This window comes from Tachyglossus aculeatus, chromosome 4 (genome assembly GCF_015852505.1).
Source record: "Tachyglossus aculeatus isolate mTacAcu1 chromosome 4, mTacAcu1.pri, whole genome shotgun sequence".
Classification (NCBI taxonomy): Eukaryota; Metazoa; Chordata; class Mammalia; order Monotremata; family Tachyglossidae; genus Tachyglossus; species Tachyglossus aculeatus.
In genome coordinates this window covers 46,696,834-47,211,861 of record NC_052069.1, presented here as the reverse complement: position 1 = coordinate 47,211,861, position 515,028 = coordinate 46,696,834, and the positions used below count along the sequence as shown (strand labels likewise).

The following is a 515,028-nucleotide window of genomic DNA, read 5'->3' as shown; positions in this document are numbered from 1 at the left end:
AGATGAATTTGTTACAACCAAGTGGGAAATAGTCTGTGGGTGACTAAAGCAGCTTCAGAAAATGTTCTCTCCTCCCATAAAACATTCACCAACTCAACTCCAAACACCACCCTTCCTCCCTTGTCAGCGTGGGTGGGAAAAAGAGGTGGTGTCATCAGCTCAATCAATCAATCAATCGTATTTATTGAGCGCTTACTGTGTGCAGAGCGCTGGACTAAGCGCTTGGGAAGTCCAAGTTGGCAACATATAGAGACGGTCCCTACCCAACAGTGGCCTCACAGTCGTCTAAAAGCTCACCAAAGACAGGATAATAGACAATAATAGTATAATAATAGTAATAGACAGGATCCGGGAAGTTGCATTTAACTTGCCTGACTCCAAAAAGTCAAGACGATACGGCTCTCCATCTTCCTAACCCCAAACCTCAAATTGGGAGGTTAGTGAAGCAAAGGAAAAGTTCTTTTCCTCTTCATCTGTATTATGGCATTTATATTTTATTTATTTTTCCAGGTCTTTTCCTCTTCATCTGTATTGTTATGGCGTGTTTCGTTTTTCCATCGTGCAGTCTTTTTCGAGGCCCCATTAGTGGATAAAACAGTTTGGGGAGAAAGAGTTAATGCTTGCTGCTGGAAATTTAGACCGTAAACTTGGAAAGCATCAGTGCCACTACTATTCTAGAGAAGCAGTGTGGCTCAGTGGAAAGAGCCCGGGCTTGGGGGTCAGAGGTCGTGGTTCTAATCCCGGCTCCGCCAATTGTCAGCTGTGTGACTTTGGGCAAGTCGCTTCACTTCCCTGTGCCTCAGTCACCTCATCTGTAAAACGGGCATTAAGACTGCGAGCCCCACGTGGGACAACCTGATCACCTTCGTGGCTCAGTGGAGAGAGCCCGGGCTTTGGAGTCGGAAGTCATGGGTTCAAATCCCGGCTCCACCACTTGTCAGCTGTGTGACTCTGAGCCAGTCGCTTCACTTCCCTGTGCCTCAGTCACCTCATCTGTAAAACGGGCATTAAGACTGTGAGCCCCACGTGGGACAACCTGATCACCTTCGTGGTTCAGTGGAAAGAGCCCGGGCTTTGGAGTCAGAAGTCATGGGTTCAAATCCCAGCTCCACCACTTGTCAGCTGTGTGACTTTGGGCAAGTCACTTCACTTCTCTGGGCCTCAGTTCCCTCATCTGGAAAATGGGGATTAAGACTGTGAGCCCCCGTGGGACAACCTGATCACTTTGTAACCTCTCCAGCGCTTAGAACAGTGCTTTGCACATAGTAAGCGCTTAATAAATGCCATTATTATTATTATTATTACTCCAGAACATAGAGCATTAATTCATTCATTCAATTGTATTTATTGAGCGCTTACTGTGTGCAGAGCACTGTACTAAGCACTTGGGAAGTACAAGTTGGCAACATATACAGTCCCTACCCAACAGCGGGCTCACAATCTAGAAACAGTGCTTGGCACATAGTAAGCGCTTAACGAACACCATCATTTTTATTATTTTATAGACTCTCCTGATTTGCTTTACCACTGTGCTGGCTCCGGGTGAGAAATAAACATCTGATGGGTTGCTTTTCCCATTAATCCTCCTTTCCCTGTGTTTTTGTGTTTAGCCCACTGTTGGGTAGGGACTGTATATGTTGCCAACTTGTACTTCCCAAGCGCTTAGTACAGTGCTCTGCACACAGTAAGCGCTCAATAAATATGATTGATTGATTGATTTTGTCATTTACTGGCAGAGGGGAATGATGAGAATCAGCCCCTTCTCTCATACTTCAGCGCTTAGAACAGTGCTTTGCACGTAGTAAGCATTTAATAAATGTCATCATCATCAATAGAAGAAGTGGGGAGTGTTAAAGTCACCTGGCCTCCCTGTTATTGGCAGGATCAAAAAAAGCTGCGAGTTGGGAACATGGATCCGGATGGAACGTGAGGGGTAACTGAGGCACAGAGAAGTTAAGTGACTTGCCCAAGGCCACACAGCAGACAAGTTGCAGAGCCAGGATAGAATCTCCCACATAAGTTACCTTGAGTAAGTGGTACTTCCAGCGCTTAGAACAGTGCTTTGCACATAGCGCTTACCAAATACCAAAATTATTATTATTATTATTACTTCAACTGAATCCTTCTGAAAAACTGACTGCCTTTTTTGCTTCTTATGCGGTTTCCATTACAGGGAAAGGCAACAGAAACAAGTACTGAGAAGCAGCGTGGCTCAGTGGAAAGAGCCCGGGCTTTGGAGTCTGAAGTCATGGGTTCGAATCCCGGCTCCACCACATGTCTGCTGTGTGACCTTGGGCAAGTCACTTCACTTCTCGGAGCCTCGGTGACCTCATCTGTAAAATGGGGATGAAGACTGTGAGCCCCACGTGGGACAATCTGATCACCCTGTATCCCCCCCAGCGCTTAGACCAGTGCTTTGCACATAGTAAGCGCTTAACAAATGCCATCATTATTATTATTATTACTGGGTTGCTGGAAAAGCCTTCTTTTAATCACGTGCTCATCCTAGTAGGGACAGAGCACAAATAACTGAACTGAGGTAGATTAGAGGAGAGCTTAAATATACATAATTGTCTGTCTCCCCCTTGTCCCCCTCTCCATGCCCCCATCTTACCTCCTTCCCTTCCCCACAGCACCTGTATATATGTTTGTACATATTTATTACTCTATTTATTTTACCTGTACATATCTGTTCTATTTATTTTGTTAGTGCGTTTGGTTTTGTTGTCTGTCTCCCCCTTTTAGACTGTGAGCCCACTGTTGGGTAGGGACCGTCTCTATGTGTTGCCAACTTGTACTTCCCAAGTGCTTAGTACAGTGCTCTGCACACAGTAAGCGCTCAATAGGCCCTACTGAGAGCTCACCTCCTCCAGGAGGCCTTCCCAGACTGAGCCCCTTCCTTCCTCTCCCCCTCGTCCCCCTCTCCATCCCATCTTACCTCCTTCCCTACAGCACCTGTATATATGTATATGTTTGTACATATTTATTACTCTATTTATTTATTATTTTATCTGCACACATCTATTCTATTTATTTTGTTAGTATGTCTGGTTTTGTTGTCTGTCTCCCCCTTTTAGACTGTGAGCCCACTGTTGGGTAGGGACTGTCTATGTTGCCAACTTGTACTTCCCAAGCACTTAGTACAGTGCTCTGCACACAGTAAGCGCTCAATAAATATGACTGATTGATTGTCTCTAGGCTGGGACTCCCGCATTCAATTGGATTTATTGAGCACTTACTGTGTGCAGAGCACTGTACTAAGCCCTCCCCACTCATATGTGACAGATGGCTTCTCTTCCCTCCTGGAAGGCCCTGCTAAAATCACTCCCCCCCCCCCCCCCCCCCCCAAAGTGGCCTTCTCTGGCTAGGTGCTCATTTCTAGACTGTGAGCCCATTGTTGGGTAAGGACCGTCTCTAGATGTTGCCAACTTGGACTTCCCAAGCGCTTAGTACAGTGCTCTGCACACAGTAAGCGCTCAATAAGTACGATTGATTGATTGATTCTACTAGCCCACCCCCCTTCCCTTCTGGGTCACCTAAGCACTTGGGATATGTGCCCCTTATACTTTCCCTCACAGTAATAATAATTATTGTGTTTGTTAATTTGTTAAGCTTGTTAAGTTATGAGAAGCAGCGTGGCTCAGTGGAAAGAGCGTGGGCTTTGGAGTCAGAGGTCATGGGTTCAAATCCCAGCTCTGCCAATTGTCAGCTGTGTGACTTTGGGCAAGTCACTTGGTTTTGTTCTCTGTCTCCCCCTTTTAGACTGTGAGCCCACTGTTGGGTAGGGACTGTCTCTAGATGTTGCCAATTTGTACTTCCCAAGTGCTTAGTACAGTGCTCTGCACATAGTAAGCGCTCAATAAATACGATTGATGATGACGTGAGCCCACTGTTGGGTAGGGACTGTCTCTAGATGTTGCCAATTTGTACTTCCCAAGTGCTTAGTACAGTGCTCTGCACATAGTAAGCGCTCAATAAATACGATTGATGATGACGTGAGCCCACTGTTGGGAAGGGACTGTCTCTAATGTTGCCAACTTGTACTTCCCAAGCGCTTAGTACAGTGCTCTGCACACAGTAAGTGCTCAATAAATACGATTGATTCTCTGGGCCTCAGTTCCCTCATCTGTAAACTGGGGGTGAAGACTGTGAGCCCCCTGTGGGACAACCTCATCACCTTGTAACCTCCCCAGCGCTTAGAACAGTGCTTTGCACATAGTAAGCGCTTAATAAATGCCATCATTATTAAGTGCTTACTTTGTGCCACACTGTAAGAAGCGCTGGGGTGGATACAAAGTAATCAGGTAGGACACAGTCCCTGCCCCACGCGGGGTTCATAGTCTCGCTCCCCATTTTACAGATAAAGGTTACTGAGGCACAGAAGTTAAGCAACTTGCCCAAGGTCACACAGAGCTGGGATTACCGTCTCTATATGTTGCCAACTTGTACTTCCCAAGCGCTTAGTCCAGTGCTCTGCACACAGTAAGCGCTCAATAAATACGATTGAATGAATGAATGAATTAGAACCCATGACCTCCCAAGTCCCAGGCCCACACTCTATCCACTACACCACAGCACCTATAAATACCCTACTCTGATTTCCTTTAACCAGTAAATTATAATTAACCTATAATTCCCCCCGCCCCCTTGCTTTTTTTGATGGCATTTATTAAGCGCTTACTCTGTGCAAAGCACTGTTCTAAGCACTGGCTTAAATGCAGGCAGTCTACCAGCTATTATATCAAACTGTCCCAAGGTCCTACACACAGCGCCCGAGAGTCAGGAGGACCTCGGTTCGAATTCTGACTACGCTTGTCTGCTGTGACTTTGGGCAAGTCACTTCACTTCTCTTGGGCCTCAGTGACCTCATCTGGAAAATGGGGATGAAGACTGCGAGCCCCCCGTGGGACAACCTGATCACCTTGTAACCTCCCCAGCGCTTAGAACAGTGCTTTTGCACAGAGTAAGCACTTATTAGGAAGTGGAAAGTGACAACCTGTACTTCCCAAGTGCTTAGTACAGTGCTTTGCACACAGTAAGCGCTCAATAAATACGATTGATTGATTGACAAGAGATAGAGAGCTCCTAGAGGGGAAAAAAGGGCCAGGCTGGCCTTCCCCACGGCAGCACCTTCCTCCCATTCACCCTTTCTTCCACCCCAACCTCCTGCTGAAGCGATGGTGGCTCAGTGGGAAGAGCCCGGGCTTTGGAGTCAGGGGTCATGAGTTCAAATCCCAGCTCCGCTGTCAGCTGTGTGACTTTGGGCAAGTCACTTCACTTCTCTGGGCCTCAGTGACCTCATCTGGAAAATGGGGATGAAGACTGCGAGCCCCCCGTGGGACAACCTGATCACCTTGTAACCTCCCCAGCGCTTAGAACAGTGCTTTTGCACAGAGTAAGCACTTATTAGGAAGTGGAAAGTGACAACCTGTACTTCCCAAGTGCTTAGTACAGTGCTTTGCACACAGTAAGCGCTCAATAAATACGATTGATTGATTGACAAGAGATAGAGAGCTCCTAGAGGGGAAAAAAGGGCCAGGCTGGCCTTCCCCACGGCAGCACCTTCCTCCCATTCACCCTTTCTTCCACCCCAACCTCCTGCTGAAGCGATGGTGGCTCAGTGGGAAGAGCCCGGGCTTTGGAGTCAGGGGTCATGAGTTCAAATCCCAGCTCCGCTGTCAGCTGTGTGACTTTGGGCAAGTCACTTCACTTCTCTGGGCCTCAGTTCCCTCATCTGTAAAATGGGGATGAAGACTGTGAGCCCCTTGTGGGACCTGATCACCCTGTAACCGCCCCAGCGCTTAGAACAGTGCTTTGCACATAGTAAGCGCTTAATAAATGCCATCATCATTATTATTACTGCTCAGGAAAATGCTATTACCACAGAAAGGTAACAGGAAATGGTAGTAGGAAAAATGGTAATAATAATAATGATGGTATTTGTTAAGCGCTTACTATGTGCAAAGCACTGTTCTAAGCACTGGGGGGGATACAAGGTGATCTGGTTATCCCACATGGGGCTCACAGTCTAAATCCCCATTTTTTTTTTAGGTAATTGAGGCACAGAGAAGTGAAGTGACTTGCCCAAAGCCACACAGCTGACAATTGGTAGAGCCAGCATTTGAACCCACAACCTCTGACTCCAAAGTCCACGCTCCTTCCACTGAGCCACGCTGCTTCTAATAGGAAACACTGAGAAGCAGCATGATATAGTGAATAAAGCACCGGGAGTCAGGTCATGGGTTCTAATCCCACTCCGCCACTTGTCTGCTGTGACCTTGGACAAGTCACTGGGCCTCAGTTACCTCATCTATAAAATGGAGATTGAGACTGTGAGCACCACGTGGGACCGTGTCTGACAATTTTCTTATATCCACCCCAGCGCTTAGTACAGTGCCTGGCACATAGTAAGTGCTTAACAAATATCATTATTATTATAATTAATAGGAAAACACTATTACCACAAATTGAGGACCACCCCAGCACTTAGTACAGTGCCTGGCACACAGTAAGTGCCTAACAAATATCATTATTATTATAATAGGAAAACACTATTACCACAAATTGAGGACCACCCCAGCACTTGGTACAGTGCCTGGCACATGGTAAGTGCTTAACAAATACCATTATTAATATTATAATAGGAAAACAGAATTACCACAAATTGAGGACCACCCCAGCACTTGGTACAGTGCCTGGCACATGGTAAGCGCTTAACAATTATTATTATTATAATAGGAAAACACTATTACCACAAATTGAGGCCCACCCCAGCAGTTGGTACAGTGCCTGGCACATAGTAAGCGCTTAACAAATATCATTATTAATATTATAATAGGAAAACACTATTACCACAAATTGAGGACCACCCCAGGACTTGGTACAGTGCCTGGCACATAGTAAGCACTTAACAAATACCATTATTATAATAGGAAAACACTTGCCACAAATGGAGGACCACCCCAGCAGTTGGTACAGTGCCTGGCACACAGTAAGTGCTTAACAAATATCATTATTATTATTATTATTATTATTATAGGAAAACACTATTACCACAGATTGAGGACCACCCCAGCACTTGGTACAGTGCCTGGCACATAGTAAGCGCTTAACAAATATCATTATTAGTATTATAACAGGAAAACACTAATACCACAAATTGAGAACCACCCCAGCACTTGGTACAGTGCCTGGCACATAGTAAGCGCTTAACAAATATCATTATTATTATTATAATAATAGGAAAACACTATTACCACATATTGAGGACCACCCCAGCACTTGGTACAGTGCCTAACATATAGCACTTAACAAATATTATTAATATTATAATAGGAAAACACTATTACCACAAATTGAGGACCACCCCAGCACTTGGTAGTGCCTGGCACATGGTAAGTGCTTAACAAATATCATTATTAATATTATAATAGGAAAACACTATTACCACAAATTGAGGACCACCCCAGCAGTTGGTACAGTGCCTGGCATAGTAAGCACTTAACAAATATTATTATTAATATTATAATAGGAAAACACTGTTACCACAAATTGAGGCCCACCCCAGCACTTGGTACAGTGCCTGGCACATAGTAAGCGCTTAACAAATACCATTATTATAATAGGAAAACACTTACCACAAATGGAGGACCACCCCAGCAATTGGTACAGTGCCTGGCACATAGTAAGCACTTAACAAATATTATTATTATAATAGGAAAACACTATTACCGCAAATTGAGGACCACCCCAGCAGTTGGTACAGTGCCTGGCACATAGTAAGCGCTTAACAAATATCATTATTATTATAATAGGAAAACACTATTACCACAATTTGAGGACCACCCCAGCAGTTGGTACAGTGCCTGGCACATAGTAAGCACTTAACAAATATCATTATTAATATTATAACAGGAAAACACTATTACCACAAATTGAGGACCACCCCAGCACTTGGTACAGTGCCAGGCACAAAGTAAGCGCTTAACAAATATTATTATCATTATCATCCTCCTCCTCAATCGTATTGAGCGCTTACTATGTGCAGAGCACTGTACTAAGCGCTGGGGAAGTACAAATTGGCAACATATAGAGACAGTCCCTACCCAACAGTGGGCTCACAGTCTAAAAGGATAATTATAATAGGAAAACACTATTACCACAAATTGAGGACCACCCCAGCAGTTGGTACAATGCCTGGCCCATAGTAAGCACTTAACAAATATCATTATTATAATAGCAAAACACTACGACCACAAAATTGAGGACCACCCCAGCACTTGGTACAGTGCCTGGCACATAGTAAGCGCTTAACAAATATCATTATTATAATAGGAAAACACTACTACCACAAATTGAGGACCACCCCGGCAGTTGGTACAGTGCCTGGCACATAGTAAGCGCTTAACAAATATTATCATAATAGGAAAACACTACTACCACAAATTGAGGCCCACCCCAGCAGTTGGTACAGTGCCTGGCACATAGTAAGCGCTTAACAAATATCATTATTATAATAGGAAAACACTATTACCACAAATTGAGGACCACCCCAGCAGTTGGTACAGTGCCTGGCACATAGTAAGCGCTTAACAAATATTATCATAATAGGAAAACACTACTACCACAAATTGAGGCCCACCCCAGCAGTTGGTACAGTGCCTGGCACATAGTAAGCGCTTAACAAATATCATTATTATAATAGGAAAACACTATTACCACAAATTGAGGACCACCCCAGCAGTTGGTACAGTGCCTGGCACATAGTAAGCGCTTAACAAATATTATAATAGGAAAACACTACTACCACAAATTGAGGCCCACCCCAGCAGTTGGTACAATGCCTGGCACATAGTAAGCGCTTAACAAATATAATTATTATAATAGGAAAACACTATTACCATAAATTGAGGCCCACCCCAGCAGTTGGTACAGTGCCTGGCACATAGTAAGCGCTTAACAAATATCATTATTATAATAGGAAAACACACTATTACCACAAATTGAGGCCCACCCCAGCAGTTGTTGGTACAGTGCCTGTGGCACATAGTAAGCGCTTAACAAATATTATTCATTCATTCATTCAATCGTATTTATTGAGCGCTTACTGTGTGCATTATAATAGGAAAACACTATTACCACAAACTGAGGACCTCCCCAAGCAACGGGCAGAACTCGAGGCCCCACATACCATTGCTTGGCGGAGTCCTGTCACCCGTCAGTCGCTTGTGACGGGGTTGGCAGGTGGCACAAAGGTTTAGAAATGGAGGGAAGGTCCCAGGGGAGGCGAGTCTACTGCCTGTGGCTCGCTGACTGCCTTTACCTTGCTGAAGGAACGGCAGCTAAGACCCGCGCCTGGGGTTTTGCTCAAGGGTGGTTGGTGCGGCTCTCCAACCAGTTTATGAACACACGGACAGTTTCTGGTTCAATAAATTTATTCTCATATTGAAAATCCCCAGAGCGAACGGCGGGCCGCACGGCTTTAGCTGTCGGCTGCGCGCTCCTGGGCACGGAGGAAGCTCGCTTTCTTCTGAGCCACGCGATCTTTCTTCTGAGCGAGGGACATTTTGGGGCGGTTCCACCTGGAAAGCCAAATGCGGTCAAACAATCAATCAATCAATCGTATTTATTGAGCGCTTACTGTGTGCTAGAGCACTGTACTAAGCGCTTGGGAAGTACAAGCAAGTCGGCAACACATAGAGACGGTCCCTACCCAACAGCGGGCTCACAGTCTAGAAGGGGGAGACAGACCACAAAACCAAACATACTAACAAAATAAAATAAACAGAATAGATATGTACAAGATAGAGTAATAAATATGTACAAACATATATACAGGTATATATGCAGTCGACGGGTTAAGTGAAGCGTCGGTGCTCAGTAACCACGAGAAGTGATCTTCGCTGACCATTTCCCAGTATGTACACTCCAGGGCTGTTTCGACACCTGGGCCCTCACTGACTTACTGTTTTAATTGTTTTAAAATCCTCATTGTTTTAAAATGCTTCGACGGCTCGTGTTTTGGATTGGAAGAGTCAGCCTCAGTAATCCATTTCCAAGGCTGAGATTTCCACCCAACTTGCTGTAGCAAACCTGGTTCCCCTTGCGTTTGCAACGTCATGCAAAGCTAGTGATCGAGTTTGCCGGCATTTTGCAGGGGGGATTCCTACTTAATTATAACCTCCCCGTCCTTGAGGGACATCTAGATAGGTAGGCCACAAACATTAGGCGTTCAACACCCATTAACTACCTCCATGATAGTGGCTGTACTAGAAGCCAAAAAACGCACTCAGCGCGCTGAACGAAAAGGCAAAAATTCTACGTACCTCTTCTTTTTAACTTCTTTCTTGGGTTTCTTTTCGTAGACTGGATTCTCCCGTATACCCGCGTGGGCCTTCTTATACATCTCCTCCATCTGAAACAAATTGAAGGAGACGAACAGTATTGGTTTTCCATTCAAGTAGCCACAGCGATGCTGCCCTTTATCCTACGAGCGGCAGAGAACACATTTCCCCCCTTCTCCGGCTTCCAAAAACGAGTGAACAGGTCGGTCACTCGTGTGCCCTAGAATTGGCCAAAAAGTGCTGGATTTCTGGATCACAGAGCCCATTTATCAGCAACGCAACGCACATTTGTGGTGTGAGGGGAGTTAGCATATAGCCACCTCACGATTCACTCCGTACAACACACCCTGTTGTCGTGGCTTAATTAATAAGGTGATCTCTGGGTCCTAAGCATAAGCCCTCAACTTCTCAAGTGAGTTTGGCTGCCAGCAAATAAAGATCAAGGGGACTCAACCCAACAACCTTAATAGGAGTTGTATGTGGTAATCACAGAAGTATCCTAGATTTGGCTCTAACAAACTATTGTTACGTGGTACCTGCTTCCATTGGGTCACAGGTTTTAACAATAAACGTTTCCCCGAAACCCTCTAAGTCCTTGCCTTTAGAAACCACGGCCTTGGCCTATACTCACCCCTTTGGACCCAGTCCGAACTCAAATCCGACGCTTCTGCTAAAATCTGTAAATCTCACCTAACCGCATACTGGAAAATGGGGCTCTAGTCAAAAACCAAGCCAGATGGAAATCAAAATTAGACTTTTAGACTGTGAGCCCAATGTTGGGTAGGGACTGTCTCTATATGTTGCCAGTTTGTACTTCCCAAGCGCTCTGCACATAGTAAGCGCTCAATAAATACGATTGATGATGATGATGAAAATGTTGCTACAACAAACTGAAAGTCTGCTGTCGACCCAGGAGATGCGTGGGGGTTTTGGGGGTGCAGTTTAGCCCAAATCTTCCACGGAGGCCAGGCTAATTTAGCAACATGGCGCTAAAGTACCGTATCAGCGTGGCTCAGTGGAAATCAATCAATCAATCGTATTTATTGAGCGCTTACTGTGTGCACAGCACTGTACTAAGCGCTTGGGAAGTACAAGTTGGAAAGAGCCCGGGCTTGGGAGTCAGAGGTCATGTGTTCGAATCCCACTCCGCCACTTTGTCAGCTGTGTGACTTTGGGCAATTCGCTTCACTTCTCTGGGCCTCAGTTCCCTCATCTGTAAATGGGGAGGAAGACTTTGAGCCCCACGTGGGACAGCCTGATCACCTTGTATCCTCCCCTGTGCTTAGAACAGTGCTTTGCACATATAGTAAGCACTTAACCAATGCCATTATTATTTGGAGAAGCAGCGTGGCTCAGTGGAAAGAGCCCGGGCTTTGGAATCAGAGGTCATTATTTCAAATCCCGGCTCCGCCAATTGCCAGCTGCGTGACTTTGGGCAAGTCACTTCACTTCTCTGGGCCTCAGTTACCTCATCTGGAAAATGGGGATTAAGACTGCGAGCCCCTCGTCGGACAACCTGATCACCTTGTAACCTCCCCAGCGCTTGGAACAGTGCTTTGCACGTAGTAAGTGCTTAATAAATGCCATTATTATTATTATAATATCAATGCCAAACTCCAGGATAGGCATTAATAACGGCGGTATCTGTTCAGTGCTTACTAAACCCTGCTGTAAGCACTGGGGTACATACAAGGTAATCAGGTTGGACACAGTCCCTGTCCCAACTGGGGCTCGGTCTTAATCCCCATTTTACAGATGAGGCTACTGAGGCCCAGAGAAGTTAACTGAGTTGCCCAAGGTCACACAGCAGCCAAGTGGTGGAGGTGGGATTAGAACCCACATCCTCTTACCCCCCAGCCCGTGCTCTTTCCCTAACGGAGGGCTGCCCCTTGGGAGTGCCGAGGGAGCACACAGGGAATTCCTTTTCCCAGCTCCTGGAGGGTGGGGCTGCAGGCAGCAGTTAGGCGATCATCATCATCATCAATCGCATTTATTGAGCGCTTACTGTGTGCAGAGCACTGTACTAAGCGCTTGGGAAGTACAAGTTGGCAACATATAGAGACGGTCCCTACCCAACAGTGGGCTCACAGTCTAAAAGGGGGAGGATCGCGCCCCTGGACTGAGCCTTACGATTCTGGGGCACCTGAGGACGCTCCCTCCAACTGGCCACCACTCGGTGATAATCAATCAATCGTATTTATTGAGCGCTTACTGTGTGCAGAGCACTGTACTAAGCGCTTGATAAGCAGAAAAACCTACCTTGCTGGGTTATAACTAGTCATTAGTCACCCAAAGTCTAATTTAGACAACACCCCTCCAAACCCCCAACCCACCCACCCCACGTAATCTCGTTCCACCTGGTTTGGGCCAGTCAAGACTTTTCATGGTGGCTGCCATCAAGTGCAGACACCATTCATTCATTCATTCAATCGTATTTATTGAGCCCACTTTTAGACCGTGGGCCCACTGTGAGCCCACATATCTATTCTTTTTATTTTATTTTGTTAGTATGTTTGGTTTTGTTCTCTGTCTCCCCCTTTTAGACTGTGAGCCCTCTGTTGGGTAGGGACCGTCTCCATATGTTGCCAACTTGTACTTCCCAAGTGCTTAGTACAGTGCTCTGCACACAGTAAGCGCTCAATATGACTGATTGATTGATTGTTGGGTAGGGACTGTCTCTATATGTTGCCAACTTGTACTTCCCAAGCGCTTAGTACAGTGCTCTGCACACAGTAAGCGCTCAATAAATACGACTGATTGATTGATTGTTGGGTAGGGACTGTCTCTACATGTTGCCAACTTGTACTTCCCAAGCGCTTAGTACAGTGCTCTGCACACAGTAAGCGCTCAATAAATACGATTGATTGATTGATTGTTGGGTAGGGACTGTCTCTATATGCTGCCAACTTGTCCTTCCCAAACGCTTAGTACAGTGCTCTGCACACAGTAAGCGCTCAATAAATACGATTGATGATTGATTGTTGGGTAGGGACTGTCTCTATATGTTGCCAAGTTGTACTTCCCAAGCGCTTAGTACAGTGCTCTGCACACAGTAAGCGCTCAATAAATATGACTGACGATGATTGAGCGCTTACTGTGTGCAGAGTACAAGTTGGCAACGTATAGAGACAGTCCCTACCCAACAGTGGGCTTACACCAGTCACGGCAACTTGACTTTACGAGCAAGGATCTCTCAAATGGCTCCCAGAAAGATAAAACATAATATATTACATATATAATATAAATATTATATGTAATATAAAGTATAAATATAAATATAAAGTACATATACTACATAGCTTGAGTCCCAAGTGAATTTGGATGGAAACCAATTCACAATTCGATGAGTTGTTCCTGCAAAGGTCCCAAACACTACCCCTTGAACTGGAAATGCTCCAAGTTGCCCACTCATGCCCATCCTCAAACTGGCGCTTAAGTACACCTGTAGCTTCACCCCGTAAGGGTTCTTTTAGACTGTGAGCCCACTGTTGGGTAGGGACTGTCTCTATGTGTTGCCAATTTGTACTTCCCAAGTGCTTAGTACAGTGCTCTGCACATAGTAAGCGCTCAATAAATACGATTGATTGATTAAATAGTCTCTGAACCCAGCGACCCTCCCAACCTCAGGCCTCCGAAGCTCAGTTTGAGGGTAACAAAATTGCTTCTACACCACATTACCGTGTACGGAGAGAGAAAGAGACAGCCCCGACATTTCATCGAAGGCCGAAAGATTGCCATCTCCTCACTTTCTGTAGCAAACCTGGTTCCCCTTGCTTCTGCAACACCATGCAGAGCTAGTGATCGAGTTTGCAGGCCTGATTGTTCAGCTGATAGATGAATGTGCCGTCTAAGTGTTAAAAAGGTCTCATTAGTGATGGAATCAACGTTTATTGAGCCCTTACTATGTGCGGAGCGCTGTACTAAGCGCTCGGGAAGCAGTGCGGCCTAAGTGGCGGGAGCGTGGCCCTGGGAGACAGAAGACCTGGGCTCTAATTCTGGCTACCGTTTGTCTGCTGTGTGACCCTGGGCGAGTCACTTCTCTTGTGCCTGTTCCCTCAGCCACAAAATGGACATTCAGTACCTGTGCTTCCTCCTACATAGCCTGGGAGCCCCATTTGGGACCTGCTGATCCACCTCAGGGCTCAGAATAATAATAATAATAACAACAAATACCATTATTATTATTATTATTATTATTAATGGTATTAAGCACTTACTATGTGTAAAGCACTATTCTAAACGCTGGGGAGGTTACAATAATAATAATAATAATAATAATGATGGTATTTGTTAAGCACTTACTATGTGCAAAGCACTGTTCTAAGCACTGGGGAGGTGACAATAATAATAATGATGGTATTTGTTAAGCGCTTACTATGTTCAAAGCACTGTTCTAAGCGCTGGGGAGGTTACAATAATAATGATGGTATTTGTTAAGCGCTATGTGTAAAGCACTGTTCCCTCAGCCACAAAATGGGGATTCAGTACCTGTGCTTCCTCCTACATAGCCTGTGAGCCCCATTTGGGACCTGCTGATCTACCTCAGGGCTCAGAATAATAATAATAATAATAATAATAATAATAATAATAATAATAACAACAACAACAAATACCATTATTATTAATGGTATATGTTAAGCACTTACTATGTGTAAAGCACTATTCTAAACACTGGGGAGGTTACAATAATAATAATAATAATGATGGTATTTGTTAAGCACTTACTATGTGCAAAGCACTGTTCTAAGCACTGAGGAGGTTACAATAATAATAATGATGGTATTTGTTAAGCGCTTACTATGTTCAAAGCACTGCTCTAAGCACTGGGAAGATTACAATAATAATAATGATAATAATGACGGTATTTGTTAAGCGCTTACTATGTGCAAAGCACTGTTCTGAGCACTGGGGAGGTTACGATAATAATGATGCTATTTGTTAAGCGCTTACTATGTGCGAAGCACTGTTCTAAGCACTGGGGAGGCTACAATAGTAATGATGGTATTTGTTAAACGCTTACTATGTGCAAAGCACTGTTCTAAGCGCTGGGGAGGTTACAATAATAATAATAATGATGGTATTTGTTAAGCACTATGTGTAAAGCACTGTTCTAAGCGCTGGGGAGTTTACAATAATAATAATGATGGTATTTGTTAAGCGCTTACTATGTGCAAAGCACTGTTCTAAGCGCTGGGGAGGTTACAATAATAATAATAATAATGGTATTTGTTAAGCGCTTACTATGTTCAAAGCACTGTTCTACGCGCTGGGGAGGTTACAATAATAATAATAATAATAATAATAATAATAATGGCATTTGTTAAGCACTTACTATGTTCAAAGCACTATTCTAAACGCTGGGGAGATTATAATAATAATGATGGTATTTGTTAAGCGCTTACTATGTGCAAGGCACTGTTCTAAGCGCTGGGGAGGTTACAATGAGAATAATGATGGTATTTGCTAAGCACTATGTGCAAAGCGCTGTTCTAAGCACTGGGGAGGTTACAATAATAATAGAGATGGCATTTGTTAAGCGCTTACTATGTGCAAAACACTGTTCTAAGCGCCGGGGAGGTTACAAGGTAATCAGGTTGTCCCATGGGGGGGGGCTCCCAGTCTTCATCCCCATTTTACAGATGAGGGAACAGGCCCAGAGAAGTGACTTGCCCGAAGTCACACAGAACAGCGCTCGGCACATAGTAAGCGCTTAAATACCACAATTATGGGGAGAGGATAGTGACAGTTGGCAGGCATGTTGCCTGCCCACAACGAATTGAGGGATCTGGTCAGAAATTGAGACCCTGCCAGAAACTAGCCCCCCGAGGAATAAGGCTACCCACCAAATCAAAAGCCCCATCATCCAAAAATGTGCACATTGGCTCTTGCCGGGCACAGCCACCTGATCCAAACCAACCTAGTCCTTCCTGCCCGGCCCCAACATGGATGACTGCCGGACAGGGCGGAAAGAGAACCGTTGGGTGCGTGAGCACGCGGTTCATTCATTCAATCGTATTTATTGAGCGCTTACTGTGTGCAGAGCACTGGACTAAGCGCTTGGGAAGTACAAGAGAAGCAGCGCGGCTCAGTGGAAAGAGCCCAGGCTTTGGAGTCAGAGGTCGTGGGTTCGAATCCCAGCTCCACCACAAGTCTGCTGTGTGACCTTGAGCCTCAGTTCCCTCATCTGTAAAAATGGGGATTAAGACTGTGAGCCCCACGTGGGACAACTTGATCACACTGTATCCCCCCCCCAGCACTTAGAACAGTGCTTTGCACATAGTAAGCGCTTAACAAACGCCATCATTATTATTACAAGTCGGCAACATATAGAGACGGTCCCTACCCAACAGCGGGCTCACAGTCTAGAAGGGGGAGACAGAGAACAAAATATAGTTTATGCCAGCATTCCCACGGGCTTCCAGTTACTAGAACCCGGTGGCGTTCCTAGGGATCGGGGGCAACACTCAGGCTACTCGTTCATTCATTCAATCGTATTTATTGAGCGCTTACTGTGTGCAGAGCACTGTACTAAGCGCTTGGGAAGTCCAAGTCGGCAACATATAGAGACGATCCCTACCCAAGGGTGGGCTCACAGTCTAGAAGGGGGAGACAGACAACAAAATATAGTTTATGCCAGCATTCCCACGGGCTTCCAGTTACTCGAACCCAGTGGCGTTCCTAGGGATCGGGGGTGACACTCAGGCTACTCACTCATTCATTCGTTCAATCGTATTTATTGAGTGCTTACTGTGTGCAGAGCACTGTACTAAGCGCTTGGGAAGTACAAGTTGGCAACATAGAGACGGTCCCTACCCAACTGAAGGCCATTTCAACGTATCACGCGTTTAGGTAAAATACTCTACTTTGTCAATTATTTATTCATTCATTCATTCGTATTTATTGAGCGCTTACTATGTGCAGACCACTGTACTAAGCGCTTGGGAAGTACAAGTTGGCAACATAGAGACGGTCCCTACCCAACTGAAGGCCGTTTCAACACATCACGCGTTTAGGTAAAATACTCTACTTTGCCAATTGTTTATTCATTCATTCATTCAATTGTATTTATTGAGCGCTTACTGTGTGCAGACCACTGTACTAAGCGCTTGGGAAGTCCAAGTTGGCAACATATTCAACGAGTCAGACAGTTGGGGATGGGACAAGGGCAGCACGACAAGGGGTCCCGCACCAACGTAGCCTCCGCGCTCCCTGAGAACTGGGTGTCACTTCTATTTACCCTGCGCTTTGTAGCGTTTGGCAGACTAAGCGCTTCAATCCCACCACCTGTATTACACACGATCCCGCAGGAAGTCGGAAACGCCGTGACGAGCTTTATAGATCCGTAGTATACCTAGGAAATCTTGTATCACCAAGGGGCCCCACTTTCTCTTCATAAATGAGCTTTCGACGGTTGGGAGGGCTTACTAATAATAATAATAACGATGGCATTTGTTAAGCGCTTACTATGTGCAAAGCACTGTTCTAAGCGCTGGAGGGGATACAACGTGACTTACTAGGACTAGAGGCTCGTGAAAAGGACCCCCGGCACGCTCTTTAAAGAAAATCTGTAGCCACCAGGAACCTGGTAACTGCACCGCGTCCTTTAGGGCCGCCCATAAATCGCCAGAGGTAAATCTCTTACCATGTCTGGGTTTACATTGTTCTTTATGTACCGGGAGAACTGCTTTTTATAGGCGTCTTCGTCTTCTTCCATGAGGTACCGCATGTACTCCGCGACGTTCTGGCCCATGATGTGCTTGCGGTGGACTTCGGCGTTGAACTCTTTGCTCTCCGAGTCGTAGCCGGGGAAGCGTTTGGTACTACGACAGAACGGTCACATTTTAATAGTCACGCTGGAGGGGCCGAATCCCGCCACTCCACGCGACGCTCGGTCTTGCCGCCGTCAGTCCCGTCTTGAAACACTGAAATCGCATCATGTGCAAACGAAGGACCAACTACAGGATGCTCAGTGGTGGGAGATCATCATCCGGCAGCTCGGGGTGGACGGGTTCAAACCATCTAGCACCACGCGTTCTTTCGGATGTATTTATTAAGCGCCGCGTGCAGAGCACGGTACTAAGCGCGTACAATACAACGCAGCGACCACAGAATGACAATGGGATCTTGTCGTCCCACCCCGGCAGTGCCCTTCCCCGACTGCCTCCGGAAAATTACCTGTGAGGAATAGACAGGCCACCATCCACTGCTCCTTTAAGGGCTCCGAAGACCTTGTTTCCAGTGGTAGTTCTGGCAAGGCCCGCATCTAGGTAGCACGTGAAAGCGCCAGGCTTTCCGTCGATGCTTTCCACGTTGTATTCGTCACCAGTCACTTCCACTTGGCCCTCGTAGATCTTGTCCATGCCAAATCGGTTAAGAAGCTGTCGACCAAAAGAACCCCATCTTCACACGTGCTCGCAATGAGGCTGAAAATAAAACGCCGGGGTGCCTAGAAACAGACTTTGCTACCGGTGGCTCCCAAATGCTTTCTCCCAAGAACCCTGTTCACATCTGACTAGTTGGGAATAGAAATTCTATTGACTGAGCATCCACTGAACGATACTTTTTACTACAAAAATATAAGACCTGTTCCGAGCCCATTAGACGCTCCACAGTGCTGGAGGATTCCTGCTGTTTCAACTGCTCCTTACCACGCTCTACTTTCCCTCTTCTCCAAAGTATTAAATTGGGGGTCCCCTGCCCACCTGGGAAGCCTTAACATCTGGGAGGGAAGGACCAAGTCCCCACAGCACTTAGGCACACACCTGTCATTTTATTTGTTTCTATTAATGCCCTTCACCCCCTCTAGACTGTAAGCTCATCTTGGGCAGGGAACGGGTCTGTTATACTGTTACGCCAAACTCTCCCCAGCGCTTGGTACAGTGCTCTGCCCAGGGAGAGCACTCGGTAAATAGACTAGACGCCCCCAGAATTTGACGAGGCTGCGGCCGGGTGGAAGTGCTACCCCTCAGGGGCCACGTTAAAAAGCTCAACCAAGATTTAGACTGTGTCTAAATCTAGACAGTTTAGTCTTTTAGACTGTGAGCCCACTGCTGGGTAGGGACTGTCTCTATATGTTGCCAATTTGTACTTCCCAAGCACTTAGTACAGTGCTCTGCACATAGTAAGCGCTCAATAAATACGATTGATGATGACTGAAATCCCGTCAGCCCAACTCTTCTTCATCCACAGAGCCCTGCCCACTTACCCCTCACTCAGAGCTGCCTTTTCCGAGGGCATTAATGCCACTCGGCCGGCGCTGCTGAGAACGGGAGTGGTGAGTCTTCCGTTCTCCGAAACCGGTCACCCGGCATAATGAAACAGCCGCCCCGAGACCCCCTTGCCCCGAGCTGAGCCCCCGACCCCGTCAGAGAGAGGGGAGCCCGGGCACAGAGATGCCTACCCTGCGGGCCAGCAGCAGTCCGGTGCAGTAGGCCGCGGCGTAGTTCGTCAGGCCAACCTTCACGCCGTACTTGGGCAGCTCGTGGGCGTAAGCTGCACAGACGATCATGTCACCCTCGATGCGGGCATACGCAATCTGCCAAAACCAAAACCAAATGAAAATTAAGCACCGCCGCACGCGGGTGTTCCATTTCTCATGGATCCAAGGGGCGTGGAGTGTGCCCTTTCTCATCCATTGCCCTTCCCGAGGCCGATCTTTAAGGTCAGAAGTTACATTAGAGATAAGGAACTTTATAAATTATGTCATTTAGGGGGGGAACATCACCCCACCATAATCTATTTCACAAGCAACCAAGTGGGCTCTGGATATCAGCTTCTGACAGCCATAGTCAGAACAGCAAACAAGCCCCCAAAATCTATAAGCATAGCCAATTAGTATAGAACAGAAGAGGAAAAAAATGATCATTACCTACTAAAGTTTACGCAGGAATGTGAAACCAGTATAGCAGGTGTATTATTATTATGAGGAGGTGGAAGGAGACTTCCAAGACAGGTAGCTAACTTATTGGAACCAGTAAGGCTCCAGTGAAGCACTCCACTACAAGAAAACAGAGACTCAATAAACATGTGAGCCCGCTGTTGGGTAGGGACCATCTCTATGTGTCGCCAACTTGTACTTCCCAAGCGCTTAGTACAGTGTTCTGCACCCAGTAAGCGCTCAATAAATACGATTGAATGAATGAATGTCCACGTGATGGTAATTAGCAACCCTGACAGTCATATTGCTTTCAGCAATTCGATAAATTTGGGCACAAGGAAGGAAGAAAGGAGTCCCCGGCTCTTACACACAAGCCGTCAGGGGAAGGTTTCAACTGACATTCTCTGTACCAGGCCATAAGACGAGACGCTGGGAAGGAAAATAGTATTCCCAGATGAAGAAAAACGGAGCCCCTCAGAGCGCGAACTGGAAGCAATATTCCTAGTAGGTGGAGCTTCAATTTCCTCCCTCTTTTCAGGAGAGCTCAGGCACCATGAGGAGACTGATTCACATAAGCCTCTCGTTAAACCAAGTGGATGTGGGACACATAACCGTCAACCACTTGGATAGGTAAGACACTCCCGGGTCTTTGGTAGGTGCAGTTCTTAAAAATAAAAAAACAAACCCTTAACAAAATTCTCCCCGTATATTAGGGAAGCCAAAATCGGTAGGTCAAACAGCGGCTAGACGAGAGCAGGAGGCCAAAAAAATCAGACATGACTTCATTTCGCGGGACTAGAACACACAAAGTACCTGACAGATGATATCTCTGTTGGTGACACGGACGATCATCCTGTACTTCGGCGTGTTGTACTTGTTTTTATCCTGAATTACTAAGCGTTTGCGAGCATAGTAATCAGTCTTTCCCTCTGTAACAGAAAACGGTTACGTTACAAGAGGAGAGTTTCGATGCAAGACGACGAACAATTTTATCTCACGGGTCAAAAATTTGCTGTACCTCGCCTTCTCCTGAATTTCACTTGGTACCTCTTGAAGTAGGCTTTATTCTTGACAACTTTGACAAACCCCTGGAAGGAAGAGACAAAAATCTTAGGGCAACCATCGAGGTGCACAATTCTAAGTTAAAACCGACAGGATGGCGTTGGTGGGCCAAGCAGCATCTCCCCTGAAAATCCCTATTTAATAATAATAATGATGGTATTTGTTAAGCGCTTACTATGTTCTAAGCACCGGGGTTAATGATAATAATAATGATGGCATTTGTTAAGCGCTTACTATGTGCGAAGCACTGTTCCAAGTGCTGGGGAGGTTACAAGGTGATCAGGTTGTCCCACATAGAGCTCAGTCTCCATGTGACAGATGAGGGAGCTGAGGCACAGAGAAGTGACGTGACTTGCCCAAAGTCACACAGCTGACAAGTGGAGGAGCCGGGATTAGAACCCACAACCTCTGACCCCCAAACCTGGGCTCTTTCCACTAAGCCAGGCTGCTTCTTGAAGAAAATGAACAGATTAAATGGAGGGAAATAAACAGAATGGCCTAGTGGAGAGTGGGCCCAGGGGGTCAGAGGACCTGGGCTCTCATCCCAGCTCTGCACCACACCTGCTGTGTGACCTTGGATAGGTCACTTCACTTCTATGTGCCCCAGTTCCCTCACCTGCGAAACGGGGACTCAATACCGGCTCTCCCTCCTACTTGGACCGAGAACCCCACGCAGGACCGGATTATCTTGTTTCTACCCCAGCACTTAGCGTATAAAGTGCCTGACACACCGCAACCGCAGTGGGAAGAGCCCGGGCTTTGGAGTCAGAGGTCGTGGGTTCAAATTCATTCATTCAATCATATTTATTGAATGAATAGGAGGCCTTCCCAGACTGAGCCCCTTCTTTCCTCTCCCCCTCGTCCCCCTCTCCATCCCCCCGTCTTACCTCCTTCCCTTCCCCACAGCACCTGTATATATGTATATATGGTTGTACATATTTATTACTCTATTTATTTATTATTTATTTATTTATTTATTTATTTTACTTGTACATTTCTATCCTACTTATTTTATTTTGTTGGTATGTTTGGTTCTGTTCTCTGTCTCCCCCTTTTAGACTGTGAGCCCACTGTTGGGTAGGGACTGTCTCTATGTGATGCCAATTTGTACTTCCCAAGCGCTTAGTACAGTGCTCTGCACATAGTAAGCGCTCAATACGATTGATTGATTGATTGATTGATTGAGCGCTTACTGTGTGCAGAGCACTGTACTAAGCGCTTGGGAAGTACAAGTTGGCAACATATAGAAACGGTCCCTACCCAACAGCGGGCTCGAGTCTAGAAGGGGGAGACAGACAACATATAAACCAAATAAAATAAATAGAATAAATATGCACAAGTACATGTGTACATATACACAAGTATATGTACAAGATAAATGCTTGGATCAGCATGGCAGCAGTTTGGACGGAGAAGAGGAGACAGATTTTAAGGGTATCATGATAGTAGCCCCTCTCATGATTGCACCTGGATTTTTTCCGGTTCAAATCCCGGCTCCGCCACTCGTCAGCTGTGTGACTTTGGGCAACTCACTTACCTCCTCTGGGCCTCACCTGTAAAATGGGGATGAAGACTGTGAGCCCCACGTGGGACAACCTGACCACCTTGTAACCTCCCCAGCGCTTAGAACAGTGCTTGGCACATAGTAAGCGCTTAACAAATGCCGTCATTATTAATACCCCAATTGCTGAACCAAGAGCCCTGAGCAGCTCTAAATCTGCATGGCCGGAGCCGACTTTGGCAGACCAGGCCCATCTGTGCAACACCCAGGTCACTTCTGATCGTCTGCGTCACTTTAGCATCAATGGTATTTGCTGGACGCTTCCTGGGTGCGGAGCGTTCTACCCAGGGGCTCGATGTGCCCCCAATTCTTGCTGAGGAGGTAAGAAGGGAGGAAGAGCCGTAAATCACAATAATAATAAGCGCTTGGGTGTATCCATTATAGAAGAGAAGCATTATAGAGAAGCAGCGCGGCTCAGTGGAAAGACCCTGGGCTTTGGAGTCAGAGGTCATGGGTTCGAATCCCGGCTCCGCCACATGTCTGCTGTGTGACCTTGGGCAAGTCACTTAACTTCGCTGAGCCTCAGTTCCCTCACCTGTAAAACGGGGATGAAGACTGTGAGCCCCCCGTGGGACAACCTGATCACCTGGTATCCCCCCCAGCGCTTTGCACATAGTAAGCGCTTAACAAATGCCATCATCATCATCATCATAACTGAGTGGGTTGACACATTCCCTGCTCACAAGCAATTTATAGGAGGGAGGCTGATGTAAATATCGATAGTTTACACAGATGCGCACCCCCAAATGCCCATCCCGGGGTCCCAACCGCAGGAAGCGGGGTGCGAGAAATCCCATGGGCGGCCCGCTAATATAATAAAGATGGCATTTGTTAAGCGCTTACTATGTGCCAAGCACTGTTTTAAAATCTAATATCCCCACCCACGGCCTGAGCCTGCTCGGAGAAGCCCCCGTTTTGGCCAAATCCTCCCCCAACACCACCTACACCCCCCGGGAGTCCCTCGCCCACCCAAAGAGGAAACCTCAGGGAAGGGGCAGCGAGAGGGCAAGGAGCGCCAACTCTGGACTACACCTACAGCCCGGGTTTGGCAAAGGACATGGGTTCTAATCCCGGCCCTGCCATTGTCTGCTGTGTGACTTGGGGCAAGTCACTTCACTTCTCTGCGCCTCGGTTCCCTCACCTGTAAAATGGGGATGAAGACTGTGAGCCCCACCTGGGACGATGTGATAACCTTGCACCTCCTCCAGCATTTGGATCAGTGCTTGGCACGTTGTAAGCGCTTAACAAATACTATCATTATTATTGTGGGCAGGAAAGTGTCTGTTATTCTATTGTACTCTCCCAAGCACTTAGTACAGTGCTCTATGGGCAATAAGCGCTCAATAAACACAACTGAAGAGCATGGTGTAGTGGACAGAGACAGGGGCCACGAGCCAGGTCACTCATTCATTCGTTCGTATTTATTGAGCACTTACGGTGTGCAGAGCACTGTACTAAGCGCTTAGAAAGTACAAAGGTCGTGGGTTCTAATCCCGGCTCTGCCACTTGTCTGCTGTGTAAAGTCGGGCAAGTCACTTCACGTCTCTGGGCCTCAGTGACCTCATCTATAAAATGGGGGATTAAGAGGGAGAGCCCCAGGTGGGACAGGGACCGTGTACAACCTGTTTCCCTTGCATCCACCCCAGCGCTTAGTACAGTGCCCGGCACATACTAAGCCCTTGGCAAGCACCATAGTTATTACGATTATGATTAGCATCATCATCATCAATCGTATTTATTGAGCGCTTACTATGTGCAGAGCACTGTACTAAGCGCTTGGGAAGTACAAATTGGCAACATATAGAGACAGCCCCTACCCAACAGTGGGCTCACAGTCTAAAAGGGGGAGACAGAGAACAAAACCAAACATACTAACAAAATAAAATAAATAGAATAGATATGTACAAATTAAACAAATAAATAAATAGAGTAAAAAAATATGTACAGCGCCTTCCTCGGGGAGCTGGACCTGTCTGCTCCCCACTCGGTCCAGGCCCCTGTCCATCCCTGTCCACAGAGAAGCAGTGTGGCTCAGTGGCAAGAGCCCGGGCTTGGGAGTCAAAGGTCATGGGTTCTAATCCCAGCTCTGCCACTTGTCAACTGGGTGACTTTGGGCAAGTCACTTTTCTCTGCGCCTCAGTTCCCTCATCTGGAAAATGGGGACGAAGACGGAGCCCCAGGTGGGACAACCTGCTTTACCTTGTATCCACCCCAGCGTTTAGAACAGTGCCGGGCACATAGTAAGCGCTTTTAGACTGTGAGCCTGCTGTTGGGTAGGGACTGTCTCTATATGTTGCCAACTTGTACTTCCCAAGCGCTTACTACAGAGCTCTGCACACAGTAAGCGCCACGGGTTCTAATGATGATGGCATTTATTAAGTGCTTACTATGTGCAAAGCACTGTTCTAAGCACTGGGGAGGTTACAAGGTGATCAGATTGTCCCACGGGGGGGGCTCACAGTCTTAATCCCCATTTTACAGATGAGGTAACTGAGACCCAGAGAAGTTAAGTGACTTGTCCAAAGTCACACAGCTGACAGTTGGCAGAGTCGGGATTTGAACCTGTGACCTCTGACTCCAAAGCCCGGGCTCTTTCCACTGAGCCACGCTGCTTCTCAATCCCACAGTATTGAGAATCCCACTGTGTTCTCAAGCACAGTAAGCGCTCAATAAATACGATTAACACCATATTATGGAGATGAAGACTGTAAGGGACAAGCTGATGACCTTGTATTCCCCCCCCAGCGCTTAGAACAGTGCTTGGCACATAGTAACTGCTTAACACCATATTAATAATAAGAATAATGGCATTTATTAAGCGCTTACTATGTACAAAGCATGGTTCTAAGTGCTGGGGAAGTCACAAGGTGATCAGGTTGTCCCAAAGACAGCTCAATCTTAACCCCCATTTTACAGATGAGGGAACTGAGGCACAGGGAAGTTAAGTGACTTGCCCAAAGTCACCCATTTTATGGAGATGAAGACTGTGAGCCCCACAAGCTGATGGCCTTGTCTCCCCCCCAGCGCTTAGAACAGTGCTCGGTTCATAGCAAGTGCTTAACACCACAATTATTATTATTATGGAGATGAAGACTGTGATCCCCCCGTGGGACAACCTGATGGCCTTATATCTACCCCAGCGCTTAGGACAGTGCTCGGCACATAGTAAGCGCTTAACACCACAATTATTATGGAGATGAACACTGGGAGCCCCCCGTGGGACAACCCGATGACCTGGTCTCCCCCCAGCACTTAGAACAGTGCTTGGCACATAGTAAACGCTTACATATATACATAATTATTATGAAGACTGTGAGCCCCCCGTGGGACAAACTGATGACCTGGTCTCCCTCCTGTGCTTAGAACAGTGCTTGGCACATAATAAGCGCTTACCACCATCTTCATTCAATCGTATTTATTGAGCGCTTACTGTGTGCAGAGCACTCGACTAAGCGCTTGGAAGGAATGCCTAGAAAGCGCTGCCCAGATGGCATCAAGCGCTTAGTCCAGTGCTCGGCACACAGTAAGCGCTCAATTAATACGATTGAAATACGACTGAATGAATCATTCTTGCTGCTATTAACTTGTACTTCCCAAGCGCTTAGTTCAGTGTTCTGCACACAGTAAGCGCTCAATAAATACGATTGAATGAATCATTCCTGTTGCTGTTATTGCTGTTATTATTAACCTGTACTTCCCAAATGCTTAGTCCAGTGCTCTGCACACAGTAAGCGCTCGATAAATACGATTGAATGAATCATTCTTGCTGCTATTAACTTGTACTTCCCAAGCGCTTAGTCCAGTGCTCTGCACACAGTAGGCGCTCAATAAATACGACTGAATGAACCATTCTTGTTGCAGTTATCTTGTACTTCCCAAGCGCTTAGTCCAGTGCTCTGCACACAGTAGGCGCTCAATAAATACGACTGAATGAACCATTCTTGTTGCAGTTATCTTGTACTTCCCAAGCGCTTAGTCCAGTGCTCGGCACACAGTAAGCGCTCAATAAATACGATTGAACTGCGATTGAATCATTCTCGTTGCTGTTATTGCTGTCATTATTAACTTGTACTTCCCAAGCGCTTAGTCCAGTGCTCTGCCCACAGTAAGCGCTCAATAAATACGATTGAATGAATCATTCTTATTGCTGTTATCTTGTACTTCCCAAGCGCTTAGTCCAGTGCTCTGCCCACAGTAAGCGCTCAATAAATACGATTGAATGAATCATTCTTATTGCTGTTATCTTGTACTTCCCAAGCGCTTAGTCCAGTGCTCTGCACACAGTAAGCGCTCAATAAATACGATTGAAATGCGATTGAATGTATCATTGTTACTGTTATCATTAACTTGTACTTCCCAAGGGCTTAGTGCAGTGCTCTGTACACAGTAAGCGCTCAATAAATACGATTGAAATGCGATTGAATGTATCATTATTACTGTTATCATTAACTTGTACTTCCCAAGGGCTTAGTCCAGTGCTCTGCACACAGTAAGCGCTCAATAAATACGATTGAAATGCGATTGAATGTATCATTGTTACTGTTATCATTAACTTGTACTTCCCAAGGGCTTAGTGCAGTGCTCTGTACACAGTAAGCGCTCAATAAATACGACTGAAATGCGATTGAATGTATCATTATTAGTGTTATCATTAACTTGTACTTCCTAAGCGCTTAGTCCAGTGCTCTGCACACAGTAAGCGCTCAATAAATACGATTGAAATGCGACTGAATGAGTCATCCTTGTTGCTGTTATTAACTTGTACCTCCCAAGCGCTTAGTGCAGTGCTCTGCACACAGTAATAGCTCAATAAATACGACTGAATGAATGAATGAATGAATGACTGAATGCCCTCGGCCGGTCCCCGCCGTCCGCCATTAGGCCACGCTGCCGGCGGCCCCCGGGCGGGTCCCGCAATCCGTCGCCATCCGTCCCCGAGGAAGGGGGGCCCGGGCCCCGGATGTCCCCGGGGGGAGGACGGGGGTGTCCCGCGCCCCCGGGCCGGGCCGGGGTCGGGCACACTCACCATCTCGCCCGATGGAGGACCGCCAAAGCGGCGCGGCGGACACCGGCGAGGCCCGCGGACGGACGGGGAAAAGGGCCGTCTAGCCTGCGCAGGCGCAGTATGTAGCCCGACACCACCGAGGCGGAGCCGCGGCGGGAAAGAGGGGCGGCCTCCGAAGCCGACGGGGCTGCCCCCTGGCGGCCGGAGGGCTGCGCCGCGTCACCTGCCCTTCATCCATCCATCCATCCATCCATCCATCAATCAATCGTATCTATTGAGCGCTTACTGTGTGCAGAGCACTGTACTAAGCGCTTGGGAAGGACAAGTTGGCAACATATAGGGACAGTCCCTACCCAACAGTGGGCTCACAGTCTAAAAGGGGGAGACGGAGAACAAAACCAAACATATTAACAAAATAAAATAAATAGAATAGATATGTACAAGTAAAATAAATAAATAAATAAATAAATAAATAAATAATAAATAAATAGAGTAATAAATATGTACAAACATATATACATATGTACAGGTGCTGTGGCATCCATCCATCCATCCATCCATCCATTCCATCGTATTTCTTCATAATCATTCATTCCATCGTATTTATTGAGCGCTGCGCTACAAATAATGATGATAATAACTCATTCAATCATATTTATTGAGCGCTGTGCCACAAATAATGATGATAATAACTCATTCAATCGTATTTATTGAGCGCTGTGCCACAAATAATGATGATAATAACTCATTCAATCGTATTTATTGAGCGCTGCGCCACCTGCCCTTCATCCATCCATCCATCCATCCATCCATCCATCAATCAATCGTATTTATTGAGCGCTTACTGTGTGCAGAGCACTGTACTAAGCGCTTGGGAAGTACAAGTTGGCAACATATAGGGACAGTCCCTACCCAACAGTGGGCTCACAGTCTAAAAGGGGGAGACAGAGAACAAAACCAAACACGCTAACAAAATAAAATAAATAGAATAGATATGTACAAGTAAAATAAATAAATAGAGTAATAAATATGTACAAACTTATATACATATATACAGGTGCTGTGGGGAAGGGAAGGAGGTAAGATGGGGGGATGGAGAGGGGGACGAGGGGGAGAGGAAGGAAGGGGCTCAGTGTGGGAAGGCCTCCTTTCACCCCTATTGTATTCCCCCCTCTCCTTTGTGCAGTCCACAGCAAACAATAGACACTAAATTAACAACAGTAGACACTAAATTGATTGATTGATTGATTGATTGATTGATTGATAAATGAGTACTCTTGATTGATTTACAAAAAAACGAGAACAGCAACCAACACGATCAAAGGAATGGAGAAGCTTTCTTCACCCCATTCCGAACCCCACAGCCTTATGTAAGTATCCAGAATTTATTCATTTATATCAACATCTGTCTTCCCCTCTAATAATAATAACGATGGCATTTATGAAGCGCTCACTATGTGCCAAGCCCTGTTCTAAGCGCTGGGGAGGTCACAGGGTGATCAGGTTGTCCCACGAGGGGATCCCAGTCTTCATCCCCATTTTCCAGATGAGGTAACTGAGGCCCAGAGAAGCGAAGCGACTTGCCCAAAGTCACACAGCTAAGTGGCGGAGCCGGGATTTGAACCCATGACCTGTGACTCCAGAGCCCGTACTCTTTCCACTGAGCCACGCTGCTTCTCATAAACTTCTGTTGGGCGGGGAACCTATCTACTGACTCTGTAGTAGTGTACTTTCCCAAGCACTTACTACAGTGCTCAGCACATAGTAAGCCCTCAGTAAATACTATTGATCGATGAGGCATGTATATAGGTTTGTACATATTTTTTACTCTATTTATTTATTTATTAATTTTATTTGTACCTATCTATTCTATTTATTTTATTTTGTTAGTATGTTTGGTTTTGTTCTCTGTCTCCCCCTTTTAGACTGTGTGCCCACTGTTGGGTAGGGACTGTCTCTCTATGTTGCCAACTTGTACTTCCCAAGCGCTTAGTACAGCGCTCTGCACATAGTAAGCACTCAATAAATACGATTGATGATGATGATGAGGACAGACAGAATGAATTAGGACTCAGTCCAAGAATCGGTATGGCCTAGTGGAAAGAACACAAGCCTGGGAATCAGAAGGAACTGGGTTATAATAAATGCCATTATTATTATTATTGTTATTACTACTATTATTATTATCTTGTATCTACCCCAGCGCTTAGAACAGTGCTTTGCACATAGTAAGCGCTTAATAAATGCCATTATTATTATAATTACTATTATTATTATCTTGTATCTACCCCAGCGCTTAGAACAGTGCTTTGCACATAGTAAGCGCTTAATAAATGCCATTATTATTATAATTACTATTATTATTATCTTGTATCTACCCCAGCGCTTAGAACAGTGCTTTGCACATAGTAAGCGCTTAATAAATGCCATTATTATTATTATTATTATCTTCTATCTACCCCAGTGCTTAAAACAGTGCTTTGCACGTAGTAAGCGCTTAATAAATGCCATTATTATTATAATTACTATTATTATTATCTTGTATCTACCCCAGCGCTTAGAACAGTGCTTTGCACATAGTAAGCGCTTAATAAATGCCATTATTATCATAATTACTATTATTATTATCTTGTATCTACCCCAGCACTTAAAACAGTGCTTTGCATGTAGTAAGTGCTTAATAAATGCCATTATTATTATAATTACTATTATTATTATCTTGTATCTACCCCAGCGCTTAGAACAGTGCTTTGCACGTACTAAGCACTTAATAAATGCCATTATTATTATAATTACTATTATTATTATCTTGTATCTACCCCAGCGCTTAGAACAGTGCTTTGCACACAGTAAGCGCTCAATAAATACTATTGATGATGATGATGAATAAATTCTGGATACTTACATGACGCTGTGGGGTTCAGAATGGGATGGATAAGAAGACCTGGGTGGAAATCCAGAGTTCAAATCCCGCCTCCGCCACTTGTCAGCTGTGTGACTTCGGGCAAGGCACTTCACTTCTCTGGGCCTCAGTTACCTCATCTGTAAAACGGGGATGAAGACTGTGAGCCCCTCGTGGGCCACTTAATAAATGCCATTATTATTATTATTATTATTATTATTATTATTATTATTATTATTATCTTGTATCTACCCCAGTGCTTAGGACAGTGCTTTGCACATAGTAAGCGCTTAATAAATGCCATTATTATTATTATTATCTTGTATCTATCCCAGCGCTTAGAACAGTGCTTTGCACATAGTAAGTGCTTAATAAATGCCATTATTATTATTATCTTGTATCTACCCCAGCGCTTAGAACAGTGCTTTGCACATAGTAAGCGCTTAATAAATGCCAGTATTATTATTATCTTGTATCTACCCCAGTGCTTAAAACAGTGCTTTGCACATAGTAAGCACTTAATAAATGCCATTATTATTATTATTATTATCTTGTATCTACCCCAATGCTTAAAACAGTGCTTTGCACATAGTAAGTGCTTAATAAATGCCATTATTATTATCTTGTATCTACCCCAGTGCTTAGAATAGTGCTTTTCACATAGTAAGCGCTTAATAAATGCCATTATTATTATTATCTTGTATCTACCCCAGCGCTTAGAACAGTGCTTTGCACATAGTAAGCGCTTAATAAATGCCATTATTATTATTATCTTGTATCTACCCCAGCGCTTAGAACAGTGCTTTGCACATAGTAAGCGCTTAATAAATGCCATTAGTATTATTTTTATTATCTTGTGTATACCCCAGCGCTTAGAACAGTGCTTTGCACATAGTAAGCGCTTAATAAATGCCATTATTATTATTATTATTATTATTATTATTGTGGTATTTAAGTGCTTCCTATGTGCTTCTCATCCCATTATGTGCTCGCGACCCTGGGTAAGTCACTTAACTACTCTGTGCCTCAGTTGCCACATCTGTAAAATGGGGATTAAGACTGTGAGCCCCATGTGGGACAACCTGATTTCTTTGTCATCTACCCCGGCGCTTAGTACAGTGCCTGGCGCATAGTAAGCACTTAACAAGTACCGTAAAAAGGATTCTTTAGGTTAAGAAGACTTCTAGACTGTGGAGCCCACGGTTGGGTAGGAACCGTCTCTCTATGTTGCCAACTTGGACTTCCCAAGCGCTTAGTACAGTGCTCTGCACACGGTAAGCGCTCAATAAATACGATTGAATGAATGAATGAAAGAAGAAGGCTTATAGAGGAAGTGATTGAAGTCTACAAAATCATGAAGAGTGTGGACGGGGTGAATATAATAATAATAATAATAATATTAATACCGCTGTTGGGTAGGGACTGTCTCTATGTGTTGCCGACTCGTACTTCCCAAGTGCTTAATCCAGTGCTCTGCACACAGTAAGCGCTCAATAAATATGATTGATTGATTGATTAATAACAATAATAATAATAATAATGTCATTTGTTAAGCGCTTCCTATGTGCCAAGCATGGTTCCCAAGTGCTGGAGTAGATACAAGGTGATCAGGTTGTCCCACGGGGGGCTCACAGTCTCAACCCCCATTTTACAGATGATGGAACTGAGGCCCAGAGAAGTGAAGTGACTTGCCCAAGATCACCCAGCAGGCAAGTGGCAGAGCTGGGATTCTATTAATTTATTTATTTTACTTGCACATATCTAGTCTATTTTATTTTGTTAATATGTTTTGTTTTGTTCCCTGTCTCCCCCTTCTAGACTGTGAGCCCACTGTTGGGTAGGGACCGTCTCTAGATGTTGCCAACTTGGACTTCCCAAGCGCTTAGTACAGTGCTCTGCACACAGTAAGCGCTCAATAAATACGATTGATTGATTGATTGATTGATTCGAACCCAGGTCCTTCTAACTCCGAGGCCCAGACTCTATCCACTAAGCCACGCTTCTTCCAGAAATCCACTGCATGTTGTGTAGAAGTAAAGAAGGAAATGAGAAGCAGTGTGGATGAGTGCGGACCTGGGAGTTGGAAGACCTGGGCGGAGATCCAGAGTTCAAATCCCGCCTCCGCCACTTGTCAGCTGTGTGACTTTGGGCAAGGCACTTCACTTCTCTGGGCCTCAGTTACCTCATCTGTAAAACGGGGATGAAGACTGTGACCCCACTGTGGGACAACCTGGGAAGCAGCGTGGCTCCGTGGAAAGAGCATGGGCTTTGAAGTCAGAGGCCATGGGTTCAACTTCCGCTCCGCCACTTAGCTGTGTGACTTTGGGCAAGTCACTTCACTTCTCTGTGCCTCAGTTCCCTCATCTGTAAAACGGGGGTGAAGACTGTGAGCCCCTCGTGGGCCAACCTGATTACCTTGTATCTACCCCAGCACTTAGAACAGTGCTTTGCACATAGTAAGCGCTTAACAAATGCCAACATTATTATTGTAACCTCCCCAGCGCTTAGAACAGTGCTTTGCACATAGTAAGCGCTTAATAAATGCCATCATCATCATCAATCGTATTTATTGAGCACTTACTATGTGCAGAGCACTGTACTAAGTGCTTGGGAAGTACAAATTGGCAACACATAGAGACAGTCCCTACCCAACAGTGGGCTCACAGTCTAAAAGGGTTCATTATTATTATTTTTAAGCTGCATGGCTCAGTGGCTAGACCCCAGGCCTGGGATTCAGAAGGTCATGGGTTCTAATCCTGGCTCCGCCACTTGTCTGTTGGGTGACCTTGTGCTGGTCACTTCACTTCTCTGGGCCTCAGTTTCCTCATCTGTGAAATGGGGATTGAGGCTGTGAGCCCCATGTGGGACTGGGAGCCCGTCTTCTAGACTGTGAGCCCGTTGTTGGGTAGGGACCGTCTCTCTATGTTGCCGATTTGTACTTCCCAAGTGCTTAGTACAGTGCTCTGCACACAGTAAGTGCTCAATAAATGCCATCATTATTAATAAATACGATTGAATGAATGACAGGGACTGTGTCCAACCTGATTTGCCTGTATCCGCCCCAGTGCTTAATACAGTGCCTGACATATAGTAAGCGCTTAATAAATACTATTATTATTATCCCAGCTCCGCCAAATGTCAGCTGTGTGACTTTGGGCAAGTCATTTCACTTCTCTGGGCCTCAGTTCCCTCATCTGTAAAATGGGGATGAAGACTGTGAGCCCCCCGTGGGACAACCTGATCACCTTGTAACTTCCCCAGCACTTAGAACAGTGCTTTGCACATAGTAAGTGCTTAATAAATGCCATTACTATTATTATTATTATTAATACCAGCTCCACCACTTGTCTGCAGAGTGACCTTAAGCAAGTCACTTAAACTTCTCTGTGCCTCAGTTATCTCATCTGTCAGATGGGAATTAAGACCTATAAACCCTATGCGGAACAGGGACTGTCCAACCTGATTATCTTGGATTTACTCCAGCATTTAGCACATCGCCTGGTACATAGTAACCGCTTACCAAAGGCCATAGTGTGGCTTAGAGGAAAGAGCCCAGGCTTGGGAGTCGGAGGATGTGGGTTCTAAACCCGGCTCCGCTCCTTGTCTGTTGTGTGACCTTGGCTAAGTCACTTCACTTCTCTGTGCTTCAGTTGCCTCATCTGTAAAATGGGGATGAAGACTGTGAGCCCCATGTGGGACAACCTGATGACCTTGTATCTACCCCAGTGTTTGAAACAGTGCTTGGCATATAGTAAGCGCTTAACAATTATCATTATTATTATTATTATTATTGTTATTCTCTGTGCCTCTGTTACTTCATTTGTAAAATGGGAATTAAGACTGTGAGGCCCATGTGGGACAACCTGATTACCTTGTGTCTATGCCAGTGCTTGGAACAGTGCTTAACAAATACTATTATTATCATTATTATTATTATTATTATTATTATTATTATTATTATTATTATTATTATTATTATTCTCTGCATCTCCGTTACTTCATCTGTAAAATGGGTATTAGGACTGTGAGCCCCATGTGGGGCAACCTGATTACCTTGGATGATGATGATGATGATGATGATGATGATGATGGCATTTTTGTTAAGGGCTGTGAGCCCACTGTTGGGTAGGGACTGTCTCTATATGTTGCCAATCTGTACTTCCCAAGCGCTTAGTACAGTGCTCTGCACATAGTAAGCGCTCAATAAATACGATTGATGATGATGTTAAGGGCTTACTATGTGTGAAGCACTGTTCTAAGTGCTAGGGGGGATACAAGGTGATCAGGTTATCCCACATGGGGCTCACAGTCTTAATCCCCATTTTACAGATGAGGTAACTGAGGCACAGAGAACTTAAGTGACTTGCCCAAAGTCATACAGCTAACTGCTTTGCACATAGTAAGCACTTGGAAAATACCATAGAGAAGCAGCGTGGCTCAGTAGAAAGAGCCCGGGCTTTGGAGTCAGGGGTCATGGGTTCAAATCCCAGCTCTTCCACTTGTCAGCTGTGTGACTTTGGGCAAGTCACTTAACTTTTCTGTGCCTTAGTTCCCTCATCTGTAAAATGGGGATTAAGACTGTGAGCCCCCCATGGGACAACCTGATCTCCTTGTAACCTCCCCAGCGCTTAGAACAGTGCTTTGCACATAGAAAACGCTTAATAAATGCCATCATTATTATTAAATACCATCATGACGTTGAAGTTGCTGAGTCGGGATTAGAACCCATGACCTCTGACTCCCAAGCCCGGGCTCTTTCCACTGAGCCACGCTGCTTCTCTTAATCTACCTCAGCACTTAGAACAGTGCTTGGCACATAGTAACCGTTTAACCAATACCGTTATTATAGCGTGGCTCAGTGGAAAGAGCCCGGGCTTTGGAGTCACAGGTCACGGGTTCAAATCCCCGCTCCGCCAATTGTCAGCTGTGTGACTTTGGGCAAGTCACTTCACTTCTCTAGAGAAGCAGCGTGGCTTCGTGGAAAGAGCCTGGGCTTGGGGGTCAGAGGTCGTGGTTCTAATCCCGGCTCCACCTCTTGTCAGCTGTGTGACTTTGGGCCAGTCACTTCACTTCCCTGTGCCTCAGTCACCGCATCTGTAAAATGGGGATTAAGACTGTGAACCCCACATGGGACAACCTGATCACCTTCGTGGCTCAGTGGAAAGAGCCCGGGCTTTGGAGTCAGAAGTCATGGGTTCAAATCCCGGCTCCACCCCTTGTCAGCTGTGTGACTTGGGGCAAATCACTTCACTTCTCTGGGCCTCAGTTCCCTCATCTGTAAAATGGGGATTAAGACAGTGAGCCCCATCTGGGACAACCTGATCACCTTGTAACCTCCCCAGCGCTTAGCACAGTGCTTTGCACATAGTAAGCGCTCAATAAATATGATTGATTGATTGCACATAGTAAGCGCTTAATAAATGCCATTATTATTATTCTCTGGGCCTCAGTTACCTCATCTGGAAAATGAGCCCCCTGTGGGACAACCTGATCACCTTGTAACCTCCCCAGCGCTTAGAACAGTGCTTTGCACATATAATGGCTCTTAATAAATGCCATTATTATTATTGTTGTAATTAATAAATACCATTTTTTTAAAATAGCTGGGGATGAGCCATTTTGGTATTGTTCTGAAGTACCACATAACGCCAGCGGGCGGCGCACTCCCGGGCCTTCTAAGGTTCCCTGTAATTCACTTCAGGAGGTAAAAAAAGGGAAAATTGTATATTGCATTGCAAAAAAAAAAAAAAAAACCAGGGTTGCATTGGGATTTATTCACATACTGGGAGAAGGTCTCTCTGTCTCTGGGACACATGATGGGGAAGGGGAAACTGAGTGGAGGATACAAGCCGGGAGAGCTGAAGGGAAGGAAAAATAATAACAATAATAATAATAATAATAATAATAATAATGTCATTTATTAAGCGCTTACTATGTGCAAAGCACTGTTCTAAGCGCTGGGGAGGATACAAGGTGATCAGGTTGTCCGACGGGGGGGTCACAGTCTTAATCCCCATTTTATAGATGAGAGATCCAGGGGAAAGGTAGGATGAAGTAAGAGCTTAACAAATGCCATCATTATTATTATTAAGAAGTGGCGGTGACAGGTGGGAAATTGAGAGTTAATCAGGGAAGGCCTCAAAATAACAATAATAATAATGATGGGATTTGTTAAGCGCTTATTATGTGCCAAGCACTGTTCTAAGCACTGGGGAGGATGCAAGGTGATCAGGTTGTCCCACGGGGGGTCACAGTCTTAATCCCCATTTTATAGATGAGAGATACAGGGGAAAGGTAGGATGAAGTAAGCGCTTAACAAATGCCATCATTATTATTATTATTATGAAGTGGCGGTGACAGGTGGGAAATTGAGAGTTAATCAGGGAAGGCCGCAAAATAACAATAATAATAATGATGGGATTTGTTAAGCGCTTACTATGTGCAAAGCACTGTTCTAAGCGCTGGGGAGGATGCAAGGTGATCAGGTTGTCCCACGGTGGGGTCACAGTCTTCATCCCCATTTTACAGATGAGAGATCTAGGGGAAAGGTAGGATGAAGTGAGCGCTTAACAAATGCCATTATTATTATTATTATGATGATGATGATGATGATGATGATGATGAAGTGGCGGTGACAGGTGGGAAATTGAGAGTTAATCAGGGAAGGCCTCAAAATAACAATAATAATAATGATGGGATTTGTTAAGCACTTACTATGTGCGAAGCACTGTTCTAAGCGCTGGGGAGGATGCAAGGTGATCAGGTTGTCCCACGGCGGGGTCACAGTCTTCATCCCCATTTTACAGATGAGGGATCCAGGGGAAAGGTAGGATGAAGTGGCGGTGACAGGTGGGAAATTGAGAGTTAATCAGGGAAGGCCTCAAAATAACAATAATAATAATGATGGGATTTGTTAAGCGCTTACTATGCGCAAAGCACTGTTCTAAGCGCTGGGGAGGATACTAGGTGATCAGGTTGTCCCACGGGGGGTCACAGTCTTAATCCCCATTTTACAGATGAGAGATCCAGGGGAAAGGTAGGATGAAGTGGTGGTGACAGGTGGTGGGAAATTGAGAGTTAATCAGGGAAGGCCTCAAAATAACAGTAATAATAATGGGATTTGTTAAGCGCTTACTATGTGCAAAGCACTGTTCTAAGCGCTGGGGAGGATACAAGGTGATTGGGTTGTCCCACGGGGGGCTCACAGTTTTAATCCCCACTTTACAGATGAAGGAACTGAGGCCCAGAGAAGTGAAGTGACTTGCCCAAAGTCACACAGCTGACAGCTGGCAGAGCCAGGATTTGAACCGATGACCTCTGACTCCAAAGCTCGTGCTCTTTCCACTGAGCCACGCTGCTTCAGCAAACCAGGTGCCAAAAAATTGGAGCTGGAGCCCTTTAAAATCCACTGACCCAAGGGATGAAGTTCTATTGGTGTAGTTACAAGTGATAGGCAAGCTAGTCCTTGCAGGCACTATTTTTTTTTTATTGGTATTTAAGCACTGACTATGTATCAAGCACTGTTCTAAACCCTGGGGTAGTTACCAGATCATTCATTCAATCCTATTTATTGAGTGCTTACTGTGTGCACAGCAGACACAGTCCCTCTCCCATATAATAATAATAATAATGGCATTTATTAAGCGCTTACTATGTGCAAAGCACTATTCTAAGCGCCGGGGAGGTTACAAGGTGATCAGGTTGTCCCACGGGGGGCTCACAGTCTTCATCCCCATTTTACAGATGAGGTAACTGAGGCACAGAGAAGTGAAGTGACTGGCCCAAAGTCACACAGCTGACAATTGGCGGAGCTGGGATTTGAACCCACGACCTCTGACTCCAAAGCCCGGGCTCTTTCCACTGAACCACGCTGCTTGGGAAATGGGATGAGAAAGCTCAGGTGAGGAGCTAGGAAACCAATTCTGCTGCATTCGGTCTCGCTCATTCATTCATTCAATCGTATTTAATGAACGTTTCTTTTGGGTAGAGCACTGTATTAAGCGCTTGGGGGAGTACAATATAACAACAGACAGCCACATTCCCTGCCCACGACGAGCTTACAGTCTCCTTCTCCAGACCTGGAAATAACCACTGCCGTCCAAGAGAACTTGGCAGAGCATCAATGTAATAATAATAATAATAATAATGTTGGCATTTGTTAAGCGCTTACTATGTGCAAAGCACTGTTCTAAGCGCTGGGGGGGGTACAAAGTGATCAGGTTGTCCCATGTGGGGTTCACAGTCTTAATCCCCATTTTACAGATGAGGTAACCGAGGCTCAGAGAAGTTAAGTGACTTGCCCGAGGTCACACAGCAGACATGTGGTGGAGTCGGGATTCGAACCCATGACCTCTGACTCCAAAGCCCGGGCTCTTTCCACTGAGCCACGCTGCTTCTCTGGTTCTCTGCTTCTTTCTCAATGTAGAAAGAAGGATGGAAGTAAAGATGGAAAGACACGGGGAAGAAGCTGAGGATGAGGAGAAAGGAGGAGGGAGAATTAGGAGAAGATAAATCAATCAATCAATCGTATTTATTGAGCACTTACTGTGTGCAGAGCACTGTACTAAGCGCTTGGGAAGTACAAGTTGGCAACATCTAGAGACAGTCCCTACCCAACAGTGGGCTCATAGTCTAAAAGGGGGAGACAGAGAACCAAACCAAACATACTAACAAAATAAAATAAATAGAATTGATATGTAGAAGTAAAATAAATGAATAAATACATAGAGTAATAAATATGTACATCATCATCATCAATCGTATTTATTGAGTGCTTACTATGTGCAGAGCACTGTACTAAATGCTTGGGAAGTACAAATTGGCAACATATAGAGACAGTCCCTACCCAACAGTGGGCTCACAGTCAAAAAGGGGAAGACAGAGAACAAAACCAAACATACTAACAAAATGTACAAACATATATACATATGATCAGTCATCTACTGTGTGCAGAGCACTGTACTAAGCACCTGGAAGAATGCAATATAACAGAGTTGGTAGAGTCCCGTTCCCTGCCCACAAGCTTACAGTCGAGCGATGCCCTCTCTTCTCCCAGTGCACCCAAGCTCCATGCCTCATTCCTCTCATGCTAGCCTCTTCCTCGGGCCTCATCCTCATCTCTTGTTTCTCCAGCTGCTGAGGGAAACCACAAGAATTAGTGATTCCTATAAATTCCTCTTTAATAATAATCATCATCATAATGGTATGTGTTAAGCGCTTACTATGTGCAAAGCACTGTTGAGGTTACAAGGTGATCAGGTTGTCCCACGGGGGGCTCACAGTCTTCATCCCCGTTTTACAGAGGAGGGAACTGAAGAGAAGTGAAGTGACTTGCCCAGAGTCACACAGCTGACAGTTGGCAGAGCCAGGATTTGAACCCATGACTTCTGTCTCCAAAGCCCGTGCTTTTTCCACTGAGCCACGCTGCTTCTCATATCTGCTCTTTATCTGCTCCCCCAATTTGGTAACAGATGCTCAGGACAGCTACGTGACCCCATATTTTCCCCAAAGCCCCCCTTTTCCTCAACTCCCCATCCCCCCGCGTCACCTCTACTCACTCTCTAGGCTCTCCCCCTCTCCCCCCATTCTCTACTCCCCTCTCCATATATATCTATAATTCTATTTATTTATATTGATGCCCGTTTTCTTGTTTTGCTATGTATATATCTATAACTCTATTTGTATTGATGCCTGTTTGCTTGTTTTGATGGCTGTCTCCCCCCTTCTAGACTCTGAGCCCAGTGTGGGCAGGGATTGTCTCTCTCTATTGCTGAATTGTACTTTCCAAGCGCTTAGCACAGTTCTTTGCACCCAGTAAGTGCTCAACAGATACAATTTAATGAATGAATGAATTTTCAAGAATAATAGTGATAGCATTTGTTAAATGCTTACTATGTGCAAATCAATCAATCAATCAATTGTATTTATTGACAAATGATTCTGTTGTATCAGACTGTAAGCTCATTGTGGGTAGGGGATGTAATAATAATGATGATGGTGTTTGTTAAGCGCTTACTACATGCAAAGCACTGTTCTAAGTGCGGGGGGAGATACAAGGTGATCAGGTTGTCCCACGGGGGGCTCACAATCTTAATCCCCATTTTCCAGATGAGGGAACTGAGGCACAGAGAAGTGAAGTGACTTGCCCAAAGTCACACAGCTGACAATTGGAGGAGCCGGAATTTGAACCCATGACCTCTGACTCCAAAGCCCGGGCTCTTTCCACTGACTCGCGCTGCTTCTCTGGCTGCACTGAACCTCCTGCGAAATTAGCCTTACTTTGGCTTTGACTAACGTGCAATAAAGAGGACTCACACAAACTGTAGGATTGCTGTGATTAAAACGTGGCAGTAGATTTTATCAGTATCCGTAATGGCTAATATATAGCCACACACTCTTAGCCACAGAAAACAGCTAAGAATAATTATATTTTCAACCATTCTGATGGATCAATCAATCCTATTTATTGACTATTTACCATGCACAGAGCACTGTACTAAGCTTTGGAGGGAGTCCACCATAACAAGCGTGGCGCAGTGGGAGGCAGAGGTCATGGGTTCAAAAACCGGCTCCGCCAGTTGTCAGCTGTGTGACTTTGGGCAAGTCACTTCTCTGGGCCTCAGTTACCTCATCTGTAAAATGGGGATTAAGACGGCGAGCCCCACGTGGGACAACCTGATCACCTTGTATCCTCCCCAGCGCTTAGAACAGTGCTTTGCACATAGAAATAACAAATATTTCTTTGCTTAACAAATATTTGCTTAACAAATACCGTCATTATTATTATTACATCCCCTACCCACAGTGAGTTTACAGTCTGATAAAACAGAATCACTTGTCTTTGGCTTAAATTGTTGACTTTGGTAGCAATAGTGTTTATTAAAAATACAATTGAATGAATGAATGAATGAATGAAAATGCATGCTGTGCACACAGTATGTACTAAATACCGGGAGAGATCATATGTGTGGGAATGAACAACTGTCCAGCTAGTCGACTAGTTAGAAATTACTGGAAAATATTACTCTATTTTCATCATTACCTGAGAATATGAAATATTTAGGCCATGAAAATGCCGATAATGAGTCCATGTCTTCAATATCTACCCAACTGAGAAGCAGTCTGGCTTAGTAGAAAGAGCACAGGTTTTGTTAATGATGTACATATAGCTTTAATTCTATTTGTTTGGACGACTTTGACACTTGTCTACATGTTTTGTTTTGTTGTCTGTCTCCCCCTTCTAGACCGTGAGCCCGTTGTTGGGTAGGGACCATCTCTATATGTTGCCGACTTGTACTTCCCAAGTGCTTAGTACAGTGCTTTGCACACAGTAAGCGCTCAATAAATATGATTGAATGAATGAATGAATGACTGGGAGTCAAAGGACATGAGTTCTAGACCCTCCTCTGCCACTTTCCTGCTGGGAGGCCTTGGAAAAGTCACCTAACTTGTCTGTGCCTTAGTTTGTAAAATGATATTGCAAAAGCATTCAAGGGAATCCTAATAAACAAGGTTTTGAACAGTACAGGAGGAGCAAACTCCCTATTGCATCTCAAAACCGTGGCACATTCCCCACTGATTATCTCAGTTCCTCAGAAACATGCTTATATCTTCACTTCTTCTGGAGAAAATGAGGATGTGTAACACCCAAAAGAGGCTGATGTGGGAGTTTTCCCTTTATAGTCCTCTTCTCCTGCCTTCCGATTTCTCTCTGTTTTCGAGATCCGTTTGCTCTTTTTCCTGCCCAGCCCTTAACAACAGTTCCTGAATTCAGGTTATTTTGATCTTCCTCTCTCTCACACAGGGGAGGAAGAGGCAAAGGAAGGATGAGCACTTGCTGATTGCAGAGCACTGTACTAAGCGCTTGGGAGAGGGCAACACAACCGAGCTGGTGGGTACATTCCCTACTTCATCAAGCTTACAGTCTAGAATTAATAATAATCATCATCATAATGATGGCATTTATTAAGCACTTACTATGTGCAAAGCACTGTTCTAAGTGCTGGGGAGGTTACAAGGTGATCAGGTTGTCCCATGGGGGGGCTCACAGTCTTAATCCTCATTTTCCAGATGAGGTAACTGAGGCCCAGAGAAGTGAAGTGACTTGCCCAAAGTCACACAACTGACAACTGGCGGAGCTGGGATTTGAACCCATGACCTCTGACTCCATAGCCCGTGCTCTCTCCACTGAGCCACGCTGCTTCTCTAGAATTATCTGGCATTTCTTCTACTGCCAGAACAAGAAAGCAGTAAGTCCCCATGCTCTCATCTTCAAACAAAGGATAATATAATAATAATAATAATAATGATAATAATATAGAAATAATAGAAAAGATAATCATTGTGCATTTGTTAAGCACTTGCTGTGTGCCAAGCACTGTGCCAAGTGCTAGGATAGCTATAAGATAATCAAGTCAGACACTGTCTTTGTCCCACAGGGGGCTACCAGTTTTACAAGAAGAGGAAATGGGTATTTAATCCCTGTTATACAGATGAGAAAAGTGAGGCACCGAAAAGTTAAGTTACTTTCCCGGCATCACCCAACAGGGCAAGTGGTAGAACTGGAATTAGGATTTATCTGCATTAATATCTGTCTCCCCCTCTAGACTGTAAGCACATTCATTCATTCATTATTTCAATCGTATTTATTGAGCACTTACTGTGTGCAGATCACTGGACTAAGCGCTTGGGAAGTACAAGTCGGCAACATGTAGAGACGGTCCCTACCCAACAACGGGCTCACAGTCTAGAAGGGGGAGACAGAGAACAAAACAAAACATGTAGATGGGTGTCAAAATCATCAGAACAAATAGAAATAAAGCTGTATACACATCATTAACAAAATAAAGAGAATAGTAAATATGTACAAATAAAATAAATAGAGTAGTAAATCTGTACAAATATATACAAGTGTTGTGGGGAGGGGAAGGAGGTAGGGCAGAGGCGGGGATGGGGAGGAGGAGAGGAAAAAGGGGACTGGAGCAGGTAATGTGTTTACCAACTCTATTATATTGTACTCTCCCAAGTGCTGAGTACAGTGCTCTGCACACAGTAAGCGCTCAATAAATATCATTGATTGATCCATTTATGAAGAGACTAAGCGATACCAAAGAAGTTGGTGTGAAGAGTGAAATACTCAGTATTCAGGGTCACTTGAACCATTTGCTATTCTGGTCTGAGTCTTTTTAACTTGATAGTCACCCAACCCTCAGCCCCGCAGTCGTGGCTCAGTGGAAAGAGCCCGGACTTTGGAGTCAGAAATCATGGGTTCAAGTCCCGGCTCCGCCACTTGTCAGCTGTGTGACTTTGGGCAAGTCACTTCACTTCTCTGGGCCTCAGTTACCTCATCTGTAAAATGGGGATTAAGACTGTGAGCCCCCCGAGGGACAACCTGATCACCTTGCAACCTCCCCAGCGCTTAGAACGTTCTTTGCACACAGTAAGCGCTTAATAAATGCCATTATTATTATTATTATTATTATTTATGTACATAACAATCATTCATTCAATTGTAGTTATTGAGCGCTTACTGTGTGCAAAGCACTGTACTGAGCGCTTGAGTTGCTGACTTGTACTTCCCAAGCGCTTAGTACAGTGCTCTGCACACAGTAAGCGCTCAATAAATATGATCGAATGAATTGTACGTATTTATTACTCTATTTATTTTACTTGTACATATTTATTCTATTCATTTTATTTTGTTAATATGTTTTGTTTTGTTGTCTGTCTCCCCCTTCTAGACGGTGAGCCCGCTGTTGGGTAGGGACCGTCAACTTGGACTTCCCAAGCGCTTAGTCCAGTGCTGTGCACACAGTAAGCACTCAGTAAATACGATTGAATGAATGAACAGCAAATAGACACATTCCTGCCCAACATGAGCTCTCAGTCCAGAGGGGGAGACAGACATTAATATAAATAAACAAGTAACAGATATATATAGATATAATAATAATAATAGCATTTATTAAGCACTTACTATGTGCAAAGCACTCTTCTAAGTGCTGGGGAGGTTAACAAGGTGATCAGGTTGTCCCACGGGGGGCTCACACTCTTCATCCCCATTTGACAGATGAGGTCACTGAGACCCAGAGAAGTTAAGTGACCTGCCCAAAGTCACACAGTTGACAACTGGCAGAGCCGGGATTTGAACCCATGACCTCTGACTCCAAAGCACGGGCTCTTTCCAACTGAGACACGCTGCTTCTCAGATATTACATATGTGCTGTGGGGATGGGAGGGAGGATGAGTGAAGGAGCAAGTAAGAGCAGCCCAGAAGGAGTGGGAGAGAAGGAGGGGAGAGCTTTAGTAAGGGAAGGCTTCTTGGAGGAGGTGGGCCTTCAATAAGGTTTTGAAGTGGGGAAGAGCAATTATCTGTACGATATGAGGAGGGAGGGCGTTCCAGGCCAGAGGTAGGATGCGGTGCCAGAGGTCGGCGGTGAGACAGGTAAAATCGAAGCGTGGTGAGTGAGAAGGTTAGCATTAGAGGAGCGAAGTATTTGGGCTGGGTTGTAGTAGGAGAGTAGCGCGGTGAGGTGAAAGGGGGCAAGGGGATTAAGTAAGTGCTTTAAAGCCAACGGTGAGGAGTTTTGGTTTGATGCAGAGATCATTCATTCATTCATTCTATCATATTTATTGAGCGCTTACTGTGTGCAGAGCACTGGACTGAGCACTTGGGGAATACAAGTTGGCAACATAGAGAGACCGTCCCTACCCGACAGTGGGTCACATCATCATCATCATCGATATTTATTGAGCACTTACTGTTTTGTTTTGATTTTTTTTTAGTGGCATTTGTTAAACACTTACTGTGTGCCAGGCCCTATACTAAGAGCTGGGGTAGATACAAGCTAATAGGGTTTGACATCCCCCGGGCCTGGAATGCCCTCCCTCTGCCCATCCGCCAAGCTAGCTCTCTCCCTCCCTTCAAGGCCCTACTGAGAGCTCACCTCCTTCAGGAGGCCTTCCCAGACTGAGCCCCTTCCTTCCTCTCCCCCTCGTCCCCCTCTCCATCCCCCCCATCTTACCTCCTTCCCTTCCCCACAGCACCTGTATATATGTATATATGTTTGTACATATTTGTTACTCTATTTATTTATTTATTTATTTTACTTGTACATATCTATTCTATTTATTTTATTTTGTTAGTATGTTTGGTTTTTTTCCCTGTCTCCCCCTTTTAGACTGTGAGCCCACTGTTGGGTAGGGACTGTCTCTATATGTTGCCAACTTGTACTTCCCAAGCGCTCAGTACAGTGCTCTGCACACAGTAAGCGCTCAATAAATACGATTGATGATGATGATGATGATGACACAGTTCATGTCCCACTCAGAACTCATGGTCTTAATCGCCAGATTACAGATGAGGTAACTGGGGCATGGAGAAATGAAGTGACTTGTCCAAGGTCACACCACAGACAGGTGGAAGATGCAGGATTAGAATCCAGGTCTTTCTGACTCGCAGGCCTGTGCTCTATAAACTAGGCCATGCTGAGGAGGAAAGGGGAATTTAGGGAAGACCCCTTGGAGGAGGTGGGCTTTCAGTAAATCTTTGAATCTTCTAGACTGTGAGCCCACTGTTGGGTAGGGACCGTCTCTATATGTTGCCAACTTGTACTTCCCAAGCGCTTAGTACAGTGCTCTGCACACAGTAAGCGCTCAATAAATACGATTGATTGATTTGAAGCCGGGGGTCGGGCGGGGGGAGAGTAATTGCCTGTCTGATTTGAGGAAGGAGGGCGTTCCGGGATAGAAGCAGGACTTGGGCGAGGGGGTGGCGGCAAGATAGAGGAGATTGAGGTACAATGAGAAGGTTAGCATTTGAGGAACGAAGTGTGTGGGCTGGGTTGTAGTAATAATAATAATAATGATGGCATTTGTTAAGCGCTTACTATGTGCAAAGCACTGTTCTAAGCGCTGGAGCACTGGAGGGTAGCTAGGTGAGGGAGGAGAGGACAAGGTGGTGGACAAGGTGGTCCCCCTTTTAGACTGTGAGCCCACTGTTGGGTAGGGACTGTCTCTATATGTTGCCAACTTGTACTTCCCAAGCGCTTAGTACAGTGCTCTGCACACAGTAAGCGCTCAATAAATACGATTGATGATGATGATGATGATGATGATGGACTGCTTTAAAGCCGATGGTGAGGAGTTTTTGTTTGATGTAGAGGTGGATGGGCAACCATTGGAGTTTTTTGAGGAGTGGAGAGACATGTCTTGAATGTTTTTGTAGAAAAATCATCCGGGCGGCGGAGTGAAGTATGGACTGAATGATCGGGCAATCAGTGGTATTTACTGAGCACTTACTGTGCACAGAAAGTACAATACAATAGAGTTGAAAATAATAATGATGGCATTTGTTAAGTGCTTACTGTAAGAATAATAATGATGGTATTTGTTAAGTGCTAGTATGTGCAAAGCACTGTTCTAAGCGTGGGGGAGGTTACAAGGTGATCAGGATGTCCCCCGGGGCGGGGGTGGGGGAGGGGGCTCACAGTTTTAATCCCCATTTTACAGATGAGGCAACTGAGGCACAGAGAAGTTAAATGACTTGCCCAAAGTCACACAGCTGACAGTTGAACCCATGACCTCTGACTCCAAAGCCCAGGCTCTTTCCACTGAGCCACGCTGCTTCTCCAAACATTGTTCTAAGTGTTGGGGGGGGGGATATAAGGTAATCAGGTTGTCCCACATAGGGCTCACAGTCTTCATCCCCATTTGACAGATGAGGTAACTGAGGCACAGAGAAGTGAAGTGACTTGCCCAAAGTCACACAGCTGACAAGTGGCAGAGCCGGGATAAGAACCCATGACCTCTGACTCCCCAAACCGGGCTCTTTCCCTCCTCAAATCATACAGGCAATTATTCTCTCCCCCTCTTCAAAGATTTAGTGAAAGCCCACCTCCTCCAAGAGGCCTTCCCTGACTAAGATCCCCTTTCCTCTTCAGCATGGCCTAGTGTATAGAGCACAGAGAGAAGCAGTGTGGCTCAGTGGAAATGTATGGAAATGTGTGATGGACATATTCCCTGTGAAATCAAGTTTACAGCCTAGTGGGAGAGACAGACATTATTATTAATAAATCATTTAAAATATATAATTCACAGATAAAGTACGTAAGTGTGGTGGGGTTGAGGGTGGAAGGAATATAGATCCAAGTACATAGATGATGCAGAAAGGCGAAGGAGCCAGGGAAAAGAGGACTTAATTGGGGAAGGCCTCTTGGAGTGAATATGACATTAGAAAGGCTTTAAATCAATCAATCAATCAATCAATCGTATTTATTGGCACTTACTGTGTGATGATGATGGCATTTATTAAGCGCTTACTATGTGGAAAGCACTGTTCTAAGCGCCGGGGAGGTTACAAGGCGATCAGGTTGTCCCACGGGGGGCTCACAGTCTTCATCCCCATTTTCCAGATGAGGGAACTGAGGCCCAGAGAAGTGACTTGCCCAAAGTCACACAGCTGACAAGCAGCAGAGGCGGGATTTGAACCCACGACCTCTGACTCCAAAGCCCGGGCTCTTTCCACTGAGCCACGCTGCTTGCACTGTACTAAGCGCTGGGGAAGTCCAAGTTGGGAACATCTAGAGACGGTCCCTACCCAAAAGTGGGCTCACAGTCTAGAAGGGGGAGACAGAGAACAAAACCAAACATATTAACAAAATAAAATAAATAGAATAGATATGGTGGGAATGCCATCATTATTATTATCATCAACTCTATTGTATTGTAGAATTTAAAGGTGGGAATGTTCTGGTCTGGCATCTAAGGAAGGGGAAGAAGTTCCAGGACATTGGGAACCACAGAAGGTATAAACCCAAGAAGTAAAAGAAGCAATCTAACTTGTATCCATCCCAGTGCTTAGAAAGGCGCTTGGCACGTAGTAGATGCCTAACAAATGCTATTATCATTATTATTATCAATAAATACGACTGAAGGATCGCTGTTTGGTGTGGACGTAGTGGTGCTGCTGTTGTTTGCACCAGGATGATGCAATAGCGAACTAATTAAAGTTCTCCAAGAAATCAATCGATCGTATTTATTGAGCGCTTACTGTGTGCAGAGCACTGTACTAAGCGCTCAAGAAAGAATTCTATCTGATGACTCACCCCCAGAGGCTTGATGCCTTCTGAGCCAGACACAGGGAAACCATTATGGGAATACACACATTATGTACATTATACATTATACATATACATTATACATACATTATGGGAATACAGCATGCTGTACTGGAAAGAGCACAGGCTTGGGAACCCAAAAGTTGTGGGTTCTAATCCTGATTCCACCACTTAATAATAATAATAATAATGATGGCATTTGTTAAGTGCTTACTATGTACAAGGCACTGTTCTAAGCGCTGGGGAGGATACAAGGTGATCAGGTTGTCCCACATGGGGCTCACAGTCTTAATCCCCATTTTCCAGATGAGGGAACTGAGGCACAGAGAAGTTAAGTGACTTGCCCAAAGTCACACAGCTGACAAGGGGCAGGGGCAGGATTTGAACCCATGCCCTCTGACTCCCAAGTGGTATTTTATTTATTACATGGTTGAGCAGTTACTTTTTGTTCTGAGGAAATGTGTGCATGTATGAAATCCCTGCCCACAGTGAGCTTACAGTCCAAAGGTAAATATGAGCTAATCAGGTCAGATACCAACCCTGTCTCACGTGGGGCTCCCATTCTAAGTAAAATGAGACTGTGAGGCCCATGTGAGACAGGGCCTGTGTCCAACCCAATTTGCTTGTATCCGGCACCCAGTACAGTGCCTGGAACATAGTAAGCGCTTGACAAATACCGTAATTATTATAATAACTCCCCTAGAGAACGAGCCAGAAATCTCCTCCAAGCTTTAACAAATGCTGCTAAGGGAAGGATCTTATTGTAAACCAACAGGGAGATGGACAGGCCTGGAAATAATTTTGTTTATTTATTTTGTTAATGATGTGCATAGAGCTATAGTTCTATTTGTTGTGACTATTTTGACACCTGTCTACATGTTTTGTTTTGTTGTCCGTCTCCCCCTTCTAGACTGTGATAGGGTAGGGACCGTCTCTATATGTTGCCGACTTGTACTTCCCAAGCGCTTAGTAGAGTGCTCTGCACACAGTAAGTGCTCAATAAATATGAATGAATGAATGATTGAAATAATAATAATAATAATAATTCTTTTATTTGTTGAGTGCTTATTATGTACCAGGCATGAGAGCTCACAGTCTCAATCCCCATTTTACAGCTGAGGAAACTGAGGCCCGGAGAAGTGAAGTGACTTGCCCAAGGTCACACAGCAGACAAGTGTGTTGCGAAGCAGAGAAGCAGCGTGGCTCAGTGGAAAGAGCATGGGCTTGGGAGTCAGAGGTCATGGGTTCAAATTCCGGCTCTGCCACTTGTCAGCTGTGTGACTTTGGGCAAGTTGTTTCACTTCTTTGTGCCTCAGTTACCTCATCTGTAAAATGGGGATTAAAACTGTGAGCCCCACGTGGGACAACCTGATCACCTTGTACCCTCCCCAGCGCTTAGAACAGTGCCTTGTACATAGTAAGCACTTAACAGATGCCATCATCATTATTATTAAGTGGTGGAATCAGGATTAGAACCCACAACTTTTGGGTTCCCAAGCCTGTGCTCTTTCCAGTACAGCATGCTGCTTCCCATAATGGTTTCCCTGTGTCTGACTCAGAAAGCATCAAGCCTCTGGGGGTGAGTCATCAGATGGAATTCTTTCTTGGAGAACTTTAATTAGTTCGCTATTTCATCATCCTGGTGCAAACAACAGCAGCACCACTAAGTCCACACCAATCAGCGATCCTTCAGTCGTATTTATTGATAATAATTATAATAATAATCAATCAATCAATCGTATTTATTGAGCGCTTACTATGTGCAGAGCACTGTACTAATAATAATATAATAATAGCATTTGTTAGGCATTTACTACCTGCCAAGCGCCGTTCTAAGCACTGGGATGGATACAAGTTAATCAGGTTGGACACAGTCCCTGTCCCACATGGGGCTCATGGTCTTAATCCCCATTTTACAGATGAGGGAACTGAGGCCCAGAGAAGTGACTTGCCCAAGGTCACACAGCAGACAAGTGGTGGAGTCGGGAATAGAGCTCAGGTTGTTCAGACTCCTGGGCCCATGCTGCGTTCATTAGTCCAAGCTTCTTCCTTCATTTATTAAGCACTTACTGTTATTGTTGTATTTAAGTACTTACTAAGTGTTAGGTACAGTAGTAAGCATTCATTCATTCAGTCAGTCGTATTTATTGAGCGCTTACTGTGTGCAGAGCACTGTACCGAGCACTTGGAAAGTACAAATCGGCAACATATAGAGACGGTCCCTACCCAACAACAGGCTCACCGTATAATAATAATAATAATAATGATAGCATTTATTAAGCACTTACTATGTGCAAAGCACTGTTCTAAGCGCTGGGGAGGTTACACGGCGATCAGGTTGTCCCATTGGGGGGGGCTCACAAATCCCCATTTTACAGATGAGGTAACTGAGGTACAGAGAAGTCACACAGCCTGCAATTGGCAGAGCCGGGATTTGAACCCATGACCTCTGACTCCAAAGCCCGTGCTCGTTCCACTGAGCCACGCTGCTGTATCTACTGGGGTAGATACAAGATCCCCTCTCAGGGTGGCACCTGGAGAGTTCCCAGTCCTCTACCAGTCTCGGCTACGGGAGGGAGAGTCAAGCAGAGGCCTGTCCATTCCATCCCTAGCTCGGCCCTATTGAGAGCTCACCTCCTCCAGGAGGCCTTCCCAGACTGAGCCCCTTCCTTCCTCTCCCCCTCGCCCTCCTCCATCCCCCCCTTCTTACCTCCTTCCCTTCTCCGCAGCACCTGTATATATGTATATATGTTTGTACATATTTATTACTCTATTTATTTTACTTGTACATATCTATTCTATTTATTTTATTTTGTTAGTATGTTTGGTTTTGTTCTCTGTCTCGCCCTTTTAGACTGTGAGCCCACTGTTGGGTAGGGACTGTCTCTATATGTTGCCAACTTGTACTTCCCAAGCGCTTAGTACAGTGCTCTGCACATAGTAAGCGCTCAATAAATACGATTGATGATGATGATGATGATGATGATGATGGCCAGTGGCTAGCGAGTGGGAGGCCATCGGCTACAAGCCAAAACTCACCCGGGCTGGGCGGCAGCGGCGAGGGAGAGAGTCATGGGCAGAGAGTCGAATTTACTGCATGGATGGCGGCAATGGTAAACCACTTCCGCATGGGTTCTAATCCCGGCTCCGCCACTTGTCAGCTGTGTGACTTTGGGCAAGTCACTTCACTTCTCTGTGCCTCAGTTCCCTCATCTGTAAAATGGGGATGAAGACGGTGAGCCCCACATGGGACAACCCGATCAACTTGTATCCCCTCCCAGCACTTAAAACAGTGCTTTGCACATAGTGAGTGTTGTCTACCAGCAAACTTGGCATGACTGACTCCATCTTGTGCATACCAACAGTAACCCTTTATTTTGTGCAGACCGAAAGCACTCCAGTGTTTGTGAAGTAACATTAACCAAAGTGGCCCCTCTCTGCCTGGAATGTCCCCATCCTGTGTTGACCGTTATCTCCTGATAACATCTTGTAAACAGGGATTTTAACACTAACCAAATCATGACAAACAAACGGTTGTACTTTAACTTGGGATCTTGGAATGCCAAGGCCTCACATAGGGCACTACTCTCAGGAATCCTTTGTGTAGCTCGGATTTGAAACCCAATAAAAGAGGAAGAAGCGGCTGGGATCGGGGCTGCTTGTCACTCGTCCCTCTCCCGGGAGGTGAACGGGCAGGTAGCCACTTTCCTTCTTTACTGCTCTATCTGAACTCATGTCTCCGAGTCATTTTTCCTATCTGCGTCACCACCCTGGATACAAGAACCCTGCGGCCGATTTACACCGATTAACCTATTTTGCACCCTACTTGTCGATAACAGTAAGCAATGTATATATGTATGTACATATTTATTACTCTATTTATTTTACTTGTACATATTTATGGTATTTATTTTATTTTAATATGTTTTGTCTTGGTGTCTTACATGTTTATGCTATTTATCTTATTTTGTTAATATGTTTTGATGTCTGTCTCCCCCTTCTAGACTGTGAACCCGCTGTTGAGTAGGGACCGTCTCTATATGTTGCCAACTTGTACTTCCCAAGCTCTTAGTACAGTGCTCTGCCCACAGTAAGTGCTCAATAAATACGATTGAATGAATGAATGAAAGTAAGCGCTGAACAAATACTGAATGAATGAATGAATGAAAGAAAGCACTGAACAAATACCATTATTGTTATTGTTATTATTATTAAAACTCTCTGGATACACTACCAAAACAATTGCAGATGGAGAGCGGGACGTTCTGGGAGAGGTGTGTCCGGGGTGTCACCATGGGTCGGAAACGACTCGACAGCATAACACAAGATACCAGATTGGCGCATTGAATACAGTCCCTGCCTGACATGGACTTCACAGTATAAGGAGGAGGGAAAACAAGTATTTAATCCCTATTTTACTGTACATATCTATTCTATTGTACATATCTATTCTATTTATTTTATTTTGTTAGTATGTTTGGTTTTGTTCTCTGTCTCCCCCTTTTAGACTGTTGAGCCCACTGTTGGGTAGGGACCGTCTCTATATGTTGCCAACTTGTACTTCCCAAGCGCTTAGTACAGTGCTGTGCACATAGTAAGCGTTCAATAAATACGATTGATGATGAGGAGGAGGAGGAGGAGGAAACAGGCACAGAGAAGTTAAATGACTTGGCTTCACACTGGGGAGCTGGGGTTAGAACCCCAGTCCTAGGACTCCCAGGCGTTTGCTCTTTCCATTAAGCTACACTCCTTTTTTAACCCTACCTCCCCTCTAGCCTGCAAGTTCCCTCTGTAGACTATAAATTCATGGTGGCAGGGAAATCCAGACATCTCTCTGACCTTGTCCACCTTAAATTCATTCTTATCTGCTTCAATTCAGCCCTCTCCCCTGCCCGACAACAATCCTTTTCCTTTGTATGGTGCTTTCCCAAGTACTTAGTGTATAGATAGTGTTCTGCACACAGAGCTCAATAACTACTATTGATTGATTGTTTGTCATTTTTCTTTTTCTTTTATCTTTTATGGTATGTTCGAGTTTCTATTGTTTCATTATTCCTTTGTGCCTCTCACCAGTGTCCTCTCATCATCATCAACATAATAATAATGATGGTATTTGTTAAGTGCTTAGTATGTGCCAAGCACTGTTTTAAGCACTGGGGTAGATACAGGGTAATCAGGTTGTCCCACATATTCAATCTGTCACCAAATCCTGTCGGTTCTACCTTCACAACGTTGCTAAAAGCCGCCCTTTCCTCTCCCTACAAATCGCTACCACGCTGAGCCAAGCACTTATCCTATCCTGCCTTAACTACTGCATCTGCATCCATCGATCCATCTGTCAGTGGTATTATGTATATATGTATACATGTATATACCTGTATATATGTATATATGTTTGTACATATTTATTATTTTATTTTACTTGTACATATCTATTCTATTTATTTTATTTTGTTAGTATGTTTGGCTTTGTTCTCTGTCTCCCCCTTTGAGACTGTGAGCCCACTGTTGGGTAGGGACTGTCTCTATATGTTGCCAATTTGTACTTCCCAAGCGCTTAGTACAGTGCTCTGCACACAGTAAGCGCTCAATAAATACGATTGATTGATTGATTGATTGATCTGCTTCATCTCTGGCCTCCCGGCCTGCTGTCTCTCCCCACTCCAATCCACACTTTCACACTGCTCAATGGAACATTTATAAGCAAAAACATTCAGTTCATTCATTCATTCAGTCATTCAATAGCACTTATTGAGCGCTTACTGTGTGCACAGCACTGTACTAAGCGCTTGGGAAGTACAAGTTGGCGACATCTAGAGACGTCCCTACCCAACAACGGGCTCACAGTCTAGAAGGGGGAGACAGACAACAAAACAAAACATGTGGACAGGTGTCAAGTCGTCAGAATAAATAGAATTAAAGCTAAATGCACATCATTAACAAAATAAATAGAATAGTAAATATGTACAAGTAAAATAGAGGAATAAATCTGTACAAACAGATTTGTACAAATTTGTACAAAATACGATTGAATGAATGAATGAATTATTGACCTGTTCCTGACCCAGGTGACTGCTCCTCCTCGCCATCACTGAAACCTGGCTCTCCTCAGATTTATTATCATTATTATTATTATTGTGATTATCATTGTTATGCTGGTATTTTTAAAGCACTTACTATGTTCCAAGCACTGTTCTAAGCTCAGGAATAGATATTGTGAGCCCCACGTGGGACAACTTGATCACCTTGTATCCCCCCCAGCACTTAAAACAGTGCTTTGCACATAGTAAGCGCTTAACAAATGACATTATTATTATTATTATTATTATTACAAGGTAGTCAGGTTGTCCTATGTGGGGCTCACAGTTTTAATCCCCATTTTACAGATGAGGTAACTGAGGCACAGAGAAGTGGAGCGGCTTGCCCAAAGCCACACAGCAGACTGATGGCAGAAGCAGGATTAGAACTCACGTCCTCCGACTCCCACGTCCGGGCTCTTTCCACTGAGCCACGGTGCTTCCCCATCTGAATCTGGCCTGGAATGCCCCCCCTCTTCATATCCAAAAGACAATTGCTCTCCCCCTTCAAAGCGTTATTGAAGGCACATCTCCTCCAAGAGGATTTCCCTGACTAATCCCCACTTTTCTTCTTTTCCCACTCCCTTTTGCGATCCCTGCTGCTCTCTCTAGAGAGAGCCTCATCTTCTCCCACTCCTCCAGACTCACTGGGAAAGGAGGTGGAATTGGCTTCCTTCTCACTCTCCAATGCCACTGTGGCACCATCCCACCTCCCCCATCCCTCTCTTTCCCTTCCTTTGAAGCCCATATAATAATAATAGTAATAATGATAGCATTTATTAAGCGCTTACTATGTGCAAACCACTGTTCTGAGCGCTGGGGAGGTTACAAGGTGATGAAGCTGTCCCACGTGGGGCTCACAGTCTTCATCCCCATTTTACAGATGAGGGAACTGAGGCCCAGAGAAGTGAAATGACTTGCCCAAAGTCACACAGCTGACGAGTGGCGGAGCCGGGATTAGAACCCGTGACCTCTGACTCCCAAGCCCGGGCTCTTTCCACTGAGCCACGCTGCTTCCCTATCACCCGCCTTTACCGCCCACTCGGTCCCAGGCCTGGGAGTCAGAAGGTCATGAGTTCTAACCCCGGCTCTGCTCCTTGTCTGCCGTGTGACCGTGGGCAAGTCACTTTGCTTCTCCGGGCCTCGGTTACCTCATCTGGAAAATGGGGATTAAGACTGTGAGCCCTACGTGGGACAACTGATTGGCTTGCATCTATCCCAGTGCTTAGAACAGTGCTTGGCATGAAGTGAGCACTTAATAATAATAATAATGCCATTTATTAAGTGCTTACTATGTGCAAAGCACTGTTCTAAGCGCTGGGGAGGTTACAAGGTGATCAGGTTGTCCCACGGGGGGCTCACAGTCTTCATCCCCATTTTACAGATGAGGGAACTGAGGCCCAGAGAAATGAAGTGACTTGCCCAAAGTCACACGGCTGACAATTGGCAGAGCCGGTATTTGAACCCATGACCTCTGACTCCAAAGCCCGGGCTCTTTTCCACTGAGCCACGCTGCTTCTCTTAATAAATACCTTATTTGACTGAGCCCCACGTGGGACAACCTGATTACCTTGCATCTACCCCAGCGCTGAGAACAGTGCTCGGCACATAATAGGCACTTAACAAATAGCATCAACATCATCATCACCCCCCAGCCTCCTCCTCCAATTTTCTGAACCCTTTTGATTTCTTTCTCACATTCCTTCTCTCATTCTCCATCCCTACACTGATCCTTGGGGACTTCGATATTCATATGGATGTTCCTGTCCTAGAAGATCAGACTTGGTGAGAAGAAGGTCATTGGTTACCTTAGAAAGGGCTATTGTGGAGTGAAGGGGGAGGAAGCCAGATTGGAGGACAGGGAGGAGAGAATCGGAGGATAGGAAGTGGGGAGAAATGATAGAAGAGAAATGAGGTGATAAAAATAATGATGGCTCCACCTCCTCTCCACCTCCTCTCACTCCTTTACTCCAGTGACCTCCTGCTCCATCCCACCTCACACACTTCCCAACTTGGGAACACATTTGATCTTGTAACTGTTCAATCTCCACCCTTGCCAATTCTGAAATTCTTCTATCTTGACCACAACCTCTTCGCCTGCTCTTTTTCCCCGTACACCCACCCCCCTGCAAATCTGTCCTTTTCCCCCCACAGAGAGCTCTGTTCCTATGACCCCTTCCAGTATTCTACAACTACCTTACCCCATTTGGTCTCCATAGTCATTCAATCTTATTTATTGAACGCTTATTGTGTGCAGAGTACTGTACTAAGTGCTTAGCACTGTACTAAACTACCATATCCAAGCTACCTTCCCCTGACAATAATAATATTAACAATTTTGGTATTTAAGCACTTACTATGTGCAAAGCACTGTTCTAAGTGCTGGGGAGGATACAAGGTGATCAGTTGTCCCATGTGGGGCTCACAATCTTAATCCCCATTTTACAGATGAGGTAACTGAGGCACAAAGAAGTGAAGTGACTTGCCCAAAGTCCCACAGCTGACAAGCGGCGGAGCCGGGATTTGAACCCATGACCTCTGACTCCCAAGCCCGGGCTCTTTCCACTGAGCCACGCTGCTTCTCTAATGTACAAACGACATACTCAACCCCACCCCCTCCACTGAACTGAACCCCGTTGTACCCCTGCTAGGCTCATGCCACTCACTGGCAACCCTGGATCACCTCCACCGTCCGCATCTTCACATCTTTTAAAAATACTTACCCCCTTCCTTCTTCCCTCCTTGTCTGCCATCTTCATCTTTATCTTCCAACAGCTTCTTCCCCAGAGCTGTCAAAAGTGCTTATGCCTGTCCTAGAAAGTAACCTCCCTTGACCCCAGGGTCCCTCCAGTTATCCGTGTGGCTCAGTGGAAAGAGCACGGGCTTGGGAGTCAGAGGTCCTGGGTTCTAATCCCGGCTCCCCCCACGTGTCTGCTGTGTGACCTTGGGCAAGTCACTTAACTTCTCTGAGCCTCAGTTCCCTCATCTGTAAAATGGGGATTAAGACTGTGAGCCCCACGAGGAACAACATGATCACCTTGTATCCCCCCAGCGCTTAAAACAGTGCTCTGAACATAGTAAGTGCTTAACAAACGCCATCATTATTATCATCACCTCATCTCTCTTCTATCATTTCTCCCCACTTCCTATCCTCCAATTCTCTCCTCCCTGTCCTCCAATCTGGCTTCCTCCCCCTTCACTCTGCAATAGCCCTCTCTAAGTTAACCAATGACCTCCTTCTCACCAAGTCTGATGGCCTCTAATAATAATAATGGTATTTAGTAAGTGCTAAGTATTCATTCATTTGATTGTATTTGTTGAGCGCTTACTGTGTGCAGAGCACTGTACTAAGTGCTTTGAAGTTAAGTGGCTTACCCAAAGTCACACAGCAGACATGCGGCGAAGAAGGGATTAGAACCCGCATCCTTTGACTCCCAAGCCCGGGCTCTTTCCACTAAGCCACGCTGCCACTTCATCTAAACCTCCTAGACCCCTCAGGTGTCTTTGACCCTGTCTACCACCCCCTTCTCCTTGAAATTCACAGACACTGTCCTCTCTCGGTTCTTCTATCTCTCTCACCTCTCCTCCTCAGTCTCTTTTGCTGGCTTCTCCTCTGCCTCCCACCCTGACAGTGGGGGTCTCTCAAGGCTCAGTTCTAGGTCCCCTTCTCTTCTCCCTCTACTCCCATACCCTTGGAGAACTCATTCACTCCCACGGCTTCAATTACCATCTCTTCGCAGGTGTCTCCCAAATCTCCAGCCCTGACCGCCCGGCCTTCCCCGCCATCACGCATTTCCTCCTGCCTTCAAGACATTTCTATTTGGATGTCCTGCTGACACCTCAAATTAAGCATGTGCAAAACTGAACTCCTTTTCTTCCCACCCAGACCTGATCGTCTCCTTGACTAGCCCACCGCTGTAAACACACCATACTCCATATCTCACAAGCCCATAACTTTGGCGTTATTCTCGACTCATCTGTGTCATTCCACCCACATAGTCAATCTGTCACCAAATCCTGTCAGTTCTACCTTCACAACATTGTTAAAATCCACCCTTTCCTCTCCCTACAAACCGCTACCATGTTGAGCCAAGCACTTATCCTGTCCTGCCTTGACTACTGCATCTGCTTTGTCTCTGGCCTCCCGGCCTCCTCTCTCTCCCCACTCCAATCCACACTTTCACTCTGCTCAATGAAACATTTATCAGCAAAAACGTTCAGTTCACTCATTCATTCAGTCATTCAATTGCATTTATTGAGCACTAACTGTGTGCAGAGCACTGTGCTAAGCGCTTGGGAAGTAAAGTACAAGTTGGTGACATATAGAGACGGTCCCTACCCAACGACAGGCTCACAGTTTAGAAGGGGGAGACAGACAACAAAACAAAACATGTGTACAGGTGTCAAAGTCATCAGAACAAATAGAATTAAAGCTCTATGCATATCATTAACAAAATAAATACAATACTCAATATGTACAAGTAAAATAAATAGAGTAATAAATCTATACAAATATATATACAAGTGCTGTGGGGAGGGGAAGGAGGTAGGGCAGGGGGGTGGGGAGGAGGAGAGGAAATAGGGAGCTCAGTGTGGGAAGGCCTCTTGGAGGAGGTGAGCTCTCAGTAGGGCTTTGAAGGGAGAAAGAGAGCGAGCTTGGTGGATGTGCAGAGGGAGGGCATTCCAGGCCAGGGGGAGGACGTTGGCTGGGGGTCGACGGCGGGACAGGTGAGAACGAGGTACAGTTCATCTCTCCCCACTCCTCAAAAATCTCCACTGGCTGCCCGTCCACCTCCGCATCGAACAGAAACTCCTTACCGTAGGCTTCAAAGACATCAAGCAGCTCACCCCATCCTACCTCACTTCACTGATCTCCTACTCCAGCCCAGCTCGAACACTCTGCTCTTTCATTCATTCATTCATTCATTCATTCAATCGTATTTATTGAGCGCTTCCTGTGTGCAGGGTACTGTACTAAGCGCTTGGGAAGTACAAGTTGGCAACATATAGAGACGGTCCCTACCCAACAACGGGTTCACAGTCTAGAAGGGGGAGGCAGACAACAAAACAAAACATATTAACAAAATAAAATAAATAGAATAAATATGTACAAGTAAAATAAATAAATAGAGTAATAAATATGTACAAACATATATACATACTGGGCCCAGAGCTCATCTATCTCGCCACGGACCCTTTTCTCCCATCCTCCCTCTAGCCTGGAACTCCCACCCTCTCCATAAATGCCAAACCACCTCCCTCCACTTTCAAAGCATTATTCAGGTCCCATCTCCTCCAAGAGATATACATAGAGAGAACATATATATATATATATATATATCTCTATATATATAGAGAGAACAGATAGAGAACATATAGAGATTCATTCATTCATTCAATCGTATTTATTGAGCACTTACTGTGTGCAGAGCACTGTACTAAGCACTTGGGAAGTACAAGTCGGCAACATATAGCGATTCATTCATTCATTCATTCAATCGTATTTATTGAGTGCTTACTGTGTGCAGAGCACTGTACTAAGCGCTTGGGAAGTACAAATCGGCAACATATAGAGACGGTCCCTACCCAACAATGGGCTCACAGTCTAGATGGTCCCTACCCAACAACAGATCGGGTTGGACACAGTCCCTGTCTGTCAGTCTTAATCCCCATTTTTCAGTTGAGGTAAGTGAGGCACAGAGAAGTGAAGTGACTTGCCCACTTCAGACAACAGTGGGGAAAGGATTAGAACCTAGGTCCTTTTGACTCCCAAGCCCATGCTCTATCCACTAGGCCACGCTGCTTCATTCATTCAATCGTATGTATTGAGCGCTTACTGTGTGCAGAGCACTGTACTAAGCGCTTGGGAAGTACAAGTTGGCAACATATAGAGACAGTCCCTACCCAACAGTGGGCTCACAGTCAAGAATCCTAATATAGATCTCTAATATTATCCCTTTCTCTGAGCGACTTCTCCGACTGTCCACTGCTCAGTCCCCTGGGAGAATCCATCATTCATTTTACCCATTCGCAGCGCTCATGCAAATACGACTTTTCTATTGGATATTCAGTTATTCATTCAGCTACTTCATCCTGAAATAATAATAATAATGATGATGGTATTTGTTAAGCGCTTACTATGTGCAAAGCACTGTTCTTAGTGCTGAGGAGGTTACAAGGTGATCAGGTTGTCCCATGGGGGGCTCACAGTCTTAATCCTCATTTTGCAGATGAGGTAACTGAGGCACAGAGAAGTTAAGTGACTTGCCCAAAGTCACACAGCTGACAGTTGGCGGAGCTGGGATTTGAACCCATGACCTCTGACTCCAAAGCCTGTGCTCTTTCCACTGAGCCATGCTGCTTCTCCATAGTTATGCCGCTGATGAAAATCCTTGTTCTTTCCTCTGCTCCTATTTGTGAGCACTTTTTGTCTCCCTCTCCCACTAATAGCATCTGCCTGGCTCTGGCAAATAATAATAATAATAACAATAATAATGATAATAATAATAATGGTATTTGTTAAGTGCTTACTATCTGCCAAGCACATGGTGAAGTTATGGTTCACCTATTTGAAGTTATGAAGTTCACATATGTGAAGTTACCTTTGCCCAAAACATTAAGGTTTTTCTTCCTCACAGTAGCCCAAGCAGAGTGGGATGATTGAGGGGAAATGAGCAAGTAAAATAACTAAATCAATCAATCAATCGTATTTATTAAGCGCTTACCGTGTGCAGAGCACTGTACTAAGTGCTTGGGAAGTCCAAGTTGGCAACATATAGAGACGGTCCCTACCCAACAGCGGGCTCACAGTCTAGAAGTTATAACTAAAGTGATTGTACTTCCCAAGCGCTTAGTACAGTGCTCTGCACACAGTAAGCGCTCAATAAATACGATTGAATGATATGATTCTTTACAATATCAACTGCAACCATAATTTTCCTCCCTAAATTAGAAAACTGGAATAGCGCTTCAAGTTATAACATCAAGGGTATCAAATAAAGGACTGTGACAGACTCTGGAATGATAAAGGCACAAGAGAGCTAAGCAGCTGACAGGGCTGCTACAGAGAAATCAATCAATCAATCGTATTTATTGAGCGCTTACTGTGTGCAGAGCACTGTACTAAGCGTTTAATAGCTTAGTGAGAAACAAATAGCTGTGAGAAACAAAGCTTTAGCAGCCACAAGGTGGAAATGTCTGTTCTCTGTTCAAATATGTTTAGGAAGGAACATTGTTATTCCAGGGAAATCCCAAAACTTTGTTTCCTGTGCGTTAGAGCAAGGTGACCTAGTGGATAAAGCTTGGGCCTGGGAATCAGAAGGACATGGGTTCTAATCCCTGCTCTTCCACTTGTCCCTTGTGTGACTTTGAGCAAGCCCCTTCACTTCTCTGTGCCTCAGTTACCTCATCTGTAAAATGGGGATTAAAACGGTGAGCCCCATGTGATACATGGACTGTGTCCAACCTGATGACCTCATATCTACCCCCAAATTTAGTAAAGTGCCTGGCACATAATAAGCACTTAACTTACTTTATGGCAACAAATACCATAAAAAAAATAGAAATGAAAAACTGAAGATCCTTCTAGCCAATTTTTACTTCTGCTATATTTGACTCTGTCCTTTTAAAATCTAAAGAGGTCCGTAGGATGTTCACAATTCTTTGAGCACCCCACATCATGTCATAGGGGTGAGAAACAGCATGGTACTTGTACTTCCCAAGCGCTTAGTACAGTCCTCTGCACACAGTAAGCGCTCAATAAATACGATTGATTGAATGAATGGTGTAGTGGATAGAGCACAGCCTGGGAGTCAGAAGGTCATGGGTTCTAATCCTAGCCTCACTACTTCTCTGCTGTGTGACTTTGAGTAAGTCACTTCACTTCTCTGTGCCTCAGTTCCCTCATCTGTAAAATGGGGATTGAGACTGTGAGCCCCACATGGGACAGGGACTGTGTCCAACTTGATTTGCTTGTATCCACCCCAGCGCTTAGCACAGTGCCTGGCATATAGTAAATGCTTAACAAATACCATTATTATTATTATCGTCATTATAATAGAGAAGCAGCGTGGCTCAGTGGAAAGAGCATGGGCTTGGGAGTACGAGGTCCTGGGTTCTAATCCCGGCTCTGCCACTTGTCAGCTGTGTCACTTAACTTCTCTGTGCCTCAGTTACCTCATCTGTAAAACGGGGTTTAAGACTGTGAGGCCCGTGTGGGACCACCTGATTTCCTTATACCTACCCCAGGGCTTAGAACGGTGCTTGGCCGATAGTAAGTGCTTAACAAATACAATCATTATTATTGTAGGGTCTGTACTAGTTTTCAACTTATTGGTGAATATATCCACGGAACCCTAGAAATTCAGTCTTTCAGAATTCAGCTCCCCAAACCCAAAAAGACTACCATTAGCATCTCTTGAATACAATCAAAGTCACATCTCTTGAATAAAATCACCCCATACAAAGCCACCCAGGGAGTACAATAATTTTAAAAAAAGGTATCTGCCTCTTCCATTTTTCCACCTAAAAACTGTATATTGGGTGGGCCAGAGAGAATAGCAAAAAGCAGTGCAACGGGGCGGAGTAAATTCACTAGCCAAGCCCAGTGAGTCAGCTATAAATTCAGTTCCAGTGGGTTGTCTCTCTTTCCTTTTTTCTGCTGTTGGTGGCTACCGAGATGATGACTACCGAGATGATTGCAGCTGCTCCTGGAAGTTATCATGAGAAACAGGTAAACCGATTATGCTCCTTCCTCTTCAAGTTAAAAACATGTGCCTAAAAATAAATGTGCATCCAAGGGGTTGATTTTTGGATTTATCTGGGGCCACCTCTGCTTAATCTGAAAGCCTGAATTTCTACGGTTTCGTTGGAAGGATCCTGCCTCCCTTTAGCCTGTCCAACAGGGAAGGGCGGGGGGATGAGAAAGAATTTGATGGGATATTACGCTTGTTGTGATTCAGTACCATTTTCCCCTTGCAGTAATTTGCAGCTGATTATCTTCGAAACTGGAAGCTCACAACCCACTTAATGAGTTTCTAGTTCCTACCTCTCCTCCCAATTTGTTTCTTTTTGTCAAGCAAAGTGCTGGTTCCTTATTAGTACGGTATTGGTCTTTTTATACCAAGAGTGGCAAATCCCTGGTTTTGTTTTTGGATACCATGCTGTGTAGTTTATACGAGTCTTTTACTGACTGTTTCGGTTATTACAACTCTGGGGTGGTCATAGCAGAAGTTTGCGCAATTAATGTTTCAAAATCTCTCTGTTTTAAAGCATGTAGCTTTCCCTTCCAAATTCCCTGGACATTATTACGTTTCAAAATCTCTCTGTTTTAAAGCATGTAGCTTTCCCTCCCAAATTCCCTGGACATTATTACGTTTCAAAATCTCTCTGTTTTAAAGCATGTAGTTTTCCCTCCCAAAGTCCATGGACATTATTACTGTTATTGTCTTTGACATCTGTGTCTGCACTGTGACACTGTTCAGGTGACATAAAAACTGGGATTCCTAGTGACATAAAAACTGGGATTGTTGTGAAGCTGGAGAGACAAACATGGTTTCTGTTGTGCTTTTACTTGTTGCAGCAAGAGAGACAAATATGGTTTCTGTTATGTTTTTACTTGTTCTGGATGGGTAGATTTAAAAAATAAAATAAAAGCCTGTTTTATTTTCCTCCCCTTCTAGTAATTTAGTGCCTTAGGTAAAAAGGTGCCACCCTGAAGCTTGCTAGCATTAGTGGAGAGGCTTAATTATTGTGTGATAATAAGCATATTAGACAATTAGGAAGAGGGTTAGTTTCCAGCCAAATTAATAAAACCCTTCCTGAAGCTGTTATAATAATAATAATTATTATGGTATTTCTATGTGCAAAGCACTGTTCTAAGCGCTGGGGAGGATACAAGGTGATCAGGTTGTCCCATGTGGGACTCACAATCTTAAACCCCATTTTACAGATGAGGTAACTGTGGCCCAGAGAAGTTAAGTGACTTGCCCAGAGTCACACAGCTGAGAAGTTATCTCTTCAGGCTGGAGGTGCACATTGTATTTGCAGCTGCTTCCCTGTTGCTTTTGAGGATGAAAACTAACTGTGGATTTAGAGAATTAATCAATGGGATTTGTGAGCCCGTTGTTGGGCAGGGACCGTCTCTGTATGTTGCCGACTTGTACTTCCCAAGCGCTTAGTACAGTGCTCTACACACAGTAAGCGCTCAATAAATGCGATTAAATGAATGAATGAATCATCATCATCATCAATCGTATTTATTGAGCGCTTACTGTGTGCAGGGCACTGTACTAAGCGCTTGGGAAGTACAAACTGGCAACATATAGAGACAGTCCCTACCCAACAGTGGGCTCACAGTCTAAAAGAAGAGAAGCAGCGTGGCTCACTGGAAAGAGCCCGGGCTTTGGAGTCAGGGGTCTTGGGTTCGAATCCCGATTCTGCCAATTGTCAGCTGTGTGACTTTGGGCAAGTCACTTCACTTCTCTGAGCCTCAGTTCCCTCATCTGTAAAATGGGGATTAAGACTGTGAGTCCCCCGTGGGACAACCTGATCGCCTTGTAACCTCCCCAGCGCTTAGAACAGTTCTTTGCACATAGTAAGCGCTTAATAAATGCCATTATTATTATTATTATTGTACTCTCCCAAGTACTTAGTCCAGTATTATGCACAGAGTAAGCACTCAATAAATGCCATCGATCAATCAATTACCTAGTACAGCCTTGGGAACCCAGAAGGCATTTTACTCAATAAATATTGTTGAGGATACACTGCTTCAGTGCACTAAATGGCCCCCTACTGATATGAAAATTAATACTTCCAAAGGGCTTCATTTTGCCAGATAAAAGTAATTATGTTAAGTACTGGAAAAACTAGGCTCTTCAGTGTTACCATTTCCCCCGTTTCAGATAAACATTTGCCAAGAGTCTGTCACTGCAGTGGTCTGGGACTATTATATTCTTGCCATCAACACCATCCCAGTATTTTAGACACTTCCCAATCAATCAATCAATCATAGTAAGCATAGTAAGCACTTAATAAATGCCATCATTATTATTATTGATCAATGGTATTGAGTGCTTACTATGTGCAGAGCACTGTACTAAGCATTTGGGAGAGTACAGCACAAAAGAGTTAGCAGACATGTTCCAATCATTCAATCAGTCGTATTTATTGAGCGCTTACTGTGTGCAGAGCACTGGACTAAGCGCTTGGGAAGTACAAGTTTGAACCCATGACCTCTGACTCCAAAGCCCGGGCTCTTTTCCAGTGAGCCATGCTGCTTCTCATAATGGTGCTTGGCACATAGTAAGGGCTTAACAAATACCATCATTATTATTGCAATACAACAGAATTAGCTGATACAGTCCCTGCCACATAACGAGCTTTACAGTCCATAGCTTAACTCAATGTCTTGCCTCTGGCCTGGAATGCCCTCTCTCTATCTGGTAATCAATCTCCCCACCTTCAAAGGTGCATTAAAAGTACACCTCCTCCAAGAGGTCTTCCCCAACTAAGGCCTCATGTCCTCAAATCCCACTCCCTTCAATCCTGCTGGTACTGTCCTAAGCGCTTAGTACAGTGCTCTGCACACAGTAAGTACTCAATAAATATGATTGAATGAATGAATGAATGCTGGAGAAGCAGGGTGGCTTGGTGATGACGGCATTTGCTTAACAAATGCCATCATTATTTATTATTATCATTATTTATCATCATTATTTATTATCATTATTTATTTTATTATTTGATGGCATTTATCATTATTTATTATCATTATTTATTTTATTATTTGATGGCATTTTTTTATTAAGCGCTTACTATGTGCAAAGCACTGTTCTAAACCCTGGGGAGATTACAAGGAGATCAGGTTGTCCCACGGGGGGCTCACAGTCTTATCCCCATTTTACAGATAGGTAACTGAGACACAGAGACGCTAAGTGACTTGCCCAAAGTCACACAGCTGACAATTGGTGGAGCCGGGATTTGAACCCATGACCTCTGACTCCAAAGCCCATGCTCTTTCCACTGAGCCATGCTGCTTCTCCAATGGACAGAGCTCAGGCTTGGGAGTCAGAGGTCGTGAGTTCTAATCCCAACTCCGCCACTTGTCAGCTCTGGGACTTTGGGCAAGTCACGTAACTTCTCTATGCCTCAGTTAACCTCATCTGTAAAATGGGGATTAAGACTGTGAGCCCCATGTGGGACAACGTGATTACCCTGTACCTACCCCAGTGCTTAGAACAGTGCTTGGCACATAGTAATTCATTCATTCAGTCAATCGTATTTATTGAGCACTTACTGTGCGCACACTTGGGAGAGTACAGTAAGATGAAGGGAAGCTTCCCCATGATGGAGCAGAGGTTCCACTTTATACTTCATAATTGGGAAGCAGCGTGGCTCAGTGGAAAGAGGACGGGCTTTGGAGTCAGAGGTCAGGGGTTCAAATCCCGGCTCCCCCAATTCATTCATTCATTCAATCGTATTTATTGAGCGCTTACTGTGTGCAGAGCACTGTACTAAGCGCTTGGGAAGTACAAGATGGCAACATATAGAGACGGTCCCTACCCAACAGTGGGCTCACAGTCTAGAAGGGGGAGACAGAGAACAAAACATATTAACAAAATAAAATAAATAGAATAAATATGTACAAATAAAATAAATAAATAAATAGAGTAATAAATACATACAAACATATATACATATATACAGGTGCTGTGGGGAGGGGAAGGAGGTAAGGCGGGGGGGATGGAGATGGGGAGGAGGGGGAGAGGAGGGAGGGGGCCAATTGTCAGTTGTGTGACTTTGGGCAAGTCACTTCACTTCTCTGGGCCTCAGTTACCTCATCTGTCAAATGGGGATTAAGACTGTGAGCCCCCCGTGGGACAACCTGATCACCTTGTAACCTCCCCAGTGCTTAGAACAGTGCTTCGCACATAGTAAGCGCTTAATAAATGCCATCATTATTATTACTTACAGCATACAAAGTAAGACGCTAACCTTCTCACTATACCTCGACCTCCTCTATCTCCACCAACACCATGCTCCTGTCCTCCCTCTGGCCCGGAGTCCCCTCCCTTCTCAAATCTGACAGACATGACTCTCCCCTGCTCCAAAGGCTTATTGAAGGCACATCTGTGCCTCAGTTCCCTCATCTGTAAAATGGGGGTTAAGACTGTGAGCCCCCCATGGGACAACCTGATTACCTGTATCCTCCCCAGTGCTTGGAACAGTGCTTTGCACATAGTAAGTGCTTAATAAATGCCATTATTATTATTATTATTATTATCTCCTCCAAGAGGACTTCCCAGACTAAGCCCTCCTTTCTTCTCCTCCCAATCCCTTCTGCATCACCCTGACTTGCTCCCTTTATTCATCCCCCCTCCCAGCCCCTCACACTCATGTATAGATCTGTAATTTACTTATTTATATTAATGTCTGTCTCTCTCTCTGGACTGTAAACTCACCGTGGGCAAGGAATGTGTCCGTTATATTGTATTCTCCCAAGCACTTAGTACAGTGCTCTCCACCCAGTGAGCACTCAATTAATATGATTGGCAGACTGACTTATGGCTTCACCCTTGCACTTGGATTTGCCCCCTTTATTCACCCTTCCCTCAGCCCCACAGCACTTGCGTACATATCCATAATTTATTCATTTATACTACTGTCCGTCTCCCCCAATATAATAATAATGATGGCATTTATTAAGTGCTTACTATGTGCAAAGCACTGTTTTAAGCGCTAAGGAGGTTATAAGGTGATCAGGTTGTCCCATGGGGAGCTCACAGTTTTAATCCTCATTTTACAGACGAGGTAACTGAGGAACAAAGAAGTGAAGCGACTCGCCCAAAGTCACACAGCTGCCAAGTGGCGGAGTCTGGATTTGAACCCATGACCCCTGACTCCAAAGCCCGGGCTCTTTCCACTGAGCCACGCTGCTTCTCATGAGCAGCGTGAGCTTCACGAGCTTCTCATTCATTCATTCATTCAATCGGATTTATTGAGCGCTTACTGTGTGCAGAGCACTGTACTAAGCGCTTGGGAAGTACAAGTTGGCAATATACAGAGACGGTCCCTACCCAACAGTGGGCTCACAGTCTAGAAGGGGGAGACAGAGAACAAAACATATTAACAAAATAAAATAAATAGAATAAATATGTACAAATAAAATAGAGTAATAGATACATACAAACATATGTACATATATACAGGTGCTGTGGGGAGGGGAAGGAGGTAAGGCGGGGGGGGATGGAGAGGGAGAGGAGGGGGAGAGGAAGGAGGGAGCTCAGTTTGACCCAATAAGGCTCACTGAGGGCAGGGAATGTGTCTAACAACTCCGTTATAGTGTACTCTCCCAAGTATTTAGTATAATATAGTAAGCGCTCAGTAAATACAATTGATTGACTGATTAATTTAACTGTGCCTCAGTTCCCGCATCTGTAAAATGGGGATGAAGACTGTGAGCCTTATGTGGGATGGAGACTACGTCCAACCTAATTTAACTTGTATCTACCCCAGTGCTTTGTTCCGTGTCCGGCACATAGTAAGTGCTTAACAAGTACCATTGAAAGAAACAACAAAAAAACCCCTGCTACTTCAGTGCTTCTGCATCGTCCAAACACTTGACTGTCCCCCCACCAATGCCCTAGCATTTATGGACATATCTTTATATTCCATTGCTTAATCATCATCATCATCATCATCATCATCAATCGTATTTATTGAGCGCTTACTATGTGCAGAGCACTGTACTAAGCGCTTGGGAAGTACAAATTGGCAACATATAGAGACAGTCCCTACCCAACAGTGGGCTCACAGTCTAAAAGGGGGAGACAGAGAACAAAACCAAACATACTAACAAAATAAAATAAATAGAATAGATATGTACAAGTAAAATAAATAAATAAATAGAGTAATATCCTTCCTGTAATTTATTTTAGTGTCTGTCTTCTGTCTGTCTTCTTTAGTGTCTGGGAGAAGCAGCGTGGCTCAATGGAAAGAGCCTGGGCTTGGGAGTCGGAGGTCGTGGGTTCTAATCCCGGGCTCCGCCACTTTTCAGCTGTGTGACTTTGGGCAAGTCACTTAACTTCTCTGTGCCTCAGCTACCTCATCTGGGAAATGGAGATTAAGACTGTGAGCCCCCCGTGGGACAACCTGATCACCTTGTATGTCCCCCAGTGCTTAGAACAGTGCTTGGCACATGGTAAGCGCTTAACAAATGCCGTCATCATTATTATTATTATTCCCTTCTAGATTGGAAGATCTTTGAGGCCAGGTATCATGTCTATTAATAATGATATTTGGGGTATTTGCTGAATGCTGTCTGCGGTAGACATAATAATTAATTAATTATGGTATCTGTTAAGTGTTTACTATGTGCCAAGCACTGTTCTAAGCACTGGGATAGATACAAGGCTACCAGTTTGGACACAGTCCCAGTCCCATATAAGGCTTATGGTCTAGGCAGAAGGAGGTAATAATAATAATAATAATAATAATGGCATTTATTAAGCACTTACTATGTGCAAAGCACTGTTCTAAGTGCTGGGGAGGTTACAAGGTGATCAGGTTGTCCCAGGGGGTGCTTCCAGTCTTCATCCCCATTTTACAGATGAGGTAACTGAGTCACAGAGAAGTTAAGTGACTTGGCCGAAGTCACACAGCTGACAAATGGCAGAGCCTGGATTTGAACCCATGACCTCTGACTCCAAAGCCCGGGCTTTTTCCACTGAGCCACGCTGAGGTAGGATTTAATCCCCCTTTCACAGATGAGGAAAAACCAGCCCAAAGAAGTGACTTGCCCAGGGTCACAAAGCGGACAAGTGGTGGATCCAGGATTAGAACCCAGGCCCTCTGACTCCTAAATCCAGGCTTTTTCCACGAGGCCGTGCTGCTTTTCTACCTCAGTACAATCAGATCACACACCGTTCCTGTCCCAGAGGGGGTTCACAGTCCGAGGGGGAGGAAGACCACTTTGTAGATGAGATGTTTTGTTGTCTATTTCCCCCTTCTAGACTGTAAGCCCGTTGTTGGGTAAGGACCGTCTCTATAGGTTGCCAACTTGGACTTCCCAAGCGCTTAGTACAGTGCTCTGCACACGGTAAGCGCTCAATAAATACGATTGAAAGAATGAATGAATGAATGAAAACTGAGATCCAGAGAAGCGAAGTGACTTCCCCAAGGTCACCCAGCAGGCGAGTGGCAGAACCAGGATTAGTAACCAGGCCCATGCTCTTCATCATCATCATCATCAATCGTATTTATTGAGCGCTTACTGTGTGCAGAGCACTGTACTAAGCGCTTGGGAAGTACAAATTGGCAACATATAGAGACAGTCCCTACCCAACAGTGGGCTCACAGTCTTAAAGGGGGAGACAGAGAACAAAACCAAACATACTAACAAAAACATACTAACAAAATAAAATAAATAGAATAGATATGCTCTTGGTACTAGCTATGCTGCTTCTCTATTAATTTTATTGTACTCTCCCATTATTTTGGGTACCAAGTTGTGTACTGTAGGTGCTCAATATCTCCTATTGATTAGATTGCTCCCATCACTCTTGCTGAATGCGGGAATGTGGGGAATGTGGGACACTGTCAAGTCAGGATGAGGGTCTAAACCTTGAGTGTTGACTTAATGTTGACATCTAGCTATCCTAACCAGTTAACAGTGCTTTGCACATAGTAAGCGCTTAATAAAGGCCATTATTATTATTATTCTTATTCTTGAATGTGCGCTCACTGTGGACAGGGAATGTGTCTTCCAGCTCTGTTGTATTGATGATGATGGTATTTGTTAAGCGCTTACTACGTGCCAAGCACTGTTCTAAGCACTGGGTTAGATACAAGGTAATTAGGTCGTCCCACGCGGGGCGCACGGTCTTCATCCCCATTTTACAGATTAGGTAACTAAGGCACAGCGAAGTGAATCAATCAATCAATCGTATTTATTGAGTGCTTACTGTGTGCAGAGCACTGTACTATGTTTGTACATATTCATTACTCTATTTATTTATTTTACCTGTACATATCTATTCTATTTATTTTATTTTGTTAGTATGTTTGGTTTTGTTCTCTGTCTCCCCCTTTTAGACTGTGAGCCCACTGTTGGGTAGGGACTGTCTCTAGATGTTGCCAACTTGTACTTCCCGAGCGCTTAGTACAGTGCTCTGCACACAGTAAGCGCTCAATAAATACAATTGATTCATTGATTGTACTAGTGAAGTGACTTGTTCAAAGTCACACTGCTGACAAGTGGCGGAGCCGGGATTCGAACCCACAACCGCTAACTCCCAAGCCCGGGCTCTTTCCACAGAGCCATGCTGCTTCTCTAAGTAGTGTACTCTCCGAAGTGGTTAGTGCAGTGCTCTGCACACAGTTAAGCACTCAAATACCACTGAATGATAGGTTGGTGGAAAATTTCACCCTAGATCAAGCTCCAAAACTGTTTTTGAGACCCTTTTAGATTGTTTTCACACGTTCTCTTTAAAAAAAAAATGTCTTTTTTTACTCATTCTTAACTCATCTCCTCATTATTCCAACCTTTCATTAAATCTAACTTATCTCAGCAGTGCTGTTACATTGGAACCTGTGCTAGAGAGGTGTCCCACACACCTTTTATCCTAAATGGCACAAAATTAACTGGTTGCAGTACGAGAAAATTACTTAAGGAAACATTATGAAAGGGGTTTTGGATTCGCTGAGGCAATTAGAGGGGCGAGTGTGACATACCACTCTTTCTAAATATGTCCTGCTGGTTATCATTCATTCAATCGTATTTATTGAGCGCTTACTGTGTGCAGAGCACTGTACTAAGCGCTTGGGAAGTAATAATCATAATAATGCTATTTATTAAGCGCTTACTATGTGCAAAGCACTGTTCTAAGCACTGCAGGGGTTACAACGTGATCAGGTTGTCCCACGGGGGGCTCACAGTCTTCATCCCCATTTTATAGACGAGGTAACTGAGCACAGAGACGTGAAGTGACTTGCCCAAAGTCACACATCTGATGGAGCCGGGATTTGAACCCATGACCTCCGACTGCAAAGCCCGGGCTCTTTCCACTGCTTCTCTTGCCAAGTCCAAGTTGGCAACATCTACTTGTACATATCTATTCTATTTCTATTTATTTTATTTTGTTAGTATGTTTGGTTTTGTTCCCTGTCTCCCCCTTTTAGACTGTGAGCCCACTGTTGGGTAGGGACTGTCTCTATTTGTTGCCAATTTGTACTTCCCAAGCGCTTAGTGCAGTGCTCTGCACATAGTAAGCGCTCAATAAATACGATTGATTGATTGATTGATTGATATAGAGACAGTCCCTACCCAACAACGGACTCACAGTCTAGAAGGGGGAGACAGACAAAAAAACATGTGGACAAGTGTCAGGTAATCAGAATAAATAAAAATAAAGCTAGATGCACATTATTAACAAAATAAATAGAATAGTAAATATGTACAAGTAAAATAAATAGAGTAATAAATCTGTACAAACATATTCAGGTGCTGTGGGGAGGGGAAGAAGGTAGGGTGGGGAGGAGGAGAGAAAAAAGGGGGTCTGGTTATCAGTTTTGCCTCCATTTCTCCATCTTGTTATCTAGGATGGGTCTTCATCTGATGGTTATTTTCTGGCTCACAGGTGTAATTATAATAGCCTTTGAGGATGACGTCTACTCTATAGCTCGTTTTCTTAATCTTCTGGGTGGTTGTTTTGGCTGCCTTCAAATACCGGGGACTTGCCCCACAGGGATGGAGTGAGGTTGTCGAAGTGCCTTTGCGAATACAGGCAGTCCTCAACTTACCATGTTTGGAGTTAGAATGCAGGGCATCCTCATTAATAATAATAATAATAATATGTTTGTACATATTTATTACTCTATTTTACTTGTACATATATATTCTATTTATTTTATTTTGTTAGTATGTTTGGTTTCCTTCTCTGTCTCCCCCTTTTAGACTGTGAGCCCACTGTTGGGTAGGGACTGTCTCTATATGTTGCCAACTTGTACTTTTAATAATAATAATAATAATAATAATAACAATAATGACATTTATTAAGCGCTTACTATGTGCAGAGCACTGTTCTAAGCGCTGGGGGGGGAATACAGGGTGATCAGGTTGTCCCACGGGGGGCTCACAGCCTTAATCCCCATTTTCCAGATGAGGGAACTGAGGCTCAGAGAAGTGAAGTGACTTGCCCAAGGTCACACAGCAGACACGTGGGGGAGCCGGGATTCGAACCCATGACCTCTGACTCCAAAGCCCCGGTTCTTTCCACTGAGCCACGCCGCAAGCGCTTAGTACAGTGCTCTGCACACAGTAAGCGCTCAATAAATTCGATTGATTGATTGATTTGATTAATAAATGTATCCCCCGTTGCACTTTAACAACCCTGGATTCCTTGAATAATAATAATAATAGCAATAGTAATAACTGTGGTATTTGTTAAGCACTTTACAACACTGGATTCCTTTAATAATAATAACAATAATAATAATAGCTGTGGTATTTAAACACTTACTATGTGCCAGGCAGTGTACTGAACAATATCTGACTCCCCCGCTCTAGACTGTAAGCTCGCTGTGGGCAGGGAATGGCTGTTTATTGCTGTATTATATTTTTTACTCTATTTATTTATTTATTTATTTATTTTATTTGTACATATCTATTCTATTTATTTTATTTTGTTAGTATGTTTGGTTTTGTTCTCTGTCTCCCCCTTTTAGACTGTGAGCCCACTGTTGGATAGGGACTGTCTCTATATGTTGCCAATTTGTACTTCCCAAGCGCTTAGTACAGTGCTCTGCACATAGTAAGCGCTCAACAAATACGATTGATGATGATGATGATGATTCAGTGCTCTGCTCATACTAGCTGCTCAATAAATACGATTGAATGAATGAGTGGTACAAGCCAATTATGTTGGACACAGCCCCTGTCCCCTGTGGGGCTTGCAGTTTTAATCCCCATTTTACAGATGAGGTAACCGAGGCACAGAGAAGTGAAGCGACTTGCCCAAGGTCACACAGCAGACAAATAGTGTGACCAGGAAGGATCGGTAGGTCCGATTTTTCTCCCAGTGAAGTGAAATTTGTCTCCCTATCATTGAAGCTCTCTGACTCAATATATATATATTATATATATATATATATAATATATATAATATATATTTTACATATAAAACATACATAAATAATATATATTTTATATTTTTCTTTATAAAATTTATATATTATATTTCATAAAATATTTTATTTTAATAAAATATGCAAAATAAAATAGTTTTATAAAATATTTATTTTATAAAATATTTTATATTTTATAAAAATATATTTTTACAATATATATTTATTTATATATTATATATATATATATATATATATAAGTTCAGGACTAGAGATGTTAATTTACATCTGTGAGCCCACTGTTGGGTAGGGACCGTCTCTATATGTTGCCAACTTGTACTTCCCAAGCGCTTAGTACAGTGCTCTGCACACAGTAAGTGCTCAATAAATACGATTGATTGATTGATTGATTGATTGATTGATTGATTTGGGAATTTGGGAATCACTGGATAGAGACCACGGAGCTACGGGAGCTAATGAGTTCTCCAAGGGAGTAGGTCTAAGTGGAGACTAAAAGGGGCCCCAGAACTGAGCCTTGAGGGACTCCCACAGTTAGAGGGAGGACCTTGCCAAAGATTGAGATAGATATATAGATATATATACATATATATATATGTCATATACAAGTACAGAGCACTGTACTAAGCGCTTGGGAAGTCCAGGTTGGCAACATCTAGAGTTGGCAGCATCTAGGGACGGTCCCTACCCAACAGCGGGCTCACAGTCTAGAAGGGGGAGACAGACAACAAAACGAAACATATTAACAAAATAAAATAAAATCAATCAATCAATCAATCAATCATATTTATTGAGCGCTTACTGTGTGCAGAGCACTGTACCAAGTGCTTGTGAAGTACAAGTTGGCAACATATAGAGACAGTCCCTACCCAACAGTGGGCTCACAGTCTAAAAATAAATAGAATAGTAAATATGTACAAGTAAAATAGAGTAATAAATCTGTACAAACATATATCCAGGTGCTGTGGGGAGGGGAAGGAGGTGAGGCGGGGGGATGAGGAGGGGGAGAGGAAGGAGGGGGCTCAGTCTGGGAAGGCCTCCTGGAAGAGGTCAGATCTCAGCATTACATACAAATACATAAATACATATAAACGTATATACAGGTGTATATATACATATACATATACTGGTATATACAGACATATATACTTCCCAAGCGCTTAGCACAGTGCTCTGCACACAGCAAGCGCTCAATAAATACGATTGATTGATTGATTCCTCCTTGTATTCCCCCTCCCCACTCGGGTTTAGAACAGTGCTTGGCACGTAGTAAGCGCTTAACAGATACCGTCCTTCTTATTATTAGGAGGCAGAGGAGGGCTCTGCCCCTTTAAGGCCCCTCTGCGCCTGCGCGCTGGGCGCTCCCGCTGCGGCCCGCCCCGCTGGGAGGGAGGGGGCGGGGCCTGAGCGAAGGGGCGGGGCCACGACCGCGTCTGTGCGTCAGATGGGGCGGGGCCAGAGCGCAGGGGGGCGGGGCCAAAGTCGGGACTGTACGTCATTTATTTATTCATTCATTCATTCATTCATTCATTCAATCGTATTTATTGAGCGCTTACTGTGTGCAGAGCACTGGACTAAGCGCTTGGGAAGTCCAAGTTGGCAGCATCTAGAGACGGTCCCTACCCAACAGCGGGCTCCCAGTCTAGAAGGGGGAGACAGACAACAAAACAAAACACATTAACAAAATCATCATCATCAATCATGTTTATTGAGCGCTTACTGTGTGCAGAGCACTGGACTAAGCGCTTGGGAAGTACAAATTGGCAACATATAGAGACAGTCCCTACCCAACAGTGGGCTCACAGTCTAAAATAAAAATAAAATAAAATGAATAGAATAAATATGCGTAAATAAAATCAATAAATGGAGTAACAAATCCGTACAAACGTGTATACATCTATACAGGTGCTGTGGGGAGGGGAAGGAGGTAAGGCGGGGAGGAGGGGGAGAGGAAGGAGGGGGCTCAGTGCGGGAAGGCTTCCTGGAGGAGGTGAGCTCTCAGAAGGGCTTCGAAGGGAGGAAGCGAGCAGGGGGCGGGGCCAAGGTCGTGGCTGTGCGTCGGCTGGGGCGGGGCCAGAACGCAGGGGGCGGGGCCAGAGGAGGGCTGTGCCTCGGAAGGGGTGGGGCCAGAGCACAGTGGGCGGGGCCAGATCAGGGGGGCGGGGCCAAGACCGTGACTGTGCGTCGGGTGGGGCGGGGCCAGAGCGCAATGGGCGGGGTGAAGGCCGTGGCGGCGCGTCGGGGCCAGAGAAGGGGGCGGGGCCAGAACTCAATGGGCGGGGCCAGACCCGGGGGCTGTGCGTCAGGGGGCGGGGCCAAGACCAGATGCCGTGCGCCGGGAGGGGCGGGGCCAGAGCGCCGGGGGCGGGGATAGCGTCAGGGTAGTGCCTCGGGATGGGCGGGGCCAGAGAACAGGGGGCGGGGCGAAAGCACAGGGGGCGGAGCCAAAGCCTCGGCGATGCGTCGGTTGGGGCGGGGCCAGAGCGCAGTGAGCGGGGCCAGAACAGGGGGCGGGGCCAGCGCCGGGGCTGCGCGTCAGGCGGGCGGGGCTAGAAAGGGGGCGGGGCCAAGGTGGAGGCTGCGCGTCGGGAGGGGCGGGGCCGGAGCACAATGGGCGGGGCCTGAGCCCGATCAGTGGGGGGGGGCCTTGGTCGGCGGTGGGCGGGGCTTGGGCGGGGGGCCGGGGGGGAGGGAGACGGGGGACGGAGGGAGGGAGGGAGCGGGGCTGTCGGGCGCTGCGCGGGGCTGCAGGCCGCCGGGACCGGACGGGCGTCCGTCTGTCTGTCTGTCTGTCTGCTCGTCTGTCCGCCCGTCTGTCCGTCCGCCCGTCCGCCCGGGCTGTTAGAGCCGAGGGACCACCGCCTCCTCCGCCGCCGCCTCCACCTCCTCCTCCTCCTCCTCCAGCTTCACGGTGAGGCGGGGCCGCGGGCCGGAGCGGGGCGGACGGGCGGACGGACGGCCGGGAGGGCGGAGGAGGGACGGGAACCGCGAGGGCCGCCGCCGTTCCTCCCGGGGCCGGCCGGCCGGCCGGACGGTCAATCAATCAATCAATCAATCAATGAGTCGTGTTTGTGGAGCGCTTCCTGCGTGCGGAGCGCCGGACTGAGCGGTTGGTTGGTCGTTGTGTGGGGGCCCCCGGCCGGGCCTCCGGGGCCGGAGACCCGTGGACCCGCACCGCCGTCCCAACGCGCACACCCCCCCCCCCCCGCTTTCCCTCTCCCCGTCTCCCCCTTCCCTCTCTCTCTCCGTTTCCCCCCCCTCCTTCCCCCTTCTCTCCCCCTTCCTTTTCCCCTCCTCTCCCTTCTGTTCCCCCTCTTCCCCCTCCCTTTCTCTCTCCTTTTCCCCCTCCTATTTCCTCTCCTATCCCCCTTCCTTTTTCCCTTCCTTCCCCCCCTTTCCCCCTTCTTCCCTCGTCCTTTCCCCTTCTTTTCCCCTTACTTCTCCCCCTCCTTTTCCCCTTACTTCTCCCCCTCCTTTTCCACCTCCTTTTCCTCCTTCTTCCCCCCTCCTTTTCCCCTTCCTTCCCCCCCTCCTTTTCCACCTCCTTTCCCCCCTCCTTTCTCCCGTTTTTTCCCTCCCATTCCTCCCTTCTTTTTGGCCTTCCTTTCCCCCTCCTTTTTGCCTTCCTTTCCCCCTCCTTTTTGCCTTCCTTTCCCCCTCCTTTTCCCTTCCTTCCCCACTCCTTTTTCCCTTCCTTCCCCACTCCTTTTTCCCTTCCTTCCCCCCTCCTTTTCCCTTCCTTCCCCACTCCTTTCTCCCTTCCTTCCCCCCTCCTTCTTCCCTTCCTTTCCCCCCTTCCTTTTCCCTTCCTTCCCCCGTCCTTTCCCCCCTCTTCCCCCCTCCTTTTCCCCTTCCTTTCCCTCCTTCTTCCTTTCCTTTCCCCCCTCCTTTTCCCCCTTCTTCCCCCCTCCTCTTTCCCTTCCTTCCCCCCCTGCTTCTCCCCTTCCTTTCCCCCCCTCCTTTTCCCTTCCTTTCCCCCCCTGCTTCTCCCCTTCCTTTCCCCTCCTCCTTTTCCCTTCCTTCCCTTCCTTCCCCCCCCCCCCCCCCCCACCCAGGCTCCCCGCCCGCAGCCCATCCCTGGGGGTTGGGGGGGGGGCGGGTGGAGGAGAAGAGGAGGAGGTTGAGGGTCCAGGAGAGCTAGAGAGCGCTATAGAAGAAAGGAAATGGTTTTCCTGCTCCTCCTCCTCCTCCTCCTCCTCCTCCTCTTCCTCTTCCTCCTCCCCCCGGCCGTGGGAAAGGCCTGCGGATCTGTGCGGTGCGGTGTCCCCTTGGGCAGCCCCCCTCGTTGGGCCTCGGGGCCTGGGCGCGGGGCGGTCACTGCCTTCTTTCATTCATTCATTCATTCAGTCGTATTTATTGAGCGCTTATACTGTGTGCAGAGCACTGGGCTAAGCGCTCGGGAAGGACCAGTCGGCAACCTAGAGAGACGGTCCCTACCCAACGACGGGCTCACAGTCTAGAAGGGGGAGACAGACAACAAAACATGGAGACAGGTGTCAAAGTCGTCAGAACAAATAGAATTATGGCTATATGCACATCATTAATAAAATAGAGGACTAAATATATAGAATTTTATACAAGTGCTTTGGGGAGGGGATGGGGAGGAGGAGAGAAAAAGGGGGCTCAGTGTGGGAAGGCCTCCTGGAGGAGGTGAGCGCTCAGTAGGGCTTTGAAGGGAGGAAGACTGTGAGCCCACTGTTGGGTAGGGACCGTCACTATATGTTGCCAGCTTGTACTTCCCAAGCGCTTAGTAATCAATCAATCATATTTATTGAGCGCTTACTGTGTGCAGAGTACTGTACTAAGCGAAGTTGGCAACATATAGCGACAGTCCCTATCCAACAGTAGGCTCACAGTCTAGAAGAATGATAATGTCATTTATTAAGCGCATACTATGTGCAAAGCACTGTTCTAAGTGCTGGGGAGGTTACAGTGGGATGAGGTTGTCCCGCAGGGGGCTCACAGTCTTCATCCCCACTGTACAGATGAGGGGACTGAGGCACAGACAAGTGAAGTGACTCGCCCAAAGTCACACAGCAGAGCCGGGATTCGAACCCATGACCTCTGACTCCAAAGCCCGCGCTCTTCCCACTGAGCCACGCTGCTTCTCACGCTGCTGCGTTTGTTAGTCCAGTGCTCTGCACGCGGTAAGCGCTCAATAAATGCGATTGAATGAATGAAGACAGCTGGCTTGGCGGAGGTGTGGAGGTGGGGCATTCCAGGCCAGAAGTGGGACGTGGGCTTCCATTCTCCAGGTGGAGAAACCCCCCAAACCCTCAGTGGATTTCCTCTAGGTCGGCCGGGGCCCCGCCGACAGTTTCTCTGATCTGGCCCTTTTTTTGGGGTGTGGGGGGGTTGGTTTTGGAGGGGAGGCCGGGGCCGTGGGGGTGTTCAAAGAGTTGTCCAACTTGGGGCCTGCTGGGCCCTCAACGAATGAGCCGCCATTCATTCAATCGTATTTATTGAGCGCTTACTGCGTGCAGAGCACTGTACTAAGCGCTTGGGAAGTACAATTTGGCAACAAATAGAGACAGTCCCTACCCAACAATGGACTCACCATCTAGACAGACACACAAACTCTCTCTCTCTCTCTGTCTCTCTCTCTTGCCACAGAGAGATGGAGTTTCCATGGCTCCACCAACTCTTCACTGTTTGCCCTTGGGCAAATCACTTCAGTTCTCTGGGCCTCCGTTTCACATCATTCATTCATTCAAGCCAGACCTGAGCACTGTATTTTAGTGATAATAATAATAATGATGATGATGATGATGATTGTATTTGTTAAGCGCTTACTATGTGCCAAGCACTGTTCTAAGCACTGAGGTAGATACAAGGTCATCAGATTGCCCCACATGGGGCTCACAGTCTTCATCCCCTAATAATAATAATAATGATGGTATTTGTTAAGCGCTTACTATGTGCCAAGCACTGTTCTAAGCACTGAGGCAGATACAAGGTCATCAGATTGTCCCACGTGGGGCTCACAGTCTTCATCTCCTAATAATAATAATAATAATGATGGTATTTTTTAAGCGCATACTATGTGCCAAGCACTGTTCTAAGCACTGAGGTAGATACAAGGTCATCAGGTTGTCCCACGTGGGGCTCACAGCCTTCACCCCCTAATAATAATAATAATGATGGTATTTGTTAAGCGCATACAATGTGCCAAGCACTGTTCTAAGCACTGGGGTAGATACAAGGTCATCAGAATGTCCCACGTGGGGCTCACAGTCTTCATCCCCTAATAATTTATAATAATGATGGTATTTGTTAAGCGCATACTATGTGCCAAGCACTGTTCTAAGCGCTGGGGTAGATACAAGGTCATCAGGTTGTCCCACGTGGGGCTCACAGTCTTCATCCCCATAATAATAATAAGAACAATAATGATGGTATTTGTTAAGCGCATACTATGTGCCAAGCACTGTTCTAAGCGCTGGGGTAGATACAAGGTCATCAGATTATCCCACGTGGGGCTCACAGTCTTCATCCCCTAATAATAATAATAATAATAATGGTATTTGTTTAGCGCATGATAATAATGATGGCATTTGTTAAGCGCTTACTATGTGCAAAGCACTGTTCTAAGCGCATACTCTGTGCCAAGCACTGTTCTAAGCGCTGAGGTAGATACAAGGTCATCAGGTTGTCCCACGCTGGGCTCACAGTCTTAATCCCTATAATAATAATAAGAACAATAATGATGGTATTTGTTAAGTGCTTACTATGTGCCAACCACTGTTCTAAGCACTGGGGGAGATACAAGGTCATCAGGTTGTCCCACGTTGAGTTCACAGTCTTAATCCAACTTGTTGCCAACTTGTACTTCCCAAGCGCTTAGTACAGTGCTCTGCACACAGTAAGCGCTCAGTAAATACGATTGAATGAATGAATCCCCATAATAATAATAAGAACAATTAGAGAAGCAGCGTGGCTCAGTGGAAGGAGCTCGGGCTTTGGAGTCAGAGGTCATGGGTTCAAATCCCGGCTCCGCCACTTGTCAGCTGTGTGACTTTGGGCAAGTCACTTCACTTCTCTGGGCCTCAGTTCCCTCATCTGGAAAATGGGGATTAAGTCCGTGAGCCCCACGTGGGACAACTTAATTACCTTGTATCTACCCCAGCGCTTAGAACAGTGCTTTGCACATAGTAAGCGCTTAATAAATGCCATCAGTATTATTATTATTATTATTTGTTAAGCACTTACTATGCGCCAACTATTGTTCTAAGCACCAGGGGAGATACAAAGTCATCAGGTTGTCCCACGGGGGGGCTCACAGCCTTCATCCCCATTTTTACAGATGAGAGAACTGAGGCCTAGAGAAGTGTAGTGACTTGCCCAAGGTCACCCAGCAGACAAGTGGCAGAGCTGGGATCCGAACCCAGGTCTATCTGACTCCCGAGCCCGGGCTCTTTCCATGAAGCCACGCTGCTTCCTCCTTCTTCATTCTTTCAATCAATCATATTTATTGAGCGCTTACTGTACTAAGCGCTTGGAAAGTACAGTTCAGCAATAGAGAGGCAATCCCTGCCCACACCAGGCTTACAGTCTAGAAGGGGGGAGACAGACATCAAAACAAGTCAACGGGCATCGATATAAATAAAATAGAATTATAGATATAATGCATTAAAGGCCGAGGGGGGGGAAAGAGGAAAGGGAGCGAGAAGGGGGATGCGGAAGGGAGCTGAGGAATAGGGGGGCTTAATCTGGGAGGGCCTTTTGGAGGAGGTGTGCCTTCATTAGGGCTTTGAAGGATGTGAGAAAGGAGGGTTGGGATGGAGAAGGAGAGAAGGGAGGTGAGGTAGGAGGGGGCAAGGTGATGGAGAGCTTTAAAGCCAATAGGGAGAAGTTTTCTTCTTGCAAAGATTCCCCCCTTTTAGGCTTAGTCTGGAAAAGGAATCCATTTTTGGCTAAAATAAAAAATCCCCCTGCTTCTTGGATTACCTGCTTCTGACATCCTTAATCTTGATAGTGAGTAATCCTGTTTCTCCTCTGCCGTGTGGAAGAATGAAATGTGATCATTGGAGTTTGAAGGAATTTTTCTCTTCGTGTTCAATAGAGGTCTCTGAAAGGTGCCTTATTTGGGGCAGGAAAAAAAATCCAATTAATTAAGGTCGGGTTTAAAGAATGGCTGATGAGCGTGCAATTAATCTGAGGTAGGGAAACTTTTTCCCCAAATTTCTCGATTTCTGGTTTTGACTTGATTACTCTCTTGGAAGCAGTGTGGCACAGTGGAAAGAGCCCAGGCTTTGGAGTCAGAGTTCACGGGTTCAAATCCCGGCTCTGCCAGTTGTCAGCTGTGTGACTTTGGGCAAGTCACTTCACTTCTCTGGGCCTCAGTTACCTCATCTGTAAAGTGGGGATTAAGACTGTAAGCCCCCTGTGGGACAACCTGATCACCTTGTAACCTCCCCAGCACTTAGAACAGTGCTTTGCACATAGTAAGTGCTTAATAAATGCCATTATTATTATTATTATTATTATTATTATTCCAAGTGCCACAGGTACAGAGTGTGAATAATTAGGCCCCTCTGTAGGTCTCGAGTTCTAATCCCGGCTCTGCCACTTGTCCTTTGTATGGCCTTGGGCAAGTCACTTCACTTCCCTGTTGCCTCGGTTCCCTCATCTGTAAAATGGGGATGGAGACGGTTAACCCCACGTGGGTCAGGGACTGTGCCCAACTTGATTTGCTTGTATTCACCTCAGCGCTTAGTACAGCGCCTGGCGCATAGTAAGCACTTTACAAATACCACAATTATTAGTATTTTTCTTTGGGAAGTCATTTTTGTCGGAACGTCAGTGAATTTCTGCTCCATCACTTTTGACCTCTGCAGTTTAAGGTGAGGACATTATAAGAGCGTAAAACATGTCTCTCTGGTCGTAAACCTAGTTTGGAAACTTGTTTTTGTGTTGCTGGAGTAAAATATTCTCAGTTCTAATTGTGGATTGGATGGTTTAAGGATTGATTCACCAAGTAGAATATCAAGCAATTACTAAATGTGAAAGTTTCCACAAAATTCCCATTTTGCGGAGGAGATGTCAAACTGGATAAAGTTAGTTTATTAGATTTCTACTCACTTTAGAGTGGTCAGAAAGAAACCATTTATTCCCAGTCATTTTCACGCTGTGTTTATTGTGTTTAGAAATTCAGAAGGCTTAGGTAGATTATTCATTTTTGTGGGTATGTGAAAGGAGAGGATTCCATTTCCCTCTTTCTGCAAGGGACTATCGTCTGGTTTGTCTTCTGATCGAATAAAAAGGAGAAGAGATTTATTAAGGGGTATGTAAATGCTCACGCAGGACTAGAAGGGATCATACTGCTATTAGTGTCCCAGGATGTATATCGTCGGGCAATTTATGATACTTTGTAGGGATTTTAGGAATAGAGAACTACACGGAGAAGGTACACATCACTGTAGGGAAAAAGTGTGCTGGGAAATTAGAGGGTGCAATAAAAATAGGTGAAAAAGTAAAAAAATAACAACAAGGAGCTTTTAAAGATGAGGGAGAGTGCACTTGGGTAGGGGAGGAGAGTGTGTCACAATTTAAGGTGCAAATTTAATTATCACTACGATTTTGTCTAAATAATTTGCCGTCTTTTAAATGCCGGCTTTGCCTTTCTGGAAAGATAAGAGCCTAGCCTCTCCTGTCAAATTAATCACTCCTGAAACTAGATAAGCAGAGGTTTCAAAGCTAATTTACAAGCAAGTTTAGAAAAATGTTTTGAGCCAGCACAGCAGTTTATTCAGATTAATTGAATGAAGTTAAAAATCCTTCCGACTCGTTACTTTTCTGATGAAAGTAGCCTTATGGCATTTTTTTTTTATAACTGCCGTTGAGTCCTTGCTGATTCATAGTAACTTTATGGACCTATTCTCTCCAGAACGTCCTATCTTCTGTATATTAAAGGTCTTAATTTAAACATATTTTAATTTTAATTTCATTTAAAAATTAAAAACTGTTTAAAAATAAAAAATGAATCGAGTAGTTCATTTCCTCCGAAGTAAAATTTGAGTCAAGAAAACCTGTTCAAAGTACAAAATTACAAAGTGCAAAATTGATAACCAGTGATAATTGATAATCAATTGATAATTGATATAAAATATATATATAGCAATGATAATTGATAATTGATATATAATATATGTATATAGCACTGGTATATGGGTAGTGTATATTCTTTTCAATTATGGCAGTATTAAGGTGTTTCACTTGGAAAGAGCTCAGATCTGAAGCCAGAGAACCTGCTTTTATGTCCCGTCACTGGCTGGCTTTGTGACCTTGGACAAGTCACTTAATCTCTCTGTACCTCAGTTTCCGCATCTGTAAAATTGAGGGATTTACCTTTCCCCCACCTTTTAAATGCATGAGGACAAAAAAAGAGATAGGTAACAGGAGAGTGGTCTGGGAGTAGAAGCAATAAATAATAACAATGATAATAAAGATGGTATTTGTTAAGCGCTTGCTATGTGCCAAGCTCTGTTCTAAGTGCTGAGGTAGTTACAGGGTAATCACGTTGTCCCACGTGGGGCTCACAGTCTTAATCCTCATTTTACAGATGAGGTAACTGAGGCACAGAGAAGTTAAGTGACTTGCTCAAGGTCACACAACAGACAAGGGGAGGAGCCGGGATTAAAACCCACGACTCACTAGCCTGGGGTCTTCCCACTAAGCCATGCTGAATAGAATCAAGGTATTATTTTCTTCTTAGAATAATAATAATAATAATGGCATTTATTAAGCGCTTACTATGTATATATGTATATATGTTTGTACATATTTATTACTCTATTTATTTTACTTGTACATATCTATTCTATTTATTTTATTAGTATGTTTGGTTTTGTTCTCTGTCTCCCCCCTTTTAGACTGTGAGCCCACCGTTGGGTAGGGACTGTCTCTAGATGTTGCCAATTTGTCCTTCCCAAGCGCTTAGTACAGTGCTCTGCACATAGTAAGCGCTCAATAAATACGATTGATGATGATGATGTGCAAAGTACTGTTCTAAGCACTGGGGAGCTTACAAGGTAATCCAAGTTGTCTCACGGGGGGGCTCACAGTCTTCACCCCCATTTTGCAGATGAGGTAACTGAGGCCCAGAGAAGTGAAGTGACTTGCCCAAAGTCACCCAGCTGACAAGTGGCGGGAGCCAGGATTTGAACCCATGACCTCTGACTCCAAAGCCCGGGCTCTTTCCACTGAGCCACGCTACTTCTTAGAACAACTTGAATGCCCTGGGGCACTCTTGTATATCCGTTATCTCTCTTTGGATATCATCATCATCATCATCATCAATCGTATTTATTGAGCGCTTACTGTGTGCAGAGCACTGTACTAAGCGCTTGGGAATTACAAGTACAAGATCCTTGCCTGTTCTAGACTGTGAGCCCACTGTTGGGTAGGGACCGTCTCTATATGTTGCCAACTTGTACTTCCCAAGCGCTTAGTACAGTGCTCTGCACACAGTAAGCGCTCAGTAAATACGACTGATGGATTGATTGAAATTGGAAAAAATTTGCTCATTTCTCAGAGAGAGGATGAGGAAATCTTGTTATTGGTGTGTAGTCAATGGAGCGTAAAGCCGCAGACCAGAATAATGATCCGTACTAACCTAGCGAAGGACCCATCTGTGAAATGCGCTTAGTACAGTGCTTAGTCAAGCGCTTAGTGCAGTGCTCTGCACACAGTAAGCGCTCAATAAATACGATTGATTGATTGAAATGCAGATCTGATTGGTTTTATTACAAACCCTGAAGAGCTCTCCGTGGGCAGGAGATGAGTCTGTTATATTGTTGTGTTGTCCCCTCCCAAGTGCTTAGTACAGTGCCCTGCATACATTAAGCGCTCAGTAAATACGATTGAATTGAATGAATAATAACGATAGCATTTGTGAAGCGCTTACTGTGTGCAAAGCACTGTTCTAAGCTCCGGGGAGGATACAGGGTGATCAGGTTGTCCCACGGGGGGCTCACAGTCTTAATCCCCATTTTCCAGATGAGGGAACTGAGGCCCAGAGAAGTGAAGTGACTTGCCCAAAGTCACACAGCTGACAAGTGGTGGAGTCGGAATTTGAACCCATGACCTCTGACCCCTAAGCCCGTGCTCTTTCCACTGAGCCACACTGCTTCTCATTCATTGACGAATGAATGGAAGAACCATCTAATGGGTGATGCAGTATTAGAATGATGCTTTGTACGTATTATTATTATTATTATTGTTTTTTTTTTACCAAAAATGACTGGGTGGGTACTGGGGCAGTGTGGACCAGATTTAGTTGGCAACAGCAGCAGGGAGCAGGTCAATGGATTTGTCAAACTAGCTCTCTTCCTCCCTCCAAAGCCCTACTGAGAGCTCACCTCCTCCAGGAGGCCTTCCCAGACTGAGCCCCCCTTTATCATCATCAATCGTATTTATTGAGCGCTTACTATGTGCAGAGCACTGTACTAAGCGCTTGGGAAGTACAAGCTGGCAACATATAGAGACAGTCCCTACCCAACAGTGGGCTCACAGTCTAAAAGACTGTGACTCCTCCTTCCCCCCCGCCATCGCCCGCACTCCCTCCCTCTGCCCTACCCCCTTATAATAATAATAATAATAATAATAATAATAATGATGGCATTTATTAAGCGCTTACTAAGTGCAAAGCACTGTTCTAAGCACTGGGGAGGTTACAAGGTGATCAGGTTGTCCCACGGGGGGCTCACCATCTTCATCCCCATTTTACAGATGAGGGAACTGAGGCCCAGAGAAGTGAAGTGACTTGCCCAAAGTCACACAGCTGACAAGTGGCGGAGACAGGATTTGAACGCATGACCTCTGACTCCAAAGCCTGGGCTCTTTCCACTGAGCCGTGCTGCTTCCCTTCCCCTCCCCACAGCACTTGTGTAGATTTGTACATATTACTGTATTTATTTGATTAATGATGTGCATATATATCTATAATCCTATTTATTTTGATGGTACTGTCACCTGTCTACTTGTTCTCTTTTGCTGTCTGTCTCCCCCTTCTAAGACTGTGAGCCCGTTGTTGGGTAGGGACCGTCTCTATATGTTGCCGAGTTGTACTTTCCAAGTGCTTAGTACAGTGCTCTGCACATAGTAAGCGCTCAATAATAATAATAATAATAATAACAATGCTGGTATTCATTAAGCGCCTCCACCACGCCTCCATGCAGCAGCTCTGGGGGGGATTGCAGGCGTCATCATCATCATCATAACAGTATGGTATTTATTAAGCGCCTCCCGGCCGCCTCCATGCAGCTTGCTCTTGGCAGGGGGTGGGGGGGGGATTGCAGCTGTAATAATAATAATAATAATGCTGGTATTTATTAAGCACCTCCCCCACGCATCCATGCAACCAGTTCTGGGGGGGATTACAGGCATCATCATCATAATAACAGTAGTGGTATTTATTAAGCGCCTCCATGCAGCCAGTTCTGGGGCAGGGGGGAATTGCAGGCGTCGTCAGAATAATCTAGGCCGTGAGCCCGCTGTTGTGTAGGGACCGTCTCTAGATGTTGCCAACTTGTACTTCCCAAGCGCTTAGGACAGTGCTCTGCACACAGTAAGCGCTCAATAAATACCGTTGAATGAATGAATGAATAAATTCCTCCCTTCTCTTCCTCCCTTCAGGGCCCTACTGAAAGCTCACCTCCTCCAGGAGGCCTTCCCAGACTGAGCCCCCTCCTTCCTCTCCCCCTCCCCATCCCCCGCCGCCTTACCTCCTTCCCCTCCCCACAGCCCCTGGATATATGTTTGTACGTATTTATTACTGTATTTATTTTATTTGTACATATTGATTTTATTTATGTTATTTTGTTAATATGTTTTGTTCTCTGTCTCCCCCTTCTAGACTGTGAGCCCGCCGTTGGGTAGGGACCGCCTCTAGATGTTGCCAACTTGTACTTCCCAAGCGCTTAGTCCAGGGCTCTGCACACAGTAAGCGCTCAATAAATACCATTGAATGAATGAATGAATAAATTCCTCCCTTCTCTTCCTCCCTTCAGGGCCCTACTGAAAGCTCACCTCCTCCAGGAGGCCTTCCCAGACTGAGCCCCCTCCTTCCTCTCCCCCTCCCCATCCCCCGCCGCCTTACCTCCTTCCCCTCCCCCCAGCCCCTGGATATATGTTTGTACGTATTTATTACTGTATTTATTTTATTTGTACCTATTGATTTTATTTATGTCATTTTGGTAATATGTTTGGTTTTGTTCTCTGTCTCCCCCTTCTAGACTGTGAGCCTGCCGTTGGGTAGGGGCCGTCTCTGTGTGTTGCCGACTTGTACTTCCCAAGCGCTTAGTCCAGTGCTCTGCACACAGTAAGCGCTCAATAAATACGATTGAATGAATGAATCAATACGATTGAATGGATGAATCTGTCCAGCCTTTTGCTTTGATTTTCCTCCTGGGGTGATTAAATCAGAGAAGGCCGTGTAAACATAAATTTAGCCCTGCCCTTTCCTGCCACTTCCTTGCCATTGAGCCCCTTGGCAGGTCGGTTCCCAGTAATAACTTTCCTGCCTGGTTTTGGCTGCCAGACTGTTGGGTAGGGACCGTCTCTAGATGTTGCCAACTTGTACTTCCCAAGCGCTTAGTACAGTGCTCTGCACACAGTAAGCGCTCAATAAATACGATTGACGATGCCTGGAGACCCACAGAAGCGGCTCAATCTGTTCGACTAGCCAACAGTTCACGCTCGCTCTTTCGGTATTTGGTCAGCACCTCAGATGAACACAGACACACACACCCACTAGTGAGATTTAGCACTTGTGTAAATTTGTACATATGTACTATTCTATTGATTTTATTAATGATGTGTCTATATCTATAATTCTATTTATTTTGATGCTATTTGTGCCTGTCTACTTGTTTTGTTTTGTCACACACAAACACACACACACACACACACACTAGTGAGATTTAGCACCTGTGTAAACTTGTACATATGTACTATTCTATTTATTTTATTAATGATGTGTCTATATCTACAATTCTATTTATTTTGATGCTATTTGTGCCTGTCTACTTGTTTTGTTTTGTTCCACACAAACACACACACACTAGTGAGATTTAGCACTTGTGTATATTTGTACATAAGTACCTGTATATATGTATATATGTTTGTACATATTTATTACTCTATTTATTTTACTTGTACATAGCTATTCTATTTATTTTATTTTGTTAGTATGTTTGGTTTTGTTCCCTGTCTCCCCCTTTTAGACTGTGAGCCCACTATTGGGTAGGGACTGTCTCTGTATGTTGCCAACTTGTACTTCCCAAGCGCTTAGTACAGTGCTCTGCACACAGTAAGTGCTCAATAAATACGATTGATGATGATGATTGATGGTATGACTATTCTATTTATTTTATTACTGATGTGTGTATAGCTATAATTCTATTTATTTTAATGCTGTTTGTGCCTCTCTACTTTTATCTGTCTCCCACTTCTAATAATAATAATAATAATAATATTGATGCCATTTATTAAGCGCTTACTATGTGCCAAGCACTGTTCTAAATGCTGGGGAGGTTACAAGGTGATCAGGTTGTCCCGGGGGGGCTCACAGTCTTAACCCCTGTTTTACAGATGAGGTAACTGAGGCCCAGAGAAGTGAAGTGACTTGCCCAAAGTCACACAGCTGACTGTTGGTGGAGCTGGGATTTGAACCCATGATCTCTGACTCCAAAGCCCGGGCTCTTTCTGCTGAGACACGCTTCTAGACTGTGAGCCCGTTCGTTGTTGGGTAGGGACCATCTCTATCTGTGACCGAATTGTACTTTCCAAGCACTGAGTAGAGTGCTGTGTGCAGTCAGCGCTCAATAAATATGATTGAATGAATGAATTTATTAAATACCTGGGGTAGATACACGATAATCACATCGGACTCATCGTCTGGAAGGGAGGTAGAACTGCTATATTATTGCTGACAATTTATTTACATTAATGTCTGGTCTCCCCCTCTAGACTGTAAGCTCGTTGTGGGCAGGGAGTAACTGTTATATGGTTGTTGTGCTCTCCCAAGCGCTTAGTACAGTGTTCTGCACACAGGGCTCATATACAATTGATATTTTATCTCTTTGATAAGGAAAGGCTGTCCATCCCCTCGCCCCCTCCTACCTCACCTCCCTTTTCTCCTTCTCCAGCCCAGCCCGCACCCTCCGCTCCTCTGCCGCTGCTAATCTCCTCACCGGGCCTCGTTCCCGCCTGTCCCACCATGGACCCCCGGCCCACGTCCTCCCCCGGGCCCGGAATGCCCTCCTTCCCTCCGCACATCCGCCAAGCTCGCTCTCTTCCTCCCTTCAAAGCCCTACTGAGAGCTCACCTCCTCCAGGAGGCCTTCCCAGACTGAGCCCCCTTTTTCCTCTCCCCCGCCCTACCTCCTTCCCCTCCCCACAGCACCTGTATATATGTTTGTACAGATTGATTACTCTATTTTACTTGTACATATTTACTATTCTATTTATTTTATTTTGTTAGTATGTTTCGTTTTGTTGTCCGTCTACCCCGTCTACACTGTGAGCCCGCTGTTGGGTAGGGACCCTCTCTATATGTTGCCAACTTGTACTTCCCAAGCGCTTAGTACAGTGCTCTGCACACAGTAAGCGCTCAATAAATACGATTGAATGAATGAATGAAACCTCCAAGAGGCCTTCACTAAGCCTTCACTCCCCCCTCTCCCCCCACAGTGGTATTTGTTAAGCGCTTATTATGTGCCAGTTGCTGTTCTAAGTGCTGGGGTAGATACAAGATAGTCAGGTTGGACTCAGTCCTTTTCCCTCATGGGGCTCATGGTCTTAATTCCCATTTTACAGGTGAGGTAACTGAGGGACAGCAAAGTTAGCTAACTTGTCCAAGGTCACACAACAGACGTGTGTGATATTTATCCCTCCCCCAGTCTCACAACACTTACCCACATATTCATTCATTCAATCGTATTTATTGAACGCTTACTGTGTGCAGAGCACTGGACTAAGCGCTTGGGAAGTACAAGTTGGCAACATATAGAGACGGTCCCTACCCAGCAACGGGCTCACAGTCTAGAAGGGGGAGACAGACAACAAAACAAAACAAGTAAACAGATGTCAATACCATCAGAATAAACAGAATTATAGCTATATACACATCATTAATCAAGGCCAGGCTCCTGTGGCCTGAGTCAGGTGATCAAGTCAGCAGAATATTTCTAGAAAAGCAACCACTTTTCTATTGGAAAAAGTTCCTTCATTTAATCCATCAGTTGTATTTATTGAGCACTTACTGTGTGCAAAACACTGCACTAAGTGCTCAGGAGAGTGTGGGGGAAGGGCGGGGGTGGGGGGGGTCATAGTATTCTCCTTTCATTCCTGGGGAAGTCAGCAGGACAACCTGCAGATTTTCCTACCTCGAGCCCATCAAGCGCTTAGTACAGTGCTCCGCACACAGTAAGCGTTCAATAAATACGATTGAATGAATTGAAAACTGCCCTGTTTCCCCCTCCTGGGACCTAGATCAATCAATCAATTGTGGTGGCCAGCGCTTAGAACAGTGCTTAGCACATAGTAAGCGCTTAATAAATGCCATTATTATTATTATGGAGGAGGTGGGCCGTGGCGACGCCTCGGCCTCTCCTCCTTCCACTTCTCATTCGTTCATTCAGTCGTATTTATTGAGCGCTTACTGTGTGCAGAGCACTGGACTGAGCGCTTGGGAAGTCCAAGTTGGCAACATATAGAGACGGTCCCTTCCCAACAGCGGGCTCACAGTCTAGAAGGGGGAGACAGACAACAAAACCAAACATATTAACAAAATAAAATAAATAGAATAGATATGTACAAGTAAAATAAATAGAGTAATAAATACGTACAAACATATATACATATATACAGGTGATGTGGGGAGGGGAAGGAGGTGGAGGGGGAGAGGAAGGCGGGGAGACAGTAATGGAGGAAGGATTGGCATTGGGGAAGGGGAGAGAGGGAAGTGGTCGGCTGAAGAGTTTGTTGGGGAGGGTGCGAAAGTGAGATCAATCAATCAATCAATCGTATTTATTGAGCGCTTACTGTGTGCAGAGCACTGTACTAAGCGCTTGGGAAGTACAAGAGATGGTTGCATTTGTACAGTAAGACTCTAGTAGTAGTAATAATCATAGTAACGATAGTATTTGTTAAGTGCCTACTATGTGCCAAGCACTGTTCTGAGTGCTGGGGTAGAGACAGAGTAATCGGGTTGTCCCATGTGGGGCTCACAATTTTAATCCCCATTTTACGGATGAGATAACTGAGACACAGAGAAGTGAAGCGACTTACCCAAGGTCACACAGCAGACAGGTGGCGGAGCCGGGATTAGAACCCATGTCCTCTGATTCCCAAGCCCGGGCTCTTTCCACTAAGCCACGCTGCTTCCACTTATTAGGCATGTATTGTGTGCAGAGCACTGTACTGAGCACTGGGAGAAAATCAATCAATAATAATAATAATAATAATAATGGCATTTGTTAAGCGCTTACTATGTGCAAAGCACTGTTCTAAGCGCTGGGGGGGATACAAGGTGATCAGGATGTCCCACGTGGGGCTCACAGTCTTAATCCCCATTTTACAGATGAGGTAACTGAGGCTCAGAGAAGTTAAGTGACTTGCCCAAGGTCACACAGCAGACAGGTGGAGGAGCCGGCATTCGAACCCATGACCTCTGACTCCAAAGCCCGGGCTCTTTCCATTGAGCCACACTGCTTCTAAATCAATCGTATTCATTATGAGAAGCAGCGTGGCTCAGTGGAAAGAGCCCGGGCTTTGGAGTCAGAGGTCATGGGTTCAAACCCCGGCTCCGCCAGTTGTCAGCTGTGTGACTTTGGGCAAGTCACTTCACTTCTCTGGGCCTCAGTTCCCTTCGTCTGTAAAATGAGGATTAAGACTGTGAGACCCCCTTGGGACAACCCGATCACCGTGTAACCTCCCCAGCGCTTAGAACAGTGCTTTGCCCATAGTAAGCGCTTAACAAATTATTATTTTTATTTGCACATAGTAAGCGCTTAATAAATGCCATTATTATTATTATTATTATTATTATTAAACACCTACTGTGTGCAAAACATTGAACTAAGCTCTTGAGAGAGTACGTTGTGACAGAGTTGGTAGACATGTTCCCTGCCCACAATGATCTTACAGTCTGGGGTTGGGGTGCGGGCTAGTGGTTAGAGCCCAGGCAGTCAAACGGACCTGGGTTCTAATCCTAGCTCCGGCACATGTCTGCTGTGTGACCTTGGACAAGTCACTTCACTCCTTTCTGCCTCCTGTCTCATTTGTAAATTGGGGAATCAGACTGTGAGCCCTATAAAGAACAGGGGCTCTGTCCAGCTTGATTAGCCTGCATCCCTCCTAGTGCTCAGTACAGTGCCTGGCACAGAGTAAAGCGCTTAACAAGTACCTTAAGAAAAAAGAAAGAAAAGACGGATGGTAATGTAAATAAATAAATTACAGCTGCGTACATAAGCGCTTTGCGGATGAGGGAGGAATGAGAAAAGGGAGCAAATCCAAGTGGAAGGGCGACGCAGAAGGGAGTGGAAGAAGAGCAGATGAGGGTCTGTATACAGTTCATTCCTTCAAATGTATTTATTGAGCGCTTACTGTGTGCAGAGCACTGTACTAAGCGCATGGGAAGTACAAGTTGGCAACATATAGAGACGGTCCCTAGACTGTAAGCTCATTATGGGCAGGAAACGTGTCTGCTGATCCTGTTATATCTTACTCTCCCAAGCACTTAGTGCAGTGCTCTGCCCAAAGTAAGCACTCAGTAAATACCATGGATTGATAAAGTGATGATGATGATGATGATGATGGCATTTATTAAGCGCTTACTATGTGCAAAGCACTGTTCTAAGCACTGGGGAGGTTACAAGGTGATCAGGTTGTCCCACGTGGGGCTCACAGTCTCAATGCCCATTTTACAGATGAGGTAACTGAGGCACAGAGAAGCTAAGTGACTTGCCCAAAGTCACACAGCTGACAGCTGGCGGAGCCGGGGTTTGAACCCATGACCTCTGACTCCAAAGCCCGGACTCTTCTCCACTGAGCCACGCTGCTTAAAATGGGAATTAAACACCGTCCCTGTCCCCTGGGGCTCACAATCTAAAAACTCTAGGTTGTGTTTGTATGTGATCCATGTTTATGTTGCTGTGTCCGTCCTGTGGCTTTGAAGAGATCAGCATCATCAATCGTATTTACTGAGCGCTTACTATGTGCAGAGCACTGTACTAAGCGCTTGGGAAGTACAAATTGGCAACATATAGAGACAGTCCCTACCCACCATTGGGCTCACAGTCTAAAAGAGAAGAGATCCTATTGGCAGTGACAGCTCGGTCCAACGGTTGGCGCCGGGCCGTGGGAATCAGGAGACCTGGGCTCGGAAAGTAATAATTGTGGTACTTGGTAAGCGCTTACTGTGTGCCAGGCACTGTAGCGTGGCTCAGTGGAAAGAGCCCGGGCTTTGGAGTCAGAGGTCATGGGTTCAAATCCCGGCTCCGCCAATTGTCAGCTGGGTGACTTTGGGCAAGTCGCTTAACTTCTCTGGGCCTCAGTTTCCTCATCTGTAAAATGGGGATTAAGACTGTGAGCCCCACGTGGGGCAACCTGATCAACTCGTATCCCCCCAGCACTTAGAACAGTGCTTTGCACATAGTAAGCGCTTAACAAATACCATCCTCTGTCTCTGCCTCTCTCTCTTTGTTTCTCTGTCTCTGTTTCCCTGTTTGTCTCTGTTTCTCTTTCTGTCTCTGCCTGTTTGTCTCTGTCTCTGTTTCTCTGCCCCCCCCCCCTCCATTTCTCTATTTCTTCTTCTCTTTCTCTGTCTGTCTGTTTCTCTGCCCCCTCTCTGTTTCTCTCTCTCCATTTCTATTTATTTTATTTTGTAATATGTTTGGTTTTGATCTCTGTCTCCCCCTTCTAGACTGTGAGCCCACTGTTGGGCAGGGACCGTCTCTATATGTTGCCAACTTGTACTTCCCAAGCGCTTAGTACAGTGCTCTGCGCACAGTAAGCGCTCAATAAATACGATTGATTGATTTATTGTTATTACTAAGGGCTGAGGTGGAGACAAGCAAATCAGGTTGGACACAGTCCCTGCCCCACTTGGGGCTCGCAGTCTACGGATGAGGGAACTGAGGCCCAGAGAAGTGAAGTGACTGGCCCAAAGACACACAGCAGACAAGTGGCGGAGGCGGGATTAGAACCCATGACCTTCTGACTCCCAAGCGTATGCTGTAGCCACTTCTTCAGGCAGGGGAGTGAGTGCTGGGATGGTCATCAAGGGGGAGGGTTCCTGATGGAAGATGGAGCCGGGACGCTCCGGGAAGTTCCCGGGCCCAGCCGGAATTGGGGACTGTGAGCCCACTGTTGGGTAGGGACCGTCTCTATATGTTGCCAACTTGTACTTCCCAAGCGCTTAGTAAAGTGCTCTGCACACAGTAAGCGCTCAATAAATACGATTGATTGATTGATTGACTGCAGCGGTTACGCGGGTCACGGTGCCACGATGCAGCGCTGGCACTGTGCTGCAGTCAGTTTGCCCTCCACGGGTATGGGTGCACTTGGCGATGGGCTGAGAAGCAGTGTGGTTCAGTGGATAGCGTGGGGGGGTGGCCCTGGGAGTCTGAAAGAACCGGGTTCTAATCTCGGCTCTGCCGCGTGTCTGTTGTGATATTGGGTAAGTCAGTTAATGATAATAATGGGGGTACTATGTGCGAAGCACTGTTCTAAGCCCTGGGGAGGATTATGGGAAAAGGAAGAAGACTGGCCATAAAACACATCAGAAAAAATGAAACACTAGAAACTCCAAGACGCCCAAAAAGGCAAAGACAATAAGAGGACGAATGAGAACCAGAAACATCTTGCGCCCCATTTCTTCCCCCCTGATAATAATAATAATGATGGCATTTATTAAGTTCTTACTATGTGCAAAGCACTGTTCTAAGCACTGGGGAGGTTACAAGGTAATCAGGTTTTCCCATGTGGGGCTCACAGTCTTAATCCCCGTTTTACAGATGAGGGAACTGAGGCCCAGAGAAGTGAAGCGACTTCCTCAAAGTCACACAGCTGACAGGTGGCAGAGGCAGGATTAGAACACTTGGCCTCTGACTCCCAAGGCCGGGCTTTTTCCACAGAGCCACTTCACTTCTCGGGGTCTCGTCTGTAAAATGAGGATTAAAAGTGTGAGTTTCATGTTGGGCAGGGACTGTGTAATAATAATAATAACAATGGCATTTATTAAGCGCCTACTATGTGCAAAGCACTGTTCTAAGCACTGGAGAGGTTACAAGGTGATCAGGTTGTCCCACAAGGGGTTCACAGTCTTAACCCCTATTTTATAGATGAGAGAACTGAGGCACAGAGAAATGAAGTGACTTGTCCAAAGGCACACAGCTGACAAGTGGCGGAGCTGAGATTCGAACCCATGACCTCTGACTCCAAAGCCCGGGCTCTTTCCACTGAGCCACGCTGCTTCTCAACAACCTGATTAACTCGTGTCTCCCCCCAGAACAGTGCCTGGCACATAGAAAGCACTTAACAAGTACCATTACAGCGTGGCTCAGTGGAAAGAGCCCGGGTTTGGGAGTCCGAGGTCGTGGGTTCTAATCCCAGCTCCACCACTTACCAGTTGTGTGATTTTGGATGAGTCACTTAATTTCTCTGGGCCTCAGTTACCTCATCTGTAAAATGGGGATTGAGACTGTGAGCCCCACATGGGTCAACCTGATTGCCTTGTGTCCACTTCAGCGCTTAGGACAGTGCTTTGCACATAGTAAGCGCTTAACAAATGCAGTCATTATTATTATTATTATTAACGGGCTGCCCCTCTGTAAGCGCTTAACAAATGCAGTCATTATTATTATCGTTATTATTAACGGGCTGCCCCTCTAATAACCACCGTCAACATAAGTAATTCTTCTGCCAATAAGCGCTCAGTAAATACCACTGATTGCTTGATGTCCCCACGCTCCCTCCAAGAGGACCGTATTTGCGGTCCAGGCCCTCCTTTCTCTTTCATTCATTCATTCAATCGTATTTGTTGAGCGCTTGCATTGTGCAGAGCACTGTACTAAGCGCTTGGGAAGTCCAAGTTGGCAACATGTAGAGACGGTCCCTACCCAACAGTGGGCTCTTAAGCAAATAACAGAAGGAAAATATTAATCTTGCCAACCAGGGGTGTTCTGAGCCTCCTTATCTGATCCGCCAGGCCAAGGTGGAGGTCAGTGAACATCTCCCAAGCGCTTAGTACAGTGTACAGTTTAACAAATGCCATCATCATCATCATCATCTGATGATTTTGAGGGATATTTACTACATGCCAGGCGCTGTAGGGGGTAGATAGGCTAGGATAGGTAGATACCTGTATATATGTTTGTACATATTTATTACTCTATTTTACTTGTACATATTTATTCTATTTTATTTGGTTTATATGTTTTGTTTGGTTGTCTGTCTCCCCCTTCTAGACTGTGAGCCCGCTGTTGGGTAGGGACCGTCCCTAGATGTTGCCAACTTGTACTTCCCAAGCGCTTAGTACAGTGCTGTGCACACAGTAAGCGCTCAGTAAATGCGATTGAATGAATGAATGAATCAGTGGTATTGAGCACTTGCTGAATGCAGAACAGTGGATTAAGTACATGGGAGAGTACAGTCCACCAAAGCAGGTAAATTCGTTCCCTCTGAATTCTCAGCCCCAAGGCTATTCAGCGCTTAGAACAGTGCTTTGCACATAGTAAGCGCTTAACAAATACCATCATTATTAAGTCAGTGAGTTGTATTTATTGAGGGCTTACTGTGTGCAGAGCACTGTACTCAGTGCTTGGGAGAGTATAATAACAGATGCGTTCCTTGCCCACAGTGAGCTTACAGTCTAGACAGAAGACCCATTATTGCTTTTTATTATTATTAAGTGCCGTCGAGTCGTTTCCGATCCACAGTGACTCCTTGGATATACTTTGTCCAGAACATCCTGTCCTCTGCCATAATCCGCAGCCTTTCTCACAGTTCTTCCGTTATCGTTGTTATGGTCTCCATCCCTCTAGCTGCTGGGCTGCCTCTTCCACGTTTTCCCTAGACTTTTCCTGGCATTAGTGTCTTCTCCAGAGAATTAGCCCTCCTGGTTATGTATTCCAAATATGCTAACCTAAATTGTCATTCGGCCTTCCAAAGACCATTTTGTGGTTTAATTTGCTCCAAAATCCATTTGTCTCTCGGGCAGTCCATGGTATTCGCCAAAGCCTTCTCCAGCACCACATTTCAAAAGAATCGATGTGCTTTCTGTCCTGTTTTTTCACCGTCCAGCTTTCGGATCCATACTTTGTCACTGGAAACGCTATAGGGTTGACAATTTTTATTATTACTACATAATCATCGTCATCGTCATCAATCGTATTTATTGAGCGCTTACTATGTGCAGAGCACTGTACTAAGCGCTTGGGAAGTACAAATTGGCAACATATAGAGACAGTCCCTACCCAACAGTGGGCTCACAGTCTAAAAGGGGGAGACAGAGAACAAAACCAAACATACCAACAAAATAAAATAAATAGAATAGATATGTACAAGTAAAATAAATAAATAAGTAAATAGAGTAATAAATATGTACAAACATATATACATATATACAGGTATACATAATAATCAGTGATATTTAATGAGTACTGCATGGAGAGCGCTGTAGTAAGGCCTGGGGAGAGTTCAATAGAGTAGTTTTAAACACAATCCCTGCCTTCAAGAAGTTTACATTTTAGTGGATTAATAATCTTCTCCATCACAGATTATAAAGTTCTTCTGGACAGCGATGGTGTCTACCGCAGCGTGGCTTAGTGGAAAGAGCCCGGGCTTGGGAGTCAAAGGTCTTGGGTTCTAATCCCAGCTCCACCACTTATCAGCTGTGTGACTTAAGGCAAATCACTTAACTTTTCTGTGCCTCAGTTACCTCATCTGTAAAATGGGGATTAAGACTGTGAGCCCCACATGGGACAACCTAATGACCTTGTATCTACCCCAGCTCTTAGAACAGTGCTTTGCACATAGTAAGTGCTTAACAAATAACATTATTATTATTATTTTGTACTCTCCCAGGTGCTGTGTAGAGTTCTTTGCACACAATAAAAGTGATGGGAGTCAGGGGATCTGGGTTCTAATCCTAGCTCTGCCCCTTTTTTTTTAATGACATTTATTAAGTGCTTACTATGTGCAAAGCACTTTCTACTTGTCGGCTGTGTGACCTTGGACAAGTCACCTGACTTCTCTGAGCCTAGTTACCGTATCTGTGGAATGGGGATTAAGACTGTGAGCCTCACATGGGACATGATCTGCGTCCAAACTAATTAGCTCGAATCTACCCCAGGGTTTAGTACAATGCCTGGCATACAGTAAGCACTTAACAAATGCCATTTAAGAAAAAATTCCATTGATTGTAAACTCCTCATTGACAGGGATCGTGTCTGCCTTCTCTACTGCATTGTTTTTTCCCAGGCGCTTAGTAAAGTAACCTGCACACAATGAGCGCTCAATAATGTCAATATTGTAAAGAACTTCACCTGGGAACCTCACATGGGACATGATCTGTGTCCAACCTAATTAGCTCGAATCTACCCCAGGGTTTAGTACAATGCCTGGCATACAGTAAGCACTTAACAAATACCATTTAAGAAAAAATTCCATTGATTGTAAACTCCTTATTGACAGGGATCGTGTCTGCCTTCTCCACTGTATTGTTTTTTCCCAGGCGCTTAGTAAAGTAACCTACACACAGTGAGCGCTCAATAACATCAATATTGTAAAGAACCTCACATGGGACATGATCTGTGTCCAACCTAATTAGCTCACATCAACCCCAGGGTTTAGTACAATGCCTGGCATGCAATAAGCACTTAATAAATACCATTTAAGAAAAAATTCCATTGATTGTAAACTCCTTATTGACAGGGATCGTGTCTGCCTTCTCCATTGTATTGTTTTTTTCACAGGCGCTTAGTAAAGTAACCTACACACAGTGAGCGCTCAATAGCATCAGTATTGTAAAGAACAGTAAAAGCCTGTGTCTGGGAATCAGAAGAACTGGATTCCCATCTATTTGTTTATGGTTAAGCGCTTACTGGGTGCTGGGCACTGTACTGGGCACCAAGGTAGATACAAGTTATTTAGGTTGGACACAGTCCTTGCCCCACATAGGACTCAGTCTTTAATCCCCATTTTACAGATGAGGGAACCGAGGCACAGAGAAGTTAAGTGACTTGCCCAGGGTCCCATAGCAGACAAGTCGCGGAGCCGGGACGAGGACCCAGGTGCTACTGACGCCCGGGCTCTTTCCACTGGGGCTGGGCCGTCAGTGCCGAAGGTTTCTGAGCGTAGACCCACCCAGGGTGTTTTTATGAGATTTTAAACCCGAAAGAAATCTTGAAAAATAGTAGTTAACATGAGTGGTGAAGACTGCAACAACTACTTGCTGGGTTCTTGAGGTAAAAGCCCGGTGTTGGCGCTCAGTTTCCCTTGGGCTGTAGAAGGATCCTGCATGTAAAACACACCTGCATATGCACTTTGCAATACGTTGTGCCCCTATCCCAATTCCTGCGTATAATAATAATAATTATGGTACTTGTTAAGCGCTTACTATGTGCCAAGCACTGTTCTAAGTGCTGGGGTAGGTAATAAATAATAATAATAATGATAATGATGATGGCATTTGTTAAGCGCTTACTACTACTACTACCACTAATAATAATAATGGCATTTATTAAGCGCTTACTATGTGCAAAGCACTGTTCTAAGCGCTGGGGAGGTTACAAGGTGATCAGGTTGTCCCACGTGGGGCTCACAGTCTCAATCCCCATTTTACAGATGAGGTAACTGAGGCACAGAGAAGTTAAGTGACCTGCCCAAGTCACACAGCTGACAACTGGCAGAGCCGCTGAGCCACGCTGCAAAGCCCTGTTCTAAGCGCTGGGGGGGATACAAGGTGATCAGGTTGTCCCACGTGGGGCTCACAGTCGTAACCCCCATTTTACAGATGAGGTAACGGAGGCTCAGAGAAGTTAAGTGACTTGCCCAAGGTCACACAGCAGACATGTGGCGGAGCCGGGATTCGAACCCGTGACCTCCGACTCCAAAGCCCGTGCTCTTTCCACTGAGCCACGCTGCTTCACAAGTTAATCAGGTTGGACCCAGTTCCTGTTCCACTTGGGGCTCACCTTCTTAATCCTCATTTTACAGATGAGGCAACTGAGGCACAGAGAAGCAAAGTGACTTGCCCAAGGTCACCCAGCAGACAATAATAATAATAATAATTGTGGTATTTGTTGAGCGCTTACTATGTGCCACGCACTCTACTAAGCTCTGTTGCGGATACAAGCAAATCGGGTGGGACGTAGTCCCGTGTCCCACGTGGGGCTCACAGCCACAGTCCCCATTTTACAGATGAGGTAACTGAGGCACGGAGAAGTTAAGTGACTTGCCCGGGGTCACGCGGCGGACAAGCCGCAGAGCCGGGATTAGAACCCAGATCCGTCCGACTCTCAGGCCCGGGCTCATGACTGGCGAGGACCGGCGCGTACAAATGATGCTGCCCAAACCACTTTCACGTCCACCCGTTCCTTGCACAGGTTCTCAATTGTGGATTCGTACAATTTTGTCACTCTTGGCTAGCGCTCCCTCAAAAAATTTGGCTTTTAAAAATCGGTGAAGCGGCAGGAACCACACAAACCGTTGCACAGGAGCATCCCGTCTGAGGAATCACAGCCCCGAGTGGAGAAAAATTCGAGTTGTAAAAGATTCACGTTTAGACTTTAGTGGGTTTCATCTGTTTTAAAGAAGGCCTTGAAAACCTGCAATCTGAATGTGACCAAATTAGATTGCTGGTCATGTGTTTTCTGTCTTCCCCTCAGGACTAATTCCCGTTACTGTACAAAGCACAGTATTTGTACTGTTCTCCAAGCCTCTGGAGTTGATCCTGTTATTTTAGTTAAATTTCTTCAAGATGCCTTCTGCTTCCTCGGTCGCAAATCTGTTAATACATTTAGAAGCGATTCATGCTACCCATCGGTAATCCTTAATCAGGTTTGCTTGGCTGCCTTTTTTTTTTTCCCCCCCATTTTAGTTCCTTTCTTCCGCTGTTCTGGAAATGCGCCACAGCGGCATTTCCCAAGTTGTCTTTATTCTTCTGAATAGGAAATGTCAGAAGTTTCCAAGGCGAGTAAGTGTCAGTGTGTGTTTCTTTTTAGTTTCTGCTCTTTTGAGAGGATTGGTATGTATTTTTTTTTTTCGGTGGCGTGAGAGGCGGGGAATTGGGAATCTTTCTACCCAGAAGGAGGCGGTTTTATATTAATGCTGAAGACAGTTGTGAAAACTGTTTAATGTTTGGAAGCATAGACCTGAGGATTAAATTTATCTAAAAATAAACTGGTGGTAGCCAATTACAGGACACTGAAGAAGTTTCATGTCAGTTTTATTCAGCGTTCTTCACTTCCTCTCCAGGGGACTACGTGGCTTTCTAAAGAAGAAGCAGTAGAGCAAACTTTTAAGGGAGAATTTTTTTCTCATGGTATTTAAGTGCTTACTATGTGCCAGGTGTGGCTCAGTGGAAAGAGCATGGGCTTTGGAGTCAGAGGTCGTGGGTTCAAATCCTGGCTCTAGCCAATTGTCAGCTGTGCGACTTTGGGCAAGTCACTTAACTTCTCTGGGCCTCAGTGACCTCATTTGTAAAATGGGGATTAAGACTGTGAGCCCCACCGTGGGACAACCTGATCACCTCCCCAGTGCTTAGAACAGTGCTTTGCACATAGTAAGCGCTTAATAAATGCCATCATTATTATTATTAAACACTAATTATTTGTAGGTCCTACAAAGGAACTTCCAGCATGCTACATTTTAGGTGTTCTGGGAATTCGTGCAGGCAGTGCTTCGTACAAGTTGTAAAACGACCTCTTAGTGTAACAAGCAGGGAGATTTCACTATGTATAAACTGGATTTATTGAGACCTTCCCCTAGGAAAAAAATTACAGAATATAAATGTAAATATTAATGTAAAATTAATTACAAAAGAATTACAGAATCTGTAAAAAAATTACAGAATATAAATGCAAATATAAATGTAAATATAAATGGGTTATAAGTTTGCAGTTTCATTGACTGATGGGAAGCATCATGGCCTAGTAGGAAGAGCACGGACCTCCGAGTCAGAGAACCTGGGTTCTAATCCTGGCTCTGCTCCTTGGTTCTGTGTGACCTGGGAAAGTCACTTCACTTCATCGGGCCTCAGGTTCTTCATCTGTAAAATGGGGATTCCACACCTCTTCTCTCAGTCAATCAGTGATATTTGAGTGCTTACTGTGTGCAGAGCACTGTACTAAGCACTTGGGAGACTTCTTAGACTGTGAGTTCCGTGGGGGACAGGGACCGCATCTGACTGAATGACCTTGTATCTAATCAGCGCTTAGTTCAGTACTTCATTATCGTATTTATTGAGCGCTTACTGTGTGCAGAGCACTGTACTAAGCACTTGGGAAGTACAAGTTGGCAACATATAGAGACGGTCCCTATCCAACAGCGGGCTCACAGTGTAGAAGAGGGAGACAGACAACAAAACAAAACATATTAACAAAATAAAATAAATAGAATAAATATGTACAAGTAAAATAAATACAGTAATAAATATGTACACACATATATACATACAGATGATTTTTACTCATGTGAAATAGAGTACAAAGAGCTTCAACTGAAGGAGTGCTCACTTTATAAAGCAGACATAGAGTCACACAAAATTGCTTAATACTCACTTGGCACGTGAATGCTGAAATTATCATCGTCATCAAAAGGGGAATTTGCAAGTAATGATTTTTTAGTTGACATTCAACAAGGAATTACCGAAATCCTTTTGAAGGCCGATTAGTAGCAATAATCTTTAGCATTTACTGTGTGTAGAACACTGAACAAAGTAATGGTAAAGAATACCTGGAGGGAAATTACCAGCATTTTACAGGTCACAAGGACAGTATTTGCTCTATCGAATGCCTAATTCAGCGTTTATCACTCAGATGTTCAATAAATACCATTGGTCCATCCATTGTGGTGTAATATCTAGGGTCTAACCTCTCATACGGTCCCTTATATGGAAGCAGCACGGCTTAGTGTCAAGAACACAGGCTTGGGAGTCAGAAGGTCATGGGTTCTAATCCCGGCTCCACCACTTGTCTGCTGTGTGACTTCGGGCAGGTCACTTTACTTTTCTGTGCCTGTGACCTCATCTGTAAAATGGGGATTGATGCTGTAAGCCCCACGGGGGACAGGGACAGTGTCCAACCCAATTCGCTTGTATGCACCCCAGCGCTTAGAACAGTGCCTGGCACAAAGTAAGCGCTTAACAAATACTGTAATTGTTATTATTATTCTGGACCTTTTGTTTGCAAATCCACGGTCTTGTACTCCTAAGAAGTCATCTTTCCCTGTAGGCACCTCTGCCCCTGTTCTGCATAGTGGATAGAGCCCCTGCTTGGGAGTCCGAAGGTTGCGGGTTCTAATCCCGGCTCAGCCACTTGTCTGCCGGGTGACCATGGGCAAGTCCCTTCACTTCTGTGGACCTCAATTCCCTCGTCTGTGAAATGGGGATTGAGACTGTGAGTCCCACATGGGATAATAATAATAATAATGATTAAGCGCTTACTACGTGCACAGCACTGTTCTAAGTTCTGGGGTAGATACAAGCTAATCAAGTTGTCCCACGTGGGGCTCACACACTTAATCCCCATTTTACAGATGAGGTAACTGAGGCCCAGAGAAGTTAAGTGACGTGCCCAAAGTCACACAGCTGAGAAGTGGCGGAGCTGGGATGTGTGACCTCCGACTCCAAAGCCCGGGCTCTTTCCACTGAGCCACGCTGCTCAGTGGGGACGGTGTCCAACTTGATTTGCTGGTATCCACCCCAGCGCTTAGTACAGTGCCTGGCACATAGTAAGTGCTTAACAAATACTATCATAATTATTATTCAGGTCCTGACTGCAGACGACACCCTCCATTCTCCCTACCCTTTATCTTGTGGTGTGTGCTTCTGGTCCCCTGGGTGAGAGAGTGTAGATGGTTCCGCCCGAACACTCACCGCTGAACGACTCGGGCGCATGTATTGAGAAGCAGCGTGGCTCAGTGGAAAGAGCCCAGGCTTTGGAGTCAGAGGTCATGGGTTCAAATCCCGGCTCTGCCACTTGTCAGCTGGGTGACTTTGGGCAAGTCACTTCACTTCTCGGGGCCTCAGTTCCCTCACCTGTAAAATGGGGATTGACTGTGATCCCTCCATGGGACAACCTGATCACTCTGTAGCCTCCCCATCATCATCATCATCATCATCATCAATCGTATTTATTGAGCGCTTACTGTGTGCAGAGCACTGTACTAAGCGCTTGGGAAGTAGAAGTTGGCAACATATAGAGACAGTCCCTACCCAACAGTGGGCTCACAGTCTAGAAGGGGGAGACAGAGAACAAATCCAAACATGCTAACAAAATAAAATAAATAGAATAGATATGTACAAGTAAAATAAATAAGTAGAGTAATAAATATGTACAAACATATATACATATATACAGGTGCTGTGGGGAAGGGAAGGAGGTAAGATGGGGGGATGGAGAGGGGGACGAGGGGGAGAGGAAGGAAGGGGCTCAGTCTGGGAAGGCCTCCTGGAGGAGGTGAGCTCTCAGTAGGGCCTTGAAGGGAGGAAGAGAGCGAGCTTGGCGGATGGGCAGAGGGAGGGCATTCCAGGCCCGGGGGATGACATGGGCCGGGGGTCGATGGCGGAACAGGCGAGAACGAGGTACGGTGCTTGGCACATAGTAAGTGCTTAATAAATACCATTATTATTATTTTTATTTCTGGTGGTAGGACATAGACTTGTGGCCAGTGTTTTTTCCTTTCTGACCGTCATCGTGAACTGCCCACTCTAATGGCTCCTTCTCTGGAGCTTTCAAAGGCCTCCACGTAGCTCTCATCTTAAACTACCACTCCCTCACCTTGCCCCCTCCTACCTCACCACGCTAACTCTCCTACTCCAGCCCAGTCCACCCACTTTGCTCCTGTAGTACCCGCCTTCTCGCCATTCCTCGATCTCATCTGCCTCTCTGCCTCCCACTTTCCTACACACTATCCCTGGCTTGGAATGCCCTCCCTCTTCAAATCCCACAGACAATCACTCTCACCACCTTCAAAGCCTTATTGAAGGCACCTGTCCTGCAAGAGGCCTTCCCTGACTAAACCCTCCTTTCCTCTTCTCCCACTCCCTTCTGCATCACCCCGACCTGCTCCCTGTATGCCTAGTTCAGTGTCCTACTGAGAGCTCACCTCCTCCAGGAGGCCTTCCCAGACTGAGCCCCCTCCTTCCTCTCCCCCTCCTCTCCCTCCCCATCCCCCCGCCTTACCTCCCTCCCCTCCCCCCCACACCTGTATATATGTATATATGTTTGTACATATTTATTACTCTATTTTACTTGTACATATTCTATTTATTTTATTTTGTTAATATGTTTTGTTTTGATGTCTGTCTCCCCCCTTCTAGACTGTGAGCCCGCTGTTGGGTAGGGACCGTCTCTAGATGCTGCCAACTTGTACTTCCCAAGCGCTTAGTACAGTGTTCTGCACACAGTAAGCACTCAATAAATACGATTGAATGAGTGAATGTTTGTACAGATTTATTACTCTATTTTACTTGTACATATTTACTATTTTATTTTGTTAATATGTTTTGTTTTGTGGTCTGTCTCCCCCTTCTAGACTGTGAGCCCGCTGTTGGGCAGGGACCGTCTCTAGATGTTGCCAACTTGTACTTCCCAAGCGCTTAGTATGGTGCTCTGCACACATTAAGCGCTCAATAAATACGATTGAATGAATGAATGTTTGTACAGATTTATTACTCTGTTTTACTTGTACATATTTACTATTTTATTTATTTTATTTTGTTAATATGTTTTGTTTTGTGGTCTGTCTCCCCCTTCTAGACTGTGAGCCCGCTGTTGGGTAGGGACCATCTCTATATGTTGCCAACTTGGACTTCCCAAGCGCTTAGTGCTCTGCACACAGTAAGCGCTCAATAAATATGATTGAATGAATGAATGTCTGTACAGATTTATTACTCTATTTTAATTGTACATATTTACTATTCTATTTATTTTATTTTGTTAATATGTTTTGCTTTGTTGTCTGTCTCCCCCTTCTAGACTGTGAGCCCACTGTTGGGTAGGGACCGTCTCTATATGTTGCCAACTTGTACTTCCCAAGCGCTTAGCACAGTGCTCTGCACACAGTGAATGCTCAATAAATACGATTGAATGAATGAATGAGATCAGGGCTGGAGATGTAGATTTGGGAATGAATGAATGAATGAATTCATCGCCACGCAGCACTTATGGACATAGCTGTAATTTTCTTTATTTCTGTTAGTATGTCTCCCTCTCTAGACTGTAAGCTCCTTGTGGGCAGGAAATGTCTGTTATATTGTACTCTCCCAAGTGCTTAGTACAGTGCTCTGCACTCAATAAATGCTCAATAAATATGATTGACTTTCCCAAGTGCTTAGTATAGTGTCATGCCCCCAGTAAGCACTTAAGTACTGTGAATAATTGATCTATCTTGTGGCTTTGTACCTCTCTAGCCCTGACCTCTCCTCCTCTGTAATCCTGCATGTCCTCATTCTGGCTCCTTGACATATCCAAAATTGAACACGTCATCTCTTCTTCCAAATTCTGCCCTCTTCTAACTGTCCCATCCTCCCTGCCCCCCAAGCACACAACCATAGCATTATTCTTGATTCCTCTTTCTCTTTCAACCCCCATATTCGGGGTGTCACTTAATCTTTCTTTACAACGTCTCTGGAATCTGCCTCTTTCCATCCAGATTGCCAATAAACTGGCCCAAACACCTGTCATCATCTGAATTATCAATCCATTCATTCAATCGTATTTATTGAGTGCTTTACTGTGTGCAGAGCACTGTACTAAGCGCTTGGGAAGTACAAGTTGGTAACATATAAAGACGGTCCCTACCCAACAATGGGCTCCCATCCCTCCATCTTACCTCCTTCCCTTCTCCACAGCACCTGTATATATGTATATATGTTTGTACATATTTATTACTCTATTTATTTTACTTGTACATATCTATTCTATTTTATTTTGTTAGTATGTTTGGTTTTGTTCTCTGTCTCCCCCTTTTAGACTGTGAGCCCACTGTTGGGTAGGGACTGTCTCTATATGTTGCCAACTTGGACTTCCCAAGTGCTTAGTACAGTGCTCTGCACACAGTAAGTGCTCAATAAATACGATTGATTGATTATTCACTGAGCACTCACTCTGCGTAGAGCACTGCAGAAAGCTTGGGAGTGTACTCTGTAAGAGTTGGGAGACATTCTTCCTGCCCACGACAAGCTTAAAGTCTAGAGGCTTGCAAACCTCCCTACTTCTAGTCTGTCCCTTCTCCAATCCATTCTTCCCTCTGTTGTCAAGATCATTTTTCTGAAATATCATGTTGTGCATAATAATAATAATAACAATGATATTTAAGTGCTTATGTGCCAAGCACTGTTCTAAGCGCTGGGGGGGGATACAAGGTAATCAGTTTGTCCCACTTGGGGCTCACAGTCTCAATCCTCATTCAGTCATTCATTCATTCATTCAATCGTATTTATTGAGCGCTTACTGTGTGCAGAGCACTGTGCTAAGCGCTTGGGAAGTACAAGTTGGCAACATATGGAGATGGTCCCTACCCAACAACGGGCTCACAGTCTAGAAGGGGGAGACAGACAACAAAACAAAACATTCATTCATTCATTCATTCATTCAGTTGTATTTATTGAGTGCTTACTGTGTACAGAGCACTGTACTAAGCGCTTGGGAAGTACAAGTTGGCAACATATAGAGACGGTCCCTACCCACAAACGGACTCACAGTCTAGAAGGGGGAGACAGACAGACAACAAACCAAAACATGTGGACAGGTGTCAAGTCGTCAGAACAAATAGAATTAAAGCTAAAAGCACATCATTAACAAAATAAATAGGATAGTAAATATGTACAAGTAAAATAAGTAGAGTAATACATGGTATTACATGGCCCGGGCTCTTTCCACTGAGCCACGCTGCTTCTCATCATTAAATGATGTTAATTCCTGCGCTCCCCTGTAAGCAGCAAGCTCTTGGACAGTAGGGATTGTGTCTGCTCACTGTTGAGTCCTCTCAAATGCGTAGTATAGTGTTCTGCCCAGAGTAAGCGCTCAATAAATAGCCCCGAGGCTCACCCAAATAGCAAAGGGTCATTCTCTCTCTCAGAGATTCAAGTTCACGGACGTAGTCTCACTGCCCGGGCCTTGGGACCGGACGATTACTCTCCTTGTGACCTTCCGAGCACTCTTTTCCATCACATCTATTAGTTTATTATTCATTTGTTATTTTATAACAAATCTGCTCATCCTCTTAATGAATTGGCTGATCTTCTCCATTTAGGAGAGCTCAAGGGCAGGGATTGTGTTGTAACCCTCTCCTTCTTTTGTAGGCCTGCTACAGTATTCTGTACCCGGGAAATATTGTTGATGATGATAAAATCGGGGGCTGGGTGGCAAATAGATTGGCTGGCTGGCAAATGGTTTGCTTTTATCTTGAAGGTTTTGCAATTTGAATTTTGTGGTCTCCATAGCAGCCTTCACAGAGGAACAGAAAAATCCCTTGAGGAAGCCCTGCTTTGTTAAACAAAACAGAAGTTGTTGTAATTCAGCCTTTCACAAGAGGGGAAAGGGCAAAAGAAACAGCAGCATTTGCAGAAGTCTGTTCAGGCTGCCTGTTTTGCCTGATCCTCGTAAATCCGGGGACTGAGGAGGAGAGCTCCCCTGTATGAATCGATTAATTGCAAGAGAAGCGGCGTGGCTCGGTGGAAAGAGCGCGGGCTTGGGAATCAGAGGTCGTGGGTTCGAATTCAGCCGTGTGACTTGTCACTTCACTTCTCTGTGCCTCAGTTACCTCATCTGGAAAATGGGATTTAAAACTGTGAGCCCCACGTGGGGCAACCTGATTACCTTGCATCGCCCCCAGTGCTTAGAACAGTACTAAGCGCTTAACAAATACCAAAATTATCATTATTATTATTTATTGGGCACTCTCTGGGTGCAGAACGCTTTTCAAGCTGTTTAGGAGAGCATGGAGGAGTTAAAAAGACTTAAGCCGGCCTCAAGGATTTTGCAGGGTAGAAGGGGAGACCGATTTCAATTACAGATAAGGGGACTGTGATGTTTGTGTGCCAAGGAGACTCCGGGGCTAAAATCATAATAAGCTTGTATTGCGGTAGACTCGGTATAATCAGATCGGACACAGTCTCTGCCCCACAGTCTGAAGGAGAAGGGAGCGGAGCCTTATCTCTTTTACAGAGGATGCAACTGAGGCCCGGTGAGGTTGTCTCACAGCGGGCCGGTAACAGAACTAGCACTAAAATTCAGGCCGTCGGTCAGTCGATCAGTCGTGCTTATTGTGGGACAACCTCCTCACCTTGTAACCTCCCCAGTGCTTAGAACATAGTAAACGCTTAATAAATGCTATCATTATTATTATATTATTCAAATGTAATTGGGTGCAGATTTCTGGATACTTTTGGTAAAACTAGGGTGTCTCAGAACACCCCCCTTCTCCTGGAAACAATATTCAACCTTGACTTCATTCATTCAATCGTATTTATTGAGCGCTTACTGTGTGCAGGGCACTGGACTAAGCGCTTGGGAAGTACAAGCTGGCAACTTGTCTTCACCAACACTGTCCTCTCCTGGTTCTCCTCCTTCCCTCTGGCTGCACATTCTCAATCTTTGGCAAGGTCCTCCCTCTAACTGTGGGAGTCCCTCAAGGCTCAGTTCTGGGGCCCCTTTTAGACTCCACTTAGACCTACTCCCTTGGAGAACTCATTAGCTGTGAGCCCACTGTTGGGCAGGGACCGTCTCTATATGTTGCCAATTTGTACTTCCCAAGCGCTTAGTACAGTGCTCTGCACACAGTAAGCGCTCAATAAATATGATTGATGATGATGATGATGATGATTGAGTGCCTGCTGTGCGCAGAGCACTGTGCTAAGTGCTTGGGAGGTAGAGAGCAGCGTGGCTCAGTGGAAAGAGCCCGGGCTTTGGAGTCAGAAGTCATGGCTTCGAATCCCGGCTCCGCCACATGTCTGCTGGGTGACCTTGGGCAAGTCACTTAACTTCTCAGATCTTCAGTTCCCTCATCTGTAAAATGGGGATGAAGACTGTGAGCCCCACATGGGTCAAACTGATCACCTTGTATCCCCCCCCCCGCACTTAGAACAGTGCTTTGCACATAGTAAGCGCTTAACAAATGCCCTCATTATTATTATTATTGTCCAGCTTTCAGACCTGTGCTGTTTTCCCCGACCGTGCCATCTCTCTGATTTGGCAGGAGGAGGAGGACAGAACTCTTGTGAGTTGAGAGTTGCGAGGGAGACAGAAATGCATGAAGTGCAGCTGATCTACCTGGAGTCCACATCAGTGCTATACTGCTGCAAAAACACTGCCTCTTGTCAGGAGGGATTGCTCCATTTGATTTAAAATTTGGCAGGGAAGCAAGCACGTCGAGTAGATTTATGACAAATTGATTTTTTGTTATTTTTTTTCTGGAAAAATCCCGTGCAAAAAAATAGGCATACCTTGCAGAGACTTGGCCAAAGAAACCTGGAAATATTCTCCAAGGTTACTGAAAGAAGAGCTCCCCTGGGATTCCCTAGTGCAGCTACGGTTGAAAAACAGTAGCTGTCCTCTCTCTACCTGAAGTGCACACAGTAAGCGCTCAATAAATACGATTGATTGAATGAGAGCCTTGCTGTGGAGCATCGGGGGGAATCTCAGTCCGTACACTAACGCAACCTGGAGAATACCCTGCCCTCTCCCCTCTCCGGCCTTGGCCCTCGCTGCACCCCTTAATAATAATAATCAGGATAATAATAATAAGCAACAATTGTGGTATTTAAGTGCTTACTATGTGCTAGGCACTGTTTGAGAAGCGGCGTGGCTTAATGGAAAGAGCATAGGCTTGGGAATCAGAGGTCCTGGGTTCTAATCCCAGTTCCGCCACGTGTAGACTTCTAGACTGTGAGCCCACTGTTGGGTAGGGACCGTCTCTATATGTTGCCAACTTGTGCTTCCCAAGCGCTTAGTACAGTGCTCTGCACCCAGTCAGCGCTCAATAAATACGATTGAATGAATGAATTGTAAGCTGTGTGACTTTGGGCAAGTCACTTCTCTGGGCCTCAGTCACCTCGTCTGTGAAATGGGGATTAAGACTGTGAGCCCCACCTGGGACAACCTGATAACCTTGTATCTCCCCCAGTGCTTAGAGCAGTGCTTGGCACATAGTAAGGGCATAACAAATACCATGATTATTATTGCTATTTTAAGTGTTGGGGTACCATCATCATCATCATCAATCGTATTTATTGAGCACTTACTATGTGCAGAGCACTGTACTAAGCGCTTGGGAAGTACAAATTGGCAACATATAGAGACAGTCCCTACCCAACAGTGGGCTCCCAGTCTAAAAGGGGGAGACAGAGAACAAAACCAAACATACTAACAAAATAAAATAAATAGGATAGATATGTACAAGCAAAATAAATAAATACATAGAGTAATAGATATGTACAAACATATATACATATATACAGGTGCTGTGGGGAAGGGAAGGAGGTAAGATGGGGGGATGGAGAGGGGGACGAGGGGGAGAGGAAGGGGTAGGTATTAACTAGTCCCTGCCCCACATAGGAGTTACAGTCTTAACTCCCATTTTACAGATGAGGGAACTGAGGTCCAGAGAAGTTAAGTGACTCGCCCAAGGTCACCCAGGGATGAGCAGGAGCAGGGATTAGAACCCAGGTCCTTCCGACTCCCGGGTTCATTGCTCTATCCACTAGGCCACGAGACTGTGCAGCTGGGGCTGTATTCCCAAATCAAGAGTCTTGTTGTGGAAGCAGCTCTTCACTCTCTAACAATCAATCGGTGGTATTTATTGGGGGCTCACTATGCGCAGAGCCCTGTACTAAGCGCTTAGTAGAGTCCAGTACAACAGAAATAGCAGACACGTTCCCTGCCCGTAAAGAGCATACAGTCTAGTTCTACACCCGTCTAGGGTGTAGAGGTCCTAGAAATTGAGACATTCTTCAGCCACCCCAGAAATCTTGAAGAATCTGTCACTAACTACAGTTATTTTTTCCAGAAGGATGGTATGGCAAACTGAGCAACCAACCAGTGATTTATTAAACACTTACTGTGTATAGAGCACTGTAGCGCTCAATAAATACGATTGAATGAATGAATGAATGAATGTACCAAGCACCTGGGAGAGTACAATGGAACAGAAGTAGCAGACACGTTCCCTACCCATAAAGACGGCCACTGCTGCCGTATTGAAAAAGAAAGAGGATTTAATTCATCGTTGTTTTACAAGGGACTGCATCTGACCTGACAAATTTATATCTTCCCCAGCGCTTAGTACAGTGCTTGGCACATAGTAAGGGCTTAACAAGTATCATAGTAATTGGGTCTCTCAAGGGCTCTTTTTCTCTTCGAATCTCCTCCTCTCCCGTGGATTCCTCTTGTAAGGAAAGATGATTTTCTCTGAAAAGTTTGGCTTTGACATTTCGCCGAGTTGTACCTACCTCCTGTCTCAAGCTTTCTCCCAGCTGTTCATCCCAATCCTTTTCCCGATTGGCAGTAAAACAATAATTCCCCCAATGTTTTGGCACTTGTGTGGTATTTTCAATAGTTCTAGAACACTGGCTACGTACTGTGATGGATGCCATTTGCAGGGAGGAATAGCAATAAGGAAAACACTGCAGGGATTGAGAAGTGGGAGAAGCACGGGTTTTAGATAAAGCTTATGGTGTTCGCAGAAGGAGCACGTTGAAATGTCTTTTAAGATGTATCCGTTGTTAAATCACACTTCAGTCCACTGGGAAACTCCAGTGTAGTAAGTTATGGGTATTGACGGGTCTTTGAGGATCTGTTTTATAGGTGGGCCGCAATAGAAAACGTGCAATCAAATCAACTGCCTTTGAATGCCTACTGAGTACTAATCCTTGGGAGAATTCAGCTGCGTACGAAATAAGGTTTTGCCCTCAAACAGTTTACAGTCTAAAGGGAGACGGACAAACCCAAGCCAGTTCCAGGCAGTCATCTTTTAGCTGTTGAAGTTTCTGAGATAACGTTAATAGAACATGAAAAACAGGCTAGCGTTAAGAGCAAAAACTTTAAATGGTTGCCCATTGAGCTCCCATCAACGGAAGCCCTCTTGACCGTTGACTTTAAGGCACTTAATCATTTCTCTTCTCTCCTTACACCTACACTCCGTTCCTCCCAAGTTAACCTTACTGCAGTACAGTGTAGTGGATAGAGCCTGGACTTGGGAGCCAGAAGGTCATGGGTTCTAATCTCAGCTCTGCCACGTGTCTGCTGTGTGACCTTGGACAAATCACTTCGCTTCTCTTGGCCTCGGTTACCCCATCTGTAAAATGGGGCTTGAGATAGTGGGACAGGGACCGTGTCCAGCCTGATTTGCTTGTATCCACCCCAACGCTTGGTGCGGTGCCGGACACATAGTAAGCACTTAACAAATACCATAATTATTATTATTATTACTCACTGTTGCCTGGAACAGTCTCCCTCTTTCAAATATTTTCTCATTTCAGACTCCTCTCGAAAGCCCACCTCCAACCAATGGGATAGTGGGTGGCAAGCAAGTTGTGCAGTGGAGAGGGTGGTGATGAAAATGTGAAACTGTGGATCGTAGGAGGGACATGAGAGTTTGCGTTGGGCACGGAGTCCAGTGGGCGAAGAAAACTTGAGCAAGGTGTGGGTGGCTGACAGGCTAGAAAGTTGTGCTTTGGCTTTTGGGAGCTGGGGATGTTGGAACTTCATCATCATCAATTGTAGTTATTGAGCGCTTACTATGTGCAGAGCACATGGGTCTCATAGTCTTCATCATCATCATCATCAATCGTATTTATTGAGCGCTTACTGTGTGCAGAGCACTGTACTAAGTGCTTGGGAAGTACAAGTTGGCAACTGTAGAGACAGTCCCTACCCAACAGTGGGCTCACAGTCTAAAAACTTGTACAGGGATGTGTCGTGAGATCCAGGATGTGCCCAAGTTGGTGTGCGGGTTGAGGTGGGGGGAGGAGGAGGTCAACCGGGTTGGGAATTGGGCAGCTGGAAGGTAGTTGGGACCATTGAGGTCCCTGGGGGCCAGTGTTGGAGGAAGGAGAGAGAGGCGTTGAAGTCACTCAAAGCGTAGGAGGAATTAGAGGGTGCAGGGGGTGATGGCAGTTGTAGTTATTCAGTTGTATTTATTGAGCATGTAATGTGGGCAGAGCACTGCACTAGGCACTTGGAAGAGTACAATATAACAATAGATGGACGTATTCCCTGCCCACAGGGATAGAGGTAGTGTAGAATTCGAGGGACGGTGGGGAAAATAATAATAATACCGATAGTAATAATAATAATAATGATAGCATTTATTAAGCACTTACTGTGTGCAAAGCACTGTTCTAAGCGCCGGGGAGGTTACAAGGTGATCAGGTTGTCCCATGGGGGGGCTCACAGTCTTCACCTCCATTTTACAGATGGTTAAATTATTTTAAATTATGGTATTTAAGGCTTACTGTGCAGCAGGCACTGTACTAAGCATCCATTTTACAGATGGTTAAATTACTTTAAATTATGGTATTTAAGGCTTACTGTGCAGCAGGCACCGTACTAAGCGCTGAAGTGGTTACATGCGAATTGTGTGATGGTGCCGAAACAGCTCTGGAGAGTAAAAAAAAAAAATAGATCGGTTCTCTCCCCAGCGTGGCCCAAATGGGAGAGAGCAGCAAGGATAATAATAATAATAGTAATAATGGTGGTATTTAAGTCCTTACTATGCGCCAGGAACTGTTCTAAGTGCTGGAGTTGATACAAGATAATAGGGTTGGACACAATCCCTGTCCCTCATAGGGCTCACAGTTTTCACCCGCATTTTGCAGATGAGGTAACTGAGGCGCAGAGAGGTGAAGTGACTTGCCCAGGATCACACAGCGGGCAAGTGGCAGAGCTGGGACAAGGACCCAGGTCCTTCCAGCTCCCAGGTCCGTGCTCTATCCGTTAGGCCATGCTGCAAATGATAATATCATGTCCTATTTATTTATCTATTTTACTTGTACATATCCATTCTATTTATTTGATTTTGTTAGTATGTTTGGTTTTGTTCTCTGTCTCCCCCTTTTAGACTGTGAGCCCACTGTTGGGTAGGGACTGTCTCTATATGTTGCCAACTTGGACTTCCCAAGCGCTTAGTACAGTGCTCTGCACACAGTAAGCACTCAATAAATACGATTGATGGTGATGATGATGATGTCCTAGATCATCCGGGTTTTAGGGATTACAGGAAGGGAGTGGGATAGGAAAAGGTGAAGGATATAGGGGAATTTGCTCATGGCAGGTCATGTCTATATTTTTTTTCCTGTGGTTTTTAAATGCCCAGCACTGTACCTAGCACTGGGGTAGATACAAGATAATTGGGTTGGACAGTCTCTGTACCAATCAATCAATCAATCAATCGTATTTATTGAGTGCTTACTGTGTGCAGAGCACTGTACTAAGCGCTTGGGAAGTACAAGTTGGCAACATATAGAGACAGTCCCTACCCAACAGTGGGCTCACACTGCTTCTCTACCACATAGAGAAGCAGTGTGGCTCAGTGGAAAGAGCCCGGGCTTTTGAGTCAGAGGTCATGGGTTCGAATCCCGGCTCCGCCAATTGCCAGCTGTGTGACTTTGGGCAAGTCACTTCACTTCTCTGGGCCTCAGTTCCCTCATCTGTAAAATGGGGATTAATCAATCAATCAATCAATCAATCAATCGTATTTATTGAGCGCTTACTATGTGCAGAGCACTGTACTAAGCGCTTGGGAAGTACAAATTGGCAACACATAGAGACAGTCCCTACCCAACAGTGGGCTCACAGTCTAAAAGGGGGATTAAGATTAAGACTGTGAGCCCCCCGTGAGACAACCAGATCACTTTGTAACCTCCCCAGCGCTTAGAACAGTGCTTTGCATGTAGTAAGCGCTTAACAAATACCATCATCATTATTATTATTATTATTAATCCCATTTTACTGGCACAATGTCACATAGCGGACAGGAGGGCTCAGGGGGTAGAAATGGTTTAGATAGGAGGGAGGTGTCGGGCATTGTTGGGGATGGTTGGTTTGTGGATGATCTGGAACCGTTTTTCAGTCAGCAGAATGCCCTGAACTGGTCCTGAACTGAACCCTGAAGAAAACCGTGATTGCGTACCAACCTGTTGCAAGGAAAACAGATGCATGACCCGAAAATTGGCCCCTTAGAATTGAATCCCGCAACCTCGGCAGTACCCGACCCCCGGCCCATGTCATCCCCCGGGCCTGGAATGGCCTCCCTCTGCCCATCCGCCAAGCTAGCTCTCTTCCTCCCTTCAAGGCCCTGCTGAGGGCTCACCTCCTCCAGGAGGCCTTCCCAGACTGAGCCTCTTCCTTCCTCTCCCCCTCGTCCCCCTCTCCATCCCCCCATCTTACCTCCTTCCCTTCCCCACAGCACCTGCACATATTACTCTATTTATTTATTTATTTTACTTGTACGTATCTATTCTATTTATTTTATTTTGTTAGTATGTTTGGTTTTGTTCTCTGTCTCCCCCTTTTAGACTGTGAGCCCACTGTTGGGTAGGGACTGTCTCTATATGTTGCCAATTTGTACTTTCCAAGCGCTTAGTACAGTGCTCTGCTCATAGTAAGCGCTCAGTAAATACAATTGATGATGATGATGCACACATTGACAAAAGTAGAAAACGGAATTGAGTCAGCATGGCCCTAGGGAGGTGGACATTGTGCGGTCATAATAGGGTCTCAGACCTTCGTACCGAGTGGAAGATTTAAAAAGCTGTAATGGTGTTGCGGTTGTGAGGTGTGGACCTCCTTCAGGTCATTCTCAGCATCAAGTAGCAAGGTAGGATTATTGATAATGAAGTCTTGGAATACAGCTCACCAGGATTGAGGCAATGCTCAATCAATCAATCAATCAGTTGTATTTATTGAGCGCTTACCGTGTGCAGAGCACTGTAGTAAGCGCTTGGGAAGTACAAGTTAGCAACATATAGAGACAGTCCCTACCCAACAGTGGGCTCACAGTCTAAAAGCGACACAGCTCATATTATGGAAAGCTAACAAGCAGGTGCTTAAGTATTTGAGTACAAATGTGTCCCAGGAAGCTGTGAATGCATTTGTGCAAAGGTAGTAGTTGGGAATAATAATAATAATGGTAATTGTAAAGCGCTTACTGTATGCTAAGCACTGTTCTACGTGCTGGGATAGATAGAAGGTAATCAGGTTGTCCCATGTGGGGTTTACAGTCTTAATCCCCATTTTACAGATGAGGTCACTGAGCCACAGAGAATAATAATTATAATAGTATTTGTTAAGTGCTTACTATGTGTCAGGCACTGTACTAAGCACTGGGGTGGGTACAAGCAAATTGGGTTGGTCCCTATCCCACATGGGGCTCTCAGTCTCAATTCCCCTTTTACAGATGAGGTAACTGTGGCACAGAGAAGTGAAGTGACTTGCCTAAGGTCACACAGCAGACAAGCAGCACAGACAGGATTAGACTCCCAGGCCCAAGCTCTATCCTCTATGCCATGCTGCTTCTAACATTAATAATTATGGTATTTGTTAATTGCTTGCTATCTGCCACACTCTGTACTAGAGTACAGAGGATTGCCCAGGGTCAATCAATCAATCGTATTTATTGAGCGCTTACTGTGTGCAGAGCACTGTACTAAGCGCTTGGGAAGTACAAGTTGGCAACATATAGAGACAGTCCCTACCCAACGCTGGGCTCACAGTCTAGAAGACACACAGCAGACAGGTGGCCGAGCCGGGATTAGAACCCACATCTTCTGACTCTCAAGACTCTCCCCCTCGTCCCCCTCTCCATCCCCCCCATCTTACCTCCTTCCCTTCCCCACAGCACCTGTATATATGGATATATGTTTGTACATATTTTTTTTACTCTATTTTATTTGTACATATCTATTCTATTTATTTTATTTTGTTAGTATGTTTGGTTTTGTTCTCTGTCTCCCCCTTTTAGACTGTGAGCCCACTGTTGGGTAGGGACTGCCAATTTGTACTTCCCAAGCGCTTAGTACAGTGCTCTGCACATAGTAAGCGCTCAATAAATACGATTGATGATGATGATGATGATGATGTGAGCCCGTTGAGGGCAGGGATTATCTCTCTCTCTTGCTGAATTGTACCTTCCAAGTGCTCAGTACTGTGCGTTGCACACAATAAGCGCTCAATAAATATGAATGAATGAATGTGGGATTTCAGGAGGGATGGGAAGAGCTATAGTCTGGTGGGTTGAATGTGGAGGAAGTTCCAGGCAGGAGGAAGGGGGTGAATTAAAGTTTCCCCATCCACCTCTGCATAAAACAGAAACTATGTACTCAATCAATCAATCAATCGTATTTATTGAGCGCTTACTGTGTGCAGAGCACTGTACTAAGCGCTTGGGAAGTACAAGTCGGCAACACACAGAGACGGTCCCTACCCAACAGCGGGCTCACAGTCTAGAAGGGGGAGACAGAGAACAAAACCAAACCTACTAACAAAATAAAATAAATAGAATAGATATGTACAAGTAAGATAAATGAATAAATAAATAAATAGAGTAATAAATATGTACAAACATATATACATATATACAGGTGCTGTGGGGAAGGGAAGGAGGTAAGATGGGGGGGACGGAGAGGGGGACGAGGGGGAGAGGAAGGAAGGGGCTTAGTCTGGAAAGGGTATCAGTTTTAAAGCCCTAAGTCAGCTTGCCACCTCCTAACGCACCCTACTACATAGTGGCTTGATCACTATGCCCCGATTTCGTCTATCTCACCTCCGACCTCTTTCATTCATTCATTCATTCATCCAATCATATTTATTGAGCGCTTACTGTGTGCAGAGCACTGTACTAAGCGCTTGGGAAGTACAAGTCAGCAACCTATAGAGACGGTCCCTGCCCAATAACGGGCTCACAGTCTAGAAGGGGGAGACAGACAACAAAACGAAACATGTAGACAGGTGTCAAAATCGTCAGAACAAATTGAATTAAAGCTCTGTGCGCATCAATAACAAAATAAATAGAATAGTAAATATGTACAAGTAAAATAGAGTAATAAATCTGTACAAATATATATAAGTGCTGTGAGGAGGGGAAGGAGGTAGGGCAGAGGGGGGGATGGGGAGGAGAGGAAAAAGGGGGCTCAGTGTGGGAAGGCCTCCTGGAGGAGGTGAGCTCTCAGTCGGGCTTTGAAGGGAGGAAGAGAGTGAGCTTGGCATGCCCTGCCTCGGCTCTAGCGTTGAAATCCCTCCCCCTTCAATCAATCAATCAATCAATCGCATTTATTGAGCGCTTACTGTGTGCAGAGCACTGGACTAAGCGCTTGGGAAGTCCAAGTTGGCAACATATAGAGACAGTCCCTACCCAACAGTGGGCTCACAGTCTGAAAGGGGGAGACAGAGAACAAAACCAAACTTACTAACAAAATAAAATGAATAGACTAGATATGTACAAGTAAAATAAATAAATAAATAACCGAATACCAACTCTCCCAACCTTTAAAGTCGCATAATAATAATTATGGTATCTGTTAGGCGCTTACTCTGTGCCAGACCCTGTACTAAGCGGTGGGGTGGGTACAAGATAATTGGGTTGGACACATCCCTGTCCCACACTGGGCTCTTAGTCTTAATCCCCATTTTACCCAGCACTTAGAACGGTGATTGACAAATAGTAAGCGCTTAACAAATACCATTGTTGTTATTATTATAGATGAGATAACTGAGGCACAGAGAAATAAAGTGACTTTTGCGAGGTCACAGAGCAGGCTCTCGTGGCGGAGCCAGGATTAGAACCCACATCCTTCTGATTCCTAGGCTCATGCTCAATGCACAAGGCCACGCTGTTCTTCCAAAAGGCCAGCCCCAAATAAACTCTCATTTCCTTTACTCCCTCTCCCTTTTGTGGTGTCTGAATCCTGAATGCTTTAAGCGTTTGATATTCACTCCACCCTCAGCCCCTTCAGCATTTCTACATGTTTTGTTTTGTTGTCCGTCTCCCCCTTCTAGATTGTGAGCCCGTGGTTGGGTAGGGACCGTCTCTATATGTTGCCGACTTCTACTTCCCAAGCGCTTAGTACAGTGCTCTGCACACAGGAAGTGCTCAATAAATACGAATGAATGAATGACATTTATTTTATCACCTGTCTCCCCCTCTAGGCTTTGAACTCCTTGTGGATGGGGAAAGTGTCCACTGGCTCTGTTGTATTGAACTTTCCTGAGTGCTTAGTACAGTGCTCTAGGATAATAATGGTATTTAAGGGCTTACTATGTGCCAGACACTGTTCTAAGTGCTTGGGATTGATACAAATAGGGTTGGACACAGTCCTTGTCCTACTTGGGGCTCATAGTCTTCATCCCCATTTGACAGATGAGAGTGCTCTGCAAACAGTAAGCACTCAATAAATACGATTGAATGAATGAACAGAAATGTTAAGTGACTTCCCCGGGGTCACACAGCAAACGAGTGGCGGAGCTGCGATTAGAACCCGGGTCTTTCCGACTCCTAGGCCTGTGCTGTATCCACTAGGCCATATTGCTTAAATACTCAATAAATGCCATTTACTGATTGATAATAATAATAATAATGGCACTTGTTAAGCGCTTACTATGTGCAAAGCACTGTTCCAAGCGCTGGGGAGGTTACAAGGTGATGAGGTTGTCTCCCGGGGGGCTCACAGTCAATCCCCATTTTCCAGATGAGGGAACTGAGGCCCAGAGAAGTGAAGTGACTTGCCCACAGTCACACAGCTGACAGCTGGCAGAGCCGGGATTTGAACCCATGACCGCCGACTCCAAAGCCCGCTGAGCCACGCCGCTTCTCTGAGCCACGACCACTTGTACTTCCCAAGCGCTTAGTCCAGTGCTCTGCCCACAGTAAGCGCTCCATAAATACGATCGATTGATCGACTTTGGAGAGTAGAGAAGCAGGAGGGAAAAATGAAAAGTGAGTTCTGGCGTAGAGTGGGCAAAGAGAGTGGATAAGCGAGAGGGAGAGCCCAGATTGAGTGCCTTAAGGATGGAAGGCAGGATTTTCTGCTTGATGATTGCCTTGTCGCCTGGAAAGGGATAGAGATCCGGGGCGGTTTCTGAGGAGAGGAGAGGTGTTTGTGGAATAATATTTTCTCGAGCTCTCACTGGCTGCAACGCGCTGAACTTGGGAGAGTGCAACGGAAAAGTGACACCTTCCCTCCCCAAAAAGACCTTTTACCCTAATGGGAGAGCGAGTGTACGCAGAGTGACTTTTTAGAAAAATCAGCAGAATAAACTATAGACCGGAGAGGAGAGTGGAGGCAGGAAAACCAGTTAGAAGGGTGATTCGCTCAATCATCATCATCATCAATCGTAGGGCTTACTGTGTGCAGAGCACTGTACTAAGCGCTTGGGAAGTACAAATTGGCAACGTATAGAGACGGTCCCTACCCAACAGTGGGCTCACAGTCTAAAAGGGGGAGACGGTCAAGCCAGGATATGTTGAGAGCTGGGACCGGCAGCCCAGGCCTGTTGAGGGGTGGGTTCCGTCCATGTTCTGGAGAAAAAACTGACTGGATTTCGTGATGGTCTGGAGGGGAGAGTTTAAAGACAGCAAGTGTGTGGATTTATTGCTCAAGGACAACAGGTGTAATGTTGGCTGTGAAAGGAAATCCCTCCCCCTTCATATAATAATCATCATCATCATCAATCGTATTTATTGAGCGCTTACTATGTGCAGAGCGCTGTGCTAAGCGCTTGGGAAGCACAAGTTGGCAACATATAGAGACAGTCCCTACCCAACAGTGGGCTCACAGTCTAAAAAGGGGGAGACAGAGAACAAAACCAAACATGCTAACAAAATAAAATAAATAGAATAGATATGTACAAGCAGAATAAATAAGTAAATAGAGTAATAAATATGTACAAACATATATATATATATATATATACAGGTGCTGTGGGGAAGGGAAGGAGGTAAGATAATCAATCAATCGTATTTAGTGAGCGCTTACTGTGTGCAGAGCACTGTACTAAGCGCTTGGGAAGTCCAAGTTGGCAACATAGAGAGACAGTCCCTACCCAACAGTGGGCTCACAGTCTAGAACCTTTAACTTGTACTTGAACTTTTACTTGTACATATCTAGTCTATTTATTTTATTTTGTTAGTATGTTTGGTTTTGTTCTCTGTCTCCCCCTTTTAGACTGTGAGCCCACTGTTGGGTAGGGACCGACTCTATATGTTGCCAACTTGTACTTCCCAAGCGCTTCGTACAGTGCTCTGCACACAGTAAGCGCTCAATAAATACAATTGATGATGATGATGATGTTTAAAGTCACATAACAATAATAATTATGGAATTATTATTATTATTAATAACAATAATTACCATAATAATAATTATGGTATTATTATGGTGGACAAGTGAATTTGAGAGGTTTTTTTGACATAATGAACTTCAGGTGCAGGTGTGACTACCAAATTGGGCTAGGGGGGATCATGAAGTGAGTTTAAAGCAGGAAGCAGGAAAGCCTAGTGAAAAAATGTGGTGTGGGAGAGGAATGCTAGAAGGCAACTGAAGTCTGAATTTCAACAATGAAGATAATGGTAATAATAATAATTGTGGTATTTGTTAAGCGCTGACCAGGTGCCAGGCATTGTACTAAGCACTGGAGTGGTTACCAGCAAGTTGGGTTGGACACAGTCCCTGTCATTCATTCATTCATTACTGATGAATAATAATAATAATAATAATAATAGTGGCATTTGTTAAGCGCTTACTATGTGCCAAGCACTGTTCTAAGCGCTGGGGAGGATACAAGAATAATATAATAATAATAATATGCTGGGGGACACAATCCGTGTCCCACATGGGTCTCATAGTCTTCAGTCAGTCGTATTTATTGAGTGCTTACTGTGTACAGAGCCCTGTACCAAGTGCTTGGAAAGTACAGTTCGGCAATAAAGAGAGACAATCCCTGCCCACACCGGGCTTACGGTCTAGAAGTGGGGAGACAGCCATAAAAAAAAATAAACAGGCATCAATATCCCACATGGGGTTCACAGTCTCAATCCCCATTTTACAGATGGGATAACTAAAACTATCACTCTATTACTCTATTTATTTATTTATTTATTTATTTATTTTACTTGTACATATCTATTCTATTTATTTTATTTTGTTAGCATGTTTGGTTTTGTCTCCCCCTTTTAGACTGTGAGCCCACGGTTGGGTAGGGACTGTCTCTATATGTTGCCAATTTGTACTTCCCAAGCGCTTAGTACAGTGCTCTGCACACAGTAAGCGCTCAATAAATACGATTGATGATGATGATAACTGGGGCACAGAGAAGCGGCTTAGTACAGTGCTCTGCACACAGTAAGCGCTCAATAAATACGATTGGATGAATGAATGAATGAAAGACCAGACCATTATAATCTCCTCTGCCGCCCGCCTTCTATCTCTCCTTGACGCTTGATGTATATATGTATATATGTTTGTACGTATTTATTACTCTATTTTATTTGTACATATTTATTCTATTTATTTTATTTTGTTCATATGTTTTGTTTTGTTCTCTGTCTCTCCCTTCTAGACTGTGAGCCCACTGTTGGGTAGGGACCGTCTCTATATGTTGCCAACTTGGACTTCCCAAGCGCTTAGTACAGTGCTCTGCACACAGTAAGCGCTCAATAAATATGATTGAATGAATGAATGTATATATGTTTGTACGTATTTATTACTCTATTTTATTTGTACATATTTATTCTATTTATTTTATTTTGTTAATATGTTTCTTTTTGTTCTCTGTCTTCCCCTTCTAGACTGTGAGCCCACTGTTGGGTAGGGACCGTCTCTGTATGTTGCCCAAGCGCTTAGTACAGTGCTTTGCACACAGTAAGCACTCAATAAATACGATTGAATGAATGAATGAACTTGCCCAAGGTCGCACAGCAGACAAGTGGTGGAGTCAGGATTAGAACCCATGACCTTCTCACTCCCAGGCCTGTGCCCTAACCACTGTGCCATGCGGCTTCCCATAGGAGTGTAAGCTCATTGTGGGCAGGGAATGTGTGTCTGTTATATTGTGTTTTACTCTCCCAAGTGTTTAGTACAGTGTTCTGCACACAGTAAGCACTCAATAAATGTGATTGAGTGAGCTGCTATTCTTCATGAGCCGAGTATGGCAAATGGCAAGCACTTCAACACTGTGAGCCCACTGTTGGGTAGGGACTGTCTCTATATGTTGCCAACTTGTACTTTCCCAAGCGCTTAGTACAGTGCCCTGCACACAGTAAATGCTCAATAAATGCGATTGAATGAATGAATCAAAGAGAATCATTACAGACCTGGGTTCTAATCCCAACCCCGCCAAACGTTTGCCGGGTGACCTCGGGCAAATCGCTTCTCTGGGCCTTAGTTTTATCATCTGTAAAATGAAGCCATCATTATTTTTATTATTATTACTAGATTCCCAGATCCATGCTCTATCCACTAAGCCGTGCTGCCCATCCCCCCCCCCCCCCCGCCCTACCTCCTTCCCCTCCCCACGGCACTTGTAAATATTTGTACAGTTTTATTACTCTATTTATTTATTTATTTACTCTATTTATTTATTACTCTATTTATTTATTTACTCTATTTATTTATTACTCTATTACTCTATTTATTTATTACTCTATTTATTTATTTATTTTACTTGTACATATCTATCCTATTTATTTTATTTTGTTAGTATGTTTGGTTTTGTTCTCTGTCTCCCCCTTTTAGACTGTGAGCCCACTGTTGGGTAGGGACTGTCTCTATATGTTGCCAATTTGTACTTCCCAAGCGCTTAGTACAGTGCTCTGCACATAGTAAGCGCTCAATAAATACGATTGATGATGATTACATGCACACTAGGTGGAATGAGTGCGGTTCGCATGTTTTCAGCAATGTATATGGTTAGGGCACGTTTGATTTGTGTGTTTTTGATTATCATACTTGTTAATGAAAGAATTTTAGACTGTGAGCCCACTCTTTTAGACTGTGAGCCCACTGTTGGGTAGGGACCGTCTCTATATGTTGCCAACTTGTACTTCCCAAGCGCTTAGTACAGTGCTCCGCACACAGTAAGCGCTCAATAAATACAATTGATTGATTAATGAAAGGACACACAAACGCTGTAGTGCTGTTTTGTCTTCTGCAAAAGGACAGGTTTTTTTTAATCGTATTTGTTAAGCACTTACTATATGCCAGGCACTGTTCCAAGTGCTGGGAGAAATACAAGGTAATAAAGTTGGACACAATCCATGTCCCTCATGGGGCTCACAGTCTTCATCCCCATTTTACAGAAGAAGTAACTGAGACACAGAGAAGTCAAGGGACTTGTCCAAGGTCACACAGCAAGCAAGTGGCAGAGCTGGTATTGGAACCCAGGTCTGTGCAACTCAGTATGTTTATCTGCACAAATGAAATAGACCACTCGTCTGCTGTGTGACCTTGGGCAAGTCAGTTCACTTCTCTGGGCCTCGGTTACTTCATCTGTAAAATGGGGATTGAGACTGTGAGCCCCACGTGGGACAGGGACCGTTTCCAACCTGATTTTGTACAAATTTATTACTGTATTTTACTTGTACATATTTACTATTCTATTTATTTTGTTAATGATGTGCATCTAGCTTTACTTCTATTTATTCTGACGACTTGACACCCGTCCACATGTTTTGTTTTGTTGTCTGTCTCCCCCTTCTAGACTGTGAGCCTCTTGTTGGGTAGGGACCGTCTCTATACGTTGCCAGCTTGTACTTCCCAAGCGCTTACTACAGTGCTCTGCACACAGTAAGCGCTCAATAAATACGATTGAATGAATGAATGAATTTAGCTTCAGAGCCCTGTGAATTTGATAATTTGATCATTTTTAATTTGTTCTTTTAAGAGCCGGTGTTCTAAGTGGAACATTCTGATGGTTGGTGAATTTGATAATTTTTAATTTGTTAATTGGGTAGCAGATCTCTTTTAAGAGCTGGTGTTCTAAGTGGAACCTTCTGATGGTTGGCTTCACTTTCGAGGGACTGTGGAAATTCTTATTTTTTCATTCATTCATTCAACCGTATTTATTGAGCGCTTACTGTGTGCAGAGCACTGTACTAAGCGCTTGGAGAGTACAAGTTGGCAACATATAGAGACGGTCCCTACCCAACAATGGGCTCACAGTCTAAAAGGGGGAGACAGACAACAAAAGAAAACATGTAGACAGGTGTCAAAATCGTCAGAACAAATATAATTAAAGCTATATGCACATCATTAACAAAATAAATAGAATAGTAAATATGTACAAGTAAAATAAATGAAGTAATAAATCTTTACAAATATATATATACAAAGGCTGTGGGGAGGGGATGGAGGTAGGAGGAGAGGGAAAAGGGGGCTCAGTCTGGGAAGGCCTCTTGGAGGAGGTGAGCTCTCAGTAAATAATACCTGTTAAAGTTCAGTTTGCAGTAGTGTTTTTCTTGGGGAAAGGCTTGGGATTCTTATCCCATCTCTGCCAATTGCTTGCTAAGTGGCTTTAGGCAAGTCACCTAGCTCTGTGCCTCAGTTTCCTCAAGTGTAAAATGGAAATTAAATCCTACTCTCGCGTATTTAGACTGTGAGCCCCATGCAGGACCGGGACTGTGTCCGATCTAATTGACTTGTCTCTACCCCAGCTCTTAGATCAGCTTTTGGCACATACTAAACGCTTAACAAATACCATAAAAAGGGCTGGGGGAAGAGAAGCAGAGAGGTTTGGAGGCATGGACTTCCTTGATATCTTTAACTAACTAGCCAAGTATCTTATTGTGCAATGTAATAGTTGAGCTGACATCGACAGTCAAGCTATGAACCAACATTATTTTGGGTGACTGTGAGCCTGTTATTGGGTAGAGACTGTCTATCTGTTGCCAAATTGTACTTTCCAAGCACTTAGTACAGTGCTCTGCACACATAAATATAATTGAATGAATGAATAATACTCTTTCCATCTCAATGACTCAATCATATATTTGAGTATCTACTGTATTAGGCATTTGAGAAGTTACAGGGAAATGTTCTAGACATTCTCCTTTTCCCTAAGGAGCCTGAAATCGTAGAGGCAAGAGAAGCAGCGTGGCTCAGTGGAAAGAGCCCGGGCTTTGGAGTCAGAGGTCAGGGGTTCGAATCCCGTCTCCGCCACATGTCTGCTGTGTGACCTTGGGCAAGTCACTTAACTTCTCTGGGCCGCAGTTCCCTCATCTGTAAAATGAGGATTAAGATTGTGAGCCCGCCATGGGACAACCTGATCACTTTGCATCCCCCCCCCCCGGCGCTTAGAACAGTGCTTTGCACATAGTAAGCGCTTAACAAATGCCATTATTATTATTAGTATTATTATCTTTAAATAAATAATGAAAGATTTAACTATTTGGAAAAAAAGGACACAAAAAGCCCCCGTTAGTGTGTGTCATGGTGTCACTCCTTGGCCCTGGTGTTATCCCTCGCTTCTGCTCATTTTTCCATCGCACAGAGACAGAAATAGTTGTGATAACCAAATGTACAGTTCTAATTCTAGTAGAAAATTAGTATACCGATTATATGAAGTCATTTGAATCGAGACCACTTTACCAGTTCGGGTTTGACTTTATTAAGTGGGTGTGGACCCCCATTTTGTGCAGTTACCTGAACATTTAAAAAAAAAAACTAAATTAGTCTCAATTCTTTTGGAAAATGTCAACCCGGGTAATCCAGTTGCACCATCATCTTAACACCGTGAGGTGTTTCCTTCTGACAACCTCCAGGGATGACTCCACTCTTGACTTTGGCAGTTACTTTGTAGACGAAATTGAAACTAGGTGTATGAGCACCTCCAGATTGTTTCCTCTGACTCCCAGCATTCGCTGTCATCCCGTTCCACCACCTGCTTTCAAAATCTTTCCTCTCCACCTGCTCTTCCAACCCAATCGCCGTTCATGTTCTAAAAACAGACAGGGACTCCAACCTGATTAACTTGCGTCTACCGCAGTGGTTAGAGCAGTGCTTGATGCAAAGTAAGCGCTCTAACAAATACACGCTACTTGCTAATCCTGGCTCTGCCATTTGTGAGCCTCCTCCAGGAGGCCTTCCCAGACTGAGCCCCTTCCTTCCTCTCCCCCTCGTCCCCCTCTCCATCCCCCTCATCTTACCTCCTTCCCTTCCCCACAGCACCTGTATATGTGTATATATGCTTGTACATATTTATTACTGTTTTTATTTTACTTGTACGTATCTATTCTACTTATTTTATTTTGTTAGTATGTTTGGTTTTGTTCTCTGTCTCCCCCCTTTTAGACTGTGAGCCCACTGTTGGGTAGGGACTGTCTCTATATGTTGCCAACTTGTACTTCCCAAGCGCTTAGTACAGTGCTCTGCACACAGTAAGCGCTCAATAAATACGATTGATTGATTGATTTGTCCGCTGTGTGATTTCGGGCAAGTCACTTCACTTCTCTCTGCCTCAGTTCCCTCATTTGGAAAATGGGGATTAAGAGTGGGAGCCCTATGTGGGACAGGGGCGGTGCCCAACTTGATTATCTTGTATCTACCCCAGTGCTTACAACAGTGCCTGGCACATATTAGGCGCTTCACAAATGCCATAATTAAATATTATTATTATTACCACATTCAACAAACCTCTGCTCCCTCTCCGGCTCTTTCCTCACTTCCTTCAAACCCATCCACGGCTCCCCTATCCTTAAAATACCTAGAAATCAGTAGTATTTATTGAGTATGGGGGAGAGGGTACAGTAGAGTTACTAGACATAATCCCTACCCTCAAGGATTTTACAATCTAGTGGGGAAGGCGGCTATTAAAATTACAAGTAGGGGGAAGCAGCAGACACGTCATCTGTTTAAGGATCTGTTCATACGTGCTGAGGTTGGGAGGGTTTGGGGGTGAGTAACTGTTTAGGGGGTGAGGACTCCGGTGCCTAGGTGACTCTGGAGCAGAAATAGGGTGGGGAAGTGAGAGTTTAGTCAGGGAAGTCAGAGAAACTAATTTAAATGGAATTTCCAGAAGAAGGGGATGATAGAATTATCCCTCTGTCCTCCCTCTGCCCATCCGCCAAGCTAGCTCTCTTCCTCCCTTCAAGGCCCTACTGAGAGCTCACCTCCTCCAGGAGGCCTTCCCAGACTGAGCCCCTTCCTTCCTCTCCCCTTCGTTCCCCTCTCCATCCCCCCATCTTACCTCCTTCCCTTCCCCACAGCACCTGTATATATGTATATATGTTTGTACATATTTATTACTCTATTTATGTATTTATTTATTTTACTTGTACATATCTATTCTATTTATTTTATTTTGTTAGTATGTTTGGTTTTGTCTCCCCCTTTTAGACTGTGATCCCACTGTTGGGTAGGGACTGTCTCTATATGTTGCCAATTCGTACTTCCCAAGCACTTAGTACAGTGCTCTGCACACAGTAAGTGCTCAATAAATGCGATTGATGATGATGATGATGATGATGATAGAATCAGTCGTATTTATGAGTGCTTCCTGAGGGCAGAATCCCCCCCACCCTTTCCCTTCCTTAAATGGTATTTGTTAAGCGCTTACCATGCGCCAGACAGCACTGGGGAAGATACAAGATAGGTTGGACACAGTCCCCGTCCCACATGGGGCTCACCGTCTTCATCACAGAGCGGACAAGTGGCGGAGCTGGGATTAGAACCCAGGACCTTCCGTCTCCCAGGCTGCTCCCCTATCTAGGCCCTGCTGCTACTTGTACTGAGTGCTGGGATCCAAAAGCTGCTGTTAGGTCAAGGAGGATTAGGACAGAGTAGAGTGCGCCTTCTCGGGCTCTTTGAGCACTCTCCATTTTCACCCCTTCTCCTATTCCTATCCAAGCTCCTTAAACAGGTTGTCTATACCTGCTGCCTCCACTTCTCCTCCAGTTCCCTCGTCGGCCTCCAACAGTCTCTCCACTCTATTGAGAGTCTTCTTTCCAGGGCCACCAGTGATTTCCTTCTAATGGTTTTACTCTGTCCTATTCATTCATTCATTCAGTTGTATTTACTGAGCGCTGACTGTGTGCAGAGCACTGGACTAAGCGCTTGGGAAATACAAGTTGGCAACATACAGAGATAGTCCCTACCCAACAACGGGCTCACAGTCTAGAATGGGGAGAAAGACAGCAAAACAAAACATGTGGACAGGTGTCATCAGAATAAATAGAAATAAATAGAAATAAAATAGATCCTTTTATAGAAATAGAATAGATCCTTTTATAGAAATAGATCCTTTTATAGAAATAAATAGATCCTTTTTAGACTGTGAGCCCACTGTTGGGTAGGGACTGTCTCTATATGTTGCCAACTTGTACTTCCCAAGCGCTTAGTACAGTGCTCTGCACACAGTAAGCGCTCAATAAATACGATTGATTGATTGAAATAAAGCTAGATGCACACCATTAACAAAATAAATAGAATAGTAAATTCATTCAGTCGTATTTATTGAGCGCTGTGTGCAGAGCACTGGACTAAGTGCTTGGGAAATACAAGTTGGCAACATATAGAGACAGTCCCTACCCAACAACGGGCTCACAGTCTAAATTGGGGAGACAGACAGCAAAGCAAAACATGTGGACAGGTGTCAAGTCATCAGAATAAATAGAAATAAAGCTAGATGCACACCATTAACAAAATAAATAGAATAGTAAATCCATTCATTCATTCAGTCATACTTGTTGAGCGCTGACTGTGTGCAGAGCACTGGACTAAACGCTTGGGAAATACAAGTTGGTAACATATAGAGACGGTCCCTACCCAACAGCGGGGTCACAGTCTAGAAATGTGTACAAGTAAAATAAATAGGGTAATAAGTCTGTACAAACATATATACAGGTGCTGTGGGGAGGGGAAGGAGGTAGGGCGGGGAGGATGGGGAGGAGGGGAGGAAAAAGGGGGCTCAGTGTGGGAAGGCCTCCTGGAGGAGGGGAGCTCTCAGTAGGGCTTTGAAGGGAGGAAGAGAGCTAGCTTGGCGGATGTGAGGAGGGAGGGCATTCCAGGCCAGGGAAAGGACGTGGGCCAGGGGTCGACGGCGAGAACAAGGTACGGTGAGGAGGTTAGCGGCGGAGGAGCGGAGGGTGCGGGCTGGGCTGGAGAAGGAGAGAAGGGAGGTGAGGTATGTATTGAGCACTTACTTTGCTCAGAGCACCGCACCAAGTGCTTGGGGGAGTACAATACACCACAGTTGGTTGACACGTTCCCTACTCATCAATCATATTTATTGAGCGCTTACTGTGTGCAGAGCACTGTACTAAGCGCTTGGGAATATGTGGATCGAATGAGAGAAAGGAGTCAAGGCTTATGGGTTTATGATAATAATAATAATAATAATGGCATTTATTAAGCACTTACTATGTGCAAAGCACTATTCTAAATGCTGGGGAGGTTACAAGGCGATCAGGTTGTCCCACAAGAGGCCCACAGCCTTAATCCCCATTTTATAGATGGCACTGAGGCACAGAGAAGTTAAGTGACTTGCCCAAAGTCACCCAGCTGACAATTGGCGGAGTAGGGATTTGAACCCACGACCTCTGACTCCAAAGCCCGGGCTCTTTCTACTGTGCCACGCTGCTTATGGACCGAGGTTACAGGCTTATGAGACAGGAAGGATGGTGATGCCGGCTATGGTGAAAGGGAAAGACAGGGCTTAGGTGAGACTGTTTTTGACTGTTTTGACTGTTTTAGGTGAGTTCTGTTTTTGACATCTTATGTTTGAGGTGTGTTCAGGACATCCAAGTGGAGATGTCTTGAACGCAGGAGGAAATGTGATATTACAGAGAAGCAAAGAGATGTCTGTCTACAGTAAGAGATGTCGACATGTTGTGTTTGATTGTCTGTCTCCCCCTTCTAGACTGTGAGCCCGTTGTTGGGTAGGGACCGTCTCTATGTGTTACAGACTTGTACTTCCCAAGCGCTTAGTACAGTGCTCTGCACACAGTAAGCGCCCAATAGATACGATTGAATGAATGAATGAATGAGATCAGGGCTGGAGATGTAGATTTGGGAATCATCCACATAAAGATGGTTATTGAAGCCATGGGAGCGAATAAGTAGGGAGTAGGTATAGATGGAAAATAGAAGGGGACTCAGAACTGAACCTTGAGGAACTCCCACAGTTAGGGGTGGAAGGCAGAGGAGTAGCCCGTGAAAGAGACTGAGAACTACTGAGAGCTCACCTCCTCCAGGAGGCCTTCCCAGACTGAGCCCCCTCCTTCCTCTCCCCCTCCTCCCCCTCCCCATCCCCCCGCCTTACCTCCTCCCCCTCCCCACAGCACCTGTATATATGTATATACATATTTATTACTCTATTTTATTTGTACATATTCATTCTATTTATTTTATTTTGTTAATATATTCTGTTTTGTTGTCTGTCTCCCCCCTTCTAGACTGTGAGCCCGCTGTCGGGTAGGGACCGTCTCTATATGTTGCCAACTTGGACTTCCCCAAGCGCTTAGTACAGTGCTCTGCACACAGTAAGCGCTCAATAAATGCGATTGAATGAGTGAATGAAATGAGGGGCCAGAGAGACAGGAAGAGAACCAGGAGAGGACAGTGTCAGTGAAGCAGAGGCTGGGTAATGTTTCTAGGAGAAGGCGGCGACGGTCGACAGTGTCGAAGGCTTATGCACAAATATACCCACCTAGTTTTACAAGAAACAGAGTGTGATTAACACAGTTATTTTGGTTCAAGAAACTCAGCTCCCGGTCTCTATCGAGAGGACATCTGCACTTGTCAGGGTTAGCATGAGACCTTCAAGTGAACTTGAGTAACAAGAGTTTTCATAGCATTGTGTTAATGACCGGCTCTGTCTGATCTGATGGGATAGTGGTTTCATATCAGGAGAAAAGCTTGAATCATTGAATCAAAAACTTAGAGTCCCGCAGCTAAATTGGCAACTGTACAGATTTATTACTCTATTTATTTTACTTGTACATATTTACTATTCTATTTATTTTGTTAATGATGGGCATCTAGCTTTATTTCTATTTATTCTGATGACTTGACACCTGTCCACACGTTCTGCTTTGTGGTCTGTCCTCCTCCTTCTAGACTGTTAGCCCGTTGTTGGGTAGGGACCCTCTCTATGTGTTGCCAACTTGTACTTCCCAAGCGCTTAGTACAGTGCTCTGCACACAGTAAGCGCTCAATAAATACGATTGAATGATTGAATGAAATGAGGGGCCAGAGAGACAGGAAGAGAACCAGGAGAGGACAGTGTCAGTGAAGCAGAGGCTGGGTAATGTTTCTAGGAGAAGGCGGCGACGGTCGACAGTGTCGAAGGCTTATGCACAAATATACCCACCTAGTTTTATAAGAAACAGAGTGTGATTAACATAGTTATTTTGGTTCAACAAACTCAGCTCCCGGTCTCTATCGAGAGGACATCTTCACTCGTCAGGGTTAGCATGAGACCTTCAAGTGAACTTGAGTAACAAGAGTTTTCATAGCATTGTGTTAATGACCGGCTCTGTCTGATCTGATGGGATAGTGGTTTCATATCAGGAGAAAAGCTTGAATCATTGAATCAAAAACTTAGAGTCCCACAGCTAAAATGGCAACTGTACAGATTTATTACTCTATTTATTTTACTTGTACATATTTACTATTCTATTTATTTTGTTAATGATGGGCATCTAGCTTTATTTCTCTTTATTCTGATGACTTGACACCTGTCCACATGTTCTGCTTTGTGGTTTGTCTTCCTCCTTCTAGACTGTTAGCCCGTTGTTGGGTAGGGACCCTCTCTATGTGTTGCCAACTTGTACTTCCCAAGCGCTTAGTACAGTGCTCTGCACACAGTAAGCGCTCAATAAATACGATTGAATGAATGAATGAATGAATGAAGGCACCTGAGAGGGTGAGGAGAATTAGGGTGGAGTAAAGGCCTTTGATTTTGGCAAGAAGGAGATCATTTGTGACCTTTGAGAGGGCGGTTACTGTGGAGCGAAGGGGACGGAAGCCAGATTGTGAAAGCTCAGCCACACTCACAACAAGTGGCTTCCAAATCTACCTCAGTAGCCCCAACTCCTTGCCTCCTCTGCGCATCTCCTCCCGCTTCTAGGTCCTTTGGCACATCAGGCTCATTAAGTCCAAAATTGAACTTCTCACCCCCCTCCAAAATTCGCACCTCAACCCAGTTTTCCTATTGCAGTTGATGCTGCCATCCTCTTTGTCTCTCAAGCCCCGTGGAACAACCTGATCACCTTGTAACCTTCCCAGCGCTTAGAACAGTACTCTGCACATAGTAAGCACTTAATAAATGCCATTATATATATCTATATCTATATATATATAGATATATATAATAATAATAATTGTGGTATTTGTTAAGGGCTTACTCTGTGCCAGGACCTGTAATAATAATGATAATAATGGCATTTATTAAGTGCTTACTATGTGCAAAGCACTGTTCTAAGCGCTGGGGAGGTTACAAGGTGATCAGGTTGTCATTCATTCATTCATTCAATCGTATTTACTGAGCGCTTACTGTGTGCAGAGCACCGTATTAAGCGCTTGGGAAGTACAATTTGGCAACATATAGAGACGGTCCCTACGCAACAGTGGGCTCATAGTCTAGAAGGGGGAGACAGACAACAAAACATATTAACAGAATAAAATAGATAGAATAAATATGTAAAAGTAAAATAAATAGAGTAATAAATACGTACAAACATATATACAAGGGGATACAAAGTGATCAAGTTGTCCCACGTGGGGCTCACAGTCTTAACCCCCATTTTCCAGATGAGGTAACTGAGGCACAGAGAAGTTAAGTGACTTGCCCAAAGTCACACAGCTGACAAGTGGCGGAGCCGGGATTTGAACCCATGACCTCTGACTCCAAAGCCCGTGCTCATTCCAGTGAGCCACGCTGCTTCTGCAGTACCAAATGATGGGGTGGACACAGCAAATCGGCTTGGACACAGTCCCTGTCCCACATGGGGCTCACAGTCTCAATTCCCATTTTACAGATGAGGTAACTGAGGCACAGAGTAGTGAAGTGACTTGCCCAAATTCACACAACAGACAAATGGCGGAGCCAGGATTAGAACCCATGGCCTTCTGATTCCATCCCGTGCTCTATCCACTATGCCATGCTTCTTCTAATCTTAGCCTTATCCTTGACTCTCCCTTCTTTTCTGTTCCCCATATTTGGTCTGTCATCACATCCTGTCATCTTTTCTTCCACAATATTTTTCCTGTCCTCTTTTCCTTTGCAATGAGAATAATAATAATAATAATGGCATTTATTAAGCGCTTACTATGTGCAAAGCACTGTTCTAAGCGCTGGGGAGGTTACAAGGTGATCAGGTTGTCCAACGGTGGGCTCACAGTCTTCATCCCCATTTTACAGATGAGGTCACTGAGGCCCAGAGAAGTTAAGTGACTTGCCCAAAGTCACACAACTGACAACTAGAGGAGCCGGGATTCGAACCCATGACCTCTGACTCTTAAGCCCATGCTCTTTCCACTGAGCCACACTGTGAGGCAGCGTGGCCTAGTGGAAAAAGCCCAGGCTGGAGAGTCAGAGGACCTGGGTTCTAATCCTAGCTCTGCTACTGTTTTCTGCCTGCACAACATCCTGTGGTAGCAAATTCCGTAAATTTAAGACCCACTGTGCGAAGAAGTGTTTCCTTTCGTCTTCATCATCCTCGGTTGACACCCCCAATCAATCAATCAATCGTATTTATTGAGCGCTTACTGTGTGCAGAGCACTGTACTAAGTGCTTGGGAAGTACAAGTTGGCAACATATAGAGACAGTCCCTACCCAACAGGGGGCTCACAGTCTAAAAGGGGGAGACAGAGAACAAAACCAAACATACTAACAAAATAGAATAAATAGAATAGATATGTACAGGCAAAATAAATAAATAAATAAATGAGTACAAACATATATACATATATATACACATATATGCCCCATGTTGCAGGAGTTAACAATAATTCACCATTTGCCTTGTTCACATCCTGCACATGCAACCAAAGTTGCTCAGCAGCCACTCAGAGACGCCCGCTGCCCTTTGGCAGAAGTTGGTCACACTGCTCAAATGCTGCTGAAAAAGTGACCAGTTGTTCTTCATCAGGTCACAGCATTTTGTTCCCTGGCCAGTGTACCAGCAGAATATACTTCTTCCAAGTGGGGTTGCTGTGGCTGGGAAGAGAATATAATTTGTGTGTTCTTTTTTTTTTTTAAGTCACAGCCAGCTGCAAAATAATAATTGTAGTATTTAAGTGCTTACTATATGCCAGGCACTATACTAAAGTGATGGAGTGGTTACAAGCAAATCAGGTTGGCCATCGTCTCTGACCCACATCGGGCTCGCAGTCTTAATCTCCATTTTATAGATGAGGTAACTGAGGCATAGAAAATGACGTGATTTGTATAAGGTCACACAGCAGACAAGTGACGGAGCCGGAATTAGAACCCAGGTACCTGTTCTCTATCCACCAGTCCCCACCACTTCTCTAGCTTAGAGCAGCATTTGTCTTCTCTTTGTACGCTGTTCAGCGGGGCTCTAGCTGATTTAGAAACTAAAAGAGGTAGAGGCCTGCGTCTTTGGACTGTGAAAAGGGGAGATCAAACTGTCTGCTCTCCAGGGAGGTGACTGTTTGAGGCCTTCCAATGCTGAGGGCGGCTGGCTATGGGCCACCCAAGTGCGGTCATCTGGTGTGTCCACCCGTTTTTCCTGGACTTTGGCTATAATGCATTTCTACACTATTTCTGGGACATAGCCAACTTGACAAGTAGTAACTGCCATCTGGAGTTGGTAGGCTAAATTTATCGGCGTTTATGGGGACCCATTCCAATCGCTATTCTTATTGAACACATTTGAAGTAGTTTAAAAGCAATGCAGGAAACAGTGCAGATGTCCTTCATATCATAGGCAGACCAAGATCCTGACATCTTTCTGAACAAGGACTTGACACCTGTCCACACGCTGCTTCTCCTGTTTGTACAGATTTATTACTCTATTTATTTTACTTGTACATATTTATTCTATTTATTTTATTCTGTTAATATGTTTTGTTTTGTTGTCTGTCTCCCCCTTCTAGACTGTGAGCCTGCTGTTGGTTAGGGACCGTCTCTATATGTTGCCAACTTGTACTTCCCAAGCGCTTAGCACAGTGCTCTGCACACAGTAAGCGCTCAATAAATACGATTGAATGAATGAATGAATGAAAGGAACTTTACCTGGTTTCCTTAACTATCTATGTTCTCTGAACCCTTAAGATGGGGTTGGGAGTTGTTTTTTAAATGATATCAGTTAAGCGCTTAGTATGAACCAGGCACTGTACTAAGCACTGGGGTAGATCCAAGCTAACGTGTCCAAGTCCCATGTGGGGCTCACAAGTCTTAATCCCCATTTTGTGGGTGAGGGAACTGAGGCTCATTCACTCATTCGTATTTATTGAGCGCTGCACTGTGTGCGAAGCACTGCCCAGGAAAGTGAAGGGACTTGCCCAAAGTCACACAGCAGACAAGTGGCACAGTTGGGATTAGACTTTTAGACTGTGAGCCCACTGTTGGGCGGGGACTGTCTGTATATGTTGCCAATTTGTACTTCCCAAGCGCTTAGTACAGTGCTCTGCACACAGTAAGCGCTCAATAAATACGATTGATGATTAGAACCCAGCTCCTCTGACTCTCTGGCCCATCCTCTTTTCACCGGGCCATGCTGTTGGATTCATTCCGGTGCTTAGTACAGTGCTTGGCACATAGTAAGTGCTTTTCACCATTAGTGAGGTTATAGGAACGATGGCTACATGAGAGTTTGGCACATTGGGAAACAAAGAACATTCCAGATAAAGGATATGGTCCAGGAGAGACAAGTGCGGTGGATTCAAGGGGGTGAGTTTATCCCTTTGGGCAAGTCACTTCACTTCTCCTTGTCTCAGTTACCTTATCTATAATCAAATGGGGATTAAGAGTGTGAGCCCCAGGTGGGACAGGGATGTATCTGTTTGCTTGTATCAACCCCAGTCCTTAGTATGGAGCCTGGCACGCAGTCAGCGCTTAACTAATACTACAATTATTATTTATCTGATGGACTTGAGGGGTCAGAGTACATAGATAGTTAAGGAAATCAGATAAAGTTCTGTGTTCAGAAGGATGAAAGGATCTTGGTCACAGTCTTCAGGGCAGTGGATGCCAAAATAGTGTTGGCGAGGGGTAAGAACAATTTTGACATTGGTCTTCAGGATTGATTAGAGGGGAGTAGAATTGCCCATGATGTCAATTTTTCCATTGTTCAGAGTGTAAGCTTAAAGACATTTCTTGGGAATGAATTGGCATCTACATTTTACTAGATCCGAGGCAGAATAGGTGAATACCATCGGCTGCCCGAAAAACAAACAAATGGGTTTTGGAGCAAATTTAAGCCAAAGTGATCTTTGGAAGGCCAAATGACTCGACTTAGATTAGCATATTTTCGGACACATCATCAGGAGGACTAATTCTCTGGAGAAGACACTAATGCTAGGAAAAGTCCACGGAAAATGTGGAAGAGGCAGACCAACAGCTAGTTGGATAGAAACCGTAACAACAATAACAGAAGAACTGTTAGTGAGGTTACGGATTATGGCAGAAGACAGGACATCCTGGAGAAAATCAATCAATCAATCGTATTTATTGAGTGCTTACTATGTGCAGAGCACTGTACTAAGCGCTTGGGAAGTACAAATTGGCAACATATAGAGACAGTCCCTACCCAACAGTGGGCTTACAGTCTAAAAGGGGGAGACAGAGAATAAAACCAAACGTACTAACAAAATAAAATAAATAGAATAGCTATGTACAAGTAAAATATAAATAAATAGAGTAATAAATATGTACAAACATATATACATATATACAGGTGCTGTGGGGAAGGGAAGGAGGTAAGATGGGGGGATGGAGAGGGGGACGAGGGGGAGAGGAAGGAAGGGGCTCAGTCTGGGAAGGCCTCCTGGAGGAGGTGAGCTCTCAGCAGGGCCTTGAAGGGAGGAAGAGAGCGAGCTTGGTGGATGGGCAGAGGGAGGGCATTCCAGGCCCGGGGGATGACGTGGGCTGGGGGTCAATGGTGGGACAGGCGAGAAAATATATTCATTCATTCAGTCGTATTTATTGAGCGCTTACTGTGTGCAGAGCACTGTGCTAAGTGCTTGGGAAGTGCAAATTGGCAACATATAGAGACGGTCCTTACCCAACAACGGGCTCACAGTCTAGAAGGGGGGACAGACAACAAAACAAGTAGACAGGTGTCAATACCATCATAATAAATAGAAGTATAGCTATATACACATCATTGGTATAATAAATTGAGTAATAAATATGTACAAATAAAATAGAGTAAGAAATATGTACAAATATATACAAGTGCTGTTGGGCGGGGAAGAGGGTAGGGCAGAGGGAGAGGGGCGATGGGGAGGAGGAGAGGAAAAAGGTGGGGTGTCTCTGTCTGGGAAGGCCTTTGAAGGGAGGAAGAGAGCTAGTTTGGTGGATGTGTGGAGGGAGGGCATTCTAGGCCAGAGGTAGGACGTGGGCCGGGGGTCGATGGCGGGACAGGTGAGAATGAGGCCCAGTGAGGAGGTTAGCGGCGGCAGAGGAGCGGAGCGTGCGGGCTGTGCTGAAGAAGGAGTGAAAGGAGGAGAGGTAGGAGGTGCCGAGGTGATGGAGAGCCTTGAAGCCAAGAGTGAGGAGTTTTTGCTTGATTCGAAGGTTGATAGGCAACCACTGGAGATCTTTGAGTAGTAAGAAGTGAAGTGCGTTGGCTGGGTTATAGTAGAAAATTAGCAAGGTGAGGTAGGAGGGGGCAAGGTGATTAAGTGCTTTAAAACCAATGGTAAGGAGTTTCTGTTTGATGCAGAGGTGGACAGGCAACCACTGGAGGTTCTTGAGGAGTGAGGGGAAACATGGACTGAATGTGTTTGTAGAAAACTGATCCAGGTAGCAGAATGAAGTATGGACTGTAGTGGGGAGAGACAGACGGCTGGGAGGCCAGCAAGGAGGCTGACACAAATCCAGGCGAGATAGGATGTGTCAAAATGACACGAGCCACAGCACACTAAACCCTGGCATCATCATTCATTGTAGTGTGGTCTACGTAGTCGTTGTATATCAGAAATGACTCAACAGCACTTGGAAATAATAATAGGCAGAATAGAGTTCCTGTTTTATGAAGTTTATAGCAGAGACTGGTATGTCTGCCTGAATTTTCTAGATGCAAATAAGAGGAAAAATGCTTTTGGTTGGATTATACATGCAGATTCCAAACTGCAGACATAGATTATGGTCCTAGGAACGTGGAAGAGGGTGGTGGGGAATAGGCACCCAGCCATTTTCTGCGTCGTGCGCCACTCTGCAGCCCTGTTGTTGGGTCCAGTAGAAAGAGCACCGATTTGGGAATCAGGAGTCTGGGAGTCCTAGTTCCACCATGAGGAGGTGTCATAAGTAGGGAAAGATTTTGGTGAAAGAACCACTTAGGTTTTTAGGGAGGTAATCAGACCCAGTAGGAATCCTGAAAATTATCCCGCTACTCTGGGTAACAGACAGTAGCAGCTACCAAGGCAACCTTCTGTCAGTCTGTGACATAGCCCTGGCACTCCGCTGTGAGCTTGTGAAAAACCTTTGTGCGCACTTGGCAGTGTTGCATCCCTGCCCGCTTGCATAGTTGTTGCACTTGGTGCCCAGCGGGAACATGCAGGGAATCCATCAATCAATCAATCAATCATATTTATTGAGCGCTTACTATGTGCAGAGCCCTGTACTAAGCGCTTGGGAAGTACAAATTGGCAACATATAGAGACAGTCCCTACCCAACATTGGGCTCACAGTCTAAAAGGGGGAGACAGAGAAAAAAAAAAAAACCCAAACATACTAACAAAATAAAATAAATAGAATAGATATGTACAAGTAAAATAAATAAATAAATAGAGTGAGTAATAAATATGTACAAACATATATACATATATACAGGGAAGACAGACTGTGAGTGGTCTGCAAGCTTATTGTTTGATTTTTTTGGGGGGGTGGGCAGGAGGAGTCTCCATCCTCATCATCCTTGCTGTCATACTTGTATCACTGTCTAATATATCCTTGTTCTTCCTCCGCTGCCATTATTTGTACTTGTTTTTGTTTCTCCAGTTAGGTGGTAACTTGACCCTGAGGGTCAAGTGCCTAGTATGATGATTTGCACTTAGTAATAATAGCAATCCCCTGCACCTGGAGAGTTCCCAGTATTGTATTCCCAGTATTGTACCAGTCTCGACTATGGGAGGGAGAGTCAAGCAGAGGCCTATCTATTCCAATCCTAGTTTGGCCAGTGGCTAGTGAGTGGAAGGCAATCGGCTACAAGTTAAAACTCACCCGTCCTGGGCAGCAGAAGCCTGGGGGAGAGTCAGTGGCAGAGACTCAAGTTTATTGCAGAAAAGGCAGCAATGGTAAACCACTTTCAGATTTTTACCAAGAAAACTCAATGGATACTCTACCAGAACGATTGCAGATGGAGAGGGGGCGTTCTGGGAGAGATGTGTCCGCGGTGTCGCCATGGGTCGGAAACGACTCGACAGCATAAGACAAGACAATAATAACAACATTATGGTATTTAAGCTGTGGTATTTGTTACTCTTTTCTAAACACTGGAGTAGATGCAAGGTAATCAGGTCACATCGGTCCTAGGCCCCCACCGGACTCAGAGCCTGTGCCCGATAAATGCCACTGACTGACTTCCGAGGTTTGAATTTATTTCACAAAATGGCCGAGGAATTTGAAAGAAAAGACAGTCCTTTCATTTGAGTTCTGTAACATCCAGCTTTTTTTTTTTGTGGAGGTAGTTTTTGAGTTAAAAACGTTTTTGCAAAATGGCCCGTTAAAAAATAAATTTCAGTAAAAATCTCAGCAGATTCCTCATTTGCTAATTATATATTACTGTAACATTTTGTTTGTGTATGTTGTTTTGACTAAGCCAAACTGGTTGATTTTGACTCCTGTATCATATGCTGTTCAAACAGATGCTCAATTCCTAGGTAAGTAAAGGAATTGATAATAGGGAAGTGGCTTTTTTATGGTACTTAAGTACCTTACCATGTGTCAATCACTGTTCTAAGATAGAAACCAGTCAAGTCGGACACAGTCCAGACACACTTTAAATGGATCTATAATAAAAGCAGAGCGGTTGTTCACTGAGGGTAGAAAATGAGGCATTTGGTTTTTCTTTCAGTTTGAGGTATGTTTCAAAGACCAATCATTCAAGGGTATTTATTGAGCACTTACTGTGTGGAGAAGCGGCGTGGTTTAGTGGATAGAGCACAGGCCTGGGAGCCAGACGGTCTTGAGTTCTAATCCCCGCTTTGCCACTTGTCTGTTGTGTGACTTCACTTCTCTGAGCCTCAGTTACCTCATCTGTAGAATGGGGATTGAAGCTGGGAGCCCCATGTGGGACAAGGACAGTGTCCAACCCGATTTGTTTGTATCCACCCCAAGGCTTAGTACAGTGTCTGGCATGCAGCAAGTGCTTTAGAAATACCATTAATAATAATAATAATCATAATAATAATGGTATTTATTAAGCACTTACTATGTGCAAAGCACTGTTCTAAGTGCTGGGGAGGTTACAAGGCGATCAGGTCCCACAATGGGCTCACAGTCTTAATCCCCATTTTACAGATGAGGTAACTGAGGCCCAGAGAAGTGAAGTGACTTGCCCAAAGTCACACAACTGACGATTGGCAGGGCCTGGATTTGAACCCATGACCTCTGACTCCAAAGCCCGGGCTCTTTCCACTGAGCCACGCTGCTTCTCATAATATTAATATTATTATTATTGTTATTATTAAGCACTCTACTAAGTGGTGGTAGAATACTAACCAAGAGTTGGTGGAAAATATCGCTGGTCACAAGGAACGTACACGATTAGAAAGGGAGAGAGTAAAATATATTACAAGTAGGGGAAGTGACAGAGTATAAGAATATGAATCAGGCAGTCAGTTACATTTATTAATTGTTTACAGTACGAAGAGCACTGTACTTAGCACTTGGAAGAGTACAGTGCTTGGAGAAGCAACAAGGCTTAGTGAAAAGAGTTCGGGCCAGGGGGTCCCCACCTTTGCCATCTGCCTGCTGTGTGACGTTGGGCAAGTCACTTCTCTGTGGCTCAGTTTCCTCAACTGTAAAATGGGGATTAGACACCTGTTCTCGTACATAGACTGTGAGCTCCATGTGTGACAGGAACTAGTTAACTTGTACTTACCCCAGTGCTTAGGACAGTGTTCGACACATAGTAAGCGCTTAACAAATACCATAAAAAAATAGGTTGGTAGATCCATTCCCTACCCACAAGGAGTTAATGTCCAGTGGAGGAAACACATTAAAATAAATTATGGATATGTACATAAGTGCTGAGGGTGGAGTGAATAAAGGGTAAAAATAATAATAATGATAGCATTAAGTGCTTACTATGTGCAAAGCACTGTTCTAAGCTCTGGGGAGGTTGCAGAGTGATCAGGTTGTCCCACGTGGGGCTCACAATCTTAATCACCATTTTACGGGTGAGGTACTTGAAGCCCAGAGAAGTTAAGTGACTTGCCCAAGGTCACACAGCTGACAATTGGCAGAGCCGGGATTTGAACCCATGACCTCTGACTCCAAAGCCCGGGCTCTTTCCACCGAGCCACGCTGCTTTGGTACAAATCCAAATGCAAGGGGCGACACAGAAGGGAGAATAGGGGAAATGAGGGCTTAGTCAGGGAAAACCTCTTGGACGAGATGTGATTTTAATAAGGCTTTGAAGGTGGAGAGAGTGATGATGGTCTGTTCTGTGTGACAGGGGAAGGAGTTCCAGCCCAGAGGCGGGACGTGGGCGAGGGTTTGATAGCACAATAGATGAAACTGGGGTACAGTGAGTAGATTGGTATTAGAGGAGTGAAGTTAATGTGCTGGGTTGTAGAAGGTTGTAGCTCAGTTGGCAAGCCAAGATAGAGGAGGTCAAAGTGATTTAAAGCTGATGATAAGGAGTTTCTGTTTGTGGAGGAGGAGGATTTTGGATTGTGCCCAATCCAGTTTGCTTGTGTCCACCCCAGTGCCTGGTAAGTGCTTAACAAATACCAAAATTATTGTTGTTATTCTTGGTGAGTGGGGAAACATGGACTGAATGGTTTGGTAGAAAAATGATCCAGTCAGCAGAGTGAAATAAGCGGGGAGAGACAAGAGGCTGGGAGGTCAGCAAGGAGGCTGATGCAGTAGTCAAGGTGGGATAAGACAAGTGCATGTACAATTATGGTAGCAATTGGGATGGAGAGGAAAAGGAGGAGTTTAGTGACTAGAACTGACAGGATTTGGCGACAGATTGAATATGTGGGTTGAATGAGAGAGACAAATGGAGGATAACTCCAAGCTTACAGGTGTGGGAGATAGGATAGTGGTGGTGTCGTTTACAGTGATGGGAAAAATGGGGAGGATAGGGTATGGGTGGGAAGATGAGGAGTTCAGTTTTGGACATGTTAGGTCAGCGGGACATTCTGGTAGAGATGTCCCGAAGACAGGAGGAACTATGGCACTGCAGAAAAGGAAAAAGATCAGGGTTGGAGTTGTAGATTCGGAAGTCATTTGGGAACAGTTGAAGCCATGGGAACAAATGAATTTTTTGAGGGAGTGGGTGTAAATGGAAAAGGGGACCTAGAATTGAGCCCTGAGGGACTCCTACAGTTAAAGGGTGGAAGAGATCGAGTGGCCAGAGAGATAGGAGGAGAACCAGGAGAGGCCATTGGATTTAACAAGAAGAGAGCATCGGTGACCTTGGAGAGGACAGTTTCAGTGGAGTGAAGGGGATGGAGGCCAGGTTGGAGGGTGTCAAGGAGAGAAAGTGGAGGCACAGAGTGTAGACAACTCGCCCAAGGAGTTTGGAAAAGAATGGTAGGAGGGAGATGGGCTGATACCTGGAGGGAGCCTTGGGATCAAGGGAGGGTGTTTTAAGGATAGGGGAGATGCGAGCGTGTTTGAAAGCAGAGGGGAAGAATCCGTTGGAAAGCGAACGGTTGAAGATAGTTAAGGAAGGGGCAAGTGATTTGATAAGGTGTGAAGGGATAAGATTGGAGGTACAGATGGAGAAGGTAAATTTTGAGAGGAGGTGGGAGATCTCTTGAGATATTAGTGGGAGAGTTGAAAGAGCAGGAGGAGGGAGGGACTGGAGAGGAGCAAGGGGGATTTTAGTGAGATCATTTTCACGATTTCAATTTTATCAATCCTTTACGTGGCGAGGTCTTTAGGGGCAAAGGTTAGGGAGGTTGGGAGCAGGGGTTTTGAGGAGGAAGTTAAATTATGAAACAGCTGGCAATGGGAATAGGCGTGGGAATCAGTAAGGATGGAGAAATAATGAGCCGGGTGAGGAGAAGGCAGGCAAGCAGGCAAGGGTGAATTTTCGATGGACAAGGTTGGCCTGTTTGGATTTCCGCCAGCAGTGCTCCGCGGCTCATGCACAGGAGCGAAGGAAGCAGACTCTGGAGTGAGTGAGTTGAGTTCAGTCGAGGATGTTTTCGATGGCGTGGCTCAGTGGAAAGAGCACGGGCTTTGGAGTCAGAGGTCTGAGTTCAAATCCCGGCTCCGCCACTTTGGGCAAGTCACTTCACTTCTCTTTGCCTCAGTTACGTCATCTGTAAAATGGGGATTAAGACTGTGAGCCCCCCGTGGGACAACCTGATCACCTTGTAACCTCCCCAGGGCTTAGAACAGTGCTTTGTACATAGTAAGCACTTAATAAGTGCTATTATTATTATTAGTATTATCCAGGGAAGGTAGTTTGGGTATGGACCCTAAATGGGGCGTGATGACTTGAGAAAATTGGTGCAGGTCAGGAGTTTGGAGGTGTCTGTGGGGGAACGGGACAGATTTGCATCAGCCTTCTCTCTGATCTCCCATCCTCGTGTCTCTCTCCACTTCAATCCATACTTCATGCTGCTGCCCGGATTATCTTTGTCCAGAAACGCTCTGGGCATATCACTCCCCTCCTCAAAAATCTCCAGTGGCTACCAATCAATCTGCGCATCAGGCAGAAACTCCTCACCCTGGGCTTCCAGGCTGTCCATCCCCTCGCCCCCTCCTACCCCACCTCCCTTCTGTCCTCCTCCAGCCCAGCCCGCACCCTCCGCTCCTCCGCCGCTAATCTCCTCACCGTACCTCGCTCTCGCCTGTCTCGCCATCGACCCCCGGCCCACATCCTCCCCCGGGCCTGGAATGCCCTCCCTCTGCCCATCCGCCAAGCTCGCTCTCTTCCTCCCTTCAAGACCCTGCGGAGAGCTCACCTCCTCCAGGAGGCCTTCCCAGACTGAGCCCCTTCCTTCCTCTCCCCCTCGTCCCCCTCTCCATCCCCCCCATCTTACCTCCTTCCCTTCCCCACAGCACCTGTATATATGTATATATGTTTGTACATATTTATTACTCTATTTATTTATTTATTTTATTTGTACATATCTATTCTATTTATTTTATTTTGTTAGTATGTTTGGTTTTGTTCTCTGTCTCCCCCTTTTAGACTGTGAGCCCACTGTTGGGTAGGGACTGTCTCTATATGTTGCCAATTTGTACTTCCCAAGCGCTTAGTACAGTGCTCTGCACATAGTAAGCGCTCAATAAATATGATTGATTGATTGATTGATTTGCGGGCAGGATGAACGTGGGAGAAAGCAGGTGGAGGAGGTTGTGGTTGGATAGTGAGATTTCAAAGTTGGTAAGATTGACTATATGACTGTCGGTGCTAGGAGGATGTGGTGAGCATCAAAGTGCTTTCGGGGGTAAAGACCCAACCAACCAAGGGTGAATAGGGGAAGTGAGGCCTTAGTCAGGTAAGGCCTCTTAGAGGACTTATGTTATTTTAACACCCATCTCCTCCTGTAGACTGAGTGATTGCCGCTCGTGGGCAGGAATTGCATTTACTAACTCTACTGTATCGTAATTTCCCAAGTGTCTAATACTCTGCTCACCGTAAGCGCTCAATGAATACCATTGCCTGATAGTAATAATAATAATAATGGCATTTATTAAGCGCTTACTCTGTGCAAAGCACCGTTCCAAGCGCTGGGGAGGTTACAAGGTGATCAGGTTGTCCCACGGGGGGCTCGTGGTCTTAATCCCCATTTTACAGATGAGGTAACTGAGGCCCAGGTAAGTGACTTGCCCAAAGTCACACAGCTGACTCCCTTCAAGGCCCTACTGAGAGCTCACCTCCTCCAGGAGGCCTTCCCAGACTAAGCCCCCTCCTTCCTCTCCCCCTCCTCTCCCTCTCCACCCCCCCCACCTTACCTCCTTCCCTTCCCCACAGCACCTGTATATATGTATATATGTTTGTACGTATTTATTACTCTTATTTATTGATGTATTTTACTTGTACATATTTATTCTATTTATTTTATTCTATTAATATGTTTTGTTCTCTGTCTCCCCCTTCTAGACTGTGAGCCCACTGCTGGGTAGGGACCATCTCTATATGTTGCCAACTTGTACTTCCCAAGCGCTTAGTACAGTGCTCTGCTCACAGTAAGTGCTCAGTAAATACGATTGAAAAGTGGTGGAGCCAGATTGGAACCCATGACCTCTGACTCCAAAGCCCGGGCTCTTTCCACTGAGCCACGCGGCTTCTCCGGTGATAGTAGGACTTTGAAGGTGGAGAGACTGGGGGTCTGTCGGATATGAAGCGGCGAGGAAGGATGTACTTCCCAAGCGCTTAGTACAGTGCTCTGCACACAGTAAGCGCTCAATAAATACGATTGATGGTGATGATGATGATTCCGGACCTGAGGGAGAAAACCGGCGAGGGATCAGTGGCAAGATAGATGAGATGGAGGAATAGAGAGTAGGTTAGCGTTAAGGGGACTGTTAGGGGACAGTCTTTTAGACTGTGAGCCCACTGTTGGGTAGGGACTGTCTCTATATGTTGCCAACTTGCACTTCCCAAGCGCTTAGTACAGTGCTCTGCACACAGTAAGCGCTCAATAAATACGATTGATGATGATGATAGGGGAGCAAAGAGTTCTGGCTGAGTTGCAGTAGATAAGGTGATTGGGAAGAGTTGGTTGAGTGCAAGGACAAGAGGAAGATTCTTTCATTCAGCCGTACTTATTGAGCACTTACTCTGTGCAGAGCACCTTATTAGCAAGCGCCAAGCAGCCTAAGGTAGAAAGTCTGCTTTGCTTTATTCCTTTACTGGTGCTTTGTGAAAGGGATTTTTTTTTTTCTCTACCTAAGTACTGAAGCAAATGGATTTAAAAAATATCCTTTTTAAGAAAGGAAATTGATTTCGCTTAGTACAGTGCTCTGCACACAGTAAGCGCTCAATAAATACGATTGACGATGATGATGATGATTTGCAGCTTTGTGCATTAGAGAAGCAGCGTGGCTCAAGAGAAGCAGCATGGGTCAGTAGGAAAGAGCCCGGGCTTTGGAGTCAGATTTCCTTCTAATGGTTTTACTCTGTCCTAATCATTCATTTATTCATTCATTCATTCATTCAGTCGTATTTGTTGAGTGCTTACTGTGTGCAGAGCACTGTACTAAGCGCTTGGGAAGTAAAAGTTGGCAACATATAGAGATGGTCCCTACCCAACAACGGGCTCACAGTCTAGAAGGGGGAGACAGACAACAAAACAAAACATGTGGACAAGTGTCAAGTTATCAGAATAAATAGAAATAAAGCCAGGTGCACATCATTAAGAAAATAAATAGAATAGTAAATATGTACAAGGAAAATAGAGTAATAAATCAGTACAAACATATATACAGGTGCTGTGGGGAGGGGAAGGAGGTAAGGCGGGGGGATGGGGAGGAGGAGAGGAAAAAGGGGGCTCAGTCTGGGAAGGCCTCCTGGAGGAGGTGAGCTCTCCTTTCTTCTACTCCTCCTCCTGCCCCAGATTGGGGGTAGGAAGCAATGGAAAAAATGAGGAACTTGGGGACATAGAACCCTAAGTATTAACGTAGGGTCCTTCCAAAAATCCATAGCGACTATGCCAATAGCCTTTGGTGGGCAGCTTAGCTTTGTCAGCCTTATTGACATTTTACTGTGTTGTAAGGATTTAGCTAATGGGAATGGACCAAGTAATTTTTTTGTGGTATTTGTGGAGCGCTTACTATGTGACAGGCACTGTACTAAACTCCGGGGTAGATATAAGGTGATTGGGTCGGATAATGTGGGGTTCACAGTCTTAATCTCCATTTTACAGATGAGGAAACTGAGGCACAGAGAAGTGAAGTGACTTGTCCAAGGTCACACAGCGGACAAGTGGCAGAGCTAAGAGTAGAACCCAGGTCCTTCTGACTCACAGGCCCACGTTATATAATAATAATGATGTAATTATAATAACGAATCATAATAATTTTAATAAATATACATCAATATATCATATAACAATATATAAATAATAAATTATAATAGTAAATACTAATGAATAATATATATTCTATAATTATTATAAAATAATTATTATTACTACTGTTATCAAGCACTGTTCTAGATGCTGGGGTAGATACAGGTAATCAGGTTGTCCCACATGGGGCACACAGTCCTAATCCCCATTTTACAAGGTAAAGTAACTGAGGCCCAGAGAAGTTAAGTGAATTGCCCAAGGTCACACAGCAGACAAGTGGCGGAGGCAGGATTAGAACCCACATCCTCTGACTCCCAAGCCGGGGCTCTTTCCACTAAGCCACATTCCCTAGGCCAAGCTGCTTCTCAGCTCATTTCCTAGGTGAGAGAGAAGTAACTTCTTTTTATGTGAAAATACTGTGTATTTTTGTAGTCATGTCTCCCAGTTCCTAACAACACAAACCACTTCACCAGAGCCAGGTAGAACCTGTGCGAAATCATTTTCTGGTTATTTAAAGGTTATTTGTGTTGCCGACTTGTACTTCCCAAGTGCTTAGTACAGTGCTCTGCACACGGTAAGCGCTCAATAAATACGATTGATTGATTAAAGGAAGGTGGCCTCCTTAATGCCCCTAAACTTTTCTATTTCCAGATATCCAGGTACTGCGACTCCCAAGCCTGGGCGCATTCTATTAGGCCTTGCTGCTTCTGTAATTCTCATCACGTGGTATATTAAAATCAATCAATCAATCAATCGTACTTATTGAGCGCTTACTGTGTGCAGAGCACTGTACTAAGCACTTGGGAAGTACAAGTCGGCAACATATAGAGACGGTCCCTACCCAACAGTGGGCTCACAGTCTAGAAGGGGGAGACAGAGAACAAAACATATTAACAAAATAAAATAAATAGAATAGATATGTACAAGTAAAATAAATAAATAAATAAATAGAGTAATAAAAAGTACTAAAAGTAGGCTATGTTGTGGAACATTTGAAGGGGGTTTGGGAGGGAGATGGACCCCTTAAGATTTGCCTTTTTATTTTTATTTTTTTTTTCTGTGCAATCTAACCAGAATACTCTACAAATAACAGGCAGCGGCAGGGTAGGAGAGAGGAAGCCGCAGTATAAAAGTGCTAGTTTTCTCCCTAGCTTTTTGCTTCAGGCCATTGATTGATCAGATACTTAACTATCGTGAATGGCTTTTGGGTCCTGCAAGGATAGTAGTTGTTTGATCTAGAAAATGCTATTTCAGTCTAGGACCTCTGCACTTTATCTACCTGTTGCCATTTCCTTAAAATGGGGAGAGTTTCTTGCTAAATGAGTGACTGGAAGGGATCTTGCCGAGAGAGTTTAAGGTCGAACTCTTTAGCCCTGGCAAGTGGAGAGATTGTTATGACTCAGTGGAAAGAGCACAGGCTTTGGAGTCAGTGGTCATGGGTTCAAATCCCGTCTCTGCCAATTGTCCGCTGTGTGACTTTTGGCAAGTCACTTAACTTCTTTGTACCTCAGTTACCTCATCTGTAAAATGGGGATTGACTGTGAGCCCCCCGTGGGACAACCTGATCACCATGTAGTCTCCCCAGCGCTTAGAACAGTACTTTGCACATAGTAAGTGCTTAAGAAATGCTATTATTATTATTATCATTATTATTTTGCCTTTGAGGTTATGTTATGTAGCATGACCCTGAGGTGTTTGTGGCAGGGACCTAAAATTGTCTTGACTCTAGCTGGGTCAGATAATGCCAAGAGTGCCTCAGAGTCTATGGAATCAATCAATCAATCAATTGTATTTATTGAGCACTTACTGTGTGCAGATCATTGTACTAAGCGCTTGGGAAGTACAAGTTGGCAATGTATAGAGACAGTCCCTACCCAACAGCGGGCTCACAGTCTAGAAGGGGGAGACAGAGAACAAAACCAAACATATTAACAAAATAAAATAAATAGAATAGATATGTACAAGTAAAATAAACAGAGTAATAACTATGTACAAACATACTTCCCAAGCGCTTAGTACAGTGCTCTGCACATAGTAAGCGCTCAATAAATACGATTGATGATGATGATGATATATGGAAGTGGATAATAATGATAATTGTGGCATGAAGTGCTTACTACGAGCCAGGCACTGTATTAATAATATTAATGTAATATTTGTTAAGCGCTTACTGTGTACCAGGCACTGTACTAAGCGGTGGGGTATATACAAGGTAATAGATTGGACACAGTCCCTGTCCTGTAAGGGGCTCACAGTCTTAATCCTCATTTCACAGACGAGGTGACTGAAGCCCCGAGAAGTGAAGTGACTTGCACAAGGTCACACAGCAGACAAGGGGAGGAACCGGAATTAGAACCCAGGGCCTTCCAACTCCCAGGCTTGTGCTTTATGTACTAGGCCATGCTGTTTGCATGGGGGTGGATGCAAGCAAATCAGATTGGACACAGTCTTCAAATTTTTTTTTTTAAATGTCGTCTCTAACTGAAAGGGGATTACCCAAAGTTGATTTCCACTAGCTCTGAGAAATCGGGGATTGTTTTTGATTCAGTCGTATTTATTGAGGGCTTACTTTGTGCAAAACACTGTCCTCACTTCTCCTCATCTCTTTTCTGGAAAGAGGGGCGAGTGTGGGGAGAGAAAAGCGGGTTTAGGGTGTGGAACTGCTTTTCCTTCTCCACCACCCTCCGAAGCATGCATGTGTATTTTGGTGTAAGTGGGCGTCTTCAAGCTTTTTCTTCCGTGGTTGTGGTATTTGGGCTCTTGCCAAAGTAACTCGGTCGGGTTTTGCAGTTTTTATTTATATCAGACTTTAAAAAGCTGCCTTTATTAATGAGCAACTTTTTTATTTGGTTGTATTTAATTATAGTATCAAGCAGTTAATTATGGTATTAAACATTTAGTAAGTGCTAAGCAGTAGTAGAGACAAGGAAATCCGAGCAAACGCACAATTCCTGTTTGTCACGGAACCACAAATGCCCACTCTATTGGGAATCCCCCCGCCCCGCAACTTTGCTACACCCAGGTCTCTGTCAAGGCCTGAACTTCCAGTCGGGGCTGAAAAAATACAAATTGGTGACAGCTTTGGTCTGTTAGCTTTTTCATGCCTTGCCCCTTCTGCCCCTCTCCCCAGCCACTCAAAATGAAAAGCCGGAAACTTTGCCCAGGGCTCAGACTTTTAAGAGGTTGGGAAAGCAGGTATCTTATTCCCCCCCTTTTTTTCCAGATGAGGAAACTGAGGCACGGAGGCTAAATGACTTGCCCAGGGTCACACAACAAGCCGGTGACAGAACTGACTTTTAGAACCATGCTCTTTCCGATAGGCTATGCAGCCTCTCAGGCACGTTGCTGAGTTGGTGTAGTATTAGTAGTAGTATTTATTATAAGAACTGTGCTAAAAATGCACTTTGGAAAAAATACACGGTCACTAGCCCATCATCATCATCATCATCAATCATATTTATTGAGCACTTATGTGCAGAGCACTGTACTAAGCGCTTGGGAAGTACAAATTGGCAACATATAGAGACAGTCCCTACCCAACAGTGGGCTCACAGTCTAAAAGGGGGAGACAGAGAACAAAACCGAACATACTAACAAAATGAAATAGAATAGATATGTACAAGTAAAATAAATAAATAAATAGAGTAAAAAATATGTACAAACATATATACATATATACAGGTGCTGTGGGGAAGGGAAGGAGGTAAGATGGGGGGATGGAGAGGGGGACGAGGGGGAGAGGAAGGAAGGGGCTCAGTCTGGGAAGGCCTCCTGGAGGAGGTGAGCTCTCAGTAGGGCCTTGAAGGGATAGAGGAAGGAGAAGGGACCAGTGACAGACACACAAGAAAAGATGAAACAAAACACAAAAGCAACTTCCAAGACAAGGTCAAAGATAAAGAAGAAAAGACACACTAGGGCACCGTGGCCAGAGAAGCAGAATTTCAGGGTCGCCCCCGGCAAGCAACTCAATCCGACAGTCACAGTTGCAGAGACAGAATTAATTAGCTTTGTCCTCTTTCCCTGGGTGTTCTACTGAAATTTTAGTATTACAAAGGACCATGTGATTAATAATCTCTCCTGGTCCCTGCCCGGAAGCCTTTCGGTACACTGAAAATTAAATTGGAGCTAAACCTAGGTAAATTTTCAGCTTTTACTTGGAAGTAATTGCTTAGTTCATTTGAGTCTCTTACTGATTAAAAACATCCTTAATGTAATCCACAGATTCAGTTTATTGACAAATACGACCTGTTTTTTACATAGTAATTTTGACTTACCAGAGGAAAGGCATGCGGTATTTCTACTTGATTTGAAGATTTTTTTTTTCCTGTAGATGCTAGACTACAACAGTGCTTGGCACATAATAAGCGCTTAACAAATACCACAATTATTAATTAGCAGTGTGTTTGGCATGTAGTAATTGCTTAGATACCACAATTATTCATTTAGGAAAAGTAATAATATAGTAATTGCCGTATCAGGTGCTTATGTGCAAAGCACTGTTCTATTCACTGGGGTAGATACAAGGTAATCAGACACAGTTTCTGTCCCACAGTCTTGATCCCCATTTTACAGATGAGGAGACCGAGGCCTAGAGAATAATAATAATAATAATAATAATAATAATAATAATAATGATGATGGCATTTATTAAGTGACTTGCCCAAGGTCACACAGCAAATGAGTATCCTCTTGCCACAAGGCCATGCTACTTCCTCACCTCTTCAGTAGCCCTCACCGTTTGAGTATTACCCCCCATTCCGGCATTCTCTTTTGCAACTTGATATAATCAAGACTCCAAAAATAAGGTGATGATGTACACTGTCTGTCATTCCCTCTCAGGATGAGAATGTAAATTGACACTAATCAATCTAAAACCAAAGGAGGAGCTCTATTAAACAAACGTGGTTTTGAGGTTTATTATTCATATGTCCTCAGAGGGTGGAAATTGATGTGAATAAAACTGAACGAAGGCTGGGGGAATGCCACACGCTGTACAGTAAGAACTCTCCAGACTCCCCATTATCTGGGAAGCTTTTGATGTAGTTATTATATTGCAAAATGTGAAAGGGAAAAACAGTCTGAGTCATTAAAGCATTTCTCTGGAGTGCTAAAGGACTATTATTTTGGATTATTTTGGAATAATTGAGTTCCTTCAGACACAGTGGGCATGCAAAATGTAATGTGCCTGATAGTTAACAAGCCTGCCAGATAAAACCCTTGTGGGATCAGTGTGTGCACTATGTTTGGCAGGTGGAGTGAATTTGGCTAGAGAAGCAACGTGGCCTACTGGATAGAGCACAGGCCTACTAATCAGAAGGACGTGAGTTCTAATCGCGGCGCTGGCCTATGAGTCAGAAGGACGTGAGTTCTAATTACGGCGCTGCCACTTGTCAGCTGTGTGACCTTGGGCAAGTCACCTTACTACTCTGAGCCTCAATTCCTTCATCTGCAAAGCAGGGATTAAGTTCGTGAACCCAATACAGGTCAGGGACTGTGTCCAAACTGAAATATCTACCCCGTCGCCTAGAACAGTGCACGGCATGTAGTTAAGCGCTTAACAAATATCACGAGTATTAATATTTTGGCTGCAGGCCCTTGAGGCAGCGTGGCTCAGTGGAAAGAGCCCGAGCTTTGGAGTCAGAGGTCATGGGTTCAAATCCCGGCTCCTCCAATTGTCAGCTGTGTGACTTTGGGCAAGTCACTTAAGTTCTCTGTGCCTCGGTTCCCTCATCTGTAAAATGGGGATTAAGACTGTGAGCCCCCCGAGAGACAACCTGATCACCTTGTAACCTTCCCAGCGCTTAGAACAGTGCTTTGCACATAGTAAGTGCTTAATAAATGACATTATTATTATTATATTATATTGAGGATTATGTTGCCAACTTGTACTTCCCAAGCGCTTAGTACAGTGCTCTGCACACAGTAAGCGCTCAATAAATACGATTGATTGATTATTATTTCACGTCCGGTCTTTGGTAGATGAATGAATGAATGTAGATTTTCAAACTAGAAAAGCAGGCTGAAAATCTACAAAGCTATGAAGCAGATAGGATTGGACCCAAGACACCGAAGCCTGTAGGTTTTTGATTGAAAAAGAAACTCCATGTGGGCTTTTTACAATAAGTATATGGAATTTGTAACCACAGGGAACTGTGCAAGCAGAAAATATCAAGCGGGATGAATTGAGCTTAATAGGAGGAATGATTACCTTCAAAAACTGTATCAAGTTTAGAATTTATAGTACTTGAGTTCCTACACTGTGCAGAGTATTGTACCCAGTGCGTATTATTATCAAGTGCCGAAAAGTCGTTTCTGATTCATAGTGACTCTATGGATATTTGTTCTCTATGGATATATGTTTTTAGACTGTGAGCCCACTGTTGGGTAGGGACTGTCTCTATATGTTGCCAATTTGTACTTCCCAAGCGCTTAGTACAGTGCTCTGCACATAGTAAGTGCTCAATAAATACGATTGATGATGATGATGATGTTCTCCAGAACATCCTGTCTTCTGCCCTAATCCGTAACCTTACTAACGGTTCTTCCGTTATCATTGTTAAGGTCTCTATCCATCTAGCAGCTGGTCTGCCTCTTCCACATTTTCCCTGGACTTTTCCTGGTATTTAATGTATTCTCCAGGGAATTTTAGACTGGGAGCCCATTGTTGGGTAGGAACCGTCTCTATATGTTGCCGATTTGTACTTTCCAAGCGCTTAGTACAGTGCTCTGCACGCAGTAACTGCTCAATAAATATGATTGAATGAATGAATTAGCCCTCTGGATTATGTGTCCAAAATATGCTAATTTAAGTAAAGTCATTTGGCCTTCCAAAAACCACTTTGGTTTAGTTTGCTGCAAAATCCATTTGTTTGTTTTTAGGGCAGTCCATGATGTTCACAAGAGCCTTCTCCAACACCACATTTCAAATGAATCAATATTCTTCCTATCCTGTTTTTTCACTGTCCAGCTTTCGGATCCATACATCGTACTTGTAACACCTTAGAATTGACTATTTGTATTTTTGTGGCAGTTGTTACATCAGCACGTCTCATGACTTTTTTTCCAGGCTCTTCATAGTAAGTCTTCCTAACATTAATCTTCGGCGTATTTCTTGGCTACTAGTTCCTTTTATTATTGATTATCGATCCCAGGAGAGAAAAATTGTCAACTATTTTGTTCTTTTCTCCATCCACTACATGTGTTAAAAACTTCCAGTTGTCATGATCTTTGTTTTCTTGACATTCAAATGTAGGCCCATCTTTTCTCTCTGTTCCTTAACTTTTAAATAATAAGCTCTTCAAATCTTCTTCACTTTCTGCTAGTAGGGTTGTACCGTCAGCGTAATGAAGTTGTTTATATTCCTTCCTCCAATCTTTACTCCCTGTTCTCTTCTTCCAAGCCGGCTTCTCTCATTAAGTATTCGGTGTAAAAGATGAACAGATAAGGCGATAAGATATATCTTTGTCTTACACTCTTACTAGAGGGAAACCAATCTGTTTCTCCATATTCTGTTCTTATTGTGGACTCCCGTTTGGCATACTGGTTCTGTATTAATGCAATGAAATGGTCTGGCATGCCCATTTTCCTTAATATGCTCCAGAGCATCAAGTGATCCCCACAGTCAAAGGCATTATTATAATCAATGAAGCACATATTGGCTTCCTTTTGATATTCTCTTGTCCTTTCAATTATCCAACAGCGTGGATAATTGAGAAGCAGTGTGGCTCTATTCATTTATTTATTTATTTATTTATTTTACTTGTACATATCTATTCTATTTTATTTTGTTAGTATGTTTGGTTTTGTTCTCTGTCTCCCCCTTTTAGACTGTGAGCCCACTGTTGGGTAGGGACTGTCTCCATATATTGCCAACTTATACTTCCCAAGCACTTAGTACAGTGCTCTGCACACAGTAAGCGCTCAATAAATATGATTGATTGGCTCAGTGGAAAGCTTGGCTTAGTGGAAAGAGCCCAGGCTTGGGAGTCAGAGGTCATGGGTTCAAATCCCTACTCCACCAATTGCCAGCTGTGTGACTTTGGGCAAGTCACTTCACTTCTCTGTGCCTCAGTGACCCCATCTGTAAAATGGGAATGAAGACTGTGAGCCCCAAGTGGGACAACCTGATCACCTTGTATCCTCCCCAGCGCTTAGATCAGTGCTTTGCATATAGTAAGCGCTTAACAAATGCCATCATTATTATTATCCAACAGAGATCACCAGATCTTGTCAGTCTCACCTTTACAACATGGCCAAGATCCTCCCTTTCCTCTCCATCCAATTCGCTACCATGTTAGTACAGTCACTCATCCTATCCTGACTGGATTACTGCACCAGCCTCCTTTCTGACCTCCCAACCTCCTGCCTCTCCCCACATCAGTCCATACTTCACTCCGCTGCCCGAATTATCTTTCTACAGAAACGTTCTGGACCCATCACCACCCTCCTCAAAAATCTCCAGTGGTTTCCTAGCAACCTCTATATCCAACAAAAACTCCTCACTATTGGCTTTAAAGCTCTCCATCACCTTGCCTCTTCTTACCTCACCTCTCTTCTCTCCTTCTGCATCCCACCCCGCACACTCCACCCCTCTGGTACTAACCTCACTGTGCCTCCATCTCACCTCTCTTGCTTCTGACCCCTGGCCTGCATCCTGCCTCCGGCCTAAGTGCTTAGTACAGTGCTCTGCACACAGTCAGCGCTCAATAAATATGATTGAATGAATGAATAAATGGAACACCTCCCTCTTCAAACCCACCAAGCAATCACTCTTCCCCATTTCAAAGCCCTATTGAAGGCACACCTCCTCCAAGAGGACTTCCCAGACAAAGCGCCCTTTTCCTCAGCTCCCTCCTCTTCCACATCACCCTGACTCGCTCCCTTTGCTCTCCCCCTCACAGCCCCACAGCTCTTATGTATATATGTATATATCTATAATTCTATTTATTTATATTGATGCCTCTTTATGATCTAATAATATTTATTAAGCACTTACTATATGCAAAGCACTATTCTAAGCGCTGGGGAGGTTACAAAGTGATCAGGTTGTCCCACAAGGGGCTCACAGCCTTAATCCCTGTTTTACAGATGAGGTAACTGAGGCCCAGCGAAGTTAAGTGACTTGCCCAAAGTCACACAGCTGACAAGTGGCAGAGCTGGGATTCGAACCCATGACCTCCGACTCCAAAGCCCGGGCTCTTTCCACCGAGCCACGCTGCTTCTCTTTACTTGTATTGATGTTTGTCTCACTGCCTTACTAGACTGTGAGCCCTTTGTGGGCAAGGATTGTCTCTCTTTTTTGCTGTATTGTACTTTCATTCATTCATTCAATCATATTTATTGAGCACTTGCTGTGTGCACAGCACTGTACTAATCGCTTGGAAAGTACAATTTGGCAACAGAGACAGTTCCTACCCAATAGTGGGTTCACAGTCTAGAAGTACGAGACAGACAACAAAACAGAACAAGTAGACAGGCATCATTAGTGTCAGTATAAATATAGAATTATGGATATATACACATCATTAATAAAATAAATAGAAATATAAAATAATAAATATATATATACATTTATTATTTTATTTTTCTATATATATATATATCTATATATATACACACGTTCTGTGGGGCAGGGAGAGGGGCAGAGCAGAAGGAGGGAGTAGGGGCGATGGGAAAGGGATGGGGGCTCAATCTGGGAAGGCCTCCTGGAGGAGGTGAGTTTCAAGGTGAGCTTTCCAAGATCTTAGTACAGTGCTCAATAAATACGATTGAATGAATGAATGAACATCAGCAATAATATCTCACGTCCCTTGTCCTTTCCGGAATCCTGCTTCAGCATTGGGCAATTTACATTCCATGTAGGTCTCCATTCAATGCTGTATGACTTTTAGCCATACCTTGCTGGCATGCGAGATCAAGGAAATTATGGTAGTTGTAGCATTTAGTTGATTCTGTATGTTGTCAAATCAAGCCTGTCAGTCAGCGGTATTAATTAAGCATTTACTGTGTGCAGAGCACTGTACTAAGCACTAGGGAGAGGACAATATAATAATAAACAGACACATTCCCTGCCAACATCATCTTACAGTCTAGAGTTTCAACAACAAGGCTCATCTATCATTCCCCAAGGGAGACTCCGTCATCACAATCTAACTCTAGTCCCTAATCCCAGGAAACCCACGGAAGTGTTATTTGCAGTTAGGAACATGCTAAATCTAGCCCATCCACTGGTTCAGTCATAGAACTTCACAAATGTGGATAACGCATAACTTTTTATCTGATATACTCCTCTGAGATTTTACTGAGAACATTCTTGAAATAACCGCCCAGGATTCAAAAATGGGTATTTGTCATAAAGATGTAAAATACCAGAGTTAAAAGGATTTATATAAATATGTAATTGGGAATATAACTTGGGCCCTGAGCAAATGTCCAAGCCTGCAGTTTTTCTTCAAACTGAAACATTTTTAAGTTGGTTTTTTTTTCGGATCCCTGAATGTATTTCTGCTTAATAGTTGGAATAAACACAGAAAGGAATTATCCATAGTGGAAGGGATCATACAGTAGTTTATAAATTATTATTATTATGGTATTTAAGTGCTTACTACTACTACTACTACTACTAATAATAATAATAATAATAATGATGATGGTATTTAAGTGCTTACTTATGTGCAAAGCATGATAATAATAATAATGATGGCATTAAGTGCTTACTATGTACAAAGCACTGTTCTAAGCGCTGGGGAGGTTACAAGGTGATCAGGTTGTCCCATGGGGGGCTCAGAGTCTTAATCCCCATTTTACACATGAGGGAACTGAGGCACAGAGAAGTTAAGTGACTTGCCTATAGTCACACAGCTGACAATTGGCAGAGCTGAGTTTTGAACCCATGACCTCTGACTCCAAAGCCTGTGCTTTTTCCACTGAGCCACACTGCTTCTCTAGTGCTTAGGGGGGAGCCCACTGTTGGGTAGGGACTGTCTCTATATGTTGCCAGCTTGTACTTCCCAAGCGCTTAGTACAGTGCTCTGCACACAGTAAGTGCTCAATAAATACGATTGATTGATTGATTCAAAGGGGATACAAGCCTATGTTCAAACACTGCTCTAAGTGTTGGGGTAGTGATAAATTAGACAGGTTGGACACAGTCCTTGTCTCACATGGGGCTCACTGTCTAAGTAGGAAGGGAAACAGGTATTCCCCATTTTACAGTTGAGGAAACTGAAGGACAGTGAAGTGACATGCCCAAAGTCACACACAGAAAGGATTTGGCAGAGCCTCAAACCCAGATCCTCCGACTCAGGCCTGTGCTCTTTCCACTAGGCCTTGTGGCTTCTACATCATCCTTTTTGTGAATTAAAACTCACATACTTTTCGTGGATGTTGGCACCGGAGAATGTGTTTTAGGATTTTTTTTTTTCTTGATTCCACTATTGACTGATTTATAATTTATAATTTCTTTTAGACTGTGAGCCCACTGGTGGGTAGGGACTGTCTCTGTATGTTGCCAACTTGTTCTTCCAAGCGCTTAGTGCAGTGCTCTGCACATAGTAAGCGCTCAATAAATACGATCGATGATGATAATGGGCGAGCGCATAGGTGGTGGTGTTTTAGTAAAATGGACTGATTCTGTCCTTGGCTAGTTCACATTTCACTCCTCTCATGCTAACCTTCTCACTGTGCCTCAGTCTCACCACCAACCCCTCACCCACGTCCTGCCTCTCGCCTGGAACGCCCTTCCTCCTCAAAACCGACAATTACCGTCCCCCCTTTCAAAGTCTTATTGAAGACACGTCTCTTCCAGGAGGCCTTCCCTGCTTTCCTCTTCTTCCATTCCCTTCTAGGTCACCCTGACTTGTTCCGTTTGTTCTTCCCCTGCCATCCCAGTCCCAAAGCACTTATGTACATATCTGTAATTCATTTTAATAATAATAATAATGTTGGTATTTATTAAGCGCTTACTATGTGCAAAGCACTGTTCTAAGCGCTGGGGAGGTTACAAGGTGATCAGGTTGTCCCACGGGGGGGGCTCACAGTCTTCATCCCCATTTGACAGATGAGGGAACTGAGGCCCAGAGAAGTTACGTGACTTGCCCAAAGTCACGCAGCTGACAATTGGCGGAGTCAGGATTTGAACCCCAGACCTCTGACTCCAAAGCTCGCGCTCTTTCCACGTTCCTCTAGAGAAGCAGCATGGCTCAGTGGAAAAATCCTGGGCTTGGGAGTTAGAGGCTGTGGGCTCTAACCCTGGCTCCGCCACTTGTCAGCGCCGTGACTTTGGGCAAGTCATTTAACTTCTCTATGCCTCAGTTACCTCATCTGTAAAATGGGGATTTAAGACTGAGAGCGCCACGTGGGACAGCGTGATCATCTTGTATCCCCCCACCCCAGTATTTAGAACAGTTTCACACATAGTAAGCTCTTAACAAATGCCGTCATTATTATTATTATTATTAATGTCTGTCACCCCTTCCCCCACCACCCGTCAGATTGTAAGCTCACTGTGGGCAGGGAATGTGTCTGTTTATTGCTGTGCTCTCCCAGGTGCTTAGTACAGTGCTCTGCACACAGTAATCACTCAATAAATACCCTCCTTCCTCTCCCCCTCCCCTCCTTCCTTTCCCCCTCCCCATCCCCCCCCCCACCTCCTTCCCCTCCCCACAGCACCTGTATATATGTTTGTACAGATTTATTACTCTATTTATTTTGCTTGTACATATTTACTATTCTATTTCTTTTATTTTGTTAATATATTTTGTTTTGTTGTCTGTCTCCCCCTTCTAGACTGTGAGCCCGTTGTTGGGCCGGGACCGCCTCTATCAATCAATCAATCAATCGTATTTATTGAGCGCTTACTATGGGCAGAGCACTGTACTAAGCGCTTGGGAAGTACAAATTGGCAACACACAGAGACAGTCCCTACCCAACAGTGGGCTCACAGTCTAAAAGGGGGAGACAGAGAACAGAACCAAACATACCAACAAAATAAAATAAATAGGATAGAAATGTACAAGCAAAATAAATAAATAAATAAATTTATTGCCAACTTGTACTTCCCAAGCGCTTAGTCCAGTGCTCTGCACACAGTAAGCGCTCAATGAATACGATTGAACGGAGGAATTAAAATACAAATGAATGAATGAAGCAAAATCCAAGCAGTTTACTTTCTTTCCTTTTTTTTGGGTTCAGGTGGCGACAGAAAGGGTTGCCGAAAAGCTGAGTTCTACTCTCTCATGGGTGAAGAACACGGTCTCACACACAGTCAGCCAGATGGCCAGTCAAGTGGCAAGTCCATCTACTTCACTCCATACTACATCCTCGTCCACCACTCTCTCCACACCCGCCCTCTCGCCTTCTTCACCAGCGCAGTTGAGTCCAGACGACTTAGAACTCCTGGCTAAATTAGAGGAACAAAACAGGTGAGTGGGATCAATTTCTGGCATCCTCCTCCCGGCCCTCCCCGCAAAAGGAGCTCTAGCAGTCATAAAAAGCTCCAAATCATTTCTGGATTGTTCATTCAAATGTCAGCGTATGGTATTCATCTGAATGTGTCATTATTCAAAGATTTGTGGGATCGATATTTGAAGTGAGAGAAACTTTATTGGAAATCCTTGATGGGCTACAGGTAAATTACTAAACGCTACCTTCGATTAAAATACAGAATTTCACAAACACCATTTATCATTATTTTCTCAAGTTTTTTTTTTTTAAATCAAGGCTTTAAAAATATTTTTTTGGACGGTGCTTTTGTCAAAATGTAAAATCTGGTGTTGACTAAGATAAAAACAGCCTGAAACACTGTCTTGTTCTGCTTTATCTGATTGAGCTCTTTGGTGATAATGGTATTTTTAAGCGCTTACTATGTTGCCAAATTGTACTTCCCAAGCGCTTAGTACAGTGCTCTGCACACAGTAAGCTCTCAATAAATACGATTGATGATGACATATGTATATATGTATATATGTTTGTACATATTTATTACTCTATTTTACTTGTACATATCTATTCTATTTATTTTATTTTGTTAATATGTTTGGTTTTGTTCTCTGTCTCCCCCTTCTAGACTGTGAGCCCATTGTTGGGTAGGGACCGCCTCTATATGTTGCCAACTTGGATTTCTCAAGCACTTAGTACAGTGCTCTGCACACAGTAAGCGCTCAAAAAATATGATTGATTGATTGATTGACAGGCACTGTACTAAGCACTGGGGTGGATACAAGCAAATCAGGTTAGACGCAGTCCTTGTTCTGCACTGGGCTTACAGTCTTAATCCCCATTAGACAGGTGAGGTAACTGAGGAACAGAGAAGTGAAGTGACTTGCCCAGGGCCACACAACAGACAAGTGGCAGAGCCGGGATTAGAACCCATGACCTTCTGACTCCCAGCCCTGTGGTCTATCCACTATGCCTTGATGCTTCTTGCTTCACCCTGCTTTGAGCCAGGTCTTTTTTAATTCTAGAAGTTTAGCGTACACTGAAAGCTTGTTTGTTGTGCGCATGGGCAGGGCAGGGAACATGTCAACAAATTCCATTGTATTGTACTCTCCCAAGTGTTTAGTACAGTGCTTTACACACAGTACACACTCAAGAAATGCCATCGATGATCTAAAGTAACTTTGAAGTATACGCATGAAGTATACACATCATTTTTACTTAAAGTATTATTTGCAGCCTACAGAAATTCTTCCCTTCAGTCACACCATATGTTGGTACATGGCGTATCAATATGACATTGGGCTTTAGGTATTCAAATTTAATAGCACTTGTTTCTACATTTTTAGGAAAAAGAGAGAATATATGTTTAAAATTTAAATGGGAACTAAGCCCGCTGGTATAATTATTTCCCAATTTTAAAGCAGGTGGCTGATTCATTCAGTTGTTTTTATTAAGTGCTTACTGTGTGCAGAGCACTGTACTAAGCTCTTGAGAGAGTACAGAAGAAGCAGCGGCATGGCTCAGTGGAAAGAGCCCGGTCCAAGAAATATTTATTTATTTATTTTACTTGTACATATCTATTCTATTTATTTTATTTTGTTAGTATGTTTGGTTTTGTTCTCTGTCTCCCCCTTTTAGACTGTGAGCCCACTGTTGGGTAGGGACTGTCTCTAGATGTTGCCAACTTGTACTTCCCAAGTGCTTAGTACAGTGCTCTGCACACAGTAAGCGCTCAATAAATATGATTGATGATGATTGATGGTCTTTGGAGTCAGAGGTTATGGGTTCAAATCGTGGCTCCATCAAATGTCAGCTGTGTGACTTTGGGCAAGTCACTTAACTTCTCTGGGCCTCAGATACCTCATCTGTAAAATGGGGATGAAGACTGTGAGCCCCCTGTGGGACAACCTGATCACCTTGTAACCTCCCCAGCGCTTAGAACAGTGCTTTGCACATAGTAAGCGCTTAATAAATGCCATTATTATTATTATTATTATTATTATTATTATTATTGTTATTGCAGTACAACAATAAACAGACCCTGCCCACAAAAGAGCTTACAGCCTAGAGTTGGGGAGATAGACATCAATACAAATAAATTACAGATATTTATGTATATGTTATGGAGCTGGGAGTGGGGAAAAACAAAGGGAACAAGTCAGGGTGACACAGAAGGTAGTGGAAGAAGAAGAATGGGGGGCAGGCTAAATCTGGGAAGGCTTTTTGGAGGAGATGTGCCTTCAATAAGGTTTTGAAGGTGGGGAGAGTAATTGTCTGTGAGATTTGAGGAGGGAGGGCGTTCCAGGCCAGAAGCAGGATGTGGGATAGGGGTTGGCGGTGAGACGGGCAAGATCGATGTACAGTGAGAAGGTTCGCATTAGAGGAGTGAAGTGTGAGGGCTGGGTTCTAGAAGGGGAATAATGAGGTGAGGTAGGAGCGGGCAAGGTGGTGGAGGGCTTTAAAGCCAATGGTGAGGAGTTTTTGTTTGATACGGTTCAATGAATGAATGAATGAACGATGTTGTGATGGTGGGACCGACTGGATTTAATGATGGATTGACTATATGGGTTGAATGAGAGAGAGAAGTCAAAGGTAGCACCAAGGTTATTGGCTTATGAGACAGAAAGGATGGTGGTGCCATTGTGAAGTGATGGGAGGACATCCAAGTAGAGATGTTTCAAAGGCAGCTGAGAGGTCGAGGAGGATTAGGCTAGAGTAGGAGCCATTGGATTTGGCAAGAAGGAGGTCATTGGTGACCTTTGAGAGGGCAGTTTTGGTGGAGTGGAGGGGATGGAAGCCAGATTGGAGGGGGTCTAGGAGAGTGTTGGCATTGAGGAATTCGAGGCAGCGAGTGTAGACGACTCACTCCAGGAGTTTGGAGAGGAAGGGTAGGAGGGAGATGGGGCGATAACTAGAAGGTGAGGTGGGGTCAAGAGAGGGTTTTTTTAGCATGGGGGAGACGTGGGCATGTTTGAAGGCAGAGGGGAAGGAACCAGTGGAGAGTGAGCAGTTGAAGATGGAAGTTAAGGAGGGGAGGAGGGAAGGGGCGAGAGTTTTCATAAGTTGAAAGGGAATGGGGTCCGAAGCACAGGTGGATGGAGAAGCTCTTGAGAGGAGGGAGATCTCCTCTGAGGATACTGCTGGGAAGGATGGGACAGTAGCGGAGAGGGTTGAGAGCAGGGGGGATGGAGAAGGGGGACGGGTGACTTTGGGGAGCTCAGACCTGATGGTGTTAATTTTACTAATGAAGTAGGAGGCCAGATCATTGGGGGTGAGGGATGGAGGAGCGGGAGGAACAGGGGGCCTTAGGAGGGAGTTAAATGTACGGAACAGCTGAGGGGGGTGAGGGGCGTGGGTGTCAATAAGGGAGGAAAAATAGTTTTGCCTGACAGAGGAGAGGGCAGAGTTAAGGCAGGAAAGGGTAAACTTGAAATGAACAAGGTCGGCTTGGTTTTTAGACTTTCGCCAGCCGCGTTCAGCAGCTCGAGCATAAGAGCGAAGGAGGCGGACCTTCGAGAGGGCGGTTTCTGTGGAGTGAAGGGGACAGAAGCCAGATTGGAGGGGGTCAAGGAGAGAATTGGAGGAGAGGAATTTGAGACGTCTGGTGTAGACAACTCGCTCAAAGAGTGAGGGTCATGGCACCATCAGTACGATACGGATTTGAATTTTCTTTATGGTGGATACAGAGCACTGAGCAGTCACGTGTTCTTGTCCCAGGTGCCCTCCTATTCAAAATCGGTGTTGTGGAGTGATCATTGTTATACTATCCCAAGTGCTTAGTACAGTGCTCTCTCTGCACACAGTAGGTGCTCAGTAGATACGATTGTGGAGTGGTATGTTGTAAGGGATGCAGTTGGTGGCTGATGAAAGGGGTATCTCTAGGCGTCTGTGAGAAGCAAAACCTCATCTCCCAGACTGAGCCCCCTTTTTCCTCTCCTCCTCCCCATCCCCCATCGTACCTCCTTCCCCTCCCCACAGCACTTGTATATATTTGTACAGATTTATTACTCTTTTTATTTTACTTGTACATATCTACTATTCTATTTTGTTAATGATGTGCATATAGCTTTAATTCTATTTGTTCTGACAATTTTGACACCTGTCTACATGTTTTGTTTTGTTGTCTGTCTCCCCTTTCTAGACTGTGAGCCCATTGTTGGATAGGGACCATCTCTATGTAATAATAATAATAATAATAATAATAATAATAATAATAAATGGCATTTATTAAGCACTTACTATGTGCAAAGCACTGTTCTAAGCGCTGGGGAGGTTACAAGGTGATCAGGTTGACCCACGGGGAGCTCACAGTCTTCATCCCCATTTTACAGATGAGGTCACTGAGGCCCAGAGAAGTGAAGTGACTTGCCCAAGGTAACCCAGCTGACAATTGGCGGAGCCGGGATTTGAACCCATGACCTCTGACTCCAAAGTCCGGGCTCTTTCCACTGAGCCACGCTGAAGGACAATCATATGTTGCCGACTTGTACTTCCCAAGTGCTTAGTACAGTGCTCTGCACACAGTGCTCAATAAATACAATTTTATGAATGAATGAATCTGATCTGTACACCAGTATATAGTAATGATAATAATAATAATAATAATAATCATTGTCATTTATTAAGCTCTTACTATGTGTGAAGCACTGTTCTAAGCGCTGGAGAGGTTACAAAGTGATCAGGTTGTCCCATGGGGGGCTCACAGTCTTAATCCCCATTTTACAGATGAGGTAACTGAGGCACGGAGAAGTTAAGTGACCTGCCCAAAGTCACACAGCTGACAAGTGGCAGAGCCGGGATTTGAACCCATGACCTCTGACCCCAAAGCCCGTGCTCTTGCCATTGATCCACGCTGCTTCTCCTTGTTAAGCGCTTACTACGTGTCAAGCACTGTTCTAAGCATTGGGTCAGTTACAGGCTAATCAGGTTGGACACAGTCCCCGTTTCACATAGAGCTCCCTGTCTTGTTAGTCATTTTACTGATAAGGGAACTGGCCTGGAGAAGTAAAGTGACTTGCTCAAGGTCATACAGCTGACCAGTGGCAGATTAGACAAGTGGGATTAGAACCCAGGTCCTTCTGACTCCCAAGCCCGTGCTCATGGCTGTAGTACTGCTCAGGAGAATTTGTTGATTCTTCAAGCCTTCTTTCTGTGACTCGGTGTCTGTATTATGTCATTTATTTATTGAGGAGGAAGCGTGGCACAGTGGAAAGAGCCCGGGCTTTGGAGTGAGAGGTCATGGGTTCAAATCCCGGCTCCACCACTTGTCAGCTGTGTGACTTTGGGGAAGTCATTTCACTCCTCTGGGCCTCAGTGACCTCATCTGTAAAATGGGGATGAAGACTGTGAGCCCCTTGTGACCTCCCCAGTGCTTTGCACATCGTAAGCGCTTTATAAATGCCGTTATTATCTTTTAGACTGTGAGCCCACTGTTGGGTAGGGACCGTCTCTATATGTTGCCAACTTGTACTTCCCAAGCGCTTAGTACAGTGCTCTGCACACAGTAAGCGCTCAATAAATACGATTGATGATTTGTGTACTTGGATCTCTCCGGGTGTTCACTCTACTGTCAACCCCATGGCGCTTACACACATGTCTGTAATTTACTTATATTAGTGTCTATCTCCTCCTCTAGACTTGATATGAACTTGTTCATTCATTCAGTAATTTACTTATATTAGTATCTATCTCCTCCTCTAGACTTGATATGAACTTGTTCATTCATTCATTCAATTGTATTTATTGAGCGCTTACTGTGTGCAGAGCACTGTACTAAGCGCTTGGGGAAGACAAGTCGGCAACATATATAGTCCCTACCCAACAGCGGGCTCACAGTCTAGAAGGGGGAGACAGACAACAAAACAAAACATGTAGACAGGTGTCAAAATCCTCAGAATAAATAGAATTACAGCTATATGCACGTCATTAGCAAAATAAATAGAGTGAACAGGGAACATGTCTACCAACTCTGCTGTAGTGTACTCTCCCAAGCGCTTACTATAGTGCTCTGCACACAGCATGCACTCAATAAATGTCATTGACTTAATTCCTCAACTTACTTTTATTTTCTGATAACATATCTACGGAGAACGTGTTCTGAAACTTCAGAACCTTTAACAATCTCAATTTAGCTGGATAAAATGCATAAATATGTTCCCATTAGCAGTGGGTTTCCTTGTAATAGTCCTGGCATTTTGCTTTTTTGGAATTTGTCTGGGGTTTATTTGAAATATTTTCCTTATCCTTCCTATACCTGTTATAATTAAAGTAGCCTAATTGTTTGTATTGGTGCTTCATTATGTTCTCCGTGAAATTACATGAACCTATATATTTTAATAATCAAAATGCAACTTATTTCTAAATTATTTGTAGAAAACTGAACTAGTCCCAGGCCCCGGAAAATCAGACATCACACATTAGCAAGGTTTTACAGAAACAACGTTACTCGTATTTTAGTGATTTTTGTTTTTCGAACACACTGTGCTCATCCCGGTCGTTGACAAACATATTTGTTTCACGCCTGTAAAGAAAGAAGTTAGATTAATTGACAGGTTTTGAGGGCAGCTTGCTTTTACCTCTGCTAGAAATTATTTAAGTGACCCATGGTCTGCGAGACTCTACAGTGTAAGCTCTTTGTGGGCAGGAGACATGTCTACCATCTCTGTTATTGTTCTCTCCCAAGCGTTTAGTGTAGTGGTTTGCACACAGTAAGCGCTTAATAGATATTATTGATTGGATATGTTTTGTCATGCTGGGGGAAATCCTCTTAACTTGATAATGCCCCTGCTAACTGTGCCTTGCAAGTAAGAACGACAAGTTTATCTCGTTTGGCTCCCAGCGTCTTCGAGTCGCTTCTTCCTCCAGTTGCAGGCCTGTTGCTAGACATTTGCCGTTCATTCATTCATTCAGTCAGTCAGTCGTATTTATTGAGCGCTTACTGTGTGCAGAGCACTGTACTAAGCGCTTGGAAAGTGCAAGTCGGCAACACATAGAGACGGTCCCTATCCAACAGCGGGCTCACAGGGAGATGGCTTGGGTCTGTGGCACCGGTTCTGGGTGGAGACTATGGCTGCTTCTCACAAGGTTTTAAAGAAAGGTTTGAGGAAGCGCGTAATACAGTGCTCTGGCAACAGTAAGTGCTCGATTGATTGAAGGAGAAGAAAGTCAGTGCAGTGCTGCTTCTTGGACTGGTTCTTCTGGGGTGGCAAAGGCCTGCCATCTGATGCGGAACAGGTAGAAAGCAGCTCTTGACCCATCCCTCCCTCCTAGTGCCCTAGCAGGTTGGCGGTAATAACAATAATAATAATAATAATAATAATAATAATAATAATAATGGCATTTGTTAAGCGCTTACTCTGTGTCAAGCACTGGGGGAATACAAGGTGATTAGGTTGTCCCACGTAGGGCTCACAGTCTTAATCCCCATTTTCCAGATGAGGTAACTGAGGCCCAGAGAATAATAATAATAATGATGACATTTGTTAATCGCTTACTATGTGCAAAGTACTGTTCTAAATGCTGGGGATGATACAAGGTGATCTGGTTGTCCCATGTGGGGCTCACAGTCTTCATGCCCATTTTACAGATGAGGTAACTGAGGCACAGAGAAAGTAAGTGACTTGCCCAAAGTCACACAGCTGACAAGTGGCGGAGTCGGGATTAGAACCCATGACCTGACTCCCAAGCCTGTAGTCTTTTCACTGAGTCACGCTGCGTCTCTGGTAGAGATTGGTCTCAGGAATCAAATTCTGCCTTTCCTACAGTAGGCAGAAGCCATCGTTCCTCGGGCCTGGAACGCCCTCCCTCCTCAAATCCGACAGACAATTTTACTCTCCCCCACCTTCAAAAAGGCACATCTCCTCCAAGAGGCCTTCCCTGACTAAGTCTCCCTTTCCTCTTCTCTCACTCCATTCTGCATTGCCCTGCCTTGCCCCCTTTTTTCATTCATTCATTCAGTTCATTCAGTCGTACTTATTGAGCTCTTACTGTGTGCAGAGCACTGTACTAAGCGCTTGGGAAGTGCAAGTCGGCAACGTCTAGAGACGGTCCCTACCCAGCAACGGGCTCACAGTCTAGAAGGGGGAGACAGACAACAAAACATGTGGACAGGTGTCACGTCATCAGAATAAATAGAAGTAAAGCTAGATGCCCATCGTTAACAAAATAAATAGAATAGTAAATATGTATAAGTAAAATAAATAGAGTAATAAATCTGTACAAACATATATACAGGTGCTGTGGGGAGGGAAGGAGGTAGGGCGGGGGGGATGGGGAGGAGGAGAGGAAAAAGAGGGCTCAGTCTTCTAGACTGTGAGCATTGTTGGGTAGGGACCGTCTCTGTATGTTGCCGATTTGAACTTCCCAAACGCTTAGTACAGTGCTCTGCACACAGTAAGCGCTCTATAAATATGATTGAATGAATGAATGAATCCCCCTTCCCATCCCCATAGCACTTATTTATATATCCGTCATTTATTTATTTGTATTAATGTCTGTCTCTCCTAGACCATAAGCTCATTGTGGGCAGGGAGTATGTCTGTTATATAGTGCTCTCCCAAGTGTTTAGTACAGTGCTCTGCACACAGTGAGTGCTCAGTAAATAGGATTGAATGAATGAATGAACCCTGCTTGGGCCATATCTGACCCCTAGGCCTCAGATATGTTGGGATGGGTCTAGCTGGGGTAAGGATGAAGCTAGCATTGTTTAGATGACCCCTCTTCCACCTGCTAGAGGCCCCCCTCTTTGAGGCAGAGGAGTCTATAGAGTAGCAGCTGGGGACCTCTGAATTGTCAGGGACCAGAGGCCAAATGGAACGAGTTGTGGGTTTTTTGTGTTGTTTTACTGTGTGTCAGTCACTCTACTAAGCACTAGGGTAGATTGGACATAAGTCCATGTCCCATATAGGGCTCAGAGTCATATTCTTCATTCTAAAGATGAGGTAACTCATGCACAGAAAAGTCAAGTGATTTCTTTAGGTCACACAGCAGACAAGTGGCAGAGCTGGGATTAGAACCCAGGTCCTCTGACTCCCGGGCCTGGGCTCTTCCCACTAGGCCACACTGCTTCTCCACAAGATATTTTCCACAGCAAGGCCATTTCTTGGGCTGCTGAGACTAAAGTTTCCAGCATCTTTTCTCAGGTGAGTTTCAAGCCACTTTCTGGTTTGACTTGGGATCACTTGTGATCTGTCTCAGACTTGGATTAGCTTCGGACTCATCATCATCAATCGTATTTATTGATTGACTCGCAATTTGGGACTCTGGACTGGCCAGATTTTCAGAAGAAATATGGCTAAGTGGACAGAGCATGGGTCTTAATCCTGGCTCCACCGCTTGTGTACTCCGTCCCTTTGGACAAGTCACAAAACTTCTTTCTGCCTCAGTTTCCTTATCTGTAAAATGAGGATTCAGTACTTATCCTCCCTCTTATACTGTGAGCCCCACGTGGGACAGGTACTGTGTCCAACATGATTAATTTGTAGCTACCCCAGCACTTAGTACAGTGTTTGGAACAAAGTAAGAGTTTAACAAATACCTAGTTCTCTGTCCCTTGTTTTTTCATCTGTAAAATGGGGATTAAATGCCTGCTCTTCTACCCCGTTAGACCAAGAGGCTCTTGAGACAGGAATTGTCTGACCTAATTAACTTTTATCTACCTCAGCGTTTAGTTCAGTGCTTGGCACAGATTAAGCACTTAAATATTATTATCCAAAGTCCTAGCATATCTCCAAAAATATGGCTGGGGGGATGGGGGATATTCACAGTGCCTCCATTAGATTCTGTGGGCATTTTTTCTCATTTACTGACCATTAAATCTTCTCTGCAGGCAGTCGTCAGACTTGAACACAATTGGTTCCAACAAACTGTCTCAAGACAGAACATAAGGTGGAACGCGTGTTCTCATAGGAACAATGTTATACATGAAGAATTGGCTCCTGAACCAAGATAAGAGATCCTATCTGTACCAAAATTATTCAGAATTGTGTAGGTAATACAATATGGGAGAGTAATATAGCTTCATTGATATATTTCTATTGAATCAGTGGTTTCATAAGAAAGTAGCCAACGTTTTCTTCATTGGTGACTCCACTTAGCCATCAGGTCAGCTCCTTTCCCGTCTCACCATCCTCCGATTACCGCTTATAAATTTTTCTGTTTGTCCATGGCTTCGGGGTTGGCCCTCTACTACTCTCCCCTGAAGCAGAAGGCTAGTGTTGTAAGGTTAAAACAGTGTCAATTTAGAATTTTTTTGGAAGTGCCCTTTGTCATAACTCGAACTGTCTGTGGTTGAGAAGACGTATTGCCCAGTCAATATGGCACTGGCCCGGGAGTCAGAAGGACCTGGGTTCTGATTCCAACTCTGCCACTTTCCTGCTGTGTAACCTTGGGCAAGTCACTTCACTTCTCTGGGCTTCAGTTACCTCATCTGTACAGTGGAGATTAAGACTGTAAGCCCCATGTGGACTATGGACTGTCTCCAACCCTACATCCTTGTAGCCACCCAGTGCTTAATACAATCCTTGGCACAAAGTAATTGCTTAACGAATACCTTTAAAAAAAATTGCCCGCCTTTATCTATCCCATCATCATCATCAATCGTATTTATTGAGCGCTTACTGTGTGCAGAGCACTGTACTAAGCACTTGGGAAGTACAAGTTGGCAACATATAGAGACAGTCCCTACCCAACAGTGGGCTCACTGTCTAAAAGGGGGAGACGGAGAACAAAACCAAACATACTAACAAAATAAAATAAATAGAATAGATATGTACAAGTAAAATAAATAAATAGAGTAATAAATATGTACAAACATATATACATATACAGGTGCTGTGGGACAGGGAAGGAGGTAAGATGGGGGGATGGAGAGGGGGACGAGGGGGAGAGGAAGGAAGGGGCTCAGCCTGGGAAGGCCTCCTGGAGGAGGTGAGCTCTCAGTAGGGCCTTGGCTTTCCCATTATATTATGAGCTGCTTCAGAGCAACCTCTAGATGTAAACCATTTATTAATTCATTCAGTTGTATTTACTGAGCACTTACTGTGGGTAGAACACTATAGAGAAGCAGCGTGGCTCAGTGGAAAGAGCATGGGCTTGGGAGCCAGAGGTCATGGGTTCTAATCCTGGCTCCGCCACTTGTCAGCTGTGTGACTTTGGACAAGTCACTTAACTTCTCTGTGCCTCAGTTACCTCATCTGTAAAATGGGGATTAAGACGGCCTGATCACCTTGTATCCCCGCCAGAGCTTAGAACAGTGCTTTGCACATAGTAAGCGCTTAATAAATGCCATCGTTATTATTATTGTCATGATCAAGTGCTTGGGAGAATACAATACAATACACATATTTCCTGTGCACAGTGAGCTTACAGCAAAGAGGGGGAGAGACAGACATTAATATAAATCAATAAATTACAGGTATGTACATAAGTGCTGTGGGGCTGGGAGGGAAGATGAACAAAGGGAGCAAGTCAGGGTGACGCGGAAGGGAGTGGGAGAGAGGAAACGGGGGCTTAGGCAGGGAAAGCCTCTTGGAGGAGATGGGCCTTCAATAAGGCTTTGCAGGGGAGGAGAGTAATTGTCTGTCGGATTTGAGAAAGGAGGACGTTCCAGGCCAGCAGTAGAGTGTGGGCGAGGGGTCGGTGGTGAGATAGTCGAGACCGAGGTACAGTGAGTAGGTAGGTGTTAGAGGAATGAAGTGTGCAGGCTGGGTTGTAGTAGAGTAGCAAGGTGAGGTAGGAGGGGGCAAGGTGCTTTGAGTGCTTTGAAGCCAATGGTAAGGAGTTTCTGTTTGATGCAGAGGTGGTTGGGCAACCACTGGAGGTTCTTGAGGAGGGGAGATACATGGACTGAATGTTTTTAAAGAAAAATGATCGGGGCAGCAGAGTGAAGTATGGATTGGAGCAGGGAGAGATAGGAGTCAGGGACGTCAGAAGGAGGTTGAGACAGAAATCAAGGTAAGACAGGATAAATGCTTGGATTAATGTGGTTGCAGTTTGGATGGTGGGGAAAGGATGGATTTTAGCAATGTCATGAAGGTTGAATCGACAGGATTCAGTGATAGATCATTTGGGTTGAATGAGGGAGATGAATCAAGGATAAGGCCAAGGTTATGGGCTTCTGAAACAGAAAGGATGGTGGTGCCGTCTACAGTGATGGCAAAGTCATAGGGAGGATGGAGTTTGGGTGGAACGAAAAGGAGTTCTGTTTTGAACATTTTGTTAAGTTAGAGGTGGCAGGACATCCAAGTAGAGATGCCCTGAAGGCCGGGGGAAATGTGACACTGGAGGGAGGGAAAGAGATCAGGGTTGGAGATGTCGATCTGGGATTCAGCCACATAGAGTTGGTAGTTGAAGCCATGGGAGCACATGAGTTCTCCAAGGGCGAGGGAGTCAGTGGTGAATAGAAAGAGAAGCAGAACTTAACCGTGAGGTACTCCCACAGTTAGAGGGTCGGAGACATTCAATTATTCAGTCGTATTTAACTCCTCACTCTCAGCTTCAAGGCTCCCATCCCCTCGCCCCCTCCTACCTCACCTCCCTTCTCTGCTTCTACAGCCCAGCCCGCACCCTCCGCTCCTCTGCCGCTAATCTCCTCACTGTGCCTCGTTCTCGCCTGTCCCGCCATCGACCCCCGGCCCACGTCATCCCCCGGGCCTGGAATGCCCTCCCTGTGCACATCCGCCAAGCTAGCTCTCTTCCTCCTATCAAAGCCCTACTGAGAGCTCACCTCCTCCAGGAGGCCTTCCCAGACTGAGCCCCCCTTTTCCTCTCCTCCTCTCCATCCCCCCCACCCTACCTCCTTCCCCTCCCCATAGCACTTGTATATATATATTTGTACAGATTTATTACTCTATTTTGCTTGTACATATTTACTATTCTATTTTGTTAATGATGTGCATATAGTTCTAATTCTATTTCTTCTGACGATTTTGACACCTGTCTACATGTTTTGTTTTGTTGTCTGTCTCCCCCTTCTAGACTGTGAGCCCGTTGTTAGGTAGAGACCGTCTCTATATGTTGCCGACTTGTACTTCCCAAGCACTTAGTACAGTGCTCTGCACACAGTAAGCGCTCAATAAATCCAGTTGAATGAATGAATGAATGAATACTGGTCTTTTGTCCTCCCTCTGCCTGGTATTCCCTCATTCATTCATTCATTCATTCAATCAATCGTATTTATTGAGCGCTTACTGTGTGCAGAGCACTGGACTAAGCGCTTGGGAAGTACAAGTTGGCAACATGGAGACGGTCCCTACCCAACAGCGGGCGCACAGTCTAGAAGGGGAGGACAGACAACAAAACAAAACATGTAGACAGGTGGCAAAATGGTCAGAACAAATAGAATTAAAGCTTGTACTTCCTAAGCGCTTAGTACAGTGCTCTGCATACAGTAAGCGCTCAATAAATACGATTGAATGAGTGAATGAATGAATTTATTGAGCACTTACTGTGTGCAGAGCACTGTACTAAGGAAAGTACAATTCAGCAATACAGGGAGATAATCCCTGCCCACACCGGATTTACAGTCTAGAAGCGGGGAGACAGACACCAAAACAAGTAAGCAGGCATTAATATAAGTGAATAGAATTATATATACACACTGAAACAAGTAAGCATTAATATAAATAAATTAGATATATACATATATACACAAGTGCTGTGGGGTCGGGGGTAGAGCAAAGGGAGCGAGTCGGGACGAAGGGGAGGGGAAGGAGATCTGAGGAAAAGGGGGGCTTGGTCTGGGAAGGCTTCTTGGAGGAGGTGAGCCTTCAGTAAGGCTTTGAAGGGGGGAAGTGTGGTTGTTTGGCGGATTTGAGGAGGAAGGCGTTCCAGGCCAGCGGTAGGGAGGAACCTGTGAAAGAATGAGTGGCCAGAGAGATAGGAGGAGAACCAGGAGAGGGTAGTGTGAGTGAGACCGAGGTTGGTTAATATTTCCAGGAGAAGGGGGTGGGCAACAGTGTCAAAGGCAGCAGAGAGGTCAAGGAGGATTAGGATGGAGTAGAGGCTTTTGGATTTGGCAAGAAGGGATCCTTTGGACCTTTGAGAGCGCAGTTTCTGTGGAGTGAAGGGGTTGGAAGCCAGATTGGAAGGGGTCAAGGAGAGAATGGAGGAGAGGAACAATAATAATAATAATGATGATGGTATTTGTTACTTGTACATATCTATTCTATTTATTTTATTAGTATGTTTGGTTTTGTTCTCTGTCTCCCCCTTTCAGACTGTGAGCCCACTGTTGGGTAGGGACTGTCTCTATACGTTGCCAACTTGTACTTCCCAAGCGCTTAGTACAGTGCTCTGCACACAGTAAGTGCTCAATAAATACGATTGATTGATTGCAAAGCACTGTTCTAAGCACTGGGGAGGTTACAAGGTTGTCCCATGGGGGGCTCACAGTCTTAATCCCCATTTTACGGATGAGGTAACTGAGGCACAGAGAAGTGAAGTGACTTGCCCAAAGTCACACAGCTGACAGTTGGCAGAGCCAGGATTTGAACCCATGACCTCTGACTCCAAAGCCCATGCTCCTTCCACTGAGCCAAGCTGCTTCTCTGAGCCACACTGCTTCTCTAAAGGAGTTTGGGGAGGAATGGTGGGAAGGAGAAGCAGCGTGGTTCAGTGGAAAGAGCATGGGCTTTGGAATCAGAGGTCATGGGTTCAAATTCCGGCTCCACCAATTGTCAGCTGTGTGACTTCGGGCAAGTCACTTAACTTCTCTGGGCCTCAGTTTCCTCATCTATAAAATGGGGATTAAGACTGTGAGCCCCCCGTGGGACAACCTGATCACCTTGTAACCTCCCCAGCGCTTAGAACAGTCCTTTGCACATAGTAAGCGCTTAACAAATGCCATCGTCATCATCATCGAGAGAGCCGTGGGGTCAAGGGAAGGAAGTTCTTGGACCATGTAGTATTCAGTGAATGTCAAGGGATTTCCAGGCATAGAAAGCCCAATGCAAGTAATAATAATGATAATAATTGTAGTATTTGTTAATCACTTGCTGTGTGGCAGTTAGTAGCACTCACCCCTGGGGTAGATGCAAATAATTGTCGCACCCAGTCCCTTCTGGGGTCTGCGGTCTAAGAAGGCGGGAGAACAGATGTTGAATCCCCATTTTGTAAATGAGGTTACCAAGGCCCAGAGAAGTTAAATGACTTGCCCAAGGTCACACGGCAAGCAGGTGATGGAGTTGGGATTAGAACCCAGGTCACCTGACTCCAAGTCCCAAACTCTCTCCACTGGGCAGTGACTTCGGGCAATATCAACTTTGCTGTGCGTGCTCACTACTGCGGTTCCCCTGCTTCTGGCTCTACCACTTGTCAGCTATGTGACTTTGGGCAAGTCACTGCACTTCTCTGGGCCTCAGTTACCTCATCTGTAAAATGGGGATTATGACTGTGAGCCCCATGTGGAACAACCTGATTACCCTGTATCTACCCCAGAGCTTAGAAAATAAAGAAATAAAAATAATGCTATTTGTTAAGCACTTACTATGTGCCAAGCTAAGTGCTGGGGTAGATATAAGGTAATCAGGTTGTTCCACGAGGGGCTCACAGTCTTAATCCCTATTGTATAGATGAGGTAACTGAGGCACAGAGGAATTGTGACTTTCCCAAAGTCACACAGCTGACAAGTGGCAGAGCTGGGATTAGAACCCATGACCTCTGAATTCCAAGCCCATGCTATTTGCATTAAGCCATTTTGCTCCACGTGCTTAGAACAGTGCTTGGCACATAGTGCTTAACAATTACCGTCATCATTATTATTACTTCATCTTTCCCTTCCTCCCCCCCTCCTCACTTCCTTAATTAATCAATCAATGGTATTTATTTTTATGGAATTTAAGTGTTTACTATGAGCCAGACACCATACTAGGTGCTGGGGTAGGTACAAGCTGTACAAGTAGGTACAAGCTTGTCAGCTGTGTGACTTTGGGCAAGTCACTTAACTTCTCTGGGCCTCAGTTACCTCATCTGTAAAATGGGGACTTTGAGCCCCCCGTGGGACAACCTGATCACCTTGTAAATTCCCCAGCGCTTAGAACAGTGCTCTGCACATAGTAAGCGCTTAATAAATGCCGTTATTATCATTATTATTATTATTATTATTATTATTATAAGCTAATCAGGTTGGAAACAGTCCATGTCCCACATAGGGCGCACAGTCTTAATCCCCATTTTACAGGTGATGGAACGGAGGCCCAAAGAAGTGAAGTGACGTGCCCAAGGTCACCCAGCAGACAAATGGCAGACCTGAGATTAGAACCCAGGTTCTTCCCTGTGCTTGCTCACTACTGCACTTCCCCTGCTTCAGGCTCCACCACTTTGTCAGCTGTGTAACTTTGGGCAAGTCACTTCACTTCTCTGTGCCTCAATTGCCTCATCTGGAAAATGGGGATTAAGACTGTGAGCCCCACGTGGGACAACCTGATTACCTTGAATCTCCCCCAGTGCTTAGGACAGTGCTTGGCACATAGTAAGTGCTTAACAAATATAATTATTCTGACTCTCAGGCTTGGGCTCCATCCACGAAGCCACGCTGCTTCTCTTTGGTTGAGTGCATACCATGTGCAGAGCACTGTAATAAGCCCTTGGGAGAGTACAATGCAAAAGAGTTTGAAGGTAAGTTCCCCGCCCACATAATCAATCAATCAATCAGTCAATCAATCAATCGTATTTATTGAGCGCTTACTACGTGCAGAGCACTGTACTAAGCACTTGGGAAGTACAAATTGGCAACATATAGAGACAGTCCCTACCCAACAGTGGGCTCACAGTCTAAAAGGGGGATAATAATAATATAATAATAATAATAATAATAATAATAGCATAATAGCACATAATAATAATAATAATAATAGCATTTATTAAGCGCTTACTAAGTGCAAAGCACTGTTCTAAGTGAAAAGCGCTTTTCCAAATGCTGGGGGGATACAAGGTGTTCAGGTTGTCCCATGTGGGGCTCACAGTCCTAATCCCCATTTTACAGACGAGGTAACTGGAGGCCCAGAGACGTTAAGTGACTTGCCCAAAGTCACACAGCTGACAAGTGGCGGAGCCCGGCTTTGAACCCATGACCTCCGACCTCCAAAGCCCGGGCTCTTTCCACTGAGCCACGCTGCTTCAAAATTAGAGTCTGGGGGGGAGACCGTCATTAATATAAATCAAATATAAATATAAATTCTGAATTAGGTACCTGAGTGCTGTGGGAATGAGATTACGTTGTTTATCAAGCGCTTAAAGATCCAGGTTCTTAGAGGATGCAGATGGGAGAGTCCGAAGAGGCCCCAGTAGGGAAGGTAGTGTGGATTTGACCCTTGAAATGTTCCAAGATCCATGAGCTCTGGTCAGGACTCTATCTAGTGTGTCAGGGGAGATTGGGAAAGGGAAGTGTCGAAGACTGAACTCCTTGTCTTCCCTCCCAAACCTTGTCCTCTCCCTGACTTTCCCGTCACTGTTGACGGCACTACCATCCTTCCCGTCTCACAAGCCCGCAACCTTGGTGTCATCCTCGACTCCGCTCTCTCATTCACCCCTCACATCCAAGCCGTGACCAAAACCTGCCGGTCTCAGCTGCGCAACATTGCCAAGATCCGCCTCTTCCTCTCCATCCATACTGCCACCCTGCTCGTTCAAGCTCTCATCCTATCCCGTCTGGACTACTGCATCAGCCTTCTCTCTGATCTCCCCTCCTCGTGTCTCTCTCCACTTCAGTCCATACTTCATGCTGCTGCCTGGATTATCTTTGTCCAGAAATGCTCTGGGCATATTACTCCCCTCCTCAAAAACCTCCAATGGCTACCAATCAATCTGCGCATCAGGCAGAAACTCCTCCCCCTGGGCTTCCAGGCTGTCCATCCCCTCGCCCCCTCCTACCTCCCCTCCCTTCTCTCCTTCTCCAGCCCAGCCCGCACCCTCCGCTCCTCCGCCGCTAATCTCCTCACCGTGCCTCGTTCTCACCTGTCCCGCCATTGACCCCTGGCCCCCGTCCTCCCCCGGGCCTGGAATGCCCTCCCTCTGCCCACCCGCCAAGCTAGCTCTCTTCCTCCCTTCAAGGCCCTGCTGAGAGCTCACCTCCTCCAGGAGGCCTTCCCAGACTGAGCCCCTTCTTTCCTCTCCCCCTCGTCCCCCTCTCCATCCCCCCCATCTTACCTCCTTCCCTTCCCCACAGCACCTGTATATATGTATATATGGTTGTACATATTTATTACTCTATTTATTTATTTATTTTTTATTTATTTTACTTGTACATTTCTATCCTATTTATTTTATTTTGTTGGTATGTTTGGTTCTGTTCTCTGTCTCCCCCTTTTATACTGTGAGCCCACTGTTGGGTAGGGACTGTCTCTATGTGTTGCCAATTTGTACTTCCCAAGTGCTTAGTACAGTGCTCTGCACATAGTAAGCGCTCAATAAATACGATTGATTGATTGATTGGGAGAGTACGGTGCGACAGAGCTGGCACGTTATCTTTGACACTTGAAAATATGGACTTAAGCACCACCAAAGTAGATAGCTTATACAGCCAGATTTTGGATTTAGCTGAGTCCTGGGGAACATCTCGGTAACATAAATTGCAGTAGGGGCCAGTGTGTTATGATGCAAGCCTGACTCAAGATTTAAAATGTGGTTATTGGCTTTGAAAAATTGGATCTTGAGGAAGAAGTAACAGAGTGTCAGGAATTTTTGGCCATTTGAATTTCACGAGAGGAGTAAGAGATCTGTATTCGGAAGCTTAATTTCTTCAAATCTAGGGATTATATATGAATAATTGACGTAAAAAAGAAACTGGCGTGAACAGCCACAGCTCAACAGGGAACACTCAAAAGGAAACAGAATTGAATATCTGGCAGTCTTCAAAAATGTTAATTTTAGTTAGAACTTTTTGTCCTTTTCCAAAAAGTTTAACAGATAATAACTTCCTTTTGATTCTGTTCTATGGGAACATAATCTGCATCAAATTTTAAAAATAAATCAGACAAGGCCCGAGTTTTCTAAACAACTTTTGCACCTTCATGCCATTCATGAAATGGTATACTTGACCTTTCTTGGCAAATAGCCAAATCAGGTGACTTTCTGGTTTGTGTATAATTGTTTTAGATCATTAAATCATAGCGATATAAGCCTCTGTTGGCTGGGTGGTAAGAGAAGCAGTGTGGCTTAGTGGAAAGAGCGTGGGTTTAGGAGTCAGAAGGATGAGGGTTCTAATCCTGGCTCCACCACTTGTCAGCTGTGTGACCTTGGGCAGGTCACTTTACTTCTCTTTGCCTCAGTTCCCTCATCTATAAAATGAGGATTAAGACTGTGAGTCCTATGTGGGCAGGGACTGTGTCCAACCCAATTATCTTATGTCTGCCCCAGCGCTTAGAACAGTGGCTGGAACATCATATATATTTAACAAATAAACATCATATATATTTAACAAATACCACAGTTGTTATTATTATTATTATAATAACATGCCTCCGGGTTCTCGCTAGTTTTCTCCATAGTTTTCTTCTCTTTTCCCTAGGGTTTCTGGGGACAAACTTTCCCCCCAACCAGGGAAGTGGCAGATTGGAAACGGATTAGTCATTCCTCTAATGCTTGAGGTTGGGTTTCCGGTATCCAGTCAACATTGTTGCTATGCTCAATTTTGCCAGGTCCTTTAAATTGAAATTTTTGATCATTTAAGGAAGTCATTTTGGGGCATTTTTCTAGTTTTACCCCCGAATCCAACTTTGAATAGAATGAGTGTTTCACCCATTCTCCCCTCCCCGCTCGAAGTGTGAGAATGGTTCAGCCCACAGTTCCAAAGATCTGTTTAGTGAGGGTGAATAATTGATAGAGATGTAGTGTTTTTCTGCTCCTTGCTGATCACTCGTCTCACGTCACCATATTGATGCAGGAAGCTGTGGCTTTAAGGTAAGATTTACGCATAAATGAGAACCAAATTTCTAATAAGAGAAGCATTCAAAAGTGAAATTCATTTCCTCCCACATTTAAACCACTTAGGTTAAATCTTGCTGCGACATCAAAGTATGCGGGTTGGAGCAGCACAATGTACACAGAGTCTATGTAGTGGACAAAACTGCTTGTCGTAATATGGGAGGTTCTTCATTTGGTGACTTGTTTTCTTTTGTCTTGAAATATTTCTGAGGCGAAACTTGTACTTGGAGTCTTATTTCACTTTTGGAATAGTTTAGGGAAATGGGATCAGAGAGGGAAAAACGCATGGTTTGTAATGGTGACTGGATGATGAAATTTATGAATTTAAAGTGATTTCTCTCTTCTAATCCCCAAAATAGCTTAGCAAATATCATAAAAAAAAAGCTGGGGAATGTGCCTTTGAAACTTTTGGCTGTTCAGAGAGGAAACAAGTCCCACCCTACTAATATCGACATTGTAAAGAGGTGCAATTAAACATTTGAATGTTTACCAACTGAAATTTTGAAGGAATGCATTGACTTGTTAGAATCACTTCGAGCCCCTAAAGTGGAATCATATTATTTCTGGAACATAATGTGCTTTTGGAGTCCTGTCCCATTACCTGACAGACCCTTCTCCCCTGCTGCTCTTTCCTAATAATAATGATGATATTTGTTGCGCATTTACTATGTGCCAGACACTGTAATAAGCCTTAGGGTGGATACAAGCAAATCAAGTTGGACACAGTCCCTGTCCCATGTGAGGCTCACAGTCTTAATCCCCATTTTACAGACGAGGTAACTGAGGCACAGAGAAGCAGAGTTTCTTGCCTAAGGTCACACAGCAGACAAGTGGCGGAGCTGGGATTAGAACCCATGACCTTCTGGCTCCCGAGCCCATGCTCCCTTCCCCTAACAACTTTTATCCACTCTTATCACCTGAATAATTTAAACCGTATTTCTGCCTGGTTTTTTCCTCATGCGTTTTACATTTTTGTGCCCTTTGTTCACATGCCCTTTGAACTTTACTGCAAAGTAGGCTTGCGATGTTCTTAACTAGTAATAATAATAATCAATCAATCAATCGTATTTATTGAGCGCTTACTATGTGCAGAGCACTGTACTAAGCGCTTGGGAAGTACAAATTGGCAACATATAGAGACAGTCCCTACCCAACAGTGGGCTCACAGTCTAAAAGACAGTAATAATAATAACAGTACTTGTTAGGACCTTTCTATATGCTAACCACTGTCCTAAGCACCCGGTAGATACGACTTAATCAGGTTGGACACAGTCCCCGTCTCATGGGGCTCACACTCTTAATCCCCCATTTTTTTTTTTAATAGATGAAGTAACTGAGGCCCAGGAGAAGTTAAGTGACTTATTTTCCCAAGGTCACACAGCACATAAGTGGCGGAGACGGGATTAGAACCCAGGTCCGTGCTCTATCCACCAAGGTGCACTGCTTCTTTAGGCGAAGCTTCCTACGGAAATCAATTTTCAGTGGTTTTATGGGTTAATCACGGGCCCCTCCTACTCTAGGGCCTTGTTACCCTAGGGTGCTCCGTGTTTCCTGACAAATGTGCTCCTGAGAGCTTTGTGGGGGGAGAAAGTGGTGTGTGGGGGAGCGGGGAGGAGGGCTCAGACCTTTTTACCTTAGTCTTCTGTGGTGATCAGTCAATCAATCGTATTTATTGAGCGCTTACTGTGTGCAGAGCGCTGTACTAAGCGCTTGGGAAGTACAAGTTGGCAACATATAGAGACAGTCCCTACCCAACAGTGGGCTCACAGTCTAAAAGATCGGATTGTGTAGAAGCAAGTCAGTGCTAGTTACTTTGGCCTGTGACTGATTCTACCACTTGTTGCTTTGTTTGATGACTTTCTGGGTAATATTTCTCAGGGAAGCAACGTGGGCCTAATGGAAAGAGCCCAGGCCTGGGAGTGAGAGGGCCCCGCCACATTTTATTTGTACATATTTATTCTATTTATTTTATTTTGTTAATATGTTTTGTTGTCTGTCTCCCCCTTCTAGACTGTGAGCCCGCTGTTGGGTAGGGACCGTCTGTATATGTTGCCAACTTGTACTTCCAAAGCGTTTAATAAGGTGCTCTGCACACAGTAAGTGCTCAATAAATACGATTGAATGAATGAATGAATGCTGGCTCAGTGAGAAGAGCAGGTCATGGGTTCTAATCCCGGCTCCACCACTTGTCAGCTGTGTGACTTTGGGCAAGTCACCTCACGTCTCTGGGCCTCAGTTACCTCATCTGTAAAATGGGGATTAAAAGTGTGAGCCCCACGTGGGACAACCTGACTACCCTGTACCCCTCAGTGCTTAGAACGGTGCTTGGCGCATAATAAGCGCTTAACAAATGCCATCATTATTATACCTGCTGTGTGACCTTGGGCAAGTCACTCAACTTAGCAAGTCACTCAGCTTCTGTGTGCCTCAGGTCCCTCATCTGCAAAATGGGGATGCAGTACTTGTTCTCCCTCCTACGGAGACTGTGAACCCCTTGTGGGAACTGATAATCTTGTGTCTACCCCAGTGCTTGGCACATAATCAGTGCTCAACATTTGCCACAATTCTTCTTATTACTTCTTGGAGCTGGAAAAGGGAGAAGTCATTTGTTTTTTAGAACTAGTATGGTGTTCTGTTAGCTGGGAAACTCTTATACTACTGGCTTCCAACTCTGATGTACAGTGCTAAGCGCTTAGTACAGTGCTCCGCACATAGTAAGCGCTCAATAAATATGATTGTTGATGGTGTAAATCAGGAGTGGATGGTGTTGCCACAGGTTAAAAACTGACTGGAATGTCCCTCATGGAGTTGTGTTGGGAGTGGAGGATTGGTTCCCAGTCAGGGAAGCAGTGTGGTCTAGCAGAAAGAGCACAAGCCTGGGAATCGGAGGACCTGGGTTCTAATCTGCCAGTTTTCTGCTATGTGACCTTGTGCAAGTCACTTCACAGTGCCTCAGTTTCCTCATCTGCAAAATGGAAATTCAATGCCAGTTCTCCATCCTATTTAAACAGCGAGTCCCATTTGATTCACTCATTGTCGTATTTATTGAGCGCTTGCTGTGTGCAGAGCACTGTACTAAGCGCTTAGAACAGTGCTTTGCACATAGTAAGCGCTTTATAAATACCATTATTATTATTATTACTAAGCGCTTGGGAAGTACAAGTTGGCTGACTCTGTCCAACCTGAGTAACTTGTATCTACCCCAAGTGCTTAGAACAGTGTTTGACACCAGATAAGCACTTAATAAATACCATAATAAATAAAAAAAATGTTATGGCCTTCCCCTCCACACCCTGTCCCCCCTCCAGCATATAATGAGCATGGACAAGTCTTAGATGAATTTATGGCTCTTAAAAGTCAACATATAAAAGTTAACGTGGTTAGGAATACAGTTACTTCAATTGAGTATTGCAATCCAAAAAGGGTATTAGTTGGGCACTTGAAAATATATTTAAGATGTTATATTTTGATTTTTTACTACTGTCCTGAAAAAAAGCAACACCCACCCCCCCTCCAAACCTCGCTTTTATGTACTTGGGCATATCTCCAATTATATGGATTAAAAGCTCCCTGAAGGTGAATGCTTGGTCTTTTTACCTCTTTTGCTCTCTCCCAAGTACTTAGTACAGTGCTCTGCAAACAATCAGCACTCAGTAAATACTACCGATCTCAGTGTTGGAGAGAACTAGAAAAGCAGCATGGCTTAGTGGAAAGAGGACAGGCTTGGGAGTCAGAGGCTGTGGGTTCGAATTCCTGCTCCACCACCTGTCAGCTGTGTGACTTTGGACAAGTCACTTCACTTCCCTGTGCCTCAGTTACCTCATCTGTAAAATGAGGATTAAGACTGTGAGTCCCACGTGGGACAACCTGAACCTTGTATCTACCCCAGGGCTTAGAAAAGTGCTTGGCACATAGTAAGCACTTAACAAATACCATCATTATTAAATAGCGCAAGTACAAAACTGAATTCCGTCACTGTTTTATAATCATACTTTATTAAAGTCAGAACAATTGGTGTCGATTCATCTTAGAAACTACAGTTAATATGCAAGCCCATATTAATGTCAGGATTAGGGTTTTAAATTCTGATTCTTGTTACTTTAGGCTGTTAGAGACCGATAGCAAGTCCCTGAAGTCTGTAAATGGGTCAAGAAGAAACAGCGGCTCCTCTCTTGTGTCAAGTTCATCCGCCTCCAGCAATCTCAGCCAACTCGAGGAAGATACTTGGATCCTCTGGGGAAGAATTGTTAATGAGTGGGAAGATATACGCAAAAAGAAAGAAAAGCAAGTTAAGGTATTTGTGTTCACCTTCCTGCTGAATTTGTTTTGGTTTGATAGTATGCTGTAATATTTCACTTATGCGTAATGTATTTTAAGGTATGTCTCCCTGTAGATTGGAAGTGCCTCATGAGCAGGTATCATGTGTACCAAGTCTGTTTGTATTGTACGCAATGAAAGTGCTTAAGTACAGGGCTGTGCACACAATAAGCGCTCATTTAGTACCATTGATTGATCAATCAATCAATTGTATTTATACTGACAGATAAAGTCAGTTCTGCCATAATGTGAGTGTATAGTACATTTTTTTGGCTCTACTGTGATGAGGGAATTAGGGAATGGTCATATGACATGAGTCTGTTTTGGTTCACAGTATCCGTTATTGAGGATTCTGTTTGCACTTGTGCCGTGTCTGTGCCTGGGCATTGAATTTGGGTTGAGTTTCCTTTAATGCTTAGTTTTATAATCAATCAATCAATCAATCAATCAGTCGTATTTATTGAGCGCTTACTGTGTGCAGAGCACTGTACTAAGCACTTGGGAAGTACAAGTTGGCAACATATAGAGACGGTCCCTACCCAACAGTGGGCTCACAGTCTAGAAGGGGGAGACAGACAACAAAACAAAACATATTAACAAAATAAAATAAATAGAATAGATATGTACAAGAAAAATAAATAAATAAATAAATAGAGTAATAAATACGAACAAACATATATACATATATACAGGTGCTGTGGGGAAGGGAAGGAGGTAGGGCGGAGGGGGAGAAGGGGGGAGAAGGAGGAGAGGAAGGAGGGGTCTTAGTCTGGGAAAGCCTCCTGGAGGAGGTGAGCTTTCAGTAGGGCCTTGAAGGGAGGAAGAGAGCTAGCTTGGCGGATGGGCAGAGGGAGGGCATTCCAGGCCCGGGGGAGGACGAGGGGCCGGGGGTCGACGGCGGGACAGGCGAGAACGAGGCACAGTGAGGAGGTTAGCGGTGGTAGAGGAACGGAGGGTGTGGGCCGGGCTGGAGAAGGAAAGAAGGGAGGTGAGGTAGGAGGGGGCGAGGGGATGGACAGCCTTGAAGCCGAGGGTGAGGAGTTTCTGCCTGATGCCTAGGTTGATTGGTAGCTACTGGAGATTTTTGAGGAGGGGAGTAGCGTGTCCAGAGCGTTTCTGGACAAAGACAATCCGGGCAGCGGTGTGAAGTATGGATTGAAGTGGAGAGAGACAAGAGGATGGGAGATCAGAGAGGAGGCTGATACAGTAGTCCAGACGGGATAGGATGAGAGCTTGAACGAGTAGCGTAGTGGTTGGGATGGAGAGGAAAGGGCGGATCTTGGCAATGTTGCGGAGCTGAGACCGGCAGGTTTTGGTGACGGCTTGGATGTGAGGGGTGAACGAGAGAGCGGAGTCGAGGATGACACCAAGTTTGCGGGCTTGTGAGACGGGAAGGATGGTAGTGCCGTCAACAGTGACGGGAAAGTCAGGGAGAGGGCAGGGTTTGGGAGGGAAGACAAGGAGTTCAGTCTTGGACATGTTGAGTTTTAGGTGGTGGGCAGACATCCAGACGGAGATGTCCTGAAGGCAGGAGGAGATGCGAGCCTGGAGGGAGGGGGAGAGAGCAGGGGCAGAGATGTAGATTTGGGTCTCATCAGCGTAGAGATGATAGTTGAAGCCGTGGGAGCGAATGAGGTCACCAAGGGATACGAACACAACCCACAGGTTATAGGAGAAATAAGTGTATATGGATATCTTTTGTATTCGAGGCTAACACTGCTTCTTGTAAAGTTTACTCGGTGTAAGTGAATCTTACAATTCGCTTGTATCTACCCCAGCACGTAATACAGGTCTTAACACATAGTAAGTGCTTAACAAATGCCATCATCATCATCATCACCTTAAAAAACCAAAGTGCTCCTGGCAGTTTTGGTCATTCAGGAGACACAGAGAGATTATCCCTTGTCCTGGCATTTCTGTTTAAGTCTGGAATATTTTCATTTTTCCCTTTGTCTCCCCACTTCTGCTCTAATAGTACAGCTCCTTTCTTGAGCACAACACATGAGTCAGCCGGCTACAGTTGTGACTTCCTGTACCAACAGTGTAACTTTTTTTTTTCCTGTTTGCATTCTGTAGGCACTCAGATGTAGAGAAACAGAAGTTGCTCTCAAATCATACATTTCTCTTTTTTTTTTTTTGCAGTAGAAACGTAAATGCATTTCTCTTTCTTGTCTTTTAGGAACTTGTCCGAAAAGGGATACCCCACCATTTTAGAGCAATAGTTTGGCAGCTGTTATGCAATGCTCAAAGTATGCCAATTAAGGATCAGTATTCAGAACTTTTGAAAATGACGTCACCTTGTGAAAAGCTTATCAGAAGGGACATTGCTAGAACATACCCTGAGCACGACTTTTTTAAAGAAAAGGACAGCCTTGGGCAGGAAGTATTATTTAATGTAATGAAGGTAAGTTCTCTTTATTCACCAAGAGAGTGAAGTTGACCCAACTTTCAGAAAACAGTACCAGTAGGATCCCTACTCAAAAGCCTGGACCCAGTATGTACATTGAATTCATTGCTTTTGATAAAAGTTTTTCCCCATATCGGAGTTTGATATCTAAGATCAATTGTATATATTGAGTGCTTACTGTGTAGTAAGTGCTCGGGAGAGTACAATATAACAGAATGAATCCACTGTTAAATACTAGGCCTTCAACTTTGTTAATACTTCCAGTTGCTCTACTAATTCTCATCTCCCATTTCTCTGCATTGTATTTAAATTTTCCTAAAATTGCAAACTAACTTTACACTTTGAACAGTGCTTGACACATAATGGATGCTCAGCAAATGCCATGGTTCTTATGCTGCTCCTCCAACCATATTCTCACCATCTCTTTGTTTCGTTTTCCCACTCAAAGTGTCAAGCTTTTATTCATTCAGTCATATTTATAGAGTGCTTATGTGTGCAGAGCACTTTACTAAGCGCTTGGGAATGCACTTCGTTAGAATAAGCAGCTTTCTTCCACCTTGTCCCTTTATGCTTTCACATAGCCCAAGTCTCTGTGTTCCCAGCATCTGGAATGACATATGAGAAACGAGAAATATTTCATGTGTATGTATGGGAATCAAGCAATCTTCCTTGGAAAGACCTTGGGTTCTTTTTTGACCACACTTACTGAGTATTACTGAGTATCGAGGCCAATTGTAGAATTGTATTTTTGAACTAGTTTTTACCTCCTAGGCATATTCTTTAGTGGACCGTGAGGTTGGATACTGTCAAGGAAGTGCTTTTATAGTTGGGCTGCTACTTATGCAGGTAAGTTAGTATATACCTATTTATGTCTAAAACTGCAACTTAATCCTCTTCTAGAACTTTTGGTGAGGACGTACCTTGCAGTAATTCTTTCCGCTTGAATTTATAAAGAATTTGGATTGGATTTTTTTGTCGATGTGCATGTGCACACCGTGATTTTTGGAAAGTCTGTATGGTTCTTGTTTCATGCTAATTTCTCAATCCTGAGGGACACAGTCTTCCAGCAACTAGGCCGCAGTACTCCCCTGTAAAGACAGCACGCTCCAGCTCTGTGCTACACGTTCAGCATTTTGGCCTGATGCCGGACAGGGAAGCAACGGGGAGGGATGGATTTGCTCTATATGGGGGTGGTCCCGAAAGGTCAGTGGGGTAAATAAGTGTCCCCCAGGTTGTGGTCCAATCTCTTCTCCTCCACCAGAAAGGGACCAAAGTGACCGATATCCCGTTGGATAATGCAGAGGGAATCATTCTGGAAGACTAGTGAAAGCACTTAACTTGGGAACCTAAGCTGCTGGTGGGACTGGGATTTTCACAGCTATCATCAGTGTCCTACAGTCGAGACTGTAAGCTTGTTGTGGGCAGGGAATATCTGTTTAATAATAATGATGGCATTTTTAAGTGCTTACTATGTGTCAAGCACTGTTCTAAGCGCCGGGGTAGATACAACCTAATCAGGTTGGACACCATCCCTGTCCCAAGTAGGGCTCAAAGTCTCAATCCCCTTTTACAGATGAGGTAACCGAGGCCCAGAGAAGCAAAGTGACATGCCCAGGGTCACACAGCAGACAAGTGGCAGAGCTGGGATTCAAACCCATGACCTTCTGATTCCCAGGCCTGTGCTCCATCCACCATGCCCTGCTACTTCGCACTACACCATGCTTCTTTTATTGTTGTATTGTACCCTCCAAAGCACTTAGTACAGTGCTTTGCCAACAGTAAGCACTCAATAAATACAGTTGGCTGACTGAGTGCATATTGTATGCAGATACCCTCCAAAGCACGTAGTACAGTGCTCTGCCAACAGTAAGCACTCAGTAAATACAATTGGCTGACTATTGAGTGCATACTGTATGCAGAGGACTGTACAAAGTGCTCAGAAGAGTACACTACAATACAATTGGTAGCCCTGTTCCCTGCCCACAACCCCCTGACCCCATCTCTTCCTGGCCACCTGCTACTCTTTTCGCAAACTGCTCCAGATTTGCTCTCTCCTTGATCCTTAGGCAGACTTGCAAATGGAGAGAAATTGGAGCTCTGGGTTCGTTCATTCATTCATTCAATTGTATTTATTGAGTGCTTACTGTGTGCAGAGCACTGTACTAAGCGCTTGGGAAGTACAAGTTGGCAACCTATAGAGATGGTCCCTACCCAACAGCGGGCTCACAGTCTAGAAGAGGGAGACAGACAACAAAACAAAAAATATTAGCAAAATATGGGTGGTCAGCTTTTTTGATTTGGTCTGTCTCCCTTCCCTCACGTTCCCCGGGACTTACTCTGATTGCTGCCGGCATTATCCCCTTCACGCTTTTGGATGGGCTTGGCGTGGCAAAATGGATTGAGCACCCAGCTGGGAGTCAGAAGGTCATAGGTTCCAACCCTGGCTCTGCCACCCGTCTGCTGTGTGACCTTGGGGAAGTCAATTAACCTCTCTGTGCCTCAGTTACCTCATCTGTAAATTGGGGATTGAGATTGTGAGCCCCATGTGGGACAGGAACTCTGTTCAACCTGATTTTCTCTTATTCACCCCAGTGCTTAGTACAGTGCCTGAAACATAGTAAGCATTTAAGAATACATTATTATATTATTATTATATCAGTCACTCTGTTCCCTTGCTGGTAGAGGAGGAAAGGAAGGCCTGACCACAGCTTCAGGGATATATAGAGAAATCAGCATGGCGAAGGGGGTAGAGCATGGGCCTAAGGGTCAGAAGGTCATTCATTCATTCATTCATTCAATTGTATTTATTGAGTTCTTACTGTGTGCAGAGCACTGTACTGAGCACTTGGAAAGTACAATTCAGCAACAGATAGAGACAGGGGTTCTAGTCCCAGCTCTACCACGTCTCCGCTGTGAGGCCTTGGACAAGTCACTTCACTTCCCTGGGCCTCAGTTACAGCTGGAAAATGGGGATTGTGACTGTGAGCCCTACATGGGACAGGGACTGTGTCCAACCCGACTTGCTTATATTCACCCCAGTGCTTAGTACAATGCCTGGCACATAGTAAGCACTTAACAAATACCATAGTTATTATTATTCAAAGCCCTACTGAGAGCTCACCTCCTCCAGGAGGCCTTCCCAGACTGAGTCCCCTCTTTCCTCTCCCCCTCCCCACCCCCCGCCCTACCTCCTTCCCCTCCCCACAGCACCTTTATATATGTTTGTACATATTTATTACTCTATTTTACTTGTACATATATGCTATTCTATTTATTTTATTTTGTTAATATGTTTTGTTTTGTTGTCTGTTTCCCCCTTCTAGACTGTGAGCCCGCTGTCGGGTAGGGACCGTCTCCATATGTTGCCAACTTGTACTTCCCAAGCGCTTAGTCCAGTGCTCTGCACACAGTAAGCGCTCAATAAATACGATTGAATGAATGAATTATTATTAGTAGTAGTAAATTACCGTTGCTGAGAGAATGAATATAAAGTGACAGAGTCTTTGGTTTGGCCCCAAGCTGAACCTGCTGGAATCAGTCTGGGTGCTGACAGATTTTTAGACCCTCTGTTTGTTTGAGTTGAACAGCTGCAACCAGAAACTGGATGACGTTAGCGGGGACTTGCCAGTGTTGGGCTGGATGGGCCATCAGAGCTCAGGATTTCACGAGTTCCTGTGCTTGATTGCAAAGGGGAGAGGTTTTAAGGTGCTCTGGTCTAAAGAAATATTCCATGCAGTGCGTGTTAGGGGCAGGGAATGGGTCTGCTAATCTGTTGTATTGTAGAGAAGGAGCATGTCCGGCTGTCTGGAGGCAGGGCATTGTACTAAGCGCTTGAGAGAGTCCAGTGCAACAGCGTTGGTAGATACAGTTCCTGCCCACATTTCCTCTTCTAGACTGTAAGCTCACTGTGGCCAGGGAATGTGTCTGTTATATTGTCCCAAACGCTTCAGTATACTGCTCTGCACCCAGTAAGCGCTTAATAAATATGATCAACTGACAAGGAACTTACAGCCTAGAAGGGGAATCCTTTGGAAATAACATTTCCGGCCACGCTTTCCCCAACAGAAAATTAGCAGAAGGCAGTTTTTTTTTTTTTTGGCGGGGATCAGGGGTGGGTTATAAATGGTTTCACCGTTAAATTTACCCATTTCCTCTCCTGGATCTGGAAGAGTGTTTATCTATGCCCTTGAATTTACCTACCTCTACGTTTTACCTGCCTCTACGTTCCTCATTAGGTGGTTGTTTGCTCCATTTTACAGCTGAGCAAAAAGTCAAGTCAGGAAAGGGATTTGCAGAAGGCAGTATGACAGATTTATAGCAGAACTAGGGCTAGAGTCCTGGTCACTGGCCTCACTTGTTTTGAATGACTGAATATTGCTTTCCTTGTGAGACAGTGAGGCCACGATCACTCACTCATAAAGGATTGATTCTCATCAGTCTGAGCCTTCTAGTTCTTAAGCATTTGTGGTCGGGTGAATAATCTGAGTATTTCCTAGAGTAAACAGATAAACTCCAATAATGTGCTCTACTGCTCTTTGATCTAATATAGATGCCAGAGGAAGAAGCCTTTTGTGTGTTTGTAAAATTAATGCAAGACTACCGACTGCGTGAACTCTTTAAGCCGAGTATGGCCGAATTGGGCCTCTGCATGTACCAGTTTGAATGCATGATACAGGTACAGTATAATAATGCTCTAGGTATATACCACATTTGTATATTGCAAAGGAGAAAATAATCAGATATGCAATTAAAAAAACCCAAACCTCGCTATCTTCTCTACGTGATAAATGCATCCAGCGGCTTAGAGACACACCATTCATTCATTCAATCGTATTTATTGAGTGCTTACTGTGTGCAGAGCACTGTACTAAGCGCTTGGGAAGTACAAGTTGGGAACATACTGGGAGAGAAAATGAAAAACATCTGAATGGATAAAAGAGAAATCAGAGAGCAAGTTAGTGGGAAAACAAAATACATTCTTCTCCCGATTTTGATATTTTTTCCCAGCCACTCAAGGTAGTTTTCAAGCAAGTTTTGAGTCCATAAGGAAATTACAGGACAGATGTGATTAACTTTGAATTTTCCCAGTAGGAGGACTTGGAAAATGGAGATATAAAATGCAGTTAAATTTAGGGGGCTTGCTTCCAGGAATCCAGTCTCAACAGTGGTGGGAGCTGTGGTTTTATTGTGGTATTTGTGAATTGAGTGCTTACTATGTTCCAGGCACTGTACTAAGCACTGGGGTGGATGCAAGCAAATCGGGTTGGACACAGTCCCTGTCCCACGTGGGGCTCACAGTCTCAATCTCCATTTTACAGATGAGGTAACCGAGGCCCAGGGAAGTGAAGTGACTTGCCTAAGGTCACACAGTAGACAAGTGGCGGAGCCGGGATTAGAACCCTTGACCTTCTGACTCCCGGGCCTGGCCTCTATCTGCTAGGAGCATCTTGAATCTGGCCTGCATCCTAAAAAACTCCCGACTCCAATGCTGTATATCGGTTGGGTGGTAGGAGAAGGTGGGTTGGTGGGGAGTTTGTTGAACACAGCAAAAGTAGATAATGTCTCAACTTCAGTGCTGATCTGATGACACTTTTATCATGCCAGAATCATTCTCCCCTGGCATTCAAATGGCAGCTGGCCTTAATTGGAAGTCAGTGGAAGGGATGTTCTAGTGGCATTTTGTTCCAGTGTATTCTGAGAGTGAAAACTACCTTGAGCGGCTGGGAAAAATATCAAAATCAGGAGAAGAATGTATTTTGTTTTCCCACTAACTTGCTTTCTGATTTCTCTGTTACCCATTCAGATGTTTTTCATTTTCCCTCCCATGAGCATTTAGGGCAAAATTCAAAGTTAGTCACATCTGTTCTGTAATTTCCTTATGGACTCAAAACTTGCTTGAAAACTACCTTGAGTGGCTGGGAAAAATAGCAAAATCAGGAGAATTGTTTTCCCACTAACTTTCTCTCTGATTTCTCTTTTACCCATTCAGATGTTTCTCATTTTCTCTCCCATGAGTATTTAGGGCAAAATTCAAAGTTAATCACATCTGTTCTATAATTTCCTTATGGACTCAAAACTTGGAAAATGTTGAGCTTCCAGGAGGCTCAGTTTTTTTTTTTTAATATCCCCTATGTCCACAGCAAGGATGGAGTACTTTCTATCTTAGTCTGGAGATGTGAGCTGTGTGATGGATTGTGTGTAATTATGGGGAAAGCAGTGTGGCCTAGGTGAAGGAGCACGGGTCCTGGGAGTATGAGGACCTGAGTTCTAATCCCAGCTCCGTCATTTGTCTGCTGTGTGATCTTGGGCAAGTCACTTAACTTCGCTGTGTCTCAGTTTTACCTCGTCTGTAGAATGGGGAATAGGACTGTGAGATCCATGTGGGACACGGACCATGTCCAACCTGATCTTGTATCTAATCCAGAAGTTAGTATAGTGCCTGGCACATAGTAAGCGCGTAACGAATAACATTACCAAAAAAAAAAAAATTGTGATCTGTCTACCCTTCCATAAATAGTGAATTGAAATGTTAATTCTCCTTTATATTTCTAAAACTCCTGCCATTAGGGCTTTACTGGCTGCATAGAGCCAAAGCATTGAAATGTAAATGGTGTTTATATACATTTTGTGGGGAGATATGAAATGGGGAGAGATTGATATTGTCACCAGAAAAACACAACATGTGCTGTTTTCTAGATGATCTAGCTCATTTTAGCTTGCCCTTGGTTTAAATTATATTTTTTTTATTTGAAGAGGACCCACTATTACTTTTTCAAAAACTATAATTTATCTCCCTTTCCAGGAGCACCTGCCTGAGCTCTTTGTACACTTCCAGTCTCAGAGTTTCCATACTTCGATGTATGCATCGTCGTGGTTTTTGACAATCTTTCTCACAACTTTTCCACTACCTGTGGCCACAAAAATATTTGACATCTTTATGTCTGAGGTAAGATGTTGAAAGTTCCAGTTTCCTCTAGTCTGAGACAAAATCCACTTCTCCCCTAAAATAAAAGCCTTCCACATAAAACTCTTGTATGTCACCTCCATTCAGATTCTCCACTCTCTACCATACCTCTCTGATTCTATTCCTCCTGGATTTCTATTCTTGTACCTGGATGATGTCCTCCTCCTCCAGTTGGACCAAACCACAAGACCTTAAAACCTTTTATTCCTTAGAATTAACCCAAGACTTTCAATATTTTCCCTGAACCAGCTCTGTCCTCCTGGGTCAAGCCATCTGGCTTTGCTCATAATGCCCCTTTACAAAAGAGAAATTTCTTCTCTAAATCCTGAGGTATAATTCAACCCAGCCCTTCAAATTTATAGAAAAATTACAAGCATGTCCTTTTCTCTCACAAAGGAAGTGCACTGGTTTAAAAAAAGTCAGCTAGCATCTCTTTCACTACCCATTATGAATTATTTCTGTTACCCATAAAACTGCTTAGGCTTTTTTTGTGGCATGTGGTGGGGAGAGAAAGAAATGAAAAAGCAGAACTTTCCTTCAGAGAGTGGGATTACTAGGTAACTGGAGTCTGCAGCTCAGATATTGGAGAGAGTGCTGGACTTAATAACGTTCTGAGATTTTGATGTTTTCAGGCTTCTGACTCAGCTCTTTGTTAGGAAAAAGGTGGAATTTCAATAGTTAGCATCTCCGTCCACTTGGCAAGTACACTATTAAGTACCCTGTGGAGTTGTGTAGGAAATAGGACGGTCTTTGCATTTTAATTTTTTTTGTTTTTGAAGCCAGAAACCTACAAATATTGAGTGATTAAAACCATAAAATCTGCTACAGCTGGACAGACCTGGTGCATGAGCGCTTGTAGTCAGGTGGGAATGATGCAGCATATTGAAAGAGAAAGTGTGTGTGAGGTGGGAGTGTCCCCTATATTGAGCTGTAATTGCTTTGGTTCTGGCATAAATGTAATTAGGGAGCAGTAGCATTAATTAGTTATTGTTGGGGTCATGTTATTTAAGCTGGGATTAGAACCTTTGAGTCACAGGCCCATGCTCCTTCCACTAGGCCATACTCGTGCTTCATACTCTTCAATCCATACATCACTCTGCAGTTGAGAGTGCATTTCTAAAATATCGTTTTGCACGTATTTCCCACTCAAAATCCTCCTAAATTTACCCACTCCCCTCCGCATCGAGCAAAAATTCCTGACCGTCACCTTTAGGTATTCAGTCGTCTTTCTTGTTTCTTACTGTCTGTGCTCCTCTTCCGCTACAATCCAGCACATCCACTTTGCTCTTCTAATGCCAGTCTACTCAGTCTCACTTTTATCTCTCTCTGTTTCTGTCTGCAATGCCCTCACCCTTCGTATATGGCAAACCACTACTTTATCCATCTTCACAGCCCTTCTAAAATCACATCTCCAGGAGACCTTCCGTGACCAGTATTTCATCTCCTCACCCCATTTCCTCACCATACCACTTACCTGCTGCATGAAATTGAGCAAGTCACTTAACTTCCCTATACCCTGACTCCCTCATTGACAGAGTGGGGATTTATGACCTGTGATTCCTCCTGCTTAGAATGTGAGCCCCATGGACCTAATTATCTTGTATCTACACCAGTGCTTAGTATAGTGCATGGCACGTAGTGCTTAACAAATTTCACAATTTATTATTATTATTATTATTATTATTACTATTATTACTGTCGTTTTCCCTTCTTGCCACTCAACATATGCACTTTAGTCTTCACTCCCTAAGCACTTATCATCAATTGTATTTATTGAGCGCTTACTGTGTGCAGAGCACTGTACTTATGAAGTCACCCCACTTCATCCCCACAGATCACTTCCTTGAGCATTTTTAAACTCTACTGCTTCCACAACTTGTAATTTATATTAGCGTCTTTCTCCTCCACTCGAACAAACGTAAGCTCTTTGAGGGCAGAATTCAGGTCTACTAACTTTCCTTACTCTCCCAGGTGCTTAGAACAGTGCTCTGCACAAAGTAAGCACTTGGTAAGTACTTTAGAGAAGCAGCGTGGCTCAGTGGAAAGAGCCCGGGCTTTGGAGTCAGAGGTCACGGGTTCAAATCCCGGCTCCGCCAATTGTCAGCTGAGTGGCTTTGGGCGAGTCACTTAACTTCTCTGGGCCTCAGTTACCTCATCTGTAAAATGGGGATTAAGACTGTGAGCCCCACGTGGGACAACCTGATCACCTTGTATGCCCCCAGTGCTTAGAATGGTGCTTTGCATATAGTAAGCGCTTAACAAATTATTATTACTATTATTATTATTATTATTATTATTATTATTATTATTATTTGAATGGATGATTGGATAAAGCATTGCAAGGGTCAGCAGCCTGGCCTAGAGTAAAGAGCATTGATCTGGATAATGGGAGACTTGATTTCTAGTGCCAAATCTGTCATTGCCCCGCTGAGACTATGGAAGAGTCACCTAACCTCTCTGCCCGTTTTCCTCATTTTTAAACTGAGGGTAATAATAGTAATATTTGCTAAGGGATTTTTTTTGGAAGGTTTTTAAACACATACTAAGTACCAGACACTGTACAAAGCACTTGGGTAGATATAAGAGTGACAGGTTGGACACAGTCCCTGTCCCACATAGGGCTCACAGGGACTCCCCATTTTACAGATGAGGTAACTGGGGTACAGTGAAGTGACTTGCTCAAGGTCACACAACAGACAAGTGGCAGAGTTGGGATTCGAACCCCACTCCTGATTTCCAGGCTCATGCTCTATCCACTAGGCCATGCTGCTTCTCTTTGCCAAGCACTGTACTAAGCGGTGGGATAGATGCAAGCTAATCAGGTCTCACATGGGGTTAGCATTCTAAGTAGTAGGGAGCTCAGGTGTTGACTCTCCTTTTCAGATGAGGAAACTGAGGCACAGAGGTTAAGTGACTTGCCCAAAGTCACACAGCTGACAGTTGGCGGAGCTGGGATTTGAACCCATGACCATGCTCTTTCCACTGATCCACGCTGCTTCTATTTTGTATCTGCCCCAGCTCTGGCACAAGGCTTTGCCATAAAAAGTGCTTAATAAATATCTTAATTATTAAGGAACCCAAAGAGAATCTTAACTGCTTGTGCCTTTATATTGAAATGTGATTCTCTCCTTTTAGAAATTTACTCTGTAAACATGCTAGATCTGGGTTGGTATTTTTTAATTTTTAAAGGCTACCCCTCCACCCCCGCCCCACAATAACATTGTCTGGTTTTTGACTCTTGTAGTTTTTTGTATCTGTGGAAAAGAAGCTTGTTCTTTTATCCATAATCTCGGTAGTTATCCAGAAGCCAAGTAGCAACGTTCGCAGGAGCACACTTGTCATCTTAAATCTTGCTAGGAGAGTTGTATTTCAGAGTAGGTGCCATAAAATGCACACACAATTTATGAGGAAAGCAGAGTCCAGAGGAAAGCTAGTCGATATGGTTCAGCTCAAGGTCGTGAGTCAGGAGATGTAGGTTAGAGTCCTCTTCCTTGCTTACTGTACAATCTTGGTTAAATCACTTAACCTTTCTGTGCCTGTTTTCCTCAATTGTAAAATGGAGGAAAAAATATCCCGGCTCCACCCAGCCATGCGTGGAAATTGTAAGGACAGATGAGACGAGTAATTGATGTGAACACAGCGTAGAAATCTGCTGGGTAAATTACAGGACATTTTAGATGTTAGAGTTTCATTTCCACTTACCTCAAGAAGACTTTAAGCTCTGTCACTACACCTTAAGGATATCATTATGGTATTTGGAGACACAGAGGAGGAAATGATGGGGTGGTACTAATACGCCCAGGCTACTAATATATCTTCCAAAGGATCTAATTTAGCCTCTATTGTTGCTAAGTGCGTATTTTAAAATATTTGAAATTTTATGCCTATGCATTTTTCCCTCAGGGTTTAGAAATAGTGTTTCGAGTAGGACTAGCAGTGCTTCAAATGAATCAATCAGAATTAATGCAACTTGACATGGAAGGAATGTTACAGGTAAACCCGCACTATGTTATTTCTCTTTTAGCATGTTTTCAGTTTTGAATGTGATATAATCACCCTAATCGGTACTAATTAGTTTTTATACTTTGCTCTGATTGCTCCTTAGCACTTTCAAAAGGTCATTCCACATCAGTTTGACAGTGGTCCAGACAAATTAATTCAAGCAGCATATCAAGTCAAATACAATGCAAAAAAGATGAAAAAGTAGGTATTCTGTTTTATGGAGTTGTTTTTTTTTTTTTTGCTCTTCCATAATTTTGGTTTATCTAAATTATAAAGAAAATGTCAAAAAGCTTTGTGTTCTAAATTTAGAGGACTATAACTTTGAATAGCTAATATAGTTAGATGGTTTCAGGGTAGATTTCAATGCAGAAAACTTAATTCAAGTGGTTTGGGAGGAAAGGCTCTTTTGTTTTAATGTGAAAATTATTTCAGATTTCCAGATGTTTGGAATTCGGAACTATGATTAGCGATTTCTCGATTGACTCCCGAGACGGAATTTTTTATATGCCTACTTCCCCTATCATCCTCTTACCTACACTCTTGAACATCTCCCTCTCTCAAAGTGGGTATCACTAACCAGATAGACGTGATCATTGGCTTAGTTCAGTCTCTTTTCCTCAGTTTCTTTTTATCAAGCTATTAGAAATGCCTTGCTGAAATTAAGTTTACCTTTATGACAGGTTAAATGTTGTGTATTAGAACTAAGAATCATCTTATTTAGGCTCTCATCCTTTTAAGGTGATCAAGGTCCACTTGACAAAAATCTGATCAGGAAGGGCATAGAAAACAAAATACAAAGCAGAGTCATATCACTACATGAAACTTTCATTGCCATATTTATTGAGCACTTCCTATGTGCAGAGTACTAAGTGCTTGGGAGAGTATAATATAACAAACACACATTCCCTGCCCACGATAAGCTTCCAGTCTAGAGGAGGAGACAGACATTAATATAAATGAATACATGAAATTGATCTGTCTCCACCTGAAATATTGTTTGCAGTTCTAGTCACTACAGTTTAGGAAACACATGATAGAGGTAGGGAAAGTACAGAGAAGCAGAACTGAAATGGTCACATTTGTTGCTGAATTGTACTTCCCAAGCGCTTAGTACAGTGCTCTGCATGCAGTAAGCGTTCAGTAAATACGATTGAATGAATAAATGGGAAAGCTTCTGAACAAAGACCGAAAAGGACTCTTGTCAGTCAATCAATGGTATTTATTAAGTACTCACTGTGTGCAGATCACTATGCTAACCACTTGGGAGAGCACAATAAAACAGAGTTGGTAGACCTGTTTCCTATCCACAAGGAGCTTACAGTCTAAAGGGGGAGTCAGATATTGAAATAAATTTTGAATACATACATAAGTGCTGTGGGAATGAGGGTGGGGTGAATATCAAGTGCTTAAAGTGTATCGATCTAAGTGCAAAGGTGATTCATTCATTCAATCGTATTTATTGAGCGCTTACTGTGTGCAGAGCACTGTACTAAGCGTTTGGGAAGTACAAGTTGGCAACACATAGAGACGGTCCCTATCCAACAGTGGGCTCATAGTCTAGAAGAGGGAGACAGACAACAAAACAAAACATATTAACAAAATAAAATAAATAGAATAAACATGCACAAATAAAATAGAGTAATAAATACGTACAGACATAAATACGTATATACAGGTGCTGTGGGGAGGGGAAGGAGGTAAGGCGGGGGGATGGGGAGGGGAAGGAGGGGGAGAGGAAGGAGGGGGCTCAGTCTGGGAAGGCCTCCTGGAGGAGGTGAGCTCTCAGTAGGGCCTTGAAGGGAGGAAGAGGGAGTAGAAGAAATGATGTGTTGGGGAAGGCCTCTTGGAGGAGATGCGACTCTTAAATAAAGTTTTGAAGGTGGGGAGAGTAGTGATCTCCTTGCATATAATAATGATGGTATTAAGCGCTTAGTCTGTGCCAAGCACTGTTCTAAGCGCTGGGGTAGAAACAAGGTAATCCGGTTGTCCCACGTGGGACTCAAAGTCTTAAGCCCCATTTTACAGATGAGGGAATTGAGGTGCAGTGAAGTTAAGTGACTTGTCCAGAGTCACAAGTGGCGTAGCTGGATGTGAAGGGGGAGGGAGTTCTGGGACGGTATGTGGGCAAAGGGTTGATGGCAAGATAGATGATCAAGGTAAAGGGGTAAATGGCCTTTAAAGGAGTGAAGTGTACAGACTGGGTTGTAATAGGAAATCGATAAGGTAAGAAGGGGCAAGCTGTGTGCCTTAAAGCCAAGGACAAGGTGTTTCCATGTGCAGAGGTAGATGGGCAACCTCTGAAGATTTATGAGTAGGGAGATATTGACTGAACAGTATTTGGGAAAAATTATTCAGGTAGCAGAGTGAAACAAAGAATGGAATGGGGAGAGACAGGAGTCGGAGAGGTCGAGGCCGGATATCACAAGTGCTTGGGTCAGCATAGTAGAAGATCTGGGTGGAGAACAGAGCAGATTTTAGCAATATTGTGAATGTAGATGCACCAGGAGGATTTGTTGACTATTGAATATGTGGGTTGAATGAGAAGGCTGCATTTCTCAAGCCACGGTTAGTGGACTTGTGAGGTGGAGGAAAGTATTGTTGTCTACAGTGATGGGAAAGTCATCGGGAGGACAGGGTTTTAGTGGAAAAATGAGGAGTTCTGTTTTGGACATGTTTAGTTTGAGGTGCTGGCAGAACTTCTAAGGAGAGATGTCCAGAAGGCAGGAGGAAATGAGAGCCTGTCAAAAGGGGGAGAGATGGTTGTTGAAGCCAAGGGAGTTATTGAGTTCCCCAAAAGGCTGGGTGTTGATAAGGAATAGGAGGGGACCCAGAACTGAGCCTTACGTTCCACAGTTGGAGGATGGAAGGCAGAGAAGGAGCCTGCAAAACAGACGGAGAATCAGCGGCCAGAGAGATAGGAGGAGAACCAGGCGAGGACATCGTCAGTGACGCTGAGGTTGGATAATGTTTCCAGGAGCAGGGGATGTTCGACAGTGTCCAAGGCAGCGTTGAGGAGGATTAGGATGGAGTAGAAGCTTTTGGATTTGGCAAGAAGGTGGTCAATGGGGACCTCAGAGAGTGCAGTTTACATGGAGTGAAAGGGGCAGAAGCCAGATTGGAGGTCGTCAAGGAGAAAATTGGAGCAGAGATCATTGAAGCAGTGGGTCTCGACCACTCGCTCAGCAGGTTTGGAGAGCAATAGTAGGAGAGAGATGGGACATTAACTGGAGGGAGCCAAGGGAAGATTCATTTAGGATGGGGATACATGAGCATGAAAGCAATGGAAAAGCCATTGAATAGTGAACAGTTGAAGATGGCGGTCAGGGAGGGAAGAAAGGAGGGGTCAAGTGTTTTGATGAGGTGTTAAGGGATGGGGTCAGAGCCACAGGTGGAAGGGAGTGGATTTCGGAAGGTGTGGGGAGATCCTCCTCTTGAGATACTGTAGAGAAGGATGGGAGAGTTGAAGGAAGGGGCAGGAGGAAGAAGGGACTGGATCGATCAATCAGTGGTATTTATGGAGCACTTACTATGTACGGAGCACTGTTCTAAGCACTTGGGAGAGTACAATACAACAGAATTACCAGCACATTCCCTGCCCACAATGAGCTTACAGTCTAGAGGGGGAAACAGACATTAATGTGAATAAATAGTCTAAAATAGTCAAAATATGTATATATGTGCTGTGGAGTTGAGGGTGAGGCAAATATCTAATGTCCAAAGGTGACAGATCTCTCCCCATTTCAGTGTATACTTCACACTGCTGCCCAGATCACCTTTATGCAGAAACGCTCTGTACATGGTACTCCCCTCCTCAGAAATCTCCAGTGGCTACCTGTCAACGTACGCATCAAACAAAAACTCCTCATTCTAGGCTTCAAGGCTCTCCTTGCACCCTCCTACGTCACCTCCCTTCACTCCTTCTACAGCCCAGCCTGCACCCTCCGCTCCTCTGCCGCTAACCTCCTCACTGTACCTCGTTCTCACCTGTCCCGCCGTCCACCCCCGGCCCACATCCTCCCACTGGCCCGGAATGCCCTCCCTCCACACATCCGCCAAGCTAGCTCTCTTCTTCCCTTCAAAGCCCTACTGAGAGCTCACCTCCTCCAAGAGGCCTTCCCTGACTGAGCCCCCTATTTCCTCTCCTCCTCCCCATCCCCCCGGCTCTACCTCCTTCCTCTCCCCACAGTACCTGCATATATGTATGTACAGATATGCAGAAGAGCGTGATTGGAGAAGCAGCGTGGCTCAGTGGAAAGAGCACGGGCTTTAGAGTCAGAGGTCATGGGTTCAAATCCCGGCTCCGCCAATTGTCAGCTGTGTGACTTTGGGCAAGTCACTTCACTTCTCTGGGACACAGTTACCTCAACTGTAAAAATGGGGATTAATACTGTGAGCCCCCCGTGGGACAACCTGATGCTTAGAACAGTGCTTTGCACATAGTAAGCGCTTAATAAATGCCATTATTATTATTATTATTATTATAGATTTATTACTCTTTATTTTACTTGTAAGTATTTACTATTGTATTTATTTTGTTAATGGTGTGCATTTAGCTTTAATTGTATTTGTTCCGATGACTTGACACTTGTCCACATGTTTTGCTTTGTTGTCTGTCTCCCCCTTCTAAACTGTGAGCCCGTTATTGGGTAGGGACCATCTCTATATGTTGCCAACTTGTACTTCCCAAGCGCTTAATACAGTGCTCTGCACACCGTAAGTGCTCAATAAATACAATTGAATGAATGAATGAATGAATGAATGAATGAATCCAAGCACATAGACGATGCAGAACAGAAAGCAAGCTGGGGAAAAGAGGGCTTTAATTAGGGAAGGCCTCATGGAGAAGATGTGACCTTAACTGTGCTTTGAAGGTGGAGAGAGTGGGGGTCTGGCATATCTGGAGGTGGAGGGAGTTCCAGACTAAGGGGAAGACGTGGGAAAAAGGTTGGCAGTGATAGACTACATAGGGGCATAATGAGAAAGCTCCTGCCAGAGGAGCGGAGTGTGTGGGCTAGGCTGAAGTAGATTAGTGTGGTGAGGTAGGATGGGGTGAGCTGATTGAGTACTGTAAAGCTGAAGGTAAGGAGTTTCTGTTTGAGAGGAGCAGGTGTAATTTGAGGGAGATCACACCTGATGGTTTCAGTTTTCTCAATAAAGTACATGGCCAGGTCATTAGGGGAAAGAGGAGGAGCTGTGGGAAGACAGGGTGTTTGAGGAGGGAGGAAAACAACTGATACATATGGCCCAGGCAGTGGAATCAATAAGGACAGAGAAGTATAGAGATAGATAAAGATAGAGAAGTAGAAGGATAGTATCAGTGCTTAGAACAGTGCTTTGCACAGAGTAAGCGCTTAACAGATGCCATCATCATTATTATTATTGTTGTTGTGTGTAGGAGAGGGCAGAATTAAAGTTGGTGAGGATGAACTTGAGATGGACGTTCTACCTGATGTCTGGATTTCCGCCAGTAGTGCTCCACAGTGAGAGCACAGGAGTAGAGAAAGCGTATTGTGGAGGTGATCCAGGGTTGTGATGATGATGATGATGATGGTATTTGTTAAGCACTTACTATGTGCAAAGCACTGTTCTGAGTGCTGGGGGGATACAAGTTGATTAGATTGTCCCATGTGGGGTTCACAGTCTTACTTCCCATTTTACAGATGAGGTAACTGAGGCACAGAGAAGTGAAGTGACTTGCCCAAAGTCACATAGCTGACCAGTGGCGGAGTCGGGATTAGAACCCATGACCTTTGACTCCCAAGCCCATGCTCTTTCCACTGAGCGACTCTGCTTCTCAAGTGCTCTGCATATAGTATGCACTCAATAATGCCATTGTCTGATTTGACTGATTTACAGTACAGGTTACTGTAATTTTCTTGTGGATTTAATAATGACAGTAATTATGGTATTTATTAAGTGCTTACAGTTTGCCAATCACTGTGCTACGGAAAACCTAGTCAGCTCCAACACAGTCCCTTTCCCACAAGGAGTTGAGAGTTCAAAGGGAAGGGAGAACAGGTATTTTATCTCCATTTTGCATATGAGGAAACTGAGGCATGGAGCAAGTAGGTGTTGGAGCCAGAACTAGAACCTGGGCCTCATGACTCATTCATTCATTCATTCATTCATTCATTCATTCAATCATATTTATTGAGGGTTTACTGTGTGCAGAGCACTGTACTAAGTGCTTGGGAAGTACGGGTTATGAGATCGGCAGAGGGAAGAGGGGGACTTGAGCTCAGTAGAGAGGGTGGTGTTGAAGACATTGATTTGTGCCATGAGTAGGTAGTTTAGGTCTGGAGACCAAGTGAGACATGATGACTTTGGAAAATTGGAGAGGGTTAAAAGACTGGAGGTGTCTGAGGGGGAACAGGACAGATTTTTGGGGAGGGTTAGGGATAGGGTGTGGAAGAGCTGGCATAATAATAATGACATTTGTTAAGCGCTAACTATTTGCAAAGCACTGTTCTAAGCACTGGGAGGGATACTAGGTGATCACATTGTCCCACGTAGGGCTCACAGTCTTCATCCTCATTTTACAGATGAGGTAACTGAGGCTCAGAGAAGTTAAGTGACTTGCCTGAGGTCACACAGCAGACGTGTGGCGGAGCTGGGATTAGAACCTACGACCTCTGACTCCCAAGCCTGTGCTCTTTCCACTGAGCCACGCTGCTTCTCTGAGGAGGAGATCTGCATGTGAGGAGATTGCTGATTGGGTAGAGGAATTTCAGAGTTGATAACTAGACATAATAATAATAATAATGGTATTTGTTAAGTGCTTACTATGTGGCAAGCACTGTTCTAAGCGCTGGGGGAGATACAAGATAATCAGGTTGGCCCACGTGGGGCTCACAGTCTTCATCCCCATTTTACAGATGAGGGAACTGAGGCCCGGAGAAGTTAAGTGACTTGCCCAAAGTCACACAGCAATCAAGTGGCAGAGCCGGGATTGGAACCCATGCCCTCTGACTCCCAAGCCTGTGCTCTTTCCACTGAGCCACGCTCCTTCTGTAATGATAATGATGAGATTGAGCGTGTGTCCAAATTGGTGAGTGGGAGTGGAGTAGGAGGTCTTTAGAGTTGAGTTGTGAGAGGAAGCGAGTGGTAGAAGGGTCACCGGGAACATCCACATTGAAGCTACCAAGGATAATGAAGGAATGGAGGAAAAAGAAAAGAAATGTGGAAAGGAATCATAATGATTCAGAAAGTTGGAAGAGGGGCCTGAGAGTGGGGAAAGTCATTGATGACAGTGACTACTAACCAGAGGGATGGGTAGAGGTGAATGATATGAGCTCCAAAGGAAGGCAGAGCGAGAAAGAGAGAGATGGGAGTGGTGGGATTGCCTGAAAATGGCATTGAGGAGTGAGAAGGAAGCCCACTCCTCCCCATTTCCCCCTGAGTCTTGCGGGACTGGAAGAGATGAGGGTCGCCCATCCTGGGAGAGAGCAGCAGGGGAGGCATTGTCATCTGGGGAGAGCCAGGTTTCAGTAATGATCAGGAAGAGCAGCACCTGGGTCATGAAGCATAGTAATAATAATAATAATAATAATAATAATAATAATAATAATAATAATAATAATAATAATAATATTTGTTCATTCATTCAATTGTATTTATTGAGCGCTAACTGTGCACAGAGCACCGTACTAAGTGCTTGGGAAATACAAGTTGGCAACATATAGAGACGGTCCCTACCCAACAACGGGCTCACAGTGTAGAAGTTGGGGGAAGCAGGTTTCTTCACAAGAGCAGCATTCATTCATTCATTCAATCGTATTTATTGAGCGCTTACTGTGTGCAGAGCGCTGTACTAAGTGCTTGGGAAGTACAAGTCGGCGACATATATTGACGGTCCCTACCCACCAACGGGCTCACAGTCTAGTCTAGCATGCCCAGCTGATACAGCACAGGCCTGGGAGTTGGAAGGTCACGGGTTCCAATCCCGGCTCCTCCACCTGTCTGCTGTGTGGCCTTGGGCAAGTCACCTCACCTTTCTGGGCCTCCATTTCCTCATCTGTAAAATGAGGATTAAGAATGGGAGCCCTGTGTGGGACAGTGACTGCGTCCAACCTGATTATCTTGTATCTAACCCAGCGCTTAGAACACTCATTCATTCGACCGTAGTTATTCATTCAGTTGTATTTACTGAGTGCTTACTGTGTGCAGAGCACTATACTAAGCACTTGGAAAGTACAGTAATTTAAGTGCTGACTATATGCCAAGCACTGTTCTAAGCACTGGGGGAGATACAAGGTTATCAGGTTGTCCCATGTGGGGCTCACAGTCTTCATCCCCATTTTACAGATGAGATAACTGCGCACAGAGAAGTTAAGTGACTTGCCCAAAGTCACACAGCTGACAAGTGGCGGAGCTGGGATTAGAACCCATGACTTCTGACTCCCATGCACATGCTCTTTCCACTAAACAACGCAACAGGGGCTTCACTGACTGCATTTGACTGAGGCGGTTGTTGGCGAGGGGACGACACAAGGGATGGAGAGGAGTTGGATGGGAATGAACTGATGGGGGCCGGGGCAGGGGAAGGGCAATAATAATAATAATAATGATGGTATCTTTTAAGCGCTTACTATGTGCCAAGCACTGTTCTAAGCACTGGGGTAGATACAGGGTGATCAGGTTGTCCCACATGGGGCTCACAGTCTTCATCCCCATTTTACAGATGAGGGAACGGAGGCACAGAGAAGTGAAATGACTTGCCCGAAGTCACACAGCTGGCAAGGGGCGGAGCCGGAATTAGAACCCACGACCTCTGACTCCCAAACCCGGGCTCTTTCCACTAAGCCACGCTGCTTCTCTGAGGGCAGTGAGAGCTGGTGCTGGGAAAGGACAGGGATGGGCTGATGAGACTGTGGGACACGGTGAATTTAACGCATTTTGAAGAGTGTGTGTGCGTTCACTAAATCCTACGCTCCAGGACAGGGGAGCACCCAATGCAGCTTGAAGGGGACAGGACCAAAACAAATGGCGATATTACTTTGCATGTGGAATACATTTTCAGGAAGTTATATAGACAGATAATATTTCAAGGCTCAAGAAGGGGTTTGGATAAACTAGTGCACTGTGGATTACAATTTTAAAGACAAAATTTTCAGCCCGCTAGCCGGTCCAACCCTAAATTTACGGTTGGCCGCCACAGTGGTTAACAGCCATCTCTCTGTTCCTGCAAGCATCCCTAGAAGCAGCGTGGCTCAGTGGAAAGAGCCCGGGCTTTGGAGTAGGAGGTCATGGGTTCAAATCCCGGCTCTGCCACTTGTCAGCTATGTGACTTTGGGCAAGTCACTTCACTTCTCTGGGCCTCAGTTACCTCATCTGGAAAATGGGGATTAAGACTGTGAGCCCCACGTGGGACAACCTGATCACCATGTATCTCCCCCAGCGCTTAGAACAGTGCTTTGCACATAGTAAGCACTTAACAAATGCCATCATCATAAAGACAATCCCTACCCTATATCTTGTCTCGGCTACTGCATCTGCCTTCTTTCTCTTCCCACTGCATTACTTACTCTGCCGCGCGAATCAGTTTTCTAAAAAATTGTGCAGTCCACACCTCCCCATTCAAGAACCTCCAATGGTTGCCTATCCACCTCCGTGTCAAACAGAAACGCCTTCCCATCGTCTTTAAAGCACTCAAACAACTTGTCCCCTCCTATCTAATGTCACTGATTCCCTACTATATAACCCAATCCACACAGTTGGCTCCTCTTAACGCTAAACTACTCACTGAGTCTTGATTACATCTATCTCTCCACTGACCCCTTGCCCAAATCCTCCCTCTGACCTGGAATACCCCTCCCTGTCTTCATTCACCAGATCACCCCTTACCCCACCTTCAAAACCTGAATAAGAAACCTATCTCCTCCAAAAAGCCTTCCCCAATTGACCCTTCTTTTCCTGCATTTCCTCTTGCTTCTGTGTTGCCTTTGCATCTGGATCTATACTCATGAAGCACTTAGTATTCACCCCACTCCCAGCCCCTTAGCTCTTATGTACCTATCCATAATTTCTTTTAATGCCTGTCCCTCCCTCTAGACAGTAAGCTCCTTGTGGGCAGGGAACGTGTCTCCCAACTCTGTTGTATTTTACTTGCCCAAGTGCTCTGTGCACAGTAAGTGCTCCATAAATATCACTGATTGCCATTTTTAGAGAGAGAATGCTAAGCTGGAAGAACCACTAGTCACTCTAGTATGTTATGTTCTTGTATATTTTAGGAATCCTCATTTATAATGTTGTATGCATCTGCTTCGTATTCTGCGATTCAGGCTTGACCCAGCATTACATTCCATTTTTCACTCTATCTCATTCATTGCATTCATTCAATTCACTGAACATATTGACCATCCTAGATCAGGAATGTGGTTCCCGCTGCTGGTTGATAGGTGCTTTCATTCACTGAATCATATTTATTGAGCGCTTATGGTGTGCAGAGCACTGTACTAAGCGCTTGGGAAGCTTTTAGACTGTGAGCCCACTGTTGGGTAGGGACTGTCTCTATATGTTGCCAACTTGTACTTCCCAAGCACTTAGTACAGTGCTCTGCACACAGTAAGCGCTCAATAAATACAATTGATTGATTGATTGAAGTACAATTCAGCAACAAATAGAGGCAATTCCTGCCCACAACAGGCTCACAGTCGAGAAGTTTTCTGCTAGAGAGCTGACAGACAACACTGTCTATGATTAGAAAAGGCAGATAGTAGCAGGAATGCACCAGCTTGGGAGGCAGAGGGCCCTGGGTTCTAATCCCAGCTCCACCACCTGTCTGATGTGTGACCTTAGGCAAGTCACTTCACTTCTCTGGGCCTCAGTTACCTCATCTGTAAAATAAGAGTGTGAGCCCCATGTGGGACAGGAACTGTGTCCAACCTGATTAACTTGTATGCACCTCAGTGCTTAGAACAGAACTTGGCATCTAGTAAGTGCTTAACAAGTTCCATAATCATTACAAATTATGATTATTAGTGCTTTCAAGAGGCAGGGCCACAGCCTCTGTCTGCCACTTCCATATGTTACGTTAAAAAAATCAATCCTAGTTTTGGGGAATTGTTTTCGAGGCTTAGGACATCAACTTATACTCTTGAAAATATGTACACCTTGAAAAAAATCACCTCAGTGATTTCTGCTGTAATGTGGCAGTTTTTCTTGAAGTACCTTTATATTCTGGGAAATAGTACTGATACCATTTATTCACTGGGAATTGATGAGCTAAGTGGTAGATGACTCAGTTACCCTCTTAAGTTGACATTTTCTACAGAATTTCTTACATTATTGTTATGCCCACCACCACTTTTAGACTGTGAGCCCACTGTTGGGTAGGGACTGTCTCTATATGTTGCCAACTTGTACTTCCCAAGCGCTTAGTACAGTGCTCTGCACACAGTAAGCGCTCAATAAATATGATTGATTGATTGATTGATAGTAGAATGCTTTTCATCCTTGCCACTCATTGTTACCTTATAGTATTGCTTGTGTTTGTTTTACGAAACACAAAATACTGTGCTGTACAGAATACAGTAAGGCTGTATGAGGAAGCAGCTTGGCCTATTGGATGAAGCACAAGCCTGCGAGTCAGAGGATCTGTGTTCTAATCCTGGCCCTGCCACTTGTCTGCTGAGTGACCTTGGGCAAATCATTTCACTTGCCTGTGCCTCCGTTACCTAATCTGTAAAATGGGGATTAAGACTGTGAGCTCCATGTGGGACAGGGACTGTGTCCAACCTGATTAGCTTGTATCTACATCAGCACTTGGGACAACCTGATCACCTTGTAACCTCCCCAGTGCTTACAACAGTGCTTTGCACATAGTAAGCACTTAATAAATGCCATTATTATTATTATCATTGTTATTATTATTATTATAGTGACTGGCACATAGTAGGCACTTAACAGATACCATTAAAAAAAATTGAGCAACAGAGTCTCACATGCTGACCCATGCCAGGCACTTAATTGTTTCTTGCTTCTCTGAATTTGCTTGAACCAACTTGTTCATTCATTCAATCGTATTTATTGAGGGCTTACTGGGTGCAGAGTACTGTACTAAGCGCTTGGGAAGTACAAGTCGGCAACATTTAGAAACGGTCCCTACCCAACAACGGGCTCACAATCTAGAAGGGGGATGAAAAAGTGAAGCTAGTGCTATACTCAGAACAGGGTTGTGCTTTGGGAAGAATTTTTCCTAACAATTCGATTGTGTTCTGCCCAAATCCTGAGGTGAAAACAATTCGCTTCATGACTGGGGAAGTTGTGTAGCCTAGTGGATAAAGCCCAGGTCTGGGCATGCCAGAGGAACTGGATTCTAATCTTGGCTCTGCTACTTAATAATGATGGCGTTTGTTAAGCGCTTACTATGTGCAAAGCACTGTTCTAAGCGCTGAGCACTGTTCTAGCTACTTGCCTGCTATGTGATCTTGGGCAAGTCACTTAACTTCTCTGTCCCTCAGTTTCCTCAACTGTCAGATGAGGATTCAGTACCTGTTCTTCTTCCTGTTGTGAGCCCCTTGTAGGACAAAGATTGTGTCCACCCGAGTAACTTGTATCTACCCCAGTGCTTGACGCATAGTAAGGGCTTAACAAATACCATTAAAATATAATATATATGATGGTATTTAAGTGTTTACTGTGTGTCAAATCACTATTGTACGTGCTGGGATAGATACTAGCTAATCAGGTTAGACGCATCCCTGTCCTACATGGGGCTTGGCTACATTCACACACCAGACAAGCAGCAGAGTTGGGATTAGAACCCAGGTCCTTCTGACTAAAAAGGTCTTATTGCAAAACTGAATTTATTCTCTGCTTAGCCATAAAGTGATTAGCAGTTTCTTGTCAAGGAGCCAGAGGGCTGGAATTAATTCATCACTCTATCCTCAGACAGGGCCCAAAAAGGGGGATGTCAAAAAGCCCCTATGTTTTACATATATCCCTCAGGGCAAAAACAGCACCAGTAGTGCAACAACAAATGTAAAAGACAATCTTTGAGAGGACATGATTTGATTGGGGCTGTGGATGCCACACATGCATCCGCTTACGTCTCAGTCAGTCAGTTCATCGTAGTTATTTGGTACTTATTGTGTGCAGAGCCCAGTACTGAGCGCTTAAAGTTCAAGTTTCAAGTGTTTAAGTTCAGTTCAGATGTCTTCCATCCTCAGTAGAAATATCACAATTAAGCCCTCATTTCCTCTTCTCCCATTCCTTTCTGCATCATCCTTGCACTTGGATTTGCTCCCTTTTTTCGCCCCTCCCTCAACCCCATAGCACTTATGTACATAACTGTCATATTAATGTCTGTCTCCCCATATAGACTGTAAGCTTGTTGTGGGCAGGGATTGTGTCTACACCAACTCTTTTACATTATACTCTCTCAAGGGCTCAGTACAGTGTTGTGCACACAGTAAGTACTTAATAAATATGATTGATTCCAACTATTAAAGTGTTTACTGTAAAGGGTAAGCACTGTAAAGTGTATGAGTCCTATCAGAAATATCTAGAAGCATGAGAAGATATCCTACACTGTTTGCATTCTAGAATTGTGAATTGTTGATCAGCATTATGTTCTAATTTGTGTTCATCTTATTTATTATAAGGTAGAACTCTCAGTTGTATATTTGGTCATTCTTCATCTTTTAGCTATGCAACTTATTTGGTTTTCTCCAATACACTTATCTGTATTGAACTTGATTCTAATAATTTCCAACCAATTCTTTAAATTTCCAAGGATGGTTTCAATGCTAAACATATCCTTCAGTAAACCCCCTCATCTGTATTTACCTGTACACAAATTAGAAGTCTTCAGATAAATGGGTGCGTTGGGTTTTTTTTTTAAGTAGGTAGGGAGAGGTAGGAGGGGGGCTGGAAAGCTGTGGACTCTTTACTAGAATTGATTACTTAAAATGACAGTGAAGTCCTTTCAGAGTTTTGGGTTATGTCCAGAATTGATTATTTTGTTTGTTGGAAATACTTATTGTTTGTGGGGGTTATTTAAAATGATTATATCATAACTTCTTTTTTTTAGGCTAGAAAAAGAATACACTACAATAAAAACGAAAGAAATGGAAGAACAAGTTGAAATTAAAGTAAGTTGGTATTATAATATTTTAACGCTGTCGAATTGGCATGAATTGGTGTAACGATAGCCACACAGCAGTATTCACAGATAATAATAATACTAACAATGATGGTATTTGTTAAGCACTTACTATGTGCCAGGTACTGTTCTAAGCAATGGGGTAGATATAGGATAATTAGGTTGGACACAGTCCCTGTCCCACGTTGGGCTCACAGTCTTATCCCCCATTTTATAGATGTGGGAACCGAGGCACAGAGAAGTGAAGTGACTTGCCCAGGGTCACACAGCAGATAAGTGCGGCAGAGCCGGGCTTAAATCCAAGGTCCTTAAATCCAAGGACTCCCAGGCATGGGCTCTGTCCACTGGGCCATGCTGCGGAGAAGGGATACAGGTAGCAGTCAGTTTGTGGTCACCCATTTGCCACTGGGCATTGGTTGCTTTCCTCATCATCATCATCATCAATCGTATTTATTGAGCGCTTACTATGTGCAGAGCACTGTACTAAGCGCTTGGGAAGTACAAATTGGCAACATATAGAGACAGTCCCTACCCAACAGTGGGCTCACAGTCTAAAAGGGGGAGACGGAGAACAAAACCAAACATACTAATGAAATAAAATAAATAGAATAGATATGTACAAGTAAAATAAATAGAGTAATACATATGTACAAACATATATACATATATACAGGTGCTGTGGGGAAGGGAAGGAGGTAAGATGGTGGGGGTGGAGAGGGGGACGAGGGGGAGAGGAAGGAAGGGGCTCAGTCTGGGAAGGCCTCCTTTCCTGCCAGGTTGGCCTCACCCTGGTTGTAATATCTTCTCCGTTCGGTCACAGTATGAACAGTGCAGAACGAACGCCACCATTTCTACCATGTAATAGGTCTCTGATTCAACTAGCCAGACTGAGGTACTTAAAACTTAAATCCCCGAACTACCCCAGAAAATAAGGGACTTGGTTTGGATCGGTGTGTTTATTCATTCATTCATTCAATCGTATTTATTGAGCGCTTACTGTGTGCAGAGCACTGGACTAAGCACTTGGGAAGTACAAGTTGGCCACATAGAGAGACGGTCCATACCCAGCAGCAGGCTCACAGTCTACCTGTATATATGTCTGTACATATTTATTGCTCTATTATTTATTTATTTATTTATTTATTTATTTATTTTACTTGTACATATCTATTCTATTTATTTTATTTTGTTAGTATGTTTGGTTTTGTTCTCTGTCTCCCCCTCTTAGACTGTGAGCCCACTGTTGGGTAGGGACTGTCTCTATATGTTGCATCTTGTACTTCCCAAGCGCTTAGTACAGTGCTCTGCACACAGTAAGCGCTCAATAAATACGACTGATTGATTGATTGATAGAAGGGGGAGACAGACAACGAAACAAAACATATTAATAAAATAAATAGAATAGTAAATATGTACAAGTAAAATAAATACAGTAATAAAGCCCACTGTTGGGTAGGGACCGTCTCTATATGTTGCCAACTTGTACTTCCCAAGTGCTTAGTACAGTGCTCTGCACACAGTAAACACTCAATAAATACGATTGAATGAATGAATGAATCTGTACAAATATATACAGGTGCTGTGGGGAGGGGAAGGAGGTAGCAAATCATCACCATTATCATCAGTGGTCTTTATTGAGCTCTTACTGTGTGCACAGAACTGTACTACACACTTGAAAACAAGCATTTGCATTAGAGAAGCAGCGTGGCTCAATGGAAAGAGCCCGGGCTTTGGAGTCAGAGGTCATGGGTTCGAATCCTGGCTCCGCCAATTGGCAGCTGTGTGACTTTGGGCAAGTCACTTAACTTCTCTGTGCCTCAGTTCCCTCATCTGTAAAATGGGGATTAAGACTGTGAGCCCCCCATGGGACAACCTGATCACCTTGTAACCCCCGCCGTGCTTAGAATAGTGCTTTGCACATAGTAAGCGCTTAATAAATGCTGTTAAAAAAAAAAGCAGCGTGGACTAATGGATAGAGCATGGGCCTGGGAATCAGAAGGACCGGGGTTCTAATCCCAGCTCTGCCACAAGTCTGCTGTGTGGCTTTGGGCAAGTCACTTAACTTCTCTGGACCTCATTTCCCTCATATGTAAAATGGGGATTAAGAGTGTGAACCCCATGTGGGACAGGAACTCTGTCCAACCTGATTAACTTGTATCTACCCCAGCTCTTCGAACAGTGCTTGGTACATAGCAAGCATTTAACAACTACCATTAATTATGTATATATGTATGTATTTATTTATTTATTTAAAGTCCTTCTGTCTTGTTGGCTATAGGCTGACTCTCTTAAATGTTCAATTCGTGCTCTCGCAGAGTTTGAGAAGGATGTGACACAAATATAGACTTGTTAAAGGGACATAAATGGTAAATATTCAAAGTACTTTTAGCTCTGTCTTTTTTTCAGTGGTCATGGAAAACAGTTTAGTCCTCTTCACGACGCTCTTACTTATAAAACTCCAAGTGTCTCAAGACAATAGGATAGAGACCAGTGGGGAAAAAGGAATGAGGGAGAATCTGAAAGGGTAAAAAAAAAATGGGGTGCCCCAAAGTGAATGGAACCCTGCTGCATTTAAAGTTAGTCAGCAGCCGTTCAACCAACTCCATATTCTTATCTTTTCTCCAACACTTTTCCTTTTTTTGTTCCCTTCCTCCCCCAAGCATCAGGTGGCTGGGCTGATTTTGAAAGGTCGCAGTTCAACACATGGATTAAAATTCATCACATGGTGACAAATTGGGCTCCTAAAGTTGCTCCCAAGTTTCACTCGAGACACCTCCAAAAGAAATGACCACCTGAGTCCCGAAGGGCATCCTACAACTCTAAATTAAACCCTGCGGGCATTTAGGGGAACTTTGAGCTATCCGAGCAGAGTGCTCCTCTTTCTCCTGCCTGGAAGATGACATTTTTCACCCCCTGCATTGCCCTGCACGTAAGAGTGCTAAATACAGTAAATAGTTCTTGGTGAATGGAAAAAGCAGCTTGGTGTGGCTTTTCTTGCTGAAGGAAAACATTTTAATGTGCTTTTGCTCAGTTTTTTGTCATTTCTCCTCAATTCCCACCTCTACTAATCCTAGATCTAAAAGATTTATTTCGGGGGGTAGCCTAACAATGGATTTTTGAGTTTCTTTAAAAAGAAGCCACCAAAAACGAAACTCCCCCAATTATTTTGGGTATATTTTTGTTCTTTCAATGGAGCTACTAAGACAAAGAACAGTTTTTAAAATGGGAATTATTTGATATGGTGGGTGTTTGACTAAATTTCACCCCTTTCCCTAAAATTTGACAATCAAAGTATGTCAGGAACAGTGGGGAGGGAATTTGATAGGGGAGGATTTGAGGGAGGGCTTGCTTTTCCTACTCCAATTCTGTTCCCTGAATTCAGTGTCCATATCTAAAACCCTGGCACAGCGTCAGGTAGGTCTGGACCATGAGATAAGTGGATCCTGAATGATGAATTCAGTAAAAGGCCTGTTTGTTTCTGCTAAGATGTCTTCCCCAGATTACAGAGTCTTCCAATATTCCAAATATTGCACTCAGAGCTCCAAGTTCACACTGACGTCCAAGCGAGTATGTGGCTCCCAATAAACAGGAATTTTGTGTTTCTTCAAAAAAACTGGTTAACCAAAGGCACACTCTGATCTGGATTTTACAAAGGATAGTTGATATTGAGGCCTTAACGGGAATAAGTAATCGTCGTAATCCATAACTCATTCTAGATGGAGAGCCATTTGTGGTCACTTTTCTCATCCCTTCGGTTGCGCAGCTCATTTGAAAACCCTTTATTTTTAATAAAATTAGCCATTTCAAAATTCTGTTGTAATTATGATGATAATTGCCTGTCTTAGCTGACAAGGTAGGCCCCCGTTCTTGTTGGTTTTAGTAAATGATGCTGAAAAATTCCTAGGGCAAATCTTTAACTTTTAAAAAATGTTAAAAGCAGAACCTCTCCATTATTTCTTGTGAAAAGAAGCACCGTGGCTTAGTGTGAATAGCCTGGGCTTGGGAGTCAGAGGATTCATTCATTCAATCGTATTCATTGAGCGCTTACTGTGTGCAGAGCACTGTACTAAGTGCTTGGGAAGTACAAGTTGGCAACATATAGAGACGGTCCCTACCCAACAGTGGGCTCACAGTCTAGAAGGGGGAGACAGACAACAAGACAAAACATGTGGACAGGTGTGAAGTCATCAGAATAAATAGAAATAAAGCTAGGTGCACATCATCAACAAAATAAATAGAATAGTAAATATGTACAAATAAAATAAATAGTAATAAATCTGTACAAACATATACAGGTGCTGTGGGGAGGGGAAGGAGGTAGGGCAGGGGGGATGGGGAGGAGGAGAGGAAAAAGGGGGCTCAGTCTGGGAAGGCCTCCTGGAGGAGGTGAGCTCTCAGTAGGGCTTTGAAGGGAGGAAGAGAGCTAGTTTGGCAGATGTGTGGAGGGAAGGCATTCCAGGCCACGGGGAGGACGTGGGCCGGGGGTCGACGGCGGGACAGGAGAGAACGAGGTACGGTGATGAGATTAGCGGCGGAGGAGCGGAGGGTGCGGGCTGGGCTGGAGAAGGAGAGAAGGGAGGTGAGGTAGGAGGGGGCGAGGTGATGGACAGCTGAGAGTGAGGAGTTTCTGCTTGATGCATAAGTTGACTGGCAGCCACTGGAGATTTTTGAGGAGGGGAGTAACATGCCCAGAGCGTTTCTGCACAAAGACGTTCTGGGCAGCAGCGTCAAGTATATAGACTGAAGTGGGGAGAGACAGGAGGATGGGAGATCGGAGAGGAGGCTGATGCAGTAGTCCAGGGGATAGGATGAGAGATTGAACCAACAAGGTAGCGGTTTGGATGGAGAGGAAAGGGCGGATCTTGGCGATGTTGCAGAGGTGAGACCGGCAGGTTTTGGTGTCGGATTGGATGTGAGGGGTGAATGAGAGAGCGGAGTCGAGGATGACACCAAGGTTGTGGGCTTGTGAGATGGGAAGGATGGTAGTGCCGTCTACAGTGACGGGAAAGTTGGGGAGAGGGCAGTGTTTGGGAGGGAACATAAGGAGTTCAGTCTTGGACATATTGAGGATGTGGGTTCTAATCCCGGCTCTGCCACTTGCCTGCTGTGTGACCTTGGGCAAGCCACTTCTCTGTGCCTCAGTTACCTCATCTGGAAATGAGGATTAAGACTGTGAGGCTCATGTAGGACAACCTGATTACCTTGTATCTACCCCAGTGCTTAGAACAGTGCATGGCACATAGTAAGCACTTAACAAATATCATCATCATCATCAAAAGGTTTGCTGTTTTATGGAGATTACATTACTTGGGTAGAAACCTCTGAGTCCTCCCCCTCTTCAGTAAGCCTCCTGGAGAGTTCACCATAAAGTGCCTTTTTCAGATATCCTAGTAAAGCAGCCAATTTTATATACTGGATCCTCATTTCTCGAATAAATATTCATTCTATGTTAGATGGTAGGGTTTGTCACAACTATGAACTTCTTATTAGAGAGTTTCCATTAGGGATCTAATAATGAATGGTCAGTTTTTTGGCCCCCCAACTCGATATCCTGGTTTTTTTTATGGCATTTATTAAGCACACTGTTCTAAGCGCTGGGGAGGTTGCAAGCATGCCATTACATTCTGGGAAAACACTTTTCAAATATGATTCTTGCTGTCTTGAAGCACATTGGATAACTTTTTTTCCCCTTCATTAAATTGGTCTTTGAAGACTTCTGTCACAACTCTGGCAATAGGTTGCATATCTTTAATCGCTGCTTTTTTTAAAAAAAGTAGCATGATATGGTTCATTAAATTTAAAACCTCTGCCTCAGTCACTCATTTCTGAAGAATTAAAGGAACTTTTAAAAATTGTAGACCGTAATACTTGGGTTTAGTGTGACTTAGTGGATAGAGCATGGCCCTGGGAGTCAAAGGACCTAGGTTCTAATTCTAGCTTCGCGAACATGTCTACTGTGTGACCATGGGCAAGTCACTTAGCTTCTCTGGGCCTCAGTTACCTCACCTATAATATGGATATTAAGATTGTGAGCTCCATGAGGGACAGGGACTCTGTCCAGTGTGATTACTTGGCATCTACCCCAGCTCTTAGAACAGAGCCTGGCACATAGTAAGCACTTAACAAATGCCATTTAAAAGAATAATAATAATAATAATGACATTTGTTAAGCGCTTACTATGTGCCAAGCACTGTTCTAAGCACTGGGGGAGATAAAAGGTAATCAGGTTGTCCCACGTGGGGCTCACAGTTTTAATCCCCAATTTTACAGATGAGGGAACTGAGGCACAGAGAAGTTAAGTGACTTGCTGAAAGTCACACAGCTGACAAGTAGCGGAGCTGGGATTAGAACCCACGTCCTCTGACTCCCAAGTCTGTGCTCTTTCCACTGAGCCATGCTGCTTCCCTATAATGGTATTTGTTAAGTGCTTACTATGTGCCAAACACTGTTCAAGCGCTGGCGGGGGTGGGGGGTGCAAGGTAATCAGGTTGTCCCATGTCGGGTTCACAGTCTTAATCCCCATTTTACAGATGAGGGAATTGAGGCACAGAGAAGTGAAGTGACTTGCTGAAAGTCACACAGCTGACAAGTGGCAGCGGGATTAGAACCCATGACCTGACTCCCAAGCCCGGGCTCTTTCCACTGAGCCATGCTGCTGCTTGTACATAGTAGGAGTCATAGTCACAGGAGTCATTTATTAAGCAGTTACAATGTGCAAAGCACTCTTCTAAATTCTGGCAAAAAATGCATGTATGAAAATTAGAACCCTGGCCCTAAAGTGACTCCCAGTCTAAGAATAAAGGGGGAAAGGTGGCTGATTACCAAAACAAGGGGAAAATAAAATAATAATATAAAAGCAATATAAAAGAAGAGGACAATTACCTGAATTTTTTTTTTTTACTCTAAAACTCATTTCCTTTGGAAGTATGTCAGTTTGGATAATCTGGTTCCACTGAGATACCATCTTAACTTGGTAAAATGTTTCCTTCAGAAACCTTAACAGAATCCCTTCTGTCCCCAGTAACATTGCCAACTACTTTGCAGAGAAAATTGAAACCATCAAGTGTGTGTTGCTCCAAATCTCTCCCTCACCTCTCCCAGTTCTCTTCAACCCCAACATCCACTCACTCTCTCATAAAAATAACAATTTTGGTATTTGTTAAGCGCTTACTATGTGCCAACCACCGTTCTAAGCGCTGGGGGAGATACAAGATATTCAGGTTGTCCCACCTGGGGCTTACAGTCGTAATCCCCATTTTCCAGATGAGATAACTGAGGCACAGAGAAGTTGTGACTTGCCCAAAGTCACACAGCTGATAAGTAGCGGAGCTGGGACTAGAGCCCACGACTTCTGACTCCCAAGCCCTCACTCTTTCCACCGAGCAGTGCTGCTTCTCATCCTTCTTGGCTGTCTCTCAAGAGGCAAAACCTTCCTTTTTTCAGAGTCTACCCTCTAAATCAGCACCTCAGACCAATCCCTTCTTAAAATAATAAATAAAATAATGACGGCATTTGTTAAGCGCTTACTATGTGCAAAGCACTGTTCTAAGCGCTGGGGAGGATACAAGGTGATCAGCTTGCCCCACGTGGGGCTCACAGTCTTAATCCCCATTTGACAGATGAGGTAACTGAGGCACAGAGAAGTTAAGTGACTTGCCCAAGGTCACACAGCAGACATGTGGCGGAGCTGGGATTGGAACCCATGACCTCTGAGTCCAAAGCCCGGACTCTTTCCGCTGAGCCACGCTGCTTCTCACAATAAGCTTCTCGCTTATTCTCTTCTCCCTTACCATCTGATGGCTCTTTTCCCCACTGCCTTCAAACCCACCCACATCTCCCATAAAATGCTTTGAGATCAGGTTTAAAAGAGAAAACTATGCCTTCTCTTATCAATGTCATGACTGAGCCTCAAGCCGGTCGAAAAGAACCAGATTTTCACTGGCTCACCCATTCCAGCATGTGAGTGAAGATGTCTATGTCCCTCCAACAAGATGAAATCCATTTTACACACCAGTGATACAGAAATTTATAAAAATACACCCAGAAAAATAAGGCAGTATTTTTGGAATCAGGTATTTTAGATGCAGGTGATTTTTGGAGTCTGTTTAACTGGTTTTATTTTTTCATAATATCCATTTGCAACCACAAAAAAGGCAGGGCACCATTTAGTCCTGTTCATTTTCAGAAACTGGTCTTCTATAGTTCACATCATCTATTTCAATCCATTCTCAAAATCAAACACATTTTTTAAAATCTGCAAAAGGGCTGAAGACTTCACACCTCCACCTTTGGCATCAAGGAGTTGCCATGTGCTATTGTTTGACATAAATATAGTTCATTTCTCTGCCTCCTATACTTGTCAGGACTATTCGTCATTTATTGGAAAGATCCTCTGAGCCACACAAGAGAAGTGTTGTGTAAACATAAGTATTAATACTAAAGCAATAGATTTGGGAATTCCTGACAACTGTGAGTTGGAAACTGTGGTATAATAGGATATAAAATAATATTTAAGTAAAACATTTCATTCCTATCTGCTCCGTCTTTCCTATTTCAAACATTGCTAAAGCTGCTCAAATGAAAACATAAAGGCAAATTAATTCATAGCCTTCAGTTGGATCAGTATGTTATATTGTACTCTCCCAGGTGCATAGTACAGTGCTTTGCACACAGTAAGCACTCAGTAAATGATTGAGTGAATCAATCTCCCCTATAAATCGTATTTATAGAGCACTGAACTCAGCGTTTGGGAGGGTACAATATAATAGAGTTAGTAGACACGTTCCCTGCCCGCAGTGAACTTCCAGTCTAGTCAAAAACCTTCAGGCAGTTGATACTCTTTACTGAGCACTTACACTGTACTTCACACTTGGGAGAGTACAATAGACACATGATATCCCAACCCTCCAGGAGTTTACAGTCTCGTGGAGATGGATGCTAAAATTGCGGGTAAGGGGATGCAACAGAATTTGAGAGAAGTACATAAGTTCAGAGGGTGGAAGGGAATGGGGTAAGTACCAAAGTGCTTGTGGTTGGGGGGAAGACTTTAACGCATAAATGACCAATTAAGTGTGGGGAAATAAGATCAGTCAGGGAAGTCAGAAACACCAAGGTTAGATGAGACTTCCTGGAGAAGGTCATCCACTCGGCAGGAGGATTAGGATGGAGTAGAGTGCTCTTTTTTCTTTTAACACCCTCTTGCTATCACTTCATCTCCCATTCTTGTCCAGACTCCTCAAACATGTTGTATGCACCTTCTGCCTCCACTTCATCTCTTCCGATTCCCTTGTTAGCCTTGACAGTCCTTCACTCAGACTTCTCTCTTCAAGAGAAGCAGCATGGCTCAGTGGAAAGAGCACAGGCTTTGGAGTCAGAGTTCATGGGTTCAAATCCCGGCTCCGCCAGTTGTCAGCTGTGTGACTTTGGGCAAGTCTCTTAACTTCTCTGGTCCTCAGTTACCTCATCTGTAAAATAATTAAGACTGTGAACCCCCAGTGGGATGACCTGATCAGCTTGTAACCTCCCCAGCACTTGGAACAGTGCTTTGCATGTAGTAAGCACTTAATAAATGCCATTAAAAAAAGATCACCAATGATCTCTTTCTGGCCATATCTAATCATCATCAGCAATGGTATTTGAGGTCTTACTGTATGCAGAGCACTGTACTAAGTGTCTCGGAGACTGTATTACAACAGAATTGGTAGATGTGTTCCCTGCCCACAACAAGCTTGCGGTTTAGAGGGGGAACAGACATAAATAAATGTATATTTCTAAATACATAAGGAAATTACTCTGTCCTAGTTCTCATCAACATCCTTCTTGACCTACTGCTTTCAACCCTTCACCACTGTTTGTTCCCTTCTCCTGGAAATACTTGGTTTTGCCAGCACCGTTCTGTCCTAGTTCTCCTCTTCCCTTGCTGTCTGATCTTTTTCAGTCTCTTTTGTTGAATTTTTCCTTTGCTTCCCTTAATGTGGCTCAGTTCTGGATCTCCTCTGTTCTGCATCCACACTCACTCCCTGGGGGTGTTCATTCATTCATTCATTCATTCAATCATATTTATTGAGCGCTTACTGTGTGCAGAGCACTGTACTAAGCGCTTGGGAAGTACAAGTTGGCAACGTACAGAGACGGTCCCTACCCAACAGTGGGCTCACAGTCTAGAAGGGGGAGAGAGAACAAAACAAAACATATTAACAAAATAAAATAAGTAGAATAAATGCTCTCATAGCTTCTACTAATCAGGTTGTATCCAACTTGATTAACTTCTATCCACCCCAGCGCTTAGAACAGTGCTTGACATACAGTAAGCACTTAACAAATACCATTATTACTATTATCACTACTACTACTACCATTTTTTTTTTACAGGCACTGGGGCAGATACAAGCTAATCAAGTTGGACACAATCCATGTTCCGTGTAGGGCTCACGGTCTTAATCCCCATTTTACAGATGGGGTAACTGAGGCACAGAGAAATTAAGTGACTTGCCCAAGGTCACTCAGCACATGTGGCAGAGCTGAAATTAGAACCCAGGTTCTTCTAATACTCTATGAATGTCTTCCTGATCCACCTCACTTGCTCTGACCTTTCACCTTCTCTACAATCTTGCATCTCTTTTTGCCTCTGGGTCATTTGTACATGGATGTCCCAATGGCACATCAAGCATAATATATCCAAAACTGAACTCTTCATTTCCCTCCCAAATCTCCTCCTCTACTTGCCTTTCCCGTCACAGTGGACACCATCACCCTCTTTATCTCAAGCCTGTAATTTCGACATTATTTTGGACTCCTTCCTCTTTTCTAAATCCCCGTTTTCGGCCTGTCACCTCATCCTGTTGACTCTCAGAAGTCCAGCTCTGCCTCATGTCTGCTGTGTGACCTTGAGCAAGTAACTTCTCTGGGCCTCAGTTACCTCATCTGTAAAATGGGGATTGAGACAGCCCCACGTGGACTGTGTCCAACCCCATTTGCTGGTATCCACCCTAGTGCTTAGTACAATGCATGGCACATAACAAGTACTTAACAAATACCACAGTTATTGTTATTATTTCACAATGTGTCCCAAATCCATTCCTTCCTCTCCATAATAATAATAATAATAATAATGGCATTTATTAAGTGCTTACTATGTGCAGAGCACTGTCCTAAGCGCTGGGGGGGATACAAGGTGATCAAGTTGTCCCACGAGGGGCTCAAAGTCTTAATCCCCATTTTACAGATGAGGTAACTGAGGTTCAGAGAAGTTAAGTGACTTGCCCAAGGCCACACAGCAGACATGTGACGGAGTCGGAATTTGAACCAATGACCTCTGACTCCAAAGCCCATGCTCTTTCCACTGAGCCATGCTACTTCTCTATCCAAACATCCATCCAAACATCCACCAAACTGTTCCAGGCTGTCATCATATCCCCACTTGATTATAGCTTCAGCTTTCTTAGCATGTCCTAGTGGAAAGAGCATGGGCTTGGGAGTCTGGGGACTTGGATTCTAATCCTGGCTCTGCCATTTATCTGCTTTGTGACCCTGGGCAAGTCACTTAACTTCTCTCGGCCTGTTTCCTCATCTGTAAAACGAGGAATACCTGTTCCCCCTCCTACTTAGACTACGAGCCTCTTGCGGGGCGAGGACTGTGTCCGACCTGATTATCGTGCATCTACCCCGGTATTTATTACAATACTTGGCCCATAGTGACAGAGTTACTATTGTAAATACAAAAAGAAAAAATAGTAAAGGTACTTGTTAAGCGCTCACTTGTTAAGCATCATTCTTGGGGCCAGGGTGGATGCAAGATAATCAGCTGGGACGCAATCCCTGTCCCACATGGGGCTCACGAGCTAAGTAAAATAAAGGGCAGAAGCTGCTGCCGCTAAAAGAGGAGAATATCTCAGCTTGGCATTTATAGTGTCTCCTCTGTATGCTAATAAATTCCCACAGAGAGAGTTAAGGGGCTTGCTGGCTAAAAAAATGTCCCTAGAGAAGCAACATGGTCTAGTGGCTAGATCACAAGCCTGGGAGTCTGAAGGACCTGGGTTCTAATCCTGCCTCCACCACTTGTCTGCTGTGTGACCCTGGGCAAGTCGCTTCACTTCTCTGGGCCTCTGTTACCTCATCTGGAAAATGGAGAGTGAGACTGTGAGCCCCTTATGTCCCACCTGATTTGCTTACCCCAGTGCTTAGTACAGTGCGTGACACATAGATGCTTAACAAATTCCACAGTTGTTTTTATTATTTGGGATAAATGAAGGGGCTACCGACAATAGTGATATTGGAGCATCACATCAACCACACTATTCTTCCACTTATTTCATAGTGTTTGACCCTGGACTGGTTCCCAGGATACCAGTGATTCAGTACCAAGAGACTAGTTGCTGTGGATCCAGTTATGTTTACTGGAATGTCTCATTTGTGCAGGTTTTGACGACAATTCTTGGTAGCCCATGTTCCCTTCAGTCACTGAAATGCGATCCAGACCTGCCCGTCTTGGCTGCCTGAATTAGGGATACTCTCTTGTCCTTGATTCCGTTTTAATACCAGCAGAACTTTAGCTGTGAATCTGTAATGTCAGGATAATCATAGCTAATCACATTCTTTTCACAACTGTCTGAATTATTGCCCACTGTTGGGTAGGGACCGTCTCTGTGTGTTGCCGACTTGTACTTCCCAAGCGCTTAGTACAGTGCTCTGCACACAGTAAGCACTCAATAAATACAATTGATTGATTGATTGATTATTGAAGACAGGTCCTTTGTCCAATTGGACAAGGGTCCAGAGAAAATGTCTGATCTAAATACATATGCACATAATTGGGAATAAGTATCTCAGGTCCATCCCTAGTGTTTATGTCTTATTACTAAATAAATTTTTGTGTTGCTTACTCATTTTATTCTTCATTTGGAACTTGAGTATTTATAAAAAAAAGTAAAAATTCTATAATTTCACTGGAATTTTTTTATCATTTGAGAAATTCCCTCTTAATCATGTCCTCTGCATTTAGAATTCAATCTTAAAACATTGAACAGTCATGACCTACACTGCTTATCTTTTAGTCAATGATTTCTGCATTCATTAAGGATTATTGAGATTGTCTTCTCTGCTAAGGCTTTTCTTGCAACGAGGCTCCACACGTGGGTGAAATTTTCCTATGTTGTTGAATTATAAAAGAAAATGTTTTCATTGTAGTCCCTTGGCACTGGGCAGTGTAAGCAGTTCAGAGTAACTTTAATAGTAGAAATGGCGTTTGTAAATGTAGTCAGGGAGCTCTCAAGGTCACTGAGTGATTTTAGACATGGTTAGTGTTTTACTGTTTTTAATTCCTATTAAGAATAATCCTTGGAAATGTAAACTTTTGTTTTTTGCAGAGATTACGTACAGAAAACAGACTTTTAAAACAGCGCATTGAAACATTAGAAAAGGTGAGTAATGAAACTTTAAATGAGACAGTCAAAAATCTGAGCTATTGAAGTTTAATTTGAACATTCTTCTGTAATGTGGCATGTATCTTCACTAAATTGCAGTATTTACTAACTGCTTTGCTGAGTAACTTGACAAGTAATACATATGCATAGCTCTAATAGTTGTAACAAATTGTCCAATTTCAAACTAAATCAAGCATATCTTCCAGTCAATTACTGTTAATCCACTGACAGTTCATGTTGCAATCCAACCAATCATTGAAACAGAAAGCACCTACCTGAAGCAAATCCCATGCAATTAGATGAATTTCTCCTTCCCCTTGGAATAGTTGTAGGAGAAGACTATTTAAAAAGCTGTGTAACTCCTGGAAGTTTTGGGCCAGCACTGGATTTATGGTTCATTTAACTCTGTACATAAAGCAGCATGATTTTGCCCCATTTACACTTCAGAAGGAGGTACTTAGGAGATTCATTCATTCAGTCGTATTTATTGAGCGCTCACTGTGTGCAGAGCACTGTACTAAGCGCTTGGGAAGTACAAATCGGCAACATATTGAGATGGTCCCTACCCAACAATGGGCTCCAAATCTAGAAGGGGGAAGACAGATAACAAAATAAGTAGACAGGCATCAATAGCATCAATATAAATAAATAAAATTATAGATATATGCACATCATTAATAAAATAAATAGAATAATAAATATGTACATATATACACAAGTGCTGTGGGGTGGGGGGGGGGGGAGATGACATTCACCCTTTCCCCCAGCTCTCATTTAAATGTTCATTTCTCCCTGGGCTTTCTTTTCTTCTCTCTCTCCTTCTCCTTGAAAACGATGTGACCAGGGTAGGAGGAAAAAACATGGCTAGGATAGTGTTAAGGTTGCCCTGTAGTTAAGCAGTGCAGATGTCACTTTTAATTTTGAGCCGCCCTCATACGTAGTTGTGGCGGCATAGTGAGCAGCAGCGTGGCTCAGTGGAAAGAGCACGGGCTTTGGAGTCACAGGTCATGGGTTCAAATTCCGGCTCCGCCAATTGTCAGCCGTGTGACTTTGGGCAAGTCACAACTTCTTAATCCAGTTGAGGGGGCAGCTGAAGGACCTCTCCCTTCTGCTCCACACAGCAGGTCCAGGCAGCTCTCCCTGCACCCAAAAGGCTAGAAGTGGGTGGAGGACAGGCTACCATCGGGTCTGTTGATCAGTCGATTTGAGTTTGAGGATGCTCTGTCGAAGATTGCTACTGATTGGCTTTGCTTTTTTGACTTGGCAGTAGACGGTTTTAGTTACTTCCGATGATATGTCCCCACCCCAACAGGCTTTAAATGATAATAAATATGGGACTTGTTAAACTCTTGCTATTTGCCAAGCACTGTTCTGAACGCAGGGGTAGACTCAAGTTAATCTGATTGGATACAGGCTTGGGAGTGCTGCCTTTTTAATTTTTTTAAGACTTTATGAAATTGCATTCTTCTAAACGCCACAGATAATACCATAAGGAAAATCAGGAAGGTATTCTTTGAATCTAGCTTTGCAGCAAACTCTCTAAAAGTTGCCATCTGACAACTGATAACTAACTACCCCTCTCTTCGTGGCTGTTCAGTTTTGTCTCGTGTTCGATGGGCTGGGTTCCCTGATGAATTGTTTCCCCAGGGTAACAACTTCATTGTTCCTGGGGTCAGCCTATTGAGAGGGGAATGGATGTGACTTTCTGTGGCACACGTTTAGTGAATTTTTCAGGTTGTATTTCTGGGGTTTACCCCAGGATTTTGGTTCCAAGGGGAAGATCTTCAAGAAGCAAAATTTTATTAACAAAAGTCCTGCAGGTAGCCACCCACGGTTTGTCAACTCCTATTTAAAAAAAAAAAATAACAAACTGTGTCTCAGGTGCTTACTATGTGGTAAGTACTGGAGTAGGTACAAAATAATCAATCCAGGGTAACCTGTAACCTCAGGATAACGTGAGAAGCAGTGTGGCCCAGTGGATAGAGCACAGGTTTGGGAGTCAGAGGGACCTGGGTTCCAATCCCAGCTCTGCCACTTGTCTGCTCTGTGACCTTGGGCAAGTCACTTGACTTCTCTGTGCTTCAGTTACCCTGTCTCTGTCAAATGGGGATTAAGACTGTGGGACCCATGTGGGACAGGGACTGTGTCCAACCTGATGACTTTGGACCTACCCAGTGCTTAGTTCATTGCCTGGACAATAAGAGGAGCTTAACAGATACCAGTTTTTTAAAAACAATAACAATAGCTAAAAAAACCCTCCCAAGATGGTGGAGATGAATATTCCCCGAATAACAATTTCACATGATCAGACATAGCATTGGTAAAATGTCACACATTTCTTCAATCTGACTCTCATTTTAGTAATCTGATATTCTAAGGTGATTTTAATGTAGTACTTTGGGATGCTCTGGATAACCACAGCTGGCATTGTAATATAAGTATGACTAGAAAGCCCAGAGAAAAGCAGTTTCCCTGAATATATACATCTTTAAGCAATATTTCCCGCCCTCCCCCTTTAGAAAATAGACAGTACGTGTTCTAAAACAGTTTTCTTTCATTATAAAATTTTGTCAGTGATGATAGATACTGAATGGGTTTGCTACTAGGGTTGTGAATAGTTAAAAAGCTAAACAAGCAAGAGCAAACATCAGTAAAGCTGACGGTTCAGGTTAACATTAGAATGGCCTTTAATTCCTTAAGGGTTTTGTAATCTTATAGAAATAATTTCAACGGGACATGAAAATTGATCTCAGCAAAATCAAGGAAAATCAACCTCACTAATGTGCTATTTCATAAAACCAAACATTCATGTTCATAATTTATATATTTCAATGTTTGTAGCAGCCTTATTCATGGAGGATAAATGTCTTTTATTTCAGTGAGTGTGCATAATACACTATTATAGGTGCTTTTGGAAATGATGGATTTGGAATTGTATTTGCATGAAATTTAGTGCTTCCTTGCTTCGGTGTAACGGAACTACTTTGGATTCAGAGACCCAGAGCATCAATCTTGCCATGGTTTGCTGAATTAGCCTCCTTGCCTGACCTGGACCCAATTAACTTGCTTTGCTTCTCTGGAAGTTGCCTTTGCATAAATGCCAATGCACTTGTGTATTCAGTTGTTTACTCAAATTCTTCATTCTTTTCATGGAAGAAATAATCTGACGGTTATTTGAGAAGAGAAAAACCCTGAAGGTGTTTCAGAGACTTGTAGGTAGCCTTTAAAATGAAGAATTCTGGAATGTCTTTCTTGCTCTGTATATGTAATGAAACACCATTTACAGTCAACGTTTTTAGTGCCGTCTCTTTCAAGAAAAAACCTTTTCTGAATTTCATCTTCGTCTTGCTTTTGTTGAACAGAAAATACCAAGCCTATCAGGTGGGGTGGGGGAAAGCTAGATTTTTATTACAGAATCCTAATATGTGGAAAAAATTTCCTCGTTCTAAGTGAAAACTAGGTGGAATTTGGGCAAGCTTTGTTTCTTCCTCTTAGTTTTTGTCACTTTGTCACTTTTGTTTTATTTCTTTCCCTTATATTCCTATCTGAATTTTTTCCTTTTGTAGGAAAGTGCTTCCTTGGCAGATAGATTGATTCAGGTATAGTTCTTGAGCATTTTTCCTCTAATTTCTCTCCCTTCCCCAACCCCATACTTCTGGAAAAAGAATGCATTCAGAAAGGCCTGTTCCAAGGCGTGTTTACACACATGTATAAGGAAATGTGTTCTGATTTCCTGAGAAACAAGAACATAAAAGTTCTAAATCTAATTTCATTTTTTAGATCATTAAAAATAATGATTTGCAAAAATAATGATACATTTGCACGATGTAGTACTTTAACCTTATGCAAAATCCTGTTTATTAAAATTTGAATTAAAATTTTCAAATGGATTTTGAGATTAACCTCTGCTTTTACAATGACCGTTGGAAAAGGATAATCTGTGCATGTGCAACCGAGTAATATTGCATGAACCGAATTTTTATTGAATGCAAGAACAGTTGTCCTTGATTTTTGAGTTGAATTTTACATTTAATTTCCAAAATGTCAGAGCAATTTTAAACTGCTTTCTGTTGAACATTTTGAGAAGGCTGTGTTCTGAAGTTTTTTTAACATGACAAAATAAATTATCGAACCTCAGAAAGACAGTCTTCTTGCGTCTGTCCTAAATTGCTTTACCAAAACAAAACAAAACAAAACAAAAAAATTATGTCCTAAGGGACAAGTGACAAGAGCCCAGGAGGCTGAGGAAAACTACCTCATAAAACGGGAGTTGGCCACCATCAAACAACAGAGTGATGAGGCCAGTTCTAAACTGGAGCAAGCTGAGAATACCATCAGGGAGTTCCAGCAACAACAACAATGGGTAAGGAGACTAGAGCAATTACATTTCATCTTTCTTATCTGTTCATTTTTAAAAATATTTCTGTTGTTCTTGCACAGACTCTGTGCTCTTGTAAACAAAGTGTTTCCCAGACTATTACATTCTTAAACCGTACAAAATCGGGCTCCCCAAATCCCGAAGGAGTTCCTGGTGCTTAGAGACCCATAAAATCTATCCTGTAAACAGGGCAGTGTTTGCTTCACCCTACCTGTGGTTGTGGTAAAACCGTTATCTTGTTTTCATTTCTTCTCCTTCTGCCTTTCCTCCTTGTCACTGCTGTGTTAGCAACAGTGGGTGAAGGGAGGAGTGAAGGGAAGAAAGAAGGTGGCAGCTGGAAGAAGTGGAGGCCTGTGTTTCCTGCTACCTCACGTTCATCCCATTGCAGGATTAGGAATGCCATTACTGGATTTGCCACTGTAACAGCTTGTGTGGGAAATGTCATGCTCACCGGACATTCGGTACCCATCCGTAGAATTTAGGCTAACATGGCTCACCTACTTAGCATTTTATTTCTTAAACCTGATATGTTCATTATACCAAATATGTTTTTTTCGATTTAAGACCAGGCCCTAGTTCCCTGGAAAGATTTGGGCTTTGGTTTACATATATCCATTTGTTTCAAAAGCACTTGAGTGAGTTTGATTTGTGTTTTGCTTTTGTTTTTGTTTTTAATTTTATTGAGCTATGTATCGCGTAGGCCAGGCCATCTGCGGTTTTCTCCTGCTCAAATTTGGTTGATGGGGAAGCCTACGGTTCAAGAGACAGCCTATTGATGGGCTATTCTTTTATGCATATGGAAGGCAATAATGCTGCATCTAGTCTTGTAACTAAGATTCCGGGCAGAAAATATGTTGAGTAGTTTCAATGGGGGAACAAGTTGGTCCAGGGATAAGTTTGTGGTTTTGAGTTCGTCCCTCCCAGGATTTTTTTGGGATATACAGTTCCAGGACTACAGCATGTGCATTGGGAGTTAAATAAGCTTTCTAGGTTCCCCTTTGGTCGTGCTCTGAGGGCTGAGTATGGAAGTTTAGGTGTTTTGAAGTGGCTGATATCCAGAGCAGTTGGAAAACTGATCAGATGTCCGTGAGTAGAAGTACACTGAAGTAAAGATGGTCACCAAGGTCCTCAAGTAGGCTGTATAAACCAGGAGCCTCAAGAAGCCTTGTGATGGTTCTCCTCCTGGGTTAGTGGGAATGACGTAGTTTTTAAGGTGATATACCTGGATGTCCGAGGGAATGTTGTCCTGGCGCATAATTTCTGCTTGCTGTTGAAGGACAGTAATATTGGTAATTAGTGCCATGTTCTAACAACCTATTTGGTATGTTTTTAAAACCCTAAGTGATTTTACTAGTTCACTCATTCAATCATATTTATTGAGTGCTTACTGTGTGCAAAACACTGTACTAAACACTTAGCACTGTACTCATGGAAAGTCACTAGTAATTAGGGAAGTGATAATTTCTTAGTTTCTTTTTTTGTTCTCCAAACCACCCCCCCCCCAAAAAAAAACCCCTCAGAACTAAATTTCTGCCCTAGCCCTACACTCTTTCACTGTCTTTATCGGTGTATATTAAGTGCCTGTTGGTTTTGGAAAGCTGGTAATTCAGTGGGGGAGACAAAAACATGTTGCATACAAATTATTGAAATGAAAAAAAGCAATTGAATGAAATAAACAGGTAAAAAGTGTGGCTGGGAAGACATGACTAGGGAGATAGTGATTAGTTAGTGAGGGTCTCTTGGTGGAGGGTGCCTTTTTTGTTGTTTTTTTAGGAAAGCTGTAAATGTAGAGAGGAAAGTGATTTCAATGGATTTGATTGGAGACATTCTCTGCTTGTGGAGAATCCTAAGCCGTAAATTAAAGCCAGGAAGAGTTGAACATAGCTTTTTACCATTATTTATTTCTGAAAGAAATGAACTACAACATTGTAACACCAGCATATAGAATTATTCATTCTGTAATTTACCAGTACATGATCATTCAATCTATAATTTGTACTTTCAATTGATTACCAGTATGTATGTTTTTAACACCTAAATCAGCAATTAGGGAGAAGTTTACAATGGACTACTCTGTTAAACTAGCATTTTCTTGTTGGGAAGCCAAACCCAATTTTTCTTTAGCAGAATTAATTACTTTGAAGGTAGTGTACAATAAATTTGCTTAGCAACCCGTTTCACTGTTGTCAAGATTGGTGCGTGCGTGCGTGTGTGTGTGTGTGTGTGTGTGTGTGTGTGTGTGTGTGTCCATGCATACGCCAGGCATTGTTTCATCCTGACTCTGGGTGAACTTTGTTCAGCATAAAAGTTGCTGTTCACTTGTACAGTACCAGTTTCTCTCTCTCTTTTTTTTTTAAACTAGCACTAACTTGTTTCTTTGGTGATCATCATTCAGAGCTTTTAATTCCCATGGTTTTGCCTATAACTATCAAAATCAATTTCAGTCTTTTCCTCCGGAAAATGAAACTTCTTAATGAAAATCATTGCATTCATTGTACCATGACCTCGTTGATAGCAAATGAGAAAGGATAGCTTTGGGAGTTGTGAGGGAAGAAATGACAAGATTCAGTGACCTAGATTAAGGGAGTCGAGAAAGTGGGGGATAATGCCAGTTGAACTTAGAAATTGACCAGTTGTATTTATTGAGCAAATATTGATTGCAGAGCACTGTCCTAAACACTTGGGAGAATACAATAGAATCAATCAATCAATCATATTTATTGAGCGCTTACTGTGTGCAGAGCATAAGCGCTTGGGAAGTACAAGTTGGCAACTTATAGAGACGGTCCCTACCCAACAGTGGGCTCACAGTCTAGAAGCGGGAGACAGAGAGCAAAACAAAACATATTAACAAAATAAAATAAATAGAATAGACATGTACAAGTAAAATAAATAAATAGAGTACTAAAAGAAGAAGACAGGCTACGTGTTCACAAGAAGTGTATAAGCAGTGTGGCTCAGTGGAAAGAGCTCAGGCTTTGGAGTCAGAGGTCATGGGTTCAAAGCCCAGCTCTGCCAATTGTCAGCTGTGTGGTTTTGGGCAAGTCACTTCATTTCTCACTGCCTCAGTTACCTCATCTGTAAAATGGGGATGAAAACTATGAGCCCCCTGTAGGACAACCTGATCCCCAGCGCTTTGAACAGTGCTTTGCACATAGTAAGCACTTATTAAATGCCATCATTATTGTTACAATCTAGCTGGTGACACAAATATAAAATAATTGGCAAATGGAAAGAAGAGTGCTCAAATAGTTTGTATCCATCATATTATGGACAAATCTGCACTGGTATTTATTGAGCATTTACTGTGGGCAGAGCACTGTACTAAGTATCTGGGAGAGTACAATTCAGTAGATAGACTCAATCCCTGCAAAAAACCTTACGGGCAACGAGAGGAGAAAGACACAAAAATAAATTATATAAGTGCTGTGGCATGGGGGAAGAGTGAATATTAAAGTGCTGAAGGGAAGCACACCCAAGTGCATAGGGATGCTAAAAGGAAGGTTTAGGTAAGAAAGTGAGGGCTCAATCAGGGAAAGGCTTTTAGGGAAGCTTCATTCATTCATTCAGTCATTTATTGAGCGCTTACTATGTGAAAAGTACTGTACTGAGCACTTGGGAGAGTACAATATAACAACAGACACATTCCTGCCCACAACTAGCTTACAGTCTTAGGGGGAGGCAGGCATTAATATAAATAAATGGATAAATTACAGATACCTACAGATATATGCATATGTGCTGTGGGGAAGGGAGGGAGGATGAACGAAGGAGCAAGTAAGAGCGGCGCAGAAGGGAGTGGGAGAAGAAGAGAGGAAGGCTTAGTCAGGGAAGGCTTCTTGGAGGAGATGTGCATTTGATAAGGTTTTGATAAGAGAGAGAGCAGTTATCTGTCTGATACTTGCCTGCTGTGTGACCTTGGGCAAGTCACTTAACTTCTCTGTGCCTCAGTTCCCTCATCTGTAAAATGGGGATTGAGACTGAGCCCCACATGGGACAGGGCCTGTGTCCAACCTGATTTGCTTGTATCCACCTGAGTGCTTAGTACCGTGCCTGGCACATAGTAAGCACTTAACAAATGCCACAATTATTGTTATTATTATATTATATGAGGAGGGAAGGAGATATTATTTTAGTTTCAATCAATCAATCAATGTCGTATTTATTGAGCACTTACTGTGTGCAGAGCACTGTACTAAGCACTTGGGAAGTCCAAGTTGGCAACATATAGAGACAGTCCCTACCCAACAGTGGGCTCACAGACTAGAAGGGGGAGACAGAGAACAAAACAAAAGATATTAACAAAATAAAATAAATAGAATAAATATGTACAAGTAAAATAAATTAATAAATAGAATTGAGCTTTGAAGGTGGGGAGATTGGTGATCTCTCAGATATGAAAAGGGAGGAGGTCAGAGGCGGGATGTGGGCAAGGGATCGTTGGAGAGATTGATGAGATTGCAGTGCAGTGAGTATGTTGGTGTTAGCAGAGTGAAGTGTGTGGGTTGGGTTTTAGTTGGAGATAAGTGAGATAAAATAGGAGGCTTCGAGCTGATTGAGTATCTTAAAGCTGATGGTGATGAGTTTCTGTTTGTTGTGGAGATGGACTGGGCAACCACTGGAGACTTTTGAGGAGAGGGGAGATGTGGACTGAGTGGTTTTTTTGTTTTTTTTTTTAGAAATATGATCTGGGCAGCAGAGTGAAGTAAGGTAGGGAGGTCCTACCCAACCTAGATTACTGTAGCAGCCTCCTTGCTGACTTCCCAAGCTCCTGTCTCTCCCCACTGCAATCCGTACTTCACTCTGCTGCCTGGAATATCTTTCCAAAAAAACGTTCAGGACATGTCACCCCACCCGCTCAGAAATTTCCAGCGGTTGCCGATCCACCTCCATATCAAACCAAAGCTCCTCACTACCGGGAGAAGCAGTGTGGCTCAGTGGAAAGAGCCCGGGCTTTGGAGTCAGAGGTCACGGGTTCAAATCCCGGCTCCGGCGCTTGTCAGCTGTGTGACTTTGGGCAGGTCACTTCACTTCTCTGGGCCTCAGTTCCCTCATCTGGAAAATGGGGATGAAGACTGTGAGCCCCAGCGGGGAAAACCTGATCACCTTGTAACCTCCCCAGCGCTTAGAACAGTGCTTTGCATGTAGTAAGCACTTAATAAATGCCATTATTGTTATTATTATTACTGGATTTAAAGCTCTCCATCACCTTGCACCGTCCTTCCTCATTTTGCTTCTCTTCTACAACCCAGCCCACATAATTTGCTCCTCTAGTGCTAACCTTCTCACTGTGCCTCAATCTTGCCCATCTCGCCGCTGAGCCCTGGGCCACATCCTGCCTCTGGCCTGGAATGCCATCCCTCCTCAAATCTGACAGACGATTACCCTCCTCCACTTCAAAGCCTTATTGAAGGCACACCTCTTCCAAGAGGCCTTCCCAGATTGTCTCACTTTTCCTCATCTCCCACGCCCTTCTGCGTCTCCCTGACTTGCTCCCTTTGCCCTCCCTACTCCCTGCCACAGCCCCACCACACTTATAATAATAATAATGATGATGATGGTATTTGTTAAGCACTTACTATGTGCAAAGCACTGTTCTAAGCTCTGGGGAGGTTACAAGGTGATCAGTTTGCCCCACGGGGGGCTCACCGTTTTAATCCCCATTTTACAGATGAGGTAACTGCGGCGCAGAGAAGTGAAGTGACTTGCCCAAAGTCACACAGCTCACAATTGGCGGAGCCAGGATTTGAACCCATGACTTCTAACTCCAAAGCCCATGCTCTTTCCACTGAGCCATGCTGCTTCTCTATTCACTTATGTAATATATCTGTAATTTTATTTATTTGTATTGATGTCTGTCTCCCCTTCCCACCGCCCCCCCCGCCACCCCGCCAAGATTGTGAGCCTTTTGTGGGCAGAGAATGTCACTGTTTATTGTTGTATTGTACTTTCCCAAGAGCTTGGTACAGTGCTCTGTACACAGTAAGCACCTAATAAATATGATTGAATGAATGAATGAAAGGTCAAGGAGAGAGGCTGATGCAGTAGTTGTACTTTCCGAAGAGCTTAGTACAGTGCTTTGTACACGGTAAGCACCTAATAAATATGATTGAAGGAATGAATGAAAGGTCAAGGAGAGAGGCCGATGCAGTAGTTGTACTTTCCCAAGAGCTTAGTATAGTGCTCTGTACACAGTAAGCACCTAATAAATAGGATTGAATGAATGAATGAAAGGTCAAGGAGAGAGGCTGATGCAGTAGTTGTACTTTCCCAAGAGCTTAGTACAGTGCTCTGTACACAGTAAGCACCTAATAAATAGGATTGAATGAATGAATGAAAGGTCAAGGAGAGAGGCTGTTGCAGTAGTTGTACTTTCCCAAGAGCTTAGTACAGTGCTCTGTACACAGTAAGCACCTAATAAATATGATTGAAGGAATGAATGAAAGGTCAAGGAGAGAGGCTGATGCAGTAGTTGTACTTTCCCAAGAGCTTAGTACAGTGCTCTGTACACGGTAAGCACCTAATAAATATGATTGAATGAATGAATGAAAGGTCAAGGAGAGAGGCTGATGCAGTAGTTGTACTTTCCCAAGAGCTTAGTACAGTGCTCTGTACATGGTAAGCACCTAATAAATATGATTGAATGAATGAATGAAAGGTCAAGGAGAGAGGCTGATGCAGTAGTCGAGGCAAGATAGGATAAGTACTTGGTTCAGAGCAGTAGCAGTTTGTATGGAGAGAAGAGGGCAGGTTTTAGCGACGTTACCGCCGACACACTTGAGTAACAGGATTGTCCCAAAAGGTTTTTTCCTCTCCTCCTCCTCATCCCCCCACCTCCTTCCCCTCCCCACAGCACCTGTCTATATGTTTGTACAGATTTACTACTCTATTTTACTTGTACATGTTTAGTATTCTATTTATTTTGTTAATGCTGTGCATCTAGCTTTAATTCTATTTGTTCTGACGACTTGACACCTGTCCACATGTTTTGTGGTCTGTCTCCCCCTTCTAGACTGTGAGCCCGTTGTTGGGTAGGGACCATCTCTCTATGTTGCCAACTTGAACTTCCCAAGCGCTTAGTGCAGTGCTCTGCACACAGTAAGCGCTCAATAAATACGATTGCATGAATGAATGAATGAAAGGTAACCATTACCAAAGGGACCCTACACACCAGGATTGTGGCTTCTGACAACTCCTCTTTCTTAAAGCCACCCCGTGTCCCCACGTGCCAGGATGCACCATCCCAGCCTTGTTCTGTAGGTGCCAGGCACGTGCCTTTCATAGCCAAAGAAATCCACCTCCCAAATGCTTCCCAGACTGTGAGCCCAATGTTGGGTAGGGACCATCTCTATATGTTGCCAATTTGTACTTCCCAAGCGCTTAGTACAGTGCTCTGCACATAGTAAGCGCTCAATAAATACGATTGGTGATGATCCCTCCCCTTCTTCCTAGTCCAACAGAGTCCTTCAGGATGAGCAGTTCCTCCTTTTCTTTTGCCAGTAGTACGCGGGAACACAAGGCAATCTCTTCTCCAAGGGAAGTCCTCCAGGAATAGCAAAGGGAATTCCTCTCCTGATGATGCAGACAGTACTGATTCCTCCCCTTTTGTCCATAGAATGTGGGAATGCTTTCCTTGAGAGTTTTTTGTTTTGATGCTAGTATGGTGTGAAGCAGCATGGCTCAGTGGAAAGAGTCCGGGCTTTGGAGTCAAAGGTCATGGGTTCAAATCCCAGCTCCGCCACTTGTCAGCTGTGTGACTTTAGGCAAGTCACTTCACTTCTCTGCACCTCAGTTCCCTCATCTGTAAAATGGGGATTGACTGTGAGCCCCCCGTGGGACAACCTGATCATCTTGTAACCTCCCCAGTGCTTAGAACAGTGCTTTGCACATAGTAAGCACTTAATAAATGCTATTATTATTATTATTATTATTATTATTCTCATTCTCCTTGAGCAGTTCCAGAGATAACTGGATTGTCCACCTCGGACTGATGCAGGCTGACTGTGAGCAGCATGGTGGAGTGGATAGAACACAGATCTGGGATTCAGAAGGTCATGGTTTCTAATCCCGGTTCTGCCACTTGTCTGCTATGTGACCTTCCTCCCTTCAAGGCCCTGCTGAGAGCTCACCTCCTCCAGGAGGCCTTCCCAGACTGAGCCCCTTCTTTCCTCTCCCCCTCGTCCCCCTCTCCATCCCCCCGTCTTACCTCCTTCCCTTCCCCACAGCACCTGTATATATGTATATATGGTTGTACATATTTATTACTCTATTTATTTAATTTATTTATTTATTTTACTTGTACATTTCTATCCTATTTATTTTATTTTGTTGGTATGTTTGGTTCTGTTCTCTGTCTCCCCCTTTTAGACTGTGAGCCCACTGTTGGGTAGGGACTGTCTCTATGTGTTGCCAATTTGTACTTCCCAAGCGCTTAGTACAGTGCTCTGCACATAGTAAGCGCTCAATAAATACGATTGATTGATTGATTGATTGACCTTGGGCAAGTCACTTCACTTCTCTGGGCCTCGGTTACTTCATCTGTAAAACGGGCATTAAGACCGTGAGCCCCACGTGGGACAGGGACCGTGTCCAACCCGATTTTGTACAAATTTATTACTCTCTTTATTTTACTTGTCCATATTTACTATTCTATTTATTTTGTTAATGATGTGCATCTAGCTTTACTTCTATTTATTCTGATGACTTGACACCTGTCCACATGTTTTGTTTTGTTGTCTGTCTCCCCCTTCTAGACTGTGAGCCTGTTGTTGGGTAGGGACCGTCTCTATACGTTGCCAACTTGTACTTCCCAAGCGCTTACTACAGTGCTCTGCACACAGTAAGCGCTCAATAAATACGATTGAATGAATGAATTTGCTTCTATCCACCCCAATATTTAATACAGTGCCTGGCACGTAGTAAGCGCTTAACAGATACCATAATCATTATTATTATTACTATTATCCTGTTTCGATGATTCTGCAGCTGGCGTGTCATGTGTCCAGTAGCCTTCCCCTCCGCCCTTCCAGCTGGTAAATAATTGTGAAGGTAGGACCTACAGGATTTGGTGACGGACAGAATACATAAATTGATTGAGCGAGATGAATTGAGGGTGATGCCAAGGTGAGACAGAGAGGATGGTGGGAATGGGAAAGTCTCAAGGAGTGGACACGCTTGGGTGGGAGGATGAAGAGTTGATTTAAATAATACTATAGGAAAAATTACTTATTTTTAAACCATAACAATATAATTTTAGACCTCTTTCTGGTTCATGTTGTTTTGAAGACAGAGTCTTGGCTAAAAGGGCTCCAGTTATGAAAGCCCTCCAGGATGTCGGCGCAGGATTCAGGATCGGAGTGGCTTTTTTTTTAAGTAAAGATGTTGGACGGACATCTGAGGCTGGATTCTTCAACAAGATTAAATATGTGAATAACTGCTTCAGCAATCAACAAGAGGACCTTTTTTATGTGCTGAACATGATTTACACTCACTGCCTACATTCCACACAGTTGGTGATTCATCACCGTGAATGTGGCTTTCTTAAAAATAGATGACTTTGTTCCTCCCCTTTCCTTGCAGTTGGCCACCTGCCATCGGGGAACTAGCCATCAAGGAGTAGCCCAGTAGCAGTCAATCCGTGGTATTTTTTGAGAGCCTACTGAGGACGCAGGTATAGGTGAAGAAGGCATTAGTGTTGCAGTTCATCCATGAGGGAGTGTGTCACTGAAAAGTTAATTGCAGCATCCACAATCTCGGCCATATTTTGTGTATAAAAAGGCTGTCCTTTGTGCTGTCATGTTTGATGTTTGCTTTGTCTGGCACTATCTTCTCTTTTGCCCTTTGGTTTTATTTTTCTTACAAAGCTTTGGCTCAAAGAGCCGTTGATTTTCTTGAACGCAGGCCGGCCGATAGCAATTGATTACTACTTTTCAAGGGGAAAGTGGCATTTTTTTTACTGTATCCTTAAAAGGCTTCCTTTGCCTTTTTCGCTTTTGGTTTAGGAATTACAGTTCTTCATGGAGCAATTATTTGGGTGTCCTGCTGTCTTTACTTCTAATCACATATCCCACCTAAAGGAACCCAAAGGCCTCTTTCCTCCTCTGCAGTCTCCTGCCTTCAGGACATCTCTACTTGGATGTCCCACCGACATATCAAGCTTAACATGTCCAAAGCTGAATTCATCTTCTCACTCAAACCCTATTCTTCCCCTGACTTTACTTGTCACTGTAGACAGCATTAGAACAGGGCTCCAGTGCTTAGAACAGTGTTCCAGTGCTTAGAACAGTGCTTTGCACATAGTAAGCGCTTAATAAATGCCATCATTATTATTATTATTACCATCCTCCCTTATTACCTTTTTAGACTGTGAGCCCACTGTTGGGTAGGGACTGTCTCTATATGTTGCCAATTTGTACTTCCCAAGCGCTTAGTACAGTGCTCTGCACTTAGTAAGCGCTCAATAAATATTATTGATGATGATGATGATGATCCTCCCTGCTTCACAAGCCCATAACCTTGGCGTTATCCTTGACTCATCTCTCTTGTTCAATGACATATTCATTCTGTCACCAAATCCTCTCACAACATCGCTAAAAATCCACCCTTTCCTCTTCATCCAAACTGCTCCCATGCTGATCAATCAATCAATCATATTTATTGAGCACTTACTGTGTGCAGAGCACTGTACTAAGCGCTTGGGAAGTACAAGTTGACAACATATAGAGACAGTCCCTACCCAACAGTGGGCTCACACTCTAAAAGGTGGAGAGAGAGAACAAAACCAAACATACTAACAAAATAAAATAAATAGAATAGATATGTACACGTTAAATATATAAATAGAGTAATAAATATGTACAAACATATATACATATATACAGGTGCTGTGGGGAAGGGAAGGAGGTAAGATGGGGGGATCGAGAGGGGGACGAGGGGGAGAGGAAGGAAGGGGCTCAGTCTGGGAAGGCCTCCTGGAGGAGGTGAGCTCTCAGTAGGGCCTTGAAGGGAGGAAGAGAGCTAGTTTGGCGGATGGGCAGAGGGAGGGCATTCCGGGCCCGGGGGAGGACGTGGGCCGGGGGTCGATGGCGGGACAGGCGAGAACAAGGTACGGTGAGGAGATTAGAGGTGGCAGAGGAGCGGAGGGTGCGGGCTGGGCTGGAGAAAGAGAGAAGGGAGGTGGGGTAGGAGGGGGCGAGGTGATGGACAGCCTTGAAGCCCAGGGTGAGGAGTTTCTGCCTGATGCGCAGATTGATTGGTAGCCACTGGAGATTTTTGAGGAGGGGAGTAACATGCCCAGAGCGTTTCTGGACAAAGACAATCCAGGCAGCAGCATGAAGTATGGATTGAAGTGCGCTGATCGAAGCGCATAACCCATTCCACCTCGACTATTGCATTAGCTCCCTAGTTAGCCCTCCCTGCCTCCTGTATATCTCCACTCCAGTCCATACTTCGCTCTGCTGCCCAGATCTTTTTTCTACAAAAGTGTTTAGTCTGTGTTTCCCCACTGCTCCAGAACCTCGTGATTGCCCAAACAGAAAGTCCTTACTATCAGCTTTAAAACTCTCAATCATCTTGCCCCCTCCTACCCGATTACCTACAACAAGTCAACCCCACTCTAATGCCAACCAACTTATTGTATCTCTATCTCGCTGCCAACCTCTCGTCCGTGCCCTGCCTCTGGCCCAGAGCACCCTTCCTCTTCATATCCGACAGGAGATCACTCTGCCCACCTTCAAAGCCTTATTGAAATCACATCTCCTTGAAGAGGCCTTCCCCAAGTAGGTCCTCATTTTCTCTTCGCCCACTCCCTTCTGCGTCACCCCTTTTGTAGGGTATTTGTTAAGCTCCTACTGTGTACCAGACACTGGACTAAGTGCTGGGGTCCAAGCAGCATGGCAAGAGCCTGGGCTTGGGTGTCAGAGGTTGTGGGTTCTAATCCCGACTTTGCCGCTTGTCAGCTGTGTGATCTTGGGCAAGTCACTTCACTTCTCTGTGCCTCAGTGACCTCATCTGTCAAATGGGGTTGAAGATTGTGAGCCCCACCTGGGACAACCTGATTACCATGTCTCTCCCCCAGCACCTGGAACAGTGCTTGGCACATAGTGAACCAAGGGAGAAGCAGTGTGCCTCAGTGGAAAGAGCCCGGGCTTTGGAGTCAGAGGTCATGGGTTCAAATCCCGGCTCTGCCAATTGTCAGCTGGGTTACTTTGGGCAAGTCACTTAACTTCTCTGTGCCTCAGTTACCTCATCTGGAAAATGGGGATGAAGACGGTGAGCCCCCCGTGGGACAACCTGATCACCTTGTAACCTCCCCAGCGCTTAGAACAGTGCTTTGCGCATAGTAAGCGCTTAATAAATGCCATCATTATTAATCAATCAATCACTCATTTATTGAGCGCTTACTGTGTGCAGAGCACTGTACTAAGCGCTTGGGAAGTACAAGTCGGCAACACATAGAGACAGTCCCTACCCAACAGCGGGCTCACAGTCTAGAAGGGGGAGACAGAGAACAAAACCAATCATACTAACAAAATGAAATAAATAGAATAGATATGTACAAGTAAGATAAATTATTATTATTAGTGAGCGCTTAACAAATACTATTATTGTTATCATTAACTTTCCCTGTCCTAAAGGAATCCATAATCTAATAACGGAGACAGACAAAAGTTATTTACAGATAAAGGGAACTGGAACAAAGATATAGGAGGTAGTTTTATAGGTCATGAAGAAATAACTTGTCATGGAGAAATAACCTGAAAAGAATTGACTATTAAATGCAAGACTCTTCTCTCTCTTCTACACCAGACTCCAGAGCTCTGAAAGTTTTGAGAATGGAAGGATGGACAGGTGAAGGGAGCAATCTGATATCTGTGCACCTTCACACCCACATGCTGCCACAGTTGTTTGGTGCCTTCGGAGAAGAATGGGGAAAATGTGGTTTAAAGAGAATTGGAACATTTAGTTTTACAGCTTATCAATCAACAGTATTTATTGAGCGCTTACTGTTCGCTTAGCACTGTGCCAAACGCTTTAGAGAGTCCAGTAGAAGAGAGTTGGTAGACAAGTTCCCCGCTGACAACGAGCTTACAGTCCAAATATCCATTGAGGGCTCAGTCCTGTGCAGCTTTTCTTCAGTTTTTAGAAGGGATGCCTACCCTCATCGATTCTTCTGGGGACAGTCGGGACTTAGGGCAGACCCCAGAGACCAAGCTGAGCTTCCTTATGCATATTTGTGCCACTTGTCTGCTGTGTGACCTTGGGCAATCCACATAACTTCTCTGGGCCTCAGTTCCCACGTCTGTAAAATGGGGATTAATTGCGTGAGCCCCACGTGGGACAACCTGATTACCTTGTATCTACCCCAGCGCTTAGAACAGTAGTAAGGCCTTACTGAGAGCTCACCTCCTCCAGGAGGCCTTCCCAGACTGAGCCCCTTCCTTTCTCTCCCCATCGTCCCCCTCTCCATCCCCCCATCTTACCTCTTTCCCTTCCCCACAGCACCTGTATATATGTATACATGTTTGTACATATTCATTACTCTATTTATTTATTTATTTTACTTGTACATATCTATTCTATTTATTTTATTTTGTTAGTATGTTTGGTTTTGTTCTCTGTCTCCCCCTTTTAGACTGTGAGCCCACTGTTGGGTAGGGACTGTCTCTATATGTTGCCAATTTGTACTTCCCAAGCGCTTAGTACAGTGCTCTGCACACAATAAGCGCTCAATAAATACGATTGATTGATTGATAGTAAGTGCTTAACAAATACCATTATTATTATTATGATTATCTTTTCTTCTGGCTGCATAAGCACCTAGTAGATACTCAGGACTCCTAAAGTTGTAACTGGGACGTTGCCTCACAAGCACCTGAATAGAGAAGCAGTGTGGCTTAATGGAAAGTGCACATGCTTGGGAGTCAGAGGACATGGGTTCTAATCCCGACTCCCCAACTGATCTGCTGAGTGACCTTTGACAAGCCACTTCACTTCTCTGGGCCTCAGTTACCTCATCTGTAAAATGAGGATGAAGACTGTGAGCCCCAAGTGGGACAACCTGACCTTGGATCTACCCCAGCGCTTAGAACAGTGCTTGGCACATAGTGAGCGCTTACCAAATACCATTGTTATTAATTACCACCAGTCGTGCCTGCATGATAATGGGATGTGCAGCTGTTGTGCACAAATGCCACTCCTTGGTTTTAGATTTCCCTGTGCTCCTATAGACTGTAAGCTCACTGTGGGCAGGGAATGTGTCTGTTGTATTCTCCCAAGTGCTTAGCACAGTGCGCTGCACACAGTAAATGCTTAATAAATACGATTGATTGGTTTTTTTTTCCCCCTTGGGAGAACACACTTCATTAATATTAGCAACAAATACAAATAGTGATCACTTAACAAATACCATTATTATTATTATTATTATTATTATTATTATTATAAATAGGAGCTGATAGCTAAGCTTGGCTCAATGTTTTCTATTAGGTGGATCACGTTCATAAAATCATCAATCAATCGCATTTATTGAACGTTTTCTTGTGTAGAGCACTGTACTGAGAGCTTAGAGTACAATACAACAGAGGTGGTAGACATGTTCCCTGCCCACAGTGAGCTTACAGTTTCCAGCAAATCACTTTTTCATTGGAGTTCTGGTAGGATCACACTCAGTCCTTCACCTAATCCACAAAACCGGCTTCAATTGATGTACAGGGCTTTTACATGACTAAATACAAGTACCAAAACCCATAACAGCAAATATTGTGTGCATCTTCATTGGCAGTGTAGAGTTGTAGAGCATTATGTTTTCCTTCCTGGTTTCTACAAATAGAGATGGGGATGTAAGTGGAATAGTCTTTGGAGAACTAGGGCTCCTCAGGGGTGGAACATGATGCAGATTTGCCTTGGTTTGATTTGACAAGGTTGTTTGCGAGTAGTGATCTTGTTTTAATCCACTATCCTGTTCAGCATTTGGAGTTGAATTGATTTAAGGTTGGTAAAAAAATTGATTTTGAGTTGAGGAATTCTGTGATTTGAATATTCTTTCGCAGTGAGCGTTTGGTAATCTCCTTAAAACATTGATGGAGGGGGTAAAATACAAATTCGGCAAAGTTCTCTTAAAAGGGTATCATCCTAGGGAAGAGCAGATAATCCAGGCAATAAAATTTTATATCTGGTCAAAATTTGTCAAAATTTTAGACTACTTTTTATATGATTCTACATAGTAGTTGTAGCCATCTCTTTACCGGAACTTTGATTTACGATGTACCATGTTCACGATATTGCAAGGTAAGTAGTAATGGAATTAATTTAACTTTATCCTCATCCCAGAATTCAGGCGTACCCTTGGTTCGGAACAGCCACGATACCTAGTATCCAAAGATGCATCAGGAATTAATTGCTGGCATAGTCCAGGCTCCCTGAGCCCCATCCAGTATTGCATCTAACTGCTGCTGGAAAATCAGATTCCTTCCCACTCCCTCCTGTCCGCAAACCACTCCGGTCCCACTCTGTGCTTTTTTTTTTTTTTTTTTACCAGTTGTGCTCCTTTTCCAGGCTCCTATCTTGGGCCCTCCCTCCTCGTCTATCTCTCCCTCTATCACCCCACCCCCCAAATTTTTTAAATATCAAAGATGCAACGCCCTACTGAAGGCATGCTGATAAGAACTCATGCTTCTGTGGAGTGTAGCAGCCATGGGCAGGCTAGTCACCGTGGCCACTTTCCACTAGGCCATGCTGCTTCGCCCAGTTTGGGGCACGATTTATCCCCATAGCCTGGAGTGGGTTGCTGGGGGAGAAGGAGTAGGGGGAGAGGAGAGTGCAGCTATGTCACTCTGCATGGCCTAGCTGCACTAGAAGATTGAAGCTTTTGGAGGTCCTTTATAACAAGCAGGGACCCCAGGGGTGTTGGGGAGACGGGAAGGGGCATAGGGCCGGACCCTGGGGGGGCTAGAAATAGGAAACAGAAAGCGGTAAGGCTCCCAGACCAAGAGGCAAGGAGGTGGTGCTGAACCCAGGTGTCTGACCACCCGCAGTGATTTCCTCCCCTCATCTTGCCGGCTGTAGCTGTACCTCTTCACATTCATTCATTCAATCGTATTTATTGAGCGCTTACTATGTGCAGAGCACTGGACTAAGTGCTTGGGAAGTACAAGTTGGCAACATATAGAGACGGTCCCTACCCAACAGTGGGCTCACAGTCTAGAAGGGGGAGACAGAGAACAAAACATATTAACAGAATAAAAGAAATAGAATAAATATGTACAAGTAAAATAAATAGAGTAATAAATACATACAAACATATATACATATATACAGGTGCTGTGTGGAAGGGAAAGAGGTAAGGCGGGGGGATGGAGAGAGGAGAAAGGGGGAGAGGAAGGAGGGGGCTCAGTGGGAAGGCCTCCTGGAGGGGGTGAGCTCTCAGTAGGGCCTTGAAGGGAGGAAGAGAGCAAGTTTTGGTGGATGGGCAGAGGGAGGACATTCCAGGCCCGGGGGAGGACGTGGGCCGGGGGTCGACGGCGGGACAGGCGAGAACGAGGCCTAATGGTGAGGAGATTGCCGGCACAGGAGCGGAGGGTGCGGGCTGGGCTGGAGAAGGAGAGAAGGGAGGGGAGGTAGCAGGGGGCGAGGGGATGGACAGCCTTGAAGCCCAGGGTGAGGAGTTTCTGCCTGATGTGTAGGTTGATTGGTAGCCACTGGAGATTTTTGAGGGTTTTTGAGAATTTTCTCCTTTCTTCTCCATTGCCTTGACCGGCTCCCTTTTTTCATTCCCCCTCCCAGCCCCACAGCACTTATACCTCAGTTGCCTCATCTGTAAAATGGGGATTAAGACTGTGAGCCCCATGGGGGACAGCCTGATTACCTTATATCTACCCCACTGCTTAATAATAATGATGGCATTTGTTAAGCACTTAGTATGTGCAAAGCACTGTTCTAAGTGCTGGGCAATGGTGCTTGGCACATATAAAGTGCTTAACAAATACCATAATCATTATTATTATTATGCACATATCCATAATTTATTTATGTTTATTAATGTCCTTTTACCCCTCTAAACTGTAAGCTCATTATAAGCAGGAATGTGTCTTTTATATTGATGTTCCATATTCACGCAAGTGCTTAGCATTGTGCTCTCCTCACAGTAAGTGCTCAATAAATATGATTGACTGATTATCACTAATAATAATGGTATCTGTGAAGTGCTTACTATTTGTTAAGGCCTGTACTAAGTGCTGGGGCAGAAAAAATTTAAAAATAATAATAATAATAATAAAAAGAGGCAGCGTGGCTCAGTGGAAAGAGCACAGGCTTTGGAGTCAGAGGTCATGGGTTCAAATCCCGGCCCCACCACTTGTCAGCTGTGTGACTTTGGGCAAGTCACTTCACTTTTCTGGGCCTCAGTTACCTCATCTGTAAAATGGGGATTAAGACTGTGAGCCCCCCGTGGGACAACCTGATCACCTTGTATCTCCCCAGTGCTTAGAACAGTGCTTTGAACATAGTAAGCGCTTAATAAATGCCATTATTATTATTATTATTATTATTATTATTATTATTATTATTTGCTAAGCGGTGTGCCAGTTACTGTACTAAGTGCTGGGGTGGATTCAAGGAAATCGAGTTGGACACAGTCCCTGTCCCATTTGAGGCTCACAGTCTCAATAAACAGATTGGACACAATCCTTGACCCCCTTATGGGGCCCCCAGTCTAAGCGGGAGGGAGAAAAGGCATCTTATTCCCATTTTTATAGATGAAGCAGCTGAGGCACAGAAGTCAAGTGACTTACCCAAGGTCAAGGTCATGATTCCTTCGAAGCCCTACTGAGCGCTCACCTCCTCCAAGAGGCCTTCCCAGACTGAGCCCCCTTTTTCCTCTCCTCCTCCCCATCCCTCCCGCTTTACCTCCTTCCCCTCCCCACAGCACCTGGATATATACTACTAATAATAATGATGGCATTTATTCAGTGCTTACTATGTGCAAAGCACTGTTCTAGGCGCTGGGGAGGTTATACGGTGATCAGATTGCCCCATGGGGGGCTCACAGTCTTAATCCCCATTTTACAGATGAGGTAACTGAGGCCCAGAGAAGTTAAGTGACTTGCCCAAAGTCACACAGCTGACAATTGGCGGAGCCGGGATTTGAACCCGTGACCTCTGACTCCAAAGCCCGGGCTCTTTCCACTGAGCCACGCTGCTTCTCTGATATGTTTGTACAGATTTATTACTCTATTTATTTTACTTGTACATATCTACTATTCTATTTCTTTTGTTAATGATGTGCATTTAGCTTTAATTCTGTTTGTTCCGACGACTTGACACCTGTCCACATGTTTTGTTTTGTTGTCCGTCTCCCCCTTCTAGACTGTGAGCCCGCTGTGGGTAGGGACCATCACTATATGTTGCCGACTTGTACTTTCCAAGCATTTAGTCCAGTGCTCTGCACACAGTAAGCGCTCAATAAATACAATTGAATTGAAATGAAAGAATGATTTGAAGGGGCAGTGGCTGGGGACGAGGGGCTTATTGTGTACCTTACTTAATTGAGAAGCAGCGTGGCTCAGTGGAAAGAGCACAGGCTTGGGAGTCAGAGGTCATGGGTTCAAATTCCGGCTCCTTCAGTTGTCAGCTGTGTAACTTTGGGCAAGTCACTTCACTTCTCTGGGCCTCAGTTACCTCGTCTGTAGAATGGAGATTAAGATTGTGAGCCCCACATGGGACAACCTGATCACCTTGTATCCTCCCCAGCAGTTAGAACAGTGCTTTGCACATAGTAAGCACTTAACAAATACCAAAATTATTATTATTATTAATTACCAAAAAAAAACCACTGGTGGGGTGAGAAGACATGGGGGTTGGGGTGGGGGTTGAGATTGGGGGTTTACAGGGTTAGAAAAGTCTCCAAAGATTAATGGAGAGAAGCCAGGAGAGGCAGTAAAGTATAATTCCTAGCAACCTGTCATTATGTTGTGGTTGGTTTCGGAACACGAAACTAACAAATTGCATTTAAGTCTATGGCAAAACTTATCCTAAAATGGTTCACAATGTCCCCATGTCTCCAAGGATCACATTACAGACATATCCTGAGGTATGCCGGTACTATTGAATAAAGCATAAAGATTTTATTGAGGTTAATGAATTATGTGACCTCCTTTCTATTACAAATAAACGTAAAGTACGTTGATTTGTGTGTATAAAGTGTACACTGTACTTGCATATCAAAAACTAGATTTCTATTTGCTGAAATTAAAGCAGAGACTTCCAATTTTGCCCATTAGTCTCTTTGGTTTTCAGAAATCAGATATTTCAAACTGTTCTGAGACAGTAAACTCACTGTGAGCAGTGAACATATCTACCAACTCTGTCTAGATTGTAGTCTCCCAAGTACCTAATAATAATAATGATGGTATTTGTTAAGCGCTTAGTATGTGCCAAGCACTGTTCTAAGCTCTTGGGGGATACAAGATGATCAGATTGTCCCATGTGGGGCTCACAGTCTTAATCCCCATTTTACAGATGAGGTAACTGAGGCACAGGGAAGTTAAGTGGCTCGCCCAAGGTCACACAGCTAAGTGGCTGAGCTGGGATTCGAACCCATGACCTCTGACTCCCAAGCCCGTGCTCTTTCCACTGAGCCATCCTGCTTCTCATGCTGTGCTGTACACCCAGTAAGCGCTCAAGAAATACAGTTGATTGATTGGGGATATAGGAAAGAGGAAGACAGACTCAGTAAAGGGGTATGACATCTTGGCTACTTCATTGTGCTAATTAACAGATGCCTGGACAGAAGAGGCATGTTGTAGTGGACAGAGCACGGACCTGAGGGTCATGGGTTCTAATGCTGGCTCCACCGCTGGTCTGCTGTGTGAGCTTGGGCAAGTCACTTCACTTCTCTGTCCCTCAGTTACCTCGTCTGTAAAATGGGGATGGACACTGTGAGCCCCACGTGGGACAGGGTCTGTGTCCAACTTGATTTGCTTGTATCCACGCCAGCGCTTAGTGCAGTGCCTGGCACATAGTAAGCGCTTAACAAAAACCATCATTATTATTATTATCAGAAAGCCAGGGCCTCTTTGGGAACTGTGGATCTTGGCTGCTCTGCCAGGCAGGAGGAGGAGGCGGCAGGTTGTGCCATGGTAGCGGAGGCTTTGGTGGGGAGAATTTGAGCTCTTCATTGTCACTATTCCAACAGGTAAGGTCCCCGGGGTGATGGGGCTGAGGGAAGGCAGCTACCCTGGGTCATAATAATAATAATAATAATAATGGTATTTGTTAATCACTTACTATGTGCCAAGCACTGGGATGGATACAAGCAAATCGGTTTTGACACAGTCCCTGTCCTGCGTAGGGCATACAGTCTCAATCTCTCTTCCTCCCTTCAAAGCCCTAGTGAGAGCTCACCTCCTCCAGGAGGCCTTCCCAGACTGAGCCCCCTCCTTCCTCTTCCCCTCTTCCCCCTCCCCATCCCCCCGCCTTACCTCCTTCCCCTCCCCACACCACCTGCATATATGTATATATGTTTGTACGTATTTATTCCTCTATTTATTTATTTTATTTGTCCATATTTATTCTATTTATTTTATTTTGTTAATATGTTTTGTTTTGTTCTCTGTCTCCCCCTTCTAGACTGTGAGCCCACTGTTGGGTAGGGACTCAACTCTCATCTCTACGCTGATGACACCCAGATCTCCATCTCTGCCCCTGCTCTCTCCCCTTCTCTCCAGGCTCGCTTCTCCTCCTGCCTTCAAGACATCTCCATCTGGATGTCTGCCCGCCACCTAAAGCTCAACATGTCGAAGACTAAACTCCTTGTCTTCCCTCCCAAACCTTGCCCTCTCCCTGACTTTCCCATCTCTGTTGACGGCACTACCATCCTTCCCGTCTCACAAGCCCGCAACCTTGGTTTCATCCTCGACTCCGCTCTCTCATTCACCCCTCACATCCAAGCCGTGACCAAAACCTGCCGGTCTCAGCTCCGCAACATTGCCAAGATCCGCCCTTTCCTCTCCATCCCAACCGCTACCCTGCTCATTCAAGCTCTCATCCTATCCCGTCTGGACTACTGCACCAGCCTTCTCTCTGATCTCCCATCCTAGTGTCTCTCTCCACTTCAATCCATACTTCATGCTGCTGCCCGGATTATCTTTGTCCAGAAATGCTCTGGGCATATTACTCCCCTCCTCAAAAATCTCCAGTGGCTACCAATCAATCTGCGCATCGGGCAGAAACTCCTCACCCTGGGCTTCCAGGCTGTCCATCCCCTCTCCCCCTCCTACCTCACCTCCCTTCTGTCCTTCTCCAGCCCAGCCCACACCCTCCGCTCCTCTGCTGCCGCTAATCCCCTCACCGTACCTCGTTCTCACCTGTCCCGCCATCGACCCCCGGCCCACGTCATCCCCCGGGCCTGGAATGGCCTCCCTCTGCCCATCCGCCGCGCTAGCTCTCTTCCTCCCTTCAAGGCCCTGCTGAGAGCTCACCTCCTCCAGGAGGCCTTCCCAGACTGAGCCCCTTCCTTCCTCTCCCCCTCGTCTCCCTCTCCACCCCCCCATCTTACCTCCTTCCCTTCCCCACAGCACCTGTATATACGTATATATGTTTGTACATATTTATTACTCTATTTATTTATTTATTTATTTATTTATTTTACTTGTACATATCTATCCTATTTATTTTATTTTGTTAGTATGTTTGGTTTTGTTCTCTGTCTCCCCCTTTTAGACTGTGAGCCCACTGTTGGGTAGGGACTGTCTCTATATGTTGCCAATTTGTACTTTCCAAGCGCTTAGTACAGTGCTCTGCTCATAGTAAGCGCTCAATAAATACGATTGATGATGATGATGATGACCATCTCTCTATGTTGCCAACTTGTACTTCCCAAGCGCTTAGTGCAGTGCTCTGCACACAGTAAGCGCTCAATAAATACGATTGAATGAATGAATCTCCATTTTACAGATGAGGTAACTGAGGCACAGAGAAGTGAAGGGACTTACCCAAAGCCACATAGCAGACAAGTGGCGGAACCAGGATTAGAACCCATAACCTTGTGATTCCCAGGCCCGTGCTCTATCCACAATGCCATGCTGCTTTCCAGCATGCCTCCCCGTGTCCCGCCAATCGGACAATAGTATTTCCGGAGCCTTTACTGCGTGCAGATTTGGTAGGCACTTGCCCTGCCTACAAAGGAGCTTAACGTCTTAAATCACTTGCAGACTATCCAGATGGAGACCCCTCCCCTACCCGGGGCGTATGTATGTTATAATAAGCACACATGCATGTAGAGCAATTTGAGAGGAGCCTGTCCAACTTCGCAAGGCACTGAAAAATGGAAACACGTGTAATAATATAGACTCTGAACTTTTTTTTTTGATGCTGCGAACTTGTTCATGCTTCCATGTGATTCTAACATATATCTGTACATTTTTATAGGATAAGTGCACTTCCCGCTACAGCGAAGATTTTGTGCTCCAGTTGGAAAAAGAATTGGTCCAAGCCAGATTGAGTGAAGCCGAATCTCAGTGTGCACTGAAAGAGATGCAGGATAAGATCTTAGATATAGAGAAGGTAAAAGCCACATTCATATTTCACGGTATCAAAAGAAGATCTTCCTTACTGGAGGTGAATGGCAATCAGTTGGTGGTTACTGAGCATATACAGTGTGAAAACTGCAGTATTAAGTGCCTGGGAGAATACAATACAAGAGAGTAGGTAGGTGGGAATCCTGCCTGCATTGGCTGTCAATGCACTGTAACAGGTATAACCATTTTTAGATTATTGATACAGAAGACTGTGAGCCCACTGTTGGGTAGGGACCGTCTCTATATGTTGTCAATTTGTACTTCCCAAGCGCTTAGTACAGTGCTCTGCACACAGTAAGCACTCAATAAATACGAATGAATGAATAATGAGAATTTCAGAGCAGGGTCTCTTTCACTTTTTATGTATGTGACTGGAGGTGTTATATTCATTCATTCATTCAATCGTATTTATTGAGTGCTTACTGTGTGCAGAGCACTGTACTAAGCGCTTGGGAAGTACAAGTTGGCATCATACAGAGATGGGTCCTACCCAATAACGGGCTCACAGTCTAGAAGGGGGACAAAAGTTAAGAGTAGTGAGGAGGGACAGAATGCTAAAGGGAGGGAGTTTCATTCATTCATTCATTCAATCGTATTTATTGGGCACTTACTGTGTGCAGAGCACTGTACTAAGCGCTTGGGAAGTACAAGTCAGCAACATATAGAAACAGTCCCTACCCAACAACGGGCTCACGGGGATGATGTGGGAAAGGGGTCTGCGGCGAGGGACATGAAACTAGGGCACGGTGGATAAGCTGGGGCTAGAGTAGCCAAGTGTGTGGGCTGACCTGTAGTAGACTGTTGAGGTTAGGTAGGAGGGGGTGAGCTGATTGACTGCTTTAAAGTCGATGGTAAGGAATTTCTTTTTGTGGAGGTGGGAGGGCAACCACTCGAGGTTCTTGACGGGTGGGGAGACGTGGACTGAACGTTTTTGTAAAAAAATGAGCTGGGCAGCAGAGTGAAGTACGGAGAGGCGTGGGGAGAGACAGGAGGCAAGGGGAGAATGAATCGCAGGAGGCTGCCCAAGCAGCTGCTGTATGGTCAGCTAAAATTGAGAAACTGATAGGAGGGAAGATGAGAAATATTTTAAGCACACAGTTAAAACCTCAGGCATAGCTGTGCCCCAACTGTAAACGGGGTGTCAGTTGTTTGTGGCTAGACTAGTATGGCTATTAGAGAAGCAGCGTGCCTCAGTGGAAAGAGCATGGGTTTAGGAGTCAGGTCATGGGTTCAAATCCCAACTCTGCCAATTGTCAGCTGTGTGACTTTGGGCAAGTCACTTAACTTCTCTGTGCCTCAGTTACGTCATATGTAAAATGGGGATTAAGACTGTGAGCCGCCCGGGGGACAACCTGATCACCCTGTAACCTCCCCAGCGCTTAGAACGGTGCTTTGCACATAGTAAGCGCTTAGTAAATGCCATTATTATTATTATTATTATTAGACTCCAAGGCTTTTCCCTCAGGAGATCAAAATTAAGATTATTTAGCTAGGTAACCCTGAGGTAGAACCCCAGTCAGCCATTTGTCATTTAGGGTTCTCCAAGAAAATTTATGAGACTTTAAAAACTCCAGCTAGGACCCCAGCTGATAGTTCTGTAAAGGCTTCAATGACCATAGCCCAACCAGATTCCCAAATAAGATAAGATGGGTCAAAGTCGGGATTTAATCAGTATCACAAATTGGAGAAGAGGATCATAACGGAAATCTTAAGTAGAAGTTTGTAGGGTAATACTTAAAGCCACCTAGGTTCAAGGTCAACAGGGCCAAGGTAATGATCTGATTAACCATTTCTATATGTTGCCAACTTGTACTTCCCAAGCGCTTAGTACAGTGCTCTGCACACAGTAAGCGCTCAATAAATATAATTAAATGAATGAATGAATTTGTTCTGAAGTTTTTCATACCTGTCTGTATGTTTTGTTGTCTGTCTCCCCCCTCTAGACTGTGAGCCCACTGTTGGGTAGGGACCATCTCTATATGTTGCCAACTTGTACTTCCCAAGCGCTTAGTACAGTGCTCTGCACACAGTAAGCGCTCAATAAATACGATTGAATGCATGAATGAATGAATTAACAAAATTCAGAAACCAGGTGGCTGCCTAAGGGCTTATTTGGGAAAATGAGCAGAAGCAGAGTTTAGATTAAGGTAATCTTCAAATAAATTTGTTTTAGCTTCCATTTGATTCCAGGTATATTAAGCTCAGAGGGAGACTACTATGAGGAGATGGCTTCTGGCTGGTTTTTAGGGGAGCAAATAAGCCACAGAACATCACAGCAAGGCCAGAAACTTCATGTTGCTTTCTCTTAGGTTCTCCCTCAGGAGAACGTGGCCACAACGCCAGTGGGGAATGGAGGGCTTTCCCCCTCTCCTCCCAGGATGCCCCGATATCATCTGGGAAGTGTAAGCAAAACCAGCCCCTCTGCCCAATGGAGTTTGTAATCAGTCATATTTATTGATCGCTTAATGGGTGCGGAGCACTGGACTGAGCGCTTGGGAGAGGATGATATAACAATAGACACATTCCCTTCCCACAACAAGCTTGCAGTCTAGAGGGGGGGGGTCATACTTTAATATAATTCCCTTGCTAGCCTCCTGAGGATTTTGAAGAACACTGCTCCGGCTGTGGCCTTGCTCTCTGACACACTGCAGTCAAGAAAAGGGAGACTCTTTTGGAACAGATACTTCTCAGGATGAATTAACGAGGTGGCAAAGCCAAAACAGTTCCAGGCTTTGTAAGCGTTTTCCTTTGCCGCACACACCCATAGTTCTTTGATTAGGATGGACAGCTAAAATCCAACACTGGAGGCACATAGAATAATAATAATAATAATAACAATAATAATGGCATTTATTAAGCTCATACTATGTGCAAAGAACTGTTCTAAGCGCTGGGGAGGTTACAAGGTGATCAGGTTGTCCCATGGGGGGTTCACAGTCTTAATCCCCATTTTATAGATGAGGGCACTGAGGCCCAGAGAAGTTGTGACTTGCCCAGAGTCACACAGCTGACAATTGGTGGAGCTGGGATTTGAACCCATGACCTTTGACTCCAAAGCCCATGCTCTTTCCACTGAGCCACGCTGTTCTCTACAGATAGGAGGAAGAAGTGCTTAAATAGTAGAAATGTAATTAATGAGTAAACAAGTGCAACAGGGCATTATCCTGCAAAATCAGTCACTTATTGAGCACTTACTGTGTGCAGAGCACTGAACTAAGAGCTTGGAAGAGTATAACAGACACATTCCCTACCCATGATGAGTTTACAGTCTAGAGAGAGAGAGACAGACATTAATATCAATAAACTGTGGCTTTGTAGCAGCATGGCTCAATGGAAAGAGAATGGGCTTGGGAGTCAGGTCATGGGTTCTAATCCTGGCTCCACCACTTATCAGCTGTGTGACTTTGGGCAAGTCACTTAACTTCTCTCTGCCTCAGTTACCTCATCAAGCGCTTAGTACAGGGCTCTGCACACAGTAAGCGCTCAATAAATACGATTGATTGATCCGGAAAATGGGGATTAAGACTGTGAACCCCATGTGGGACAACCTGATTACCTTGGATCTCCCCCAGTGCTTAGAACAGTGCTTTGCACATAGCGCTTAACAAATGGCTATTTGTACTTAACTTCTAGGGGCATGGGGGGATGTGAATAAAGGGAGCAAAACAGAGTGATGCCAAAGGGAGTGGGAGAAAAGGAAATGAGGGCTTAGGCGGGGAAGGCCTCTTGGTGGAGATATGCCTTCAATAAGGGTTTAAAGGTGGGGAGAGTCATCGTCTGCTGGATATAAAGAGGGAGAGTTTTCCAGGGTAGTTGCAGGGCGTGGGTGAAAGGTCAGCGGCGAGATAGACGAGATCGAAGTACAGTGAATAGGTTGGCATTAGAGAAGAAATGAGTGCCGGCTGGGTCGTAGTAGGAGAGCAGTGAGGTGAGATGTCTCTATATGTTGCCAACTTGTACTTCCCAAGCGCTTAGTACAGTGCTCTGCACACAGTATGCGCTCAATAAATACGATTGATGATGATGATGGGGGGGAACAAGGTGATCGACTGCTTTAAAGCCCATGGTAATGCGTTCCTGTTTGATGCGGAGGTGGAAGGGCAACCACGGGAGGCTCTTGAGGAACAGGGAAGCTTGAACTGAATATTTTTTTTGTAGAAAAATGATCCAGGCAGCAGAGTGAAATGTGGACTGGTATGTGGAGGTAAACAGGAGACAGAGAGGTCAGCAAGAAGACTGATACAGTAATGAAAGCGGGATTGGATAAATGCCTGGATTAACATGGTAGCAGTTCGGATGGAAATGGAAGGGCAGATTTTAGCGATGTTGTGAAGGTTGAACTGACAGGATTTAGTGACAGATTGAAAGTGTGGGTTGAATGAGAGAGGTGAGTCAAGGATAACTCCAAGATGCTGTCCACAGTGATGGGAAAGTCAGGGGGAGGGCAGAGTTTGGGTGGGAAGATAAGAAGCTCTGTTTTAGACACGTTAAGCTTGAGAAGACAGGAGGACCTCCAAGTAAGGATGCCTTGAATGCTGGAGGAAATGCGAGACTGTAGAGAGGGGGAGAGATCAGGGCTGGAGATCTAGATTTGGAAATTATCGCATAGTGGTGGTATCTGCATAGGCTGGGTTATAGTCGGAAATCAGCCAGGTAAGATAGGAGGGGCTGAGCTGATTGAGTGCTTTGAAGTCAACGGTGCAGAGTTTCTGTTTGATGTAGACCACTGGAGATCCTTGACAAGTGAGGAGACAAAGACCGAATATTATTTTTAGAAAAACGATACAGGTAGCAGAGTGAAGTATGGACTGGACCGGGAAGAGACAGCAGGCAGGGAGTTCAGCAAGGAGCCAGATGCAATAGTCTTGGTGGGTTAGGATGAGTTCTTGGATCAATGCAGGGGCAGTTTGGATGGAAAGAAAAGAAGAGATTCTATGAAGGTAGAACACTAAATAAAACAGTGGGAACAATCACGAGGAATCCCGAAAATATCAACACATGAAGCAGCCAAACCTGAAACACCGCTGTCTGTTATAAAGCATAAAACTGCTAAAAACTCTTTGGAAAACTCACTAATGGTGAGCAAATTGTTTAGACGTCTGTCTTTCCTCAACCAACAGGGAAATTTAATGAAAAGAAAGTGAAGTGATGGCAAGTCCTCTGGGATTGATGATGTTCCAGTTGCTCATTCATTCAATAGTATTTATTGAGTGCTTACTGTGTGCAGAGCACTGTACTAAGCGCTTGGGAAGTAGAAGTTGGCAACATAGAGAGATGGTCCCTACCCAACAACGGGCTCACAGTCTAGAAGGGGGAGACAGACAACAAAACAAAACATGTGGACAGGTGTCAAGTCATCAGAATAAATAGAAGTAAAGCTAGATGCACATCATTAACAAAATAAATAGAATAGTAAATATGTACAAGTAAAATAAATAGAGTAATAAATCTGTACAAACATATATACAGGTGCTGTGGGGAGGGGAAGGAGGTAGGGCGGGGGGGATGGGGAGGAGGAGAGGAAAAAGGAGGCTCAGTCTGGGAAGGCTTCCTGGAGGAGGTGAGCTCTCAGTAGGGCTTTGCCACTGAATGTAGGGAGAAAGGGAAGGAAGGCATAAACTGAAGGCTTAATACCATCTAGGAGAACCAGGGCATTCCCTAGTTTGGGGTGGTTAGGTGGCCTTATAAAAGGATGAGCTGGATCCATACCTGATGATAGTCAATTATCAGTCAGTTGTATTTATTGAGCGCTTACTGTGTGCAGAGTATTGTAATAAGAGCTTGGGAGATGAATTTACAAAGCTAGAGATACTTACTCCTGAGATGGTTTCTTCTTTTTTCCAATTTTGATGCATTTTTAAAAATTGCATTTATTAAGCGCTTAATAATAATGATAGTAATGGCATTTGTTAAGCGTTTACTATGTGCAAAGCACTGTTCTAAGCGCTGGGGAGGTTACAAGGTGATCAGGTTGTCCCACGGGGGGCTCACCATCTTAATCCCCATTTTACAGATGAGGGAACTGAGGCACAGAGAAGGGAAGTGTCTTGCCCAAAGTCACACAGCTGACTAGTGGCGGAGCCGGGATTTGTACACATGACCTCTGACTCCAAAGCCCGTGCTCTTTCCACTGAGCCATGCTGCTTCTCATTTAATCATTTTATTGCTATAAGGTTGCATTAATTGCATATGGCCTGAGTTGTTTTTATCTTACGAATTTGAGGCCTTTCATCTAATTCTGACTGAAAACGCCTGGGGGTTTAAACATACATAACAAATGTGATTTTGTGGAATAGGGTTCAATTGGAGTCCATTATCTAATAGAATAAAACAAGAAGCAGGTTAAAGTGTAGAATGAGAGGTTTGGTTAGATGCATTGAAAGAGATATTGGGGATTCTTTTTGAGTGTCTTTAAAAAATGAGAATATGTTAGAGTCTCATGAGCCAGATTTTTCTGGTCTTATCCTGAGGCGAGCACTAGGATCCAAATCCAACAGACCCTACTCCATACTAATTCTCCATAACCTCTTAGCTGCCTTCATCACTGCAGAAAGCTCCCTTTTCCCTAGAACTATTCAGTCATTCACTCAACCGTATTTATTGAGCACTTATTGTGTGCAGAGCACTGTACTAAACACTTGGGAAGTACAAGTTGGCAACATATAGAGACGGTCCCTACCCAACAACGGGCTCACAGCCTAGAAGGGGGAGACAGACAACAAAACAAAACATGTAGACAGGTGATACAGTCAACAGAACAAAACATGTGCTAACCTTCTTTTTTCTGTCTCTTTCCCTGGTTCATTTCCTGCAGTTGACCCTTTTCTGTCTCTTTTGCCAGCTCTATCTTTGCCTTTTCCACCTAATTGTGGGTGTCTTTCAGGGTTCTTTTCTGGGTCCTCCTCTTACTTCACCCTCCTATTGGGGAGCTCATCTGCTGTATTGGCTTCAACTACCACCTCGATGCTGATGATTCCCAAAGCTAGCCTTGACCTCTCTCTCCTCCTCTGCAGTCGCACCTTTCCTCCTGCCTTCATTCAGGGCACCTAGGTCAATATGTACCAAACCAAGCTCCTCAGCCTCCTTTCCTCTGAAATTCCCCACCCAACTTTCCCAATGCAGTTGACCCCATCACCGTCCTTCCCGTCTCAGACTTGTAAGCGTGGCAGTATCCCGGCTCCTTCCTCCCTGTCAACCCCCAAATTCAGCCTGATGTCAAATCCTGTCAACTCCTCTTCCACGATGTTTCTAGAGTCTGCTCCTTCTGCTCATCCAGACGGCTACAGCATACTTCTCAGAGGCACTTGGCATTTCATGGCATAACTGCTTCACCCGCCTCCTCACCGAACCCTTCTGTCTCCAGTCTCTCTCCTCTCCAAGCCAGTCTTCACATTTGATTTCTGGAGGGATAATTTTTCTAAATATTCCTGTCATCTTTTTGAACATGCCTCTCCACTCCTCCAACACCTCCAATAGTGGCCCATCCCGCTCCACATTAAGCAGGAGCTCCCGACCTTCAGCTTTGAATTCAGTAGCGTGGTAGAGTGGATAGAGCAAGGGCTGGGAGTCGGAAGGTCACGGGTTCCAATTCCGGCTCCGCCACTTGTCTGCTGTATATGTCACTTCATTTCTCTGTGCCTCAGTTATCTCAACTGTAAAATGGGGATTGAGCCTGGGAGAGGGAATGTGTCCAAAACTGATTTGCTTGTGTCCACCCCTGCGCTTAGTACAGTGCCTGGCACAGAGTAAGCGCTTCTCAAGTACCACAGTTACTATTATTAATCAGATCGTGAGCCCCACGTGGGACAGGTACTGTGTCCAATTTGATTAGCTTGTATCTACCCTAGCATTTAGAATAGTGCCAGGCATCGCATAACAAATGCCATTCATTCAGTCACTTTTATTGAGCACTTACTGTGTGCAGAGCACTGTACTAAACTCGGGAGAGTACAGTTCAATAAGAAACAGACACATTCCCTGCCCCCAAAGAGCTTACAGTTCTTATTAAAGGCACTCAATCAGTTTTCTCCCTCCTCCCCATCCCTAGTTTTCTCCCACTACCCTCCTCCCTCCAGCCCCAGTTCAAATGCTTCATTCCTCTCAAACTACCTACCAACTATTTAATTCTTGTCTCTCCCACCACTGACCTTTGGCTCACACCCTCTCTCCAGCCTCTGACTCTCTTACTCTTCAAATATGACTGACCACAGTCTCCCCGCCTTCAGAGCCCTACCGAGGGGGTGGATCTGTGCCCGGCCTGAAGGAAGCCACAGTTTTGCAGAATGCAAGCAGATTGGATCTCAGACCTTGGAAGCTGATCCCTCAGGCAGGGAATCTAAAACTCTTGTTTGGGGGAGTTGTCTTGGTTATGGTGTTTTATTGAGCATTTACTAGGTGTCAGATACTGTGATGTATCGCAAAAATCGGTCATAGTCCCTGCACCCAATGGGACTAACCATCTAATCCTGAGTAAACTGAAAAATATAGTAGTAGCAATCAAGCAATCAGTTATAGTTATTCATTCATTCATTCAATTGTATTTTTTGAGCTCTTACAGTGTGCAGAGCTGTTGGGAAGTACAAGTCGGCAACATATAGAGACGGTCCCTACCCAACAGCGGGCTCACAGTCTAAAAGGGGGAGACAGAGCACTGTATTAAGTGCTTGGGAGAGCACAATGCAACAGAATTAGCAGTGGAAGGCATCCCTGACAAACATCAGAATCAACAAGTCAAGACAGTGTCAGGACAAGTAAAATCAAATGATAATTGAGCACTTAGTATGAGGAGAGCACTGTACTAAGCACTTGGGAGAGTACAATGCAACAGAATTAGTGATGGATTGCATCTCTAACAAGCATCAGAATCAACAAGTCAAGACTTGTAAGGACATGTAAAATCAATCCGTGGTATTTATTGAGCACTTAACTATATGCAGAGCATTGTACGAAGCACTTGGGAGAGTACAACACAGCAGAATTAGCTGACATGTTCCCTGCCCATAGTGATCTTACAATATAGAGGAGAAAGATATTAACATGAATAAAAGAATGGGTTTTGAAAATGTGAGTCCTCAAGCTCCCTTGTGGACTAAGGCAACTCCCAAGTTCCATTTTTGCTCTTTTTGTCAAAGAAATAGCAAGTCAAAGCAGAGAATCACCTTTCTTAAGGGGATTGTGAAATTAGATGCAGCTCTTTGTATTCTTTTCTGCAGAAGGAATTGTCTGTAAATGTTTAGCAACAGTCAAACCCAAAGAAACTATCTTCTTTTATTTCAGAGGAACAATTCTTTGCCTGATGAAAACAATATTGCACGGCTTCAGGAGGAACTAATCGCGGTGAAACTGAGAGAAGCAGAAGCTTTGATGGGTCTGAAGGAACTTAAGCAGCAAGTCAAAGATCTGGAGGAACACTGGCAGGTGTGCACCCAACTTGCTTAATATTTGTGCTTAAGAAGTCACATCTAAGTGCGAGGGTTACTTGAAAATCCTTAACTATCCTCTGGATTCCTTTCCCAATCAATCAATCAATCATATTTATTGAGCGCTTACTGTGTACAGAGCACTGTACTAAGCGCTTGGGAAGTACAAGTTGTCAACATATGGCAACATTTCCCACTTATGCAACTTGTTGTTTTTCATCATAGTCACCTTTGATGTGCACGGGTTTCTGCCAGTGCCTTAAAATCTTAGGAAAGGTGTCATTATTCTGAGGGCTAGCAGCATGGCTTAGTGGATAGAGCCCAGGCCTGGAAGCCAAAAGGTCATGGGTTCTAGTCCTGGCCCCGCCACTTGTCTGCTGCGTGACCTCGACAATTCCCTTCACTTCTCTGGGCCTCAGTTCCCTCATCCGTAAAATGGGGACTGAGACTGTGAGCTCCACGTGGGGCAGGGACTGTGTCCAACCCGATTTGGATCCACCCCAGCACTTAAGCAGCACAAAATAAGTGCTTAACAAATGTCACAATTATTATTATTTCATCTTGTGTGTCCAAAAATCCCTCCATAGCAGCAGTTGATAACTGCAGCATTTATTAAATATACTACGTGCTAGAGAAGATACAAGATAATCAGCCTGGATGGTCTCTGTCCCACTTGGGGCCTACAGTCTAAGAAGGGAGGGGAGAGTAGTTAACTTACCCCCATTCTATAGGTGGTGGCACAGAGGTTAGGTGACTTGCCCAAGGTCACCCAGCCAGGCCAGTGGCCAAGCTGGGACTAGAGGTCAGATCACCTCACTCCCAGACCAATCTCATTACCCCAAGGCCATGCTGCTTCCTATAGACCATGGTAACTGGAGGGGTCCTTGGATCAGCCTAGCCCTCAGTTGCTAGACAAGTGAAGAAACTCTGAGACGCCTGGATATCTATTTTCCTCTCAAAGTTATTCGGGAATAGAGGTTTCACAACATCCACTGCATCAACAAGTGGTGACCTAGAATGGACTCTGTACCCTTCAAAAAGTCTGACCACTGCAGAGTTTAGCAGGGGATTTCTTTCTAATCATATCTGTTCTTCTATTGCGGGACCATTCAGGCATGAACTTCCCCACATCTTCCCATTACCTCTTCAACGCTCGACTCCTGCTTCCTCATCTTCCTCCCGCCTCCCACTCCCCCTTGCTCCTTAAATCCGTCCCCTCTACCCACCCCCTCTGAACCTCTCCCCACTCACCTGCTAAAATCACTCGCTCCCGTTTTCTTCCCCTCTCTCACTGCCATCTTCAACCTCTCACTCATCATTGCTTCCTTCCCTTCGGCCTTTAAACGTGTGACAGTCTTGCCCATTTTTTCAAAAGCTTCTCTATCCCATGGTCCCCTGCTGCGATTGCCCTATGTCCCTTTCCCCATTTCTGAACCAAACACACTCTCCCAAGCTTATAATACAGTGCTTTATGCTCAATAAATATCATTGGTATTCTAGACTGGTATTCTAGACTGTGCTTTCTAGACTGTGAGCCCGCTGTTGGGTAGGGACCGTCTCTATATGTTGCCAACTTGTACTTCCCAAGCGCTTAGTACAGTGCTCTGCACACAGTAAGTGCTCAATAAATACGATTGAATGAATGAACGAATTGGTATGCACCTGCTACCTAAACTTCCTCTCCACCAACTCTTCTTGAACTTCTGCACTCTGTCTCATCACCCTTTCACCCTACCAAGACTGCTGTCTTCAAGGTCACCAGTGACTTCCTCAGAGCCAAGGCCATAGGACTACACTCTGTACTGATCATCCTCAATCTTTTCACTTCCATTGACATCATAGACCACTCCTTCCTCCTCAAAAACACTAGTCAGACCTCAGTTTTGGTTATACAACTACTATCCTGGTTCTCCTCCAACCACCCTGACTGCTCTTGCTAAGTTTGTTTTTTCTGGTTCTTACTGTGTCTCTCATCCTTTCATCCCCAAGCGCTTAGTACTATACTTTGCGCATATTAAGAGCTCAATAAATACGACTGAATGAATGAATTCCCTTAAGCCTCTGTCCTAGGTTCTCTTATTCCTTTACATCTACTCCCTCGGGCAACTCATGTGCTTCAACTCTCACCGCACAGATTTGGATGACTGAAATCGACTACTTGAGCCCTGACCCCCTCGTCTGAACTGCAAATGGGAAGCAACTTGGCCTAGTGGAAAGATCACAGACCTTAGAGTCCAGAGGACCTAGGTTCTAATCCTGGCCCTGCCGATTACTTGCTGTGTGACCGTGGGCAAGTCACGTCACTTCTCTGGGCCTCAGTTTCCTCAACTGTAATATGGGGATTAAATACCTGTTCCTGTTCTCCTATTTAGACTGTAAGCCCCAGCCTAATTAGCCTGTATCTACGCCAGGGCTTAGAATAGTGCTTGACACATAATAAGCACTTAACAAATACCAAAATTATTATTAATCATCATTTTGTGTTCTTTTTAGTAAGGCACCATAAGGTGTGTGATTCTCACAGATGGCATGATGTGCTCTGTAAAATTAACATGTTAGGTCAGTGATTTTTGAAAGATTGGAGAAAGTCCTATTTTTTCTTCTTCTGTCCCAGTCCCCCAAATTCTGTCCTTACCCCTCCCGGCCTCAATTCATTCATTCATTCAGTTGAGCACTTTCTGTATGTGGAGCACTGTTCTAAGTGCTTGGAAAGTACAATTCAGTGATAGAGAGAGACAATCCCTGCCCACACCGGGCTTTCAGTCTCTGTTATCATCATACCCTGGGCCTTCTCCAACTGACCCAAACTTATCACTGCTTTCTGGACTCCCTGAGCACAGAGAACTTTCTTGTAAATGGGAAAGACAAGCATTCAGATATTTACAAGATGCCGTGATCAATCAGTGGTATTTATTGAGTGCTTACTCTGTGCAGAGCACTCTACTAAGCATTTGGGAGAGTTCAGCATAACAAGAGTTGGTAGATACGTTCCCTGCCCACCATGAACTTACACGATCATGCTGCCCGAGGTGTCATACCATTCTAGTGCTGGTTCTAGCTGTATTGTAGTGTTGTACTCTCCCAAGCGCTTAGTGCAGTGTCTGCACACAGTAAGCCCTCAAACAAATATGTTCGATAATGCTTTAGCTTGTAAGTTTGCATTTGGTCCCACCGTGCAAAAATTAGTAATTACTTAAAAGGTAAGTTTGTGAAAGCAGGAGAGTATAAGAACTTAATACTTCTGTTGATTCATTCAGTCGTATTTATTGAGTGCTTACTTTGTGCAGAGCTCTGTACAAAGGGTTTGGGAGAGTAGACTGTTATAATCCACAGTTATTATTATTCAAATCCCTACTGAGAGCTCACCTCCTCCAGGAGGCCTTCCCAGACTGAGTCCCCTCTTTCCTCTCCCCAGCCCCACCCCCCCGCCTACCTCCTTCCCCTCCCCACAGCACCTGTATATATGTTTGTACAGATTTATTATTCTATTTTACTTGTGCATATTTGCTATTCTATGTATTTTATTTTGTTAATATGTTTTGTTTTGTTGTCTGTCTCCCCCTTCTAGACTGTGAGCCCACTGTCGGGTAGGGAGCGTCTCTATATGTTGCCACCTTGTACTTCCCAAGCACTTAGTACAGTGCTCTGCACACAGTAAGTGCTCAATACATATGATTGAATGAATGAATAAGCAGACACAATCCCTGCCCGCCATGAGCCTATACTCCAACACACTTAGTACAGTGCTCTGTTGCTTGTGTGAGTATACTGTAACAATAAGCAGACACAGCCCCTGCCCACAAGGAGCTTACACTCCAGCATACTTAGTGCAGGGAAGCAGCGTGGCTTAGGTGGAAAGAGCACAGGATTGGGAGTTGTTGTGGGTTCTAATCCTGGCTGTACCACTTGTCAGCTGTGTGACTTTGGGCAAGTCACTTAACTTCTCTGGGCCTCAGTTACCTCTTCTATAAAATGGGGATTAAGACTGTGAGACCCACCTCGGACAACCTGATAACCTTGTACCTCCCCTAGTGCTTAGAACAGTGCTTGGCACATAGTGAGTGATCATCATCAATCGTATTTATTGAGCGCTTACTGTGTGCAGAGCACTGTACTAAGCGCTTGGGAAGTACAAGTTGGCAACATATAGAGAGATTCCCTACCCAACAGTGGGCTCACAGCTTTATCTCTATGTATTGTGATGACTTGACACCTGTCCACATGTTTTGTTTTGTTGTCTGTCTCCCTCTTCTAGACTGTGAGCCCGTTGTTGGGTAGGGACCGTCTCTATATGTTGCCAGCTTGTATTTCCCAAGCACTTAGTACAGTGCTCTGCACACAATAAGCACTCAATAAATACAATTGAATGAATGAATGAACAAATACCACCATTATTATTATTTCTAGACTGTGAGCCCACTGTTGGGTAGGGACCGTCTCTTATGTTGCCAACTTGTACTTCCCAGGCACTTAGTACAGTGCTCTGCACACAGTAAGTGCTCAATAAATACGATTGAATGAATCAATACGGTGCTCTGCTGCTTATGCAAGTACACTATAACAATAACTAGACACAGCCCCTGCCTACAACGAGCTTACACTCCAACACGTTTAGTACAGTGCTCTGCACCTAGTAAATGCTCAATACATACCACTGATTCTCAAGAAGGACTTGAGTGGGGGGTATAAATTTTGCTTTTGTGAGAGTGACTGCCTGTCTACTTGTTTTGTCTTGTTGTCTGTTTCCCCCCCCAGACTGTGAGCCCGTTGTTGAGTAGGTATTGTCTTTATCTGTTGCCGAATTGTACTTTTCTAAGTGCTTAGTACAGTGCTCTGCACACAGTAAGCGCTCAGTAAATACAATTGAGGAATGAACTTTTGATTTTCTAGCGCCACTTGTCTCGAACTACCGGGCGGTGGAAAGAAACACCCAAGAAGAACGCCGTGAACGAGTTGCAAGATGAGTTGATGACCATACGACTTAAAGAAGCCGAAACCCAAGCAGACATAAGGGAAGTGAAACAAAGACTGATGGAGATGGAAACCCAGGTAGGATTCAGAGGTTGAGGTATCGGGGAATTCCTGATAAATGATTATAGGCCTTCCCGGATTTGCTTTTCCTTGGCTCCTTCTTCATTCTGCATCATACCTTGTATCTCCCCCAGTGCTTAGAACAATGCTCGGCACATAGTAAGCGCTTAACAAATGCCATCATTATTATTATTATTGTTATCATCTGTGCCCTTGGATCTGAGACCTTTGGGCATTTGATAATCAGCCCACCCTCCCACAGCACTTATAATAATAATGATGATGATATTTTTTAAGCACTTACTGTGTGCCAGACACTGTACTAAGCGCTGGGGTGGATCCAAGCAAATCGGGTTGGACACAGTCCCTGTCTCACATGGGGCTCACAGTCTCAATCGCCATTGAGCAGCGTGGCTCAGTGGAAAGAGCCCGGGCTTGGGAGCCAGAGGTCATGGGTTTGAATCCCGGCTCCGCCACTTGGCAGCTGTGTGACCTTGGGCAAGCCACTTAACTTCTTTGGGCCTCAGTTACCTCATCTGTAAAATGGGGATTAAGACTGTGAGCCCCAAGTGGGACAACCTGATCACCTTGTATCCCCCCCCAGCGCTTAGAACAGTGCTTTGCACATAGTAAGCGCTTAATAAATGCCATTATCATTATTTTCCGGATGAGGGAACTGAGGCCCAGAGAAGAGAAGTGACTTGCCCAAGGTCACACAGCTTGTATACATCTTTAAATTATATATTATAAATGATTTATGTGAATGTTGGTCTCTCTCTTCTAGACTGAGAGCTCACTGTGGGCAGGGCTCTACCAGCTCTTGTGTGCTCTCCGAAGTGCTTAGCACAGTGCTCTCTGCACAGGCTGTAAGCTCGTTGTGGGCGGGGAATGTGTCTGTTTATTCTATTGTACTCTCCCACGTGCTAAGTATAGTTGCACACAGTAAGCGCTCAATAAATACGACTGAATGAATGAACAGTAAGTGCTCAATAAATGCCATTGGTGATGGTGACTGTAGACTGCCTTCAGTTGCCGTTATCATTGTGGAAGGTAGAGAAAGATTTCCACCCAGCCTGCAACCTTGAAGTTAGCACTAAATCCTAAAACTCTGGTTTTAATTGCACTGGTCTAATGTGAGTCATCATCATCATCATCAATCGTATTTATTGAACGCTTACTGTGTGCAGAGCACTGTACTAAGCACTTGGGAAGTACAAGTCCACCCTTTAGAAGCTTTCTGACTCAGGACTCCGTTCACTCAGGCCATCCACCACTTCAGCATGCAAGCTTATTTTGGGGTGAATGCAATGGCAAAAATCAGGGAATGGCATTTATTAAGCGCTTACGATGTGCAAAGCACTGTCCTAAGCGCTGATGTTCCTCCAGCAGCTTAATGATAATAATTGTGGCACTTGTGAAGTTCTTACTATGTGCCAAGTTCTGTTCTAACGCTCTGGGACAGATAATAATAATTATAATTATGGTGTCTGTTAAGCGCTTACTACATGCAAAGCATCGTACTAAGCGCTGGGGTGAATACAAGCAAATCGGTTTGGACACAGTCCCTGTCCCAGATGGGGCTCACAGTCTCAATCCCCATTTTACAGATGAGGTAACTGAGGCATAGAGAAGTGAAATGCCTTGCCCAAAGTCACACAGTAGTAGATAAGTGGCATCTAGGCAAACTTTCATGTAACGTGGGGTTTCAATCAGTCGTCTTTTTTGAGCGCTCACTGTGAGCTGAGCGCCGTACTAAGTGCTTGGGAGGGTATGGTATAACAGAGTTGGGAGATAGTTTCCCTGCCCTCATCGAGTTTACAGTCCAGAGGTTTGCAAGGAGGCAATGTCCATTTTAAGTTAGGAGAATGGGAGGTAGCCTGCCCTCAGTACCACCCTCACCCAGGTGGGTTACCAGCCAGAAAAGCGTGTGTGTGTGTGTCTGTGTGTTTGTGTTTTGGGGGAGGGACAGGGACAAATGTTGCCAATTTGTACTTCCCAAGCGCTTAGTACAGTGCTCTGCACACAGTAAGCGCGCAATAAATACGACTGAATGAATGTGGGAAAGCCTGAGAGGTCGGGGTAGTACGGAGACGTTAGCTTCCCTGACTGCCGAGAACCCTTGAGTGTCTCGAACTTTCTCACCGAACGTTATTTCCCAACTCAAATTTCGGTTTTCTTCCTTTTTGTGAATTCTGTTATCTAATGCGTTGTGTTTTCTGATATTCTTCCTTTCCCCCCCAAAAAACATTAATACATTTGTGGATTAAAGGGAGGCATTTTTCAAAGAGAAAAATTGTCGATTTACAAAATCTATTTATGTAAAATCCGTTAACTCCTGTTTGTAATGATGTTTATAAGTCTATTGTAGTTTCCCAGTTTTTCTTATTTTTTTATATCTTTATGGCATTTAAGTGCTTACTGTGTGTCAGGCACTATAAATGCTAGGGTAGGTGACAACTTGTACTTCCCAAGCACTTAGTACAGTGCTCTGCACACAGTAAGCGTTCAATAAATACGATTGATGATGATATAAGGTAACTGGGTTGAACACAGACAATGTTCATTCATTCATTCAATCGTAATTATTTTAGTGGGTGATTGAATTATATCATGCTTGGTTGCAGGTATCACTTATTCTGTGTATTAGTATAACAAATAGCAATGTTTGAATGAGTGACTGGTCTTAGTACAAGCGCTTAATACAGTGCTCTGCACACAGTAAGCGCTCAGCAAATATGATTGAATGAATGAATTTATTATTATTTATTATTAGAGAAGCAGCGTGGCTCAGTGGGAAAGAGCATGGGCTTTGGAGTCAGAGGTCATGGGTTCAAATCCCAGCTCTGCCACTTGTCAGCTGTGTGACTTTGGGCAAGTCACTTAACTTCTCTGTGCCTCAGTTCCCTCATCTGTAAAATGGGGATGAAGATTGTGAGCCCCACGTGGGACAACCTCATCACCTTGTATCCCCCCAGTGCTTAGAACAGTGCTTTGCACATAGTAAGCGCTTAATAAATGCCATTATTATTATTATTATTATTACTAACAGCTTGGAAAGCACAATTCAGCAACGAATAGAGACAATCCCTGCCCACAGCAGGCTCACAGTCTAGAACTGGGAAGACAGATATCAAAACAAGTTAACAGCAATGTCCCACAAGGGACTCAAGTCTTAACCCCCATTTTACAGATGAGATCATCAAGGTACATAGAAGTTAAGTGCCTTGCCCAAGGTCACGCAACAGACAAATGGTGGAGCTGGAATTAGATAGAACCCCAGGCCTGTGATTTTTCCACGAGGCCACACTGCCTCTCAAATGCTAGTAGAGGACTGTACATAAACCAGATGTTCAAAAAATACTATTAATTGATTGATAGCTCTTAATTGGCAATCTTCTGCAGTGGTTTTTCACTTCTCTCATAATGCGCTGGTTTCTTCTGTTTGCGTGGAACGCGTTCCTGGCCCACACATCCTCCTTCCAATTAAACAAAAAAAAAGAGCAAAGCTTAAAATACTGCTTCTAGACTGTGAGCCCGCTGTTGGGTAGGGACCGTCTCTATATGTTGCCAACTTGCCCTTCCCAAGTGCTCAGTACAGTGCTCTGCACACAGTAAGAGCTTGATAAATACGATTGAATGAATGAATGCTTTCCATTTTTCTAGACTCTCCTGGGCTCAGCAAACAAGAACAAGAACAAGTCAGCAAACTCTTTTCTCCCACATAGAATTATGGGATCTATACTCAGGGTTTTCCCCTCCTTTTTCCATAATCCCCCTGCACCCCCCCAAAAAAATATACATATTTCAAATGAAACCTGAGATTTTGCTTTTTCTTTTTCACACTTGGTTGACCTAAGTATTACAGAAAGATCTCAAATTATCTAGATTGAAATGCTCACATTTGTGGATATGAGCCCGCTGTTGGGTAGGAACTGTCTCTATGTGTTGCCAACTTGTACTTCCCAAGCGCTTAGTACAGTGCTCTGCACACAGTAAGCGCTCAATAAATATGATTGAATGAATGCTTTCCATTTTTCTAGACTCTCCTGGGCTCAGCAAACAAGAACTGAAGTCAGCAAACTCTTTTCTCCCACGTAGAATTATGGGATCTATACTCAGGGTTTTCCCCTCCTTTTTCCATAATCCCCCCGCACCCAAAAAAATATACATATTTCAAATGAAACCTGGGATTTTGCTTTTTCTTTTTCTCACTTGGTTGACCTAAGTATTACAGAGAGATCTCAGATTATCTAGATTGAAATGCTCACATTTGTGGATGTGAACCCGCTGTTGGGTAGGGACTGTCTCTGTGTGTTGCCAACTTGTACTTCCCAAGCGCTTAGTACAGTGCTCTGCACACAGTAAGTGCTCAATAAATACGATTTGATTGATTGATGGACTAAAAATTTCAATTTCCTTGTAATGAGCGGGAATTTTGTCAACAGGGGGCGCTCTTGACTTAGTTTTATGTACCACGTGCAATGGCAGGTAGATTAAATATATTTTTAGTTACCTTATAATTTACAGTTACATTTTTTTGCCTTCAGTTATTTTTTTTGGCATATGTTATCAATTCAGTTGGTGGGACAGAAAAGTGAATCAGGGAAATTTAACAAATAGGATTTTTTTTTGGGGGGGGGGTGTATTTTTGTTTTTGTGTTTTAATGGTATTTGTTAAGGGCTGACTATATACCAGGCACTGTCCTAAGTGCTGGGGTAGATGCAAGGTAATCAGGTTGTACACAGTCCATAAGCCTCATGGGACTCAGTCTTAATCCCCATTTTACAGATAAGGGAACTGAGGCAAAGAGAAAAGGTCACACAGCAGAAAAGTGGCAGAGTTGGAACTAGACCCCAGGTGTTTGTGACTCTCACACCCTTGCTCTTTCCACTAGCCCACACTGCTTCTTGGGCAGCATCCTGCTTGGGGGAGTTTGCTTGGGCTTGGGAATTCCGGTGGTGAAGCTGTTCTATTAGATGGGGAACCATTCATTCATTCATTCAATTGTATTCATTGAGCGCTTACTGTGTGCAGAGCACTGTACTCAGCGCTTGGGAAGTACAAGTCGGCAACATATAGAGACGGTCCCTACCCAACAACAGGCTCACAGTCTAGAAGGGGGAGACAGGCTACCAGTAACCTACACATCAGGCAAAAACTCCTCACTCTCGGCTTCAAGGCTGTCCATCCCCTCGCCCCCTCCTACCTCACCTCCCTTCTTTCCTTCTCCATCCCAGCCCGCACCCTCCGCTCCTCTGCCGCCGTTCACCTCCTCACTGGGCCTCGTTCTCACCTGTCCCGCCGTCGACCCCCGGCCCACATCCTACCCCTGGCCTGGAATGCCCTCCCTCCCCACATCCACCAAGCTAGCTCTCTTCCTCCCTTCAAAGCCCTCCTGAGAGCTCACCTCCTCCAGGAGGCCTTCCCACACTGAGCCCCCTCTTTCCTCTCCCCCTCCTCATCCCCCCCACCCTACCTCCTTCCCCTCCCAGCACCTCTATGTATGTTTATACAGATTTATTACTCTATTTTACTTGTACATACTTACTATTCTATTTATTTTGTTAATGATGTGCATCTAGCTTTACTTCTATTTATTCTGATGACTTGACACCTGTCCACGTGTTTTGCTTTGTTGTCTGTCTCCCCCTTCTAGACACTGAGCCCATTGTTGGGTAGGAACCATCCCTATATGTTGCCAACTTGTACTTACCAAGCGCTTAGTACAGTGCTCTGCACACAGCGCTCAATAAATACAATTGAATGAATGAATGAATGAAAACAAAGCATGTACCAGAACAATTGCAGATGGAAGTGGGGCTTTCTGGGAGAGCTGCGTCCATGGCCCCGCTTTTGGTCGGAAGCGACTCGACAGCATAAGACAGGACTAGCTGAAGGTGGTGCAAAGATGGTCCTGGCGAAGGGTTTCCATGAGCGTGAGGAGGAAAATGAACGAGAGCATAGTGAAACCAAGAATATTCTCTTCTTCTTCCCCTCCTACTTTGCCCTGCTGAGGTTTTTGAGGGCTGGGAGAAGGGATGCCAAGGAGGTTTTTCTTTCCTTTTAGCGCTGCCTTTCAACTTTTAGAATTTGTCCCTGATTACATGGACAGTTCCTTAGGATGAGCAACTGGGAGTATGTTGACTATCAACCACGTAGACGTATTCCTAGGGTATGGCAGTCCACAAAGGAGCAGCTTTGTAAGGCTGGAGAGCCAAGGAGGCCAAAACAGCAACCAGGTGTGCTTCAGGGAGCAAACAAGCTCATAGCAGGACTGGTATTTACTGCGTACCCATCGGGTGCCATGCATTGTACTAAGCACTGCAGAAGAGACGGCACAAGAGGCATTTTTTTGTGAACAGCGCAGTTACAGCTATGGGTCCCACATTGGTCTTTTCATTCACACATGCACTTTCTCCCTCAGTGACCTCTTTCAAGCATAAAGGATAATTGCATAATGTGAGCTACAATGTTAGATTAGCTTTTCATGTGCGTTTGTGAGATTCATATTTATTTTTATTTATGTGTGCATGTGTGTATATGTGTAGATTCTCTATGTAGAGAGAATATGTAGAATATTATATATATATAATATGTAGAATATATATGTAGAATATGTATATGTAGAATATGTATTCTCTCTATGTAGAGAGAATATATATATATATATTCATAAGTGTGTGTGTACATATATGCATATATATTTTATATGCACATATATATATTTTACTTGTACATATCTATTCTATTTATTTTATTTTGTTAGTATGTTTGGTTTTGTTCTCTGTCTTCCCCTTTTAGACTGTGAGCCCACTGTTGGGTAGGGACTGTCTCTATATGTTGCCAATTTGTACTTCCCAAGAGCTTAGTACAGTGCTCTGCACATAGTAAGTAAGATTGATGATGATGATGATGATATATGGTACTTGTTATATATATATGTATATGTACATATATATGTATATATATGCATATATATGTATATATACACACACACACATATATATATATACATATATATATATATGGTATTTAAGTGCTTACTATGTGCCAAGCACTGTACTAAGCACTGGGTTAGATACAGTGTTGAACATAGTCCAGATCCCACTTGGGGCTCACGATCTTAATCCCCTTTTTACAGATGAGGTGACTGAGGCACGGAGAAGTTAAGTGACCTGCCCAAGGTCACACAGCAGATAAGCGATAGAGCTGGGATTAGAACCCAACATGTTTTTGTAGATTTTGCCACATGCTTAGTTCCTACTGGCGGGAAGAGACCTGAAACGTGCTCTATATTCTGCTAGATGGTGTGGTTTGATTTCTTTCCTACCACAATAAGTACACCTCAGCTATATAAACTGAACCCAAAGGTTTTGATGTTTGTAGTCACCTTTTCTATTTCATCATATTCAAATACTAGGATTTCAAAATTTTGCCTTTTTTGCTATCTCGATGGTAATCATTTGTGGGTAGGGACCGTCTCTATATGTTGCCAACTTGTACTTCCCAAGTGCTTAGTACAGTGCTCTGCACACAGTAAGCGCTCAATAAATATGATTGAATGAGTGAATGAATGTTCCAGTTAAATGTTAAGCTATGTATAGTGTAAAATAGGACTATATATATATATATAATTTATTTATTTATTTATTTTACTTGTACATATCTATTCTATTTATTTTATTTTGTTAGTATGTTTGGTTTTGTTCTCTGTCCCCCCGTTTTAGACTGTGAGCCCACTGTTGGGTAGGGACTGTCTCTGTATGTTGCCAACTTGTACTTCCCAAGCGCTTAGTACAGTGCTCTGCACACAGTAAGCGTTCAATAAATACAATTGATTGATTGATTGATATATATATATAGCTACTAAAATGGGTGTCTGCGTGGCGATATGACTCGTAATTGGTTTTGTGCCTTTCAAAGTCTCACGTTAAGGTTCCGTAACACAGGTTCACTTTGATAACGAGTATGCAACTGTGGAAGTATTAAATCAATCAGTGGGATTTATTGAGCACGTACTGTGTGCTGAACACTGTAGCAGGTGCCTGGGAGAGAACAGTTGTACTTTCCAAACGTTTAGCACAGTGCTCTGCACACAGTAAGCGCTCAATAAATACAACTGATTGAATGAATGAATGAACAGTACAGTAGAGTTGATGGACACGTTCCCTGTCCACAGAGAGTTCCCAATCTAGAGGGGGAGATGGACTTTAAAATAAATGAGCGATAGGAAATTTATGCATAAGTGCTGTGGGACTGAGGGCCGTTGACTATCAAATGCTTAAGAAATGCTTAATCAAGTGCTCACGCAGCACAGAAGCAAGGGAGAGAAGTGACTTGTTGGATATGAGGAGGGGAGGGAGTTCCAAGCCAGAGAGGGGAGATAGGAAGCAGCGTGGCTCAGTGGAAAGAGACTGGGCTTGGGAGTCAGAGGTCATGGGTTCTAATCCCGGCTCCGCCACTTATCAGCTGTGTGATTTTGGGCAAGCCACTTAACTTCTCCCTGCCTCAGTTACCTATCTGTAAAATGGGGATTAAGACTGAGCACCATGGGGGACAACCTGATTATTTTGTATCTACCCCAGTGCTTAGAACAGTGCCTGGAACATAGTAAGTGCTTAACAAACATTATTATTATTATTATTATTATTATTATTATTATTAACTAAGTATGCAGATGGAGTGTAAGCGGGTGATGAGCAAGGTAAGATAGGAAGGGGAAAGCTGGTTGAGTGCCTTCAATCAATCAGTGGTATTTAGTCAATCAGTCCATCATTTATTACTATATATAATAGAGTATATAAACATTACTCTATTTATTTATTTATTTATTTATTTTACTTGCACATATCTATTCTATTTATTTTATTTTGTTAGTATGTTTGGTTTTGTTCTCTGTCTCCCCCTTTTAGACTGTGAGCCCACTGTTGGGTAGGGACTGTCTCTATATGTTGCCAATTTGTACTTCCCAAGCACTTAGTACAGTGCTCTGCACACAGTAAGCGCTCAATAAATACGATTGATGATGATGATCATTTATTGAGCGCTTACTGTGTGCAGAGCACTGTGTTTATTGAGTGCTGTGTGCAGAGCACTGTACTACGCCACTCTTGGGAGAGTACCATACAACAGAATTTAAAGGAGTGTCTTGAAAATATGATGCAAGATTGCTGAATTCACCCCAACACACACAGTCTACATTCAGATTCCTACATTCTAAAGGACAATTGCACAAGTTTTTTGGGTGGTTTATTTTCTGCTTGATCTTAATAAACCCTATGCTCTGATCAATCGGTCAATCAGTCAGTCATATTTATTGAGCGCTTACTGTGTGCAGAGCACTGTACTAAGCACTTGGGAAGTACAAGTTGGCAACATATAGAGACAGTCCCTACCCCACAGTGGGCTCACAGTCACTCTGATCTTAACCGGGTGGTTACCAAGTCTTGTCACTGCCCCCAAATTTTGACATAATCTGTTCTCTGAATCTATAAAACCCTCCAGAAGATCCAGACTATTGAATTAATCAGAAATAGATTTGGCCTTCTCTCCATGTAAGCATTCTGAGACTGATCAGCTAGGCCGGAAAGATAAGGATGTGGTTCTTTTTCAGGCATCTGAAATGTCTTTTCCCACTCTGTAATCTGCCTTGTCAAATTCCAGGGCCACCCATTATCCATAACGCATTCCTGCCCTAGTAATGGGGGTCACCCCCAGCCAGGGCGTACAAGGAGATAGATGCTCCTTCTCCAGCCCAGCCCGCACCCTCCGCTCCTCTGCCACTAACCTCCTCACTGTGCCTCATTCTCTCCTGTCCCGCCGTCGACCCCCGGCCCACGTCCTTCCCCTGGCCTGGAATGCCCTCCCTCCCTCCACGCATCTGCCAAACTAGCTCTCTTCCTCCCTTCAAAGCCCTACTGAGAGCTCACCTCCTCCAGGAGGCCTTCCCAGACTGAGCCCCCTTTCCCTCTCCTCCTCCTCATCTTCCCCCCCCACCCTACCTCCTTCCCCTCCCCACAGCACTTGTATATATTTTCACAGATTTATTACTCTATTTATTCTACTTGTACATATTTACTATTCTATTTATTTTGTTAATGATGTGCATATAGCTATAATTCTATTTATCCTGACGGTTTTGACACCTGTCTACATGTTTTGTTGGCTGTCTTCCCCTTCTAGACTGTAAACCCATTATTGGGTAGGGACTGTAAATGTTGCCGACTTGTACTTCCTGAGTGCTTAGTACAGTGCTCTGCGCACAGTAAGCGCTCAATAAATATGATTGAATGAATGAATAGATGTGCATCCCCTTTGATCAAAGTTTGGTACACATTCCTCTTGAAAACGCACACCAAAGCGCTACAGAGACTGAATTCGTGGTTTTGGCCCTTTAATTCTCCTTTTTTTGTCTTTCTGAGTTAATCTTATTTTTATAACTCTTAGAACCAGATCAACAGTAACCATCTCCGAAGGGCAGAGCAAGAGGTCAACAATCTACAGGGGAAAGTGCAGTATCTTTCTGCTCAGAACAAAGGATTGCTTACTCAGTTAAGTGAAGCAAAGCGCAAACAAGCAGAGATTGAATGCAAGGTAAATTCTAATGGCAGTTCATATTTTCTCCATTTTGAGAACATTATCGACGCATCCAGGTTTTCTGAAATCGCATAGTTATTTGAAGTAACGGCTGTAGAATTGAAAACACAACTATTGTGGGTTAATAGACTCTGAACCCCTTGCGGGACAGGGACTGTGTCCAACTAGTATCTACCCCAGTGCTTAGTACAGTATCTGGCACGTAATAAGCGGTAAATAAATATTATTAAACTATATGCTGGCACTGAACTAAGTACTGGGAAAGCTGGAGGACAATAAGGTTAGACTTTTTTACGGTATTTAAGCACTTATGTGCTTGCTAGGCACTGTACTAAGTGCTGGGGTGGATACAAGGTAATCGGGTGGCACACAGTCCATGCCTCACATGGGGCTCACAGTCTTAATCCCCATTACAGATGAGGTCACTGAGGCACAGAGAAATTGTGACTGCCCAACGTCACACAGAAGACGAGTGGTGGAGCCGGGATTAGAACCCAAGATCTTCTAACTCCCAGGCATGTTCTCTGTCAACTAGGCCATGCCGCTTTTTGGTTTCTGCTTCACACAGGGCACTGGTCTAAGGGGAAAGTAGATGATGACGAAAAACACTAGCAATGAATTATGAAAAAGGACCAGTAGCCAAGTCAGCAAACCAAGATAAAGCCAAATTAAGCAGATTATCAGTTCTGGAACAGAGAAGTCCTCAGACTCCTCACCAGCCCTTGCAACCAATCCTTAATTCCACATCACCCCAGCCTCCCCCAGCGTTCTGAAGATGGTGAGCCCGTTGTTGGGTAGGGACCATCTCTATATGTTGCCAACTTGTACTTCCCAAGCGCTTAGTACAGTGCCCTGCACACAGTAAGCGCTCAATAAATACGATTGAATGAATGAATGAATGAATTGTACAGATAGACACCTGCTGTATGGCTTTGCCAGCGTGCAGCGCTCAGAGCAGTGCTTAGCCCATAGTAAGTGCTTAGCAGATACCATAGTAGTTATTATTATTATGGCTTTATGCCCCAGAGAATTCAGGAGTCCCTGGCTGTTTTTCATCTTTTATCCCACATGGCTGTAAAACAGGTGAAAATTACTCTGGGTGTATTTGGAGGAAAGACATTAGATATGTGGTCTTCTAGCATTTTAGGATTTGAAACTCCTAGAGTACCCTCTGGTCAGTTTATGTTCACTTTCTGTAATTTATGGCTCTGAATGATCACCATACTGGTATCACATTCCATTTCACTCTCTATTTTAAAATAGAGTACGAAATTAGTACGAAATTAAGCCAGTGGAAATTTGAGTAATAGGATAAATGATTGCATACCAGGAGAGAAACCAAAACACTCTTCTAGGGTGCAAAAGCAGGCCCATCACACAGCATCTGAAATGAGCGAGTGGCTCAGTGGAAGGAGCCCCGGCTTTGGAGTCAGAGGTTATGGGTTCAAATCCTGGCTCCGCCACTTGTCAGCTGTGTGACTTTGGGCAAGTCACTTCGCTTCTCTGGGCCTCAGCTCCCTCATCTGTAAAATAGGGATTAAGACTGTGAGCCCCCTGTGGGACAACCTGATCACCTTGTAACCTCCCCAGCGCTAAGAATAGTGCTTTGCACATAGTAAGCGCTTAATAAATGCCGTCATTAATTAATTAACTTGCAACATGATTTGAAAACTTTGAACCTTAGGATTAACTGATGTTTTCTTACCAAGTCCACATTATGTCCTGTCAATCCCAAGAAACCCTGAGGTGGTTCCCTTCCTGTTCCTCTTCTTCCTTCCTTTAACCTTTCCCACCCCCTGCAATAACAAGGATCATGACTGCATCTTATTTCAGGTCTCCGGTAATTTACTGTTACCAAAAATTGGAATTGGCTCTTGGTAGAACTGTGTAGTCCTTCGATCGATGGTATTTATTAAGCACTTACTGTGCAGAGCACTGTACTAAGTGCTCTTAACCTTCCCCACCCCCTACAATAACAAGGATCATGACTGCTTCTTATTTGCTGTTACTAAGAATTGGAATTGGCTATTGGCTGAACTGTGGACTTCTTTGATTAATGGTATTTATTAAGCACTTACTATGCAGAGCGCTGTCCTAATCGCTTGGGAGAGTTCAGTACTCAGAGTTGGTAGTCATGCTCCCTGCTCACAACTAGCTTACAAACTAATGATGGTACTTAAGCATTTACTGTGTGCCAAGCACCGTTCTAAACAGTGGGGTAGATACAAGTCAATCAAGTTGGACACAGTCCCTGCCCCACATGGGGTTGACACTGTTAATCCCCATTTTACAGATGAGGTAAATGAGGCCCAGAGAAGTTAAGTGACTGGCAGAAGGTCACACAGCTGACGTGGTGGAGCTGGGATTAGAACCCAGGTCCTTCTGACTGAGGCCCGTGCTCTAGCCACTAGGCCATGCGGCTTCTCGGCGGATTTCTCTCTAATTTCCCTCCTTCACCCCGCAATGTCCACCTCAAGCTCCTTCCTTAGAGAGCTTTAACAATGGGATAGACAGCCGACCGTTGGCTTAAGTAGTCCTGCCTAGAGATAGGGGATGGAAGGACAAGTTGACCTCAGAAAATAAGAAATTACGGGCTTTCAATGGTACATCGAATGGTACGTGTAAAGCTGTAATTCCATCCGGTTCTGGTGACATTACAAACCAAGAGTGAAGCTGGAGGGGTTTATCAGTGTCACTGAAATCCAGAGATGAAATTACATCCTTATTAATATGTATTGCTCTCACAGATTTCTGTCGGTGTAAATTGTAAGTATTGACATTTGTATGTCCCTCAGAGGAATGTTTTTGGAAATGTAGGTCTGATCTAATTCAAAATGTTTGATTTCCGAAGCTAGATTTATATGGATTGTAGCCACGTGACTTCAGCGGCATTCTCGGGAATTCTGAGGTCTCGTGTGGCCTATCGTGCTTAGGTTTCCGGCCGCTTCATGTTTCGCAGCAGAGTTGGAGTTAGTTGTCTTTGGTTTCTTTGGCTTTAGTGTAAAATATTTCCAAAACAAGATTGCTTGAGCTTGGACAGCGTCTGAAAGACCTTAGGATCTATCAAATATAAATACTCCCAATGAAGGAGAGATTTTTCTCTTTTTATGAAAGTAATTTCAATTTTTTCTAATTGAGAGAAAATGCCAGATGAAGAGTCCTGCTCTGGCTGGCAACCTACAAAGACTTCTTTAAATTACGTAATACAAAGGAGTTAAATTTTTGGTGCTTACTTCTTAATGCTACCCCGAAATGCACTCCAGATTTTGGTTTTAATCTACATTTCATCTAACAAATTGTAATAGTCACTACTTGAAGCTTTTGTGAAAACTTCTGCCTTTGTGTCTTTGTATTCTGTTTACTGTTCTGAAGCTTCCTGGGATTAATTTACTCAGGATGAAAAAATACTATTATCTCAAGGCCCATTGAAGAATGAGCTCTTCTAACATCAAATATTTAAATATTTTACCTGGTATGTCTGTGCCATGTTATAGCCCACTCTGGTTTTCAAACTCTACGAATTGCAGAATTTATGAATGGATCTTCTCCCTGGAAGTCAATTTGGTTGTAATGAGGAAGGTAAAAATTGGGAATCAGAAAAAGAGCCTGCCAACTCGATTATATTATACTCTACCATGCACATACTACAGTGCTCTGCACATAGTAAGCACTCTGTAAATACCATGGATCATCACCATCATCATCAATCGTATTTATTGAGCACTTACTGTGTGCAGAGCACTGTACTAAGCGCTTGGGAAGTACAAATTGACAGCATATAGAGACAGTCCCTACCCAACAGTGGGCTCACAGTCTTAAAGGGGGAGACAGAGAACAAAACCAAACATACTAACAAAATAAAATAAATAGAATAGATATGTACAAGTAAAATAAATAAAAAAATGGATCATGAATCCTATTTAAGCAAAGTGGAACAGAGATCACTACCTTTCAAATGACTGTGTGCAAAACACTCAAATGAGCCTGTGGGAGTTTAAAAAGGAAAACTCTCTGATCTTGAGAATCTTACTGGCAAAGTGGGGAGAATGTTAAATATAAACAATCATTAAGTGGATTCTCAGTTATCTACCAGTGGGTAAGCTGTGGCAAAATTAAGACTGCCACTTTCCTCGGCTCCTTCATATTGAAGCAGCTGATTTATTCTCAAAGCTCAGTGTAGCTCTCTCAGCCCCGGATCTCAGATAACTGATGAGCTGAGGTGGCAACAAACCTTCAGAAAATTAAGTTTACGGGTAGGTAGCCTGTTCACCGGATGATATCTGTATCCATTTAAGTTTTCTCTTCCTCACTTTTTTCTCCTCCTCCTCCTCCACAGAATAAGGAAGAAGTGATGGCAGTGAGACTCCGGGAAGCAGACAGCATTGCTGCAGTGGCTGAATTACGGCAGCATATTGCTGAACTTGAAATCCAGGTACTAAGTCTTGGGTAGTTAAAATATAGGCTGAGAGCCACAACTGGCCTACCTCTGTCCAGCAAAAGTGAAAACGTATCTAATATTACTTTCCCCATGAAAATCCCGGGATCAAGTTTATTAGCCTAATTTTTAAGAGTAGTTTTGACATTGTATATTTTTGCTAAAAACACACACAAAGGATTCCTTAGACGGTAAATGTCACAATTTTATTGGTAGGTATTAGGGTCATGAATTGTATTTGTGTGGCCCTCACCTCGCTCAAACTCATTGACTGTGAGCCCACTGTTGGGTAGGGACTGTCTCTATATGTTGCCAACTTGTACTTCCCAAGTGCTTAGTACAGTGCTCTGCACACAGTAAGCGCTCAATAAATACGATTGAATGAATGAATTGACTGTCCCAGATAATTGTCTGTCTCTCTACTAGAAGATATCAGTAACGTTTTTAATATAATGTGCCACTGTTTCCTTCTTCCCTCCTCCCTTAATACTTTTTATTTCCTCCTCTTCCCTTTTTCTCCTTTGCTTTGTTTGATTGTGGAATCCAAATATGTCCTGTCCTTTATCAGCAGCTCTCCCACTTATAAAGCAGGGCTTTGCAATTTATGTAAATCAGAAATCCCTCCTATTTAGACTGTGAGCCCCATGAGGGGCAAGGACTCTGCCCAACCTGAGTAATTTGCACCTAGCCCAGTGCTTAGTACAGAGCTTGGCACATAGTAAGTGCTTAACAAGTGCTGGGAGAAGCAGTAAGGCCTAGTGGCAAGAGCACGGGCTTGAGAGTCAGACGTCGTGGGGGCAAGTCACTTCACTTCTCTGGGCCTCAGTTGCCTCGTCTAAAATAATAATAATAATGATGATGGCATTTATTAAGCACTTACTATGTGCCAAGCACTGTTCTAAGCACTGGGGGTATACAAGGTAATCAGGTTGTCCCACTTGGGGCTCACAGTCGTCATCCCCATTTTACAGATGAGGTAACTGAGGCACAGAGAAGTTGTGAGAAGTGAGAAGCAGCATTGCTCAGTGGAAAGAGCACGGGCTTTGGAGTCAGAGGTCATGGGTTCGAATCCTGGCTCCGCCACATGTCTGCTGTGTGGCCTTGGGCAAGTCACTTCACTTTTCTGAGCCTCAGTTCCCTCATCTATAAAATGGGGATTAAAACTGTGAGCCCCATGTGGGACAACCTCATCGCCTTGTATCCCCCCAGCGCTTAGAATCAATCAATCAATCAATCGTATTTATTGAGCGCTTACTGTGTGCAGAGCACTGTACTAAGTGCTTGGGAAGTACAAGTTGGCAACATATAGAGACAGTCCCTACCCAACAGTGGGCTCACAGTCTAGAAGGGGGAGACAGAGAACAAAACCAAACATATTAACAAAATAAAATAAATAGAATAGATATGTACAAGTAAAATAAATAAATAAGTAGAGTAATATATAAGTAGAGTAATAGAACAGTGCTTTGCACATAGTAAGCGCTTAACAAATGCCAAAAATAAAAAAAGTGATTTGCCCAAAGTCACACAGGTAACAAGTGGCAGAGCCAGCATTAGAACCCACGACCTCTGACTTCCAAGCCTGGGTTCTTTCCACTGATTGATACTGTGAGCCCCAAATGGGACAGGGACGGTGTCCAACTTGATTTACTTGTATCCACCCCAGCGCTTAATACAGTGCCTGGAACATAGTAAGCCCATAACCAAAACCATCATTATTATCATTAGAAAGCCAGGGCCTCTGTGGGAACTGTTGATCTTGGCTGCCCTGCCAGGCAGAAGGAGGAGGAGGTGGCAGGTTGTGCTGTGGTAGTGGTGGCTTTGGTGGGGACAATTTGAGCTCTTCAGTGTCACTATTCCAACAACTAGGGTCCCCTGGGCGTTTAGAACAGTGCTTGACAAACAGAGAAGCAGCGTAACTCAGTGGAAAGAGCACGGGCTTTGCTTCTCCCCCTCCTCCCCCTCTCCATCCCCCCTGCCTTATCTCCTTCCCTTCCCCACAGCACCTGTATATATGTATATATGTTTGTACGGATTTATTACTCTATTTATTTTACTTGTACATATCTATTCTATTTATTTTATTTTGTTGGTATGTTTGGTTTTGTTCTCTGTCTCCCCCTTTTAGACTGTGAGCCCACTGTTGGGTGGGGACTGTCTCTATGTGTTGCCAATTTGTACTTCCCAAGCGCTTAGTACAGTGCTCTGCACCTAGTAAGCGCTCAATAAATACGATTGATGATGATGATTTTGTTAATATGTTTTGTTTTGTTCTCTGTCTCCCCCTTCTAGACTGTGAGCCCACTGTTGGGTAGGGACCGTCTGTATATGTTGCCAACTTGTACTTCCCAAGCGCTTAGTACAGTGCTCTGCATACAATAAGCGCTCAATAAATACGATTGATTGATTGATTGAGTCAGAGGTCATGGGTTCGAATCCCAGCTCTGCCAATTGTCAGCTGTGTGACTTTGGGCGAGTCACTTAACTTCTCTGTGCCTCAGTTCCCTCATCTGTAAAATGGGGATTAAGACTGTGAGCCCCCTGTGGGACAACCTGATTGCCTTGTAACCTCCCCAGAGCTTAGAACAGTGCTTTGCACATAGTAAGCGCTTAATAAATGCTGCTATCATTATTATTATTATTATTATTATTATTATTATTATTATTATTATTATTGCCTAGTGACAATAGCATGGGCTTGGCAGTCAGAGGATGTGAGTTCTAAGCCCAGCTGTGCCACTTGTCTGCTGTGTGACCATGGGCAAGTCATTTAACTTCTCTGCGCCTCAGTTTCCTCATCTGGAAAATGGGTATTAAGACTGTGAGCCCCATGTAGGACAACCTGATTACCTTGTACTTACCCCAGCGCTTAGAACAGTGCTTGGCACACAGTAGGCGCTTAACAAATACCATTATTATTATTATTATTATTAAAGCCACGGGATCAGATGGACTCCCTAAAGGAGTGTATGTATATGGATTAAGAAGGGAAGGGAACCCAGAACTGAACCTTGAGGGACCCCAGGTGTTAAGGAGTCGGCAACAGAGAAAGAAGGCCGAAGGGGGTTGGCCAGAGTTGAGTCTAACCCAATTAGAGAGAATTAATTGTTTAATTAACTAATTAACCCAATTAATTATTTTTTCCAGAGGAAGGGAGCGATCCACGGGTAAAGCCACTGAGAGGTCAGGGAGGGTTAAGACAGAATCAAGTTTGTTAGGTTTGGAAAGAAGCAGCGTGGCTAAGTGGAAAGAGCCCAGGCTTTGGAGTCAGAGGTCATGGGTTCAAATCGCGGCTCCACCAATTTTTAGCTGTGTGACTTTGGGCAAGTCACTTCACTTCTCTGTGCCTCAGTTACCTCATCTGTAAAATGGGGATGAAGACTCTGAGCCCCACGTGGGACAGCCTGATCACCTTGTAAACTCCCCAGCGCTTAGAACAGTGCTCGGCACATAGCGCTTAATAAATGCCATTATAAAAGTAGCGATACTGAGACTTCCCTCGTCTGAGATCATCAGTGGAATGATGTGGAAACCTGGGTGGTAAGGGAGTTAGGAAGGAAATTGGAGGAGGTGAAATAAAGGCAGGAGGGGTATTTGACTCTTTGGAGGAGTTTGGAGAGAAATGGGAGGAAGGACATGGGGCTATAGTTGGAGGGACGCAGTGGGGTCCAGACTGTCGGAGAGTGAGCAGTTTGAAGATGAAAGTAAGGGAGGGAAGAAGAGTGGTTTTGAGGAGGCAACGTCGGGGGGAGACTACCTCCAGACTTAACTAGCCACTCCATTGCCTAGAGAGACTCACTCTGTACTCAATCAATCAATCAGTCAATCGTATTTATTGAGTGCTTACTGTGTGCAGAGCACTGTACTAAGAGCTTGGGAAGTACAAGTTGGCAACATATAGAGACAGTCCCTACACAACAGTGGGCTCTCGAGCAATGTTTGACATTGCTCATCTTGGTAAAAATTTCTCTCTTTCTAATGTGATTTCTTTCCAAATTTCATACCATCATCATCAATCGTATTTATTGAGCGCTTACTGTGTGCAGAGTGCTTGGGAAGTACAAGTTGGCAACACAAAGAGACGGTTCCTACCCAACAGTGGTCTCACAGTCTAGAAGGGGAAGACAGAGAACAAAACAAAACATATTAACAAAATAAAATAAATAGAATAGATATCTACAAGTAAAATAAATAAATAGAGTAATAAAAACGTACAAACATATATACATAGATACAGGTGCTGTGGGGAAGGGAAGGAGGTAAGATAGGGGGATGGAGAAGAGAAGGAGGGGGAGAGGAAGGAGGGGGCTCAGTCTGGGAAGGCCTCCTGGAGGAGGTGAGCTCTCAGTAGGGCCTTGAAGGGAGGAAGAGAGCTAACTTGCTGGATGCGGGGAGGGAGGGCATTCCAGGCCGGGGGGATGACATGGGCCGGGGGTTGACGGCGGGACAGGCAAGAACGAGGCACGGTGAGGAGATTAGGGGCAGAGGAGCAGAGGGTGTGGGCTGGGCTGGAGAAAGAGAGAAGGGAGGTGAGGTAGGAGGGGGCGAGGGGATGGACAGCCTGGAAGCCCAGGGTGAGGAGTTTCTGCCTGATGCATAGGTTGATTGGTAGCCACTGGAGATTTTTGAGGAGGGGAGTAACATGCCCAGAGCGTTTCTGGACAAAGACAATCCAGGCAGCGGCTTGAAGTATGGATTGAGGTGGGTAGAGACAAGAGGGTGGGAGATCGGAGAGGAGGCGGATACAGTAGTCCAGACGGGATAGGATGAGAGCTTGAACGAGCAGGGTAGCGGTTTGGATGGAGAGGAAAGGGCGGATCTTGGCAATGTTGCGGAGCTGAAATACCATATTTCATATTACCATATGATATACCATATTTCATTCTGAAGCTGTAGGGTGCACTAAAATTGTCTCCCCGATTCTCGATATCCCTATCTTGGTGTTAAATCACAGCTTTCATATTATGACTCTAGAGATTCCATTTCCCATCCTGTGCATTTCGTTTCTGTCTAGCTAAACAACTTTTCTTCTAGAAGCAATACATACCTACTTCAGCTTTCTGGCTTCCAAATGCCACATGCTTGTTTCATGCTATTTCTTTTGATATAATGGGAACTTGTTCCCATTACTGTCTAATCTCCTCATATTGTTTTTTCACATAAGCTATGTTACAATCTTTGCCATTCCATGTGGCACTCTCCATGTATCTCTCCCCTTGAGGTTTCCTGCCCAAACCGTGTTTTCTCTGAGCCCTGGCTTATTTGATGGAAAAAAAAAAAAAAGAACAAAAAACAACCCACATTTAAAGTCCAAGTCACATTAGGTGTATCATTCTGTTTCCTAGTTAGGAACATAAATTTTTTTTTTTATTCTTGGAATAAGACTATATACAAAACTATTTTTGGATTTTATTTTGAATTATCACAGAATTACATATTGGGAAAATTATTGTGTTATAAAATAGTGATTAAAACTAGTGAACATTTATCATTCAGTCATATGCAGTCGCTTTTACTTATCTCTGCTATAAGTAATGACCTACAGGCAACTTGGTTCCATATCTTGTCCTTTCTCTGCCACACCATTGTTTTTGATCAAGAGAAGCAGCGTGGCTCAGTGGAAAGAGCATGGGCTTTGGAGTCGGAGGTCATGGGTTCAAATCCCGGCTCCACCAATTGTCAGCTGTGACTTTGGGCAAGTCACTTAACTTCTCTGTGCCTCAGTTACCTCATCTGTAAAATGGGGATTAAGACTGCAAGCCCCCCATGGGACAACCTGATCACCTTGTAACCTCCCCAGTGCTTAGAACAGTGCTTTGCACGTAGTAAGTGCTTAATAAATGCCATTATTATTATCAAGCAAGTTTCCCAGTTCTTAAATGAGGGTTTGATTGGCGGCCTCAGCATTGCCAGTTTGGTGATTCATTCAGTCGTATTTATCGAGCGCTTACTGTGTGCAAAGCACTGTGCTAAGCGCTTGGGAGAGTACAATATAACAACAAACAGACGCATTCCCTGTCCACAATGCATCTACAATATTCTTAGTATTTAGAGTCTGGACAGGAGCAGCTGAGGGCCAGTGCATGGTAGAACCGTCTTCTAGACTGTAAGCTCATTGTGGGCAGGGAATGTGTCTGTTTATTATTTTATTGTACTCTTTTAAGCGATCAGTACAGTGCTCTGCATACAGTAAGCACTCAATAAATATGAATGAATGAAGGTTAGGCAAGACAGTCCCAGTTCACCACTACGTCTTATTCATATCTTTAGATTATGTATATATTTATGTAGGTATATTCGTTTTGTACCCTGCTTTTTTGTTTTTTTTTTTAAATGGTGTTTAGGTGCTTACTCTGTCCCATGCATTGCACCAAGTGCTGGGGTAGATACCAGCTAATCAGGTTGAACACAGTCCCTGTCCCAACATTGGGCTCAAAGTCTTAATCCCCATTTTACAGATGAGGTTACTGAGGCCAAGTTACCATCTCCCATTCCCTTCTGCGTCGCCCTGACTCGCTCCCAGTGCGCTTCCCCCACCACCCTGCCCCACAGTGCTTTTGTTTATATCGGGGAAGCAGCGTGGCTCAGTGGAAAGAGCCCGGGCTTTGGAGTCAGAGGTCATGGGTTCGAATTCCAGCTCCACCAGTTGTCAGCTGTATGACTTTGGGCAAGTCACTTGACTTCTCTGGGCGTCATCTGTAAAAATGGGGATTAAAACTGTGACCCCCCGTGGGACAACCTGATCTCCTTGTAATCTCCCCAGTGCTTAGAACAGTGCTTTGCACATAGTAAGCGCTTAATAAATGCCATCATTATTATTATTATCATTATTATTATATCTGTAATTTCATTTATTTATATTGATGTCTGCTTATTTGTATTGATGTTCGTCTCCCCCGCATCTAGGCGGTGAGCTCGTTAGGGGCTAGGATTTTCACTGTTTATTACTGTGTGCTTAGTACGGTGCTTTGCACATGGGAAGCACTTAATAAATATGATTAAGGGAATGAAAGAGAAGTGAAGTGTCGAGTCCAGGGTCACCCAGCAGGCAAGTGGGGGAGCTGGAATTAAATCTGAGTGTTTTCCGCTCTCCATTCATTCATTAATTCATTCGTATTTATTGAGCACTTACTGTGTGCAGAGCACTGTACTAAGCGCTTGGGAAGTCCAAGTTGGCAACATACAGAGACGATCCCTACCCAACAGCAGGCTCACAGTCTAGAAGGGGGGAGACAGACAACAAAACAAAACGTATTAACAAGATAAAATAAATAGAATATGTAGAAATAAAATAAATAAATAAACTGAGTAACAAATACGTTCAAACACACACACACACACATATGTATGTGTGTATATGTATGTATACTATGTATATGTATATATATACATACATACATACAGGTGCTGTGGGGAGGGGAAGGAGGTGAGGCGAGGGGGATGGGGGGCTCATTCATTCAATCATATTTATTGAATGCTTACTGTGTGCAGAGCACCGTACTAAGCGCTTGGGAAGTCCAAGTTGGCAACATATAGAGACGATCTAGGCCTTCCCAGACTGAGCCCCTTCCTTCCTCTCCCCCTCATTCCCCTCTCCATCCCCCCCATCTTACCTCCTTCCCTTCCCCACAGCACCTGTATATATGTATATATGTTTGTACATATTTATTACTCTATTTATTTATTTATTTTGCTTGTACATATCTATTCTATTTATTTTATTTTGTTAGTATGTTTGGTTTTGTTCTCTGTCTCCCCCTTTTAGACTGTGAGCCCACTGTTGGGTAGGGACTGTCTCTAGATGTTGCCAATTTGTACTTCCCAAGCGCTTAGTACAGTGCTCTGCACATAGTAAGCGCTCAATAAATACGACTGATTGATTGATTGATCTCCACTGGGCCACATCGCTTCAAAACATTGTTATAGCCCCCCAAAGCGACTGGAACCTTAATCCAGCACCTTAAAACAATCAGGGAAAGAGCACTGCTCTGGGAATCAGGTGACCTGGGTTCTACGTGTTGAGACTCTGCCATCTATCAGTGGTGAAGTTCTCTTGGAAAAGAATAACCACCTCAACTGCATTTCATCATCATCATCATCATCAATCGTATTTATTGAGCGCTTACTATGTGCAGAGCACTGTACTAAGCACTTGGGAAGTACAAATTGGCAACATATAGAGTCAGTCCCTACCCAACAGTGGGCTCACAGTCTTAAAGGGGGAGACAGAGAACAAAACCAAACATACTAACAAAATAAAATAAATAGAATAGATATGTACAAATAAAATAAATAAATAAATAAATAGAGTAATAGGTAGATGAGGTAGACAGACTCAGGCCCAGGCCAACGTGGATGAAGAAGCAATTTAGCCTAGTGGATGGACTGTGAGCCCATTGTTGGGTAGGGACCGTCTCTACAGGTTGCCGATTTATGCTTCCCAAGCGCTTAGTACCGTGCTCTGCACACAGTAAGCGCTCAATAAATACGATTGAATGAGCGAATGAATGAATCCTGGCTCCGCCACTTTTCTGCTGGGACCTTGGGCAAGTCACTTCACTTCTTTGGGCCTCAGTTACCTCATCTATAAAATGGGAATTAAGATTGTGAGCCCCATGTGGGACAGGAACTGTGTCCAATTGGATTATTGTGCATTGGATTTATTTACTTATTTATATTAGTGTCTGTCTCCTCCTCTAGACTGTGAGATTGTCGTAGGCAGGATGTGTCTGTTGTTATATTGTAATAATAATAATAATGTCATTTATTAAGCGCTTACTATGTGCAAAGCATTGTTCTAAGCACTGGGGAGGTTACAAGGTGATCAGGTTGTCCCACGGGGGGCTCACAGTCTTCATCCCCATTTTACAGTTGAGGGAACTGAGGCCCAGAGAATCAATCAATCAATCGTATTTATTGAGCGCTTACTGTGTGCAGAGCACTGTACTAAGCGCTTGGGAAGTACAAGTTGGCAACATATAGAGGCAGTCCCTACCCAACAGTGGGCTCACAGTCTAGAAGGGGGAAAGTTAAGTGACTTGCCCAAAGTCACACAGCTGACAACTGGCGGAGGTGGGATTTGAACCCTTGACCTCTGACTCCAAAGCCTGGGCTCTTTCCACTGAGCCACACTGCTTCTCATTATTGTACTCTCCCAAGGGCTAGTACAGTGCTAGTACAGTAAGCGCTCAATAAATACGATTGAATGAATGAATGATCGTGTGTCTACCCCAGCGCCTTGTACAGTGCCTGACCCATAGTAAGTACTTAACAAATGCCATAAAAATTGCAGGGACTAATAATAATAATGATATTAAGCGCTTACCACGTGCCAGGCATTGTACTAAGCACTAGGGTGGGTACATATCTATAATCCTATTTATCTATTCTGATGGTTTTGACACCTGTCTACTTGTTTTGTTTTGTTGCCTGTCTCCCCCTTCTAGATTGTGAGCCCGTTGTTGGGTAGGGACTGTATCTGTTGCCAAATTATACTTTCCAAGCGCTTAGTACAGTGCTCTCCACACAGTAAGCGCTCAGTAAATACGATTGAATGATTGAATGGATGAATGAATGAATACAAGCCAGTCGGGTTGGACACAGTCCCCGTCCCACATAGGGCTAACAGTCCCCATTGTACAGGCGAGGCAACTGAGGCACAGAGAAGTGAAATGATTGGGTCCAGAGAAGTGAAATGTTGGATCTGGGATTAGAACCCATGACCTTCTGCTTCCCAGGTCTGTTCCCTGTCCAGTCCACCACGCTGCTTCTAAGCAGAGTCAGTCATACTCAGTTGCGGGGGGGGAAACTACTAAGGCAAACACTGGTTCAGCCCTGGCTTGTGTTTCTTTGACTCAAAAATGGGTCCTGCCCCTAAAAAACAATCTTGTCAGGCACTTGGCTATGTGGTGCCCTCCCAGCCTCAGGGGAACCGCTACTGGTAGGGGTCAGAGAGTGCAAATGAAGCTGCATCAATCAATCAATAATGTTTATTGAGCACTTACTGTGTGCAGAGCACTCTACTAAGCGCTTGGGAGGGTACAGCGTAACAGAGTTGGTAGACATGTTCCCTGCCCACAGTGCCAAGGAGCTAGCACTCCAATCAGTTCCCCCACGGAGATTCTCAATCCCGAAGCCTCAGACCGAGGCTCAAGCGTCTTTCCGGATGGAAGAAGACTCCATCATCTGTGAGGGAAATATCACCTGCTTAGATTCTGGAAAAATATGATAGAAAACATAATACCCGGCCTTCCCCTGCCTCACTTTACTGTAAATTCATCAGGATGTGGCAAGAGGTGGGTTCTTCTAGACTGTGAACCCGTTGTTGGGTAGGGATTGTCTCTACCTGTTGCCGAATTGTACTTTCCAAGCGCTTAGTCCACACAGTAAGCGCTCAGTAAATACTACTGAATGAATGAATCTAGCACTAAGCCTGCGAGTCACCTTTTTTGACCCTCAAACATCTAAAGTTGTCATCAGTCTGTCCATTCCCCTCTCCTAGGTCCATGGAGGGGAGAAAGAAAAAGAAAATCATAGACACCTGGGAGGAGGGGGATATTTTTCAAGGAAAAGAAGACCTATTCATAAATCTCCTCCCTGAGTCTGCCCTCCTATTTTGGTCCTTCTTGGCCTAGTGGAAAAAACACAGGATTAGCAGTCGGGGACCTGAGTTCTAATCCCACCTCTGCCTCTTGCCCACCGTATGACCCTGGTCAAGTCACTTAGTGTCTCTGTGTCACAGTTTCTTCAGCTGTAAAATGGGGATAAGGTGTTTTTTTCCCCTCTAAGACTGAACCTCATAGGGGATAGGGGCTATATATCCAATCTGATTATCTCGTAGTTACTCCAGTGTTTAGAATAGTAGTCGGCATATAGACGGCACATGCCACTATTGCTATTATTCTGAAAATGGGGTGAGGGCCCCATTTTAAAACGTCTATCAGTGTTGTCCTAGTGGACCTTCTGTCAGAGAAGGATGAAGAGGATGACCGTTCCTCTCTCTCTAAGTCCCTACCTTCCCCCCAGTGCCTTTAAGATTTAGGTTTCAGGAATTAAGGAGGAGATTGGGGAGTACACTACGTGTTGGGGTCACTATAATTGCTGACATTTTCCCATTTCTCCTCCCCCCCCCCCAACCATTATGCTGCAGCTCATTAAGTTCCAATAGATTTGATTTCTGTGGTACGATTGTTCATGTTTCCGTACGGTACCCAGTGGTTTTCCCATTAATGAGCATAGAAAAGCAGCGTGGTTTAGTGGAAAGAGCCCGGGGGTTCTGATCCCGGCTCCGCCATTCGTCTGCTGTGTGCCTTTGGGAAAGCCACTTCACTTCTCTGGGCCTCAATTTCCTCATCAGTAAAATGGGGATGAAGACTGTGAGCCCCACGTGGGACAACCTGATTATTTTGTATCTACCCCAGCGCTTAGAACAGTGCTTGGCACATAGTAAGGGCTTAGCGTGGCTCAGTGGAAAGAGCACGGGCTTGGGAGTCAGAAGTCATGGGTTCGAATCCTGGCTCCGCCACTTGTCAGTTGGGTGACCTTGGGGAAGTCACTTCACTTCTCTGGGCCTCAGTTCCCTCAGCTGTAAAATGGGGATTAAGACTGTGAGTCCCACGTGGGACAACCTGATTACTTGTATCCCCCAAGCGCTTAGAACGGTGCTTTGCGCATAATAAGCGCTTAACAAATACCATTATTATTATTAACAAATACCATAATTGTTATTATTATTAAGACCTCTGACCCCTTCTTTCTTTCACTCTCTGAAGAGTCAATCTATATCCCCCGGCTCCCTCTCCCTGCCTAGTTGTCCATGCACTTGAATCTGTGATTTTAGGGTGTTTAATATTTTCTCCTCTCTCAGTCCCACAGCACTTATGTATGTATCTTTAAGCTATGTATTATAGTAGTTATTTATAGTACTATCTCTCCCTCTAGACTGTGAGCTTATTGTGGGCAGGGACCATGTCACCAACTCTGTTCATTCATTCATTCATTCAATCGTATTTATTGAGTGCTTTCTGTGTGCAGAGCACTGTACTAAGCGCTTGGGAAGTACAAGTTGGCAACATATAGAGACGGGCCCTACCCAACAGTGGGCTCACAGTCTAGAAGGGGGAGACAGAGAACAAAACAAAACATATTAACAAAATAAAATAAATAGAATGAATATGTACAAATGAAATAACTAGAGTAATAAATATGTACAATCATATATACATATATACAGGTGCTGTGGGGAGGGGAAGGTGGTAAGGCGGAGGGATGGGGAGGGGGATGTTTTATTCTCCCAAGTGTTTAGTACAGTGCTCTGCACACAGTATGCACTCAATAAATACAATTGATTGATTGATTGTCCACTTAGAGCTCAGTAAATACCATTGATGATGCTAGATCATCAAGCTTAGGGCTTTTGGTATTTTTCCCTCCCCACCCTCAGCTCCACAGCACTTGTGTGCATGCACACACGCACACACACACACACACACACACATATATTTGTTGCTGAATTGTACTTTCCAAGCACTTAGTACAGTGCTCTGCACACAGTAAATGCTCAATAAATGCAATTGAAAGAATGAATGAATAATTAATGTCTCCCTCTCTAGACTACATTCAGGATTGTAGCATACCTAGGTGTTCCTCAATAAACAGAAACTCCTTACCATCGGCTTTAAAGTGCTCAATCAGCTCGCCTCTTCCTTCCTTACCTCACCAATATCCTACTATAGCCCGGTCTGTAATAATAATAATAATGATAGCATTTATTAAGCGCTTACTATGTGCAAAACACTGTTCTAAGCGCTGGAGAGGTTACAAGGTGATCTGGTTGTCCCACATGGGGCTCACAGTCTTAATCCCCATTTTGCAGATGAGGGAACTGAGGCCCAGAGAAGTGAAGTGACTTGTCCAAAGTCACACGGCTGACACTTGGCGGAGGCGGGATTTGAACCCCTGACCTCTGACTCCAAAGCCTGGGCTCTTTCCACTGAGCCACACTGCTTCTCCTGAGCCACTCTCTCACCTATCTGGCTGCCCACCCCTTGCCCAACTCTCCCCTCTGGCCTGGAACTCTCTCTTACTCTGTATATGCCAGACCACCACTCTCCCCATCTCCAAAGCCTTAGTCATTCAGTTGTATTTATTGAGTGCTTACTATGTGCAGAGCACTGTATTTCTATTCTATTTATTGTGTTAACGATGTGCATCCTTCAAGGCCCTACTGAGAGCTCACCTCCTCCAGGAGGCCTTCCCAGCCTGAGCCACTTCCTTCCTCTCCCCCTCGTTCCCCTCTCCATCCCCCTCATCTTACCTCCTTCCCTTCCCCACAGCACCTGTATATATGTATATATGTTTGTACATATTTATTACTCTATTTATTTATTTATTTATTTATTTATTTATTTTACTTGTACATATCTATTCTACTTATTTTATTTTGTTAGTATGTTTGGTTTTGTTCTCTGTCTCCCCCTTTTAGACTGGGAGCCCACTGCTGGGTAGGGACTGTCTCTATATGTTGCCAACTTGGACTTCCCAAGCGCTTAGTACAGTGCTCTGCACACAGTAAGCGCTCAATAAATATGACTGATGATGATGATGATGATGCATCCAGCTTTATTTCCATTTATTCTGATGTCCTGACACCTGTCCACATGTTTTGTCTTGTTGTCTGTCTCCCCCTTCTAGACTGTGAGCCTGTTGTTGGGTAGAGACCGTCTCTGTATGTTGCCAATTTGTACTTCCCAAGCGCTTAGTATAGTGCTCTGCACACAGTAAGCGCTCAGTAAATACGATTGAGTGAATGAATGAATATTAAGCACTTGGAAAGTACAGTTCGGCAACAAATAGAGACAATCCCTACCCAGTAAGGGGCTCACAGTCTGGTCGCATCTTCAAGAGATATAATCCGTCTTTTCCTTGGTTCCCCCTGCAGCATGGGTGTACTTAGAGCAGTGCTTTACACATAGTAAGCTCTTAACAAATGCTGTCATTACTATTATTATTATTACTTGCCCTACAGACATTTGATATTCATCTCAGCCCCTGAGCCCGTAGGTACATATTTATAAATAATTTATTTATATTAATGTCTGTCTTCCCCTCTAGACTGTAAGCTCATTGTGGGCAGGGGACGTGTCTACCAAGTCTGTTACATGGTACTCACCCAAGAGCTTAGTATGGTGCTCTGCACACAGTAGGCGCTCAATAAATACCATTGACTGTGGGCTGGGAACATGTCTACCAATATCGTTTTATTGTACTCTCCCTAGTGCTTAGTAATAATAATAATAATGATGAGGTTATTTATTAAGCACTTAGTATGTGCAAAGCACTGTTCTAAGCGCTGGGGAGGTTACAAGGTGATCAGGTTGTACCACGGGGGGCTCACAGTCATAGTCCCCTGTTTACAGATGAGGTAACTGAGGCCCAGAGAAGTTTTGACTTGCCCAAAGTCAGCTGACAATTGGCGGAGCTGGGATTTGAACCCATGACCTCTGACTCCAAAGCCCGGGCTCTTTCCACTGAGCCACGCTGCTTCCCAGAACACTAGTACGGTGCGCTGCAAACAGTCAGTGCTTAATAAAGTCCACTGATTTATCAAAGGTGTCTTAAATAGGCACTTTTAGCGTATGTTAAAGGAAAAGTTATTTAATTATGCAAGGGTTTGGCGATTATTAAAAAAATCCACCAGGGGGAGATGTGATACTAATTTCTTTGTGGGAAAGGTTTATATTTTTATTAGATATTTATGATGTACTTACTATGTGTCAAACACTGTTTTAAGCACTGGGGAAAGTATAAGTTAATCAGATGGCACACAGTCCTTGTCCCCCAGTTAAATAGGAGGGTAATGATAGTAGGGTCATCTTTAGCATCTCCTCAGAGTTTCACGTGTTGAGGAAAACCTGGTCTGTATTTAAGCAGAGACTCCTGTCCTGCCTGTAGATCAGTCAATCAATCGGTGGTATTTATTGAGCACTTAGAACTGTACTGAGAGCTTGGATTAACAGCATGACCTAGTGGAAATAATAATAATAATGGTATTTGTTCAGCACTTCCTATGTGCCAAACAGTGTTCTAAGCCCTGGGGTAGATAGAGAGAGGGTAATCAGGTTGTCCCACAAGGGGCTCACACTTTTAATCCCCATTTTGCAGATGAGGTAACTGAGGCACAGAGAAGTTCTTCTAGACTGTGAGCCCACTGTTGGGTAGGGACCATCTCTAAATGTTGCCAACTTGTACTTCCCAAGCGCTTAGTACAGTGCTCTGCACACAGTAAGCGCTCAATAAATACGATTGAATGAATGAGGGGGAAAAAGTACTGAAACCCTATTTACAGTTGAGGTAACTGAAGCACAGACAAGTGAAGTGACTTTCCCCAAATCACACAACAGGTAAATAGAGGAGTCGGGATTAGAACCCAGATCCCCTGGCTCCCAGGCCTATACTTTAATCCACTGGGCCAGGCTGCCTCCCTATTGGTGGTTTTTTTTTTATCTCACCAAACTGTTTTAACCCACTGTCAGGAAAACTTTCACAGGCAAAATTTCTCCTCCAAGTTTATAAAATGTCTTTAAAAAATTTGTTTGCAACTAATCTTCCTTTCTAGAGCAATCAATCAATCAATCAATCATATTTATTGAGCGCTGACTGTGTGCAGAGCACTGTACTAAGCGCTTGGGAAGTACAAGTTGGCAGCATATAGATCTTAAGAACATGTTTAGGTACTACTTAAAAGCAAATCAGAGCAGACAACTTTATTAGAATAAATACTCATGCATCCTAATATAAAAGCTTAAATTGGAAAAAAATGCAATAATGGAGCTTTTCTATAAGAAATACCATTACTGTGTCATACCACAATTATTATTATTATTACTATCTCAGGGGCTTAGTATACTGCTCTGCACAAAGTACAGCATGACTCAATGGAAAGAGCACGGGCTTGAGAGTCGGAGATCATTTGTTCAAATCCTGGCTCTGCCAATTGTGAGCTGGGTGACTTTGGGCAGGTCACTTAACTTCTCTGTGCCTCAGTTACCTCATCTGTAAATTGGGGATGAAGACTGTGAGCCCCACATGGGACAATCTGATCACCTTGTATTCTCCCCAGTGCTTTGCACATAGTAAGCGCTTAACAAATGCCATCATCATCATCATATCAGTAAGATTCCCCGCCCCCCAGCCTGATATTGTGTCTCTGGCAGTGGTGATAAAAGATATTTAGAGGAACTGGGTGTTTTGATTAACCTCTTGACATCTGTTTCAGTAGTTAAGAATGGACCATCCAACATCCCTACCTTTCCCTTTAGCCACCCACTGTGGACTGCTTGTCCATGCCCAAGGCTTTTTTGAATCTACTGATATTTTTAGCCTCTCTTCCTAGTTGGAATATTAATTTCCCTACAATTACTATCAGCTTTTTGAAGAAGCCTTTCCTTTGGATGATCTGAGGTTACAACCTTCAGGCACCAGCTGGAGTTCACTTGACCTCTTATGAGATTTGGTGAACGGTAATACCACGGTCTCCTTATGCACGTCCTTCACAGTTCTGGAATTTCAGTCATGGGCCCTTTGCTTTTTTTTCTGCAAAATTTGTCGTCAGAGCATTGCGTGCATATTAGCAGTAGTCAGTCTCCATTATCCAAATGGAAAAACTTAAAAGGGAGACGACTTGACTAAGGTCAGTCAATCATATTTATTTATGTACTTACTGTGTGCAGAGAACTGTACTGAACACTCGTGGGACACTACAGTGTAACAATGAACAGACATTCCCTGCCCACAACGATCTTACAGTCTAGAGATCACATTTGGTGGAGAAATTGGGATTAGAACCTAAGGTTTATCATTCCTGTTCAAAGTTCAATTTTTTTTAATGTAAACATGCATACTGAAATTCCTCATCAGTCAGTACTATTTATGGAGTGTTTGCTGTGTGTAGAGCACTGTAATTATTATTATTATTGTTATGGTATTTGTAAAGCGCTTACTATGTGCCAAGCACTGTTCATTTAATTGTATTTATTGAGCGCTTATTGTGTGCAGAGCACTGTACTAAGCGCTTGGGAAGTACAAGTTGGGAACATATAGAGACGGTCCCTACCCAACAGTGGGCTCACAGTCTAGAAGCTGATCTAAGCGCTGTACTAAACACTTGGGCGAGTACAGTAAGGCAGAGTTGGTAGACATGTTCCCTGTCTACAGTGACTTTACACTTTAGAGGGGGAGACTGATATTCATTTAAATAAAGAAATTGTGGATAAATCATTCATCCTCAAAAGACATTTTGGCCGTGTGATTTTTTTTTTTAATTGAGTTTCACATTGTAAGGGCTTTGTAAACTCTTTTTGCCCTTTCTCAAAATCCACTTAATATTGTTCACTCCATTCTTCTGGTTCTTGGTTTTTATTCTCCTATCTAGGAGACTGGAATAGATTACTAAACAATTATGATTCCCCCTTGAAATATTGTTCAGTCTTATGAATAAGAGGAAACTAGTTCAAATCAGTGTGTTAGATTACTTTGTAGGCTATTAAAGGAGAAAAAGAAATGTTAAAACCTTTTGCCACTCTAAAATCTTACTCTCCATAAAATAAATTCATGATTTTAAACTGCAGTGAACCACTGAATACAAATTTGTGATAACAATGAATATAAAGAGCAAATTTTATGTCCGCAGTGAGCAAATATTACAAAACTATGTTTTAAAATTATTACTACTTCTGGGAGAATAGTTAAATGTAACTTGCCTTTATCGTCAATTTGGGATTCTATTTTTAAAAGTTTTTAAGTTTTTCTTTTACTTGGTAAAAATGTGAGCAGGGAGGGAGTTATGCCAGGTCACGAAAGTTATGAGTTTTTTGGTTCAATTTTATATGTTATTGTCTTAAAAATAAAATGTGAACGATGCATCAGGAAATGGTCATTTTATTTTTATTTTAAAAGTAACAAGTTTTATAAGGGCCGGAACTTACCAATTTAAAACTCAAGAAAAAAATTTTGATGGAAAATGTATTTGCGGTTTTGGAATTTTAAATCATGGAAGTACAAAAAAAAATCCAATTTATCAATATAAATATAATCTTAAGAGGAGATGATGCCTAATTCCGTTCAGTTTCTTTCAGGAAGATGTAAGTCTTTAATTCTGAAATTACGTGTTAAATTAGTTTGTTTTTTGTTTTTTAATCCAGTACCTTTCTCATCCACACCCCTCAAACTCTTTTGTAATCTCAGTCTTCTATAATTCTTATTCATCAATCGTCTTTAGTGAGCGCTTACTGTATGTAGAGTACTAAGCGCTCGGGAGAGGACAGCCGAGTTCCCTCCCCACAAGGAGTCCTAGCCACTCATACCTCTTCCAGTTAATAAAGCAACAATAATTTTCAACATTTGGTTCCATATTTTTAAATTACAGGAAACCTTTTCTACCCTTATCAGTGGTACGTGATATGCGTATGATGTGTTTTTGGAAGTCTAAAATGAGTCACCGTGAAGTCGCTGAAAGGCCACCGCTTACCGCATTTTCTCTTCTGAATAAACTTGTTTAACTTTTTTATGCAAAGTATGTAGCTTTACCGCATTGACTAAAGTTATAAAAAAAATTTAGAAGCTGCTAAGGCAGCTGACTGGTTACAAAGCTGCATCAAATCAGTAGAAACTTACTAAGAAAGGCTTAGTGGTTGCTCTTGATGTTTCATTAATGTCACATATAGTAATCAGAGTGATTCTTAACCTACCCAGCTTCACAGATTTATTTTAAACAGTTGGTTTCCCTGTACACTTGGTACGTTAATTTTGAGTCGTCATTGAAATTGTTCTGAACATTGAACGCTTACCGCCGTAGCTTAGTCTAAGAGGATCTGTGGCCATTGAGCATGGTTTCACAATCTAGCCTTTTCAAAAGTGCCATTTAATGTCTATAAAATCAATCATTTAGAATGCCTCCAGAGTTTTCCGCTTAAAGCTAGCTTTTCCCCCCTCACCCCCACTGAAAATGTGTACTTTGCTTTTTATAAAGTGTACATTCTCATGTGTTAGTTTTTCAGGCGCATGCCTAATTTAAATTAAAGTTTTAAAAATGCAAGCTTTCAACGCGCTCTTGAGACGAAGCACTCTGTATTGTGTCATGACCCTTCGAATACCACAAACTTTCTGTAATACTGCTCCCAAAGAAAAACCCACATCCTATGTATAACCTTAGATTTATTTTGAAACCTATATGAAGAGAGCATAGAGATTACTAATTGTTTCTGTTATTTCCTCTAAGGGTGTGATAGCTCCATAAGACATGTTATAAAAGTGACTGGGTTTTTCTTTATGAAATAAAAGTAATCTACTGAGTAGACATGCCAGTTATAAATGCTGTCCTTGAATAGTGAGAAATGAGATGAAGACCGTGAATCGCATAGCGTGTTATTTGTCCAAGTTAAGAGCTGGGAGCACTTAGAACTGCTTTGCACATAGTAAGCGCTTAGCAAATGCCATCATCATTATTATTATTAAACAAGAGTCGTATTTTAACACCTCTAGATAATACAGAAGTCAAGGTATGGTGAATGTGTTTCAAGGGACAGGTAGCTCATCTAACCTAGCGAGGCTCAGCATAAATCCCAAGAGTTAGAAGTGGCTTTTTAGCATCTATTAAATAGATCTTTAGGTCTCCCATTCAGTCCCAGGGCGAGAGATGTTCTCCTACATCCTTTGGGGGCCAGATGGAGAAAATGAACAGTGGTAAAGTTTTAGCAAAAACAAACGTGGTGTAGTAGATATGGAGGCAAGCTTCTTTGGGCCCCTGGGAAAAGTTTCTTGAGAGTAGAATTCAGGAAAGTGTTAACTGAGGGCCACTAATCTAATCAGAAGATATTGGCATGTGTGGGGTGGAACTCAGATGTAAAAGATACTCGGGTGGGTGAATGGAAAATGTAGATTTTATGGAGCAAAAATCTGCATGGGATTTTTTGGGGGGTATCATGTCTTTGGGGAGGTGTTATAACCAGTTAAAGTCACTAGCTGTAGACGGTATTCATACTGAAGAGCTTAATGAATTGCAGGACGTTATAATGGTAATAAAAATTGTGGTGTTTGTTAAGAGCTTTCTGTGTGCCAGGGACGGTACTAAGCGCAGAGATGGATACAAACAAATCGGGTTGGACACACTCCCTGTCTCACATGGGGCTCCAGTCTTAGTCCCCATTTTACAGAAGAGGTAACTGAGGCACAGAGAAGCCAAGTGACTTGCCTTGTGAATGGCCAATTCAGTTAACATGGTGAAGGTGGCAAAGTAATAATAATTATCGTATTTAAGCACTTACTGCCAAGCACTAGGGTAGATCCAAGGTTATCAGTTTGGACACGGTCTGTGCCCGATGTGAGCCTCACAGTCCAGGGAAGTGAAGTGACTTACCCAAGCTCACACAGCAAACAAGTGGCGGAGTCATGATTTTAGACTGTGAGCCCACTGTTGGGTAGGGACTGTCTCTATATGTTGCCAACTTGTACTTCCCAAGCGCTTAGTACAGTGCTCTGCACACAGTAAGCGCTCAATAAATACGATTGATTGATTGATTGATTAAAACCCAGGTCCTCTGACTTCCAGGACTGTGGCCTTTCCACTAGGCCTAGCTGCTTAAATGATACGGAAGAGTTAAAGGGAAACATGAAGATTTCCCTGATGAGTGCCAATGAGAAAAAATTCTAAGTGGATCTAGACAGATCCACTGTGAGCCCACTGTTGGGTAGGGACCGTCTCTATGTGTTGCCAACTTGTACTGCCCAAGCGCTTAGTACAGTGCTCTGCACACAGTAAGCGCTCAATAAATATGATTGATTGATTGACAGACTAGGGAAAAGTAGTAGGGAGATATGAGGTATGAGAAACTGAATGAGTATCCTGAGGAATTTCATGGGAGACAACAATGCAACGAAGCAGCGTGGCTCAGTGGAAAGAGCACAGGCTTTGGAGTCAGAGGTCATGGGTTCAAATGCCGGCTCCGCCAATTGTCAGCTGTGTGACTTTGGGCAAGTCACTTCACTTCTCTGGGCCTCAGTTCCCTCATCTCTAAAATGGGGATTAAGACTGTGAGCCCCATGTGGGACAACGTGGTCACCTTGTATGCCTCCAGCGCTTAGAACAGTGCTTTGCACATAGTAAGCGCTTAACAAATACCATCATTATTATTATTATTATTAATGCTGAAACATGGAAAGAAATATCTGGCCCTAGAGAATTAGGAAAGCTTGGTAGAAATGGTTTCCCGCTCAATTAGTTTTGCCAAACACCAACTATTGACTGCTAGAGGAGAGAGCTGCACTATGAATTTACTAGAGAAGCAGCGTGGCTTAGAGGAAAGAGCCCAGGCTTGGGAGTCAGAGGTCGTGGGTTCTAATCCTGCCTCAGCCACTTGTCAGCTGTGTGTCTTTGGGCAAGTTACTTCTCTGGGCCTCAGTTCCCTCATCTGTAAAACGAGGATGAAGCCTGTGAGCCCTGCGTGGGACACCCAGATTACCTTGTATCTACCCCAGCTCTTAGAACAGTGCTTTGCACGTAGTGGCTTTTTAGCATCTATTAAATAGATCTTTAGGTCTCCCATTCAGTCCCAGGGCGAGAGATGTTCTCATCCTATCCCGTCTGGACTACTGCACTAGCCTTCTCTCTGATCTCCCATCCTCGTGTCTCTCTCCACTTCAATCCATACTTCATGCTGCTGCCCGGATTATCTTTGTCCAGAAACGCTCTGGACATATTACTCCCCTCCTCAAAAACCTCCAATGGCTACCGATCAATCTGCGCATCAAGCAGAAACTCCTCACCCTGGGCTTCAAGGCTGTCCATCACCTCGCCCCCTCCTACCTCACCTCCCTTCTCTCCTTCTACAGCCCAGCCCGCACCCTCCGCTCCTCCACCACTAATCTCCTCACTGTACCTCGCTCTCGCCTGTCCCGCCATCGACCCCCGGCCCACGTCATCCCCCGGGCCTGGAATGCCCTCCCTCTGCCCATCCGCCAAGCTAGCTCTCTTCCTCCCTTCAAGGCCCTGCTGAGAGCTCACCTCCTCCAGGAGGCCTTCCCAGACTGAGCCCCTTCTTTCCTCTCCCCCTCGTCCCCCTCTCCATCCTCCCGTCTTACCTCCTTCCCTTCCCCACAGCACCTGTATATATGTATATATGGTTGTACATATTTATTACTCTATTTATCTATTTATTTATTTATTTTACTTGTGCATTTCTATCCTACTTATTTTATTTTGTTGGTATGTTTGGTTCTGTTCTCTGTCTCCCCCTTTTAGACTGTGAGCCCACTGTTGGGTAGGGACTGTCTCTATGTGATGCCAATTTGTACTTCCCAAGCGCTTAGTACAGTGCTCTGCACATAGTAAGCGCTCAATAAATATGATTGATTGATTGATTGATTGGTAGTAAGCGCTTAACAGATGCCATTATTATTAAACTTTCATTCATTCAATCATATTTATTGAGCACTTACTGTGTGCAGAGCACTGTACTAAGCGCTTGGAAAGTACAATTTGGCAACAGATAGAGACAGTCCCTACCCAACAACAGGCTCAAAGTCTGCGGGGGGGGGGGCAGACAACAAAACAAACAAGTTGATAGGTGTCAATTCCATCAAAATAAATAGAATTATAGATATATACACATCATTGATAAAATAGAGTAATAAATATGTACAAATTATACACAACGCATTGATTGGTAGCCACTGGAGAGTTTTGAGGCCCATAAAAAAATAAACTGGATCATGTCAATCCTATCTTAATTTAGCAATGGATAAACCTGATTACTTTCTATCTGCCCCAGCACTAAGAACAGTGCTTGGCACATAGTAAGTGCTTAAGAAATACCATTTTTAGTATTATTATTACTTCCCAAGCGCTTAGTACAGTGCTCTGCACACAATAAGCACTCAATAAATATGATTGATTGATTGATTATTATTATAGCAAGTTGGGTTTTTTTTTATGGGGGGGATTGTAGCAGTTGCTCTTGGGGCTAAATAATAGTTAGTACTAAGTACTTGGTGCCAAAGTATTGTTCTCAAAGCCTGGGAAAGATACAATAGAAGCTGCATGGTATAGTGGATAGAGCATGGGCCTGGGAGTTAGGTCATGGGTTCTAATCCTGACTCTGCCACTGGTCTGCTGTGTGACCTTGGCAAGTCACTTAACTTCTCCGTGCCTCAGTTCCCTCATCTGTAAAGTGAGGATTAAGACTGTGAGCCCTGTGTGGGACAGGGACTGTGTCCAAGCCGATAACCTCGTATCCGTCCCAGCGTTTAGAACAGTGCCTGGCACATAGTAAGCACTTAACAAATACTGTAATTATTAATAGAAGCAGAGTGATCTAGTGGAAAGAGCGTAGGCTTGGAAAAGTTTGGGGACTTCTGGATTAGAGCAAAGAGTCACAGTGTGTGCCACGTGGGAGAGCATTTTGCGTGGCTCGGTGGAAAGAGCATGGGCTTTGGAGCCAGAGGTCATGGGTTCGAATCCTGGCTCCACCAATTGTCAGCTGTGTGACTTTGGGCAAGTCACTTCACTTTTATGTGCCTCAGTTACCTCATCTGTAAAATGGGGATGAAGACTGTGAGCCCCACGTGGGACAACCTGATCACCTTGTAACCTCCCCAGCGCTTAGAACAGTGCTTTGCACATAGTAAGCACTTAATAAATGCCATTATTATTATTATTTTACGCTGGGTTGGCTCTTTCATTGGATATTTGAAAATGAGCTAAGAAATCAGATCCTGTTTAGATGATTTTTCCCAGGGCATTTGGCAGCCTTTTGAATTCAAGAAATACTTCCAGAGTGATGTCAACCCTAGTCTCCAAATGGTGCTTAGACCCTGGATTTACCCGCTTTCGATCAATCGATCGTATTTACTGAGTACTGTCTGTGTGCAGAGCACTGTATTAAGCGCTTGGGAGAGTTCAGTATAACAGTTGGTAGACACGAGCTTAAAGTCCAAGGGGGAGATGGATATTAGTATAAATGAATAAATTAGGGATGTCTGCTATGGATACACTACCAGAACAATTGCAGATGGAGAGCGGGGCGATCTGAGAGAGATGTGTCCATGGCATCGCAATGGGTAGGAAATGATTCGACAGCATAAGACAAGACATAAATTCTGTGGGTCTGAGTGAGGGGCAAATCCAAGTGCAAGGATGATACAGAAGGGAGTGGGAGAAGAGGAAATGAGGACTTAGGGAAGGCCTCTTGGAGGAGACGTGCCTTCAATAAGGCTTTGAAGGTGGGGAAGAGTCCCTGTCTGTCAGAGTTCGTAAATTGTCACCAATTCCTGGTAAATAATAATAATAATGGCATTTATTAAGCACTTACTATGTGCAAAGCACTGTTCTAAGCGCCAGGGAGGTTACAAGGTGATCAGGTTGTCCCATTGGAGTGCTCGCAGTCTTAATCCCCATTTTACAGATGAGGTAACTGAAGCCCAGTGAAGTGACTTGCCCAAAGTCACACAGCTGACAATTGGCGAAGCCGGGATTTGAACCCATGACCTCTGACTCCAAAGCCCGTGCTCTTTCCACTGAGCCACGGTGCTTCTGGCCAGATCATGGCACCCCTTCTAATTTAGTTTGAGAGTAGAAAAACTTTGGAAAGTGTCTTGTTAAACCAGCCTTAGCAGGGACCTCTTATGCCGATGATGTCGAGGGCCACTTCGGAGCAGGAACACCATTAGTTGCTCATAATAATAATTACGATATTTGTTAAGCGCTTACTGTGTGGCAGGCACTGCCGTAAGCGCTGGGCTAAGGTAATCCCTGTCCCATAGAGGGCTCACAGTCGTCATCCCCATTTTACAGATGAGGGAACTGAGGCACGGAGAAGCGAAGCCATGACCTTCTGACCCCTAGGCCTGCGCGCTATACACTAGGCCGGACCGCTTCCCATTCACTGTTGGCGTTAGGATTGGTGGGCAAGTCAGCAGAGTCAGCCTGAACCTGTCTGAGGTTATTGTAAAGCAGTGCACATTTTTTTCTTTAGAGGACTCCTCAATTTCAAAATTCAAAGAGGGAGTTCCTGGAGCAAAGGTGACTTAACCACATTACATTTACCCCTGAATTACTCTCTCCGGTTCTAATCTCGTGCCTTGGTGTTTAACTGCACCGTAGGTGAGGAACCCACAGCCGCTGACATTTGTACCTGTGGTGAAATAAATTCTGAGGCTCGGATTTTGTATCAATTTTTTTTTTTCCCCCAAAAGAACCAATTCTATGATCAACTGGATCCACTGTGGTTGTAATTGAGCTGGAAACTGGAGCAATATAGTCCACTCAGAATATTCATAATGTGAAATTGCTTAGTCCCAAGCACTTACTACAGTGCTGTTCACTCAGTAGGCTAGAGAAGCAGCGTGGCTCAGTGGAAAGAGCCCGGGCTTTGGAGTCCGAGGTTGTGGGTTCAAATCCCGGCTCCGCCAACTGTCAGCTGTGTGACTTTGGGCAAGTCACTTACCTTCTCTGGGCCTCAGTTACCTCATCTGTCAAATGGGGATGAAGACTGTGAGCCCCCCGTGGGACAACCTGATCACCTTGTATCCTCCCCAGCGCTTAGAACAGTGCTTTGCAATCAATCAGTCAATCGTATTTATTGAGCGCTTACTATGTGCAGAGCACTGTACTAAGCGCTTGGGAAGTACAAATTGGCAACATATAGAGACAGTCCCTACCCAACAGTGGGCTCACAGTCTAAAAGGGGGAGAACATAGTAAGCACTTAATAAATGCCATTATTATTATTATTCAGTAAAGATTGTATTTGTTAAGTGCTTATTATGTACCAAGCACTGTTTTAAGCGCTGGTGTAGATACGAGGTAATCAGGTTGTCCCACGTGGGGCTCACAGTCTTCATCCCCATTTGACATGAGGGAACTGAGGCCCAGAGAATTTAAGTGACTTGCCCAAAGTCACACAGCTGATAAGTGGTGGAGCCAGGATTAGAACCCATGACCTCTGACTCCCCACCCGTGCTCTTTCCACTGTCTCCCCCTTTTAGTCTGTCTCCCCCTTTTAGACTGTGAGCCCACTGTTGGGTAGGGACTGTCTCTATATGTTGCCAATTTGTACTTCCCAAGTGCTTAGTACAGTGCTCTGCACATCGTAAGCACTCAGTAAATACGATTGATGATGATGATGATGATGAGCCATGCTGCTTCAATGAATACTATTGATTGATTAATCTTTTTGGGTGCCTTTTGGTGACATTTCCCGGAAACATTTTGTCCCTGGAAGCATTGAAGAGCTAGAGAAGTGTGGCTTAGTGGAAAGAGCCCGGGCTTGGGAGTCAGAGGTCATGGGTTCTAACCCTGGCTCCACCACTTATCAGCTGTGTGACTTTGGGCAAGTCACTTCACTTCTCTGGGCCTCAGTTACCTCATCTGTAAAATGGGGGTTAAAGTTGTGGGCCCCACGTGGGACCACCTGATTACCTTGTATTTCCCCCAGCACTTCAAACAGTGCTTCACACATAGTAAGCGCTTAACAAATACCAAAATTATTATTATTAAAGACCTTGGGCCTGAGCGTCAGAGGACCTGGGTTTTTAATCCAGCCTCCACCCCTTGTCTCTAGTGTGACCTTGGATAAATCACTTAACTTCTCTGGGCCTCAACTGTAAAACGGGGATTGAAGCTTAGTGGCTAGAGCACAGACGTGGGAGTCAGAAAGTCATGGGTTCTAATCCCGGCTCTGCCACGTGTCTGCTGTGTGACCTTGAGCAAGTCACTTCACTTCTCTGCCTCAGTTACCTCATCTGTGAAATGGGGATCAAGATTGTGAGCCCCATAAGGGACGTGGACTATGTCCAAACTGACTAACTTGTATCTACCCCTGCGCTTAGAACACTGTTTGGCACGTAGTAAGCACTTAACAAACACCACAAGTATTATTATTGCAATGCCTGGCACAAATTAAGCTTTTAACAAGTACTGTGAAAAAGGGGGTGGCGAGTGGAATTAGCAACAGGGCTGATTTAGGAGTAGTTTGCTGAAATGTAAGCCTACTTTTTAAAAATCTGAGATCTGAATGAGACCGGGGGAATCATTTAGTCCATCCCCCTGTTTTCACAGCACTTACACACATGTGTAGATTTTATATTTAACTTTATTTTTATTAACGTCGGTCTCTCCCTCTACACACTAAGCTCACTGTGAGCAGAGGCCATGCTTAGAGAAGCAGCGTGGCTCAGTGGAAAGAGCCCGGGCTTTGGAGTCAGAGATCATGGGTTCAAATCTCGGCTCTGCCAATTGCCAGCTGTGTGACTTTGGGCAAGTCACTTCACTTCTCTGGGCCTCAGTTCCCTCATCTGTAAAATGGGGATGAAGACTGTGAGCCCCCCGTGGGACAACCTGATCATCTTGTAACCTCCCCAGTGCTTAGAACAGTGCTTTGCACACAGTAAGCGCTTAATAAATGCTGTCATTATTATTAATTCTTGTATTGTACTCTCTCAAGTGCTCAGTACAGTGCTCTACACACAGTAAGCACTCAATAAATACCATTAATGAGGATGTTGATGATGACCTGGCTTCTAATCTCGGCTCCATCACTTGCCTCCTGTGTGATCTTGGATCAGTCACTTAACTTTTCAGTGCCTCAGATTCCTCTTCCGTAAAATAGAGATTCGATACCTGTTCTCCCTCCTACTCAGGCCACGAGCCACATTCTTTCATTCATTCATTCAATCGTATTTATTGAGCGCTTACTGTGTGCAGAGCACTGTACTAAGCGCTTGGGAAGTACAAGTTGGCAACATATAGGGACAAGGGACTGTGTCTCACCTGATTATCCTTTATCCACCCCAGCACTTAATACAGTGGTTGGCTCATAGTAAGAGCTTAAGAAAAACCACAAGATAATCAGATCAGATCCAGTCCCTGATCAATCAATCAATTGTATTTATTGAGCGCTTACTGTGTGCAGAGCACTGTACTAAGCTCCACATTGATCCAGTCCCCGATCCACGTGGAACCCATGATCGAAGAAGAAGGGAGAGATAGGTATCTTATCCCCATTTTATTCCTTCCTTCATTCATTCAGTCATACTTATTGAGCACTTACTGTGTGCAGAGCACTGTACTAAGCGATTGGGAAGTACTAAGTTGGCAACATATAAAGACGGTCCCTACTCAACAGCGGGCTCACAGTCTAGAAGTTACTCATAAGGAAATTAAAGCCCAGAGAGGTTAAGTAATTTGCCCCAAGTCACACAGCGGATTGGTGGGACTAGAATCTGAACCTCCGGACTCCAAGTTTCTCTTTCCACTAGACTGTGATGCCTAAGCCTGGACTGTGACTGAATTAATCCAGCATTTGCTAAGCATTGGATTAATCACTCCCACAATATTCATTCATGATGCAAACCATACGTCACATAATGGCAGGAGGCCCATTGCTGCAGGTGGACTGGCTTTTAGACTGTGAGCCCACTGTTGGGTAGGGACTGTCTCTATATGTTGCCAACTTGTACTTCCCAAGCGCTTAGTACAGTGCTCTGCACACAGTAAGCGCTCAATAAATACGATTGATGATGATGATGTATCCCTTCCTCCCGCCACCCCCCAATTCCGGCGGCTTTTTAGGGCAGCACGGAGAGCCAGAGCCTGCTGACCATGACACCAAAACAGGGCCAGAAGTAGAACCAAGGCGCTGGCTCCTTTTGCCCCCTGGCCCATGTGGGACCCCTGTTATCCTCTCCAAACTCCAGGGTCAGGTGAGTAGCTCCATTTGCCCCTGTCCTTAATAATAATAACGATAATGATGGCATTTGTTCAGCGCTTACTATGTGCAAAGCACTAGGAAGGATACAGGGTAATCAGATTGTCCCGCATGGGGCTCACGGTCTTAATCCCCATTTTACAGATGAGGTAACTGAGGCACGGAGAAGCTAAGTGACTTGCCCAAGGTCACACAGCTAAGTGGCGGAGCTGGGATTTGAACCCGTGACCTCTGACTCCAAAGCCCGTGCTTTTTCCATTGAGCCACGCTGTTGATGCTCCGTATATGCTGCTTCACCCTTGGCTCCTTCTCTTCAGGCCATTTTGAACTGTAGGCTGGTAGCTCTAATAATAATAATAACAGTGATGGTATTTGTTGAGCGCTTACTATGTGCCAAGCATTGTTATAATAATAAGAATAATAATGGTGGTATTTGTTAAGTGCTTACTATGTGCAAAGCACTGTTCTAAGCGCTGGGGGGGATACAAGGTGATCAGGTTGTCCCACGGTTGTCCCACGTGGGGCTCACAGTCATCATCCCCATTTGACAGATTTATTTATTTATTTATTTTACTTGTACATATCTATTCTATTTATTTTATTTTCTTGGTATGTTTGGTTTTGCTCTCTGTCTCCCCCCTTTTAGACTGTGAGCCCACTATTGGGTAGGGACCGTCTCTATATGTTGCCAACTTGTACTTCCCAAGCGCTTAGTACAGTGCTCTGCACACAGTAAGCACTCAATAAGTACGATTGATAATGAGGTAATTGAGGCCCAGAGCAGTTAAGTGGCTTGCCCAAGGTCACACAGCTGACAAATGGCGGAGCTGGGATTCGAACCCATGACCTCTGACTCCCTGTTCTAAATGCTGGGGTAGATACAAGGTCATCAGGTTGTCCCCTGTGGGGCTCACAGTCTTAATCTCCATTTTACAGATCAGGTAACTGAGGCGCATAGAAGTGAAGTGATTTGCCCAAGGTCACACAACAGATGAGTGGCAGAGCTGGGATTAGAACCCACGTCCTCCGACTCCCAAGCCCGTGCCCTTTCCACTAAACCACGAGAAGGTGGGCATGACAACATGGCAGCAGAGGCTAAATGTCCCTTCTCTTTCTTCCTCATCGCCCTAAATCACTTATGTAGCCCTACCAGCCCTCCAAATTAGCCATTGCTGTTCTAGACTGTGAGCCCACTGTTTTAGACTGTGAGCCCACTGTTGGGTAGGGACCGTCTCTATATGTTGCCAACTTGTACTTCCCAAGCGCTTAGTACAGTGCTCTGCACACAGTAAGCGCTCAATAAATACGATTGATTGATTGATTGATTAGTGTGTTTGTCTCGTACAGTTTCACGTAGTTTTTTTTTCCCCCCGACTTCTCTTTATGACTTTTCCACCTCATTACCAGCTTTCTTTTCGCATTCCTCAACTTGAAGAGCACCTTTCTAGCGGTTCTAAGCACAGCGATGCTCGTCATCTGTAGGCATTTACTGTGTACTGACCGTGTGCAGAGCACTGTACTAAGCGCTTGGGAGATTACAGTACAACAAAGCTGGCGGACACGTTCCCTGCCCATAACAAATTTATAGTCTAGAAGGGGAAACTGACATCGATATAAATAAATTACGGACATGTGGACGAGATGAAGCAGCATTGCTTAGTGGAAAGAGCCGGGGCTTGGCAGTCAGAGGTCTTGGGTTCATATCCCGGCTCTGCCTCTTGTCAGCTGGGTGACTTTGGGCACGTCACTTAACTTCTCTGTGCCTCAGTTACCTCATCTGTAAAATGGGGACTAAACCTTTGAGCCCCACGTGGGACAACCTGCTAACCTTGTATCTATCCCAGTGCTCAGAACAGTGCTTGGCACATTCATTCATTCATTCATTCAATTGTATTTATTGAGCGCTTACTATGTGCAGAGCACTGTACTGAGCACTTGGGAAGTACAAGTTGACAACATATAGAGACGGCCCCTACCCAACATAGTAAGCACTTAACAAATACCATCATCAAAGCACTGTGGAGTGAAGGTCAAGTGCTTAAATGATATAGATCCAAGTGCACGGGTGATGAGGAAGGGAAAGGGAGTTGGAAAACAGGGCTTAACCAGGGAAGGCCTCTTGGAGGAGATGTGATTTTAATAAGGCTTTGAATCAATTAATCGTATTTGAAGGTAGTGAAGTGGCGGTCTGATACGTAGAAAGTGGGAGGGAGCTCCAGACTGGAGGTCATCATCATCATCAATCATCAATCGTATTTATTGAGCGCTTACTGTGTGCAGAGCACTGTACTAAGCGCTTGGGAAGTACAAATTGGCAACATATAGAGACAGTTCCTACCCAACAGTGGGCTCACAGTCTAAAAGGGGGAGACAAAACCAAACATACTAACAAAATAAAATAAATAGAATAGATATGTACAAGTAAAATAAATAAATAAATAGAGTAATAAATATGTACAAACATAAATACATATATACAGGTGCTGTGGGGAAGGGAAGGAGGTAAGATGGGGTCGAAACAAATGGGAGTCTTGATAAGGATTGGTGAAGGAACCGCCGAGACTGTAATCTAGTTAAAAGTAGAGCTCTTGATCTAACAAGTAGCAGCAATAAACCAATAGTATTTATCGAACACGTACAGTGTGCAGAGCACTGTACTAAGGATTTGGGTGAGTACAGTAGGATTAGCATACTCTTAAGGAGTTTATAGTCTAGTGTAAATTTCTTGTGATTCGGATGTGTGTTGGGGACTGAATATATTTCATGACTCTACTGCTGAAGCCACATAGGAGACCGTATTCATTTTCTGCAAGCTTTGTTGACAGTTTTGAGCAAGGAGGAAGCGTAATGCGATGATACTAAATATAGGGAAATTGAACCTAAAAAGGCAGGAGTAGAGGAGAAAGAGAGGTACTAGGGGAAAGCATTAACCATGTCAGTAATAAGAATAACTGTGGTTCTTAAGCATCATCATCATCAATCGTATTTATTGAGCACTTACTGTGTGCAGAGCACTGTACTAAGCGCTTGGGAAGCACAGGTTGGCAACATAAGCACTTCCTAAATGCTAAGCACTGTACTACATGTTGAGGTAGATGCAAGAAAATCGGAGTCCCTCATGGGGCTTACAGCCTGAGGAGAGAGGACAGGAATTGAATCTCCGTTTTGCAGAGAAGGGAACTTAGGCATAGAGAAGTAAAATGACTTGCCCAAGATCCCACAGCAGACATTGGCAGAGGCTGGATTAGAACCCAGGTCCTCTGACTCCCAGGCTTGTGCTCTTTCCACTAGGCCACACTGCTTCCCTGACTGTATTGTGTGGGAAGATTTCTTAGATGAATAGATGCTTGGATGTGTAGACAAAGTCAAGAATTGTCCTGATATTCTATAAAGAAGAAAGATCAAAACGGCAGTTTTGTTTCACAAAATCTCGGAGAACACTAATACTCTTCCTGTGATGTGTTGCATTTGCTAGCACTTGGTGCTTGGGCCAGGAAATCATTAAATTGTGGTGAATTACCAAGATTATTAGGCCATGAAAGAACTCAAGTTGGAGAGGGATTAGAAACTTATTTCTCACTGGCCTTTGACTTAATTTATCAGTGTGTATTTAGTGAAATGCTGCAGTGGCAGTTGGGAGATAGAAGGTGGGGAGACTAGAAATTAATCAGGGACAGCCTCTGGTCGGAGAGGGGAGTTAAGAAGGACTTTGAGGAGGAAGGTTACGGTCTGCTGTGTGACCTTGGGCAAGTCACTTAACTTCTCTGTGCCACAGTTACCTCATCTTTAAAATGGGGATCAAGATTGTGAGCCCCATGAGGGATATGGGCTGTGTCCAACCTGATTAACTTGTATCTACCTCAGTGCTTAGAACAGTGATGGCACATAGTAAGTGCTTAACAAATACCAAAATTATTAATTATTCTTATAGTCTGTTGAATACCAACGGAGAGGGAAGGAGCTTCTGTTGGGGTGGGGAAGGAGAGGCAGAGGGGTTGCTTTACTGCCATGCAGGTTCATCATAGCTTGTGGAAAGCAAACAGGCTTGGGAGTCAGAGGATCTCTGTCTAATCCCAGCTCTGCCACTTGGCCTGCTGTGTGACCTTGGTCAAGTCATTTACCTTCTCTGGGCCTCAGCTTCTTCATCTGTAAGATGGGGATTCAATACCTGTTCTCCCTCCTACTTAAATTGTGAATTGTGAAATTGTGAATGCTATGTAGGGATTGCATGTGACCTGATTCTTGTATTTACCCTAACAGTAAATGTTTGACACGGAGGAAATTCTTAACAAATGCCACAATAATTCATTCATTCATTCAATCGTATTTATTGAGCGCTTACTGTGTGCAGAGCACTGTACTAAGCACTTGGGAAGTACAAGTTGGCAACATACAGAGACAGTCCCTACCCAACCACAGGCTCACGGTCTTATGAATCTATTGAAGAAGAAGTGGCAAGAACATGGGCTTGGGATTCAAAGGACATGGGTTCTAATCCTCGCTCTGTCACTTGTCTGCTGTGTGACCTTGGGCAAATCACTTAACTTCTCTATGCTTCAGTTACCTCATCTGTTAAATAGGGATGAAGACTATGTGCCCCACGTGGGACAACCTGATTACCTTGTATCTACCTCAGTGCTTAGAACAGTGCTTGGCACATAGTAAGTGCATAACAAATACTATGATTATTATTATTATTATCTTCACCTGTTCTTCCTCCTACTTAGACTGTAAGCCCCAAGTGGGACAAGGACTCTAACTTGTGTCTATCTCATTCATTCATTCATTCATTCATTCATTCGTATTTATTGAGCACTTACTGTGTGCAGAGCACTGTACTAAGTGCTTGGGAAGTACAAGTCGGCAGCACTTAGAGACGGTCCCTACCCAACAACAGGCTCACAGTCTAGAAGGGGGAGACAGCATTTAAGAATAGTTTGTGACACATAGTAAGGGCTAAAGAAATATCAAAAAAATTATTATCAATCATTATTTTGTGTTCTTTTTAAGAAGGCTCTGTAAAGCATGTAATTCTCACAAATGGTAAAATTGACAAGCTAGGTCAGCGATTATTGAAAGACGAGACAATCCTTATATTTTCTTGTTTCCCATCTCTCCCCGTCTTAACTTATTTCCTCAGGTCATTCTAGAACTCACATTGCTGGTATTGATCCCGATTTCTCTTTTAACTATTTGCTAGGCCAAACAGCCTTATCTTTTATCCTTTTTATCTTTATCTTTCATCCTTTTTTACATTATCACAGTTTTCAGCCATCACCGTTCTGTGAATAGAATTTTTCTCAGACCCTAAATATTTGGTTTAGTTCCCCATCTTAAACCTTAAAATAAGGTATTCTTTTTGAGAGTTGGGGGTAACAGAGAAAGGAATTTGGGTTCAAAATTGAAACAAAATACTCAAAGACAGGGAACTGACTAGGAGCTGAAACTGACATGGAAACAACATGAAGTGAAACTGAGAGCGGAATTATAGCTGTCCTGAAACCAAGTTCAAGGGACCCCTGACAGTTTTCCTATTTTCTATTTTAAAAATGCATTCTCTGAGATGTTGTCTTTGCGAAAATATTTTTAAATCTGTGGGTGTCCCAAAGGTACGACTTGTTAGTTGAGTTGCCTGTTTATGTTGGTTGAAGCAATAAGTTCAGTAACTTAAAAGAAAGCCCAGTTCTTTACCTCTTAGAATTCAGGTACATAAATAATTCAGCTCATCCACATTTAGCGAAGTTGTAATCAGACCTGATTCTTCCACTCGCATGTTAGGTAATCATTATTTGGCCATTTTTCTATTACTTTAAAGTTCTCTTCTTCTGTAAAATCTGATGTTTTACTGTCTACTCCGAGATAATTTTGAGAAAGTTGAAAAACTGCCATTGCAATGCTTTGAAATAGTGACCTTAAGAACAAAGGTAATGTATTTAGAGTATTGGGTTTCAACAAAGACCATTAGTAGGGTATTAATGCAATCTGAATTAGGTCCAAAAAGTTCATTTAGACCTGTTCATAGTTTACTTTTTGAGGAGGGAATCAGAGCAAAATAAATCACATTTCAGTGGGTTAAGGTAGTTATATACAATGTTCTGTGATCTTGGTGAAATTAAGAAATCATTTATTGTTTCAGTGATAAAAGCATAAGTTCAGTTCTGAATGAATAACTTGCTCCTGGATGATTTATAACAAGCACCGACTTTATAATCTGTTTAATCTAAATATCACATGTTGCAAAAGATGTGCATTCTAGGAATTTAAATGAAATGCCAGGATACCAAACTTCTTCGTTTATGTAGATATATTGAAGACATTTCTTTGCTTGAGTTTGACACCTGCTGAATGAATTTCATATAGGAAGCCTGTTAACTGGCAGTCTGTTCTGTTATCAGCTAGACCAAAAGAAAACCTCAAGAAAATGCAGAGTCCTGGCAAATTTATTAGGGTAGTTGCTATTTTTCCACCAGCTTATCAGGAACAACCATATGGAGATAGCTAGAAAGTAGACAGCTTTAAAAAATACCATACTCCACTAGAATTTTTTGAAAATCAGATTGACTAACTTTATTAGAAGTGAAATTTCATCATCTGTATCCTTTTTAGGAGCTCAAATAATTTCAGTCACATGAAAATCTAAAAGGCGGTGCATAAATTAATTGTTCTTCTAATTGACTTTCTGAAATTTGCAATTCAGAAAAGTTTGAGATAAAAGCCTCAACTAATGCTGTTTGTCGTAGCAAAGTTTGTAACTTCAGATATTCTTATAAAATATAACATTCTTCACCATTTTATTAAAGTATTTTCCATAAAATATATGTATACTATTTGCTTAATTTAAAATGTCATAAATTTTTATATTCCTGGATAATAGTTTTTAATATTTGACTGGCCCTGTTCTGCTTTCTACCAACAGTTGTTTGAGAGAAAAAAAGCATAAATGAATATTCCAGGAAGGTATTTGAAGCTTTTTAAAATAATAATAATTGTGGTAATTAAGTGTTTTCTACACTTAACAAGACCCTTCCTACTTTGACTATCATCCCCACTGGGGACAGGGATTAACTGTAATTAACTTGTATCTCTGCCTCAGTAGTTAGAACAAGGTTTAACCCACCGTAAGCACTCAACAAATACTACTACTATTATCATTATTATTATTATTGCTATTATTACTACATACCAAGCATTATAATAAATGCCTGAGTGGATTCATTCATTCATTCAGTCGTATTTATTGAGCACTTACTGTGTGCAGAACACTTTACTAAGCGCTTGGGAAGTACAAGTTGGCAACATATAGAGACAGACCCTACCCAACAACGGGCTCACAGAGTAAATCAGGTCAGACAGTCCAGAAAATCCCGAGGCACTTAGTTGTCCACATAAAAATTCACAACTCCTGATGTAAAACCGTTGGTCTCTTACCATCCCATTCAAGCTCAATGTTTGATATACCTGAGAGAGATAATATCATCAACTACCCCAGAGGACATACGCTGGCTCTCCACAACTGGAGAGGTTGCGCTTTAACCCACGACAGTGGAATCAAGTGATAACTTGTCCCAGGAAACTTGGATCTATGAAAGAATTTACGCTTTCAGTGATTTCGGTTGAGTCAGATCGTGTGATTCACTGAATGAAGGATTGAGAAAAGATTGTGCCGAAACATTGAAAGGCTTTGTTTACTGTAGAAAGTGATAAGCGTGGTTTATTATAATTGATGTGAAGTGCCTCGATTGACGATAATGATTTTCCTTGTAGTGGGGGAGTGGGGGGAATCATCATCATCATCAATCGTATTTATTGAGCGCTTACTATGTGCAGAGCACTGTACTAAGCGCTTGGGAAGTACAAATTGGCAACATATAGAGACAGTCCCTACCCAACAGTGGGCTCACAGTCTAAAAGGGGGAGACAGAGAACAAAACCAAACATACTAACAAAATAAAATAAATAGAATAGATATGCACAAGTAAAATAAATAAATAAATAAATAGAGTAATAAATATGTACAAACATATATACATATATACAGGTGCTGTGGGGAAGGGAAGGAGGTAAGATGGGGGGGATGGAGAGGGGGACGAGGGGGAGAGGAAGGAAGGGGCTCAGTCTGGGAAGGCCTTCTGGAGGAGGTGAGCTCTCAGTAGGGCCTTGAAGGGAGGAAGAGAGCTAGCTTGGCGGAGGGGCAGAGGGAGGGCATTCCAGGCCCGGGGGTTGACGTGGGCCGGGGGTCGACGGCGGGACAGGCGAGAATGAGGTACCGTGAGGAGATTAGCGGTGGAGGAGCGGAGGGTGCGGGCTGGGCTGGAGAAGGAGAGAAGGGAGGGGAGGTAGGAGGGGGCGAGGGGATGGACAGCCTTGAAGCCCAGGGTGAGGGAATCAAACAGGTGAACTGTTGAGAAAGTGTCAGTCTCTGTTAAATGAAATACAAGTCTTCACTAATTCATTCATTCAATCATTTATTGAGCGCTTACTGTACTAAGCACTGTACTAAGCGCTTGGGAAGTATAAGTTGGCAACGTATAGAGATGGTCCCTTCCCAACAACAGGCTCATAGTCTAGAATATCCTGTACAGTAGGAGCATGACCTAGTGGAAAGAGAATGTGCCTAGGAGTCAGAGGACTTAGGTTCTAGTGCTGTTTCCGCCACATGCCTGCTGTGTGAACTTGGGCAAGTCGCTTCACTTCTCTGTGCCTCAGTTACTGCAGCTGTACAATGGGGATTCAGTACCTGTTCTCTGTCCTACGTACCTAGATTGTGAGCCGTGTGTGGTACAGGGACTGTGTCTGACCCAATCATCTTGAATCTCTCCCAGCACTTAGGATAGTGTTTAAGATGTAGTAAGCACTTAACAAATACTACTTATAATGATCATTATTCGTATTACAGTAAACACTTGTATAGTATCTCCTGAAATTTGGAAACATTGAGGGTAAAACTAGCCAGTGCTTTAACAGGCAAGTCCATCAACATTACTTTGAATCATTTTATTGGAATGAAGCAAAAAAGCTAATGCTTCATTCTGACGGATACTGTGAAACCAAAGTTACTGCATTTTTTTCAGCAAAGATAATCAGTGTCAATTTGCTTGCCCTCATGAGATTATACTTCTGTAATATCCTGAGCTTTGGGTGAGCTCTGGTTGGTGTTAGCTTCGTTGGGCCTCTGCTTTCCATCTGCTAGGGTATCTAATCCTCCACAACTGTTTCACTCACTGTCAGCAGTATCAGCATTTGAGCATCTTCTGTCTGCAGACCATCACTATAAGGTATCTGGGGGACATAGAGAAAGTCTGTGACTACAGCCCCTGCTTTTGACACAAGGATTCATAAGTCGACAAAAAATGGTTAAAAAAGCCTACAACTAGCTCTATAGATATAAGTAGATAAGGAACAGATAACTAACCAGTTGATAAGTGAGCTGGCACCATAATGCTGCTTAAGCAGAGATGTGGATGCGATATTATACCAGGCTGTATATTGGCCTTTTAGAACAGAGATCTGAGGGAAGATTGATTGCTCGAGAAATCCATCAGGGACAAATGTCATGGGACAAAAGCTCTGAGCCAACTGTGCTTCACTGCTCTCCTCCGCATCCCTTGCCCTCATCCTCTGAAGGCCTACGGTACTTTCCTGTTTGGTCAGAGAGCAGTGTAGGTAGACCAGCTGAATATTTAATGTGGAAAAAAATACATGTTGGTGGGAAAGTCCTTCTGAGAAGCAGCATGGCCTAGTGGATAGGCCTGGGAAACAAAACAACCTGGGTTCTAATCCCTGCTCAGCCACTTGTTTTCTGTGTGACCTTGGACAAGTCACTTAATTTCTATGTGCCTCAGTTACTTCATTTGTAAAAGGGGGATTAAGACTGTGAGCCCCATGTGGGACAGGGAGTGTGCTCGACCTGATTAGCTTTTGTCTACACCGGTGCTTAGAACAGTGCTTGACACATAGTAAGTGCTTAACAAATGCCATCATCACCATCATCATCAAGGACCTGGGTTTTCATCCCAGCTCCGCCACTTGTTTGCTGTGTGATTTTGGACAAGTCACTTAACATCTGTATACCTCAGTTTCCTCATCTAGACTCTAAACCCTCTGTGAAACATGGACTGTGCACATTGTCATTACCTTGTATCTATCCCAATGCTTAGTAATAATAACAATAATAATAATAATAATGATGATGGCATTTGTTAAGCGCTTACTATGTGCAGAGCACTGTTCTAAGCGCTGGGGGGGATACAAGGTGATTAAGTTGTTCCACGTGCGGCTCACAGTCTTAATCCCCATTTTATAGATGAGCTAACTGAGGCTCAGAGAAGTGAAGTGACTTGCCCAAGGTCACACAGCAGACGTGTGGCAGAGCTGGGATTCGAACCCATGACCTCTGACTCCAAAGCCCGGGCTCTTTTCCATTGAGCCAGGCTGCTTTTCTAGTAGAATGCCTGGCACATAGTGAAGTGCTTAATAAATGCCATAAAAAGGGCAGATTTTTGACTAGTGTAGAGTTACGTTTTTACAGTCTACAACTACACAAGTTCATAAGAAATGAGTTGGCAAGAATGGGTGAAACTGGGAAATTGGGGAGGAAGGAAGACAGGGAAGATGCAGATCTCATGAAGAAAATTAGAGAAACTGGAAAAAGGCAAAGAATAGAAGGTAGTGAAAAAGGAGAAAGCCTTTTGTTAGTTTGTTAGACGCAGGTGGTCCTATAGGAACAAAAGCAGTAAGAGCCAGTGTTCTTTGAGACATCTTTCTCATAATGGTGATACTACAGAAATTCAAGCTTTAAATAATGAAGCATTAGCTCATTTTCCCATTAAGAACAACTCTTAATTCCCTTCCTGTATTTGTCATCAATCTGACTGCGTACTTCACTAACTATCTCTTTTGTTCCCATCTTGGAGTATCCCCAGATAAGAGATACCGTAAGAAATTGGGGGTGCTGTTGCTGGGAGATGCTCTATTAAAGTGGAGTAGAAGGTTGGAAACCCTGATTTCCTAAATCATGTATTCTCCTAAGGAAATGTATTCAGTGTGCAGCATAAGATAATGTCTGGTACAGATTGTAGTGAACTCAAAAGAAGAGATTGCGGCTAAGAACCCCTTTGGGGTTAGTTGGACTATCATACTTGTTTTTTGATTGCTTGAATTAATTAGTGTATCCTTTCAACCTAAATGTTCACGAATATTGGAATTCCTATTCATGCTTCAAAAGTCAAATGATGCAAGTGAACATAGAGCCCGTTGTTGGGTAGGGACCGTCTCTATATGTTGCCGATTTGTACTTCCCAAGCGCTTAGTACAGTGCTCTGCACGCAGTAATTGCTCAATAAATACAATTGATTGAATGAATGAATAAAAAGATATTGAATTTTTCTTCTTCAGGAATCAAATGAACAATTTTTCATTTCTTTTCCTCTCTGATTAAGTTCCACCTTTCTGCTGCGATGTGCATGATCTGACATTTGCTAAAGAACAAGTAGATTTGGCATGAGGGGCATGGCTATAGAATGCACAGCCTAGGGCAACTTCTTTGGTGTTTGTTAAGTGCTGACTATGTGCCAGGCACTATAATACTACTACTACTACTAATAATAATAATAATGGCATTTATTAAGCACTTACTATGTGCAAAGTACTCCTTTAAATGCTGGGGAGGATACAAGGTGATCAGGTTGTCCCTTGGCGGGCTCACAGTCTTAATCCCCATTTTATAGATGAAATAACTGAGACACAGAGAAGTTAAGTGACTTGCCCAAAGTCACACAGCTGACAATTGGTGGAGCTGGGATTTGAACCCCTGACCTCTGACTCCAAAGCCCGTGTTCTTTCCGCTGATCTTCACTGAGGCACGCTGCTTAGTACAGCTATGCTGTACTAAGCACTGGGGTAGATACAAGCTAATCCATGTCTCGCAAGAGTGGTTTAGTGGAAAGAGCACAGGCTTCAGAGTCAGAAAACGTGGATTCTAATCCCAGCTCTGCCACTTGTCTGCTGTGTGGCCTTGGGCAAGCCACGTAACTTCTCTGTGCCTCAGTTACCTCATCTGCAAAATGGAGATTAAGACTGTGAGCCCCATGTGGGACAACCTGATTACCTTGTACCTACCTCAGCGCTTAGAGCAGAGCATGGCACATAGCACTTAACAAATTATTATTATTATTATTATTTTAGCAGATGAAGTAACTGAGGCACAGAGAACTGAAGTGACTTGCCCAAAGTCACACAGCATACAAGTTTCAGAGTCAGGATTAGAACCTAGGTCCTTCTGTCTTCCAGGCCTATGCTCTATCTAACTAGGCCACATTGCTTCTCTAGAACCATAATTATTATTATTATTATTATAACCGCAGAACCCCAACTGGGATTCTGGCTCACTCAGTGAGTGATCCCTTGATTTAGTTTTTTCCAATAATATTTATTAAGAGCTTACGATGCACCTGACACAGTACTAAGTGCTGGGGTAGATATAAAATAACCAGGTTGGACCCAGATCGTGTCCCAAGTAGTGCTCACAGTCATAACCCCCATTTTACAGCTATGACAGAGAAGTGACTTGGCCAGGGTCACCCAGCAGACAAGTTTTAGCTTTCACCCTCCAATTTTAAAATAGAGCATTGTGGTGGCACCCAAAAGGTCATGTTAAACCCAAAGTGACAAGCCCCATAAGGGTGCCCCCCCACCCACAAAATTCCTGTGATAATAATAATAATGGTATTTGTTAAGCTCTTACTATGCGCCAGGCACTGTAGTAAGCGCTGGGGTGGATCCAAGCAAATCAGGTTGGACACGGTCCCTGTCCCACGTGGGGTTCACAGTCTCAACCCACATCGCCCTCAAGGCCCAGAGAAGTGAAATGACTTGCCCAAGGTCACTCAGCCGAGGGGTGGCAGAGCCGGGATTAGAACCCATAAGCTTCTGGTTCCCAGGTCCATACTCTGACCACTTCTGGAAGCTTCCGTCACCTGCACCATCATCATCATCAATCGTATTTATTGAGCGCTTACTGTGTGCAGAGCACTGTACTAAGCGCTTGGGAAGTACAAATTGGCAACAAATTGGCACCACTGGTGAACGTAAAGCAGGAGCAATGAGAAATCACTCAGTAGCCGAACTCCAGGAAGGTTTAGAGAGGCAGCATGTCTCAGTGGAAAAGAGCCTGGGCTTTGGAGTCAGAGGTCATGGGTTCAAGTCCCGGCTCTGCCAACTGTCAGCTGTGTGACTTTGGGTAAGTCACTTCACTTCTCTGTGCCTCAGTTGCCTCATCTGTAAAAGGGGTTTAAGACTGTGAGCCCCCCGTGGGACAACCTGATCACCTTGTAACCTCCCCAGCGCTTAGAACAGTGCTTTGCACATAGTAAGCGCTTAACAAATGCCATCATTATTATTATGATTTCAGCTTCACAGTCCTAGGACACATCTCCTAGGCTTACCCAGACTATACTATGCGGCCCAGCGGTGGAGAAGGCCGAACGTAACCTGCGTTGGCGTTCACCCAGCGGGGTATACCTCATGGTCCGGTAATACCAAGAACACAAAATGTCATCATATTTGTCACACACAGGGCTCACTGTCTTAATCTGCATTTTACAGATGAGGTAACTGAGGCATGGAGAAGTTATGTGACCTGCCTGTGACTGTGAGCCCACTATTGGGTAGGGCCCGTCTCTATATGTTGCCAACTTGTACTTCCCAAGCGCTTAGTACAGTGCTCTGCACACAGTAAGCGCTCAGTAAATACGATTGATTGATTGACTGATTGTGATACGGCCGACAACAAGGAACGGAGCCGGGGTTAGAACCTGGGGTTAGAACCCAGGTCCTCTGACTCTCATGTTCTTTCCACCAGGCCATGCTGCTCATCATCCTATCCTCTTGAGTCTTATTTATGCCACTTCAGTTGCTCTTCTCCATGACATATTCCTCAATTTATATCTTCGTTGTATTTTAAACGCCTTTGAATTTACATTATTGTATTTATTTTTTATATTCTCCAAGTCAGGTGATCAGTCCTGTTGATACCTGTTAGAGAAGCAGCGTGGCTCGGTGGAAAGAGCCCGGGCTTTGGAGTCAGCGGTCATGGGTTCAAATCCCGTCTCCACCAATTGTCAGCTGTGTGACTTTGGGCTAGCCACTTAACTTCTCTGTGCCTCAGTTACCTTATCTGTAAAATGGGGATTAAGACTGTGAGCCCCCCGTGGGACAACCTGATCACCTTGTAACCTCCCCAATGCTTAGAACAGTGCTTTGCATATAGTAAGCGCTTAATAAATGCCATCATTATTATTATTATACCTTTTTTTGGGTGTTTTCTTTTAAAATGCAGTTCATAAAGCCACATAGTAATAATTAATTCCCTTCAGGGTCAGACCAGTGAACTATCCAGCTCCATTATTCTGCCTCCATCAACTTCCAAAAGGATGCCTAGAGGAAGTGTAATGGTTGTCCTCTTTGTATTCATCTTAATGGTTAGGATTGGACCACAGAGAAGCAGTGTGGCCCAGTGGAAAGAGCATGGGCCACACTGCCTTCCCAGACTGAGCCCCTTCCTTCCTCTCCCCCTCGTCCCCCTCTCCATCCCCCATCTTACCTCCTTCCCTTCCCCACAGCACCTGTATATATGTATATATGTTTATACATATTTATTACTCTATTTTATTTGTACATATCTATTCTATTTATTTTATTTTGTTAGTATGTTTGGTTTTGTTCTCTGTCTCCCCCTTTTAGACTGTGAGCCCACTGTTGGGTAGGGACTGTCTCTATATGTTGCCAATTTGTACTTCCCAAGCGCTTAGTACAGTGCTCTGCACATAGTAAGCGCTCAATAAATACAATTGATGATGATGATGATGATGATGGGCCTTGGAGTCAGAGGAGCTGGTTTCTAATTCTGACTTTACCAATTGCTTGCTATGTGACCTTGGGTAAGTCACTTAACTTCTCCGTGCCTCAGTTCCCTCAACTGTAAAATGGGGATTCAGACCCTGATCTCTCTCTTACTTAAGACTGTGAGCCCCCATGCGGGACAGGGACTGTGACCGACAAAAGTAATTTGTATCTACCCCAGTGCTTAGAACAGTTTTTGACACATAGTAAGTGCTTAACAAGTACCATAAAACAAACTATCTCACACTGCCAAGCAAATTATTCCCTCATACTTCTCACCCAGAAATTTACCCAAGCAATTCATGAACATATTCATTTTTCTTTAGCCCATACAACTTACAGTGGCAACAAATTCCATATGCTTACCACCCTCCCAAGTGGAAATACTTCCTTTTGTTCTGATTCCACCACCTTCAAGTACTGAGTGTCTCTTTTGTTGTTTTGTTGTGGGAATTGAAGGACATATCTGTGTTTTCCCTGTACACAAACCTTCGCATAGACTTTTGTCATGTATGGCCCCTCAGAGCTAACCTTTCAGTCTACTTAACGTGAAAATTTCTCCATCTCCCTGCTCATTTTGGTTAATTTTTCTGAACCACCTCCAACTTTAACTCCGTGTTTTTCTTAAGATTTGGTGAGATTTAGTAGTATTCAGGTGTGGATGTACTGTGTGTTTGGCGTTCGGTTTTTTGGGGTTTTTTAGTTTAGTTTTTTTTGGTGACAAAATCGTCTTTTTAAAATCTCCTTTTGGGGGATTTCAAGAGGGAGAACAGAGTATTAACTGGATCATTAGACCCATTCAATTATGTAATCTCACTTTAGAGTCACTAATAAAGTGTGTGGTTTTTTACCGAAGCTGTTGTGAAGACCTGTAGGGTAGGAATTGTTTAAGGACCACGAGGTCACTTCATTAATAAACCACCTGGGATATTTCTTCAGATTTAGGTTACATTTCAGTTGATGCTGTATAGGTGAAAAGGATCTATATTTTGGTGCTTTGGTACAATTGGTAGGGGATGCTAATACAGCTTCTGAAAGTTCTGAAAAAGATTGTCTGTTTTTAACAAAACAGAAAGAAGAAGGGAAAATTCAAGGACAACTTAATAAGTCTGATTCTAACCAGTATATTAGAGAACTGAAAGATCAGATAGCAGAGTTGAATCATGAGGTAAGTGATAAATTACAATCTTTGCTTATTTGTCTTTCCTTCCTCTATATTGTAACAGCATTTCAACTCCTACTGATTATATGACTAATCATTAAAGGCTAAATATTTCTGATAGGAACTCTTGATCGTAATTTTCCTTTCACCTAATACTATGCTTAAAATAATAGATTTATAAAAGTTCTTGCCATTTTCTCTATGAAGTTAATAGTTTTTGTACTACATGAAATTTCAACAAAAACCCGATAATTAAGAAATCATCATTGGAAAAGCTGTAATTTGTTCTCTCAAGATTTTCCAGGAATTTCAGTAAAATTGTAATTTCATTTTGTATTTATGGATTATTTGCAGATTTGTGGTATTTACCGTTGAGAGGTAGGAGAGGAAGTGTCCCCCCCGCCCGGCCTCCCTCACTCCCCTCATGGTGGTATTACTGAGATTGCAAAAAAGGATACTTGCTTAATATCAGTTAACAGATTTCTTGGTATTTGAACACTTTTTAAACTGGCACCACCTTTAATCTCTGAAATTCTTCTCTCCAAATTCTCAACTAGTTTCAGTTTTTGAGGGATTTGAACCTTTTTTTAATATATGAACCTTGGGTTTGTCTATCCTGAAACTTTCTGTTGGCATTGCTTTAAAAAAAAAATCCTTCCTCTAAGCTTTCCTCACGTGCCTGGTCCTTCATTTATTTTGCATTGTTGTCACTTGCACCCTTTTTTGTTTTAGTTATTTTTGACATAAATACCTAGCAGATGCTTTGGAGGAGGAGTATTTCATTCATGTTTTCCTGCTCAGGTAAATTTTGTGAAGTAGTCATTAATCACGGTATGACTTTGAAAAGTAAACATGGTAAAATAAACTCATTTAGCCACCTCAGTGTATCAAAGCTGTGGGGGGAAAAAGTTAGTAATGTATCCCCCATTGGGCACGTAGCACTGAATTTCAGGCTAGTCTACAACTCAAAAAACTGCCGAGACCCTGTTTTTACCAGGGAGCTACCATGCCTATGGTGACGAGGAAGAACATGGTGTAAGAGCAGCAACAGGGCCCTGGAGAAGAAAAGAGCCACTTTGCTGTTGCCATAGCTGTTGATGCCATTTAGTCCGTTGATGTTGTTTCCACAATTTGTTTCCTGGAATTTTCTGATGTAGCTGGAACTGGACAGGGTGACTACGCTGGTAAAAAAAAAAAAAAAAAGCCCCAGGAAACAAAACAAATCAGAAAAAGGCCTCTGGCAGCAGTCAATGTAGAACAGAAGCAGAGGCAGCGATGGTACAGGCTGACACACTCTCTTAGCTCACCTGCTGGTGCCACTGCTGCCCTGCACTGCATTCTGTCATCTCATCTCCCTCCAACCATTCCTGTTCCAATTCTTATCTCCCTCCAGCTATTCCCAAACTAACTCTCGTCTTCCTCCAGCCATTCCGATCCCAACTGCCATTTCCCTCAACTCCGTCGTTGACCTTGTACAGTCTGGCTTCCGTCCCCTCCACTGCTTTGAAACTGCTCTCTCAGAGGCAACCGTGGAGTTTATCCTCAGAAAATCTAACAGACTCCTTTCTGTGTTAATCCTCCTCTATCTCTTCGCCGCCTTTGACACTGTGGATTACCCCCTTCTAACGGGAACGCTATGTAACTTTGGTTTGTCTGGCAGCCCTCTTCTGGTTTTCTTCCTACCTCTGGCTACTCCTCAATCATATGTGTCACTGATATTTTTTTTCTCTCTGCCTCACACTCCAAACTTTGGATGCACTCAAGGTTCAGTTTAGGGTCCCTTCTATTCTTAATTTTTAACCACCCCCTTGGGGATCTCAGCTTCTTCAGCGACCCGTCTTTTTGTGGATGACTTTCAAGTCTATTTCACTAGTCCCAAACTCTCTCTTGTGGCTCAGTGGAAAGAGCATGGACCTGGATTCTAAACCCAGTTCCATCCCTTCCATGATGTAGGACTTTGGGTTTAGCTTCTGTGCTTCAGTTTCCTCATCTATAAAATGGGGATTCAATGGCTGTTCTCCTTTTCCCTTAGAATGTGAGTTCCATGTGGGATAGGGACTGCATTTGACCTGATTATCTTGTATATGCCCCAGTGCTTAGGACAGTGCTTGGCACATAGCAAGCCCTTAACCTATACTACAATTCTTCTTCTTCAATTTTGCATCTCCTCCTGTCTCCAGGACATCCTTACATTTAGTATCCTTCCCACACCTAAAGCTCAATATGTCCAAAACTGAACAACTCATCTTTCTTCCCAAATCCTCTCTTTCTAATTTTTCTATCACTCTTACTATTACCATCATTTTCCCTATTCTCTCAAGCCCAAAACCTTTCCATTATCCTTTCAACCCCCATATTGAGTCAGTCACCAAATCCTGTCACTTCTCTCTTCACAACATCCCAAGAATCTGCCCCGTCTCTATCCAAACTGCCCCCAACCTGGTCATACCCCAGTTTGACTACTGCATCAGTCTCATTACAGGCCTTCATGCCTTCATTCTCTCCTCTCTCCAGTTCATACTTCACTTGGTTGCTCAGATTAATTTTCTTAAACATTGTTTTGCACAAACTTCCCCACTCCTCAAAAACCTCTATTCCTCTCTACATCAAGCAAGAAATTCCTAACTCCTGGCTTTAAAGCATGCACTCAATTCTCACCCCATACATGTTTTCACTCCTCTCTAGCTAACCTACTCACTGCGTCCATTTCCCATCTCTAGCCACAGACTTCTTGCTCATGGCTTTCCCCTTCGCAGCTAGCAGACCACAGCTCTTACCATCTTCAAGGCCCTTCTGAACGAAATGTCGTCGTCTTCAGGAGATTTTCCCTGATTAATCTCGCATCTCCCCACCTTTTCTCCCTCTCCACTGCCATTTCACTTTCAATATCAACTAAGCACTCAGGTACTTAATCTCCTGCCTTCCCATACATCTTAGGGCTGTTTAAACTGTGTTGTTTCCCATTCCCTATAGTATCTTTTAACATTTGTCTCCCCCACTAGTCTGTAAGGTCCTTGAAGACAGGAATTGTGTCTGTTAACTCTGTGGTACTCTCCCCAGTGCTTAGTACAGTGCTCAGTAAATAAACATGATAGTGATTTGATCTGGATGTCTGGGGTGGGGGGGTCATCTTCAGATAGTGAAAGTGGATCGAGGGAAGTCTTTCCTGCCTCTTTTGACTCAACCCTAAGGTCTTACTCCTCTGTCGCACTTTAAGTTTTTGGAAAACAGGATCATCTTTCTCAAAGGGCTTTCTTAGATTTAAGGAGCAAATTCCAGTCATCTTAAAAATCATGGATTTCAGTGGAAAAGGGTTCTCTCTCCTTTCCATTGACAACCAACTCTCATTTTACTTAAGTTCAGATTATCCAGTTTGGAGATTTTTGTAGACTTCTTTGTTCTCTTCCTCCATATCTTTTCACCATTTCATGACTTGTTCAGACACCTCCAAAAGAGAGGGGAAAGAGGTGGTGGAAGAGGGCAAACAGTTTAGTTGCCTGTTAGTAGCTCTGGAAAAAGGTTTCTCCTGAAACAAAAATGAAGTTGGAGGATTAACTTCATTAGGTTGCCCCTTTCTCTGATATTTTATAATAATTGGACGGTGGCTGTATTTTGGGGAAAAATATGTAAATTTTATTTGGGAGGTAGGAAAAACCTAAGGCACAGTCTAGCTCCTGTACCTCTTTGCCGTTCATGAAGTAATTCTATGGTAGAATCTAAATTACACAATAGACCAAAATATCCAGTGATATTATCTATCCACCTAGATATTAGGAAGTTTGGAGGAGTTAAAGGTCTCACTTCATAGAGGTCACTGACTACTAGGAAACCATGATTGTGCTAAATTTGTAAAGTGGAGTTCCAGAAAGCAGCTGCTCTCTGTCGATAAATCACATTAGTCCTTTGTAGATCTAGCTTTTTGAAGCCTGGAGGGGGAGTGGGAACGCTTCTTAAATTGACAACGACTATGCCAATCATGATATCTGAAGGCTCTATCAGTTAACTTTTTGCCATTTCCACAAACCTGTTTCTAGAAGTCACAACTGGATGGTTCAAGCAAGGCCTCTTGAAAGTGAGAACGTCGCTCCCAACTGCCATGTAGCAACAGCATTATTCCAGAATAATAATAATAATAATAGTAATAATAATAGTAATAATAATGATGGCATTTGTTAAGCGCTTACTATGTGCAAAGCACTGTTCTGAGCGCTGGGTGGGGATACAAGGTGCTCAAGTTGTCCCACGTGGGGCTCCCAGTCTTAATCCCCATTTTACAGATGTGGTCACTGAGGCACTGAGAAATGAAGTGACTTGCCCAAAGTTACACAGCTGACAAGTGGCGGAGCCAGGATTAGAACCCCCGACCAAGCGCTTAGTACAGTGCTCTGCACACAGTAAGCGCACAATAAATACCATTGATTGGTTGTTCTTGTGGCCCCCAAATGGGGACCAAGATAGCCCCAGGCTTCAGGGTGCCAGTTTCAGTTCCGATGGGCCATGGGCACGAGGTCCCAGGAGCCAGGGTGGCCCTGGGGTGGCCCCATAATAGTGATGATAATAATAATAATAACTGGCATTTTTTAAGCACTTACTATGTGCCAGGCACTGTACCGAGCACTGGGGCGGATACAGGCCAGTCGGGTTGAACACAGTCCCTGTCCCCTGCGGGGCTCACAGTCTCAATCCCCATTTTACAGATAAGGTAACTGAGACCCAGAGAAGTGACTTGGTAATTACAATAATAATTTTGGTATTTGTTCAGTGCTTACTATGTGACAGGCACTGTTCTAAGCACTGGAGTAGATACAAGATACAGAAAGAGTTATGCTTCCGAGAGTGTTGCTAAGATACATTCTTCCAAAACCACAAACACTTCCATTGACACTTTGACTTGAGACTAGCTAAAGTTTTTAATTGAATCCCTGTAAAGGACTTTGATATAACTTCCAACACTGTTATGCTATATTGCACAAGGTAACAAGCACTTAGTACTTTATATTACAAATCAAAGTCTCCCCCTGAAGACTGCAAGCTCCTTGTGGGCAGGGAGTAATTCTGTTACTTTCCCAAGAGCTTAATACAGCGCTCTGTGCACAGTAAGTGCTCAACAAATACTGTTGTTTGATTCTTCCCTTCCACTGGAAAGAGTGAAGTTTCAAACTTAGTTTTCACTAGCAGTAGGAAAGGTTTTGTTCTCTAAGTTTAGGGAGATGGTATTTCTTAAGAGTTTGTGTGTTAAAAGCAGAGGTAGGGACAGTATTAACAAATTGGATTCAGTGCCTGTCCCATACAGAGCACATAATCTTAAAATGTAGAAGTAAATGGTAATTATTATTTGGATAAAAAGAGGGAGATGTCTTTTATAAAGACTTAGAAAGAAAAGCAAACGTTGTTGAACTCAGAAGAAAAGCTGGAAATTTTAATATGATCTGTTAAAAGATGGGTAATAATAATTATGGTGTTTGTTAAGCTCCCTTTTGAAGTGTGGCAATGGAGAAGGCTTTTGTGAATACCATGGACTGCCTGAAAAACAAGCAAATGGATTTTGGAGCAAATTAAACCAATGTGGTCTTTGGAAGGCCTAACGACTGACTTAGATTAGCATATTTTGGACATATAATCAGGAGGACTAATTCTCTGGAGAAGACACTAATGCTAGGAAAAGTCCAGGGAAAACGTGGAAGAGGCAGCCCAGCAGCTAGATGGATAGGCACCATGACAACGATAACGGAAGATCCATTAGAAAGGTTGCGGATTATGACAGAGGTTAGGACGTTCTGGAGAAAGTATATCCAGAGAAGCAGCATAGTTCAGTGGAAAGAGCATGGTCTTGGGAGTCAGAGGTCATGGGTTCAAATTCCGGCCCTGCCACTTGTCAGCTGTGTGACTTTGGGCAAGTCACTTAACTTCTCTGAGCCTCAGTTACCTCATCTGTAAAATGGGGATTAAGATTTTGAGCCCCACGTGGGACAACCTAATCATCTTGTATCCTCCTCAGCGCTTAGAACAGTGCTTTGCACATAGTAAGCGCTTAACAAATGCCATCACCATCATCATCATCAGAGAGTCGCTATGAATCTGAAATGACTCGACGGCACTTAATACTAATAATAAACTCTTCCTGCCTGCCAGTCACTGTACTAAGCGCTGGGGTGGATATAAAATTACGTTGGACGTAGTCCCTGGCCCACTTGGGCCTCACAGTTTCACTCCCCATTCTGCAGTTGAGGTAACTGAGGCACAAAGAAGTGACGTGACTTATCCAAGGTTACACAACAGACAGGTGGAAGATCTGGAATTAGAACCCGTGACCTTCTGTGACTCCTAGGCCCAAGCTTTATCCACTATGCCATGGATGATTATCTTGGTAGAGGAGGAACACAAAAGGAAATTTTGTGGGGAACACAGCAGTGAATATAATTTCGAGTTCTCTCCTTCACATGCCCCCTGAAGTCACCATGTCAGGAGAGGAACTCTTCTGACACGTAGGCCAAGATGGACATAAGCACATATATAGAGATATATATGGACATATATGTATAAATCCATATAAATATTGGTTTAGATATTATTTTAAACGTTTTGCAAAATCAAGAATACTATGTTAATATTATTTAGCTTGAGTATTTTAAGTTTTCTTAAAAAAATCCACATGTGCCTAGTGGCAGTTTACCTTTCTTGCAAGCAAATATTTGACCAAATCTGAATATTTTCACCAATTCAGGAACTTTATCTAGAAGTCTCTTTAGCATTCAGTGGTCTTGTTGAAATCCAAGGCATTAGGTTTTGATAGGCTTGCGATTAAAAATGATACTTCTTCCAAACTGTTTCCAAGAGAAGTTCCTTTCAAGTGATGCTTCATGTTCTGTTAAAAAAAAAAAAGAAAAGAAATAAAAAACCTCTACCATGGAAAGACACAAACATTTTTTCTGAATTCACCAAAATTGTACACTAAGATAATTAGCCGGAATACTTTAAACTCCAATGTCAAGAAATCTTTTGATAAAATAGTGTTAATGTTCTTCTTGACTGTGACCTGTTAATGGCCTTTCTGCTCTACCAGTTAACTGATCTTTGATTGTACTTCTCCAAATGTTCAAGGAAACGTTGAGACAAACTTGCCAATTCATCTTCCTGAAGATAGGGCAGCATTATGTCATGCTGTTCATAACCTCTTAGTTTATGTGACATATTTAGGAGATTAATATATTTGCCCCTCTGATCATCCTTATAAACTCTCTTTTAGAGAAGGAAATTGATGGAACATTTTGATGTCCCGCCGTGAATTTTAAATAGGAAATATTTGATGAAAATATAGCAGTTTAAGCCTCATAAAATATTTTCAATTAAATAGAACCACCCTATGTACCAGTACTATTCCTGGAATAGCAGCTTTGGAAGGTGAAAGTTATTCTTTATCTGTCTTTCGAAGGACCTGTCTTTTGTACAAAAAAAATAATATTTTATAAAAACATATTTTATTTCACAGAATGCTAAATCAAGTTTTCCTTGATTTTAGAAGCTGTTCCAATGCAATGTACTTAATAAATTGATAGGCCCTTTATATTCACATTTTCCTGAAAAATAGCATGATACATTTTTCATGTGTATTCATAAATATCTTCTTAAAATGTACGTTTGATTTGTCCAGGAAAATCAGATGACTATGTGGAACTGGGAAAACCTTTCTTTTTGTACTCTTCAAACAAACCCTCAGTTCTGTGTATTGAAACAAAAAAGTGATGTACATAAAATCAGAAGAAAACACTAGTGGGGAAAAAAGATTTTTTTTTTTTGTAAGTCAAAAAGGAACACAGCCCTGATTGGATCCCTCTGACTATAAAAGTATAGTTAGTACACATTATCTCTAAACTTGTTTTAGTCTTCAAAAAAATTAAACATTGGTCCTCTTTTTACATAAAATGTAAGTGGTAGTAAAAGAACTACTTCTTCTGCCCGCCTTTTGTACATAAGATCTTACAGATGCAGCAAGCCTTCTACTCCACCGAAAAAGTTTGTCTAAAACAATTTAAGTATAACTGGATAACCATTTTCAATTTGCTTCCTTGTTCAGTTGACTTTCTTCATAGCAATCAAAGCTACTTTCCTTCCCTCTCCTTTACCCATAAATAGCACACAAATCACATCCATTTGAAGTAACTTTTTGTCAAGTCTAACGAGTTAACAATTTTAATTCCTACATCTTTTGGACAGCTTGTTTTATCATTTATATATATATATATTGCACATCTAGCTCTGATCATTTGATTTACTTAGCCAATCAAAAATACTTAGCCAGTTGTTTCCTAGATAACTAACATGCAGTCCGTTAGTCATGACTGCCAGTTTGGGAAGAAATAAAACAGAAGGCTATGAAATTTTTACTTCAGAACTCCACAGTATTTAATAGCTTGAGGTTCAGGAAGAGTTTGATTTTTAATTTTTATATAATGAAAATAGAATTGGAAATGTAAACCACAAGTTCACAATGGGAAGGGCACTGAACATATAACCTTCATTGTTCAGTATCAGTTTGACATTTTTATTTACAAATTAACCCTTGCTTGAGATACCTGTAAATTTCTCCAAGACCAGGACCACTCCTCTTCTTATGATTTACTCCAGAGCATAGAACAGTACTCTGCACAGAGTAGGTAATCAACTGAATCTTTGCTGTTGCTCTATACTGTAAGCTCGGCTTTTTGTGTTGTTGTTTTTAATGGTATTTATTAAGTGCTTAATATGTGCCAGGTACTGTAATAAGCATTAGGGTAGACACAGTCTTAATATCCATTCTACAGTTGAGGTAACTGAAGCATAGGGAAGCAAAGTGGCCTAGTGGATAGAGCACATGCCTGGGAGTCAGAAGAACCTGGGTTCTAATTCTGACTCTGCCAATTGTCTGCTGTGAGACCTTGAACAAGTCACTTGACTCCTCTGGGCCTCAGTTAGCTCATCTGTAAAATGAAGATGAAAACTGTGAGCCCCGTGTGGGCTGTGTCCAACCTGATTATCTTGTATCTACCCCAGCATTTAGTATAGTGCCTGGCACGTAGTAAACACTTAACCATAAAAAAAAGAAATTCCAGGAGTTGAAATGCAACACACTTTGCAGTTTTGCTGTTTATTCTGTGATCCTAATTCTTTTAAGAGAGGTAGTGTGGCCTAGTGGGTAAAGCACAGGCCTCGGAGTCAGAAAGAACTGGGTTCTAGTTCCGGCTCTGCCACCTGTCCGCTGTGTGACCTTAGGCAAGTCACTTAATCTCTCTGTGCCTGTTACCTCATCTGTAAAATGGGGATTAAGAACCATGTGGACCCACGTGGGCCATGGACTGTGTCCAACCTGATTAGTTTGTATCTACCCCAGCGCCTAGAATAGTGTTTGCAAGTAGTCAGCACCTAACAAATACCATTAAAAAACAAACAAACTTGTGACTTGCCCAAGGCCATGCAGCAGACAGGTGGCAGAAGCTGAATTAGAACCCTGGACTTTCTGACTCTCTGTCCCATGCTCTATCCACTACGCTACCCTGTTTGCAGGTAGGGAGCGTGTTACCAACTTTTGTATTGAACTCTCTCAAGAGCTTAGTACAGTGCTCTTCACACAGTAAACTCTCAAATGCCATTGAATGATTCTGCTATTATTGTACTCTCCAAGCATGTAGAATCTAGAACTGTAAGTTTGTTGTGGGCAGGGACTATGTCTAAGTCTGTTGTATACCATGAATTGATTTATTGCTGCTAGACTATCTGGAGCAGTTGCACTGCAGTTCTCTTTCAGATACACAAACTAATCTCTCATTTGAGAGCACTAGATCTAATTAACAGAAATCTAATTAGCAGAAACCTCTTGTTTTTTGCCTTTTTTTCCAGAAGCACCTTCTCGATTTCTATTTCATCTGAAGTTGGGACAGTTGTCTGAGTTGACCCTGTAGATTCCTCCCCAATTCCCAGCGGTTGCTACTAGTATTCATTGTTGTATCTGTTATCAAAATCTTTAGTGAATCGTTCTTTGAATAATAATAATAGTTATGGTATTTGTTAAGCACTTACTATGTACCAAGCACTGTTCTGGGGTAGATCCAGGATCATCGGGTTGTCTCAGGTGGGGCTCACAGTCTTAAACCCCATTCTGCAGATGAGGTAACTGGGGCCCAGAGAAGTGAAGTGACTTGCCCAAGGTCACACAGCAGACAGTGGTGAAGCTAGGATTAGAACCCAGATCCTCTGACTCTCAAGCCCGTGCTCTTTCCACTAAGCCACGCTGCTTTTTGTGAAGGCATACAACTGTGATTTATTAAGGCTTGGCGTTACCAGAAACATAACGCTAGATTTAAAATAAGGGAACTCCATCTATCTGAACTAACCAGTATAATCCAGGAAATAAATACAGGAAAAGTAAGACTACCCACGGATGTGACTAGCGAAATTATTCCAGAAATTCCATTGCTAACCGGTGGTGGCATTTTCACAAATAGCAAATGAAGTAACTGTCCAGAGAGTGGCTGATATGCCGTAAGTATCACCTCTCCTCATTCCTTCCTCAGCTTCAGGATTAACCATAATTTCCAAATCTTAAGAACTCCTATACGTTATCAAAGAAGGAGGCTATCAATTGTTTTCACTGATTGTTTTTTTCCATTGTTCTTTGCACCACAACTGTAAGATTAGTTACTTACAAAGAAACTATCTGTGACTCTCCCAAGACTCTTGGTAGCTGGTTAATTCCTGTTCTCTCAGAATGCCGTATAGACACCGGACCCTTTGGGTAGGAAGAGGGATTATAGGTGTGGTTTGATAGGGACAAGAGTGTTGTTAAAGCCATACAGGTTAATATGAAAGTTTAGAATGTGAAGAGTAGGGTTTTAATAGAGAGCTTCAGCGTGGAATTTTCCAATTACATTTCCTTCCAAGGAAGAGCAACATAAGTCATTCGGTTTGATTAGATGTTTTTAAGGCATTAGGGGATCTGCATTCCAAGTGCACCAACTGTTCAAAGAGAGGAATGTGATTTTGGGTGACCTCATCTGTAATTCTTGACTAGGATTGGCTGAATGTTTCTGATAAGAAGCCCAAATCTGTTGGGAACCTGATGGTCCCATGCTGCAAAAATAACAACAAGGATAATAATAATAATAATAATGTTAAATTGTGGTATTTAAGCGCTTACTGCATGCTAAGCACTGTTCTAAGCAGTAGGGCAGATACAAGGCAATTATGCTGCATCAAGATTTAAACTGAAACAAACTGATATTTTTAACCAAAAGGAAACAAGCCAGGTTACCTCTAGTTTGGCCAAATATTTGTTTTATGGAATCATTCCAAATTTTAAAAGCCTAGCGTTTGGGGAGGGATAAGAACGGGAGCATTTTTTTTTCATCTTCATCTAATTAGAAGCTTCTCTTTTGATTGCTTTTGTCTTATGAAAGGCTCCGTTTGAACCTCTCACTGAACTAGTTTTCTTGGTGGTGTTTCACCACACCCGTAGCCTGAGAGCAGTGATATGGCACTTACCACACTTTCAGCAATCCTGGCCCCAGAAGTGCCTGCTTATCTGGCTCTTGAATAATAAAACCTGTTACAGCTCCTGCAAAAACTCCTAATCCCTGATGCTTCCTTTCACCCTCAAACGCTAGCTTTTCCACTTAGCTTCCCGTACGGGAAGTAACGCACTTTCCTGCTCAATGGTAGGGTAGTAAAAAGAGGAGCGGGTAAAGTGTTGTCTGTTATATGACATTGGGCAAGTCATATCATTTCTCGGTGCCTCAGTTTCTTCATCTGTAAAATGGGGATGAAGACAGTGAGCCCCACGTGAGATATGGACTGTGCCAATCCGATTACTTCGTATCTACCCCAGGGCTTATAACAGTGCCTGACACACAGTAAGCACTTAACACATGCTATTTGGGGAAAAAAAGAAGAGTTGATGAGCAAAGAAATCTTCAGCACGCTCTCTGACTCTTGTGGCTTTTTCCCTCTCTTCCTCCATTTTCCCCTCTCCACCTCCACCCGACTTTGGGTATCGAGCTCTTGTGCCACAGTAGAACTGTTACCACAGGAAAAAGCAGCAGCTTTAGTGGTAGACTTTGGGATTTTGGCCAGTGGTGTTTTGAACGAGCTGCAATTTCCCTTATGCCATTTTCTTCTGGAAGTTTTTTGCAATTTCAATAAAATTATGATACAATTTAATCGACCTAGTGGGGTCTGATAAAAGTCTTGTATTGACACTAATAATTTTTCAGTACTGGTTTGTTAAACTTTAATATAGTTAGTCGCACTTTGGAATGAGTCACAGTCTATGACCAACTATTCCAAATGTTTAATTCCCTCCCAAAGCACTGTGCGCCTTCTCCTTCCCTCCCTATCCTCTGATAGCCTTGCCAACTACTTTGTCAGGAAAATAGAAGCCAACAGGTGCAAACTTCACTCAGGCCCTTCCTCACCTTTTCTACACCCACATACCCCCCACCCCCACTCTTGGACTTTATTTTGTTCATCTTCCCTCCTAATCCTCCCCTGCTCTGAACTTCCCCACCTCCATGATGACTTGTCGAAATCAGTCTCAACTGCTGCATCAGCCCCCTCACTGACTGTCCCAGCCTTTTTCTTCTCCAGTTCATACTTCTCTCTGCTGCCCATACTATTTTTGTCAACTAATCACTTTGTGCTCATCTCCCCACTCCTCTGAAGTCTCCAATGGTTGCCAAGCCATCTCTGCATCAAGCAGAAACTTCTCACCATTGGCCTTGGGACACTCAACCACCTCGCCCCCTCCTACCTGACCTTACTACTCTCGTACTACAACTCAGCCCACACACTCTGCTCCTCTAACACCAACCTACTCCCTGTGCCTCAGTCTTGTGTGTCTCACGGTCAACCAGGACGTTCTACCTGCTGAGAACTCCCTCCCAATTCCTGTGTGTCAGATCACAACTCTCCCCTTCTTTGCATCCCTATGAAAATCTCATCTGACTGTTCTCTCATCTCCCTACCCTATTCCCTGCCTCCCTTCTGCATCACCAGAGTCTATAAGTCCTTACCACTAAACACTTTCACCACCTCTCCAACCCCGCAGCACATATTGTGCATATCCTGATACTCTGTTGCTTGCCCTGCCTTTAATTTATTTGAGTGTGTGTCTCCCTCAGATGGTAAGGTGCTAGAGGTCAGGGATCATGTCTATAGCATACTCTCTCAGATGCTTAGTACGGTGCTCTGCAAATGATATAATAATAATAATAATAATAATGGCATTTATTAAGCACTTACTATGTGCAAAGCACTGTTCTAAGCGCTGGACACTCAATACTGTTGATTGACTAACTCAAATCAGGGAATTGCTTTTGAGATGACTAAATGCTTAAAACCACACCCAGCACTTTTCGATTACAATCAATTGTTCTGAGCACTTTCTGTTCAGAGCACTCTACTAAAAACACTTGGGAGAGTACGATATAACAGTGTAACAGACACATTCCCTGCGCACAATGAGCTTACAGCCTAGAGGTTGCCCGCGATGCCTTCATAATAATAATAACTGTGGCATTTGTTAAGTGCTTATTGTGTGCCAAGCACTTTTCTAAGCACGGGGGTAGATACAAGGTAATCAGGTTGGACACAGTCCGTGTCCCACATGGGGCTCACAGTCTTAATTCTGATTTTACTGATGTGGTAATGGTGGCACAGGGAAGTGAAGTGACTTGTCCAAGGTCACCCAACAGGCTTGTGGCAGAGCAGGGATTAGAACCCACGTCCTCTGACTCAGGCCTGTGCTCTTTCCACTAGGCCACACTCCCCCTTTATCCGAACTGCCACTGACACCGCGGACCACCCGCTTCTCCTGGAAATGGTATCTAACCTTCGCTTCACAAATGCTGTCTTCTCCTGTTTCACCTCCTATCTCTCTGGCTGCTCATTCTCATTCTCTTTCCCGGGCTTCTCTCCTGCCTCCCTCCCCTTAACTGGGATTCCCTCAAGGTTCAGTTCTGGGACCCTCTCTGTTCTCCATCTACACGTACTCCCCTGGAGAACTCATTCACTCCCATGGCTTCACCTACCATCTCTATTCTCTATGGGACAACCTGATTACCTTGTATCCTCCCCAGCGCTTAGAACAGTGCTTTGCACATAGTAAGTGCTTAACAAATGCCATTATTATTATTATGATTATGATTATGATTATGATTATTGTTATTATATTTGCCTTCTCACATTTCCTCTTGCCTTCAGGACATCTCTACTTGGATGTCCCACTGATACTTAAAATTTAATAAATCCAAAACAGAACTTTCCACCAAAACTCTGTCGTCACCCTGACTTTCCCATCCTTTTAGAAACCACCACCATCCTCCATGTCTCACACGCCTGTAACCTTTGCATTGTCCTTGACTCATTTCCCTCATTCTAGACTGTGAGCCCATTGTTGGGTAGGGACCGTCTCTATTTGTTGCTGATTTGTACTTCCCAAGCACTTAGTCCGCTGCTCAGCACACAGTAAGTGCTCAATCAATACGATTGAACGAATGACTTCAGCCCTCACATTTAACGTGTCACCAAGTCATGTTGGCCTTACTTTCACAAAATCCCTAAAATCTGTCCTTTCCTCTCCATCCAAACTGCTACCATGCCGATCCAAGCACTTATCCTATTCTGGCTTAACTATTGCCTCAGCCTCCTTGCTGACTGCCCAACCTCCCGTCTCTCCTCTCTGTCTCTGTCTCTCCCCAATCCATACTTCACTCTGCTGCCCGGATCCTTTTTCTACAAGACCATTCAGTCCGTGTTTCCCCACTCATCAGAAACCTCCAGTGGTTGCCCATCCGCCTCTGCATCAAATGGAAACTCCTTACAGTCGGCTTTAAAGTGCTCAATCTCCTTGCCCCCCCTCCTATCTTACCTCATGGATTTTATACTATAACCCAGCATGCTCACTTTGCTCCTCTTATGCCAACCTCAATCTGGTCTGTCTCACTGCCGATCGATCCCTTGCCCATGTCCTTCTTCTGGCCTGGAAATCTGTTCCCCTTCATAATATGAGATGATCACTCTCCCAAACTTCAAAAGCCTTATTAAAATCACATCTCCTCCAATAGCCCTTCTCTAAGCCCTCCTTTCCCCTGCTTCCTTTCTCTTCAACGTCACCCCTGTACTTTCATTCATTCATTCATTCAATCATATTTATTGAGCGCTTACTGTGTGCAGAGCACTGTACTAAGTTGGCAACTTGTATTCTTTAGACACTTGATATTAATTCCACCCTCATCCCTCAGCACCTACTTACATATCCCTAATGTATTTTTTTTAAGTATTTGTTAAGCGCTTACTATGTGCCAAGCAGTGTTCTAAGTGCTGTGGGGACACAAGGTAATCAGGGTTGTCCCACATGGGGCTCACAGTCTTAATCCCCATTTTACAGATGAGGGAACTGAGGCACAGAGAAGTTAACTGACTTGCCCAAAGTCACACAGTTGACAAGTGGAGGAGCCACGATTAGAACCCATGACCTCTGACTCCCAAGCCCGGGCTCTTTCCACTGAGCCATGCTGCTTCTAATGTATTAATGTCCGTCTCCCCCTCTAGACCATAAGCAACTGGTGGGCTGGGAACATGTCTCCCAACTTTGCTATAGTGTACTCTCCCGAGTGTTTAGTACAGTGCTCTGCACAGAAAGTACCAACTAAGTATGATTGATCATTGTTCAAATCTGAATGCAAAACTCTGATTTAGCTAGATGACAGTGTTGAAAACTTTAAAAGATATGGGGGGAAGAAATCTAGCATTTAACTCTGTCACCAACCTAGATTTTTAGTTTTGTGTGTGTTTAGAGCTTCCCTGATTAAGGGTGATACATTATCTGTTTTCTTCAGGATTATTGTCAGCCCATCATGTCTGGCTGATTCGGCCAAGCAGGGTATAATCGTTTTTGTGTCTTTTTGGTGTGAATATGTAGGGTGCCATCATCTGGATGGATATAAATGTATTTGTTTTAATGGCCATCTTAGCCTTTAGACTGTAAGCTCCTTGTGGGCAGGGGATGTGTCTGTTTATTGTCATATTGTACTAAGCGCTTAGTTCAGTGCTTTGCACGCAGTAAGCACTCAGTAAATATGATTGAGTGAATGAATGGAAAAAATGAGGCCCAAAGCCTGTTGATTTGGAAATTTCCTAGAGAGGAAGTGTACTACAAACCTGATATCTTCCAATATAATTGCGTAGAATATATTGAGCAGTTCTGGGCCCAATATATAATCTCTGTTGTACTTCATTGGCATGGCAGGGGAATAGATTGGACAGGGCACCCTCCATTCTGACCCAGCCAGCTATGCCGTCGACACCTCGTCTCAATCGTCATCAACTTTGCTCGGCAGCCAAATTTACTAATTTTCAGAGCCCAGGTCTACTGATGCTTTTTCTAAGGTCCATGACAACCAGATATGGGTCTTGATGGATTGACTGTGTATTTACATCTTGCCAATCTCCGACTCTCCGGAAAAATGAAAAACTCCCCAGGAAACCTTTGTTGTTTGAATTCTTCCAGTTAAACCATTGGTTTTCAATGTCTGTCTCCCCCTCTAGACTGTCCCTGTCTCGCAGAGGGCTCCCAGTCTTAATCCCATTTTACAGATGAGGTAAGTGAGGCACAGAGAAGGGAAGTGACTTGCCCAAGGTCACCCAGCAGAGAACCCATGACCTTTTGACTCCGGGGCCCACGCTATTTTGCTTCATCATCATCAGTGGTATTCATTCATTCATTCAATCATATTTATTGAGCACTTACTGTGCGCAGAGCACTGTATTAAACACTTAGAAAGTACAGTTCAGCAACAAACAGGCAATCCTTTCCCACAACAGGCTCACAGTCTAGAAAGGGGGAGGCAGACATCAAAACAAGTAAACAGGCAAACAGACAGGCCTCAGTTTCCCCCGTCCCTGCCGTCCCAGGCCCACAGCCCTCCTGTGCTTACTCTGTGCAGAGCACTGAACTGAGCAGTTGGGAGAGTACAATGCAATGGAATTGGCAGGCATGTTCCCTACCCTCAATGAGCGTACAGTCTAGAGGGGAAGACAGACTTTAATGAAGATACTTTAGAGTAGTTAATTTAAAGCTAGGTACCTACGTCTTTAGGGGATGAAGGTGGGGTGAATATCAAGTGCCTAAAGATCGCAGATACACGTGCACAAACCGATGCGGAAGGGAGAGGGAGCCTGGGAAAAGAGGGCTTAATTGGGGAAGGCCTGTCGGAGGAGATGTGACCTTAATAAGGCCGTGAAGGTGGGGAGAGTCGTGATCTGGTGTATGCAGAGAAGCAGCGTGGCTCAGTGGAAAGAGCACGGGCTTGGGAGCCAGAGGTCATGGGTTCAAATCCCGGCTCTGCCAACTGTCAGCTGTGTGACTTTGGGCGAGTCACTTAACTTCTCTGGGCCTCAGTGACCTTATCTGTAAAATGGGGATTAAAACTGTGAGCCCCCCGTGGGACAACCTGATCACCTTGTAACCTTCCCCGCGCTTAGAACAGTGCTTTGCACATAGTAAGTGCTTAATAAATGCTAATATTATTGTTATTATTATTATTATTATTATTATTATCATTATTATTATGGAGGGGGAGGGAGTCCCAGGCCAGGAGGAGGATGTGGGCAAGGGGTTGGCCGTGAGATAGACATGTTTGGGTCACAGTGAGTAAGTTGGCTTTAAAGGAGCCAAGTGTGTAGGCTGAGCTAGAGTAGATCAGTGAGATCATGGCATTATTTCCCAGCTCACAAAGTACTGTGGATGCAGTAGACATTTCCCTTTAAGAGGACATTTTTGGGGGGGAGATAAAATAGAGACTAAAAATAATACCTGTAATGATTTCGTAGACTTTCCAATTTGAGTGTTCTTTTCGATTCCTCCTTCTGGCCGCATCCTAGACCTCCTGATCCCCCATCCCAACTTTCCAGCTTTTGCTCTACCATTTAAGCTTTCGTCAAGCCATGAGGGCAATGAGACCCTAAACTAACCAACTGTATTTTTCCACCTTCTGTAGTATGTCTTCATTATGCGTTTTCAATAGGACCCTTGAGGACTTAGGGACTATTGCTCCACGGTCCGCAGATGTCAGCCCGCCACCAGTTATCAATCAGTGGTATTTATTGAGTGCTTACCGTGTGCAGAGCACTGTGCTAAGCGCTTGGGAGAGTCCAAAGAACAGAGTTGGTAGGCGCGTTCTACCTCATTTTTTCAATAAATCCCGGCTCTGCCAATTGTCAGCTGTTTGCCTTTGTCAAGTCACTGAACTTCTCTGGACCTCAGTTCCCGCATCTGTAAATGGGGATGAAGACTGTGAGCCCCACCATGGGACAACCTCCCCAGCGCTTAGACAGTGATTTGCACATAGTAAGTACTTAATAAATGTCATCATTATTATTATAAAGTGCCAGATCGATCTTTGTAATGAGTGAATGACAACAGAATACTCGTGGCTGCTTTGTGGCAAACAGATGGAGGGGGGGCAGAAGAACTACTTTGGGGACGTTTTAAAGCACAATCTGAAACGAGGAAACCGAGATGTCAGTATCTGGGAAATGATAGCACAGAAGTGTGGCTTTATTTGAGGAAATGGCGCTGACCGTGAGGCAAACAGCAACAGGTTTTGCAGTTAGCTGGCTTCAGTTCTTGTGCAAGTTTGGACATGATGTTAAACCAGAGTGGAAGTGAGGGCTCATGGCACATCCTCTCCAGTCACATTCCCATAGAGAGTGAATTACACCAGCATCGTGCTCTAGACATGAAGGAAAATGAAAGGGGAGAGCATAAAAACTAAAATTAAGACCATCACAGGGCCGGGAAAGCTGGAATTAGGTTACTCTTCCAGCAGAGAGGTTGTGTTGTCAGTGACATTAATTGGGTGCTTCAAGAAGGAGAAGCAGCGTGGCCTGGTGGGAGGAGGACTGGCCCGGGAGCCATAGAACCTGGGTTCTAATCCCAGCTGTTGCATGACTTTGGGCAAGTCACTGTCCTCATTTGTAAAATGGGGATTAAGACTGTGAACCCCACATGGGACAGGGACTGTGTCCAACCCCATTATCGTTTATCTACCCCAGAGCTTGTACAGTGCCTGGCACCCAGTGAGTGCTTAACAGATACCACAATTATATAAATGTAACTTATGTATAATATAAATATATACACACTATAAAATATATATATATTTGGAACAAAGTGCCTCAAGCCCAGAGGCCTAAAGGATTTGTCCCAGGGCTAATTTATAATCAGTTTTTAAAAACGAAGAAGCAGGGCACTCCTGTAGGCCTGAGTGGTTTAAAATGGGTTGTGTCTTCTCTGGTGAAGAGGAGGAATCTCTCAAGCTTTATTTCAGTCCTGGGCAGCCTAGAATCTTGGATTACCTCCCCGAGGCCAGGTTAGGCCTGAGCCCTTACTCAGCATCCTACAGTGCTTGGCACATAGTTAAGTGTTTAACAAATACCGTAATTATGATTATTATTATTACCTCAAGTGATCCAGTTTCCAGGGGTAGCCCTCTATGGACCTGATTTCTTGGAGAAGCAGCTTGGCCTAGTGGATAGAGCATGGGCCTGGGAGTAAGAAGGTCATGGGTTCTAATCCTGGATCCGCCACTTGTCTGCTCTGTGACCTTAGGCAAATCACTTCAGTTCTCACCGTACCTCGTTCTCGTCTGTCCCGCCATCGACCCCCGGCCCACGTCATCCCCTGGGCCTGGAATGCCCTCCCTGTACCCATCCGCCAAGCTCGCTCTCTTCCTCCCTTCAAGGCCCTACTGAGAGCTCACCTCCTCCAGGAGGCCTTCCCAGACTGAGCCCCTTCCTTCCTCTCTCCCTCGTCCCCCTCTCTGTTTCCCCCATCTTACCTCCTTCCCTTCCCCACAGCACCTGTATATATGTATATATGTACTTATTTATTACTCTATTTATTTATTTATTTTACCTGTACATATCTATTCTATTTATTTTATTTTTAGTATGTTTGGTTTTGTTCTCTGTCTCCCCCTTTTAGACTGTGAGCCCACTGTTGGGTAGGGACTGTCTCTATATGTTGCCAACTTGTACTTCCCAAGCGCTTAGTACAGTGCTCTGCACACAGTAAGCGCTCAATAAATACGATTGATTGATTGATTCTCTGTGCCTCAGTTCCCTCATCTGTAAAATGGGGATAAACACTGTGAGCGCTCTGTGAGACAGCAACTGTGTCCAGCCAGATTATCTCGTATCTACCCCAGCGCTTAGAAAACTGCCTGGCACGTAGTAAGCACTTAACAAATACCGTAATTATTAATTGTTATTGTTATTGAGGGACTAAATGCCTCTAAGGAATGTCTTGCTGTTGCAGAACAGAGTAACAGCCACCCTACATCAGTCCACAATTCACTGAAGACACTTGGGCCCTCAGGACTGATCCTGACTCCAGAGATAAGGTACTGGGGATCTCCTCGACCTGGAAGTTCGATAGCTTACAGCATCTATGGAGGGAAGGAAGGTATAGATGAGAAGCAGCGTGGTATAGCAGAGCACGAGCCTGGGAGTCCGAAGGTCACGGGTTCTAATCCCGGCTCTGCCACTGGTCTGCTGCGTGACCTTGGGCAAGTCACTTTTCTGGGCCTCAGTTACCTCATCTGTTAATAGGGATTGAGACTATGAGCCCCACGTGGGACAGGGCCTGTATTGAACACGATTTGCTTGTATCCACCTCAGCACTTAGTACAGTGCCTGGCACATAATAAGCGCTTAACAAATACCATTTTTATTATTATTATTATTGTTACAGTGCCTGGCACAAAGTAAGCGCTTAACAAATGCCACTAAAAAAAAAAATCATTTTGCCTCTCGTTGGCAACCCTGTTTAGAAATAAAAAATGGTGAAGGAAGAAGTTGAAACTATGTAGTTTGTTGCAGTTAAATTTTGAGGCTATTTCCAAAGTAAACTTTCCATGAAATTCCTGTCTCCCAATCAGGGAGCATTTGAAAGCTGACTCCGGGTGGAATATAGGAATGAAGGAGCAGAACTAGGGTAGGAGGAGGCACAAGGGTCATCAGTCAATAATATTTATTGAGCTCTTACTGTGTTCAGAGCACTGTACTAAGCGTTTGGGAGAGTACAATACAACAATAAACAGACAAATTTCCTGCCTACAATGAGCTTACAGTGCAGAGGTGCAGACAGACATCTCGACATTCTCATCCTGCTTTCCCTAGATAGGGGGCTATCTATCCAGGCCATCCTAAAATGAGTAGGCCCCCTAATCAAAGGCAAAGTCAGAAAAGTAACTTAAATGTAGAAAACATTAAAAAAAATTAGTAACGGATTCCTAGAAACCGAAACACATTAATTCCTCTCCCCAGGTATTTCAAGAACCAACCGAGACTGCCTGTAACAGTAGCGTGAACTTTTAGAAGTGGAATATCTGTTGTCTTTCATCTTTTTATATCTCTTTACTTTTTTTTAAATCTTTAACAACTTCTAGAATTTTTTTAAAGAAAGTTCTAAAAAAAAAAGGCCCTTTCCAATGAACAGCAGAGGACATTGGTCCATTGACTTTTGTTTGTAATCCAAAATTAGTTGTATGTCTTCTTTTCGATCACAGTATAACTCAGCATATGCATTCCTCAACTTTGAAAATAACAATCGTATATATGATCACTTCCTATTAACATTTTGTTAAATATGTGGTTATCTGCCTCAGGAAGCTTAGGTGAGTGACTTCTTATCTACATTAGAAAAGATTAGTTTTGTTCGGACTTTATTCATTAAATCTATAGATGTTGGAGAGAAGCTATCGACGAAAGTTTTTAGCCCTTTGTTATTCAGTGTCTTGAGTATTTGGTTTTCTCAATTTTTTCCCTAAAACTGTGAATAGCATCCTTAAATTATGGCTTGCTTCTCATTTTCCTAACTTGATCTGTGGTGTATATTTAGCTCACTTGCTCTCATTTCATCCAAATGCAACAAAATGAGTTGAGGCAATTATCAGAATAATTGGAACCCCTTCAAAAAAAACCTATTTACTTCCAGTATCTGAGTATTTCTGGAGAAAGTAGGGTCTTCCCTTGAATAATCCAAATTCCTGCTTCAATTCTACATTTCATTTTTCCTGTTTAATGTGGTTTTGTGTAGAGTGACAGCCCTGGAATGTTGATTTCCACTTCCTGTTAGGTATGAAAATAAAAAGTTAATGTAGATTTCAAGTAATTCTTTTCTGGAACAATCATCTTTAGTTGGCAAAAGTTACAGTTTCTGTGTTTAAAAAGGAAGAATAAGGTAGTAATTTGGAGTCACCGAGGGCAGATATTTGCTAATAATAATGAATTGTGTTTGTTTCCTGCACAAGTAGAGTCTGGGTTTATTTATCAAAGTTAATTCATGGTATTAAAAATCACCGTGACTGATCTGATCATTTAAAGGAAGAAAAGCATTCCTTGTTGAGCAAATATGAGAAACCAGAGAAAGGTACCTTCTCGTGTGCAGGTCTCTTTTGAAATGGCCTGAATTGGGTCCTTTGGGTGGCTTTTATCTGTAGGAAGCATTTATTAAAAAGGTAGCTAGCACTCAAGGGTAACTTGGGTCTTTTCACAATGTCGGGGTAGATAGACTATGTGAGCTACTGCATTTGTCTTTGACCGACAAAGCACCTGTGGCCCGCTCAAAAAGTGCATCCGATTTTGGTTTCTCCATATTAGCATATTTCGAGATCCACAAGAACAAAATGGGCCAGGAATCAGCCTCTTCAATAGCCGAGCCGTTTTGACTGCAGAAACCTCTGAGGGCAGGATGCAGGTCAGCATTTGAAAAACCTTGCTCTCTCTTACTCAGAGTAACTTACGAATTGTTCGATTTCACTAAGCCTTTTCAAAATGCAGTCCTTCAAGGTGAGGTATACTAAAATGTGCTCCTCTGGTTTACCAAATGCTGTCACTGAACGGAAACTAGGAAGATGAACAGTTAGTTCTCAGATTTACAAAAGCTAAGCATTTCAAATTGTGGTTGGAAGTGTTTAGTGCAGTAAATCATGTGCTTTTCATGTACCATATCTCCCAGATGCAGTTGGACGTGAGATAATCAGATTTTCACTCCCCGAAGGCAACATTAGTGGAAGGTTGCCGGACAGCCAGAAATGTCACCCTGCTTGTACGTGTGGAAGATCTAGAGTGCTTTGCTGCCTGTCTGATTTAAGTGGTTGTGGTCAGTCTGAGGAACCTGTGATATGATAAGATAGCATTCATGAGGTCATGTGGTTTGCAAGCACCCAATCTTAACTGAGCAGCTTCTGAGCTCCCCAGGATGGGGGGAACAAACTTTGCATGCATTCCAAAATGTTTAAAAGCTTATCTTGTGGTTTAATGACAAAACAGCATGTTTTTTTTTCTTTTCTTTTTCAATATTCTGACCTGGAGGGTTAGCCTTTTTTTGAAAATGTGCTGGGGCACACATTTCAAGACTTGTCAGCAGCCGTAGCAAACTTTTGGAACCACCAAGTGACCTTCAGTTTCTCTCACTTGCTACTCTGCTGCCTGACTACTAAAGCATCAAAATGGGAGCATCTCTCGACCGTGATGCATTGAGGAGTCCGGGTATCACTCCTCCCCTTCCCACATTAAAAGCAAGCAAACAAAAGGCCTTGTGTCGTCCTCTGTCCGTAGGGATCAATAAATCCAGATCAGTAGGAGAGGTTGGTTGGCTCTTGAACCGGCAGACAGTGTTGGTGGAGAAGCCATCTGGCAGGTGGAGAGGCTGGATGGCTTTTCTCCCTGGAATGATTCCTAGGTAAAGATTCAGAATTAATAGGAGCAGTAACAAGTGTAGCGAGCAAGATTCCTTCAACATGGTGCTTTCAGATGGAAGTGAATAGGGTCTGCCTTTAATTTGGTGACTTGCAAAAATATTTAAAGCCCCCAAATGATGGTTCTTGTTATAATAATAATGATAACTGTGGTATTTATTAAGCATTTACTATGTGCCAGGCACTGCCTCTAGCCCTGGGGTGAATATAAGGAGATCAGGTTGGACACAGCCCCTGTCCTGCGTGGGGGTCACAGTTTTAATCCCCATTTTCCAGATGAGGTAACTGAGACACAGACAAGTGAAGTGACTTGCTCAAGGCCAACCAGCAGACAAGCAGCAGAGCTGGGAACCCGTGACCTTAAGACTCTCAGGCCTGTGCTCTAGCCACTACACCATGCTGCTTTCCCTTCTCCGGTGGTCTGAAAGGAGTGGTAGATCTGTTCCAGAATGATTTTTTAGGGCCAGGTCTTTCCCGAAAGCAGGGAGGTAGATGAGCTGACCTCTTCAGGTCACTCTCTTTCTGGCTTGGGCTCTCGGAGGGAAAGTATCACGGTTGTGTTTGTGGGGCTCTTCAAGTGCCTTGAATCTCAAAAGCCACGGTTTCAGGTGAAGTAACATTTGAAATATGTTGTAACATTGAAAGGTTCATATTTGGGAGCCTTGGTTCAAGATGAATGCAGCAGGAAGCCTCAAATTTGTCTCTAAATTGGTAGAAGGGAGTACTGGTCAGTAAAATGAGTGGCTACAATCCATCTGGAACATTTTATTGATATTAATCACGTGAAGTCCATCTTTTCTTTATGAAGGTCAGTTCCAGAGGATTGAGAAAATGGTCATAGTTAAAGGATGTACCGGTGGTGTAGAAGTGAAATTTTGCATGATTACTGTAAATACCAATACTCTGTAAAAATCAAGGTAGTACTATATGAATGGTCTGATAAAGCAGTAACCTTTCTCTGTTAACACTGAGCAGAGGTGTAGCACTCTATTATACTACAGTTTTGGCGTGAGATTGTGACAAGTTGTATTACATTTAAAAAGTACTCTCAACCAAAGCATCTTAAATCAAATGAAACCTGCAGAGTACTTTGAAGTTTTTAAAAGTTCAGTGATAGGGGTGTGAAGTGATTTATTTCCTGTAATTGGTCATAAATGGTGCGTAGAAACACATGCATTCCTATCCTCAGCACCACCTAGGGCTTTTGAATTTTGTTGACGGTTCAGGCATTTATTTAAGTGAAAGGTACCAGGAAGAAGAGGTGGTAAGGCAGTTTCATTTTGTTTGGCCATGATACTTAGTTAATTATAATTGCGAGTGGTAGAAAGAATAATGTTTTACTTCTTTGACCCCTCTCCACTCCCAATAACCACCCCCCCCCAACCCACTTATAATGAAAATGATTAGTATTCTTGGATTCCTCAGCAAATTTCTGGACTTTTCTTCCTGCCTCCTACAACTAACGATGCTTACAAACCCGTTTGTTCTGCACATACCATGGCTTTCAATTATGTATAAAAGCATTACTATTTTTGTTGTAATGTAAAGACCCTAACAGTAAGCAATCTTGTTTATAGTTCTCACATGTTTTATCTTTTTTGTGTGGTTAACCTAGATGAAGCATAAAAATACCGTTTATATTTTTCTCTTTGCAGCAAACCTTTTTTTTTGAACTTTCAACCATACTGTTACTCTAGTATTTTAGAGTTTAATTTGATTGCTTACTTGTACATCACAAGTGTAGCACTTTTCTGTGTAGTACTGTGATCAAAAAGTCATGACCTCCCATTGATCGCGTTTATTGGTTTCCTGTTCTGATTCACTGGAAACCTTTTGGTCTGCGTGCTCGCTGCTGGTTTTAGTCTTTGTCACGTTTACAATAGCGTTTTTTGCAGCACTGACAGTAGGGTACACATGTAGCGTCTTGTTTCCTTCTGACGTTTCAGCTTTTGAGAACTGAAAAGAACAATTTAAAACATCTAAAAGCCAACCAGAAATGCATTTGGAAGAAAAATAAAGCATTAAAGCTTCCAGAATTTGGAGGTGTAAACCTAACTGACAAATATACTGAGTTTTGTACTCAGCCCTCAGATTCAAATACTTCCTAGCACTTTTTTATCCTGAAATTATAGCGTGGACCCTTATAGAGACATTAGGCCATATCTAAAGGTGAAAAGTTATGAAATGATGTTTTACAGAGATTGAAAGTACACAAAACCCAAATGTACTAAATGAGTGTTTTAAAATCTGATATGACTCAATCTTGGAAACTTACGGCAACTGTTTTGCAGTTCTCTTAGTACCACATGACGCACTTCAATGGTTTAAGCTCTGTCTAGTGGTGATCAAAGTTCATATGGTTAGGATTTTTTTGTGTGTGTGAGGATGTCTCTTTTTTCCACTTTGTTGTGGATTGCCTTCACCGTTCTTGTAATGGTGAAGGGGAATGTGAAGATATTGTGATTTCATTCTTATTTCATTGTTGCTTTATGCCTCAGTTTGCAATGGTTCATAACTTCATGAAAGTATGAAATTCTTGAGAAATTGCATTACTAACTCTTATTAATATACTGGTGGAGAGCAAACTACACTCGGTTCTTCTGTAATGCATGTTTTCACTACCTGTTTTGAGTAGTTCGCTGTTAGGGAATGTTCTTCCAACAACTGCGTGTCTGGATAGGGTGCAAGGTTGAAAGAAATGTTAGGGCATGTGTGCGTTTTGTTGATCAAACTGAGTTTTCCTTAATGCAGAGTTCATCAGGCAATCAGGAGAACACGGGGTATGGTGAAGATTATGCAGGATTTGAGATCATTCCTATTGAGAGCACCCACTAGAAAGGCTAAGTTTTCTTAGCATGGACTTTTACATCAAAGTATCACAGACCATTTATTGGAAAGCATTTTGGAACTTCAGGGGATGGGTTTTTTGCAAGGAGTGTTCACTGAATATTTTTTTGCAATTACTCACTATTTTGTTTCCACACAGAGCAATATATATATATATATATATATATATATATATATATATAAAACCAAGACATGAATTTTCAGAAAAATATGAGGTATTATGTAGATTTCTAAGAAGTTCTGAGGCTTCAGTAGACACTGGCTTCTGGCTGAAGTTCCAAACTAATTATGTGCTGCAGGTTCTTAACAGGTAATGAGACTGACCTAGATTTTCAAGGTCAACTTTTTTTAAAAAAGTAAAAACAAAAATGGGCTACAGATTTTAAAATTAACCATCGTAAATTAGTTGAGATTTGTTTTCCTGGTAGTGCTTTTAGTAGCCATGCTGAATTTCCTGTTGTAATCTCCTATGAAGATGACAGTTTCCTGTTTTCTGGTTGTTTGTTTAGTGATTTATTCTCTTTAGTTGAACTGATCTATCTTTAACAACTTTCTTTCCCCCTTACTGAGTGGTTCATCATGTGAGATCTTGTGGAAGATGGTAGATTACTTGTTAATGTGCTTGGAAATCCAAAATCCGTATTTCCAATTATTCAGCTAATACTAAGTTGATTGAGAATTTGTTAAATTTTAAGTTGTGGCATAATGGCCCTCAGACCTCTAAATCTTTTTACTCTTTTACCCTGTCTCCTTTCTTTATGCTTGGCTCAATGAGGCAGTCAGCGTCAGGTAAGAAATAGTACCTTGAGTAGATCTTTATTTACTGATCCCATTTTGTATAATTGTTCTCACTTCTGAATTTGCAAAATGTGGGAGAGGGTGAGGTCTTCTAGATTTAATATCTAGTAGGGGCACAGTCTCTACTTGCCGCCAGTTATTTCATTCAAGCATTAATAGAAACTCTAATTCTTCAAACACTTCAGTGAAATGCATGAAAATAATAGTCATTACTTGTTATTTCCAACCTGTTAGGCATGTGGTTTTAAATCAGTAAAGGGTTTTGATTTTTTTATTTATTTTTGTAACTTTAAAAAAAAAAACCTTTTAAATCAACTCACCATTTTGGTAAGACTGACTAAAGTTAAACTAAAGAGATTGCAAATAAATTGGAGTTATCACAATTAATTCGAAAGCCTCTTTACTGATGTCCTTTCTAGCCAATAATGGGGTTAAACATGTGATCAAGGCACAGTTTCTAAATTCTCACCAGCCAAATGCTTCTATTTTTTTCAACTTTGGGTTGAATTTAAGCCCTTATTTTGCAAATACTTGTGTTTGAATCATTCTTGGTGACAAATTGCAGCATGTTCATGGGGCTGCTTTTGTAAACATGAAATTGTGAATAAATCAACTATCGCATAATTTTTCAGTATTTTGGCTCCGAAAAATGACTCGAGTATGACTCAGAAGAGCTAATCAAAATTTTATATTATTTTCTGTAACATTAAACACATTTTTCCACAAAGGAGCGGCTCGTTTTAAGAGATGGATTAAGAAAACAGAGTGATGATATTCCCCCTCTTTCCTCTCTTCCTCCCCATCACCCCCGCCCTACCTCCTTCCCCTCCCCACAGCACCTGTATATATGTTTGTACAGATTTATTACTCTATTTATTTTACTTGTACATATTTACTATTCTATTTATTTTGTTAATGATGTGCATCTAGCTTTACTTCTATTTATTCTAATGACTTGACACCTGTCCACATGTTTTGTTTTGTTGTCTGTCTCCCCCTTCTAGACTGTGAGCCCGTTGTTGGGTATGGACCGTCCCTATATGTTGCGAACTTGTACTTCCCAAGGGCTTAATACAGTGCTGTGCACACAATAAGCGCTCAATAAATACGATTGACTGAAAGAATGAATGAATGAATGAAGTTCAGTCCATCCCTTAATGCTGCTGGTTTTTCCTCCACGACACTTCTCGTATGCCACATCCTCTTCCCCCCCCAACAGCCACTACCCTATCCTAAGCCGCCTTCTCTTGCCAGCTAGATTACTGATTTTGATTACTGACTCCTCTTCGATCTCCCACTCTCCAGTCTGTCTCCTCTCCAGTCCATAATCTCACTCTGCTTGCCTAGATCATTTTTCTAAACAAAGTTCAGTCCTCCTTAATAGCCTCCAGTTTTTGCCCATTCCTCTCGTCATCAAGCAGAAACTCCGGATTGTTGGTTTTGGCTTTAAAGCCCCAGTCAACTCTTTCTGCTTCCTACTTCTCACTCCTTTCTCCCGCTGCCACCAGTTCACACTCTTCATTCATTAGCTAATCTATTAACTGTGCCTCATTCTCATCTTTCGTACTGCCAATCACTTGCTCACAACCTCCCCTTGACTGTAACTCCCTTCCCTTACCCTAAACCCTCTTTTTTATTTATTTTTTTTAAATGGTATGTAAGTGCTTACTATGAGCCAGGCATCGTGTACTAAGCCCTAGGGTAGATGCCAGATCATCCGGCCGAACACAGTCCATGTCTCACGTGGGGCTCATGGTCTTAACCCCCATTTTCCAGATGAGGTCACTGAGGCACAGAGAAGCAAAATGACTTGCCCAGGGTCACACAGCAGAAAAGTCAGGATTAGAACCCGGGTCCTTTGACTGCACTCCTGTAGAAACCACACCTCACTCATTCAGGAGGCATTTCCTGGTTAATTTCAAGTCTTCCTACGTTAAGGCCCTACAGTTCAGTGCTTCTGCAGGCCCCAAGGACCCATCCCCAATCCATTTCACTTCACTTATGTTCATATCTATATATTCTGTTGCTTTCCCTCAGCTCTAATTTATATTAGTGTTCATCTCACCCATTAGATTTTCAGCTCCTATAAGGCAGGGATCCTGTCTACTATAGTACACTCCTCAATGCCTAGTACAGTGGTAAGTGCTCAAATACTGTTGACGGATTGACTGAATTGACTGACTCGAATTTCACCTCCTTTTCCTTTTCTTGCCTTTACTGATAGTAAATAATGAAATGGAACAGTGTTTAGCAGGGTAAAGGGTGAAGAGTCGCTGAAAGCACTGAGAATGTTCATAGAGATCATGTAAAAATGCCTGTATCAGATCAGTCAATTGTGCGTATTGAGCACTCACTGTGTGCAGAGCACAGTGCTAAGCACTTGGGATTGTCTCTATTGCCTAATTATGCTTTCCAAGCGCTTAGTGCTCTGCACACAGTAAGCGCTCAAATACGATTGAATGAATGAACACACCCTATAAAATGTTTTCTGCATTTGCAATCACTTGAGTCTTAAAGCAACACATTTATCACCTGGGTGACGAAAGTAAGAACATGTTCAACTCTGCTATATTAAACTCTCCCAAGTGCTTAGTACAGTGTTCTGCACATAGCAAATGGTCAGTAAATGCTTAGATTGACATTCATCAGATTTGCCAAAACTTCTGAAATGGACACTGTGCTCCTCGTCTTCTCACCCAAACCCCATCCTCAGTGTGACTTCCATCACTGTAGACAACACCATTCATTCATTCATTCATTCATTCAATCATATTTATTGAGCGCTTACTGTGTGCAGAGCACTGTACTAAGCGCTTGGGAAGTACAAATCGGCAACATACAGGGTAATCAGGTTGGTCACAATCTCTGACCCACAGGGATCACGGTCTAAGTAGGAGGAAAAACAGGTGTTAATAATAATAAAATTAATAATTATGGCATTTGTTATGCGCTTACTGTGTGCCAGGCACTAAGCTAAGCACTGGGGAGGATACAAGCAAATCAGTTTGGACAAAAACCCTGTTCATTCCCTGACTCCCAAGCCCATTACCTTGGCCTTATCCTCATCTCTCTTTCAATCCACGTAGTCAATCTTTCATCAGATACTGTCAGTTCTTCCTTCGCAACTTTGCTAAAATCCACCCTTTCCGCTCCATCCAAACTGCTACTATGCTTATCCAAGCACTCATCCGATCCCTCCTTATCTGCCAGCGCTTAGAACAGTGCTTGGCACATATTAAGCGCTTAATAAATGCCATTATTATTATAATTATTATTATTACTGCATCTCCCTCTCCCCACTCCATACTTCATTCCGTGATTGGGCCTTTTCCTAAAAAAACCCAACAATGTTCCATCCAAGTCTTCTCAGTCCTCAAGAACCTCTAACGGTGGCCCTCTGTGTTAAACAGAAATGCCTTACTATTGACTTTAATGCACCCCTTCCTATTTTACCTTGCTGATTTCCTATACTTCAACCCAGCCTGCACACTTCGCCCCCCTAACACTAACCAACCCACTGTACCTTGATTTTTGTCTTTATCGACGCCGACCCCTCACTCACGTCCTACCTCTGGCCTGAGCCCACTGTTGGGTAGGGACTGTCTCTATATGTTGCCAATTTGTACTTCCCAAGCGCTTAGTACAGTGCTCTGCACATAGTAAGCGCTCAATAAATACGATTGATGATGATGATGATGATGATGAAACTTCCTCCCCCTTCGTAGTCAACAGACCATGACTCTCCACATCTTCAAAGCCGTACTAAAATCACATCATCCACCCTCCTGCATTGCCCTTGCCCTTGGGTTTGTACCTTTCAGCCCTTGATATTCACCCCATCCTCAGCTCCACAGCACTTAGGTACATATCTCTAATTTATGTTAATATCTGTCTCCTCCTCTGGACTGTAATCTCCTCGTGGTTGGGGAACAGCTGTATTTAAGTGCTTAGTACAGTGCTCTGCACACAGTAAGGGCTTGATAAATAGTAATAATAATAATTATGATATTTGTTAAGCACTTACTGTGTGCCAAGCACTGTTCTAAGGACTGGAGTAGATACGTGGTAATCAGGTTGTCCCACATAGGGCTCACACTTTTAATCCCCATTTTACAGATGAGGTAACTGAGGCACAGAGAAGTTAAGTGACTTGCCCAAAGTCACCCAGCAGACAGGTGGTGGAGGTGGGATTAAAACCCACATCCTCCGACTCCCAAGCCTGTGCTGTTTCCACTAAGCCCCACTGTAATTCCACTGACTGACTTACTGTGTTTTAGTGTACTCTCCCAAGCTCTTTCTACAGTGGTGTACACACAGTAAGCGCTCAATAGCCCATTTGTTGATTCTAACATATTGGAATTGAGAGATGTAATTGAAGGTGATTTTGATGTATTGAGGAAGTGGTTCCATAAAACCAGGAGGATATTCAGTTGGGACAAGTGCGAGGATTAAACGCCCAGGGCAGAAAACAAACACCACAGATAGAAGTTGGAGACAGGCTATGTACTGATGAAACAGGAAAGAAATCTGGGGATCGTCTTTGACCAGAGGCCAAAATGGAGTCCGCAGTGTAGGGCTTTTTACCGTTAAAGTCAAAGTGGTTCTAGGAGGTTTCAAATCAATCAATCGTATTTATTGAGCGCTTACTGTGTGCAGAGCACTGTACTAAGCGCTTGGGAAGTACAAGTTGGCAAAAGATAGTATGTCACACAATTAGGGGGCAGTGCGTACTCTAAACTGCACTGAGCAGATCCTCATTAAGAGTAGTATATCTAGTTTTGGCCCCTGCAATTAAAAGGATACAGAACAACTGACGAAGGTCAATGGGGAGCAACAAAAACACTTACAGGGAAGGAAAGTAGACGCTTTGAGGGAACGTAGTTTAACTAGAAGGGACTTTACTGTGCTGAGCATTTGAACGGTTATTTAGGGAGGCTTTGGAAACCCTTTTTTGTCTTTATGCCCTTTTGAGCAGTCATTCATTCATTCAATTGTATTTATTGAGCGCTTACTGTGTGCAGAGCACTGTACTAAGCGCTTGGGAAGTACAAGCTGGCAACATGTAGAGACGGTCCCTACCCAACAACAGGCTTACAGTCTAGAAGGGGGAGACAGACCACAAAACAAAATATGTGGACAGGTGTCAAGTCATCAGAATAAATAGGAGTAAAGCTAGATGCACATCATTAACAAAATAAATAGAATAGTAAATATGTACAAGTAAAATAAAGAGAGTAATAAATTTGTACAAAATCGGGTTGGACATGGTCCCTGTCCCACGTGGGGCTCACAGTCTCAATTCCCATTTTACAGATGAAGTCATGAGCAGGTTAGATTTTTCATCACTCAGGGTACACCTGAAGATCTTTAAACATACCTGTGACTTAATGTTTGCTATGTAATAATAATAATGATGGCATTTGTTAAGTGCTTACTATGTGCAAAGCACTGTTCTAAGCGCTGAGAGGGAAACAAGGTGATCAGGTTGTCCCACGTGGGGCTCACAGTCTTAATCCCCATTTTACAGATGAGGTAACTGAGGCACAGAGAATTTAAGTGACTTGCCCAAAGTCACACAGCTGACAATTGGGAGAGCCGGGTTTAGAACCCTTGACCTCTGGCTCCCAAGCCCATGCTCTTTCCACTGAGCCACGCTGCTTCGCTTGAGCCACACTGCTGCTCTGCTGTTTACTGTGAGCCCACTGTTGGGTAGGGACTGTCTCTATATGTTGCCAACTTGTACTTCCCAAGCGCTTAGTACAGTGCTGTGCACACAGTAAGTGCTCAATAAATGCGATTGAATGAATGAATGAATCATAGGGCTAATGAATTGATAGTAACAAATACAATAAATTCAGGATAGAAAGAGCCCGCCCCATTTCTGGTTAAATTATCCAGAGGAACAAAACGCAGATGTGAAGCAGTTAGGATTCAGAAAAATAATAATGATTGCATTTATCAAGCGCTTACTATGTGCAAAGCACTGTTCTAAGCACTGGGGAGGTTACAAGGTGATCAGGTTGTCCCACGGGGGGCTCACAGTCTTAACCCTCATTTTACAGATGAGGTAACTGAGGCACAGAGAAGATAAGTGACTTGCCCAAAGTCACACAGCTGACAGTTGGCGGAGCCGGGATTTGAACCCATGAACTCTGACTCCAAAGCCCGTGCTCTTTCCACTGAGCCACGCTGCTTCTCTGCTATTTACTGTTGCATCGTAGGGCTAATGAATTTATAATAACAAATACAATAAATTCAGGATAGAAAGATCCCGCCCCATTTCTGGTTAAATTATCGAGAGGAACAGAGCGCAGATGTGGAGGAGTTAGGATTCAGAAGCTCTGTTTATCTAAGATGCTAGGAGCCTCCCAACTCTCCCTTCCTGATGTTCTTCTAGGGGGTCTGAAACTCTGGCAAGGGCTCTCGGAAAGCTATGCTGATGGTCTCTTGGTGGATGTGGCTGTTCAACTAGAAATATTAGAGCCACGCAATTTTATTTTATTTTATTTTATTTTATTTTATTTTTATTTTATTTTGTTAGTATGTTTGGTTTTGTTCTCTGTCTCCCCCTTTTAGACTGTGAGCCCACTGTTGGGTAGGGACTGTCTCTATATGTTGCCAACTTGTACTTCCCAAGCGCTTAGTACAGTGCTCTGCACACAGTAAGCACTCAATAAATACGATTGATGATGATGATGATGATGATGGCTGTTTGGATTTGGCTTTCCAGGAAAAACTGAGCTCCGGCCTCCTGCTCTTCCATGTTGATGGCGTTTGCAGACAAACTCGCAACGTCCACTGTACTAGCTAATTCCCCTTTCTACTCACCCCCCCAAAAAAATAAAATCCCGTTGCTGGTTTGTCATACCAATAAGCGTGAGCTGCATTTTTCCTTCCTTCCTGATGTGGTGAGACTGCCAGAGTGAGATGTGTTTAGAAACAATCTTCAGCCTGTGAGTCTCTGGAGCACTACCGCTTCTGTGAAGATTTGCAATGATTCATTCATTCAATCAGTCAGTCGTATTTATTGAGTGCTTACTGTGTGCAGAGCACTGTACTAAGCCCTTGGAAAGTACAATTCAGCAATAGAGAGCCACAGGCTATTTGGCGGCCCCCTTCTAGAGTGTGAGCCTGTTGTTGGGTAGGGACCGTCTCCATACGTTGCCGACTTGTACTTCCCAAGCGCTTAGTCCAGTGCACGGCACACAGTAAGCGCTCAATAAATGGGATTGAATGAATGAATGAAAAAAGTGGCAGAGTCGGAATTAGAACCCACATCCTCCGACTCTCAAGCCCGTGCTCTTGCCACTAGGCCATGCTGCTTCTCTGTGTCAAATACTATGTGTCAAGCACTGTTCTAAGCACTGGGGTAGGGAGAAGTTATTTAGGTCTGACCCAGTCCCTGCCCCACATAGGCCTCAGGGTCTACGTAAGAGAGAGGACTGAATGTCAGGCTGTCTCTACAGATCTCTAGTCCAATAAGGGGCATAGAGGGGAGGAGCCAGAGGGTGGTCTTTGAAGGAATTCCGACATAGGGGAAATAACTCATTAGGGAAGGGAGGGAGCTGGGTTTGCCCCCCCCCCCCACATGCCCATCCTTTGTCCATCCACATCCTCCCTTTCCTGATGCTGGGGGTACAGTCTTCTGTGTGTCTCTGTTGCTGCGGTGCAGGAAGATCCTTGAGCTTCTCCCCAAACATGTCCTGTACTTCTTCCCTCCTTTTCCCCTTCAGACCAGGCATCGTGATCTGTCCCTGGCAAGCACTTCCCGCTGCCCACCCCCTATTTTTACCCCCCTAACCCCTTCAGACCAGGCAGAGCAGCCGCTCTCTCCACAGGGGTCACCTGCTGATGGTTCCTCGTCTTCCCCTGGTCTTAGAGCAGTGTGGCCTAGTAGTTAGAGCGTACATATTTACTATTGTATTTATTTTGTTAATATGTGTTGTTTTGTTGTCTGTTTCCCCCTTCTAGACTGTGAGCCTGCTATTGGGTAGGGACCATCTCTATATGTTACCAACTTGTACTTCCCAAGCACTTAGTACAGTCTGTGCACACAGTAAGCGCTCAATAAATGCAATTGAATGAATGAATGAATGAATGAATGGTCCTGGGAGTCAGAAGGACCTGGGTTCTAATCCCAGCTCTGCCACTTGTCAAGTCACTTCACTTGGGCAAGTCACTTCACTACTCGGTGCCTCAGTTCCCTCGTCTGTAAAATGGGGATTAAAACTGTGAGCCCCATGTGGGACAGGGATTGGGTCCAACCTGATTAGCTTGTGTCTAACCCAGTGCTTACAACAGTGCTTGATACATTCATTCATTCATTCAATCGTATGTATTGAGCACTTACTGTGCGCAGAGCACTGTACTATGCGCTTGGGAAGTATAGCTTGTCTCTAACCCAGTGCTTACAACAGTGCTGGATACATTCATTCATTCATTCATTCATTCAATCGTATTTATTGAGCACTTACTGTGCGCAGAGCACTGTACTAAGCACTTGGGAAGTCCAAGTCAGCAACATATAGAGACGGTCCCTACCCAACAATGGGCTCACAGTCTAGAAGGGGGAGACAGGCAACAAAACAAAACATGTGGACAAGTGTCAAGTCATCAGAAGAAACAGAAATAAAGCTAGATGCACATCATTAACAAAATAAATAATAGTACAAAGTAAGCACTTATCAATTATTATTATTATTATTCCCCCAGCACCAGCACCATCATGCCACCACTTGCTCAGTTTCGCCCTCAGTGCCTCCCAGAGACTTCCACACTCTGGCCCCGATTGGTCACATTTTATCTCAAACTAGTGTCCATCCCAACCCTATTTCTACTGTCAAACCAACTGGACCCTGCATGCCCCCCTAACAACAACAATAATAATAATAATGATGATGGCATTTGTTAAGTGTGCTTACTATGTGCCGAGCACTGTTGTAAGCGCTGGGGTAGATATAAGGTAATCAGGTTGTCCCACGTGGGGCTCACAGTCTTAATCCCCATTTTGCAGATGAGGAAACTGAGGCACAGAGAAGTCAAGTGACTTGCCCACAGCCTGATCAGTGGCGGAGGTGGGATTAGAACCCACGGGCTCTGACTCCTAAGCCTGTGCTCTTTCCACTAAGCCATGCTGCTCCTACAATCCCACCTCCTACAAGAAGCCTTCCCCTATGAATCCTCATTGCCCAAGATGTACAAGCCCGTCAGCCATCACCAGCGCTTACACAATTCCTTATATCTACCCGGTGCATTTTTGTAAATTATATTCAAATGATGCTCAGTTATCATGCCTGTCTTCCCCCATTGTGGTGTAAGCTTGTGGGTAGGGAATGTGTCACCTGCTCTTTAGTACTTCCCAAGCTCTTAGGAAAATGCACCCAGTTCTCAATACTTACTATTACTATAACGACTTTATTTCCTCATCACTGAAGTATCTGTCGCACCTAAAAATACCCTTAAAATGTATTTTTGAGTACTCCAAATTTTGTTTCCCTTTGTTGAAATTTGGCAAGTCATGCTATATAGCTTTTCGACCTATTATTTGCTCTTGTGGGTCACCTCTCTTTCGTATTGTCTCTAAAATACTTGGAAAGAGTACATAGATTTAGGAATTTGTTCCCAGGCAAGCATAGTTGTTAGAAATGGGGTGTTCTAGCAGGAGTTATGTAAGTTGTCAATCATACAGATATTGCAGAGAGCCCTGCTGATTGGCTAATTGTGTTTTCTGGCTGATCAATAATGGTCAGAGTTTAGCCTCAAAAAAAGCTTTTGCTCCCTTAAGACACCATTTTAGGGCTGGCTTTAAAAGAACGATAATTGTGGTTTGTTAAGTGCTTACTATGTGCCAAGCACTGCACTAAACACTGGGGAAGCTACGAGCAAATTGGATTCGACACAGTCCCTGTCCCACTTGGGGCTCACCATCCCCATTTTACAGATGAGGTCACTGAGGCACGGAAAATGAAGTGACCTGCCCAAGGCCACACAGCAGACAGGTGGTAGAACTGGGTTTAGAACCCATGACCTTCTGACAGAAATAAGTGGGTAGGCCTAGCATCTGATTAGACTGACTTTAAGCTTCTAGAGTCTAGAGCAAAGGTTGATGGGTTTACTCTATACACACAAAAAGTGCTCAGTAAATACCATTTCTTGATTACAGCACATTAGGAGCTTTAGGGGTGTTGGATGGTCATCTTTCCTATCATAGTTGATCATCCTCCATATTCATTCATTCATTTCATTCAGTCATATTTATTGAGCGCTTACTGTGTGCAGAGCACTGTACTAAGCACTTGGGAAGCACAAGTCGGCAACATATAGAGATGGCCCTTACCGAACAATGGGCTCACAGTCTAGAATGGGGAGACAGACAACAAAACGAAACATATAGACAGGTGTCAAAATCATCAGAACAGATAGAATTATAGCTATACGCACATAATTAACAAAATTAATAGAATAGTAAATATGTACAAGTAAAATAAATAGAGTAATTAATCTGTACAAATATATACAAGTGCCGTGGGGAGGGGAAGGAGGCAGGGTGAGGGGAATGGGAGGAGGAGAGGAAAAAGGGGGCTCAGTTTGGGAAGGCTTCCTGGAGGAGGTGAGCTCTCAGTAAGGCTTTGAAGGGAGGATGAGAGCTAGCTTGGTGGATGTGTGGAGGGAGGGCATTCAACAGTGCTTTGCACATAGTAAGCACTTAAATACCAAAATTGTTATTATTAATCATTATTCCAGGCCATATCACATAAAATTGCAATCTTGATGTCATCTATAATTCTTCAGGCTCATCTCCCAACTTGTGTGTCTCAGAATAATTTTTGCTTTTCCTCTACAATTTTCCGCAGATCCACCCCTTCTCACACAGAGAAAATGCCCTAATCCAAGCCCTCTCCACTTCCTTGCTGGACTGCTATATCAGCCTCCTTACTGGTGGCCCTGCCTCCACCTTCTTCTCTTTTCAAGCTATCCTGCTCACTGCTGCCCAGGTCATCTTGCTAAAACACCATTCAGGGCACATTACTTGCCCTTATCTCTCTCTCTCTCTCCTGCCTGCATGATTTAGACTGTGAGCCCACTGTTGGGTAGGGACTGTCTCTATATGTTGCCAATTTGTACTTCCCAAGCGCTTAGTACAGTGCTCTGCACATAGTAAGCGCTCAATAAATACGATTGATGATGATGATTTGGCTCCCCTAGATCCAACTTTATGAATTTGGTTTCTTTGGCACGTCGTTCACCTTTTATTCTTCAGCTTGAAAAAAATGTATATATGAACTTTTTTGTTTTAACAGCTCAGGTGCCTAAAAGGCCAGAGGGGCTTCCCAGGCCAACCCACTTTTGATGGGATCCACATTGTCAACCATCTGATAGGCGATGATGAGTCATTCCATTCCTCTGACGAAGATGTTCTAGCTAACTCCATCCAGGAAGGCGGAGTTCACTTCCCTCTGCCCGGAAGATCCGGGCCAATGTCTCTGGACCCAACTGGGGTAGATAGTAGTGAGAGCGAAACCGAGGACGGCTTGCCGGAGGCCGGAGAGAGTGACCGAGGCGTTCAGAAAGAGCAGAGCCGGAAAAGGAAGGAGCCTTACTCCACCACCGTTTGATCATCGCTGTGATTCAAGGCTGGGGGACCAGGGGGCTCGAAGGTTTCCATTGTCTGAGTGACTTAAAACGTCCAGGCTACTGGACTTCGCCTGCCCGCGTATACACTAACATTTTACAGTTTTATCTGCCTTTCTACCAAATCCTCACCTCTCACCCACCATTGCCGTAGAGTACGGAATATGGTCAGTGGGCTTAAAAACAAAAAGCTCTAACAGTATTACCGAATATTATTTTCCCTCGATGTTTCTCGTTTTAGAAGATGCAAGTAGTACACCACATGCGAACCGTTTTGAAAGTTCACGAATATGGGAAATAGCTTCTCTTCGAAAGAAACTGCTCTCGTGCAATATTTTACGCTCAGTGAACAATCTGTGTGTCTTCCGTTTTTGAATGTGTTCAGATGGCTGTCTCTAAAGCAGTTGATCAAGGCGTGAATCCGATTTATCTTGTTTTTTTATGTGTTTTTTTTTTAATTCAACACTAGGGTGTTATTGATGGCCCACTGAAGGCTTCCAAACACGCAGCCTTTATCTGTTTTTATAAACCCAAATTAATGGTTCCACTATCAGTCCTAAGGGTTTTAAAATTGATTTTTTGCGTTCTAATTTTTATGTGCCCAAGATGCTTTTGATGTATTGCTGATTGGTCCAAGTGGTATGTGAACTACAATATATTGTTTGTACATATTTATAAATCTCTGCACCTATCTGAAAAGTGTGCATTACACATCATTTTTTTATGGGGAATGTAAATGTTGCATTATGACTGCTTCCAGCATTTTAACAAGAATCGTGTATATAGATGGTAGAAGTGGGTTTAAAAATAAAAAGCAAACACTAATATTTTAATAGCTCTAGTATCTTTGCCTAGCATTCGACGCTAACACGTTCATGTCTTAATGCTTATTCAAAAAACACTATTGGTGGAAATCACTTCATGTACATGTACCGAATAAATTTTTCATGATTTAATAAAGTGGTAACACTTATTGCCTAGTCAATGCTAATATTCTAACTAACGGTTCAAATTGGGTAAAACGCCGAGATGAACAATTATTCCAGATTTCAGGCACCGCAGAAGACTTCAAGAGGTTAGTCCCTCTACGATCCCCTGAGAAGATTCCACAATGTTACGCATTTATTCGTTCCACTTCTTTAAGGATCCTGGAGTGGATGCTGTAACACTGCTGCAGTTTAAACTGGCTTGACAAACCTTCCCATTTGATGGGTCAAGAATTGCTGAAAGAGAGGGAGAGTTATCCAAGTAGTACCATATTTGAGAAACATTTCAGTGCAGAATTGTTTGGTCCTTATGGTGGCTGGATCGTTAACCCATTGGCTGGGTGAAGCGCCTCCATCCCCTGTGGGAAGACTGGAAGAATTGACTAGGGAAACCAGGAAAAGTGAGGCTAGGGATGTAGGTCAGTCATTCAGTCACTGGCATTTATTGAGCGCCTACTGTGTACAGAGCACTGTACTAAATGCTTGGGAAGGAACGATACTGCAATAAACAGTGACAACAAGCCCACAGTCTAGAGCAGGGGAGACAGATATCAATACAAATAAATAAAATTACAGATCTATACGTAAGTGCTGTGGGGCTGGGATGGAGCAGGAAGAGGAATGGGAGCAAGTTAGGGTGATGCAGAAGGGAGTGGGAGATGAGGAAAAGTGGGGCTTAGTCTGGAAAGACCTCTTGGAGGAGATGGGCCTTCAAAAAGGCATAGAAGGGAGGGAGAATCATTGTCGGATTTGAGGAGGGAGGGCATTCCAGGACAGAGGCAGGATTTGGGCCAGGAGTCGGAGGTGCAGGGAGAAGGATAGCATCAGAGGAGCGAAGTTTGTGAGCTGGGTTTTAGAAGGAGAGAAGTGAGGTGAGGTAGGAGGGGGCAAGGTGATGGAGAGCTTTAAAGCCAATGGTGAGGAATTTTTGTTTGCTATGGAGGTGGATAGGCAACCACTGGAGATTTTTGAGGAGTTGGGTGCCGCGTCCTGAGTGTTTTTGTAGACGGATGATCCAGGCAGCGGCGAGAAGTATGGACTGAGTCTAGAGGTTATGTCCACTTCAGTTTATCAGAAGTGGAGGTAACAATTCTTTTTTTTTTTTTTTTTTTTGGTACTGAAGTGCTTACTATGTGCCAGGCACTGTTCTAAGCCCAAGGGGAGATACAAGCTAATCATTCATTCAGTCAGTCATATTTATTGAGCGCTTACTGTGTGCAGAGCACTGTACTAAGCACTTGGAAAGTAAAATTCCGCAACAGATAGAGACATTCCCTACCCAACCACGGGCTCACAGTCTAGAAGGGGGAGACAGACAACAAAATAAAACAAGGAGACGGGCATCAATAGCGTCAAAATAGGTAAATAGAAGTATAGAGAAGCAGCGTGGTTCAGTGGAAAGAGCCCGGGCTTTGGAGTCAGAGGTCATGGGTTCAAATCCCAGCTCTGCCGACTGTCATCATCAATCGTATTTATTGAGTGCTTACTGTGTGCAGAGCACTGTACTAAGCGCTTGGGAAGTACAAGTTGGCAACATATAGAGACAGTCCCTACCCAACAGTGGTCTCACAGTCTAATAAGCTTAATACCCGAGTTCACTAGCTGAGAATCTTGATCTCAGTCTCTCCGGTTTGGCAGCAATAAACGCTCCCGCCTCCCTCCTTTAATGTGTGGGATTGATGTGTGGGATTAGAACCCGGGTCCTTCTGACACCCGGGGTTTATTGCAGAGCATCAAGGAAGAAAATGTGGTGCTTGACTCTCGAGAGCCAAATCAGAAAGCTTTCCTCTGAGATTTCTATTTAGAATTTGTCTTAAAATCAAACATGCTACCTATGAAAATGGAAAGTGAGACTTTTCACTAAGCGTCCAAATTGATGAGGAATGTAGAGTTCCTTACTTCATGGAAGTCGTTGTTAAGAAGACCGGTCTCTCTGCCCACAGAAAACTCTTAATAACTACTGTTGACTGATTGAGGTCACTGCCTTATCTCTGCGAGGGAAATATTTCTCAGTCCTTGCGATGACTCCATCCCCCAGAGCGGACTTTGATGAATAAACTAGTACATGTCATAGGAAGAAAGGATCAGACCACCCATGAAGAACTCTGTTGAAGTTCCAAACTCCAGATTTAAACTCCGTGATTACTCTTTTGTAACCCAATTCTCTGCAACGTAGCTCCAGGGAATGAATCAAATCCTTAACTCTCATTCCTGTTTCAGTCCAAGAATGGGCCACCTGGGCAAGAAGGTTGTATGCTGCTATGGAAACCTTTAACCACTGCACTGATTCACGGACCCATTGCTACAGGTACGTAATAAAAGCTCTAGACTGGAAGCTTATTGTGGGGCAAGGGACAGATCTATCAACTCTGTTGTATTGGACTCAGCCCACAGGAAGCGCTCAGTAAATACAATTGATTGACTGCGTGGAAAGGGCAGGACTTCACGAGAGGCTTTACAGGTCCTGGCCTAAAGCAGAAAATTGGTGGGAGCAGGAAAAACACCCAACTAAAATAATTATGGTGCTTGTTAAGTGCTTACTATGCGCCAAGCATTGTTCCAAGCACTGGGGTAGATACAAGGTAATCAGGTTGGACACAGTCCCTGCCCCCATTGGGCACCCAGTCCTAACCCTCATTTTACAGATGAGGTAACTGAGGCCCAGGGAAGTGAAGTGACTTACCCAAGGTGACACAACAGACCTGTGGCAGAGTCAGGATTAGAGCCAAGTCCTTCTTACTCTCAGGCCCTTGCACTAAGCCACTCTGCTTCTCAGCTTAAAACCTCATTAATGCAACGTGTCTTTAAATATGTCTTTCATTAGCAGTTTGCACTCTAGGAAGTGACTTTCGGGAGTTCGTCGAGTTCAGTGAGATGGCTGTTCGACCAAGGAAGTTTGAAAGTGAACCTGCTCCTTGAGCGACATCTATGTACGTGAGATTCCTCTTTGTGTCTGTTTCATGGTTATATTGTACTCTCCCAAGTGCTTGGTACAGTGCTCTGCACATAGTAAGCGCTCAATAAATACAACTGACTGACCAACAGGTCATTAAACTAGGGGGCAGCAATAAAACTGCAAGCTCATTATGAGCAGGGAATGTATCTGCTAATTCTGTTGTATCATCCTCTCCCAAATTCACAGTACAGTACATAGTAAGTGCTCAATAAATACCATTGACTGATTGATAAGCTGATTGTCTAGAGGTGCCCAGTCTACTAGAGAAGCAGCATGGCTCAGTGGAAAGAGCCCGGGCTTTGGAGTCAGAGGTCATGGGTTCAAATCCCGGCTCCACCAATTGTCAGCTGTGTGACTTTGGCCAAGTCACTTCATTTCTCTGTGCCACAGTTCCCTCATCTGTAAAATGGGGATTAATAATAATAATAATAATAATAATAATAATAATAATAATAATTAATAATGATGGCTGTGAGCCCCACATGGGACAACCTGATCACCTTGTATCGCCCCAGCGCTTAGAACAGTGCTGTGCACATAGTAAGTGCTTAACAAATACCATTATTATTATTATTACTAATGCATAAGGATCAGAGGCCTCTAGCCTTGTGACCCTGAGAGGTAGCAGGAGCCCTTCAAAGGGTGTGCAGCCTGGGGCTGACCCTCTATGGCTGAACTCCAATTGCCAGCTGCTCTTCGCTCAAAACTTTCATTCAATCCTATTTATTGAGCGCTTAGCACGCAGAGCCCTGAACTAAGCACTTGGAAGAGGACAGTGCAACAAGATAACAGACACATTCCCTGCCCACAATGAGTTTACAGTCTGGGGCTCTTGCAGGGACTGGGACTGGAGAAAGATTGCAGAAATATACCCTGCAAGCCAAATGCTACAAAGCGTCATAATCATAATTGTGGAATTAGTTAAGCATTCACTATGTACCCATTCATTCATTCATTCAATAGTATTTATTAAGCATTTACTGTGTGCAGAGCACTGTACTAAGCGCTTAGGAAAGTACAGTACAAAAATAGAAGCAGCGTGGCTCAGTGGAAAGAGCACGGGCTTTGGAGTCAGGAATCATAGGTCCAAATTCCGGCTCCTTCAATTGTCAGTTGTGTTACTCTGGGCAAGTCACTTAACTTCTCTATACCTCAGTTCCCTCATCTGTAAAATGGGGATTAAGACTGTGAGCCCCCCAAGGGATAACCTGATCACCTTGTAACCTCCCCAGCACTTAAAACAGTGCGTTGCACATAGTAAGCACTTAATAAATGCCATCATCATCATTATTATTATTATTAGAGACAGTCCCTGCCCACAATGAGCTCACAGTCTAGCAGGGGCAGGGAGACAGACATCAGTACAAATAAATAAAATTACAGATATATACCTAAGTGCTGTGGGGCTGGGAAGGGGGGGAAGAGTAACAGGGGCAAGTCAGTGCGATGCAGTAGAGAGTGGGAGATGAGTGCTGTACTAAGCGCTGGGGTAGATACAAAGACCATCAAGAACTACAAGGGGCTCACAGTCTAAATTGGAGAGAGAACAGGGATGGAATCCCTATTTTCCAGATGAGGGAACTTAGGCCCAGAGAAGTGAAGTGACTTCCCCAAGGTCACACAGCAGACTGTACTAAGTGCTGGGGTAGATACAAAGACCATCAAGAACTTCAAGGGGCTCACAGTCTAAACTGGAGAGAGAACAGGGATCGAATCCCTATTTTCCAGATGAGGGAATTTAGGCCCAGAGAAGTGAAGTGACTTCCCCAAGGTCACACAGCAGACTGTACTAAGTGCTGGGGTAGATACAAAGACCATCAAGAACTACAAGGGGCTCACAGTCTAAACTGGAGAGAGAACAGGGATCGAATCCCTATTTTCCAGATGAGGGAACTTAGGCCCAGAGAAGTGAAGTGACTTCCCCAAGGTCACACAGCAGACTGTACTAAGTGCTGGGGTAGATACAAAGACCATCAAGAACTACAAGGGGCTCACAGTCTAAATTGGAGAGAGAACAGGGATCGAATCCCTATTTTCCAGATGAGGGAACTTAGGCCCAGAGAAGTGAAGTGACTTCCCCAAGGTCACACAGCAGACTGTACTAAGTGCTGGGGTAGATACGAAGACCATCAAGAACTACAAGGGGCTCACAGTCTAAACTGGAGAGAGAACAGGGATCGAATCCCTATTTTCCAGATGAGGGAACTTAGGCCCAGAGAAGTGAAGTGACTTCCCCAAGGTCACACAGCAGACTGTACTAAGTGCTGGGGTAGATACAAAGACCATCAAGAACTACAAGGGGCTCACAGTCTAAACTGGAGAGAGAACAGGGATCGAATCCCTATTTTCCAGATGAGGGAACTTAGGCCCAGAGAAGCGAAGTGACTTCCCCGAGGTCACACAGCAGACAAGTGGCAGAGCCGGGATTAGAACTCAGGTCCTCTAACTCTCAGACCTGTGCTCTAGCTACACTGCTTCCCTAATCCTGCCATGTGCAGAACTTGGGGAGAGTACATTTCTGTCCTTCTCCCCTTCCCATATAAATCCCCACAGGCCACCTGCTGTGGATTTACACTGAACCAGTTTCCCTGTACACAGTCGAGGATTCATTCATCCAATCGTATTTATTGAGCGCTTACTGTGTGCCGAGCCCTGTACTGAGCACTTGGAGAGTACAATTCAGCAACGAATAGAGACAATCCCTGCCCACAACGGGCTCACGGCCTAGAAGGATGCAGAACTCGCTCTACATCTGGTCCTTCTGGTGAGCCATTTTCTGTCAAGTCCAATTTGCGGTTTGAATTTAGGGGATCCAGAATGGGAAGCTCCGCTGCGTCAAGGTCTCTACTTGGGAAACTCCCTCCTGCGGAGATCCGCCACCGGCAGACCTCAGTCTGTGGCTCAAGGTTTTGCTCAGATTCAATTGAGTCTCCTCATTTGAAATATATCTGTCATTTCCTAAGCATTAATGCACCTAGAAGATGAAAAATAACTATCTAAAGCGTATGTCTTTTGTTTTATTCGGTCTGAGTATTGACTTCTTAACACTTCACATTTTAACCAGATTGGTTCTGATGTAAGCAACTGAATTTATTAAATTTTTTTTCATGTCTGTTTCCCCCTCTTAGTGTGTAAGTTCCTGGTGGGTAGGGAACATGTCTCCCAACTCTGTTACAATCAATCAATCAATCGTATTTATTGAGCGCTTACTGTGTGCAGAGCACTGTACTAAGCGCTTGCGAAGTACAAGTTGGCAACATATAGAGACAGTCCGTACCCAACAGTGGACTCGCAGTCTACGAGACTGTTACATTGTACCCTCCCAAGCACTTAAAAGATTTCCAACTAGAATTATTGTCACTTCTGTTTCTAAATCATTGCAGTCATTTTCACATCACCAGGCCATTATTCAAAATGAGTTGCCCAATCCCATATTTTCATTTTGGGCAAAGTAAAATTTCTAGGTGTCTACAGGATGGTGAATTTTAATTTTGAGAAATCAAACACAGAAAAATCCCCTTTGAGCCACCCCAATTTCCCAACCCTTTGTCTTTCTCAACTGTTACTCATGCATTTTTAAAAAACTGACCCGTTGTAGTGGATGAGAAACCCTTTTATTTCTGAAAATGACAGTGTTGTGGAAAAGGTGGGACCAGGCCCTGAAATTGTATTAAATTCACTCATTCATTCAGTCATATTCATTGAGCGCTTACTGGGTGCAAACTAAGTGTGAATGCAGCTTCCTAGGGTGTAGAATGGGCTCACAGCTTGATTTAAACATTGAAAATAATCTGGCTCCCTAATAATAATAATAATAATAATAATAATAATAATGGCATTTATTAAGCACTCACTATGTGCAAAGCACTGTTCAAGCACTGGGGAGGTTACAAGGTGATCAGGTTGTCCCACGTGGGGCTCACATTCCCATTTTTTACAGATGAGGTAACTGAGGCACAGAGAAGTTAAATGACTTGCCCAAAGTCACACAGCTGACAATTGGCGGAGCCAGGGTTTGAACCCATGACCTCTGACTCCAAAGCCCGGGCTCTTTTCCACTGAACCACGCTGCTTCTCTGGACTTCAGAAATAATAGTAATAATAATAATAATGGCATTTATTAAGTGCTTACTATGTGCAAAGCACTGTTCTAAGCACTGGGGAGGTACAACGTGATCAGGTTGTCCCATGGGGGGCTCACAGTCTTCCTCCCCACCCATTTTACAGATGAGGTAACTGAGGCACAGAGAAGTTAAGTGACTCGCCCAAAGTCACACAGCTGACGAGTGGTGGAGCCAGGATTTTAAGTGAAACACCTGCTCGTAACTTCTGAGCTGCTGAAAAGGAATGTTAATGGTATTTTTTAAGCACATACTATGTGCCAGGCACTGTTCTAAGCTCTGGGGTGAGCACAAGCAAATCGGGTTGGATACAGTCCCTGTCCCATGTGGGGCTCACAGTCTCGATCCCCATTTTCCCAATGAGGTAACTGAGGCCCAGAGAAGTGAAGCGACTTGCCCAAGGTCATTCAGCAAAGTGGTAGAGTCGGGATTAGATCCCCTGATCTGCTGACTCCTAGTTCTGTGCTCTATCCACTGTGCCGTGCTGCTTCCCACTGGATCACATTGGATCACACCAGTAATCCATACTGGTCCATACCGTACCATGTCCAACAACAGTAATCAAGGGTACTTATTGAGCGCTTACTATGTGCAGAGCACTGTACTAAGCCTTTGGGAGATTACACTTTTTCAGAGTTAATAGGCAGGTTTCCTGCCCACAAGGAGCTACAGTCTAGAGGGGGAGACAGATTCATTCATTCATTCATTCAATCATATTTATTGAGCACTTACTGTCTGCAGATCACTGTACTAAGCGCTTGGGAGAGTACCCTTTTTCAGAGTTAATAGGCAGGTTCCCTGCCCACAAGGAGCTACAGTCTAGACTGGGAGACAGATTCATTCATTCATTCATTCAATCGTATTTATTGAGCGCTTACTGTCTGCAGAGCACTGTACTAAGCGCTTGGGAGAGTACACTTTTTCAGAGTTAATAGGCAGGTTCCCTGCCCACAAGGAGCTACAGTCTAGAGGGGGAGGCAGATTCATTCATTCATTCATTCAATCCCATTTATTGAGCGCTTACTGTGTGCAGAGCACTGTACCAAGCCTTTGGGAGAGTACACTTTTTCAGAGTTAATAGGCAGGTTCCCTGCCCACAAGGAGCTACAGTCTAGAGGGGAGACAGATTCATTCATTCATTCATTCATTCATTCAATCGTATTTATTGAGTGCTTACTGTGTGCAGAGCACTGTACTAAGCACTTGGGAGATTACACTTTTTCAGAGTTAATAGGCAGGTTTCCTGCCGACACTGAGCTACAGTCTAGAGGGGGAGACAGATTCATTCATTCATTCATTCAATCGTATATATTGAATGCTTACTATGTGCAGAGCACTGTGCTAAGCCCTTGGGAGAGCACACTTTTTCAGAGTTAATAGGCAGGTTCCCTGCCCACAAGGAGCTACAGTCTAGACGGGGAGACAGATTCATTCATTCATTCATTCAATCGCATTTATTGAGTGCTTACTGTGTGCAGAGCACTGTACCAAGCGCTTGGGAGAGTACACTTTTTCAGAGTTAATAGGCAGGTTTCCTGCCCACGAGGAGCTACAGTCTAGAGGGGAGACGGATTCATTCATTCATTCATTCATTCATTCAATCGTATTTATTGAGCGCTTACTGTGTGCAGAGCACTGTACTAAGCGCTTGGGAGAGTACACTTTTTCAGAGTTAATAGGCAGGTTCCCTGCCCACAAGGAGCTACAGTCTAGAGGGGGAGACAGATTCATTCATTCATTCAATCGTATTTATTGAGCGCTTACTGTGTGCAGAGCACTGTACTAAGCCCTTGGGAGATTACACTTTTTCAGAGTTAATAGGCAGGTTTCCTGCCCACACTGAGCTACAGTCTAGAGGGGGAGACGGATTCATTCATTCATTCAATCGTATTTATTGAGCGCTTACTGTGTGCAGAGCACTGTACTAAGCCCTTGGGAGATTACACTTTTTCAGAGTTAATAGGCAGGTTCCCTGCCCACAAGGAGCTACAGTCTAGAGGGGGAGACAGATTCATTCATTCAATCATATTTATTGAGCGCTAACTGTGTGCAGAGCACTGTACTAAGTGCTTGGGAGATTACACTTTTTCAGAGTTAATAGGCAGGTTTCCTGCCCACACTGAGCTACAGTCTAGAGGGGGAGACGGATTCATTCATTCATTCAATCGTATTTATTGAGCACTTACTGTGTGCAGAGCACTGTACTAAGCGCTTGGGAAGTACAAGTCGGCAACATATAGAGATGGTCTCTACCCAACAATGGGCTCACAGTCTAGAAGGGGGAGACAGACAACTAAACAAAACATGTAGACAGGTGTCAAAATCGTTAAAATAAATAGAATTATAGCTATATGCACATCATTAACAAAATAAATAGAATAGTAAATATGTACAAGTAAAATTAATAGAGTAATAAATCTGTACAAATATATACAAGTGCTGTGGAGAGGGGAAGGAGGTAGGGCAGAGGCGGGGGGGATGGGGAGGAGGAGAAGAAAAAGGGGGCTCAGTGTGGGAAGGCCTCCTGGAGGAGGTGAGCGCTCAGTAGGGCTTTGAAGGGAGGAAGAGAGCTAGTTTGGTGGATGTGTGGAGGAAGGGCATTCCAGGCCAGAGACGCATGTTTCTGCACAGTAAGTCAACCAATCAATCAATGGTATTTATTGAGCGCTTACCATGTGCACAGCACTGTACTAGGCACTTGGGAGAGAGTTGGTGGATAATGAACAAGAAGGAGTTTGGAGGAACAGTGACATCTTTGACATCCATCCTAAAGAGTAGGGATGTACTCTCTTCCATCTCCAAAATTTTCCTCTCTCATCCTGCATCCCTACCTTTCCTTTAATGCATTATGGACCATTTCCTCATGAACTGATCCAAAACCTTTTTGAACCCCATCTCCTTTGCCAAGTAGGGACAAGGAGATAGAGCTCCATCCCATAGACTGTGAGCCCGCTGTTGGGTAGGGACCGTCTCTATATGTTGCCAACTTGTCCTTCCCAAGCGCTTAGTACAGTGCTCTGCACACAGTAAGCGCTCAATAAATATTATTGAATGAATGAATAGGCTGTGAGCTCGTTGTGGCTGGGAACATATCTACCATTGTCTATTTTTGCCGAATTGTACTTTCCAAGCGTTTAGTACAGTGCTCTGCGCACAGTAAGAGCTCAATAAGCACGACTGAATGAATGAATGACTTCCAAATGCTTAGTACAGTGCCCTGAACTGCTCAGTAAATACCATTGATTGAAGCAGCGTGGCTTAGTGGAAGAGCCTGGGCTTGGGAGTCAGAGGTCGTGGGTTCTAATCCCGGCTCCGCCACTTGTCAGCTGTGTGACTTTGGGCAAGTCACTTGACTTCTCTGTGCCTCAGTTACCTCATCTGGCAAATGGAGATTAAGACTGTGAGCCCCACGGGGGACAACCTGATCACCTTGTATCCCCCCCAGCGCTTAGAACAGTGCTTCGCACATAGAAAGCGTTTAACAAATACCATCATTATTATTTCTTAAAATTATTTTTATGACATTTATTAAGCACTCACTGTGTCCCAGGCACTCCTGTACAAAGCTATTCGGATTGGACACAGTCCCATGTCCCACACGGGGCTAACGGTCTTAATCCCCACTTGCAGATGAGATAGCTGAGGCCCAGAGAAGTTAAGTAGCTTGCCCAGGGGGACACAGCAGACAAGTGGCGGAGCCAGGATTGGAACTCAGGTTCTCTGGCTCCCAGGTACTCGCTCTTTCCAGTAGGCCACACTGTTTTGCACACTGTGTTGTGTTGTGTGTGTGTGTGTGTGTGTGCCCATCACTTGTCCGAAACAAAATCTCTAACTGTCCCTAACTCTCTGCCGTCTCCCTATCTCTCAACTGTGCTTCTTCTGGCCCACAGTCTTCAAACTTATTTTACAGATGAGGCCACTGAGGCACAGAGAAGTTAAGTGACTAACAAAAAGTGGCACAGCAGACAAGTGGAGGAGATGGCTCCCAGGCCCCTGCTCTTTCCACTAGGCCAGGAGCTGGAAAAGCAGCATTCCCTCACCCCCTCAGTTTCACCAAACTCCATTTCCCTCTCCCATCATTCAAAGTCTTTCTAAAATGCTTTATTTCCAGCAGGAGTTATTCCCTGTCACGTCAGCGCTCATAAATATATTGATAATTGACTTATTTATTGACTTTTTAAGGGAATATGCTTATGCTTCCTAACGTCTGTATCTTTTCTCACTCTTTTAGCTGTTGTACAGTCATCAGTTTGCGCCCAATTTCTCTCCATTAAGTTGGAAGCTCCTTCAAAGCAGGCTCTGGGTCTTTATTTCTTTTGCGTCTTCCCCAGGCACCTAGTTCAGTTGTGTCTGCCCACGGAAGTTGCCCAATAAATACTGTTGAGGAAGAGGAGGAATAGGAAGGAGGTAGGCCAAGGAAATGAAGAAAAAAGAAAGAAAATAGTAGGAAGAAGGAGGCAAAGAGAAAAGGAAATTGAGAAAAAAGAAATAAAACACCTGCTCTCCCTCCCCCGTTCTCATTCATATTTATTGTACACTTACTGTGTGCAAAGCACTGTAGTGATCACTTGGGAAAGTACAATACAACAACAATAATAATAATAATAGCATTCGTTCAGTGCTTATTATGTGCCAAGCACTGTTCTAAGCGCTGGGGTACAAGGTAATAATAATAGCATTTGTTAAGTGCTTATTATGTGCCGAGCACTGTTCTAAGTGCTGGGGTAGATACAAGGTAATCAGGTTGTCCCACGTGGGGCTCACGTCTTAATCCCCATTTTACAGATGAGGTAACTGAGGCACTGTAGAAATGACTTGCCCAAAGTCACACAGCTGGTCAGTGGCGGAGCCGGGATTGAGCCCACTGTTGGGTAGGGACCGCCTCTAATATGTTGCCAACTTGTACTTCCCAAGCGCTTAGTACAGTGCTCTGCACACAGTAAGCGCTCAATAAATACGATTGACTGACCTCCGACTCCCAAGCCCGTGGTTTTTCCATTATACCACGCTGCTTCTCTAATAAATAGTCACATTACGTTCCCTGCCCACAATGAGCTTAGTCTATACTGTGTAGGAAAGGGATTGCCTCGGACCTGATCATTATTATATAATACATTTTATAATGTCTATTATATTATATTATAATATTAATGTGCTATTTGATAAGGGCTTTCTTATTATCAATCAATTAATGGTATTTTTGGAACACTTGCTGTAAGTAGAGCACTATACCAGATGCTTGGGGGAGCACAATACAACAGAGTTGGAAGACTCATTCCTTGTCCACCATTCTTTCGTTCAGTCATATTTCTTAAGCACTTACGGTGTGCAGAGCGCTGTACTGAGCGGTTGGGAAAGTACAATACGACAATAAACAGTGACAATCCCTGCCCACCATGAGCTCACAGACTAGAAGTGATAGTGACCAGCAGGCTGTAGTCTAGACGAGAGACAGATATTAAAATAAATTACAGCCGTGTAACTAAGTGCTGTGGGGCCGAGGGTGGGGTGACTATCGAGTGTTTAAAAGAGTACAGATCTAAGCGCAAGGGTGACACAAAAGGGAGAGTGAGTGAGGAGGGGAAATGAGGGTAGTTGGGGAAGGCCTCATGGGGGAGGTGTGATTTTAATAAGGTTTTGAAAGTGGGGAGGGTGATTACACGAAGGCAGAGGAAGTTCCAGGGCCGAGGGAGGACGTGGGCCGGGGGTTGTTGATGAGATAGAGAAGCAGCTTGGCTTAGTGGATAGAGCACAGGCTCGGGAGTCAGAAGGACGTGGGTTCTAATCTCGGCTCTGCTGTATGTCCGCTGTGTGACCTGGGGCAAGTCACTTCACGCCCCTCGCCGCCACTTGTGTGCTATGTGACCTTGGGCAAGCCACTTAACTTCTCTGCGCCTCACTTACCTCATCTGTAAAACGGGGATTAAGACTGTGAGTCCCATGTGGGACAACCTGATTACCTTGTATCTACTCCAGCGATTAGAACATAGTAAGTCCTTAACGAATACTATTTCTCCCCCTTCTAGACTGTGAGCCCACTGTTGGGTAGGGACCGTCTCTATATGTTGCCAACTTGGACTTCCCAAGGGCTTAGTACAGTGCTCTGCACACAGTAAGCACTCAATAAATATGATTGAATGAATGAATGAATATTATTATTATTATTATTATTCTCTGTGTCTCAGTTCCCTCATCTTTAAAATGGGGATTAAGACTGTGAGTCCCATGTGGGACAACCTGATTACCTTGTATCTACTCCAGCACTTAGAACAGTGCTTAGAGCATAGTAAGTCCTTAACGAATACTATTTCTCTCCCTTCTAGACTGTGAGGCCATTGTTGAGTAGGGACCGTCGCAATATATTGCCAACTTGGACTTCCCAAGCGCTTAGTACAGTGCTCTGCACACAGTAAGCACTCAATAAATACGATTGAATGAATGAATATTATTATTATTATTATTCTCTGTGTCTCAGTTCCCTCATCTTTAAAATGGGGATTAAGACTGTGTGCCCCACGTGGGACAACCTAATTACCTTGTATCTACTCCAGCACTTAGAACAGTGCTTAACAAATACTATTATTATTATTATTATTACTATTATTATTATTCTCTGTGTCTCAGTTCCCTCATCTGAAAAATGGGGATGAAGACTGTAAACTGCCTGTGGGACAGGGACTGTGTCCTTACCAATTATCTTTTATAATAATATTAATAATAATGATGATGGTATTTGTTAAGCGCTTATTATGTGCGAAGCACTGTTCTAAGTGCCAGGGATAAAAGGTGATTGGGTTGTCCCACGTGGGGCTCACAGTCTTAATCCCCATTTTACAGATGAGGTAACTGAGGCACAGAGAAATTAAGTGACTTGCCCAAAGTCACACAGCTGACAAGTGGTGGAGTGGGGATTGGAACCCATGACCTCTGACTCCAAAGCCCATGCTCTTTCCATTGAGCCACGCTGCTTTTATCTTCCCTACTGCTTAGTACAGTGCCTGGCACGTAACTATGTGATTAACAAATATCACAATTATTATTATTATTATTATTTCAAGATCAAGGTCCAGTGGGTATGTTGGAAATGGAGCTATGTGTGTGGGCTGGGTTGTAGAAGGAAATCAGTGAGGTAAGATAGGAGGGGGCAAGCTGATTGAGTTCTTTAAAGCTCATGGTATGGAGTTTCTGTCGATGAGGATTTTGAGGAGGGGGGAGATGTCAACTGAACTTTCTTTAGAAAATGACCTGGGCAGCAGAGTGAAATAAGGATAGGATAGGATAAGTGCTAATTTTCCTGTCACAGTAGAAAGCACTACCATCCTTTGTGTCTCAGAAGCTCATAACCATGGCATATCCTTGAGCCCTCTCTCTCATTCAACCCCCCTATTCAATCCATCATTAAATAATAGTAATTATGGTATTTGTGAAGGCCTTACTATGTTGCCGAGTGCCGTAGTAAGCGCTGGGGTGGATACAAGCAAATTGGATTTGACAAGGTCCCTGTCCCACGTGGGGCTCACATTTTCAATCCCCATTTTACAGATGAGGGAACTGAGGCACAGAGAAGTGAAGTGACTTGCCCAAGGTCACACAGCAGACAAGTGGCTCCCGTTGGTTCAAACTTCACAACATCTCTGTAAATCCACCCTTTCCTCTCCATTCACACTGCTACCACATTAATCCAAGCGTGTAACCTATCCCGCCTTGATTACTGTATCAGCTTCCTTACGGATCTTTCTGCCTCCTGTCTCTTCCCTCTGCTACCTGGATCATTTTTCTAAAGAACCGTTTGGTCCACGTTTCCAAGAACCTCCAGTGGTTGTCCATCCACTTCGACATGGACTCCGCCAAGCTAGCTCTCTTCCTCCCTTCAAGGCCCTACTGAGAGCTCACCTCCTCCAGGAGGCCTTCCCACACTGAGCCCCCTCCTTCCTCTCCCCCTCCTCCCCCGTTCCATCCCCCCACCTTACCTTCTTCCCTTCCCCACAGCACATGTATATATGTATATACGTTTGTACATATTTATTACTCTATTTTAGTTGTACATATCTATTCTATTTATTTTATTTTGTTAATATGTTTTGTTTTGTTGTCTGTCTCCCCCTTCTAGACTGTGAGCCCACTGTTGGGTAGGGACCGTCTCTATATGTTGCCAACTTGTACTTCCCAAGTGCTTAGTACAGTGCTCTGCACACAGTAAGCTCTCAATAAATACGATTGATTGATTGATTGATTGATTGATTGACATCAAACAGAAAAATCTTTTCCATCAGCTTTAAAGCACTCAATCCCCTTGCCCCCTCCTTCCTCACCTCACTACTCTTCTCCTACAGCCGAGCCCGGACACTTCGCTCCTCTAGTGCCAACTGACTCACTGTATCTCATTCTCATCCATTTCACCACTGACCTCTCATCCACATTCTGCCTCTGGCCTGGAATGTCCTCCCTTTTCTTATCTGACACACAATGACTCTGCCCGCCTTCAAAGCCTTACTGGAGGCACATCTCCTCCAAGAGGCCTTCCCTCATTTCCTCTTTTTGCAGTCCCTTCTGGTCACCCTGATTTGCTCCTTTTATTTACCCCTCCTTCAGCCCCATAGCACTTATGTGCATATCCATAATTTATCTATTTATATTAATGTCTGTCTCCCCCATCTAGGATTGTAAGCTTGTTGTGGGCAGGGAATGTGTCTACCAGCTCTGTTTTATTGTACTCTCCCAAGCTCTTAGTATCGTGATCTATACACAGTAAGTGCTCAATAAAAATGACTGATTGATTGATTGGATCAACATAGTAGCGGTTTGGATGGAGAGGAAAAGGCAGATTTTATCCATGTGAAGGTAGCCCGTTGTTGGGTAGGGACTGTCTCTATATGTTGCCAACTTGTACTTCCCAAGCACTTAGTACAGTGCTCTGCACACAGTAAGCGCTCAATCATCATCATCAATCGTAATTATTGAGCGCTTACTATGTGCAGAGCACTGTACTAAGCGCTTGGGAAGTACAAATTGGCAACACATAGAGACAGTCCCTACCCAACAGTGGGCTCACAGTCTAAAATAAATACAATTGAATGAATGAATGAAGTAACAAGATTTGGAGGCAACTTGAATCTAATAATCATGATACTTGTGGTGTTTGTTAAGCACTTACTAGATGCCAACACTATACTAAGTGCTGGAGTAGATACAAGCAAATCATGTCCTATGGAGCTTATAGTCCAAGTAAGAGGGAGAACAGGAATTGAATGCCCATTTTGCAGGTGAGGGAATTGAGGCAGAGAGAAGTTACGTGAATTACTCAGAGTCACACAGACATAAATGGCAGAGCCGGGATTAGAACCCAGGTCCTATGAGTCCCAGGCGTGTGGTCTTTCCATTGGACCACACTGTTTGAATGAGAGAGATGAGTCAAGGATAATGCCAAGGTTAGGGGCTTGGGAGAGAGGGAAGGTAGTGGTACTGCTTAAGGTGATGGGAAAGTCTTAGGGAGGACAGGTTTGGGTGGGAAGATGAGGGGTTCTGTTTTGAACATGTTAAGTTTGAATGTCAGTGGGACATCCAAGTATAATAATAATAATAATAATGGTATTTGTTAAGTGCTTACTATGTGCCAAGCACTGTTCTAAGCCCTGGGGTAGATACAGGGTAATCAGGTTGTCCCACATGGGGCTCACACATTTAATCCCCATTTTACAGATGAGGTCACTGAGGCACAGAGAAGTGAAGTGACTTGCCCAAAGTCACACAGAAGACAAGTGGCGGAGGCGGGATTAGAACCCATGTCCTCTGACTCCCAAGCCCGCGTTCTTTCCACTAAGCCACGCTACTTCTCATAAAGCATCTCATAATACAGATGTCCTGAAAGTGGGAGGAAATATGAGATGGTAGAGACGGAGAAAGATCAGGGCTGGAGATGTAGATTTGGGAATTCTTTGCATAGGAGTGACTAAATTATCTGAGGGAGGAAGTGTAAGTTGGAGAATAGAGGGGTCTTGAGTGACTCCCACAGAGTGTGGGAGGCAGAGGGGCAGCCTGCAAAAGAAACTCTGAGGGACCAGCCAGAAAGATAGGAGGAGAACCAGAACAGTGTCAGTGAAGCCAAAGTTAGATAATATTTTATTAAACAGTTCATTTCCCTCACCCTAATTTCTCCTTCCCATCCTTTTTTCACCTGGCTTCATGTCACCCCTCCTTCTCAGGAGGGAAAATGAAATCCTCAGCCGCTTCTGGGCCCCAGCCTTAAAAATGCCAACTTCCACGGGCTCAGAGCTCCACTCCCTCCTCATTTTTCTACACGAGCCTGTAGAAAACAACCCCCTCCCTCCCTCCCTTCTGGGACCCATTAGCTAAATCAGTTCCACCACTGCCTGGCTTTTGGGGATGCGTTTGGGGGTTTGAGGGTACCGTGGATATTCAAGGGGGATAAAAGCGACTTGCCCTAGGTCACACAGCAGACAAGTGGCAGAGCTGGGTTTAGAACCAAGGTCCTCCTGACTCCCAAGCCTGTGATTTATCCACTAGGCCAGGCTGCTCCTGGTACAGTGCTCAGCACACAATAAGTGCTCAATAAATACCTTTGATGGTTGTGACGGAAATGGTGGGTCCAGTTGTTTCAAGGGTAACTTGAGCGTAGGAGGGTTCTGGTGAGGAAAGAGCCAAGATCATGTCTGTGTCTGAAGACATTCAGGGAGTAAGCACTCAATAAAGACCATCTATTGATTGCTGTGATGCTCCCGTCCCATCTGGGGAGAGCACACTTCCCCCCTTCAAATACTGAAAGCTCACCTCCTCCAGGAGGCCTTCCCAGACTGAGCCCCTTTTTTCCTCTGCTCCTCCTCACCTCCCCATCACCCCGACTCCCTCCCTCTGCTCCACCCCCTCCCTGCTCCACAGCACTTGTGTATATATGTACATACTTATTATTCTATTAATTTTATTAATGACGTGTATATATCTATAATTCCATTCATTTACATTGATGCTATTGATGCCTGTCCATTTGTTTTGTTTTGTCTGTCTCCTTCCTTCTAAACTGTAAGCCCGTTGAGTAGAGATTGTCTCTGTTGCTGAACCATACTTTCCGAGTGCTTAGTACAGTGCTCTGCACACAGTAAGTGCTCATTCGTGAAGCATTCCATATTTTTCCAAGAGGCCTTCCCAGACTGAGCCCCCTTTTTCCTCTCCTCCTCCCCATCCCCCCCACCCTACCTCCTTCCCCTCCCCACCGCTCTTGTATATATATTGGTACAGATTTATTACTCTATTTTACTTGTACATATTTACTATTCTATTTATTTTGTTAATGATGTGCATTTGGCTTTAATTCTATTTGTTCTGACAACTTTGACACCTGTCTACGTATTTTGTTTTGTTGTCTGTCTCCCCTTTCTAGACTGTGAGCCCGTTGTTGGGTAGGGACCGTCTCTGTATGTTGCCAACTTGGACTTCCCAAGCGCTTAGTACAGCGTTCTGCACACAGTAAGCGCTCAATAAATACGATTGAATGAGTGAATAAGTGCTAAACAAATAAAATTGAATGAATGAATGACGAGAAATCGCCTCTGATTAGAATTCCTCCCCCCTGCTTTCCTCCTGAGGTCCATTCAAAGTTTCCTCCACTTCGTTTCTTTACCACTTGCTGCTTCCCTATAATCTGCAGTCCTCACACTCTGACTTCTGGATTGGTCCTGGATTTTTCCCCCATTCTGGGATCATTTAATACTCCCAATCCCCATCCCTTCTCTTCCTTCCCTTCCACTGCCCCATTACCTCCAGGCACCTTCTTCAGCCATCCTAGATTTTGATTTTTTTATGGTATTTGAGAGTAATGATGATGATGGTATTTGTTAAGTGCTTACTATGTGTCAGACACTGCATGCATTCATTCATTTGCATTTATTAAGCACTTACTGTGTGCTTTGCACACTGTACTAAGCGGTTGGGAGAGTACAATTCATCAGACACATTCCCTGCCCATGAGCTCCCCTTCCTCCTCCTCTCCATCCCCCCCGCCTTACCTCCTTCCCTTCCCCACAGCACCTGTATATATGTATATATGTTTGTACGTACTTATTACTCTATTTATTTATTTTACCTGTACATATTTATTCTATTTATTTTATTTTGTTAATACGTTTTGTTTTGTTCTCTGTCTCCCTCTTCTAGACTGTGAGCCCACTGTTGGGTAGGGACCGTCTCTATATGTTGCCAACTTGTACTTCCCAAGCTCTTAGTACAGTGCTCTGCACACAGTAAGTGCTCAATAAATATGATTGATTGATTGATAGAGAGGGAGACCTTAATACAAATAAATTAATTAATTACAGATATATACGTAAGTACTGTGGGGATGGAAGGGAGGATGAATAAAAGGAGCAAGTCAGGGTGAAGCAGAAGAGAGTGGGAGAAAAGGAGGGCTTAGTCAGGGAAGGCTTCTTGGGGGAGATTCATTCATTCAATCGTATTTATTGAGCACTTACTGTGTGCAGAGCACTGTACTAAGCGCTTGGGAAGTCCCGGCTCCGCCACATGTCTGCTGTGTGACCTCGGGCAAGTCACTTAACTTCTCTGAGCCTCAGTTACCTCATCTGTAAAATGAAGATTAAGACGATGAGCCCCACGTGGGCCAACTTGATCCCATTGTATCCCCCCAGCGCTTAGAACAGTGCTTTGCACATAGTAAGCGCTTAACAAATGCCACCATCATCATTATTACACGTAGGCAACACATAGAGACGGTCCCCACCCAACAGCGGGCTCACAGTCATGTGCCTTCAATAAGGTTTTGAAGTGGGGGAGGGCAATTATTTGTTTGATATCATCATCATCATCATCAATCATATTAATTGAGCGCTTACTGTATGCAGAGCACTGTACTGAGCGCTTGGGAAGTACAAATTGGCAACATATAGAGACAGTCCCTACCCAACAGTGGGCTTACAGTCTAAAAAGTGGGCTCACAGTCTAAAAAGAGGGAGAGTGTTCCAGGCCAGAGGGAGGCTGCGGGCCAGAGGTCAGCGGGGAGATGGGCAAGATTGAAGCACAGTGAGAAGGTTAAAGTGTGTGGGCTGGCTTGTAGTTCCAGCGCTTAGAACAGTGCTTTGCACATGGTAAGCGCTTAATAAATGCTATTATAGTAGGAGAGTAGCAAGTTGAGGTAGGAGAGGACAAGGTGATTGAGTGCCTTAAAGCCAATGGTGAAGAGTTTTTGTTCAATGTGGAGGTGGATGGGCAACCACTGGAGTTTCTTGAGGAGTGGGGAAACACGGTCTGAACGTTTTGTGAAGGAAAATGATCCAGGCAACAGAGTGGAGTATGGACTGGAGTGGGGCGAGACAGGGGGCTGGGAGGTCAGCAAGGAGGCTGATACAGTCATCAAGGTGGGATAGGATAAGTGCTTGCATTAATAGGATGGCAGTTTAGATGGAGAGGACGGGGTGGATTTTAGTGATGTTACTGTACTAAGTGCTGGAATGGATACAAGCAAAACAAGTTGGACACAGTCCCTATCCTATGTGGGGCTTACGGTCTCAATCCTTACCTCCTTCCCCTCCCCACAGCACCTGTATATGTGTACATATGTTTGTATGTATTTATTATTATATTTATTTTACTTGCACATATCTATTCTATTTATTTTATTTTGTTAATATGTTTTGTTTTGTGGTCTGCCTCTCCATTCTAGACTGTGAGCCCACTGTTGGGTAGGGACCGTCTCTATATGTTGCCAACTTGTACTTCCCAAGTGCTTAGTGCAGTGCTCTGCACACAGTAAGCACTCAATAAACACAATTGAATGAATGAATGAATTTTACAGTTTAGGTAATTGAGGCATAGAGAAGTGAAGTGACTTGCCCAAGTTCACACAGCAGACAAAGTAACAGAGCCGGAATTATAACCCAGGTCCTTCTGACGCCTGGTCCCGTGCTCTATCCACTAGGTCATGGGTTCTAATCATGGCTCTGCTATTTGTCTGCTGTGTGACCTTGGGCAAGTCACTTCACTTCCCTGGGCCTCAGATACCTCATCTGTAAAATGGGGTTGGATGCTGGGAGCCCCACGTGGGAGAGGGACAGCGTCCAACCTGATTTGCGTGTATCCACCCCAGGGCCTAGTACAGTGCTTGGCATATAGTAAGCGCTTAACAAATGCCACAGGTATTATTATTATCATTAGGCCATGCTGATTCTCAAGTTTATAATAATAACAATAATTTTGGTATTTGTTAAGCACTTTCTAATTGTCAAGCACTGTACTAAGCACTGGGGTAGATACAAAATAATCAGGTCAGGCAGTCCCTGTCCTACATGGGGCTCATTGCATAATTGGGAGGGTGAATGGGTATTGAATTCTCCCTTTTACGGATGAGAAAACTGAGGCACAGATAAGTTAAGAGATTTGCCCAAAGTACTACAGCAGGGAAGTGGTAGATCCAGGATTAAGACCCAAGTCACCTGACTCCCAGTCCTCTGTTTTTTCCACTAGGTGAGTCAGTGGAAAGAGCCCGGGCTTTGGAGTCAGAGGTCATGGGTTCAAATCCCGGTTCCACCAATTGTCAGCTGTGTGACTTTGGGCTAGTCACTTCACTTCGCTGGGCCTCAGTTACCTCATCTGTCAAATGCGGATGAAGACTGTGAGCCCCCTGTGGGACAACCTGATCACCTTGTAACCTCCCCAGTGCTTAGAACAGTGCTCTGCACATAGTAAGCGCTTAATAAATGTCATTATTATTATTACCTTGTAACCTCCCCAGTGCTTAGAACAGTGCTCTGCACATAGTAAGTGCTTAATAAATGCTATTATTATTATTATTATTATTATTATTATTATTATTATTATTATTATTATTATTTCAGGTCTGATTTCCTTCCCTCATTTTCTCAGCTCTCTTTCCCTTCTCCTCCCTACAACTGTGTTCCTTTTCCGTTTTCCTCTCCCTGCCCTTCCAACTGATTCCCACCCCTGGAGGAAGAATAATGATAATAATTATGGTATTTGTTAAGCACTTACTATGTGCCACACACTGTACTAATCGCTGGGGTGGATACAAGTAGAAGCAGCGTGGCTTCAGTGGAAAGAGCCCAGGCTTTGGAGTCAGAGGTCATGGGTTCAAATCCCAGCTCTGTCACTTGTCAGCTGTGTGACTTTGGGCAAGTCACTTCACTTCTCTGGGCCTCAGTGTGACCTCATCTGTAAAATGGGGAGTAAGCCTGTGAGCCCCCCATGGGACAACCTGATCACCTTGTAATCTCCCCAGCGCTTAGAACAGTGCTTTGCACATATTAAGCGCTTAATAAATGCCCTTATTATTATTATTATAAGTAAATTGGGTTTACCTGTTCCATGTGGGGCTCACAGTCTCAACCCCTATTTTACAGATAAGGTCACTGAGGCCCAGAGAAAATAATAAAAAATAAATAATTATGGTATTTGTTAAGTGCTTACTATGTGCCAGGCACTGTACTAAGCACTGGGATGCATACAAGCAAATCCGTCCCACTTGGGGCTCACAGTCTCAATCCCCATTTTGCAGATGAGGTAACTGAGGCACAGTGAAGTAAAGTGATTTGCCCAAGGTCACACAGCAAACAAGTGCACGGCTCAGTGGAAAGAGCATGGGCTTTGGAGTCAGAGGTCATGGGTTCCAATCCCAGCTCCACCAAGTGTCAGCTGTGTGACTTTGGGCAAGTCACTTAAGTTCTCTGTGCCTCCGTTCCCTCATCTGTAAAAATGGGGATAAAAACTGTGAGCCTCCCGTGGGACAACCTGATCACCTTGTAACCTCCCCAGCGCTCTGAACAGTGCTTTGCACATAGTAAGCGCTTAACAAATATCATTATTATTATTATTATTATTAAGTGGCAAAGCTGACATTAAAACCCATGACCTTCTGACTCCCAGGCATGTTCTATCCATGACGCCATGCTGAAGTGACTTGCCCAAGGTGACACAGCAGACAAGTGATGGAGACGGGATTAGAACCCATGACCTTCTGACTCTATCCACTATGCCATGGGACTCTGAGACTCTTCAGGTCGCAGAAAGACATTGTATCAAACTCACTTTAGTGGCTAAGGTATTTATCATGCGCCAAATGCTGGGGTAGACTCCTAAAAAAAAAAGTAATTCAGTCCCTGGAATTCAAGGGCTTCTCACAGTCTAAGAGATAAGGAAGAGCAGGAGGTATCTTGTCCCCATTTTCCAGCTGAGCTGCTGAAAGATTAATCAGTCAATCAATCAATCAATCAATCAATCAATCGTATTTACTGAGCGCTTACTGTGTGCAGAGCACTGTACTAAGCGCCTGGGAAATACAAGTTGGCAACATATCATCATCATCAATTGTATTTATTGAGTGCTTACTGTGTGCAGAGCACTGTACTAAGCGCTTGGGAAGTACAAGTTGGCAACATATAGAGACAGTCCCAACCCAACAGTGGGCTCACAGTCTAGAGGGGGGAGACAGAGAACAAAACCAAACATACTAACAAAATAAAATAAATAGAATAGATATGTACAAGTAAAATAAATAAATAAATAAATAGAGTAATATAAATAAATAGAGTAATATAAATAAATAAATAGAGTAAGTCATTGGCCTAAAATCAGTCAGCAGGCCAGTAGCAGAACTAGGACGGGGACCCTGGTCTCTTTACTCCCGTCCCATGCTCCCTCACATTTCTGTCATTTCACACTCCCCCAAGGCCGGGAGGGATCTACTCTACTCTCCCAACTGCTTAGTACAATGGTCTCCCCAAAGTAAGAGCTCAATAAATATGCTTAAATAAATAATAATAATGATGGTATTTGTTAAGTGCTTACTATGTGCCAAGCACCGTTCTAAGCACTGGGATGGTTACGAGGTGATCAGGGTGTCCCACCGGGGGCTCACAGTCTTAAAGGTGCGTGGCTCGGTGGAAAGAGCCCAGGCTTGGGAGTCAGAGGTCGTGGGTTCTAATCCTAGCTCCGCCTCTTGTCAGCTGTGTGATTTTGGGCAAGTCACATCACTTCTCTGGGCCTCAGTTCCCTCATCTGTAAAATGGGGATTAAGACTGTGAGCCCCACGAGGGACAACCTGATCACCTTGTATCCCCCCCCCCCCCCAGTACTTAGAACGGTGCTTTGCACATAGTAAGCGCTTAACAAATAATAATAATAATAATAGTGGCATTTATTAAGCGCTTACTATATGCAAAGCACTGTTCTAAGCGCTGGTGAGGTTACAAGGTGATCAGGTTGTCCCCCGTGGGGCTCACAGTCAATCCCAATTTTGCAGATGAGGTAACTGAGGCACAGAGAAGTTAAATGACTTGCCCAAGGTCACACAGCTAACAATTAGTTGAGTCGGGATACGAACCCATGCCCCATGACAAATGTCATCATTATTATATAATTATGAATCCCCATTTTACAGATGAGGTAACTAAGGCACAGAGAAGTGAAGCGACTTGTCCAAGGTCACGCAGTTGGGATTAGAACCCATGTCCCCCGACTCCGAACCTCGTGTTCTTGCCATGCTGCTTATCGGAATAAATGACCCCCAGTTCCAAAAAAACCCCTGGTGATTTTTTGTGCTTCTGATTAGTGAAGTGGATTTAGAACCTAGGTCATCTATCTCTCCGGCCCTTGCTTTTTCCACCAGGTGACTTAGCAGCGGTAAACAGGGGCCAGAGGCCAGTGACACTGTTAGAGCCGCCCAGCTCCCCTCACCATCATCATCAATCGTATTTATTGAGCACTTACTGTGCGCAGAGCACTGTACTAAGCGCTTGGGAAGTACAAATTGGCAACATATAGAGACAGTCCCTACCCAACAGTGGGCTCAGCAGTCAAGGTCCCCCTGAAGACAGCTGTCCTGCTCATAGAAACAGCAAAGAAGAGCATAGGTCTGGGAGTTGGAAGGACCTGGGTTCTAATCCCGACTCTGCCACTTAATAGTAATAATAATGATGGCATTTGTTAAGCGCTTACGATGTGCAAAGCACTGTTCTAAGCGCTGGGGAAGATAGAAGGGGATCAGGTTGTCCCACGTGGGGCTCACAGTCTTAATCCCCATTTTACAGATGAGGTCACACTGAGGCCCAGAGACGTGAAGTGACTTGCCCCAAGTCACACAGCTGACAAATGGCGGAGCTGGGATTTGAACCCATGACCTCTGACTCCAAAGCCTGTGCTCTTTCCACTGAGCCGTGCTGCTTCTACTCGTATCCACCCCAGCGATTAGTACAGTGTGCAGCACATAGTAAGCGCTTAACAAATACCATAATTATTATCATTATTCTGCTTCCAGAAGTGAGAATCAGTTGGAAGGTCAGGGAGAGGAAAAGGGAAAAGGACATAGTTGTAGGGAGGAGAAGGGAAAGAGAGCTGAGAAAATGAGGGAAGGAAATAAGACCTGAAATAATAATAATAATAATGACATTTATTAAGCGCTTAATATGTGCAGAGCACTGTTCTAAGCACTGGGGAGGTTACAAGGTGATCAGGTTGTCCCACAGGGGGCTCACAGTCTTCATCCCCATTTTACAGATGAGGTGACTGAGGCCCAAAGAAGTGAAGTGACTTGCCCAAAGTCACACAGCTGAGAAGTGGTGGAGCCAGGAGTTGAACCCATGACCTCTGACTCCCAAGCCCCTGCTCTTTCCACTGAGCCACGCAGCTTCTACCCACTTGTCTGCTGGGTGACCGTGGGCAAGTCACTTCACTTCTCTGGGCCTCAGTTACCTCATCTGTAAAATGGGGATAAGAGTGTGAACCCCACATGGGACAGGGACTGTGTCCAACCTGAACTGTACTTTTCAATCACTTAGTATAGTGCTCTGCTCACTGTAAGCACTCAATAAATACAATTAATGATAATGGCATTTACTAAGCACTTAATATGTGCAAAGCACTGTTCTAAGTGCTGGGGAAGTTACAAGGTGATCACGTTGTCCCACGGGGGTTTCACAGTCTTAATCCCCATTTTACAGATGGGGTAACTGAGGCCTAGAGAAGTGAAGTGACTTGCCCAAAGTCACACAGCTGACAATTGGCAGAGCTGGGATTTGAACCCTTGACCTCTGACTCCAAAGCCCAGGCTCTTTCCACTGAGCCACGCTGCTTGAATGAACGAATGAACCTAATTAACTTGGATCTACCCCAGCATTTTAGAACAGTGCTTGGCACATAGTAAGCGCTTAACAGGTACCATTATTATTATTATTATTATTGTTACCTGATCCTAGCTGTACCACTCATTGTCTTCTATACATGAAGATAGGCCTGGAGCAGTGCCTGGAGAAAGGATGTCTTGTCTCTCCCCCTTTTAGACTGTGAGCCCACTGTTGGGTAGGGACCGTCTCTATATGTTGCCAACTTGTACTTCCCAGACGCTTAGTCCAGTGCTCTGCACACAGTAAGCGCTCAATAAATGCGATTGATTGATTGATTGATTATGCTGTCGAGTCATTTCTAACCCATGGACATATCTCTCCTAGAACGCCCCATCTTCCATCGGCGATCATTCCAAATGTTTATCCATAGAGTTTTCTTGGTAAGAATATGGAAGGGGTTTACCATTGCCGCCTTCCATGCAGTCAACTTGTGTCTCCGCCCTCAATTCTCTCCCATGCTGCTGCTGCCCAGCGCGGGTGAGTTTTGACTCGTAGCAGATTGCCTGCCACTCGCTAGCCACTGCCCAAGCTAGAAATGGAATGGGTAGGCCTCTGCTTGACTCTCCCTCCCATAGCTGAGTCTGGTAGAGGACTGGAAACTCTCCAGATGCCATCCTGAGAGGGTGGAGAAAGGTGGGCAGCAGAAAAATCAGGCTCCGTGGTGCGCGATTCCCCGTTACTTGGGGATTCCGGCCTGACCCGCGGGAGGACGAAGGCAGAAGCCGTTGAAGGGCCTGGCTTTCTCCAGGGTGGTATGCAGCATGGCGTAGTGGATAGAGCATGTGTTTGTGAGTCAGAAGGTCGTGGGTTCTAATCCCAGATCCGCCACCTGTCTGCCGTTTGGCCTCGGGCAAGTGACTTGACTTCTCTGGACCTCAGTTCCCTCATTTGTAAAATGAGGATTAAGAATGTGGGACCTATATGGGAAAGGGACTATGTCCACCTCAATTACCTTGTATAATAATAGTAATGATAATGATGGCATTGATTAAGTGCTTACTATTTGCAAAGCACTGTTCTAAGCGCTGGGGAGGTTACCCCCAACTGTGCCCCCTCCTCCTACTCCCCCTCCCCATCCCCCCTGCTTACCTCCTTCCTCTCCCCACAGCACCTGTATATATGTATATATGTTTGTACATATTTATTACTCTATTCATTTTACTTGTACATATTTATTCCATTTATTTTATTTGGTTTATACGTTTTGTTTTGTTGTCTGTCTCTCCCTTCTAGACTGTGATCCCGCTGTTGGGTAGGGACCGTCTCTATATGTTGCTAACTTGGACTTCCCAAGCGCTTAGTACAGTGCTCTGCACACAGTAAGCACTCAATAAACATGATTGAATGAATGAATGAAAAAGTTGTCCCACAGGGGCTCACAGTCTTAATCCCCATTTTACAGATGAGGTCACTGAGGCACAGAGAAGTTAAGTGACATGCCCAAAGTCACATAGCTGACAGTTGGCGGAGCCGAGATTTGAACTCACGACCTCTGCCTCCAAAGCCCGTGCCCTTTTCCACTGAGCCAAGCTGCTTCTTTACCCTTGTATCTACCCCAGTGCTCAATACAATGCTTGACACCGTAATAAATACTTAGAAAATGCCACAATTATTAGTATTATTATTATATTGTACTCTCCCAAGTGCTTAGTAATAATAACTGTGGTATTTGTCAAGTGCTTACTATGCGCTGGAAACTTTACTAATTGAGATTGAGACTGTGAGCCCCACATGGGTCAGGGACCGTGTCCAACTCGATTTGCTTGGATCCACCCCGGCGCTTAGTACAGTGCCTGACACATAGTAAGCGCTTAACAAATACCGCAATTATTGGTATTATCGTATGGGAGAGGGGGAGGGAACTCCTCAGCCAGATGGCAATGGTGATGGCAGCCACAACTGCTGAAACCACCTCAGCTGACCCGGCCGTGAAGGCCAAGTGAGTCAGGAGCTGCCATCCCCGGCCTCCACGGGCCGGTTCAGAAACTCACCCAGAAACCAGCCATCCCACCACACGAGAAACGCTTGCCCCCGGCCCTGAGGGGGTGGTTCCGTTGTGGTGGGTCTCGGTGCGCACACCCAGCTGGGCGGCTCTAACGGTGTCACTGGCCTCTGGCCCCCATCCACTATTCAAAATCCAAGCGCTTAGTCCAGTGCTCTGCACACAGTAAGCGCTCAATAACTATGATTGATTGAATGAACGAATGAATGAAATCATCGGTAGCAGTGCGGCCTAATGGAAAGCACTCGGACCTGAGAGCCAGGGGACATGGATTCTGATGTCTTTTAGACTGTGAGCCCCCCTTTTAGACTGTGAGCCCACTGTTGGGTAGGGACTGTCTCTATATGTTGCCAATTTGTACTTCCCAAGCGCTTAGTACAGTGCTCTGCACACAGTGAGCGCTCAATAAATACGATTGATGATGATGATGATGATGCCGGCTCTGCCGCTTGCTTGCTGGGTGACCTTGGGCAAGTTACATGATTTCTCATCTGCAGTAATGCCGACTCTGTCATTGGCCTGCTGTATGACCTTAAGAAAGTCACTTACTTTCTGGGTGCCTCAGTTTCCTCACCTGTAAAATGGGGATTCGATACCTGTTCTCCCTCCCCGTTAGACTGTAAACCTTATGTATGAGAGGGACTATGTCTAACCTGATTATAATAACTGTGGTGATTAATAGACTGTGAGCCCACTGTTGGGTAGGGACTGTCTCTACATGTTGCCAACTTGTACTTCCCAAGCGCTTAGTACAGTGCTCTGCACACAGTAAGTGCTCAATAAATACGATTGATTGATTAATAGCTGTCATATTTGGTAAGCACTTACTAAGTGCCAAGCACTGTTCTAATCCCTGGGGATGCAAGATAATCAGGTTGGGCATGGGTCCCTGTTCCAAATGGGGCTCACAATCTTAATCCCCATTTTACAGATGAGGTGACCGAGGCCCAGAGAAGTGACTTGCCCAAGCTCAGACAGCGGACAGGTGGCAGCGCTGGGATTAGAATCCAGGTCCTTCTGATTCCCAGGCCCATGATCTATCCACTAGACCACGCTGCTTCTACACTGATTATCTTGTATGTTGTTTGTATGTTGCCAATTTGTGCTTTCCAAGCGCTTAGTACAGTGCTCTGCACATAATAAGCGCTCAATAAATATGATTGATGATGATCTTGTATCTCCCCCAGTGCTTAGTACGACGCCTGGCACATTGCAAGTACTTAACAAATATTATTCTTATTATCATAATCCCCTTCCTCTCATTGGCAAAAAGTTCTTGTCTCTACCCCTCATCCCCTTCTCACTTTCCCTCCTTCTCGCCTTGATTCCTGTTAATAATGATAATAATAATAATTGTGGTATTTGTTAAGCTCTTAAGCGCTGGAGTGGATACAAGCAAATCGGGTTGGATACAGTCCCGAACTCACATGGGGGCTCAGAGTCTCAATCCCCATTTTACAGATGAGATTAACTGAGGCCCAGAGAAGTGAAGTGTCTTGCCCAAGGTCACACAGCAGCCTGGTGGCAGAGCCAGCCTTAGAACCCGTGACTTTCTGATTCCTGGGCCCGTGCTCTACCCACTAGGCCATACTGCTGTTGTTCCTCCTGATCTGGATATCCCTCCACAATAATTTTCTTCACTGTCCACATCAGCCAGTATGTTCTTGAGTGCAAGCAAATGTCTGTGGAGGTAGGAGTGTCTGTTTATTGTTATAGTGTATTTTCCCAAGTGCTTAGTTCAGTGCCCTGCACGCAGTAAGCGCTCAATAAATACGATTGAATGAATGAGTGTCTTGCCTACTCTGGGGAGAGGGAGAGTTCATCTCCCTGACCTCGGGCAAACCCGGGTTTTACTCTGCCAAAGAAAGAAAAATAACGTACTAGACATCAAAAGACCTAAGACCTAATTCTATAGATAAATATTCCATTTACCACACAGAGAAAATTAATCTTCCTTTTTCTGGAAAGATTCTCCTCATCACCTCTGATTTTACCTATCATTAACTTATCGGAAAGGAGTTGGTGTTTTCATTCTGGGCTTTGGTAACTGTGTGATTTAACGTATGGAAAGAATCTTTTTCAAATTTAGGAAGAGCAAGAGTCAACGGCCTCAATTTGCATATTGCAAGTAATAAAATTGTGAAGTCTCAACCGCGAATCTCACCGTATATGTGTCCCCAGTATGTTTTCTGCTTTTCTGCGCCATTTAACGTTGTGAATAAAATGTCAAATGTGTGTGGGCTGTGTGTTTGTCTTCATGCAAAGTGTGAAATTTTATGGAAAAACGGAGCACATTCTTTGTAATGAATGGAAAAAGTAAATGTAATCTCAGTTTTTCATCGTTTCCTTCAAGTGATTTGATGTTTGGCTCATTCCTGACTCAGTTGGGTCCATTATAAATCAAATAAGTCACCCAACTTTATTTTTAAAAAGTCAGATTCAAACTGTCAATCTGATTTTACTATAATTTATGTGTTATTTATCTATATTTTATTTTATTGTCTGTCTTCCTCTAGATGGCAAGCCCCTTTTGGGCCGGGAACTTCTACCAACTCCATTATATTGTACTCACTCAAGTGCTTAGTACAGTGCTCTGTACACAGTAAGCCCTCAATAAATACAATTGACTGAAATTCTTATCCAGTGGCTGTGTTTGATATACAATCAACTCACTTCTCCTTTGTGGGTGAAGAGGCGAGGAGCTAGCCACCATCTGGGAACTGGGCTGTAAACTCGTCTCTAAACTGTCTAGCTCATTGTGGGCTATTGTATATTGTATTGTACTCTCCCTAGCGCTTAGTACAGTGCTCTGCACACAGTAAGTGCTCAATAAGTATGATTAAATGAATTAATAAATGAATGTGGGCAGTGGATGTGTCTGTTTATATTGTATTGTACTCTCCCTAGCGCTTAGTACAGTGCTCTGCACACAGTAAGCACTCAATAAACACGATTGAATGAATGGGCTGCCTGAGTAAAACTTGCCTCTGGCCATGGGTGAACCCTGGGCGTGGGTAATAACAATAATAATAATTATGGTATTTATTAAGCACTTACTACGTGCCAAGCACTGTTCTAAGCCCTGGGGTAGATTCAAAGTTACCAGATTGTCCCACGTGGGGCTCACAGCCTTAATCCACATTTTATAGATGAGGTGACCGAGGCACAGAGAAGTTAAGTGACTTGCCCAAAGTCATACAGCTGACAAGTGGCGGAGCTGAGAAACCCTTGATAATAATAATGATTATAATGATGGCATTTATTAAGCACTTACTATGTGCAAAGCACTGTTCTAAGCGCTGGGAAGGTTACAATCAATCAATCAATCAATTGTATTTATTGAGCGCTTACTGTGTGCAGAGCACTGTACTAAGCGCTTGGGAAGTACAAGTTGGTAACATGTAGAGACAGTCCCTACCCAACAGTGGGCTCACAGTCTAAAAAGTGGGCTAAGGTGATCAGGTTGTCCCAAAGGGGGCCTCACAGTCTTAATCTCCATTTTACAGATGAGGTAACTGAGGCCCAGAAAAGTTAAGTGACTGTCCCAAAGTCACACAGCTGACAATTGGCAGAGTCAGGATTTGAACCCATGACATCCGACTCCAAAGCCTGTGCTCTTTCCACTGAGCCACGCTGCTTCTCTAGTAATGATGGTATTTATTAAGCCCTTACTCTGTGTCAAGCAGTGTTCTAAGTGCTGGGATAGATACAAGATTATCAGGTTGTCCCACGTGGGGCTCACAGTCTTAATCCCCATTTTCCAGATGAGGTAACTGAGGCCCAGAGAAGTGAAGTGACTTGCCCAAAGTCACACAGCTGACAAGTGGCAGAGCCGGAATTAGAACCCACAACCTCTGACTCCCAAGCCCGGGTTTTTTCCATTAAGCCACGCTGTTTCTCTTGATCCGACTGCCGGAATGAGAAACAGCATGGCCTTCATCAATCATATTTATTGAGTGCTTACTGTGTGCAGAGCACTGTACTAAGTGCTTGGGAAGTACAAGGTGGCAACATCTAGAGACAGTCCCTACCCAACAGTGGGCTCACAGTCTAAAAGGGGGAGACAGAGAACAAAACCAAACATACTAACAAAATAAAACAAATAGAATAGATATGTACAAGTAAAATAAATAAATAGAGTAATAAATATGTACAAACATATATACATATATACAGGTGCTGTGGGGAAGGGAAGGAGGTAAGATGTGGGGGATGGAGAGGTGGACGAGGGGGAGAGGAAGGAAGGGGCTCAGTCTGGGAAGGCCTCCTGGCCTTGTGGTTAAAGCAGGGGCCTCAGGGGAAAAAGGACCTGGGTTCTAATCCTGACTCTGCCGCTTGTCTGCTGCATGACCTTGGGAAAGTCATTTAACTTCTCTGGGCCACTCAGTTACCTCCTCTGTAAGATGGGGATGAAGACTGTGAGCCCCATGAAGGACATAGACTGTGGCCAACCTGATTAGCTTAGTACAGTGTCTGGCACGTATTAAACACTTTACAAATGCCATTTAAAAGAAAACAAAAAACAAGCCTGGTTTTAATGTTCATTCTCAGCTCCACTGTAACTTTTTCCCCGTGTAGCTCTTCATGGTTCTGAAATACAAAGATTTCTCACATGACCCAAGCATTAGACGGAGAAGCGGCCCCTGTCCAGTTCTAAATTCATTCTCTTTTGGGAAGGTCGGACGGTTTTGGGAAGTCGCCGACTCTATCTTACAATCTAGAGCTTACAATCTAGAGGAGATAAACCTTTAAGAGAAGCAGCGTGGCTCAGTGGAAAGAGCACGGGCTTTGGAGTCAGAGATCGTGGGTTCGAATCCCAGCTTTGCCAATTGCCAGCTGTGTGACTTCGGACGAGTCACTTAACTTCTCTGTGCCTCAGTTACCTCATCTGTAAAATGGGGATGAAGACTGTGAGCCCCCTGAGGGACAACCTGATCACCTTGTAACCTCCCCAGCACTTAGAACAGTGCTTTGCACATAGTAAGCGCTTAATAAATGCCATTATTATTATTATCTCCCTGCCACGCTTGGCCTGGGGCTTGGGGCCTCATTGCCATTTTTAGATTATCAACTAATTGGATTTATCAAGTGCCTATTAGTTACAGAACATTGTGCTAAGCACTAGAGAGAGTAGGCATGATAGAGAAGCAGCGTGTCTTAATCAATCAATCAATCAATCATATTTATTGAGCACTTACTGTGTGCAGAGCACTGTACTAAGCGCTTGGGAAGTACAAGTTGGCAACATATAGAGACGATCCCTACCCAACAGTGGACTCACAGTCTAGAAGAATGGAAAGAGCACAGGCTTGGGAGTCAGAGGACCTGGGTTCTAATCCCGGCTCCGCCACTTGTCTCCTGGGTGACCTTGGGCAAGCCACTTAACTTCTCTGTGCCTCAGTTCCCTCATCTCTAAAACGGGGATTAAGACTGTGAGCCCCACGTGGGACAACCCAATTACCTCGTATCTACTCCAGCGCTTAGAACAGTGCTTGGCACAAAGTAAGTGCTTAACAAATACCATAATCATTATTATTATTTTTATCCCTGACTTCAAAGAGCTTACAATCTAGAGGAGCTAAACCTTTATGAGAAGCAGCATGGCATAACTGATAGAGCACGGGCCTGGGAATCAGAAGGTCGTGGGTTCTAATACCGGCTCCTCCACTTCTCTGCTGGGTGACCCTGGGCAAGTCACTTCACTTCTCTGTGCCTCCGTTACCTCATCTGTAAAATGGGGATTGAGACTGTGAGCCCAACATGGGTCAGGAACTGTGTCCAACCCGATTTGCTTGTATGCAACCCAGAGCTTAGAATAGTGCCTGGCACGGAGTAAGCACTTAACAAATACCATTATTATTATTATTATTATTATTATTATTATTATTTAAATAAATTATAGATAAAGTGAGCGACAGAGTAGAGAAAATGTATTAAAATAACATTATGCAAAATAGGCAACTCATTTTGCATCAACATCACAGGATTAAGGTGAAAGAACTGCAGCATTGATAAAAACTTATCTCTTATCTTCTCCATAGGGCTACTGGGTTGCCAGAGGGGGCTGATTAGCACAATTCCTGGCAGTCAGGGATTTTGGATGGACATTAACTCTTTCAGTGTAGTATGTAGAAGTAGTGAATGCACTGAGCAGTCCCCTGTTTTATTCTCAAAATGTCTACTGTTACCCTGGAGTGATTTGGGGCAGTGAGGAATTTGTGCCCTTTTTCTTCATTTTTATTTTTTATGTAGCATTCGTTAAGCACCTACTATGTGCCAGGCACCGTACTAAGCACTGGGGTAGATTCAAGTTAATCAGATTGGACACAGTCCATGTCCTACGTGGGGCTCACGGTTTTTATCCCCATTTTACAGATGAGGTAACTGAGGTTCGGAGAAATGAAGTGACTCGCCTGAGGTTACACAGCAGACAAGTGGCAAAGTCGGGATTAGGAGTCAAGCGGACGTGGGTTCTCATCCTGGCTCTGCTGCTTGGCCTTCTGACTCCCTACTAGGCCATGCTGCTTCTCTCTGACACTCTACTTATAGACTACAAACTATCGAAATGCATAGTCTCCAATAAAACGATCAACGGCGTTTTGCACATCTGTTCCTTCCTTTTGTGGGGGAAAATTTCCCCTTTCACTTCCAGAACAACAACTCCTTTTTGGTCACATCTGTACTCTCGTGGCACTCGCCAACTGTGCCAGTGAAATATGGGTATGAGTTGTACCTCAGGCCTCAGATGTCAGAAAAGAAGTCGCATGGCCTAGGGGAAAGAGCATGGGCCTGGGATTCAGAATAATAATAATAATAATAATAATAATAATAATAATAATAATAATAATAAAACAATGATGGTGTTTGTTAAGCGCTTACTATAATAATAATGGTGGCATTTGTTAAGTGCTCACTATGTGCAAAGCACTGTTCTAAGCACTGGGGGGGATACAAGGTGATCAGGTATCTATTCTATTTATTTTATTTTGTTAGTATGTTTGGTTTTGTTCTCTGTCTCCCCCTTTTAGACTGTGAGCCCACTGTTGGGTAGGGACTGTCTCTATATGTTGCCAACTTGTACTTCCCAAGCGCTTAGTACAGTGCTCTGCACACAGTAAGCGCTCAATAAATACGATTGATTGATTGATTGATTGAGTGATCAGGTTGTCCCACGTGGGGCTCACAGTCTCCATCCCCATTTTACAGATGAGGGAACTGAGGCCCAGAGAAGTTAAGTGACTTGCCCAAGGTCACACAGCAGACATGTGGCGGAGCGGGGATTCGAACCCATGACCCCGACTCCAAAGCCCGGGCTCTTTCCACTGAGCCACGCTGCTTCTCTGTGACTATGTGACAAGCACTGTTCTAAGTGCTGGGATAGATAGCGCTGGGACAACCTGATCACCTTGTATCCCCCCAGCGCTTAGAACAGTGCTTTGCACATAGTAAGCGCTTAACAAATGCCATCATTATTATTATTATTATATAAGGTTATAAGCCCCACATGGGGCTCACAGTCTTCATCCTCATTTTCCAGATGAGGGAACTGAGGCACAGAGAAGTTAAGTGACTTGCCCAAAATCACACAGCTGACAAGTGGCGGGGCCGGGATTAGAACCCACGACCTCTGACTGCCAAGCCCTGCCGTGCTCTTTCCACTGAGCCACACTGTCAGAAGACCTGGTTTTCTCATCCCGGCTCTTCCAACTACCTGCTGAGTGACCTTGGGCAAAGCTACTTCACTTCTCTGTGCCCCGGTTTCCTCATCTGTAAAATGGGGATTCAAATCTGTCCTCCCTCCTTCTTAGACTGTGAACCTCATGCAGTACAGGGACTGTGTCTGATGTGATCACCTTGTATCTAGCCCAGTGCTTAGCACAGTGCCTTATACCTAATAAGCGTTTAACAAATACCATCACCTTTATTATTACCTGCAAAGAGTCTTTCACCCCAAATCTCAAAACATCTTTGGCTCAGGAAGGGTTTCCTGTGTTCACAGGGGGAAGTTTTGGGGAGGGGAACTACTGCATCCCACGAAATCCTGGAAATCCTTGAAAATCCTTGTCCTTAAGAAGCAGCGTGGGTCAGTGGAAAGAGCACAGTCTGCGGAGCCAGAGGTCATGGGTTCTAATCCTGGCTCCGCCACTTGTCAGCTGTGTGACCTTGGGCAAGTCACTTCACTTCTCTGGGCCTCAGTTCCTTCATCTGTAAAATGGGGATGATGACTGTGAGCCCCACGTGGGCTAACCTGATTACCTTGTATCTACCCCAGCGCTTTGAACAGTGCTTGGCACAGAGTGAGCAATTAACAAATGCCAACATTGTTACGATCATTGTTATAATAATCATATTTACTCTGCTTACCGTATGCAGAGCACTGTACCAAGCACTTGGGATAGTGCAATATAAAAATAAACAGATGCCTTCCCTGCCTACAACGAGCTTACAGTCTAGAGGAAATTTTAAAGTCTGACAGAGATCTTTGGATTCAGAAACCAGAGTGCTCAACATTATACGACGCCCTAACCATATCCCCTTCAGTCTGTAGATGTTGGGGTGGTCACCCAACCTGATAATAATAATGGTACTTGTTAAGTGCTTACTATGTGCCAAGCACTGTTCTAAGCACTGGGGTAGATACAAGTTAATCAGGTCAATCAATCAATCAATCATATTTATTGAGCGCTTACTGTGTGCAGAGCGCCGTACTAAGCGCTAGGGTCGGACACAGTTCCTGTCCCACTTTGGGCTCACAGTCCTAATCCCCATTTTATAGATGAGGTAACTGAGGCATACAGCAGTGAAATGACCTAATAATAATGATGGCATTTATCAAGTGCTTACTATGTGCAAAGCACTGTTCTAAGCACTGGGGAGGTTACACGGTGATCAGGTTGTCCCACGGGGGGCTCACAGTCTTAATCCCCATTTTTCAGATGAGGGAACTAAGGCCCAGAGAAGTGAAGTGACTCGCCCAACATCACACAGCTGACAATGGGAGGAGTCGGGATTTGAACCCATGACCTCTGGCTCCAAAGCCCTGGCTTTTTCCACTGAGCCACACTGCAAGGTTACACGGTTGACAAGGGATGGAGCAGGGATTTGAACCCATGATCTCTGACTCCAAAGCCCGGGCTTTTTCCACTGAGCCACACTGCAAGGTTACAAGTGATGGAGCAGGGATTAGAACCCAGGTCCCGGGCCCGGGCTTTATCTACTAAGCCATGCTGTTTCTCCATCCTAAGTAGAAGCAAGGCACTTACAGAGGTGGAAACATTCTCCCCCGTGAGGAAATATCCAATGGATATTTATATAAGCCTACCGAGGTGAGCTATACAGTCGGGGGAGGGAAGGAAAGAAGCGGGGAAAAAAATCATTTCACTACTAAAATATCACAATGCCAGTGTAATGTGCTTCATGATGACAGCATTGTGCTATTTATAAAGTGAGCATTCATAACGGTATTAATAATAAAATGAACAAACAGCACCATGGCTCAGTGGAAAGAGCCCGGGCTTTGGAGTCAGAGGTCATGGGTTCGGATCCCGGCTCCGCCACACGTCTGCTGTGTGAGCTTGGGCAAGTCACTTAATGGCTTAGTGGAAAAGAGCATGGGCTTTGGAGTCAGAGGTCATGGGTTCAAATCCCCGCTCTGCCACTTGTCAGCTGTGTGACTTTGGGCAAGTCACTTAACGTCTCTGGGCCTCATTCCCTCATCCGTAAAAGGGGGATGAAGACTGTGAGCCCCACGTGGGACAACCTGATCACCTTGTATCCCCCCAACGCTTAGAACAGTGCTTTGCACATAGTAAGCGCTTAATAAATGTCATTATAATAATAATAATAATAATAATTATTATTATTATTATTATTATTATTATTAACTTCTCTGTCCTCAGTTATCTCATCTGTCAAATGGGGATAATGACTGTCAGCCCCACACAGGACAACCTGATCACCTTGTATCCTCCCCCAGTGCTTAGAACAGTGCTCTGCACATAGTAAGCGCTCAATAAATACGATTGATGATGATGATAGTAAGCGCTTAACAAATGCCATCATTAATTAATTAATTAAAGAGCCTGGGCTTTGGAGTCAGAGGTCATGGGTTCAAATCCCAGCTCCGCCAAATGTCAGCTGTGTGACCTTGGGCAAGTCACTTAACTTCTCTGGGCCTCGGTTGCCTCATCTGTAAAATGGGGATGAAGACTGTGAGCCCCCCATGGGACAACCTGATCACCTTGTAACCTCCCCAGCACTTAGAACAGTGCTTTGCATTCATTCATTCATTCATTCAATCATTTTTATTGAGTGCTTACTGTGTGCAGAGCACTGTACTAAGCGCTCGGGAAGTACAAGTTGGCAACGTATAGAGACGATCCCTACCCAACAGCGGGCTCACAGTCTAGAAGGGGGAGACAGACAACAAAACAAAACATATTAACCAAATCAAATAAATAGAATAGTAAATATGTACAAGTAAAATAGAGTAATAAATATGTACAAACATATATACAGGTGGTGGGGGGAGGGGAAGGAGGTGAGGTGGGGGAGATGGGGAGGGGAAGGAGGGGGAGAGGAAGGAGGCGGCACATAGTAAATGCTTAATAAATGCCATTAAAAAAAGAAAAAAAGAACCAGAGCAGCAGCCTGGCCTAGTGGAATGAGCAAGGGCTGGAAGTCAAAATATCCGGCTTCTCACCTCAGCTCTGCCCTTTTTAAAAAATAAAATAGTATTTCATTCATTCATTCATTCATTCAATTGTATTTATTGAGCGCTTACTGTGTGCAGAGCACTGTACTAAGCGCTTGGGAAGTACAAGTTGGCAACATATAGAGACGGTCCCTACCCAACGGTGGGCTCACAGTCTAGAAGGGGGAGACAGAGAACAAAACAAAGCATATTAACAAAATAAAATAAGTAGAAGAAATATGTACAAGTAAAATAAATAAATAAATAGAGTAATAGATACGTACAAACATATATACATATATACAGGTGCTGTGGTATTTGCTAAGTATTTACTCTGTGCGAGGCAATGTAATAAGCTCTGGGATAGATGCAAGATCATAGGATTGGACACAGCCCCCATATCTCACAGGGCTCACAGTTTTAATCCCGATTTAACAGATGAGTTAACTGAGGCACAGGGAAGTTACAATGACTTGCCCAAGGTCACACAGCAGATAATTAGCGGAGCTGGGATTAGAACCCAGGTCCTTCTGACTCCTAGGCTCGTGCTTTATCTGCTAGGCCATGCTGCTTCCCGGGGCAGCTCATGAGAAGCAGTGTGGCTCAGTGGAAAGAGCACAGGCTTGGGAGTCAGAGGATGTGGGTTCTAATCCTGCCTCTGCCACCTTTCTGCTGTTTGACCTTGGGCAAGCCACTTAGCTTCTCTATGCCTCAGTTACCTCATCTGTAAAATGGCGATTAATACTGTAAGCCCCAATGGGACAACCTAATTACCTTGTATCTACCCCAGCGCTTAAAACAGTGCTTGGCACATAGTAAGCACTTAACGAATACCATAATAATTATTATTATTAGTGAAAGCACTTACCTGCTGTGAGACCCTGGACAATTCACATAACTTCCCTATGCCTCAGTTTCCTCATTTGTAAAATTGGGATGAAATACCTGTTTTCCCTCCCTTTTTAGATGTTGAGATCCATTTAGGACAGGAACTGTGTCGGACCTTTTTATCTTGTACCTACCTAAAACCTTATAATAATAGTAATGGTATTTGTTAAGTGCTTACTATGTGCCAAGCACTGTTCTAAGCTCTAGAGTAGATACGAGGTAGTCAGATTGTCCCACATGGGGCTCACAGTCTTAATCCCCATTTTACAGATGTGGGAACTGAGGCCCAGAGAAGTGAAGTGACTTGCCCAAGGTCACACAGCAGACAAGCAGCGGAGCCGGGATTAGAACCAAAGCCCAGGCTCTTTCCACTAAGCCATGCTGCTTCACTTGCTTTATAGTAAGTGCTGAACAAATGCCATAATTAATGACCATTTCAAAGTAGAAAGCTGTATTATGTAGTCTTGATTTACCCTGCAACCTAATTAATCTATAATTTAATATTCCATCTAGAAAGGGCAAAATGAGACAGGAAGAAAGTCTTCCCCACCTTTACTCAGCTGGTAATAAATGAATGTGTTCTTAATGTCACACTTACATCTTGGGGGATGTTTAAATAGAAAGCTCTGAAATAGAGAATCATCCCTGTCCTTTTAAATTAAATTTTGACTGAAAATTTACTGGCGTAAAAAAGAAGTTTGGGTCTTCTTGCATAATTTCTGACTGTTCTTTTCAAAACTCGGATAGTGAGAGATTTCTCTTCATTCCATACAGTTTCTTCTTTTTTAAGTATTTCTTGGAAAGGGGAGAGGAAAAGACAAACATTTTTTCGGAACGTAACTTTCATATTAGCTTGGCCATTTGTGGCTTGAACCAACAGGAGCAAGTGTATTTTGCTGGAAAGGAAACTTCCACGTCCGTTATCTCAGGACCAGCCAGATATTTTAAGATAGTCAATCGATCGATCGGTGATATTTATTGAGTGCTTTCTGTATGCAGAACACTAAACTAAGCTCTTGAGAGAATATAATATAACAGAGTCGGTAGACATAATCCTTGCTCACCGGGAGCTCATTCAATCGTATTTACCGAGCGCTTCCTGGGTGTAAGCGCGTAGTACAGTGCTCTACACACAGTAAGCGCTCAATAAATATGATTGATGATTGATTGATTGCAAAACACCGAATTAAGGGTGTACTTGGGAGAGTACAATGTAACAATAAACAGACACATTCCCTGCCCACATCGATCTTATAGTCTTGAAGGGAGATAGGCATTAAAATAAATTACGGATATGTACATTAATGCTGTGGGGCTCAGGGAGGGGTGACTATCAAGGGCTTTAAAGGGTACACTCCCTCTCAGGGTGGCACCTGGAGAGTTTCCAGTTCTTTACCAGTCACGACTACAGGAGGGAGAGTCAAGCAGAGGCCTACCCATTCCATCCCTAGCTTGGCCAGTGGCTAGCGAGTGGCTGGCAATCGGCTACAAGGCAAAACTCGCCCGTGCTGGGCAGCAGCAGCGTGGGAGAGAGTCGAGGGAGGAGACTCGTTTACTGCACAGAAGGTGGCTGTGATAAACCACTTCCATATTTTTCCCAAGAAAACTCTACGGATCCACTACCAGAACGATTGCAGATGGAAGCGGGACGTTCTGGGAGAGATTCATTCATTCAATCGTATTTATTGAGCGCTTACTGTGTGCAGAGCACTGGACTAAGCGCTTGGGAAGTCCAAGTTGGCAACATATAGAGATTTGTTGAGCGCTTGCTATGTGCGGAGCACTGTGCTGGGCACTTGGGAGGTGCGGGTTGGCTACATATGGAGACGGTCCCTGCCCAACAGTGGGCTCACAGTCTAATGATACTCTACTGAGCCCCTTCCTTCCTCTTCCCATCGTCCCCCTCTCCATCCCCCCCATCTTACCTCCTTCCCTTCCCCACAGCACCTGTATATATGTATATATGTTTGTACATATTTATTACTCTATTTATTTATTTATTTATTTTACTTGTACATATCTATTCTATTTATTTTATTTTGTTAGTATGTTTGGTTTTGTTCTCTGTCTCCCCCTTTTAGACTGTGAGCCCACTGTTGGGTAGGGACTGTCTCTAGATGTTGCCAATTTGTACTTCCCAAGCGCTTAGTACAGTGCTCTGCACATAGTAAGTGCTCAATAAATACAATTGATGATAGAGACGGTCCCTACCCAACAGCGGGCCCACAGTCTAGAAGGGGGAGGCAGACAACAAAACAAAACGTATTAACAAAATAAAATAAATAGAATAAATATGTACAAGTAAAATAAATAAATAGAGTAATAAATCTGTACAAACATATATACGGGTGCTGTGGGGAGGGAAAGGAGGTAAGGTGGGGGGATGAGGAGGGGGAGGATGGGGAGAGGAAGGAGGGGGCTCAGTCTGGGGACTGAGATGTCCCATGCGATGTCCGTGTTGTCTCTTTGGATCCGACACTACTTGACAGCATAAGACAACAACCAAAGGGTACTGACCCAAGGGCATAGGAAACTCAGAAGGGAGAGTCAATCAGGCAGTTGTATTTATTAAGTGCTCACTGTGCAGATCACTGTACTGAGCACTTGGGAGAGTACAATATAACAGACACATTCCCTGCCCTCACTGAGCTTACAGACTAGAGGGAGAGATGCTTCGCTTAGTACTGTGCTTTGCATTCATTCATTCATTCATTCAATTGTATTTATTGAGCGCTTACTGTGTGCAGAGCAACGTGGCTCAGTGGAAAGAGCCCAGGCTTGGGAGTCAGTGGTCATGGGTTCTAATCCTGGCTCCACAGCTTGTCAGCTGTGTGACTTTGGGCAAGTCACTTAACTTCTCTGTGCCTCAGTTCCCTCATCTGTAAAATGGGGATTGAGACTGTGAGCCCCACGTGGGACAACCTGATCACGTTGTATCCTCCCCAGTGCTTAGAACAGTGCTTGGCACACAGTAAGCACTTAACAAATGCCATTATTATTATTATTATTATTTGCATACAGTAAGCATTTGCTTCACTTAGTACAGTGTTTTGCATACAGTAAGCGTTCAATGAATATGATTGAATGAATGCATGAATAGCCTGAAAGCTCACTGTGGGCAGGGAACGGGTCCATTTATTGTTGTAGTGTGCTTTCCCAAGTGCTCAGTACAGTGTTCTGCACACAGTAAATGCTCAATAAAAACGACTGAATGAAATGAGAGTAGGGGACTTGAGGGATTAGCCAGGGAATGCCTCTTCAAGGAGATGTGATTTTAGTAGGGCTAAAGAAGAAGATGAAGAGAAGGAGCAGGGAGGAGGAGGAGAAGAAAGAAGAGCAAGAGGGAGAAGGGAGAGGAGGAGGAAGAAGAAGTGAGGTCTGGTGAAAAAAGCACAGGCCTGGGAATCGGAGGGCCTGGGTTGCAATCCCAGCTCTGCCACTTGTCTGCTGTATGATCTTGGGCAAGATACCTAACTTCTCTGGGCCTTTGTTTCCTCATCTGTAAAATGGGGATTCAATATCATCATCATCATCAATCGTATTTATTGAGCGCTTACTATGTGCAGAGCACTGTACTAAGCGCTTGGGAAGTACAAATTGGCAACATATAGAGACAGTCCCTACCCAGCATTGGGCTCACATTCTAAAAGGGGGAGACAGAGAACAAAACCAAACATACTAATAAAATAAATAGAATAGATATGTACAAGTAAAATAAATAAATAAATAAATAGAGTGGTAAATATGTACAAACATATATACATATATACAGGTGCTGTGGGGAAGGGAAGGAGGTAAGATGGGGGATGGAGAGGGGGGTGAGGGGGAGAGGAAGGAAGGGGCTCAGTCTGGGAAGGCCTCCTGGAGGAGGTGAGCTCTCAGCAGGGCCTTGAAGGGAGGAAGAGAGCTAGCTTGGCGGATGGGCAGAGGGAGGGCATTGCAGGACCGGGGGATGATCAATATCTGTTCTCCCTCCCCTTTAGACCGTGAGCCTAGTCGGGGACAGATTTTGTGTCCGATCTGATTATCCTGTATTTCCCCTGGTGATTGACACAGGGCAAGTTCACAGAGAAGCAATAGTGCACAGGTCTGGGAGACCGAAGGACCTGGATTCTAATCCTGGCTCCGCCTCGTATCTGCTGTGTGGCCTCGAGCAGTTCATTCAACTTCACTGTGCCTCAGTTACCTCATCTGTAAAAGGGGGTTTAAGACTGTGAGCCCCATGTGGAACAGAGACTGTGTCCAACCTGATTTGCTTGTATTCACCCTAGTGCTTAGTACAGTGCCTGACACAGAGTGATCATTTAACAAATTACCAAAATTATTATTATTATCAATAGCAATAATAACTACTTAACAATTACTGCTTTATTATTAGAAGTAGTAGTAGCAGCAGCAGTAATGGTGTTAATTAGTGCCTTCTATGTGCAACACACTGTACTAAGATCTGGGAAAAAATTAAAAATATGTTGGTAAGAATTAGACACAATTCCTGGCTCCCCAAGAAACTCACCATCTAAGAGTAAACAGAGGAGAGGGGTTGATGACAGACATATAAGGAAAGATGAAATGCGAAGAATACAAAAACAACATTAAAGATAACAAGGAACAGTGCTTAGCGCTTAGAACAGTGCTTTGCACATAGTAAGCACTTAATAAATGCCATTATTATTATTATTAAGGAGAGATCATTACGCAATGACTAAGAGGGTACTTAATTAGAGGGAAGAGAAGCAGTGTGGCTTAGTGGGTAGAGCATGGGCCTGGGTGTCTGAAGGACCTGGGTTCTAATCCTGGCTCCACCACATGTCTGCTGTATGGATCTTGGAGAAGTCACTTCACTTCTCTGGGCCTCAGTTCCCTCATCTGTAAAATGGGGATTGAGAGTGGGAGCCCCATGTGAGACAGGGACTGGGTCCAATCTGATTAACTTCTATCTACCCCAGTGCTTGGCACATAGTAAGTGCTTACCAAGTACCATAATAATAATAATAATTATTAATAAGTACTCCAGAGGAAGGTCAAAACCACACAAACACATTTAAATACCCGTTGTCCCTCCCCCTTAGACTGTGAGACCCGTGTAGAACAGGGACTGTGTCCATCCTAATTATCTTGTATTTATCACAGTTTTTTTATAATAATGGCATTTATTAAGCACTTACTATGTGCCAAGCACTGTTCTAAGTGCTGGGGAGGTTACAAGGTGATCAGGTTGTCCCACGGGGGCTCAGAGTCTTAATCCCCATTTTACAGATGATTATTAGTATTATTATTATTATTTTTACAATTGATAAATGCTTACTATGTGCCAAGCACTGTACTAAAAGGGGACAAGCGCTGTCCCCTTTTAGACTGTGAGCCCACTGTTGGGTAGGGACTGTCTCTATATGTTGCCAACTTGTACTTCCCAAGCGCTTAGTACAGTGCTCTGCACACAGTAAGCGCTCAATAAATACAATTGATGATGATGATGATGATGATGATACTAAGTTCTGGGGGAGCTACAAGGTTGTACACAGTCCCTGTCCCACATGGGGCTCACAGTCCAAGTAGGAAGGAGTGGGATTTAATTTTAATTTAATTTTACGAATGAGGGAACTGAGCCAAAAGATGTTCTTTGAAGGTCACACAGCGGACAAGCTGTAGAGCTGGGAATAGAACCCAAGTCCTCTGACTCCCAGGCTTGAGTTCTTTCCACTAGGCCACTCTGCTGAACGGTTGCTATTTTTATTTTCAATTCCAAACTAACAAAGAGACCCCAAAAGACATGGATGATGCATACAGGGAGAAGTGCTCCAGTAGGGCCGTATCAGTACGGATTCTTTCTCACTGGATCACTTTTGGGTGGAGGAAGTGCTCTTTTGAAACCATAACCGAAGTCATGTCTGATTTCAGTTGTGATTTCAGTTTCTGATTTCACCCCCTCCAAACAGGAGAAATACCAGCTTGGGAGTCAGAGGACATGGGTTCTAATCCCAGCTCCGCCACTTGTCTGCTGCGGGACCTTGGGCAAGTCACTTCACTTCTCTGTGCCTCACTTACCTCATCTGTAAAATGGGGATTAAGACTGTGAGCCCCACGTGGGACAACCTAATTACCCTGTATCTACCCCAGTGCTTAGAACAGTGCTTGGCACAGAGTAAGTGCTTAACAAATACCATTATTACTATTAGTTCTGGTATTTGTTAAACACTTACTAATTTGCTTGTATCCACCCCAGCTCCTAGTACAGTGCCTCGTACATAGTAAGTGCTTAACAAATACCATTATTATTATTAGTTCTGGTATTTGTTAAGCACTTGCTAATTTGCTTGTATCCACCCCAGCTCCTAGTACAGTGCCTCGTACATAGTAAGTGCTTAACAAATACCATTATTATTATTATTATTAGTTCTGGTATTTGTTAAGCACTTACTATATACGAAGCACTGTATTAGGAGCTGGGGTGGATACAAGCAAATTGGGTTGGATGCAGTCCTGGTTCCATGTGGGGCTCACCATTTTACAGATGAGGTAACTGAGGCCCAGAGAAGTGAAGTGACCTGCCCAAGGTCACACAGCAGCCAAGTGGCAGAGCCAGGATAGAACCCATGACCTTCTGACTCCAGGCCTGTGCTCTAGCCACTAGGCTATGCTGCTTGTAAGCTCCTTGTGGGCAGGGAACACGACTACCAACTCTGTCAAATTGGACTCTCTTAAGCGCTTAGTAGAGTGCTGTGCACATAGTAAGCACTCAATAAACGCCACTGATTGATCGATCGATTGGTTTCCTCAGAGTGGCCTCACAAGAAGAACCCAGGTGCCCCATTTGTTCATTATAACTCATTCCAGTACTCATCGTGTGTAGACGGTGTTTTTGCTGTCCAAAGTGTATCTCTATTCATTCATTCATTTGTATTTATTGAGCGCTCACTGTGTGCAGAGCACTGTACTAGCGCTTGGGAAGTACAAGTTGGCAACCTATAGAGATGGTCCCTACCCAACAACGGGCTCACAGTCTAGAAGGGATAATAATGGTATTTGTTAAGCACTTACTATGTGCTAAGCACTGTTCCAATAGCTGGGATAGATACCAGGTAATCGGTTGTCCCACGTGGGGCTCACAGTCTTAATCCCCATTTTACAGATGAGGGAACTGAGGCACAGAGAAGTTAAGTGACTTGCCCAAAGTCACACAGCAGATGTGGCGGGATTAGAACCCATGACCTCTGACTCCTAAGCCCGGGCTCTTCCCATTGAGCCACACTGCTCTATCAGCTGCACATCTCTAAGGAATGTGGCTATTAATAGGCCAGGTTCCTGATCCCACTTAGGTTCTGATCCCAGCTCTGTCACTCCTCTACAGAGAAGCAGTGTGGTTCAGTGGAAAGAGCCCGGGCTTGGGAATCAGAGGTCAGGGGTTCTAATCCTGGCTCTGCCACTTGTTGCTTTGTAAGTAAGCTTGGTATTTGTTAAGTGCTTACTATGTGCAAAGCACTGTTCTAAGCACTGGGGTAGATACAAGGTAATCAGATTGTCCCACATGGGGCTCACAGTCTTCATCCCCATTTTACAGATGAGGGAACTGAGGCCCAGAGAAGTGAAGTGACTTGCCCAAGGTCACACAGCTGACAAGTGGTGGAGCTGGGATTTGAACCCACGACCTCTGACTCCAAAGCCCCTGTTCTTTCCACTGAGCCACGCTTTGTGACTTTGGGCAAGTCTCTTAACTTCTCTGTGCCTCAGTGACCTCATCTGTAAAATGGGGATGAAGACTGGAGCACCATGTGGGACAACCTGATTACCTTGTAACCCCCCAGTGCTTGGAACACTTATTTATTTATTTATTTATATTTATTTATTTATTTATTATAAAAACATTTATTTTTATTTATTTATTTATTTATTTTACTTGTACATATCTATTCTATTTATTTTATTTTGTTAATATGTTTGGTTTTGTTCTCTGTCTCCCCCTTCAAGACTGTGAGCCCACTGTTGGGTAGGGACTGTCTCTATATGTTGCCGACTTGGACTTCCCAAGCGCTTAGTACAGTGCTCTGCACACAGTAAGCGCTCAGTAAATACAATTGATGGATTGATTGATTAGAACAGTGCTTGGCACATAGTAATAATAATAATAATAATGGCATTTATTAAGTGCTTACTATGTGCAAAGCACTGTTCTAAGCACTGGGGAGGTTACAAGGTGATCAGGTAAGTGCTTAAAAAATGCCATCATTATTACTATTATCATTATTACTGTGTGACCTTGGGAAAGACACTTAACTTCTCAGTTCCTCATTTTCCTCATCTGTAAAATGGGGATTAAGACTGTGAGCCCCATGTTGGACAGGGACTCTGTCCAACTTGATCAGCTCGTATTTACCTCAGCACTTAGTACAGTGCCTGGCACATAGTAAGTGCTTTGCAAATACTATAACAAACAATCAGTTGATGACACTGAGTATTTACTGTAAAAAGTGTTCAGGAGACCACGATTCAGTTAGTAGATATGATCCCTGCCCTCAAGGAGCTTACAGTCTGCTAATTCTGTTGTACTCTCCCAAGAACTTAGTTACAGTGGTCTGCAAATAGTAAGTGCTCAATAAATACCATTGATTGATTGATTGATTGATTGATTAGTGGGAAAGACATAAACGACAAAATAAAATAAATGACAAATCAGGGAAGCAGAGGAGTATAAGGATATGTTCTTAAGTGCCGTAGGAGTGGGGGTAGGGTGAATAAGTGCTTAGTACAGTGCTCTGCACACAGTAAGCGCTCAATAAATGCGATTGAATGAGTATTAAAGTGATACTACCAACTCCAATGTATTGTACTTCCAACTACTTAGTACAGTGCCCTGCACACAATAAGCGCTCAATAATTACCATTGACTGGTTGATGGATTGATTAGAGGATACAGACCCAAGTGAAGAGGTGACCCAAAGGGGGAGGCTCACTGTGGCTAGGAAATTGTGTCTGTTTATTGTTCTATTGTACTCCCCTGAGCACTTAGTGCAGTCCTCTGCACACCGAAAGTGCTCAATATATATGACTGAATGAATGATTGAATGTAAAGGAGAATAGGGTAGAGAGATGAGAAGTTAGGGAAGGCTCTCTGGAGGAGATATGATTTAGTGGGCTTTGAAAATAGGGAGTGTGGCATGTTCTCTTTCTTCTTCAATCATATTTATTAAGCGCCTATTGTGTGCAAAGCATTGTATGAAGTGCTTGGGAGAATACAATGTAACAACAGCCACATTCCTGCCCACAACGATCTCTCTTTTTCCCTTTCCCACTCCATATTCAAATCCTTTTTTTGTCCTGTAGGTCAATCTAATTTTGGATCAGGGGATCTGGATCCCTTCCCCTACTGAACCCAGACTCTGTAAGGGGGAAAGGAATGGTAGAGACTCTAACGGAGGAGGCTCAGTCAGGCTGGGCAACCTCAGGAAGGCCATCTCTCTTGTGAGGGGACACAAGCACGCTGGAATGTGGAACAGGGGAAGTTCTTCTCCAAATCATTTCCTCCAGGCTCTCTGGAGGGCATAGAATATACCAAATTCCCTCTCATAAGCTCACAGTTCCTAGTAACCCCCTCTGAGGATGAGAAGACTCGGTCAATCAGTGGTATTTTTTGAGTGCAGACTGCATGCAGAGCACTGTACAAAGCACTTGGGAGCCTCCAGTACAACAGAGTAGGTAGGCCCATTCCCTGTCCTCAAGGAGCTTACAATCTAGAGGGTTAGACGGACATGAATATAAATAAATTACCGATACATACAAAAGTGCTGCAGGGCTGAGGGCGGGATGAATGTCAAGTGCTTGAGGAGTACAGATCCAAGTGCAGAGGCGATGCTGAAAGGGAGAGGGTGTAGAGGAAATGGGGGATTAGTGATTGGAGGAGATGTGATTTTAATAAGGCTTTGAAGAAGGAGAGAGTGATGGACTGTCGGATATGAAGTGGGAGGGAGTTCCAGGCTAGAGGGAGGATGTGGGCAAGGGGCTGGCGGTGAGATAGACGAGATCGAGATAAAGTGAGTAGGTTGGCGGAGAAGCAGATCATACCCATTTTCTGGATGAGGGAACTGAGGCACTGAGAGGGAAAATGGCATGTCTAATCTCATCATCCTTGACGGCATTTAACAAGTGCTTACTGAGTGCAACACACTGTACTAAGTCCCTGGGAGATGCAACAGAAGACAAGGAGATGATCGCTGCCCTCCGGGAGTTTACGGTCTAATGGGGTGGGCAGGCAGACCCAAATTATTCACAAACAGTGGGAGCAGGATAATCTGCTCATAGTCAAAGCACCATCAGGGAACCTCAGTTATAAGAATAATAATAATAATGGCATTTATTAAGCGCTTACTATGTGAAAGCACTGTTGTAAGCACTGGGGAGGTTACAAGGTGATCACGTTGTCCCACGGGGGGCTCACAACCCCATTTTACAGATGAGGTAGCTGAGGCCCAGAGAAGTGAAGTGACTTGCCCAAAATCACACAGCTGCCAATTGGCAGAGCCAGAATTTGAACCCACGACCTCTGACGCCAAAGCCCAGATTCTTTCCACTGAGCCAGGCTGCTTCTCTAAGTTATGGGCTTCTCTAAGCCTCTCCAAGTTCTACCTATTCCCCCTTCCCCCTCCAAAGCTGCCAATTTTCACTTTCAGGATCTCCAAGCAAGTTTTATTTTTATTAACGTCTCTTCCCCTCTAGACGCTAAGCTCTTTATGGGCAGGGAATGTATCTGTTTTGATTTTGCGCTCTCCCAAGTGTTTAGTACAGTGCTCTCCACCCAGGAAGTGGAGCGCAGATAGAACGGAAGAAACAGTGGAAACAGTCATCACTCTCTTGAAGCTTGTTGTGGGCAGGGAACGTGACCACCAACTCTGGTTGTATTACACTCTCCCAAGCTCTTAGTACAGTGCTCTGCACAAAATAAGTGCTCGATAAATACCGATTGATGGATTGATTGATTGATTGAACCAGCCAGTATTGTCTGGGACTTAAACACCCGTTTCAGGACTCCTGGCCATTTAATGGTCCCTGTGTTCTTAGGAGGCAGTTCAGACATCCCATTCTGGCTTTCCCTCCTAGATAGAAAGGACGCCTCTCTGTTGCTCATAGGAAAATATTCCCATTTCTGGATTACTTCAGGACCTTCCTTTGCTCACTCCTCTCTTCCACCTCATCGTGGATAAGCAGGGAGACGTGGGGCAGGTGAAATCGAATCTGTCCATTTCACTTGTTAATTATTTAAAGGGGGAAAAAGTTAAGACCTGTGGCTGGCAACTCGATCAATCTCGCCCTTAGTCGCGGATAATCGTGGATTGAACATATCACCATCAGGGAACCTCAGTTTCTTCTTCCTATGCCCCCTTCCCCGCCAAGGTTGCCCGTTTTCGCTTTTAGGGTCTCTTGGCAAGATTAATTTCTATTGATGTCTATCTCCCTCTCTAGATTCTAAGCTCATTATGCGCAGGAAATGTATCTGTTTCAATTTTGTGCTCTCCCAAGTGTTTAGTGCAGTCTTCTAGACTGAACCTGTTGTTGAGTAGGGATTGTTTCTACTTGTTGTTGAATTGTACTTTCCAAGTGATTAGTACAGTGCTCTGCACACAGTAAGCACTCAATACGATTGAATAGTAATAGTTAATAATAATGGCATTCGTTGAGCGCTTACTATGTGCTAGGAACTGTTCCAAGCGCTGAGTGAATGAACGGAGTGAGGTGCTCAGAGTTGTGGGGCAGCAGAGAAAGGAGGGCTCTGGGGAAGGAAGGGAACACCCAATGATCCCTTCTCCCTTGAGTGCTTAATATCTGCTTCTCCCTGGGCCCTGGGGTGGAGATGGAGGGAAGGAACGACCACATTCCCGGGTCCCACTTTGGCTTCTTGGGCTGAGGCGGAGAGGGGCCGAGGAACGGAGAGGAGCTCGACATGGAGCGGGAAAGACCGCAGGGTGTGAAGGTTGGAAGACTGTGGGGTTTGGCGAGAAGAAGGGCCCTCCACAAAGAGAAGCAGCAGGGCCTAGTGGATAGAGCATGGGCCTGCGAATCAGGAGGTCATGGGAGCTTAGTCCCAGGTCTGCCACTTGTCTGCTGTGTGACCTTGAGCAAGTCACTTCCCTTCTCTGGGCCTCAGTTCCTTCATCTGGAAAATGGGGATTAGAGACTGTGTGCCCCATATGGGACAGGGACTGTGTCCAACCCGATTTGTTTGTATCCATCCCAGCCTTAGTACAGTACCTGGCAAATAGTCAAGCACCAAACAGATAACACAGTTATTATTATTATTATTAGGGCTACGGGGTGTGGAGAGAGGAGAGGAGGGCCATGGGGTGTGGCAAGGAGAGGGCCTTGAGGTGTGGAAAGAGGAGAGGACAGGGGGACTGTGGGCTGTAGAGAGAGGAGAGGAGGGCCCCGGGGTGTGGTAAGGGGGGGGCCTCGAAGTGTGGAGAAAGGACAGAAGAGGAGGGCCATGGGTGTGGAGAGAGGAGGGCCTCGATGTGTGGAGAGAGGAGGAGAGGAAGGGAGAGGAGAGGAGAAGAGAGGAGAAAAGAAAAGAGGAGAGGAGAGGAGAGGAGAGGAGAAAAGAGGAGAGGAGGGGAGAAAAGAGGAGAGGAGGGGAAGGGGAAAGGAGGGCCTTGGATATGAAGACAAGGGGAAGGGATGGGAGGGGAGGGGAGGGGAGGAGAGCCGTGGGTGTGGAGAAAGGAGAGGAGAGGAGAGGAGAGGAGGGCCTCAAGGTGTGGAGAAAGGAAAGGACAGGAGAAGAGGGCCAAGGGTTTGAAGAAAGGGGAGGGGAGAGGAGGGGAGAGAAGGGGAAGGGAGGGAAGGCGAGGGGAGGGAAGGAGTCAAGAGGAGAGGAGAGGGGCGCAGCGGGGCTATTGTCCGGTCCTGTCCTGTCCTGTCCGATCTGGTCCTGTCCGGTCCCTTTGGGGCATCCGAGGAGCCCGAGATGGTCTCTGCCCCCGTCGGCGGGTATGGGCGCATGTGGGGCCTTTAATTCGGAGGGGCTGATCACCCCAAATCAGGCCTGGGGCCTAAGGCTGGGCTGTCTTGGGTCTGATGGACGGCCCGGCCCGGGGACTTATGTGGATGTGCCTCTGTGGATGTGAACTGCATGTAGTGCTTGGCTCTCTCTGTGTGTGTGCGTGTGTGTGTCTGTGTCTGTGTGTCTGTGTGTGTAAGCCAATTGCCCATCGGCCGCCCCGGGGGCTCGCCTCTCGCCCACCTCTTCCAAATTTAACCGTTCCCTAAATCCGAAGGGAAATGAGCAAACCTCTCAGATTGGGTGTCAAGGTATTTTCAGCCCTGCTGGGCGTATTTGTCCCGAAGTGTTTCCACAACAAGCTATTTCGGGGCCCCGGAGCAGGTCTCCCAAACTCCTGCCCCGAGGCCCGTTTGCAGCGGCCGGTACGGCCCTGTCCGGTCCGGTCCGGTCCGGTTCGGTCCGGTTCGGTCCGGTTCGGCCCAGCCCCACCCCCTGGAGATGCTCCAGGCTGCCCCCATCCCCCCCGGCCCAATCCCCGGGGACGATGCCATCGACAGTCCCCATAATAATAATAATAATAATGATGGTATGTGTTAATAATAATAACAATAATAATGGCATCTATTAAGCGCTTACTACGTGCAAAGCACTGTCCTAAGCACTGGGTAGGTTACAAAGTGATCAGGTTGTCCCACGGGGGACTCACAGTCTTCATCCCCATTTTCCAGATGAGGTCACTGAGGCCCAGAGAAGTGAAGTGACTTGCCCAAAGTCACACAGCTGACAATTGGCGGAGCCGGGATTTGAACCCATGACCTCTGACTCCAAAGCCCGGGCTCTTTCCACTGAGCCACACTGCTTCCACAGCCACGCTGTTTTAAGCACTTACTATGTGCCAAGCGCTGTTCTCAGCACTGGGGGAGATACAAGGACGTCAGGTTGTCCCACGTGGGGCTCACAGTCTTCATCCCCATTTTACAGATGAGGTCACTGAGGCCCAGAGAAGTGAAGTGACTTACCCAAAGTCACACAGCTGACAAGTGGCGGAGCCGGGATTAGAACCCACGACCTCTGACTCCCAAGCTTGGGATCTTTCCACTAAGCCAAGCTGCTTCTCCCCCATTACAAGAGAGGGAGAACTTAATAATAATGGTGGCATTTGTTAAGCGCTTACTATGTGCAAGGCACTGTTCTAAGCTCTGGGGGGGATACAAGGTGATCAGGTTGTCTCACGTGGGGCTCACAGTCTTAATCCCCATTTTACAGATAATAACAATAATAATAATGGCATTTGTTAAACGCTTACAATGTGCAAAGCACTGTTCTAAGCGCTGTGGAGGTTACAAGGTGATCAGGTTGTCCCATGGGGGGCTCACAGTTTTAATCTCCATTTTACAGATGAGGTAACTGAGGCCCAGAGAAGTGAATTGGCTTGCCCAAGGTCACACAAAAGAGTGGCAGAGTAGGGATTCGAACCCATGACCTCTAACCCCAAAGCCCGTGCTCTTTCCACTGAGCCATGCTGCGTAATAATAATGATATTTGCTAAGCGCTTACTATGTGCCAAGCACTGTCCTGAGTGCTGGGGCAGATACTGGGTCATCAGGTTGTCCCACGTGGGCTCACAGTCTTAATCTCCATTTTACAGATGAGGGAACTGAGGCCCAGAGGGCAGGGATTGTCTCTATTGCTGAACTGTACTTTCCGAGCGCTTAGTACAGTGCTGTGTGCAATAAATATGAATGAATGAATGAAGTGACTTGCCCAAGGTCATACAGCAGACAAGTGATGAGGCCGGGATAACTTGGCTTGTTGGTTTCGGGGTGTGATTCTCGCTTTGGGTGAGAGAGGTCCCGGTTTCAAATCCTGGACGAGCCCATCCTTTTTTTCCCCCTCGAGACTGTGAGCTCGTGGTGGGCAGGGAGTGTCTCTCTTGTCTGCCGGACTGAGCTCTCTCCCAAGCGCTTAGTACAGTGCTCTGCACGCAGTAAGCGCTCCACAAATGATTGCAGGAGGGTGCCGGGAAGGCCTAAGGCGGCCAGTCAATCTGTGTCCTGAATCTGTGACTTCTCTGGCTGCGGAAGTCGCAGAGAGGCCAAGAATAGTTCAGTTTCTTCCGTGTCATTTCTAGAGCCTGCGCTAAACCCCAGGGGAAAGAAGAAGAAAAAGAAGAAGAAAAAGAAGAAGAAAAAAAAGAAAAAAAAGAAGAAAAAGAAGAAGAAGCAGGAGGAGGAAGAGGGAGAGAAAAAAAGAAATAATAATAATAATAGTGATGGTATTTGTTAAGCGCTTACTATGTGCAAAGCATTGTTCTAGGCGCTGGGGAAGTTACAAGGTGATCAGGTGGTCCCATGGGGAGCTCACAGTTTTAGTCCCCATTTTACAGATGAGGTAACTGAGGCACAGAGAAGTGAAGTGACTTGCCCAAAAGTCACACAGCTGACAGGTGGCAGAGCCATGATTTGAACCCATGACCAATAATAATAATAATGATGATGGCATTTGTTAAGCACTTACTACTACTACTGATAATAACGATGATGGTATTTGCTTACTATGCTTACATTACTTACATTATGTGGCTTACTATGTGCAAAGCACTGTTCTAAGCGCTGGGGAGATTACAAGGTGATCAGGTTGTCCCATGGGGAGCTCACGGTTTTAATCCCCATTTTACAGATGAGGTAACTGAGGCACAGTGAAGTGACTTGCCCAAAGTCACACAGCTGACAGTCGGCGGAGCTAGGATTTGAACCCATGAACAATAATAATAATAATGATGGTGGCATTTGTTAAGTGCTTACTACTACTACTAATAATAATGATGATGGTATTTACTTACTATGCTTACATCACTTACATTATATTGCTTACTATGTGTAAAGCACTGTTCTAAGCACTGGGGAGGATACCAGGTGATCAGGTTGTCCCACGGGGGGCTTCCAGTTTTCATCCCCATTTTCCAGATGAGGTCACTGAGGCCCAGAGAAGTGAAGTGACTTGCCCGGAGTCACACAGCTGACGAGTGGCGAAGCCGCGATTTGAACCCAAGGCCCAAGGCCCACAAGAGTCCGGGTTTGGGAGTCAGAGGACTTGGGTTCTAATCCCCTTGTCTGCTGTGTGACCTTGGACAAGTCACTTCATTCATTGATTCATTCAATCGCATTTATTGAGTGCTTACTGTGTACAGAGCACTGTACTAAGCGCTCGGGAAGTACTTCACTCCTCTGGGCCTCCTTTCCCTCATCTGGAAAATGGGGATGAAAACTGGGAGCCCCACGCGGGACCCCCTGATGACCTTGTATCCACCCCCAGCTCTTAGAACAGTGCTCGGCACATAGTAAGCGCTTAACCTGTCTGCTGCGTGACCTTGGGCGAGTCACTTCACTTCTCTGGGCCTCAGTTTCTTCATCTATAAAGTGGGGATTAGGAGTGCGAGCCCTAGGTGGGACAGGGACCGTACCCAATTTGACTACCTGGTATCTATCTCAGCGTTTAAAACAGTGCTTGGCACATAACAATGTTATGTTGCCAACTTGTACTTCCCAAGCGCTTAGTACAGTGCTCTGCACACAGTAAGCGCTCAATAAATACGATTGATGATAACAAGAACCCTAATCATTTTTATATGATGTGCATATAGCTTTAATTCTATTTGTTCTGACGATTTTGACACCTGTCCCCATGGTGTGTTTTGTCGTCTGTCTCCCCCTTCTAGACTGTGAGCCCGTTGTTGGGTAGGGACCGTCTCTATATGTTGCCGACTTGTACTTCCCAAGCGCTTAGTACAGTGCTCTGCGCACAATAAGAGCTCAATAAATACCGTGTGGCTTTGGAAAAGTCACAACTTCTCTGTGCCGCAGTTACCTCATCTGTAAAATGGGGATTATTCATTCATTCATTCAATCGTATTTATTGAGCACTTACTGTGTGCAGAGCACTGTACTAAGCGCTTGGGAAGTACAAGTTGGCAACATATAGAGACGGTCCCTGCCCAACAGCGGGCTCACAGTCTAGAAAGGGGAGACGGACAACAAAACAAAACATATCAACAAAAGAAAATAAATAGAATAAATATGTACAAGTAAAATAAATAGAGTAATAAATATGTACAAAGACTGTGAACCCCCCTTGGGACAACCTGATCACCTTATATCCTCCCCAGCGCTTAGAACAGTGCTTTGCACATAGTAAGCGCTTAATAAATGTCATCATTATTATTATTATTATGGACACCTGTCCACATGTTTTGTTTTATTGTCTGTCTCCCCCTTCTAGACTGTGAGCCCGTTGTTGGGTAGGGACCCTCTCTATATGTTGCCAACTTGTCCTTCCCAAGCGCTTAGTACAGTGCTCTGCACACAATAAGAGCCCAATAAATACCATGTGACTTTGGGCAAGTCACTTAACTTCTCTGTGCCTCAGTTACCTCATCTGTAAAATGGGAATTAAGACTGCGAGCCCCCCGTGGGACAACCCGATCACCTTATATCCTCCCCAGCGCTTACAACAGTGCTTTGCACATAGTAAGCGCTTAATAAATGCCATCATTATTATTATTATGGATACCTGTCCACATGTTTTGTTTTGTTGTCTGTCTCCCTCTTCTAGACTGTGAGCCCGTTGTTGGGTAGGAACCGTCTCTATATGTTGCCAACTTGTCCTTCCCAAGCGCTTAGTCCAGTGCTCGGCACACAGTAAACGCTCAATAAATACGATTGAATGACTGAATGATTATTATTAAATACGATTGAATGAACGAATAAATTATTACAGGGCTCTGCACACAGTAAGCGCTCAATAAATATGATTGAGTGAATGGCTGAATATGTTGCCAACTTGTCCTTCCCAAGCGCTTAGTCCAGTGCTCTGCACACAGTAAGCGCTCCATAAATACGATTGAATGACTGAATGATTATTAATAAATACGATTGAATGAACGAATGAATTATTACAGTGCTCTGCACACAGTAAGCGCTCAATAAATATGATTGAGTGAATGGCTGAATATGTTGCCAACTTGTCCTTCCCAAGCGCTTAGTCCAGCGCTCTGCACACAGTAAGCGCTCAAAAAATACGATTGAATGACTGAATGATTATTATTAAATACGATTGAATGAAGGAATGAATTATTACAGTGCTCTGCACGCAGTAAGCGCTCAAAAAATACGATTGAATGACTGAATGATTATTATTAAATACGATTGAGTGAATGGATGAATTATTACAGTGCTCTGCACACCACAATACTGATGGCATTTATTAAGTGCTTACTATGTACAAAGCACTGTTCTAAGCGCTGGGGAGGTTACAAGGTGATCAGGTTGAAGCAGGTTGATCAGGTTGAAGCAGCGTGGCTCAGTGGAAAGAGCCCAGGCTTTGGAGTCAGAGGTCATGGGTTCAAATCCCTACTCCACCACGTCTGCTGTGTGACCTTGGGCAAGTCACTTAGCTTCTCTGAGCCTCAGTTACCTCATCTGTAAAACGGGGGTGAAGACTGTGAGCCCCACGTGGGACAACTTGATCGCCTTGTGTCCCCCCCAGCGCTCAGAACAGTGCTCTGCACATAGTAAGCGCTTAACAAATGCCATTATTATTATTATTATTATCAGGTTGTCCCACAGGGGGCTCACAGTCTTCATCCGCATTTTCCACATGAGGTCACTGAGGCCCAGAGAAGCGAAGTGACTTGCCCAAAGTCCCACAGCTGACAAGTGGTGGAGCCGGGATTTGAACCCGTGACCTCTGACTCCAAAGCCCGGGCTCTTTCCACTGAGCCACGAGTGCAGAGCACTGTTCTAAGCGCTGGGGAGGTTACAAGGTGATCAGGTTGTCCCACGGTGGGGCCTCACAGTCTTCACCCCCACTTTCCAGATGAGGTCACTGAGGCCCAGAGAAGTGAAGTGACTTGCCTAAAGTCCCACAGCTGACAAGTGGCGGGGCCGGGATTTGAACAGTAAGCTCTCATTATGATTGGTATCGTTCATTCAATCGTATTTATTGTGACTGTGGGACTGTGAGCCCACTGTTGGGTAGGGACCGTATATGTTGCCAACTTGGACTTCCCAAGCGCTTAGTACAGTGCTCTGCACACAGTAAGCGCTCAATCAATCAATCAATCAATTTATTGAGCGCTTACTGTGTGCAGAGCACTGTACTAAGCGCTTGGGAAGTACAAGTTGGCAACATACAGAGACGGTCCGATTGATTGATTGATTGAGCGCTTACTGTGTGCAGAGCACTGTACTAAGCGCTTGGGAAGGACAAAAGGGTCCAGGGAGGGGGGCGAGAGGTGGTGGAGGGTTTTTTTTGGGGGGGGGGCGGGGAGGAGGGGCGGCTCCCTAACTAACCCGTTAGCTCAGGAAGTGGAGTTGTGGTTTTGGGGGCTGAGCTCAAAAGGAGCAGAACAAAAAAAGAAAATAAGCAGCCCAAGAGCGCAGTCCTGCCCTCCACACAGCCCGGGGAGGAAAAGGGGGTTCAAGGTGGAGGAGAGGAACCCCAACTCTGAGCCAGGGTAAGGAGGGGGAAGCCTGGAGGGGAGGGGAGGGAATGGGATGGGATGGGATGGGGGGCCCACTCTGCAATCCATCATCCCTCTCCTCCGGGGGCTGGGGATGGAGAGGCCGGGGGTCTCCCGGAGTTGGGGAGGGGGGCCTGGATGGGGCCTACAGCCGGCCCCGGGGACTCAGGAGTCCCCGCTCATCAATCAATCAATCAATCAATCAATCGTATTTAATAACAATGGCATTTGTTAAGCGCTTACTATGTGCAGAGCACTGTTCTGAGCGCTGATCAAGTTGTCCCACGTGGGACTCACAGTCTTCATCCTCATTTTCCAGAGGAGGGAACGGAGGCTCAGAGAAGTGAAGTGACTTGCCCGAGGTCACCCGGCAGACAGGTGGCGGAGCCGGGATTCGAACCCATGACCTCTGACTCCAAAGCCCAGGCTCTTTCCACTGAGCCACGCTGCCATCAATCAATCGTATTTAATAACAATGGCATTTGTTAAGCGCTTACTATGTGCAGAGCACTGTTCTAAGCGCTGATCAAGTTGTCCCACGTGGGACTCACAGTCTTCATCCCCATTTTCCAGAGGAGGGAACGGAGGCTCAGAGAAGTGAAGTGACTTGCCCAAGGTCACACAGCAGACAGGTGGCGGAGACGGAATTCGAACCCATGACCTCTGACTCCAAAGCCCGGGCTCTTTCCACTGAGCCACCAATCAATCAATCGTATTTAATAATAATGGCATTTGTTAAGTGCTTACTATGTGCAGAGCACTGTTCTAAGCGCTGGGGGGGATACAAGGTGATCAAGTTGTCCCACATGGGACTCACAGTCTTCATCCCCAGTTTCCAGATGAGGGAACTGAGGCTCAGAGACGTGAAGTGACTTGCCCAAGGTCACACAGCAGACAGGTGGCAGAGTTAGGATTCGAACCCATGACCTCTGACTCCAGAGCCCGGGCTTTTTCCCCTGAGTCACGCTGCTTCTCTGAGCGCTGAGTATTTACTGAGCGCTTACTGTGTGCAGAGCACTGGACTAAGCGCTTGGGAAGTATAAGTTGGCAACATATAGAGACGGTCCCTACCCAACAGTGGGCTCACAGGCTAGAAGACAAAACATATTAACAAAATAAAATAAATAGAATAAATATGTACAAATAAAATAGAGTAATAACCAGCTGTAAGGCATTTAACTAACTCTCCCTCCCGACCGATCTTTACTTTTCTCCTACTTCCCCCACATTCATTCATTATCACATTTATTGTGCACTTACTGTGTGCAGAGCACTGTACTAAGCGCTTGGGAAGTACAAGATGGCAACACATAGAGACAGTCCCTACCCAACAGCGGGCTCACAGTCTAGAAGGGTCATGTTGCCAACTTGGACTTCCCAAGCGCTTAGTCCAGTGCTCTGCACACAGTAAGCGCTCAATGAATACGATTGATTGATTGATTGATTGATGGGTTCAAATCCCACCCCCTCCAACTGTCAGCTGTGTGACTTTGGGCAAGTCTTCTAGACTCCCCAAGCGCTTAGTCCAGTGCTCTGCACACAGTAAGCGCTCAATAAATACGATTGAATGAATAGACTGGGAGCCCGCTGTTGGGTAGGTACTGTCCCTGTTGCCAACGTGTACTTCCCAAGCGCTTAGTACAGTGCTCTGCACACAGTAAGTGCTCAATAAATATGATTGATTGATTGACTGATGGGTTCAAATCCCGCCCCCTCCAACTGTCCGCTGTGTGACTTTGGGCAAGTCTTCTAGACTCCCCAAGCGCTTAGTCCAGTGCTCTGCACACAGTAAGCGCTCAATAAATACGATTGAATGAATAGACTGGGAGCCCACTGTTGAGTAGGGACCATCTCTATATGTTGCCAGCTTGGACTTCCCAAGCACTTAGTACAGTGCTCTGCACACACTAAGCGCTCAATAAATACGATTGAATGAATAGACTGGGAGCCCACTGTTGGGTAGGGACCGTCTCTATCTGTTGCCATCGTATACTTCCCAAGCGCTTAGTACAGTGCTGTGCACACAGTAAGCGCTCAATAAATACGATTGAATAAGTCACTTCTCTGGGCCTCAGTTCCCTCATCTGGAAAATGGGGATGAAGACTGGGAGCCCCCCGTCGTGGGACAACCTTGGCTCAGTGGACAGAGCACGAGCTTTGGAGTCAGAGGTCATGGGTTCGAATCCTGACTCCGCCACATGTCTGCTGTGGGACCTTGGGCAAGTCACTTCACTTCTCAGAGCCTCAGTTCTCTCATATGTAAAATGGGGATGATGACTGTGAGCCCCACGTGGGAAAACCTGATCACCTTGTAGTAATAATAATAATAATGATGGCATTTATAAAGCGCTTACTATGTGCAGAGCACTGTTCTAAGCGCTGGGGAGGCTACAGCGTGATCAGGTTGTCCCACGGGGGGCTCACAGTCTTCTTCCCCATTTTACAGATGAGGTCACTGAGGCACAGAGAAGTGAAGTGACTTGCCCAGAGCCACACAGCTAAGTGGTGGAGTCGGAATTTGAACCCATGACCTCTGACTCCAAAGCCCGGGCTCTTTCCACTGAGCCACGCTGTATCCCCCCCAGTGCTTTGAACAGTGCTTTGCACATAGTAAGCGCTTAACAAATGCCATTATTATTATTATTATTACTTGTACATATTTACTATTCTATTTATTTTATTTTGTTAATATGTTTTATTTTGTTGTCTGTCTCCCCCTTCTAGACTGTGAGCCCGTTGTTGGGTAGGGGCCGTCTCAATGTGTTGCCAACTTGCACTTCCCAAGCGCTTAGTACAGTGCTCTGCACACAGTAAGCGCTCAATAAACACGATTGAATGAATAAATGTACCCCCCCAGCGCTTAGAACAGTGCTTGGCACATAGTAAGCGCTTAACAAATACCATTATTATTATTATTATTATCTGTGCCCTCCAAGCCCCGCGCAAATCATCCTCCTCCTCATGGCATTTGGTAAGCGTCTCCTATGTGCCAGGCACTGTACTGAGCGCCGGGGTGGGTACAAGCAAATTGGATGCAGTCCCTGTCCTCTCAGGGCTGCCGGGCTCAATCCCCATTTTCCCGACGAGGGAACTGAGGCCTAAAAATAATAATAATAATAATTATGGTATTTGTTAAACATTTCCTATGTGCCAGGCACTGTACTAAGCGCCGGTGAGGGTACAAGAAAATTGGATGCAGTCCCTGTCCGCCCAGGGATGCCGGGCTCAATCCCCATTTTCCCGACGAGGGAACTGAGGCCCAGAAAATAATAATAATTATGGTATTTGTTAAACGATTCCTATGTGCCAGGCACTGTACTAAGCGCCGGGGTGGGTATAAGCAAATTGGATGCAGTCCCTGTCCGCCCAGGACTCCCGGGATCAATCCCCATTTTCCAGACGAGGGAACTGAGGCCCAGAAAATAATAATAATAATTATGGTATTTGTTAAATGCTTCATTCATTCAGTCGTATTTATTGAGCACTTACTGTGTGCAGAGCATTGTACTAAGCCCTTGGGAAGTACAAATCGGCTTCCTATGTGCCAGGCACTGTACTAAGCGCCAGGGTGAATACAAGCAAATTGGGTGCAGTCCCTGTCCGCCCAGGGCTGCCGGGCTCAATCCCCATTTTCCAGACGAGGGAACTGAGGCCCAGAAAATAATAATAATTATGGTATTTGTTAAACGCTTCGTATGTGTCAGGCACTGTACTAAGCGCCAGGGTGAATACAAGCAAATTGGATGCATTCCCTGTCTGCCCAGGGCTGCCGGGCTCCATCCCCATTTTCCAGACGAGGGACCTGAGGCCCAGAAAATAATAATAATTATGGTATTTGTTAAATACTTCATATGTGCCAGGCACTGTACTAAGCGCCAGGGTGTGTACAAGCAAATTGGATGCAGTCCCTGTCCGCCCAGGGCTGCCGGGCTCAATCCCCATTTTCCTGATGAGGGAACTGAGGCCCAGAAAATATTAATAATAATAATAATGGTATTTATTAAATGCATCTTATGCGCCAGGCACTGTACTAAGCGCCAGGATGGGTACAAGAAAATTGGATGCAGTCCCTGACCTCCCAGGGCTGCTAGGCTCAATCCCCATTTTCCAGACGAGGGAACTGAGGCCGAGAAAATAATAATAATAATAATGGTATTTGTTAAATGCTTCATTCATTCATTCAATCGTATTTATTGAGTGCTTACTGTGTGCAGAGCACTGTACTAAGCGCTTGGGTAGTACAAATCGGCTTCCTAGGTGCCAGGCACTGTACTAAGCGCTGGGGTGGATACAAGCAAATTGGATGCAGTCCCTGTCCGCCCAGGGCTCCTGATCTCAATCCCCATTTTCCGGATGAGGGAACTGAGGCCCAGAAAATAATAATAACAATAACAATAACAATAATAATAATAATAATAATAATAATAATGGTATTTGTTAAATGCTTTCTATGTGCCAGGCACTGAACTAAGTGCCAGGGTGGGTACAAGCAAATTGGATGCAGTCCATGTCCGCCCAGGGCTGCCAGGCTCAATCCCCATTTTACAGACATGGGAACTGAGGCCCAGAAAATAATAATGATGATGATAATAATAATAATAATAATAATAATAATAATAATAATAATAATAGTATTTGTTAAATGCTTCCTATGGATACAAGCAAATTGGATGCAGTCCCCAGTGCTCCCGATCTCAATCCCCATTTTACAGATGAGGGAACTGAGGCCCAGAAAATAATAATGATAATGATAATAATAATAATAACAACAATAATAATGGTATTTGTTAAACGCTTCCTATGTGCCAGGCACTGTACTAAGCGCCAGGGTGGATACAAGTAAATTAGATGCAGTCCCTGTCTGCCCAGGGCTCCCGGTCTCAATCCCCATTTTCCAGATGAGGGAACTGAGGCCCAGCAAATAATAATGATAATAGCAATAATAATGGTATTTGTGAAATGCTTCTTAGGGGCCAGACACTGTACTAAGTGCCAGGGTGGGTACAAGCAAATTGGATGCAGTCCGTGTCCGCCCAGGGCTCCCGGTCTCAATCCCCATTTTACAGATGAGGGAACTGAGGTCCAGAAAATAATAATGATAATGATAATAGTAATGATAATAACAATAATAATGGTATTTGTGAAATGCTTCTTATGTGCCAGACACTGTACTAAATGCCAGGGTGGGTACAAGCAAATTGAATGCAGTCTGTGTCCGCCCAGGGCTGCCAGGCTCAATCCCCATTTTACAGATATGGGAACTGAGGCCCAGAAAATAATGATGATGATGATGATGATAATAATGATATAATAATAATAATCATAGTATTTTTTAAACGCTTCCTATGGATACAAGCAAATTGGATGCAGTCCCTGTCTGCCCAGGGCTCCCGACCTCAATCCTCATTTTACAGATGAGGGAACTGAGGCCCAGAAAATAATAATGATAATGATAATAATAATGATAATAACAATAATAATGGTATTTGTGAAATGCTTCTTATGCGCCAGGCACTGTACTAAGTGCCAGGGTGGATACAAGCAAATTGGATGCAGTCCCTGTCCACCCAGTTCTCCCCGTCTCAATCCCCATTTTCCAGATGAGGGAACTGAGGCCCAGAGAATAATAATAATAATAACGGTATTTGTTAAACGTGTACTATGTGCCAGGCACTATACTAAGCGCTGGTGAAGTGACTTGTTTTGTTTTGTTATCTGTCTCCCCCTTCTAGACTGTGAGCCCGTTGGGTAGGGGCTGTATGTGTTGCTGGATTGTACTTTTCAAACGCTTAGTACAGTGCTCTGTACAGAGTAAGCGCTCAATAAATATGATCGAATTCATTCATTCATTCATTCATTCATTCATTCATTCATTCATTCAATGAATGACTTGCCCAAGGTCACACGACCGACAAGTGGAAGAGGCAGGATTAGAACCCCAGTCCTTCTGCCTCTGAGGCTCGGGCTCTAGCCACTAGGCCACACTGCTTCCCTTCCCGGTGCCACCGGGGCAAGACAGGACATTCATTCATTCAATCGTATTTATTGAGCTCTTACTGTGTGCAGAGCACTGTACTAAGCGATTGGAAAGTACAATTCAGTAACAGAGACAATCCCTACCCAACAACGGGCTCACAGTCTAGAAGCAGTGTGGCTCAGTGGAAATCAATCAATCGTATTTATTGAGCACTTACTGTGTGCAGAGCACTGTACTAAGCGCTTGGGAACTACAAGTTGGAAAGAGCCCGGGCTTTGGAGTCAGGGGTCATGGGTTCAAATTCCGACTCCGCCACTTGTCAGCCGGGTGACTTTGGGCAGTCACTTGACTTCACTGGGCCTCAGTTCCCTCATCTGGAAAATGGGGATGAAGACTGGGAGCCCCCCGTGGGACAACCTGATCACCTTGTAACCTCCCCCGCGCTTAGAACAGCGCTTTGCACATAGTAAGCGCTTAATAAATGCCATTATTCTTCTCCCCCTTTTAGACTGTGAGCCCACTGTTGGGTAGGGACCGCCTCTATATGTTGCCAACTTGGACTTCCCAAGCGCTTAGTACAGTGCTCTGCACACTGTAAGTGCTCAATGAATACAATTGATTGATTGATTGACTGATTATTATTATTATTATTAGAAGGGGGAGACAGATGACAAACCAACAACAAAACCAAACTGGCCTGCCCAGGGTGGGGGCTTGGGGGAAGGGTCTTCTTCCCGGGAGGGGTCTGGGGGGGTGGGGGAAGGGAAGAAGAGGGGGAGGGCTTTGGCTACACCAATTGTCCAAGTTTTATATATATATATATATATATTTGTACGTATTTATCACTGTATTTATTTATTTATTTTATTTGTACGTATTTATTCTATTTATTTTATTTAGTTAATACGTTTTGGTTTGTGGTCTGTCTCCCCCCTTCTAGCCTGTGAGCCCGCTGTTGGGTAGGGACCGTCTCTAGATGTGGCCAACTCGGACTTCCCAAGCGCTTAGTCCAGTGCTCTGCACACAGTAAGCGCTCAATAAATACGATTGAATGAATGAATGAATACAGTGCAGCGGGGTCACCAGAGAGCCGGGGTTGGCCCCAGCGGCTGTGGGGCCTTGATCAGCCTTCCTTGGGGCCTTCTCCTCCTCCTCCTCTTCCTCCCCATCTTCCTTCTCCTCTCCCTCCCCCCTCCTCCCCTTCCTCCTCTCCTCCCTCCTCCTCTCCCTCCTCCCCTTCCACCTCCTCTCCCTCCTCCTCCTCCTCCGGCCACACATCTTCCCTGCAGGGTTGGCTTTCCCGCAGCTGGATCCCGTTTCCCGCATCTGGATAATAATCAGAATTCATTCATTCAATCGTATTTATTGAGCGCTTACTACTACTACTACTACTGATTAGTACTACTAATATTAATACTACAAATACTACTAATAACAGTGCTCTGCACACAGTAAGCGCTCAATAAATACGATTGATGATGATGATGATGAATGATGGCATTTATTAAGCGCTTACTATGTGCAAAGCACTGTTCTAAGCGCTGGGGAGGTTACCAGGTGATCAGGTTGTCCCACGGGGGGCTCACAGTCTTAATCCCCATTTTACAGACTGAGGCACAGAGAAGCTAAGTGACTTGCCCAAAGTCACACAGCTGACAAGGGGCGGAGCCGGGATTTGAACCCATGACCTCTGACTCCAAAGCCCGTGCTCTTTCCACTGAGCCATACTGCTTCTAACACTTCTCACACTGCCTACTGTGTGCAGAGCACTGTACTAAGCGCTTGGGAAGGACAAGTTGGCAACATAATCATCGTAATAATGCTAATAATAATAACGGTGGCATTTCATTCATTCAATCATATTTATTGAGCGCTTACTACTACTACTACTAATAATGATGGAATTTATTAAGCACTTACTATGTGCAAAGCACTGTTCTAAGTGCTGGGGAGGTTACAAGGTGATCAGGTTGTCCCACATGGGGCTCACAGTCTTCATCTCCATTTTACAGATGAGATAACTGAGGCCCAGAGAAGCTAAGTGACTTGCCCAAAGTCACACAGCTGACAAGGGGCTGAGCCGGGATTTGAACCCATGACCTCTGACTCCAAAGCCCGTGCTCTTTCCACTGAGCCACAATGCTTCTCACAATTCTCACGCTGCTTACTGTGTGCAGAGCACTGTACTAAGCGCTTGCGAAGGACAAGTTGGCAACATAATCATCATAATAATAATGCTAATAATAATAACGGTGATATTTCATTCATTCAATCATATTTATTGAGTGCTTACTGTGTGCAGAGCATGTTAAGCGCTTACTATGTGCTCACGGTTCTAAGCGCTGGGGTAGATGCAAGGTCATCGGGTAGCCCCACGTGGGGCTCACAGTCTTCGGCCCCGTTTTACAGATGAGGGAACTGAGGTACAGAGAACAATAATAATAATAATAATAGTAATAATAATAAATATGGCATTTTTAAGCACTTACTATGTGGAAAGCACTGTTCTAAGTGCTGGGGAGGTTACAAGGTGATCAGGTTGGCCCACGGAGGGCTCACAGTCTTAATCCCCATTTTACAGATGAAGTAACTGAGACATGGAGAAGTGAAATGAGTTGCCCAAAGTCACCCAGCTGACAAGTGGCGGAGTTGGGATTAGAACCCACGACCTCTGACTCCCAAGCCCGGGCTGTTGCCACTAAGCCATAATTCTGATATTCGTTAAGCGCTTCCTAAGTGACAGCGCTGTACTAAGCGCTGTGGTGGAGATAAGCAAATCGGATTGGTCACAATCTCCGTCCGTGGCTCAGTGGAAAGAGCCCGGGCTTCGGAGTCAGAGGTCATGGGTTCAAATTCCAGCTCTGCCAATTGTCAGCTGTGTGACTTTGGGCAAGTCACTTCACTTCTCTGGGCCTTGGTTACCTCATCTGTAAAACGGGGATGAAGACTGTGAACCATCCGTGGGACAACCTGATCACCTTATAACCTCCCCAGCGCTTCGAACAGTGCTTTTCACATAGGAAACACTTAATAAATGCCATCATTTTTTCTAGACTGTGAGCCCGCTGTTGGGCAAGGACCGTCTCTACATGTTGCCAACTTGTACTTTCCAAGCGCTTAGTACAGTGCTCTGCACATAGTAAGTGCTCAATAAATATGGTTGAATAAATGATTGGTGGATCTTTTCCAGTGGGTCACCTCAGGGCCGGGGCTGACCACTGACCCGTCTGAGGAGGGGCCAGGGAAGAGAGTCCGGTCCTGATGTTGTGATGTTGTGGACCCTCTGCGGCCTAGCTTCATTCCTTCATTCAATCGTATTTATTGAGCGCTTACTGCGTGCAGAGCACTGTACTAAGCGCTTGGGAAGTACAAGTTGGCAACATATAGAGATGGTCCCTACCCAACAGTGGGCCTAGCTTGCCCTCTGACCCTTCCCCGGGGGGGATGGACAGGACTCAGGCCGGTCCTGGACCTCCGGATTATCCCGGACTAACGGACGGAGGGGCAGCTTCGTGACCAGGGGAAGGCGGGGTGGGAAGCAGAGGTTGTCATTTTCTCAGCTAGGACATGTGGACAGGGTCCCACTCCCTCGCCAAAATCCCCTGGTCCCCGTTGGGAATCTCCCTCCTCACCCCAGGCCCTCATTAATAATAATAATAATAATAATCATGGCATTTGTTAAGCGCTTACTATGTGCAGAGCACTGTTCTAAGCGCTGGGGGGGTTACAAGGTGATCAAGTTGTCTCATGTGGGGCTCACAGTTTTAATCCCCATTTTACAGATGAGGTAACAGGCTCGGAGAAGTTAAGTGACTTGCCCAAGGTCACACAGCAGACATGTGGGTCTGCTGTGTGACCTTGGGCAAATCACGTCACTTCTCTGTGCCTCAGTTCCCTCATCTGTAAAATAGGGATTAAGACTATGAACCCTCATCTGTAAAATGGGGATTAAGACTGTGAGCCCCACTTGGGGCAGGGACTGTGTCCAACCTCACTTCCTTGCTTCCATCCCAGCACTTGGTTCAGTGCGTGGCACACAGTGCTTAATGATAATAATAATAATAATAATGGTATTTCATTCATTCAATCGTATTTATTGAGCGCTTACTGTGTGCAAAGCACTGTACTAAGCACTTGGGAAGTCCAAGTTGGCAACATATAGAGACGGTCCCTACCCAACAGCGGGTTCACAGTCTAGAAGGGGGAGACAGACAAGACAAAACATATTAACAAAATAAAATAAATAGAATAAATATGTACAAGTAAAATAAATAGAGTAATAAATATGTACAAATATATATACGTATATATAGGTGTTGTGGGGAGGGGAAGGAGGTAAGGTGGGGGGGGATGGGGAGGATTTGTTAAATGCTTACTAGTGCAAATCAACCAATCAATCAATCGTATTGAGCGCTTACTGTGTGCAGAGCACTGTACTAAGCGCTTGGGAAGTACAAGTTGGCAACATATAGAGACAGTCCCTACCCAACAGTGGGCTCACAGTCTAAAAGGGGGAGACAGAGAACAAAACCAAACATACTAACAGAATAAAATAGAAAGAATAAATATGTACAAGTAAAATAAATAAATAAATAGAGTAATAAATACATACAAACATATATACATATATACAGGTGCTGTGGGGAAGGGAAAGAGGTAAGGTGGGGGAATGGAGAGGGGAAAGAGGGGGAGAGGAAGGAGGGGGCTCAGTGTGGGAAGGCCTCCTGGAGGAGGTGAGCTCTCAGTAGGGCCTTGAAGGGAAAGTGCAAAGCACTGTTCTAAGCGCTGGGGGGATACAAGGTGATCAGGTTGTCCCACGAGGGGCTCACAGTCTTAATCCCCTTTTTACAGATGAGGGAACTAAGTCAGAGCAAAGTTAAGTGACTTGCCCAAAATCACACAGCTGACAATTGGCGGAGCTGGGATTTGAACCCATGATCTCTGACTCCAAAGCCCGGGCTCTTTCCACTGAGCCACGCTGCTTCTATAATAATAATTGTTATTATTTCCAAGGTAGGGATTATCTCTACCTGTTGCCGAATTGTACTTTCCAGGTGCTTCGTACGGTGCTCTGCACACAGTAAGCGCTCAATAAATAGGATTGAATGAATGAATGAATGAATGAATGAATGAATGAATGAATGAATGAGGGGCCAATGGACTGGAGATGTAGGCCTCTGGGATTTAAAGATTAATTAAAGATCACCTAGAGAAGTAGTGTGGCTTAATGGCAACAGCCCGGGCTTGGCAGGCAGAGGACCTGGGTTCTAATCCCTGCTCCTCTATTCATTCATTCATTCATTCAATCGTATTTATTGAGCGCTTACTGTGTGCAGAGCACTGTACTAAGCGCTTGCGAAGGACAAGTTGGCAACATATAGAGACGGTCCCTACCCAACAGTGGGCTCATCCACTTGTCTGCTGCGTGATCTTGGGCGAGCCACTTCACTTCTCTGGGCCTCAGTGACCTCATCTGGAAAGTGGGGATTAAAACTGTGAGCCCCACGTGGGACAACCTGATTACCCTGTATAATCATAATAATCCTGATTATGGTATTTGTAAAGCACTCACTGTGTGCCAGGCACTGAACTAAGCACCGGGGTAGATACGAGCAAATGGGATTGCTGAGAGCTCACCTCCTCCAGGAGGCCTTCCCAGACTGAGCCCCTTCCTTCCTCCCCACCTCGTCCCCCTCTCCATCCCCCCCATCTTACCTCCTTCCCTTCCCCACAGCGCCTGTATATATGTGTATATGTTTGTACATATTTATTACTCTATTTATTTATTTATTTATTTATTTTACTTGTACATATCTATTCTATTTTATTGTATTTTATTTTATTAGTGTGTTTGGTTTTGTCTCCCCCTTTTAGACTGTGAGCCCACTGTTGGGTAGGGACTGTCTCTGTATGTTGCCAATTTGTACTTCCCAAGCGCTTAGTACAGTGCTCTGCACACAGTAAGCGCTCAATAAATACGATTGATTGATTGATTGATTGTATCAAGCCCAGCGCTTAGAACAGTGGCTGACACGTAGTAAGTGCTTTACAAATTCCATTTTTTAAATCATTCACTCATTCAATCAAGAATGACTGTGTGGCTGAGTGGAAAGAGCCCGGGCTTGGGAGTCAGAGGTCGTGGGGTCTAATCCCGCCTCCATCACTTGTCAGCAGTGTGACTTTGGGCAAGTCACCTCACTTCTCTGTGCCTCAGTTACCTCATCTGTAAAATGGGAGATGAAGACTGGGAGCCCCACGTGGGACAACCTGATCACCTTGTATCTATGCCAGCGCTTAGAACGGTGTTTGGCGCGTAGGAAGCACTGAACAAAAGCCATCATCATTCAATTGTATTTACTGAGCGCTTACTGTGTGCAGAGCACTGTACTACTACTACTACTAATAATAATGATGGCATTAAGCGCTTACTATGTGCAGAGCAGTGTACTACTACTACTACTACTAATAATAATGATGGCATTAAGCACTTACTATGTGCAAAGCATTGTTCTAAGCACTGGAGAGGTTACAATCAGTCAATCCATCGTATTTATTGAGCGCTTACTGTGTGCTTGGGAAGTACAAGTTGGCAACATATAGAGACGGTCCCTACCCAACAGTGGGCTCACAGTCTAGAAGTGGGCTCACAGTCTAGAAAGGTGATCAGGTTGTCCCACGGGGGGCTCCCAGTCTTAATGTCCATTTTACAGATGAGGTAACTGAGGCCCAGAGAAGTGAAGTGACTTGCCCAAAGTCATACAACTGACAATTGGTAGAGCTGGGATTTGAACCCATGACCTCTGACTCCAAAGCCCGGGCTCTTTCCACTGAGCCACGCTGCTTCTCTAAGCGCTTGGGAAGTATTATTACTTACTCTCTCCAGTTTGTCACACACACACACACAAACACAAACACACAAAAACACACACACACAAAATCAGGGCAAGGACTGGCCAACTCAGTTCCAATTAAACCGGATCTGGATTCGTTTGAAGACAGTCAGATGGTCTCTCTCCCTCTCCTCCCCGGACCCCACATTGGGCCTTGCCCATCCCTTGCCCCCTTCCACCCTGCTCCCATAGTATCCACCTCCAGCCTAGCCCCCACTGCCAGGTTGGGAAGCAGTGTACTGCCCATCATTAGCCATTTATTATTATTATTATTATTATTATTATTATTATTAGTTATTTATTGAGTGCTTCCTGGGTGTAGCTCACTGTACCAAGCGCCTGGAAGAGAACCGTGCCCCAGAGCCGGTCGCCACGTTCCTTGTGTCCACAACTTGCTGGCTCAGTGGAAAAAGCTCCGCTTTGGGAATGAAAACAAAACAAAAGCAGTAAACAAGCATCAATAACATCAATATAAATAAATAGAATTATAGATCTACAGACAGGATTCATAAAATAAGTTGAATTATAGATATGTACATATACGGTCATGGGTTCAAATCCCAGCTCCGCTACTTGTCAGCTGTGTGACTTTGGGCAAGTCACTTTCATCCATTCATTCAATCGTATTTATTGAGCGCTTACTGTGTGCAAAGCACCGGACTAAGCGCTTGGGAAGTACAAGTTGGGTTGGGAAGTACAAGTTCACTTCACTTCTCTGTGCCTCAGTTCCCTCATCTGTAAAATGGGGATTAAGACTGTGAGCCCCACGTGGGACAACCTGATCACCTTGTATCCCCCCCCCAGCGCTTAGAACAGCACATAGTAAGCGCTTAACAAATACCATCATCATCATCAAAGCCCCCTGCCCCCTGTCATTCATTCATGCACGCATTCATTCCTTCAGTCGTGTGTATTGAGCACTTACTGTGTGCAGAGCACTGTACTAAGCGCTTGGGAAGGACAATTCGGAAATAGGCAATCCCTACCCAACAAGGGGCCCTGTCCTTCCCTAGGCCGGACCCCAGCCCCCTCTTTCCCAGCCGGAGCATCCTAAGGGAAGGGGATGGGGATGGGGATGGAGGGTCTTTGATTTCCAAGGGGACGTGGGACCCCCCCCTCTGTGGGGACCCCCTCTTCTGCCCAACGCCCCTCCATCCATCCATCCGTCCATCCGGGTTCGCCCTACAGTGGCCCAGGGGGGTCTTCCATGTCTTCATTCATTCCATCGTATTTCCTGAGCGCTTACTGTGCAGAACACTGTACTAAGCGCTTGGAAAGGGCAATTGGGCAACAGATAGAGGCAATCCCTACCCAACAACAGTCACAGTCCTGGGTCCCCTGGACGAGGGGAGGGGAGGGTAGGGGCCTCCCAGAGGCCTTCCCAGATTGAGCCACCGTAGCTCAGTGGCAAGAGCCCGGGCTTGGGAGTCAGAGGTCATGTGTTCGAATCCCGACTCCACCACGTGTCTGCTGTGTGGCCTTGGGCAAGTCACTTAACTTCTCAGAGCCTCAGTTCCCTCATCTGTAAAATGGGGATGAAGACTGTGAGCCCCACGTGGGACAACTTGATCACCGTGTATCCCCACCAGCTCTTCGAACAGTGCTTTGCACATAGTAATCGCTTAACAAATACCATTATTATTAATATTATTAAGTCCCCCTTTTCCTCTGCTCTCCTTCCTCTCCCCATCATCCCTACTCCCTCCCTCTGCTCCCCGCCCCACAGCACTTGTGCACCCGCTGTTGGGTAGGGACCGTCTCTATATGTTGCCAACTTGTACTTCCCAAGCGCTTAGTACAGTGCTCTGCACACAGTAAGCGCTCAATAAATACGATTGAATGAATGAATGAATATAATAATAATAATAATAATAGTGGTATTTGTTAAGCACTTACTATATGTCAAGCACTGTTCTAAGCGCTGGGGGGATACAAGGTGATCAGATTGTCCCACGAGGGGCTCACAGTCTTCATCCCCATTTTCCAGATGAGGGAACTGAGGCACAGAGAAGTGAAGTGACTTGCCCAAAGTCACACAGCAGACAAGTGGCGGAGCCGCGATTAGAACCCATGACCACATATGTACATATCTATAATTCCACTTATTTTATTAATGCTGTCTGTGGATCTATAATTCTATTTACTTATATTGACGTTATTGATGCCTGTTTACTTCTTTTGTTTTGTTTTCATTCCTTCATTTATTCAATCGTATTTATTGAGCGCTTACTGTGAGCAGAGCTCTGTACTAAGCGCTTGGAAAGGACAATTCGGCAACAAATAGAGACAATCCCTACCCAACAACGGGCTCACGGTGTAAAAGGGGGGAGACAGACAACAAAACAAAACAAAACAAAACAAGTAGTTAGGCATCCGTAGCATTGTTATCCATCTCTCCCCTTCTAGACTGTGAGCCCGTTGTTGCGTAGGGATTGTCTCTGTTGCCGAATTGTACTCTCCAAGCGCTTAGTACAGAGCTCTGCACACAGTAAGCGCTCAATAAATACGATTGAATGAATGTTGGCGAACTGTACTCTCCAAGCGCTTAGTACAGAGCTCTGCACACAGTAAGCGCTCAATAAATACGATTGAATGAATGAATGTTGGCGAACTGTACTCTCCAAGCGCTTGGTACAGAGCTCTGCACACAGTAAGCGCTCAATAAATACGATTGAATGAATGAATGTTGGCGAACTGTACTCTCCAAGCGCTTGGTACAGAGCTCTGCACACAGTAAGCGCTCAATAAATACGATTGAATCATGAATGTTTTCGATTTATAATAATAATAATAATAATAATAATGGCATTTATTAAGCGCTTACTATGTGCAAAGCACTGTTCTAAACGCTGGGGAGGTTACAAGGTGATCAGGTTGTCCCACGGGGGGCTCACAGTCTTCATCCCCGTTTTACAGATGAGGGAACTGAGGCCTAGAGAAGTGAAGTGACTTGCCCAAAGTCACACATCTGACAGTTGGCGGAGCCGGGATTTGAACCCATGACCTCTGACTCCAAAGCCCGGGCTCTTTTCCACTGAGCCACGCTGCTTCTCTACCCTCCAAGCGCTTAGGACAGTGCTCCGCACACAGTAAGCGCTCCATAAATGCGAAAGAATGAATGAGTGTTGCCGAATTGTACTGCCCAAGCGCTTAGGACAGTGCTCTGCACACAGTAAGCGCTCAATAAATACGATGGAATGAAAGAGGGCCCAGCCGGGGCCGGAGGGTCCAGGGGGAAGGTGGGGGGCTGTCAGGAGGGGAGAGGGGAGGGGAAAGGGGGGAGATTCATTCCTTCATTCATCCAGTGGTGTTTATGGAGTGCTTACTTGTGCAGAGCACTGGACTAAGCGCTTGGAAAGAAAAATTGAGCAACAGATAAAGGCAATCCCTACCTAACAATAATAATAATAATGGCATTTGTTAAGCGCTTACTATGTGCCCAGCACTGTTCTAAGCGCTGGGGTAGATACAAGGTTATCAGGTTGTCCCACGTAGGGCTGGCAGTCTACATCCCCATAATCATCACCAATCGTATTTATTGAGCGCTTACTATGTGCAGAGCACTGTATTAAGCGCTTGGGAAGTACAAATTGGCAACATATAGAGACAGTCCCTACCCAACAGTGGGCTCACAGTCTAAAATCATGATGATGGTGTTTGTTAAGCCCTTACTATGTGCCAAGCACTATTCTAAGCACTGGGGGAGATACAATCAATCAATCGTATTTATTGAGCGCTTACTGTGTGCAGAGCACTGTACTAAGCGCTTGGGAAGTCCAAGTTGGCAGCATATAGAGACAGTCCCTACCCAACAGTGGGCTCACAGTCTAAAAGGGGGAGACAGAGAACAAAACCAAACATACTAACAAAATAAAATAAATAGAATAGATATGTACAAGTAAAATCATCAGGTTGTCCCACATGGGACTTACAGTCTTCAGCCCCATAATAATAATAATGGTGGTGTTTGTTAAGCGCTTACTACGTGCCCAGCACTGTTCTAAGCGCTGGGGAAGATGCAGGGTTATCAGGTTGTGCCACGTAGGGCTCGCAGTCTTCATCCCCATAGTAATAATAATGATGGTGTTTGTTAAGCGCTTACTATGTGCCCAGCACTGTTCTAAGCCCGTCTCTATATGTTGCAAAACTTGTACTTCCCAAGCGCTTAGTACAGTGCTCTGCACACAGTAAGCGCTCAATAAAAACGATTGAATGAATGAATACAAAGTCATCAGGTTGTCCCACGTGGGGCTCGCAGTCTTCATCCCCATAATAATAATAATGATGGTGTTTGTTAAGCGCTTACTATGTGCCCACCACTGTTCTAAGCCCATCTCTATATGTTGCAAAACTTGTACTTCCCAAGCGCTTAGTACAGTGCTCTGCACGCAGTAAGCGCTCAATAAATACGATTGAATGAATGAATACAAAATCATCAGGTTGTCCCACGTGGGGCTCGCAGTCTTCATCCGCATAATAATAATAATCATGGTGTTTTTTAAGCGCTTACTATGTGCCCTGCACTATTCTAAGCGCTGGGGGAGAGACAAGGTCTTCAGGTTGTCCCACGTGGGGCTCACAGTCTTCATGCCCCATAATAATAATAATGATGGTGTTTGTTAAGCGCTTACTATGTACCCTGCACTATTCTAAGCGCTGGGGGAGAGACAAGGTCTTCAGGTTGTCCCACGTGGGGCTCGCAGTCTTCATCCCCGTAATAATAATAATGATGGTGTTTATTAAGCGCTTACTATGTGCCAAGCACTATTCTAAGCGCTGGGGGAGAGACAAGGTAATCAGGTTGTCCCACCTGGGGCTCATAGTTTTCATCCCCATAATAATAATAATGATGGTGTCTGTTAAGCGCTTACTATGTGCCCTGCACTATTCTAGGCGCCGCGGGAGATACAAGGTAATCAGGTTGTCCCACGTGGGGCTCGCAGTCTTCATCCCCATAAAAATAATAATAATGGTGTTCGTTAAGCGCTTACTACGTGCCCTGCACTATTCTAAGCGCTGGGGGAGAGACACGGTGATCAGGTTGTCCCACGTGGGGCTCGCAGTCTTCATCCCCATAAAAATAATAATAATGGTGTTCGTTAAGCGCTTACTACGTGCCCTGCACTATTCTAAGCGCTGGGGGAGAGACACGGTGATCAGGTTGTCCCACGTGGGGCTCACAGTCTTCATCCCCATAATAATAATAATAATGGTGTTTTTTAAGCGCTTACTATGTGCCCTGCACTATTCTAAGCGCTGGGGGAGAGACAAGGTAATCAGGTTGTCCCACGTGGGGCTCACAGTCTTCATCCCCCATAATAATAATAATGATGGTGTTTGTTAAGCGCTTACTATGTACCCTGCACTATTCTAAGCGCTGGAGGAGATACAAGGCAATCAGGTTGTCCCACGTGGGCTCACAGTCTTCATCCCCATAACAATAATAATGATGGTGTTTGTTAAGCGCTTACTATGTGCCCAGCACTGTTCTAAGCCCGTCTCTATATGTGGCAAAACTTGTACTTCCCAAGCGCTTAGTACAGTGCTCTGCACACAGTAGGCGCTCAATAAATACGATTGAATGAATGAATGAATGAATACAAAGTCATCAGGTTGTCCCACTTGGGGCTCGCAGTCTTCATCCCCATAATAATAATGATGGTGTTTGTTAAGCGCTTACTATGTGCCCTGCACTATTCTAAGCGCTGGGGGAGATACAATGTAATCAGGTTGTCCCACGTGGGGCTCACAGTCTTCATCCCCATAATAATAATAATAATAATGGTGTTTGTTAAGCGCTTACTATGTGCCCTGCACTATTCTAAGCGCTGCGGGAGACACAAGGTGATCAGGTTGTCCCACGTGGGCTCACAGTCTTCATCCCCATGACAATAATAATGATGGTGTTTGTTAAGCGCTTACTATGTGCCCAGCACTGTTCTAAGCCCGTCTCTATATGTGGCAAAACTTGTACTTCCCAAGCGCTTAGTACAGTGCTCTGCATACAGTAGGCGCTCAATAAATACGATTGAATGAATGAATGAATGAATACAAAGTCATCAGGTTGTCCCACTTGGGGCTCGCAGTCTTCATCCCCATAATAATAATGATGGTGTTTGTTAAGCGCTTACTATGTGCCCTGCACTATTCTAAGCGCTGGGGGAGAGACAAGGTAATCAGGTTGTCCCACGTGGGGCTCACAGTCTTCATCCCCATAATAATAATAATAATAATGGTGTTTGTTAAGCGCTTACTATGTGCCCTGCACTATTCTAAGCGCTGCGGGAGACACAAGGTGATCAGGTTGTCCCACGTGGGGCTCACAGTCTTCATCCCCATGACAATAATAATGATGGTGTTTGTTAAGCGCTTACTATGTGCCCAGCACTGTTCTAAGCCCGTCTCTATATGTGGCAAAACTTGTACTTCCCAAGCGCTTAGTACAGTGCTCTGCACACAGTAGGCGCTCAATAAATACGATTGAATGAATGAATGAATGAATACAAAGTCATCAGGTTGTCCCACTTGGGGCTCGCAGTCTTCATCCCCATAATAATAATGATGGTGTTTGTTAAGCGCTTACTATGTGCCCTGCACTATTCTAAGCGCTGGGGGAGATACAATGTAATCAGGTTGTCCCACGTGGGGCTCACAGTCTTCATCCCCATAATAATAATAATAATAATGGTGTTTGTTAAGCGCTTACTATGTGCCCTGCACTATTCTAAGCGCTGCGGGAGACACAAGGTGATCAGGTTGTCCCACGTGGGGCTCGCAGTCTTCATCCCCGTAATAATAATAATGATGGTGTTTATTAAGCGCTTACTATGTGCCAAGCACTATTCTAAGCGCTGGGGGAGAGACAAGGTAATCAGGTTGTCCCACGTGGGGCTCACAGTCTTCATCCCCTATAATAATAATAATGATGGTGTTAAGCGCCTACTATGTGCCCTGTACTATTCTAAGCGCTGCGGGAGATACAAGGTGATCAGGTTGTCCCACCTGGGGCTCATAGTCTCCATCCCCATAATAATAATAATGCTGGTGTTTGTTAAGCGCTTACTATGTGCCAAGCAGTGTTCTAAGCGCTGGGGGAGATACAAAGTCATCGGGTTGTTCCACGTGGGGCTCGCAGTCTTCATCCCCATTAAAATAATAATAACGGTGTTTGTTAAGCGCTTACTGTGTGCCCTGCACTAAGCGCTGGGGGAGATACAATGTAATCAGGTTGTCCCACGTGGGGCTCTCAGTCTTCATCCCCATAATAATGATGGTGTTTGTTAAGCGCTTACTATGTGCCAAGCAGTGTTCTAAGCGCTGGGGGAGATACAGGGTGATCGGGTTGTCCCACGTGGGGCTCGCAGTCTTCATCCCCATAATAATAATAATGATGGTGTTTGTTAAGCAAACACCATCCCCCTCGTCCCCCTCTCCATCCCCCATCTTACCTCCTTCCCTTCCCCACAGCACCTGTATATATATATATGTTTGTACATATTTATTACTCTATTTATTTATTTATCTTACTTGTACCTATCTATTCTATTTATTTTATTTTGTTAGTATGTTTGGTTTTGTTCTCTGCCTCCCCCTTCTAGACTGTGAGCCCACTGTTGGGTAGGGACCGTCTCTATATGTTGCCAACTTGTACTTCCCAAGCGCTTAGTCCAGCGCTCTGCACAGAGTAAGCGCTCAATAAATTCGATTGATTGATTGATTGTTAAGCGCTTACTATGTGCCAAGCAGTGTTCTAAGCGCTGGGGGCGATACAAGGTGATCGGGTTGTCCCACGTGGGGCTCGCAGTCTTCATCCCCATAATAATAATAATGATGGTGTTTGTTAAGCAAACACCAGCCCCCTCGTCCCCCTCTCCATCCCCCCATCTTACCTCCTTCCCTTCCCCACAGCACCTGTATATATGTATATATGTTTGTACATATTTATTACTCTATTTATTTATCTTACTTGTACATATCTATTCTATTTATTTTATTTTGTTAGTATGTTTGGTTTTGTTCTCTGTCTCCCCCTTCTAGACTGTGAGCCCACTGCTGGGTAGGGACCGTCTCTATATGTTGCCAACTTGGACTTCCCAAGCGCTTAGTCCAGCGCTCTGCACACAGTAAATACGATTGATTGATTGATTGTTAAGCGCTTACTATGTGCCAAGCAGTGTTCTAAGCGCTGGGGGAGATACAAGGTGATCGGGTTGGCCCACGTGGGGCTCGCAGTGAGCCCTAGGGAGGCGGTTGTAGCCCCCCACCCAATTACCCTGCCACCCAACTAGCCACGCAGCGGGCCGGGGCCTGGTTTTTATGGTTGTGCCAAGTGGCTTCCGCACCTGTGTGAGAGCCACCTGGTGAGCGGGGCAAGCCCCTCCCCTGGCCCTGGCCCTCCCCCTGGTCCTGGCCCTCCCCCTGGCCCTCCCCTCCCCCCTCCCCCCTCCCCCTGCCCCCTCCCCTGGCCCCTGGCCGATTTGCTAGCCACCCCCTCTCCCGACTTCTTCCCTGGCAGGTCCTTGCGTCCCCCCGGGCCTGTCCTGGCTGCAAAGAGGGACGGCCCCCGGGACCCCCGACCCCCTTAGACGGGAGCGCTAGAACCCAGGCGGCGGGAGCACCATGCCGAGGTCTTTCCTGGTCAAAAGCAAGAAGGCTCACAGCTATCACCAGCCCCGCTCCCCGGACCGGGACTACGGCCTGCGGTCGGAGCCTGCGGAGCCGGAGCGCATCCATCCAGGTGCGGGGGGCCATCCGGGAGGGGCGGGGGGGATCTCCCCAACACCCCCCAAAAAGAGACTTTCAGCAATCCCGGTCCGAGCTGGGAAGGTTTGCCCTTTTTGGACGCCCCCCAGACCCATTTCCCCCTCCAGAGGGTCTGCCGGATTGAGACTTTTCCCTGGAAAGCTATCCAAACTTTGGCAACATCTTTCCACCCGTCCTTGGGGTGGGAAATCTGCCCCCCCCCCACCCCCCCCAAAAAAGACTTTCCGCAGTCCCGGCCCGAGCTGGGAAGGTTTTCCCATGGCTGCTTTGGCCTTTTTTGGACGCCCCCCAGACCCATTTCCCCCTCCAGAGGGTCTGCCGGATTGAGACTTTTCCCTGGAAAGCTATCCAAACTTTGGCAACATCTTTCCACCCGTCCTTGGGGTGGGAAATCTGCCCCCCAACCCCCCCAAAAAAAGACTTTCCGCAGCCCCCGGCCCGAGCTGCGAAGGTTTTCCCTTGGCTGCTTTGGCCTTTTTTGGACGCCCCCCAGACCCATTTCCCCCTCTAGAGGGTCTGCCGGATTGCTAGGTTTTTCCCTGGAAAGCTATCCAAACTTTGGGAGCATCTTTCCACCCGTCCTTGGGGTGGGGGTCTCCCCCCAACCCCCTCCCCCCAAAAAAACCTTTCCGTAGTCCCCGTCCGAGCTGGGAAGGTTTTCCCTTGGCTGCTTTGGCCTTTTTTGGACGCCCCCCAGACCCATTTCCCCCTCCAGAGGGTCTGCCGGATTGAGACTTTTCCCTGGAAAGCTATCCAAACTTTGGCAACATCTTTCCACCCGTCTTGGGGGGGGGGGAATCTGCCCCCACCCAAAAAAAAAGACTTTCCGCAGTCCCGGCCCAAGCTGGGAAGGTTTTCCCTTGGCTGCTTTGGCCTTTTTTGGACGCTCCCCAGACCCATTTCCCCCTCTAGAGGGTCTGCCGAATTGCTAGTTTTTTTCCTGGAAAGCTATCCAAACTTTGGGAACATCTTTCCACCCGTCCTTGGGGTGGGGGTCTCCCCCCCAACCCCCTCCCCCCAAAAAAACCCTTTCCGTAGTCCCCGTCCGAGCTGGGAAGGTTTTCCCTTGGCTGCTTTGGCCTTTTTTGAACGCCCCCCAAGGCCCATTTCCCCCTCTAGAAGGTCTGCCGGATTGAGAGTTTTCCCTGGAAAGCTATCCAAACTTTGGGAACATCTTTCCACCCGTCCTTAGGGTGGGGATCTCCCCTCCCACCCCATCAAAAAAAGACTTTCCGAAGTCCCTGTCCGAGCTGGGAAGGTTTTCCCTTGGCTGCTTTGGCCTTTTTTGGACGCCCCCCAAGACCCATTTCCCCCTCTAGAAGGTCTGCCGGATTGAGAGTTTTCCCTGGAAAGCTATCCAAACTTTGGGAACATCTTTCTACCCGTCCTTGCGTGTGTGTGTGTGTGTGTGTGTGATCTCCCCTCCCACCCCACCAAAAAAAGACTTTCCGAAGTCCCAGTCCGAGCTGGGAAGGTTTTCCCTGGACTGCTTTGGTCTTTTTTGGACGCCCCCCAAGACCTATTTCCTCCTCTAGAGGGTCTGCCGGATTGCAAGTTTTCCCTGGAAAGCTACCCAAACTTTGGGAACATCTTTCCACCCGTCCTTAGGGGGGGGATCTCCCCTCCCACCCCACCAAAAAAAGACTTTCCGAAGTCCCTGTCCGAGCTGGGAAGGTTTTCTCTGGACTGCTTTGATCTTTTTTGGACGCCCCCCAAGACCTATTTCCTCCTTTAGAGGGTCTACCGGATTGCGAGTTTTCCCTGGAAAGCTACCCAAACTTTGGGAACATCTTTCCACCCGTCCTTCGGGGCCGGGCTCCCTCGGCCGGATCGGAGCCCCCCACTTTCTTCATTCGGTAGTATTTATTGAGCGCCCACTGGATGTGGAGCACCTTGCTAAGCGCCCGGACAGTACAATAGGGCAGTCGAGAGGGCCAGTCTCTGACTACACAGGGGTCCCCTCCCAAAACGTCCCCTGGAAAGCCCAGCCCCGGAGGAGGTATTGGGAGACCCCCTCACCCCCTTAGCCTGGACTTGACCTGTTCTGTCCGGGACTTGGCCTGTCCCGGGCTTGGCTTGTCCCAGACTTGGTCTGTCCTGGGCTTGGCTTGTCCCGGGTTTGTCCTGTCCTGTCAGGGACTTTTCCTGTCCCGAGCTTGGCTTATCCCAGACTTAGTCTGTCCTGGGCTTGGCCTGTCCTGTGTCCTGTCCCAGGCGTGGCTTGTCCTGGGCTTGGCCTGTCCTGTTCAGGGCTTGGCTTGTCCTAGGCTTGGCCTGTCCCGGGCTTGGCCTGTCCTGTCCGGGACTTGTCCTGTCCCAGACTTGCCTTGTCCCGGGCTTGGTCTGTCCTGGGTTTGACTTGCCCTGCCTGGGGCTTGGTTTGTCCCTGGCTTGGCTTGTCCTGTCCCGGGTTTGTCCTGTCCTGTCTGGGGTTTGTCCTGTCCCGGGCTTGGCTTGTCCTGAGCTTGGCCTGTCCGTCTGGGGCTTGGCTTGTCCCAGGCTTGGTCTGTCCTGTCCTGGGCTTGGCTTGTCCTGAACTTGGTCTATTCTGGGCTTGGCCTGTCCCGGACTTGTCCTGTTCCGGGCTTGACCTGTCCTGCCTGGGGCTTGGCTTGTCCTCGGCTTGGCCTGTCCCGGGTTTGTCGTGTCCCTCCCTTGGCCTGTCCTGGGTTTGGCTTATCCCGGGCTTGGCCTGTCCCGGGTTTGTCCTGTCCAGGGCTTAGCTTGTCCCGGACTTGGTCTGTCCTGGGCTTGACCTGTCCCGGGTTTATCCTGTCCTGTCCCGGCTGTGACCTGTCCTGTCCCGGATTTGGCTTGTTCCGGGCTTGTCCTGTCCTGGGCTTGTCCTGTCCCGGGTTTGTCCTGTCCTGTGTGGGGCTTGGCTTGTCCCGGACTTGGTCTGTCCTGGGCTTGTCCTGTCCTGTCCGGGGCTTGTCCTGTCCCGGGCTTGGCTTGTTCTGGGCTTGACCTGTCCATCTGGGGCTTGGCCTGTCCCGGTATTGGCCTGTCCTGGGTTTGTCATGTCCTGAGCTTGTCCTGTCCCGGGTTTGTCTTGTCCGGGGCTTGTCCTGTCTTGGGCTTGGCTTGTCCTGGGTTTGACCTGCCCCGGGTTTATCCTGCCCTGTCCTGGGCTTGACCTGTCCATCTGAGGTTTGTCCTGTCCCGGGTTTGTCCTGTCCTGGGCTTGACCTGTCCAGTCCGGGGCTTGACCTTCCTGGGTTTGTCCTGTCCTGTCCGGGGCTTGGCTTGTCCCGAACTTGGTCTCTCCTGAGCTTGACCTGTCCTGTCCTGGGCTTGTCTTGTCCAGGACTTTGTTTGTCCTGGGCTTGGCCTGCCCCGGGTTTGTCTTGTCCAGGACTTTGTCTGTCCTGGGCTTGACCTGTCCTGGGTTTGTCCTGTCCTGGGCTTAACCTGTCCATCTGGGTCTTGGCTTGGCTTTTCCCGGGTTTGTCCTGTCCTGTCTGGGGCTTGTCCTGTCCCGGGTTTGTCCTGTCCTGGGCTTGATCTGCATCTGGGGCTTGGCTTGTCCCGGGTTTGTCCTGTCCTGGGCTTGTCCTGTCCCGGGTTTGTCCTGTCCTGGGCTTGAACTGTCCGTCTGGGGCTTGGCTTGCCCCGGGCTCGACCTGTCCCAGGCTTGTCCTGTCCCGGGTTTGTCCTGTCCGGTCCGGGGCTTGGCCTGTCCCGGGTTTGCCTGTCTGGGGCTTGTCCTGTCCCGGGTTTGTCCTGTCCTGGGCTTGACCTGTCCATCTAGGGCTTGGCTTGTCCTGTCCCGGGTTTGCCCTGTCCTGGGCTTGATCTGTCCGTCTGGGGCTTGACCTGTCCGTCTGGGACTTGGCTTGTCCCGGGCCTGTCCTGTCCGGGGTTTGTCCTGTCCTGTCCGGGGCTTGCCCTGTCCCGGGTTTGTCCTGTCCTGGGCTTAACCTGTCCGTCTGGGGCTTGACCTGTCCCGGGCTTGTCCTGTCCCGGGTTTGTCCTGTCCTGGGCTTGATCTGTCCATCTGGGGCTTGTCCTGTCCTGGGCTTGACCTGTCCATCTGGGACTTGGCTTGTCCTGGGCTTGTCCTGTCCGGGGTTTGCCCTGTCCCGGGTTTGTCCTGTCCTGGGCTTGACCTGTCCGTCCGGGGCTTGTCCTGTCCCGGGTTTGTCCGGTCCTGGGCTTGATCTGTCCGTCTGGGGCTTGTCCTGTCCTGGGCTTGACCTGTCCGTCTGGGACTTGGCTTGTCCCGGGCTCGACCTGTCCCGGGCTTGTCCTGTCCTGGGTTTTCTCTGTCCTGTCCGGGGCTTGCCCTGTCCCGGGTTTGTCCTGTCCTGGGCTTGACCTGTCCGTCTGGGGCTTGTCCTGTCCCGGGCTTGTCCTGTCCGGGGTTTGTCCTGTCCTGGGCTTGACCTGTCCATCTGGGGCTTGTCCTGTCCTGGGCTTGACCTGTCCGTCTGGGACTTAGCTTGTCCCGGGCTCGACCTGTCCCGGGCTTGTCCTGTCCTGGGCTTTCTCTGTCCTGTCCGGGTCTTGCCCTGTCCCGGGTTTGTCCTGTCCTGGGCTTGACCTGTCCGTCTGGGGCTTGTCCTGTCCCGGGCTTGTCCTGTCCCGGGTTTGTCCTGTCCTGGGCTTGACCTGTCCGTCTGGGGCTTGTCCTGTCCTGGGCTTGACCTGTCCATCTGGGACTTGGCTTGTCCCGGGCTCGACCTGTCCCGGGCTTGTCCTGTCCTGGGCTTTCTCTGTCCTGTCCGGGGCTTGCCCTGTCCCGGGTTTGTCCTGTCCTGGGCTTAACCTGTCCGCCTGGGGCTTGACCTGTCCCGGGCTTGTCCTGTCCCGGGTTTGTCCTGTCCTGTGCTTAACCTGTCCGTCTGGGGCTTGTCCTGTCCTGGGCTTGACCTGTCTGTCTGGGACTTGGCTTGTCCCGGGCTCGACCTGTCCCGGGCTTGTCCTGTCCTGGGTTTTCTCTGTCCTGTCCGGGGCTTGCCCTGTCCCGGGTTTGTCTTGTCCTGGGCTTGACCTGTCCGTCTGGGGCTTGTCCTGTCCTGGGCTTGATCTGTCCGTCTGGGACTTGGCTTGTCCTGGGCTTGTCCTGTCCGGGGTTTGCCCTGTCCCGGGTTTGTCCTGTCCTGGGCTTGACCTGTCCGTCTGGGGCTTGTCCTGTCCCGGGTTTGTCCGGTCCTGGGCTTGATCTGTCCGTCTGGGGCTTGTCCTGTCCTGGGCTTGACCTGTCCATCTGGGACTTGGCTTGTCCCGGGCTCGACCTGTCCCGGGCTTGTCCTGTCCTGGGCTTTCTCTGTCCTGTCCGGGGCTTGCCCTGTCCCGGGTTTGTCCTGTCCTGGGCTTGACCTGTCCGTCTGGGGCTTGTCCTGTCCCGGGCTTGTCCTGTCCCGGGTTTGTCCTGTCCTGGGCTTGACCTGTCCGTCTGGGGCTTGTCCTGTCCTGGGCTTGACCTGTCCGTCTGGGGCTTGTCCTGTCCTGGGCTTGACCTGTCCATCTGGGACTTGGCTTGTCCCGGGCTCGACCTGTCCCGGGCTTGTCCTGTCCTGGGCTTTCTCTGTCCTGTCCGGGGCTTGCCCTGTCCCGGGTTTGTCCTGTCCTGGGCTTGACCTGTCCGTCTGGGGCTTGTCCTGTCCCGGGCTTGTCCTGTCCCGGGTTTGTCCTGTCCTGGGCTTGACCTGTCCGTCTGGGGCTTGTCCTGTCCCGGGCTTGTCCTGTCCCGGGTTTGTCCTGTCCTGGGCTTGATCTGTCCGTCTGGGGCTTGTCCTGTCCTGGGCTTGACCTGTCCATCTGGGACTTGGCTTGTCCCGGGCTCGACCTGTCCCGGGCTTGTCCTGTCCTGGGTTTTCTCTGTCCTGTCCGGGGCTTGCCCTGTCCCGGGCTTGCCCTGTCCCGGGTTTGTCCTGTCCTGGGCTTGACCTGTCCGTCTGGGGCTTGTCCTGTCCTGGGCTTGACCTGTCCATCTGGGACTTGGCTTGTCCCGGGCTCGACCTGTCCCAGGCTTGTCCTGTCCTGGGTTTTCTCTGTCCTGTCCGGGGCTTGCCCTGTCCCGGGTTTGTCCTGTCCTGTGCTTAACCTGTCCCCCTGGGGCTTGACCTGTCCCGGGCTTGTCCTGTCCCGGGTTTGTCCGGTCCTGTGCTTAACCTGTCCGTCCGGGGCTTGTCCTGTCCTGGGCTTGACCTGTCCATCTGGGACTTGGCTTGTCCCGGGCTCGACCTGTCCCGGGCTTGTCCTGTCCTGGGTTTTCTCTGTCCTGTCCGGGGCTTGTCCTGTCCCGGGTTTGTCCTGTCCTGGGCTTGATCTGTCCGTCTGGGGCTTGTCCTGTCCTGGGCTTGATCTGTCCATCTGGGACTTGGCTTGTCCCGGGCTTGTCCTGTCCGGGGTTTGCCCTGTCCCGGGTTTGTCCTGTCCTGGGCTTGACCTGTCCGTCTGGGGCTTGTCCTGTCCCGGGTTTGTCCTGTCCTGGGCTTGATCTGTCCATCTGGGGCTTGTCCTGTCCTGGGCTTGACCTGTCCGTCTGGGACTTGGCTTGTCCCGGGCTCGACCTGTCCCGGGCTTGTCCTGTCCTGGGTTTTCTCTGTCCTGTCCGGGGCTTGCCCTGTCCCGGGTTTGTCCTGTCCTGGGCTTGACCTGTCCGTCCGGGGCTTGTCCTGTCCCGGGCTTGACCTGTCCGTCTGGGGCTTGTCCTGTCCCGGGTTTGTCCCGTCCTTGACGGGAGCCCCCGTCCCTTTTTGTCCCTTTTTGTCGCCGTGCCGTGCCGGGGCGCAGACGTCCGGCCGCCCCCGGGGCCGAGCCGGGCCGGAGCGTGGGAGCCGCCCCCGAGCCGCTTCTCCCCCGAGCCCCACGTCCTAGACGCCCCCGACCGCCTGCCCGCCTCGCCCGCCACCTGCCCGGGCACCGCCTGCGACCAGCTGGACCACTTCTGGAGACCCCCCTCCCCGTCGGCATCGCCAGGTAGTCGCTCAAGCCTATTTACTGAGCGCTTACTCGGGGCACGGCGCTGGACTGGACGCTTGCGGGGCCGCGAGGGGCCTGGTTTGGCCGGCTGCAGCATGAACAGTCACAATGATGGGATTTCTGGCGGGCACTGTACTGAGCGCTGGGGAGGAGACAGGCGAATCGGGTTGGACACTGTCCCACGTGGGGCTCATAGTCTCAACCCCCATTATTAATAATAATAATAATAATAATAATAATGGCATTTGTTAAGCGCTTACTATGTGCAAAGCACTGTTCTAAGCACTGGGGGGATACAAGGTGATCAGGTTGTCCCACAGTCTTAATCCCCATTTTCCAGATGAGGGAACTGAGGCCCAGAGAAGTGAAGTGACTTGCCCAAAGTCACACAGCTGACAATTGGCAGAGCCGGGATTTGAACCCATGACCTCCTATTATTAGTAACAAGGATTAATAAGGATGGTATTTGTTAAGCGCTTACTAAGTGTCGGGCACTGTACTAAGCGCTGGGGTGGCTACAGGCGAATCGGGTTGGACGCAGTCCCTGTCCCACGTGGGGCTCAAAATCTCAACCCCCATTATTATTAACAATAATTAATAAGGATGGTATTTGTTAAGCGCTTACTAAGTGTCGGGCACTGTACTAAGCCCCGGGGTGGCTACAGGCGAATCGGGTTGGACGCAGTCCCTATCCCACGTGGGGATCACAGTCTCAATGCCCATTATCATGAACAATAATTAACAATAATGATGGTATTTGTTAGGCGCTATTTGTCGGGCACTGTACTAAGCGCGGGGGCGGGGGGGGGGCTACAGGCAAGTCGGGTTGGACGCAGTCCCTGCCCCACGTGGGGCTCACAGTCTCAATCCCCATTATTATGAACAATAATTAACAATAATGATGGGATTTGTTAGGCGCCAACTATGTGTCGGGCACTGTACTAAGCGCTGGGGTGGATACAAGCAACTCGGGTTGGACACAGTCCCTGTCCAACGAGGGCTCAGAGTCTCAATCCCCATTTTTATGAGCAATAATTAACAATAATGATGGTGTTTGTTAAGCACTTACTATGTGTCGGGTACTGTACTAAGCGCTGGGGTGGCTACAAGCAAATCGGGTTGGACGCAGTCCCTGTCCAACGAGGGCTCACAGTCTCAATCCCCGTTTTTATGAACAATAATTAACAATACTGATGGTGTTTGTTAAGCGCTTACTATGTGTCCGGCACTGTACTAAGCGCTGGGGTGGCTACAAGCAAATCGGGTTGGACGCAGTCCCTGTCCAACGAGGGCGCACAGTCTCAATCCCCGTTTTTATGAACAATAATTAACAATACTGATGGTGTTTGTTAAGCGCTTACTATGTGTCCGGCACTGTACTAAGCGCTGGGGTGGATACAGGCGAATCGGGTTGGACGCAGTCCCTGTCCCACGTGGGGCTCAAAATCTCAACCCCCATTATTATTAACAATAATTAATAAGGATGGTATTTGTTAAGTGCTTACTAAGTGTGGGGCACTGTACTAAGCGCTGGGGTGGCTACAGGCCTGGGGCTCACAGTCTCAATCCCCATTATTATGAACAATAGTTAACAATAATGATGGTGTTTGTTAGGCGGTAACTATGTGTCGGGCACTGTACTAAGCGCTGGGGTGGCTACAGGCGAATCGGGTTGGACGCAGTCCCTGTCCCACGTGAGGCTCAAAGTCTCAATCCCCATTATTATGAACAATAATTAACAATAATGATGGTGTTCAGTAGTCGCTATGTGTCGGGCACTGTACTAAGCGCTGGGGTGGATACAGTGGATACAGGCAAATCGGGTTGGACACCCTGTCCCACGTGGGGCTCACAGTCTCAACCTCCATTATTAGTAACAATAATTCATAAGGATGGTATTTTGTTAAGCGCTTACTACGTGCCGGGCACTGTACTAAGCGCTGGGGTGGATGCAGGCAAATCGGGTTGGATGCAGTTCCTTTCCCACCTGGGGCCCCCAGTCTCAACCCTCATGTTTATAATGAATAATAACGATGGTATTTGTTAAGCGCTTACTACGTGCCGGGCACTGTACTAAGCGCTGAGGTGGATAATAACAATAATAATAATGACATTTATTAAGCGCTTACTATGTGCAGAGCACTGTTCTAAGCGCTGGGGAGGTTACAAGGTGATCAGGTTGTCCCATGTGGGGCTCACAGTCTTAATCCCCATTTTACAGATGAGGCAACTGAGGCTCAGAGAAGTTAAGTGACTTGCCCAAGGTCACACAGCAGATGTGGCAGAGTCAGGATTCGAACCCATGACCTCTGACTTCAAAGCCCGTGCTCTTTCCACTGAGCCACGCTGCTTCTCTGTAGCAATAATGAATAATAACGATGGTATTTGATAAGCGCTTACTACGTGCCGGGCACTGTACTAAGCGCTGGGGTGGATACAAGCAACTCGGGTTCGACGCAGCCCCTGTCCAAGGAGGGCTCACAGTCTCAATCCCCATTTTTATTAAGAGTAATTAACAATAATGATGATGTTTGTTAAGCGCTTACTATGTGTCGGGCACTGTACTAAGCGCTGGGGTGACTACAGGCAAATCGGGTTGGGCGCAGTCCCTGTCCCACGTGGGGCTCACAGTCTCAATTCCCATTATTATGAACAATAATTAACAGTAATGATGGTATTTGTTAGGCGCTATGTGTTGGGCACTGTACTAAGCGCTGGGGTGGATACAGTGGATACAGTGGATACAGGCAAATCGGGTTGGACAACCTGTCCCACGTGGGGCTCACAGTCTCAACCTCCATTATTAGTAACAATAATTAATAAGGATGGTATTTTGTTAAGCGCTTACTACGTGCCGGGCACTGTACTAAGCGCTGGGGTGGATACAGGCAAATCGGGTTGGATGCAGTCCCTTCCCCACGTGGGGCCCCCAGTCTCAATCCTCATGTTTATTAACAATAATGAATAATAATGATGGTATTTGTTAAGCGCTTACTACGTGTCGGGCACTGTACTAAGCGCTGGGGTGACTACAGGCAAATCGGGTTGGGCACAGTCCCTGTCCCACGTGGGGCTCACAGTCTCAATTCCCATTATTATGAACAATAATTAACAATAATGATGGTATTTGTTAGGCGCTAACTATGTGTCGGGCACTGTACTAAGCGCCGGGGGGGGGGGGGGGCTACAGGCAAATCGGGTTGGACACACTGTCCCACATGGGGCTCACAGTCTCAACCCCCATTGTTATTAACAATAATTAATAAGGATGGTATTTGTTAAGCTACTAAGTGTCGGGCACTGTACTAAGCGCTGGAGTGGATGCAAGCAAATCGGGTTGGACGCAGTCCCTTTCCCACGTGGGGTCCCCAGTCTCAATCCCCATGTTTATTAACAATAATGAATAATAATCATGGTATTTGTTAAGCGCTTACTATGTGTCGGGCACTGTACTAAGCGCTGTGGGGGCTACAGGCGAATCGGGTTGGACGCAGTCCCTGTCCAACGAAGGCTCACAGTGTCAATCCCCGTTTTTATGAACAATAATTAACAATACTGATGGTGTTTGTTAAGCGCTTACTATGTGTCGGGCACTGTACTAAGCGCTGGGGTGGCTACAGGCGAATCGGGTTGGACGGGGGCTCACAATCTCAATCCCCCTTATTATGAACAATAATTAACAATAATGATGGTGTTTGTTAGGCGCTTACTATGTTCAAAATCCTGTTCTAAGAGCTGGGGGAGATAGAAGCACTGCTCTAAGCGCTAGGGGAAATACGAGGCCATCAGGTTGTCCCACGTGGGGCTCACAGTCTCAATCCCCATTATTATCCAGCGCTTAGAACAGTGCTTTGCACATAGTAAGCGCTTAATTAATGCCACCATCATTATTATTATTAAACAGTAATAATAACGAATAATAATGATGCTATTTGTTAAGCACTTACTAGGTTCCAAATGCTGTTATAAGCACGGGGGTAGATACAAGCACTGTTCTAAGCGCTGGGGTCGATACAAGGGAATCCGATTGTCCCACGTGGGACTCACAGTCTTCGTCCCCATTTTCCAGATGAGGGAACTGAGGCCCAGTGAATAATAATAATAATAATAACAATAAAAAATAATAATAATAATAATGGCATTTAAGTGCTTACTATGTGCCAAGCACTGTTCTAAGCGCTGGGAGGGGAATACATGGTAATTAGGTTGCCCCACATGGGGCTCACAATCTTAATCCCCATTTTCTAGATGAGGGAACTGAGGCCCAGCGAATAATAATAATAATAATAATAATAATAATAATAACAATGGCATTTAAGTGCTTACTATGTGCCAAGCACTGTTCTAAGCGCTGGGAGGGGTATACAAGGTAATCAGGTTGCCCCACATGGGGTTTACAGTCTTAATCCCCATTTTTCAGATGAGGGAACTGAGGCCCAGTGAATAATAATAATAATAATAATAATAATGGCATTTGTTAAGTGCTTACTATGTGCCAAGCACTGTTCTAAGCGCTGGGAGGGGAATACAGGGTAATCAGGTTGCCCCACATGTGGCTCACAGTCTTAATCCCCATTTTCCAGGTGAGGAAATTGAGGCACAGAGCCTGAGCATGGCTCAGTGGAAAGAGCACGGACTGTGGAGTCAGAGGTCATGGGTTCAAATCCCGGCTCCGCCAATTGTCAGCTGGGTGACTTTGGGCAAGTCACTTCACTTCTCTGGGCCTCAGTTCCCTCATCTGGAAAATGGAGATGAAGACTGTGAGCCCTCCGTGGCACAACCTGATCACCTTGTGGCCTCCCCAGCGCTTAGAACAGTGCTTTGCGCATAGTAAGCGCTTAATAAATGCTATTCTTCTTCTTATTATTAAGTGACTTGCCCAAAGTCACACAGCTGACAGTTGGCAGAGCTGGGATTAGAACCCATGACCTCAGACTCCCAAGCCCGTGCTCTATGCTCTGAGCCACGCTGCTTCTCGTGAAGTGGTAAAGAGAAGTGAAGTGGTTTGCCCAAGGTCGCCCAGCAGACAATCAGTCAATCAATCGTATTTATTGAGCGCTTACTGTGTGCAGAGCACTGTACTAAGTGCTTGGGAAGTCCAAGTTGGCAACATATAGAGACGGTCTCTACCCAACAGTGGGCTCACAGTCTAGAAGACAAGTGGCGGAGGCAGAATTAGAACTCACTCCCAAGCCGTGGCTCAGTGGAAAGAGCCCAGGCTTTGGAGTCAGAGGTCATGGGTTCAAATCCCGGCTCCGCCAATTGTCAGCTGTGTGACTTTGGGCAAGTCACTTCACTTCTCGGTGCCTCAGTTACCTCATCTGTAAATGGGGATGTAGGCTGTGAGCCCCCCGTGGGACAACCTGATCACCTTGAAACCTCCCCAGCGCTTAGAACAGTGCTTTGCACATAATAAGCGCTTAATAAATGCCATTATTATTATTAAGCCCGGGCTCTTGCCACCAAGCCACGCTGATTTTCTGCAATCGAAGGGTTTGTGATTAAAGTTCCCTGCGCGAAGCCCTCTGCGCCTCTTTCCTCCGCCTGTTCCAGTAGAAAGAGCCCGGGCTTGGGAGTCAGAGGTCGTGGGTTCTAATCCCGCCTCCGCCACTTGTCAACTGTGTGACCTTGGGCAAGTCACTTCACTTCTCTGGGCCTCGGTTCCCTCACCTGGAAAATGGGGATGAAGACTTTGACACCTGACCACGTTCTGTTTTGTTGTCTGTCTCCCCCTTCTAGACTGTAAGCCCGCTGTTGGGTAGGGACCGCCTCTATCTGTGGCCGACTTGTACTTCCCAAGCGCTTAGTACAGTGCTCTGCACGCAGTAAGCGCTCAATAAATATGATTGAATGAATGAATTACTGTGAGGCCCACGTGGGGACAACCTGATTACCTTTTATCTCTCCCAGCGCTTAGAACAGTGCTTGGCACATAGTAAGCGCTTAACAAATACTATTATTATTATTATTATTATTATTATTATTATTATTATTATTAGATAAAGACAATCTCTACCCCCCCGACAGTTCCCTCCCCCCTCCTCCTCCCCTCTCTTCCACCCCGCCCTCTGATAATAATAATTATGGTATTTGTTAAGCTCTTATTGTTCGTATCCCGGCTCTGCCACTTGTGAGCTGTGTGACTTTGGGCAAGTCACTTCACTTCTCTGGGCCTCAGTTCCCTCATCTGGAAAATGGGGATGAAGACTGTGAGCCCCCCGTGGGACAACCTGATCACCTTGTAACCTCCCCAGCGCTTAGAACAGTGCCTTGCACATAGTAAGCGCTTAATAAATGCCATTATTATTATTGTACCAGGTGCTGTACTAAGCGCTGGGGTGGCTACCAGCAAATCGGGTTGGACTCAGTCCCTGTCCCACGTGGGGCTCCCAGTCTTAATGCCCATTTTCCAGATGAGGGAACTGAGGCCCAGAGAAGGGAAGTGACTTGCCCAAGGTCACACAGCAGACAAGTGGCGGAGGCGGGATTGGAACCCAGGTCCTTCTTACCCCCAGGCCTGTGCTCTAACCACTGGGCCATGCTGCTTCCCATCGTCCAGCTCCTTCCCCCGAGAGGTCGTGGCTCAATGGAAAGAGCCCGGGCTTGGGAGTCGGAGGTTGTGGGTTCTAATCCCGACCCTGCCACTTGTCAGCTGGGTGACCTTGGGCAAGTCGCTTCACTTCTCTGGGCCTCAGTTCCCTCATCTGGAAAATGGGGATGAAGACTGGGAGCCCCACCTGGGCCAACCTGATCACCTTGTATCTCCCCCAGCGCTTAGAACAGTGCTTGGCACAGAGTAAGCGCTTAACAAATACCTTCATTATTATTATTATTTCCAGAAGAAGCTTTTTCAGGGAAAGCCGAGTCTCTGAGATGTTATTATTATTATTATTATTATTATTATTATTATTATCCCAGTGAATAATGGAGGGTTCGCCCCCCAATGAAGTACCCGAGTGATGGACTAGACTGTGAGCCCACTGTGTTGGGTAGGGACTGTCTCTATATGTTGCCATCTTGTACCTCCTAAGCGCTTAGTACAGTGCTCTGCACACAGCAGGCGCTCAATAAATACGATTGATTGATTGATTGATTGACTAGATGCTCCGGGCTCCGTCTCCCCCGTCTCCAGCCAGGAATTCCCTCTCTCTGCCCCCTTCGTTGTCCACATGGGTTTTGTTTTTTTAACATATTCGTTAAGCGCTTACTTTGTGCCAGGCACTGTACTAAGCGCTGGGGTACATACAAGATAATCAGGATTTTTTTAAAAAATAGTATCTGTTAAGTGCTTACTTTGTGCCAGGCACTGTACTAAGCGCTGGGGTGGATACAAGATAATCAGGTTTTTTAAAAAAAATAGCATTTATTAAGCGCTTACTTAGTACCAGGCACTGTACTAATTGCTGGGGTAGATACAAGATACCAGGGTTTTTTTAAAAAGTATTTGTTAAGCGCTTACTTAGTGCCAGGCACTGTACTAAGCGCTGGGTTAGATACAAGATAATCGGTTTTTTTTTTTAAATAGCATTTGTTAAGCGCTTACTTAGTGCCAGGCACTGTACTAATTGCTGGGGTAGATACAAGATAATCAGGGTTTTAAAAAAATAGTATTTGTTAAGCGCTTACTTAGTGCCAGGCACTGTACTAAGCGCTGGGTTAGATACAAGATAATCGGGTTTTTTTTTTTTTTTAAATAGCATTTGTTAAGCACTTAGTGCCAGGCACCGTACTAATTGCTGGGGTAGATACAAGATAATCAGGGTTTTTTAAAAATAGTATTTGTTAAGCGCTTACTTAGTGCCAGGCACTGTACTAAGCGCTGGGTTAGATACAAGATAATCAGGGTTTTTTTAAAAATAGCATTTGTTAAGCGCTTATTTTGTGCCAGGCACTGTACTAAGCGCTGGGTTAGATACAAGATAATCAGCAGGTTTTTTAAATAGTATTTGTTAAGCGCTTACTATGTGCCAGGCACTGTACTAAACGCTGAGGTTGATACAAGCTAATTAGGTTGGGAACAGTCCGTGTCCCACATAATAATAATAATAATAATAATAATAATAATAATAATGGCATTTGTTAAGTGCTTACTATGTGCACAGCACTGTTCTAAGCGCCGGGGGGGGGGGGTGTTCAAGGTGATCAGGTTGTCCCACGTGGGGCTCACAGTCTTAATCCCCATTTTACAGATGAGGGAACTGAGGCTCAGAGAAGTTAAGTGACTTGCCCAAGGTCACACAGCAGACATGCGGCGGAGTCGGCGCTCACCCTTTTAACTCCCATTTTATAGCTGAGGTAACTGAGGCCCAGAGAAGTGAAGTGACTTACCCAAGGTCACACAGCAGACAGGTGTAGGAACCGGGATTAGAACCCAAGTTCTCCGACTCCCAGGCACGGGTTCTTTCCACTAAGGCGACTGTGCTGCGCTTAGTACAGTGCCTGGCACATAGTAGGCGCCTAGCAAATAGAATAATTATTAATTATTATTAATATTCATTACAGACTGCTAATTCGTGACTTGAATTACGCCTCCTCCCCCAACGTTTGTCCTAAGGTTTAGCGGCCCGGCGGGAAAGCACTGTCCAGAGGTTGAATTTTCCCCGAAGCGCTACTTTCCCTCGTCGCCCCTGGGAACAATAATAATTAATGATTATTATTATTCTTATTAATAATAATAATAATGGCATTTGTTAAGCGCTTACTATGTGCCAAACACTGTTCTAAGTGCTGAGGGGATACAAGGTGATCAGGTTGTCCCACGTGGGGCTCACAGTCATTATCCCCATTTTCCAGATGAGTGAACTGAGGCCCAGAGAAGTGAAGTGACTTGCCCAAAGTCACACAGCTGACAAAGTGGAGGAGCCAGAATTAGAACCCTTGACTTCTGACTCCCAAGCCCGGGCTCCTTCTGCCCCTGTTGTTAGATAATAATAATAGTAATAATATTAATATTTGTTAATAATAATAATGGCATTTGTTAAGCACTTACTATGTGCCAAGCACTGTTCTAAGCGCTGGGGGGATACAAGGTGATCAGGTTGTCCCACGGGGGGCTCACAGTCTTCATCCCCATTTTACAGATGAGGGAACTGAGGCCCAGAGAAGTGAAGTGATTTGCCCAAAATCACACAGCTGACAAGTGGCGGAGCCGGGATTAGAACCCTTGACTTCTGACTCCCAAACCCGGGCTCTTTCTGCTCCTGTTGTTAGATGATGATGATAATAATAATAATAATAATAATAATAATAATAATATTTGTTAATAATAATAATGGCATTTGTTAAGCGCTTACTATGTGCCAAGCACTGTTCTAAGCGCTGGGGGGGATACAAGGTGATCAGGTTGTCCCACGTGGGGCTCACAGTCTTCATCCCCATTTTCCAGATGAGGGAACTGAGGCCCAGAGAAGTGAAGTGACTTGCCCAAAGTCACACAGCTGACAAAGTGGAGGAGCCAGAATTCGAACCCTTGACTTCTGACTCCCAAGCCCGGGCTCTTTCTGCTCCTGTTGTTAGATAATAATAATAATAATAATATTTGTTAATAATAATAATGGTATTTGTTAAGTGCTTACTATGTGCCAAGCACTGTTCTAAGCGCTGGGGGGATACAAGGTGATCAGGTTGTCCCACGGGGGGCTCACAGTTTTCATCCCCATTTTCCAGATGAGGGAACTGAGGCCCAGAGAAGTGAAGTGCTTTGCCCAAAATCACACTGCTGACAAGTGGCGGAGTCAGGATTAGAACCCTTGACTTCTGACTCCCAAACCCGGGCTCTTTCTGCTCCTGTTGCTAGATAATAATAATCATAATAATATTTGTTAATAATAATAATGGTATTTGTTAAGCGCTTACTATGTGCTAAGCACTGTTCTAAGCGCTGGGGGGGATACAAGGTGATCAGGTTGTCCCACGGGGGGCTCACAGTCTTCATCCCCATTTTCCAGATGAGGGAACTGAGGCCCAGAGAAGTGAAGTGACTTGCCCAAAGTTACAAAGCTGACAAGTGGCGGAGCTGGGATTTGAACCCTTGACTTCTGACTCCCAAGCCCGGGCTCTTTCTGCCCCTGTTGTTAGATAATAATAATAATAATAATAATAATAATAATAATAATAATATTTGTTAATAATAATAATGGCATTTGTTAAGGGCTTACTGTGTGCCAAGCACTGTGCTAAGCGCCGGGGGGGATACAAGGTGATCAGGTTGTCCCACGGGGGGCTCACAGTCTTCATCCCCATTTTCCAGATGAGGGAACTGAGGCCCAGAGAAGTGAAGTGACTTGCCCAAAGTCACACAGCTGACAAGTGACGGAGCCGGGATTAGAACCCTTGACTTCTGACTCCCAAGCCCGGGCTCTTTTTGCTCCTGTTGTTAGATAATAATAATAATAATATTTGTTAATAATAATAATGGTATTTGTTAAGCGCTTACTATGTGGCAAGCACTGTTCTAAGCGCTGGGGGGGTACAAGGTGATCAGGTTGTCCCACGGGGGGCTCACAGTCTTCATCCCCATTTTCCAGATGAGGGAACTGAGGCCCAGAGAAGTGAAGTGACTTGCCCAAAGTTACAAAGCTGACAAGTGGCGGAGCTGGGATTTGAACCCTTGACTTCTGACTCCCAAGCCCGGGCTCTTTCTGCCCCTGTTGTTAGATAATAATAATAATAATAATAATAATAATAATATTTGTTAATAATAATAATGGCATTTGTTAAGCGCTTACTGTGTGCCAAGCACTGTGCTAAGCGCCGGGGGGGATACAAGGTGATCAGGTTGTCCCACGGGGGGCTCACAGTCTTCATCCCCATTTTCCAGATGAGGGAACTGAGGCCCAGAGAAGTGAAGTGACTTGCCCAAAGTCACACAGCTGACAAGTGGCGGAGCCGACATTAGAACCCTTGACTTCTGACTCCCAAGCCCGGGCTCTTTTTGCTCCTGTTGTTAGATAATAATAATAATAATATTTGTTAATAATAATAATGGTATTTGTTAAGCGCTTACTATGTGGCAAGCACTGTTCTAAGCGCTGGGGGGGTACAAGGTGATCAGGTTGTCCCACGTGGGGCTCACAGTCTTCATCCCCATTTTCCAGATGAGGGAACTGAGGCCCAGAGAAGTGAAGTGACTTGCCCAAAGTTACACAGCTGACAAGTGGCGGAGCCGGGATTAGAACCCTTGACTTCTGACACCCAAGCCCGGGCTCTTTCTGCCCCTGTTGTTAGATAATAATAATAATAATAATAATATTTGTTAATAATAATAATGGTATTTGTTAAGCACTTACTATGTGCCAAGCACTGTTCTAAGCGCTGGGGGGATACAAGGTGATCAGGTTGTCCCACATGGGGCTCACAGTCTTCATCCCCATTTTACAGATGAGGGAACTGAGGCCCAGACAAGTGAAGTGACTTGCCCAAAATCACACAGTTGACAAGTGGCGGAGCCGGGATTAGAACCCTTGACTTCTGACTCCCAAGCCCGGGCTCTTTCTGCCCCTGTTGTTAGATGATAATAATAATAATAATAATAATAATAATAATAATAATAATAATAATATTTGTTAATGATAATAATGGTATCTGTTAAGCGTTTACTATGTGCCAAGCACTGTTCTAAACACTGGGGTAGTTACCAGGTGAGCAGGTTGTCCCACTTGGGGCTCACAGTCTTAATCCCCATTTTCCAGATGAGCTCACTGAGGCCCAGGGAGGTGAAACGACTTGCCCAAGGTCACAGAGCAGACGAGTGGCAGAGGCAGGATTGGAACCCACGTCCTCTGACTCCCAAGCCCGGGCTGCTTCAGAGTGTGAGCCGCACTGTGGTTGATTGGACAGAGCACACGGGTTTAATTAATTAATTAAGCTCTTACTCCCAAGCCCGGGCTGCTTCTCAAATAGCATGGTGTAGGGGGGGAAGAGTCCGGGCCTCAGGGACAGAAGGTCATGGGTTCTAATTCTGCTGCACCCCGCGACCCCACGTGGGACAACCTGATGACCTTGGATCTATCTACCCCAGAGCTTAGAACAGTGCTGGGCACGTAGTAAGCGCTTAACAAATACCAACATTATCATTATTATTATTATCACAATCATTATTTACTATGAATTTATAACAACAGCAATAACAATATAATATATAATAGTATATATTATACTACTACTATATCTACTAATTATATATTATTATATCATTATAACATATTATATTATTATATATTATAATAATTATGATAATTTAATAAGTATGTATCTAATCTACTAATTATATTCAATATAATATGATATATAATCTAATAATTATATATTATTCATCATATACATTATAATAATATATAATATAATATATTTTAAATATAATAATTATTCTTATTCTTATTCATCATATATGTTTATATATTATTCACCATAAGTAATAATTATATCGTATATATAATACATGATTATATATATTATCCATCACATATAACAATTATATATAATGATTATAGTATATATAATATACAATCATCATTATTATCTAATTATATATGATGCTTATATATGATATATATAATATTATTATATATAACAATGATAACAAAAATGATACCAAAAATAACACAGTAACAACAATAACAATGATAATCATAATAATAACAACAATAATAACAATGATAATAATGATAATGATAATAGTATTCATTCATTCATTCAATCGCATTTATTGAGCGCTTCCTGTGTGCAGAGCACTGGACTAAGCGCTTGGGAAGTCCAAGTTGGCAACATATGGAGACGGTCCCTACCCAACAGCGGGCTCACAGCCTAGAAAGGGGAGACAGACAACAAAACAAAACATATTAACAAAATGAAATAAATAGAAGAAATATGTACAAATAAAATAAATACATAAATAGAGTAGTAAATCCGTACAAACATATATCCATATATACAGGTGCTGTGGGGAAGGGAAGGAGGTAAGGGCGGGGGGGGGGGATGGAGAGGAGGAAGAGGGGGAGAGGAAGGAGTGGGCAGTTAGTAATAACAACAATAACAACAACAATAATAACAATGGCAACAATAATAATAGCAAAAATAACAACAACAATAATAACAATGATAATTTTGATAATATTAATAATAAAAATAATAATAGTAACAATCATAACAACGATAACAATGACAACCATGATGACGATAATCGTAATAATTACAATTATAACAATAACAGCAGCAATAATAATATTAACAGCAATAATAATGATGACGATAATAACAATGATTATGCTAATAATGATAATGATAATAATAATGATAATAACAATAGCAATAATGATAAAAACAACAATAACAATACTAATAGCAATAATAAAACAATAATAATAATAACGATAATAATGATAAAAGTTATAACAATAATAATGATGACAATAATAGCGATAATAATAACGAGAATAACGATAATGATGATTATAGTAATAATAACAACAATAATAACAATAACAGCAATAATGGTAATCATAGTAACAGTAATAATAACGATAATAATAATGGTGATGATAATAGTAATAATAACAACAATAATAATGATAACGATAATAGTAACAATAATAATAACGAGAATAACAATAATGATAATGATTATGATGATGGTAATGATAATAACAGTAATAACAATTACTGCAATAATGATAATCATAGAAACAGTAAAAAAGATAATAATGATAATGATGATGATAATGATAACAGTAATAACAATAATAATAATAACAATAATAATGATAATGAGAACAGTAACAATGATAACGAGAATAACAATAATAATTATGATAGTACTAATAACAATAATAACAATAACAGCAATAATGATAATCATAGTAACAGTAATAATAACGATAATAATAATGATAGTAGTAATAGCAACAATAATAATAACAATAATAATGAGACCGATAACAGTAACAATAACAATAACGAGAACAATAATGATGACGATGATAGTAATATCAATAATAACAATAACAGCAATAATGATAATCATTGTAACAGTAATAATAACGATAATAATGATAATAGTAATGACACCAACAACAATAATAATAACAATAATAGTAAGAACAAGAAGAATAATCATAATATAATGATTGTATATAATCATGTAATTATATAATAATTATATATAATTATAATATATAATCCCCATTTGATGGATGAGGGAACTGCATCCCAGATATAATAATATATAATTATACATATCATATAATAATCATATATGATTCACCACATTTAACAATTATCATATATTATTCATATCATAGTATACAATTGTATATATAATATAACTATATATATCATTCGTTACATATCATACATATAATGATTATATATTATTCATGTTATGATATATAATTATATATGAAATATAGTATAATAATCATATATTATTAATCGTACATAACGATTATATATTCATCACATATGATAATTTCATATTACAATGTATAATCATATATAATATAATAATCATACATATAATACGATAATTATATATTATTCATCATATATCATGATTATATAATGATTACATATTATTCATGTTATAATATATGGTCATATATATGAAATATAATATAATGATTATATATTCATTCATTCAATCGTATTTATTGAGTGCTTACAGTGTGCAGAGCACTGTACTAAGGGCTTGGAAAGTACAATTCAGCAAAGAGGAACAATCCCTACCCAACAGTGGGCTCACAGTCTGGAAGGGGGAGACAGAGAACAAAACCAAACATATTAACAAAATAAAATAAATAGAATAGTAAATATGTACAGACACTACTTAAATCAAAGCAGTCAGCATCTCTGGACAACCCAAAGATTTTTCAACAGTGTGAGCCCGTTGTTGGATACAGATTATCTCTATCTGTTGCCGAACTGTACTTTCCAAGGGCTTAGTGCAGTGCTCTGCACAGTAGGTGCTCAATAAACACGATTGAATATATATATATATTATTCATCATATATTAGGATTACATATTTTTCAACATATGTAATAATTCCGTATTACAATATATAATTAGATATATCATTCATGTTATAATATATGATTAGATATGAAATATAATATAATAATGATATATCACTCACCATATATAACGATTATGTATTATTTGCCATATTTAATAATGTCATATTAATGTATACTCATTATATATGATGAATAATACATGTAATTATTAGATCTTATATATAATCCTTGTTATATATAATCTAATTATGTACATAGCATATTTATATATGATATATATCTAATCTCAAAATTATATATTATTCATCATATGCATTATAAATATACATGAATACATACATACACAAATATAATAATAATTGTTATTCATCATTATTCATCATATATAACGATTCTATATCATTCACCATATATAATAATTTAATATTGATATATAATCGTACATGATGAATAATATATATATATTATTCATAGTAAGCGCTCACTAATTCCGACTGAATGAATGCATGGGTAAATAACAAGGATGCTTTGGATGCGCCCCTCCCGTGTGTGTGCCCCCCTCCCCTCCCCTTATAATAATAGAGAAGCAGCGTGGCTCAATCAATTAATCGTATTTATTGAGCGCTTACTGTGTGCAGAGCACTGTACTAAGCGCTTGGGAAGTCCAAGTTGGCAACATACAGAGACTGTCCCTACCCAACAGCGGGCTCACAGTCTAGAAGGGGGAGACAGACAACAAAACCAAACATGCTAACAAAATAAAATAAATAGAATAGATATGTGCAAGTAAGAAAAATAAATACAGTAATAAATATGTACAAACATATATACAGGGGCTCAGTGGAAAGAGCCCGGGCTTTGGAGTCAGAGGTCACGGGTTCGAATCCTGGCTCCACCACATGTCTGCTGTGTGACCTGGGGCAAGTCACTTCACTTCTCTGGGCCTCAGTTCCCTCACCTGTAAAACGGGGATGAAGACTGTGAGCCCTAGGTAGGACAACTTGATCACCTTGTATCCCCCCCAGCGCTTAGAACAGTGCTCTGCCCACCTGTATATATGTATATATGTTTGTACATATTTATTACTCTATTTTACCTGTACATATCTATTCTATTCATTTTATTTTGTTAGTATGTTTGGTTTTGTTCTCTGTCTCCCCCTTTTAGACTGTGAGCCCACTGTTGGGTAGGGACTGTCTCTACATGTTGCCAACTTGGACTTCCCAAGCGCTTAGTCCAGTGCTCTGCACACAGTAAGCGCTCAATAAATACGATTGATTGATTGAGTCACGTCTCTGGGCCTCAGTTCCCTCATCTGTAAAACGGGGATGAAGACCGTGAGCCCTAGGTAGGACAACCTGATCACCTTGTATCCCCCCCAGCGCTTAGAACAGTGCTCTGCACATATGGGCCCACCTGTATATATGTATATATGTTTGTACATATTTATTACTCTATTTATTTATTTATTTTACCTGTACATATCTATTCTATTCATTTTATTTTGTTAGTATGTTTGGTTTTGTTCTCTGTCTCCCCCTCTTAGACTGTGAGCCCACTGGTGGGTAGGGACTGTCTCCATATGTTGCCAACTTGGACTTCCCAAGCGCTTAGTCCAGTGCTCTGCACACAGTAAGCGCTCAATAAATACGATTGATTGATTGATTGATTGACTGATTCACGTCTCTGGGCCTCGGTTCCCTCATCCGTAAAACGGGGATGAAGACTGTGAGCCCTAGGTAGGACAACTTGATCACCTTGTATCCCCCCCAGCGCTTAGAACAGTGCTCTGCCCACCTGTATATATGTTTGTACATATTTATTACTCTATTTTACCTGTACATATCTATTCTATTCGTTTTATTTTGTAAGTATGTTTGGTTTTGTTCTCTGTCTCCCCCTGTTAGACTGTGAGCCCACTGTTGGGTAGGGACTGTCTCCATATGTTGCCAACTTGGACTTCCCAAGTGCTTAGTCCAGTGCTCTGCACACAGTAAGCGCTCAATAAATACGATTGATTGATTGATTGATTGATTGATTCACGTCTCTGGGCCTCGGTTCCCTCATCTGTAAAACGGGGATGAAGACGGTGAGCCCTAGGTAGGACAACTTGATCACCTTGTATCCCCCCCAGGGCTTAGAACAGTGCTCTGCACATATGGGCCCACCTGTATATATGTATATATGTTTGTACATATTTATTACTCTATTTATTTTACCTGTACATATCTATTCTATTCATTTTATTTTGTTAGTATGTTTGGTTTTGTTCTCTGTCTCCCCCTCTTAGACTGTGAGCCCACTGTTGGGTAGGGACTGTCTATATGTTGCCAACTTGGACTTTCCAAGCGCTTAGTCCAGTGCTCTGCACACAGTAAGCGCTCAATCAGTACGATTGATTGATTGATCGATCGATTGTTGGGTAGGGACCGTCTCTCTATGTTGCCAACTTGGACTTCCCCAGCGCTTAGTCCAGTGCTCTGCACACAGTAAGCGCTCAATCAGTACGATTGATTGATTGATCGATCGATTGTTGGGTAGGGACCGTCTCTCTATGTTGCCAACTTGGACTTCCCCAGCGCTTAGTCCAGTGCTCTGCACACAGTAAGCGCTCAATCAGTACGATTGATTGATTGATCGTTGGGTAGGGACCGTCTCTCTATGTTGCCAACTTGGACTTCCCAAGCGCTTAGCACAGTGCTCTGCACATAGTAAAAGCTCAATAAAGACGATTGATTGATTGATTGATTGATTGAACAAATGCCATCATTATTATTCTTAATAGCCTCGGAGAAGTCGGTGTGCCCTGCTGCTGCAGTGGGCCCGGGCCCGGAGGAGGCGCCGCAGCGTTTCCCGCCCTTCCAGTCGTACCCCTGGAGCAGCCTGGAGCTGCGCCACCTTATGCAAGGCTTCCGGCCCGCACCGGGACCTGCAGCGGCTCCTGCAACCGTTGCAGCCGCTGCAGCAGCAGCAGCTGCTGCTGCAGCGGCTGCAGCGGCTGCAGGAGGGGCGGCGGCGGGGCTGTTCGAGCGCCCCCCAGCGGCGGCGGCGGCGGCGGCGGCGGCGGCGCTGTTCGGCGAGCGCGCGCGCGCCGTGCACGCGGACCAGGGCGCGGCCCTGAAGGTGGAGTCGGAGCTGCTGTGCACGCGCCTGCTGCTCAACAACGGCTCCTACAAGTGCGTCAAGTGCGGCAAGGTGAGCGGCCGCGCATGCGCCCTGGCCTGGCGCCCCGGGCCTCCCTCGCGCGCCCCCTCCCGCCCCACCGTTAGAATTGGAATGCTGCCCCGCGCTGCTCTGACCGCTGGGGGACGGGCAGGGTCATTCATTCATCCATCCATCCGTCCATCCATCCATCCATCCATCCATCCATCCATCCATCCATCCATTCATCCCTCCAACCATCCATCCATCCATCCATCCATTCATCCATCCATCCATCCATCCATCCCTCCAACCATCCATCCATCCATCCATCCATCCATCCATCCATCCATCCATCCACTCATTCATTCATCCATTCATCCATCCATCCATCCATCCATCCATCCATCCATCCATCCATCCATCCATCCATCTATCCATCCATCCATCCATCCATCCAACCATCCAACCATCCATCCATCCATCCATCCATCCATCCATCCATTCATTCATCCATTCATTCATTCATCCATTCATCCATCCACCCATCCATCCATCCATCTATCCATCCATCCATCCATTCATTCATCTATCTATTCATTCATCCATCCATCCATCCATTCATTCATTTATCCATCCATCCATTCATTCATCTATCTATTCATCCATCCATCCATCCATCCATCCATCCAGGCTCAGTGGAAAGAACACGGGCTTTGGAGTCAGAGGTCATGGGTTCGAATCCCGACTCCGCAACTTGTCAGCTGGGTGACTTTGGGCAAGTCACTTCACTTCTCCGGGCCTCAGTTCCCTCATCTGTCAAATGGGGATGAAGACTGTGAGCCCCACAGGGGACAACCTGATCACCTTGTAACCTCCCCAGTGCTTAGAATGGTGCTTTGCACATAGTAAGCGCTTAGTAACTGCCATCATCATTATCCATCCATCCATTATTCATCCATCCATCTGTCTGTCCATCCATCCATCCATCCATCCATCCATCCATCCATCCAGGCTCAGTGGAAAGAGCACGGGCTTTGGAGTCAGAGGTCATAGGTTCGAATCCTAGCTCCGCCACATGTCTGCTGTGTGACCTTGGGCAAGTCACTTAACTTCTCTGAGCCTCAGTTACCTCATCTGTAAAATGGGGTTGATGACTATGAGCCCCACACGGGACAACCTGATCACCTTGTATCCCCCCAGTGCTTAGAACAGTGCTTTGCACATAGTAAGCGCTTAACAAATGCCATTATTATTATTATTATCCATCCATCCATTAATTAATTAATTAATTAATTAATTAATTCAATCGTATTTATTGAGCGCTTACTGTGTGCAGAGCACTGGACTAAGCATTTGGGAAGTACAAGTTGGCAACATATAGAGACGGTCCCTACCCAACAGCGGGCTCAGCCCACAAGGGGCTCACCGTCTTCACCCCCATTTGAAAGATGAGGGAACTGAGGCCCAGAGAATAATGGTATTTGTGAAGCGCTTACTATGTGCCAAGCACTGTTCTGAGCGCTGGGAGTGATACAGGGTCATCAGGTTGTCCCACGTGGGGCTCACCATCTTAATCCCCATTTGCCAGGTGAGGGAACTGAGGCCCGGAGAATGATGGTATTTCTAAAGCATTTACTATATGCCAAGCACTGTTCTAAGCACTGGGGGAGAGACAAGGTCATCAGGTTGGCCCATGTGGGGTTCACAGTCTTCACCCCCATTTGACGGATGAGGGAACTGAGATCCAGAGAATGATGGTATTTGTGAAGCGCTTACTATGTGCCAAGTGCTGTTCTAAGCGCTGGGGGAGATACAGGGTCACCAGGTTGTCCCACGTGGGGCTCACCATCTTCATCCCCATTTGCCAGATGAGGGAACTGAGGCCTGGAGAATGATGGTATTTGTGAAGTGCCTACTATGTGCCAAGCACTGTTCTAAGCGCTGGGGGAGAGACAGGATCATCAGGTTGTCCCACGTGGGGCTCACGATCTTCATCCCCATTTGCCAGATGAGGGAACTGAGGCCCGGAGAATGATGGTATTTGTGAAGTGCCTACTATGTATCAAGCACTGTTCTAAACGCTGGGGGAGAGACAAGGTCATCAGGTTGTCCCACGTGGGGCTCACTGTCTTCATCCTCATTTGAAGGATGAGGGAACTGAGGCCCGGAGAATAATGGTACTTGTGAAGCGCTTACTATGTGCCAAGCACTGTTCTAAGCACTGGGGGAGAGACAAGGTCATCGGGTTGTCCCCTGTGGGGCTCACAGTCTTCATCCCCATTTGACGGATGAGGGAACCGAGGCCCAGAGAAATGAAGTGACTTGCCCAAAGTCACACAGCTGACAAGTGGTGGACTGGGATTAGAACCCACAACAGAGCCCGGGCTTGGGAGTCAGAGGTCAGGGGTTCTAATCCCGACTCTGCCATTTAGGATGATGATGGTATTTGTTAAGCACTTACTATGTGCCAAGCACTGTTCTAAGCGCTGGGGAAGAGATATGGTCATCAGGTTGGCCCAAAGTGGGGCTCACAGTCTTTGCCCCTATTTGACAGATGAGGGAACTGAGGCCCAGAGAACGATGGTATTTGTGAAGCACTTTCTATGTGCCAAACACTGTTCTAAGCGCTGGGGGAGAGAAAAGGTCATCAGGTTGGCCCACGTGGGGCTCACAGTCTTCACCCCATTTGACAGATGAGGGAACTGAGGCCCAGAGAAGTGCAGTGACTTGCCCAGTACAGTGCTCTGCACACAGTAAGCGCTCAATAAATACGATTGAATGAATGAATGAATGAATGCCCAAAGTCACCCAGCTGACAAGTGGCAGAGCCGGGATTAGAACCCACGACCTCTGACCCCCAAGCCCGGGCTCTTTCCTCTGAGTCACGCTACTTCTCTAATCCGCATCTCTTATCTGACGTGTGAACTGGGACAAGTCACCTCACTTCTCCGGGCCTCAGTTCCCTCCTCTGTAAAATGGGGATGAAGACTGTGAGCCCCACGCGGGACATTACCTCACTTCTCACCTTCTAGACTGTGAGCCCACTGTTGGGTAGGGACTGTCTCTATATGTTGCTAGCTTGTACTTCCCAAGCGCTTAGTACAGTGCTCTGCACACAGTAAGCGCTCAATAAATACGATTGATTGATTGATTGATTCTCCGGGCCTCAGTTCCCTCATCTGTAAAATGGGGATGAAGACTGTGAGCCCCACGTGGGCCAACCTGATGGCCTTGTATCTCCCCCAGCGCTGAGACCAGTGCTTGGCACATAGTAAGCGCTTCTCAAATACCATGGTGATTATTATTATTCTAATCGGGGGGTCCCCCGGCAGGTGTTCTCCACGCCGCACGGGCTGGAGGTGCACGTACGCAGGTCCCACAGCGGCACGAGGCCCTTCGCCTGCGAGTTGTGCGGGAAGACGTTCGGACACGCCGTCAGCCTGGAGCAGCATAAGGCCGTGCATTCGCAGGTGAGAGACCTCAATAATTAATGCTAATCCCCGTCATTCATTCAGTCTTACTTACTGAGTGCTTACCATGTGCAGAGCTATTGACGCCTGTCTACTTGTTCGGGTTTGTTGTCTGTCTCCCCCCCGTTCTAGACTGTGAGCCTGTGGTGGGGTAGGATCCCTTATCTGTTGCTTATCTGTCTTATCTGTTGCTGAATTCTCCTTTCCAAGCGCTTAGCACAGTGCTCTGCACTTGGTAAGCGCCCCATAAATACGATTGAATAAATGAATGAGAGCAGAGTAGAGCAATAACGAGCGACAATCCCTTCCCACAGCTCACACGACAGACAAGTGACGGAGCCGGGATTGGAACCCACATTCTCTGACTCCCAAATACTAGGCCATGCTTCTAATGCTGCTTGAGAAGCAGCATTATAATAATTATTATTATAAGCATTATAATAATAATAATAATGGCATTTATTAAGCACTTACTATGTGCAAAGCACTGCTCTAAGCGCTGGGGAGGTTACAAGGTGACCAGGTTGTCCCACGGAGGGCTCACAGTCTTAATCCCCATTTTACAGATGAGAGAACTGAGGCCCAGAGAAGTGAAGTGACTTGCCCAAAGTCACCCCCTCTGTCTACCCCAGTGCTTAGCACAATGTTCAGCACATAGTAAGCACTATGTAAACAGCACTCCCATTGAAAGTCTAAATCGATCCAGAAGGGAAAACTTTGGTAGCTAGCTCTCTGGCTTCCAACAGATCCGGGAAAAAGAGCATGGGGGGCAGAGGACCCTCCGCTAGGAGCTTCCAGGGTTCAGTCCAGGCTCCAAGGGAAGTGGAGGATGTAGTCTTTCATCTATTTAATCGATTTGTTTATTTATTCATTCATTAATCCTAGTAATGATGGTATTTGTTGAGCCCTGACTATGCGCCAGACACTATTCTAAGCGCTGGGGTAGACACACGGTAATCAGGTTGGACCTAGTTGCTGTCCTACGTGGGGTCACTGACTTAATCCCCTTTTTTGGTAGACATATGGTAATAATAATAATAATAATAATGGTATTTGTTAAGCATTTAACTGTGTGCCAGGCACTGTACTAAGCGCTGGGGTGGATACGAAAGGATGGGGCTGGACACAGTCCCTGTCCCACGTGGGGCTCACAGTCTTACACTGAAAAATCACCCCACAGAGCCTCGTACCGCATTTGACTGTGAGCCCACTGTTGGGTAGGGACTGTCTCTATATGTTGCCAATCTGTACTTCCCAAGTGCTTAGTACAGTGCTCTGCACATAGTAAGTGCTCAATAAATACGATTGATGATGATGATGTGGCCCAGAGAAGTGACTTGTCCAGGGTCACACAGCAGACAAGTGGTGGAGCCAGGATTAGAAACCATGACTTTCTTTCTGTCTTCCGGCCCCGGGCTGTAGCCACTATGCCATGCTGTGCCCCACTCGCCCCCTGCCATCATAATAACAGTAATAATAATAAACAATAATAATGATTCATTCATTCATTCAATCGTATTTATTGAGCACTTACTGTGTGCAGAGCACTGTACTTAGCGCTTGGGAAGTACGAGTTGGCAACATATAGAGGTCATGGGTTCAAATCCCAGCTCCGCCAATTGTCAGCTGTGTGACTTTGGGCAAGTCACTTTGCTTCTCTGGGCCTCAGTTCCCTCATCTGTAAAATGGGGATGAAGACTGTGAGCCCACCATGGGACAACCTGATCACCTTGTAACCTCCCCAGGGCTTAGAACAGTACTTTGCACATAGTAAGTGCTTAATAAATGCCATTGTTATTATTATTATATAGAGACGGTCCCTACCCAACAGCGGGCTCACAGTCTAGAAGGGGGAGACGGACAACAAAACAAAACATGTGGACAAATGCCAAGTCATCAGAATAAATAGAAGTAAAGCTAGATGCACATCATTAACAAAATAAATAGAATAGTAAATATCTGCAAGTAAAATAAATAGAGTAATAAATCTGTACAAACATATATACAGGTGCTGTGGGGAGGGGAAGGAGGTAGGGTGGGGGGATGGGGAGGGGGAGAGGAAAAAGGGGGCTCAGTGTGGGAAGGCCTCCTGGAGGAGGGGAGCTCTCAGTAGGGCTTTGAAGGAAGGAAGAGAGAGAGCTTGGCGGATGGGCAGAGGGAGGCCATTCCAGGCCAGGGGGAGGACGTGGGCCGGGGGTCGACGGCGGGACAGGCGAGAACGAGGTACGGTGAGGAGGTTAGTGGCGGCAGAGGAGCGGAGGGTGCGGGCTGGGCTGGAGAAGGAGAGAAGGGAGGGGAGGTAGGAGGGGGCGAGGGGATGGACAGCCCTGAAGCCGAGTGAGGAGTTTTTGCCTGATGCGTAGGTTAGCTGGTAGCCACTGGAGATTTTTGAGGAGGGGAGTAACATGCCCAGAGCGTTTCTGCACAAAGATGCGGGCAGCAGCATAAAGTATAGACTGAAGTGGGGAGAGACAGGAGGATGGGAGATCGGAGAGGAGACTGATGCAGTAATCCAGTTGGGAGAGGATGAGAGATTGAACCAGCAGGTTAGCGGTTTGGATGGAGAGGAAAGGGCGGATCTTGGCGATGTTGCGGAGGTGAGACTGGCAGGTTTTGGTGACGGATTGGATGTGGGGGTGAACGAGAGAGCAGAGTCAAGGATGACACCAAAGTTGTGGGCTTATATTCAATCATATTTATTGAGCGCTTACTCGGGGGCACTGAATGTGTCTGTTAATTGTTAGAGTGTAATAATAATAACTGTGGTATTAGTTAAGTGCTTACTGTGTGCCAGGTGATACTAAACTCTGGGGTGGGTACAAGTAAATCGGGTTGGACACAGTCCCTGTTCCACGTGGGGCTCACAGTCTCAATCACCATTTTTACAGAGGAGGTAATTGAGGCACAAAGTGAAGTGGCTTGCCCAAGGTCACACAGAAGACAAGTGGCAGATCTGGGATTAGAACCCATCACCTTCTGGCTCTCAGGCCCGTGCTCTATGCACTACACATTATTAATTATTACTAATAATGGTAATGATTCCTTCAATCGTATTTATTGAGCGCTTCCTCGTTGTGGGCATGCAATGTGTCTATTAATTGTTATAGTGTACTCTCCCAAGCGCTTAGTACAGTGCTTTACACATGGTAAGTGCTCAATAACTTCTATCGACTGACTGCAAAGCAGGTACTAAGCTCTTGGGAGAGTATAATAGTACAATAAACAGGCACATACCCTGACCACAAGGAGTTTATAGTCTAGAGGAGAAGGCTGTGGGGCAGGGAGGGGGGATGAATAAAGGGAGCAAGGCAGGGCAATGCCCAGGGGAGTGGGAGAAGAGGAAAAGAGGGCATAGTGATGATAATAAAGTATTTATTGAGCACTTACTGTGGGCAGAGCACTCTACAAAGTGCTTGGGAGAGTACAGTGCAACAGAGTAGGTAGACAAGATGCCTGCCCATGATGTACGTACACTAATAATAATAATCAATTAATCAGTGGTATTTATTGAGAGCTTACTACGTGCAGAGCACTGTACTGAGCACTTGGAAGAGTACAATACAACAGAATTAGCAGGCACATTCCCTGCCCATAGTGAGCTTACAGTAAGCTCAGCTGAACAATGCTCTGCATACAGTAAGCGCTCAATCAATATGAATGAATGAATGAATGAATGAATACAGTGCTCAAGCGCTTAGTACAGTGCTCTGCACACAGTAAGTGCTCAATAAATACGATTGAATGAATGAAAGTGCTGGGGAAGATGCTCTACTATCAGTCTCTGTCCCACACGGGACTCACTGTCTACAGTCTACTGTCTACAGAGAAGCAGCGTGGCTCAGTGGAAAGAGCCCGGGCTTTGGAGTCAGAGGTCATGGGTTCAAATCCCGGCTCCGCCAATTGTCAGCTGTGTGACTTTGGGCAAGTCACTTAACTTTTCTGTGCCTCAGTTACCTCATCTGTAAAATGGGGATTAAGACTGTGAGCCCCCCGTGGGACAACCTGATCACCTAATAATAATAATGTATTAATAATAATAATGGTATTTGTTAAGCACTTACTATGTACAAAGCACTGTTCTAAGCACTGGGGGGATTCAAGGTGATCTGGTTGTCCCACTTGGGACTCACAGTCTTAACCCCCATTTTACAGATGAGGGAACTGAGGCACAGAGAAGTTAAGTGACTTGCCCAAAGTCACACAGCTGACAGTTGGTGGAGCCGGGATTTGAACCCATGACCTTTGACTCCAAAGCCCGGGCTCTTTCCACTGAGCCACACTGCTTCTCTTGTAACCAGTGCTTAGAACAGTGCTTTGCACATAGTAAGCGCTTAATAAATGCCATTATTATTACTGGAGAGGGAGAACAGATCTTTCACAGATGCAGATGTATGTTGCCAACTTGTACTTCCCAAGCGCTTAGTACAGTGCTCTGCACACAGTAAGCGCTCAATAAATACGATTGATGATGATGATAAAATAAACGATGCATCAAGTGACCCATCCAAAGACACGCAGGAGGTTCTGTGAACTAGCAGGGCACCACTTCTCTCCCTCAGGGCGATGCATGATTCATTCATTCATTCATTCAATCATATTTATTGAGCGCTTACTGTGTGCAGAGCATTGTACTAAGTACTTGGGAAGTACAAATTGGCAACATCTAGAGACGGTCCCTACCCAACAACGGGCTCACAGTCTAGAAGGGGGAGACAGACAATGGCAACATCCAGAGAGATTGTTTACAAGGGCGACAGACGCACCTTGCCCAGCTAATCCCCACTCCCTCTATGGGGGGTTCAAGTCATTCTGTTTTCTTCCCCTGCACTTTTCTCCTTGGGAAGACTGTAATGGTTGGGTTTTCAGTTGGCACAGGAGAATTTGTTTATGTGTTCAGTGGAGGGCCAAATAGTATTACCCCTTTCCTGGGAGTCCCTCTGAATTTCCGAAACCAGATGTAGTTAAGCAGTGTGTGTTTCACACACTCACCCCCCCCCCCCCCAACCCCCACTCATTTACTCTACTGACTATGTTATCTTTGAAACTAGAAAAACAAAAAAACACCCCAAAAGCCCCTTATCGGCCTATGAGCAATTCCCTCCTGGCCTCCTCTCTTCATCCAGAGCATAGGATATTGAAGCCCTGGGGAGGGAGAACATACAATTTAAAAAGTTTTAAGTACAGCCTTACTCCCACCCCCACCCCCACCCCAGGTAAATCTTAACAAACTGAGATTGGGCAAGGATGGAAAGTCTGAAAATTTGAAAATCTGTTGGGGAGGGAGGAGAGGAATGTGCCAGTGGGTGTCAAAAACATAGGTGGGGGGAGGCTTGTGCGGTGGTGAGAGTGTGACTCGGAGTGAAAAATGTTGATGTAGAAAGCACGTGGAGAGGAAGAGGAAAAGGGCGGGGTGGGTGGGGGGATGGAAAGAAGAGTGAGGGAGGTGGGGGCAAAGAAGAATGAGGTTGGGGGAGAGAGAATTTTCTGCTCAGCAGGGTTAGGGGCGGGATGAGGGCGAGAGAGAGGTTTGGCCTTCATTTTGGTCTTTTAGGGAGCCGGGTTATAAGGAGGGCATTATGTGCCTCTTGGCTGTGGGAATGAGTGTCCGGCAGACGAGCTTTGGTTGAAGGGGTTGATGTGGCACTGATTGGCCCTCCTCTTCTTCCTCCTCCTCCTCCTCCTCCTCCACCTCCTCTTCCTCCTCCTCACCCCTCCAGGAGCGCAGCTTCGACTGCAAGATCTGTGGCAAGAGCTTTAAGAGATCGTCCACACTGTCCACCCACCTGCTGATCCACTCGGACACCCGGCCATACCCATGTCAGTACTGTGGCAAGAGATTCCACCAGAAGTCGGACATGAAGAAGCACACCTTTATCCACACAGGTAAACCTCCGCGCCGGAAGGGAGACCCTCAGCTCCCCCTGACTCCCACTTGGCCTGGGGATTCCCTCCTCTGCCCCTCTCTGTCTGTCCCTCTCTTCCCTCCCTCCCCCTCAACACCCTGGGGTGGAAAAGGTCAGCGGACCAGAGCTGCTATTTATGACTTGTCAGGGTAACCGTCTCCGAGTCAACTTCTTGTGATTCAATTAATAAGAATTAGAATAATACTGATAATAATAAAAATAGTAAATGTTAAGTGCTTACCATGTACCAATCAATCAGTCGGTCAGTGGTATTTATTGAGTGTTTATCATGTGTGAGACAATTACTCTCCCCCCCAAAGAGCCTTATTGAAGACACATCTCTTCCAAGAGGCTTTCCCTAAGTCCCCCTTTCCTCTTCTCCCTCTCCCTTCTGCGTCGCCCTGACTTGCTCCCTTTATCCATTCCCCTTCCCAGCCCCACAGCACTTATGTACAGACCTGACATTTATCTGTTTATATTAATGTCTCTCTCCCCCTCTAGACTGTAAGTAAGCTCGTTGCGGGCAGAAGATGGGTCTGTTTATTGTTAGACTGTACTCTCCCAAGCGCTTTGTACAGTGCTCTGAACACAGTAAGTGCTCAATAAATACAATTGCATGAATGAATTGAGCGCTTATGGTGTGCATTGTGCTGGGAGAGTATGATACAACAGAGTCGGTAGACACATTCCCTGCCCACAAGGAGTTTACAGTTTAGAAGGGGAAACAGGGATGAATCTAAGTACCTGAATTATGGATCTGGATGAAAGTTCTGTGGGGCTGAGGGTGAGGTGAATACCAGATGCCCAAAGGATACAGATCCAAGTGTCTAGGTGAGGCAGAAAGAAGACGTAGTTGTGGAAAAGAGGGCTTCGTTGGGGAAGGCCTCTTGGAGGAGAAGTGATTTTAATAAGGCTTTGAAGGTGGAGAGAATCTGCCCTAGATGGAGGGCAAGGGAGTTCCAGGTCAGAGTTCCAAGCTGGAGGTAGATTCAAGATAATCAGGTCAGACACAATCCCTGTCTCTCATGGGGCTCGCAGTCTAAGTAAGAGGGAGAACAGGTATTGAATCCCCATTTGCAGATGAGGAAACTGAGGCACAGAGAAGTTAAGTGACTAGCCCAGAGTCACACAGCTGGTGACTGGCAGAGCCGGGGAAGAGAACCCAGGTCCTGTGACTCCTGGGCCTGTGCTCTTTCCACTAGACCACACTGCTTCTCAGTTAGGACCACTTCATTTAGATGCAAGCCATTTTTCTCAGACTAACTTTGCAGAGCGAGCGCTTCCTTTGGCTTTGATTTGTAATTGGGTTCTTGGAGCTGACAGGTCATTCCAGGTGAACATCTCTGCCGCTGGAGCGGGTGTTTTACAACAGCCAGCAGACACCCGGCTAGCAGATGAAACAAAGCCAAAGACCCTCAAGCCTGAGTCTGACTGTAAATATTTGCTCAGAGATTGCCCGACTATAATATGGCTCCCACTCCACTTTTCCAATCCAGAGGCTCCCAGTCAACAATGGACAGGAGAGGAGATCTGGTCTTCTCAAATTTCACTAGTTAGAAGAGCACCGAGAATCTAGGAAAGCCATCCGATGCAGGGAATTGGATTACCGAGGGAAATCCATTTTCACTATTTCCTGTTGAAGAGAAACAGCGTGGCCTAATGAATGGAGCACAGGCATGGGAATCAGAAGGACACCGCTTCTAATTCCAGCTCTTCCACTTGTCTGCTGTTGTGACCTTGGGACAAGTTTTTTCATTTCTCTGGGACTCAGTTCCCTCATCTGAAAAATAGGGATTAAAACCGTGAACCCCATGTGGGACAGGGACTGGGCCCAACCCGATTAGCTTGTATGTACCCCAGTGCTTAGTACAGTGCCTGGCACATAGTAAGCGCTTAACGAACACCATAAAAAAGAAGGAGGGTCTATTTGCTCACGAACCTGCTATCGAGAAGCTAGGTGTTGGTTAGGGCATTAAGCGAATATTTTAGAGAGTGAAATGGCACATCGGGTGTTTCATTGTGGGTTGTGACCATTTCAGCTCTCACCAGTTCATATCAGTCAATTAATCAGTGGTATTTAATAATAAGGATGGCATTTATTAAGCACTTACTATATGCAAAGCACTGTTCTAAACGCTAGGGAGGTTACAAGGCGATCAGGTCGTCCCACGGGGGGCTCACAGTCCCCATTTTCCAGATGAGGTAACTGAGGCCCAGAGAAGTGAAGTGACTTGCCCAAAGTCACACAGCTGACAAGTGGCGGAGCCGGGATTTGAACCCATGACCTCTGACACCAAAGCCCGTGCTTTCTCCACTGAGCCACGCTGCTTCCCAATGAGTGCTTACCATGTGCGGAGCATTGTCCTAAGCTCTTGGGAGAGCACAGTTCAGCAGAGTTGGTAGACACAATCCCTGCCCACAGTGAGCTTACATCATTTTTGTCTGATGTTACTGGCTTGGTTTCTTTAGAGAGAAGTGTGTCATAATGGGCACTAGCTGAAAGGTTTAAAAATGTCCAGAACTGACTCCCACAAACAGGAGAATGGCCAGTTGTGTTGAATGTGTTGGAAAATTATGCATTTGGTAGCATATGAGCTGATTCTTGGTGAGGGCAAGCAGCACCACCTTTTCATTCTCTCATTTCTTTAACTCACGGTGGAAATTTCCCCAATTTAAGCAAAATTCTGTGACCTGTGATGGAAGAAGGAAGAAAAAAATCCAACCGTCTTAAAAAAAAATCCACATTAAACAAAATTTCATGATCCAAACTTGAATTTTAAGCTCAGTAGTGTAATTATAACTCTAAACCACTGTGGCCTAGAAGAAAGAACACAGGCTGGGAGTCAGAGGACCTGGGTTCTAATCCCGCTCTGCCACTCGACTGCTGTGTGTTACAACTTCTCTGTGCCCATTTCCTCATCTGTAAAATGGGGATTAAATCCTACTCCCTCTTACCTACACTGTGAGCGAGCCCCATCCGAGACAGTAGCTATGTCCAGCCGAGTGCTTAGAACACGGCTTGGCATATAATAAGCGCTTAACAAACACTGTAATCATTATTAATAGATTAACAAGCTCTAAATCGAGTTCTGGTTAATTTTCAGGGCATGAAAGAGGACTGAGAGACTGATACTGTGGAAACCGGGCTTGGTCTCTGGTCAATCTGATCCCCCTTGGCCAGCTGAAATTTGGAAAGTTTTCCGACGGAAGCAAGAGAGTTCAGGATAGGCTAGTCCCCCTCTCTGATTGCCCTTGGTCTGTGACTATCACTCTCTTCTAAGGTAATCGGAACTGCCTGTGTAGGAGACAGATAGCTGGCCGATGCAAGAGTCCGTAGGAAAACAATCCAGCTTTGGACTGTCCTGCAGGGACAGGTGAATATTCACGTGCGCCTATACTTTCTTCCTCAATGGATGAGGGATGCGAACGGCAGAAACATTCCCAAAGTGTTCTTCTTTGTCACACCCTCTAAATTGTGAGCTCACTGTGGGCAGGGAGAGTGTCTAATCAACTCTGTTATATTGCACTCTCTCCCAAACACTTAGTACAGTGCTCTGCAAAGTGTAAGCGCTCAATAAATACCATTGATTGTCACCAAGCGGCCCTGAAGGGCCTCAGTGGAGAGCCAGAGTTGTAATTATTATTGCTTGATTACACTCCCAGGTTGGGGTTTCTGGGCTGTTCTAAACTCTGAGCTCATTGTGGGCAGGAAAGTCACCGTTTATTGTTGCATTGCACTTTCCCAAGCGCACAGTGAGCGCTTAATAAATATGATTGAATGAATGAATGTAGGGTTGTATAGAGAAGCAGCGTGGCTCAGTGGAATGAGGTCGGGCTTTGGAGCCAGAGGTCATGGGTTCAAACCCCGGCTCTGCCAGTTGTCACCTGTGTGACTTTGGGCAAGTCATTTAACTTCTCTGTACCTCAGTTACCTCATCTGTAAAATGGGGATTAAGACTGTGAGCCTCCCGTGGGACAACCTGATCACTCTGTAACCTTCCCAGTGCTTAGAACAGTGTTTTGCACATAGTAAACACCTAATAAATGCCATTATTATTATTATTATTATTATTACCCTAACAGTCTACTATGTCAGAGTCAGGTTTTACTGTTTATAATTTTCTACATGTTTTTACACTTGAGCATTCCTGAACCCTGGGCCACATTTGTCTGTGGCACTAGAAGTCAAGTGACCCATCCTGTTGTTAAGGGCTCGTGTTGAATGTTTTCTTTCTCAGTGGGAGATGATCTTCCCAGGATGAGCTTCTCATTCCCAGCGGAATGCACTAGGGGCCATGGCTTGAGTTGCCGAGTCCCCTGAAACTCAGAGGACGCATTCAGGGAGATGACCCACCGAAGCAGTGTGTCCTCGTGGATAGAGCTCAGGCGTCTGGAAGTCAGAAGGATCTGGGTTCTAATCCCAGCTCCCCCATTTGTCTGCTGGGTGACCTTGAGCAAGTCACTCCCTCCATGCCTCAGCTACCTCATAGAAGCAGCGTGGCTCAGTGGAAAGAGCACGGGCTTTGGAGTCAGAGTTCATGGGTTCAAATCCCAACTCTGCCAACTGTCAGCTGTGTGACTTTGGGCAAGTCACTTAACTTCTCTGTGCCTCAGTTGCCTCATCTGTAAAATGGGGATTAAAAACTGTGAGCCCCCTGTGGGACAACCTGATCACCTTGTCACCTCCCCAGCGCTTAGAACAGTGCTTTGCACATAGTAAGTGCTTAACAAATACCATCATTATTATTATTATTATTAAAAAATGGGGATTAAGAGCATGAGCCCAATGTGAGACAGGGACTGTGTCCAACCCGATTAACTTGTATCTGCCCCAGCATTTAGAACAGTGCTTAGCACATAGTAAGCACTTAACCAGACCATAATAATAATTATTATTATTACAACTTCTCTCAGTTTCCTCATGTATAAAATGGAGATTAAGACTGTGAGCCCCTTATGGGACAGGGACTGCATCCAACCCTATTAGCTTGTATCTACCCCAGCGTTTAGTACAGTGCCTGACACTCCCCCTCCTTCTCTCCCCCTCCTCCCCCTCCCCCTCCTTACCTTCTTCCCATCCCCACAACACCTATATATATGTATATATGTTTGTATGTATTTATTACTCCATTTATTTATTTATTTTATTTGTACATATTTACTCTATTTTATTTTGTTAATATGTTTTGTTTTGTTCTCTGTCTCCCCCTTCTAGACTGTGAGCCCACTGTTGGGTAGGGACTGTCTCTATATGTTGCCAACTTGTACTTCCCAAGTGCTTAGTACAGTGCTCCGCACACAGTAAGCGCTCAATAAATATGATTGATTGAATGAATGAATGACACACAGTAAGCACATAACAGAAACTATTAAAAAAACAAAGGAACAACAAACCCCCCGCCTGCTTCTCATAGTTAGCGAAGTCAGCCAGGGCCAAGCTTGGACTTGATGGGGGTCCTGAAGGCGCTGATTTGTCTAATGCCTCCTTTCTTCCTCACCTCTCCACCCCTCATGCCCTTTGCAGGTGAGAAGCCCCACAAGTGCCAGGTGTGTGGAAAAGCATTCAGCCAGAGCTCCAACCTCATCACCCATAGCCGGAAGCACACGGGCTTCAAGCCCTTCGGCTGCGACCTCTGCGGAAAGGGCTTCCAGCGAAAGGTGGATCTGAGGAGGCACAGGGAGACGCAACACGGCTTGAAGTGAAATGCCACCACTGTTCGGGAACCACCAACAACACTATACTCTCCTTTTCTCTCCCCCTCTTGATCTGTCTTTCTCTCCACTCTCTACCCTTCTCTTCCTTCCCCTTCCGCTCTCCCCTCTCCCCCTTCCATCTCCTTCTTCCCCCCACCAGCCCATTTCACTCGCCATTGCTTCTCTGGACAATCGGAACTCTTTAGCACTATCGTTACCTCCTCTGGACTGCCCGGAAGGAATGGCAGCAAGTCTTTTCGAGCTCGGCCCGCAGTTCGAACCGAACGGCTTGACGCGTTTTGGAAACACTGGACCGGCCTAAACTCCCGAAACCACAGATTCAAGCGGGGTCAGGTGCAGCCCTGTCCATCCCTCTCTGACCCCCTGTCCCTTAAAAAACTCCGTAGGTTGGAGGGAGAGGAAGATGCAAGGTGAATGAGGCGATTGAACATTTATTGAGGAAGTGCGAATGAAAGTAGCGTCCTTTTTGCTTTTGTGGAGTTTCCAGTGTTGGCACGATTTTCCTTCAAGGTCACGGGTGTAGTGTGGAGGGCCAACCCTCCGTGAGTTTGCTGTGTGATTTTGGACGTTGAACTCGACGAGGCATTGCTTCTTTGACAAACTCCAAGATGCACCTTGAGAGCTGATTCCAGGCCAGCAAGGGAGAGAAGTTCGTCCGAAGGGTGGACGGGAGTTTCTCTGTTGGAAGAGGGGGAGACCAGCGAAGGACTTCTCAGGGAGAGTCCAAACCAGAGCAAAGCCTTAACCCTAGAAATGCCCGTCAGTGGCTGCACACCCCTCAACCCCCCGCCCCCCAGGAAGCGGAGAGCTGAAGAGGAGATGCCCGGGAGGTGGATAAACCATCCATTTTGGCACTATCGATTTTGTCATGAGTAACTGGAAAGTAGCTAAAAGGTTACTTAAAAGACTTGTTTGTACATTTGGGTTTCTTAAAAAATTTTTATTCCTAAGCTGTTCTTTGACCTCTAGGTTGGCAGGAATGTGTCATCGATCGATTCTGCCTTAAATACTCTTGCGCCGACCTTAGAGAGAAAATGTGGTGTTTTTATTTTGTCAACGTTTGTAAAATGCCTTTATTTAGACTTTATGGAGTGTATTATGTTTATTGATACATATTTATTAGAGTCATGTTCTAAGTTAATAAAGTATTGAGTATCTTTAGAGATTGCGTTTTCTGTAGGGATGGAGTTTTGGTCGAATGAAGGAACTGACAGACCCTGAAGCAATTCGGATTGGTCTAAGGGGACAACAAACTGCAAAGTCGATATAGGGATGTGAGAAACTAAGAAAAACCAAGGTGCTCACCTAGTTACGCTTTCCTAGATTGAGTATGTGCTACATGCTTCAAAACTATTTTTTCTTTTACTATACTTAGTATCATTTGGGCTTTAATATCAGTACTGTGATAATGAGAAGAAGTAAGGAAGTATTGGATTCTGCTTCTTTCTGTATTATGGGGATATTTTCAGTCCCTTTTACTTCCACAACAAAGGACACAAATCTGAGATCTCTCTCGACCATCAGTGGCCCAGAGAATAATAATTGGGGTGATGGTTAAGTGCTTACTATGTGCTAAGCACTGCGGTAGCAACAAGATAAGTAGATTGGACCCAGTCCCTGTCCCCCATGGGGCTCACAGTCTAAGGAATCATGACCGCAAAAGTGTGAGCTGCCTTAAGAAAAGATTTTATTTTGTTAATATGTTTTGTTTAGTTCTCTGTCTCTCCCTTCTAGACTGTGAGCCCGCTGTTGGGTAGGGACCGTCTCTATATGTTGCCAACTTGGACTTCCCAAGTGCTTAGTACAGTGCTCTGCACACAGTAAGCGCTCAATAAATACGATTGAATGAATGAATGAATGAATGAAGGGGTCAGATGGGCTTTAAAATGGTTGATCTTTCTGCATAACTTTATATGTTTCTCCTTTAAAGCACCTTGTCTTTAATTGCATTCTAGCTCTTTATTGTCCCTGGCAGTAGTGACCTTGTTGAGGTGGAAGGTGCGGGGTAGAGGAGCTTGGCTGTGGTGGGGATCCTGTAAAAGGAATGTTATTCTTTGGGGAATTTGCCACAGAACCACTGCCCTGGAGAAGATCTCCAGGGCCAATTCCCAACAACTAATGTTAGCTTTCCCCAAACCACGCAGAAAGTTCTGCTGTCCCTTCTCTCCTCCTCCGGGCCAAATTTCCGCTACCTGGGGACCGGAGAATAGGAAGTTCATTGCTATGATTGTCCCTATCAGGGGAATCCTGGTAATCAGGGCTTCCCAGAGCCATTCTCCAGAGAGGAGGAGTCCACAGCTCTCCTAGGCCGTTTCCGCGTTTCAGCTCCGATCGGCTGTTTGCCGACTTGTACTTCCCAAGCGCTCTGCACACAGTAAACAGTAAGAACTCAATAAATACGATTGAATGAACGAATGTTTCAGGTCTGAACGGCTGTTTCGGCATTTCAGCTTTGATAGGCTGTTTCTTTCAGTGTTCCAATTTTCTTAGGGTTTTTGTTTCAGCGTTTCAACTTTGATGGGCTGTTTCAGCGTTTTAGCTTTGACAGGCTGTTTCAAAAGTGTTTCGGCTTTGATAGGCTGCTTCAGTATTTCCGCTTTGAAAGACTGCTGTGGTGTTTCAGCATTCTCACATTTACTAAATTTTTACTTTTGTCTTCCTTAGTATGAAGTGAAGTGGAGGATTGAGTAATTTGGGGGTGATCAATCAGTCTATCAGTGGTATTTATGGAGTGCTTTCTGCGTGCAGAGCACTGTCCTAAATGCTTGGGAGTCCAATATAATTGTTAGATATGTTCCCTCCCCACCATGAGCTTCCAGTCTATTTGACTTGCAGGAAGTAATCCATCTAGAATCCCTAGTGGACTAGGGAGCTAATGTTTAGGATGGTATGCCAGATGGGAGTGAGCAGGGAGCTTCCTAGAACAATGGGTGGGAAGGACACGTTTCTTGCCGTCATCCGCCTTTGCCACACTAATATACAAGTAATGAGAAGCAGCATGGTGAAGTGGATTGAGCAGGGCCCTGGGAGTCAGAAGGTCAAGGTTCTAATCCTGGCTCCACTGCTTGTCTGCTGCGTGACCTTGGCCAAGTCATTTCACTTCTCTGGGCCTCATCTGGAAAGCGGGGATTGTAGCTGTGAGATCCAGGTGGGACAGGGACTGTGTCCAACCCTATTATGTTGTATCCACCCCAGTGGCATTACATTCATTCATTCATTCATTCAATCGTATTTATTGAGTGCTTACTGTGTGCAGAGCACTGTACTAAGCGCTTGGGAAGTACAAGTTGGCAACATATAGAGACGGCCCCTACCCAACAGCGGGCTCACAGTCTAGAAGGGGGAGACAGACGACAAAACAAAATATATTAACAAAATAAAATAAATAGAATAAATATGTACAAGTAAAATAGAGTAATAAATATGTACAAACATATATACATATATATATATATATATATATACAGGTGCTGTGGGGAGGGGAAGGAGGTAAGGGGGGGTTGGGGGAGGGGGAAGTGGGGGAGAGGAAGGCGGGAGAAGCGCTTATTGTGTGCAAAGCACTGTTCTAAGCACTGGGGGTGATACAAGGTGATCAGGTTGTCCCATGGGGGGCTCAAGTCTTAATCCCCATTTCACAGATGAGGGAACTGAGGCACAGAGAAGTTAAGTGACTTACAGTTCCTGGCACACAATAAGTCCTTAATAAATGCCACAACTATTAGTTATTAAGACAGTTCTCTTTTGCTGACAATAGCATTTATTAAGCTCTTCATGGTAAATACTGGGTTTATGAGATTAAATACAGTCCCTTCCCCATGTGGAGCTAGCTCATCGTCTATTTTAACCCCATTTTACAAATGAGGAAACTGAGACCTAGAGAGGTTGAATGACTTGCCCTTGGTCACGCAGGAGGACAGTGGCAGAGCTGGGACTCGAACCCAGCTCTCCACACTCTCAGCCCCATGCTCTTTCCACTAGTCGTGTTAAGTCGTTGGTAGAACTGATCAATCAATCATATTTATTGAGCGCTTACTGTGTGCAGAGCACTGTACTAAGCACTTGGGAAGTACAAGTTGGCAACATATGATCGAAGTATATATGTCCCCTTGGCCAATCCAGATAACAGAGCTCTTGGTGAGTTTTTTTGTTTTCCACATTCCCTACTTGCTCAACAAGTGAAGAGTCGTGGTTTCAATTTCACGGAAGCAATTCACTGAAGAAAATACAGCAACCTCGCTGGTCTAGAATCAAAACAGAGTACTGAGCCCGTAGCCGTGTGAAATTTGAAGATTGAAAATATCTTTCTTAATGTCATGACTCGACGCGATGAAAAATGCATCATGAATATTCCATGCCACATTATTCATGAAGCAGATTCTATGCCTTTTGTCTGCCGGAGTAACAGTAGAAAGGGTAACAGGAGACGTGAGAGCGCACCTTTGTTTCTTTCCTCTAAATTTTTAATAACCCCTCCAGCTAGCCAGTTGGTGAAGCTCTGCTCCTGCATAAAAGTGGAAAAGCAGAGCTATCTCGAGGAAGACTAACCCTTTCAGAAGCTAATTTCAGTTTGTGTTCATCCACACCGGTGGTGATTAAATTACCTCTCGAGTGAGCCAGGTGCTCAGGATTCAGGTCCTGAAACCAAGGTGAACTTCATCCGACTGATTTGGGATCCCTGCGAAACATTTGAGTAAGAAAATGTTCCTTTACTTATGAGTTCAAAAAAAACTGTTTTTAACAAAATAGTCCTCCTCAGGCCAATGATTAGAATTCATTCATTCAATCGTATTTATTGAGCACTTACTGTGTGCAGAGTGCTGTACTAAGTACTTGGAAAGTACAATTCAGCAATAGAGACAATCCCCGCCTATAACGGGCATTAGAAATGTTAGATCATCATCATCATCAATCGTATTTATTGAGCGCTTACTGTGTGCAGAGCACTGTACTAAGCGCTTGGGAAGTACAAGTTGGTAACATATAGAGACAGTCCCTACCCAACAGTGGGCTCACAGTCTAAAAGGGGGAGAGATGTCCTCAAAACTTGGGTTGTAACAGTGACTTAATGGAAATGTCTTTAGCAGGTTAGTTGAAAGAATGAAATGCGTCTGAAAAACAAATTAAATCAATTCCTTGATTTTTTACTTTGCAGGACTTAATAGCATTCATTTGTTTAGTGGTAACAGCATAGAGAAGCAGCGTGGATGCATTTGTTTAGTGGTAACAGCATAGAGAAGCAGTGTGGCTTAGTGGAGCAGTGAGGCTTAGTGGAAAGAGCCCAGGCTTGGGAGTCGGAGGTCGTGGATTCGAATCCTGACTCTGCACTTGTCTGCTGTGTGACGGGCAAGTTATTTGACTTCCCTGTGCCTCAGTTCCCTCATCTGTAAAATGGGGATTAAGACTGTGAGTCCCACGTGGGGCAACCTGATAAACTTGTATCTATCCCAGTGCTAGAACAGTGCTTGGCACATAGTAAGCACTTAACAAATACCAACATTATTATTATTATTATATCAATCAATCAGTGGTATTTATCGAGCGCTAACTGTGTGCAGAGCACTGTACTAAGGTCTTGGGAGAGTACCGTAAAACAAGTAGCTTGGCCTAGTGGATAGAGCACAGGCCTAGGAGTCAGAAAGACCTGGGTTCTAATCCTGGCTCTGCCACTGGTCTGCTGTGTAACCTTGGACAAAGTCACATTATTTTGACACCTGTCTACATATTTTGTTTTGTTGTCTGTCTCCCCCTTCTAAACTGTAAGCCCGTTGTTGGGTAGGGACCGTCTCTATGTGTTGCCGACTTGTACTTCCCAAGTGCTTAGTACAGTGTTCTGCACACAGTACAGATTAATTATAATCATTAATGATAATTATGGTGTTTGTTAAGCGCTTACTATGTATCAAGCTCTGTTCTAGGCATTGGGGTAGACGCAAGATAATCAGGTTGGACACAGTCTTGTCCCACATGGGCCTCACAGTCTCAATCCCCATTTTACAGATAAGGTAACTGAGACACAGAGAAGTAAAGTGACTTGCCCAGGGTCACACAGCAGACAAGTGGCAGAGCCGGGATTAGAACCCATGACCTTCTGATTCCCAGACCCGGCTTCTATCCACAATGCCATGCTGCTGCTCTTATTTATATTACTGTCCATCTCCCCCTCTAGACTGTAAGCATATTGTGGGCGGGGAACGTGTCTGTTTCTTGTTATACTGGATTCTTCCAAGCGCTTAGTACAGTGCTCTGCACACAATAAGCGCTCATTAAATATGATTGACTCTCTAGGACTCAACCAGCCCGGTTATGCATATCACAAGGGAAGGGCAGGAATGCAGAGGGTGGCGATTCATTCATTCAATTGTATTTATGAAACGCTTACTGCGTGCTGAGCACTGTACTGAGCATTCATTCATTCATTCAATCATATTTATTGAGCACTTACTGTGTGTAGAGCACTGTACTAAGCGCTTGGGAAGTAGGGAGAGTACACTCTAACAGAGTTGGTAGACACACTCCCTGCCTCAATGGTTGTACTGGTGCCAGCAGTAACAGCAGAAGCTATGATTAACAAGTAGGGAAGCAGCGTGGCATAGTGGATAGAGCCCGGGCCCGGGCGTCAGAAAGTCATGGGTTCTAATCCCGACTCCGCCACTTGTCTGCTGGGTGACTTTGCACAAGTCACTTTACTTTCCTGTGCCTCAGTTACCTCATCTGTAAAGTGGGGATTGAGGCTGCGAGCCCCGTGTGGGGCAGGGACTGATTTGCTTGTATGTACCCCAGCACTTAGTACAGTGCCTGGCACATAGTAAGCGCTTAACAAATGCCATTATTATTATCTCTGCCACTTGTCTTCTCTGAGGCTTTGGGCAAGTCACTTCACTTCTCAGTGCCCCAGTTACCTCATCTGTAAAACGGGGATTAAGACTGGAAGCCCCATGTGGGACGGGCTGTGTCCAACCTGATTAGGTTTTATCTACCCCAGCGCTTAGTACAGTGCCTGGCACATAGTAAGCACTTAGCAAATACCAAAAAAAAAAGATTCAAATTTAGATGTTCCGCCTGCCTGCCTAGCAGTGAGCCCGTTGTTGGATAGGGACCGTCTCTGTATGTTGCCAACTTGTACTTCCTAAGCGCTTAGTACAGTGCTCTGCACACAGTAAGCACTAAAAAAAAATAATGGCATTTGTTAAGCGCTTACTGTGTGCAAAGCACTGTTCTAAGCGCTGGGGAGGTTACAAGGTGATCAGGTTGCCCCACTGGGGGTTCACAGTTTTAATCCCCATTTTACAGATGAGGTAACTGAGGCACAGAGAAGTTAAGTGACTTGCCCAAAGTCACACAGCTGACAGTTGGCGGAGCCGGGATTTGAACCCACGACCTCTGACTCCAAAGCCCGGGCTCTTTCCACTGAGCCATGCTGCTTCTCAATAAATACGATTGAATGAATGAATGATGATAATATCAATAATAATGGTGATGTTTGTTAAGGGCTGCACTGTCCTAAGCACTGGGGTAGCTACAAGATAATCAGATCAGGGGCAGTTCTTATCCCACCTGGGGCCCACAGTCTAATAATGATAATGATAATAATAATAATAATAATAATAATGATAATGATTGTGGTATTTGTTAAGCTCATCCCAAGTGCCAGATACTGTACTAAGCACTGGGTGGATACAAGTAAATCAGTTTGGCCCCCACATGGTGCTCACAGTTTCAATCCCCATTTTACAGATGAGGTAACTGAGGCACAGAAAAGCGACGTGACTTGCCCAAGGCCCCACAGCAGACAAGTGGAGGAGGCAGGATTAGAACCCGTGGTCTTCTGATGCCCAGGCCCGTGCTCTATCAGTGTAGCACTTAGCACAGTGCTCTGCCCTTAGTAAGTGCTCAATAACAGTGATGATGATGATGATGATGATGTCCAACTTTCTGGTTATGAATAACTGGAGCCATCGAGGATAATGCGACCATGGGCAAATGGCAGGAACATTTTTCAGCCTGCCTTTAGACAGTGCTATTTTGTTTTCCTGGATTCTAGGAAGGAACCTGATTTTCTGAGGCTCTTTTGATCTGTGATGGTATAAATGTGGAGGTGAAGCAGAAAGAGGAAGGTAGTTTTGAGCACTTCATTGAGGATGTTTTATTTTTGGTAAATTTGATCTTAGGAAGCATAGTTTCAATTCTGCTTTTGAGAAGTGGATTGAAAACACTCCTCCCCTTACATAGTTTCAACTTTTGAGTTACTCTTTTTGAGAACTGGAAATAACTTAATCAGTCATTCCTTTACCATGATTTTTTTTCACAACTGCATTTCCTTTTCTTTGATATGCAGTTCAAATTTCCCCTTCAGGATGTAATCAGACAGAATCAAACGTGGGGACACTTTCCTAAGGCGTAGCTGGGCTTCCATTAAATTGTAAGGTTTCTGAGATTGGAATGTTTGTCCTTTTTAATATTGCTTCCAATCGATTTAAAAACAGTCTTTTGTTGATCATGATTGTTCCTGCCATTATTATTATTATTATTGTTATTTAATGGCACTTGTTAAGCACTTAGTGCCAAGCACGGCATTAAGCCTGCGGTAGATACAAGATAGTCAGTCCGGGAACAGTCCCGGTCCCTTGTGGGGCTCAAATTGTTTATAGTGTTTTAGGCACCACTGAGATCAATCAAGCAATCAATCAATAGCATTTATTGAGCACTTTACTGTGTGAAAAGCACTGTACTAAATGCTTGGGAGAGTGCAATATAACAGAACTGTTAGACACGTTCTCTGCCCATGACCAGCTTACAGTCTAGAGGGGGAGACAGGTGATAATATAAATAGATAAATTATGGATATGCACATATGTGCCATGGAGTTGAGGAAGGGGTAAATTAAGAGTGCTTAGAACAGAGCTTGGCACGCTAGCTCTCTTCCTCCCTTCAAGGCCCTGCTGAGAGCTCACCTCCTCCAGGAGGCCTTCCCAGACTGAGCCCCTTCCTTCCTCTCCCCCTCGTCCCCCTCTCCATCCCCCCATTTTACCTCCTTCCCTTCCCCACAGCACTGTATATATGTATATATGTTTGTACATATTTTTCACTCTATTTATTTATTTATTTTATTTGTACATATCTATTCTATTTATTTTATTTTGTTAGTATGTTTGGTTTTGTTCTCTGTCTCCCCCTTTTAGACTGTGAGCCCACTGTTGGGTAGGGACTGTCTCTATATGTTGCCAATTTGTACTTCCCAAGCGCTTAGTACAGTGCTCTGCACATAGTAAGCGCTCAATAAGTACAATTGATGATGATGATGATGATGATGATAGTAAGCGCTAAACAAATACTATCACCAATAAGGTTTTGAAGGTGGGGCGAGGGATCGTTCGTTGGATATGAAGAGGGAGAGCGCTCCAGGCCAAGGCCGGGAGGTGAGAGAGAGGTCGGCGGCGAGATGGAGGAGATGGAGGTGCAGTGAGAAAGTTAGCATTGGAGGACTGAAGAGTTCAGGCTGGGTTGCAGTAGAAGAGTAACAAGGCGTCACTCAGTGGAAAGAGTCAGAGGTCATGGGTTCAAATCCCGGCTCCGCCACTTGTCAGCTGTGTGACTTTGGGCAAGTCACTTCACTTCTCTGGGCCTCCGTTCCCTCATCTGTAAAATGGGGATGAAGACTGTGAGCCCCCCGTGGGACAACCTGATCACCTTGTAACCTTCCCAGTGCTTAGAACAGTGCTTTGCACATAGTAAGCGCTTAATAAATGCCATTATTATTATTATTATTATTATTATAGGAGCGGGCAAGGGGATTGAGGGCTTTAGAGCCGACGGTAAGGAATGGAAAGATGGGATTCCTGCCCAGCCCAGGGATGAAGTGACTATTCTGTCTGGGGAGGGAGGAAAGTTGGTCCTAAGAGGGGGCTAGGCCTGCAGTGGGCTGCGGGACCCCTCTTCAGTGGGAGTTCTGCTCAGTGCACCTGATAGGGGGGTGGGCTGAAGGAAAGAAGGACAGACGCAGGTACTTCAACACTGTAGTAGACTCTAGGCTGTAATCTCTTTATGGGCAAGGAACGTGTCTACCGACTCCGTTAGATTGTACTCTCCCAAGTGTTCGGTATCATGTTCTGCATGTGGTAAGTGCTCGATAAATATGATTTATTGTTTGAAGATTGACAAGCTAGGCTTCTCTATTGGCTGTTCTGTGGTCAGGATTATTATTATTATTAATAATAATGATGGTATTTATTAAGCGCTTACTATGTGCAAACCACTGTTCTAAGCACTGGGGAGGTTACAAGGTGATCAGGGTGTTCCACGGGGGGCTCACAGTCTTCATCCCCATTTTACAGATGAGGGAACTGAGGCACAGAGAAGTGAAGTGACTTGCCCAAAGTCACACAGCTGACAGTTGGCGGAGCCGGGATTTGATCCGACTCCAAAGCCCGGGCACTTTCCACTGAGCCACGCTGCTTGTCTACAGATAGCAGCCAGCCATGAGAAGCAGCCTGAAATCGTGGCTAGAGCACGGGCCTGGGTGTCAGAAGGTCATGGGTTCTAATCCTGGCTTCGCCAGTGGTCTGCGGGGTGACCTTGGGCAAGTCAGTTCACTTCTCTGTGCCTCAGTTACCACGCCTGTAAAATGGAACAAGACTGTGAGCCCCACGTGGGATAGGGACTGGGTCCAACCCAATTTGTTTGTATCCACCTCAGCGCTTAGTATAATCCCTGACACATAGTAAGTGCTTAAAAAGCAGCGTGGCTTAGTGGAAAGAACACGGGCTTGGGAGTCAGAGGTCTTGGGTTCGAGTCCTGGCTCTGACACTTGTCAGCTGTGTGACTTTGGGCGTCCTTCAGTTCTCTGTGCCTTGGTTACCTCATCTGTAAAATGGGGATTAAGACTGTGAGCCTCACGTGGGACAACCCAATAACCTTGTATCTACCCCAGTGCTTGGAACAGTGCTTGGCTCATAGTAAGCGCCTAACAAATACCATTATTATTATGAATCAGCATGGCATAGTGGATAGAGCATAGGACTAGGAGTCAGAAGGTCATGAGTTTTAATCCCTTCTCTGCCACTTGTCTGCTGTGTGACCTTGGGCAAGTCACTTCACTTCTCTGGGCCTCGGTTACCTCATCTGTAAAATGGGAATTGAGACTGTGAGTTCAAGTGGAACAGGGAGTGTGTCCAACCTAATCTGCTTGTATCCACCCCTGAAGTTAGTATAATGCCTGGCACATAGTTAAGCACTTAACACACACCATAATAATAATAATAATAATAATAATAATAATTGTTATTATTAATAACAAATGCCATAATAATAATTATTTCCTGACTGTGAGCCCACTGTTGGGTAGGGACCGTCTCTATATGATGCCAACTTGTACTTCCCAAGCGCTTAGTACAGTGCTCTGCACACAGTAAGCACTCAATAAATACGATTGAATGAATGAATGAATTATTATTTTTGACCCAAAATTAGAGCATATAGAAGGAGCTGAGGGAGCAGAGCTAGCATCCTCCTGGACTTGGGAACATGTCTACCAACTCTGTAAATCTTGTATTCTCTGAAGCACTTAGTGTAGTGCTCTGCACACAGTAATTCCTTATGAGTCTGGGAGTCAGAAGGACCTGGGTTCTAATCCCGGCTCCGCCACACGTCTGCTGTGTGATCTTGGGCAATTCACTTCACTTCTCTGTGCCTCAGTTACTTCATCTGTAAAATGGGAATAAGAGTGGGAGCCCCATGCGGGACAGGAACTGCATCCAACCTGCATCCATATTTATTGAGTGTTTACTGTGTGCAGAGCACTGTACTAAGAGCTTGGGAGTGTACACTATAACAGACATATTCCCTGCACACAACGAGAAGGGTGAGGTTTAGAGTAGGGCAAAGGCGTAATCTGGCCAAAGGGCCAGTGCTTAGAACCATGCTCGGCATGTAGTAAACACTTAATAAGTATCCTAATTATTATTATGATGAAATACCATTGATTGATTCATCACTTGATTAACAGCATCCTTTATCTGTCTTACAGAAGCTTTTGTTTTACATCCCTTCTCATCTTCTAAAATCACTTCCACCCATCTTTCCCCCAACAGCTGTGCCTCTGACTATAAGCATTCTCACCTCCTTTTCCTCCCTGTCATCTTGAACAGCTCACCTTCCGATGGTCCTTCCCCTTCTGCCTTCAAAATGCTGGGGTCTCCGCCCATATTGGACCCTCCAGCCATCACCCCATCTCCCTGTTCTCATTCCCACCCATCCCACCCACATTCCCTGAAGGGACTGCCTCCAATTCCTCAACTCCAATTCCCTTCTTCACCCACTACAGTCTGGTTTCTGCCTTCTTCACTCCATGGAGTCTGCTTTTTCCTCTGATCTCCCCCTGGCCAAATCCAATGAACTCTACCATGCCCTCCTTGAATAGAAGGGGACCCAAAACTGAGCCTGGAGGGACCCCCACAGTGGGAGAACAAGGAGGAGCCCGTGAAAGAAACTGAGGAGTGGCCAGAGAGATAGGAGGAGAACCGGGGAGGATCGTATCAGTGTAGCCGAGGTTGGATAATATTTCCAGGAGAAGGGGGTGGTCGACAGTGTCGAAAGCAGCTGAGAGGTTGAGGATTTCATCAGGATTTGTGGCCTTGGAAGCTTCCTGCAAGGGGAGGGGAGGAAGGAGGGAGGCGGTCGGACAGAGGTGAAGAGGGATGTTGTTTTCAGCATATCGAATGTGAGCGGAGGGAACATTCATTCATTCAATAGTATTTATTGAGCGATTACTATGTGCAGAGCACTGTACTAGGCGCTTGGGAGAGTGCACTACAACAATAAACAGACACATTCCCTGTCCACAACATTAGGGAGGTGTTAGAGGCCAAACAGTACATCGACAAGATGTAGACTTTTCAAAAGCAGCCCTTAATAGTTAAGGTAGAGAGAGGCCCAGAACAAGGTGAAGGGGAGAGGTGGCAATTTTCAGTCATTTTGGGCCTTACCGACAACCAATCAGGAACATCCAAGTCAAAAAATATCCACTTTGGGACCTAATTCCAGATCGCCTGAATTATCTAGGTGAACCAGAAAATTACCAACCTGCCCTTTCAAAGAAAGCACTACGGTTTAACTCGGGCCCTTCGGAAACATTTAGACGAGTTCTCAATCATCTTGAGGAATACAAGTCACCTCAAAGTGTCCCGGCCGCCATTTGGACTGGGATGGTGTCGCCCTCCGTCCGCTTCCCAAATGGAAACATTAGTCATGGGTGTGGCTTTTCCATTTTGAGTCTCGGAGTGAGCAACCGGGAGAGAGGAGGACTTCGGGGGGTGTGGGGGGAAGGGGGCTACTAGGATACGAGCCTTCTGTGTTGCATTAACGTGCAATTATATGACTACGAATCTAGAAAAACAAATGATGCAATGGCAGGTCAGTTGAGGCTCTGGAGGGGCCTGGGCAGTGGAAGGCGGGAGCACTATGGATAAGGAATTTGTCTGTTTTATTGGTATATTGTACTCTCCCAAGTGCTTAGTACAGTGCTCTGCACACAGTAAGTGCCCAATAAATACAAATGAATAAACCACATTTCATGCCTTTGCTGTTCTGTCCAGAGCACGTGCACAAGATTCTACTCTGTAAACTCCTTTTTTTCAAAACAGTATTTGTTAAGCGCTTACTATGTGCCAGACACTGTTCTAAGCCCTGAGGTGGTTATAAGATAATGAGGTTAGACACAGTCCCTGTCCCCCATGGGGTTCACAGCCTTACTCCCCGTTTTACAGGTGAGGTAAGTGAGGGCCAGAGAAGTTATGTGATTTACCCGAGGTCACATAGCAGACACGTGGTGGAGCCGGAATTAGAACCCAGGTCCTTCTGAGTCCCAGGCTGATGTTCTAGCCACTGGGCCGTGCTGCTTCTCACCTGGAAGAAGGAAGCAGCGTGGCTCAGTGGAAAGAGCCTGGTCTTTGGAGCCAGAGGTCATGGGTTCAAATCCCAGCTCCGTCGCTTGTCAGCTGTGTGACTTTGGGCAAGTCATTTAACTTCTCTGTGCCTCAGTGACCTCATCTGTAAAAATGGGGATTAAGATTGTGAGCCCCACATGGGACAATCTGATCACCTTGTATTCTCCCCAGCGCTTAGAACAGTGCTTTGCACACAGCAAGCGCTTAACAAATACCGAAATTATTATTGTTATTATTACCTGGAACACTACCTGCAGTTTGGGTCTGCACCAAATTTTTGTGTCTCCTGGTGCTTAGTACACTGCTCTGCACACAGTAAGCGCTAAATAAATACGATTGAATGAATGAATGAATAGAGAGGAGAGGAGAGGAGAGGAGAAGCAGTGTGTCAGCAGACTGGGAGTCAGAAGGTCATGGGTTCTAATCCTGCCTCCACCACTTATCCGCTGCGTGATCTCGGGCAAGTCACTTCACTTCTCTGTGCCTCAGTTACCTCATTTGTAAAATGGGGATTAAGACTGTGAGCCCCCTGTGGGGCAACCTGATCACCTTATAACCTCTCCAGCACTTAGAACAGTGCTTTGCACATAGTAAATGCTCAATAAATGCCATTATTATTATTATTATTATTATTATTATTATTATTATTATTAGCTATTATCTGCTCCAGCACTTAGTACAGTGGCTGGCACACAGTAAGCGCTTAACAAATACCATTAAAAAGCTTATCAAGATAATCAGCGAGATGGAGCCTTCTCTGAATTAGGATAGAGTCGTTCTCTGATTTGGAAAGATGGAGGCTGAGAGGTTTCATGATTCAAAGCCTTACAAGAGGGTGTGGACCGGTCGACAGAACCCATTGCATTCTGACTCACATAACACCAAAACTTGGGGGCATCTATTATAACTGCAAAATGGATGGTTCGAACCAAAAAAAAGAAAAAACCATCTCCACCCAGAAGGTAGTATGGAATTTTTTATAACAGAAGTTGCGTAGGCTGAAAGTATCAAAGGGTTCAAGTAGAGATTCTGTAGGGAAGCAGCTTAGCCTAGTAGATAGACCACGGGCCTGGGACTCAGAAGGACCTGGGTTCTAATTCAGCTCCACCACTTGTCTGCTGTGTGGCCTTGGCCGAGTCAGTTAACTTCTCCAAACCTCGGTTACCTCATCTCTAAAATGGGGGTTCAATCAATCAAGCAATCATATTTATTGAGCGCTTACTGTATGCAGAACACTGTACTAAGCGCTTGGGAAGTACAAGTTGGCAACAAGTTGGTTAAGACTTTGAGCTCCATGAGGGACAGGGACTGTCTGACCCCATTTGCTTGTATCCACCCCAGTGCTTAGTGCAGTGCCTAGCCCAAAGTAAGTGCTTAATAAATACCACAATTATTATTAGATACATAGACCCATGAGGGTTGTTAGAGAGACAAGCCTGGTAATAATTATGGTACTTGGTAAGCGCTTATTATATGCCAAACACTGTACTGAGTGCTTGGGTAAATACAAGTTAATCCTATTGGACTTAGTCCCTGTCCCACATGGGGCTCACAGTCTAAGTAGGAGGGAGTAGAATTTAATCCCCATTTTTCAGATGAGGAAGCCGGGGATTAAGACTGTGAGCCCCATGTGGGATGGGGACTGCGTCCAACCTGATTTGCCACCCCAGCGCTTAGCACAGTGCCCGGCACATAGTAAGTGATTAACAAATACCACAATTGCTATTGTTTTTACCTAATCAGGGATGGCCAATCAGTTGTAATGATTTACTTGTACGTATTTACTATTCTATTTTTTTTATTTTGTTAATATGCTTTGTTTTGTTCCCTGTCCCCCCTTGTAGACTGTGAGCCCGTTGTTGGGTAGGGACCGTCTCTATATGTTGCCAACCTGTACTTCTCAAGCACTTAGTACAGTGCTCTGAACACAGAAAGCGCTCAATAAATACGATTGAACGAATGAATGAATGAATGGATCTACTGGGAGCGGAGCAATGTACTCTAAACAGAATGAGTAAACATTTTCCCTGCCCTTAAAGAAGCAATAGCCTAGTGGTGGAAACAGACACCAGAGTAAATTACAGCTGGGAGGAAGCAATATTCACTTATTCGTTCAATCATATTTATTGAGTACTTACTATGTGCAGAACACGGTACTAAGCATTTGGAAAGTACAATTCAGCAACAGATAGAGACAATCCCTACCCAGCAACGGGAGAGTGCTAACTACCAAAATGGGTTCAAGGAAGGCCGGCACCTTCGGTAATTCACTAAACATTTACTGTGTGCCAGGTACTGTACTAAGTGCTGGGGTAAATCCAAACTAATCAAGATGAACACAGCCTCTGCTCCACATAGGGCTGACCGTCTCTGAGCTATACGGACCATTAAGTCCGATTCCCTTGACATTGGCGTCCTTGTCCCCGGCCTAAACACTTCGCTCCTCTAATGCTAACCTTCTCACTCTACCTCAATCAAGTCTATCAAGTTGCCAACTTGTACTTCCCAAGCGCTTAATACGGTGCTCTGCACACAGTAAGTGCTCAATAAATATGATTGAATGAATGAATGAAGTCTATCTCATTGCTGACCTCTCGCCCACATCCTGCCTCTGGCCTGGAATGCCCTCCCTCTTCATATTACTCTCCCCACTTTCAAAGCCTTATTGAATAATAATAATAATGATGGTATTTGTTAAGCACTTACTATGTGCCAAGCACTGCTCTAAGTGCTGGGGTAGATACAAGGTCATCAGGTTGTCCCACGTGGGGCTCACAGTCTTCATCCCCATCTTACAGATTAGGTAACTGAGGCACAGAGAAGTTAAGTAGCTTGCCCAAGGCCACACAGCAGGCACGTGGCAGTGCTGAGATTAGAACCCACATCCTCTGACTCACAAGCCCATGCCCTTTCTATCATTGAAGGCACCCCTCCTCCAAGAGACCTTTTTTTAATGGCATTTATTAAGCGCTTACTATGTGCAGAGCCCTGTTCTAAGCACTGAACCTTCCCTTGACTAAGCCCTCTTTTCCTCTTCCACTCCCTTCTGTACTGCCTTAACTTGCTCCCTTTATTCAGGGAAGCAGCATGGCTCAGTGGAAAGAGTACGGGCTTTGGAGTCAGAGGTAATGGGTTCAAATCCCAGCTCTGCCAATTGTCAGCTGTGTGACTTTGGGCAAGTCACTTAACTTCTCTGTGCCTCAGTTCCCTCATCTGTAAAATGGGGATGAAGACTGTGAGCACCACGTGGGACAACCTGATTATGTTGTATTCACAACAGTGCTTGGCACATAGTAAGCGCTTAACAAGTATCATCATTATTCCTATTATTCACCCCCACTCCCAGCCCCACAGCACTTATAAACATATCATATTTGAAGGCAGAGGGGAAGGCACTAGTGGAGAGTGGGCGGTTGAGGATGGAAGTTGGGGAGGGGACGAGGGATGGAGTGAGAGATTTCATGGGATGGGAGGGAATGGGGTCAGAGGCACAGGTGGCCGGAGAAGCACTTGAGAGGAGGGAGGAGATCTCACCTGAGAATACTGCTTGGAATGATGGGAGAGTAGAGGAGAGCAAGGGGGTTGGAGAAGGCGGAGTAGGAGCCGTTAGATTTGGCAAGTAGGAGGTCACTGGTGACCTTTGAGAGGGCAGTTTCGGTGGAGTGTTGAGATTTTCCCTGTGGAGGATGGGTATGTTGAGCGGCTGTGTCCTTCTTCTGTGGAAGGGGAGGAAAGGGACACAAAGGACTCATTTGAGTCACAGAATCAAATCCGTCCCTCCCCAACACCCACACACCCACAAAAACGCATGCACGCACACACACACCCATACACACCCACACTCACACACACATGCGCGCGCGCGCACACACACACACACACACACACACACACACACACACACACCCCACACACACCCCACACACACACCCTTTCCCAATTCCTGTGGAGCAAACCAATTTATCATTGTCCGTTAAGAAAATGGTCGTCTATCAATGAGATGTGACAGACTGACTGAAAAAGTATTGCAGCTACAGGGAAGAAACACCAGGATATCAAAAAAAAAAAAATCCCTCCTAGCATCCATCAGTATCCAATGTTCTCTCCTCCTGGAATATCTAGATTTATCAGATTTAACAAAACCATTTTAACCAGCTTCTAGAACACTTTCACCAGCCTCATCTACAGTGTGGCCTGAAACAAGCAGTGTTGCTTAGGGGATAGAGCATGGATATGGAATTCAGAAGCACCTAGGTTCTAACCTCAGCTCCATCACTTGCCTTCTGTGAAACCTTGGGTAAGTTCACAAGTTATCTGTGCCGCAGTTCCCTCATCTGTAAAATAGAGATTAAGACTGTGATCCCCATGTGGGACAGTGGACTGTGTCCAACCTGAACAAGTTGTGTCTAACCCAGCTGGCCCAGTACCTGGTAGTACAGTACCTGGCACATAGTAAATGTTTAAAAAGTATCATCAAAAAAAAGTCACCTCGTATGAACAGACAAGACAGGAAGGCAGTCAACCCACTGTGTGCTCTGGTATTCTAAAACATCTCACACGTAAAATATGGGGATCATTAAAATTTTACTATTTTGGAAGGTAAAATCAGAGCTACTACTAAGACTAATCATGTCATTTTTTTCTATTTGTAAGAAAGTCACAAAACAATTATCAATTAAAATAGCATTTTTAAGGTACCCAAGGCTATGGGAGGCAGCAGAGCCTACTGGGAAGAGCCCTAGATCTGGGGGGCAGAAGGTAGGGGCTCCAATCCAGGCCCTGCCAATTGACTTTGGGTAAATTATTCAACTTCTTTGTGCCTCAAATTCCACACCTCTAAAATGCAGTTTAAATATCTCCATTCTCTCCTCTTCAAACTATATGGAACATGAACTCTTCCCTGTGCTCTTTCCATGAGGGCCCGCTTTGGAAGCAGCGTGGCTCAGTGGAAAGAGCCCGGGCTTTGGAGTCAGAGGTCGTGGGTTCTAATCCCGGCTCCTCCGCTTGTCAGCTGGGTGACTTCGGGCCAGTCACTTCACTTCTCTGGGCCTCAGTTCCCTCATCTGTCAAATGGGGATGAAGACTGGGAGCCCCACGTGGCACAACCTGATCACCTTGTCCCCTCCCCAGTGCTTGGAACAGTGCTTTGCACATAGGAAGCGCTTAACAAATACCGTCATTATTATTACTTCTTGGAGACCACGCAGCCTCCACATAAGCGGAAAAATATCATTACACAGCCAGTCTTTCCGTAACACATGTTTCACAGCACTTATGTACGTATCATGTGCATCATGTGCATATAGAGAAGCAGCGTTGCTCGGTGGAAAGAGCCCGGGCTTTGGAATCAGTGGTTGTGGGTTCATATCCCGGCCCCCTCCAATTGTCAAGCTATGTGACTTTGGGCCAGTCACTTAACTTCTCTGCGCCTCAGTTACCTCATCTGTAAAATGGGGACTGACTGTGAGCCTCCTGTGGGACAACCTGATCACCTTGTAACCTCCCCAGCGCTTAGAACAGTGCTTTGCACATAGTAAGCGCTTAATAAATGCCATTATTATTATTATTATTATCTGTAATTATTTTATTTATATCAGTGTCTGTCTCCCCCTCTGGACTGTAAACTCGTTGTGTGCAGGGAATATGTCTGTTATAGTGTACACTCCCAAGCTCTTAGTACAGTGCTCTGCACGCAGTAAACACTCAATAAATATGACTGACTGACTGACTGAGTGACTGACTTAGGTTATCTCCCATGCTTCTTGCTTCTATGATGCTTCCTCTGCTGAACATTTCTGTTTGTGCTTACTCTTTTCTCTTTCATACTACTTTTGTCCTATCATCCTTTTCAATCAATCATATTTATTGAGCGCTTACTGTGTGCAGAGCACTGTACAAAGCACTTTTCCTTTTCCTTGTTCTGTTCTTCTACTTATCTGTGCATTTTCTGTCAACCCTGCCTTTTTTTTTTCTCTCCTTTCTGGTCTCTCGTTTCATTTTTCTTCTCTCCTTTTTGTTTCGGTTTCTCCATTTTCCTTGCCCTATTTTCTTTTCCTCTTGTCCTCCTTATCCTTCATTTCCTCCTTGACTCATTTCCCGCCTTGTGTTTTTCTTTCCACATTATGTCTTTTCTCTTTGTTAAACTTCTGTTGGCAGGGCTCTGTCATTAAAGCTGATGTGTTTGACCGAGAGGCAGAGAAACCAAGTCAGACACAGTAGTATCCTTCCTCCCCTGAAGCTTTTGATGATGATGATGGTATTTGTTAAATGCTGACTATGTGCCAAGTACTATTCTAAGCACTGGGGGAGAGACAAGTTAATCAGGTTGGCCACAGTCCCTGCCGCACGGGGCTCATAGATGAGGAAACTGAGGTCTAGAGAAGTGAAGTGACTCACCCAAGGTCACACAGCAGACAAGTGGCAGAGCTGGGATTGGAATCCAGTTCCTTCTGACTCCCAGGCATGTGATCTAACCACTAAGCAACACTGCTTCACTGTTTTCCACTTTCCCTGGTGTGCTCAAACTTTCTGCTGTCCCTGTCATGTAGGAGATTATGTTCCCTGACCCTGGGTACCCTGGGTCTGTTACCATTCCAGCTTTCTTCCAAATGAACCCAGACCCACTTCTTTTTCTTCTTCTTCCTCTTCCTCCTCTTCTTCCTCTTCCTCCTCTTCCTCTTCTTCTTCTTCTTCTTCTTCTTCTTCTTCTTCTTCTTCTTCTTCTTCTTCTTCTTTCTTCTTTCTTCTTTCTTCTTTCTTCTTTCTCTCCCCCACCCCAAACCATGGGGAGAGACCCAAGACCTCCTTTGTTAGCATACAGAGTTGGTACCTGGAGGGACAGAGAGGGAGGGAGGGTGAGAGGGAAGGAGGAAGGAGGGAACACAGGAGCAAATGAAGGGAGGGAGAGAGGGAAGAGGGAGGGTGGGAAGGAAGGAAGGAATGCAGGAAGGAAAGAATGAAGTGAGGGAAGGAGGAAATGAAGGAAGGAGGGAAAGAGGGAGGGAGGCAGAGGAGGAAAGGACGAAGGGAAAGGGAGCGAGGAGGAAAGGAAGGAAGGAGGGAGGAATAAAGGGTGGAAAAGAAGGAGGGAGGGAGGAAGGGAGAGGGAAAGGGAGGAAAGAGGAAAGAAAGGAGTAAAGGGAGGGAAGAAGGGAGGGTGGAGGAAAAGAAGGAAAGAAGCGAGGGAGTATGAGAGAGAAGAAGAAAAAGGAAGGACAGAAGGGAGGGAGGAAGAAAAAGGAAGGAAAGGGAAGAGAGGGAGAGAGAGGGAGGGAGGAAGGAAGGAAAAAAAGGAGAAAGAAAAAGGAAGGAAAGGGGAGAGAGGGAGAGAGAAGGAGGAGGGAAGAAGGAAGAAAAGGGGGAAGAAAGGAAGGAAGAAGAGGGAGAGAGGAAAGAAGGGAAGGAAGGGCGATTTAGGCAGGAAGAGGGGGAATGAGTGGGTGCCTCTGTGGGTGAACAGTACTTGTCTCTGTGCGTGACTCATGGGTTATGGGAGCAATTGCTTTCATGGAGGTGGAGTGATGAGTGGCAGTTATTCACAACATTGTCTCTGGTACCATTCATTCATTCATTCAATCATATTTATTGAGCACTTTCTGTGTTCAAGCGCTTGGGAAGTACAAGTCGGCAACGTATAGAGACAGTCCCTACCCAACAACGGGCTCACAGTCTAGAAGGGGGAGATAGACAACAAAACAAAACATGAAGACAGGGGTCAAAACAGTACCAAAAACTCCAGGTGGGTCAGAAGCTAAAACTAGCCTGTCCCTGCTGCAAGTCCAGGCCTTAAGAAGGGGCGGGGAATCCTTGGGCCCATTTTGGACATTGGAGGGGTAGGAGTGGGGCTCTCTCTTTCTTCCAACAGCTTATTTTCAGTTTCCCCCTTTCCCACAGGGGAGCCTCCCGTGTAGACAGGAACCTCTCCCGATTCTAAAATATAATTGAAGATATAGAAATTCCGACCTCTGCTATTCAGCTATGGATGAGTTTTCCCGGCGGGAGCATGAGGGTGTCTACTATCATGATTCCACCAGGTTAGGAACAGGCAGACAATCTCGAAACCTTCAGCGTGAAATGGGTGTAGTGGTGGAGACTGGGCAGGTAGATTCGAAGATGCTCCCTTCATTCTGGAACACATACCTGAACTGTCCCCTCACTTATCCTCTTACAATCCTAGTGACACAGAAGGGCCAATTTGGGTTGAGGTTCCAGAAGCTTTTTCCACTTTTACCATAGGCATCTTTAACTCTAATTCTCCCTCCTTCTTAGACTGCGAGCTAGTCAATCAGTCAGTCGTATTTATTGAACGCTTACTGTGTGTAGAGCACTCTACTAAGCACTTAGGAGAGTACACTACAATAATAAAACAGGCACACTCCCATGTGGGACAGGGATTGTTCTGGCCTGATTAACTTGTATCTGCTTCAGCACTTAAAAAAGTGTTTGACACACAA

The 515,028-nt window shown here is 44.6% G+C and overlaps 3 protein-coding genes and 4 non-coding genes across 10 annotated transcripts; 2 read left to right on the top strand and 5 right to left on the bottom strand.

Annotated features, from left to right (window-relative positions):
* Positions 1-9,416: 9,416 nt before the first annotated feature.
* On the bottom strand, positions 9,417-27,951 carry RPL5 (ribosomal protein L5). The gene is made up of 8 exons (XM_038745813.1): positions 27,870-27,951; positions 21,239-21,308; positions 21,034-21,149; positions 19,744-19,878; positions 18,519-18,721; positions 17,986-18,163; positions 10,326-10,414; positions 9,417-9,581 (listed from the first exon to the last, which is right to left on the bottom strand). Exons 1-8 carry the CDS (start codon positions 27,870-27,872, stop codon positions 9,482-9,484), a joined length of 894 nt encoding a protein of 297 aa, XP_038601741.1. The 5' UTR covers positions 27,873-27,951; the 3' UTR covers positions 9,417-9,481.
* LOC119927551 lies at positions 10,014-10,145 on the bottom strand. The gene has a single exon (XR_005450544.1). It is a non-coding gene; the product is annotated as a small nucleolar RNA SNORA66 (small nucleolar RNA).
* Positions 14,021-14,156, bottom strand: LOC119927539. The gene has a single exon (XR_005450533.1). It is a non-coding gene; the product is annotated as a small nucleolar RNA SNORA66 (small nucleolar RNA).
* LOC119927480 lies at positions 18,240-18,335 on the bottom strand. Its single transcript, XR_005450479.1, has one exon. It is a non-coding gene; the product is annotated as a small nucleolar RNA SNORD21 (small nucleolar RNA).
* Positions 27,952-63,655: 35,704 nt separating the features above from the next.
* Positions 63,656-371,498, top strand: EVI5 (ecotropic viral integration site 5). Of its 4 annotated transcripts, none has more exons than XM_038745028.1 (20): positions 63,656-63,674; positions 164,826-165,055; positions 189,096-189,285; positions 191,488-191,712; positions 192,487-192,561; positions 196,265-196,390; positions 198,518-198,661; positions 202,583-202,672; positions 202,785-202,882; positions 216,714-216,774; positions 230,151-230,204; positions 233,774-233,806; positions 234,424-234,570; positions 257,011-257,145; positions 266,436-266,576; positions 271,469-271,627; positions 282,057-282,203; positions 286,543-286,638; positions 331,368-331,463; positions 370,195-370,509. In XM_038745028.1, exons 2-20 carry the CDS (start codon positions 164,907-164,909, stop codon positions 370,507-370,509), a joined length of 2,481 nt encoding a protein of 826 aa, XP_038600956.1. In that variant the 5' UTR covers positions 63,656-63,674; positions 164,826-164,906. The 4 variants fall into 4 exon arrangements, with proteins under 4 accessions (XP_038600956.1, XP_038600957.1, XP_038600954.1 ...); XM_038745026.1 differs by lacking the exon at positions 63,656-63,674 and adding an exon at positions 119,112-119,130 and having other exon boundaries at positions 370,195-371,498; XM_038745029.1 differs by lacking the exons at positions 233,774-233,806; positions 234,424-234,570.
* A 26,734-nt stretch (positions 371,499-398,232) lies between these two features.
* On the bottom strand, positions 398,233-398,370 carry LOC119927817. The gene has a single exon (XR_005450786.1). It is a non-coding gene; the product is annotated as a small nucleolar RNA SNORA7 (small nucleolar RNA).
* A 78,793-nt stretch (positions 398,371-477,163) lies between these two features.
* Positions 477,164-493,721, top strand: GFI1 (growth factor independent 1 transcriptional repressor). Its single transcript, XM_038745619.1, has 4 exons — positions 477,164-477,598; positions 480,880-481,017; positions 486,735-486,900; positions 492,445-493,721. The coding sequence occupies exons 1-4, from the start codon at positions 477,164-477,166 to the stop codon at positions 492,621-492,623; spliced, it is 918 nt and encodes a 305-aa protein (XP_038601547.1). The 3' UTR covers positions 492,624-493,721.
* Positions 493,722-515,028: the final 21,307 nt, after the last annotated feature.

Bases quoted from the DNA above. Each gene is read 5' to 3' on its own strand.
- RPL5 (XM_038745813.1), bottom strand. The intron at 19,879-21,033 runs GTACTTTGTGTG...TGGTTTTGGCAG, and splicing joins ACAGAGATATCATCTGTCAG to ATTGCGTATGCCCGCATCGA. The intron at 10,415-17,985 runs GTAAGAGATTTA...AATTTGTTTCAG, and splicing joins ACAATGTAAACCCAGACATG to ATGGAGGAGATGTATAAGAA.
- EVI5 (XM_038745026.1), top strand. From the start codon at position 164,907: ATGGCCAGTCAAGTGGCAAGTCCATCTACTTCACTCCATACTACATCC. The intron at 165,056-189,095 runs GTGAGTGGGATC...TTGTTACTTTAG, and splicing joins AAATTAGAGGAACAAAACAG to GCTGTTAGAGACCGATAGCA. The intron at 191,713-192,486 runs GTAAGTTCTCTT...TTTACCTCCTAG, and splicing joins TATTATTTAATGTAATGAAG to GCATATTCTTTAGTGGACCG.
- GFI1 (XM_038745619.1), top strand. From the start codon at position 477,164: ATGCCATCATTATTATTCTTAATAGCCTCGGAGAAGTCGGTGTGCCCT. The intron at 481,018-486,734 runs GTGAGAGACCTC...TCACCCCTCCAG, and splicing joins ATAAGGCCGTGCATTCGCAG to GAGCGCAGCTTCGACTGCAA. The intron at 486,901-492,444 runs GTAAACCTCCGC...TGCCCTTTGCAG, and splicing joins GCACACCTTTATCCACACAG to GTGAGAAGCCCCACAAGTGC.